Source organism: Homo sapiens, chromosome 20, assembly GCF_000001405.40.
Source record: "Homo sapiens chromosome 20, GRCh38.p14 Primary Assembly".
In the NCBI taxonomy this organism is placed as follows: Eukaryota; Metazoa; Chordata; class Mammalia; order Primates; family Hominidae; genus Homo; species Homo sapiens.
This window is the reverse complement of record NC_000020.11, coordinates 58,377,615-58,931,139: the sequence shown is the minus strand read 5'-3', so window position 1 is coordinate 58,931,139 and position 553,525 is coordinate 58,377,615. Positions and strand designations below refer to the sequence as shown.

General features: G+C 47.3%; 6 protein-coding genes, 6 long non-coding RNA genes, 3 other non-coding genes and 1 pseudogene across 71 annotated transcripts, besides 65 other annotated features; 7 read left to right on the top strand and 9 right to left on the bottom strand.

The window, feature by feature from the left end:
* Positions 19,948 to 91,392, bottom strand: GNAS (GNAS complex locus). 37 transcript variants are annotated; one of them, NM_016592.5, is made up of 13 exons: positions 90,254 to 91,392; positions 35,456 to 35,528; positions 32,155 to 32,199; positions 27,555 to 27,612; positions 27,349 to 27,468; positions 25,660 to 25,757; positions 21,924 to 21,978; positions 21,717 to 21,790; positions 21,561 to 21,619; positions 21,336 to 21,456; positions 21,059 to 21,189; positions 20,739 to 20,806; positions 19,948 to 20,457 (listed from the first exon to the last, which is right to left on the bottom strand). In NM_016592.5, the coding sequence occupies exon 1, from the start codon at positions 91,031 to 91,033 to the stop codon at positions 90,296 to 90,298; it is 738 nt and encodes a 245-aa protein (NP_057676.1). In that variant the 5' UTR covers positions 91,034 to 91,392; the 3' UTR covers positions 19,948 to 20,457; positions 20,739 to 20,806; positions 21,059 to 21,189; positions 21,336 to 21,456; positions 21,561 to 21,619; positions 21,717 to 21,790; positions 21,924 to 21,978; positions 25,660 to 25,757; positions 27,349 to 27,468; positions 27,555 to 27,612; positions 32,155 to 32,199; positions 35,456 to 35,528; positions 90,254 to 90,295. The 37 variants fall into 35 exon arrangements, 35 of the variants coding, with proteins under 35 accessions (NP_057676.1, XP_047296069.1, NP_001397841.1 ...); NM_001077490.3 differs by lacking the exon at positions 90,254 to 91,392 and adding an exon at positions 75,807 to 78,424 and having other exon boundaries at positions 27,555 to 27,609; NM_001410912.1 differs by having other exon boundaries at positions 27,555 to 27,609.
* Positions 23,018 to 23,497: an enhancer, noted in NCBI's record as "active region_18180". NCBI's record gives its function as "activates an Ori minimal core promoter by ATAC-STARR-seq in GM12878 lymphoblastoid cells {active_cell/tissue: GM12878}" and the evidence as "EXISTENCE:reporter gene assay evidence [ECO:0000049][PMID:35858748]".
* Positions 31,419 to 31,970: an enhancer, noted in NCBI's record as "H3K4me1 hESC enhancer chr20:57474225-57474776 (GRCh37/hg19 assembly coordinates)". NCBI's record gives its function as "activates a minimal SCP1, AML or CMV promoter by ChIP-STARR-seq in naive H9 embryonic stem cells {active_cell/tissue: H9 hESC(naive)}" and the evidence as "EXISTENCE:reporter gene assay evidence [ECO:0000049][PMID:30033119]".
* Positions 34,569 to 35,162: an enhancer, noted in NCBI's record as "H3K4me1 hESC enhancer chr20:57471033-57471626 (GRCh37/hg19 assembly coordinates)". NCBI's record gives its function as "activates a minimal SCP1, AML or CMV promoter by ChIP-STARR-seq in naive H9 embryonic stem cells {active_cell/tissue: H9 hESC(naive)}" and the evidence as "EXISTENCE:reporter gene assay evidence [ECO:0000049][PMID:30033119]".
* Positions 35,163 to 35,757: an enhancer, noted in NCBI's record as "NANOG-H3K4me1 hESC enhancer chr20:57470438-57471032 (GRCh37/hg19 assembly coordinates)". NCBI's record gives its function as "activates a minimal SCP1, AML or CMV promoter by ChIP-STARR-seq in naive H9 embryonic stem cells {active_cell/tissue: H9 hESC(naive)}" and the evidence as "EXISTENCE:reporter gene assay evidence [ECO:0000049][PMID:30033119]".
* Positions 38,562 to 38,651: a silencer, noted in NCBI's record as "silent region_13084". NCBI's record gives its function as "represses an Ori minimal core promoter by ATAC-STARR-seq in GM12878 lymphoblastoid cells {active_cell/tissue: GM12878}" and the evidence as "EXISTENCE:reporter gene assay evidence [ECO:0000049][PMID:35858748]".
* Positions 39,522 to 39,741: a silencer, noted in NCBI's record as "silent region_13083". NCBI's record gives its function as "represses an Ori minimal core promoter by ATAC-STARR-seq in GM12878 lymphoblastoid cells {active_cell/tissue: GM12878}" and the evidence as "EXISTENCE:reporter gene assay evidence [ECO:0000049][PMID:35858748]".
* Positions 39,752 to 40,251: a silencer, noted in NCBI's record as "silent region_13082". NCBI's record gives its function as "represses an Ori minimal core promoter by ATAC-STARR-seq in GM12878 lymphoblastoid cells {active_cell/tissue: GM12878}" and the evidence as "EXISTENCE:reporter gene assay evidence [ECO:0000049][PMID:35858748]".
* Positions 40,312 to 40,461: a silencer, noted in NCBI's record as "silent region_13081". NCBI's record gives its function as "represses an Ori minimal core promoter by ATAC-STARR-seq in GM12878 lymphoblastoid cells {active_cell/tissue: GM12878}" and the evidence as "EXISTENCE:reporter gene assay evidence [ECO:0000049][PMID:35858748]".
* Positions 41,662 to 41,941: a silencer, noted in NCBI's record as "silent region_13080". NCBI's record gives its function as "represses an Ori minimal core promoter by ATAC-STARR-seq in GM12878 lymphoblastoid cells {active_cell/tissue: GM12878}" and the evidence as "EXISTENCE:reporter gene assay evidence [ECO:0000049][PMID:35858748]".
* On the top strand, positions 42,330 to 67,384 carry LOC101927932 (uncharacterized). The gene is made up of 5 exons (NR_126334.1): positions 42,330 to 42,366; positions 48,111 to 48,223; positions 49,342 to 49,404; positions 63,568 to 63,654; positions 67,002 to 67,384. It is a non-coding gene; the product is annotated as an uncharacterized LOC101927932 (long non-coding RNA).
* Positions 42,382 to 42,601: an enhancer, noted in NCBI's record as "active region_18179". NCBI's record gives its function as "activates an Ori minimal core promoter by ATAC-STARR-seq in GM12878 lymphoblastoid cells {active_cell/tissue: GM12878}" and the evidence as "EXISTENCE:reporter gene assay evidence [ECO:0000049][PMID:35858748]".
* Positions 74,797 to 75,672: an enhancer, noted in NCBI's record as "H3K27ac-H3K4me1 hESC enhancer chr20:57430523-57431398 (GRCh37/hg19 assembly coordinates)". NCBI's record gives its function as "activates a minimal SCP1, AML or CMV promoter by ChIP-STARR-seq in naive H9 embryonic stem cells {active_cell/tissue: H9 hESC(naive)}" and the evidence as "EXISTENCE:reporter gene assay evidence [ECO:0000049][PMID:30033119]".
* Positions 75,673 to 76,549: an enhancer, noted in NCBI's record as "H3K27ac-H3K4me1 hESC enhancer chr20:57429646-57430522 (GRCh37/hg19 assembly coordinates)". NCBI's record gives its function as "activates a minimal SCP1, AML or CMV promoter by ChIP-STARR-seq in naive H9 embryonic stem cells {active_cell/tissue: H9 hESC(naive)}" and the evidence as "EXISTENCE:reporter gene assay evidence [ECO:0000049][PMID:30033119]".
* Positions 78,483 to 78,582: an enhancer, noted in NCBI's record as "active region_18178". NCBI's record gives its function as "activates an Ori minimal core promoter by ATAC-STARR-seq in GM12878 lymphoblastoid cells {active_cell/tissue: GM12878}" and the evidence as "EXISTENCE:reporter gene assay evidence [ECO:0000049][PMID:35858748]".
* On the top strand, positions 80,238 to 112,222 carry GNAS-AS1 (GNAS antisense RNA 1). Of its 7 annotated transcripts, none has more exons than NR_185847.1 (5): positions 80,238 to 80,477; positions 82,223 to 82,261; positions 88,595 to 88,707; positions 88,924 to 89,203; positions 111,885 to 112,222. The 7 variants fall into 7 exon arrangements; NR_002785.3 differs by having other exon boundaries at positions 80,238 to 80,610; positions 88,911 to 89,203; NR_185848.1 differs by lacking the exons at positions 82,223 to 82,261; positions 111,885 to 112,222 and adding exons at positions 105,003 to 105,115; positions 107,067 to 110,519 and having other exon boundaries at positions 80,238 to 80,610.
* MIR298 (microRNA 298) lies at positions 112,827 to 112,914 on the top strand. The gene has a single exon (NR_030580.1). It is a non-coding gene; the product is annotated as a microRNA 298 (primary transcript).
* MIR296 (microRNA 296) lies at positions 113,446 to 113,525 on the top strand. The gene has a single exon (NR_029844.1). It is a non-coding gene; the product is annotated as a microRNA 296 (primary transcript).
* Positions 117,445 to 117,944: an enhancer, noted in NCBI's record as "H3K4me1 hESC enhancer chr20:57388251-57388750 (GRCh37/hg19 assembly coordinates)". NCBI's record gives its function as "activates a minimal SCP1, AML or CMV promoter by ChIP-STARR-seq in naive H9 embryonic stem cells {active_cell/tissue: H9 hESC(naive)}" and the evidence as "EXISTENCE:reporter gene assay evidence [ECO:0000049][PMID:30033119]".
* Positions 125,143 to 125,844: an enhancer, noted in NCBI's record as "H3K27ac-H3K4me1 hESC enhancer chr20:57380351-57381052 (GRCh37/hg19 assembly coordinates)". NCBI's record gives its function as "activates a minimal SCP1, AML or CMV promoter by ChIP-STARR-seq in primed H9 embryonic stem cells {active_cell/tissue: H9 hESC(primed)}" and the evidence as "EXISTENCE:reporter gene assay evidence [ECO:0000049][PMID:30033119]".
* Positions 127,251 to 127,954: an enhancer, noted in NCBI's record as "H3K4me1 hESC enhancer chr20:57378241-57378944 (GRCh37/hg19 assembly coordinates)". NCBI's record gives its function as "activates a minimal SCP1, AML or CMV promoter by ChIP-STARR-seq in naive H9 embryonic stem cells {active_cell/tissue: H9 hESC(naive)}" and the evidence as "EXISTENCE:reporter gene assay evidence [ECO:0000049][PMID:30033119]".
* Positions 143,469 to 144,146: an enhancer, noted in NCBI's record as "H3K4me1 hESC enhancer chr20:57362050-57362726 (GRCh37/hg19 assembly coordinates)". NCBI's record gives its function as "activates a minimal SCP1, AML or CMV promoter by ChIP-STARR-seq in naive H9 embryonic stem cells {active_cell/tissue: H9 hESC(naive)}" and the evidence as "EXISTENCE:reporter gene assay evidence [ECO:0000049][PMID:30033119]".
* LOC105372695 (uncharacterized) lies at positions 156,329 to 157,715 on the bottom strand. The gene is made up of 2 exons (NR_134566.1): positions 157,617 to 157,715; positions 156,329 to 156,773 (listed from the first exon to the last, which is right to left on the bottom strand). It is a non-coding gene; the product is annotated as an uncharacterized LOC105372695 (long non-coding RNA).
* On the top strand, positions 164,807 to 189,951 carry PIEZO1P2 (piezo type mechanosensitive ion channel component 1 pseudogene 2; annotated as a pseudogene).
* Positions 176,574 to 177,237: an enhancer, noted in NCBI's record as "OCT4-NANOG-H3K4me1 hESC enhancer chr20:57328959-57329622 (GRCh37/hg19 assembly coordinates)". NCBI's record gives its function as "activates a minimal SCP1, AML or CMV promoter by ChIP-STARR-seq in primed H9 embryonic stem cells {active_cell/tissue: H9 hESC(primed)}" and the evidence as "EXISTENCE:reporter gene assay evidence [ECO:0000049][PMID:30033119]".
* Positions 177,238 to 177,903: an enhancer, noted in NCBI's record as "OCT4-NANOG-H3K4me1 hESC enhancer chr20:57328293-57328958 (GRCh37/hg19 assembly coordinates)". NCBI's record gives its function as "activates a minimal SCP1, AML or CMV promoter by ChIP-STARR-seq in naive and primed H9 embryonic stem cells {active_cell/tissue: H9 hESC(naive and primed)}" and the evidence as "EXISTENCE:reporter gene assay evidence [ECO:0000049][PMID:30033119]".
* Positions 177,904 to 178,567: an enhancer, noted in NCBI's record as "H3K4me1 hESC enhancer chr20:57327629-57328292 (GRCh37/hg19 assembly coordinates)". NCBI's record gives its function as "activates a minimal SCP1, AML or CMV promoter by ChIP-STARR-seq in naive H9 embryonic stem cells {active_cell/tissue: H9 hESC(naive)}" and the evidence as "EXISTENCE:reporter gene assay evidence [ECO:0000049][PMID:30033119]".
* Positions 185,016 to 185,515: an enhancer, noted in NCBI's record as "H3K4me1 hESC enhancer chr20:57320681-57321180 (GRCh37/hg19 assembly coordinates)". NCBI's record gives its function as "activates a minimal SCP1, AML or CMV promoter by ChIP-STARR-seq in primed H9 embryonic stem cells {active_cell/tissue: H9 hESC(primed)}" and the evidence as "EXISTENCE:reporter gene assay evidence [ECO:0000049][PMID:30033119]".
* On the bottom strand, positions 211,909 to 213,545 carry LOC124904942 (uncharacterized). Its single transcript, XM_047440632.1, has 2 exons — positions 213,145 to 213,545; positions 211,909 to 213,060 (listed from the first exon to the last, which is right to left on the bottom strand). The coding sequence occupies exons 1-2, from the start codon at positions 213,543 to 213,545 to the stop codon at positions 212,913 to 212,915; spliced, it is 549 nt and encodes a 182-aa protein (XP_047296588.1). The 3' UTR covers positions 211,909 to 212,912.
* Positions 215,154 to 215,961: an enhancer, noted in NCBI's record as "H3K4me1 hESC enhancer chr20:57290235-57291042 (GRCh37/hg19 assembly coordinates)". NCBI's record gives its function as "activates a minimal SCP1, AML or CMV promoter by ChIP-STARR-seq in primed H9 embryonic stem cells {active_cell/tissue: H9 hESC(primed)}" and the evidence as "EXISTENCE:reporter gene assay evidence [ECO:0000049][PMID:30033119]".
* NPEPL1 (aminopeptidase like 1) lies at positions 215,296 to 242,009 on the bottom strand. Of its 3 annotated transcripts, none has more exons than NM_001204872.2 (13): positions 241,929 to 242,009; positions 239,310 to 239,416; positions 237,218 to 237,403; positions 236,548 to 236,718; positions 232,367 to 232,456; positions 231,862 to 231,943; positions 229,982 to 230,124; positions 223,940 to 224,017; positions 218,561 to 218,661; positions 217,597 to 217,720; positions 217,047 to 217,223; positions 216,470 to 216,580; positions 215,296 to 215,972 (listed from the first exon to the last, which is right to left on the bottom strand). In NM_001204872.2, exons 2-13 carry the CDS (start codon positions 239,373 to 239,375, stop codon positions 215,814 to 215,816), a joined length of 1,488 nt encoding a protein of 495 aa, NP_001191801.1. In that variant the 5' UTR covers positions 239,376 to 239,416; positions 241,929 to 242,009; the 3' UTR covers positions 215,296 to 215,813. The 3 variants fall into 3 exon arrangements, with proteins under 3 accessions (NP_001191801.1, NP_001191802.1, NP_078939.3); NM_001204873.2 differs by having other exon boundaries at positions 239,360 to 239,416; NM_024663.4 differs by lacking the exons at positions 239,310 to 239,416; positions 241,929 to 242,009 and adding an exon at positions 238,090 to 238,340.
* STX16-NPEPL1 (STX16-NPEPL1 readthrough (NMD candidate)) lies at positions 215,296 to 279,887 on the bottom strand. Its single transcript, NR_037945.1, has 23 exons — positions 279,002 to 279,887; positions 271,506 to 271,517; positions 263,543 to 263,650; positions 263,013 to 263,153; positions 261,687 to 261,849; positions 260,537 to 260,628; positions 259,843 to 259,986; positions 257,429 to 257,509; positions 239,913 to 240,106; positions 239,578 to 239,735; positions 239,360 to 239,416; positions 237,218 to 237,403; positions 236,548 to 236,718; positions 232,367 to 232,456; positions 231,862 to 231,943; positions 229,982 to 230,124; positions 225,571 to 225,642; positions 223,940 to 224,017; positions 218,561 to 218,661; positions 217,597 to 217,720; positions 217,047 to 217,223; positions 216,470 to 216,580; positions 215,296 to 215,972 (listed from the first exon to the last, which is right to left on the bottom strand). It is a non-coding gene; the product is annotated as an STX16-NPEPL1 readthrough (NMD candidate) (long non-coding RNA).
* Positions 228,575 to 229,106: an enhancer, noted in NCBI's record as "H3K27ac-H3K4me1 hESC enhancer chr20:57277090-57277621 (GRCh37/hg19 assembly coordinates)". NCBI's record gives its function as "activates a minimal SCP1, AML or CMV promoter by ChIP-STARR-seq in naive H9 embryonic stem cells {active_cell/tissue: H9 hESC(naive)}" and the evidence as "EXISTENCE:reporter gene assay evidence [ECO:0000049][PMID:30033119]".
* Positions 229,107 to 229,639: an enhancer, noted in NCBI's record as "H3K27ac-H3K4me1 hESC enhancer chr20:57276557-57277089 (GRCh37/hg19 assembly coordinates)". NCBI's record gives its function as "activates a minimal SCP1, AML or CMV promoter by ChIP-STARR-seq in naive H9 embryonic stem cells {active_cell/tissue: H9 hESC(naive)}" and the evidence as "EXISTENCE:reporter gene assay evidence [ECO:0000049][PMID:30033119]".
* Positions 236,154 to 236,761: an enhancer, noted in NCBI's record as "H3K4me1 hESC enhancer chr20:57269435-57270042 (GRCh37/hg19 assembly coordinates)". NCBI's record gives its function as "activates a minimal SCP1, AML or CMV promoter by ChIP-STARR-seq in naive H9 embryonic stem cells {active_cell/tissue: H9 hESC(naive)}" and the evidence as "EXISTENCE:reporter gene assay evidence [ECO:0000049][PMID:30033119]".
* Positions 237,825 to 237,914: a silencer, noted in NCBI's record as "silent region_13079". NCBI's record gives its function as "represses an Ori minimal core promoter by ATAC-STARR-seq in GM12878 lymphoblastoid cells {active_cell/tissue: GM12878}" and the evidence as "EXISTENCE:reporter gene assay evidence [ECO:0000049][PMID:35858748]".
* Positions 237,935 to 238,014: a silencer, noted in NCBI's record as "silent region_13078". NCBI's record gives its function as "represses an Ori minimal core promoter by ATAC-STARR-seq in GM12878 lymphoblastoid cells {active_cell/tissue: GM12878}" and the evidence as "EXISTENCE:reporter gene assay evidence [ECO:0000049][PMID:35858748]".
* Positions 238,045 to 238,204: a silencer, noted in NCBI's record as "silent region_13077". NCBI's record gives its function as "represses an Ori minimal core promoter by ATAC-STARR-seq in GM12878 lymphoblastoid cells {active_cell/tissue: GM12878}" and the evidence as "EXISTENCE:reporter gene assay evidence [ECO:0000049][PMID:35858748]".
* Positions 238,202 to 238,907: an enhancer, noted in NCBI's record as "H3K27ac-H3K4me1 hESC enhancer chr20:57267289-57267994 (GRCh37/hg19 assembly coordinates)". NCBI's record gives its function as "activates a minimal SCP1, AML or CMV promoter by ChIP-STARR-seq in primed H9 embryonic stem cells {active_cell/tissue: H9 hESC(primed)}" and the evidence as "EXISTENCE:reporter gene assay evidence [ECO:0000049][PMID:30033119]".
* Positions 238,215 to 238,704: a silencer, noted in NCBI's record as "silent region_13076". NCBI's record gives its function as "represses an Ori minimal core promoter by ATAC-STARR-seq in GM12878 lymphoblastoid cells {active_cell/tissue: GM12878}" and the evidence as "EXISTENCE:reporter gene assay evidence [ECO:0000049][PMID:35858748]".
* Positions 251,614 to 279,857, bottom strand: STX16 (syntaxin 16). 8 transcript variants are annotated; one of them, NM_001204868.2, is made up of 10 exons: positions 279,706 to 279,857; positions 279,002 to 279,067; positions 271,506 to 271,517; positions 263,543 to 263,650; positions 263,013 to 263,153; positions 261,687 to 261,849; positions 260,537 to 260,628; positions 259,843 to 259,986; positions 257,429 to 257,509; positions 251,614 to 254,953 (listed from the first exon to the last, which is right to left on the bottom strand). In NM_001204868.2, exons 4-10 carry the CDS (start codon positions 263,633 to 263,635, stop codon positions 254,849 to 254,851), a joined length of 819 nt encoding a protein of 272 aa, NP_001191797.1. In that variant the 5' UTR covers positions 263,636 to 263,650; positions 271,506 to 271,517; positions 279,002 to 279,067; positions 279,706 to 279,857; the 3' UTR covers positions 251,614 to 254,848. The 8 variants fall into 8 exon arrangements, 5 of the variants coding, with proteins under 5 accessions (NP_001191797.1, NP_001001433.1, NP_001128245.1 ...); NR_037942.2 differs by lacking the exon at positions 261,687 to 261,849 and having other exon boundaries at positions 279,726 to 279,857; NM_001001433.3 differs by having other exon boundaries at positions 279,002 to 279,857.
* Positions 254,263 to 254,787: an enhancer, noted in NCBI's record as "H3K4me1 hESC enhancer chr20:57251409-57251933 (GRCh37/hg19 assembly coordinates)". NCBI's record gives its function as "activates a minimal SCP1, AML or CMV promoter by ChIP-STARR-seq in naive H9 embryonic stem cells {active_cell/tissue: H9 hESC(naive)}" and the evidence as "EXISTENCE:reporter gene assay evidence [ECO:0000049][PMID:30033119]".
* Positions 254,788 to 255,313: an enhancer, noted in NCBI's record as "H3K4me1 hESC enhancer chr20:57250883-57251408 (GRCh37/hg19 assembly coordinates)". NCBI's record gives its function as "activates a minimal SCP1, AML or CMV promoter by ChIP-STARR-seq in naive H9 embryonic stem cells {active_cell/tissue: H9 hESC(naive)}" and the evidence as "EXISTENCE:reporter gene assay evidence [ECO:0000049][PMID:30033119]".
* Positions 259,840 to 260,495: an enhancer, noted in NCBI's record as "H3K27ac-H3K4me1 hESC enhancer chr20:57245701-57246356 (GRCh37/hg19 assembly coordinates)". NCBI's record gives its function as "activates a minimal SCP1, AML or CMV promoter by ChIP-STARR-seq in naive H9 embryonic stem cells {active_cell/tissue: H9 hESC(naive)}" and the evidence as "EXISTENCE:reporter gene assay evidence [ECO:0000049][PMID:30033119]".
* Positions 260,496 to 261,153: an enhancer, noted in NCBI's record as "OCT4-NANOG-H3K27ac-H3K4me1 hESC enhancer chr20:57245043-57245700 (GRCh37/hg19 assembly coordinates)". NCBI's record gives its function as "activates a minimal SCP1, AML or CMV promoter by ChIP-STARR-seq in naive H9 embryonic stem cells {active_cell/tissue: H9 hESC(naive)}" and the evidence as "EXISTENCE:reporter gene assay evidence [ECO:0000049][PMID:30033119]".
* Positions 261,154 to 261,809: an enhancer, noted in NCBI's record as "OCT4-NANOG-H3K27ac-H3K4me1 hESC enhancer chr20:57244387-57245042 (GRCh37/hg19 assembly coordinates)". NCBI's record gives its function as "activates a minimal SCP1, AML or CMV promoter by ChIP-STARR-seq in primed H9 embryonic stem cells {active_cell/tissue: H9 hESC(primed)}" and the evidence as "EXISTENCE:reporter gene assay evidence [ECO:0000049][PMID:30033119]".
* Positions 261,186 to 261,325: a silencer, noted in NCBI's record as "silent region_13075". NCBI's record gives its function as "represses an Ori minimal core promoter by ATAC-STARR-seq in GM12878 lymphoblastoid cells {active_cell/tissue: GM12878}" and the evidence as "EXISTENCE:reporter gene assay evidence [ECO:0000049][PMID:35858748]".
* Positions 269,374 to 269,873: an enhancer, noted in NCBI's record as "H3K27ac hESC enhancer chr20:57236323-57236822 (GRCh37/hg19 assembly coordinates)". NCBI's record gives its function as "activates a minimal SCP1, AML or CMV promoter by ChIP-STARR-seq in naive H9 embryonic stem cells {active_cell/tissue: H9 hESC(naive)}" and the evidence as "EXISTENCE:reporter gene assay evidence [ECO:0000049][PMID:30033119]".
* Positions 278,488 to 278,991: an enhancer, noted in NCBI's record as "OCT4-NANOG-H3K27ac hESC enhancer chr20:57227205-57227708 (GRCh37/hg19 assembly coordinates)". NCBI's record gives its function as "activates a minimal SCP1, AML or CMV promoter by ChIP-STARR-seq in primed H9 embryonic stem cells {active_cell/tissue: H9 hESC(primed)}" and the evidence as "EXISTENCE:reporter gene assay evidence [ECO:0000049][PMID:30033119]".
* Positions 278,488 to 279,098: a biological region, named in NCBI's record as "OCT4-NANOG-H3K27ac hESC enhancer GRCh37_chr20:57227205-57227708".
* Positions 278,829 to 279,098: an enhancer, noted in NCBI's record as "active region_18177". NCBI's record gives its function as "activates an Ori minimal core promoter by ATAC-STARR-seq in GM12878 lymphoblastoid cells {active_cell/tissue: GM12878}" and the evidence as "EXISTENCE:reporter gene assay evidence [ECO:0000049][PMID:35858748]".
* Positions 280,595 to 280,954: a silencer, noted in NCBI's record as "silent region_13074". NCBI's record gives its function as "represses an Ori minimal core promoter by ATAC-STARR-seq in GM12878 lymphoblastoid cells {active_cell/tissue: GM12878}" and the evidence as "EXISTENCE:reporter gene assay evidence [ECO:0000049][PMID:35858748]".
* On the top strand, positions 281,505 to 291,017 carry LOC107985410 (uncharacterized). Its single transcript, XR_005647058.2, has 3 exons — positions 281,505 to 282,151; positions 289,363 to 289,435; positions 290,249 to 291,017. It is a non-coding gene; the product is annotated as an uncharacterized LOC107985410 (long non-coding RNA).
* Positions 282,128 to 282,665: an enhancer, noted in NCBI's record as "H3K27ac-H3K4me1 hESC enhancer chr20:57223531-57224068 (GRCh37/hg19 assembly coordinates)". NCBI's record gives its function as "activates a minimal SCP1, AML or CMV promoter by ChIP-STARR-seq in primed H9 embryonic stem cells {active_cell/tissue: H9 hESC(primed)}" and the evidence as "EXISTENCE:reporter gene assay evidence [ECO:0000049][PMID:30033119]".
* Positions 283,353 to 283,647: a silencer, noted in NCBI's record as "tiled region #5631; HepG2 Repressive non-DNase unmatched - State 20:ReprD, and K562 Repressive DNase matched - State 13:Ctcf". NCBI's record gives its function as "represses a minimal TATA promoter and a strong SV40 promoter by Sharpr-MPRA in HepG2 and K562 cells {active_cell/tissue: HepG2 | K562}" and the evidence as "EXISTENCE:reporter gene assay evidence [ECO:0000049][PMID:27701403]".
* Positions 292,606 to 293,241: an enhancer, noted in NCBI's record as "H3K27ac-H3K4me1 hESC enhancer chr20:57212955-57213590 (GRCh37/hg19 assembly coordinates)". NCBI's record gives its function as "activates a minimal SCP1, AML or CMV promoter by ChIP-STARR-seq in naive H9 embryonic stem cells {active_cell/tissue: H9 hESC(naive)}" and the evidence as "EXISTENCE:reporter gene assay evidence [ECO:0000049][PMID:30033119]".
* On the bottom strand, positions 295,402 to 296,368 carry LINC01711 (long intergenic non-protein coding RNA 1711). Its single transcript, NR_125359.1, has one exon. It is a non-coding gene; the product is annotated as a long intergenic non-protein coding RNA 1711 (long non-coding RNA).
* Positions 296,145 to 296,214: an enhancer, noted in NCBI's record as "active region_18176". NCBI's record gives its function as "activates an Ori minimal core promoter by ATAC-STARR-seq in GM12878 lymphoblastoid cells {active_cell/tissue: GM12878}" and the evidence as "EXISTENCE:reporter gene assay evidence [ECO:0000049][PMID:35858748]".
* Positions 296,235 to 296,364: an enhancer, noted in NCBI's record as "active region_18175". NCBI's record gives its function as "activates an Ori minimal core promoter by ATAC-STARR-seq in GM12878 lymphoblastoid cells {active_cell/tissue: GM12878}" and the evidence as "EXISTENCE:reporter gene assay evidence [ECO:0000049][PMID:35858748]".
* Positions 306,933 to 307,227: an enhancer, noted in NCBI's record as "tiled region #4326; HepG2 Activating DNase unmatched - State 4:PromP, and K562 Activating DNase matched - State 5:Enh". NCBI's record gives its function as "activates a minimal TATA promoter and a strong SV40 promoter by Sharpr-MPRA in HepG2 and K562 cells {active_cell/tissue: HepG2 | K562}" and the evidence as "EXISTENCE:reporter gene assay evidence [ECO:0000049][PMID:27701403]".
* Positions 309,860 to 310,529: an enhancer, noted in NCBI's record as "H3K4me1 hESC enhancer chr20:57195667-57196336 (GRCh37/hg19 assembly coordinates)". NCBI's record gives its function as "activates a minimal SCP1, AML or CMV promoter by ChIP-STARR-seq in naive H9 embryonic stem cells {active_cell/tissue: H9 hESC(naive)}" and the evidence as "EXISTENCE:reporter gene assay evidence [ECO:0000049][PMID:30033119]".
* Positions 310,530 to 311,201: an enhancer, noted in NCBI's record as "H3K4me1 hESC enhancer chr20:57194995-57195666 (GRCh37/hg19 assembly coordinates)". NCBI's record gives its function as "activates a minimal SCP1, AML or CMV promoter by ChIP-STARR-seq in naive H9 embryonic stem cells {active_cell/tissue: H9 hESC(naive)}" and the evidence as "EXISTENCE:reporter gene assay evidence [ECO:0000049][PMID:30033119]".
* Positions 311,248 to 415,761, bottom strand: APCDD1L-DT (APCDD1L divergent transcript). The gene is made up of 7 exons (NR_034147.1): positions 415,400 to 415,761; positions 411,541 to 411,636; positions 409,589 to 409,750; positions 407,859 to 407,971; positions 407,334 to 407,426; positions 383,212 to 383,328; positions 311,248 to 312,400 (listed from the first exon to the last, which is right to left on the bottom strand). It is a non-coding gene; the product is annotated as an APCDD1L divergent transcript (long non-coding RNA).
* Positions 311,874 to 312,545: an enhancer, noted in NCBI's record as "H3K27ac-H3K4me1 hESC enhancer chr20:57193651-57194322 (GRCh37/hg19 assembly coordinates)". NCBI's record gives its function as "activates a minimal SCP1, AML or CMV promoter by ChIP-STARR-seq in primed H9 embryonic stem cells {active_cell/tissue: H9 hESC(primed)}" and the evidence as "EXISTENCE:reporter gene assay evidence [ECO:0000049][PMID:30033119]".
* Positions 320,640 to 321,141: an enhancer, noted in NCBI's record as "H3K4me1 hESC enhancer chr20:57185055-57185556 (GRCh37/hg19 assembly coordinates)". NCBI's record gives its function as "activates a minimal SCP1, AML or CMV promoter by ChIP-STARR-seq in primed H9 embryonic stem cells {active_cell/tissue: H9 hESC(primed)}" and the evidence as "EXISTENCE:reporter gene assay evidence [ECO:0000049][PMID:30033119]".
* Positions 336,027 to 336,809: an enhancer, noted in NCBI's record as "H3K4me1 hESC enhancer chr20:57169387-57170169 (GRCh37/hg19 assembly coordinates)". NCBI's record gives its function as "activates a minimal SCP1, AML or CMV promoter by ChIP-STARR-seq in primed H9 embryonic stem cells {active_cell/tissue: H9 hESC(primed)}" and the evidence as "EXISTENCE:reporter gene assay evidence [ECO:0000049][PMID:30033119]".
* Positions 371,375 to 371,875: an enhancer, noted in NCBI's record as "H3K4me1 hESC enhancer chr20:57134321-57134821 (GRCh37/hg19 assembly coordinates)". NCBI's record gives its function as "activates a minimal SCP1, AML or CMV promoter by ChIP-STARR-seq in primed H9 embryonic stem cells {active_cell/tissue: H9 hESC(primed)}" and the evidence as "EXISTENCE:reporter gene assay evidence [ECO:0000049][PMID:30033119]".
* Positions 384,578 to 385,079: an enhancer, noted in NCBI's record as "H3K4me1 hESC enhancer chr20:57121117-57121618 (GRCh37/hg19 assembly coordinates)". NCBI's record gives its function as "activates a minimal SCP1, AML or CMV promoter by ChIP-STARR-seq in naive H9 embryonic stem cells {active_cell/tissue: H9 hESC(naive)}" and the evidence as "EXISTENCE:reporter gene assay evidence [ECO:0000049][PMID:30033119]".
* Positions 388,358 to 389,557: an enhancer, noted in NCBI's record as "P300/CBP strongly-dependent group 1 enhancer chr20:57116639-57117838 (GRCh37/hg19 assembly coordinates)". NCBI's record gives its function as "activates an origin of replication core promoter dependent on BRD2, BRD4, P300/CBP, MED14 and CDK7 cofactors, with strong dependence on P300/CBP, by STARR-seq in HCT116 cells {active_cell/tissue: HCT116}" and the evidence as "EXISTENCE:reporter gene assay evidence [ECO:0000049][PMID:35650434]".
* On the top strand, positions 415,741 to 472,039 carry APCDD1L (APC down-regulated 1 like). 3 transcript variants are annotated; one of them, NM_001304787.2, is made up of 5 exons: positions 415,741 to 416,481; positions 417,153 to 417,323; positions 460,393 to 460,531; positions 463,482 to 464,034; positions 469,586 to 472,039. In NM_001304787.2, exons 2-5 carry the CDS (start codon positions 417,242 to 417,244, stop codon positions 470,348 to 470,350), a joined length of 1,539 nt encoding a protein of 512 aa, NP_001291716.1. In that variant the 5' UTR covers positions 415,741 to 416,481; positions 417,153 to 417,241; the 3' UTR covers positions 470,351 to 472,039. The 3 variants fall into 3 exon arrangements, 2 of the variants coding, with proteins under 2 accessions (NP_001291716.1, NP_699191.1); NM_153360.3 differs by lacking the exon at positions 417,153 to 417,323; NR_130908.2 differs by lacking the exons at positions 417,153 to 417,323; positions 463,482 to 464,034; positions 469,586 to 472,039 and having other exon boundaries at positions 460,393 to 460,908.
* Positions 416,140 to 417,138: an enhancer, noted in NCBI's record as "H3K4me1 hESC enhancer chr20:57089058-57090056 (GRCh37/hg19 assembly coordinates)". NCBI's record gives its function as "activates a minimal SCP1, AML or CMV promoter by ChIP-STARR-seq in naive H9 embryonic stem cells {active_cell/tissue: H9 hESC(naive)}" and the evidence as "EXISTENCE:reporter gene assay evidence [ECO:0000049][PMID:30033119]".
* Positions 470,131 to 470,319: a silencer, noted in NCBI's record as "fragment chr20:57035877-57036065 (GRCh37/hg19 assembly coordinates)". NCBI's record gives its function as "represses an EF-1alpha promoter that drives an FKBP-Casp9 reporter gene in an ReSE screen in phorbol 12-myristate 13-acetate-treated (for megakaryocytic differentiation) K562 erythroleukemia cells {active_cell/tissue: K562(+PMA)}" and the evidence as "EXISTENCE:reporter gene assay evidence [ECO:0000049][PMID:32094911]".
* Positions 472,106 to 472,215: an enhancer, noted in NCBI's record as "active region_18174". NCBI's record gives its function as "activates an Ori minimal core promoter by ATAC-STARR-seq in GM12878 lymphoblastoid cells {active_cell/tissue: GM12878}" and the evidence as "EXISTENCE:reporter gene assay evidence [ECO:0000049][PMID:35858748]".
* Positions 472,346 to 472,485: an enhancer, noted in NCBI's record as "active region_18173". NCBI's record gives its function as "activates an Ori minimal core promoter by ATAC-STARR-seq in GM12878 lymphoblastoid cells {active_cell/tissue: GM12878}" and the evidence as "EXISTENCE:reporter gene assay evidence [ECO:0000049][PMID:35858748]".
* On the bottom strand, positions 480,039 to 541,911 carry VAPB (VAMP associated protein B and C). 4 transcript variants are annotated; one of them, NM_004738.5, is made up of 6 exons: positions 541,623 to 541,911; positions 512,777 to 512,929; positions 496,435 to 496,538; positions 492,115 to 492,195; positions 490,057 to 490,233; positions 480,039 to 487,063 (listed from the first exon to the last, which is right to left on the bottom strand). In NM_004738.5, the coding sequence occupies exons 1-6, from the start codon at positions 541,678 to 541,680 to the stop codon at positions 486,905 to 486,907; spliced, it is 732 nt and encodes a 243-aa protein (NP_004729.1). In that variant the 5' UTR covers positions 541,681 to 541,911; the 3' UTR covers positions 480,039 to 486,904. The 4 variants fall into 4 exon arrangements, 2 of the variants coding, with proteins under 2 accessions (NP_004729.1, NP_001182606.1); XR_001754433.3 differs by lacking the exon at positions 480,039 to 487,063 and adding an exon at positions 491,832 to 491,994 and having other exon boundaries at positions 490,056 to 490,233; NR_036633.2 differs by lacking the exons at positions 492,115 to 492,195; positions 496,435 to 496,538.
* Positions 484,162 to 484,663: an enhancer, noted in NCBI's record as "H3K27ac hESC enhancer chr20:57021533-57022034 (GRCh37/hg19 assembly coordinates)". NCBI's record gives its function as "activates a minimal SCP1, AML or CMV promoter by ChIP-STARR-seq in primed H9 embryonic stem cells {active_cell/tissue: H9 hESC(primed)}" and the evidence as "EXISTENCE:reporter gene assay evidence [ECO:0000049][PMID:30033119]".
* Positions 502,921 to 503,615: an enhancer, noted in NCBI's record as "OCT4-NANOG hESC enhancer chr20:57002581-57003275 (GRCh37/hg19 assembly coordinates)". NCBI's record gives its function as "activates a minimal SCP1, AML or CMV promoter by ChIP-STARR-seq in naive H9 embryonic stem cells {active_cell/tissue: H9 hESC(naive)}" and the evidence as "EXISTENCE:reporter gene assay evidence [ECO:0000049][PMID:30033119]".
* Positions 516,462 to 517,251: an enhancer, noted in NCBI's record as "H3K27ac-H3K4me1 hESC enhancer chr20:56988945-56989734 (GRCh37/hg19 assembly coordinates)". NCBI's record gives its function as "activates a minimal SCP1, AML or CMV promoter by ChIP-STARR-seq in primed H9 embryonic stem cells {active_cell/tissue: H9 hESC(primed)}" and the evidence as "EXISTENCE:reporter gene assay evidence [ECO:0000049][PMID:30033119]".
* Positions 517,252 to 518,043: an enhancer, noted in NCBI's record as "NANOG-H3K27ac-H3K4me1 hESC enhancer chr20:56988153-56988944 (GRCh37/hg19 assembly coordinates)". NCBI's record gives its function as "activates a minimal SCP1, AML or CMV promoter by ChIP-STARR-seq in primed H9 embryonic stem cells {active_cell/tissue: H9 hESC(primed)}" and the evidence as "EXISTENCE:reporter gene assay evidence [ECO:0000049][PMID:30033119]".
* Positions 541,383 to 541,502: a silencer, noted in NCBI's record as "silent region_13073". NCBI's record gives its function as "represses an Ori minimal core promoter by ATAC-STARR-seq in GM12878 lymphoblastoid cells {active_cell/tissue: GM12878}" and the evidence as "EXISTENCE:reporter gene assay evidence [ECO:0000049][PMID:35858748]".
* Positions 541,763 to 542,202: a silencer, noted in NCBI's record as "silent region_13072". NCBI's record gives its function as "represses an Ori minimal core promoter by ATAC-STARR-seq in GM12878 lymphoblastoid cells {active_cell/tissue: GM12878}" and the evidence as "EXISTENCE:reporter gene assay evidence [ECO:0000049][PMID:35858748]".

The following is a 553,525-nucleotide window of genomic DNA, read 5'->3' as shown; positions in this document are numbered from 1 at the left end:
GGCTTCCAGGACCCTACAATTCCCTTTTCCCATGCCTGCGTCCCAAAAGGCATTGAGGTGGCTGGATAGTGTTCTGTTTTATTTAACCAAGACTCAATTAATGAATATTTGCCTAGTTTCAAATCTTTCAATATTTTATGTGATTCTGTGATGAAAGTCCTTGCAAGTAGGGCCAGTGGCACAATGCTCTTTTTCAGATAAAGTCCTAGAAGTAGAAATGCTGAATCAAAGTTTATACATTAGTTCCCCCCAACCCCCACCATCACACACACACACACACACACACACACGCACACGCACATGCATACACACACACACACACACACTGATTGTTCTCTTTCCCCAGCTTCAGTTTCATGGTCCATCCTGTCAACCACCCTCTTGCTAACACCCTAAACCCATTGCTCTTTACCCTCTGATGACATGTGTTGGCAGAACCCCAGTCTGGGATGAATCAAGTATGTATCATGCATATACCTAAGTAGCTAAGTTCTGCGGACAGAAGCCCACAACAGGATAACCTGATTTCCCAGCAATTCCTGATCACCAACATCAACTAAGCCATCTGTTCTCAAATCCTTCTTTCCTCAAGTCAACACATTCTCCCTTTCTCTACAAAGATGTGTCAAACTTTCTATTCTCTCCTCAAACCTCTGACTTCACCATTTCCTACCTTCACCCTTCCCACCTTCTATTGCGGAGAGAAAACAGTCCACGTGCAAGCACCCTGTCACCCACCTAGCACTGAAGGTTCACCCTGTCAGCATCGGGCTGTCCCTCCCAGGGCCCCACCTGTGCTGAGGATCCTCTGCACTCCGCCCTCTCTGGAGTCGTCTTCTTTGGATAATTCCCCTTTCATCTGCATATTCAATCTCTCCCTCCTTTATCCTCAACATTGAAACACTCAGATTGCTTCAATCTTAAAAAGCAAGGCCAGGCATGGTGGCTGACGCCTCTAATCCCAGCACTTTGGGAGGCTGAGGTGGGCAGATCATCTGAAGTCAGGAGTTTGAAATCAGCCTGACCAATATGATGAAACTCCGTCTCTACTAAAAATACAAAAATTAGCCAGGTGTGGTGGCACATGCCTGTAATGCCAGCTACTCGGAAGTCTGAGACAGGAGAATTGCTTGAACCCAGGAGGCAGAGGTTGCAGTGAGCCGAAATCACGCCACTGCACTCCAGCCTGGGCAACAAGAGTGAAACTCTGTCTCAAAAAAAAAAAAAAAAGCAAAATGAAACAAAAACAACTTTTCTTGGCTTAACTTCCTCTGGCCACTACTCCATGTTTCTCCTTCTCCACAGACGAACTCCATGTGAGAGTTCTCTCCTGTTCCAGTTCCTGTGGCTTCAATACACGCTTCAAAAAAGTGTGTGGATTACCCCCGCACTTAGTGACGTTGATTATTGTAATAGTTTCCATGGGCCAATAATTCAGACAGCGCTCAGTAGGGACAGCTCATTTCGGCTCCACCAGGTCTGAGCTTCAGCTATTTGCTTCAAAAGCTGGGCTGGGATCACCAGAAGGTGTGTTTGCCCACAGGTATGGTGGCTGAAGGTCACTGTCAGCTGGGGCCTCAGTTCCTCCCCACTTGCACCCCTCCATGTTGTCCTGGATGACTCTGGGCTTCTTCACAGCAGGGCACCTGCATTTCAAGCACAAATATACTAAAAAAGAGAACCAGAGGTGGTCAAATTCATAGAGACAGAAAATAGAAGGGTGGTCGCCAGGGGCTGGCTGGAGGTGGAATGGGGAGTTGTTGAATAGGGACAGAGTCAGGTTTGCAAGGTGAAGAGGGTTCTGAAGACAGATGGACAACACTGGGAATGTGCTTAACTCTACTGCACACTTAGAAATGGCTAAGATGGGCCGGGCCCGGTGGCTCAGGCCTGTAGTCTCAGCACTTTGGGAGGCCGAGGTGGGCCGATCACGAGGTCAGGAGATCAAGACCATCCTGGCTAACATGGTGAAACCCTGTCTCTACTAAAAATGCAAAAAGCCGGGAGTGGTGGCGGGCACCTGTAGTCCTAGCTACTCGGGAGGCTGAGGCAGGAGAATGGCGTGAACCCGGGAGGCGGAGCTTGCAGTGAACCGAGATCGCTCCACTGCCCTCCAGCCTGGGCGACAGAGTGAAACTCCGTCTCAAAAAAAAAAAATGGCTAAGATGGCAAATTTTATATTCTGTGTATTTTATTGCAACAGAGAGCGAGAGAGAGGGAGAATGAGAATGAATATGAATCAGGAAAGCTTATGCTTTTTATGACCCAGCCTCAGGGGTCACAGCAGCAAATCACTGTTCTCTGTTGGAGAGAAGAGTGAAGCCACAGGTGTGTGTGCCCAGATTAAAGGGTATGGGGGTAGACTCCGCCTCTTGATGGGGAGAGGGAAGGTTCTGGAAGCGCATGTGGAACTGAACATGTTGCTAGGGGCATTCATGAGAAACACAGCCTTCCATTTTGACTTTCCTAATCTCCATTTCCTCAGTTCCCACAAATCTCATTTCTTCCCAGTCTAGCTTTTGCCCTTTACCTACCTGTCTAAATTCATAAATAATGCAGGCTAGGTGCGGTGGCTCAGGCCTGTAATCCCAGCAATTTGGGAGGCCAAGGTGGGGGCGGATCACCTGAGATCAGGAGTTGGAGACCAGCCTGGCCAACATGGTGAAACCCTGTCTCTACTAAAAATATAAAAGTTAGCTGGGCATGGTGGCATGTGCCTGTAATCCCAGCTACTCAGGAGGCAGAGGCAGGAGAATCACTTGAACCTGGGAGGCGGAGGTTGCAGTGAGCCGAGATTGTGCCACCGCACTTCAGCCTGGGCGATAAGAGCGAAACTCCATCTCAAAAAAAAAAAAAAAAAAAAAAAGTGTTCAAACGTATTCAAAAGAAGAGAGACTAATATAATGACCCTCAGTTTCCCAACTTCAATAATTATCAATATTTGCAAATCTTGTTTTATCTGTCCCCCTACTCCCACTGGATAAGTTTGCAGGGATTTCATCTTTTCTGGCCCCTAGAAGCACTAGACAGAGGTGACCACTCCATTCCTCTTGAAACACTGGCTTCCCTTGGCCGTCTCCTAATTGCCGTTTCCTTCTCAGAACTTTCTTTCTCGGCTGGTTTCTGTTATGGTCCTCTCGGAACCTCTAGGTGTTAGAAGACTGCACCTCTTGGTGCTGCTGTTGTTCTTAGTCACCTGTCTTATGCTCTGGAGAACACTCCAGCACTCTTTAGTGAAATTAAGTGCCTGCTCTTCTACCCAGAAACCCCACTGCTGGGTATGTGTCCCAAAGCTGTGTCCTCTGGGTCTGTAGGCGCCTTGTGCAGGCATGAGTCCACACAGCCTTGTTTGGTGTAGCAGGGAGTGGAAGGCAGCCTGGGGGGTCCATAGTAATCATCAGGATCATCAGGACTGTTCTAGAAGTGCCAGCTTTCCTCTCCTGCTGCCACATGCTAGAATGGAACTTCCCTGCCATATGGGGTTAGGTGGAGCCGGGTGACTTATCTGGGCATGGAAATGTGTGCAGAAGTGACGTGTACCACTACCAAATGAGTCAGGGAATGCTTTGCTGTGCCTTTTTGTCTGGCATAGCAAGCGACAGTAATAGAGAGGGCACCTAGGTCCCTGGGTGATAACAAGAGCAGAACCCTCCTGTTGGTCTACAGTGGTCATGCGGTCTGAATGAGAAATGAGCATTTGTGCCTAAACTGTTACTGTCTCAGGAGTGTATGTTACAGCAACATAACCTACTCTATCCTGACTGACGCAGGGAAACATGTAGACACTGGAAGCAATGACAGCACACACACAGCAATGTGCATAGATCTGAGAAACAGAGCCGGGTGAGGAAGACACAGAATGAGATCTGTAAGCATATCATTTGTGCCAATTAAAAATAATGGGCCCTTTGGCTGGGGATGGTGGCTCATGCCTATAATCGCAGCACTTTGGGAGGCCAGGGCAGGCAGATTGCTTCAGCCAAGGAGTTCAAGACCAGTCTTGGTGACACGGTGAAACCTCGCCTCTACTAAAAATACAAAAATTAGCTCAGCATGGTGGTGTGTGTCTGTAGTCCCAGCTACTCACGAGGCTGAGTGGGGAGGATCGCTTGAGCCTGGGAGGTCAAGGCTGCAGTGAGCTGAGATTGCGTCATGCACTCCAGCCTGGGTGACAGAGTGAGACCCCGTCTCAAAAATAAATAAAATACATAAATAATAAAAACAATGTGCCCCAAACAATGTACATGTTTTTCAATAACACAAAGAGAAGGAACATATCAGACATACTGGAATTGCTGCCTACAGGCAAAGAGAAGTGCAGCTAAGGGGAATAAGTAAATAAATAAAACAAGCACCTTGCACACACCAGTGAAAGTCTGGCCACAGAATGAGGAAGATAACGATTCCCACCTCCGGAGATCCAATAGGGGGGAAAAGATCACTGCTGTGTATCTCCTCCCTGGGGCATCCAGTAATACCAGTTAGGCCTTTTAAGCATATTCACACAAAGATACATTCTCCCCTCAACACCACATGCACACTAACCGCCTTTTAATAGAAATAGAAGCACGCCAGTGAATACACTGCTCAGCCCGTTGCCTGCTTCTCAGCCTGTGACGGTGAGGTTGGAAGCTCTGAAGCTTGGGACAGGCTTTGTCACAGACTGAAAAAGAGATTTGGTCTAGGGGAATGAGGCCAAATGCAGATATACACCCTTGCTCTTTACAGAGTATTAGGAACCTTTCAACTAATTTTGCCTTTTGTTTAAGGTATTTTATATTGCATTTCTGTTACATATAACAAATCCCGACTAATACATCTGAATGCCCCTTTGATCATATATTAAATTTCCATAAACTTTGGCCTGTTTCTGGTCTTCTGTTTTGTTCCCAGGCTCTGTCTGTTCCTGTACTAGAACCACACTAGAACGTGTTATAATATGTGTGATATCTGGTAGGGCAACCCCATGGCCAACAGCCTTCACTGTTGGAATTCTATTTGCTATTCTCTGAGATAATTTATTCTTCCAGATGAACTATAAGATGATTTTGCCACATTAAAAAGATCAGGTTACTCTGGGGTTGCATTAAATTTAGAGTTAACTTAGAGCAGAGCTGTCCGATCTCTTGCCTTCCCTGGACCACACTGGAAGAAGAATTGTCTTGGGCTGCACATAAAATATACTAGCAATAGCTGGTGAGTTAAAAGAAAAATCTCCTAATGTTGTAAGACAGTTTATGAATTTGTGTTGGGCCACATTCAAAGCTGTCCTGGGCTGCATGTGCATGGCTAATTTTTGCATTTTTTGTAGAGACAGGGTTTTACCATGTTGGCCAGGCTGGTCTCGAACTCCTGACCTTAAGCGATCCTCCTGCCTTGGCCTCCAAAAGTGCTGGGATTACAGGCGTGAGCCACCATGCTTCATCTGGGATTTAAAAAATGACTGCCTTACACACACGCACACGCACACACACACTCTTGCACACACCCCACACACACTGTTATACACACCCATACTCACACACATTCATACAACTGTGGCCCTTGGCAGGGCTGTTGCTACTTCCTGTCAAAGTAGCGAGTGAGCAGGCAGGTGAAGCTCCCCTCCACCAGGCAAGGTCTTGGACGGTTCCTGAGGGTTAAAAGCTGGGCTTCTGGAACCAAAGTGGGGCTGGAACCCCAGCTCTGCCCGTGAGCTGCTCCCTGACTTCTGGCAAGGGACACCTCTCGGAGCCTCAGTTTCTGCCTTTATAAACAGTGAGATTTTAAAATATAATGTAAGGTAGTCTAATATAATATAAATTATATATGGTTTAATATGTAATATGTAATTCACCTTATACAGGTGTAATTATATGATATGAAATATACTGTGTAAATATAAATATGTAGTAATGTAAAAGTACAGTGTTATAATATATAATAAAATATAATGTAGCACAGTATAATATAAATTATATAATTTAATGTAATATATCGAGTTATGCATATATAATTAGAAAATGATATAAAAGTTATACATTTAAATTGAAGTTATGTAGCCTTAATCCATATAATAAAATATAATATATTGTCATATAATATGATATAAATTATATATAACAATATACAATATCATATCACTTTGTACATGTATAATTGTAACACATGAATATATAAATATAAATATGTAGTAATATAAAATATAACAATATTAATAACCTATAACATATAAACTATATAATGTAATATAAATTATATGCAATTTAATATGTAACATATTACATAAGTATAATTACACTATAAAGTATATTATAGAAATACATTTGTAGTAATATGTTAATTTATATTATGTAACAGAAATAGGATTTAAAGCCTCTTAATTGTTATGAGCATTAAAGTATTTCAACAGGGTCTGGCACGTAATAGACACTCAGTGCCTATGAGAATCTTACCGTTGTGGTTGTATGGTGTAAGAATAGCAAGCACTTAAGTAGTACACGTGTGCATGGTAAGTACTCCATCAATGCTAACTTTTATTATTATAGTTAGATAGTATACGAGTATTAAGAGACTTAGAATGGGGCCTGGGCACTCAGTGAGTGTTAAGCTTTTATTATCGTACACCAGGTGAATTTTCTGTGGGGGTTTTCTAAGCTGTACAATCATATCATCCACACGTAATCACAATATTACCTTCTCCTTTCTCATATTTTCGACTTCAATTTTTTTTGGTCTAATTGTGCGAACCATCACTTCCAGACCAAAATTAATAGTGGTGAGAATAGGTACTGTTTTGTTGTTCCTGACTTCAAGAATATTAAGAATATTGCTGGCTGTTGGATCCATACATGCACAGGCACACACATGAAATGACATCAAACAAGCATTTTTTAATTATCATTTTGCCAAGGGCTTTTGTTTAAAAAACAAAACAAAACAAAACAGAAAGGGACTCAATGCTCTTAGATGCCTTTCAACCCTATTAAGCTGCCAAAGGCGTCTTCTCTTTTGACCCATTAACATGGACGGTATATAGGCAAACTTCGTGATACTCATCCTTTGCATTCTATGGTAAGCCCTTTCGCTATAGTCTGCATTTTGTTTGCTATGATTTAGAGCTTACTTTGTAAAAAGTGTGTCAAGCATGGGAGAAGGAGACCCAAAGCATCAGTATCATTGTAGGAAAAATCAAATGAGCAAGAAGCAAAGCCCAATATGGCAGCATTCTTCTAAATGTTACCATTGTTGAACTAGCGCTAACAAATGCATGCAAAAGAAAATTCATTGGCATTGTTTATTTCAAGAGCAGCGACAGAAATTAATCCTCAAAACTCCAATGAATTTAAACTCTCACAGTGAAGATTTGGGTTTCAGAAGATGCACTGAATTATCCATGACAAAGCCCTCACTGTGGTCAGATGTGTAGATCAGTTAATTCTATGTCTTTTTATAATTGCAAAAAAGTGACTTTTTTTTTTTTTTTTTTTTTTTTGAGAGAGGGTCTCACTCTGTCACCCAGACTGGAGTGCAATGGTGCAATCCTGGCTCACTGCAACCTCTGCCTCCTGCGTTCAAGTGATTCACCTGCCTCAGCCTCCCGAGTAGCTGGGACTATGGAACTACAGGCACGTGCCAGCATGCCTGGCTAATTTTTGTATTTTTAGTAGAGGCGGGGTTTCGCCATGTTAGCCAGGCTGGTGTCAAACTCCTGACCTCAAGTGACCTGCCCACCTCGGCTTCCGAATGAAAATTTAAATGTTTATTTGAGGTAAGCAAGTGAAAAAGCTTTTTTCTTTCTTTTTTTAGACATAAAGAAATAAAAGACTCAGCATTTATTTTCAACCTACGTACTGCCTTTGTGGAATCAAGTTTCACTGAGACTTGAACATGACTTGAGTGAACTTATATTGTCACAGGCTCTCAAAAGAATTCTTGGCCCACACCAAGAATTTCAATGGTTTCTCCACTACTATTAGTTCTTAGTAAAAGTAAAAACCTTAAGGCAAATGATAAACTACTATTACAATTTCAATTTATTGCTGAAACTGCTATGAGAATATTTTAACTTCTATAGGAAGGTAACAGAAATGCTTATAGTTGTGGATGAAGGCAATTATATAATTCCATGTGGGATAATTTCTCGGTTGTACAATGAGCTATAATTTTATGGGTAAAGGCTTAACACTTTGTTGTCATGTACTGTTGCTGTAAATTGAACCAGGTAAAGCAAGTTTAATTCACAGCAACAGTACTTGCAGGTAATCAATTTTTGCATTTCCACTTCTAATTAAGAAAAGGCCTCTACTCTTTTGTGCAATTTAGCCATTTCTGCATTCAATTCTTGTTCCTAGAAACAAATAAGAATTATTCTAGCTATTCCAGTGATGATAATTCTCTTCTTTGAGAAGATGAGTAAACTTTAATATTTCCTTAAAATTTTGCATATCAGCAGTCTGGTTTCTCCCTCAGCTTTTACCATTTCTCATTAGGAGCCTCTGTTTCTTTGACTGATAGCTTTTTAAGGCCAATCTAAGTATGATCTGGTACAAAAAGTTTTTCGGTTTGGAATTAAGGATAACATTTTAGTACCCAATTAGCTGAATGAAACTAGATTAAAGAGCTCCCCCATACTTTAGGAGGCCAAGACATTTCAATCTCAAGAGCCATCAGAAAAAAATTTGTCATTCTGAACACTGCTACTGAAGGCTATAATTCAGACGGAAGGATGAAACTGAGAGAGGGAAATATTGAATAACTACAGATTTACCAAATGCAATGTGATTTTTAGTGATCCTTCAGTTTCAAATCATAAAAACCTAAAGAACGCAGTTCAGAATGCCCTCCCTGGCCAGTTCCTACAATTTCCAAGAATGCTGTTTGCTAATGAGCTATAAAATACTAAAGCAAGTACCAATCAGGGGATAAATGATGGGAAAACACAAAAGCATTCTTAACCTTTGCTCCAGGAGCTGTTTGGTAATCCCAACCCTGCACTCAATTTTCCATTTCTCAATGTCTTTCTTCCCTCAAACTCCATTTGATGGGACACTCTGTTTCCTTTGAGACAACCTGACCTTGGGGAACAGGGTCACAATATTTTTTCTTTATTTCTCTCCTTTTGGAAAAAGAGAAGAACCAATTCTTATCTCTGGTTCATGGATCCTTATTTCTATTGGCTGATCTCAATTTTTCTCAAACTTGAACTTCATCTCTGAAGCAGTGAAGTGTGTATGTGAGGAGGACTGCAGGTAGACGGGGTTCCTAGACTTGCCTTCCCATTATTGCAAAAGCCACCTTGACAAGGCCGTCAATTTCCAGAGAAAAGTGATGGAAACGCCCCCCTATTTCCCCAGTTGGTTCATTTCACATCTCTTCAAGGACTGTTGGCTTTGTGCCAGGCACTGCTTTGGGCTCCACGGATACAGCAGCGCCTTTTATCCCAGACTCTGACACCTGAGCCCTACCCTCCTTCACTCTCCTCTGCATGCAACCCCAAATCCCACCTCCTCCCAGGAAAGTGTGTGTCACCAATTTTGGAAACGGAAGATCCTTAGAGATGCAAGGATCTCTAAGCAGCAAGATGTGAAAGTCATTAATTACAAAAATACAGTTTTGTCTCAAAATGTATGCTGGAAATTTGTGGTGTGCCCCAGGGCCTTCCTCGTGGGGGCATCTGCCACCTCAAGCTCCTTTCTCCAACCTTCACCCTCTTCCCACCCTTTGAGTCTCAGTTCAAAGATTACCCCCTCAGAGAGTTCTTCCCTAGCAACACCTTCTAAAATGATACCCCTACAACCACCACACCACATGAGCTTGCTGTAGATAAACTTTGTGACTGTCTGAATTATCTTAATTATTTATTTGGTTACCATTGTATCATCTCAGTTCTCCCTCTAGCATGAGAATGGTTTTCTACCCCATTGGCTGCTGTCACCTGACCACCTAGCACAGGGCTTGGCGGATTGTTGAGTGTCTAATAAATACTTGCTGAATGGATAAAAGTCTGTGCTATGACAAAGGATGAAAACATTTGTTCTTAAAATATGAAAAAATTACTCCTAGTAGATTTATACCAAGAAATTACCAGACCATCATGGTGATGAAAGACTAACCCAGAAATTTATATCAATAATCCCCCTCTCCTCTACCTCACCAAGCCCCATATAGATGAAACCCCACTTTGGAAATGTGATTTGCCTCACAGTACAGGGAATGCCCCATTTGAACAAAACCAGCCTGTCCTGGGCACCATCATCTTGTTCAGCCTTAGCCCTAAGGAGGCACTCAACAAAGTTGTGGTTGGGAAAAAGATCTCCTAAACAACATATTATCCATCATTCAGCAACACCACTGCATTTCTTTCCAATCTTACAATCTTGGGTGTTTTCTTGAATCAAGCACCTTGCGTTGGGGGTTTTCTCTCTGTTCAAATCCCCCCTCCTTCTGTCTCTGTATGGGGGAGCTGTTTTCTTGTTCCTTCTTTCTTGCCTGTTAAACTTATTCTCCTTAAAAGCAAAAAAAAAAATGTGTCTTGGGTTAGAATTTAAAGTTGCAGGAGCCTGGCTACCTGGGTTTGAATCTGGACTCTACCACTTATTAGCTATGTGATCTTGAACCAAGGAAGTTGTTCAACTTTCTTTCTTTCTTTCTTTCTTTCTTTTTTTTTTTTTGAGACAGAGTCTCACTCTGTTGCCCAGCCTGGAGTGCAGTGGCATGATCTTGGCTCACTGCAACCTCTGCCTCCTGGTTGGAGCAATTCTCCTGCCTCAGCCTCCCTATAGCTGGGACTACAGGTGTGCACCACCATGCCCGGCTAATTTTTGTATTTTTAGTAGAGATGGGGTTTCACCATATTGGCCAGGCTGGTCTTGAACTCCTGACCTCAGGTGATCCACCCACCTCAGCCTCCCAGAGTGCTGGGATTACAGGCGTGAGCCACTGCGCCTGGCCAGTTGCTCAACTTTCTACTCCTTGGTTTCCTCATCTGTAAAGCAAGGATAAAAACATCTTGAGTTATTCCCTGTAAAGTGCTTAAATTAGGGACAGGTAGATAGTAGGCTCTCAACAACATAGTTGCTCTTACTATTAATCATCATTCCTTTTTTTTTTTTTAGACAGGGTCTCACTCCATTGCCCATGCTGGAGTATAGTGGCTCCATCTTGGCTCACTGCAACTTCCACTTCCTGAATTCAGGCGATCCTCCTGCTTCAGCCTCCTAAGTAGCTGGGACTACAGATGCATGCCACCACGCCCAGCTAATTTTTTTTTTTTTTTTTTTTTTTTGTAGAAAGACGGGGTTTTGCCATGTTATCCAGGCTGATCTCGAACTTCTGGACTCAAGTGATCCACCCGCCTTGGTCTCCCAAAGTGCTAGGATTACAGGCATGAGCCACTGTGCCTGTCCTAGTGTCATCATTAACATTGGAAGTTTTAAAAACGTTAATCTGGAAATGTAAGATTTTTCTTTCTCTTTTTCTTAATTTGTTTTACTTTATTTTATTTTAGAGACAGGGTCTTGCTCTGTTGCCCAGGCTGGAGTACAGTGGAGTAGCTCACTGCAGCCTCAAACTCCTGGCTTCAAGGGATCCTACCACCTTTGCCTTCTAAATTACTGGGATTACAGGTATAAGCCACTGCGCCTGGCCCCTTGTTTGTAAACTTTTGCTTAAAATAGCCAACACATAGAAAATTAGAATAGTGCAATGGACCCCCATGTACTGATCACCCTGTTTTAACAAGCATCACCTCATGGCCAATCTTGTTTCACCTCCACCCTCCTATCAGTGGTGTGCTGGAGCTGACTGTGCCCATCTCTTCCCAACTCCATATCCAATGGCATACTGCTGGGAGTTTGAAATCAATCACAGTGGGGGATTTACACCATGGGAATTGGCAAACACTAACATCAAGGCTCCCCACGGTCACCCACTTACCACAGGAGAGCCTGTAGCAAAACAATTTCCAGCATGGCTCCAACTCCTGCCTTCACCCCACTGTATGATTTTGGAACATCATATTATTTTGTTTCAGTAGGTATATCTGAAAGATAAGAATTCATGAAAATCATGATGCTCCTATCCACACAAAAACGTTAACACTAGTTTTCTTAGTATTGTCAAATATCCAGCCATTGTTTAAATTTATCTGATGATTTCATACTTTTTAAAAAATAGTTGGTTTGTTCAAATCAGAAGGTTTATAATATGGGGATGCAATCAGCAAAATCTGGAATATGGAAAACTCTAGAGGACAAACAACTCAGTTTCTGAGTTGGAATCGTATAAGGGGCGAGAAAAAGAGAAGAGGTAACCCACAGATGACACGGGATTTAGGAGATGAATCAGCCAAATGTAACATGGGGACCGTACGCAAGCAGTAGTCTCTTGTATTTTCTTCTTCTTCTTCTTCTTTTTTTTTTTTTTTTGAAATGGAGTCTCGCTCTGTCTCCCAGGCTGGATGGAGTGCAGTGGCACTATCTTGGCTCACTGCAACCTCTGCCTCCCAGGTTTAAGGGATTCTCCTACCTCAGGCTCCTGAGTAGCTGGGATTACAGGCACATGCCACCACATCCAGCTAATTTTTGTATTTTTAGTAGAGATAGGGTTTTACCATGGTGGTCAGGCTGGTCTCGAATTCCTGACCTCATGATCTGCCCGCCTCGGCCTCCCAAAGTGCTGGGATTACAGGTGTGAGCCACCACACCCAGCCTGTATTTTCTTCTTAAAGCTTTCTTGTTTTACCTTTCACATGCTATTGATTAAAAAAATTTTTTTCTTTTTAAGAGACGGGGTCTTGCCATGTTGCCCAGGCTGGTCTCCAATTCCTTGGCTCAGGCAATCTTCCCACCTTAGCCTCCCAAAGTGCTGGGATTACAGTCATAAGCCCCTGTGGCCAGCCTGCTATTGATTTTTTAAAATATTATTATTATTTTAGAGATGGGGTCTCGTTGTTGTTGCATAGGCTGGAGTACAGTGGCACAATCATACCTCACTGCAGCCTCGAACTTCTAGGCTCAAATGATCCTCTTGCCTCAGCCTCCCAAGTAGCTAGGACTATAGGCATGCACACTGTGCCTAGGCTGGTATTGATTTTTACATGTTAATCTTATAAATCTGTACTTTGTACTTTACTAAATCCTTTCACTTTTTAGTAATGATTTTTCCGTGGATTTTTGGAGGGGAGAGTTATAATAATAATCACCTGTTATTTTTATTTTTTTTTGCAACAGGGTCTCACTCTGTCACTGAGGCTGGAGTACAGTGGCATGAACATGGCTCACTGAAGCCTCGGCTTCCTGGGCTCAAGTTGTCTGGCCACCTCAGCCTCCCAGGTAGCTGGAACTGCAGGCATGTGCCACCACATCTGGCTAATTTTTTAATTTTTTTTTTTTTTTTTTTTTTTGGGACGGAGTCTCACTTTGGCGCCTAGGCTGGAGTGCAGTGGCGCGATCTCAGCTCACTGCAAGCTCCGCCTCCGGGGTTCACGGGACTACAGGCGCCCGCTAGCACGCCCGGCTAATTTTTTTGTGTTTTTAGTAGAGACGGGGTTTCACTGTGTTAGCCAGGATGGTCTTGATCTCCTGACCTCGTGATCCACCCGCCTCGGCCTCCCAAAGTGCTGGGATTACAGGTATGAGCCACTGCACCTGTCAAAAAGATAGTTTTGCTTCTCCCCTTCCAATTCTAGGTCTCTCATTGCTTTCTTTTGCCTAATTGAATTGGCTTATTCATCTCATACAATGATAAAGAGAGTGATGATGTGAGGCATCCTTGTGTTTCTTGTTTCTTATTCCTGACATTAGTGGAAAAGCTTTTAGAAGCTCCTCATTAATTAAAATGTTGACTTTTGGAGATTTTATTTATATACATGATATATACTGTACTAAGTATATATAGATATGTGGTATATATAGAGAGAGTCTTTATATTAGAAAAGCATCCATTCATTACTATTTTGTTGGATTTCTAAAATATGAATCAGTATTAAATTTTGGCATATATTACTGTATTTGTTCATATTGAACAAACCTTGAATTCCTAGAATAAATCTTACCAGGCATGATGTATTATTTTTAATGTAATATGGAATTATGTTTGCTTATATTTTAAAATATTTATATTGATATTCATAAGTGAAATTAATCTGTAATTTTATTTTTGGGTGCAATCTTTGGCATGTTTTGGAATCAGTGGTATACTTTATAAAAATAATTTTGAGGTTTTCCTTTTATTATGTTATGGTCTGGAATAATATAAGTAGCACAGGGATTATTTGACTTTTAAAGGTTTAATATAATTCCCCTGTGAAACCACCTGGGCCTGGTGCCTTTTTCCTTTTCCTCATTAAAAAAAAAAATATATATATATAATACATGTACTAAAAAGTTCCAAATCCTAAGTGTACAGTCAAATGAATTTTCTCAAATGGGATATATTTGTTTAACCAGCATTTAGATCAAGAATAGAAACTTGCTAGCACCCCAGAAGTTTCCCTCATGTTTCCTTCTTGTCATTAGCTTCCCATCCCAGCGAGAGTCTGGAGCCTTTTTGTCATGGAGGCCTCTCACTGTGCTTTGTGTTTTTCTATGGTAACTGGTCAGCTTAGATTTATGATGTCTCTGCTGGGGTCAATTTTGGTAAGAAGTATTTTTTTGGATGATTTTCTATTTCATCTAGGCTTTCTAACTTATTTACGTAGAATTATGCAAATTGTTCTCTTATGACTTGAAAGGGTTTTATTCCCCCTAATATCTTCCCTAAGCCTTAAAACTACAGGCATTGGATATGTTTTTTTCAGATGTTCCGTCAAGGTGCATACAACAGGAAATTATAAATCCCTCTCAACCGGGCGCAGTGGCTCACGCCTGGAATCCCAGCACTTTGGGAGGCCGAGGTGGGTGGATCACCTGGGGTCAGGAGTTTGAGACCAGCCTGACCAATATAGTGAAACCTCAACTCTACTAAAGATACAAAATTAGCTGGGCGTGGTGGCGCATGCCTGTAATTCCAGCTCCTTGGGAGGCTGAGGCAGAAGAATTGCTTGAACCCAGGAGGCGGAGGTTCCAGTGACTGAAGATTGTGCCATTGCACTCCAGCCTGGGCAACAAGAGCGAAACTCCATCTCAAAAATAAAAATAAAAATAAAAAATAAAATCCCTATCTATGTGTGTATGCATAATAGTGTTATTGAAAAGATACAGCCAGGTTCAGTGGCTCATGCCTGTAATCGCAGTCCTTTGGGAGGCTGAGGTGGGTGGATCACTTGAGGTCAGGAGTTTGAGACCAGCCTGGCCAACGTGGTGAAACCCCATCTCTACTAAAAATACAAAAAATTAGCTGCGCGTGGCAGTGGGCATCTGTCGTCCCAGCTACTCTGGAGGCTGAGGCAGAAGAATTGCTTAAACCTGGGAAGTAGAGGTTGCAGCATACTAAGATCACGCCACTGCACTTCAGCCTGGGCAACAGAGTGAGACTCTGTCTAAAAAGACAGAAGAAGGAAGGAAGGAAAGGAAGGGAGGGAGGGAGGGAGGGGAGGGGAGGAAGGAGAGAAGGAGGGAGGGATACTTTTCTATCTGTTACTTTTACTTTTCGAAGTACGCATATATAGCTGGGTATCTATGTGTATTTCACATGGTGAAGCATGAATGAAGAGGCCTCTATGAAACACTGACAAAAAGAGGACAAAAGAGATTAGTTTGGGTTGTCTCTCCCTTCCTCTTCTGCCTTCAGCTGTTCTGTGATACTGTCTTGCAACCATGAGAGAGAAGCCAAGAGAATTGTGGACACATTAGTCCTGCCATTGATGAGCTGCTGAAATAACAGGAACCACCTACCTCTAGAATTCTTGATAAGTGGATATAAACTTCTGTTTGTCCGTGCCACTCTGGGTCAGGATTCTGTTACTTGCAGCTGAATGCATTCTTAACTGATACGGTAAATAAAATAGGCAAAATGAGAAGACTTGGTGTTCGTAGCATATGCATGCATTTTTTAATGTGGGAAAATTATCCTAGAGATGCAAAGTCCTCCAGCTCTGAAATAGGAACCTGTGTAACAATTACTTAAATTAAGTGCTTATTGCAATGACCTTTTTAGTGTAACCTTTATTAAAAAGCATAATTTGCTTAAATTATTCACAATGCTTTAGATATGATTTACCTTTTTCATGTTTGAGCTAACTACTGCACAATGGGATAGGACCTGTTGTACAAATGATGGGATGGTTTTTAATAGGGCTTTGAAAGGATTAAATGAGATCATCCATATACAGAGTGTAGAACAGTACCTGGCACATAGTAAAGTCCTCCAAAAATGTTTATTATTATTATTATTATTATTATTGAGACAGAGTCTCGCTCTGTCACCAGGCTGGAGTGCAGTGGCACGATCTCAGCTCACTGCAACCTCTGCCTCCCAGAGGCAGATTCTCCTTGCCTCCCGATTCTCCTTGCCTCAGCCTCCTGAGTAGCTGGGACTACAGGCACCTGCCACCACGCCTGACTAATTTTTTGTATTTTTAGTAAAGACAGGGTTTTACCATGTTGGCCAGGATGGTCTCGAACTCCTGACCTCAGGTGATCTGCCCGCCTCGGACTCCCAAAGTGCTGGGATTACAGGTGTGAGCCACCGCACCTGGCCATTAATTATGTTTTAATAACAATTTTAAATAATGATGTTAGCTATTAGTACTTGATGGCTGGCTGCTTCTCATCCTTCACATTCTCAGAAGAAAATGTACTACATCAGAGAGGCCCTCCCTAGCTGTTCCATCTAAAGTGAAATCCCTCCTCAAATATCTCCCATTCCCCACTGCCTGCATCCTGCTTATTGCTTCAGAGATTTTGTCACCATCTGTAATTCTTTTTATTATTTATTTAGTAAGTGTGTGTCTCTCTCGCTAGAACATGAACCCCATGAGATCAGGATTCCCACTGGCTGGCATGGATCCCATAGTCTCTATGTATTTATTGAGTGAAAAGATGACCAAAGCCATCCAAGAAAGTACTATAATAAGAGGATGCCATGGTCTACATAGAAGGGCTATGCAGATGTGGCCATTTTGGGAGGCATAATTTTGTGCACATTTAAGTAAAAGTGGAGGTAAATAAAAATTCTGTCCAATTCTAGACCCTTCTCATACTGTGAAGGGCCCTAATGGTTTATTATTATCATGTTCAATCCAAAAGGTCAATGAATAGTCATTTATAATATTTGGTTTACACATCTCTACAAAGTGTGGTGCAAATCGCTACCTTTAGAAAAATAGGTTGCTTTGCACTTTAATAGAGATTTAAACGTCAGATTAAATTTTTTTTTTTTTTTTTTGAGATGGACTCTTGCTCTGTTGCCCAGGCTGGAGTGCAGTGGCGCGATCTCAGCTCACTGCAAACTCTGCCTCCCGGGTTCACGCCATTCTCCTGCCTCAGCCTCCTGAGTAGCTGGGACTACAGGTGCCCGCCACCACACCCGGCTAATTTTTTGTATTTTTAGTAGAGAGGGGGTTTCACCCTGTTGGCCAGGATGGTCTCCATCTCCTGACCTCGTGATCCGCCCACCTCGGCCTCCCAAAGTGCTGGGATTACAGGCATTCAGATTAAAAAAATCTTTTTTTTTAAAATGGCTTCTTGTAATCAAAGATTTAAATGAAAGTCTTTATAATTTTTTGTTTTTTGAATATCCTAAAATTTAGATTTGAAAATAGCTCTGTAGAAGTTTTGCTTGGCACCAGGGTCAGAGGGAAAAGGGAAACAAAAATGTTTTAAATAGCAGCAATGAAGCCTAACATAGGGAAGCAAGTCTCAAACGCAACGGGGTGACTGGTGGGGACAAAGCCCTGACCTGGTAGGGAGGCAGGAGTATGGCCAGTGCCACGGTCTGTGGGAAGAGGCCCCACTCACCCACCTGGCTGTGGAATCCCATGGTGACCTGCAGGATTTTCGATGGGGGTCACAGGTCATGGACTCCTGATAACTGACATAATGGGAAGAACACCAGGAGACCTTTTTCTCTTTTCTCCTGCATCTTCCAGGACAACAGTATCTTGTAGGGACCAAGCAGTGGCCTTTGGCTACTTGAGTTTGAAGCGCATCTTCCCTGCTCACTGGAGACGTCTCTTGGGGTCTCTCTGGGCCTCTTTTACTCATTGTCAAAATAGCAGCTGAACCTATCCCATTGGGTAATGGCTAGCACTAGTAGATACCTGATAACTGTGACTTTTGTGACCCTTCTTCTAGAAGATACCATGAAGTCTCTGTCAGTTATGACCAACAAGGTGGGGTTCTGTGGTATCATTTTCCTTGGCATCTCTGGCCTGGGAATTTTGTGTTTTCTAATTTTGATGGATATGTGGCTAGAGCTGTGACAATCTCATGTGGATTATGCTAAGAAGGTTCCAGAATTTCTATGTAAAAGGGACATACAGGGAGCCATCTTGGAAGAGGAGCTAGGGGCTGGAGTTCAACCTTGATTTTCACTGAGCACAGCCTTTACCTGGATGAATGTTTGTGTGGCACGCTGGTCTTGTGGTTGCACTTGATAGCCACTGTCCAGGTTTTATGTGTGTTTATTTGGGGTGCTTTGGAGGATTATGGGAACTTGTGGGCTAGTCTTTCAGCTGTATTTGCATAGCAAGCCCCGATTTTTACTTGGATTTTATATTTGGGGGGCTTTTGAGGGCTTTGTACTAAAAATTGCATAGCAAGAACATGTGGACTGAATGTTACGTGAAAGTTGGATGGAGATGCAGGTATTTGCTACTTTTCTGCACCCCCGTGGGGCTCATCGCTCACCTCTGGTGAGCTACACTATATGATTAATTTGGGTGAGAGTAATTTGATCTGGAAACTAGAATAGGAAGTGGATTTGGGACCTGGATTACAGAATGAACTTGAAGTCCCATTTGGCCAGCTTCAGAGGGCACCATCGTTGATGCTGATCACTTCCTCCCACCCTTCCTGGAAGCCACCCAGGAAGTGACCACATATGAGACTACACCTTGGGGGATAAGCGTAGGGGTGAAAGTCTAGGGAACCCACAGGACCTCAGAAATAAGCCACACTTCAACCCGTGAGTGTGGACCCCCATCCCCACTCCCAATTATGGTGAATATTTATGAGTGATGTCCCACATATCCCCAGAGGCTTATTATTTGTATTTAAGTTGCATGCTTATATACTGTGCCCATTTTTCTGATGGTTTTGCTTATTAATTCATAAGAACTCTTTGCTTATTAGGGAAGTAAACCCTTTGTTAAATTTCTACCTGACCCAGGCCCTTCCCCCATTCAAATTTTACGTGTGATTTTCGTTTTTATAGTCATCCCCAACCCCGTTATGGCCTTTAGGTCTTAGGTTATGCTGCAGAGAGGCCCTTTAAAAACCCAAGGTTTTAATTATAAAATAGCCACTTTAAAAAGTACCTCTTTTATTTAGATGTATGTGATCAACTTATGTCAAATTCATTTTGGTGTGTGCAATGAGGTAGGGATCCAGCCTCAATTTTCCCCAAATGGCTACACCATTTCTTGAATAACCCCATTGATTGGAAACACTGTGCTCCTCTATTTCTCCTCCACATAATTTAGTCCCTATCTTATCTTATAGCAAAACATACACTACTTTTCTTGGGAAGCCTGGGTCAGCAGGCAAACTGTGTGATGACGTAACGGTGTGAGTTGTTGGTAGAATCTTTGGATAGGATGGCAATGATCAAAATGCAGAGGTGACTGACTGGGGCATAGTGGTTCACTATGGGGTGAAATTTAGGAGGAACAGGAGTGGACTTTTCCTATTGTCTGCAAATTGTTTCAAGACACCTACAGATTAGGGTCACCAGAAAACATACAGTGGTGAGATTTTATACCCACTTCACCTTGGGGCCTCCCAACTTTTGACCTAAGGACCAAGTCAAAACCATGAATGACGGGAATTTGCTCAGAACCACAAATAACTCACGGGAGTCCCATCATTCTTTGCTCACATTTAATTTTTATTTTGATTTTTTTTAATGCTGCACAACACAATATTTATTTCATTTGTTTCTTTTATTTCATTTTATTTGTTTGCTGCTGCTGTTTTATTTATTTTTACTGAAAGTGAGAGGGAACTTTTGTGGCCTTTTTTCCTTTTTCTGTAGGCCGCCTTAAGCTTTCTAAATTTGGAACATCTAAGCAAGCTGAAGGGAAAAGGGGGTTTCGCAAAATCACTCGGGGGAAGGGAAAGGTTGCTTTGTTAATCATGCCCTATGGTGGGTGATTAACTGCTTGTACAATTACGTTTCACTTTTAATTAATTGTGCTTAAGGCTTTAATTAAATTTGGGGGTTCCCTTCTTAGAGCAGCTCGTACTGACGAAGGTGCATGCGCTGAATGATGTCACGGCAGTCGTTGAACACACGGCGGATGTTCTCAGTGTCCACAGCGCAGGTGAAATGAGGGTAGCAGTAGTGACGCCCATCTCCACTGGCAGTGCTGATCCTCTGCGGGCACAAACAAGGGGACTTGTCAGTGACACCCTCGCCAGGAACCACCCTATCCCTGATGGGGACACCTACCAGGGACGGCTGTCAGCCAGCCTCTGATGTCATATGAAAACAAAAGCAAAAAGAGGGGCGCAAAGAGCTCAAATCCACACTGGATGTGCGTGAACTAAAACCATGGAACTGGGTAGCTGAACCCCTGAATTTGGAATTAAGTAAATTTACATCCATGAGAAAAAGAGGAGGAACAAGAGAGGAAACTAAAGACAGGCTCGACTCACCAGAAACTCATCTCGAATGAAGTACTTGGCCCGGGTCACGCGTGGGTCCTCTCCGGGCTCGGGAGTAGCTATATAAAAAGGGAATACATATTAATGTAATTTAAAATTCAAGCAGAGCTGGGGTGCTAGCATCTCTGTAGCTCCTGAAGTCTTCAAAACCCTGATTTTTCCATATGAGAATTAGTGGGAGTGCGTTTTTCTTGCTTCTCTTATAGATCCTTTATGGTTTGGTGGTGGGAGGGGGATGGGGGTTTTCAGCCTGACCGTTTGAAAAAGAACCACCGCAATGAACAGCCAGCAAGAGTGGAAGCCATACACACCATCCTCAGGAGTAGTGTAGCGAGCAAATTCTGGAAAGTAGTCCTCAATCTTCGATTTCCCAGCAAGGACTTTCTCAGCGAGCAGATCTTGCTTGTTGAGGAACAGGATCACAGAGATGGTGCGCAGCCATCTACAAGAAGGGAGGCCGTGTGAATGCTTGGGAGAAGCGCGCTTTCGGCCAGGGGTCTGGAATGCTTGCACGGGGTTCTTCTCTATAAACAGTGCAGACCAGGGCCTCCTGGGCAAGCGCAGGGGGTGGGCGGTCACTCCACAAACCTGTTGTTCCAGATGCTCTTGAAGAGGTTCAGAGCCTCCTGCAGGCGGTTGGTCTGGTTGTCCTCCCGGATGACCATGTTGTAGCTGCTGCTGGCCACCACGAAGATGATGGCAGTCACATCTTAACCAAAGAGAGCAAAGCCAAGAGCGTGAGCAGCGACCCTGATCCCTAACAACACAGAAGCAAAGCGTTCTTTACGAACAGCCAAGCCCACAGCATCCTACCGTTGAAGCACTGGATCCACTTGCGGCGTTCATCGCGCTGGCCACCCACGTCAAACATGCTGGTGGGGAGGAGGACAGCTGGTTATTCCAGAGGGACTGGGGTGAATGTCAAGAAACCATGATCTCTGTTATATAAAAAGGTAACAGTTGGCTTACTGGAAGTTGACTTTGTCCACCTGGAACTTGGTCTCAAAGATTCCAGAAGTCAGGACACGGCAGCGAAGCAGGTCCTGAAACAAAATTGAGGTCAATGGATCTCACCAAAGCCAACCGAAACAGTAATAATTGCCAATCTAAAGCAAAGGTCTGGAGTAGTTTGGAAAGAGGGCTCAGAGTCCTCTGGTGGGGAGGGGTTTTGCACACCTGATCGCTCGGCACATAGTCAGCCTGCTTGATCACGTCGATCTTGTCCAGGAAGCTGGGAGAAAAAGAAAGACACGTGGGGTGTTCACAGCGCTCACATCAATTTGCCAACTATTTGTGTCTCTCTACAAGGTCAGGCTCAACGGAAGTGACCGTCCCACAGTTATGCAGCACTAAGTCAATGGCACATTTGCTTGTGTGTTGGTTACATTTGTAACTCAAAGCTGATGCCTTAAGAAGGTTAGGGCAAACAGGATTTAAGATAAATAATTTTAGGAATCAGGGAACTCTAGATGCGTCTAGCAGCTAGCCTGTGGCCTCGACGCAGTGGGGCCACACAAACAGCACAGCACGGTGGTGGGGCTTTGTTCTTCGTGTTTATTTTTATTTTTTCTATTTTTCTTTTTTATTCTTTACTTAGCTTCTTTATTCCTGTTGCTCTCTGGCAATATTCTTGATTTTTAGAAGGTTTTATGCATATCAACCAGTAGAGAAAGGACCCCAAAACCAGGCTGGCCTATCACATTCTGTGCCATTTGGTAATGCCTGACAAAAACATTTTAATTTTCAAATTGCTTGATTAAAATGGCAAACAGTTTGAAAATTGTATACCTCTATATCATTCAGTTAAAAAACAATAAAGTGACATTCTTAAAAACATCAAGGACTTTCCCCTCAAGGGCACACGAGATTGTTTTAGTTACTGAGAATCTGTATCCCTTCCTTTTTACTTTTTAAGAATCTCATTGATTAAAGAGAACAAAAGAGGTTGGCACAAAGGGGCCCTTCTCGCCCTAGCCATCCTGAACAGGAAACAAACACAAAGTTCTCTTCCGTTCTGTTTGGTCCATGAAATAGAACACTCCAGATATTACGCTTTTCATTAAAAAAAGCATCTTGTTTGTGTTGCTTGACTAGACACACAGGAAAATTTACTTTTGAAAGATTGGGGTAATTAATATGGAAAATTAATGTTAAAACCAGTTATTTTTTGGAGGGAGGGGCATGTAGAGATTGGAATTGTTTTAAAGCGGGCTAACGAGAAAAGAAAATCATAAAGAGAGAAAAGTTTATTTAAAGAAACTGCCTAAGTTTTCTGTTCCCCTCTTCCTTTTTACTAGTTCAGAGTTAGTCTGGCTTAGAGGATATACTAACTTGCCCAATCAATCTTACATTACAGCACCAGTCCAGAAATAGCTCCCCAGCCGCCCTGGCCTCCAGCATGTTACCATGGCAACAGAACCACAGTTCTATAAATAGATCATCAGCACCAAATCTTGTGAGAGAGACATCTGGAGTGGAGCCAGCCAAACCCCAGCTCAACAAATAAAAATAGACAGCTTAAGAAATGGGCACACTACCAGTATCTGAACTTTAACATAAAGGCAGTTCAACCAGAAACGTGCCGGCCACGGCAGATGCAGGGCTGTTTGAGCCACGGGTGAGGGAGGACATTTTAAAAGTTTTAAGCTGCGTTGTTCTCTTTTTCTCTGAGTTTCCTTAAAACTTTTCATGATCTATACAAATGGTGCGTTTTCAGACAAAGTTTCAGGAGTAATTAAGTGTTGCTTAAAAAAACCCCAAAAACTTCTAAATGATTTGAGAGAGAAAACGAAACCCGACAAAATTCAACAATCTGGCTAAGCTACTGTTAATTAACGAAACTGGGTCTCCCTGCCCCCCCAGCATTCAAAACTGGGGTGGTTAAACTCTCTTAATCTTGTACCTGTACTTAACTTCTGACTTGGATCCAAAATACAAAATGCAAACAATTCCAGGATTTCCATTTGTTTTGCGTTACTATAATTAGCGCTTCCAGCTTTTGGTTCGAACTTTTGAGAAAATCAGGGACTTTGTTGAAGAAGGAGTGGGGGCTGGGGGCCATAGGGACCAGCCAAGATGGACTGTTTTTTTCTGTTCCTTGAAAAAATATACACATTTGCTTGTATATTAAACCGTGGAATATCTATGTATGTGGCAATTGAAAATAAAGGAATTTCCTATGGGAAGGCAGGGCTGGGGTTGATAGATTGCGCAGACCCTAACAGAGGCTTATATGATTTATAGATGAACAGTATTACCTCTTCCTCCCTCCTGTTTATTCAGGTGGTTTTCACAATCAGTTCCTTGGGCTTGAGGCTACTAAGTAAAGCAATCTTAGCCCTTGGTGAGTCAGCCTGGCACCTTGGTTCTGATTAGCTAATACTTCCTATAGCAAAATCAGTTCCGAGTTTCAGCTACTTGTAATAAGGATGGCTAAAACATCAAACCTCTACTAGACTCCCCTGCCCCAAGTCACAGGACACTCCTACTTCAGAATATCATTAACTGAGACTGCTTTGTGCATTTCTGCAGCATCAACAAACAGAAGATATCTTTACATTTTTGGCTGGGCACGGTGGCTCATGCCTGTAATCCCAGCACTTTGGGAGGCCGAGGCAGGTGGATCACAAGGTCAGGAGTTCGAGACCAGCCTGGCCAATATGGTGAAACCCCATCTCTACTAAAAATACAAAAATTAGCTGGTTGTGGCGGCAGGCACCTGTAGTCCCAGCTACTCGGGAGGCTGAGGCAGGAGAATCACTTGAACCCAGGAGGCAGAGGTTGCAGTGAGCCAAGGTCGCACCACTGCACTCCAGCCTGGGTGACAGAGTGAGACTCCGTTTCAAAAAAATAATAATAATGTTTACATATTTTTTAAATAACCCTGACCACCACATGCTTGCTATATCATGTGCAAGATGAGGGAAGCCATAAACTATTTCAAAGGCAACTTTCTAGCTATCGGGTACGATGTCCTCTGGGAGAGACCATGGTGGGTGACAGGGACAGAGGGCGATCCCTGAGGCAATGGTAAGTCAGGTGTTAGGCAGCAAGGGAAGCAGCCTGGGCATCAGGTAGAGTTGTGCAATAAAGTCTGTGTTTTAAGTTCCCCCTTCTTCATTTGCCAACACACCAACCAGGTGAGCCCACCTTTATGAGTGACTTTGGAGAAAGATGCTTTTCCCATTGCTACTGCAGGCCTTAACCTGTCCTCCTCGCAGGTAGTAATTTGTTTTATTTGAAAATAACCCCACCACGGTATTGTACTGCTTAGGTGTACAGTTTAGGATTTAAAATCCATTGACCACTTACCATCCTTGAATCAAGACCCGGTGAGAAGGAATAAATAAGGATATGAAATAGAGTTCAAAAGTCAAGACAACACAAAAACAAACTCTACCTAGAGTCACTAGGATCTAGTAACACTAGGCAGCTACTAGAGTCGCTTACCTGAGAGCAGAAATAGATCAATCAACAACTACCAAGGAGAGAGGAGGCGTAGCTATGTCTTCACCATTCCTCTTTGTTATGTTTTAAAATTACAGCAATAAAATATAGTATTTTTACATTATTCAAAATGTGAGCACAGCCCTATTTCCCTAAATGCTTAGGGTCAATTCAATTAATTACTTCCTACTAATTAGGAATACTATGAAACTCATCATCATTTTGCTCTAACAGGCTTTAAATGTTTATGTAAAATAATGTCGCTGCACTAAAAGAAAAAAAATGCAATTAAGGACTTTATAAATAAACAATTGAATCAGATTAGAACTTTCTGCCAGTGGGGTAACTGGTTGGCTTCTAAGAAAGGAATCATCAACAAGTAACTTTCAAAGCAGGATCACAGGTTTTCATGTTTTCTTGTTTTTGTCTGTTTTATGTGCTGATGGGTTGGGTGGCGGTTACTTACTACTGGGCACAGTCAATCAGCTGGTACTCGTTGGAGCGTTCGTAGCAGGCACGCACTCCTTCATCCTCCCACAGAGCCTTGGCATGCTCATAGAATTCCTGAAAGTGAACACAAGAAAGTTTAGAGAAAGGCAAGAGCTTGAACTAATCAACAACACTGTCATTCAAACCCTGAGACCAGAGTTCCCTATGTGACCGACACTTGGTGTGATTTTGAATTTTGAGCCCAATTAATGAATTAATGCTCACAAAGAACTTTAATTCAACACGTTAAACATATTCAAAAGTTCACGCAATTAGCTGCTGGGTCTTATTGTGAATTACTGGTTTTGGGTAGTTTCTTTTCTCGTGTGTAGGGGGAATGGGGTAAGCTACTGAGTAATTTAGTTTCTTCACAGAATTGTTTAGGAAGAATATACACTAAATGTGTTAGAATATGCCAATAAATGGTTCAATGTTGTGAAAATAAGAAACTTCATTTGTAAGATGTGCTGGGACTAAATTTTCCTCCTGGGAAAATGTGAATCTTACCAAAAAAAATGATGATGGGGGACTTGTAGGTAGGAACATAAAAGTTCAGATGTTAGTAGGACTAATAAAAAGTTATTGTTCTGATACATTTTTAATAGGCTGCTGTTTCCTTTTCCTATTAAATATAGAATCATATTTCAAGAAAGTCAGTGGGTTATATTATACATATTGTGTTTATTGCTTTTTTTTCAAAATAATGCTATTTAAAAAGTTTAGCTATCCATACTAACTATATACCACTAAATTTCTCCAATTTAAGTTTGCAGCCAAGTCCATCTAAAATATACAAACACAAATTCCCACGAAAGCCTGACAAAAGGCAACAATAACTCATTGTTTTAGCTGTAGACAAGTCTCTTCCCTGTGGGTCTTACAAACGCATACATCTTTCCATCTCGTTTCCCGTTCCCCGCTTATAAGCCATTCTCCCCACGAAGGGGCCTAAACTTATATGCTTGGGCTTGAACAGTTTTTTGTTCCCTAAAAGTAGTTCTTTAGGGAGCCAACAGTGTCGTGCATCCAGAGGAAAGTCTTTTCCATATGTTCTATTTTATGATTTTTGAGTTATGATTTAGATATATTTCATTTTTTTTAATAATGAGAAAAGATTTCATTTGCCCCAAGGACTTTAGAAAACTCTTAATAAAAAGGTCACCTGTTTAAAATGAGAATGTCTTCCATTTGGCACTTCACTGAGGCATCCCAAGGTACCTTAGGGCACTTCCAGTGGAGTAAATGGACAATTAGTATTTGTGTGCCATATTTAACATACAGTTTTGTCCTAAGATGTGAATGAGGGAATAATTAAGCCTGCCATAGCTCAGGACCTTTTTCCTCATAAAAATTTACAATCTAATAAAGTGAGATTGTAGTATTCAAGAGTGATGTTTATTTGTGAGGACAGGTGAGCTAAGATGTAGAAGGGGTGACAGAATTTTGCTCATCCATCTTGAACAAAGCCCTAATGATTATTATTATTAAATTAAGGTTACACATGAAATTAACTTTTTCCTAAGGATGGACATCACTGAAATGTAGTTTTGCCTGAAGTGTGGTTTGGATGCTCCTGCCCATGTGCAGGGCTGTCACTCATGTTCCTATATGGACACTGTGCTCAGGTGGGCGGGGCTAAGGCCACACAAGTCGGGGTGTAGCTTACGGGAGGGAAGTCAAAGTCAGGCACGTTCATCACACTCAGGATGTAGTCCACTCTGAACTGGTTCTCGGGGTTGGCCAGCTCCACGGGGGGCACCAGGTTGCTCATGGCGGCCACAATGGTCTGAAAATGATTTAGCAAAGCGGTCAGGGAACAGCACTGGCTGGGAGGGCGCTACAAGACAGACAGCACAAGGAGCCAGCACGTACTTCAATCGCCTCTTTCAGGTTGTTTTTGATGTCCTGCACTTTGGTTGCCTTCTCACTGCAGTGGGATTGAAAAGAAAAGAAAATCATATTGCACCATGTCAGTTAGGAGTACTGCTTTCATAAAGACATCCCGACTAAAAAGCATAGTATTCTGTTCTTCAGGGAGTTGTGGGTTCGGATCTGTGCAAAGATTGGAGGTAGCTGAATAAACATAGTTGCAAATTATAACCTCCCAAATGTGCCCTGAGGACACGCCCAATCGGGGCAGATTAGCAAATTGCCTTAGCAATCATGACTGTACCAGAAGTTGCATGCAGCTCATTTAATCTTTCATGGGTTTGAAGCCCCCACACTACATACTAACACTTCCTAAAGGCTTCTCCTGGTCCTATCAACATCTGGGTAGGGGTGAGGCTGGAGTGATAGGTCACTATGAGGTTGGGGTGGAACAAAACAGTCCCATGGTTTGACTTGGAATTAACTCAGTTGCTAGCATACTGAGAGAACCAGTGAGCACAGGTGGTGGTGTTTATAATAGTTCATTACAGGAGCCCGGGTGCGGTGGCTCACACCTGTAATCCCAGCACTTTGGGAGGCTGAGGCGGGCAGACTGCCTGAGGTCAGGAGTTGGAGACCAGTCTGGCCAACATGGTGAAACCCCGTCTCTACTAAAAACACACAAAAAAACTAGCTGGGCATGGTGGCATGCACCTGTAATCCCAGCTACTAGGGAGGCTGAGGCAGGAGAATTGCTTGAACCCGGGAGGCGGAGGTTGCAGTAAGCTGAGATGGCACCACTGCACTCCAGCCAGGGCGAGAGTGAGACTCTGTCAAAAAAAAAAAAAAAAAAAAAAAAAAAAGTCGTATGTGCGATGCTCCAGGCACTGCAGCTAGCAGCAATGAAACTTCTAGTTCATGATGTTAGTGCATGTTGGTCCATGTGCAATAGGAATCAAATAAGATTCCACCCCCTAGAAGGCCTTATAATCTAAGGGGGAGGGGAGGTCAGATCCCTCTGGTAAGTAGAGGTTGAAGGTTTTGTAGCTTTTCCTTGAGTTTAACTCAGCCACATGGGATGGCCTGCGTGGTCTTTATGGAATGATCTATATTCAGGGTCACTGGTCCCACAGGTAAAGGACACACCCTTTGGCTTCTGGGGACCATAACAGAATGTTAATTTTTGTACCACATTACACTGATCCAAATGCTGTATGTTTTTCAGAAACTAGCCTTCATTAGAAGCACAGCCAGGGAAGGTTCTCGAGTTTATGTTTTTAGAGGGCAAGAAAAGGCCTCTTGTGTGGAGTATGTATCTCATCAGGTCTATAGCCCAAAAATGGAACCAGCACACACAGCACACCTGCTGTACCTGTTAGGCCCTGGGAGGTGAGGGCGTTGTCATGCGGAAAAAAGGTGCTACGGTCCTGCCTCTCTGACAGGGAAACTGAGGCCAAGAGGGGGGGAGTCACCGAGGCAGAAACCAATGGGAGATGGAGGGGACAGAGTTTATCTTTTTCACGGTTTGTATATATATATTTTTTAATCTTTTGAGAGTCCCAGTTTTTGAAGCATTCACTTGGCTGATTCACCAATTCATAGACTGGAGTAGAAATTAAAACATATAATCTCTCCAGACTAGAACACGACAGTTAAGGCAGAGGAAAGGCGAAGGGAGGTTAATTAGCAAGAGCAGACGAGCAGACGAGCAGGGCAGGGCAGTCAGTGGAGCAGCAGGGGTGGGGGGCGGGGACGGACGGTGGGGTCAAGTGCGGGCCTGTCGACAGGCCTTCCACAAATCATTTGGTCTTTCCTTTCTCAAAGAATTATACTTACAAATTTATTCTTTCTGAATAAATGTCTGTGTACTTCTGGGCCTTCACCTGCTGAAGGATCCCATCTCGCCCCCTTCCTACGTGAAGCCCCTTTCACAGGTCACTGCACCACTGCTCTTCTACATTGGGTGAAGAGCTGGGGAAGTTCAGAGGGGCCACGCTCATTAGTGGTGGGGGGTGTCTGGGGTGGGGAGGGGGGACAGATGTTGCCAGGAATCCCCTCAGGGCCATTTAAGTAAAAGTGCTGCAGGTCCGGAGAATCTCAGAAACACAGATGACAGGGAGGTGAGCGAGCTTCAGGCCTTGTGTACAAATCTGAAATCTGATTCTGGCCCCCAGACTCTTAAAGCAACCACCTTAGAGTGAAAGGGAGTGAGTCCTGACCGCTCTGTGCGACTGTCTGCTTTGTATGTGCAGAATCAAAGCTCATTTCTGAAATTAAGAATCCCCGGCCTTGGTATTACAGTCTAACATCGATTATTTAGATGTTATAAATTAAAAGGACATGTGTTTGATGGTCCCCAATGTTCACTTTTGAATTCAGAATTTACCCAAAACCCCCTAGGGCAAATCTATTCCCATTCATTAAAAGCAGGCTCCACTTCACAGGTAATGAAAGCTATTAACCTTTGGTTTTGAGGTTCCACAATAGTAAAATTAAATACATTCGGGTACTAAATATCCAAATCTGCATACAGCAAGAGAAAGTATTTCCAGAAACAAGTTTCTTTCATTCAGTTTGATATTTTGGTCTAAGCAGTAGTATGATAATTGGAAAACTTCCCGTCTTAAAATACGGATATTTTGAGAACGTGTTCAGTATTCATCTACGTATGTGAATAGGTGTGGGAGTATATCAAGTATAAAACAGCTAAAATAGAAATCTAAAATCTAATTCGGGTGTGTAATACTAAAACATAAAATTCTTCCATTGAAGCAATTACTATGTAGATGGAGATATTATACTGGGGGTTGGCGGGTTTATCATCACTTTTACTATTGCTTAATGAATTTAACGTTGATTGTGAAATTCAGAGAAAATTCCTTAGATGTCTTTAAACTACTCAACAAAGGCAAAACATATGCCATTAGCTAGAATTCTGATTCGCTACAAAATTGGGACTAAGGCTGGAAGTACTTTTAGGGTCTTGGTTCCTCCTCCTCCCCCTTCTATGTATACAGCAGATGGGATGCGTTCAGTTTTTAAGAGCTCCTCCCCTCCCCCCGCTTCAGCTAACTAAGTGGTGGGGGAAGCTATTCAGGTCTCCACCTTAATCCTTGTGCTTTGGTGGGAAAAGACAGACAAAGGAAGGAAGACAGAAGACAGACGCGAGATACAGGGATTGCTGAAACATGCAGAGAATTTTTATTTATCACGAATGTTAATACTTATATTGACTTGCAGAACAGAGTGAGAGAGACGTGCAGGCCAAGGTATTAGTAGGGTTCAAGGGTTTAGCAGGACATCTAGTACACAGTAGGTTGCTCACTAAGGACTTGTCATATCTTGCTCAAATGCCAACTTTTGGTACAGCAGATTGTCAATTAGTCATTTCTTATAGAGATGCCTTTTTGGATAGTTGTCATACTACATTTCTGCCAATTAAGGATTTCAGTTCATTTTTCGTTTTTTCAATCATCGTTTAAGGTCAGGTAGCAGGGGCCCCATCCCCCCTCCCCCCTCAGATAACAGAATAGTATTCTTATTAGAAGTTCCTAAGACCGAGCAATTCCAGCATGCAAATTGTGATAGGACATAGCCGGGAAGATGAGAAACTGTAGCCATCATCTAGGGATATTATATTCTAAAAGAAACAGATGAACAAACATGTGTCAGTTACTTTGTCCCCAGACCCCAATATCTTTGCCCCTCCCCTCCCCGGCCACAGAAGCTGTTTCTTTGAGATGCCCTAAACTAAGTCAATGGTTCTGGATGGTCTCATGAGAAATAGCCACTCCACCACTGCATGCTAAATACACAGCAGAGCTAGAGTGGTTACCTGGCATGCGTGTGTGTGTGCGCGGCGCGTGTGGCTGTGTGTGCGTGTGATGTGTGTGCGTGTCTGTGTATGCATGTGCATGTGTGTGCGTGTGTGTGTGTGTGATGGGTGTGGGGATGCAGGAAGCAAAGAAAAAATAATTTGATAATGAATGGAAAAATAAAAGATGCCATCATGAATTTCCTTATCCACCAAGCTAACGTAAAGTGCCTTTGATTCAAATAAATTTGATCATTTTTAAAAGGCCAGAGGCTTTTCGAGATGATTCTTAACGACCTGCTGCAAGGTACCAAGGCGTTTTTCAAAATTAAAGACGGTGCAGCATTGCATATTTTAATAAAGGAAACAAATTTTGTTTCAAAGAGGTCTGAAATTTTAAAATCAGACCAACCAGTGGGTAGATGGAATTTAGTAGATAGTTTTAAAACAAGCAGCTGGTTCAAATGGAGAGCTGGGGGAAAACAGAAACCATATGGAAAAACATCAATTCTCAAAATCCTAAACTGATCATCCAAGGCTGAAATCTATAACTTTCCCCCAGCTGGATCTCATTCTACTTTAAGCATGGCCAAAAAAATTTATGTTACGCACTTTACTTGCTCCAAAATGTCAGGAAATTGTGTGTTATTCACAAATGTATGCCAATATGGCTGATGGTCCTTTAAATGATTTTTATTTTCTTCCCGGGTCTCTGGCCTCAGTTTCCCAGTATGATCTTCATGTTTGTTTGGTTTGTTAACAATTTTTTCTGGTTTTGAATGTGCCTACCCATCGCTGTTGCTCCTTGCAGCCTGCGGGTCCTCTTCGCCGCCCCTTTTAAAGAGAGATTGAAAGCTCACCTAATCTGCAAGGCACCGCAGTGTCACACAAACCCCACACAGTCTCTCTACATTCCTCAACCATCAGCCAAGAGCAAAAGCAACAATTCGCGCGCCAGCCATCCATCCTCCCGGCAATTCTTAGGTCGCCTTTCTGGCTAAATTGGAACATCCACTGAGACTGCAGGCCATGGGGGAAGAATCCCACACCTTTGCTGCAGTATTAACAGAGCTCTCTGGAGACTCTGGTCGGAGACAGGAGGGATGGATAATTGTTTTCTTGTGCTTTCACTAAACGTACACGCATTAGGGAGCTAAAGCAGTGATTTATCTCACAATTCTTTGGAGAATATGGCAGCGCATAAGGCTCCTAATTCTCCCAGGTCAGAATCTTCCCAAGGTTGTAACTTAAGGCATAAAGGCATAAACGGGGGAGATTTCTGCCCAGGATTTCCTGCAAAACTAATGACCTCACTTCTTGCAGTGGAAGGAAACTACCTATAAAATGGTTTTATTTATAAATAATTGTTCCCCATAAATTGTCATTAAACTATGTCTGGACTGTGATGTAGCAAAAAAAATTTCAAAGAACAAAAGCCCACCCACCACCACCACAGAAAAAACAAAAAGAACAAAAGCCCACCCACCACCACCACGGAAAAAAGAAAAAGAAAAAAAAAACCAAAAACCCAAACCCGATCTTCATAAACAGTAGGAATTCCTCCTTGAAGGCCGAAGGGCAGCATTCTACAGTTTGGTAATTGATTAGCTTAGTTCAACCAATGTTAATGGTGTTTATGTTTTGTTTTTGTTTTGTTCCTGGCACTAAATGTAAGAAACAGAGTTAGTTTTGAGTTAGAAAATCCGCATCCAACCTCTGTATTTCTGAAGGTCAAATCAGTATTATCTTACTCTTAAAAATGTAATCAGCATGGCAGCCCGCAGAGAGTTAAGGCAAATTTAATAGCTCAGCCGAGCCCTAACAAAACGCAAGATCAGGGAGGAAGAACCCTGTACCACCCAGACCACCCTTTAGGGACAGATGTCACTGTCTCATAGGGAATTCCTAGTTAAGAAGGAAATAGCTTTTGTTGCAATACCGCAGTGAGGAAAAAGAAAAAAGGAGGCAGTTGGATGAGATAAAAATAAGGTATCTAGGCTCCCATGAGGAATACCCCTGTAAACCCTCTCACAGGCTAAATTTAACGTATCTGTGCCCTTGTCTGCAAAGAAGGCAAACTGGGAATGTTGCTTCCTCTTTCCAAAAAGAAAACAGAAAAGAGAAGTTCTGGTTTAAAACCCTTGCCTGGTGTTACAGGCTGGCTCGCTTAGGGAGGAGAATCCTTTCTATAAAAATTTTTAAATTTTAGGGCAATCTGTAATGAAGCTGTCAGTAATTTATTTCAAAGGTGACTTAGCTTCCATCCGACTCAAGCTAAGGTAAACAGTGGCTGCTGCATCTTTGAAAAATGCTAGCCATGTCCAGTTTTCATCAAAATATTTATCTAGAGGATACATGGTCAAATTATTTTTGCTTAACTACTCTCATGAATAAGTAAGTACTCCTGCAAGTTGCAGGGGGAAAATTTATGCAAGATTTTTCTTCAAATGACAGATTCATGGTTGGAAGTCTGTCTCAGGGTTATTTATTTATTGTCAGGATGGCAGTCTCCGCTGGCAGGGCTTTATCGAGGGGTGTGTCAAGAATTAATTTCGGAATTGGTTGGTGACAAGTGATGCTGACTTACTCAATAGCACGTATGTGCATGTTGATAACCCATTGAGAGTCATAATCAGATGAGTGAAGAAGCCCCCTGTGCATCCCAACCAATCCTTCTGAATTCAGGGTTAAAGTAGAAAAAGCATCCTCAACTAACAGGACTATTCGTATGGGTGATGTCATCCTTCTCTAAACAATTATTTGATCTAACAAATTCTAGAATTCTCTATAAGGAGCTGCCTGCCTTGCTCTGAAAGGTGAAAAAGTTCACCTTTGTTTCCTGGATGCTTAGTGACTAGTAAAGGTTTTTTTGTTTGTTTTGTTTGTTTTTTTGGGGGGTGGTTGGTATAATTAAACGCTACCACCTTGACTCCAACTCCCCTTTTGAAATGGAAGCTGAAGCAACTCAAGGTTAAATTTTCAATCGAATCCAAGTTTAAGAAAGGGAACAGGACTGTGCCAACCAGCTAGTAATTACAAACTAGTGCCTTCAGGTGCTTGAAATCTAGTGCGGTTAATGCTCTCATACCAGTGAAAACAGACTGGTCAACTTAGTTTTTTTGTTTTGTTTTTTCTTTTTCTTTTTTTTTTTTTACACGTTTTGTTACACGAGAACGATGGGTAGGCCCCATCTGGGGTCTTGGGGAGAAAAGCAAGTTCCCCGATTTATTGAATGTTCCCTGTTTGCATTCCCCATGCCAGGCAGGGCTTCCTAACTCGTCTCACAGGTCTAATACAAAGTCTCTCCTGTTTAATCTTCATTCCCACTACGGATTGCCACATTGTGCTATACCAGGATACCTGGGAGGACTTCTCAAAGGCAAAAATGCCCCTCAGTGAGGCTGGGAGTGCCTAACTCCCAGTCTTTCCATCCTTTAAATAAATGTTCCCTCTTCTTTTCTGTAGGCAGGGGTACTGATTTGTTTTTTGTTTTAAAGGGAAACAATGATTTACCCATAATGGTAATTTAAAGGGGGACAAAAAAAATGAGAAACTGTAAACACGGGCTGCCACTTCCACATCTGTTTCTGGTGAGAATATTATGGAAACAATGTTTCCCTAATAGTTTAAAACATCCTGTGTTGGTTCATTACATTGAAATCTGCGTGAGGTGGGGTGGGGTGAATTTGCAGTGATCAGCGTGGGCCGGACGAGGGGGCGGCCAAAGCCACGTTGAAGACACTGCAGTGATGTCCGAAGACTGTGGCAGGGACCTGGCCCGGAGAGGGGCTGTCACGGGGCCAAGTGCTGTCAAGCGTCCCCTGCAACCAGGCACGATTTTCTTGGGATAGGGAGATGTTTGTCACAAACACTGGTGCTTTCATCAGTAGTATTTGTTGCACCAAAGATCCAAGGGGGTGGGGGGTGAGGGACCCTAAAGAGCCCTTCCCAGGATTTTCTAATATGTAAATCAGGAAAAATTAAGTGAAAACTGGCTGCCCAGCCCCCAAAGCCCACCTATACTTCCTAAAGGTTAGTATAAAGTCTGTTCCTCTTACTTGGTGCCCCCCTGCACAGATTTGACACTTACTCTCCATTAAACCCATTAACATGCAGGATCCTCATCTGCTTCACAATGGTGCTTTTACCAGATTCTCCAGCACCTAGAAAATGAAAGTAAGTCTCAGGTTATGAAGGAGGCATTTTAACACTTTGGGCAGGGAGGTCTGCTGTTGTTGTTTTGTTTTTCCATAGAAGCAACATGCAAAAAACCAAACACAAAATCACAGACTTGCAACTTTCCTTGACATTTCGACGCAGAGAAAAGGAAATCAATGTCCAATTCAGTGTCTACCTGCAGTATTTCACCATCCAAATAACAAACAAGAATTTAAGGTTTGCTGGTTTTAATTTTTCTTTTGATTGTTTAAAAAATTGTGGGGTGGTGTTGGAAAGGGGCAAAGAGAAGGAATGACGCAATTTTGTCATTTGTGGGGTAAACAAGAAAATTGAAGTTAAAACTGTGAAACTGAATCCCTGATACATGAACATTCACACATAAACATATCTAGACACATAATTTGTTGTCAGATGTTTCATGGTTAAAATACCCGGGATTCCCAACAATGCCCAGACACTGCAGTCTCTTCCACATCACGTAGCGATGCAGCACTTTCCTCCTCAACATTTTCACAACGCAGCTTCTTTCTGTGCAGGTTTCCTACCCCTTGGGCTACTTAAAAATCCACCCCTAAAACTGCATTACATTTTATCCACTTATCCATCCTCCTCTTTCCTCACAAACTATATCTTTCTAAAGATAAATTCCCTCTGGGTACAACTATGTTGCTGAGGAAAAGGGGAGACCATCAATTATCTGTCATCTTCTGGAAAAACCACACTTTAACATCAAATACAGTTCCTGAGACCCTATTAGCATTAGGTAAACTGCAAAAACAACAGTAAAAAGTAACATAAGAACAAAACTTTAATCAAAAGGAAAACTATCCCTGGGAAGTACTGAATTTGAAAGATTCCAAGCCCTTCCCAACTCAAAGAGTAGAAACACATGCCTCCATTTTAAATCATCTTTCATTTGTAAAAATACATATATGTTTCATGGAAAAAACACATTTCCATCAAGCTAGAGGGAGGATTGCTATTTTGCATCTTTTTTGCAATGCACATTCTCCAACAGATAATCCACGTGTGAAGTTTTTTTGCCCTCCTTCCACACAAATCTGTTATTACCTTTTTCTTTCTTTTTAACTTTTAATTGTATTGTTTTGTTTTAATGCCCAGATAGCACAGCATTCCTCCTTTACTTGCCTTTTCACAAGCCCGTAATCAATATCTGTAAAAGTTAAAATTAGTTTCCACAGAAACATTGATTTCAAAGCAAACACTATCTTAATGAGCCTAACTCTGGTAAATTAAAAATATAAATGGCACTATTAAGAGAGGCCAAGGAAACAATACGTAATATTTAGCAGGATCTCTAATATTCTAATTTCAGAAGTGTTAAACTGTGTAACAGTTACAGGACCTATCTTTCATAGGCAAAAACAGATCCGTGCCTCAGTTTCCACATTTATGAAATGTGGCTGAAAAATTATTTTAAGATCATTGTAGTTCTCTAATTCACTTAATTTTTATGTCATTAAGATGGAGTAAAAAGAGGATTTGGGGCATTATTAGGTTTCCTCTTTTGTGGGGAGGCATTATTTGGTGAGAATCACCATTTAAAAATGCAAAATATTGTGTCACTGGCTTAAGCTGCAGATTCCTAGGCCAGAGGCAATCAATACATCATGATGTAATGTAGTCATATAGACTAGGACACTTAGATTAGCCCCCGTGACGCAAGGCGTGTTCTGAGTAACAGTCTCAAATTAAGTGGAGACTTTGTGATCACTGCACAAAAGGTGTTGGAAATTTTAAGATATCATTAGCATCACACTTGACTTAAAGTAGTACTGAGATAGCATTCACAGAAAAGATTCTAGACTTTTCCAGATTTATACTTTGAAATCAAGTTATACGCATACTAATATCCCAACAGCATAATTCTGCCTTTAAAAGTTTTAGACAAGACAGCAACACATGTACCATTTAATTACTGAAATTGCAAATGCATAAACACCAAAGACACTTATTTTGACTTAATTAGTAATTTTCTGCTTTTATAAATCTGGACCCAGGAGAACAAAGTCATGACCTATGCAAAAAGAGCAAACCAAAAGCCACCAAAGGAAAATAAATAAGAACAGCCTTTTATTATTTTCTTTATACTCAAGCTGTTTTGTTGAAATGTGACCACGAACTAGGTCTTAACCTAGCAAATTCACAAATTTATTCAGATAGCCAAATTATCAAGGAAGTGGAAAACTTCCATTTTTAATTAATGCTGTGTAATTCTTTTGGTCATTTCATTACATTTTTTTCCCCCAAAACAGCACCTTAAGAAAAAAAAGGAGGAAAGGCCATCTCCTTATAGTTAACCTTTTTTTATTTTATTATTATTTTTTTAATCAGAGGAAAAATCGCAATCAAAAAAAGAAAACCCAAAACCAAACAACTAAATGTCACTTGATAAACAACTAATTAATGTCTTTTTATCTCTTCCCACCTGGAGGAAAAGTCTCCTTAGAGCACTCTCAATCCCCCCTCCCACCTTGAGGAGGACAAAAAAAAAAAAAAAAAAAAAAAGAAACCACGCCATTTCCAGACCAAGAAGCCATTTACAGACAAATGTCATTCTCCAGTTTTATCTGATTTGTGAATGTCTTTGTTTTTTCTTTTCACAAAGCACTCTCAATGTGGCCAGCCAGCAGGAAAATGTGTTTTTTTTAATGGTTTATTAAAATAGTGTTGGGGGGGCGCTGCTCGTGGTGGGTGGGGGGGGCAGCTGCTACAATTAATTCTCCGCTCTGCTTTTGAAAAAGCCTGCAAGTCTGGAAGGGGAAAAAAAGGTCACACTGTAAAATGACGTGTCATTTGGCTTCACTGGGCACTTCTCGTACTAACTCTATCCATTTTTTGGTGTTGGGGGGTGGTCTTATTTTATTTGACTCTCCTTCTCCTCCTTCCACGGCCCGGCCTGGCCCGGGACACGTCTGCTCCGCGCACACACAGTCAGTCGGTCCTGCCCGAAACGCACCAAGTCGCGCCCAGCGGCAACCGCCCTCCCTCCTCCCCTCGCCGCCCCCCTCCCGACTCCGGCGCCACGACTCCCTTGCGCCCCCTCCCCCCCACTGCACCACCTTTACCGCTCCGATCCTTTCCGAGGGGCTGATGTCACCAGCCCCCCCACTCTCCTCGGCCACTTCTCCCCGCCAAAGCCTCCCTTTGGCGAGGCCCCCTCCGCCACCACGGCGCCCCCCAGCGTCACCCCCTCCTCTCCTCGCCCCTTTCTTCCCCTCTTTCCCTCTCCCAACAAATCTCACACCCCACGGAGGCGGGTCCCCCTCCCTCTACCCGCCACCCGGTTTCCTGTCCCCGAAACCCTCTTTTTGTCGCAGTCTCCGGAGCCCCATGGGCTCCCCCTCCCCCTCCCCAACACGCACCCAAACCCCTGGCGTCGTGTAGGCCTCGCGGAAAAAGAGAGAAAGAGAGAAAGAGGGGGAGAGCGAGAGCGAGAGCAAGAGAGAGACACTGAGCGGGCAGGCCGGGGGAGGGGGACCCGCGCCCGCGTCGCCACGGCCCCCCGCCCCGTTTTTGAGCCCCCGCCCGGCCGAATCCGCGCCCCTGGGTCCCCCTTCCGGCCTCGCCCCCCACAGACAGAGCCCGCGAACGGGCGGGGGGCTCGGGAGCGCGCGCCCGGGGCGGGGGGCGGGCTCGGCGCGCGCGGCCTGCGGGGCGCCCTTCGAGGGCCCCCGGGCCGGGGCCGGCGCCCCCCGCCCGCCCTTACCCAGCAGCAGCAGGCGGTGCGTGGCCCGGTAGACCTGCTTGTCCTTCTGCAGCTGCTTCTCGATCTTTTTGTTGGCCTCACGCTGCGCCTTCTCCTCGTTGCGCTGGTCCTCGGTCTTACTGTTCCCGAGGCAGCCCATGGCGGCGGCGGCGGCGGCGGGGCGCGGCCGGGCTGCGGCGGCGGCGGGCGCGGGCGGCCTCACGCGGGCCGGGAGGGCCGGGGCAGCGCCGGGCGGGCGGGCCGGGCGCGGGCTCGGCTCCTCGGCAAGGAGCGCGCGGGGCGGACTGCGGGCCGCGGGCCGCGGGGCGCGCGGACGGGCGGGAAGGGGAGGGTGTCGGTCGGACCGAGGGGCGCGCGCAGCTCCCCGCCCCTCGAGCCGAGGCCGAGGGGGCTGATGGCCGCCGCCGGGCCGAGGCGGACCAGAGCAGGAGCTGCGGGAGCTGCTGCCGCCGCTGCCGCCGCCGCCGCTCTTATTGCCTCGGCCGGGCCCCCGCCGCCGCCCCGAGCCAAAAGCGCCGCGGCGGGCGGGGGGAGGCGGGGGGAGGAGGAGGCGGCGGCGGCGAGGGGGGTGGAAGGAGGAGGAGGAGGAGGAGGGCCGAGGAGCGGCCGCGGCGGCGGCGGCGGCTGGGAGGGCGGGAGCCGGCGGAGGGAGGCGGCCCCCCGGGAGCCCGGGGAGGGGGTCCCTCCGCCCGCGCCCGGCCGGGGACGGGACGGGCCGGGGAGACGCCCCCCACCCCCCGGGCTCGGGCAGCAGCCCGGCTGAGCCGAGGGGGGAGAGGGGGCGTCTCCGCGCCAGTGACGACCCCTCGCACGACGCCAACGCTCCACCCCCCGGACCGCGTCGCCCGGCGCCCCCGAGGCCTCCTCCCCCTCCCGCGGGCGCCGCCGAGGGGCTGGGGTGGGCGGAAGGGGAGGGAGCGCGCGCCCGGACTTAGGAAAATTTTCGAAAGAGCGAGAGACACAGAGAGCCAGAGAGCAGGAGTGTGGAAAAAGCGAGGCGAGCACGAACCAAAGGACAGAGCAACCGAAAAGGAAAATGTGTCCACACACACACACGAACACGAATAAAAACCCACACTACACAGCGATGGTGGTGTCTGGTGGCGGTGGCGGGGTGGGGGGTCTGACTAGATGAGCCGCTCCTCGCGCCCCCGGCGCCGGGCGCCATGGCCCGAGCCGAAGGCGCCTCTGGCCCCGGAGCGCCCGCGGCCTCTGCGCTTGGCGCGGCCGCCCAAGTAGGAGAAGAAGGCGCAGCCCAGGAACACTCGGAAGCAGCAGGTCGCCCCGAACACGAAGCCGCAGCCGCGGCCCTGCTCCGTGCGCTTCTGCAGCAGGAAGTTGAGCACCCACGAGGGGCTGCGCACCGAGAAGACCAGGAACACCACGAGGGGCAGGTGGGCGCTCAGCGCGCCAGCCTTGAGCGGCCCGGGCCGCCACACGATGCCCCCAACGCGCGGCGCCGCGTAGTAGGCGTCGTCCTCGTCGCTCGAGTCCGTGTCCCAGTCAGCCCAGGCCCTACTCGTGCCCCCGGCGGCGGCGCCCTCCTCGGCGCCCCCGACGGCGCCCTCCTCGGCGCCCTCGTCGTCGTCGGCGGCGGCCGCGGCGGCGGCGGCCTCGGGGCATCGGGCCTCCTCCTGGGCTTCTGGCACCTTCTTCTTCTTCTTCTTCAGCATCTTCTCCATCTTCTTCCTCTCCTTCTCCTTCTTCTTCTCCTCCTTTCGCCTCTGCTCCAGCAGCTTCTTCTCGAGCTTCTTGCGCTCCTTGTCTGTTAGGAACTTTTCGGGGAGCGCCTCCCGCGCCGGGTTCTTGGGGTTCTTCGCGAGCTTCTCGGGGTCCCCGCTCTTCCGCGGCGCGAGCGGCTCTCTCGGCTCGGCCAACGCCGCAGCCGCCGCCGCAGCTTCGGCAGCCACCTCGGCAGCCGCCGCGGCCGTCTTCTTCTCGCTCTCCGCCGCCCGGGCTTTGAGCTTCATGGCCATCTTCAGCATGGTGGCCCGGCCACCTCGGGGAGCTCGGCTCGCGCCTGGCCCGGGCTCCCTGCTTGCCCCCGGCCTCGGGCTGCCCGGCCCCCGTGCGCCCCGTGTCGGGGGGCTTGGCTGCGGTTCCCGCCGCGCTGCCCCGGGGCCGCGGAGCGCGGCTGCCCGGGCTTCGGGCTGCTGGGCTGGCTGCCTAAGAGTTAGCGCCAAAAAGGATGAGCAAACGAAAAAGGGACAAGAACAAACCAAAAAGCACCCAACAACAGCGAGAAACCAAAAAGCACCAAGAAATGTCAACTCAAAAAGAAAAGTGCAAAGGCGCGGATGGCAGGAGTCTGTTTACCCTCAGGCGCTCCTTGGTTTGGCTCTTGGGCACGCCAATGGAGAAGAGAAAAGAGAGAGAATTGGGGGGTGCCCGGAGGCGCCCCGGGGCAAGGCAGCGGCGCCCGGGCGCCCCTGCCTTGTCCCGGACCCGGCGGCTCTTGCCTGCGCCGGGCGACTCGCACTTCCGCGGGAGGCCCCGGCGCTCCCCGACTTACATGTGAGTGAGGTGCACTCACACGCAAGGCAGCGCCTGCCGGCCGCCCGCCGCCGCCCCGCGCCGGGACAGGGGCTCGCTCCAGCCGCCGCGCCGCAGCCCGGAGCCAGAGAGCAGGGGAGCGCCGCGCCGGCCAGCCACCTGACGCAGCCCGCTCCGCGGTGCCGACGCGACTGAGTGTCCCCGCCGGGGAGCAGAGCTTCTAACCGGCCCCGATGACGCCCCAGCCTCTTCAGAGGACCGACCCATAGCAGCGGCCCCTATAAACCGAAGGGGAAGCGCGAAAAATCGGCCCACCGGGGACGCACCCAAATGGGCCGCCGCGCACCCTGGGGGTGCAGGCCGGTGCCGGGACCGCGCGGGCGTGGGCCGGGGGCGCGGGGGCCGCGATGGCGGGGGGCGCGGGCGCGCCCAAGGCGGTGGGCGCTCAACCCCGCCTCCCAGACCTGCCTCCCAATTTTCGGTGAGTGGTGTAGCCCTGGGCGGCGTGCAAAGTGTGCGACGGCGGCGCTTACCCCTGCTGTGCGCCTCCTTACCTCCAGCCACCCACCCCGCCCTCCCAGCGGCGCGCGCCCGCCGAGGTAGGTGTCAGAGAGCCGAATTCGAATTATTTGCGACGCCCGGACGGAGTTTCGTATCTTCGGACGAGAAAAGTGCGATGGGAGTGCAAAGCCTCCCCTGCTCGAAGCAGCAGGCGCGCCGGTGTCACGGGAGCCGAGGAGCGGTGGCCGTGGCTGTGGAGTCGGTGCTCGAGGCGTCCTCCCAGGTGGGAGAGGTGGCGGCCTTGCCTGGGCGCCCTGGGGGCTCTGGAACAGAGGGAAAAGTAGTTTACGGAACGTGAACTTGTTTGAGGGTTCTTTCAAAACTCTCAAGTGTCCCGCCGCACACTAGGATATAGCAGTGCACGGGATTAGGAGCAGGGTTACTAAATTTTCAAGCAGTTGACCCCAGCCCGCCTTTCCTGGGACCTTGGTTAGGTCATCTGCTGCCACCATGGTGTCTGCTGGGATACGGTTTATTCATTCAATAAATGTTTGGTGCCTGCCAGTTCCGCGGCTCACCATGTGCCCAGGTGAGCCGAGGCGGCCAGGTAATCAGGCTAAGACGTGAGCAGTGTCTTGGATGGGACACAGGCCTACGTCCCGGAAAGCCCAGATATGCAAAGTCCACAAACTGTCTTCCAACTTTTTCTTTGACTTCTTAACAGAGCCCATGAAACTTAAGATGTTTGATGGAGAAGGAGAAAAAAGAAAAGTCTACCTATAAATGGAAACACATTTAACAGTCCCCAGGGGTATGGGGCGGCTGATACCACCAGAGGCCTTGAGCAAACTTGTATCATTTTAAGTTAGCTTTGAAAATAAAAAGACACTGTTAGCCATTCAACCGGATGACTGAAATTCCCCCCTTTTCCCCAGTTTGCTCCACTTCGAGTAAGAAAAGGTGTGACAGATGAAGATGCCACATATTATTTTTCTTGGCCCCTTCAGGTACACTGCTGCCCCCATTGTACAAGGCCTCTTTTTTATGAATCTGAAAAGACAACAGAGGGCGATTCAAAGTCACCAAACAACACTTGGAATTAAGAACAGGAAGCGCAGCCTAGACACCGTCCTGCCCTGGGCTGCTGCAGACCCCTGACTTTCTTGAACTTGGCTGAAAAGTTGGGGCCAGGTTTTTGTCACACTCCTGATCATGGATGGCCTCTCTTCCACACAAAAATACACCTTATTTTGAAAATGCTCAAAGGAACTATCCTAGGTTGATGCTTTTCACCTAACCAAAGATGCATAAAAATATTGTGCAGATACACCTGAATGTGCTCATAGGAGAACTCAGCAGTAAGGCCTCAGAATCGATGATTCCTAGGCTGCCTGTACTAGTGATAGTGAGGCTCACTACCATCCACCACCTAAATTAGAACCGCTTGATGACACAGCACAGGTTCTATATCTTTAGATGGTAAATTAAAAATTCCTGGCTGAATTTGATTGATTGTCATTTTTAAAAATTGTTAAAGACTTGTAAGAGGGAAGAATAGGCCAGACATTTTTGTTATGCTCCATTTGTTCAAAAGCATCTTCCTTCCTGCTTCTACTGTGGCAAAGCACAGATACATTGTCTTTAAGAGGTACAAGGTAAATAGTAACAAATACAACCTAGATACTTATGCCAGGAGCTACAAAGTTATACAATGAATATAATGAAGAGCCTCCTTATTTGGAAATCTCTGAGCTCCATTACCACCTTCCCCTTTTAGATAAACATCACACCTGAACTTTAAAAGGAGTGAAACTGCCCCATGTCATATACTAACATGCGTCCTAGGCAAGGCACAATTGGGACTATTGTCCTAGAAATGGGTAACGCAAGATCAGGCTTTACTCCTTTCAGCTCTCAATCTATGAGGCCACTCTTCAAAACAAAAATTTTTTAAGTGTAGGTTTCACCTATATTTTATTATGACTAACTACTGATGGATAAATAAAGCATTCACTTTGTAAATAAATGACAGCAGGTGGAATCATGGGTTTACAGGTAAGCAAATGACACCCAGAGTGCTGAAACACAAGCTGGTTTGTGGTCAGCTAGGCTGTCTGTTTTCACTCCACACAAAGTGAAAGAAGAGATTTTACTGAGCTTTTGGCCTCAAATTTGACCTCTTGAGGCCCTAAAAGTTGTGATTTTTTTTTTTCAAGTCTTTTAGTTTTGGAGGCTACCATGTGTGACCTTTTCATATGAGTTAGTAATTTAATTGATCATTACTGTTTTAAGTACCTAGTTTATGCTTTGAAAGTGGGGCAATCTATTGGCATAACTCTTGGAACAGTCCAGATGAGAGAGCTTTCCAATGGAAGGGGCCCCTCGTCTGGCTCAGGAAGAGAAGGGAGTTATGGAGATTTCAGGGAGGGACAAAGGGCAGAATATCTTGGGTATAAAATGCCCAAGGAAAGCACAGATCTCTGGCTCAGGAGACTTGCTTCATGCCCAAGCCAGCCAGTTGAGATCATAACACATCCCTAACCTAAAACACTAGGTCACCTAACGAAAAAACTTGTTTAAACAGATGGTGTCACACACTACATGGAGATATGGCCTCGAAACATTTCTTTCCAACATTCCATATTTGACAACAATGAACAACGTCCCACATCAGGGTTTGAATTCTGTGGTCTTGTCAGCTTCGTGGTGATAAAGGCAGTTTGTGTTCCTTGGCCCCTGGGTATCCTCCTTTCTGAGTAAGAATGCCTTGTCTACCTTTTGAAGCAGTGGACTTGCTACAGCTTAGAATCTTGAAAATACTGTTCTGCTTAATGCTGTCACTCAGTTTTTGGACAAGAATGTTATCCTTGGCCTTTCATTAGTTGGGGTCATTTTAAGTTGTCTTCCAAGAGCCCAGAGCAAATGTAATTATAATATTATTTTAATAGCCTAGGAAACAATAAATAGGTTTCCACTGAAACAGAAACTTTAGCTGTAAGGTTTTAATAATAGTATTTAGCACTTCCACAGTGTTTCCTGTCTTCAAAGCACGTTCTGCACTTTAATTAGCTAGAATGACTGAAACTGCTATTGCAAATGAATATCAAAGCCTATGTCATGCAGATGATGAAAGCAGGAATTGTAAAAAGCATTTCCTAGTCTCAGTTAATCCTTGTAAGAAGGCTCTATTACTTTAGACCATAAAAGTTCTTAGAAATCGAATGTAGTGATTATCTAGGACATTTTTTTTTCTTGTCATATTCACTAGTTAGTAACTCCAACCATAAAGTAACCCTAAACTTGTATTCAAAACTAAACATGATATAAAACTTCATTTCAGAAGACTTGAAGTCAATTACTGAAGAATTAACTACATGGCCATATGACATTTTCCTATTTATTATCCATCAACTCATTTTAAAATGATCTGTTTTTAATTCAGAACATACTCTAATTCAAACAGAATGTGGACGTACATTGGCCAGTGTATTTGGACCCAATTTCTTGAGCCAGTGGCTTTGAGATGCTGTTCAAACATCTACTTAAAAGCATGGCACATAATATGAGGGCAAAGAGGACGTTTTGCAGCCCTTCTTGATCTTTCCTGACTCTCTGATGGGGAGGCACCATCTGTGAGAGAGGCTTCCTGGTCTCTGTGGACAGACGCCCAATTCCCCAGGCCATCAGTGCCTTTCTCACCACATCCCCATGAGCCCCAGCGTGGGCAGGAATGGACTTTTAACAAAACCACCATCTACCTCAAGAAGGGGGAAGCTAACAAAAAGAGATGACATGTATTACTTTGTTCCTTTTAGAAGCCTAAATGATATGATGCACATGTTACCCTTCATTGAAGATTCTAGGTGGACACACAACTTGGATATCAACAGGGAGCAGAAAACAAACCCACTAGCAGGACCAAAAGGCAGACCCATCAGCAGAACACAGGCGGCAGCTTCCACAAGTAACTCCAAAACTGAAAGTCAAATCCAGGAGAAGACTGAGGAAGCTCCATTTTCTTTGAGGTACATCAACATCAATAACAGATCAATGGACCCACTTAATGGAGCTCTTAATTGAGTAGAAAAAAATATTTAAGAGTTTTGCCGCTCTACGGCAGGAAAGCTAATTTTCCTAAACTGAAATATCCTTCACTTCCCTTGGGGAAAAATTTTCATGAGGACTAAGGTAATGGGAAAACCTGTTGCTTAGAACTTTTAACTTGGCCTTGAAGATGGAAACTCATCCAGGATGGAGAATAATGTAGGGAGACTAGTTAAAAATAGACATGGACCAGTTTACTTTCCTGCTTATTTACAAGATGCCTTATTTAAATGACACTTTGATCCAACATCTTACTAAACAAGTGACAACAGGAAAAAATAAGAGGCAGTTGGTGCACCTGGAGATGTGATATTGAGCCCAGTCAGGAGGCCTGAGGTTCTAATAAAATTTCCTTAGATAAAAGAAGCCCTTTATAATTGTTCTTATTTTAAAGATTTTAGGGTTTTTTTCATGGTATTCACTTCTTCAAATTTAGCTCCATAGAATTGGAGTTTAGACAGTTAAAAACACTGGATTAATCAGGCAATTCATTTTGTTTAGTTAAATGCTGCTTTGTGGACATATACAAATGAAACGACTGCTAAATAGAAGTTTTACATCTTCAGATTTTATCTACCTGCCAACCAAATGTAGGTGATCATTTTCAAACAGCCCTGCCGTTATGGTCTAGCCTCAGTTTGGGAAAACTGAGATTTAGACTGGGCCTCAGGTGTCATTCGCCTTCAGAGCTAAAACCCCCTCTCCAGTCCCACTTCCATCTGCTGTTGGTAAACCAGGAATTAAGCAATTAACGTGACATAATTAGTCACACATTTAATTCATCTAGAAATGTAGATACCTTTTCATCGTTTTGTGTTTGCCCACACGTTTTAGTTGAAATTGAAAAATGTGTAATTACCGCTTAGCTCCACCTATTTCCCTGGCTTTTATTTTGAGGGGGGAACTAACCATCGGGGCACAGTCTGCACAGCTCCCAATGAGGAGGGCTGCCCCCTCTTTTCGTACAGGCTCTAACTCTCCTTCCCAAGGCCACTGCAGCCTTCCTCTGCTTGATTTCCATGTAGCCTCCAGTTGGTTGAAATTCAGCATTTGCTGGGGAGCTCAGGGCTATGCCCTCTGCTCTCCCACTCAGCAGTTTATTGAGGGCTTGGCAGTGTGCACAGAACTCTCACTGGCCTGTCAGGAGCCCACTCAACAGCAGAGCCCAGATGGCACTGTGTCTTTCTAAGGTCCTTGCTGACCACTGGAAGTTATGAGAAGGGGAAAATTATTCAGCCCAAGCGGCAAGCGTTTGCAACCAGTCTGGGGATCAGATGAAAAGGAGATTTTTTATGAGCTACAGACCTCAGCTCTACCCACAGCCACGTCCCAGGGTCTCTGTCACGCCGCCCAATACTGGGAAGGCTGCCTCTGCCTGCTTTCTTGAACATTCCTGTTTTTCGGTTGCCTTAGTCTCTACTACCTTCTCAGATTACGGCTCCTTTTGTGCTAATTACACCGAAAAAATTGAAAGAATGTCGCTGACTTTACAAAGAACACAAAGCAGACTTGCTTAAAAAACTAAATATAGCCAGTTTCTTTCAGAAGGCAGACAGACTCGGCCTTCCAATGATTTGTACTATGCAGATTAATTGCAGATGGCCAATTCATTTATTAGGACCCAAATGACAGAAGGGCTCAGCTATCGGCAGGACAGATTAAAAATGTGTGTTGCTTTTGGGGGCCATTTACATAAAATGAGAAGGTCTGATTAATGACGAACTTTTTTTTTTCCCAGCACTTAATTGTAAATTAAGATTTGCTGATGATGATGGGCTAATTTAAGCTACCGTGGAAAGAGGGAAGAAATGGAAGCTGCTGATCGTAGGAAGCAGTACCTGTACTGCGCAGGTAAAAATATAAATGAAACGAAAGAAGAAAATCTAACTTCTCATTCTGGAAGGCAGTGGCTGCCACAGATCAAGAGGATATTGTTTTGCAGCCCCTCTTCTCCATTATGTAAGAAATGGCCATTATGTAAGAAAGACAGACTTGGGAAGGGGGTATTATCTCTGCTAGCCAAGCAAATTATAGATTACTCCCCACCTCCACCCCACCACCATGAAATCCTGAAAGAGTTAATAGGTGAACAGTAGCAGCTTGGAATGATTTACTTTTTTTCTAAGGAACATTAAATACTGAATTGCTCATGCTGAAATAACGCTACAGCTGTGATCCATGGGGCTGAGTTTTGGACACTGGCTCGAGTGACAGGTGTACTCGTTGTTTGCCCAGCTCGGCTGAAATTGTGATGCCTAACTCAAATTTTTTCCCAATTAACTGGTGAGGATTCTGGAGCCAGCCAGGAAAGGGCCTTTTGCCACAAGCACGGAAGACATGCGTGCTCAGCCTTCAACAAAAATGTCAGCCTTAGGGGAGAATGGAGCCGTTGCTCCCTGATAATAAAAACAAAAAAATGAGGCCGGGCGCGGTGGCTCACGCCAGCACTTTGGGAGGCCGAGGCAGGCGGATCACGAGGTCAGGAGATCGAGACCATGGTGAAACCCCGTCTCTACTAAAAATACAAAAAAATTAGCCGGGCGCAGTGGCGGGCGCCTGTAGTCCCAGCTACTCGGGAGGCTGAGGCGGGAGAATGGCGTGAACCCGGGAGGCGGAGCTTGCAGTGAGCCGAGATCGCGCCACTGCACTCCAGCCTGGGCGACAAACCCAGACTCCGTCTCAAAACAAAACAAAACAAACACAAACAAACAAAAAAGAAAATGGAGATGGACCTGCAATGTCTAGAAAGGTAGGGAAAAGAGACAATCTAACTGGGACAAAGCCCTTCTAGGTTCTAAAGCAAACAGGTTTGTCCTACAATTCAGCTCTTGGAGGATTTTAGGGATTGAAGCAAGTCCAGGATTCTAGGAAATGTGTCACCAAAATTGGTATTATTAGAGAAAGTGGCACAAAGCTACAAGTGCAGAGTCTGATCTGCAACATGCTAATTACATCTATTTTTATCCCAGGGTTGCAGTGACCTAACACCAAGAAATAAAAACTCTGGAAAACTAGCCCTTCACATATGGAAGGTATGATTACCCCCGGGTATGGGAGCCCCTGGGAGAACTTTCACTGGGTCCATGGGTTTAACCTGAGGTGAGAAAGCAGCAGTCACCCAGGAAGGTGGTTGACTTTCAAGAGCACTTGGCAACAGTGAGGGAAGGCACATGGGGAGTTGCGGGATGATGTCAGCATGTAGTAAGAGGGGAACTCTGAAATGTCCAAGGCCAGCCCAAGCAAACGGCGCTATCTCCACGTGGTGCCCTGGTCTGGAGAGGGAAGGAAGAAGGCTAGGCTATGTTTTGCCAAGCCAAGACTTATCACAGAGGAAGCTTTCCTCAATCCCTTCCACTGGTAGCAAAGGCCCTGGATCCCTGTCTTCTGCCAAGATGGTGCCAAATAGCTCAACCATACAAAGGAAATGGATATAAAACTTAATTGGGACCCAGAGACATCTAATCTCTAAGTTAAAGCACCACTCCTTTTACTCATAACCATTGGAGGCATCCCAAAGTCTAGAAAAGCCGAAATGACCCTCAATTCATATTCTGGTGTTATTTAACCCACGCCTCTGGGAGGCGCTCAAGAACAGGATAATTTAATGTCATTCTCAGCCTGAAAAGTTCCTTAGTTTTCTTTTAATTAAATCAGTAATTATTTTAAATGCATCATTTCAACAAGATACCATAAGTTAGTTGAATGAATGCATGTAAAACCAAAATGTTGACTGGCATAATCCCCAAATCGAATTAATATTTTAATCTTAGGTATAACATACTTTATATTTCATACCTGGCACGTTCTTAAATGTGTTAAATGTGTTTTCCACAACTTGGCATAACTATACATCCACTCAGTTTATTGGGTGGGGAGGCAGAGAAGAGAACTTTGTTTAAAAACAAAACAAAACAGAACAAAAAACTATGACTAAAGGATAGAACTCTACAGCAGACATTTAGTTTCTACAATTGATGCCAAAGGTAGAAGAGATTTTGAGAGGAAAAAAAAAAATAGATGGATAATTTCTAAAACATGTAAAGCAAAACAGCAAATATGCAAATGCAAGGGAAAAAATACACAACTAGCAGCATGAAAACCCCAGGGAAACAAACAAGAACATCATTGTAATTGATAGTAATTGAACCCCTGCTTAACCTTCCTCCCAATACCTGATAATTCTGTGAAATCACCCAGCTGTCACGCTTGTCCTTTTAGAAACATGACATTGATTTGTCTAGCAAAGACCCATCATTAGAATTCTGAGGTCTGCTTAATGGGGCCACTAATAAATCTAAGTCATCAATTCTTGACCTTTTGTTTCCTGAAATTCTCGGTATGTGGTAAACTGCTGAAAACACATTTTCAAGGTCTGTGACTGTAACATGAAAAATAAAGGATCAAGGCTGCGCTTTGAAGGTCTGATCATATCTGGGCTCTGCCCTGCCTGCACCCCCGAGGGAAAATAAGTAAGATGGATTCGGAACAGCATCTGGGGGTCATATCAATACCCTCTTTTGGGCTGAGCTATTTGCAAATAAAAATGGACTGTGTAAGACTGAACTACAAAGGGAGATGTGCCAAGGAGCCATTGCCCCTTCTTCTGCCTCTCCATGTTCCCTTCTTCCCCCATCTGCCTGGCTTTTTACTGCACTGAGAGATCAGGAAAAATTCCAGCCAAGAGAGTCTAAACTGGCTATGCACACGAGGAAAAAGAGAGAGAGAGAGATTATCTAGTCTCAGTTTTGGTGACTTTGAAATAAAAGGTTTGGGTTGGGGAGGGTCAGCTTTTTTTTCAAGGAACAGAATCATGGAAATTTTTTCTTTTTCTGTAAAAGCGAAATGCTTCTCAACCTTATTTTTTGCTGGCTGGATTGAGCTGGTTGTAACCTAAGACAAAATGTGGGCAGGTGCCTTCAGCTTCCTCTAAATTCTAAGATGGCTGCAGGCACCAGATTCTGACAGTGATGTTGCTGAGAGTCTAGCCATAAAGATATCTTTCCACACGGTTCTCTCTCCACGTCTGCCTAGAAGGACTAGCCTGCTGCTTCATTTCCCCCCTCCTCTGCAGCCGATTTCAGATGGCTGCAGCAGAGAAAGCGAGACCCCCACACCTTGTTTGTGTGTACCCTTCCTTCCGCACCCCTCTGAGTGCATTTGGGCTGTGTTGGGGTAACATCAGGACAGGTGGTTGGCTGAGCTGATCCTCTCAAATATTCAGGCAAACTGGTTGTTTATAGACAAAACATCCAGATGCTTTTTCACGATTGAACTTTTGACCAAATTGATTGTATGCTTTGGTGTCAAGAAGACAAAAACCCAAGTCAAAAAGGTCCCCAGAACAGGACATCTGCAGGCAATGAATAGTAGGAAGAATTACATATTTCTAGCAGTGAAAAATGTGAGTTTTTTAGATTGTGCTAAATGACTCGATATTGACCAGAGCAAAGCTACAAGTGAAAGAATGGATCTTTTTAAGGTTATATTGTTCCCATTTATTTGGCTTTGTGCTGCCAGAAAGTGGCTTGGAGGCTTGCTTTTTAGTGCTCTGTAAAATGTAAATGGTCTAAATTAAGAAGCTATCTAATCTCAAACAATATTAATTGTGACATGAAAAATGAGACCAATTCTTCCGACGTTACAATCACCACCACCTCACATTAACTGATCACCTCACTGTGTTTCTCAAAAGCCTGCATATTTTCCTTTTCCAAAGTGCCTATTTTTAAGAGGAGACAAAAATCCTCAAATACTTTACTTATTCTGATGCTGAAAATGTGGTCTCCTGAAGTGGGCTTCCTTTGGCCTCCAGGCTCTGCAAACCTCTACATCTGATTTGTCTCCCTCCCCCCCCCACCCGCACCCCCACCACCACCGCTGCCTCTGCATTAAAACTCTTTCTAAAATAAAACCACTAAGCAGCCACGCGGTCATAAGCCAGGATGCTGCTCCTGCATCTCCCTCCTTCCAGACAGAACTGCCGGACCCTAATGTTGCTTTCCAGAAGGAATAGGGGGAAAATGCATTTTCACATATTTTTTAAGTGTTTTTCCCTAAATGGGCCCATTAAAATCAGCCAGATCACTGTTCCTCCATCTCTGTAGCAGGCAGAATCACCACGCATGGAGATAGGAGCAAATTTGTATTTCCAGTTGGCTCTGATGGGGAGATTGCAGTTGTTCTAGGGAAAGGCGATCTCTATCCCTGCAGTACTGCCTCACAATTTCAAGACCACTGCCTCCTCCCATAAGATTCTGCAGATGTTGCACTTTGCTTGTTAAACCTCTTGCTAAATGTAAGAAGTAAAGTTGTTTTACTTGTAAATGTCCGTAATTCACCTACTGCAAAGCCCTAAGTCCTTGCTGTTTCATTACCAGCTGCCCATTAATAACCATCAAATTAGAAGTGTCTCTAGCAGCATGACAATTTAGTGAGGGGAATAAGAACAGAAAATCACAAATTGTTCAGAAAAGTTGCTGCATAGCAGGCCTCCTGGGGCCGGGGCCCGATGCCCCTTGGTGTTTAGTTCAAGGCCATGGGGCTCTCTTGGGTGACATCACTTCTAACATAGATACTGTGTAATTCAGTTACACAAAAGCAGCCCAGACAAGCAGGCTCACATCATCTCTTGTGCTCTGCGTAAGTCTGCACCAGAGGCTCTCAACACAGCCTGCACTTCCTGTTGCATGCCAGGAAAGGGCCCTAAAACCAAGGAGGGAGGTGAAAGGAAACACAAAATAATGCACCTTCTTTGTTTTTGTTTTTTTTCCGCCCTCTCTGCTCCCTTCATCTCTAAGGACTCCACAGCTAACCTGGACTCATTTTGTTACTTCCCATTCCCAGGAAGAAAGGCTTTTTCCAGCTGTGAGAGTCTAGGGTTCACTTATATCTCTTTCTAAACACTAGCAGCCCAGAATTCTCAGGCCACTTTTGGGCATTGTGGCAACACAATAGGTGCCTCCTGTGGACCCCATGCCTCCAATCAGAGCAGGGATTACCGGCAAGGCCGGGAGGTGGGAAGTCAGTGACAGCGCCGTTCTCTCGTTCTTGCTTGAGCTGACTGTAGCCTCTTAACATCTGGTGCTCCAACTCTTTCCCCATTCCTAAAACACGGCTGGCTTCTGCCCATCAGAGCATCAGTCCTGGGCTTCCTGGGCTCTGTCCCTTTATCCTGCTCTGAAGCCCTTAAGTGTCCATTTCAACCTCACACCTGACTTAGCACCTGACTTTAAAGAAAAACATCCTTTTCAACAATAAGGTATGTGACCACTTGAAACCCCTCCAAGGCTTTCAAAGCTGGTGGAGCAGAGCACAACTAGGAGAACCAGCCCTGGGGTTAAAATCTCACGGAAGGAAAGGGGGAAGCTAGCATGTAGCAGGTGGCTCCTTTGGGCCATCCTATTCACCATTTGCCCCTGGCTGACTAGTCCTGGGCCCCCACAGAATAGGCCACTGGTGCACAGGCTCAGGGAAGGGCTTCTCTCCCCCTCTCCAACTGCATCTGTCATTTGGCAGTGACAGCCGCTTTGCACTCTGTACCTTGGCAGCTCACATCTCTTTCAGAGCCCCCTCCTTTCCCCCCACCACGAGCCTCCTCTGTAAAAACCGGAAAAAAAAAATCTTGTTCTTTCATCATAATTAAAGTGCTGTCAGGGAAAATGGCATGGCTGAGTTTTGCTGCTGTTGAAATGACCCTCCTCCTCCACTCCTCTTCGCTTCTCTCATTTGCTAAAGTGGTCCTTTCTCTGCCTGAAATCAGGCCCTTTGGTGATGGAAATTTTAGCTTAAAGCAGAGTTCTAAGCAGAATCCTAACCCTGCGAGGGTGGGGAGAAAATCAATGTTTTGAGCTGGTGTCTGTTTGCAGCGAGGTGCTGGTGAGGCCATTTTCATCAGGAGGAACGGTGGTGGTGGCTACTTCTGGGCTTTAGATCCACGCAAGGTCTCCTAAATACAAGTCACTGTCATGGTACACAATTTAGCAAAACTTGGAGGCTGATTTTCCCCGTTGACTTAGCTAAGGGTCAGGAGGAAGCTGTTTAGAAGTACAGAGGTTCTGCATCTGGGAGGGTAAAATCCAAACGCCTCTCATGCTCAGAGGGAAAGCATGCCTGCATGTTTACTATCACTGCTGGCCTACGTGCTTGTGTGTCTGAAATAAAACTGTAACTTATATAATTCGATGCTCTCCTCCTCACTGAGTGTTACTGAGTCATGCTTGGGTGGGGGGGTACTTCTTGTGCGTTGTGGACACCGCATCATGTAGGGGTCTTTTTAACACCTCATATCATTTTGTGACAATGTCATTCTAATCCTGTTAGCCATTACAGAACTTTCTGAAAATAATTTCAGGTGGGTGACATTAAAAAAATAAAAACCCGCCCCTCTGAGTGACTTTGAACTCTGCCATTAGAATCCATGACATCTATTCAAATACACATTATGGGAGGGACTCATAATATTCATCCCAGCTGTCACCTACTTACATTATAAGGAAACTCGAGTGTTAGGAGCTTTCAAAATTAGTTTAATTTCCTTTTCCTAAAGATCACGCATCTCAGAAAGGCCCCTTTTAACTTACACTGGGGAACTTAATTGGCAGGCTTTTGGGTTTCTATAAGAGTATTGCTAATATCTGGCAAGTCAAGATGGCAATCTGGGCCGCCCTCAATGGAATCATTAGCTGTTAATACACCTCTGAGTAACTCTAAGCTAAGGTGTGAAATCAACCCAAGCGCCACTAAGCCCCAGTTTTTCCTAAGGATATAACCGCAGGACAGTTGGGGGGGCTGTTTATGTAACATACAAACAACAAGGTTGTTTTGCTGCTGGCTTATTTGCTGGCCTGGACTCCTGCCTCCTTGCTCCTTCCCCCATGCCCTTCACATTATATTTCTTTTTTAAAGAAAGTAAAGCAACCGTATAGTACTCAAGCCTCTTTTATTTCCTGACTGTTGTATGTGTCATAGCCGTGGACGCTGGAGAAAAACATGGGGCTTGTCATTATCGACCGGAGCCGGAATGAGTCAGGCACCCTGAAGGCTACGATCTGAACCTGACTGCCACTGAATGGGGTGGGGGGGGCACCCCGCTGCCAGGCAGAATAACACTAAGCACTATGCTGCTACTTGGAGATCTGGTGTGAGGGGTCCACGTGTCCTGGGGTCACAGTGGAAGAAAGTCAACTCATTGCTTAGAGGGCTGCTAGGCAGCCATAGACTTGGGTTGGGAAAACAGGGTATGGGGCTGGAACTAGAAGTGGGGAGGGGGTGACTGCCCAAATGCTCTCCCCTGTTCCCCCCAATGCCTCTTGTTAGAATGCTACTCTTAGGAACCCCACTATTAAAAATGTGACTCTCTGGGCTTTTGGGCCTCTAAAGCTCTTTATGAAAATGCACATGTCCCTTACGAGTAGCCTCATCAGCCTTTGCCAGCTAATGGGATTAACTGAAGAGAACACAGCCACCTGCAGGGAGGTAAGGAGGCCTGGGGCCAAATCACTTTTCAGATGTGCCATGTGCTCATCCACGATCACCCAGAACACAAAATTCAGGCATTCTTGTTTCGGTGGCAATTTTTAAGAAGCCACAACTTAATAATTCTATAAATCTCAATCATATTCACTATGGAGCAAAGTTCACCTGAGAGTTCTTTCAGTTCAGTCATCCAGACAACCTTCCCTTGTCTTATTTTTAACATAAAAAATAGCTAGCAATCTGTATTACACAGATATTTTCAAAAAAACATAAAGGTCACTATCATATGCTGTGATAGTTACAGAGACCTATCCATAAGACATATTATTTCAAGGGTAATAAATAGATAATTTAAAAGTATTTGTGAAAGGAAAGTTGGAAATTAAATTCTGGAAATTAAAATGTGTTTTTCATTCCACAATGGCTGGAAATTAATTATAGTATTTGAATATAGACTATCTCTATCTGCATTAGGGAACAAAACAAAAGAGACCCAAAGCTCAGGATCTAAGATGGAGGACTGGAACTAAGATAGAGGGCAGGCCAGGAACTAAGATGGAAGGCAGGCCAGCAGCAAAGATAGAGGGCAGGCCAGGAGCAAAGATAGAAGGCAGGCCAGGAGCTAAGATGGAGGGCAGGCCAGGAGCTAAGATAGAAGGCAGGCCAGAAGCTAAGATGGAGGGCAGGCCAGGAGCTAAGATGTAAGGCTAGAGCTAAGACGGGGGCCAGCCCAAGAGCTAAGATGGAGGGTTGGAGCTAAGATGGAGGATGAAAGCACTAAGGTGAAAGCACTCTGTAGTACATAAGGATCTGGCTGCAAACTACACTTTCCCATCTAACTCTCAAAACACTAATCCTAGACATAGAAGATTTCTAAGGTTAGGTGGGAAATATTGGGCCCATCTTCCTAAGAGAATTTTAGTCTTGAAAGATCCTGGAAGGCATAGTTTGGCTCCAGAGAGTGCACAATGAAAGAAAGAAGTTGGCAAAAGGCAGTTCTCAGCACCACTCTTGGGCCAGGCCTCTGCAGCCCCTCCTGGAAGCAAGACTGCCTCCTCAGCATGGCCAGTAACCCTCTGGGCTGTGCCTCCTGGAGAAAGGCCTCATTCAGTCCCATGACTGACAAGTTATCAACAGGGAGGTCTACCCTATCAACAGGGAGGTCTATCCTGTGACTAGCAAAGGTTCAGTCACTGCTGTTTGTGCAGAAATTTTCAGCCTCAGAGTGGCATGAAAATCTGAATGGCTGTGCCTGTCAAATGTTGCTTGTTTTGACCCCAGCAGATCCTTCTAGGTTTTCTGCAGTTTAATTATCAGCACTCATGACACTTTTAGGTAACCTCTGATTTGGTGTGCTCAACTGGGCTGGAAGACTCTTAGCAGGTTGTTGAAGTCTTTTGGTTGACAATCTTTCCATCTTTCCTTATTTATTCCCTGTGTAATCGCTTAGCAGAGACTGCCCACTCTTGTTAACTTCCTGGGTTTGTTTTGATTCCATCAAGGGAGTAGCAGTGTCTCATACTTTTGTCTTCCCCACGGGGAAGGGCACATATTTGGCACTCAATACATGTATATCGAATGAATGAACAAATGAAAATGCCCGAATTGAGGCAAACTCACCGACCAGGCAAGGATTCGTCCTTCTAAGGGGCGTGGCAGACACGTGAGCAGCTACTGCAAGCTTAGAGATGCTACTAGACAGACAAAAAGGAGTAAGGCTATTTCGACCTTCAAGTTAACCAAAAAATTAGGAAATAACTTATCAGTGAGAAAAAATGGGTACATGTGCTAGTCCCTGTGTACCAAGGACTGGGCAGGATTCCATGCTTTTGCCAAGTTGGACATAACCTACAGATGAGTAAACCTCAGACCTGCCAATAGTCAAACATTTGAAAAATTAATTTGTGACAACTGTTTTCACTTGGAACCATGATGGATTTAACTGTTTTCTTAAATTAGGCATGTCATTTTATGCTAAATTTCCACTAAACATTTCCCAACAACATTTCTTTCTTCCTGAAGAACCACCGTGACCCCTAACTCCCTGACAATTCCAAAATGTCACAGAAGGCCCATTTTATAAACATATTTGTGAATGAGTTCCTTTTCATAGCTATTAGATCAGCAATTATTTTCCCCAACACTGGCCCCTAATCAGCCATTTTGCTAAGTCTCAAAGCAACACAAATTTAGCTCAAATCAATTAGCAACACATTTCTAACTCTTGGTGCTTGGGGAGAGTCTGAACTCCTCCTGATGGGATGAGGCTAACGCCTTGAGAATGAACTGAGAGGCAGGTCAGCCCAGGAAGCCACTTCTGCCTTTGTGGTTGTGCTTTACAAGAAGGCCAAAATGTGGGAGAATGGGGTCCAACCACAACAAATTAGGATGAAATTTTGATTTTATTTTTTTTCTCTTGAGCTGATGAATGAAGCCCAGGACATAGAAAGGCAGCTGACGGAATATTTTCCCCACCAATGCCAGGAAGCTGAAGGTCTGCTCTTGTGATTTGCATCTGGCTGTGATGTTCTCTCTCTGCCCCCCACCCTCACCCCAGCACAGAGCAATCAACCTTGTCCCTGTTCTCCTCTGGCTGAATTCCCCCCTTTTCTCTTCCCCTCACCTTTCCTTGCTGAACAGAATTGTCTTCCCTCTCTAATGAACATAACCCAAGAGAATAAAACTTGTTTTTCAAAGTGGGGAGGGGGAATGGGAGGAAGAAAGGAAGGAAGGGAGGAAGGAAGGAAAAAGAAAAAAAGAAAACAATGCCTACAGTGGGTCTGGCTGGAACCCAATTCTCAAGGACATCGATTTGTAAAATTCAAAGGTTTCCCCAACATCAAAGATCTATACTTAACTTATAGGATGCTCACTTTTAACCTTAGGGTTTGCTTTGTTTTGTTCTGGATAATTATCAAATTTAAAAATTTATGATTTTTTTTTTTAAAGAACTAGAAGGTTCTCTGTGTGCCAGACTTTCTAAAACAAAACAAAACCACTTAGTGGGATAAGGCATGTGAAAACACTTGTGCTCCATGAAGTGTGCTACATGCAGTGTGTTCCTAACTTTAAAATAAAACAAAAATTGGACCATCGTTTTAGAATCAGGAGGTAAACACTTGGGAAAGCAATAAGAGGTGAGAGGGCAGTGGTCAGAGCTCAGAGGGTGGTGGTGGCCCCCGTCTTGGCACACAAGAGAGGCCTCTGTCCCAGCTCTTCTGGTTGGCACTTGAACGAACAAGGGACCTCATGGGGCAGTGAGATGGGGAGGAGAGGATGCCCCAGCCTGGATTGTGAACCTGCCTCTCCTCCCCGTACTCCTGTCCGGTCTAGCCAGCCTGGCCCCTCAGCTGTGCCAGCCACACCCTCCTTGGCAGCGCTCCACCCCCTGCCTGGTAGAAGGATAATCACTTGCAACCTGATCCTCTCCTCTGTTCTGGACTAGAAGTTCCTAGAGGGCAAGGACCCCATTTGGTGCTTAGAGCTAAACTTGGCAAAGGCACTCTTTTCTTTTTTCTTTTCTTCTCTTTTTTCTTTTCCTTTCTTTTCTTTTCTCCCCCTCCCTCCTCCCTCCCTTCCTTCTTCCTTCCTTCTCTCTTTCCTTTCCCTCTTTTTTCCTCCTCTCTCTCCCTTTTAATTTTTTTGGTTTTTTTTTTGTTGTTTGTTTTTTTTTTTTTTTTCGACGGAGTATCATTCTTGTTGCCCAGGATGGAGTGCAATGGCACAATCTCGGCTCACTGCAAACCCTGCCTCCCGGGTTCAAGCGATTCTCCTGTCTCAGCCTCCCGAGTAGCTAGAATTACAGGCATGCGCCACCATGCCCAGCTAATTTTGTATTTTTAGTAGAGATGATGTTTCTCCATGTTAGTCAGGCTGGTCTTGAACTCCTGACCTCAGGTGATCTGCCCACCTCGGCCTCCCAAAGTGCTGGGATTACAGGCGTGAACCACTGCTCCCTTTCAAATTTTTAAATTTAATCTCTATTTACTTCTTTCCTTCCGTTTGCACCTTAATTTCTCTTTGTCTCTCTCTTTCAACAATAAACAACTGGCCAAAGGGAATTGGTTTTAATTTCTGAGTCGTTCACAAGGACCCCGGGATTTCAAAAGATCAGAGAAGGAAAAACAAAGGGAGGGAACCTCAATTCTTTCCCTGCTCTTCCCCGCTAGCGAAAGGACTGAACAAGTGAAAGAACTGTGGAAGGACGATGGCGAACATGGAAGAGCTCTAAGGAAACTGTCCTGTAGTGTGTGTTTGTGGAGCAGGGGGATTAATATGAAACTGCACACCATGATTCATGCCCTCTCAAAACTATGCATACACCTGAGTAAAGAACAGGGGGAGATAATGATCAGTAAAATCACAGCAGGGTGAGGGTAGGCTGGGGGGATTTCCTGTAATATTATGATGTCATTTTAACAATAAATACAACTAGAAGAAAAGGCGCCCGGCCAAGTGTGGGATGTGGGTTCCATGTCATGTGGGAAGCGAAAGTGGGCAGTTGGGCCCCAGAAGGGAGAGTTCTAAGAGGGTGTGGTTCCCTCTAAGGGAGGGATTTGTGCGTCTGGCGCAGGGAGAAGACTGACCAAGAAAGCCACCAAATAAACAGACCAAACCCCCAACCACCCCTCCCCTGAGAAAAGCACAGAATGGCTGTATTGGTGTTAAAAGTAAGGTCCCCGGGACCCAAGACAGGATGAGAGCCCCAACCAAAACACCCTGGAAACATGGGGCTTTTTTTCCATTTGGGCATCCTACATTTCATCTAGAGAATTCCAAGATCCCAATTTCTGAGAGCAGACCCAGCCATTCTGAGCTCTCTGCTGACCTCTGGTGGGGAGGAGCTCCCATGGCCCAGGAAAGGTTGGAAAGAGGCAGCCACCTGCCCTGGCCTCCTCTGTTCCCCACGGTCTACAGGGTCACCTGCCCTCAGCCACCACTCAGGGCTAGAAGTCAGGGACTGTGAGGAGGAGAAAGTGCAAGAAAAGCTTTAAAGAATCCTCAGAGGAATATGGGCATAAGAGAATCATGTTGTAGGAAAGTTATCAAGTAAAAGAAAATTTTTTAAATAGATGGGTGGGAGGGACGTTTACCTTAAATCAACCCTGTGTATTCAGTTTCTTTAACTTTACAATCTTAAGAGAGAGGGGAGAAAGAATGTGTATATGAATGGGGTATGGAGGGTAAATTTGATCAGAAAGAAATAAATTCCCATTGGAGGACTTTGTAGGTCCTTGTGTGGGAGGCCTGTGTGGCCCTTCTCAAATAGATGACCTCATCATTTTCCAGCTGCTGGGTGGGGTGGTGCAGGGGGCAGAAATGGAAGGGAATGGCAACGGTACCTGTTCTTGGAACCAAGGAATTTGACCCAGACACCATCGGACCCAGCTTCCCCTCCCGTGGAAACGAGGCCTAAAGAAGCCAGAAGTGGCCTGCCCCAAGGCAGTGCTGAGCCTGAGATGGACAGTAGGGGTCCCATCCTTAGAGAGGACACCTTCGCTAGTGAGAATGCCCCAGTGTGCCGTGAAGCACTGAGAAGTGGAGAGGGGTTGAGGAGGGGAAGAACTTAAAACTAGCCCTGAGGTCTCAGAGATCCTGAAAAACACAATGATACTTGCATGAATGGAAAAGCAATGATGTATCCCTAGCAAGTCCCTTCTCTGTAAACAATCATTGACCATGCACCTCAAATTCTACTTCATCTCTCCATATTGTCTTAAATGCTAACTTCTCCAGGTAGGCCCCTTAGATTTCCCTGGTGGAAACTGGAGCTCTGCTCACCTATGAACCTCTTTTCTAGCCCTTGATTGAGGTGTGAAAGAGTTTACCACCAAACTCTGCTCCCACAAAGATTCTCCCGGTGATTGGGACCCAGAAACTATTAATTATTTACCAAAGGACAACAGAGGGCCCTACCATTTGATTTCCTATACAATCTGCCATTTTGGAACAGACATTTAAAAAAATTTGTGTTGGATAGGGGGTTGGCATACCTCATCTATTGAAACTTTATAAGATAATTAAATAAGTTTTAAAGTGAGAAAGACATCCCTCCTGTTTTTTCAATTGAGAAAAACTAGAACCAGGGATTTGTCCAAGATCTCAGGACCAGTTCCCAGGAGAACCGGGGCACCAGGGCGGTGAATCTGGAGGTTACCTGATCGTGTGCTTTCCTGCCTTGGCTAAGATCTTCAGATCCACTCGTTAAAAGTTGCCGGGATTTGTCCTTAGATGTCAATTGCTCAACTGAAACCTTTTAAAAACATTCCTCAGCCTTAGGGGCAGGGGCCGTGTCCTTGGGAAGGAGGATTTAGGGAGGGGGATGCGGGTTCTGCCTTAGGCGCCGGCGCAAGGGTGAATTTTTGAAAGCCAGGCTGTCAATCGTAAAAGCCGAGCGCCATCTGCCAGCCGGTTCTGAGTAGCCTTGCTTTCTTTCATTGTTTCCACTTCCCAGCCCTGAATAATTTGTGTTCTCATTTATTTCCCTCCAAAAAAAAGGTAGTTCCTGCTCAGAAAGTCCCCCCAAAATAAGAACCCCATTTAAAAATAAATCTTAGAAGAGAGTGAGAGAGCGAGAAAACAAAGGAAAAGTGAGAAAGAAATTCGAGAACTCCTTAGGAGGCTGCTTTCCGTTCTCCCCTTTCTGGATTGTGAAACTTCTGAGAAAATGAGAGATGAGCCCCCTTTCTTCAACTAAGGCAGCCCTAATGGTCTTGCTTCTTCTTTCTGACCTCTCACCTTCTTGTGGCGAGCAGATGCCCCACTTTGAGCCTGCCTTAACATCTGAAATCAGACCCTAACTCTGGGGAATCAAGATTGCAGGGCCAGAAAAAAAAAAAAAGCTGGCTGCGGTGGTTCACGCCTGTAATCCCAGCACTTTGGGAGGCCAAGGTGGGCGGATCATCTGAAGTCAGGAGTTGGAGACCAGCCTGGCTAACATGGTGAAACCCCATCTCTACTAAAAAGACAAATATTGGCAGGGCACGGTGGCTCACGCCTGTAATCCCAGCACTTTGGGAGGCTGAGGCAGGGGGATCACCTGAGATCGGGAGTTTGAGACCAGCCTGACCAACATGGAGAACCCCATCACTACTAAAAATACATAATTAGCTATGTGTGGTGGCGTGCGCCTGTAGTACCAGCTACTCAGGAAGCTGAGGCAGGAGAATTGCTTGAACCTGGGAGGTGGAGGTTGCAGTGAGCCAAGATCATGCCACTTCACTCCAGCCTGGGTGACAGAGCAAGACTCCATCTCAAAAAAAAAAAAAAAAGAAAGAAAGAAACAGGAGAGGTGTCCACTATCTGCTATATGTTAGCTTAAGTCTGAGGCTGAGATGCCTGCAAGCCTTTTGGATTCATCCCTGGCACCTGAGTTCCAAGTCTCAATCTCAAGCCTCCTTTCTCAAGCTGTCCCTGTCCTGCCCCCATCTTGTGTCTTGACTTTCTCATACATAAAGCTGAACACAGAGATACCCTCTGCTTCTTCCCTGACAACTCATCAAATTTAAGGTGCTCTCCTGACCATGGCAGGACCCCAGGAATACTTGGCAGAATCATTCCTAAATGGGGCCTTGTCAATACTTTCAAGAATCAAACTTTAGCCTTTTCCCGATGTCAGCTTGGCAAATTCATGGAATCCTAGAATAAAGTTCTATAATCAACCAAGGTCCCAGGAATGAGAACCCCCAACTTCTAACCCAGTGCTGTTTGTACTATTCTAGGACCCTCCCAAAGAGCTGGAGCTCCTCTGCCCACTGCCTCCCCCATCAGATCAGACCTATGGTAGAAGACAGCAAGGAGTAAACGCTGTAAGCTCACAAACACCAAACTGCCCTAGGATGAACGATTTCGTAAGAGCGCTCCAGAATGACTGGATCCCATCAGGAACATTTCCAAAGACTCCCACTCAGAAAGGGGAGCCCTCCTGGGAGTGTCCATCCTAAAACCCACACTGGCCATTTGTTTTGCAAAACAAAATGATCTAATGTGCTTCCTTTTAGCAGCTAAAAATGCTTAATTATAAATAGCTAGAAGTTTTCTGGCAATCCAACTTTTAAAAATTTTCCCCTAACGTCTGGCATTTGTTTTTGGGTTCTGCCCTGAGTCTTCTAAGCATTTGCTTGGAAAGATGTTGCACTTTCGCAGGCAAAATTTCAAAATCAACATTCAAGAAGCTTGCCTTTGGTAATTTCTAGGATTCTGCAGTAAGGAGGTTTTATAGTTAGGGGACACTTTGCTTAGCTGAACTTGTGACATAAAAAGCTAGTCTTCAGACAAGTTTTGATTTCAAATGATACTTTAAATTTTACATGTCTGATATATAATTTATCAAACTACCAATATATTTCTACACCTTCCCCTAAAGAAATCCTGATAGTAAAAGCTAAAGTGTTGAAATACACCTGCATGTCTGGAGTGGAGAGTGGTCATTGTCTATCTATTTATTTATTTTTCTGGCCTTTGCAATGAAGTCAGAGGTCATAAATTTGAAACTCCCTAGGGAAAAAAAAAAAAGAAAAAAATCTCCTTTGTTTGAAAAAATTAGATCCCTAATGAATCTGTTTCAGTTGTTACAATCAGATGTTTCAATTTGAAAACTTGATGAGATGAATTCAGATGTTACAATCTGAAAACTCTATAGAAAGACCAAATGGGGGCAAAAATGTAAATGTGTTATGTCAAAATATAACAAAGAAGTTATAAAGTCCCCTTCCATAATGGTTACTTGAGAGAGGCTGGTCAGATGCAAATTAGGGGCTTAGACCACTGTTTAAAATTAAGATCACAATTTAGTCCTATTATGATTATTCCAAGAAATAATGGTTACAGAGTCTGCCCTAGGATGGAGAAGGGGGTGTCCACTTTATCAGAGACCAAGCGCAAGACTCTTGACCAGGAAATGTCCTTGGATTGTTACTTCTATTGGCTTAGCTATGTATTATTCCTGAGAGATCTTATGCTCTTTCTCAGTCCAGTCATTCAGAGCCGTTCCTTCCACTGCCCCTCTCTCCTGCAATCTAACTGTCTGTCTTGAAAGATCAGTTGCTGAAAGTTTATAGGTCACCTCCATGCAGTAGGCTGGTTCTCTATGGGCCTGAGACTAGGGAGACCCAGCAACTGGGGCCCACACACTGCTTGCTGGTGTGTACACATTATCAGTTAAAGGCTCTGCTGTTGTTTTGGGGAACACATATAAAGTGGGGCTCCTGCCACCCTAGAGCTGATACGTTGTCAGCAGCCATCTGACAGATGGGTCCTTCGTGTCTTGGCATCCTTCTCTACAATGCAGAGTGAATTAATTGAGTGTGCACCAGTCAGAGAGAGAATTCCTAGCCTGCTACAGGAAAAGGCATCCTTAAGAAACCCTAAGTGGAAGATGTGATCATTTAAGGGTAAAGGCTATTTAAGCATTGATTTAGCCTAGCTATGGGACTGACTTGGTTAATCAAAGTCAGCTCACTATTTACTTCCCTGAAATAATTTCCTTTTCTATTCTAGTTAGGGTCATCTGGGTCACTTTCTTCTCTGAGATTTCTAGAAATTACTTCTGCAGGGTTGGACACGGTGGCTCATGCCTGTAATCCCAGCTACTAGGAGGCTGAGACAGGAGAGTCACTTGAACTCAGGAGGCAGAGGTTGCAGTCATCTGAGATCATGCCATTGCACTCCAGCCTGGGCGACAAGAGTGAAACTCCATCTCAAAAAAAAAAGTAACTGCAGTGGACAAACTTTTCTCTGGAAAAAAAAAAGTATTTTATATTATAGATGATATATATTATATATGTATATATTATATGATATATCATATTATATATATTTTGTATTATATATGATATATATATAATATAAAATATATGTGTATATATATATTTTTTGAGATGGAGTTTTGCTCTTGTTGCCCAGGCTGGAGTGCAATGGTGCCATCTTGGCTCACTGCAACCTCTGCCTCCCGGGTTCAAGCGATTCTCCTGCCTCAGCCTCCTGAGTAGCTGGGATTATAGGTGCCCGCCACCACGCCCGGCTAATTTTTTGTATTCTCAGTAAAGATGGGGTTTCACCACGTGGCCAGGCTGGTCTGGAACTCTTGACCTCAGGTGATCTGCCCACCTTGGCCTCCCAAAGTGCTAGGATTACAGGCGTGAGCCACCGCGCCCAGCCCCAATATATATATTTTTAAGATACGCAAGTTACAGTATGTATGATCTTGAACTGTCCCCAGAATTTGATACTGATGATGTTAGGGCAGTAGTTATCAATGAGGGGTGACATTTGGCAATGACTAGAAACAGTTTTGGTTGTCAGAGAGAGAGAGAGAGAGTGTGCGTGCGTGTGTGTTTGTGTGTGTGTGTGTGTGTGTGTGTGTGTCTGGTAGGTAGGGGTCAGAGATGCTGCTACACATCCCACAGTGCATAGGACAACCACCCCATGAAAAAATGTCAATAAAGCCACTTGGAGGACCCCTCTGTTAGACTGAGCCCCCCAAAATGCTTCTAAAATCCTGGCATATAGCTAACTAGGAGAAGTCACAGCGTAAAAGTAAAAAGCTGGTCTGGCTAAAGCTTTGGGGCCTATTTGAATCCAAGGTCTGTCCTGGGGTGGGGGCTGGCATTAAAAGTCAAGGGGGACCCTTCTTTGCCTTTGCCAGCCCTGGCCATCCCTCTCATTTTCACAGACACGTGCCACCTGTTTTCTGCCTTATACTGTCTCACCATCTAGTGGTCACCTGAAATATCAATTCACCTTCACCATCTTTGGGCCCTTCTAGAGCCAGTCATTTAAAAATTCCCATGTTGGGGGGCAGTGGGCAAAAGGAACCCCCTGAATGACGTCAATGATTTAATTAATAAGTGAATTCAGCATCTTGAAGGCCCTAGTAGAGCCACAGAAAGAGCAGCTATAAGGAATTAGGATGGACACTTCCTAAGATTTCAAAAGCCCATGAAGGCCCCCCCAAAAAAATCGAGGGGCTGATTATAAATAAGGTCTGTCTTTTGAAAAGAGAAACCCACAGGGCTTTCTGCTTAAATCCCTCGGACACAGATGTTACATAACCATAGATTTTAAAAAAGGTATCTATTTAAAAGGATGTGTTCAAGTGGTCTCAGTAATGTAAGTACCTATATACTTCCTAAATAACACTATCTATTCTTGACAGGTTTCCTGTTTTCATTTTTTTCAACTGGACCACCAGCTACTACAACCCTAGAAAAATGGAGGCACAGATATGTGGGTCCCAGAGCCCTGGGGGAGCTGGAATGGATACTCGCTAACACACGGGACACGAGATTCTCTTTCCTTTGGAAGGGTCCTGTCCATGGCCCTTCTTGGGTTCTGGACTGTCCTACAATGCCTGACTTTAGTTTCTGTGGATCATGATAAGCATTATTCATTTTTTCCCCCTCAAATATCCCACAGCTTCAAACTTACCTGAATGCAGGTTCCCTGTAAAAATACCATCATGTAATTTGCACATTAGCAATCAGTTTGATGAATGGCAAAATCGTTCAAATGGAAAAGAGGAGAGAGATAGTGTGGTCTTTTGATGGAGGGGGAGAGGCAAGAGCCAGATAAATCAGAAGAGAGAGGCGAGGCTCTTGCAGCCCAAGTCTTAATTTCCTTGTAAGAATCGATGCTCACTCAGTGGTGACACTGAGCTTGTGAAAGCTCAACTGTGACACTCTTTAGAAAGTAGTACAGAGATTTTTTTCCTTCCCATTATCAACTCATTAAAGGAAGTTAAAAGTACTTACTCTGTCCCACACACAGTGTGTGTGTGACAATGTCGGAAACATTGACTGACTCATAATAAATTTGAGATTGGATAACAATTTATACTACCTTTATACCTCTCTCCTCGCCCCAAATTGAATCATTAAAAAACATTTAGTAAGATCCAATGTGCAGTTCTGTGGGCAGAACTCCACAAGTCAAAATACTCCTGAATTTAAATACTCCTGAGGTTTAACAAATTACTCTGCAATGCAATTTGGGATTTTACTCTAAGGAAGTACAACAGAGGCACACTCCCTTAATTTCCATTGCCCTGTCACAGATCAGTTGCCTAACATTCTTCCCATAGCATAGCTCCCAGTTGTTGCATGTAGAAAAGCGCTCCACTGATTCTAACTTGAAAGGTGTGTGACTCGTGTGTGCTCAAAGAGCATGTGACGATCAACATAATGAAAAGTCAAACATTGTTTTGTTGTGTTGTTCCCTACCTCTTTCTTGGAGGTCTCTTCATCTTCAATTCCCATGAGCTGGCCTGGTTCACCATCTGGCTGTTGGAAAGGAAACTAAACACATTTTCTTTCTTTCTTTTTTTTTTTTTTTTCATGTGTAATAACCATAGAACAATCCAAGCTCAGGTCCTTGAGCTCAGCCTCGGTATTGAGTTGATTTATAGTTAGGAGCTAATCAAAACAGAAGGGGGAGCTGGATAGGCAGGGGTGACAGGTGACACTTTTACAGGACAAGTCAAAAAGTAAGTTATCTCCTCATCTCTCTCTGGCACATCATTCACCTGAGAGTGACTTCACACAATTATAAATGTGGCAAGGTGGCATTCGTCTACTGCTTGAGTTGACCTTTATTTACAAAATGTAAACAAAGAATGTACTCTGAAAGGTGGAGACAGAAAGACAGAATGAGATGGCTGGCACTTTTAGAACTTACATGTTAATAGTCTAATGAGAAATGCAAAAAACAGAAAAACAAAGACACAAACAAAAAAAAAACCCAGCAACAACAGAAAACTAACCAAACCCAAAACCTCACTTGGAGCAGGGAGAAAAAAAAAAATCTAGGAGGAAAATAAATTTCTAAAATTAAAAGTCGAGGCTTGGTATGGTGGCTCACACCTGTAATCTCAGCACTTTGGGAGGCCAAGGTGGGCAGATCACCTGAGGTCAGGAGTTCAAGACCAGCCTGGCCAACATGGTGAAATCCCATCTCTACTAAAAAATATAAAAGTTAGCTGGGCATGCTGGCAGGCACCTGTAATCCCAGCTACTGGGGAGGCTGAGACAGGAGAATCACTTGAACCCGGGAGGCAGAGGTTGCAGTGAGCCGAGATCATGCCACTGTACTCCAGCTTGGGCGACAGAGTGAGACCCTGTCTCAAAAAACAAAAAACAACAAAAAGAACCCAAAAAACCCAAAACATGTTTTGGGGTACTTATATGTGCCAAGCACTGGGTTGAACATGTTACCCTTTAAAAAAGACTCCAGATTTCTCAAATTGTAACTGCTTCTAGTAGCTGGCCCTCTTTTTGGGGGAATTAAGAAAAAAAGGCCAGGTGCCATGGCTCACACCTGTAATCCCAGCACTTTGGGTGGCTGAGGCGGGCAGATCATCTGAGGTCAGGAGTTCGAGACCCGCCTGACCAACATGGTGAAACCCCGTCTCTACAAAAAATACAAAATTAGTGGGGCGTGGTAGTGCATGCCTGTAATCCCAGCTACTCGGGAGGCTGAGGCAGGAGAATCGCTTGAACCCGGGAGGCGGAGGTTGCAGTGAGACAAGATTGCACCACTGCACTCCAGCCTGCGCAACAAGAGCAAAACTCCGTCTCAATAAAAAAAAGAATATATCCTCTTTTTGAAATACCTCTCCTCTCCTTTGTTCAGGGGCTTCTTTCCCCCAATTTATATTCGTGCCTTCCTTCCAGTCTCTAAATTGCATAAAGGCCACTTAGGACTTGCAGACTTTTCAGCAGAACTCCCAAAGAGAGGCTCAGGTCCATTCTCCTCTTCCTTCCTAAAGAGAACATGATCTTATGCTTAGGGTGACCACAGGCCAGAACAGGAATCTGATGGGAACAAAAGCTCCATTCAGTCTAATTTAATGAAATCTGTGAAGGTGCGTGTTAGGGCCAGAGTCTCCTAGTCCCTATTCCAAGGGGTCAGAGATGGTCAATTAGGCTGCCCAGTGCTTTTAGTTCCCTCCGTTGACTTGTCTTAATTGATGGTGAGGACCTTGTGACATCAATTGGCCCTGTCCCTTCTCTCTTGAAAATTGCTACTCCTCCTGAGAAATTTGATTTTTAAATGGGCAAATGGCGTGAGTGGGTTTGAGAGGAACCTCACATTTGCTACTACAGCTAAAAGAAACCAAGAAGTGTAGAAACGAATTGTTGTTCACTACTGATGTGTCTCCTGAGAGTTATTTAGAGGCATTTGAAGAGCCACAATTTTGCTGGGGTTGGGGGTAAGTTTTATTTGGAGGAAAAACTAACTCTAAAAAGAAGAAGGAGCATGGCTGCCTTTGGGAATTTCAAATCTAGGTTACCTTCTCTAAAAATAAATTTATGTTTTGCTTAATACTAACCTTCCTGGCTGGGCACGGTGGCTCATGCCTGTAATCCCAGCACTTTGGGAGGCCAAGGTGGGCAGATCACCTGAGGTCAGGATTTCCAGACCATCCTGGCCAACATGGTGAAACCCCATCTCTACTAAAAATACAAAAAATTATCCAGGTGTGGTGGTGCATGTCTGTAATCCCAGCTATTCGAGAGGCTGAGGCAGGAGAATCCCTTGAACTGGGAGGCAGAAGTTGCAGTGAGCCGAGATAGTACCACTGCACTCCAGCCTAGGTGACAGAGCGAGACTCCATCTTAAAAACAACAACAACAACAACTAACCTTCCTGCATAAAAGTCAAAGGTGATTTCTAAGACCACGCACTGACTCTTGCTAAATGGAAATTAGCCTGGACTAGAAGTAAGGCATACTTTTAAAAAAAAATCACTACAAAGACTATGGAGCAGAGTTATTTTGATAAGATCATGAGATCCAGACCAGGATTCTAAACATTCTAACGCTATACTTATAATAGAGCTATGCAGAAAAGTAACTGCATTTTATTATTATAATGATTAATTATTATTTAGTGGAAACCTAAACAAGAAGAAAAGCTTTAGACCCTGCAAAAAAACAAAACAAAACAAAACAAAAAAACCAAAAAACTTTTAAAAAAACCTGCATTTAAAAAAAAAAAAAGGAAAACAGTAGCCCAACAAACTAAGACTGCAACGTTGCAGTGCTGGCAGATGAGTTAAAGCAAATGTGTAAATGAAATATTACCAAAGCAATGACAGCCATCTCAGAAATGGGGGAGCTCATGTTTCATGTATACTCAATGGACATTTATAACCAGGGATCTGTGCGTTTTGCTATAATTCAGAAAGTAGCAGACTACTCGACACGTGTCATTTGGCAAGGGATTTTAAGAGCACATAGTATACTTAGAATAATCATGCTTTACATTTAAATAATGCTTTATAGCTTATCATCACATTTCTGGTAAGCATTATCTGAATTTGAAATTTGTGATCCTTTACCTACCTTGCAGTCTTTGAGTAAAAGTGCCTTATGGCCGGGCGCGATGGCTCATGCCTGTAATCCCAGAACTTTGGGAGGCTGAGGCGGGCGGATCACGAGGTCAGGAGTTTGAGACCAGCCTGACCAACATGGTGAAACCCCATCTCTACTAACAATACAAAAATTAGCCGGGCATGGTGCATGCACCTGTAATCCTAGCTACTCAGGAGGCTGAGGCAGGAGAATCGCTTGAACCCAGGAGGCAGAGGTTGTAGTGAGCCAAAATCACACCATCGCACTCCAGCCTGGGCGATAGAGCGAGACTCCTTCTCAAAAAAAAAAAAAAAAGTGTCTGATATTTAATCTCTGAGCTTTTGGTTTATTTGCCTATGAAATGGGGCCCTATCACGTTTTTATTGCCCAGGACTGTTTCAAGAGACAAATATGACTAGATGAAAGGCTTTAAAAAATGTAAAATGTGGCCAGGCACAGTGGCTCATGCCTGTAATCCCAGTACTTTGGGAGGCTGGGTAGATCACTTGAGGTCAGGAGTTCGAGACCAGCTTGAACAACATGGTGAAACCCCATCTCTACTAAAAATACAAACAATTAGCCAGGCATGGTGGCACACGCTTGTAATCCCAGCTACTCTGGAGACTGAGGCAGGTGAATTGCTTGAATCTGGGAGGCAGAGGTTGCAGTGAGCAGAAATCCTGCCATTGCACTCCAGCCTGGGTGACAGAGGGAGACTTTGTTTCAAATCAAACAAACAAAAAATGTAATCAGAATGTGTTATTATTATTACTGGTTACTAATCATACTGAGAGCAGTGAGATTTTCCTTTTCAAGTTAGGAGGATACATACAGTAAGGGGATGACCCCCAATTCTTTTTGCTTAAAACCAGTTTTCCATTGTAAATAATGGGGGTAAATTTTAAACATTAATCTACCTATATGGGAAAATTTTTTTTGAGAGAAATCTGTAAGAATTAAAACCAAGGTAGAATTTCAGACTTTGAGAAGCATGAATCTTACTAGGAGACTGAAAAGAGAAAATAATAAATCTATCTGGACTCCAAAATTTTGTGGCCTGATAAGCCATGTCCTTCCTACCACACCAAAAGCTCAGTGGAGGCATTTAGAATATAAAAAAATGGCTGTATGTTAAAAAAGAGAGAGAGAGAGAGAGAAAAGAAAAATAAAAAGGTGCTTCTGCAAGATGGAATACAATGCATACTGTTGCACTTGGTGGCATAAATAATCATACAATTAATTGTGATTCACTGTATAAATAAAGCATCATAGCAGAATAGCCATTATTATATATAGCATTTGCCTACACAATTTTAATAAATGTGGCAGATACTAAGAAACTCTGATCTATTAGCCCCATTCAGTTCTTAAGGAGGAAATCACACCTAAATGAAGTTTTAAAAAATGTTTAAGCCACCAAAATTATTTAAAAACGTAACAGAAACATGGAAACAGTCTATTGGTGGATAGTGTTGAGTAAGAAAAAGGCTTCTTTAAAAAGAACTCTTTAGATATTTTAGAATTTTAATCATATTACTGATTTCTATCTATCTTTCTCTCTCTCTCTCTCTCTTTGATTTCTTAGGATTCCCTGTAATGAGATTAAATTGTCCCGGCAATAAAAACAGAAAGGATAAGCACATGAACATACATTTTTTCAAGCAACAGATGAATCTGCATGTCACAAATTAGCAACCATATCAAAGGACAGCCATTTGATCTGCATTTTCAGTGGTAGGGATGTATGGATGTCTTGTTTTATATGTTGGGACTAAAAAGTTAGTAAAAAGTCTTGTCCTACATGTGAGTAAGTCCTCATCCTTCCTCCTCTCCCTGTCCCCCATCAATAATTCAGGTCCAGAAGAGGTACGTCACCTCTGCAAAAGGAAGCCTGGTCAAAAACTGTAGCCTGCTTTGACAAACTGCAGTGGTACAGTTTCAGCTAGCAGCTAACACTGGCTATCATATTTCAGGCTTATGTTAGACATGGCCCATGGTTTGCCAGCCCACCTTCTGGACTATGCTGCATCCAAAGGTGTTTGGCTACCAGCACCCGAGAACAAAGCCAGGACAAGGTACAAGGTGACCCCAGCAAATTTCCTTTTCTTAAAGTTAATTTTTACTCCTGGTGACAAAATAAGGGGAGACAAAGGAAACTTCTAATATTCTTAAGACTGGTCCCAAACATGGACAGTTTGCTGCAGGATTGATGGCTGCACAATCTATGGTATAAGTCTCCAGTCCTGATGTAAGTAGACTGTGTCTCCTCCACCCCCCACCTCCAGGAAGAATAGAAGACTCAAATCATGGTGCAAAAGCATTCCTTAGTGGAGATCTGCTAGGAAAGCTTCATTTCACAAAGGAGGCAACTGAGGCCCCGCATGTAAGGCACATCACCAATTTGACAATTAGGGGTCAGGTGCACACTGTCACTTGGGTCTCCTGTCTGTATGCATTTATGTCCTCCCACCCCCAATCTACAGGTTTGCTTCCCAGAGCTGTGCTTGGAATATTGAAATGGGTCTGTTATGGCAAAATCAGTTGTCTGCAGGGAAACCAGTGCATTGTCATTTAATGTTTGGTAGCTTTAGTGTAGTTGAGACATTTGAAATTTAAAACAACGACCATATTATATGTCTTTAGGTAAATGACAATGTCATGATCTACCTGGATGGGCATACACAAAATGATCCTCACATTTAAAATTGTGATTTGTGAGAGCCACATCACAATAGCACAGTTATATGCCAATAATGCCATTAATAAAAAACCATCACACATTCTAACATATTTAACAAATGTAGCGCAGCCTTAAAAACTGTGATCTTGAAATCCCTTGGAAGGTCTTAGAGAAAGTCTTAGAGAATAAAATGTAAAAATTAAGCTTGTGAAGTTTGTTTGGAAGTTTTCATTTAAACCACATATTCAGACCATTGCTAATTGATGCTTTGTTTAAATGTGGCAAAAATATTTAATGCCCCAGATTTGAAGTTAAGAAGTCTTGGGGGGCTGGGGGGAGGGTGGGGAACTGGGAATGGCCAGGGAAAGACTGGGAGATACAGGAGAGGGTCTTGCTGTGGGGTGAGGAGGGGGATCCTGGAGAGGGGAGGGCACCGAGAGGTGGGGAAATGTGAGCAGAGGAGGAGGGGGAAGGTAGAAGGCCACCAAAATACCCTCCTGACAAGAATATCATGATTTTTAACTTCTGTAATCAAAATACCTTTATATATTTTTTGTATCCAGAGCCAATTTGCAGAAGACCTTACCTTTGACAAGCCTCTTTGCCCCCAGCTAAAGCTGCCTGAAAAAATTCACATGCAAACATTTACTTGTTTTCACAAGTCATATTCACGGTTTTGCCATACTTTGTCCACACACTTCAAATACACTCAGAGCATTTTTTGAAAACTTTTATTTTAGTTGCATTTCAAACACAAAGGTGACATTCCACTCACAACACATAACCCCCATCTTTTTAAACCAAGCCCCTCCTACTGTACTCTTTGTAAAAATGATTGGCTTACCTCGGGCTCTTCGCTAGGAAGAAAAATTATTTCATATTTTTTAAACACAGCCACGCCCACCCCCTTGGAACCAGCCCCCAAGTGGTTTGGGATCCGGACTTGCCTACAGCAGGTTGTGTTTCCCCTTTCCCCCATCCCCCGACCAGGCGAGCTGTGTGTGTGCAGAATACCGAACTGAGGTGTGCAGCCCCGGGCGCCCCAGATACCTGTGTGTCTGGTTTTTCAACTGTAAAGGCGGGAGGGTTTGGCGAACGAATGAGAAGTGAGGAAACGCTTAGCGCAAAAGGAAAAAGAGAGAAAGACATACAGAAACAAGGTTACGCGGAGGCCGGCGAAAAGCGATTCCCCGCTCCCCCAGGCCAAGGGCCCCGCTTATTTCCCGGGAGGCCCCGCCACCTTCCCCGCGTGTCCTCCGCACCGCTTGCCGCAGAGCGCCCGGGCGCAGGTACCACCAGAGTGTGCGAACAGCGAAAGTTTTTTGCCCGGGCCATGGCGCAAACCACAACACAGCCCGTTCCCAAGTACAAGTACACAGTCGGCGGGTAATTTGGGGGTGCCGGGATAGGAACAGGGGACACTTCAGCGTATCATGCACAGGCGAACACAGAATATGGACACCAACACACACCAACGACAAGCTGTCTGAGTCCAAGCAGCCGTGCCAGGCGAGGCGGGGCGCGCCTTCCCCAATGACCCCAGCCCACCGTGGACCCCACCAGCCTAGCCAGGGGAGTCCCGGGGCCCCGGGGCCCCTCCCCGGCAGTTCCTGGCTCACCTGAAGCCCCTGCCTGTCCAGCTTACGGTTGCTGGCGCTGGCCTGTCCAGCCGGAAACGACCCTCAGTGTCGCTCGGCACCACTTTTCTCCCTGGAGGGCATATACTTCGGCCACCCGAATCCACCAAAGATCCCCTCCCGCTCCCAGGGCAGTTAGGGTCCCTCCCTGGAACTTTCTAGCAAGTTCTTCCCGCCTTTGGCTGGACCCCCTCCTCCCACTGCGGAGCCCCTAGCCCCACCAGGCAGCCCTGCCACCCCCTCCCCGGTTCCCCGGCGGCCCTGCTGCCCGCAGGCAGAGTCCGCCGCATTACCTAGAAGCAGCAGGCGGTGCGTACACATGTAGCCCATCTTTTCGTCCTGGAGTTGTTTGTCGATGAGCTTACTGCGTTTCTTCTCTGCGCGCTTCTGGGCCCGCTTCTCCAGGGCTTCTTTGCGCATCTGTCTGCGCTTCTCCGCCAGGGGTACCTTCTTGACCTTGAGAGAGCGCGAGGCTTTGGGCTGGGGACTCTCAGATCGACCGAAGCAGCCCCCGAAGGCTTGCACGAGAAAGTTGCGGAGTAAGTTGCGCTGGGGCTTTCGGCGGCGGCGATTTCGCCGATGCTGAAACCAGCGGAGGCATCCGGAGGTCCCATCGTCGGACTCGTCTCCGCTGGAGTCATCGTCGCTGCTGGCCACCCCTTCATCGTAGTACACGCGGCGGCCGCGGCTGCTCTCGGACTTGCCCCGCCAGGCAGACGCGCGAGTAGGCCGCGGAGTAGGCGGATCGGCAGCCTGGATCTCGGGGCTGGGGGGTCTGAGATGGATCTTGCGTCTGGCCCCGGAGGCAGGGGCTGCAGAGGCCGCCCGGCGGACTTGGGCTGCCCGGGTGGCAGAAGCGGCTGGGGCAGTGGGAGCCCCTGCGTCTGGCGCAGCTGGGGCGACATGGGCTGCCCGGGTCTCAGCAGCCGCAGGGGCGGCGGGAGCCTCAGGGGCCGCCCCGGCATCTGGATCGGCTGGGGCGTCAGGGGCCGCCCCGGAGTCGGGATCGGCTGGGGCGTCAGGGGCCGCCCCGGAGTCGGGATCGGCTGGGGCGGCAGGGGCTGCCCCGGAGTCGGGATCGGCTGCGAATGCCCCGGAGTCAGGATCGGCTGGTGCTGTCCCGGAGTCGGGATCTTCTGGGGTTGCCCCGGAGTCAGGATCGGCTGGGGCTGCAGGGGCTGCCCTGGCAGCGGTATCCGCTGAGGCTGCCCCGGCGGCAGGGGATCCGTACCCCGGAGAGGGTACTTTTCCTCCCTCCGCGGCATCAGCGGCTCCTTCCATCTCTGCTGCTTCCTCCTCAACTGGGGGTCTCTCTGCTCGCTCTCTCTTATCTGGGGCTCCGGAGACCTTGATGGGCGGGCCGTCAAGCGCGATTGGGGGGCTGTCCATGTTGACGGGAGTGTCGTCGACCCCAGCGGGGGCGCTGCCAATCTCGAACGGGGGTCCGGAGATCTCCATCCAGGGGCTGCTGCCCGTGAAGTTAGAAGGAGGTCTGACAGCCTCTTGGGATGGGCTGCCGATGGCGCCTGGGACCCAGAGGGGAGGCGCGTTCGCGGCGGGAGTGAGGCGGACCGCACTCGAGGCCGCGACTGCCGCGAACTGGCTGCTGCCGTCGACTTGTGCGATAACTCGGGAAAGCCCCGGGGGTGGGCTGTCGTCCCCAAATCCTTCTCCATCAAGCTCAAATGGCATAGTCTCCTCAGGGGGAGGGCTGTAGCCTCCTCTGGAGCCAGCCTTTGCAGGCCTGAGGGCTTGGGGCTCCTCGGGAGGAGCTCCGGGGACCCCTGCAGCACCTGGGCCTCCTGGAGCAAGGTCTGGGACCTGTAAGAGAAGTTGACTGCAGCCTCTCTGGGCAGGCTGGTCAAACTCAAAGGGCATAGCTTCTTCTGGTGGAGGGCTGTATCCTCCCAGGCCTGGTCTGGCACCACTGAAGGCTCCGGGCTCCATGAGTGCTGGGCCGAAGGCCTCAAGGCCTGCATGGACCCCACTGGGGAATCCAGGCTGCTCCAGTGTAGGCCAGAAGCCTCCCAAGCTGGGCTGTTCAGCCTCGAAGGGCATTGCTTCCTCAGGAGGTGGGCTGTAGCTTCCATGGGCTCCAGCTTCCCTGAATGCCGGGTTGAGGACCTGAAAGTTGGGTCTGGAGACCTCTGGGGGTCCACAGGCCTCGCCATCATTCTCGACGGGGATGGGCTCGTTGTGAGGCGGTTCGGTCTCCATCTCTTCGGCTGGGCTAGGCCCAGCACCGGGGGCAGCTGCCCCTGGGGCCTCCAAAGGTGGTTGCTCGGGCTGTTCCCCGATTTCAGGGGGGATATCGCGTTGTCCTGACATATTATTGCCGTAGAGGCAGTTGCGCACGCCCATAACACGGTGGCGGCCTCTCAAAATAAGTTTGGGGCTCCGTAAGATGGAGCACCCAACCGAACTAGGGTGAAAAAATTATTATTATTATTTTAAAATCAAAGTACCAGCTGGAAAGTTCACCGGCCTCACTTTCCAACCCTTGTGAGGTTGGGGGGTTCAAGGCCTGGAAGGAACCCTAGACTGAGGCTGAAGCAACTCAATTGTTGCTGGTGGAGTCTTGGCTCCTTCCTGGCCACTTTTCATGCCCCCAGGCTGCCCCCCAGCCCCTCTTCCTTGGTCTATCCTTACGCCCTCCTCTCTCTTTCTTTTTGCTCCAGGCCAGTCCCGCCTGCTTGGATCTGACGAGCGTGCCGATTCGGTCCGAAAATCGCCAGTAGCGCTCTCTCTCTGCCACCAGAGGACGCCGGTTCCAGTGCCGAGCTGGCTCCGGCTCCAGGAGCCTGCTCCTGGCGCCAGGGGCCCGGGACTTTGGGTAAGGGGGCTGGTGAGCGCAGGCCTCGCAGGGACGTTTTGGCTCCTTCCACTCCTCTCCCTGACTGATTTGGAGTCTTTCTCCTCGCTTCTCCGCTGGCCAGAGAAAGCGCTCCTGCGTTGCGGGACACGTGACGCAAGACGTGGGCCTCGGAACGCTGGAGTACAGGAGCTGAAACCCTCCCTCCCCAACCCAACCGACTCCTCGGGGGAGGGGGGACTGAAGAAGGATTTCATCACCCCAGGATACCCCTGAAACTCTGAGTCATAGCCCCCAGCCTCCAGGCAGCCCCGGATCTCAAGCCCCTAGTCCGGAGCGCAAGGCTTTTGGTGCCTGGGAAGGGGCGCAGGCACGCGTAGGGATGCGACAGGTGGTCGTGAGCCCACCAAAGAAGCAGAGAGAGGCGAGGGAGAGGGGATGCCGAGTATGCAAGCACGCAATTTGTTTTTTAAATGCCTTGGGTGTACTTTTTGCTGCTTTTGTTTGTCACTTGCTGAGGTTGGCTCCGGTAAAGCACTTTAACAGCCCCCACCCCCATCACACTCTAGGGGTCTCCGCAGTGGCCCACAGCGGCGCAAGCAGGGTGCTCTCTTGTTTATGTGGATGGTGACGCAGGGGAATAAGAAGGTCTCGGGTGCGTACCACCAAGAGCAAAGCCCCCTAGGGAGTAGCTGCGGCGGCACCAAGAGAGGGGTGGGGGGCGTGCTGCGCAGAGGAGGACCTCACAAAGCGGCCTCAGAGTTTCGCAGGTCCTGCTGTTCTAGGGAAGGGTTAAAGGGGATTTTGGTTGGGGTTTAATGCCGGTTTAGGGTGGTTTCGAGACTGGACAACGCTGTGCGCACTGAACCCACAGATAAATACCATGCCGCGCGGCAACCGGAGCTGAGGTGCGCTGCTCGCTGCTTCGGGCACCGGCCGCAGCGCTGGTCAGTCAGCTCCTTTAGCCCCACTACAGCCTGCCTCCAGCACCCTTCTAGCCCCTCTCCTCTCGCTCTGGGTATCTTAGGGTAGTCGCTTTACTTTTCTACTGCTAGAGCCCACTGAGGCGGCACTGAGCCCGCCAACCGGCCACAAACCCGGCGGTTGCCCGCGCAGCTGCGCTCCCGCTACCATGCTGCGGTGAGCTCAGAGCTAGCCAAAGGTAAATGCCCACACCACCTGGTGGCCTTGATGTGTGCACATGCTATGCTCTGGTCTGGGGTCTGCAGAGGGATTGGAACCCGGGAGAAAAGCTGCTGTAAGGGGGTCACATAAAACTCGGCAGGTGCGCATCAGGTCGGTCTCACCAGTGAGACAGATTGGCGAGCCACGTCTAGGCACAGAGCAACTGGGCAGGAGGCAGGGGGTCATCTGACCTGCAGAACCCTGGGGGAGGGGAGGCTGGATGAGTTACACAGGGCGGGCTGCAGCAAGCAGGGCGCACGGCACGGGCTGCTGTATAAGAGCTGCAGGCGGGCGAACCACCGCAAGTTGCGATCCCGTTTAGTCTAATGCATCCCTCTTAGAGCCAGGGTACCACAGGCACCGTGCATCCTTGCACCCCTGCATCCACCATCCATGTGGCCACGCAGCACGGAAGGAGGCGAACACAGTTGGACCCTGGGAAACGTTTGGGATCCCCCAAAGATATATCGCTTTAGCTCTATGGGTCTACACACTTCCAGATGTCAACACTGAACTTTGATTCAAACTTTGGCCAACTACACCCACGCAAGACGGCTTAACCACTTGAGCATCCACTGAATGGCCCAACTGGGTCCCAACACCAACTCACTCCCCTCCGACCCCAGCGCCGGGTCAGCCATTGGGCAGGGGTCATGCCAATCAAGGCTGCCTGGCGAATGAGCAGGGGGCGTCAGACCGGAAACCGGATATGGGTGGGAGGTCCAATAGGGGGCGCCGCGTTGGAACGCCCGAAGAGGTGCTGCTGGGGTGGTTGGAAGCCGGTGGGGGGCGGGTGTATGGCGGCTAGGCCTGGAAGACCACGAGGACCGCTAGCGCCGTGGGGTCACTCTTCCTCATGCCACAGGTTGCCGAGCCTCGGGGGAGAGGTGGGGTCCCAGGGGCCAACCCTTGGGTGTGTTGATGGCGGCAGGCTAACCCAGCCAACGGGGTGCCACTGCCGGGCAAGGTGAGGAGCAAGAAGATTTCCAGGGCTGGGAGGTAGAGGGCCAGGACCCCAAGGAGAGGGCTTACTGCGAGGAGCAGCCCAGGATGGATAAGGAGTTGAGGCCCCAGGGATGCTGAGCCTGCACAAGTGGAAGGTCAGTAGACATTGGGGTTGGAGCCCCAGGGAGGCTGCCATGGGTGCTCCAAAGGGGTTGTTTGCTTTCGTCAGGCCTCGCGCTCACCCCCAAAGTACCATTTGTCGAGGAACGGGTTCAGGGTCTCTGTTCGACACCCTCATGGGTCTGTGGGACCCCTTTGTTCATTCTTTCTGATATCATGAGCTTTGCCAGGGGAGCACATGCATGGAGGTGACTAAAACAAATTTAACAAGTTAGACAAATACCAGTTCCTCATCCTGGAGAGTAGAGCAGCATACAAATGGAAGAAAAGAACTCCACCTGGGGGGACCTTGAAAGTCTTGCTGGAGAAAATGACTTTTTATATGGGCCTCCAAGGAAGGATAGACGCCTTGGCTATGAATAGAAGGTGGTAGTGGGGGATGGGAGACGGTTTGCCCACCACGAACAAAGGATTTAATGGTAGGAAACATGGGGCGTGGCTGGGTAAACACAACTGGCCACCTTGGCTGGCTCTTGGGGAGCAGGGGGAGAAAAGTTAGGAGAAATTAGATAGAATCTCTCTGAGGATGCCATGGAGTATGAGGGCAAGCACTTTTGAGGCTATTTTGGCAGGAAACGGAAAGGATGTTGAAAGTTTTTTGTTCTGCAAGTGAGGATTTGAGCCTACTTTTAGGAAAAGCAGAAGCAGCATGGAGGATGATCCTGATCGAGAACAAAGGAAAGGGGTTATGCACAAAGGAGATGTTTAAAGGAGAGACCTAGCACGGTGAAGGAAGCAGGAAGGCTGAAGGACGGCACTCAAGAGGGGTCCCAAAGGATCCTCCTGGAGCAGCTCTTATGCTAGAAAGACACAAAAGATGGAGGAGCCAAAGTGTGGCACCCAGATGGATGGAACACTGGGAGTGGGACAGGGAAGTCAGTGGGAGGGGCTGGCAAGGTGGCAGTGCTGATTTGGTTTTAGACATGGCAGATTAAGGAACTTTGGGCAGTTGGGATGGAGATTTTTGCAGCCCATTTTCTGGGAGGAAAGGTCTGAAGTTCAGAAAAAGATAAAGATCACACATTCAAATTGGCAATCGTACTTACAAAGATGAATTTATGGAGTCAGAGAAAACTCTTTAGGGGAGAAATACATTTGGTAATAGAATCTTGAACAATTGGCGCACTGGACAGGAAAAAGGGAGACAGTCCAGGAGTGAGTAGGGAGGACTCAGAAGGGAGAGATGGGAGCACACCAGAGGAAGGGGTTTCAGAACCACTCAGCACATCTCATCTAGACTTGGTGTTTTAGCCTCTGCACTGGTGGTATTTGGGGCCAGGCAATTCTTTGTTGTGGTGACTGCCCTGTGCATTGTAGGATGTTGAGCAGCATCCCTAGCCTCTACCCACTAGATGCCAGTAGCATCCCCTTAGTTTTAACAACCAAAAATGTCTCCAGACTTTGCTAAATGTCCTCTGGGGGGCAAAATCTCCCCCAGTTGAAAATCACCACTATAAGCTGAGAAAGGACCCTTAGATTTAAATAGGAATTGCCTTAATTTAAAGATAAATTAAGACTAGGAAGAATAAATCCCAGTATTTAACCCTGATATTCCCCCTTTTTTCCACTCCTGTTATTTCTCTGTAGTGACTGGCTACCAGACTCTGAAAAACCTAAGTCCTTTAGGTGAGTGGAGCTAAGAGCTGAAACATCAGTAATGGGGTCAGGGACCCCAGAAGTGTGGCCAAATGTTCGAGGAGTTGACCCACCTGTGGCACCTGCAAGGCCACAGGGACCTGAGGAATCCGGTATAGTAAGAGCTGGGGGTGATCGGCTAGTGGGTTTACTGGGGTCCACCTTGATTGGCCTGATTGGTTGGCTTGTCTGGTGATCCTCCTGAAGGCTGATAATTTTGCTAGCTCAAGACAGAAACATGGCCTTGATCTGGAGGGAGATGGCCAGTGCTGGATGTTAGTGGGCAGCATCGTCTGGGGCCTAACCTTGCCGGGGCTTTTTTAGGATCTGCCATTATAATTGTATAATAGCAAAGTACCTTAAACATAGCTTTCCAGTGCTGGATGGATTGCCATCATGGGAAAAGATAAATATGTGATAGGACTGAGGAAGGAAAGTCTATTAATGTGTTTATGCAGCTAAGGAAGAGGAAGTCAGGAGAGGCTGGTGCCTGAAAAAAAAGGCCGAGTTGGGATGGATAGACGCTGTGTGCCAGGGTCTTGACCCCTGTCATGAGGGGCTGTGTGCTGGAGTGTAGGGCTGCAGTGAGATGATGTGTCAAGTAGGGGAGGACAGGATTGGCTGTCGAAACCCAGGGATGGTTTACTTGAAAATTGTGTATACTTGGCTACTTAAAAATAATAGCGTCTGCACTTGATGTACTAAGAAAGGCATGGGAAGAATTTCTCATGCTTCCATTAAACTCTGCATGTCTGAGGAAAGCCAAATGGCCCAGGTGCCACAGGTGGCAAACAGTGGCGTTTTGAAAATATGGAACCCCCAATAGAAAGAATGTGTGTATTTCTTTACCATTGACTCTCTGAACAGCACCATTACAGCCCCGTTCCTTGGAAGCCGCACGTGATGCCCTGGGCCTCCCAAACAGTCTCACCTCTCTATTGATGCTTTCATGGCATATGTATTCAACGAGTAATTGTGTTTCTACTTACATTCTGGGATTCTTACTCATTACCAAAAGCATAAGGCATATCTCAAGTTTAGGTAGCTACCTGTCAGCTTTCTGGGTTTATCCCTGTAGCCAACAAAGAGAAGGCAAAGTAGAGAGAGGGAAGGGAGGTGGGTGAAAGGGAAGGGAACAGAAACCACGAAAAACAGTATTTTTTTGGTAGTCATTTTCCTTTTGGTCTGCGGCTTTGCAGGGAGGAGGTGGGTGGTGAAGTTTGCAGAAGTGCCTTCTCTGCAGCCCATTCATGTCATTGGTTGTCAGTGGGTTTCTTTCAATTGAGGAAAAAGTAAAAGCAGAAAGAGAAGGTAGAAAAGAATTTAGGCAACTATGAAGCTTCTCAGCCTCCCAGTGACAAATGTTTTCTGAGTGCTGAGTGAGTAGTAATAGACTTTGAAGCTGTACAATTAATTACTTTTCAATCAAGACTTGCTGCTGCCATCCTTTTCCCTTCAGACTCTCCTCTGCCCGCCTTGGCCGGTGGAGGCAGCAGCATACTGCTATCTGCAGAGGGGTCTGCGTGGCCAGGCTGTTTGAAGCAAATGCCAGCTAAAGGAAAAAAGCCTCAAATGGATGAGGCAAGATACCAGGTTAGAGGCAGATGCAAGGCTGATATTAGAGGTAGTGGAAAAAGTCTTTATGAAAATACTTGATATGCTCAGATTAAAAAGCCCCCATCGTGAGTTCAGACCCCTTCACTCAGCTAATTAGCTGTAGCTCAGCAACCTTCTCAAAAGGTGCCCCAAATTCTGTTTCAGCCAAGGCATGCCACTGTCCTCTGACCACCTGTGCTTGAACAGTGGGTCCAGACATTTGTGGATTCCTTCTCCAGACTAGCTGATGATGCAGCAAAGAATTTCAGGGGAGGAGAGGCCATTCCAGAAAAGATGAACAGCACCATGGGAAAGCAACTAAGAGAGAGGCAAAAGTGGGGGTTGGAGGGGAAAGAGGGAATCTCGGAAGGTAAATTTGGCTTTAGTGGAAGCTCTGCTTAAAATTTCTGCAATTCATAGTGGGAATTCCAGCCACCCTGGGGGCTTCTGGGCATCATTGTTTAAGGGGAATGGTATATTTCACCTTCTAGAACAACCTCAATTACCCAGGGCAAATTTTCCTAATGAAATCTAATTAAGACAGCGACATAAGCCAGGACACTCAGAAACCAGCTCTCACATGGGGTTGAGGGGAGAAGAAACGTGGTCTTCTGCTGGCTGCCGGTCTTTGGCCTGTGCCCCTTGGACCCCTCAAGTTTGAGAGTGGGGACCTTGAAGACCAACCTTGCTGTGAACCAAAACCCAAAGCTTTAGCCTTGGAGCTAGACAGCTAGATTTCTAGGTGTTAAATCTTTCTCTTTGAGTGTAGCAATTGAAGTACTTGTATGAAAACTCCACACCTATGAAATTGGAATTTTTGGACCAGGTCTGTACGAAACTCTCAGGGGGACAGTGATGTTAATGGTGTCGAATCTGTGAGCCTCATTGGTAGCCCTCCAATGCCATATTTGGCTTTTAAAAATGCCCTTCCTAATGTTGAGCTGAAGTCTGTCCCTTGATGCACCTGGTTCTAACCCCCTTAGCCACCAGATACTTGAAGCTGCCCTCAACCTTTCTCTCTTCAAGACTCTCTTTATTCCTTCAAACGACTTTCTTTATAACCGCCAAATTTCCTGGCTTTGTGACCCCCTTCCCCATTTCTAAATCTTCTTTTCTGCTCCTTCCCAGGGGTTCTCTTATCTACCCACATCTTCCTTTTTTTCTGTGATCCCTCAAATTCTTCTTTTCCTTTTGTCTTCCTTAAATCTCTCCCCACTTTACTGTCACCACTTACCCTCTGTCCCTGCTGCCTGGGTTTATGTTGGCCTTTCTCATAGCCATGTGCCCTGCTAATTTGTAACATACTTACCCTAAAATAAACACAAAAAATAAACACACAGGCTATGCCCAGTGGGAGCTGGGAAGGCAGCCTCCCCATTTCTACCCGGGAATAGTTGCAGGCAGAGTCCTGCCTCTGCTGGCTGAGCACTGTCAACAGGTAATGGTGGCCCCGCATTGCAGGCTCTTGGCCTTGGGAGAACTAAGTCACTAGGCTGTTTATTCTGGCTTCTCTGCCCTGTGAATTAATGGCCACTAGTGCTTGGACCAGCATAGCTATTGGAGGCGTTTGAAAAAACTCATGAGATTTTTAAACAAGGGAAAGAAAACAAATACCAGTAAAAAATTTATGCCCCCCACCCCCCACATATGGCCTTTTGATATGTAAGAAAGAAATTATAAAACAAAAATGGGTGCTACATCACTTAATTTGACAGAACCAGATTTTTTTGTTTTTGAAATGCTTGCTTTGTTTATCCCATGCATGTATGATGGAGGCAAAACTGGTTTTGGGGGATGCGGTGCGCAAACAAGTCTTAGCTGTGACAAGGTCCTGCAGTGCATAAACAGACAGTGGGGTCTAGCTGTATGTCCATGGTATTAAAATGTCATGGGGAGGGGCAAGTAAGAAGCATATGTCTGAAGAAGCGAAGAGGGGAGTGATCATGAAAAAAACAAAGGTTGAGAAAACTGGTTTATCTCAAATAGCTGTAGCTTCTATACCATTTTTTTCAGGTCTAGCTTAACCAAAACACTTAAAACTGTTACCAAAAAACTTTCAACAGCACTTGTGGTCACTCAACCAATGTTCCCATCAGTCTGCCGTCCCCCACAGTGGTTAGCCTCTCCAAGCTGCAGTACTAGGTCAGTACTTGCAACCTTGCTGCCTGCTCCTGCTCTGAAAAGCTTGTTCTTAGACACCAAGGTCAGGGACAGAAGGTGGGGAACACACACACACACGTAAAACACACACTAAATACGACTCTCAGGATGGCTAAGTGTTTCCAGTTTAGGGAAAGGACACAGTGGAATTCTGCATTCTCTAAACTGCCTTTTGAGACCATTTTGCAACCAACTGTAAAGCAGATTTGACAAAATTTACATGAAGCCAACACAAAACAGATTTCTTCCTAGCTGGTGCTTTTTTTGTTTTTCGGGGTTTTTTGTTGTTGTTGTTGTTTTGTTTTGTTTTTTTTTTGAGATGGAGTCTCACACTGTAGGCCGGGCTGGAGTGCAATGGCGCGATACCTAGCTGGTGCTTTTTATTTGAGCAACTTTCGATGTTTTTTGGGAGTTCCATTAGGGTTAAATCACTAGTGTAGAGTCAAATTGGACAACCCCAGGCTTCTTAAGCTAATCAATCTAGACATTTGGAGCTGAAAGGGATAAATAGGATCATCTCATTCAGCGATCTCATTTTAGAAGAAACTGAGGCAGAGGGGTGTTGGGTCTGACCTAAGGCCACTTGACCATGGCTAGAAGCAACCTGGGCTGCTAGCCCTGGGCCTTTCGTCTTAGATCCCACTGCTCCAGTTTGGGACATCAAGTTATAGGAAATAGAGTCATTAGTGTCAAAACCCCACAACAGAACAAGAAATTCCATCTCTCATTCTTGAACATGGGGATTAAAGATGTCATTTGAGCATCTCATCCCTCTGCTGGGTGATTTTTTAGAGAAGAGCAGCAGTTGAGCCAGCACATGACATCACTGGCCTGGAAGCTTAATTTTATTTTAGTGATTTGGTTTTTGTGATAGGTCACCTTCCAGGTAAGCAGTTAGGAGACATGCTTTACTCACACCATGGTTTCTGCTCAGTTTCCTCTCAAAAGCTTCCCTCTTCTTGAAGAGCAGTATAATAATAACTGATAATTGAGGTAAATCCATGTAGATTATTAAAAAACCAAAAAACCTCATTCTTACCAACACTGAAGTTTCAGCTTTCTTCCTCCTTAACCTTCCACACAGCTGCAGAAAATGAAGGCTGAAGAGTTAAAGGCTGTAAGCAACTCCAGGGTGAGAAAGGCTTGCAGTGCATTAAAGAAACATCTCAAAACAATCCCAAACTGTAACATTTCTAATTCTTGAATTCTGATGAACATAAAAGAGTTTTGTTTGCAAAACTTTAAACCTACATCAGGTTGACCCCACACAATATTGGAACATTGCAACATAAATTCCCAGCTCAGATAAGTTCAGTTACAAGAGCACCTTTGGGTCGCCCTCCCCTCCCCCACAAAAGCAAATTTCCATTAAGCAAATGATTAATGTACTAAAGGAAACAACTTCAATATTGGGGGCATATCATCATGTTTAGCTAGCTTTATTCTCCTGCTCCTCCTCCTCCCTCACCCTCCATTTGAAATATTAAAAGTGGCTGGTAATTCACCTATGTGGTTCACCATAAGATCTGCTTTTTCTTGGGAGCCTATCCTCACCCCGCAGACCTCACCTATGTAAAAGGGGCAAGTGGGCCTATTCAGATGCTAACCCCAGTTGAGCAGGGTGGGGCAAAGGGCCAGCTGGGAGACTAGTGAGTTGGGAATGCTTGGGGAAGTTGCTAAAAATGGCTCTGGAAAAGGAAGGAGCTGAGTACCAGTCTCTCAGGCAGAGAGAAGGTTTGCGAAGTCTATATAGCAAAATCCTGTCTTCTCAGGGAGGGCCATAGGTGCTTTCCTCGGGGGTTGGTATAGCTCTCAGTTGCTTCATATGGTCTGCACTGGCTTTTCCACCCTTGAATCAGGGTGTAAAGAGGGAAGCTGGGGGAGGGGAATTGAGCGGGGGAGGAGAATTGAGCGGGGGAGGGGAATTGAGCGGGGGAGAGTGTGTGCCGGTAGGTAACAGGTTTTTACAATTGGGCTGTAATGCAGATGGCGAGGCAGTTTGTGGAAGACTGTCTGAAAGACAGTGTGTGTTCCTAGATTGCCCCTCCTCGCTACATGTGAACATGGTACATTGCTTACAGTTCAGGAAACATCCCTATGTTGGGCTTCTGTTTAAAAAACAGCAAGATGGGTGTGAGGTGTGGGCTCGACACGGAGGGCTTTTAAAAAACTTGTTTATTCATCCTGCAACAAGGCAACATGCTCATTTCTCTAATGAATAATTCTCTGTGGGAAAACGGGTCTCCCGGAATACCCAGTCTGAAGATAGCTCCCACACTTGAAAGGCACACCAAAGAAATTCAACACAATCCCTAGTTTTTCTTGCTTGTCCCTAGAGACATTTTGCTTGGTGAACTCAGGCTGAGACATTACCAGAGGAAAAACTGAACACTTAATGTCACAGAAAGCCAACACACCATCATTGTTTACATTAAGCAGGAATTTCGACTTAGGGGCAAGCCAAAAGCGGGGCACGCCTAGCCCTTCCGCAGCCTCCAAACTTCTGAGACTAACATTGCTGTCGCAGAAAACCACTTGCAAATAAACTAGTTTCTCCGTATTTACTAGGGAAGACCACAAAAGCATCCAACCACAGTCTGCGCTGCAGCCCGGCAGAACTAAGTCTTGGGCGCCGCGACGCCTTTCCTACGGAATAGGTCCTGGAAGGAAGACCATTTAAGGTATTTTCCTTCTATCATCATCCTTTTCTTAGGAGTTAAGAACCTGACCGTCATTCATCTCAAGCCCTCAAAACGCTTTACTATTCCTCCAAATCGTTGTCATCCGTATAATTAAGCCGGCGCAAAATGAGACACGCACACCAGGAAAAAAAAAATCAATTTCCAAGTCGGATGAGATTTTTTAAAGACATTTCACTTATCAGTCTTTCCCCCCAGGACTGGCGAGGAGAGCACGCCTTCCCTTCCGAAGGTGCGTTACCAGATTGCTGCCGTTTTTGTGCTGGGTCATCAGAGCAGATTCCCCTCCAGGTTACAGATTAAACTTAACTCTACCCGTGCTGAAAATGGCCGGAGCACGCCGCCTCGCCTCCCCTCCCCAAGGCTGCCGGAGCCGCCGGCCCCTGCCTCCTTTTCGACGACTGATCGTCCAAGGACTGGCGCCGGATCCAACACCTTTCCCCAGCTCTGCGCGTACCGCGCTCTTTGGAAACGAATTGTAAGTTATCCTGATGTTAGACGCGACCCCCGTCTCCAGCCTGTCCCTTGTTCCGCTTTACCTTTCCACTTGCGACGATCTCGAGGGCCTCCAGAGGTCCTGCGCAAACAGCCCAGGACGTCTCCTGCTAAGCCGCATGCAGCCTGGCCACCCGACCAGCTGCGCCAAAAGCTTGGCAATACCCCGACGTGACCATGCCTGTGCGTTCAACCCTGGTAGCCCGTAGGGGCATCCCCAAGGGTCCCCTTACCTCCTCTACCTTTCCCCCAGGTACTTTCCCCTAACCGCCCGCCGCCGGGAGAGGTCAGCTCCGGCGCGCGCGGGCAGGTGCGCACGCTCTTTGAGGCGGTCTCTGTCCCGCGAGCGACGGGAGGCGGGCTGTGGCGGCCAAGGCTGGCGCACGGCAGCTGGAGGCACTGGCGCGGAGGTCCCGCGGCTTAATTGTCAGCTCTGGGACCTGGGCTCCGGCTCTGAGCTGCTTAGGCGCCGCGCGCGCGTGACTTCCCTCCCGGGTGGTCAGTCTCTAGAGTTCTCGCCCATTCCCATTCAGATTACTTTCCGCACATTTCAACGGTGTCTCTACAGCGCGGCTGCTCTCACATCGTGAAAGTTGGCGCGCGCACCTCCGAACCACATTTTGGACACCTGAGAAGGCCAACTTATTTGAGACTAGTCTTTCTAGGAGGAAGAAAAGCGCGCAAAACAAGTGACTTACCAATGCCGTTTGGGTGTGCAGCTCCAAATCTGGGGTGCGTTCGGGATTCAGTCGCGTAGCCGGGGCACCAGCTCGGAGACCTCAGGTTGTCTCCAGCGGGACGCACGGCGTGCGCCCCGCCGTCCAACAAGCCTTTGGCCACCAGGGCGCCCCTGGCATCCTGGGAAGTTTGGGGGAGCCCTCGCCGCCTCACCCTGACCCCCGATCCCAGGCTGACCAGCTGAGCCTCCTCTCTTCCCACTCGCCCCTGACCTGCCTTTCCTTCTCACCTCCTTTCCACCTGCGCTGCTCCCACACCGCCCTCAGGCTCCCCAGTTTAGCGGTGGGCAACTAACCTGAATCCATGAAAACAAGGAGAATCTGGACGGCGTCCTCCATTAGTGACGCCGGATGGGGATGGGTCCCTTTTTGGAAGGGGACTCCGGGGACGCGTCACGGCGGGTGGGCTTCTTTGGCTTGCAGCGACGCCGCTGCTTCTCCTCCTTGGGCTCCTTCGACTCTTCGGGGTCCCTTGGATCTTTGTCCTCGGGCTTGAGCTCCTCCCCTTCCCTGGGGCTCTGGGGCTCCTGAGTGCTGGGCGGCGCGCGACTTGGGGAGGCGTCGGGGCTTCGCAACTTGAGAGCGTGCAGACGCTGGGTGAGGGACTGGCCGAAGGTGGAGTGCTTGGGCACCACCGGGCCGCGATCGTCTTCAGGCTCGGTCTCGGGCTCAGTGGTGGGGGCGGTCTCAGGCTCGGTCTCGAAGTCGGTCTCGGACTCGATTTCGGACTCGGTCTCGCTCTCGGTCTCGTAGTCGAACTCTTCCTCGTACTCTAGGCACTCGGGGAGGGACAGCTCAAGGTCTGCCTCCTCGTGCTCGTGGTCAGATTCCGATTCGGGGGACTCAGGGAATACCTGGGCGCCGGAGCGGTGGTGGGCGTTAAGGAAGCTCCGGCGCTGTTGGGCAGCCGCGCGCTGCTGGGCACGGGCGTTGGAGGTGGCAAGGGCGCGGAGGAGCGCGATGGAGCAGGAGAGCCAGAGGAGCGCGGTGGCTGCCCGGCGGCCTATGGGCGGGCACAGGTCGTTGTAATTATGGCGAGCTCGGCGCCACTGCTGAGCCCGGGACCTCCGATCCATCCTCTTAGGCACACACCGAGAAGCCGGCCTGCCCTCTGGCTCTGCAGAGAGTGGCTCCGAAGCACATTGGCTGCTGGAGCCGGGAAAGGTACACCCTATGAGGTGAGAAGCTGGCCCGGAGGTCCCAGCCTCACCTCCTTGTGAGGAGAAAAAGGGAAGCACCTACCTTCCTGACCACTTAAGAACTTTCTAAAGCTCCGCGCCTTGCTTGCCTCTCTGAGCAAGAAGAAGGGATGGGAAAAAAGGGGAAAGTTCTGTCTCCTCCCGGGCTCCTCTCGCTGAGTCTTAGATTCCGCAGCCTAAGACTCGAGAGAGGTGCCTCCGCCGGTCCTCTTGCCTGGGAGAGGACAGAGGAGACTGAGGCGAGGAGGGACGGGCAGTGAGGTTCTGCGAAGTTGCGCGCCCGGACTTCTGCCGGGCATGTGCAGTAAGGAGGTGGGGGCCACCTCCCCGCGAGCTGCGTGGTGGCGCCGAGCCTGTGGCGCAGACCCTAGTGGGCCGGCAGGTGGCAGGAGGGAACCTTGTTTGAAAGGATTTGGGCGAAGCGATGGGCGGGGGGCCTGGCGGGTGGCAAGGAGCAAGCGGCAAGCTAGCCCCAGGTCCAGTACTTGGGCAGGTGGGCGCAGGCTCCCGTGGGGTCGTGCCCCTCCCCAGTTTCCCCAGTTATTGGGGAAATAAACACAGCCTGGGAGCAGCTAAAAACCCAGAACCCCAAATAGCAAATATTCAGGGGAATGAGGGTCTGTCTATACACGAGTATTAAGCCTCTAGCATTTTCCAATGGCTTAATAGTTTGAGGATGGTAACTTCGGGCAGCCATTAATCATGAAACTACCTTTAGCAGATCTGTTATAGTGACTGTAATTAGAAAAGTTTCCAAACAATACGTGCTCAAACAGTCTGAATTGGCTAATTACCTCATCTTCTTCAACAAGGGCCCCCACGGTTGAGGTAGTAGTTTGCAAGTCTGCAAGCCCATCTGAGGACTGCCCTGAGCTCGATTGAGCTGAGAAGGTGGTGCTGGAAGTGGACTGGAGCTGAGAGCATGGGTAAAGGGAAGTCTTTCCTGCGCTCTCAGTTCACACAACCACTTCTCTCCTGCGGGGCAGTTCAGGGTGACACGGAATCCTCACTGGAGGCCCCTTACAGCCATTTCCTAGGTAGGTTTTTTTTTTTTTTTTTTTTTTTTTGAGACAGAATCTTGCTCTGTCACCCAAGCTGGAGTGCACTGATGTGATCTTGGGTCACTGCAACCTCTGCCTCCTGGCTTCAAGAGATTCTCCTACCTAAGCCTCCTGAGTAGCTGGGATTACAGGCGTGCACCACTACGCTCGGCTAATTTTTGTAGTTTTAGTAGAGAGGGGTTTCGCCATATTGGCCAGGCTGGTTTCAAACTCCTGACCTCAAGTGATCCGCCCGCCTCGGCCTCCCAAAGTGCTGGGATTACAGGCGTGAGCCACCGCGCCCGGCTCCTAGATAGGTTTTTAACAAAGGTAACTCAGCAATACTCATTGGGTGCCTTGCATGTGCCAAGCTGTGTTTTAGGTGCTGAAGGTAGAGTAGTGAACAACAACAACAAAAGTATTGTATTAAGGAAAGGATATTTTGGATTAATTTGCTGTGAATCAGGAGATTGAATCAGTCAGAATCCCTCTGTACCCACCAACATTGTTTAATCTAGCTTGAATTCCACATGAGAAAATGATTGGATCAGGGCTAGGGGGCGGTCAGACACCACTAGATCGTGTTGTTGTACTCTGCAAGGCTGAAGATTTGGAGTAAATAGTGCCGCTCTTTCTTGGCCCTAGAAAATCAAATGATGGCCTACAGGAGGAGATCCCTACAGTGGGAGCTAACCTGGCTGCTGCTTTTGAGGTGTGCGTGTCTTCAGTCTGGCCCTCCATGATGATTATGGGGTGCCTTTTTGGCCATAGTGACAAGTCCAAAGGCGAAACAACTCAGAGCAAAGCCATCATCCTAAAATCCCTGGGAGTATCAAGAAGGTTGTTTCACTTAGGACACATGTCATGGGTTGTGGTCCTTTTCTCCTTCTTGAGTCAGTATGGGGAATCTTAAAAAAAGAGGCTCTACCACTGGGTGGCCCACCAGGCCCTCCTGGTACTGGTACTTCTGCCTGGTGTCTGAAGAGTCAGTCAGGTACCCACAGCCATTCTCACCATGATGGAACTTAACCTCACACCTTCAACACCACACCCGTATTAAAACCACTAAGTGCAGAGTTCATACCCCAGTGAGAGACCAGCAACTGCTTTGGATGTGTTGAGGTTTTCCTTTCTGCATCTTGGCTGTGTCTAGCTTGTATCTTGCACTCTGTGTTAGTTTGTAGCATTAAAATAGTGATTGGGCTGGGCATGGTGGCTCTCACCTATGATCCCAGCACTTTGGGAGGCCGAGGCGGGTGGGTCACTTGAGGCCAGGAGTTCAAGACCAGCCTGACCAACATGGTGAAATCCTGTCTCTACTAAAAATACAAAAATTAGCCAGGCGTGTTGACGCACGCTTGTAGTTCCAGCTACTCGGGTGGCTGAGCCACAAGAATTGCTTGAACCTGGGAGGTTAGTCTGATAAAGTAGGATTGACTTGTCAAACCCCACAAAAGGACAAATGTCTATGTTCCAGTTGTGCCCTGCTCTACCACTTTTCCTGTGGAACAGCAAGGGTTTTATTATCACAGGTGCCTGCGTGGCTGTAGTCACTGTGTGGATATTATCATGGGACACTGGGCAGGGGCATTTAGAGCTGTATATTTCAAATCCTCATCTCCGCTTCTGAGTCCCAACTAATGGGGCACGTTTCCAGAGAGTCTGCCTACACTGACCCACCCACTTTATTTCTTCTAATTAGCACAGCTCCATCGACAGCATATGGAACAGAAATATATTATTCAAGCTGATTTCAGGGCACGTTGGGGGAAAAATCAGGAATATATGGGTGCTAGTAAATGCCCTTTGAATGGAAACTAATGTCAGCTGTCAGCAACGAGGTAGATTATGATTCTTTAGTGTACATAAGAAAGTACTTCATTCTTCAGATGGAGTGCTTTTATGCCTATAAAGGAGATGGCAGCCCAGAGCTGATTCACTAATATAGATACACCGAGATTGCCTGCATTATTAAAAAATGTGCATTACATAATACATATATTTGGACTAGATTCTGCATTAGCAATGCGCTTTCTTTGCAAGATGCATTTTAATCAGCAAACACACATTTAACAAAAGACTGCATTTTTGAGCCCCAGTCCTGTGTAGTTATAAATACATCTCAGTGTACATTCACCACAGGCTCTGGGAGGAAGGAGTGGGGGACTGCACTGAGATGCCATTCCATCTCACACTTAGTGCCGAGGTCGAGCAAATGGAGCCGTACAGCAGATGCTCTTTAAAATGCATTACGTGCGTGACTTTAAAAAGTGCTCGCTGCAGAGTGAATTTCAAAAAGGAGCAAGTGGGTGATGAACCACCTCTGTTGTTACCGGGCTGAGGAACAAGGGGCTCTCTCTGTCTGCTGGTAAATAAAGTATGGGCATATATCACTTGCGGGTCTCTGCTGGAGGGAGGCTCCTAAACCAGTTGGACAGGAAAGCGCAGTTCCCAGCTCACTACAGTATCATACAGTAAGCTTCTGATTCGGATAAATTGTGAAGAATATTGTCTCTAGCTCCTTAAAGGATTTTCATGTGGAAGAGGCCTTAAGATTTATTATATATGGCTCTAGAGGGCAAAATTAGAACCTATCGGTGGTAGTTGTAGCAGAAAGCCTTCAGCGCAACCCAAAGAAGAATCTGACATGGAGTGGGCTGTCAGAAAGTTGGCGCTTTGTCAGAAGCAATGTGAAGTCAAAGGACAGGTAACCACACACTGGAGATGTTTTTCGTGGTGTGCGTGAGCAAGTGGGGTTGGAACTCGGTGCCCACCGCAGTCTTATCAGGTTAGCCTCTGATTCCATTGAAGGCCTCTGTAGGCTGTGGGAGAAGGGTTTGGGGGCTCTACTGATGGACACGATCCTCCCCCCCGCCCCCACTTTTTACTATTTTGGAAGCATTGAAAGTGCAAGTGGCTCAGTGACAGGAAGGAGTGTTGGGGTGGCAGTTTTAAGACAGGGCAAACAGATGTGTGCAATGGACCCAGCGGCCTGTGGAGCTTTCCTCACCAAGGCAGGGCGTGGAGGCTCTTTGCTCCACAACTCATCACTTGTTGAAGCAAAGAAATGAGTCAAGTCCATCTGTTAATTACATTGGTTCTCTTTGCCTCCTCTCCTGGAGCTGTCTCGGAAATTACAAATGAAATTGGCTATTTAGCAATCATAAATTGAGCCACTTCTATGATCAAGACACTATTCCGGGCACTGTGGGGAGATCGAAGTAATTGAGGATGAGCAATTCCTGCCATCCAACATCACACACATTGATGTGAAGTGCCCCCAAATATTAAAACCAGATTGCTGACAGGTGTAGAGTAATACATTCCAGCCCAGATAGACAGGGAGGGAAGTTGAGTAACTGGTTAGAATCAGAGGTACAGTTCATCTTGTGATTTTCAGAAAGAGATGAGTCTTTACCTAGTCTGACTCTGAGATTTTCTTTTGATTTTTAAAAGCCCATGAGAATTGCTTTCAATCCACTTGTTTCTAACCATGTGTCTACCGTGTGCAAAGCCATGTGCCAGTGGCCCTGGGGGAGACAGATGAATCATGGGTTCTCAGAAGGCTTGCAGGCTATTGTCAGAGGTCCCACAGACCTCAATGCATTTTCTAAGATGAAACTCAAGATAATGGATTGGTTCTGCCCTGCCTGGTGAGCGGGTATAATCACTCTTGAAGATATTTTTTGGATAATCATTGGAAAGGACTATTTTTGGAGATGAAGAGCTTTTCCAACTTTCCTTTGGACAGAAATGAATTCAGGGAGTTTGCAGCACTCGCTACCCCTCACTGTGGCAATCAGCCAGTAAGGCTCAACCCCACCGAGAATTTGGTATTGGCCCCTCCCGCCTGTTCCCCAGAGAGGACCAGGTACAATGCAGAAGCATTTGGCTCAGCTCTCTAGGGTGCTATTTTGCTGCTATTCAGACTGCGCTGATATCAATTGGCTCTCACCAGTAGAAATGGTGAAAACCTCGAGCTCCTGATTTTGAGATTTGGGGGAATGCCATCTAGAGCTAAAAGCAAACAATAGAGGGAAATAATCACCTTTTTGACATGGCTGGTTTCTGTCCAGGCCATTTTTGGGATTACAATACTGTATTTGTGCCATTCGTTTTTAAAGGGCGTAGGATCAGAAAGGAGCCTTCGTTCTGTGCGTAGAGATTGCTCGGAGCTGTCTTCCCAGGAGCTCCCTTACTTTCTCTTCACTTCGTGCTCTGTTGAGCTTCTCCTACTGATAAGTGCCTATCTCCCTCTCTCTCCCTCTGCCACAGGAGGAGCAATTTCTAGACTCTGGATCCAACGGGAAGCATCTAGAAGCCCCCTTGCTCAGGCAAAGCATCAGTACCCAAGAGGGGTACAGGCCCTCTTGGACGTGGTGTCTCATTTCTCTCCCGTGGCCCTGGAGCTTGGCATTCTGTATTCTCCGGTTCAGACCCTGGACTCTGACACCCTGCCTTGCTTCATCTTGAGTTCCGGCTGTCTGCCCAGCCGGACCTACACTGAGCTTGTCTGGTTCTTTCCTGCAGCCAGTTGAGACATCATTGTCCCAGGACACCCCCAGTCTACGGGGTTCTGGCCCCAGATGTCCACCTCTGCCCTGCCCACCAGCAGCCATGCCAGCCAGTGAGCTGTGGGTGAAAACACTGCTGATTGCAAAGGACCACTCAACCGTCAGGAAAGCTCTCGGCTCATAGCTTTGTCTTTTGTCCAGCTGTCCTGGACATCCTATCTTTCCTCTAGCCCCTAGCCCTGACAGAGAGCCTCAAAGTTGTTTTCATCTTATCTGCTGAGGATCTGACTCACCCCATCAGACTTCTGGGAGGGAGAGAGCGAGCGCGCCTCGAGCCCGGAGGGGAGAAACCCTTAGTGTTGTCACGGTTTAGGCACACGCTCATAGAAATCCTTGCAGCTCGAGCTCTTCAAAATATGATTAGACCAATTTTACATGTCTAGTCACTGAGGCTCCAGTAGATTGGGACTATTTCTATATGTGCAAAGTGAAGTGGATAATTGAGGCAATTATCTTCAGGCAAATGAATCTGGGCACTGTAATCAGTCCATCCTGATAACTGGGGAGAAATCGGCGTCATTCACTGTAGCATTGCTTTGCGTTAAAGAGAATTCTAAGGTATTTGTTTGTTATTTTCGCTTGGCTTCATTTTTCTAAAAGACAGTCCAGTGAAGATGAGGTCCTGCCTCGTGCTGGTGTTAGGATGTGTGGACCCCTTAGGTCTCAGTCAGGTGTGTGTGGGGTTGATCTGGACGAGTTGATAATCAGATCAGTGCCCTAGCCGGGTGCATCCTTGGCTTCCTTGTGGTGGATACTTGGTTTCCACATCAGGGTTTTCTTTCCACTTCTTCTTTCCTTGTGTATGAGAACCCTGAGGTGTTGGATGGGTTGGTCTACAAGGTCACCTCCACTGCTAGGATGATAGGATTCCTAATAGGGCCCATGAGTGACATACATTGTGCATGATAAAATATCATGGAGCCAGGAGAATGAAAGAAGGGCCTCTCAACGTCAGAAATGAGAATGCACTGGAGGCTGGTGATTACTTCTGGACCCCCGCTTCCCCATCCATTGTTTCGGCTAAAAGTCATCATAAATTGGGAGTCCTTCCCTTTACTGGTCTAGAAGTTCCCTCAGGAAGCAGCCGTCACTTCTCTCCCTGCTCTTCACTGAGGAGGGAGGGAAGAGGAGCAAGAGAAGACTTTCCGGTTTTCCAAATGGCAGATTTGGTTTCAGGCATGTGAGGAGCCACATATAAAAAGAAAAGGCATTGAGGCATGTGAGATTTGACTTAAGTGGAGGAGATCCTCGCCTTTAAGCAATAATCTGTGTATTTAGGGAGCCAATGGCCCAGCAAGAAGTCCAGCAGTGCCTCCTGAGTGCCTGGGCACCTGGTGGAGATGGTGCAGGGTCCCTGGCAAAAGAGCCTCTGGGACAGGAGTTGTAGCCGCCAGCCTGTGTCACACACTCACACTCACAATTAGAGGACAACGGGAATTTAATTAACTTCCAAAGTGTGATTTTTGACCATAAGCATTCTAGGAATGAGGTGCTGTGTGGGGATTGAGATGAACCTTGGAAAATACTTAAGGAGAGGCTTGTTTTATGCTGTCAGGAAATCTTCATCTTGTCACTTCGTAAATTTTTGACCTTGCTCAGTTAGTTAGAAAAACAAAAACAAAAGCTTCCTGTCCACAACTGAGATAAGAGAGTTTTGCAAGACATCTCTCTGTCCTCGGAGTGTTGTGGCCTTCTGTGGGTTCTGTAGTTTTAATTGCTAGTGGTTTCATTCCTGCTCAGTTAGTGAAATTGCGACATTTTCCCAGTATCTTAGCGTGACTGCCCTACAGCCTTAATAATGATGATTTTAGACTGTAGTTTAAGATCTGCTGGGGCAAATGCCTTCTCACTGCACAGTATCTCAGCATTCTCTGATGTTTTGTCCATTTATTTTTCTATATGAATTTAAGAACCATTTTTATCAAGTTTTATAAATGACCTTGGTGATATTTTGACTGGAATGGCGTTCAATTTATAAATTAAGTTGGGAAATATTATCATCTTTTCTGCATTTAGTCTTAAGCCAGAAGTATGGCCTCTCAATCTGTTCAGGTCACTATTTCTCTCATTAAGGATTTGTGTTTTCTTCATGTAATTTTAATATATCCTATGTGAGTTTGATATGTGAATATATATCATATATTTCCCAAGTATTAGATGCTTTTGTTGCATTGTGAGTGGGCACTCTTTTTTTAATTATATTTTCAGGCCTCTTATTATGTATTTATAGAAATGGTATTGATTTTTGTACGTTTTTCTCATCTTCTGCCACTTTCAGAATTGGTTGGTTTTTGAGGCAACCAGCAGCCTACTCAGGCAAACACTCAGAGAAGGTTTCTGGAGGATTTGGTAGAAGAGACTACCTCATCAGGGAAAGAGTTGAACTAAGTCAGCGGTTCCCAAATGCCAGTCCACAGTGAAATGAGAAAACGAAAGATGTTGTAGTGGGGCTTTCATCAAGCCAAATTTATTCAGGGGAGGGACTTTTGATTTTGATTCTTGATTTTGAGGCTATATAAGCTTCCTGCCTTTTAGAATTTTGATATCATTTCTTTCTAGAAGGATTGTAGATGATAATTAGGGGTTTTGTTTTGCTTTAAGATTTTAGAGTCTTTGAAAATAAATAAATCAGAAATCCTTATAATAAATGAATGAATGAATGAATGAATAAAACTGCTTGAATTCTACCCTCCCCAAAAGATTTTAGATCTTTTTTTGTTTTTGTTTTTTTTTGTTTTTGAGACAGAGTCTCGCTCTATCGCCCAGACTGGAATGCAGTGGCTCAATCTCGGCTCACTGCAAGCTCCACCTCCCCGGTTCATGCCATTCTCCCGGCTAATTTTGTTTTTGTATTTTTAGTAGAGACGAGGTTTCACCATGTTAGCCAGGATGGTCTCCATCTCCTGATCTCGTGATCTGCCCGCCTCGGCCTCCCAAAGTTCTGGGATTACAGGCATGAGCCACTGCGCCCGCTGATGTTGTTTTTTAAATTTTGCTTTTATTTAGTTTTCAGTGACTTTATCTAGCAGATTTTTTTAAAAAAAAGCAAAACAGCTGGCAACCCGATGTGAGTGCCACACATTTCTTTTGAAATATTAGCGTGGTCTGGCCGGGCACAGTGGCTTATGCCACTGTTCGTAGATTTTGGTCTAAAATCTCAAAATCTAGGAACCTCCAATTCGATGTCCTTTGGGTTTTACAGTTGTGATATTTGGTAAATCTGGACTTCTTTTTATATTTTAAAATCATTTTTAGTTTATTCTTTTGGGTTCTTCTAGTTAGTAGTGCCAGTTAGATTGATGTTTTTGTTACTTATTTTGGCTTTCTCTGACTTCATCCTTTGTCTATGCCTTGCGTTGTCCTCTGAAAGTGTGTAGGAGAGAGAAGGGTGAAATGGGGGCACCCTCGTTTTATATCTGTTTTTAAAGGGATTTTTCTCTAATGTCTTTTCTCTGACAGTATTTAGGTGGGCTTCAAAGGGAAAATAGATGGTATCTTATGAGAGGGCTCAACAGAAAGTTTGGAGGTGAGAAACCAGAAGCCAGATTTGGGATCACACAGGCCTGGATATAAATCTTGCCTCCTTCTGCTTGCTAGCTGACCAGTGACTATGCCTGGTGGCGGTGATGGTGCTGGTTATGATGGTGGTGTAGCATTGGTGGTGATGGTAGTGGTGGTTGTGATGGTAGTGGTGATGGTGATGGTGGTGGTGGTGATGGTGGTGTGGTGGTGTGGCGGTGGTGGTGATGGTGGTGTGGTGGTGATGGTGGTGGTGGTGATTGTGGTGGTGGTGGTGTGGTGGTGGTGATGGTGGTGGTGATGGTGGTGCTGATGGTATGATGGTGGTGTGGTGGTGATGATGGTGGTGTGGTGGTGATGGTGGTGATGGTGATGATGGTGGTGTGGTGGTGGTGATGGTGGTGGTGGTAATGATGGTGGTGTGGCGGTGGTGGTGATGGTGGTGTGGCAGTGATGGTGGTGGTGATTGTGGTGATGGTGTTGTGGTGGTGGTGATGGTGGTGTGGTGGTGATGGTGGTGGTGATGATGATGGTGTGGTGGTGGTGGTGATGGTGGTGGTGATGGTGGTGTGGCGGTGGTGGTGATGGTGTGGCGTTGATGGTGGTGGTGGTGATTGTGGTGATGGTGGTGTGGTGGTGGTGGTGATGATGGTGATGTGGTGGTGGTGGTTATGATAGTGGTATAGCAGTGGTGGTGGTGGTGGTATGGTGGTGGTAATGGCCAAGAGGTGAGAGAGTGAGGGGGCAGGAGTTTGAGGAGCCCAGCCATGCAGAAAGAGCCTAAAATAAAGTTGGAGTTGGCAGTCGAGTTGGATTTTTCTTTTTAATTTCACTTTCCAGTTCTCTTTTAGTGGATTCTTAATGGAAAGCCTTAGAAGCTGTAGAGTTTGGTCTGCACAACTGCACTGGATGCCCATTCTAGGTCCTGTACTCTGCGAGGCACTGGGAATACAATGGTGAATGCATGCAGTGAGGGGGATCTGGAAATAATGAGTCATCGCGCTAAGGAAGGTCTCCTTATAACCTAAGCTAAGGGCACTGGAAAAGAAAGATGTTCTTTTGTTTTTTTCCCCCTGAGTATACAGCAGAAGAAGCCACCCTATATTTGGGCAAGGCAGGGAATACTTTACTGAAAAAGTGATACGTGCACACTTGAGCTGAGAACTGAAGGGTGAGCATGTGGCAGCAGGGGGTTGGTGCAGTTCCAAGTTGAGGAGTAGCCAGAGGGTGGTGCAGTTCCAAGCGAGGAATAGTGTATTTGCCAGCTCTCTGGCGGAAAGAAGCTAAGCCTGTTAGGGAAACTCACAGGTCAGCAGAGCTGGAGAACAGAGATGAATCTGGAGGGCTGGGCAGGGATCTCTGGGCCCAACAGGTTAAACTGCAGTCTTTCTGTTGTCTTGAACAGCCATAAACCATGGGAAGCCTTTGTCCTGATGGCCATGAGGGACCAAAATCAAGTTGTCTATTTTAAAGACCTCTCTGGCCACAGAGTACGGGGATGGAATTTGAGAGGAAGCTAGAGTTGATAGTAGCTGGGTCTAGGGAGGTGGTTGGTTTTAGAAATACATAAAGCTGAGGATAGTGAGAGTGGCTTTTAGAGTTATTTAGGAGAGTGTCTTACAAGGCTTGGTGATAACATGGATGTGGGGAATTGGCTGTGTCAGGATGACACCCAGGTAGAACTAGATGGAAGCTAGTACTTTTCACTGAGGTAGAGAAGCAGGGAAAGAGGCCCAGGTGTGAGGTAGCAGGAGGCCATGAGTTCTGCCATGTTGAGTGGGGTGGTGGGGCCAAGAGCTCTGCCATGTTGAGTGGGGCGGTGGGGCCAGGAGCTCTGCCATGTTGAGTGGGGCAGTGGGGCCAGGAGCTCTGCCATGTTGAGTGGGGCGGTGGGGCCAGGAGCTCTGCCATGTTGAGTGGGGCGGTGGGGCCAGGAGCTCTGCCATGTTGAGTGGGGCGGTGGGGCCAGGAGCTCTGCCATGTTGAGTGGGGCGGTGGGGCCAGGAGCTCTGCCATGTTGAGTGGGGTGGTGGGGCTAAGAGTTCTGCCTTTGGTCTGTTGAGAACAAGGTGCCTTTAGGCTGCACGTGACAAGGTATCAAGACAAGGTATCAGACAGGTAGAAAGATGTTCTAGGTCTCGGGCACAGTGGAAAGGCTGTCATAGAAGCAGAAAAAGTCTAGTGCTAAGTGGGAGACAAGAGAGGAACACTCCAAATTGAGTTTCCAACCAAAGTCATTATCAACAGGAGTCATCCTGGAGCTGGATGGCACTGGAGAGATCGAGTCTCAGCCCTTTTATTTTACAAGTAAGGAAACTGAGGCTTAGAGAGGTGGGACCAGCTGGTTAGTGGTAAAGCCACTCTTAGACTGAATTTTTCTAGTCCTAGTTCTATCCCTCAATTGTTTACTACACCAAGCAGAGAATCTTCCCGTGAAGGTGGAACATGAGCCAAGGGCTCAGATGTCAGCCCCCTTGATATCAGATCTATTTTTTGTCAGCAACCAAATGGACAGTTCACAGCTTCACATTCTTTTCTTGATCACTTTAGAACTGACATTCCTCCAGCTCCTTATTAAAGAAAGAGCAAAGCAAGAGCTGGCTAGAAGTGGTTTGGAAGGTAGAAATAGACTATACCATGTCTTTAGTAATCAGCCTGGCAAAGTCCACATGGCAGCCGGGAAGGGTTTGGCCAAGGCTAAAGCCAGTAGGACTTGGTGGCACTCTCTTTTTCTCTTGGTTGTTCCAAAAGCACCAGTTATTACTTAAAATTGGCCCCTAAAATAGGAGCATTAAGGTACAAGAAAGGGAAGTTCATTTTTCTCGAGATCCTTTTTCAAGATGTCTACACTGTGACTGATAACATATCAGCAGCTTCTCCCAGCCATGACTTCTTAACTATAATGTGTAACTGCGCATGCAATTATATGAATTACATGTATTATCTAATAGCTTTAAAATATTCGATAAAGCTAAGGCTAATGTCTGCTTTGATGACCCTGCACCAGCCACAGTTTTCATACATCACCTCTCAAATCCCCCAGAGGTTACCAACTTCACAAATAATGGGTTTCCATAGAGGATGTCATCTTGAAAAACACAAACATAGTTTCATGTGTTTCATTGGGCTTCACATTGCAGCCTTTTCATCTATCTACATATCTTGGAGACCCTTTCCTGCTGATTCCTGTAGGATTTGCCTTGTTCTATTTCACCATCACCTCATCGTCTGGGCTGAATAAAGACAGTCAGCAGTCACATCCCTGTCGACGTGCATTCAGCTCTTGCCACTTTGTCCCTGTTAGAAACTGCACTGCTGACCATGTCGTAGTACACACCTCCATGTAAATGTCACAAGTGTTTCTCTGGAGATGATATCAAGCAGTGGAGCTGCTGCTCATAGGCCAACACAGAGCCTTGGCTACACTGCACTTCTCTACGAGGCAACCAGTGTGTCCCCACCAGCAGGGCCTGAGTATTTGTCTCCCATCCCCTGCTAGCACGACCCTCTTCTTTCTGGTAGAGGAGACAGTAAGACCTGTGGCATCCCCAGGCCCTCTATGAGTCAGGAGAGAGGGCATGGAGCTGTTTTCCTGCTCTGCTTGTGGGGCTGGGTTTCTGAGGCCCATGACCTTGGCTTCATCAATATTTTCTCTAGCCTGTCAAGAAAAGTTGAACTTCAGTGAAATATATCTCAGAAATTTGCCACAAGGAGAGGGCTAGGGAAAACCTAACTAAAAGATGTTAGAAAAGAGAGGCCAAGTGTATCCCAGGTTCTGTGTCCAGTTTCTTTTAGTCCTTCATGAAGGTGACTGAGCTGTTTTAGAAATAACATAGTTCAGCCAGGTGCGGTGCCTCACACCTGTAATCCCAGCACTTTGGGAGGCCGAGGCAGGCAGATCACTTGAGGTCAGGAGTTCAAGACCAGCCTGGCAACATGATGAAACACCATCTCTACTAAAAATACAAAAAAAAAAAAAAAAAAAAAGCCAGGCATGGTGGCGCGCGCCTGTAGTCCCAGCTACTCGGGAGGCTGAGGCAGGCGAATTGCTTGAATCCAGGAGCCAGGATCATGCCACTACACTCCAGCCTGGGTGGCAGAGTGAGACTCTGTCTAAAAAAAGAAAAAAAAAGGAAGAAAAGAAAGAAGTAACATAGTTCAAACTGCCATTGGAGAACTCTTAATAGTGCCCCAATTATAAACCATGCATCTCTCCCCGATTATAAATCATGTATCTCTCCCTCACCATCTGATCATTTTAAACCCAGGTCCCCTCTGCTAATCCAGGATCTAAACAGTTTAAGCCGGGAATGGCCACAATTTAAAGAATGCTCTCCAGCCTTTGAAATTCAGGTCCCTGTTCCCCTTTGGCCCCAAACCCTCCCCCTGCCCACTCGTCGTAGGCATAGATGAGTTAGTCATGGTGTATAACTAGGGTTACCATAACATTTGTCATCCACCTGGGACATTTTTATGCATGAAAGGCAGTGCTAACCAGGGGGATGCTGGGATGACAGGGGCAGCAGAGCAGGCTGTTTGGGCCCCCAGCCCTCCCGTCATGACAGCAGCAGTGTTGTTAATAGTAGTATGACAACATTGCAAAAAAATGTATATGTTCAGTCACATAACTCTACAAATAATTCGTATTAATGTTATTATTATTAGCACTTTTAAAAGAGAAGTAACTTCCCTTCTCCCACTATTTTTAAATAGACTTCAGTGTGCTGAAAGTTCTCCCATTGAGAGCACTTATGCAGTTGGGTGAACTATCTGCATGAAAGTGACATTTGCTCATCTGTCTTTCTCGCTGAAGTCATCGTCTAAAGGTAAGCAAAAGAGCAAGCTCAGGAGAAAGAGAATGGCGCACTCTCAGAGACCTTTCTTGGGGCTGCTGATTGAGAGACACAAGGCCTGTGGCCACCAGTTGTCGTGGCTTTGTGCAGCAGCAGCAGTGGCAGGGACTCTGGGCTTCCATGCTCCCCTCTCGTCCATGCCGGGAGCATTGCAGCCTCTCCTAGCAGGGCTAGGATGCCCCACAGCTCTGGGCCTTGAACAGGGTAGGGTCCGTTCAGACTGGGGGTTATGAGTGGCCTTTGTTGGCAGAGACTACAGTTAAAACCATCTAAGCGCAAAAGTACCTTAGAAATTAGAACAAAAATTCCACCCCTTTAGGAATATCGAGGTCATTTTTGCTGACTTCAATTATTTTCGCACCACCTTCACGGTTTTTGCCATATTCCAATACTGAACTGCACTTCACACTTCTCTCTAAGTCAGCTGTTTTTTTATGTAAATACATTGGTTTTTAAAGGAAAATTATACAACTGCTATTGAAAGATTACCAGTATCCCTGGCGTCTGGTTAAGTATTTTAAAAATACTCATGAAGACAAGTGCATGCTCTGGAAATGGCAGCGTGGCTGATGTCCCTCCAGGTGCAGCCCTGAGCACCTCCTTGATCCTGTCCCCATCCACCCAGTCTCTTCATTGACCTGAGAAATGCTCATCTGGACTCTAGGAGAGATGGTGAGAGATGGTCTTCTAGGACACAAAGATTTCCCACCAAAGGGGATAAATGAGGTTTTGCTCCCAGTGTCTGGTCAGGTGCCTCTTAGCTAAGGAGAGGTAGGAAGAGTTCTCATTCCAACCAGCGGAAGCCTGTTGAGTTTCAACGGGGCTAAATTACTTGGGGCACATTTTCTTCCCATGACATTTGTTGTCTAATAATAAGTCAACAGATGGAGTTGTCTTGATCTGCCTTTACCATGACATTTGCTCCCACTTCACGTGTTTATGTTTGCGGACGCAGCCAAGAGACAGTCGGTAGAGCTGTGTCCCAAGCCCCAGCGAGATGAGCCCGGGCACTTCTCACTTCCTGCTGGCATGCTCTGAAGCAGTGTTCCAGCCAGAAGGCCTCTCACAGAACCCATCCACTCACCTCTGTTCTCACTCCCAGCTTTTCTGGGGATTGGGTGAGGGGAGCTGGGTCTGTTCTCCCATAGTGCTCTCAGTTCTTGATAGGATGCCAGAAAGTACAATGCTCTCTTCATCAAGTTCAAAAGCAGGCAAAACCAAGTAATGCATGCATGATAAAATGTTTACAGCGAGCATATGATAAACTCAGCTTCTGCATTTGGTTTCTTCTGGCAGGGGAGACCACAAGGAGTGGGAGAAGGACATTCTGCTAGATGAAGTTCTTGGCTGTGTTCTTTCTCGGGTTGGGCTGCATAGGGTCACAGGGGTTGAATGATAGTATTTTTAAATACTAAATTTTAAAAGTACGTATTCGGACTGCCTCCATGGGTCAGTGGCATGGGACAGCTGAAACCAACCCAGGGCATTTGGGGGTGGGCCTGCTGTGCTATGGCAAAAGGAGGTTGTTTTGAGGCTGAGCTGCTGCTGACCAGCATGGTGGGACTTTGCTCACCTTTCTTCTTTCTATACAAATTAAGAACCCTCAGAAGAGTTCTTAGCACATATTAGGCCCTCAGTAAATATTTGTTGAACAATTTTTCACATGTGTATTTTTAAACTTGTTGTTATGGAAATTTTCAAGCACACCAAGGCAGAGAGGAGGCCAGCGCAGCTGCGCTGCCCGTCAGCTTCTGCTGCTCTGGTTTCCTCTGTCACCACACCTTTTCTTCTGGAGCCCTTCACAGCAAATCCCAGAAATCATAGTGTTTCACCCCTGGCAGTTTTGGACAGTAGACTGGGTTCTTCTCTTCTGGATTTGTGGCTCTGATCCACCTAACAGTTCGTTCTTCATGGGTTCTTTTAGGATATGTTGAAGCCGACCTCTTCCTCCCCAAAGAGAGCGTGTCAGGAAAATGAAGCCTTTCTCTGTATCTCCCTGTGGGGGATTTCCTCGCTGCATAGGTGTGTACTTGGCTGCATGTTTGTGCTGGGCATTGTGCTGGACCTATGTATCGATGATGAGAGAAGAAGCCTGTGGCCTGGGGCCTCCATGCAAATGCAGGCTGATGGCGCGGTTAGGGGAGCAGACCCTTGTTCCTGTGAGCACTAGGAGTGCTCTAAAGCGACCACTCATCTTTTGAGCCCCCTTTCACGACTCCCAAGTTGATCATTGGTGATTTCCCCCATTGCCAAGTCAGAGTGGACATTTTCAGCAGACAGTACCCCAGCGGACTGCAGCTCTGCCCCTTCTGACAGAAGGCACATTGGGAACGTGCAGAGCCCACATCCAGGGTGATGGCAGTTGTCACCATCCATGTGGAAAGACCTGGCCCCGGCCAGCTGCTGGGCCTCTTTGCACTGTATTAATAGCAAGGCCATGGGGCCCACTGGGGTCGGGAGACGGGGGGGATGGAGGACAGCTGTGGCGGACATCACCGCATGCTCCAGGCACGTGCGCCCGTCACAGGCATACAGATGGCCACACCTTGACCTGCCTCTCCAAAGCCCCCCAAGCCCCTGCCAGCCTTCTCCTTGTAGGGGCAGGAACTGGCTCGCACTGATGACCCATTTGACAAAGGAGCCAAATTAAGAATGGCATGATTGGAATAGAGGGTTCCAGTGGCCCCGTGTTCAGGGTCAGTTTCTGCTTTTATTGGACGCACAGGCATGGGGGCCGAATGAGGCAGTGGTATTTAAACAGCTGGGGATATTAGGTTCTATACGCCAAGGCTGGACAGATATTTTTAAATGTCACAGGCCAAATGGAAGCTCAGTTGGCAGCAGGATGGAGGGGCAGGGGGATTTGGAGGCCACTGCATTGCCGTGGCTAGATATGGCCAGGAGAGCTGAGTGGGATTAAGGCTTGGGAAGAAGCCAGCCTGGGAAGTGCCCGTGAAGAGGGAGCAGGGAGGATCATATGAGGAAACAGTAGGCGCCAGGGGTGGCGGGCAGGCAAGAGCGCAGGTGCTGGGGCCAGGGGCGGACAGAACTGTGTGAAAGCACCAAGGACAGGGCCAGAGGAGCCAGGTCAGAGCCCAGCCCTAGGTCGGGAACACGTAGGGAGCAGAGCTGGTGGTTCAGGGCCCTGTTGTGGCATCAGAGAGATGTGAGCGCTAACCTCAGCACCCTGCTTTCCACTCCGGGGCCTTGGGGCGACTTATTTATCTGCCAAGGCAGTTTCCTGACTTCAGGGAAGGGGCCAGGAGAGAATTAAGTAAGAACAAGCAGCACCTGACACTCAGAAAAGTGTCCCTAAATGTTCGCCACCTTTATTAATAGTACAAATTAATGGGTGACCAGCCTCCATTGTGGGATGGAGCCGGAAGCTGCTCTCCAGGCCTGCTCTCACCCAGATACATGGTATGTTTCGACCACACAGGAGTTCTTTTAAGGATGAATGATGATGACCGCCAACGTTTAGGTGTCCGCAGATTTTACAGAAGCCTTTGGCCATTTGACTTCTCCTGGTCTAGTGGAGCCTCTAGTTTTCTGGGGCCTGCCTCTTCCTGTCCATAGACAACCGTAGCTGGGGTGCGGCCGCCCCCTTTCGGCCAGCAGCACACACACCCCTGTGCCTGCCACCACTTGTGCCTGTCACTCATCTCTGAGTGGGGCCTGGCCTCCTTAGGCATTTGCACTTGTTCTCCCTGCAGTAAAGTGGAGCTATTATTATCTTATAAGAAACAAGGGTCATCATCAGAATTGGGCAGGGACCCAGCAACTGAGTTCTGGCCGGGGCCTCCTTGCCTTTGCTGTGACATTGGTCTGGAAGACCTGGGCTGATGGATGAGCATTGAATGGCCGGGTCTGGGGAGCCATCATGGCTGCCTGCCTTCCTCCTGGTGGGCCCCTTAGTAAGCTGAGCAGAAACACAAAATGGCTAGGGCAGTTACCATAGCCACTTAACGTCTGTGCATCCCTCGGCCTCCCTCATTCTCGTCGGGATAGGGATGACTTAGGAAAGCCAGAGGAGGCCCAGGCTGCTATGAAACCTGGGCCTTGCTTTTCAGCACAAGGATTTCAAGAGGAGAGGAGGTGAGGGAGGAGGGGAGTTTCTGTTGGGGCTGTTGTGGGCCTCAGGCGGCCCCTGAGTTAATCCGTATTCGTATTCAGAATTCCCTCCTTTTCCTTAGTGGGTCAGAGTTCTCTCTTGCTCATCCAGGCCTCAGAGAAGAATCCATGGTAGTTGTGACCACAGCTAGGCCTTAACTCCTTCAGAGCCATGTACATGAAGGCTCAGAAGATCCCCTCATCTTCTGAAGAAGTGTGAGTCTCCTCCTGTAGGCTTCCAAGGGACGCTAGGGTTAGCCATACTTGCACAGCCTGCCCCACACTCAGGCTTCTTGGCACAGAGAAGCCCTTCCTCTTACTGATTTATGGTGCCTACCATGTTCTAGGCATTAGAGAAATGCATTAATTTACTCTTCATAGCAAACATATGGGAAAACTGAGGTACGCACAGGTCAGATAGCTTGCCCAAGGCCACACAGCAGGAAAATCGTGGAGTCCGGATTTGAACTCCAGTGGCTGGTCAGGCTCCAGAGGTCGCCTTTCAAATGCTGCCTGGAAAATGATGGAGCTGATGGAGGAGTCCGAGGTGATGGCTCTGGTGAGTCAGGAGCCTGCCAAGTCACAGGAGCTGGGGAAAGAGCACACTGGACAGAGGGGACAGCCAGTGGAAGGGCCCTGAGGTGGGAAAGAGCTGGCCATGAGCTGTAGGGAAGCAGGAAACCAGTCTGGCTGCAGGAAGTGAGCAGGGGCCAGGGAAGGAGCTGGGGTAGCTGAGGAGGCAGCACCATAAGGGCAGCCCACGGCCATGGCACTGGGGTCTGATTGCAAGTGCAGCGGGAAGCCCTGAGGCTTCTGAGCAGGGCCCTGCTGGCTTGAAGGTCTCCCTGACTAGGAGATGGGATTCTTGTGGCAAGAAGAGAGCGGGGAGAGCAGGAGCTGAGCTGCCCCACATTGGGTAGCTGGGGTCTTTTCACTGAAGGGGATCTGATATGGTTTGGCTCTGTGTCCCCACCCAGATCTCATCTTGAATTGTAACTCTCACAATTCCCACGTGTCATGGGAGGAACTGGGTGGGAGGTGATTGAAGTATGGGGGTGGGTCTTTCCTGTGCTGTTCTCATGATAGCGAGTCTCATGAGATCTGATGGTTTTAAAAAACGGGAGTTTGCCTGCGCAAGCGCTCTCTCTCTTTGCCTGCTGCCATCCATGTAAGATGTGACTTGCTCCTCCTTGCCTTCTGCCATGATTGTGGGGCTTCCCCAGTCACATGGAACTGTAAGTCCAATTAAACCTCTTTCTTTTGTAAATTGCCCAGTCTCAGGTTTGTTTTTATCAGCAGTGTGAAAACGGACTAATACAGGGTCCATCTGGGAGAGGCTGCCTTTCTCTGAGGCCTCTGGCTTGGCAGTGTAGAGAAGGTTCACTAGTGCTTCTGGAATCTTCCTTGGCCCTTTGGGACTCAGCCTATAGTCAGAGCTGGTTCCTTAGGCCTTAGGTGGGGCACCCTTGGAGAGCTCCCTCGGGTAGGTGTCCAGGTGCCAGGTATGGCTCCGGTTACTGTGGTGCCTCCCTCCCTTCGTCTACCTGGTGCTTCTAGAGGCTCGGCTCAGCCTCGTCTTGGCAGCTGGGCCAGGAGGCAGGGCTCTGTGGGTTTCCCATGTATATTTCTTGATAGGTGAGAAAGTGAGCCCCACCTGTGTGGCTCAGCGGTCAGCACCTAAGGCCGCATCTCCAGTTCCACGACAGAAACACCAGGTCATGTGCATGGGTGGCTGGCGCACACCATCAACACCGTGAAGGCATCTCTTTGCCATTCCTGGTGCCCCCACTGGAGCGGGCGTCTGAACTCTGGAGATTGAGAACCTGGGGGCTCTGGTGGGGCACAGAGTGCCCAAGCCCCTCCCCACTAGATGGCACGGCCGCAGAGGCAGTACGGATGAGCATTCAGCACCCCTTTTCTGGGAGGGTCACCTGGGGCGGGGTGCGAGGACCCCTTTGCCCTGGGCACCTGTTGGACCTGAGTCCGGGTCCCAGCTGTTCTACCTCACACTGAGGTCGTGGTCACCTGTGTGGGTCTGGGTTTTTTGTCCGTGACAAAGGTTGGGACCAGAGGTAGATGGGTTTGCCTGCTCTATTGTTTCATGATGGAAACAATCCTGGTTGGTTGCCTGGTTTCTGCTTGGGTTCCCATTCCTTGCCCCGGCCCTACAGGATCAGTGGAGCACCATAGCCCTGCCTCCTTTCTCTGGCCAGCCAGAGGGCTTCAGAAAAGGCTTATCTAAGCCTGGCTTCTTGCCCTCTGTTCTTGAGGGCCCTGAAGAATTTGACTCTGGCAGATGGCTTCTCTCAGATCAGACACAAAGGCCTTGGAGATTGGGACTCCACACCCATTTCATTGAAACCTGCTCTCCCCCCATCAGAAAAAGGGCCATGTTTTCAAAACCATAACTGCTTCTCTCTTAAATCAACAATAAACAACAGCCTAAAGATTGCCCGTGAAAGTAAGTTCCACTGATGGCCGTTCTGGCCGTTGGAAGCAAGATATCAAGTTGGAGTGTGACCGCAGGCGATCATGCCGCAGGTGAGTGTGTGTGCGCCTGGTTTCATTTCTGTTGTTAATCCTTTGCCCTGTTTTTCTCTTTGTTTTTATTCCAAACCTGTCTGCTCCCAAGGGTCCCTGTCTGCTTCCAAGGGTCCCTGGAACCTTCTGCAGCTGTGCCTCTCCAGAGCTCCGCCTCATTAGTGCCACGTTCCTGGTTTGAAAACCATAGTACTTCAACCTCTTCTAGATGGGAGTTAACCTTTGCCCTCTGAAAGAAAGGTTTGATAAGCAAAGAGAGTTTGGTGAGCAAGATCCTTGAGGTAAGAGCTGATCTCTGACGTCCGCTGGGAACTGGCTGCTCTGCAGGTTTCTGTATCACATTTTCTGCACATGTCCATTAGAATTGGAGATGGGGCGTATCTAGTGTTGAATAAAGGCCCGGCAGGCCCTCCCAGATGCACCCTGTCAGACAGAGCCTACTGTGGATTCTTTAGAAATGGCTTGACTCATTCTTGGTGGCGACCACACCACCCACAGGCACCTAAAATGAAAGGATTTTTGTTAGCTGGTTACCACCAAACCACCTCAGGCAATACGTGGGAGACTCCAAACCAGCTGCTGTTAAAAAAAAAAAAAAGGCAGCAGAGCAGTCATAGAACAGACCCTTCTTACTGCTGCATACAAGATGATCCCATGGAATGCAGGCAGCCACAGCTTTGTCCACATGTGCTCTGTGTATCTGGGGCTGCTAGGCTGGTTAGATTTGTGGTCTTCTTCCTCCTGTGGAGGACCCTAGAGAGAGCCAGCCTGAGCCCTCACCGTTGTTCCTTCCCCGGCAGCACTTACAGAATGATCCTCTAAGACCTCCCCTCCAGCCCTAGCTGGGTTCCTAATTTTCCAGCTATTTAATATCTTCTTTATGTCTCAGTGAATGTTCCCAGGCAGAGTAGCCAGACAGACTCATACTGACAGTTCTCAACAGCCAGTCCCATCCTCCTAAAGATCTCCAGAATCAGCCACATGGACCTGATGCTAGAGGCCTGTCAGCACTGGGGGACCCGGGAGAAGCAGCTCAGGTCTTCAGCAGAAGCAGGGAGGTTCTCCCAGTGGTTTTCCTTGACTGTGAGGAACTAGCCTGCTGCTTTGCTCAGGAGTGAGCTGCCGGCTCCCCTTTGATGTGCTGCGTCTGTTCAGAACTAGGCAGGGGTGCTTCACCGTGGCAGCACTTGAGTTAGGCAGTGGTTCATGGACTCTTCTCCCAGGGCCCCACACAAAACACTGTTAGCACAGACCTGCCACTCAGATCAAGGTGGCCAGCAGAGCCATCAGAGAATAGCCTTCAGAAGATGAATGGCAAGGCCAGCCGGCAGCACGTGAGGCCAGGGCAGAGACGCAGTGAACCGTTCCATGGCGCCCCGAGCCTGCTGCCAAGGCCTCCTTGGAGCTGAGATGGAGGCGGGGTGGCTGAGAGGCAAGCTGGATGTGCATGTTTGGGAAGAGGGCTCCGTAGAAAGTGCTGTAGGGGCCTTGGCTGGGGACCACGTGAGCCCTTGTGCGGAGAGGGCCTGTGTCTGTGGATCTGGGGTCCACCACAGGCCACTGAGATGGGACAGGGCTGGGAGGATTGAGGAGGGAAGATCCTGAGTGAAATTGTGAAATCAGGCCCAGCCTCATGTGGGAGGTGAGGAGAAAGGACCCTTCCAGAGGGCCCCCCCTCAATCCTGTTGTGCCTAATTCAGAGGGTTGGGTGGAGGCTCTCCTGAAGGGCTCTGAAGAGCGCTGCACCCGCAGCTGTGTGCCAGGAGTGGAGACAGGACAGTCGATACAAGAGGGGCCCCTGTCATGTCAGCTGCTGAGTCCCCTGGGGCGGCCGGGCACTGGGGAATGGTGAACTCGCCGTGCCGCGCCTCTGCCACAGTCTCCCGTGGGTCCCCACTGCCGGGAGTTTTACCTACCTCCCACCCTCAGCCACGAGCACCTGCAGGATGCGGTGCCATCCTCGCCGGTGCCCGCTCCCCTTCCGGAGGCTCTCTCCACCCTCACTGACGCCTCCTCGGGAAAGCCCCCGCTCCTTCCCCGACCTCACAGCATGCCAGGTCTGGGGCTTCCGCTGGGGGGCTTACCTGTTTTCCACCCCTGCTAGACTGGGAGCTCCAGGGCAAGGCCGTAGCTGCCTTGCGGATTGTTACGTTGTCCAGCTTGTCTCCACACGTGATACCCAGCAGGTGCCTAATAAACTTGTGTAGAAAGAGTGGTGGATGTTTGCTCTTGTATTTACTCTTCATAGAGCCCAGCTCTGCTTGCTAGAGTCCTCGAAGCAAGTGCGCAGTGTCTGACGGTCTTGGGTTGCTTCTGACTCATGGTGGCTGCTTGGGGGTCATGCTGGAAACATGGCACCCTCAACTCCTGCGTGGAACCAGTTGCCCCCACTGTGATTCCTCTTGCTGCGGCTGGCCCTGCCTTCATGGCATTAGCGCAGCGGGGAGTTGCGGGCTCACTGTCTTAACACCTGTCTCCCCCACCAGACTAAACCCCAAAGGGCAGAACTCTCTCATACACTTAGGACGGAGCAGGTCTCAGGTTATTGCTGGACGGACCAATGGATGAGTGGATGGACAGAGCAAAAAGATGAAAAGACAGGAAGGCAACTGGGGTGTGACAGGCAGGGTGGCCTGACGCTCCCTGTGTGGACAAGACTTGGTGGGAGGTGCCGGGCATGGCTAGGAGGACTTGGGGTGCAAAGTGTCCCCACATCTGTCCTGAGGGCAGAAGCAAGGGTGAGCCTCCCTCCTGCTAGAGCTGGCGGAGTCTCCAAAATAGAGTCCGGACCTGCAGGAACAGTGGCCCTTCCCAGTGCAAGAACGTCACTCAGAGTTGAAAGTTCTGGGGTCTCAGGGACCCCTGAAGTCCATTCTTGAGCCCTTCCCGTGGCTGTGGCCTCCCCTTAGGCAGGGGAAAGGGGGCCAGTGGGGAGCTTCCCCAGGGGCCTCTCTGCAGGAGGCCGCTGGGCACATGGTGGCCCCGCGCTGGGCGCTGTCAGCAGAAGTGCCTGGATCCAGACCCTGGTGGAGACAGCAGGCCAGGAAACCAGTGGCCCCTCTGCCCCCCACTGGGGCCCCATGAGTTACACCAGCCAGGCCCCACAGCTGAGGTACCAGGCGGAAAAGGCCTTGTGTGAATGGGGCAAGAGGCCAGGGGCGCTGGGGAAGGCCAGGAAGAGAGCAGAGAGGCCTTCACTCACACGCAAGCGCACGCCCCAGGGGCTCAGGCCTTGAGACATAGCTTGAGGTGGGGGTGTGGGGGGCTCCCTGCTTGTTCCCGCTAAGGCTGGCACCCCAGCCCTCTCTTTTGGGTGTCCCCATGCCTGGGCTGTGCCGTAGCACAGTTCATGGGAGCCCTGCCCCCAGGCCCTGCAGCCCTCACTGCCCCCAGCCCTGCTGCAGGGTTGGCCTCCCTTCTGTCACCCCACCTGCCACTCGCCCCTCTGTCTCGGGAAAACCCACTGTGATTCCTTTCCAAGGCTGACCTTCCTTCTGGTGGCTTCTGCCCCATTCCAGCTCCCCTTTCCCCATGGGATCATTAGACACCGAGCCCTCCCGAGGGCCCAGCCATGTGGGTGGAACACGGCAGTCACAGAAGAGGGAAGAGCCCTTTCTGCATGGAGCTTGCTTCTGGAGGGGAGAGACAGACCACCAACAGGAAGTGGGTGGGCTGTGTCGTGTGTGGAAAAGCGGCATGCTGGGAAATGAAGCGGGGCAGGGGAGCAGCAGCGGCTCTCCCAGGCTTCCCTCCTGCGGCATCTGTGCACCCCAGGCCTTCACCCTAGCACTGCTGACCTTCAGGGCTGCTTCCATCCCTGGTGGGGGCCGTCCTGGGGATTATAGAGTGTTCAGCAGCTCCCCGAGCTAGATGCTAGGAGCCACCACCACCAACGCCAAAAAAAGATAGATGCATTTGCCACCTGGCTGGTTGCTCTCTGTAAACGTGAGCTAAACTGCTGGCCCAGGATCGTTGACATAGAGAAAATCTGTGACTTCCCGGGAGTCCTGGTGATGTGTGATGTGTCGCTTAATACAGAGTCTGGTGGATAGAGAAAGACTTGTCTCCATAGGTGTGCAGAGAGGGTTAGTATATGCCCTTTTATTGCCTGGTTCTTTCCAGGGGCTCCCAGAGGACCTTGAAGCAGTGAGGCCACCCAGGCCTTAGTTGGTGGCGCCATTCTCCCATAAAAGGAACCAGGCTTTTGGTGAAAATCGCTTATTCTGGCTGAGCATGGTGGCTCGTGCCTGTAATCCTAGCACTTTGGGAAGCTGAGATGGGCAGATCACTTGAAGCCAGGAGTTCAAGACCAGCCTGGCCAACATGGTGAAACCCCCATCTCTACTAAAAATACAAAAGTTAGCTGGCCGTGGTGGTGCATGCCTGTAGTCCCAGCTACTCGGGAGGCTGAGGCACAAGAATTGCTTGAACCCAGGAAGTGGAGGTTGCAGTGAGCTGGGATTGCACCACTGCACTCCAGCCTGGGTGACAGAGACCCTGTTTCAAAAAAAAAAAAAAGACTTATTCTTTGGTTGGAGCAAAGACTGCGAGGTGAGCCTGGAGCATCATGTGGTGTCAGGAAGGAAGTACCCCAGCAATGGCGGCAGGTTTCAGGGACACAGGAGCTGACAGAAGGAGCTCCCAAGGGTCACAGCTGGGACATGGGACTAGCAAAGCAGAACTGGACTGTGACCCAATGCATAGAATATCCACAGGTCCAGACTGATATAAATCATTCAATAAGTAGATGGAAGAGACAAATCTCTTGCACAGAATAATTCCAAATAATTCCGGTAGATACTTCCCCTCAAGGAGATAGAACGTAGCTCCCCACCCCTGAAGTATGCACAGTGCTTAGTGACTTGCTTCCAAAGAGTACACATTGAAGGTGGGAAACGGTCTTCACTGAGGAGAAACCTGGGCAGCTGTGTCTTAGCCAGCTGGAGGCCCGTGTCATCAGGGATCCTCCTGTGCCTAATACATACCCTGGATACCACATGGTCTTCCTTCCCCAACTGCATCATCCCAATGTAACCATGAACCAAACATCAGATCACCCGAATTGTGGGACAATCTACAAAATACCTGACTGGCACTCCTCAAAATGGTCAAGGTTATCAAAATCAAGGAAAAGCTGAGAGACTCAGCCAAGCCTGGAGGAGCCTCAGGAGATGTGATGATGAAATGTCACGTAGGCTTCTGGATGGAGTCCTGGAGCACAGAGAGGGCATTAGGGAGAAGCCAGTGATGTCTGCACACTGCGCGGGCTTCAGGCAATACTGTTCATTCGTGGTGACAAATCACATGGCAGTATAAGTGGTAGAACCTGGGTGTTGGAGACACAGAAGCTCGGCACTAGCTTTTCAACTTTTCTGTAAATCTAAAAGTTTAAAATAAAAAGTTTATTTAAAGTGTGTGTGTGTGTGTGTGAGATATAAACAGTTGTGACCCAGCACTCATGAGCTAGGAGTGGTGCAGGCAGACTCTAAACAGAGAAACGGAGGCATCACGCCTTCTGGGAGAGATTGGTGCTACAGAAAAAAACAGGGCTGTGAAATTGCAGCCTGCCCCCAACACCCTCACACCTGATGCTCTGATCTCCCACATGTGAGCCAGGGGAAGAGGAGAGCAGCAGGCAAGGTCAGAGAAGGTGAGTCCCCTGTGGGCCATGGGAGGGACACAGAGATAATGCCCCTCCACCTACATGGTGGGGACATTCTGGGATGAAGGGGTATGGGGGAACATAGCTGCATGTGGAGTGTGTGCACACGTGTGCAGCATTTGTGTGCACATGTATTTGTGTGTGTGAGTGCACATAACAGTATGTGTGTACACTTGTAGCATCTGAACTTGTGCAGTGTGTGTGTGTGTGTGTGTGTGTGCGCGCGCGCATGTGGGAGTGACATGACCACGCCCGTAATGGGTGAGCAGAAGCTCCTTTTCCCGGCAGCTGTGGCAGCTCAGGTGAGAGAGGATTACGGGGGGGCGACATGAGGAAGGTGGGGAAGGTGGGTGGGCAGCGCAGGCAGTGAAGGAAGGGTCAGTGTCCAGGAGGCACCTGGGGCTTTGGCTGGAGCCACAGATGTGCAGTGGGTGAGATGGAGGGGGTGGGTGCTGGGTTTGAGTGGGGGTGCAGGCAGGGCATTGTGGGGTGCCCTGGAAGCTGCTGCATGCTCCTGTTTACAGTGTGGGACACGCTGCTAGGGAAGACCCAAGCTGCCTCCAAAACGAAGGCCATGGTCAAGAGACTCGCTGGCCAGCTGGGGCCGCCTAGCAGAGATGTCCTGGGGCCTGAGGCTCTGTCGGTCCCGCCTTCCTGGCTGTTGGCAGTGGTTTCCACAAGTCTAAGAAACCCAGAGCGCACTCCTGGCAGAAGGAGAGCCGGGGAGTCCTGCCTGCCCACAAACATCTTCCCACACTCCCCTGAAATTCTTCACTTTCTCAAAAGGCAAGACGGTCTTGTAATTAGAGGTGAATCTGGGCTGATGCCACCCTCTCAAAAAGAAAATGTGCTCGTGCACCAGGCATTTGCACTTGCCTTTGAATGCAGCCATCTGTGGCCTGCTGTTTCACACCAAATTGGGAGGACTGGCCTGCAGTCCAGGCCGGGTGGAAGGACACACCTGGCCTTGCTGCAATGTCAAGTGAAAGGCAGGGATGAGGGTGGGAATGAGGGTGCCCCCTCCTCAGCTTTCTGAAGGAACAGCTTCCTTCTGGACAGTCCTAGAAAGGCCAGGGGAAGAGGAAGAAAAGAGGGGTCCCTAGCACCATCACCAGCTCCCTGTGGCAAGCCATCATCATCCATGCCTCCAAGCAGACAGTCCACAAGACAAATGCACACCTACTGCATGCCAGACCCTTATCTGGGCCTGGAGGAGGGCAAGATGGACATGAGCCTGTCCTCATGGAGCTTAAAGCCCATGCCTGAGACAGACCCTGGCCAAGTGAATAGCAGGAGCTTAGCAGGAAGGTACAGGGAGGGCTTCCTGGAGGACGTGGCCAGACAGCCAAGCAAAAGGGAAAGGTGCCCACGTGAGGATGACGACCGCTTGGGAAGACCTTGACCTCCTCTCGCCCTCCAGCCTGGATTTTCCCCGGGGGTGCGAGCCATTGTTTCACATAGACAGTGACACACCCCATTTTGCATTTTGTAAAGTTCCTTCTAGAATGCCATTGGAGGCCAGAGTGGAAGTCAAGAGACATGGAAAGTTGGTACTATTGGAGTCTTCCTGGGACAATGTCACAGTACCTGAACCAGGGAGGAGGTGACCGAGGGCAGACAGAAGAGGAACAGGGTCTAAGCAGCCTGGAAGGTGGCTGCCCGCAGCTGTGAGGAGCAGGGAGAGTGGTGGAGGATGTGGGCTGGGCCGCCATGTGGACAGGGATGGGGAGGCTGGGGGGCAGAGGCTTGCTGATGAGTTTGGTGTCTCCCCACTGGTCTTCCAGTGCCCATTTGTAAAATAAAGGAGGTGGATGGACTATTCGCCAAGTCCCCTCCTAGCTCAGGACCCCTCTGAGGTGGCGTAGGTGTATCCTGCGGCCATGGGGAGGGCTCAAACCCCAGCACCTCCAAACTTCAGGAACCACAACCTGTGGCGCAGTCTTGGCTCAGTTTGATTAAACATTCAGCTGTACTCGGCGGCAGCCCACATCCATAGCCGATGCCCTTTCTGCATGGATGACTCACCAGAATTAATGTTCATTTGATTTTTACTATAAATTACGCCTCACATAATTTCTCCATTATGGACAGAGGATGGCTTCTTGGGAAAGGCTAGAGCGGCTATTTGGTCACTCATGCTGGGGAAGTGCTGGGTCATCGCTTCTCCCACGCACCGGCTGGCGGCAGAGGCGGCCACCCGGGCCATGGGCAGGTGGCCTAATGGATGCATCTCCCGAATCCACTAATGGGAGTGGCTCACCTTGGCCCCCAGAAGAGGAAGAGAGGAGTAGGCAGTGAGAGCTCCTGTTTTCCTGAACCACCTGAATATGGAAGATTGCGATGTGGAAGGCAAAAAAACAACAAAAAAAATTCACACTTTTAAAGATGGAAGGATCTCCTTTCTTCCCTACCTCTTTCCTTCAAATATCATGGCCTATCCCCAGAGTCCATACAGTCCTGGGCAAAATGAGTCAGGTTCCAACCCCGGGGTGCTCTCAGGCTTGGGAGGAGACAGGTTGATCAGGTCATCTCTGAAGCCGGCACACTGCAAAGTGTGTGGGAAGAGCTGGGTCTTCCCAGAGGAAGTGGCGCCTGCTGTGGCCGCAAGGCCGAGGGGCAGGCAGCATGCACCAGTGGGGAACAGCATGTGCAAAGGCCCTGGGGAGAGGACCTGGGGACACCAGGTGCCCGAGGGAGAGGGGTAAGCACGGAGCATGGGTGGGGCCAGCTCGCATCCCAGAACTGTGCTCCTTTGTTGGAAAAAAGAGGAAAACACGAGGAGGGTCTGATGTCGTCCTTAAGGAGGGAACAGGCACCATCATCATTCCGCAGATGTCCCTTCCACATGAGGACCTGGCCCACAGTGGGCCTGGGGGCCTGACTCAACCACCTCAGGCTGTGAGGTAGGGCATGTCATAGAAATGGAGGCAGGGTTTGGGAGAGGGGACAACAGCAAGAGAGGCTGCCGTCTTCTTTCTTTTCACCGGTTTTGAAACCACAGGCTACTTTGTAAAAATCCGACAAAACCAGGATTGTGACTCATCAACCCCGACTCCCCACCCAGTGGAATAAACCAATTTGCTTAAGCCTCCCACTGATCTTGTACATTTGTCTTTTTTTTTCTTAATATCTGAAGCTCAAAAGAAACTAAAGTTTACATGAAAAAACACCCCAAAAACCTAGCATACTAGATTGAAGCAGACTCGTGCTTATCTGTTTTCCAAAAGAATTGAATTAAAAAACAAAGCCCACAAACAGAACGTCACGACTTTTGCCTTCGTCAGCCCCACCACTGCTGCTCAGCCATGGTGCCCAGAATCGCTCAGCCTGGGGTGCCCTCCCCTGCCCAGTCCCCACCACAGGAACAGGAAGCCAGGCGCACAGTGGGACCCACCAGGCAGGGTTTCGATGGGCCCCACAGGAATCCCCTCCCACACATCGTTTCTGGGACGCGGTTCAACGACCTGTGGCACAGGCATTGTCCCGTCACTGTCCCTGTTTGCAGATGTGGAAACTGAGGCTCAGGGCGGTCATTTACGTAAAGTTCTTCCCTTGTAAATATCAGAGTGGACCTTGACCCTGGACTCTGCTGCCAAAAAACCAAAGGACACAAAAGTCCTAAGACAAAGCCTTACTCTTTTCTTCCTCCAGACATCGGGTTCATACCGAACAGTAGGTACATGATTCCATTTATCTCAGTGGTTCTCAACTGGGGCAATTTTGCCCCCCAGGGGAGCATTTGGCAATGTCTGGAGACATTTTTAGTTGTCATGACTGGGGTGGGTAGCGTCTACTGGGTAGAGGCTGGGGTGCAGCTAACATCCTACAACGCACAAGAAGGCCCCCACCGCAGAGAACAATCCAGCGACAAATGTCAATAGTGGTCCTGGAACCCTGATGTAGGTAAAACGGTGTTGGTAAAATATGTGTATGCCTGCACGCAGAGAAAGAGCTAGAAAGACATGTACCCAAATGTCTACATTTGTTTATCTCTTGGTGAAAGGATTTGGGTGATTTTTTATTTTTCTATGTTTTTCTGTACTGTTTGAATTTTTTAAGAAACAATGTCCATGTATCATTTTTATAATCAGGAAAAAAAAGCTGTTTTCATTTTGTAAAAATAAAAAAGGGCTTCAGGACTTATCGATTCTGATCCAGCCCCCTCACTAACTAGCTGTCAGGAGCAGCTCTCCGGGAAATATGTCTATCTGGAAGTGAGAAGAGCAATCCTTCTTGCATTATATTATGGGAATATAAAGTAACATTGTCCTGGAAAAGCTCTCTGAGCTCAGAGGAGAAAAATCGTTGAGAATCCTGAGATATTACTTCCCTCACATATTTCCCCTCCGAGATGCTGTGTGGGTTTTTGCAGCATAGTGACTTAGGAGACCCGGCCTCGGTGAGGGCCCCCTATTTGCCAGGTACCTGGCCTGAGAAGGAGGAGCACGGATAGGCCCGGCGAACCTCCTGTCCTGAGGGTGTGTGGAATGGGCACTCCCACCTTGCAAAGATAGCATTTAGTCCCGGGGTGATTTTGATTTTGTCTGGTTTTTCCAGCCAGGGTGTAACTGTCATTTGGGGTGGGATCATTCTGTATTGTGAGGGCCGTGGACTGGACATTGTAGGATGTGTAACAGCAACCCTGGCCTCTACCTGTGAGATGCGATACCTGCCTTGCAATGGAATTACCGTGTAGTGCTAAAAAAGAAGCAGAAGGCTCATTGTAGAGGGATCAGAGCACCTCCGCCACCAAATCCAAACAACTGAACGTGTCTACAGACAAGGGCACGTGCTAGTGTGGGAGTGACAAAGTCACACGGGTGCAGACCCCTTGGCTCCAGCCTGCTGGGTGTTCTGACGAGTGGACTTTGTAGTGATAACGCAGGCTCCTGAGTCAGGATACTGGTTTGCTGCATTTCTGAGTCACTGCTCATGTTTTCCATCTTCAAAAATTTTCCATTTGTGTCTACCCCCTCCAAGACAGCCTACTGCCCAGACAGGACCCCTAGTGGTCTGGACACCCCCAAGTCCCCCAGACAAGCCTCACTAGGCCGTGTGAGGTGTGGGACCGGGGCTCCAGTTTTCCTACAAATAATGACATGACAGGTAGGCTGTGTTCCAGCAGCCAGGGTGACAGGAACCACAGAAATGAGCCCACGAACGCTGAAAAAACAAATCCCTCGCTTCCTGGGATCGCATAAAGCCAAGGACTAATTGTGAGAAGGCCCACAGAGAGGCTTCTGCGGCCACCCTGCACACCAGTGCCTGACATCAGAATGAGAAGACGAACTTCAAATTGAGCAAGATAAAACCAGTTTGGGGAATGCAATATCTCACCTCGCTTCCTGTCTTTTAAAAAATCCATAATTCATAGAGAACCCAGTCAGGGGTGTGCAGCCCCAACTGAATTATCCTTTTTTCTAAAGACTGAGGCTGGGAGAGACATTTTCTTGACATGGAGAAAATAAAAAGCAACTCTTTTGAGCCCATGTCCCCTGATCTTGACTTCCTTGCTACAGAACCTTCATCCCACGGGGATGGGAACATTATAAACACATGCTAAATGACATTCTAAGACGCATGCTAATGACACGGCTAGGAATTTATCCTGCTGCTGTCCTCACGCAGGCCCAAAGGATGAATATACTGGTTTATTCATTGTGGAGCCGTTGGTAATAGCAACAGACTAGAAACAACGCAGGTACCATCACAGGATTGGTTAAATAAACCCCATTTCTCCCTTGTGATGGAATTACCACGTAGCACTAAAAAAAAGAAGCAGGAGGCTCATTGTATAGTGATCGGAGACGCGTCATTGCACTGGTGAAGCAAGGTGCAGAACAATATCGTATGCTACCATCTGTGTTTATTTTAAAAAGGGGAAAAAAATACATGTGTGCACTGGCATGTGTATACCCTGTGCATCCCCAGGCTAGCTGGTTCCCAGGAGGAGTGGGTGGCAAGAGAGAGGCTACAAAGACAAAGATGCCTCCCGCCCCACACTTTTGTAGGTTTTGCTTTTTGAACCAGAAATAAGTGCTCAGAAATCAATGTATAAGATTGAACTTTCTTAAAAACAAAAACAAAACCAGAAACATACTGTGATAATTTGTTATATACAAAAAAAAAAACATCATAGGGGAGGGAAAATGAATTCCTACGAAACAAACCTGAGCGCGTTGCCTTAGGGAAGCCCGGCCTGTGCTCTGGACCTCAGCATTCTCCATGCAGAGGTCGTTTTCTAAGGCTCCCCTGCTTTTCTAGTATTTTGTGACGCTTTGGTGTCTTCCAAATAACAACATGGGGCCGGGCCTGGTGGCCCACGTCTGTAATCCCAGCACTTTGGGAGGCCGAGGTGGGCGGATCACGAGGTCAGGAGTTTGAGACCAGACTGGCTAACATGTTGAAACCCCGTCTCTACTAAAAATGCAAAAATCAGCCAGGCGTGGTGATGTGCATCTGTAATCCCAGCTACTCGGGAGGCTGAGGCAGGAGAATTGCTTGAACCCAGGAGGTGGAGGTTGCAGTGAGCTGAGATCACGCGCTGCACTCCAGCCTGGGTGACAGAGCGAGTCTCTGTCTCAAAAACAAACAGAAAAACACAAAAAACCCCCACAAATAACAACACGGCCATCCGCGTCCTCCAGTCGTGGGCCAAAACTTATTCCAAAGCTCTTGTCCCTTTAACCTTCATTTCCCAAAGCAAAGTAGAGATGGTTTTGGTTGATACATGGACAATTATTATGCTAATGTGTCTGCACCCATTATGATGGATATTTCCTATTTGTGGCAAGTGATAGAGATTTTTCCATTCACTATGGGAGAGTAAAATTTCCTTGTCAAATCACGCATGTAAATAATGAAAGAGCAAAACAATACTAAGAAAATCATAGCACTAGGCCTGCAGATGCAAAAATTCAGAGAGCTGAGTCCCTGCTCGCTGAAATTTGGGGTCCATGGCTCTGCACACACCACCCCGTCTCCCCAGAAAATCTACTTGACTTTCAGTGACCAGGCCTTTTGGATTCCCTGAATCAGTATGATGAACAGAAGAGAAAAAAACTAAGCATTTGCTGTGAGCTTTCAATTTCTCTGCAGAGCAGCAGATCCAGGTGTCCAGTCATCAGCTGTGGAGTGGGGAGACGGTCTCCTCAAAGAACAGGGTGCTTTTTACTTGGTCTGTCCATCTCTGAATAGCAATGATGACCTTCACTTTCTACTGCATTTGAGAGCGTATTTTCCATTCCACTTTTTGTCCATTCTCTGATGTCTATTATGGCTTAAGTGCTGCAAATCCTACACTGGTAAGAGAGGCCCTAATGAGTCCTGGGTTTGGCTGGATCGACACTTGCCTGCAGCCCTTTCTCAGAGACATTGCGAACAGTGCCAGGGATGGGTTAGGGGAGAAAGCTCTCCCTCTGAAGAGCTGTGGTCTGAGAACTGGTTAATAGATGAGATGGTGATGTTGTTTATGGGATACTTAAATGCAAGTGATCTCCAAATTACATTGCAGAAAAACACAGGAGGGGTTCCAGTGGAGCGGGACATAATGGCTTCTCCTAATTGGGGCAAAGAGAATTCCAGCCGTGCGGGCTGAGGGTGATATTTGCAGAGTCACTGTCACGGAGAAGCAGCATCTCACAAGCCCCCGGCTCTCCCATTTGCCTTGGAAATACCCAAAGTGCCTATTTATTTGGAGCTGGCTACAGCATGGCCCTCCTTGCATGCACTCTTTGAAAGACATCTCATTTGTTAATTTTCCTCTTCTAGAAAGCTTGTTAGTCTTTCTACTTTCATGGAGGCTGTGAACCTGGAGCTGGGGAAAGGCAAGCTCCTGGGGAACCTGAGTTTCTGGCTGGTCTGTAGAAATGTTTCTGGAAGGTCAGGAGTGGGCCATCTTTTTGAGGGTTTAAGACAATCCTGAAAATAGTGCTGGAGACTGCTAGAGGTAGAACAGACATGAGTGGACTTTGCTTCAGGGAACCACCTGCAGCTACCCTACGGAAGACAAAAAAGAACCCAAACTATTTGACGTGGTTTGAATGCTGACTGTGCACACCTCATCTCATTGGATCATACAAGGAAAGTGCTGGCATGATCCCCCTTCACAGGTGGGCAGAGAGAGGCTCTGAGAGCTTGGGCGACCCACCCACAGCTACACAGACATGGGACCTTGCAGATGGGGACTCAACCCCAGGTCTGACTCCAGAGGCAGGTTGCCACCCCGAGAGGCATGAGGGACTCTAGAGGGGCCAGAACCAGCCCCAGGGTGCCTGAGGAGGGGCGAGGGCTGTCCACAGCTGATTCCAGAAGACACTGCCCATGACGGCTTGTTCAGAATGCACGGCCACATTGGAGAGGGGCCTGGGCATGTCCAAACTGGGGGTCATTTTATGTCTCATCAGAGGAGAGGGTAGTGTGGTGGGAGGAAGCTGGAGAGGAGGCTCATGGAGATAGAGCCCTGCCTCTGTTGTCCAGCGACTCAGTTCTGGCCCAAGCCTGCACCAGCCACTACAAAGCAAACAAAAGCATCCATCCAGGGAGGGGCTGGGCTCCCTCAGGGGACTTCTCCAAGCTCTCCTGGGTGCAGACGGAGACTCCCAGGGAGGTATTCTGGAAAAGGCAATCTGCTCGTCTTCTGGTGTCGTGGTTTTGCCTCCTCAGCTGGGCCAGCACCTGTTCCTGCAGGTGGTTGGGATCCACCGCACACTCCTGCCCTCTCCCCCTTCTCTGCGCAGAAGCCCCTGGCCCTGCTCTCCTTCCACTGCAGCACTTAGTTCTATAACACATTCCTGGCCTTTGCTTATCATCTCTTTGTTTGCCTGCAGTGGATTAAGTCTAACTAAATGAAATCGCTGCTCTTGCAGGTCAAAGACAGCCACATACTGGCGATTGTGCGTGTGTTCTTCCGTATTCCATTCTGCGAGGATGGGGCTCTCCTTGATGCCCTGCTGAAGTCTGACAGCTAACACAGCGACTGCCCCCAGAGTGGCCCTTCAAGAAGCGCTGTGGGACGAGTGGATACAACTGGCCATTTGGGGGCTTGGAATGTCAACTTCCTGGGCTGTCAGCCCCAGAGACAGAACATATTCTAGGTGATTCTGGGAAGACAGGAAGCCTGCAGACTCTAAGGTACTCCAGCTGTCCTGCAGGGTCCCTCGTGATCCAACCACGCATGGTCCCAGGCACAAGAAGGGGCGATTGTCAAGCCTTCACACTGCCCTGCTAATGGTGGGCGTCCAGGCAGCAGAGGCAGAAGCCTAGGAACAGTGTGAGGCCATCTGCCCCAGCCCCCCAGGACGCTTCCTCCTGCACATGCGTGGGAGCCTGGAACCCTTGCCCACTGCCCACACTGGAGGGAGTGGGTGTGGAGTGAAGGGCTGGGGGCAGGCGCCAGTGACGCAGTGGGCCCAGTTGGCTGCGTATACCCAAAGATGACCGTTTTATATATACATCAGTGTCTAATGAAGATCGCAGGTGAATGTGAATGGAACTAATGAGAAAATAATTATCCAAGCCGCGAAGCCATCCAGGCTCTGGATGTTGTGATTTTGGTGCTAATGGAAATGTGGCAAGGAGGGCGGTGACTGGAAGGAGCGGCCACTTGTGCTTCTCTGCACTTGAAGTTTCTGGTCCCAGAAAGTTCCCCAGTGGGGGAGAGTAGAGGGCCAGCCATGGAAATTCACCCCAGCCTGGCCCATCCCCAGCCCCAGCCCCACTCCCTTTAATCCTAAGTGGAGCAAATGGAAAGAAGTTCACCTGGGGGTCGACACTGGTGCCTCCTGAACTCAGCAGACCAGGAAGGGCTGCGGTCGGAGGGGAGAAGGGCCTGTGGGGGATCAATTCCTTCCACTGTCCAGGCACTTTAGGATCAGGTTGAAACCCCCTCCTTTCAGAATCTGAAAAGCGCTTGGTCGGGGAGATCGCCCGAGGAGGACCGGCAGGAGGCAGCCGGGGCCATGGCCTCGGAGGTGACGTCTGGGTTCCTCTTCCGAGCCCTGCCGCCATGTTCCTTGCTCTCAGGTAAGGCCACTCGATTGTCTTCCGAGAGAAAGGGACATTCCACCAACCGAACCACCATCCATGCCCAGAGATTTCAATACCTCCAGCCTACTTGGCGGGTTCACCTATTGTTTCCCGTCCATTTTGATGAGGCTGCAGGGGAAGATAAGGCTATAGGCCCGCCCCCTCCCAGCCCCCTTCCCATTTCCTGGAAGCCAGGACAATTATGGGATAGAAGAACTGTACCCTGGTGACCTCCCAGCATTTCTAGGGGCTGGTGGAGTAACACAGATTGCAAATTCAGGTCATTTCCAAAGACCCCAGGTACATTTCTTGGGGATCTAAATTGCAACTGAACTTGTGTTACCAGAGAGGAAAACCCATCTTCTTGTTCACTCTTAGCTCCAGCCTTCAGGTTCAGCCTTGGGTCTACAAATTACCCCCTGTGAGGCAGCAGCTAAGTTAACGGGCCTAATTTAGCATTTTCTTCTCCTTGGCGGGTGGAGAGCGGGGAGTGTAAACCTGGCCATTCTGCTACATAAACTTGAACAACACAGGGTGCCAAGCCCTGTCCCAGACTTGCTGGTTTTGAGCTTCCAGGAATGGGGTTCCGGCATCTGTATTCTTACTAAAGCACCCCATCCTCCAAACCAGCCTTGGAAACGCTGGCTTAAGGATAATTCCAAAATGGATTATTCATTCAAAAGGTTTCAGGGGAGATTTGAGGTTGAATGGTGAGCAACCGACTTGATTTGCATGAGGGTGGGGGGTGAGAAGTTTTCGACTACCTTGAGACTTGCTCTCCAAACGACTTGAGGCTGTAATTATACATGCAAAATGAAGCTAACGTTTCAGAGAAATATCTGGAGAATTGAAGTCGGAAGAAGCACATTCCTCTGAAATACCTAGATAATGAAAGAAAAAAATATATTCATTGCATAAATTGCTCATTAATTCACTCCTCTGTGGGGGCACACAGCTTAAAAGCAGACGCTTTGATTAATCCAAGCTGTATTAAATCCTCAAGATGCTTTTTTTTCCCTCTGTGCCTGGATCTACATATTTCTTTCCTCTAAAAAATCATAATAAAGCTGTCCTTTTGCAAAAAATGCATTTCAGATTTGGCTTGGCAGAATGAGCCCTGTAGTTGGTACAATCAATTTGGGTGCACCTTTTTTAAGTACACATTTTAAAATCAGATGCATTCTTTTCAGTTCACTGGAAATGCTCATTTTTTTTTCCATCGCATTTCAAAGTTACATTATGTGTGGCTAAGCGAATAACATCCAACACAATAGCACTTCAGAAAGACTGAGGAGGGGCGCGGTCCCAATCAGGGAGAAAGCCAGGGAAATGGTTAATTTCAAAGACAGGCAACTGATTGGGGAAAAGAATCTATAGAATTATTTATTTCGTTAAAAAAAAAAACCCCGAAAATTCAAAAACCACTTGGAAATAACAAGCATCTAATCCTTGCAAGTTGATTTTTCAAGGCCCTCTTAATGAAATCTCAGCATATCTGTTCCTCGCTCATGGACTGCGGGGCTGTCTATGGGATCGTAGACTCAGCGCACTTTCTCTTACTCCCTTAGCTGTTTGATGCAGGTGCGATGGATGATCAATTGTCTACCTGGCTTTTCTGCTTCTGATTCCTCTGCTCCCCAGACCTTTGGCCAGTTCCATGAGAGGCCAACCCCACGTGGAAAGCCTCTTACAGGTGAACAAAATCATACAAGGAACTTCCATTATCTAGTGATTTTACAAAAGAGCCTTTTTATGTCGCTGGCTTGATCCAGTAAGAGTTTCCGCAGTATCTTCCCAGAGCTCAGTAGTATACACTTTGTAATGTCTTGTTTTACAAAGCTTATGGAGGAGAATGGAAACGTTCTGTATTAAAATAAACAAACAAACAAAAAACCACAAAAGTCTCTGTAGTAAATAGGAAAGAGGATAAACATGAACGATTTTGGGGTACTTCAGGGATATCCTTTCCATTCAGTGAACACACTGACCTATTGTTCTAATCTGTTCATTTATGGAAATGGGCCTCAGATTTGGGATTTTGCAGACCAGTAAAAACAAAACAAAACCAAATCAGGAGATTGCCACTTTTTTTTTATTTTTTATTTTAAACAGAGTCTTACTCTGTTGCCCCGACTGGAGTCCAGTGGCATGATCTCAGCTCACTGCAATCTCTGCCTTCCGGGTTCAAGCGATTATCCTGCCTCAGCCTCCTGAGTCGGTGGGACTACAGGCATGCGCCACCACGCCTGGCTAATTTTTGTATTTTTAGTAGAGATGGGGTTTCGCCATGTTCACCAGGCTGGTCTTGAAGTCCCGACGTCAGGTGATCCACCAGCCTTGGCCTCCCAAAGTGCTGGAATTACAGGTGTGAGCCACTGTGCCCAGCTGCCACTTTTTATTTTATCAAGAAAGGGCATAAAAAAGCAACCACATATCATAAAAAGAAGAGCATTTGAATTCCCTAAGAGCAACATAAGCAAGAAGGAGCGAATGTCAGGAGCGATTAATGAATGTATTTATTCCACCAATGTTTTCTGGATGCCTCCCTGTGCCGGTGGCATCCCAGGCGCGTGGGTGCTCAAGGTCCTGCCCGGGGACAGCCTTTCCGCTGTGTGAGTGTAGCTTTGTAATAGGCTTGCTCTCTGCTTACCACTTGGCTGGCTTCCCTGTGGAATGAGTGACCAGGGCCAGTCCCGTCCTGAGCCGGCGTGGGGGCCCTGGCCTGGGGAGGTCTTGCTGTGCTTGATAGCGCTTTGGCAACCACGTGCGTGTTCCTCCCTGTGTCAGGAAGTCACGCATATTCTCTGGGCGATGGTGTGACCGCGCCACAAATCCAGCATGGCTTCCGCCATGGAACCTGACAGCAAATAGGCAGTGAGTTCCACCACAGCACACGAGCGGCGAATGAGCAGACAGTGGACGGAGAGGGGAGTGATGGGAAGCAAAACCGGACCCACTTCTCTTCCTAAGCACCCCAAGAAAGTCACTACCCATCTGGAAATCCTGACCCAATGACCCAGTTGGTGCCCACAACAGGGCCTGGCCTCAGAAACCCCTCCCATGCTGCATGGACCCCCTGATCGTTCATTCCCCCTCTTTTTCCAGGAAGCACCAAGCACCTCCTGCAAGCCGTCCTGGCATCCTCTTCCCCAGAGGGCCTTTGGCTCCGAGCCCTCGTCCGCAATGACCACTTTCACTGCCCTCTACCACAGCTTTGGTGCACAGACCAGTGAGCTGGAGGGCTGTTCTGACTAAATCATCAGAAAAGGACCGTGCCAGTACCAGCCCTGTTCCTTCCAGGAAAAATGTCTTCTTAAAAAACAGCACCCCGCCCCCGCCACTGACCTCAGGGATTCCTCAGCCGCTTATGCAAACTCACTTGAAAGGAGGTCTCTGGGCTGTAGCAGCAGAGAGGGTGGCTGGTGCAGGGGGATTCATGATGCGAGGATTTTGTAGAAAGATGTTCTAGATCGGGGTGGGCAAACTCGGGCTTTTGGACAAATCTGGCCTGTCTGCTAAGAAAGAAAAAAACATACATATTCCTTTTCTCATAGATATATATTTCTTTTTCTTATATATATTTATACACATATATATGTGTGTATATAGAATATACATATATATACTTTTTCATACACACACACGTATGTTTTGAGACGAGGTCTCATTGTGTTTCTCAGGCTGGAGTGCAGGGGTACAATCATAGCTCACCTTAACCTCAAACTTTTGAACTCAAGTGATCCTCCTGCCTCAGCCCCCTGAGTAGCTGGGACTATTGGTGTGTGCCACAGTGACTGGCTAATTTTGTAATTTTCTGTAGAGGTGGGATCTTGCTATGTTACCCAGACTGGTCCCTAACTCCTGGCCTCAAGCCATCCTCCCTCCTTGGCCTCCCAAAGCATTGGTGTCAGCCACCACGCCCGGACAAGAATATCTTTCTTAGTACGCAGAAATGACTCTGGGAACCCAGATTTGAGCTTCTCATAATATTTTCTTGGGACCCAGCCACGTCTGCTTGTGTAGTTTTCATCTACAGCTGCTTCTGCTGAAAATATGTACTATCAGTTGGGTTCAGTGGCTCATGCCTGTAATCCCAACACTTTGGGAGGCTGAGATGGGTGGACCACCTGAGGTCAGGAGTTCCAGACCAGTCTGGCCAGCATGGTGAAACCCCATCTCTACTAAAATACAAAAAATTAGCCTGGCGTGGTGGTAGGCACTTGTAATCCCAGCTACTTGGGAGGCTGAGGCAGGAGAATTATTTGAACCTAGGAGGTGGAGACTGCAGTGAGCCGAGATCACGCCATTGCACTCCAGCCTGGGCAACAGAGCAAGACTCTGTCTCAACAACAACAACAACGACAAATGTGTACTATCAGGTGCTTTACGGAACAAGTTTTCCAAGTCCTGGTCTAAATTCACTGATGGACTTTCAGAGGGCTCCTTGAATTCTCTGGGATTGTTTACAAAGTGGGACTTTTCCAGAAGAAAGTCCACAGTTTTCATCAAGCTCTCAAAGGGGCCCCAGTCCGCAAAGCACAGGGCTGCTAGACTGAGCAAATACAAATTCAGGACCCCGACCTCCCCACCGCCCCCACCCCCCGGTTCACTGGAACTTCAGATAACTGGATGACTTTTTAGTACAAGTATATCCTATTAGATATTTGGGACACACTTATACTAAAAAAAATAAATAAGCCGGGTGCAGTGGCTCATGCCCAGCACTTTGGGAGGCCAAGGAGGGTGGATCACTTGAGGTCAGGAGTTCAAGACCAGCCTGGCAAACATGGCAAAACCCTGTCTCTACTAAAAATACAAAAATTAGCCGGGCGTGGTGGCGCGCCTGTAGTCCTAGCTACTCAGGAGGCTGAGGCAGGAGAATTGCTTGAACTCAGAGGGACTCAGAGGGTGGAGGTCGCAATGAGCCAAGATTGAACCACTGCACTCCAGCCTGGGCCACAGAGTGAGACTCTGTCTCAAAAAAAAAAAAAAAAAAAGGAAATTCATGGCTTATCTGAAATGTCCAGTGTAACTGAGTGTCTTGTATTTCATCTGCAACACAACCAGAAGAGTAAGAAGGATGAATTCCTAAGTGTCCCCTTCTCATGACCCTGCTTGCACTCTTGGGCTGACCCCCCTTTCAACAAGGTGATGGAACTCCCCGCTCACTCCTCCTGGGCCCCTCCCTCCAATGTTTCTTGAACCATTTGGTGGTCTAGTAAGGAACATGAAGTTATACTTATTTCCTCTAAACTTATGTTTGTATATTTTTATGGCATAAGTGCTTTTCTGATTGCAATTGAAATCCATGCTTATTCTAAAAATGGAAATCCTGGCCGAAATGGACAATAAAGGAAGGGAAAGTATTCCATGGAGGAGCTGCCGGCTGCCACCTGATGGCCATAGACTGTTTGGGATGGGGCTGGGTTCTCCCGTGTCTCCCCAGCGCGGGATGTCTTTCTGAGCACGCTGGCTTCATTGTCTTCTCCGTGTAATGATGTATTGTAGACATCTCTCCAGAGCAGAGCACGAGCTCCTCCTCATTCTTCTTAACTGCTGTGTCCTATTCAATTGATGGCTGCACCATCGTTGACCTACAGGTGAACCTGACACGATCCATCTCCGCACCATTGAGGCACTGGTCCTCTTACTCTGATCAGAGGAGTTAAGAAAATCTAGTATTGCATTGTTATTCTTTTTATCAAAGTAAGACATGTACATAATTTAAAAGCCAAAGAGCTCTGTAGGTTGAGGATGACAAATCCAATCCTCAGCCCCACCCTCTCCAGCGGCTCCTCCTTGCTGCCTTCCCAGCTGCCGCCTGTGTCATCTGCCAGCATGTTTCTAAGAACGTGCTTCGGTGGCTGTCTCTCGATTTATCCGTCCCGGACATTCTGCACTGAGCTCCTTCCCTGGCAGTGAGGGGTTTGCCTCCTTAGACCCCATGAAGAGCCTCCCTCTGAAGCTCTTGTCCTCTGCTGTCCTCAGGACTCAGCTGAGAGGCTGCTCTCTGGCCTCCCCAGCCTCAGGGGCTCCCTTCCCAGGACCCAGTCACACTCGCCCTGCTACAGGGCTTGTTCTTGGCTGGCCATCCTTGCAGAGGGCGGGGGCTGCCTCTGCCCTCAGTGGGGCGTGGCCTGAGGGTTCGAGGAGGCCGAGGAGGAAGGCAAGTGGGCAGGCAGGAGTGAGGACACGGGGCTCTCTGACCTGCCGATGGCCAGCCAGGTGGACGGAGGCCCTTCCCACCTCCTGCAGAGAGCTGTGGGCCTCTGCCTCTCTCAGTGTGGACCTAACAGACCTGAGACCACAGCACGGCTTCTCTTGCTTGGGAAAACCCGAATTTGCTCAAATAATTCCGCCACTGTCTGCTGAGTGCCAGGCACAGTGCTGGGGCTGGGACGAGAAAGGCCCTGCCCACAGCCTCGCCCTGCGGCCCAGAAAACACTTGTAAGGCCGGAGCCCAAGCCGCCATCTTTTCTGCAGGTGCTGTTTGGGAGAAGGTTCTAGGACATCTTGGAATCGTTAGGTAAGCAGGGAGCCTCGGGAATGAGGGTGGGCCCTGGACAGGTTACTGTGGGTGGGTGTTGGGTGCATTCAGACCCACTCAGCTCCTATTTCTTGAGAAGCTCAGGGTTGCCCAGTCCCAAGTGAGCAGAGCAAGACCTGGCTTTCCCCAGGGAGGCTGACACCTGGGCAAAGAGGCAGGACCCACGTGGGAAAGACCAGGGCAGTGCCGCAGCCCCCAGTGTCATGAAAGTGCCAGAGGAGTCACAGAAAGGCCAAGAAGGGGCTCAGAAAGTGACCACCATGATACGGAAAACACATAGCCAGCATCCTCTGTGGCCTGCCACACAGCCCTCACAAATCTACCCATTTAATCTCACAACAGTGCTCCTGATGGGGAAAACGAGGTGTGGAAGGGGCAGGTGTCTGGCCAGGCTCTCACACCTTGTAAGTGGCAGAGCTGGGAGTCAAACATGCCAGGGGGCTCCAGGACACATGCTCTGCTAACTGCACGCCGTGCTGTTCTGCTGTCATTAGGAGGAAATTATAACAGGCACGTTGACGATAATAGTGTTGATAATGCTAATTTATCTACAGAATTCTCAGCATACCCACAGGAGGGAGGGAGAGAGGAAGAGATAGGAGGAGAGGAGAGGAGAGAGGAGAGAGAACGAGCCATGGTGGGAGGGAGAGCACCAGGCTGCATAGCCCCCACACAGACAGGCAGCCTCTCCCGGGAGGCTCACAGGTGTGTGCCTCTGTCCCGTCAGGCTCAGCCACGTGGATGCAGGGAATGCTGTGCACCTGCGGCCTCCAGACCCCGGAACGGCTCTTGTGGGCCTCATCATCTCCAGGCTGAGCCATAAGCTGTGTCCTCCTGGGAACACAGACTTTCTCTTCCAACATCATGGGCCATGAGGAGCAAGAGGTGGACGGAGAGGTGGAGATGGCACAGGTAGGTGGGGTGGCGGGACAGCCTTTTATTCCCGAGGCGTGTGGGGACTACATGCTCCACAGAGTGCTAGGAGGTGTTTGTAGGTGGAAAAAAAAGGGAGAGAGAGAAATGTCAAGTTCTTCAAAGTTAAAAAAGAGTTCTTCCGGCAGGCCTTGTCAGGGCCTTTGCAGGGTTGATGGGCAACGAGACTCCCTCCACCCCCTGCCAGCAGGGGAATGTTGCTCCTGCAGGTGGTAGTTTTGTCTATTTCTGTTTGTGTCCTGGGCACCTGAGCCCAGGCCTGTAGTAGCTACTCGATACATGTAACAGGAAGAAAACCTGGCCAGTGTGCGGATAGGGTTCCAGTACATGGTGAGGATTGAGCTCCAGGGACTCTGCCACAGCTGGCCATGCCCACGCATTGGGCGCACGGTCCTGAGAGCCAGGGTCAAGGGAAGGGACTGTCCCTGTGCTGCCAAGGTGCCCAGAACACTCCACACACTGGTGCCTGAGGCTCTGCCATCTGAGATTCAGACCTTCAGCCGAAACGTACACACGTATGCACATAGGCCATTTAAATGCAGAGACCCATCAAAGGACCAGGGAGATTTTTGTTGGTCTTCCTTAGTTTGAGGTGGAAATAGAGATCCAGATAGAGGATAGATCTTTCCAGAGTTCCCAAGTCCACCCTCCGGTTCGGCATTTTGCTGGAGTCCTCTCAGAACTCAGTAGCACTGCTGTGCTCACTGCGGTTCCTCCAGCGAAGGTCGCAGCGTGAGGTCGGCCCGGGGAAGGGCGTGTGGGGCAGGGGCCAGGAGGACTCCAGTTGTGAGTTCCAGCTCTCCTCTCTCAGGGAAGTGGCATGGACACCACTTACCCACATGATGTGTGACTGCACACAAGTGCTGCTAGAACTGGAAGTATCCACTGGGGCTCTGCCACATAGACGTGGCTGCCCACCCACATGGCTGACCTCCGTCTCCAGCCCTCTGGGATTTGAGCCCAAGGCCCCCGCCATAAAGCATATTGTCAGCATAAGCGATCCGGGATGGCCCAAGACCCTCAGTTAAACAAAGACACTCTTATCAGGCAGGACATCCCAAGGGCTTAGCGGTCACCTGCCGGGAGCAGAGGCCAGCTCTCTCTGGGCAAGGTTAATGCTTCACCACACAGTCACCCGCTGTCCCGAGTTTAGAATCCTGTAACCGTCAGCAGCTGACCCAGCCTGGGAGGTTCTGCCTGAACACTTTGATGGCTACCTGGGCCCAGGAGGGGCCCCTGGGGAAGGAGGCTGCTGCAGGACAGCCGCGGGCTGGGGGGCAGGATGCCAGCAACAGGCTCGGGTGACCTTACGGCATCCAGAGGCCCAGCCTGGGCTAGAGGGACAATGACAATCTGGTTTGATTTGTCAAGTGCTGAGATTTGCGCCCTGGAAGTGTAGACTCTCCTCTGGGCCCACAGGACCAGGGAGGCCGAGAGTGTGCTCTGTGACCTCAGCGAGCCGTTCCCCCTCTCTGGGCTACACAGTCTGCTCCCCTACGAGGCTGAGGCTGGGCTGGCTCCGGGCAGATGCTCACTGCCATTAAGCAGTGAACTGTTGATCCTTCGGGGTTCATCTCCAGATTCCAAAATGATCTGCCCCCCGTTTTTCAGGCCGGGGAAAGGCATGGGGACTCTTTCTGGCTATTTTTCACTTCTGACTTTTCCCAGGTTGGTGAGAGTGACTCTGAGGATGATGTCACCAGCTCTTGGTCGGAGAACGCTAGGAGGCTGAGGGCATGGGCAAGGACTTTGTCCTAAAGGTCACTGCCTTCATTTTGGGCTTGGAAACCATCGTGGAGCCTTTCTTCCCACCACGTGGGAGGGCCTGGTGACCCTTCTCCTGGGCTGGGCGGGTGCCAAGAAGGTTCCTGTGGTGGGGCCAGCGTTGGGCTACATGATGGGAGGGACAGACACCCGAGCGGCTGGAGCAGGTCTGGGCACTGTGGGGAGGCATTGAGGGAAGGGGCCGCAGCTGCAGCGAGTCCAGCCGAGGCCTGCAGGCTGAGTTCCCCGGGCACAGCGGTGATGCCGAGTCACAGTGAGGAGAAGGGGAGGGAGAGTGCACTTCTGCTCAGTGCTGCCGAGATGGGGTGCCACCTGCCATTAGGTCTTGTTGCTCTTCAGAAGGAGGGACAAGGAGCTCCTGGAAGTGGCTCAGGCCATCCCAGGGAAGCCCAGGCTGACCTGCAGGGTCAGCCTTGTCCCGGAGCAGGAGGCTGCAGTGCTCCTGGGTGTGTGTCAGTGGTCACCAGTCTGTGCAGGCTGTTTTCAGAGCCAGCTTTTCCTGGCTGGGTCTCAGGGCGCATGGTCAGGGTGCGGGGTGGGGAGGGCTGCCAGTCACATGGGTGGAAGCTGTCTCCCCAGCGATGGGCTCCCGTTCTGTGGCCTCAGCCTAGGCTCCTGGTAGACGTGCCATCGGTCTCTGAGCGTCGTGGCTGTTGGTAGTCTCTGTGTCTTCATAGCCATCTTCACCACCTGGCGTGCTTGTTCCTCTACCAGCTCCCCTTCTTCCAGGACCTCGTGCCTCGCAGTGACATTGCCACCCTGCAAAGTCCCCTTGGTCATTACCGCCATGGACAGTGCTGGGCTCGGCCCCCCTAGTGGTCTGCGGCTCACTAGGAGGCCAGGGCCGCATTGGATATCCCACAGAGGGGTTAGCCAAGCCCTCTTCTCCTGATAGTTCTTGACCGCCTGAGTGGATGGGTGTGGGCGACTGGTGTATACCCCTTCCCATGTCTCAAAAGCTAGGACAGAGGTGTAGACAGCTCAGGAGGGGGTTAGCTTTGGGGATAAAATTCAACCCATACAAACCTCAATTCTGTGCCCATCATCACGTTCTGCCAGAAGGAGAGAAGGCAGCGTATACCTCCATGCTTGGCCACCCGTTGTCATTCATTCATCGATCTACTACACAGTCTGTCACTAAGGCCCAGGTGGCTGGGGACATAGAATGCACAGGAAACACGCGGCCTGGTTTGGACTTTTTCTCCTCCAGGCTGGCACCTGACACCTTTCCGAAGGTAAGGGAACTAACAGTTGGGTGCCAGGCACTGAGGATGCAGCAATAACCAGGACAGACGGGGCTTGCAGCCTGATGATGGGGGAGAAGACGGGGCTTGCAGCCTGATGATGGGGGAGAAGACGGGGCTTGCAGCCTGATGATGCGGGAGAAGACGGGGCTTGCAGCCTGATGATGGGGGAGAAGACGGGGCTTGCAGCCTGATGATGGGGGAGAAGACGGGGCTTGCAGCCTGATGATGGGGGAGAAGACGGGGCTTGCAGCCTGATGATGCGGGAGAAGACGGGGCTTGCAGCCTGATGATGGGGGAGAAGATGGGGCTTGCAGCCTGATGGGGAGACAGGAGTTAACTGGATGATGCAATGAGTCCCATAGCAGAGAAGGGGCAGAGACCACACAGACAGCCCCGAAGCTGGCCCCGGGGTGTGTTGGGGGAAATGGCCATCTGAGGAGGGCTTTGGTCTGAGACAGCCAGGGGGATCCATAGTGTGCCCTTGCCCCATCTCCATTCCCCTTCCCCGTGCCTGGCCATCTCCCCTACCCAGGCAACGGGTGGGCTAGGGCACACAAGGCTCAAGTGATGCTGCTGCCACCAGGATGGGTGCCAGACCTGAGGTGTTCATGGTGGCATCTGTGACTTCCTGGTTGGCCTTCTGCGCACAGGCTGCTGGAGATGATCGCATGCATCAGGACCAACCGCAGTGTCCTGGAAACTCCACTGCCATCCAGGCTCTGGCTGGCAGAGATGATAAACCCTTTGATTCTGCTGCTGTCCTATTACACACTGGTCCTCCTGCTGCCTCTGTGGGCCCCAGATAGCTGGGAGCATCTGTTCACCTTCCCAGCCCTGCAGAGGAAAGCAAGTTGATGGGCCAATTTCTACTAAAGTGTGAAGGACTGATACTTGCTTCCTAGGTTTCTCTTCCTGTGGGTACTAAACAGATCGAGTGTGATGGTTTGGAGTGGGAGAGGGGAAGGCTAGGGAAGTGTGAGAGTTGCCTTAGAATTTTGAAGAGCTGTCGCACAGCTGAGGCAGCCAACTTGCCTTCACTTGGCTCTGGGGAACAAAAGGAAGGTAGGAGGGTGTAAGTTACAAAGAGGCAGGTTTTGGCTTAATGTGTGAAGGAATTGCAAAAAAAAAATTACAGCTGCTCACTGACAGAGGCATAGGTTCCTGGGCATTCGACCCATGCGAGGCCTGGGACGGCCTCTCTGGGAGGTTGTCTTGTGATGAATTCAGAAGCCCCTGGGAGGTTTTACCAGGTGTGGCTTATATCAGGGCTTGAGCTTGGACCGCAGTGGTGGGAGCCAGCACGGCCGAGGAGCAGAGGTGTCCTTTTACTTAATTAAAATGAAAAAAAAAAAGTAACACCTGATTCAGTTATTGGAAAACTTTAATGCTTGTTTGGAACAGCCCAAATGTATGAATCTGTCTTCCACTTTACATTTTACGAAATCTAAGTACAGATCAAGTGTTTCTGATGAAAATGCAGCATCTGAATTGAGATATGCTGTAAGAGCAAAAACACACACCAGATTTTGAAAACATGGTATAGAAAAAAAGACTAAATATTGCAATATTTTTTGTCTCCACGTTGAAGTAATCATGTTTTGGATGTTTTAAATAGCCACACGTGGCTCAGGGTCCCGCCCCTATGGCGGTGAGCCTCTCTGCTGGGAATCCTGGAACACAGCTGAGATGTTGGAGAAGCGCTTCCTGCTCAATGGCCCAGAGACTTGCAGCCTCAGAGGCAGAGACCCAGAGGCAGGGTTTTCTGGAGGCAAGTAGCCTCAATTTAAAATATTCTACTCTGCGGTCTCTTCTTCCTGTGGAGGGCTTTTTTATACGCCAGTCAGTCTCACAGGGGACTCTAGAGAAGGCGGAAGATTTAAAAATCTGTGTTTTCCTCGAGGAACAGGGGGAGATGGGGGTGCACCTCCCAAAGTCACAAAGCAAAAGTGAAGACCGCGAGCTGCGCTCTGTGCCGTGGGCCTCAGGCAGGGAGGAAGGCCAACTGAGTACACCCTCACCTGGCTCTGCACAGCCACGTGCCACGGCAAGCACACACTTTCTTTTAAAAATAGCGTAATAGTAACAGCAACAGGAGGTCAGTTTATTGAGAGTATCCTCCGCATCAGTGCTTGACATGATCATGCCCTTCATTCCATCGAGGGAGTGTCGCCTGCTCACATTACAGCATTCAGTGGCAAACTGGGATTTGAACCCATGCAGTGTGACACCAGAGTTTCCGCCTTCACCATCTGCTGCGTTGTCTCCTTAGCAAGTGGAGGGTGGGGAGCCTGCTGTGAAACGTGTGCAGGGTTGAGTTAAACCACCATGGAAATTCCAAGCTCAGCGAGCCAAAGTGGTGCCGGTCGGCAGCGTACCTGCAGTGCTGTGCTGTGGCCAGCACACTCCTAGTACTCAGCAAGTGCTCAGTAAATGCTTGCTCAATGAATGAGGCTTGCCCCGAGGAGCTAAGCAAGAAGCCTGCCTCCCAGTGCAGGGCATCTGGCACCCGTGCATCATTCATTGCTTTGCCCAATAAACGTCATGCGGAAGTGGTGGAAGTGGTTCGGGCTCACAAATGCACCCTGGGGACTGGTTGGCAGGCACTACTCATCTGCAGATAGGGGGGGCTGGGGTTTCCAGAAGCAAATAACTTGCCCAAGGTCACAAACCCAGCTTCCCTGAGCCTTGATGAGAAGCTGTCCATCTTGGAAGAAACAGTCTGTATGAATAATTGTCCAAACCACTCACGCCAGGGTGATTATACACCTGCTCACCTTGGTGGCGTGGAGCCCATGCTTCATCTTGTATCTGTTTCTGTGCACAGCCCCATGATGACACCAACACCCAGGCCCAGAGGGACCCTGGGATGGTTTGTAATACAGAGAAAGGAAGTCTGCAGACAGCCAACTCTGCTCCCCAAAGTGAGTGTAAACTGAAAACATGGCTCACCTGGGAAACCTCTCTTCTCTTAGCCCATCACAGTGGGATGCCTTCACCTTCCCAGTTCAGCTGCTCAGAGTGGAGTCATTGCTTTGCACTTAGCTCCAGAATTGCTCCAGAGCTGCCTTGCATCTGTATGCAGAGCCCTGGAGCAGCAGAAGGGCTTCTGCAGGTCTTTAATCCCTCCCTCCAACCCCCCCACAGTGCCTACCACGGTGCACTGGACATGGGGCATATTTAATCATGGCTTGCTAACAGCTTGTTCTACTGTTAATTTCACAGCTGGCTCTAAGAGGAGTGGGCACAGAAGGATATAATTAGTATATTATAGATGACCTCAACTAATTTCCTCCCCCATTAAGCCAGGTTAGGACCTGTCTTCGTAGTGCCACCCAGCATAGAAAAGTTAAAAAATAAAATCTGCTAGATTCGTTTTTTAAAAAAAACCCAACAACAATCACACCTGTTTGTTCCTGCCTTCAGGTCACTTCCCAGGTGTTTGCTCTCAGCGTAGGAGCCACCTTCACACCCAAGCAAGTCCAAGTAGGACTGTGACCCTGAGTCATGCCATCCCGGAGACCCTGTCCTCCATAATGGGTATGGGGGGGGGCCCCCCTCCCCACAGCTGTGACTGTTTTCATATTTTATCCGAATAAGAACCTTATTGTATGATATTCTGATGAGCTGGGAACTGTGTTTTCCTGTCCAATAGGTTTAAGAGTCTCCCTCCGGCAAAGCCCTGTAGGTGATATATGTCCACACTTTATTTACAGGCAGGCAGACAGAGCTCCTTGTTTCTTAGCCTTGTAACAACCTGAGGTCATTCATCACCGGCTTGCTCCTGTTTTAAATTCACTGAGCAGCAGGCGTCTCTTTAAACTCATGAGCATAATGCATTTTAAAGAGCATTTTCTGCGCAGATCCATTTGCTCGACCTCGGCTCTGAGCACAAGATGGAATGGTGTTTCAGCAAGCACCTCCTGCGGCCTATTTGGAACGCATATACTGGGATGTAAATGTGGCTGTGCACCACCGGGGCTTGGAGGGGAAGCTGTGGTTCAATGCCGGTGCTGGGTGATGGCTCAATGCAAGACCCTGGGCGTGGGGTTGTGGAGGCTACAAAGACTACAAGGCAGGGTTTCTGTCCTCCAGGCAGGGCGCCAGGATGTGCATGTGAATAACTAGGGTAAAAGGCAAAGAGAAGCAGAGCTGGAACCTCTTTTTTGTGCGGGGAAGCGCTTCTTGCAGGCTTCGGTCTTGCAAGATGGTAACTGGGTACCTGGGTCTCTCATCACTGCTTCAGTGAGGGGTGCTGGACCAAAGCTGGTTTATCCGGTAGGACTTCCTGGAGGAAGAGCTTGCCTTGAATGAAGGGTTGGGTCTAGGGAGAGGGGGCAGGAAGTTCACTCCTGGCTGGAGAACTATCCCTGGTTAAGTCCATGGATTGTAGTGTGGAGTGAGCAGCTCTCGGTTGGAAAGGAGCGTGGGCTCACATGGAGAATGGCCCTGGATGGCCTAGAGGTCCTCAGACCTCACCAGCTCCAAACCAGGCCCAGGACTTCTCCCTCCAAGTCTGGTCTCCCAGTTTTCTGCCTTGGCGAATGGTGTCTCATCCATCCAAAATCTGTAAGCAAGTTTCCTTCCTCACCCTCAAGTCTTACCTAATCCACAGTAAGGGTGTTTTTGATTGTCCTAGATTTCTCTGGAATCACCCATTTTCCTCGCTACTCCACCTCACCCTCCCAGTGCATGAATCCCTAATTTTCCCTGCACCTCTCCAATGCCCTCCAACTGATCTGTCCAAATATGCTCGTCCCCTGTAGTCTATTCTCTACATCGCAGCTAGAAACATCCTTTCCAGTCAATCTAACCTTGTCCCTCCTCTGCCTAAAACCTTCCCTATGGCCTCCTTCTCCTGTCTTCAATCATATCACAATCTTTGCTTTCTGGGCTCCAGCTCCCCTGGCTTCCTCCTCAATCCCTCTCTCTGGGAGTCAAGCTCATGTCAGGCTCATTTTTGCTCCCTCCTTGACTCAGGTGGCCCTCATTATTCCTTCCCAAGGCCCAGTCCTCACCTTCTCTGGGGAGCCTCCCCTGGCCTCTCTGACTAGTCCCTCAATTTCAGGCTCTGTCACCACTGTGTACCTCTTGTCACAGTTCTGATCACAGCTGTAATTTTATATTTGTGTGTGTGCACAATTCTCAAATGTCTCTATTACAGCTGGTATTATACAGCTACCAGGCTGCACGCAGCATGGATGCATGCACAGGGGTTGGTTTTGTTCATAGTTGTATGCATGATACATCACGTATTACTGAGCGGATGGACGTGGGAGACCTTGAAGCGGCTGGAGCGTTTAAACACCCCGCGGTCTGGCCCACAGAGGCCGCTGAGTGCCGCTGATGTGTGGAGGCTGCTGTTGCCGCGGGTGGGGGCTGCTGGGTCTGGGGAAGGGAAGTAGAATGCAAACACCCCCGGATGATTCTCCAAAAAACCTAAACAAAGAATGGGCCAGACAGAAGGCTGGGTAAGAGGCAGCAAGGGCAGCCGAGGTCGCCGCAGCCCTGCCACTGAGGTCAAGTTCAGGCTTCTGGAAGGAAGGAAAGGAAAAGACGTGCAGAGGACTCTGGATCTGCAACAGGCTTTTGGGGAACCACAGCTCCGACGAAAGCGAGGCTTCCACGGGCCTGGTGGCGTTTGTACAAATTGTTACCAGAGAGTTAACCAACAACAGCCTTCCCTGCTGGCTTCCAGCTGGCAGGCCCAAGTCCCCGAGTCCCAGCTCAGCATCCTGGTCATGCCACAAGGAACATGCGTCAGAGAGCTCTTGGCCAGGCCAGCCCTGAGCAGCCCTCCTCCCCTGCCAGGTGATGCTGTCCCCTAATGGGAGTTGGTGGGACCTGCCCCTTCTGCACTGCAGGGAGCCCCAGGGGCAGAGCTTGGAGCTGGACTCATCAGCTTTTTTCCTGCTGGAACAGAGAAAGACCGTCTCTGGTTCAAGCCCCTTGGCATCCCCAGGAAGGCCTCCAAACCCCACACCGTCCCAAACCCTAGGCTTGTACATGAAAACCCTTCATCCCTAAGACAACAATAGGAGTGAGAGGGAATGGACACTTGTCTTCTAGAGGGGATGAGTCAGCTTGGGGCCCTGTCCACACATCTCACCCCCCAAAGGTGGGGCCGGCTGGCCATAGGGATCCCGAGAGCTGGTTGCATACATCTGGGAGCAGCACCAAGGCAGATCCCAAGACAAGCCAAGCTGCGCCTTGCACTTTCTTGGGGAGTGTTCCATGAGCAAGAAAAACCTGGGTTGAGGAGCAAAAAGCTCACGAGTTTCTGTCCTAGTTTGGCAGTTTGCAGGTTTTTAATAACGGTGAGAACAAACACTTGAAATGCGTGAGCCAGGCACTGCCCTCAAGCCTTCTCTGTGAACCATCTCATTCCATTCTCACAATCATCATCCTCAATCTACTGATGAGGAGACAGAAGAGGCCAGCAGTGAAGTACCAGGCCCACATGCAATCACGTCTGGGGGACTTTAAACCCGTGCTTTTTTTTTTTTTTTTTTGAGACCGAGTCTCTTGTTGCCCAGGCTGGAGTGCAGTGGTGCAATCTCAGCTCACTGCAACCTCCACCTCCTGGGTTCAAGCGATTCTACTACCTCAGCCTCCCGAGTAGCTGGGCTTACAGGTGCCTGCCACCATGCCTGCCTAACTTTTTGTATTTTTTAGTAGAGACAGGGTTTCACCATGTTGGCCAGGCTCCAGGCTGGTCTCGAACTCCTGACCTCAGGTAATCCACCTGCCTTGGACTCCCAAAGGGCTGGTATTACAGGCGTGAGTCATCATGCCCGGCCAAACCCGTGCTCTTAGCTGCAGTGCCAGAGCTGGTTTTCCCAATCTCAGCACCACTGGCATCTGGGGCTGGATAATTCTGTGTTGTGGGCCTGTCCTGTGCATTTTGGAATGTTCATCAGCATCCCTGGACTCTCTACCCATTAGATGCCAGTAGCATTTCCCCACATCCCTAGTAATCAACAATCCAAAAGAAATATTTCTAGACTTGCCAAATGTCCCCGGGGGGGGGGGGGGGGGGGGCGGGGGGTGGAGGTGGGTGGTGCAAAACTGCCCGTGGCTGCGAGTCCCTGTGCTAGACTTTTTCATGTGGCGGCCCGAGGAAGTGAGGGTGGTCCACGTTGCCATCTCCCCATCCTCATCCCTGCTGGGAATGAGAGAGGATACACATCCAACATCATGTGCCCTCTTCTTTGGGTTCCAGCAATTTCTTTGGATCATTTATGTCCAACTACATTTTGATTCCTTGGAGGACAGAGCTAATGCCTCCAGCTCTTTAGTGGCCTCTGCAATGCCTAGCATGAGCTGGGCATACAGGTGGCACCTAATAATGACTTCCTGAAAGACCGAATGCCACGGAGTACTTAGAATTTTTTTTCCTTCCCCTCTGTCTCTCTCTTTCTCTTTTCCTTCCCTTCCCCCCTTCCCTCCTCTCTTTCTTTCCTTCTTTCTTTCCTTCTTTCTTTCTCTCTCTCTCTTTCCCTCCCCTCCCCTCCTCTCTCTCTCTCTTTCCTTCTTTGTCTTTCTCTCTCTTGCTTGCTCTTTTTCTTCAGGTGGCTCTCAGGAGACACACAGTGAGTGGTCCTACGTGACCCAGGACACGACCAGAAGCTCAGGGCAGGGCCACCACAATCCAGGGAAATGCCCACACTGGGGGCAGAGCTCTTCCATGCTGGCCTTTGTTGTTGGGTCTGGAATTCTCTGGTCATAGGTGGGATGTCAGCCACGTCTCCTATCTGAAGACAGCCCTTGCTCAGGGTGGTGGAGACCATGAGAGGGCTTTGGAGGAGGCCTCTCTGTCCCCTTAGCTTTGACTCTCTTGTTGGTTCTTATCTTTTCCTCCTGGGGTTCTAAGAATGCACCCCTGGGTGCACCACTCAACTGGAGAGGAGTTAGGGAGAGGGTGAAGATGGTGGGAGAAAGCGTGCTCTCTTCACACTGGGGGCCCAGCCAAACAGAGCCGACCCTGACGGCCTCCTCCCCGCTTTCCTCCCCCAAAACCCAGGCGAGGCCCACCAGCATCTTGCTCTGGGCTCCTTCCTCCAAGTTCTCCTGGATTCACAGCCACAGAGCCCTGCTGTGGTTGACAGCTCCAGTAGCTGGGTGTGCCCTACAGGAGCATCCACCTCTTTCTCTTCCTGCCCTGGGTGGCCTTGCACAGGTGAATGCACAGCTCCAAGCTCCTGCTGTGCTGCTCTGCTGAGCCTGGAGCCCCTGCCTCCTGCACTACCGACTCTGGCCCTGTGCAGTGCCTATGGGCAAACGGCTGTGGGGAAGCCTCGGTGCCTGCCCTGTGCCCGGTGCTGTCTCCATGGGTTGGGGGAGGCCGTGCTGCTCCTGGGGCTCCTGCACGCAGTCACTCAGCTAAGTATCTGACCCCAGCTCAAGCAAAAGTCACAGGACCTGCATTAGGCATGGTTGGCCGACATTTCCTGATGGCTGCAGCCACAGATGAGGAGAAGTGGGGGGATCAGCTCTGTAAAAGGGAAGAGGTGAGCCACGTCCAGAGGCTGCACATCTGGGTGACCCTGGGGACCAGACAGAAGGCGAGACCCAGGCCAAAGCCCAGTGACTTCACGTCCTTCCTGAACACCTCCGTGTTGGCATTGCCAGCATTCTCAGGGGACACGGCTTAGAAAGCATAGCCCCACGCTGGCTGGGGAGCTGGACTTGCAGGGCTGGCCCCAGCCCTCCTCTGTCCCGTCTGCCTTCTGGTTCCTGCTCTCACACAGGGTGGGCAGCTCCTAGCATCACAGGGTGATGGTAGAGGTCCCAGGAGAAACCGCTGGGAGACCACTTGCATTTATCAATAAGGTCACATGGCCTCATCCACACCACACACTCCAACCCTTCCCTCCGGATAACCCTGAAGTTCCCACACACAGATAGAGAGAGTGGGTGTGTGTGAGAGAGGCCCAGAGAGAGGGAGAGATTGATTTCCAATACCACCCAAATCGCTCAATAAACAGACAAAATTCCCAGCCCCGGGGCTTCCTGGCTTCCCAGGTGGTTCACTTCCTCCAGCTCTGAGCTTGCTTTTTCTGCAGGCAACTAAGCCAAAGGCCCAAACTCCAACTTCATTTTGGAGTCTCATAAAAACTGGCGCAGACCCTCCTATGAGAATGAGCTTGGGCTTTCTCCAGCAAAGATTTCCGATGGAAAATATGATTCTGCACGGGGGTGTTTGTACTTCCAAACTCATGCTTGGCCCTTCCAGGTTGCAGCCGGCTCCCGCCCTGCTGGCTCCAGCTCTTTTCATTTCTCCAATAACCCGCAGTGCGTTTTATCAGGGGCTCTGCCTGAATTGCAGATACAAAACAATAATTGGAGGAGCGTCCTGAAGCGCTTTTGGACGGTCATGGTGTCTCGTTCAGTGGTGGCCCTTAGGGCTGTCTACACTTAGCAGTTCCAAAGCTTTGATGGATTTGTCAACCAAACTCTGGGGCTGTCTGAAAAAGGATAAGAATTTGGCTTCTCAGACTCATGGGTCATAGCTCCTGCAGTTCAATTTGCTAAAAGACCCTTAGTTCTGCCAGAATTGACGGGCTTCTGGGATCAGAAGCAGATGTAGTTGCAGACTGAAGCCAGCCCCCCGGCTTCCTGTGTGGAAACTTGTAGAGGAAATAGAGCAGTTATTTGCTAGAACCTGCATCTGCCAAAGGAGCTGCTTATGGTGGCCCCGTGGCCTTCTCAGGTTCCCCATGGGGCCATCATAAGCACAGAATGTGATAGAGAGGGACTCTTCTAGTTAGTTCTGTCCATGTGGGATGCCTCTGCAAGGCTCCCAGCTGCTCAAGGTCTTTGAAGACGCATTTTCCATTTTCCAGCTCCAAGGCTTCAAGGTTGGAGCTCCAACATCAAGGGTAGGGAGGACATGGCAAGAACCCATCAGCATCTTGCTGCCTGGACACTTCTGCTCTGTTGGGGTCTGCTCTGTTGCTCTGCTGTGATGTGGGCCTGGAGCCCACAAACTGAAGCCCCACAGTGCTCTAACTCCCTTCTAGCGGCTCCATCAGACTCTCACCAAAGCCCATCCTCAGCTTGCACCCCTCAACTTGGCTGTTGAGTCCAAGCCAAAAGCACTAGATGGTGTTCTAGATGGTTCTCTGAAAATGCTGCACTTTCTCAGGTCACGTGAGCTTAAAGGACCATGGGTGGGCCCCACCTCAGCCGCTCACAACCAAATCCCATTTAGATATCAAAAGAAAGGGCTGTGGGACCTGTCAAGGCAGGTGTCTTTGTTGGTAGGACCCAGGTAGAGATCTGCTTCTCAACCATGGCTCTCTCCCCTGTAGCCCATTCCACATTCCGTGATGCAGGCCTGGAGCCGTTTGACATGGTGCCGCCGTTCGCTAAGATTCTATTGCCTGCTGTTTTTCTGCTAGCACGCATCCTTCAACTTCATTACTTTAATGAAGACTTTCTGAAGACCACCAGCCTGCATAAATATTCCTGTTCAACAGAGAGGCACACCTGACAGGTACTGCTGTCCCTGGGGTAGCATTTGGAGATTCTGCTAATAGACTCAGAGAATGTGCTCAGCTCAGGAGACAGGAATGAGATTTACTTTCCATTTGCCGAGTCACCCATTTGTAGGTGTTCTTTGGAAGGTGCTGGGAGAAGATAGAGCCTCGAGCCTCGTGTGTCTTCGCAGGGTGAGCAGACAGGACAGGGGCCTTTGGTTCCCCTGCAGGTGCCCGTGGTTGCCCTCTGTTGAGCTGTCACTTTGCTTTTGCTGGGATTCCTTTACTGAGCATCTCCAAGAGCCTCTCAGGGGCAGAGCCTCTGCTTCGTGGATGTTCTACACGCCTAGGGACTTGTTTTCATTTTTACCATTTTGTACTTTAACTAAATTAACATGCTGGCCATGAAACCTGGCTTTTAAACATTTCTTAATTTTTACACTGAGTCACTAATATGTTAGGGTATTTCGCAGAATCCTTATTTTAAAAGGTGGTATATTGCCAAAGCAATTCATTTTCTCCTAAGAAAAATTGAGCAGGAGTCTGTGGTCTTCTTAGTGCCTGCATCTGTTTTCCCGATCAAACTGTGCAGCAATCCTACCACCTTGCAAAAAAAGTACACAAAATACCATAGTTTGATTCCTTTTATTCCCCAGGGATTGTAAAGTTTTTTTGTTTTATTTTGTTTTGTTTTTTTTTCCGGTCAACATCGTGATGTTTGTTTTGGTTTTTACCCTGCTTTGTTCATACCCGAGGTAGGAGTTGGAAGCCGTAAAGAAAATGGAAATGGTGCTGGTGAGATGGTCGGGTCTCTCGGGAGTTGCAAGCTACACAAATGAGCAATGTGCTCTTTCTCCCACTCTCTAATCCCTGAAATAATGTGCTCAGAAACGTGGAATGAAATGGAGCCCTGCTGTAGGATGAGGAGAAAACCTGGGGAGAAACGTTCTCTTTTGTGTTCACCTGGGCCCCATTGGATCAACTCACTGAATAGGTGAAGGGGTGAGGGTTTTCTGTGGTGGGCCTGTTGTTTTCACTATATGGAGGAGGCTGACAGTGTGTGGGACCAGATTGCCATTGTAACGTCCCAGAAGCACCAGCCCCTGCTCATTTCGAACATTATAAAGGCTTTGTGATCTATATCCCCCAGCAACTCGAAGGAGGAAACTGATGTGCAGCTCCTGTTGGATGTTCTTTTCTTTAAGATTTCCTTCTGCAAGGAGTTTTGTCCTCTGCTTGCCTGTGCTAGTGACGCCTCACCTTGTTCAGGTGCCGTGCTCCTGCTCATCTAGTGTTAATCTCATTCTCTAAAAAACTCCAGCAGGGAATGAATGCCCATCACTAGGGGACCGGTTAAACAAACAGTGGTCTGTCTCAGTAGCATAATGCTATGCAGCCATTAAAAAGAATGAGGCAGCTCTATATATACTGATATGGAATGAGCTTCAAGATCTATCACCAAGTGAAGAAAGCAAAGTGCAGAATACTGTGTATAGAATGTGCTACCATTTGTTTAAGAAAAAGATATATATGCACATGCTTTTATAAGCAAAGCATATCTTTGGAAGAGCAGAGAAGAAACCTTCAGTGGTGCTTGCCTCAGGGAGAGAGGGAGACAAACGTGGGAAGGAGAGTTGCTTTTCACTGTTTACCCTTTTGTGCCTTTTGAAATATTTTTTAAGTATGTGCATGCATTGTTTAGTTAATATAATAAATAAGCACAATATTAAAAATTGATTAGGGAGTTTGCTGTCAAATAAATCCAGTGGAAATGAATACTTTTGTGAACAGAGGAGTCTCCCTCTTTCTCCTCTCCCCTCCACCCCGCCTCCTCGCAGGCTTAAGGTTACAATTTGGAAACATCAAAAGAGATAAGAGCTAAATCATGAAGGGAAAGGCATTCTTTTAGTTGGATTTCTGGAGTCAATTGTGCCTGAGAAGATGAGAGAAGCATAGACGTCATTCCCAACAGTGTAGAATGAACCAAGTCAAGCTAGATTTTTTTAAATGACCAAGTCAATGACCATGCCTCCTACCCAATATTTCCTAGTGGCTTGAACCCATTTTACTTACAGGCTTTGATAAAACCAGCTGGCCAGGTGACACTCCATTTCCCATGCTTCAATGCCTAAGCGTCCTCTGCCTTTGATTTTTAGCCTGGGGCCTGACGAGGGAAAAGGGTGCAACTCAGAACTTAGAGGACAAAGCAGGCAGCATTGTGCTGGGTGAGCTGGGGAGACAAAGTATGGACAGCCTGGGGGAAGGCGCCATGAAGTTGAAGATGTCACTTTCCCCTAGAAGTCCTGCATGATGCATCTGGGGTTGCTCTGAGTGTTACCAAGAATCCTGGGCTTTCAGGCCAACAGTTGATTCATTTAAAAAAGAAATTAATTGAGGCCAGGCACAGTGGCTCACACCTGTAATGCCAGCACTTTGAGAGGCTGAGGCGGGAGGATTGCTTGAGACCAGGAGTTTGAGACTAACCTGGGCAACATAGTGAAACCCTGTCTTTATAAAAACATGCCAAAAACAACAACAACAACAACAAAAACTAATTGAGACTGTTGACCTGATTCAACAAATGCCTCCCTGACATTTTATGTTGGGGGCAGGCAGAAAAGTGGCAGCTGACTGTCCCAGAGGTGGGTGGACTCGCTGCTGATTTCCCACCCTCTCCCTGCTTGCTCCTGTGAAGCAGCTAGGCATTTTACTCCGATGCCATGGGGAGCCATTTATGTTAGTTGGACCTTCAAATTCAGAATAACATGATGATTCTGATACTGGCTGGGTTGGCAGTTGCCACTGCACTTTCAGTGAATGCCTTGTTTGCAAATGAAGAGTCACAGAGATTTCTGTGTTTGCTTACTTAGGGAATAAGCTGCTTACAGGTGATTTCAGGAACATGCATGTGCTTGATTCAGCTTATGGTTGAGATCAAAATAAGAAATGTGGGGCACTTAGCACAGTACCTGACACATTCTGAGTACTTAATACATGCTAGTTGCTTTCATTTTTCCAAAGTAGAATCTTTCTCAACTGTTAAAGAACAACAAATGTAGGACGGCTTCTCTTGGTTAAACTTCAACTCTTCTTGGACATATAGTTTTGTTCTTTATTCATTTGTGCATCAATCAGTGAGCATTTAGTGAATGCCTTTTATGTGCCAAACACTGGGATAAGCATGGAAGTGATAAAAGGAAATAATTGGTCTTTCTCCCCTCAAGGAACCCAATCCAAGACAGAAGTCAACCAATCCTGGCCCCTGGGCCAAGTCCAACACTCCTGTTTTTGTGGATAAAGCCATCTACGTATTGTCCATGGCCACCTTCATGCCACCATGCAAGTTGACTAGTGTGACAGCAGCCATATGACCCACACAGTCTAAAATATTTACTATGTTCCCCTTCACAGAAGCAGTTTTCCAATCCCTGGTCCAGAGGGGGACACAGGAATATTAACAGATACCTGGAGTATGGGGAGAGTGATGTTATGGCAGAAAGTGATACAGAAAACTTGGGAAGCAGAGAAGAGGGAGCCTGGTCTGGAAACAGAGGGGCCTCGCTATAGGTATTTAGTATTATCAGAAAATGGCATTAAAAAAAAAATCTACCACTTCCTGGTTTTCTCTGCTTTGTTCTGGCTTCCTCTTTAATGCAGAGGTCTGCATATTGTTTTAAACAAGAAACTGGACCCCACACCATCGCTGGGTGCTTGGGCAGCCTGTCAAAGGTTTCTCTTCCCCTCGGAGGAGGAAGCATGTGATGGAGACTCGGCAATGAACATGCTGACCACACGTTTGCTGAAATTTCTAGAAGTGGTTAACGGGACTCAAGTGTTGCTGGGTGCATTCTGGAAATACACATCCTGAAGCTCGTGGCCTCTGCGATCGTCAGGCTCAGGCTGTAGGTGGTCAATGGCCTTCACAGAAAATGTGTGCTGTTGGGGTTTAGAGACTCAGGGGCAGGTTTTGAGACCTTTTTTCCTCTCTGTTACAGAGTGTAGGCCTATCATTTAAGGTCCAGTGAGTGTTTTTTAAAACTCCCTTTTTACCCTAATTTGAAATGCTCCGATCTCAGCCAGGGAATGAAAACCAAGCTAAGGAGACCTGCAGACGCCGCACTTCCCAGAAAGGTTTCCCCCATGCACTCGCTGTGTTTCATCCTCTGGGTGGTGTCCCTGCCCTGCATGAGATTCTGACCTGGTGCCTCCTGTGTTTCTGCTGTTTGGGAATGTGTGACGGGGACCCACAAGATGCTGTACCTACTGTCATGTGTCATGTCCTCTGCCTACTCCTCAAACTGCTCAGAGGAGAGCTTCATTCCAGACCAGAGCCTCTCCACACCCCAGTGCGAGCTCCTTGGTGGAAGACAGGAACTGAGTCTGGATTTCTCCAGAGCCTGCCTTCATAGAACCTTCTCTAAAAAGAACCAACTCTAAGAAGAGTTGTTGAGTGAACCATTCAGACACAGTGATTGGAAAATTGCCATCTAGTGCAACTCTTGCTATTTTAAAGAGGCCCTGGGTGGGAGGGACACAAAAGACTCATCTAAGATTCTACGTTTCCTCCATTCATTCATTCATTCAACAAACATTGATGGATGGCTGTTCTGTGTCAGGCACTGTGCTGGGAGCTGGGCAGGCAGTGAGACCCCACAGATGAGATTCCAAAGGAGCAGATGGACATATGCAAGCAAGCAGAGATACTTGCAATGGGAGGTGGTGGCAAGAGCTGTGGGGAAGGGTGGAGGCTGGTGAGGGGGCCGAGAGGGTTGGGTGGCGTTAAGCACTAGGAGGTCAGGGGAGACCACGAGAGAATGAGGGCCGGAACCGTGAGGATATCAAGGGAAGAACACCCCAGGAAGAGGGCACAGCAAACCAGAGGCCACGAGGTGGGAGGGAGCCCAGGGCAGGGCAGGCAGCAGGGGCCAGGCTGGCCCCCAGGCTGGCTTTCCTTTGGCCTCGTGGCCTGTTCATGGTGTATGCAAGAGAACATGATGGAACAGAGCCTCTGTTCCACCTCTGTCTGCAGGTGGAGAAGCAGACAGCTGTTGGCTCATGTTGCAGGGAGCTCTAGAAGGAGCTCTGCTAGGGGCAGGCATAGAAATGAAGCAGGAGGGGAACTTGTGAGAAGCACAGCTTCTTAGGGCTCAAGACTATGAAGGGGCAGGACTCTGGGAACAGAGCTCAGGCCTGTGGGCCCAGAACCGATGGCACCCACTACTCCTCTGCGGCTCCAACCTGCCCCAGGCTAATCTGAGGGATGGTGAGGCTCATGGTGGGGACGGACTACAAGGGAGTTGGAAACATGGCCCTGCTCCATCCTGGTCTTTTACAGAGGGGGAAACTGAGACTCAGCAAGGTGCAGGGGCCTGCCTGGGGTCTAGAGTTCCAGCCTACTTGCTTTCAGCCTGAGGTCCTTCCTGGACAGCCCTGCAGCCTGAGTTCTTTCTGCAGTCCACAGCTGGGGCAGACTCTCCACCAAGTACACCTGGTGGTCATTCCTGCCTCTACCAAGGTGTGGCAAGGGAACAGAACATGCCCACTGGCCAAGCTTGCCAGAAAATGGATCCTCTATCTATCTGCAGCCTGTAGACCTGGCACAGTGGCTTGGAGTGTTAAGGAAATGTAATGGCCAAGAGTTGCCTTGTCTAAAGGTAGGGATGGAATAATGGCCCATGATTAGTGGGTCAGAGAAGTGCAAACCTCTGGGATCTGTGCGCCAGGGAGGCTTGGAGGAGATGAAGTGGCTGGCTCAGGGCCTGGCACATGGTAGGCACCCACTCAATAAGCTCAGCATCCCCTTCCCTTCCTGGGGAACATTACATTAAGTAATTGCTTTGGTGGCCAAGTTCTATATTACCGAGAATGAACCTGGCTCTGACTTATCATTCACTTTTACTGTTTTGCCTAGAGTGGTTTCCGTGGTAGCTTGGAAAGCCAGAAATGAATGAGGAGAGAGGTGACATTAAAGGGAGGCTGTTAGCAGAAGTGAAAATTAAACAACTCAGCCAAAATCAAAGGCTGGTTGCACCTTGCCTGGACGAATGGGGAGATTAATTGCCCCCCTCCGGAGCCCCTGCCAAGTGCTGGGAATTTGCAAGAGTTTATCTATTTTGATCCTAACTCTTTAGATGCAACCCTGAAGCTTAAGGGTTGTAGCTCCATTTTCCAGAGGAGAATACTGAGGCTCAGAGAGGTGGGATGACCTGTCCAAGGTCACACAGAGAAGGAATGATGGGGCTGGAATGGGTCCCCATCTTGGGGTCAACATTGGGCTATTGGAACATCTCATCTCACCAGGTCACCCTTGAGGAAAAGGAGGCATGTGGAGAGGGCCCCACCCACCCCGAGCAGGCAGAGAGAAGGTGGTGACAGCAGGTACAGTGGGGTAAGTGGGGACGGACACCACCTTCACTCCATTTGGGTGGGTGGGCCCAGACCTCAGTTTTAGAGCAAAGAGGAATTCAATAGCAAATGGGAGGAGTCCCTAGTAACCACAGTCTAAGCATGTGGGGAGCAAATGTGGCTAGCCAAGAATCTCTGATGCAAGAAATTGGCGTTATGATAGTCAAGAGTGGCTAAGATTGGCATTCCCGGAGGCCTAGCATCGCCCCACAATGACCCATGCATTTTCAGCATTATGATCACTTTACTTGTTCACTGAATTCCTGCTCTGGCCCCACTAAGAAGCACCCTTCTCAGACGAGGACCCTGAGGTCCAGAAGGCTCATGCTGCTCAGCCACAGTCAATGGAGAGAGGCAGGATGGGGCTTTGTCCCTTATAGCTCATTCTCATGAGAAATGTGCAGACCATGGGGCCGTCTGCCCTGCAGCCTAGTTGGGCTGAGCTCTGGAAGGTGAGGGAAGGGCTGACCTCACTCATCAAGGAAGAACTAAATTGTGCTCAAAAGACACTGTTCAGAAGGCAGGGAAGAGCAGGAATCTATTTTTTTAAACAAGTCACACAAAAAGATGAACAAGAAGGCTTTGTGGTGTCCACGGGGATAAATGCTCTGCTCTCCACGGAGTCACCTCGGGCAGACCTCCGTGATTCATTTCCTGGGAGCGCTGGAGCGCTGGGATTTTGTTGTAAGACATCTTATTTAAAGAAGTGCCAGGCTCTGTTGGTGACCACTCAACTCCAGACCTTGCCCCAAAAAGCTTATGGAAAACGATGCGCCAGCCATCCAAATCCTCAAACAGAAGTCCTATTTAGGCCTCATCTCCTAATTTGCTGAGAAGATGTATAGGAGGGCTCTGTGTAGCCACAGGAGGCTGGTCAGAACAGAGAATCTCTATGAACTTCATGAAAGAGACTGAAGAGTCCAACAGCATCTGCATAGGAATAGGGGCAGCGCTTGGACCGTCTGGGGCGCTGAACAGACTGTGCTGTTCATCTCAAATAATTAGTCTCTTGCAAGTGCCCCGAGTCAAGCACGAAGGGCATACTTATGCCTAAATATGATCTAATAAGGTAATCCTTTTAATTTCGATGTCATATAATCAATAGGGAAAATACAGCATATTTATAACTGACAATTAGGCTTTCACTGTATTCCCCCCACTTCATTCATCAACAAACACCCTCTATAACCCCCATCCCCAAATCTGAGTCATTCTCACTCTATCAATCTAGTCTTCATGGGTGTAGGGGAAGAATCCATAGCATGGCTATGGCATTTTTTTTTTAAAGCCCACTAAGGATGATTTTAAAATCCACACATCATGCAGTAAGATGGATTTCAGCATTAAGCGGCCTCATCATGAAGAGCTGGCAGCCTAGCTGGGTGATGTCCTTGAAAGGGTGTGTTGGGTATGCATTGTGTTATAAAGTAATATCAAGCCAAGTAAATGAACTCATTATGATTGGCTTTTTATTCCCCACTTGTCAGGAGTCATAACTGTATGAAACATTCTCCACCTCGATCAATTGGAAAATCAATACCTTGGTATTTGTGGAAAGCATCTCTTATAGGAAGAAATGAAAAGAAATATTTGGGAAACATTCAGGAAATTAGCCCATCTGACCGTCCCTGTTTTAAAGCAGTCACTCTTCTTTGTAGGAGTTGGTGCTGAAACATGCTCTTTCTTTTGGAAGGGGGCAGGCTGGCTGGGATGGTAAATGGTTTTGATCATCCAAACCACAGTTTTCTTGAAGTGTTGATGATGGTGAGTCCAGGTGAATATTTCATTCGCTTGCCTCATGGGTGGCCCTGGCGAAATGAGGCTTCCATCCTGGGTAGCGATGGTTTGGGCTTGCTTGGCTTGGTGGAACCAGTTTGCCATCTTGGCCCTCAGGACTCTGGGGGTGACAGTGAGTAGGCATCAGATATTACACTGGCTTTGGAATCAGCTGCCAGAGCCCCTCACTGGCATGATCGTTGACATCATCGCTCCAGCACTTCTTGATGATGGGCTGATGAACACTTTGCAGTATTTCATCAACTATAGATTTTATAAGCTTGGCCTTGAGGTGATGTTCCTGCATAGGCCCCGCTTCCTGGATTGTTGATTGCTTTTTTTAAAAAAAATATGGAAAACAGGCCTGGCACAGTGGCTTACGCCTGTAATCCCAGCACTTTGGGAGGCTGAGGTGGGTGGATCACCAGGTCAGGAGTTCAAGACCAGCCTGACCAACATGGTGAAACCCTGTCTCTACTAAAAATAGAAAAAGAAAAAAAAAAAAAAAAAAAAACATAGCCGGGCATGGCAGCGTGTGCCTGCAATCCCAGCTACTCAAGAGGCTAAGGCAGGAGAAATGCTTGAACCTGGGAAACGGAGGTTGCAGTGAGCTGAGATCGCGCCATTGCACTCCAGCCTGGGTGACACAGCGAGACTCCATCTCGAATATATATACATATATATATGTATATATATGGAAAATATCAAACATATGCACAGTAGAGAGAATAGTACCATAAACCCCCATGTATCCCTCACCATCCTCAATAGTTGACCCCCCTCTGTCTCCCCTGCCCATGAGTTATTTTGGAGAAAATGCTAAACACCACGAATATTTCTGTGTATATCTCTAAAAGATGTGGGCTCTTCAAAAGACATAAACAATACAATTATCACAACGAATTATCAATTCCTCAGTATCAAATATCAAATCTGCCTCCAGGTTTTCTTGAATGGCTAATACCTTTAAAAGAAAATGTGTTCAATTCAGGATCCAAATCCAGTCTATGTTTTGTAAGTGGTTACTTGGTTGATATATCTTCTAAGTCTTAATCTACAGATACTCTCTCTATCCCTGCAATTTACCGGTTGAAGGAATCTGATCAGATGCTGTAGAATTTTTCATAGTCTACATTCTGCTGATTGCATCCCCATGGTTTCACTTAAAATGGCAATATTCAAGTTCTAGTGTGTCTTCTTTATTTATTGCCTGAAAGACTTCTATAAAGAGAAACTTCCCCTCATTAACTATCCAATTTCCCTGATACACAGTTCTTATGTTTTTTTTTTTTTAAAAAGCAAGATAAATGCTTGATTTTTCCCCTTTATTTACCAGTTTTTGGAATAGTGAGTTAGTTCCCTAGCATCCTTCCAAGATGCCCAGTGAGCTTTCAATGTTTCCATTCCTGGCAGCCATCCCACTGATGCCCGAATGGCCCTGTCTTTGACCAGTGGGAGTGCCTTGCCTTCACTGCCCGGGATCTCTTTAATGGGCTCTGCCCTTGACTTTTTTTTTCTGTTTAAATCTCAGACCCACTGAGAGCCCCTCGGGCCAGGATCCACCGCAGAGCATGACCCTGTCTCCTTATCATTGTGCGGTTGACAGATTCTGCTTTCTTTTCTCTCTCGACAGACCTTAACAAATTAGTCTTGTTATTTATCCAATTTCCTAATACCCCAAAGGGTTGTAATGAATTTCTGGCAATGGGGGTGCATCATAAAAGCGAAGAAAAGCACAAACAAATTAAAAAACCCAACTCCCCACCCTCCCCAAATCCCAACAGTCTTCCTGCCCCAGGGCCTGAGATTGCTATTCTGTCCTGTGGCATTTACTCACTGATGTTCATGGACGTTGTCTTGCACCTTTTTTTTTTTTTGAGACAGAGTCTCACTCTGTCGCCCAGGCTGGAGTGCAGTGGTGCGATCTCAGCTCACTGCAACCTCTCCCTCCCGGGTTCAAGTGATTCTCCTGCCTCAGCCTCCTGAGTAGCTGGGATTACAGGTGCCCACCACCACACCTGGCTCATTTTTTGTATTTTTACAAAAATACAAGATGGTTTCACCATCTTGGCCAGGAAGGTCTTGAACTCCTGACCTTGTTATCCACCCGTCTCAGCCTCCCAAAGTGCTGGGATTACAGGTGTGAGCCACCGCGCCCAGCGTGTCTTGCATCTTTCAGCCTGTGTTTCCGCTGTGCCTCGGGGCTGCCCTCAATGCCACAGGGCAGCACATGGATTTCTACTCCGCATCCGTGTCATCTGGTTGATTTACTTGCTGAATCTTCTGTGGAGAAAAGCAGTTGCTGAGGTCTGGCCAGATACTGTGGTTTTCTTGTCAGTCTCAGGATCTTTTAGCATTTTCCATTCCTGGGGCTGCCTCCTGCTTTCTGCAAAGGTAAGCCCAGCAATCTACGTGTCCACCTGACTCTTCAGGGGAAATGCTGAGTTTTGGTAAATACTGACTTTGCCCTAGACATGCTCGGTATCTTTGGGCAGGGGAGCTAGGGTTCCTGTGCCTCCGTTTCTTTTTAAAGGAGAATGGTTGCATTGAGGAAGAGGACCTCAGAAATAATTGGGCTTGATACCTGGGTCACCTTGTCCTGGAGAATAATTGACTGCTATGGGCACAGTTCAGGAATAGAGCCAAACCCACCGAGCCAACCCAGGCTTGCTTGAGAGGAAGAGTTGGCTCACCTCTGCCCTAAAATGCAAATAAAAAATGAAAAGAGCAGGAAATAGGAAGAACGATGCCCCCTTCCACTCGTGTACACTCTTAGCTTTCCAAGCATTTCACACTTTTTCCTTATAGCAGTCCTATTAGGTTAAACCAGACACCAGCACTCCCGTTGTACAGATGGGGAAGCTGAGGCTGCCAAGGAAAGGAGCACAGGCTGCACATCAGGGGCTGTGCTGGGGGTTTTGCTGCCTTGTAACTAGGGTCACACAGCTCTTGGTGGCAGAAGCCAAAGAAGGCCTGGGTCCGCAGACTTCGACTGGGTAGTCTTTTCCTGGGATGGTCTTATCTCAACACAGTAAAGATTCAAAAACTTACCCTGAGTCAAATTAACAACCTCTATTTTCATCTTAAGTCCTATCTCCCAGCACACACAGCTGTTCTGCTTAGGGCTTTTCCTAAGATCATCTCTACTGTCTGCATTAGGTTTCCTCACTGAATTTCTTTGGCTTTTCATTGCTCTCCTTTTCTTCCTCTTCCTCCTCCTTTTCCCACCACTTCTCTCTCTTTCCTCCTTCCACTCTACCCTCTATTCCCCTCTTCTATTCTTTCCAAGCCTCCTCTTTTTTCTTCTTTCTCTCTCTCTCTGTGATTTTCTCTGTTTCTTGTTTCTGGCTCGCTCTGTTACTCACCAGCTCTCCCTTCTCATTTTCTTTCTCTTGTTCTCTCCTCTTCTCCTTTTTTTGCCTTCTCTTTGTGGACAGTCACACTCTCCTACTTCCTACCTTCTCTCCTCTCACCCTCTTTTTCTCCCAGCTTGGTGCTGAAATCTTTAGCACTCCCCCTGCACGTGGTTTCTCTCATCCCTTACAGCCTTGCTCAGCCCCCGCCTCCCAATTCCCAACGTGGAGATGCCACCTGGGTTTGCCACCTGCAGATCACCCTATAGCAACCCCATTCAGTTAAATCAGACACCAACACTCCCATTGTACAAATGGGGAAGCTGAGGCTGACAAGGAAAGGAGCACGGGCTGCACCCCAGGTGTGCAACTGATCCCCAGTATGATGTGCAGGCTGGGCAGGTGTCTCCATGAAATACGCCACATATCGTGGGGTGGGCAGGATCATGGTTCCCCAGATGAGCCAGCTGTCAGGCTTTCTGAAGCAGTTTCTAGCATCCTTTCAACTTTGTAAAAGAGAGTTCGTCCCTTGACCCTGAAATTATCATCACCAACATCCTCATCATCATCATTCCATATAATTTGAAAGAAGCATTAACAGAACATAGACTCAATGGTCTTTAGAAAAATAATGAAGACAAGGCTAGGCACAGTGGCTCACGCCTATAATCCCAGCACTTTGGGAGGCCAAGGCAGGCAGATCACAAGGTCAGGAGATCAAGACCATCCTGGCTAACACGGTGAAATCCCGTCTCTACTAAAAAATACAAAAAGTTAGCTGGGTGTGGTAGCGGGCACCTGTAGTCCCAGCTACTCGGGAGGCTGAGGCAGGAGAATGGTGTGAACCGAGGAGGCAGAGCTTTCAGGGAGCCGAGATCGCGCCACTGCACTCCAGCCTGGGCGACAAAGCAAGACTCTGTCTCAAAAAAAAAAAAAAAAAAAAAAAAAAAAAAAAAAAAAAAAAAAAAAATCACTCCTTCCTTTGCAGAGAACCACTAGTACAGAAAGACACTCAAATCTCAGTAAGTGGTTGTATCTCCCAGATTTTTGCCAGGAAGCCGGATGCCAATTTGTTACTCTGTGAGTACCGAGGGTGTCTGAGTGCCTCTTCACATTGGGAACTTCAGATTGGGCAGGCAATTGAGAACTTAGGACATGCCAAGTGCCATCTCAGCTTCCCTTCTTTGCCAATCTTCTTTCCGATATTCTCCATTTCATCTTCTTGTAATCACCCACACAGTACTCAGGGAAGAAATATAGTTACCAGGTTCCAAGGTCTCCATCTAATTAAAAAATGTTTGTGTCGGAGAGAATTTTAATTCATAAGCATTATTCTGATGGGGTGAAGTGGGGAGGGGTACTTTCGATAGATGATTTAAAATCCAGATATTTAGTAAGATACTAAATAAAAAGTAGATGGCTGATTTGCAAATAAGATTTCCAAATGGCATCTCGAATAAAGACTTTCCAAAATATGGATTTGGGGAGATAGTGATTACCTATCCAAAGGTAAGCAGTCTCCTTTTAGGGTTTGCCCTTCTCAGTCAGCCTAGAAAATATCCATCTTCTTGAAAACAGATGGAGTTCTATAGGAGAAAATATAACTATGAATGGTAGAAATAGTCAAAAGTTTTCATTTCCTTCTCCCAGTTCTTGCCTTTTCCTTGCATTCTGTCACACGCAAAATCCGCTATTTATTTATTCATTCATTCATCAAATGCTGATAGATCCAAACTATGTGCCCGAGCACTGCCCTGAGCATGGAGACACGGCAGAGAGAAGATGGCAAAATCTCTGCTGGGTAGAGTTTGCGTTTCACCTGACCCAGGTCTTCAAGGGTTTGGAAGGGTAAAGAGAGCACCTGCCAGGGAACCCTAAACTCCACTGACGCTCCACATGGACGAGTGAGTCCTCTGCCTGCAGCTCTGGGGTCATACTCTGAGCTGAGTAAGGAGGCTCCAGGAGGTGCCTTCTGGAAACTCAAACCGCATCCTTGTGCTACCTCCTTTACCAAGGAGATGGTGACAAGGGAGGCAGCCAAGTGATGTGAAAGGATGAACTTGGTCCCTGAGCATATGGCCTTGCTAGTCCCGGGGGCCTTCCCTGCACTGTGGCCCCTTATGGTATGGCCACTGGGTGAGGTCCTCCTTTGTGTGCCCAAAACCGTGGGGCAGGGCAGCCATGGCCAGGGACCATGAGCCCTCCTTGCATCTTTACAGTTGAGTTTCTTCTTCTCCTGGTAGCCTCCCTGCAGTGGCAGGTGTTTGTAGATGCGAACAGAGTGTAGTGAGGATGCAGGCAGGTACATCGTGGGGATCAGCAGAGAGCTGAGGCCAGAAGACCTCGCCCAGCTCAGCCCTATTCCTAACTTTATTTTCTGCCGTAAGAGCTGATGTCCTGGTCTCAGGCCCTCTGTGGGTAGGCAGTCGTTGCTCCCTTTCAGCATGGTGAGCCCAAGAATTGCTGCTTTTGGAGAAGAAATCATGATAATTTTCTTTTTTAATTTTAAAAATATAAAATTGAAGTATAATTTATATACAGTGAAACATTCAGATCTTAAGTGTGATAGTCAACTTTGATGGAGACACATCAAGGCACAGATGATTTCCATCATCCCAGACATTTTCTTATCTCCTCTTCCTAGTTAATTCTTCTCCCAGGGATTATACCACATTTTGATGATCCACTCATGAGTTGATAAACATCGATTCTGTTTCTAGTTTTGAGCTAATATGCATAAACCTTTCACAAACATTTTTGCATAGGGTTTTTGTGGAAATATATCTGTTCCTCTGGATAAAAACCTAAGCATGGAGTCAATGGGTCATAGGGTGAATGCACCTTTACTTTAGTGTTTTAAGAAGCTGCCAAATTGTTTTTCAAAGAAGCCATGCCATCTTTTTTTTTTTTTGAGACAGAGTTTTGCTCTTATTGCCCAGGCTGGAGTGCAATGGCCTGATCTTGGCACACTGCAACCTCCACCTCCCGGGTTCAAGCAATTCTCCCGCTTCAGCCTCCCGAGTAGCTGGGATTACAGGCATGCACCACCATGCCAGGCTAATTTTTTGTATTTTTAGTAGAGACTAAATGTTGCTCAGGATGGTCTCGAACTTCTGACCTCAGGTGATCCGCCTGCCTTAGCCTCCAAAAGTGCTGGGATTACAGGCATGAGCCACCGCACCAACAACTTTCTGAATGTCTCCTCTCCAAGTCACATGTATGTGTTGACTGGGTCCTGGCATGGGCTCACCACGCATTCATGCAGTCAGCAATTTTATTGAGCATTTGTTATGTACTAAGCAGTGTTCAAGATCAATGGTGCAGAGAGTTCAGAAAAAATAGTCTTTTCAACTGATGCTGCTGGAACAATTGTATGTCCATAACCCAGCCACCCCACCAAAAAAAACCTAAAACACAAAATGCCTTAATCCAGATCTTACATCATATACAAAGATCAGCTCGAAATGGATTGTAGACCTAAATGTAAAACCCAGAACTATAAAACTTCTATAAAAATGGGAAAAGCTTTTCATGACCTTGGGTGGGGAGAATATTTCTTTTAATAGGACACAGAAAAATCATGTGCTATAACAGGAAAAAGTTGATTATCGATATTCATCCAAAAAACACAAAACATGTTTTTCAAAAGACACTATCAAGATCATGAAAGGATAAATCACAGACTGGGAGAAAATATTTGCAAAACCAGTGTCTGATATAGTACCTGTATCCAGAATATATGCAAACTTTTATAGCTCAATGAAAGAAAACAACTCATTTTTTAAAATAGGCAAAAGATTTAAATAATCAAAAAAGATAATAAGATATTAAGCATGTTTTGAAAAGATACTTAACAGCATTAGTTATCAGGGAAATGGAAATTAAAAGTTAAAACGAAATACCACTACACACTTATCAGAATGGTTAAGATTAAAATAACAAACCAAAACCCCCTGGTAATACCAAGTGCTGGAAAAATGCAGAGCAACAGGAATTCTCACTCATTGCTGGTAGGAATGCAAAATGGCACAGCCACTTTGGAAAACGGTGGCAGTTTCTTATAAAGTTGAATGTATACTTACCCTATGACACAGCCATTCCCCTCCTATATATTTACCCAAACGAAATGGAAACTTAGTTCCATACAACAACCTGGACATGAATGTTCACGGTAGCTTTATTCATAATCACCAAAAACTGGAGACAACCCACTTATTCATTACCCGGCGGTTGGATAAATTGTGGTGCGTCCGTGCAAGGGATATGGCTGAGCAATAAAAAGCATGGAACTATAGGCACTACGTAGATAACGTGGATGACTCTGAAAAGCGTTATGCCAGACACCAAAGGTGACATACTGTATCATGCCATTTCCGTGATATTTTGCAAAAGGCAAAACTGTAGGGACAGAAAAGAGATCAGTGGTTGCCTGGAGGGATGGGGACTGCAAAGGAGCCCGGGAAACTTTGGAAATAATGGAAATATTCAGGATCTCAACTGTAGTGGTGGCTACAGGACTGTATGCATTTGTCAAAATTCAAAGAACTACACACCTAATAAGGGAGATTTTGACGATATGCAAGTTACACCTCGATGAACCTGACTCTACATAATACCCTGCCCTCACGGGCAGCACCAGCTTTGCTAAGAGCCTCTGAGGGTCTCCTGCTCGCTGCATTTCTCCCACCGCCTCGGTTTTACATGTTTATTGAAGATATTTTAAGGTGCCCTGCAGAAGATATGCTTTTGTCCCTCTGTCAAGTGACAGCATCTTTACTTTTTCCTCGCTCTTCAACCTTTCAGATCCTACTTGGACATGGTGAAAGTTGTTGTTTTTTGGTATCATTTTGGATGTGTGCTCTGGCTGTTTTTTCTTGTGGGAATGACATGGATCAACACCTCAGGGGCTGGGTACCTGGTGGCCTTTGGATACCTCATGCTGCATGGAGGCCACCTCCTCTTGAAGCCCGTGAAGTTCATTCTCCAGCCACTGGACTGCCTGATTGCCTGCTCGGTGCTGGTGGTTGCTGTGAAGACTCTCCTTTCGGTATGGGAGGCTTTCTTTCAAGACTGCTCTTTGTTTTCCTAGCCTGACTGTCTTAATACCCCAAGAAAAGGCACTGCCAAAACCAACAGTCATCTTAAAAGGCCTTTTTCAAAGCCATGTTTACCAAAGGTGGAAAATGTAAAATGATCCCCCATATGTCATGCATGATGCAGCCTGGGCTTTTTGGAGCAGCTTTTGATGTTGAAGAGCTCTACATTTAAAGGAAATCAAGAGGTAAAAAAAAGAGGAACCCCAATAGAAAGAATGTTTTATAAACTCACTAGTAACCTAGAGACGATCCCCTGATGAATCTGGTGTTCATTCGTGGTAACAGAATGTACCATATATTTCAAAGAGCAGTCATATTAAAATAATGCAGAGAAAAGTTGATTAATCTAACAGTTTGAAGAATGGAGAACTCATGAGTCTGAAACCTGGAAGGGGCCTCAAGAGATTATTTGGTTCTTCCTTCTCCCCGACTCCCTACTGCCATCTTGGGTTGGTAAAACTCAAAATTTCACATGGTAGATGAAGACAGAGAAATAAGAGACCAGCCCAGTGCTGTCAGCTGGCCTGCAAGCCACTGACCCATCTCCAGACCCCCAGTGCTTGTTTTTACTGTTTAATCTGCTGTGCCCCATGCATGAACTTCCAACTTGGCTGTTCGTTAAACTCCACTCAGCATAATGCAGTCATTTTTTGGACAACTCAAAGCCGCAGATCATTATTCAGAATCTTGGTCCTCATTGGCTTCCGAGTGATTGCCTGTCGGATAAACTAGCTTTTATTGTAATGGTGACATTCGTGTTACCAATTCATCATATCTCATCTCCCTGGGTGGAGCTACCACAGTGTCCTCTAGTGTAATACATCTTAGGACTTCATCCTCCTAATGGCCAGTAAGTCTTTCTTGACGAAAAACACAGACCATGAGAGGGAAGGAGGCTTCAGAGATGATGTAGTGACTTTGCAGATGACAGCATGGAGGATGAGAGAAAGGCAAGGGCTTGGTCTTGGCCCCATGGTTGTGTGTGGCTGCTCAATTTCCTGTGCTCAGTCCTTAGCAACATAGAAGATTCTTCTATGGCTTCCTGGTTAAATCCACTTTAGGTTCCTGGGGAAGAGTATAATTGGATCTCTTTGGCTGCCCAACCAAATGGTACTCTACTGAGTGACTAGTACCCTTGAGGAGACAACTAAAGAGACAAATGAAAGATGACACTGGTTGGGCGCAGTGTCTCACGCCTGTAGTCCCAGCACTTTGGGAGGCAGAGGCGGGCAGATCATCTGAGGTCAGGAGTTCACGACCAGCCTGATCAACATGGTGAAACCCCGTATCTACTAAAAATACAAAAATTAGCTGGGCATGGTGGTGTGCACCTGTAATCCCACCTACTTGGGAGGCTGAGGCAGGAGGTACCCTTGAACCCGGGAGGCGGAGGTTGCAGTGAGCCGAGATTGTGCTGTTGCACTCCAGCCTGGGCAATAAGAGCGAGACTCCATTTAAAAAAAAAAAAAAAAAGATGACACCAGTTGTGGAGGGCAAACTGTGGGGGCACTGCAGATGAAGGCAATGGTGAGTCCTCCCCACACTTCTCCTCTGTGGCCAGTCACTATGCGTGAGTACCTAGAGGTTTTACTTGTCTCCCACTGCTGGCTTGTTTACAGTTTGGGCTTAAACTGCACAGTGAAGGGGATCAGTTCTGGGTAAGCACCCAGAATGTTTGCCAGCACAGTGCAGGCATGACCCCAGGGACAGTTGGCATGGAGCAAAGTTGAAAGCATAGTACAGTGATCACCCGCATACCCACCCCTAGATTAACAGCTGTTTATTTAGCCACCTTTGCTTTATCTATATTTGTGTGTGTGCACGTGCGTCTGTGTGCATGAGTATTTTTGAGATATCTCTGAAAACAAAGAGGCAGACATCAAGCCATTCTCCTATATACCCACCACATTATCAGTCCACCCTAAGAAGATGACTCTAATTCCCTGATATCTTCTAATACCCGGTCTGCGTTCCAGTGCCTCCAGTTGCTCCAAATGGTTGATTGCAGCTCTTACTATTTTTAGAATCAGAGTCCAATCAAAGCTCACGTGCTGCATTTGACTGTTTTGCCAGACTGTCCTCTGAAGAGCCACTGAGAAAAGCCCTGGTGGGACCTGGAGGATGTCCATTCTCTCCGGGGAAAACTCAGGGACCAAACCCTGGAGGACGTCCATTCCCTCCAGGGGAAACTCAGGGACCAAACCGAGAGGAAAAGAGGGGATGGAACATCCAAGGCTCTGCCTCAACACCACATGTCAGGTCAAGGGCAGTGGCGCCCTGCAGTCAGCGGCTTCTAGGCTTTGGGGATAATCCCACTGTGTGCCACGGGTGCTTCTGTGGAGTTTGCTAAACTTCAACCCCACCACTAATGACCGGGATTCTGGCCTGTTTAGAGAGGGAGGAGCCCTGAGTTCTGCCCGACTAGAGCTGTAACTGGCTTCCTTTTATGAATGAAGGAAAAGGGGAAATGTATTTATTTTCACTCTTGTCTCTGAGTGACATCTTGGGTTAGGCTCTCATTCTCTTTCTTTTAGTTTGTCAAGAAAATATGTGAAGACACAGCTCTCATCTTTCACAGACAAGTCTGGGGCTTAGCGCTGGGCCACGGGGAGTAGGTTTCCATGCACCACATTGAGCTGCTGAAATGGAAGAATCTACAGTGCCACAAGTTACCTGTCCCACCCTGTCAATCAGCCGCCTGTTTACCCCAAAGGGAAGGCCACGCAGTGGCTTTCAGCAGGACTCACCTCAGGGAACCTGGTACGGGGGTGGGCTCAGGCTCCAGGGAGGGGCCGGTGCTGATGGGGGAGCAGGGAGGACTGGGTACATTTCCCCAGCTCTGACCTTATCTGCTTGTTTCCCTAGAAAATCAGCCATTTGGGCGGAAAGGGGAGAGGGAAGATGAGCAAAGGACAGAACAGTCCAAAAGGAAGTGAAGCAGGGTCTGTCCAAACTGGAACTGACCCCTTCCATCCAGAGACGCGACCCATGCTAGGCTCTGGCCTGGGGTTCTTGGCTTCTCCTGTCTTCCATGCAGCTATCCCTGAGGACAAAATCCATGAACCCGAAGAGAAGGAAGAGGGAGTCCTTTGGGAGGCTAAGTGTTTCACTGTTCTGCAAGTCCAGCGACAGAGCTTCCTGAGTTATTCCCACCTGTATGTGGTCGCCAATCCGGAGGCCACCAAAGCCTCAGCGTACAGGCACCAGGAGACCTAGGGACAAAGACCTCAGATTTCAGGGGCTCCAAGAGTGTCCTGTCCCAAAGGGAACAGGCATAAACAGGCGGCTGATTGACAGGGTGGGACAGGCTTCTCTCCTCATTTGAATGACTGCATGACCGGCTTGCCTGACAGCCCCTTCTAGTGACTAATTCCTCATCTGATACTAAACTGATCATCCAACAGCCCTGGGCTGTTCTCTTTAATTGATGGAAGCAACTCCCTAGAGTTGGACCTCATGCTGCATTTTAACCCTGCACCAAAGGGAAGGGACAGATTCAATTTCAAGGGAATGATGCTGGACTGCAATGACAACTTAGAAAGCTCAGAAACCTCAGACCACCTGATCCCATCCCTCCTCTGGACAGAGGAAGAGCTGAGGCTCAAAACGAGTCACCCGCCTGGGGCTGCTCTGCTGGCTCGGGGCAGAAGAGGGCTGACTGCCATCCCTCCTCACAGAGCCCTTCCACCACACACAGCTTTGTCCTGAGTTTGGGACTCAGTTCTGGTTGCCCCTTTGTGGGACTCTAATTGTGTAGGACCGTGAGACCTGGGGCCACACTGAGTTGTAAACACAGTGGAAGGGTGCAGGCAAAGACCTGTGGGGAAGTGGCATTGACCCAATGGCAGTGAGGAACCAAGGGCAGCTCAGAGTCAAGGGTGAACCTGGCCAAGTTCCTCAGAATCTGCAGGTCAACCAACCCTGCCCGAGATCCAAGGGATCACCTCTCTATGCAATCTCCACCCCCATCCCAGCTCAGGCTTCTCTCCTCATTTGAATGTCTGCAAGACTGGCTTGCCTGATAGCCCCTTCTGGTGACAAATTCCTCATCTGATACTAAACTGATCATCCAACAGCCCTGGGCAGTTCTCTTTAATTGATGGTATCTGCTCCCTAGAGTTGGACCTCATGTTGCATTTTAACCCTGCACCAAAGGGAAGGGACAAGTTCAATTTCAATGGAATTATGCCATCCATTTCAGCAATTCAGACCATATTCCTGAATTCAGATATGCCACTGATCAAATTGTGTGCCCTCAAACTCAACAGCTTCTCACCCTAAGATCCTGCCTAAGCACGTCCAGTTTTCAGGCTGGTTGTAAACTTGCGGAGTCTGTTGAGTGTTCTGTCCTCCATCTGTTGAGCAAAACCTGGTCATTATGCTCTGGAGGTTCATGCTCTTTGGGGAGAAAAGAAGAAAAGGATGGATATCTGTGAGCAGCCAGCTAGACCTGTCTTGTTATGTGAAATGATCGATACAATTCATCTTAGTGCAAAAATTGGTAGTGACTTTTTACTAGCAGAATTCACACAAAAATGTTACCTAGGCTAAGATGACTTTTCAAAACGTATTTTATTGTACAAACAGGAGTGCTAAGCTATTGAAGCAGAGACCCTAAGTCAGGCATTGGAGCACTATGAAGATAAGAAAAATCCCCACTGATTGTCATGAAACAGTCAAGCTGGCTTTTCTTTGTTTTTATCCTGGAAGCATATTCCTTCCAAAGGATCTGCCACCTTCTTCTTGCCTGTTTCTTTCTTTGATATAGGGTTCCCCCTTTCTCTTATTTTTGAGTTTCACCAAGAGGAGGAGTCTACAATAAGACTGAGGATGTTCCAGGGTTGGGAGTGTGGAGCACTAATGAGCTCTAAATGTGGGTCAATCAGCGGATGGAGGTGGCGAAATTGTGGGCTGATTCTTCTAGCTCGGAGAACAAAGGCAGAGCTCTTGAGTGTGATGAGAACATGGGCTTCTCCTGGGAGGAACCATCTCCTGATGTAATTCTTAGATGAGGAAGTGATGCTTAAGCTCTTGACAGCTCAGATGCTCTGCTTTAGGCCACATGCCTTCCTGGGTCTGAGTCTGTCCCTTGCTAAAATGGGCTACCCAAAACCCTACTTAGTCAAGACCATGCTCTGTCTCTCAATGTGCTATGAGGCACACATCCCAGATGCTTCCCAGGAAGGCTTTAGTGGGTATACAGAGAAACGTAGTTTTCGCTTAATGGTTACACTAAAAAACGCAATTCAGGCCTGGCGCGGTGGCTCACGCCTGGAATCCCAGCACTTTGGGAGGCCGAGGTGGGCGGATCACAAAGTCAGGAGTTCGGGACCAGCCTGACTAACATGGTGAAACCCCGTCTCTACTAAAAATACAAAAATTAGCTGGGCTTGGTGGCACGCACCTGCAATTCTAGCTACTCAGGAGGCTGAGGCAGGAGAATTGCTTGAACTTGGGAGGTGGAGGTTGCAGTGAGCTGAGATCGCACCACTGCACTCCAGCCTGGGCAACAGAGTGAGGCTCTGTCCCCCCAAAAAATAAATAAATAAAAAATAAATAAAAAGCGCAATTTAGCGGGAAGTATCTAGACTATCCAGTAGGTGATTTCAAGGATATTATAGCTCAGAATGAAACTAAGTTTAAAATTGAATTGACTGAAAATCAACTATGGAAATCAAATAATACTGGAGAAATTATGGCATGCATAATGACTGAAATTGATGAAGTGCTATTTGGTTGCCTGCTCAAGTCTGAATTCCCAAACTGTCTGAGCCTGCCAAGACCTCCCCAGCCCCAGACCCTCATCTGCACTGTGGTCACCTGACATTGGCAAACTCCATCTGTATAGTAACTCCTGTCCCATCTTCTCAGCCAGAGAGGGGTCAGCTGTCCCCCATGGCTGTCACCATTGAGTCCTCTGCGGCACCTAGAGCAGAATCCTGTCCATGTTGCTACGTGAGCTGTTAGCTGTTGGGGACTGAGTGTTGATGAGGCCCCTCTGAACTAAGGGAAACTTGGGAGCATAACTTTGGGCATCTCTTCCTCAGCCTCGGTTTTAGGGAAAAAGGCAAGCACTGAAACCAACAAAATGGCAAAGGCGTTTTGACTGGTGGAGAAGAAAATGGCTTTCTCTGTTTGTCTTCAATTGCCAGGATGGAGAAAATCAAAGCAAAGCAAAAGAAAATTGCTGCTTTGCAGAGAGCCTGCAGGAGTTCTGACGATTTGGCCGTTAGCACGAGCTACCTGCCCAGAAAGGAAGCTGAGAGAAGGGCCTTCATAAAAGGTGAGATGCTGTTACCATGGGATCATGGAGGTGACCTGCTCCCAGTGGTCTTGAAACAGGGACACTAAACTGATCCCTCTGCTACACTGGGAGCCAACAAGAAAATGAATTTCTCCCCTCAGAACTGTGGTATAATGGAAGTGCCTTTTTGTCTGGCGCATTTAAAGAGCTTAGATTTGGAATCGTGCTTTGAGTTGAAATTCTGAATTCAATCCAAAGTTGCAGGAAGGACCTTCCCCCAGCAGCAAAATAAAATCCCCCTGGTCAAGAAGTGTTCTTTTTGATTGGACCCTGGTTTGGGGGAAATGGTTAGGTTATTTATTTTAAATGACATTTCTGCCCTTCAGTTTTGAGATTTTCAGAAAGCATGACTCCCCCAAAGGGCCAAGTGGCTCAAGAAGAAGGATGTTTCAGTTTTTGTTGTTTTCAAAATAAATATCTTTCTAAAATTGTTCCTTTTAAAGCGGACTAGGTTTTCTCTTTCCTTAGTTGAACAAGTTGAAGAAAATCATGTCATCACTTGGCTCTCAACCACTCTGATGATTCTGTTTTACCTGGCAATTTATGTGAAGGGTGTGATACATAGTTTAACCTTCCTAATTGGGGGACGCACTGTCTGAATTAGTGACAAGACTGAATTATGGTGCTTTTAAGAAAAGATATTCCATTTTAGTACTATCAAGTTCACAAAACCATTAGAACTGGTCTTCCAAAGCAATGCTCAGTGGTGCCTCTGTGGGGAATCTTCTCAAAACAGAAAAAAAAAAGGGCTTATTAGCCTGAACACTCTCAAAATCAGCATATTATTTTAGGTTGTTTATGCATTTCCTTTTCAAATTTTATTTGCACTAATTAATTTGCCCAAACAAACCATTTTGTAAGGTTGGATGAGGGCAGGGGGAGTTCATAAACACTCAAGGAGCTGGTTCTGGTTTCTTCAGAAGCTGAGTAAATTTTAGCCCAGCCTCTTTTTTGAATGACCCCAACCTGGTCCAGGGTGGTGATGGCTGATAGATTTCAGGTTTTGTCTCTGTCTACATGATCTCACCATGATAGAAAATGAAGACGAGATAAAATGGTGTCAGCCTTGGGTGACACATCCTTCTGGTAAGTGGGCCATAAGGGGGGCCTCTACTCAGCTACTCAGCTGCCAGGAGCACAGCCCTTCAGAAGTCCAAGTATGGGAGCCAGTTGGGCCCACTGGCTCTTCTCAGTTCCAGGGTTCCCCAAGATCAGCCCATTCTTCAGAAAATGTCTGCCACCTTACACAGTGGGGACTGCAGCAAGGAAGCAAGCAGTGGCTCATGCTTGGCGTGCAAGTCCACAAAGACCATTAGAAGCAAAAGCTTCTCCCCGCTTTAAATATATATCCTACTAGTTCTTTCCCTCTAGAGAACCGTGACTAATACAGATTTTGGTTCTGGGAGTGGTTCTAGAGGAACAGAATATTAAGGATAGAGTTCTTTCATTGGTTTTGAGGTTTCTGGAGTTGGCTGCTTAATATGATTAGACCCAAAAATGCTAAGGACTCTACTTCTAATAGTATGGAGAACACTGACAGTCCTTGGCATGAACTGTTTAGAGAATTATGCAAAATAAATGCATTTAACACCCCTGATTGACCGCTCCTCATTGTCAAGGAGTTTAGTGACTCTATACATAATACCTTTGACCATATGTGGAGAACCAAGCTGGTTGGTTGCTCTTAAGTCCAGTGGACAAAGTGATGAAAGAAAATGATGAACTCAGGGATTCTGTCTCCCAGCTTCAGCAGCGGATCCTGAGCCTTGAATCTGCGAAGATTGCCCTGAGTGAGAGTCTTATTTCCTATAGAGAAAGAGCTGAAATTGTGGAAAAACAGACACAAGCTCTTACTATGCGAGTGGCTGACCCGCAAAGAAAAGTGGATGCACAGCCTCGCCAGGTGTCTACTGTTAAAGTGAGGGCATTGATTGGAAAAGAACAGAACCCTGCAACTTGGAATGGGGACATGTGGGAGGACCCTGATGAAGCTGAGAACACTGAGTTTGTAAACTCTGATGAACCTTTTTTGCCAGAAGAAATAGCTTCCCCATTCCCAGTACCAAAATCTTTATTAGTCAGGATCCTGTGGAGGGACAGAACTGATAGGAGATATATATATGAGTTTATATATATATATACGAGTTTATATATTTATATGAGTGTATATGTGTGTGTATATATATTATATATAATATATATAGGGGAGTTTATTAAATATTAATTTACATGATTACAAGATCCCACAATAGGCTGTCTGCAAGCTTGAGGAGCAAGGAGAGCCAGTCCAAATCTCAAAACTGAAGAACTCGGAGTCTGATGTTTGAGGGCAGGAAGCATCTAGCACAGGAGAAAGATGTAGGCTGGGAGCCTAGGCCAGTCCCTCCTTTTCACATTTTTCTGCCTGCTTTCTATTCGGTGGCACCTGATTAGATGGTGCCCACCCAATTAAGTTTGGGTCTGCCTTTCCCAGCCCTCTGACTCAAATGTTAATCTCCTTTGGCAACACCCTCACAGACACACCCAGGATCAATACTTTATATCCTTCAATCCAATCAAGTTGACACTCAGTATTAACCATAACACAGGTCAACCAATTTTCTTGGCATAAATCGCTCCCATTGTCATGGACACATGTAAAACCCAAAGGTGTGGAAACAGAAGTGCTTATCTGGAGATGTTAATCAACCTTTTTGGGGTATTTCAGGCAAAAAGATAAGCATTTCCAGGGGCAGTTCATTCCTCGTCCTCACTATGCATGTGTGAGTGTGTGCGGGTTGCATTCTTATTATTTAGGTTTTTTTCTTAAGTGTGCATTTTAGTTGAAAGTATGCAGAAAAATAGTGAAGTAAGGGAAAAGAACCTCGTATGTTATTACTCTTTGCTCCTTAAGGGATCGGTTTTTCAAAGAAATTATTTTTATTTTTGGCAAAGCCACAACTGCTTAAAACAGACAGGAAGAGGAAGGCTGTCACCCCGTCTTAGGCCCTTCTACCAAACAGCACTGACTTTTCCGGGAATAAGGAGAGATCATCCAGCGAAATTCTGTTTGGGGTTGACTTTGATGTTCCGATGCCTAGATGCAACTTTAAACATCTTTTAAATTCACAAACCAGTCCTAAGAGCCTTTTCTCTTCTGAAGGGAAATTACTTGGAACAAATATGACATCGATTTTCCATCTCCCTTGCTTAGTCTCATTTGGTCTGATTTTTATTATTTAAGGCTTACCGACAACGAGAATATACAGTTAGCAATGGTTCTAATTAGATTTTGTGACCTTTAAGAAAGAAAAGGAGGGTCTGGGCCCGACAACGTCTGAAACTGCCAGAGAACAGGGCAGGGATTTATGAGCGTCTCCTGCGGCTCGCATATGACGCTTGGACAAATAGCTCCACGTTTGCTCTCGGGAGGAGGCGGCAGGACCCAGGTGGGATGGGGAGAAGCGTGTGAGAGGAAGAGGGAGAACCGTGGCGTTGCTGTGGAGGTACTGCGACGGCAAAGCGGGGTTTGTGTGGTCACTTTGATCGACAGATGGTCGAATAAGGAACACTGGCGTCCAACAGTCCTGCCTTTTGACTGGGCCCATTAACACCAAGTGGACTGTGCAGGAGAGATGAGGTCATGAGGCCTATGGGAAGCATAGGGACTCTTTTATACGCTCTGATGGGGAGGGGGCATCATGAAGGTGATCCCCGTGGCTGGGGCAATAGGATATTTGCTGAAGGGGCAGCTTGTTAGTCTGAGATGTTGGGGGAAATATGCATTTTTCCGAGCCTGTTTTCCATAACGGCTTGGGCTTTGGAACGCACTGACCGACAGAGAGCGAGATAAATATGTGGTCTGTCGAGTGTCCAATCTTTCCTAAGTGAGGCGTTCACTGGAGTGCAGCCCTGGACCCTGACAAATACTAAATAGGAGCCAATACAAATTTGAAAGGCTTTCTTCCTTACACCGGCCTGCTTTTCCTAGCGTCTGGAATGAAGATCAGGTGACTGAACATTCATGCCTGTAGTGTACTCGCAGCCCCCAAAGAACTGCGCAAGGTTATTACGTTTAAGGTGGGCCATAACTTCCCCAACCCCATCAACATGCCTGCCTTAGACACACACTCACCCCTACTAGGATGTAACGAACATTTACAAAAATGTGTGTCGAAAGCAGACGGGAATTTCCGATGGATGCCTATTTTATTCTTCTTTGGTGTGATTTGGGAGGTGAGAAGCTGGTGATGCGCGTGACCGCAGCTGAGGCTGAGAATTCAGATGAACCTGGTATGTACGGAGGCTCTACCATATCCAACACAGGAGAAAACCTACCAGGGAAAAAAAAAAAATGTGACCAGGTCAGTGCAGACACTCCGGCAAGCTTGGGCAGGGATGCAAATGGGTAGAGGCAGCTCACAGATGTAAACACAAAATAGAACCAAGCTCTAAATAAGACGCTGCCAGACTTTCCAATGGCGTTTACACTTTCTGCCACGTTTCCGAGGTGAAGCAGGAGAGACGTGGCTCTCTATGGGACCCTGTGGCTTCAGCCCTTTTTGATGTGACATAGAATCTTCGTTTCTGGGGGAAGGTAGAGTTTAGGGGCTAGAGTGGCCCCTGGCCCACAAATGCTTTCTACACTTGGAAGCTCATGAGAAAGAACGCTGACTGGGCTGTCTCCCTGGGGTTGAGAGGCGCGTGTTCACACCCGGTTGTAGGAACCAGTCCATGGCCAGTGTTCATCAGGGCTTACTGGGCAAGCCAGGCATGAATCTGACACCCCTTAACACTGATTCCCAGTTAAAGATAGTGATCGGGAGGTCACACAACTTGCTCAAGGGCCCTCAGCAGGAAAGTGCTGGAGCCAGGATGTGAACTGTGACAGCACCTCAGACCCCCCCCCCCTCCCCCACAACCCCAGATTCCTCCTCCCCGTTTGCTGGGCAGCTCTTCCAGGATTCCCTCCGTCCGTGATTTCAAATGACCTTTCTTCCTGAGCAAGTTGGTCTGGGATCAGCTCCTACTTCCACCCCAGTAGCTGATGTGATCTTGGGTGAGTTAGTTAAACTCTCTGGATCTCAGTTCTCCATCGGCGAAGAAGGATAATGAAAGGACCTAACGGAGAGAATTGCTCCAAGATAAAACCACAGTGGGCGTAGTGCATAATAAGTGCTTAATAAACATCAGCTATTTATAATGCAAACCTTACCCCACCAACCTCTCCCCCTACAGGAGGGGTGGAGGCTGGGTAGGGGGCTCAGAGACGAAAAGGGTCTCTTCTCCCCACTCCACCCCTGGAACCCATCTTCTTCATCCACAGTTCCTACCTTGGACAGGAACCCGTTGAGTCCAGGGAAATCCTCCTAGCAGGGCCCCCATAGCAGCGCCTCAATACTTATCTGGTGTGCTGGTTGGATTTTTGTTGGTTTTGGCTCTGTGTGGCAAGTTAACAGAAAGAAACAGTGATGGTGTTGGTGGCATTTCATCAGCTGTCTCTCGGATCACTGTGGCCAGCTTTCTGTCGCCGACGGTGGAAAGCTGATGAGCCATTAAGTCACCTCGTCAGAGGGTTCTTGCTCTTTCCCCAAAGAAGGCACAGCCCAGAGGCTCCTTGCCATGGCCTGGTTCTCCTGGGTGTTCAGGAAGGTCACCGAGGCCTGGGGTGCACCAAGCAGAGACAGCAGCCGTTTGTGGTGGCCCGGAGGGCGGAGCAACGTGTGTGGCGGTGAGCTGTCAGTAAGGCAAGCTTGGCCATGGCAGGGACGGCTTTCTCTTACGATATCAATTTCTTTTAATTATTCCATTCCGACAACTTTGAAAGTCACTTTGTAAGCTGACAGATGATTTATGTCTTGCATTAGCTCCTGGCAATGGCTGCTGAAGGCCTTGACTGCTCCCACCCTCCCTCCTGGCCACACACCCGGCATGTTCCCAGTGAAGCCCGCAGAGAGTCACTGTGCTCAGCCACCTGTGTCCAGAGTTCCCGGGGAGGTCTTTGGGATGACAGCAGGAGATCCCCTTGGTGATCCTAGGTGGCCACTTGAGATGCAAATTGCAAACAATTGCGTGTGGTCAGTTCCCTGTAATGGAAGTAGAACCCCCGCTGATTTTTCCCTTCCTTCTCTCCTTGTCCTTCTTTGCTTCCCTCCTTTTTCTTTTTCTTACTATAATAAAGATCAGACATTTCTCTCCAGGGAAGGAAGGCCACTAGACAGAGCATTCTGAGATACCGCCATGCCCCATTGCAAGAGACCGCACGAGCAGCCCCAGCCAACAGGGAAAAGGGATAGGAGCCGCAGCCGGGCAGCAGAGGGTTACCCAAGTCCTGAGAGCAGTGGCCAGAAGATACCCAACTGGCTGAGGAAAGAGGAGAAGCCATGGCTGTAAAGATCCACGCAGAAACACGCACAACTTCAGCCTGGACACCCCCCAAGAAGGAGGTGGATGACAGGTTGCCCTCCTCAATGGTGATAGCGCACCGTCCTCAGCCCCAAAAAGGCTCCCTGCCCCGGAACAACCCCACGTGAAAAGGGCACCCCCTGAAAACTCAGTCTCTCTGAAGGTCAAGACTGCATTTTGTGGGCCAAGGACATTTATAGAGCTATAAAAGGAATCATTTTTGCTAATGCTATGAAATTATACTCCGAGTTGAATAACAACGGCCCACGGCAGGTACAGAAGTAATTTCCTCTTGTGCGAAATCTGGCTTTTAGAGAAGTCAGAGGCGGCCCCAGTTGAAGTTGACAGGGCCCCTTTTCCTGTGCAATTTAAGTGACCAAATGGGAACTGTGACTTTGTAAATGTGTCCCTCTAATAAAGTCCCCTGGGAGGGGTAAATGATGCAGGCCTCATGAAGACATGTAATAGGAGTGCCAGGGCGGGAGGGAGACCTGGCGAGAAATTCTAGGAGGCCTCGTCCTGGGCCCATCCATAAATTCAAATGTGGCTGCATTCTTGAGCATGGGTAGGCCCTGTCCTTGTCACCGCGGGGTGGGAACAAGGATGACAGGACCCTTGGGATGACAGCCTGGTGCCCATGGTATGCTGAGGAGACGGATGCAGGAGGGGCTGCTCCCATCAGAGTGGTAACAAGGGCTTGTTTCCAGCTCTTTCCATCTGCCAGACATGCTCCTGAGTGGCTTTGTGTGGATAAACTTCCTTAACCACCTCAGTAACCCTGTGAGGAGGGTAGTAAGATTATCCCCGTTTGGACACAAGAGGAAATGGAGGGCTGAGATTACCCCGCTGCCATATTCCCAGGCCTGGGTATCCCTGTGGGTGTGGACGTCCGCTTGCTGTGGACACAGTCGTGAGTAGCCATGGCAGCTACCTCTGCCTGTCCACTGGCACCCCTGCAGACTGGAGGGTCTCAGTGCCACTCAGATACGCTTTTGCTGGGACCTGGGCGTCACCTTTGCTGTTCCCATGCTGTCAATCCAAACCTGAGCCCCTCCCCACTCTCCCCGACCCCACCCGCTCTTCCATCCCAGCAGGAATAGAAGCTACAGAGGAACATGAATGTTCCCGAATCCTCTTCCCCAGGCCTGCCATCTTGACCCTTTCCCCTGTCTCCCATGAGCAGTGGATTCTCACCTCGAGGCCGGGTCCCCTTCCCCTGGTCCGGGGCCTCCCTCATTCCTGCTCTGCTCCCCTGAGTGCTGCTGCTGTGTTGATTCTGTTTTCCAGCCCTGCTCTTCCATTCCTTCCTGTGACCCAGCAGGCTGGGGTCTTCACAGGCCTCAGCGAGTCACACGCTTACCCCATGCCTCACCACCAAACTTCTTCAAAGGGTCGAAGGGCAGCTGAAGCCTTATGCTTAATTTCCACACCAGCCTTTCCCTATTTGGTCTAGCACAGACTGATAATGAGACCACTCTGCCTACCAGGGGTGAGCCCGTGCCCATCTCCTTGCAAATTCCTTCTATTTGGTCTCTTTGCCGAGGCTCCCACCACCTTCCTGGATCTCGGTGCCCTGGATTCTGGACGCCACTTTCTCTTGGTTCTTCCTCTGCATGTGTCCTAAGCATCAGGCCAGCATTTCCACCTGCTCAGGAGCTCTCTCTCACCCTGCAAGACCCAGGCACATGACTTCCTCTCGCCCCTGGAACCGGCTCCCTCTGTGCTCTGTGGTCTTTGCCCATCAACAGCCTTATTCCAAATCTCATAGAAAGTCTTCACCAGCCATGTGGTTCCTGGTGTGGAATCCCAGGTGATGTCGTTACTTTCTTTTTTTTCCCTTACCCACCATGTCCAGGGGATGCTGCATGCTGGGGACTATTTTGGGAAAGTCTCTGGGTTTCAGGCCTGTGCCCACTGTGGCCCTGAGTCAGAGTATTGTTGTCGCTTCTCGGATCTCTCAGTGACTCTCCACTGGCTCCAGCCTCTCCTCAACCCAATTCGCTCTTTAAATTGGCCCCGATTCTTCCCATACCTGCCCTTAACTCTTAGCTGTCCTACCTCTGGAAGAATGAAATCAGGTCACGAAGGATGAGAACACCTCAGCCCAGCCAATGAGGTCCTTTGTGATCTGATGGGCTTTCCATTCCCCAAGCCCCATGCTCTTTGAATTGCACAAGATACAAAGTGTGCCGAGGATGTCCATTCACCAGGCTTCTCTAGTGGGAGGGTGAATTAGTCCATTTTCATGCTGCTGATAAAGACATACCCAAGACTGGGCAATTTACAAAAGAAAGAGGTTTAATGGACTTACTGTTCCTCATGGCTGGGGAAGCCTCATGTTGGAAAGCAAGGAGGAGCAAGTCCCATCTTACATGGATGGCGACAGGCAAAGAGAGTGAGCTTGTGTAGGGGAACTCCTCTTTAAAAAACCATCAGGTCTCATGAGACTTATTCACTGTCATGAGAACAGCACAAGAAAGACCGGCCCCCATGATTCAATTACCTCCCACTGGGTCCCTCCCATGACCTGTGGGAGTTGTGGGAGTTACAATTCTAGATGAGATTTGGGTGGCCACACAGCCAAACCATATCAGAATGGTTTCCCCTCATCCTCCAAGACCTACCCCAGCCTCATCTCCAGGAAGCCTCTCAACTTCCATGCCACCTTAGACGTGACTCTGCCCCAGGTACTGTGCCCTGGGTCCTGCCTTTCACTGGGGCTTCTGTGCCTTCCCTGACCTGTGAGCCCTGTGAGGAAAGAGGGTGTGGGAACCCTCTTTGTGTCTCTGCAGTCTAGTTCAAGGTCTAGAACGCAGCAGATTTTTGGTGTTTGCTGGTAGACTTGTGAAATCAATGCAGTCTTCATTGATCATGCAAGAATAAATCTCAGACCATCCCAAGTGATTGTGAATTCCAGATGGGAAGAGTCTGGAATCAAAATTCATGAGGTCTTTTAAAAAACATGTAGAACGCCCTTTGATGCAAATGTAATCAGTTGGTCATTGAAGGTTTTAAAAAATGATGTCTTAACGGTCTAGGGAGGTCAGAGAGATGGTAATGCACAGTTGGTGTGGGCCAGCCAGGAGGGGCAAAGGCATAAGCAGGGAGAGGAGAAGGACCCTGCCCCAGGAAGGATGCCTGGATGGGTAGCTTCCCTTGCAGACAGTGGGCTGGTAAGTCCAAGTGGTCCCTTGACAGCCACCGCATCCCACCTGTTATACCTCACCTATTCGGAGAGTCAAAAAGACCAGCAGCTCCAGCAGAAAAGCGCCCTTCAAGAAGTTGCCAGCTAGTGATCTGTGCCTTAAAAGGCAAGGAGTATCTGTAACCCAGGTTAGGCACCAGCATGTTTTTCTTATTCAATCCAGCCGCCCAAATAGTTGTACTTGGATTAGCAAGTTAAGCTAAATGGGGTTATGCTATATACTCTCCAATACAAAGCAAATGGTTCTTTGAATTTGATTACTTGTTTGAAAATACTTTACTCAATAGAGAAATTGTGAGCAATTGAGCTTTTTTTTTTTTCTTTTTCAAATGACATATTTTTTTAAAATGCCTCTAGGGCGTGCCTGTTAAATGGAAAACCTTGTGGCTGAGTGCTCCAGGAAAGTAAAAAATTGCTCCCTGTGTAGAGTTTGAAAAAAATCTAGGATTATTTTTACCTATTGGTATTTCTTGTCTGGGGCTGTAGGCCTGTCTTTCTGGGACTCACGGCAGGGTCACTTCGTCCCCCAGCATGTCCCGGGATGAGGAGCTGAGCAGCCGGACAGGGTTCATGGGAGCCTGCCACGCCTGGTGAAGCTGGCCTTCGCCTTGCTCCAGATGGCCGTGTCCAAGTCTGAGATGCTCTGCTATTTGGTGATCATTCTGAATCACGCACTCTTGGCTTCCATCCTCTTGATGTTCTCGCCATCTTATCTTTCCTGTGGGCAATGCTTTCAGTCCCAAGGCTCTTAAAGCAATTTTGGATGGCAGCGATCTATTACATGGAGGTAGGTACCAAGGGGAGACCCCTCCAGGACCCAGCTCCTGCCAGTGGATTATGGCAGCAGATGAGACACTCCACCCACCACCATCCCAGCCACCCACACCCTTTGAGGTGACTTTATACAACAACACTGCCACATGTCAGGTGCTAGAATCAAAACACCTGACTTGGTGGAACCAGAGAATGCAACTCCTACTGTTCTCATTGTCTCCCAAGAGTGCGTCAGCTTTCACAAGTCAGGTGAAGTGATAACAAGTACTTCCACCTGCCTCACACGTAGCAAATACTTATACAGTGGACTTTGGGAATGCATGCTTCTGTTTTTATCTTTTTTTTTTCTTTTTGCATCTTGGACATAATTTACCACTAGCTCTGGTGCTCTTTCTGACTCCAATGCCACATTTGCAAACTTGAAGACAGCCTGTCTACGAAATTAATTAGAGCAAGAGTTAAGTACCAGTCATTGGGTTCTTTCTCCCACCACATCATTTTTATAAGCCTGTCAGCATGAACTATGGTTCCTCTCCTGTCACTGCCCCTCCCCTCCCAAGAGCTGTGGTTGGGGAGGGAGGGAGGGAAGCCGCCTAGATCTGTGTCCCCTCCTTCAGAATCACTGAAGACTCCTAGGGGAAGAGGCAGCTGGCCAGAGTCCATTCTGGTTCCTTTTAAACTCTGATATCCCAGGACTGTACGAGCTAGAAAGAAAGATTTGTGGGTTTTTTTGTTTGTTTGTTTGGTTTGGTTTTTCTAAAAAAAACAGTAAACATCATTATAAAGAAAATTTTAATCCACTGGAAAAATGCACTTTTAAAAGTCCTTGTTACATTTTTTTGTGTACAAGTAGATCCTCCCAAGTATAAATGAAACAGATTGGTTTTGACTGACTGCTTATAGAGCTGAGTCCAATAAAATTTGATGCCCCTTAAACTATTCCTCTAATTTGACCTTCTGTTAATACCATCTCACATTTGGATGGCTTGATCTGGGAGGGTCTACACAACTTTCCATCCCCCTTCATATCCTTCAATCCCTAGGGGCCTCCAGAGAGGCCAGGCCCTGCAAAGGGAGGGAACATGGGCCGGGAATGACATGCCTGAGTCATTGACAAGGGCCCACATCTCCTGCCTCCATGTTCATTGACATTTCCTCTACCAGGAAAGGGAAATACCCTTTGGCCTGCATGTGGCTTCTTCCATCAGGTGCTCATGGCAGACATCCCTAATCTACCCAGGCCCTCTTCCCCATGGTGCCTGGTGACATCCTAAGGGTCATTCCCAACTCCTACAGAGTCCGAGTTATTTCTCAGGGTAAGACTCGCCTGTTCTTGCCTCAAGCCTTTGAAGCTCCAGCTTTCATCTGCAGAGCATGGTTCTCCATGACGTGCCACGTTTGGGGTGCTTTAGAGAAAACCACACACGCCAGTGTCTGAACTTGTCCCTGCCAATTGAGTTATTTGGAGTCATGAAGTCATGCTGGGATTCCAAAGGTATAGACCTTGTGGCTTCTCCATGTGTAGCACTCGTACTTAGAGGGCTGGCTCTCCTTCTCAGTTCCAATTGACTAGTAAAAATAGGTTTTTAAAGAGAGTTAGAGAAGGTCAAATTGGAGAGTGCCTTAAAGATCATCTAGACCAACCCCCTAAATTTTACAGACAAGGAAACCAAAAGGGCATTGGTCCAAGGCAGAATTGGAGATGAGAGCCCACTCCTGAACCCTCTTCTGCATCACACAGGGAGATTCCCCATCAGCCAGTTCCATCCTGGCTGCCAGGATTACTTTTGACAGATGTGGGGGATACTGCCCACTCCCCAGGACCGGAGGCATCTTTCTGCGCCTACTCCTCCGTTATCTCCCTGTGTGAACCAGCTTCCACACAGGAGCATCAACAGCCAGCCCCCAAGGGGGTCCCCACGAGTCGTGAGGCTATTTATCTGACAGAAGAACTTGTACTATAAGAGCTGGTGAAACAGAAGCAGTTCTCTGTCCTGGGGTGGCGCCCAAAAATAGCATTAAAGAAACTGTCTAACATGACGCATCCGGTCATTCACTTTCTTGGCTCAGAAAACTGCTCTCCCTGATGTCTGATAATCTATCAGTGTTCAAAGGATGGGGACTTTGGGTGACCTTTTCCTCTTGCCAAAGGAAACAAAGCCATTTTTGAGCATTTTCAGCATAAAAAGACAATCTCTTAAAACCACTATTCCTCGACTCGCCGATGAGAAGGGGTAGGCTGGGAGAGCCATCTTCACCTGCCTGCCATGTATCAAATTGATTTAGCAGGCAACAAATGTCAGGAGAAATTAAAAAGGGAGTAATAGCTCAAAGAAATTAAAAAGGCTGGCCAGCCTTCAGCAGTGTCACATGGGGCCAGCTTATGTATTCACGGTGGTTTCTGGTGTTTTATTTCCTTTTAATCTCTAGCCTCTGATGATGACCAGAACAGTCTCTTACATTTGTGACGCACGTTAGCATACACTGAGCGCTTCCTAGGCATTCACTTGCTTTATGGGTGTGTGCGCGCATGTGTGTGCGTGTTCATCAGACCGTTTGCAACGGCTTTCCCTCTCTGTTTCTCCTGCCTTTCTGGAGGCCACTGTCGTGGTCAAATAATTTTGCAGTTTGGATTCTTTCCCTGGACCACAAAATGATACACTGGCATCAGTGGGGAAAAGCCACTTTCCCTGCCAAATATAATTGGAATGGAGAAGAAGGACAGCTGTGTCCTCTGCGATCTCCTGCAGTTACTTGTGCTGTTCACCCACCGCTCTACCAGGAAGGGACGCCAGCCCCAGAGCAGGGGGGTTGTGAAAGCTCATTCCATTTCCTAGGAGGCATCCTTTGCTCATTTCTTATTTCTGATGAAAGTGAGAGGGGATTGGCCAAGGCCATAGTAACTGCCTCCGTTTTCCAGATGTGGAAACTGAGACTCCCTGTGGCTGCTAGAGCCTCTTCCTTGGCCAGGGATGTCACAACAGCAGAGACTGACAATGGAATTTTGACGTCCTGGTTCTGCCTCCAGTGGTACTTGCCCTGCCTTCTGTTTGAGCGTGCTTTCTTTTCAGTGAAATTTAAATCATTTGGTTTCGGACTTTCTTGTTCCCTGGCTAACCTCCCTGGAGTTCTGAGCCATGGCTGCAGTCCTTCCTCAGCAGTGAGCCCCACTGTGTGCCGGCTCCCTCGCCTCTCACCACAACTTCAGGGAGCCCCCAAGTTGTCTTCTCATGCTCCTGCTCTTGTCCCACTCTGCAGAAACCTGTCCCCATCACCTTGCCTGTCCTTCCCTAGAAACCTTTCTTTTTCATCTTCCTGCCAGGGATTTATTTTATACTCCTTTGCCTCTCTCCTGCTTTCTCCCTGCCTTCAGGAAGCCACACCCACCCTCTCTCCTGTGCTTCCCCTCCTGCTCTCTGCAGAGACTCCAGCACCTTCTCCAGTCCCCATATCCTCCATCTGGTTTGCTGGCCGAGTGTGAGTTTGGGGAGGCTGTGTGGCCATGGTGGTGGGTGGAAACTCCTCAGCCCCCTCCTCCCTGCCTGCCTTGCCTCTCTAGGGCTTGGGACCTGTTCATTGCAAGGGGAAGAAAAAGGGCAGAAAGCAATAAAAAGCAGCCAAGGGGCTCCAGGCTGTGGCCACCTCATGAGACAGGCTGAGCAGAACCCCTACTCCTAGGAGCTGCCTTTGCAACTGCCAGCCCACCGCTGGGTGTGCTGAAGAGTATTGCAGAGTAGATTATACCCTACTTGGTCTGGACCCCAGGCCCCTGAGGAGGAGCCCCCCATAGTCTCAAACCAGCTGCAGAATCTGGCAAAGTGTGGGCCATTGGGGTTCCCAAGTGATGGGACTGGGAGAAGGTCTGCTGGTCATTGTTCCCAGGCCCACTACATACTTCCTCCTCACCCCAGACCTCCCTGCTGCTCCCCACCCCACCAGGCTTTCTCCTGTCTGGCCTGGGGCTCCAGACCTGGCCCCTTGGGATCAGGGGACACGACAGAGCAAACCCCCAGCCTGAGCTCAGACACTGGTGGAAAGCACGTGGGGCTGGTCATGGGGATGGGAATCAGTGGAGGAGATGGGCAGAGTGCTCCCAACTAAAATAGCTTCTGGGAGAAAAGGTCAAGGAGGAGACCTGTATTATTGTGTCTTGCCAGGGGGTCCCCAAGACCCAGAATCCAAGAAGAGATGGAGCCTACTCAGGAAATTCCCATTCAGCCAAAAGCAACTCAGCCAAGGGATGCTGAAGAAACAGCTGGAGAAAGCCAGGAAGCAGGTCATTAAAAAGTAATTAGGAGACTTCATTAGAAGGAATGGGAGAGGAAGGCTGTGAGGTGGGTGCCTTTCCCCCTTCCTCACAGACCAACTCTTAGCTGCAGGTAGAGCTGGCATGGATAAGGAGGGCCGCATGGTTAATGTGGGATTATGTGCCCCTGGATCCACACATGGTGGGGCCTAGAGCTGGGCCTTGGGAGGAACACTCATGCAGGAGTCAGATCCTAGACTTGGATCTGCCACTTCTAAGAGCACACATCCTTGCCCTCTCCCTGGTCTGTCTGTAGAACTGCAGGAGATTATTTATTCATCCATGCTTTTGCCCAAGCATTTGTCAATTCATACTTTGGTCTTTCCTTTTATCTGCCAGTCCAATCACTCATCCACCTAACTAACAATCTTTGCACCTACCCAACCAACCCTCTTTCCATTTTTTATCTTTCCTTTTTTCCTTGTGTTCAGTCATCATCTCTTGATCTAACTATGCTTCCTTCCTTATTTCCATCCATCCCTTTATCTACTCATTCACCCGTGCACTCATCCATCCCCCCACCCATCCTTCAACCCACCCATCCATCTACCCACCCATCCATATACCCATACATTCACTACCCCATCCTTCCATTCCACCTACCTATCCACCCATCCATCCACTCACCCATCCACCCATCCATTCACCCACCTACCCACTCATCCATCCACACATCTACCCATCTATTTACCCACCCATTTATCCATGCACCTACCTACCCACCCATCAAACCACCTACTCATCCATCCACCTACCTACCATCTACCTACACATCCACCTACCCACCATCTACCTACACATCCACCTACCCGCCCATCCATCCACCCACCCATCCACCCACTCATCCATCCACCCATCCATGCATCTACCCACCCATCCATCTACCCATCCATTCATGGCCTACCTTTCCATCCACCTACCTACCCACCCATTCATCCACTTGTCCATCCATTCACCCACATACCCATCTGTTTACCCACTCATCTATCCATCCACCTACCTACCTGCCCATCAAACCACCTACCCATCCATCCACTCACCCATCCACTCATCCATTCACCCACCCATCCCTCCACCCTCCTCCATGTATCCACCCACCCATCCACTCCCTATTCACCCAATCTACCCACCTCCCTACCTGCCCATCCTCTTTGCCCAGCTGTGGAGATAATCACACATGCCCATTGCACTTTCTTATTCCCAAGGTGGCTTCACATTGACTCCAACGTTTCCCCTCAATGCCCCCCCATGACATAGTCAGGCTAGGGCTCACCACTGCCATTCAGTGGTGAGAAACCTGAGGCTTAGAAACAGAGCAACTTGCTTAATGTCACACAGTGGAGACATAAACCTGGTACCTGTTCTTCCCCAGCTGCACTGGACTAACCCTGCAGCGTCTGTGTTTGGGTTAGTGCTGTGCAACAGCACTCATGGTAGGAGGAATTCAGGTGTTGTGAGAAAGAAGCCCGGCATTCCCCTGAAGATCGGTCCCTGAACACCAGAGTACTTGCCTTCAGTGCTCTTCGCAAATACAAGCTTGGGAAAAATAAACACATGTGCCATCCTCAGCTTCCCCATCTGTCAAACCACGGAGTCCTCTATGGCATCCTCCTAGAACCTTCCAGCTGGTTGTGAGGAATTGTCCAAATTGGGGGTGGCCCACAGCATCCTCCTCTGCCTTCAGGACCTTCCAGGTCTACCACCCCATCTGCCAATTCTTCCACAACTTCACCCACCTGCAGGCCAGCTGGAGGTTAAGTCCTCACGTTCCTGGTGGACGTGTTCAACTTTGCCCTCATCCTCTTTGGGTACTGACTAGGCCTTCACGGTAAGCAAACGAGCCCCGGGCCTATGCAGCTCCCCCCAGACTGTCGAGCTCAGCACTTTGGTTTCCTGGGAATCACTGCCCAGGACTCTGGATTCATGGAATTTCCTTCTGCAATTTCCTTCTGTTGTTGGGGGCAGGGGCAGCCATTAGTTATCCTTAATAACCAGGCAGACGACAGGATAGCATTGCCCTCAGCTTTCTTAAAAGCAGAGAGTGGTCACTCTCTCTCTTTAGAATAGCAATTCCACCGACTCCATTACCGAAATGGCTCTTGCCTTCTGTGCCCCGTCCAAGTTGCTATGTTGTTGTTTTATTGCTTCTCTGAAAAGCTCCTACTAATTAAGGGGAAAGCTGGATACAAATCAGGCTGGGGCTGCAGTGCAAAGGACAGGCCCTGTGCTAAGCTGGCTACAGGGGCTTCTCAGGGGCCCTGCAGCTGCTGCCTCCTCCCTGTCCAGGGCTCCTCGTCTCCTTGAGAAGTCATTAAAGACTCTGGGAACCTGAGATATTTGCCAGCCAGGATGGGGCTGGAAAGAGAGACCAGACTGCCTCACAATGCCCTCAGCTCCAGTCTGTGCTCAGTGGCTGGAGATGGGATGCAGTGACCGTGGGGACAGCCAGGGTTCCCTCCAGCTCTGGATTTCAAGGAGCATGTCTTGTTCTGTGTCTCAGGGCTCACAGAAGTGTCAAAGGCATCTGGACCCCTCAAGAGACTGAGAATGCCACTGAAGAGACAGGACATACATCTACTAACAGCAGACCACAGTCCAAGCCAGAGTCCATCAGGGTCTCTGGGTCCTGAGGCCTGTGCCAAATGGGTGACTGCTCTGCTTGGGGATGGGAGGGAAAGTCTGGAGGGTTTTCTGGAGTCAGGAGACATTGGAACAGGCCTTGGAGACCAAGTCAAAGGACAGGAAGAGAGAGAGAGAGAGAGAGAGACAGAGAGAGAGACAGAAACAGAGTGAGAAAAAAGATATATATATATATATGAATATATATACACACACACACACACACACACACGCGTATATACATAGAGACAGAGGCAGAGAGAGACAGAAAGAAACAGACAGATACACAGAGAGAAAAAAGAAATACACACATATAGAGACAGAGACAGAGAAACAGAAACAGAGAAAAAAATATATATATATACATATATATACATATACACAGAAAGAGACAGACATAGAGAAAGACAGAGAGAAACAGAGACAGATACAGAGAGAGAAAAAAGATATATATATATATATATATACACACACACATATATAGAGAGAGACAGAGGCAGAAAGAGAGAGAGAGAGAGACAGAAAGAGACAGAAACAAGAGAGAGAAAAGAGGGGCCCTCTGTTCCTGGACGGTGTCCTGCTCTTTCTCTGCCTGGGCCAGCAGTCCTGAGAGCAGCTCCTTCCACCCTTCTGCTGCAGAGCTGGTTCTGTCTCATCCTCTGTGCCATCCTTCAGGTCTTGGCATAAAGGCTTTCCCCAAACCCCCAAGCTGACGTACCCGGCCACTGCCTGGTGACTTCCTTTGCAACACTTACCACGATCATACCTGGCTCCCTGCAGGTCATCAGTGTCATCCTACTCCAATGTTCTGTCTTCCTTCTTCACCCACATATCCTGAATACTTAGCACATGGCCTGCTGGAGAATGTGATTATTTGTGGAAAGGGTGGTGAACAGATGGGATCGCTGTGGTGGCTGGGGCCTGAGGTGGATGGGGATGGGATAAATAGGGTATATCGGGTTTTGAAGGCATTGGGGTGGAGTGGAACATGATGGGATGGATGAGGTGATGGATGGGTTGGGTGACAGGATGGGGAGACATGACATGGCATGGACAGATTGGATGGACCAGTGTCCCCTGGTGACCTCCTGGTGGTCCTCTGTGCTCCAGGTTCTGCCTTGAGCCTTTCCTCTTGGAGCCGAGAGCTGTCATAGACTGGGTATGGATGGACACTGCTCTCAGCCTCTCTAACTGGATCCATCTGGGGAACCTGTGTGCAAAGGTCTTCATCATGAAGCACTGGTGGGAGTCTGAGAAGGTGGGTGCGGGTGGGTGGCGTGGGGGTGGCAATTTTCCTTGCCTCAGTCCTGTCCCTACAGCAGTGAGACTCATGTCTTGCCCAGTGTGCCAGGTGCTTACCTGGCAGCTTGACCCTGGCTCCCAGGGCTCATGGAGTTTGTAGTGAATCCTCAGTAAAATGGCAGAGCCCATGTTGAATTCTCCCCACCATCACTTGGGAGTGCTCAAAACCACCTGGCAAAGCAGGCATCCTTTCATTCCCATTTTATGGAGGAGGAGACTGAAGCTTAGAGCGGCTGTGTGTCCAAGGTCACATAGCTGGTTAGTAGTGGCATTGGGACATGACTCCAGCTCCCCCTGACCCTAGCGTGACATTCTCTGAATCAACCACCCTCCTCCAACTTTTAAGAGTGATTTGCCAACCTGCCCTCCCTTGAGTCCACGTCTGTCTGATCCAAGGCATGGCCCTGACCTGCCTGCCCTCTTCAGCAGAAACACCCCAGTCTCCTGAGCAGAAGAGGAGGCTGGGAAACATGGAGTTGGGGGTGTCATCACATTTGCTTTGATCTTCCTCATGCGGTTCCCCCTGGTTTTTATGTCCCTGTTGAAGACAGCAGGTGACATGACCAACTAGCCCCTGCACATGCCTGTCAAGATTGCCATTTATAGTTACAAGATCCCCAGAGTGGAGGAAGGGAGGTGCCTGTCCGTGGTGCTGTGGGGGTGCCAGTGCCTGCTCCCCAGCCTGAAGCCTTTGCTCCTCCAGCTATTGTCCTAGAGGAGGACTCAAAGCTCAGACAAGCCTCTGAGCTTTTTTGCCTTATTATCTATTTCGTATTTTGTCGTGGATTTTTTTGAGGAGCAAATTTGGAACATTAAATGGGGCATATGAGGATGTGATGACGTTAATTGAAGGTTGAACAATATGTTTTCAACAATGTGATAACAATATGTCATAACTTTTTATTGAGATGAAATTTACATACAGTCAATTCACAGATAAGTGTACAATTTTATGAGTTGTGAGTGACACAAATAACCATGTAATCACTACCCCAATCAAGATAGATATCATTGCCATTGCTCCGGAAAGTTCCCTCATGGTTCTTCCAGTCCACACTCACTAGACTGGACTAGCCTAATTTCCATAATCATAGATCAGTCTTCTCTGATCTGAACTATGTCATCATAGAATATGTACTTATTTATAGAACATGACAGTTTTGAGATTCATCCGTATTATTGCATATGTCAGTTTGTTTTAATGCTGAGTAATACATCATCATATAAATATATACAACAATTTTTCATTCTTCTATTAATAGATATTGGGTTGTGCCTGTTTTTGTGGACATACATTGTCTTTTAAGTAAACATGTAAGAGTGGGATTGTTTTGTGATGGGGTAGTTGTATGTTTAACTTTTAAAGAAATCTAGAAAGTTTCCAAAGTGGCTGCACCATTTTGCACTCTCACCAGCAATGTCTGAGAGTTCCAGTTGCTCCACGTTTTCACCAACAGTAGGTATCATCAATCTTTTGAATTTCAAACTTTCTGATAGGTATGACATGGTATCTCATTGTGCTTTTAATTTGCATTTCCCTGATAACTAATGATATCGAGTAACTTTACATGTTTTTATCCATTTGTATATCTTCTTTTCTGAAATATCTATCCAAGTCTTTTTCTGTTTGTTGTTGTTGTTTATGTTGTTTTATTATTGAACTGTAGGGGCTCTTTAAATATTCTGGGTATAAATTCTTTGTCAGACATATGTATTGCAAATATTTTCTCCCAATCTGTGGCTTGCCTTTTCATATTCTTAATGTTGACTTTTGATAAGCAGAAGTTTTTTATTTTGATGAGGCCAATTTGTTAGTATTTCTTTTTGTGATCAGTGCTTTTGGGGTCTAAGAAATCTTTGCTTACCTCACGTCCATGAAGATATTTTCCCATGTATTCTGCAAGGAGCTTTAGAGTTCTAGCTCTTATGTTAGGTCTATGATCCATCCATCTCAAATTAATTTTTCTGTGTAATGTGAAGTAGGAGTCAAGACTCTTTCCTCTATATATGTTCCTAGTTTTTCTAGCCCATTTGCTGAAAAGATGCTTTTTTTCCTCACTTGGCGTGATACTTCTGTAAAAAATCAGTTAACTGAGTATGTCTAAGTCTATATTTGGATTATCTATTATGATCCATTGATCTGTCTATGATTCCATCAGTTCCACGCCACCTTGATTACTGTAGCTTCTGATATATTTTTAAACCAGTAAGTTCAAGTTCTCCAACTTGGTTGTTTATTTTAAAGGTTGAGTATTTTTTCTTTTTAACTATTCTAAGCCTTTTGCATTTCCATTTAAATCTTAGAAACAATTTGTCAATTTTATTTAAAAATTCTATTCATATTTGGATTAGAATTGTGTTGAAGCTAGAGAAATCTGTTCAGTCTGGGAAGAATTTGCATCTAAACAATATTGAGTCTCTAAGGCATACATGTGGTTTTTATCCATTTATTCAGGTTTTTAATTTCTCTGAGAAATATGTTCTACTTTTCTACATATAAGGCTTGTACATATTTAAAGTTATTCCTAAATATTTTATGGGCTTTGATACTACTATAAATGGAATTGTTTTAAAATTTCATTTCTAATTACTTGCTGCTAAAATTAAAAATGTAATTTCATATATGTAGTTTGTATCCTATTACCTTGCTTAATGTGCCTATTAGTTCTAATCGTTATTGTTGTACATTCTTTAACTTTTTTTTTCACGTAGGCAGTCATTTTTAAGTATAGGGAGGATTATTCTTTTTTCTCAGTCTATATGCTTCTTATTTTTCTTGCCTTATTGCACTAGCTAGACTTTCAGTGCATTGGTGAAGAGGAATGGTGAGTTCAGGCATCCTTACCGTGTTCCCAATCTTAGGAGAAAAGCCTTTCATGTTTCAGCAATAAATATGATGTTTACTAGAATTTTCATAGATGTCCCTTATCCTTTTGAAAAAGTTCTCTTCTTGTCCAAGTTTGCTGAGAATTTGTCATAAGTGGGCACTGAATTTTGTCAGACACTTTTTCTGTATTTTTTGAAATGAACATATTGTTTTGCCTGCTTATTTTGTTAATATGGTGAGTTATATTGGTTGATTTTTAACTGTTCCTTGGAAAAAACACTTAATAATGATGTATTATTATTTTGTATATCACTGACTTCAATTTGCTAATGTTATCTTAGGGATTTTTTGTGTCTGCTTCATGAGGCACATTGGTCTATAATTTTCTTATAATGTCTTTTTCAGGTTTTGGTATCTAGATTATACTAACTTTCTAAGATGATTTGAGAACAATTTTCTTCTCCATTTTCTGAAAGAGTTTATGTAAGAGTTGTATTATTTCTTCTTTGAGTGTTTGATAGTATTTACCAGTAAAACACTCTGGGCTGAAATTTCCTTGTGGAAAGGATTTAAAAACAAATTCAATTTTAATAGATACTGGAACAATCTGAGTATCTTTTCCAAGTTGTGTCAGTTTGGGTAAATTGTGTTTTCAAAGAATTTTCCCACTTCATATAAGTAGTTGAATTTATTGGCATAGAATCTCTCATAATATATTTTATGATCCTTTTGATGTCTGTAGGATCTATAATGATACCCCTCCTTTATTTCTGATACTGGCAATTTGTGGGGTTTCCCCTTTTTTCCTGATCAATCCTTCTAGGAATTTTAAAAGAGATTTATCAAGGTATACTTGGCATACAATAAACTGCACATATGTAAAGTATATAATTTGATAAATGCTGACATACTGTGAATGCTGACATCTGTGAAAATATCACCATCATCAAGATAATATTTTCATCACATATAAAAGTTGATTCATGTCTTACTATAATTCCTTTCTCTCTCCACCTCCGTCCCCATGCAGCCATTTTCTCTCTGTAACTATAGATTCATTTGCATTTTCTAGAAATTTATATAGATAAATCTACATAGTCTGTGCTATATTATTTAATCTGGCTTCTTAAGAAATACCAAAATTTTAGGTCATATTGCTTCATGAAAAAAATAAATAAATATCAAAATTTGTTTCTTTATCACATGGTGATGGACATTGGCGTTGTTTCCAGTTTTTGTCCATGAAAAATAAAACTGATGTAAACGTTCAGGTGTAGTAAGCCTTTATAGGGATAAGGCTTTCATTTGTCTTGCATAAATGCCTAGAAGTAGAATGACTGGATTTTGTGATAGGTCTTGGTTAACTTAAAAAAAAAAAAAAAAAAGATTCAACTGTTTACCAAAGCAGTTGTATAATTTTACATTCTTACAACAGTGTAGAAGAGTCCCAATTGCTCTACATCTTCTCCAATATTTTATGGCCAGTTAAAAAATTTGTAGCTATTCCAATGGGTGTGTAATAGTATTAGGTTACAGTTTTAATTTGCAATTACCTACTGACAAATGATGCTGAGCATCTTTTTATGTGCTCATTTGCCATCTACATATGTTTTTAGTGAAGCGTCTTCTGAAATCTTTAGGACATTTTAAAGTGGGTGCCTGTTTTCTTATTAATGAATTGTAAGAGGTCTTTATTATGAATAAAAGTGTTTGTCAATTATGTTTTGCAAATATTTTCTCCCAAATTGTGGATTGCCTTTGCCTTTTCTTAACAGTGCTTTTTGGGGGAAACAGGGTGCTATTCTTTCTTTTCTCTCTCTCTCTTTTTTTTTTTTTTTTTTTTTTGAGACAGGGTCTTGCTCTGTTGCCCAGGCTGGAGTGCAGTGGCACAATCATGACCCACTTCAGCCTTGACCTCCTAGCCACCCAAGGTGCTGGAATTACAGGTGTGAGCCACCATGCCCAGCCTTTTGGTCTTTTTAAAAGAATTTAATTTTATTTTTAATTGACAAATAATAATTGTATATATTTATGGGGTCAAATGTGATGTTTTGATACATGTACACATTATGGAATGATTAAATCAGGCTGATTAACATATCCAACACCTCACATACTTATCATCACTTTATGGTGAGAACATTTAAAATTTACTCTTTTAGTAATTTTGAAATATAAATTATTAACTATAGTCACTGTGCTATGCAATAGATCACTGGAACTTATTCCTCTCAAATGAAACTTTGTACCCTTTCACTAACATCTCTCCCTTCCCCAGTGACTTCTCCCGCTCTGCTCTCTTGTATCCACCATTCTACTCTCTACTTGTTTGAGTTCAACTTGTTCTGATTCCACATAAAAGTAAGACCATGTGATATTTGTCCTTCTCTTAACAGTTTCTTTTGAAGAACAAAACTCTTTAATTTTGATGAAATCCACTCAGCATAATTATCTTGTGATCCATCCAAGTTGTTGCATAAATCAATGCTTCGTTCCTTTCCATTGTTGAGAAGTATTCCATGTTATGGATGTATCACAGTTTGTCCAACCATTTACCCACTGAAGTTCATCTGGGTTGTTTCTTTTTTGGTTGTTACAAATGAGGCTGCTATGAACATATGCATACAGGTTTTTTCATGAACATACATTTCCATTTGTGTTCAGCTGCTGGGTCATATTGCGTGTTTAATCTCACAAGAAACTACCAAACTGTTTTCCAGATTGGCTGTACCATTTTATATTTCCACTATCAATACAGAGTGATCTATTTTCTCTGTAAATAGTGATAATCGTGTTATTGCTATTTTTTATTTTAGTCATTCTGCTAGGTGTGTTAGTGATATCTCATTGTGGGTTTAATTTGCATTTCCTTAATGGCTAATGATGTTAAACAACTTTCCATGTGTTTATTTGTTCTCTGTATATCCTCTTCAGTGAAATCTCTGTGCATGTCTTTGGCCCAGATTTCAATTCGGTTGTTTGCTTTTTGCTGTTTAGTTTTGAGAATTCTTTATGTATTTCAGATACTAGTTTATTTTTTGTTGAACATATGGCTTGCAAATATTTTTTTACAGTCCATATCTTTTCATTCTCTTAGCATGGCCTTTGGTAAAACAAAGATTTTAAATTTTGATGAGGTTCAATTTATCCATTTTTCTTTTTATGGATCATGCTTTTGGTATTAAGTTTAAGAATTCTTTGTCTAGCCCTAGATCCTGAAGATTCTCTCCCATGTCTTTTTCTAAAAGTTTATAGTTCAATAATAACTCCATAATCATTTTGAGTTAGTGTTGTGTAAAGTGTGGGATTTAGGTAGATATTCATTTTCTTGCCTATGGATATCCAGTTACTCCAATACCATTTGTTGAAAAGATGATCCTTCTTCTGTTGAATAGCCTTTGTACCTTTGTTAAATATCAGTTTTGAGCATATTTGTGTGGGGTCTGTTTCTGGGTTCTCTAATCTATTCCATTCATTGATGTGGTTCCCTCCACCAGTACCGTACTGTCTTGATTACTGTAGCTAAAGTGTAAACCTTAAATATCAGAGTGTGTCCTCTCATTTTATTGGTCTTTGTTGTTTTAGCTATCCTTGGGTGGTGTCTTTCCATATATATTTTATTTTATTTTATTTATTTATTTTGAGATGGAGTCTTGCTCTGTCTCCCAGGCTGGAGTGCAGTGGCACGATCTTGACTCACTGCAACCTCTGCCTCCCGGGTTCAAGTGATTCTCCTGCCTCAGCCTCCCGAGTAGCTGGGATTATAGGTGCCCACCACCATGCCTGGCTAATTATTTTGTATTTTTAGTAGATATGGGGTTTCACCATGTTAGCCAGGCTGATTTCAAACTCCTGACCTCCAGTGATCCACCCGCCTCGGCCTCCCAAAATGCCATATAAATTTTAGAATAAGCTTGTCTATGTGTATTTTAAAACTTAGAATTTTGATAGAAATTATATTAAACCTAAAGACCTATTTGAGGTGAATTTGCATCTTTATTATATTGAATTTTCCAATCCATGAATATGATATGTCTCGCCATTTAGTTAGGTCTTTTATTTCCTCAGCATTTTATAATTTTCAGCATAGAGATCATGCACATATTTTGTTAAGCTGATACTTATAGCATAGGCCTGTTTTGTTTTTTTCTGTTTTGTTTTTGCTTTATTACAGTAGCTGGGACTTCTTGGACTCTGTTGAATAAGATGGTGAGAGTGTACATCCTTGCCTTGCTCTTAATCTTAAGAAGAAAGCATTCCGTAATTTACCATAAACCATAATATTAGCTGAAGATTTTTGTAGTTGCTCATTATTGGGTTAAGGAAGTTTCCTTCTATTCCTAATTTGCCAAGAATTTAAAAAATTGTGAATGAACATTAAATTTTGTCAAAGGACTTTTTCACACATGTTGAGGTGATTGTGTGTCATTGATATATGCATTTCACTGATTTTCCAACAATAAACCAGCCCTTTTGAATTCCCAGGATAAACTCCACTTGGTCATGAGGTATCTCATGTATATATATATATATATATGTCTTTTATATATATACACACACATTATACATACATATTTCAATACACATATATATTTAATTTATATATAAATATATATTTATAAATACATCTATTTTATTTTTGTTTTTACAATTTGTAAGTACATTGATAATTTTTGCACCTGTATTTATGAGGGATCTTGTTCTGTAGTTTTCTATTCTTGTGATGTGTATGTCTCAGAGCAAAGCTAGCTTCATAAAAGAGTTTGAAAGTGGAACTTCCTCTTCTGTTTTCTGGAAGAATTAGCATGGAATTGATATTATTTCTTAAATATTTGGTAGAATTCACCAGCAAAGTCATCTGGCCCTGGGGTTGTCTTTGTGAGAAGGCTTTAAAGTACAAAATCAGCTTCAATTCATTCAAATTCAAATTTAAATTCAATTTATTTAGTAGTTATATTGTTATTCAGGTTATATATTTCATCCTGAGTGAGTTTTTATTCTTTGTGTCTTTTAAGATATTTGTTCATCTGACCTGTTGCTAAATTTATTGACAAAAAGGTGTTCATAATATTCGCTTATTATCCTTTTCATTCCTATATGATTTGTAGTAATCATCTCTAATTCTCTTATTGCTAATTTATATCTTTCTTGTTTCCTCTCTGATGAATCTGGTCAGAGGCTTATCAATTTTATTGATATTCTCAAAAAAAAAGCTTTTGCAGCCAGACATGGTGGCCCATGCCTGTAATCCCAGCAGTTTGGGAGGCCAAGGCGGGCAGATCACTTTGAGGTCGGGAGTTCAAAACCAGCCTGGCCAACATGGTGAAACCCCATCTCTACTAAAAATACAAAAATTAGCCAGGTGTGGTGGCAGGTGCCTGTAATCCCAGCTACTCAGGAGGCTGAGACACAAAAATCACTTGAACCCAGGGGGGCAGGGTTTGCAGTGAGCTGAGATCATGCCACTGCACTCTAGCCTCGCAACAGAGTGAGACTCCATCTTAAAAAATAAAATAAGTTTTGTTTTGATTGATTTCTCTATAATCTTTTCTCTATTTTCTCTTGTACTTTGGGTTTAATTTGTCCTTTTTTTCTAGTTTATTAAGGTAGAAGTTTAGATCATTGATTTGGGTTCTTTCTACTTTTCTAATGTTAATCATCTAATGTTTGACATTTTCTTCTAAGCTTTAGCTGCCTACCACTAATTTAAGTCTTGCATTAATTTTTATTTAGTACAAATATTTTATACTTATTCTTGTAATTTCTACCTTAACCCATGGAATTTTTTTTTAAAGAATGCTCTTTAGTTTCTACACATTTAGTGAGTTTCCAGAGATTTTTGCTACTAATTTTTAATTTCATTTCATTATGGTCAAAGAATATTATTTGTACAATTTCAGTTCTTTTAAATTTATTGAGAGGCTGGACATGGTGGCTCACACCTGTAATCCCAGCACTTTGGGAGGCTGAGGTGGGAGGATCAATTGAGGCCAGGAGTTTCAGACAAGCCTGGGCAACATAGCAACACATCTCTACAAATAAAAGCAAACAAACAAATTAATAAATTTATTGAGAGTTGTTTTATGATGCTGAACATGATCTTAGTGAATGTTTTATGTGCCCTTGAAAATAATGTGTATTCTGCTGTCGTTGTTCAAGTCTTCCGTATATTTACTGTCTACCTGTTTTATCGAAAGGTTTCAAGAACTCCAACTAACTGTGAATTTGTCTATTTCTCTTTTGAAATCTGCCAGTTTCTGCTTCATGTATTTTGAAGCTCTATTATTTGGTGTATAAATTTAGGATGATTTGGTCTTCTTCAGGAATGGTCCTTTTTATGACTCTAAAATTATCCTCCTTTTCCTTGTAATATTTCCTGCCCTTAAATCCCCATTATCTTTATACTAACACAGCAACTCCAGATTTCTTTTGATAAGTGTTAGCATATGCCTTTTTCCATCCTTTTACTATTTCTTACTTTCAGCTTTTGAAGTGGATTTCTTGTAAACAGCTTAGAGTTGGGTATTTTTTCTATATCCAAGCTTATCATCTCTTACTTTTAACTGGTGTGTTTACACTATTTACATTTATTGTAATATGGTTGAATTTAAATTTATTATCTTGTTATATATTTTTATATGTTTCATTTGTTTCTTATTTCCTTTTTCCTCTTTTTGCGCCTGAAAAGATTTTTCTACCCCACAGCACAGGGAGTGGGTATGCGAAATTCAGTGGACTCTATGAGTTGAACAGAGAGTCTGGAGTTTAGAGAAGCCAGGGTGCTGATAATTTCTGAATAAGAGTATTTGATACTGTACTTCATCTAAAATATATAAACATTACAACAATATAGTTCCACTTATCCCCTCTCACATCATCCTTTGTTCTTTGTTGCTATATGCTTTACATATACACGTCATACACCTTGCCATATGATGTCATAATTTTTGGTTAAGCAGTCAGTTGTCTTCTAAGAAAATTCAAAAAAAATTATTTTAAATAATCCATGTTTTACCATTTTAGTTGCTTTTTATTTCTTCCTTTAGATCTGAGTTCTATCTGCTGTCATTTACCTTCAGTCACAACATCCTTTAGAATGAGCCTGTCCAACCCGTGGCCTGTGGGCTGCATGCAGCCCAGGACAGCTTAGAGTGCGGCTCAACAGAAATTCATACACTTTCTTAAAACATTATGAGTTTTTTTGTGATTTTTTTTTTTTTTTAGCTCATCAGCTATCATTAGTGTGAGTATATTTTATGCGTGGCCCAAGACAATTCTTCCGTTGTGGCCCAGGGAAGCCAAAAGATTGGACACCCTGCTTTAGAAGATCTTGTGGGGCAAGTCTACTAGTAATAAATTCTCAGTTTTTTGTTGTTCCTATTGTTACTGTTTTCAACATTTGAAAATGTCACTATTGGCTGGGCGCGGTGGCTCATGCCTGTAATCCCAGCACTTTGGGAGGCCAAGGCAGGCAGATCACGAGGTCAGGAGATCGAGACAATCATGGCCAACATGGTGAAATCGCGCCTCTACCAAAAAAATACAAAAATTAGCTGGGTGTGGGGGCACACTCCTGTAGTCCCAGCTACTTGGGAGGCTGAGGCAGGAGAATTGCTTGAACCTGGGAGGTGAAGATTGCAGTGAGCTGAGGTCACGCCACTGCACTCCAGCCTGGTGACTGAGGGAGACTCCATCTCAAAAAAAGAAAAAAAGAAAATGTGGTGTGCGCCTGTAATCCCAGCTACTCAGGAAGCTGAGGCAGGAGAATCACTTGAACCTGGGAAGTGGAAGTTGCAGTGAGCCAAGATTGCGCCACTGCACTCCAGCCTGGGTGACAGAGGAAGGCTCCATCTCAAAAAAAAGAAAAGAAAAAAATAAAAGCAAATGTCACTATTTCATCCTCATTTTTAAAGATGTATTTTTTGTTTGTTTGTTTGTTTGAGACCGAGTTTCGCTCTTGTTGCCCAGGCTGGAGTGCAATGGTATGATCTTGGTTCAAAGCAACCTCTGCCTTTTGGATTCAAGCGATTCTCCTAGCTCAGCCTCTTGAGTAGCTGGGATTACGGGCGGCCACCACCACGCCCAGGTAATTTTTGTATTTTTAGTAGAGACGAGGTTTCACCATGTTGGCCAGACTGGTCTTGAACTCCTGACCTCAGGTGATCCACCCGCCTTGGCCTCCCAAAGTGCTGGGATTATGGGCGTGAGCCACTGCGCCCAGCCAAGATATTTTTGCTGCCTATAGAATTCTGAGTTGAGAGGTTTGCAAATTTTTTTCCTAATGCAGAAATTTGAAGATGTTGTTCTCTTATCTCCTAATCTTCATTGTTCCTGAGAAAAGTCGGTGTCATTTGTACTGTCACCCTTGATTGTAACGTCTTTTATCTCTGCTTTTGAAACTTTTTTTTGTCTTGGGTTTTCAGCAACATGATTATGACCTTCTTTTCATGGTTTTCTTTACATTCATCTTGCTTGTGTTTTTGCTGGTCATTCTGGATCTTAATTGATTTTTTTTCTACCAAATTTGGGGAATTTTTGGCTATTTTTCTTCAAATAGTCTTTCAGTTCCATCCTCTCCCTCTAAATATATATATATGTGTGTGTGTGTGTGTGTGTGTGTGTGTGTGTGTGTATGTAGCTGATTTATATTGTCTGAAAGGTCACTGGAACTCGATTCATTCTCCTTCATCTTTCTTTTCTGTGTTATGCTATTTACCTGTTTTAAGTCTACTGACCCTCTCTTTTGCTGTCTCTGCTATGTTGTTAAGTACATTTAGTGAATTTTTCATGTGAGATATTGCAATGTTTTAGCTCTAGACTTCCCATTTAAACCTGACTTTTGAAATTTTTCAAAATGGTGGTACAATGAACATATAAAATGTATCTTAACCATTTTTAACTGTACAATTCAGTGGTAGTAAGTACATTCACATGGTGTGCTACCATCACCACCATCCAACCACAGAACTCTTTTCCATGATGTAAAACTAAACCTGTCCCTGTTAAACATGAACTCTTTAGTGTCCCTTCCCCTATCCCTTGGAAACCCCATAATGCTTTCCGTCTCTATGAATCTGACTAGGGAACTCATATAAGTGGAGTAATAATAGTATTTGTCCTTTCGTGACAATCTTGTTTTACTTAAGCATAATGTCTTCAAGGTTCATCCAAGTTGAACCATAAGTCAGAATTTCCTTCCTCTTTAACGCTGAATATACAGACATTGTATGCATGTATCACATTTTATTTATCCATCCATCCATTGATGGAGACTTGGGTTGCTTCTACCTTTTGGCTATTGAAAATAAAGCTGCTATGAACATGGGTATGATGCTGATTTTTAAAATTAATATTTGAAATATTCATTGTTAATATATAGAAATACAACTGATTTTTGATATTGGCCTTGTGTCCTCTGGCCTTACTAAAATCACTTAGTATTCTAGAGACTTTTCTGTAGAATACAGTAGATTATAGCATTTTCTACACAGATAGTCATGTTATCTGCCTTTATTTCCTCCTTGCAAGTTCTTTTTTTTTTTTTTTTTTTAACTTTTTCATGCATTATTGCACATTCTAGGGCTTTCAGTATGGTGGTGAATAGATATCCTTGCCTTGGGAGAACTTTGAGTCTTTTGCCATTAAGTGCAATGTTAGCTGTAGTTCTTTTGTAGATACCCTTTACCAGATTGAAAACCTTTGTGTTCATAGTTTGCTGAGAGGTTTTTTAATTTTTTTTTTTTTTTTTTTTTTTTTTTTTGAGACAGAGTCAGGCTGTGTTGCTCAGGCTGGAGCACAGTGGTGTGATCTTGACTCACTGAAACCTCTGCCTCCCGGGTTCAAGCAATTCTCCTGCCTCAGCCTCCCAAGTAGCTGGGATTACAGGTGGCTGCCACCATGCCCAGCTAATTTTTTTATATTTTTATTAGAGATGGGGTTTCACCATCTTGGCCAAGCTGGTCTTGAACTCCCGGCCTCAAGTGATCTGCCTGCCTCAGCCTCCCAAAGTGCTGGGATTACAGGTGTGAGCTGCTGCACCCAGCCTGCTGAGAGGTTTTTTAAAATCATAAATGGATGTTGAATTTTCTTAAGTACTGTTCCCTCATTTATTGAAATGATCACATGATTTTCCTTCTTTAGCATGCTAACATGATGAATTACATTAATGTATTTCCTAATGCTGAACCAGCTTTGCATTCCCAGGATAAACCTCGTTTGGTCATAATACATTGTCTTTTTGTATATTGCTGGGTTTGACTTACCACTACTTTGTTGAGGATTTTTGTGCAGATGTGTATGAGTTATCGACCTTTAGTTTCCTTCTAAGGTCTTTGTTTTTGATATCAGGAAGGATAATGTTGGCCTCATTAAGTGAGTTAGAAAGTGCTCTCTTATTTTCTGAAAGAGCTTGGATATAATTGATATTATTACATCATTAAATGTTTAGTGGGATTTGCCTATGAAAGCATCTGGGCCTGGAGTTTTGTGTATTGGAATGTCTTAAAATAAGAATTCAATTTCTTTAGTACAAAGGCATATCAGGTTAACACTTTCTTCTTGGGTGAATTTTGGTGTTTTGTGTCTTTCAATGAATCCATCATTTTATATAGATTGTTAATTTATGGGTAGCATTCTTCATAGTATCACCTTGTTATTCTTTTAATATCTGTAGTGTCTGTAGTGGTATCTCCTTTTTTATTTCTGATATTTATAATTTGTGTCTTTTCTCTATTTATTGCAGTCAGTCTCCCTAGAGAGTTATCAAGTGTATTAAATATTTTCAAAAACCTAACATTTGGTTTAATTTATTTTTCTATTTTTCTGTTTTCAGTATACGAATTTCTGCCCTTATCGTTATCATTTCTTTTATTCTATTTTCTTTGGGTTTAATTTGTTCTTTTTCTGGTTTCTTAAAGTATAATCTTAGATCATTTGTTTGGCACTTTCTGTTTGACACACAAATTATTTAGAGGTATGTTGTGTAATTTCCAAATGTTTGTGAATTTTCCAGATATCCTTCTGTTGTCGATTTCTAGTTTAAGTCCTTGATGGTCAGAGACTATACATCATATAATTTTTAATTCTTTTAAGGTTGTTAAGCTTTTAATGGCCCAGAATATGATCTATTTTGGTGAATGTTCCATTTGTACTTGAAAAGAATACATGTTCCATTACTGTTGGCTGAAGTGGCTGATAAACATCAGTTAGGTCAAGTTGACAGTGTTATTCAGGTCTTCTAAATTTGTGCTGAATTTCCATCTATGTATTCTATACTGAGAAAGAAGTGATGAAGTCTCCAAACATAACTGTGGATTTCTTCTTTTAGTTCTATCAGTTTTTGTGTCATATCGTTTGAAGTTCTGTCATTGGGGAATCTACTGTTTAGGACTGTTACATCTTCTTGGTGAATTGATTATTTTATTATTATGTAACACCCCTATTTGTACCTGGTAATTTTTTGTTGCTCTGAAGTCTTATTTATCTGATAGTAACATAGCCACTTCTGCTTTGTTTTGATGAGTATTTGCTTGGTATATCATTTTTATCCTTTTACTTTTAATCTATCAATTGAGGGGCCAGCAAACGTTTTTCTGCAAAGGGCCAGTTATTAATAGTAAATATTTTAGGTTTTGTGGCTATATATGGTTTCTATTACCTCTTTCTTCCCCTCCTTTTCTTCTTCACGACCCTTAAGAAATGTAAAAACCATTCTTAAAAACAGGCCATGGGCTGCATTTGCCCTCTGAGCCATAGTTTACTAATTTCCAGTCTATACAATTATATTTAAAGTGTATTTCTTATATATAGTGTATTAGTCTGTTTTCATGTGGCTGATAAAGACATATCTGAGACTGGGCAATTTACAAAAGAAAGAAGTTTAATTGGACTTACAGTTCCACATGGCTGGGAAAGCCTCACAGTCATGGCACAAGGCAAGGAGGAGCAAATCATGTCTTACATGGATGGCAGCAGGCAAAGAGAGAGCTTGTGTAGGGAGACTCCTGTTTCTCAAAACCATCAGATCTCATGAGAGTAATTCACTATCATGAGAATAGCGCAGGAAAGGCCTGCCCCCATGATTCAATTACGTCCCACTGGGTTGCTCCCATAACATCTGGGAATTCAAGATGAGATTTTGGTGGGGACACAGCCAAACCATATCATGTAGCATATGATTGGATCCTGTTTTTTTTTTTTTTTTCAATCCAATGTGACAATTTTTTTCATTGCTATATTTAGATTGTTTCAATTTAATGTCATTATTGATATAGTTACATTTAGGTCTACCATTTTATTATTTTTCTATTTTCTCATTGTTTTCTATGTTCCTTTTTCTGGCTTCTTTTGAATTATGTGAATATTTTTAATATTCTATTTATTTTATTTATTGGCTTTTATTGCTGTATCTCTTTGCATTACTTTTTAGTTGCTGCTTTAGGCATTATATACATACCTAACTTTTCATAATCTATTTAGAGTTAGTATTTCATCGTAGCATGTAAAATATAGAAGGCTTATAACTATGTGGTTATCTTTACCTTCTCTGTGTCATACTTTACCCTCTTTATGTTATACTTTTAACTCCTCTGTTATAATTGTCATAAGTATTAAATCTACATACATTTAATGCCCTTGATAATGTTATAATATTTGCTTTTTATAGCTTATATACATTTTAGGTACTTTGGAGAAGAAAAGTAACCCATTATATTTACCAGATATTTACCTTTTCTGTTGTTCTTCCTTCATTCCTGAAGTTCCAAGTCTTATACCGGTGTAATTCCTTTGTCTGAACAACATCCTTTCTTTTAGAGTAGGTCTACTGGTGTTTTTTGTTTTTTTTTGAGACAGAGTCTCTGTCGCCCAGGCTGGAGTGCAGTGGCGTGATCTCGGCCCTCTGCAAGCTCCGCCTCCTGGGTTCACGCCATTCTCCTGCCTCAGCCTCCCGAGTAGCTGGGACTACAGGCACCTGCCACCACGCCCGGCTAATTTTTTGTATTTTTAGTAGAGACGGGGTTTCACCGTGTTGACCAGGATGGTCTCGATCTCCTGATCTCGTGATCCACCCACCTCAGCCTCCCAAAGTGCTGGGATTACAGGCGTGAGCCACCGCACCTGGCCGGATTCTTTAAGTCTTTTCTTCTTCCTCAGAGTGTGTCTTTTTTTTTTTTTTTTTTTTGCTTTCATTCTTGACAATTTTTGCTCTATGTAGAATTCTGAGTTGACAGTTCTTTTGTTTCATGTTTTTAAAGATGTGTTCCCATGTCTTCTGACAACCATGTTTTCTGGTTAATCTTCAGTCATTGTTTATCACTGCGGTAGGTATGTTTTTTCTCTGGCTGCTTTTTAGATTTTTCTTTATCTTTGGTTTTCAGTAATCTGATTATGATGTGTTTGGGTGTGCATTTTTTTGATTTCATCCTGTTTGGAGTGCTCTAAACTTCTTGAACCTGTAAATTTATGTCTTTTCCCATATTTGGAAAGGTTCTGCTATCATTCTTTTCAAAAAATATTTATCTCCACCAATCTGTCTTCTCTTAGGGATTCCAATTATAAGAGTATTAGATGTTTCGATATTGTCTAACAAGTCCCTGAGGCACTCATATTTTGAAATCTTTTTGTTCTGTCAGTTCTTCAGTTAGAATAATTTCTATTGATCTATATTCAAGTTTACTGGCTCTTTCTTCTGCCATATTGATTCTTTAGACTTTTTATTTTGTAATAATTTTCCATTTACGGAAAAGTTGCCAAGATAAAACACAGAGCATTTCCATTTACTTCTCACCCGGTTTTCCCTAATTTTGACATCTTACATTAACATACCATAGAATGTTTGTCAAAACCAACAGGCCAACATTGGTAGGTTCCTACCAACCAAACTCCAGATTCCACTTAGATTTCACCAGTTTTTACATTAATGTCCTTTTTTGTTCTAGGATACCACATCACATTTAGTGGTTCTTTTTTATAGTTTTTCTTTGTCAAACTCCTATTTTTCCATCCATTTCAATGTTTTTAAGTTTTACTTCGTGAAGGATAGTTATAATCATTTCTCTGAAGTCTTCATCCGACAATTCCAGCATCAGGGTCATCTCAGGATTGGCATCTTTTGATTGTATTTTCTCTTAAGAATTGGTCAGATTTTCCTGATTCTTGGTATGTCAAATAATGTTGGGTTTTCATCCTGGACTTGTAGTTTTTGTATGTTAGAAGACTGGATCCTGTTTAAATCTTCTGGAGAATGCTAATTTATTTCTCCTTCTTTTCTACCTTTCTCTTCTTCTTCTTCCTCTTCCTTCTCTCCTCCTTCCCCCACTCCTCATCATCCAACTCTTCCTCCTCCTCCTCCTCCTCCTCCTCCTCCTCCTCTTTAGCGGGCAATGAATCCAGTGAAATTCACACTGCACATTCTTTCTCTCCCATGAGCGGTGGTTCAGATGTTAGTTCTCTCTTAAGAGCTTTGGCTGTGTGACTTGCAGGTGACCAGTGCATGCGCTGCTCAGAGGTGAGCCTGGAGCTTGAGTGCTGTTGTATATGGCAGTTCAGACCTCAAAGCCTTTGCTGTGCTCCTGCCTCTTGGGAATGTGGCCTGTTTGGGTGCTGTGTGAGTGGTCCTTGTCCCCTCTGCACCTTAGGATGGTTCCTTCCCTAGCTTGGGGTAGTGTCCTCCTCACATGTGCTGAGGAGTACTCAGTACTCCATGAAGACTCAGGGGAACCCCCTGCCCGTCTCTGGATTCCTTTCTCTCTGTGCCACTCTCTTCTTCCGAGTTCTGTGTCCAGCAAACTCCAGCTGCCTTGGCCATCCTGGATGTTCAACTCTGTCCCTTGAGCTCATGGAGGCCACCTGCCTGGGCTTGGCTTGGGTTTCTCCTCCCTGGGCCACACCTGGAAACTCTCCCCAGGCAGGGAGCTGGGCTGGTTGGAGGCGCATCTCATTTGTTCCATTTCTCGCAGGCATCACTCTGGGGCTGCATGTTTCTTGTGTCTGAAACAATGCTTTCTATAGATTTGTCTGGCTTTCTAACTCATCTAAAGCAGTAGTTAAATGCAGCCCCTGCAGCTCTACCATGACCAGAAACAGGAGTCAGACCGAGCTTCAGGGTGCTCTGTCTCTTGCCTTGCAGGACATTCTCACTTCCCCCCATCCCTGGGACTTCCCTGGGCTCTGACAGCCCAAATTCCACTCCCTCACTCTCAAGCCAGTAAGCCTGTGGCTCTCTGTGGGAATTCCAGCCACCCCGTGCTGAGGACTGGGGCGTCCTCAGGGAAATGGTCATATTCACACAGCACTCTCTCGTGACCTGCAAGGCCTGTGTCCACCTCTCCCACCCCATCTCACTCCCCCATCCCCGTGCCCCCCTCTCCTTTTCAGCAGCAGTGGCCTCCTTTGCATTTCTGTAACTTGTCACAGCCCACTCCAGCCTGGGCTTTTGCACATGCTGCACCCTGCACTGGAACTGATTTCTCCCATCTTCTGCACCATTGAGTACTCACATCCTTGCACTCTCAGCTCATGTATCTATACCTCCAGGGAGGCGTTCCCTACCTGGTCCCCTCCCCAAGCAAGGACAGGCCTCCCTTTAAAATGTCCTCATCACACCACCTGCCCATACTTCACGGCAGTCATCCCAGTTTGTGGTGTATTTCTTTGGGTAATACTGTGATGAGCACCTGTCCTCCTGGCGGGACTGTGAACCCTGGGAGGGCAGGGGCCATCTCTCCTCAACTTCGTCTCTCAGCACCTGACACAGAGCAGGAGCACAATGAATGTTCATTGAATGAATGAGTGAATACAAAACTACACACGGAGGGGAGGTGGGGGCCTGCAGTGTTCCCTGACACCATTCCCTCTGCCTAGAACTGCTGTCTGTGAGTCGTTTATTTATAGCATGGGGAGGAAATGGGACTGCGACATCTCCCAGCCATAGGAAGATACCATGTCTTCCTTCGGGGGCCCACGAGTTTGCACAGGAGTGGGCAGGAGCCATGTGTGTCTATTCTGCCTGGAATTTTCAGGGCCAAGCGAAGATTGGATGGAGGAAGCCGAGCTGAGAGGGCAGAGGGTGCAGGGTGCAGACTGGGATGGGGAAGGAAGCTGGGCCCGAGCATCTGGGGCTACCTTTGTTTCTCCGGATCTGCACTTGGCTTTTCCTTCCCCAATTCAGGAATGAGTCTCTGGTCATGAATGTGGAAGTAGCCAGCGAGCACGTGGTATACTACGTGGATAAGGAAACACGAGACCCACTGGCCTGCACGCTCACGCACACCCGAGAGAGCCTGTAGGAGCCCCTCCTTGCTCCAGCAGTGCCCTGGCACAGAGGGTTTTCTGCCGAGCACAACTGTTGCAGGGTGGGGTTTACCACGTGAGCAAAGGAGTCGTCTTTTGCCCATTTACATGGCACTTTCATGGACATATGTCCCCCTTGCACAGGTGAAGAATCTGGCTGACTGACGCCAGGACTCAAAGCTACAAAAGTGGCAGAGTCGGGATTTGAGCCCAGTTCTGCTGACCTGGGCATGGCACACGGACCCATCCTGCCTCCCGGGGCACAGGTGGCCAGAGGAGTCCAGGGCCCATCTATATTTTTTAAAATGTATTATCTTTTTATTGTGGTAAAATACACGTAACATAAAATCTGCCATCTTCCCCATTTCTGAATGTATAGTCAAGTGGCATTAAGTGCATTCATAATGTACAACCCGCACCACCATCATCTCCACGACCCCTTTCATCTCGTAAAATGGAAATTCTATCCCCGTTCAACACTAACTGCTCATTCCCCCCTCCCTTCAGCCCCTGGCAACCAGCCTCCTACTTTCTGTCTCTATGATTTTGACTGCTCTAACTTACCTCGTAAAAGTGGAATCCTACAGTATTTGTGTTTTTGTGACTGGCTTATTTGACTTAGCATAATTCCTCAAGGTTCATCCACGGTGTAGCCTGTGTTGGAACTTCCTTTTTAAGGCTGAACATCCACACCTTGTATTTGTGACATTTGATTATTACTTGTTCATCCACTGATGGGTATTTGGGTTGCATCCACATTTGAGCGATTGTGAATAATGCTTCTGTGAACCTGAGTGTGCAAATATCTCTTCGAGGCCCTGCTTTCAATTCTTTGGGGTGTATACCCCGAAGTGGAGTTGCTGCATCGCGTGGTCATTCTATTTGTAATCTTTTGAGGAACCGCCATACTGTTTTTCACAGCACCTGACCCATTTTCCATTCCCACCGGCCGTGCGCCAGCGTTGTGATTCCCCTACATTTTTACCAACACCTGTTATTTTCTGTTTTTGTGATAGTGGCCCTCCTAATGAGTGCAGCGTGGTTTCTCACCGGGGTTTTAATTTCTATTTTTTGAATGACGGTGATGCCGAGCATCTTTTCCTGTGCTTTTGAGCCATTTGTGTCCTTTTTTATCTATTGAAGCGTCCTTTGAGTGTTTTTGAATCAGATTCTTTTATTGTTGTTGTTGCACTTTAGGAGTTTTTATATTCTGAATATCAATGCCTTATCAGGTATATGATTTGTAAATGTTTTTCCCATTGTGTGGGTTGCCTTTTTACTCTGTGAATACTGTCTTTTGATGTGCAAAATTTCTTAATTTGCATGAAGTCCAATTTGTCTATTTTTTCTTTTGCTGCCTGTGCCTTTGGTGTCATAGCCAAGAAATCAATGACAAATCCAAAGTCATGAAGGTTTTTGTTTTGCAAGGCCCATCCATTTTACAGATGAGGAGACCGAGGCCCGGGGTATTCAACAGTAATGAGTCTGGGATATTCAACAGTAATGAGTCCTTTTGGCCTGGCTGTATGTCTCTGTCCGGCCTTCTATTTATTCACTTCCCTCCCTCCCTCCCACCTTCATCAGCCAGCATACGTGAATCTGCTGGGCCATCGGGGTTTGGATGCCCCCTTCCCTTTCACAAACAACCTGTGCGACCTGGGGCTTCTGCACCTGCTGGAATAGGGGGGAAGATAACAGCACCTCCCAGGGGCTGCCTTGCATGTGGCAAATTGCTGATGACACATTAGCTCTTCTGGTAATGGCTAATAACACCCCGATGGGGCAGGGGGGAGTCCTCAGTCACCCCCGCCCCTGTGGGTGCCAGGGGCACAGCCCTCCTCCAGCTTCCTGCAGGGCCGTGCCGGCTCCTCCTTCCGGAAGCCGTTCCACTTGCAGGCTGGGAAGACACACCTGCAGGAGGGATCTGCTTTTCAGGGACTGCATGCCAGTAGTGTTTAGCAAATATTGTTGGACAAGGAAGCTGGCTTTGGGCCTTCATGCACTGGAACAAGCTGGGTCATGGATGCCACAGAAACTTATCCAACTCATTAGGAGAAAGGGGGGTCTCAGGCCCTCAAAAGAACTCACGGTTGTGAAGTTGGGGTAACTGCTAAACTGATTTAAGGGAGGCAAAGGGGTCCATGACATCACTGAGTTTCTTATGCAGCCAATGGGAACAGATCGTTTCAGCTGGAGGCTGCCGTGGGTTCTAACTGTGCCATCGGTGAACGTAAACCAGGCTTCTATGCTTTGTAATTGTGGGTTTTGGTTTTCAATGTTGTTTTCCTGACTGCAGAATGCTGCCTGGACTGATCCCCAAAGCCCTCGGGACTCCAGCAGGCACTGAAAGCAAAGATGGCCCATCGGTTGGATGTCAGGAAGGACTGTCACCTCCCTGAGGGTGTGTTAGCATCTCATCTGCTGCATCCTTGTCCCCTTGGCCCTGTGCAAGGGAAGAAAGCAAGCCCAGGCCATGGGGAGGGGCACAGGTCTGGGCTTTGGGGACCAGCCTAGCAGCAGGGTTGCATGAAGGCAGCCCCACCCCTCCTGAGCCCTATTTGTGAGGCCGTGGGGAAGGACCCCCGCCTGGGCCAATGTTCCCCAGAAGCTGAGCCTAATGTGGGTGAGGTGGGAGCTTTGTGTGCTGCTGGCCTTGCCTCCGAGAGCTGCATGATGACAATGCCGTCCATGTGCGTGGGGCCTGGGCTGTACATGTGCGCGGGGCCTGGTACTTTTCCAAGGGCTTTTCAATGCATTATCTTGTTGAAGGCTCATTTGAGGCAAGGACTCGAAGCAGACAGGAAAACAACCAATTTACTGAATCCTGAATGGAGAGGAAGCTGAATGCAGTGTGTATTTTTGCTGAATCTCAAACCAAAACAACTTTTGTTAAAGAACAAACAAATAAACAAAAATGCTGAACACTAATTCGCCAGGGAACACAGTCTGGACCGAGGCTCTGGGCAGAGAATCAGGGCAGCGAATTCCACAGCCACTTGGGTTCTGGTGGGGGCTGTGGATGGCAGGCGAGCTCATGAACAAGAGCTTTTGGGGACCTGGCAGCAGGAGCGAGGCAGGAGATGCTGGTGGGAGGGGGTATTTCAGGTGGGGGACCTGAGCCTTGAGCGAGGCAGGAACGAGGAGCCTGTCAGGGGCCTCGGGTCCTGGTGTGCCAGAGTGGAGGTCCCATGTTGGGAACAGCCTGGGACAGCTTCAGAGGTTTCCTGGGGGGTCACCAGCCCGATTGGAGTTGCACTTACAGTAATTAATCTGCAGCGGGAGGTGGGGTGGGATTTTCTAAGATGATTGAACGTCTTGAGCATTCCCCAACAGAAACGATTTCATTCCATTTGAGTTGCTTCTTTTAAGTGTCTATCTCTTCCATTTTTGGTGGCACAGAAGGGGAAGGCACAGATGGGTGTCTGTGTGGCACAGGGAGGGCCCGAATGGGAGGGGAGGTGGAAGACCCTCCACCTCACATGGGTCCTAGTGGAACTCACGCACCACAGGCCACAGACCAGTGCACACGCATGCACTCACGCACGCACCGCCATGGTGACACACGATCACAGAGATGCGCGCTTGGCCTGGAGTTCCTGCTGGAGACGGACTTCCCGGAACCCAGCTCACAGGAGTCTGCTCCCTTGGGCAGCAGGGGCCAGAGGATGGGTGGTGAGAAATCCTCCTCCTCACCACCAGCCAGAGGCCGAGTCCACAGGGACCAACACCCAGTCCCTTCTGAATGGGTCTCAGTGGCCTCTCCTGCACTCCTGAGAGTCAGGTGACCATCGATCCCTTGCTTAAACATCCGTCACAGCCTGTGGGAGGCAGCTGTCCGATGTGGTCACCCTGAGTGGCCCTGGGTCTTCTGAAGTCATTTCAAATGTCTCTGGAGCCTGGTGCCGCCGCTCCCCTGGTTTCCCACCTTTGCTGACAAAGACCTGACCTCTGGGGAGAGATTTTCCATCAGTTCTGGGGGCCTGCATCTGGGTCCTCTCCCAGGCCGGGGCCTGTACCCCTCACACAGCGCACCCTCGTAGGCTGCAGGATGTGGACTGGCCAGCCTTCCGCAACGCCAGGGTCTGGCTGCAGCAGCTGAGGCCGGCCGATGCCCTGAAGACGGCCCGATGGCTAAGTGGTGGGTGGCGCAGGAGGATTGGTGGCCCAGCTGTGACCAGAACCGGGGCTGTGGCCACGACCTGGAAATGGTCATCTACAATGACACAGCCCCAGAGCCCAGGCTTCCTGGCGGATGCCGGTAAAGCTCTCTTCAGCCTGGAGGTGCAGCCTTCAGCCGGGCTTTCCATAGCCCTCTGGCCCTGCTCACCTGTTCTCACAGTGGCCTTGAGTGTGTATGTGCAGCCCTGTGTGCCCTCAGCCCCAGGTGTGCACAGGCCGCTGGTGGCCAGATCTAGGGCTCCCTTCTCTAACATGGAGGGAGGAGGGGCCTCCCTTTCCTTCGCCTGCTCTGCTCATCACCTCCAGCTCCTGCAGCCTTTTTCCCAGAGACATTTCCATCCTCTCATCTCTTGTCCCTGTCTCTGGGATAACATCACCCAGGTGGGCCCTGGGATTCCAGGGAGGGGGTGTGGGTGGGGTCCTAGCCCCGCCTACTTGGCGTGGCCATGGTGATGCTCTCGGCCAAGTTCATCTGGGAGCACTTCCTTGGGGCTGTGCGCTAGCCTGCCTGTGGGGGCTCTGCACCAAGCTCGTCTTCCTGCACTGCTCCCCGGAAACCATGATCAAGTGGACCCAGAGCACCCACCTGCCCCCCAGCACCGCCAGCCGCCCCATGACCCTGTTGCCAGGGCTCTGGTGGGGCCTGGGGAAGCAGCCGTTGCCTCCTAGAGCCCTTTGGCCCCAGGGAAAGCCAGGCCTCTGGCTCACCCCCGTGGGCCCCCCGACGCCGGCAGGCAGGCCAGGCCAGCCAGCAGCTGGTGCCCAGCTGGGTCCCTGGTCCTGAGGCCGCCTTTGTGCCTGCACAAGGGAGACTCAGTTCCTCCCCTGCTCCCTGACCCTGCATCCTGTGTCCATGCGGGCGCACCCCTGGTAGCAGGAGCAGACGGTGCCAGCTGCCCTGGAGAAGGAGCCAGCCACCTCAGGACCTCTGCCTCTTCTGGGTGTCTCAGGGGAGGCCGGCAAGCGGGGCCTACTGCAGCACCATTAAGCAAGCTAATGACCCGTGAAGGCTCCTAACCCCGGCTGCAGCCGCCCCTGCTCAGGAGCTCCGGCTCCGTCTCCCCGGCTGCTGCCCACAATTGCTGTCATTGTGTTGGGTGACAGTTTCCTCAGACAGGGCCAGGACCTTGGAGCCAGTTCTTGCCTTTTCAGGCCCAGCCGGGGCTGTGTACACAGCAGGCAGTTAATAAATATTTGCTTGCGATCAGGCCCAGAAAGTCACCTTGATTTCCAGGGCTGTGGGGGCACATGGATTCTGGGGACCCTTGGGGTGGGGTGGCCAGGGGCTCAGGACACAGCCTAGGGCCACGTGTCCCACAGATCTGCAGCCAGGTCCTCACCCTCGGCCCTAGCTGAAGAGAGGTGGGCACTGTCCCCTTCCCTGTGGGGCCTCAGACCCAATCCCTTCCTGGGGGGCCCCAGGCAGCCCTGCTGCGACTGACAGCAAAGGGGATGTATGGCAGGGACAAGGTCCTGGCCTGTACTGTCACCCAAGCCAGTGGGAGCCTGGCTCCTGGGTGCCTTGGACCCGCCTCACCTGCTTTTCCTGGAGCCCAGGTTCAGGGGTTCCCTGAATCCTGGCGGGGCTCCCGGGAGATCCGAATTGGCTTCGGGGCCCTGCCCTTTATCACCTAGGACAGTGCCCAGGGGCACGGAAGCACAGTCGACCTCACACAGCGCAGGCTCCAGGACCCTCGAGAGACAGAACGGCCTCCGTGCAGGCTGCCGGGCTGTAGAGAGTTCAGGAGCCCACAGCACTTCCACCTGGAGTCTGTGCTGTGTGCACCCAGAAAATCAAAATGGTCAGGAAGGCCAGGCCTAGGCCCAGCGGCCCCCTGTCCTCCCCAGGTCCTGGGCTCCTGTCATCAACACTGGGTTGACCAGCTGGGGCTCAAAGCCAGAGCCGGTCTGGGAGAAGCAGGAGGCAGCCCTGCACTACATTCCCTAGATGGGCTCCAGGACCCGTTTCTAAAATGGAGGGGGAGAAAGAAGAACGAGGCCAGGTGAGGGGGCGGTGTGACTGTATTTAATTGAACCTCAAGTGAATTCTGAGAGGCCGGAGTGTGACTTCTCTTGCCCTATAAATCAGGTCCCCTGCAGCAAGTCAGCTCCATCTTTCACAGGGCTGGGCTGGCTGGATGCGCTGGCAGCCCCGGCTGGAGTAAGAGCCTGGCTGTCAGCCACGCAGGTGCCCTGCACAGGACCTGGGGCTGGGACAGGGCACCAGGCAGGCAGGAGGCCTCACCCCGGGGTGCAGAAGGCCCCAGGGGTAGCAGTTTACAGAAGATGTCTCAGTCCTGTAAGTAACAAACAGAAACAAGCCCCAGCGCTTCCCGGTCCCCTCCCCGTGGCCCGCACCAAACCCTAAGCTGTCTCCTAAAACTTCAGCTGTTTCCACCACCACGCTGACGACCAGAAAGACAAACCAAAACCCATATGAAGGGCAATCTTTCAATTGCTTAAAATTAATCAGTGCAAAGTGAGGTAAAAGATCCCCGTTTGTCAGGGCCGAGGCAGGAGGCTCACACAAGCCTGCGTCTCTTGGAGTCCCTCCCCAGGTCCCCCTCCTCGACATCCACCTCACAGCCCAGTGGGGACACCAGGTTCAGCAGAGGGTCCTCAGAGGCACGGCCGAAGAGCGCCAGCAGGAGGGCCACACCGAAGCCTGTGGCTCGCTCACCCTGCAAGCAAAGGGCAGGACACAGACTCTGGGCGTGGGGCTGCAGCACAGGAGGGGTTCCTGGGGACCCCTCACCTCCTGGGTCCCCTCCACGTGCCCCACAGTCCCCTTCTCAGGAAGGAGATCCTGAGCACCAGCCGGAGCCCAGAGCCTTCCATGCTGCTGGCTGGACACGTTCAGGGCTGGCAGGCCAGGCGTAGGCAGGGGGCAAGGCCCTGTGTGCTCTGCCTTCACCCCGGGAGCTCCTCAGGGTGGGGATGGGTGAGACAGGGCCCAGGATCCCCTATGGAGGACAGGCTGGCTGGGGAAGGGTCGCACACAGCAGCCACTCTGTTCCCAGGGAGGATGAGACCTGGGGGTGGTGGGGACAGCGGGCTGGAAGCTGGGTCACAGACAGAAGTTTCTGATGAGCTCTGCCAGCAGCTCCAGAGCCAGAGGGGCGCTGTTTGGACAAGCGGGCGGGAGCAGCCAGGGCCAGTGGGGAGGGGAGACACTCACAGCATGCACCGGTGCAGCAATGTCCAGGTGGACCCAGACTCCGGGCCAGTCGAAGCCGATGTGTGAGGCGATGAAGAGGCCAGCACAGGAGCTGGGGCTGTTGTCTCGGTCCTAGGGAGGCCAGGAGGACACAGTGCCTGTGGGTTGCTCCGGCCGGGCCCTCTCCACCCTGCCCCATCGCCTGTCACTATTGCTGTCTGCAAGGAGCTCGGGGTGGCTGGGAGGGAGCGTGTGGGGAGGCAGCAGAAGCTGGGCTGGGAGGGCCTTGACCATGAGCTAAGGAGTCTGCCCCCACCATAGGCCAAGGGGGAAGCCAGCAAAGGGCCTGATGGGGCAACTGAGCCAGACCCAAGACTGGGGGAGAAACCCTTGGCTGTGTGGCAGGGAAGCCAGTGAGTGGCCCACGCTGTCTGGGATGACTCCTGTGCCCTGACGCCTGCCTCTCAAGCCCTCGTCTGCACTGTGGCTGCTTCTGGGGGGCCCCAGCTCCCTGGGTGCACCAGCACCCTGAAGGCAGGGCTCCGCCTGCCCGGCTCCACCCATGTGGCAGGCTCCAGGTTCGAGGCTCCAAACCTACCGCCACTGAGTTCTTCATGTCCGCCACAGCTGAGGTGAACTCGCTGAAGTGCAGCTCGGGGCAGTAGACCAGCGGGTGCACCAGGTCCCCACACTTCCTGCCCGCCTTCACACAGGCGGCCTCCCACTCAGCGCTGTTGGTGAGCACCGCGGCGTGGTACTTCCCTGTGGCAATGCCCTGGGCGGGCAGGAACCCGGGAAGCGTGTGGACGGGACGGCAGGAGAGAAACACCCAAGGCAAAAGAGGGACCGGGAGGCAGACAGAGAAATAAGGGAGCCAGAAAAGAGACGGTTGAGAAAAAAAGAAAAAACACAGGCAGAAAGGACCATGGCCATGAAGCACACAGGAGGCGGTTCCCGGCTCTGCATCCAGCCTGGGCCTCGGTACTGCCCACACCAAGCTTGACGGGCAGCTCCTCCTGCCTCCTCGTGCCCAGTTATGAAAACTTCCTGACGGCAGCCCCCACGCGCTGCCTTCCCCACCTTGAGGTCAAGAGTGGGGTGGGGTTCCCTGGGACTACAGCTAAGGGGTGGATCCAGGGAGCACTCACCTGAGCCCCGGTCAGGGTGGCCATGTCCAGGATGATGTCGGCCCCCAGGTCCTTGCAAGCATAGGACACGCCATCTGCCAGCACCAGCCTGCCCTCGGCATCCGTGTTGTTGATTTCCACCGTCCTGGGGCATGGTAGAGATCCCCGCTCAGGGACGGGATTTCCTGGGACACTGGCATGAGCCCCTTTGAAACTGGGGAGACCCCATTTGGAGCTGCCCATCCCTGTGGCTCCCCGAACCCCAACACGTTCCCTGAATGGGAAGGCCGGGATGCCCCCAGTCCCTACAGCAATGCAGTGCCTGGAGCAAAGGGCTTCCAGGTGACATCCCTGCCCCGCTGCTCTGGAGAGCCAGAGACCAGCCATTTGGCTCTCCCATGCCTCAGTTTCTTCTTCTGTAAAGTGGGTGGCATGAACCGGCTGGGCTGGCCTTCAGCACACTGTGCCTGGCACCCGGCAGATGGGGAGGAAGAGCAGGAGATGCGGGGAGGCGCCCACTCAGGCACCAGCTCATGGGGCTGGGGAGAGGGCTCTTCTCTTTTGAATTCTGGAGCCACTTGCTCCTCAGCTGCCAGCTCAGCTTTGACTTTCCAGGGTCAATCTCAAGGGGGAGATGCAGGAGGTGTCCCCGAGCAGGGAATCTGGGGGTCAGAGCTTCACACACCCAAAGATTTCAGGCCTAAATTTTGGAAAGACCTGTCCTGGTAATGCAGGGTAGACCACGAGCTCCTGGGCCAGGCACTGCACGGGAGCCTAGCACCTCATCCAGGTGCCATGGGCCCCTCAACGTGAGGTGCGCCTGCTACCAAAGCTCCCCAGCCCTCCGGGAAGCAAGGAGCCTGCTGCCCAGGGGACCCCAACGCTGAGTGCCCTCCCGATATGCCTGGAGTGAGCTGGCATTGCAGGCCGGGAAGGGTCGCGAGTTCCAACAGTGGGCAGGAAGGAGTGGGAGGGCCAGACGTACTTCCCTGAGTACAGCAGGTGGATGTCATCTGGCCTTGTCGCATTGGGCCCCACCGAGTTCTCAGCCAAGCAGAACACAGCGTGGAGGTTGTCTTTGAAACCCTGGAGGGAGAAGTGGGCAGAGGCTCCAGTTGTAGGTCATAGGTTTGGGGAGGGGGGAGGACGAGCTGGGGGTTCTCAGACCCACAGACAGCAGGAGAGAGAGAGATGGCTCCAAGTTGCAGGGACCAAAGCTCGCCCTCCCTGCCATCCCGGGTACAGTCCTGGCAGATCCCAAGGCCAAGGCTCACCACTGGGGTTTCCTAGCCTCCCCTGGCAGAGGCCACCCGCCGCAGTGGATGAGCCTGGGCATGGGCTGGGCTGTGGGACTCTTGGACTGCATGGGCTGGGCAGTCATGAAGCCTCGCCAACCTGTGCCGACAGAAGGTGGCCAGCAGCCGCGTCCCCTCAATACACACACACACACACGTACACACACAGAGGGGCAGGAAGAGCTCAGCCTCGTGGAAGTTTAGGTGTGAAGTTATGGCTTTCTGATGCCAAAAGTCATTTGTTCACTGAGAAATGTGTGGCCAACAGATGGTGGCAGTTCCTGCCCTGCACAGGTTCTAAGGGTGCCCCCTGACCCCGAAGCGGGCCACACCCGGGCAGCAATGTCAAATGGAGTAGAGCTCCCAGACCCCTGTCCCTGCCCTTCCTCTGCTCCCGCAGACGAATCTTTAACCAGAATACATCCTCCTAGCATGGAGCATGCCTCGAGAGCGCGGACACACAGCTCTATAGGATCCAGCGTCTTTCTCATCTCCTGGAACAGCCGACTCTTCCACCACGGGTGCAGAGCCCTCACCAAAGGCAAACACTTGGGATGGTGGGGCAGGGGCAGCCAGCAGGGCAAGGAGTGGCCAGTGGCAGGAGCTGCAGCAGTGGTGCTGGGCATGGCAGCTGCGAGTCCCTGAGACCTCCCTGGGTCCCCGCTCAGTCCTTGAGCCTCACAGATGGCCCCGCACCCCCACGCAGCACAGGGGAAAGAACCCCACCAGCCTCAGGGTGATGATATCGGAGCCACCTGTCAGCTCCACAAGGGCCCCAAGTCCCCCGCTCCCACTCTCGCAGCCCAGCCTGTGTCAGGGACACGGGGCAGGGGCTTCAGGACCCTCAGCCTCCTCCTCTCAGAGCTCCTCCCCAGATACCCCAGCACTGACATTCCATCTGTGTGTACAGTGACCACGGCCTGTCCCTGTGCTGAGGCCTCCTGTGGTCATTCCAGGGAGAAGTGGGTGTTTAGGAACAACGAATAAATGACAGCATGACCCTGAGGTCACAGGATGAGGCCATGGGGCTCCAGGCCATGGACGCCACAGAGATGAGCTCCACCAACAAAGGAGGGGAGCCCTGAAGTCCTCCTAGAAAGCAGAGTTCTGGATCTGTAGCCTGCTGGGGCGTGGGGAGGAGGAGGAGAGGGGGAGGAGGGGGGGAGGAGGAGGAGGAGAGGAGGCGGGGGGGGAGGAGGGAGGAGCGGGGAGGAGGAGGATTCCCAAATGGATGCTTTCAGCCTCCCAGGGAGGGCTGCTACCCGCTGAAGGCTGGGCCCTGCCCCTAATTTCTGATCCAGCAGGTCTGGGGCAGAGCTGAGAACCCATATTACTAACAACATGGGGACCCCACTTGAGAAGTGCTGGCTTAGAAGACGAGCGAGCTGCAGTCCTGGGGCAAACAGTGCTGAGGTCTGCACGGCTGGAAGACGTGAGACAGAGACAGCACAGGCACGGCCCTGCCCTTGCGGCCCTCACGGCCAGTCTGGAGGTGTTCTCCAATCACCAGGAGCGGCTGAAAAAATCCAAGACTCAGCAGAGCTGGAGGTGAGCCCTGGAGCTGTCAATGTTCACACACTTCCTGGGTGTTACCTGGCACAGTTGGGACTTGCTGGTCTAACAGAAGAGGGTGGCCAAAGATGGGGCTGGACTGTGAGTGCTTCAGCGACAGCGTGGGAAGGGTCTCCAGTGCTACGCCAGGGCTTGGGCCTGGTCCCCCAGGGCGGCCAAGGGTTTTGGGTTGGTAAGTGGGTCAGGGGCTTTTTTTTTTGGTGCCAGGCTTGGAGGGTCGCTAACACCCCCAGAGCCCAGGGCCACCGAGCTCCTGGCGTACCCTTCCATCTTTGAATGGTACATCCTCTTTCTAAAAAGTTCAAAACATTTCACTGTGAAATAATTTCAAACTTACAAAAAAATTGCAGAAATAGTCACAAACAGCCAGGAGCAGTGGCCCATGCCAGAATCCCAGCACTTTGGGAGGCTGAGGTGGGCGGATCACTTGAGGTCAGGAGTTCAAGACCAGCCTGGCCAACAAGGTGAAACCCTGTCTCTACTAAAAATACAAAAATTAGCCAAGGGTGGTGGCACATGCCTGTAATCTCAGCTACTCTGGAGGCTGAGGCAGGAGAATCACTTAAACCTGGGAGGCGTTGCAGTGAGCCGAGATCGCACCACTGCACACCAGCCTGGGCAACAGAGCAAGACACCATCTCGGGGAAAAAAAAAAAAAAAAAAAAGCCACAAACAATTCCTCAACACCCTTCACCCAGATTCTGCCAATGTCAGCATCTTGTCCAGCCATGGGACAATGGGCAGCAGGGGGTAGTAATCACCAACACAGGACCATCACCTCTCGGGACCATCCAGATTCCATGTGCTCCTCAGACGTCCAGATCAGATCAGACCACACATCAAGCCTGGCCTGCTTGCCCTCCTTAATCTGGGCGACTGCATAGTCTGGCTTTGTCTTTTGTGGCCTTGGCACTTTCAGTGCTGGGTTTGTCTGACGTGTCCTTGTGACTACAGGCAGGCCATGCATTTTTGGTGGGAATCCTGCAGAAATGCTCTGTCCTTCCCTGTACACTGCCTCTGGAGGCATGTCAGGTGGCTCTGTCCCTGCCCTGGTGACATGCCCTGGGACACCTGGTTAGGCTGGGTTGTGAGTGTCACCACTATAAAGCTGCGAGAGGCACTCTGAGAGCATTTGACTGTCCTCTTCCCATCCCACTCTCATGCTCCAGTTCCAGCACTGTGGGCCACTCTCACCTGGAATGAAGCCTGGCTGTGGGGTGACGACTTCCTGTTTCCATCACTACCTCTGCAGCCTGAAACTGGGATTCAGTGTGAGAAACGGTTCTCCCCCATTCATTTATTCCTTCAGTGATCTATTCCTACCAGTGTGGACACGTGGATGCTGATTTTATTCTCTGGGTAAATGCATTACCCTGAGGATTGATTCTGTGGCTCAGACAGAGGCGTATTCCTTTCTAAGAGGCCAACAAGGATATGTGAAGGCCAAGCAGGACATTCGCGTTCACAGTGGAGCCTCCAGGCTGGAGCTCTTGTGGGAGGGGGATCTTTGTCCAGAGTGGGGGTGGGGTGTCCTCAGCACCCCTCAAATCTAGAGGTGCTCCTCCACCTCTAGAGGCCGCAGCACCTCTAGAGGTGGAGGAGTGCTGAGAACACTCACGGCTGCTGCCTGATGAATCTGTGATCATTTGTCAAGTGGCTTCCTGTGAACAGGGAATTCAAGCTCAGAAGAGTCTTCCTGCTGGGGCATTCCCAGCCAGCCTGTCCCAGAGGCAGGACAGACCCTCTGTTGGAGGAGTAACCAGGGGTGAACGGCAAAGACGGCCACAGAGGGCTGGCCACACGGCTCCTCCAGAACCACTTGCCCACCCCTGCCCCCGTGCCACCCCAGAGCAGCAACTGCTCCCTTCAGAGAGAGCTGCCCAGCGAGCACCGCACAGCTGGGCCCGTCCGCCTCAGCATTCTTCTGGTGAGCCCATCTGCCAAAGCCACGGGGCCTGGGCAGAGGCAAGGAGGAGGGCCAGGTAGTGGGAGCCCAGAGCCACCCTGCCCCGTGGCCTATGATGCTGGGGCAGTCAAGACCCTCCTTGAGTGCCAGCCGTGTCCCTTGGTAGTTTATAACCAGTGAAGGAGTAGCGCACAGAGGACACATGCTCCTCCTCCAGCCTCTTCCGACAGGCTCTGCAGTGGACGGGCCACGGCAGGTGCTCATGGAGGCATGGGGCTTGCAGGCTGCGTACAGCCCCAGCTGTGTGCTCAGCACGAGAGAAACAGCCGTGAGCCCTAAGAGGCCGTTTCCAAACCCGTGCAGAGCACAGGTGAGGGCCTGCCAGCCCCTCCTGCCCAGGCCGCCTCAGCCCCGCACCTCCGTGTCCCCACCGGCTGGGCCTGGTAGCAGAAGCCCGTCACACAGTCTGGAATGTGCACGGCCAGCTGGGAAGCCCCGGCAGAAGGAGCTCCTTCCTCCTGGGATTCCTCCTCCTCCCTCACGGCCAGGAGCAGGACCCTCCAGATTGGAAACTACTTGCCAAGGCCTTTTTGTTTTTCCATTTCAAGTTTACCCCAAGGAACTGGGTTGCTGGCCTGAGAAAGGTAGGCTAGGAAGGTAAAACCTCGGCTGATGAGTCAATGCACACTCCTCATTGGCCTGTTTCTTTAGACAGGGTCTCGCTCTATCTCCCAGGCTGCAGTGCAGCAGTGGGATCTTAGCTCACTGCAGCCTCAACCTCCCGGGCTCAATCGATCCTCCGCCACCTCAGCCTCCCAAGTAGCTGAGACTACAGGTGCGCGCCACCACGCCTGGCTAGTTTTTAAATTTTTTTTTATAGAAACGGGGTCTTGCAAGGTTGCTATGGGTAGTCTTGAATTTCTGGCTTTCAAGCCATCCTCCTGCCTCCGCCTCCCAAAGTTCTGGGATTACCAGCATGAGCTGGCCTCTTCATTTGTTTAATAAGCACTTTTTATGGCCCCAGGGACATCTGGGCTCCATGGGAAGGTCACTCAAGGTCACCCCCCACCCCCCCCACGCCCCCCGAGTGACTACTGCCACTGAGCAAGGGCTAAGCATTGGGGCACCTGCCCACGCAAGAGAGGAAGGGGGCCTGGCCAGGCCTGGGGGTTGGAGGTGGTGACTTGGTGAGACCAGTCACCAGAGGCAGCTCTGCTGCAAAGAAGGGTTGCGGGAGGGGTACGCAGAACAACGTGTGCCCCTGCCATGAGCTTCTGCCTGCCACATGCCATGAGGGTCTAGGCCAGGCTTCCTCATTGAGCCAACCGCTCATGGGGCTCTGGAGCCAAGGCAGGCCCTGAGCAGAGAACATGGCTGCACCTTGCCCTCGGGGCCTCCCAGAGCAGCTCTGATGAAGGCGGGAAGCTCTGGGGGCCCCAGAAGAGCCTGGGGGCAGAGGGGGGACAAGCATCCGCTGGGGAGACTCGGGTAGGACCCTGGTGGGGCCTGTGGCGGGACGGACAGGGGAGAGGGGAGCACCCACGAGGCACACCCAGGATGCCCCTGCAGAGGGCGGGCAGGGCCCACTCACCTGCTTGATTGCGGCTCTGAAGGCCCCCAGGACGGCCGCAGCACCCCCGCAGTCTCGCTTCATCCCCGGCATGGTAGTCTGCGGGTGGTACAAAGGGACCAGGACAAAGGTGAGCTGTGAGGTCCAGGCCTGGCAGCGGAAGCCCCCCACCCCCACCCGGCCCCACGCTAGCCCCACCTTCCCCAGCTCTCAGGCCTGGGCAGCCCCCACACCAGGCCTCCTGGGCACCCACAGAACTCATGAACCTCATATTGGCCAAGTGGGGTGTTCTCCAGAAGCAACAGGGAGTCATGGCCATAGATGGTGAGGCTCCCTTTTGTTTTGACAGAACTTTGGGGTTATCAAACAGTAACTGCACGGAGGGGGAACCCGAGGAGATGCCCGGAGCTGCAGAATTCGCTGTGGCCGGGCTCTGACATTGAAACAGGGACCCCGTGCTTTGACGCCGGGCACCCTGACCTCAGTCCCGGGCTGCCACGCCGCCTGGGGGTCTGTCTGCAGGGCCACTCTCTCCACTCCTCCGCACAGCGTGAGAAGGAAGCTGAGGTCCAGGGAGCCTCTGGGGCTTGCTGGAGGTCCCTGGCCAGCACCTCAGGGACCTGGGTGGGCTTGCGTGCTTCCTGCACCCATTGCAGATTCCTAGTGTGCTTATGGCAGGGAGGAAGCCTGAGGGGCTGCTGCCGCAATGCAAACCTGCCCTGGCCACCTGTCGCCCCCCAGAACAGGGCCTAGCTTCCTCTCCCTGGCACTTAGAGGGCTTTACCACCTAACGAGACTTAGGCTCAGCATTCTCTGCCCCTCATCACAACCTTGAATGATGGTGAGGGTTGATGTGAACTCTTCGCCAAAATCAGTCACATCCACCCCCACTGACACCACCAGCAGTGAGGACACCTGTCGCTCCTTCATGTCACTGCCAGGTCTATCGCCAGAAGAAGGGGCCACCTCTGCCCTCCTGCTAGTTCACACCTCCTGGTTAATAGTTCACACCTCCTGGTTAACCTGGGTCTAAAGAGGGGCCACCCTTCTCCTGCAGTGTCCACACTGTTTCCTATACGCTGGTTGACAGTGTTACACATTTTTACATTTTACAGGTTCCCAAATCAAATTCACAAGTTCATATTTTAAATTAACAGCAGGTCCTCAGAGGTAAAGGTTTGGGTATGAAATTTACTGAATCATTTTTGAACCCTTATCTTATTACACAAGCTTTGAATTTTAGTGCAAAGTATTTTTAGATGTAAATTGAGCTGCTTTTATAATTGAGTGAAAATGACCCATCTTGTACTACTGAAAATAAGCCATCTCTTCTGAGCTAATCTGTTTGAGAAAGCACAGGATTGTTTAAATGGAAAAACAGGGCCTCCGATCTGGAATCAAACCATGTGCAAAATGGGTCACACAGCAATGCCTGGAAACGGCTGCTCACTGTACACCATGTCTCCCCCGTCACAGCTGCCAGCTCCTTCCCAATTGCAGGTGGAGCCAGGACTGGGCTTGCAAATACAGCTCAACTGATTGATTGTGCAAAGTTTCACCAGCCCCCATATGTTGTTTCTGTTTTTATAGAAGAAACCATTTTCGCAGTGATTTAAGACGGTCTCTGCCTTTTTCACGGGGCTGACACTTACACCCCCTGTGCTGGAGTATCAGGCCACAGTCCCAAAGAGGTCCGGGAGCCACTGTATTCGTTTCCGTGCCCTCTGGGAAAATGAACCAATGCCAATTTCACGTTAGAATTTCCTTGCTGAAGCAGTAAAATTAATTTTTAAAACTCTCAACCCTTGGGTACAATACATTTTCCATATTCCGTGTGACTCATAATGTACTCCTGCTGTTGCTGACGGGCAGTGGTCGGTCAGAGCAGAAGCTCAGCTGTGATTGCTGGGGGAGTTCTGAGCTCCATGAGCCACTCTGGCCACGACACCATCTTTACTTGAAAGAAAAACTGACAGACAAATGGCATTTAATTGGATTTAGGTATCTGGCAGATATTTCCCAGAAAAGGAACAAACTGAGCCTCTTACTTCCAGAAACAGCTGACATTATTTATTGCCAATGGTATACATTTGAGCTTTTAAGCAAAAATCAGAATTTTGAAAAACTTTCTCCTATCACCATGACAACTTCCTCATAATGAGTTTTCTGATGAGATGGATGGTGATATTAAGTGATTTTTTGATACTATATAATGTAATGTGTCAAAAATTTGAATTTCTGCAGAACTCTGTGAACCAACATTTTTCAAGTGAACATTCATTTTTCCATGAAAAACCACATGTTCAAAGTGAGAGAGAACAGCGGATTTAACTGCCACAGAGCCCAAAAGTCTATTCATGAGGCTTCAGATTCCATGTTATAACCAGCCTTTAAGAAGCTACCACTTGTTGAGTTTTGGTGTAGTAGCAAAGAATGTTCATAGTTAGTTAGCTGAAAAAGGTACTAAAATCCTTTTCCCTGTTTCAACTATAAAATGCGTGAGGCCAGATTTTCTTGATACAGTTCAACTGAAACAACACATTTCCATAGACTACATCGGAAGCAGACGCAAGGTCCCTAGCTGTCTTCTATTAAGCCAGACACTGACAGGATTTGTGAAAATGTACAACAATGCTACTCTCTCAGTAAATTATTTTTTCATTTTGGAAGATGCTTATCTTCATAAAATTATTTATGATAACATGCAATGGATTTATATGTTATTTTTAATGAATTATACATGTTATAAATTTCTCACTTTTAATTTCCAGTAGAGTAAATATCAATAGACATTGTTATACAAAAAGCCTCTTTGGGGTCGGTACTTGTTAAGAGCGTAAAGGGGTCTCCAGTAATGCATTTGAGGCCTGCTAGTCCAGGCTGGTCTTGAGCTGCCCTTGAAATCTTTGAAAATGGAGCTGTGATTTTTTTTTTCTTGCAAAACTGGGAGCTGGGCTGGCTCCAGCCGGCTTGCTTTTTGAGGAGTGACCATTTCTGCACCATTTGCTCTACAGGCAGCCACTGGGGAGAATGCCTGCTGCGTTGCGTCTGCGTTTCACACCAGGCCGTTGGGGAGAGATTGTGAGCGCCTTCAGGTCAGGATTGGGGTCTTTGCATCAATGGCTGGAGCCTCAGCGCCCACTCCACACAGTAACAGCTCAGGAAAGGCCTGCTGGTTGATCCCAAATCCACGTAGAACGGTTCCAACTGCAGCGGGGAAGATGGGCTGGTTTAAAATAAAAAACCAGGTATTGTTTCACTGGTGCCAGAACACCCAGCTCTTCCTGGTATTATGGGGTCTGCAGACCAGGTGGACCCCGGGAATAGGCAGGGGCTATAGTCGCATTTTCAGAAGGTGATCTGGAGCCATGGAAAATGCCCTACTCTCTGGCAGTTCTACCAGCCACCCTCAGACCACAGCTTCCCTGAAGGCTGTGCAGCTGTGGCCTCTAGGGAAGGCCTGTGTGGTCAGGTTTTTCCTTTGTGTTAATTTCCAGGCCGGGAGCTGACTAACTGCACAGGTCTACCCACAGCCACATGAGATGAAGTCAGGTGCAACGATATTTTCCCTAAGTGACTAGAGTTAGTGCCACAAGCAAACGAATGAATTCCCAGGAAGCTCATCTTCTCACATTGGTCCACAACAAGCCGACATCAAAAACAAGCATCTGATCCAAGGAGAAGAGGGTCCACGACTCTACCAGCCAGAATGTAGCGGCTTCCAGGGTGACCGTGGGTATTGAGGGTGCGTGCGAGGGTGGGAGCAGCCAGTACCAGGTGCAGGCAGTAGGGGGTGCACTATCTGTGGCGAATTTAGGAATCATAACCGACTAGAAGTCAGTTTGCTTATTACCACCGTGTGCCGGTATCTCTGAACAAAGTCAGCAATAACATATTCCTCCTCCGAAAATCTGTTGTTGATTGAAGTTTAAAAAATTGCTGTGGCTACGGTTGCGTTTTAATCACACAAACAAAAGCTTCAAATTCGCATATCGTTGTTACTTATCCTGAAAGTAACATTACATGGACGTTAGCAATGACCCGACACAAAATCTACTACCCACATTCCTTCTGAGAATCGCTCTGACAGTCAGATCCTGTGGGCTGGCTCTGGGCACAGTCGGGGCCTCCAGGGCCCATGATTTCCTACCTCCCGGTGTCGAAACAGAGGACCCAAAATAAAACACGAGAGTGCGGGATGGTCAAAACGAAGACGCGGAACCTGCGTTCCTTCACTTCCCTCATTCCATGTGAACACTTGGAGTTACTGTGTCCAAAATGCTTTTGTTCTGCAGACATCTGAAAGCCACAAGAATCCACCCTGAAGAACTGAACACACAGTGGGTGTTGTGATTGCTGGAATTTACTGTGAAATGGGATTTTTAAGAATCTCTGCCAAATGATACCGTATTAAAGACTTTTCCTAAGTATCTGTGTATCTGTTGCCTCACGAGATTGGAGCTCTTCAAAATCAAAGTTAACAGATAGTATTCTTGGACCAACTATGAGTGAAGACAGCTGGCAACTCTGCCTACTGAACATACATTAGTAAAGAAGATCAATTTAAATGAAACCATTGTCAAACGTGTAGATGCTAAGACCCAAAGCCAGAAACAAACATTCATTCCACCATCTATTACCCCAAGAGACCCATAGGGAGGCATGTTTTTTCTATTAAAAAAAAACAAAAAACCCTTTTTATGATTAGTGTCATTTTCTGCTTAGTTCTAAACAGTTTTGTGGTTTAGAGGAGGGATGGGAACTGCTCATCCTCTCCAGGTATGAAATAAACTAGGCGTGCTAGAGAGCGCGGCGAGCTGCACCAGCGCCACCCTGAACAGCAGCTGACACTAGGGCTCAGTGTCAGGAAGGCAGCAGCAAGTGGTGGGGCCTACCGCAAACCAAACTGGAGAATGGGTGACACCAGGGGCAGGCCCACTGGCTGCAGGGGAATGCTGCCAGGCGGGAACAGAACGCCAGCACTGGCAGACCTTCTGAGTGCACAAAAGGCCGGAAATCCAGGCTTTGATGAGAATCCTTCCTGGTTTCAAATATTGGTAGCTAATTCAAATTTTAAAAATGCCAGGCCTCCGTGAGCCTTGCAGGCTGCTAGTTTGCAGTGTCTGCTGCGGATGCACTCCCTGCTCCTTCCAGACCTCCTGAGGTATGTACTTCCCAGTCTGCTCCCTCCCTGTCCTTCCCAGCCCAGGCCTGAGCACAGAGGCTGCTCACACGGTGTGTAGGATGAATGGATGGAGATGGTGCGGAGGAGGGCAGGGCTTGCTGGGGCGGGCAGACTCGGCCACGACGGGGGCTCCACAAGCACCTGTCCTCCTGGGATGGCAGGACAGAAAGCCGTACCACGGGACAGGCTTCTAGGGCCACCGCACCGGGATGTTCCCGGGTGACTCGCTTCTGTGCCGTGCCCAGATTCCCCTCGCTCTTGGGGGTCACGTGCCTTTGGAGGGTCTTGTGTGGCCACTCTGAGCGTTTTCTCAGTGGGGACCATGGGCAGACTCAGAGACACAGGCGTCCCCTTGCCCTTCTCTTCTCGGGACAAAGCCCCCAAGCAGCAAGCCCTGCCTCCCTGGCCCTGCTTGCCATTTCTTCCGTCATTTCCGGGGCTGCTCTTGGGCCCTGGCCAGGCTTTTGTTTCCAGACCCTTCTGAAGGGTGGGCATGAAACCCAGGGAGCCACGTGAAGCTGTCGCCTCAGCACATGGGAACCCGCCCTGCGCACTCTCCCCGAACCCACCCCAACCCAGAACCCCCAGAAACCTCGCCGCCCCCCACCCCATGACACCTCTCAGAGGGCTGGCTGGACCCAAACTGGGCCCCTCCCCCCCCCCCAGGGCACCCTGGAGAGCCTGCCGGCACCTCACCTTCCCCTCCCCACCCCACCCCACCCCAACCCCAGGGCACCCTGGAGAGCCGGGCCCACACCTCACCTTCCCCTCCCCACCCCACCCCACCCCACCCCCAGGGCACCCGGGAGAGCCGGGCCCTGCACCTCACCTTCCCCTCCCCTCCCCCAGGGCACCCTGAGAGCCAGCCCGCACCTCACCTTCCCTTTGATGCTGAGGCCTCCAGTGTCATAGACGATGCCTTTGCCCACCCAGGCGATGGTCTGCGTGGCTCCATCTGGGGTGTGGCTGAGGACGGCCAGGGCTGGGGGATGCAGGGCGGCTTTGCCAACCCCATAGATTCCTATGGAAAGCGTGGGGAGAACTGGGTTAGGCTCGGGCTGAGCTGAGCGGGGAACTCCCAGAGGCCCCTGGAAACTCTGGCCGGCTGGTGTTTCTCCTGGAGAGCCGCCTGCCTGAGCCTGGTGCTCCCTGCCCCTTCTCCTGCCCCTGGCCAGTGTGGGATTGGGGAATGCAAATTAGCTCCAATGTCTGAGATTGCAAACAAATTCTATGCAAAGTGTTGTTTGTTAAGCAAGAAAACCCACTAAGGGAAAAAAATATTGTATCCTTTCCAGAAAGAAAAGAACAGGATTGCAGAATGAAACGATGTTTGGATAACACCTCAAGGCTGCCCCAGCCCATGCTCGTCCCCACTTCCTGAATCCTTTGAGCACTCAGGGACTGCACCGCCCTTTCACACTCGCTCCCACAGTCCCTGCACCACTGCCTCTTTGGTTTACATGACACATCTTCTCAAGAAAGCTGTGGCCTGTGCGTGTGCAGAGTCTATGGCTCAAAGTCCTGCAATAATTGAGTCAAACAATCATAGCAACAATGACGAGAGCTAATCATGGCTGCCTGACAAACTCCAACTCATCCTGTAAGATCCACAGCAAATGCCACCTCCTCTGTGAAGCTTTTCCTGACACAAGCGGCCTCTCCCTCCACTTGTAAATGGCTCCTGTCTAGGTAGACACCACCAGGATGGCCCCTGTGGCCCCCACGTCTGGGTATTCATGTCCTTGTGCAGTCCCTCCCCCTCATGTGAGCAGGTCCTGATGTCTCACCTCTAACCAAAAGAAAAAGGTAGAAGTGATGAGATATCACTCCTGGGATTAGGTCACAGAAAAAGATGGGAGTTTCCATCTTGTTTGCTCGCTCTTTATCCCTATCTCTCGCTCAGAGACCTTGCTCGGAGGGTGGCTCAAACAGCAAGGACCTGCTGCCTCCAGCTAATGGCCTGTGAGGCCCTGAGACCTGCCAGCAGCCTGTTGTGAGCCTGCCCGGAAGCACATCGCCAGCCCCAGGCAAGCCCTCAGATGACTGCAGCCCCAGCCAACAACCTGACAACAGCAGGCAGAGACGCTGCACCAGGGGAAGATCCCCAACCCACAGCACGGGGAGGGGATAAGTGTTGCTGCATTCAGCTGCTATCTTCCGAGTGATTTGTTTTGTAGCCACACATAACACAGACAGCCGCCTTCCTCTTGCCAGTCTACAAGCACCACGGGGCAGCTGAGTCATACTTATCTGCCCCTCTGGTTCCTGGGCAGTGGGGAAAGGTGGGTCTGGGGACTTGGGGAAGGCCTCTCTGAGGAGGGGGCATTGGTTGAGATGGCCTCCACCAAAAATATATCTTGGGGGAAAGTATTCCAGATAGGGAGAGCCATCCGCACACAGGCCCTGCCTGCCGTGATGGGAACTTGTGTATTCAAGGAACAGAAAGGCCCTGCTGAGCCAGTCCCAGGAGTAAGGGTGTGCAGCACGCGAGGACGCTGGAGAGGCTGCAGGCAGGGAAGGACTTGGATCTAGCAGCTTCCAGAATCCAAATCAGAATCTGGATTGCCTCCCCTTCTCCCCCAGGGACGGCTGCTTCCCAGGGTCCGGCACTGGGCTTGGACACAGGCTGATTCCTTTCAGGTCACAAGCAGGATGAAGTTTGGGACAATGTGCCATGTGGCCCGCCGACCCCCTGCCACCCAAGTGCCCCTGGCCACTGCCCGAGGCCAAGAGCTGCAGGGATGCAGCCCCCACCCACCTCCAAATCCTCTCGTCTTCAGTTCCTCATCCCGGATGATGGTTGGGATGATCCCCAGCTCCTTTCCAACTTTGTTAATCTCCTGGACATGTTCATGGAAAAAACAACAGCACAACAACACATGAAGATGGCTGGAAACAGGAGAGGCCGAGGCTGGGGCCAGGGATGAACCGCTGCCTGTGCCGCGTCGGGGAGCCGGGCTTGGGAGCCAGCTTCGCGTGTGATGAAACCCAGAAGAGGGGGCTCACCCTCCACACACTCTCATTTCCTGTAGCTCTGGCTGTGGTCCTGCCAAGGGGCCTTGAAGAGGAGGCTCTGTCCTCCCCACACACCCTTTCCTGAGGCTTCCTGGAGCCCGGCAGACAGCAGCGCTCCGCCGAGGGCAGCCCTGAGGTTCCCTGGCCACGTCAGGGTGTGGACAGCCCCAGGTTTCCTCTGGCTCTCCTGGGAGTCTATGACACCCACCCCAGCCTGGTCCCACCCCCGGCCTGATGACGCCACAAACCTCGAGGAAGGTGTCGGTGTTCATCTCATTGCAGGGTGTGTCCACGATGCGGGCTGCTAGCCGCACGCCGTCTGTGGCATTCGCTAAGCACTAGGGAGAAAAAGGCCATCACTGGGGACCAGGTGGGAGGCAGATGTTCTCCCCTTGTCCATCCCCCAGGAACAAAAGGCAGCAGAGGCAAACATCACCCACAGGGCTACTGACAGGGCAGCAAAGAGAGGGGAGAGGGGGACCATGGCTCTCGCTGCCTGCCCCACCCCCAGCAACCCAGGGCCACCGGCCACCTGTAGAAAGAACCTTCAGCACAGCCACCACCCTGCGCCTCCACAAATATACAGGAGTCCCCAGCCTGGGGTCCTGCCCTTCTGTATCTGGATCTTTTCCAAGCCCTGTGTCCTGTTTCTCCCCTGATTCCAGCTACAACTGAAGGTAGGTGGCCCTCATGCCAGCCCCTGAGTATGCCCTGAGCTTCCCACGCCTCACCTCTGCAGATCCCACAGTCCTTTCCCTCCCACCAAGATCCCAGTCATCCTTCGAGGCACTTCTCATAGGCCGTATCTACCAGTAGCTTTTCCAGATCCTCCCCACCAAGCAGAAGCACTCTACATCCTGAGTGCTTGAACCTGCTGGCCCTCCCAGACGCCTTCCCTCTGGGCCGTTGCTTTCCTCATGAGTCCCACGCAAGTCCCTCATAAACCCTGCAAGACAGATGGGGGTCTGGCTGCCCTAGTGCTGTCACTTGACACAGCACGGTTCTGGGCACGGAGGGGAAGGACACAGAGGGAGGTCTCGCCTCATGGAACTGACGTGTCCACCCAGGAACTGAAAACATGGGCCCTGCTGGCCTGGCAGGGCTTCAGAGCCCACACTCGAAGGCAGGGCAGAGAGGGGCACATGCACCAAAGCACACATCACGTGGGTCCCAAAAATGTGTCCTTCAGCCCTGGCTTGGGCCATTCTTTGCCTTCTCATGTGTGTCTCACATCTGCCCTGGGAGCTTCACTCTCTCTCAGCTGAATCTGCGGGCACCCCTTCCCCACCCTGTTCCCCACTGTGCATCCCCAGGCACAGAAGCTTCAGACAGCTGGCTGCTTGCACGGCCTCCCTTGCTCACCAGAAAGACAATATTAAGAGAAGAGCAGCGCTGTTTTGCGGGGGTGCAGGACAGCAGCAAGTTTATCATCCCTGCCTCTAGTCTCATAATGTCAGGGCAGCAGGCGCCGGGTCGATACTGCAGCCTGGCCACCTCCCCCGCCCTGCCGAGGTAATTAAACCCCAAAGCCTCAAAGGTAGAAACCTGGACCTTGACAGCTCTGATATGAATGTGCCTGAGCCGTCCCTGCCGCCTGTCAGCGGGTTCTCTGTCTGTGAGGGCATGTGGGGACTCGACAAGGACTGTCTGAGAAGTGCGTCAATGCTGTGTGACTTGCCTCCAAGGAGGCCAGGTGTCACCTGGAAGACCCCAGACCACGGCGAGCTCGGGGCTCTGACGCAAGAGCGCTCCTGTGGGAGGGAGGGCAGGGCTGCGGGTGCCCTCCACCAACACACAGCCATGCTGCACTGGGGAAGGGTGTCCCTTACCATGAGAGGAGGACCACTCATTCTGTCCACATGTGCCAGGCATCGTGCAAGACTCTGAGAATTCAGAGACGTCCAAGGGAGTCAAGCTCAGCAGAGACTCACAGTACACAGTCCCAGTCCCTGCTACAGAAGAGGATGAGGCCACAGGATGCAGAGGGGACAGGGTCCTGGGTGGGGACTGGAAGGTTCCCGCAGGGAAGAAAAGGGAGAAGCTGAGTACAGGCCACGTGGGTGTCAGATGATGGTGTGCTCAGGACCCAAGAGGGCTGAGTGGTGGCAGCTGCAGCTTAACACCTGGCTCTGCCCCTTGCTGCCGTGGCCCCGGTGAGCCACTCAATGTCGTGGGGACAACAGGATGTATCTCACAGGGCTGTAGTGAGAATTCAGTGCACCAGCACGTGCTGTGTGCACACTCCTGCCTCAGCGCAGGGCCTGACAGCTGACAGCACTCAGAAGATGCCACCTTGCACACACCCAGATGTGCCTTTGGAAGGCGAGTGACGCAGGAGCTGGAAGGAGGCCATCTGTGGCAGGGTGACCAGGAGACTGCTGCCACAGCCCAGGAGAGCACCTCAAGGCACGGCACTGGGCAGAGCAAAGACAAGAAACAGGACACACTAGCTAGTTGGGACCAATGGGGTCGGGGGCCATGGGGACTGACTGCCCCCACTGGTTCCATCACCAGATGTTTACTGGGCCTTTTTCATGTGTGGGGTCGGGTGCTGGGATCACTGTGCACAAGACCAGGTCCCTGCCCTCTGGGGACTCCCAACCCAGTGAGGAGCACAGGAGATCAACAAAGATGTGACATGTCTAGTAGTGATGGTTTAGCTGACAAATGGGAGGGTGGTGCTAGCCAAGAGGGCCAGGCCTCCCTGGGGAGGGAATGTGGGCAGAGGCTGGATGGAGACCATGCTGGGCTGGAGAGGGAAGGACCCCTGCAGAGGAGCAAGAGCAGGAGTGGGCGTGGCCAGTCTAAGGGACAGCAGGAAGTCCACAGGAGGGGAAGGGACTGAGGGCAGCAGAGGTCAGGGTGCCCTGCTGTCCTCGGAAATAAGGGTGATGCTTGAGCCCCCGGTGGGCTCTGCGGGCACCCGTGCCCACCTGGATGGCAGGCCTGGAAGTCAGAAGAAAATCCCTAAAGACAGAGAGAAGAGGCAGATGCTGGTGTCTGACCCGGAGAGGGCTGAGCAGGTCGGAACGCTGGAGAGGCCATGAAGGGGATGCCGAGAGGTGGCAGCAGTCTGGGGAGCAGCGGGAGGGAGGGAGACCTCTGGATGGGGCAGATGCACTTCAAGGAGGGACGGCAACACCCCATCCAGCAGTCCTTAGAAAACAATGTCAGGATGGGGGCAAAAACTCTGTCTCCATGGGTTAAGAGGGAAAAGAGGATTAAGCAAGGCAAACCAGTTAGACTTTTTTAAAAGCTCAGAGACGAAGGGAAAAAAGGGGAGCTATCTCATGCTGGTGAAGATGGAAGAATTTGGGTTGAGGGGCAGTGGTTACAGGCCTCAGAGAGCACACAGTGAAAGAAATGAGGTGTGGCCCAAGTGCTGATGTGGGAGAGCTTGCCTGGGTGAAGGCGACAGCCTTCCAGAGCCAGAAGTGAAGAATGAGCGCTGACACATGAGAAAAGACAACCTGGGTGGCGCTGTGGGCTCGGGGACTGGAGGTGGCAGGCGCAGAGGCTGGGACCGCTGCCGTGGGGACAGGAGCCTGATGTCAGGCCCATCCAAGGATCTGGAGCTGGGAAATCACTTCCGGCCTTGCAGCCTCAAAAGGATCATTCTCAGCATTGAGTGAAATAACACATGTAGAAGTGCTCCCTGTAAAGGGTGCAGCAACACACATGCACACACACCACACACACACCACTCATGCACACACTAGCACTCATACACACACAGCAACACACACAACACACACACACACCACTCATGCACACACCAGCACTCATACACACAGCAACACATGCTGCTCATGCACACACCAGTACTCACACACAACAACACACACCACACATGCACACACCACACATGCACACCACACACACACACCACTCATGCACACACCAGCAAACACACACACACAGCAACACATACCACACGTACACCACACACACCACTCATGCACACACCAGCAAACATACACAGCAACACATACCACACACACACACACATCACACATGCACACACACACCCCCCACACATACAACACATGCACATACACTCATACACGCACAGCAACACACATGTGCACGCACATACACACACACGTGCATACATCACACACGTGCACACGGAGCTCACATAAACGGGCAGGGTTATTTGGAAAACAGCATGGACGTTCCTGGCACTGATTACGTGCTCAACAAACACTGCCTGTATACAACAGAATCCTGAAGTCACAGACCACGCTGAGGCAGAGGCAGGGGGCCTGGGTTTGGAAAAGCCTCTGCCGCTTCCCAGGAACCAAAGCTCCTGGGAAGGGCAGGAACCCCCTCCTGCCCCCGCAACAAGCTTTTCCCTCTCCCGACCTCCCTCCCACCTGCCCGATCTTGCCCGGGCCCAGGGGCAGTGTCTGCCCTTCCAGACACCCACCTGCAATGTGGACACCTCCACCGGCCCGTTGTCTTGTCCCACCAGGAAAAACTCCACGGTGACCGTCTTCTTCTCCAAGCGCCGAGAGGCACCTGAGCGGTGGGTGAACAGCGGGAAGGCCCGGGCCAGGGCACAGGCGGAAGCAAAGACCTCCGGCTGCTCGCAGACCATCTGTGGCACATAGGGAGACGGCGTGAGGGGTGCAAGGGCCGCCACCAGGGAGTGCAGGGAGCTGCTCTTTGAACGCCTCCGGAACATCAGCTCCCTGGCAGGTGACATCTAGACAGAGATGTCCCACAGCAGCCGCCACCCCATCCCTCAGGTCATCCCCGGAACCATGGGACCACCATTGGTCATGCTCCAAGAGAAATAACACATTGGCCACCAGATGTCAACAGCCTGACCAGCCATGAAAATGAGGGACAGAGGGACAGACACAAAGTGGGCCTCAGGAAATCTAGGTTTGAGTCTCTGATTTGCCACCAAAACTGATCTGGGGCAAATCCCCGCGTCTCTCTGGACCTGTTTCCCTGTCTACAGAGCAGGGATGATAACGTCCACAGCCCTCTGGGCGTGCGCTGCAGTCTGAGCAGGGCTGTGAGCTCCCCAGGCCCGAGCTCACCGCTGCCCGACTAGGAGCACCGTGGCTGCCTCCTCTCGAAGCACTCACCACAATGCAGCGATGCGCTCCGGGCGGCAGGCAGGTCCGCACCAGCCGCGTGATGAAGTGGGCGGCCGAGGGGCTGTTGTGCCGGCTCACCCTGCAGGGCAGGGCAGCCACGGTGGCGTAGTTCAGGTAGAGGGGACAGCTGTCCGTGGGGTTGGGGTTGAGCGTGCTCAGGGCAGCCTGCCAGAGCTAGATCAGAAGGGAGAGACAAGACACAGAGGCTTCAAACAGCGGCCACGTGCCAGGAGGCCCTGCCCTGCAGCCACGGCCACAACCACTCCTGCAGTCCTGGAAGGGCACTGCGCAGCTCCCGGCCACCGTTTTCCCATCCTTAGGGAGATGTGTCGCCTCTCTGCAGAGCTAACTGTCTCTAGGCTGGCTCGCATCCCCCTGGTGGGATGAAGCCACCAAGCCTGGAAGGGCCAGGCTGGGGGCTGCTTTGCTTCCAACACTCGGATAGGGCTTAGGCGGCTTCCACCAGAGAGGGGGCAGGGGCCAGGTGTCCCCAAGGAAAGGCAGCTGGGGACACTGCCATGGGAACTTCTGGAAGCCAGGGCCTGTCGCCAGGCGGGGCCGACGCGCGGCCCTGGGAGCGGCCACGTCTCCCCCCCCGCCGTCCGCAGGTGTCGCGGCCTCGCGGGGCGCAGGGCTGGGCTGACAGGAGGACCACCGCGCCGCACCGGCGACGGGGCCTGGGGCTGGGCCTCCGCGGGCGAGGACTGGCCTGGCGGCTGAGCCCTTCAGGGAGGCGGCCCGGCCTCGTTGGGCCCGGCCCGGCGGCGGCGGGGGTGCGGCGGGCGAGGCGGGGCCTCCGCGGGCCGCCCGGGCCTGGGCTTCCGCGGCGCGGGTCGCATGGCGGCCGGCGGCCCGCTCACCTCCTCGGTGACCCGGGGCTGCAGCTTCCCGCGGACGTGGCTCCAGGGCACGCGGTGCAGGTGGTGCAGCTGCCCGAGCAGCAGCAGGGGCCGGCTCTGTGGGTCCGAGTCCCCCGCGCTCGCCTGGAACTGCAGCCCCACGTTCGCCATCTTCCTGCCGGCCCACGCCCCGGCCCTGCCCGGCCCGGCCCGGCCCGCCGCTCGGCCCCCTTCGCCCCGCTCCGGCCCGGCCTCGGCACCGCCCCGGCCCTGCCCGGCAGCCCGCGGGCCCCGCCTCCCCCGCCGCTCCGGGCTGCTCGCGAGACGTGCAGGGCCCGCCCGGGGCGCGAGGGGGCGCCGGCCAGGCCGGGCGGAAGGGTGCGGGCAGGCCCGGCCGGGCAGGCCCGAAGCCGGCCCCGAGCAGGCCCTGCCGAGTAGGGCCCGCGCGCCCGGCCTCCAGCGGCGCCGCCCCTGGGCCTAGCGGCCCTGCCCAACACGCGGGGCGACGTGGCCCGCCAGGCAGCGCCTCCCGGACGGGCCTGGCCTCCAGTGGGGCCTGGGCCGACGTAGGCCCAAGCCCACCCGACGCAGTTCCGCCCGGTCAGGCCTCAGGCTGGCCCCAAGCAGGTCCCCCGAGGTCCCTTAGCAGCTGCTTTTGATCCCCAGGGACCCCGCACCCTGGCCACCCATCAGTTAGGCCGGAGGGGCCCAGTGACTCTTGGACCTGAGTCAGGTCCTTTTGTCCCACTGCCTGGCATGGTGGGTACAGCGTGGACGGTCACTTCCTCCTCACTTAATCGGAGGTTCCCTGGCGTTTATCAGACCCCGCTCTGCCAGGCACTGCCCTGGATGTGAGAGGGTGACAGGGACGTGGCTTTCCATCCAGGGCACTGCTGCTGGGATGGCCAGTTACAAATCCAGGCACTGCCTGGCTGCATGGGGGGCCTTCCCGCCCACCCCTTTGCAAGAAGGGTCATCTGGCACAGTCTAAGCAGGAAAGGAGGGACGAGATGAGACGAGGAAGGAGCAGGGTGACCTGAGTCACCTCAGTCGCCTTACAGGGGAGGAAAGGCCATCGGGGGTGTGGGGCAGGAGCCGGGTGGTGGAGGAGCCAGGGGTGAGCCTTGAGTGGATGGTGGAGGCGGAGGGTCCCACCCACAGGGTCAGATGCAAGGGTCAGGGAATGACGATGCATTGGGGAAGCTCCACCCAGGAGTCATTTAAAAGCAAAAATCTGTTACCCAACATCCTGATTGCTCAAGGGCCTTTGGTTGGTACCCTCCTCTGTTACCTCCATGTAGTTCCATAAGCCACTCCTGTTATTTTGAGTTTCTTCTTCATAACCAGCCTAAAAATGAAAAAAAAAAAAAAAAAAAAAGAAAAGAAAAAAAGAAAAAAAAGCACTGTCAACTCCCTGGCGTGGTGTGAGAGGTTTTCCACCACTGACCTCCCAGCTGGCCCCCTAGCTCCCTAACTTGTAGCCCCGGGAGCCACAAGCCAGGCTTTCACCTTCCCTGTCCACAGGCTCCAGGTCTGTCTGCTCAGCTCTGAGCCATGGTCCCTGGCCCCTTGGAAACACCACAGACTAGAGCTTCAGCATCCTGAAGGCAGGTCTTTTTGACTTTTTGTTGTTTTTTTTTCCTCCAGTTCCTGGCACAGAGCAGGCACTCAAAAAAAAAAAAAAAAAAAAAAAAAAAAAAAAAAAAAGCTGTTGAATGACTGAAAGGCATTCCTTTGAAACCCTCAGCTTTCCCGACATAAAAGTCAACGCTAATTGGATCTTATTTTCTTCAAAAGATTTTACAGCAGCTGAATGTTTTCACACATTGGTAAAGGGTACTAACAGTGTGTATGAAGATCTCTCACTCTTTTTTCTGTTTGCAAATACGTTGCAGACAGGCACACGGCACTCCAGAGGACTGAGACAGCTGGAGGATCTTCCTAGAGGGTGAGAGACTAAGGCCATGCCCTGACAGATGTAATAGGACTTCCACAGGCGAAGAGATTGAGAAAGAAGGCCTTCCACGTGGGAGAAGTCCTGGGAGGAAACACAGACGCAGAATATGTCCAGCAGGCTCTGAAACCTGTGTGGTTAGAACAGAAGGTTCCTGGAAAATAGGAGTGGGTGAGGAGATCGACTGGGGAGCCTGGCTCACTCTATAGAATTTTGCAAACTGAAGAGGGATCCAAGAAGCATTTCAGAAAGCCAGATCTAGCAGGTTTGTGTACAAGGAGTTGGAAATGAGATAAACTGTTGGTGGAGAGGTCATTTTGGAGATGTTTTTCTTTTAGAATTCTTTCATATTTAAGAATAGACTGAATAACCCTGACAGTCCCCAGAAAGGATGAACAAAATGATTCAATTCAACCAACATTTGTTGAGCACTTAGTGTACACAAAGCAAGAGAAAACGTTAGATGCTTGTTAAAAGCAAATATTGGTGATTCTGGTTTTAAGCCACCCCCGAATTGAAGAAATCCAAACTAAACAGAACGCTAAGGAATTATTCCACTTCAAATGCCTGCCAATTTCCTCAAGATTCAGCTTGTGACAGATACAAATACATTCCAGGAAAGTACTTTCCCTTTTTCACTGCTGACTTTACAGACTTTAACATAAATAAGACAGGCAGCACTTTGTTTAGATAAATTTTTATGAAGGTATTAATCCATGGCTTACTATATATTTCACTGTCAATGAAAAATTCAACTCTATTTAATTTTCCTTAAAAAATGAAAGTTTAAAACAAATTACCAGATCTTTAATGCAACCCAAAAATCAACTTATGTTTTTGATGGCTTGAAACCTATTCCACATTCAATTGGATGTTCAGACTTTGCTCCAAAGTTGAAGAAAAGATTAAAAACTTCTGGGACAAATCAGAATAAAGCTCCTAGAACTTACTAGGATGTTTTTTGGTACAGTTCACATTCTAGGACACATTTCTGAAATCCTATCTTGTAAGATGGCTCTAGGTGTTTGAAATCTACATTTATATGTTAATTTCATGTCAGACTTCACCCCTATAAAACCTAATGCCTGCTTAGACTCAGCTGATTGCCACGAGGCTCTCAGATTCCATTATATCCGATACTTCAAAGAAACATTTCCTCGGTGCATCTGCTTCGTATTTTCTAGCATTTTCATTCATTCATTCATTTGACATACATTTGTTGAACATCAGTTCTGAAAAGCTACAGGACCCGTGAGGCTTTGGGGACGCAATAGCGTGTGTGTGTGTGTGTGTGTTTGTGCATGTGCACGCATATGTGTGTGTGGCCAGGAGGAGGAAGGGGAAGCAAGTAGAACAGTAAAATCCAGAGATCCAGTCACTGGGAGAAGATTGAGTTAGGGAAGGCCCCTTGGACTACGATGAGACTTTTGAGTTGGGCCTGGAGGGATCGGTTAAAGTGTGTCAGGCAGTCTGATCCCTGACCAAGGAATTGTTCATGCAAAGGCCTGAAGTAGTAAAGGACATGGTTCATTCTGGCACTGTCAAAAGCTCATGTGGAACCAGGCCCCGTGGCTCAGGCCTGTAATCCCAACACTTTGGGAGGCTGAGGCAGGTGGATCACTTGAGGCCAGGAGTTTGAGACCAGCCTGGCCAACATGGTGAAAACCCATCTCTACTAAAACTACAAAAATAAGCTGGGCATGGTGGTGCATGCCTGTAATCCCAGCTACTCGGGAGGCTGAGGCATGAGAATCACTTGAACCTGGGAAGCGGAAGTTGCAGTGAGCCGAGATCACGCCACTGCACTCCAATCTGCAGGACAGAGACTCTGTCTCTACAAAAAAAAAAGAAAGAAAAAGAAAAGCTCCTGTGCCAGATATAAAGTGCGCATAAAATATATACTGACCTTGCAGGTTGTACTTGACCTTGCAAGTAACTGGAGACCAGTGGAAGTGCCTCAGGCAGGCCTGAAGTGGAAGCAAGGAAGGGCTCCTTCCTGCTTCAGAATGACCTGCTCGTGAGCCCAGAGGAAGCAGAGGCAGGCTCAGCTCCAAGGACCTCCCTGAGCAGCTGGCTGAGAAGTGAGCCCACAACCAGTGAAAACTGTGACAGCTGCACGACCGCCTTGAATGCTGCCCTGCGTTGTGGATGTTTGTGCTGTCCCTTGCTGCAACCTGAGTGCCTGCACAGCAGGGAGGGCCTCCGTTGCCTTTTGCAACTGGCACCAGACATGCCACCTAGATTTGCACTAAATGTTCCCTGAAGGGAGGAAAGAGAACTCGTTGCCATGAAAACACATTTCTCTAGAAACTTTTTTGAAAAGTTCATTAACTTTTGGAAAAGATGAAAAACTAGTATAATGAACACTTGTATACCCTTCACCTAGATTCATACATATATATACAGATACACACACACACACACCACACACACACCACACACACATACACGCACACACCACACACACATACACACACACCACACACACACACACCACACACACCACACACACACATACACATATATACGCACATACACACATGTATACACACACAGACACACACATACACACAAACACACACATAGACACACACACACATAGACACACACACACACATATATACACACATACAGGCACACCTCGGAGATATTCTGGGTTCAGTTCCAGACCGCCACAGTAAAGTGAGGTATGCCTCTATATACACAAACATGCGTATATGTGTATGTGTGTGTATGTATATATGTATATGTATATGTGTATATGTATATGTATGTATGTACACATATTTTTCCCTGTACCATTTAAAGTAAGTTGTATACACCCCTACCTCATTGTGTATCTCTTAAGAACAAGGACACCAGCCGGGCGTGGTGGCTCACGCCTGTAATCCCAGCACTTTGGGAGGCCAAGACGGGCAGATCTCCTGAGGTCAGGAGTTCAAGACCAGCCTGGCCAACATGGCAAAAACCCGTCTCTACTAAAAACACAAAAATCAGCCAGGCGTGGTGGCATGCACCTGTAATCCCAGCTACTCGGGAGGCTGAGACAGAAGAATCGCTTGAACCTGGGAGGCGCAGGTTGCAGTGAGCCGAGATTGCGCCATTGCACTCCAGCCTGGGCAACAGGAGTGAAACTCCATCTCAGAAAAAAAAAAAAAAAAAAAAAAGGAATTAAACTACCATCAGAGTGAACAGGCAACCTACAAAATGGGAGAAAATTTTCGCAACCTACTCATCCGACAAAGGGCTAATATCCAGAATCTACAATGAACTCAAACAAATTTACAAGAAAAAAACAAACAACCCCATCAAAAAGTGGGTGAAGGACATGAACAGACACTTCTCAAAAGAAGACATTTATGCAGCCAAAAAACGCATGAAAAAATGCTCATCATCACTGGCCATCAGAGAAATGCAAATCAAAACCACAATGAGATACCATCTCACACCAGTTAGAATGGCAATCATTAAAAAGTCAGGAAACAACAGGTGCTGGAGAGGATGTGGAGAAATAGGAACACTTTTACACTGTTGGTGGGACTGTAAACTAGTTCAACCATTGTGGAAGTCAGTGTGGCGATTCCTCAGGGATCTGGAACTGGAAATACCATTTGACCCAGCCATCCCATTACTGGGTATATACCCAAAGGACTATAAATCATGCTGCTATAAAGACACATGCACACGTATGTTTATGGCGCCATTATTCACAATAGCAAAGACTTGGAACCAACCCAAATGTCCAACAATGATAGACTGGATTAAGAAAATGTGGCACATATACACCATGGAATACTATGCAGCCATAAAAAATGATGAGTTCATGTCCTTTGTAGGGACATGGATGAAATTGGAAATCATCATTCTCAGTAAACTATCGCAAGAACAAAAAACCAAACACCGCATATTCTCACTCATAGGTGGGAATTGAACAATGAGATCACACGGACACAGGAAGGGGAATATCACACTCTGGGGACGGTTGTGGGGTGGCGGGAGGGGGGAGGGATAGCATTGGGAGATATACCTAATGCTAGATGACGAGTTAGTGGGTGCAGCGCACCAGCATGGCACATGTATACATATGTAACTAACCTGCACAATGTGCGCATGTACCCTAAAACTTAAAGTATAAAAAAAAAAAAAAAGAACAAGGACACCAGCCAACATAATCATGATCATATGCTGATCATACCCATGAAATTTAACATTGAAACAATACTATTATCCAGTATACAGTCTGCAATGAAACTTTAATCGTCCCCTTGTCCTTCATGGCTTTTTCTTTTTAAATCCAGAATCCAAATAAGGCATTGCGTTTGGCTGTGAAGCCTCTCTGGCCTCCTTTAATCCAGAACAGTCCTTACCCTTGTCTTTCATGCACTGGTATATCCTACAGAAGCTCTCACCATCTGGATTCGTCTGTTTTCTTAGATTTGGGTTGAACGTTTTTGGCAAAAATACGGGTTATGGTTCCCATCGAACCTCATCAGGAGGCACATAAACTAAGTGTCCCCCATCATTGGGCAAGTGGGGTCTGCCAGATCTCTTCATGGTAAAAGTGCATTTCCCCCTTTTATAATTAATTGAATTATAATTTCCTCTTTAGAATCCATGGAGTGACACTTTGAGACTAAGAACCGTCTGGGTCTCAACCATCTATTCCTGAATGTCTTTGGTATCCAGTGATGATTTCTGCCTGAATCAAGTATTGGTTGAGTGACTTTCCAGCTCTATCCTCCCTTCTACACTTACTACCTGGTGTTCTTCAGCAAAGACCTCCCCCTCCCCAGGGCTGGCAGCATGATTTGTGGAGTCCAGTGCAAAACGAAAACGCAGCGCCTCTCTTTCAAAAAGCAATTTCAAGATGGCAACAGCTGAGCACTAAACTAGGCACAGGGCCCATGTGGCTATGGTGGCTGCACATCCTTGAAGCCAGCCCTGCCACAGCCCATACGTGTGTGCATCTCATCAAACGTCACTGCTCCCAAGTGTCCCCACTTAGGCCAATGAGAGCTGCATCAGGCAGGCTCCTTTTTGATGTGTTCTTATCCATTTTCAAGGACTTTGTCCTTCCTGGAACAGTAAGATGATCACAGGCTCACTTTGTTCCTTCCTTGACCCAAATCCAGAGTCAGCCATTTCTCCGAGAAACCCTAGCTCCATTCAGTGAGGGGAATGGTTGGTTAGAGCCAACAGCTTCAGAGTTAGAGACCAAGCTCTTGTGCTGGGCATGCTCCCTGCCACTTGGGCGTCATTGCTCCTGGTCCTCTTGGATCTGTTAAGATCAGGTTTTCTTTAACATCATGAGTTGATACTGATTCCTCCCATTCAAATCCACGTGACAGGGCTTTTCCTCACCTGCCCATCTTCCATAATCGCATCTCCCTCTGCCACAGTGAGGACCCTGGTTCCCAGCCCCTCCTAGGGTTTCTCACTCTGTTTCCCACAACACTCACCAATAGCCTCCGCTCCCGACAACAAACCCACAACACAGAGTTCAAGATGTTTTAACTTTTTGTTCCTAAGAGTATATTCCAGGGATATATTCCACATATACTTGATTTTTGTGCAGCTTACTGATTTGATGTACATTTAGGTTCATAAATCTGTGCTTCACAGAAAGGTTTGCCATTTTCCTTTTTTCTACATTTTCTTTTTTGACGACGTATAACATTTTGTATCATTCAAGTCACACCTATAAAAAGGAAATGTTCAAAGATCTCCCCATCCTGCCCTTCCCCCCTTTTCTCAGTCATCCTTCATAGGTAGCATTTTTTACCCCCACAGGTAACCTTTTTTTACCCCCATAGGTAACCATTTGTATTAGCTTTTATCTTTCATGATTCTATTTGAAAAAAATAAGATTATTCATGGATCTTAAACAAAAGGTAGCATACTACATGCCATCTTTTGCACTTTGCTTGACAAGCACATTTGGTAGCCTCATCTGCATGTACTGTGTCTATACTTTCTGGGATCAGTGGGATGAGAGAATGTGTTAATAAAAATGTACCAGCAGAATCATTTATTAACAACAAAAAACGTCTCTTCTAGCATCAGTTTTTAGGACCTCTCGATAAAATGAGGGGGCTGGGGCCAGGCATGGTGGCTCACGCCTGTAATCCCAGCACTTTGGGAGGCTGAAGCGGGCAGATCACCTGAGGTCGGAAGTTCAAAACCAGCCTGACCAACACAGAGAAACCCTGTCTCTACTACAAATACGAAAAGCCAGGCATGGTGGCACATGCCTGTAGTCCCAGCTACTTGGGAGGTTGGGGCAGGAGAATCGCTTGAACCTGGGGGACGGAGGTTGCAGTGAGCCGAGATCATGCCATTGCACTCCAGCCTGGACGACAGAGCAAGACTCCATCTCAAAAAGAAAGAAAGAAAAAAAAAATGAGCGGGCTGAACTAGTTGCTCTCCGAGGTCCCTTGCCATTCTAGCAGCCTAAATTATCCTCCCAGGAAGGGCACAGTGTAATACAGCAATAACCTTCATGTCTCAGGAACTAAACTCTATTTACTTCTGAACACCAGCAAAATTATTTTTGTAGTTGCAAAAGTTTTCAAGGACATGTTGAAGACCTGGAGCCTTTGGATAGGGAGGCTGCGAGAAGGAAAAGAGAAATAATTAACAGACCAAATGGGGTTCCGCATTCCTTTAAGCAAACTCAGTACAAGAAAATGGAGACTTATAGAAAAGCAAAATTAGGAGCTAAATGTTTATTTTGATCAAGGAATCTTTTGTTAGGAAAACCTTCACTTATAGGATCCTTTTAAATAGTATGTTTCTCTAGAGCATTGAAAATGATTCAATCTTCAAAAACCTGAGTCACCTTTTTTCCAGAAACACCCTTGTGTTTATTATACATCTATCTGTAGTATCTGAATGTAGATCTTTTAAAAAGTAAAAAGAATTGACCTGGCGTGGTGGCTCACGCCTGTAATCCCAGCACTTTGGGAGGCCGAGGCTGGTGGATCACCTGAGGTCAGGAGTTCAAAATTAGCCTGACCAACATGGTGAAACTCCATCTCTACTAAAAATACAAAAATTAGCCGGGCGTGTATTTTTAGTAGGGATGGGGTTTCACCATGTTGGGAAGGCTGGTCTCGAACTCCTGACCTCAGGTGATCTGCCCATCTCAGCCTCCCAAAGTGCTGGGATTACAGGTGTGAGCCATTGCACCCAGCCGAAGTCTTTTTCTTTCTTTTCTTTTTTTTTTTTTTTTTTTTTTTGGAGACGGAGTCTGGCTCTGTCGCCCAGGCTGGAGTGCAGTGTTGCAATCTCCACCTCCCTGGTTCACGCCATTCTCCTGCCTCAGCCTCCTTAGTAGCTGGGACTACAGGCGCCCGCCACCATGCCTGGCTAATTTTTTGTATTTTTAGTAGAGACAGGGTTTCACCACGTTAGCCAGGATGGTCTCGATCTCCTGACCTCGTGATCCGCCTGCCTCTGCCTCCCAAAGTGCTGGGATTACAGGCATGAGCCACTGTGCCCGGCCGAAGTCTTTTTCTTAATGCACTATGAATACACAGTAAATACACACTATAAAGTACTATTTTTAAAACAGGATTTATTTGTTACATTATAAACTCAGCAGCACACAAAACCAAGTAGTGAATACATCTTTTTCCCCCCTTTTAAATGAGAGGCAACTTTTCATCTCCCAGTGCTCTTGGGGCCACAGAAAAGGGGGCCAGGTAGATGGAAGGACTCAGCACTCTGGGGTGGGGGGTGCTTCGGGGATCTAAGTGGAAGAGGTGATAGGGCCGGCGGTCAGCTCAGGGACTCCCCCAGTTGGGGTCCAGGGTCTGCTGGTGTATCTGTACCACTGCTGGGACTTTGGTAGTTCAGTGTTGTGCACATACAAAATGTATGCCTCTGTGAGGCACACGATGTAAGTGCTGAAGTTCTGTGCAAATTTATTAGCACGAACTGAAGGTACTGTCATTGTTTAACTCATCCGACCTTTTAAATGGATAACCAACCTTGAGGCTTAATTGGATTTAAAAAAAAAAAATCAATTTCTAGCCATTGCATAGTGTTAAAATGAAGTGCTGCATTCTCAGGCAATTGTAAAATCAGTTTTGCTCAGGACTATTTTTTATTATTTACCACTTTAAAATGACATTATCCATCTTGATAAGCATTTTATGTACACACATACCTTTCATAAACAACCACAAACGTACACGTACGTACACTGACTCACGTCACAAAAGAATCATTATTTTCTGTTGAGCAGCAGGCTGATTCATCAGCAGCAATCTCTTCACACCAATTACACAAAAAACTGAGCTGGGGATAATGACATACCACTGCTTGCAAATCTCTCAGCCTCAGCCAGTCTCATCTTTGTAATAAGAAAAAAATCCTTGAGGAAGCTTTTTACCAAATCGCATCTTGACCATTAAATCTTTCTTGAAGAAGGTCATTTAATTTTATGGAAAGAAATGAAAAATTAAAATGGCATAAGCAGAAATAGTCCTGATCTGGAAATCAGAAAACTGACGATTCTAGTTCTAGTCCTGTGGCCTTGGCAAGAGGGAAACTTGGGTCTCAGTTTCCCCCTCTGGAAAAGGGGGATGTTGGGATGGGGGGCGTTGTTCTCATTCCCCCACCGTTGATGAAAATGGAGGTCTATTATGGTGTTGTGCGTCAGAACACCAAGTTAAAACACGGACACACACACACACACACACACACAGAGACACACAAAACATTTGATCCTTCAGCACTTCCTCTGAGAAAAAGAGACCAAATGATGCATACGAGGGTCTTCTGCCTCCATTACAACATGTAATCATTTGGATGATTAGCTAAAAGCAATTATAGAATTATAGTTGACAAATTGAAAACGCTAAGCCCAGTGGTCTCTTGCAACTGAGCCTCATTTAAATGTGCATTGTGTTGAATGGAGCCTCATTTAAATGGTCCATCTTAGCCAGGTTACGGAACTGAAGTGGAGAACCACACAGTTACCCCGAGCATTCAGGACAATCCACAGAGCTAATTTGGACAATTGGACAAATGATTATTTTCTTTTGCCTCAACTGACCAGATAATTGTACACAAGTCTCTGCCATTTGACTCCATGGAATGTCTCTTTGTGTAGTAAGAAAGCCTGGCCATAGACTGGTACCATGACGTCTGCCCGAGGGTGGCATGGAGTTGGGGACAAGACACACGCAGCTGACACCCACCATCTAACTCCGAGTCCTAAATCAGAAGCACTTTCATACGTGCTAAAAGTCTCTGCTTGCACCCAGGGTTCTCATTAGTTCCTTCTAATACCCATCACTTGGGAGGAGGTTGTTTTCAAAACAGAATTAAAACCATCAGGCAGCAAGGTTAGAAGTGGCATCTGGGTGGTCAAGAAAATTAGTGTTTTTTTTTTTTTTGAGACGGAGTCTTGCTCTGTTGCCCAGGCTGGAGTGCAGTGGTGCAATCTTGGCTCACTGCAAGCTCCGCCTCCAGGGTTCACGCCATTCTCCTGCCTCAGCCTCCCGAGCAGCTGGGACTACAGGTGCCTGCCATAACGGCCTGCTAATTTTTTGTATTTTTAGTAGAGATGGGATTTCACCGCATTAGCCAGGATGGCTTGATCTCCTGACCTCGTGATCTGCCTGCCTCGGCCTCCCAAAGTGCTGGGATTACAGGTGTGAGCCACCACGCCCGGCTTTTTTTTTTTTTTAGACGGAGTCTCGCTCTGTTGCCCAGGCTAGAGTGCAGTGGCACAATCTCGGCTTACTGCAACCTCTGCCTCCTGGGTTCAAGCAATTCTCCTGCCTCAGCCTCCCTGGTAGCTGGGTTTACAGGCGTGTGCCACCACACCCAGCTAATTTTTATATTTTAGTAGAGACGGGGTTTCACTATGTTGGCCAGGCTGGTCTCAAACTCCTGACCTCAAGCGATCCACCTGCCTTGGCCTCCCAAAGTGCTGGGATTATAGGCATGAGCCACTGCACCCGGCCAAGAAAATTAGTTTTTAAGAGCTAATATACGCCAAGATATACAATTCTAGGCATGCATTTATGTGCATGCACAGTGCTAGGTTCTGAAATGTAGTTCATGTTGGATGAACCAGGCCTGCCTACCTAAATCTTAGAAGGAATGGAAACTTACCATAACTAATCGATGAATTAGAACCACAGAGAAGCAGGAAGTCTTTGTGATGAGCTGTCTTCTCTACACCCAACTAGGGACATCCCTTCTGTGAAAAGATCTCTCCACATGGTCCCACATGGCTTGACTAGAGTAAGGGATGCTGATCACAATTAAGGCCCCATGTAGAATGACATGCTATCCTATTAGATTTAGATAGAAATGGTGCTAGGCTAGGTAAATTTTGTTGTGGCTACGTAACTATGGCAGACGGACCAGGAAGGATTCTAGATTGCTCAAACGTTGGATCAGGATCAGACTTCTTATAGGATGGTTGCTAAATTTCACAGAGGAAATCCATATCCAGCCTGTTTACCTGCTGTCAAAGTGAGCATTCAAAGGGACACCCCAGTGGCTCCCCACTTCCAGGCCTCTTGGCAAGTCATGCCTCCAAGTCATTGGTGGCATCCTGCAGCTCTCCACTGACAGCAATGCTTCTGCAGACTGCGTCTGCATACTCTTGTAGTGCTGGTTCAAGACTGGGCCACCAAAGACTCAGCTGAGAACATAACCCAAGAGGTCACCAAAGAGGTGTTGCCGCCTTTATGTGGTCCCCTTCGGGATGGAGGATTTCTTCAATGTTATTAAATAGCATTGCCGGTCAGAATATTCTTGAACCCTATGGCAAACGTCTCTCCCTCGAGAGTGGATTTGATTCTTGGACAGAGCCAGTGGCCAACATGCGAGTTGGGGAAATGTAATTTCTTAACAAAAAACACGGTGAGAGTGCAAGAGGAGGAGGTTGTTTCTTTTGTGTGGTTTGTTGACAGGCTCTGAAGGGTTCTGCTGTTGAGTCGCCGCAACACCTCAGGACCAAACGCCAAGGGTGCCAAAGAGACCTGGCATGACAGCTGCTATTTTTTGTTTGTATAGGTTCTGGTGATGAAACCACATACCCCTACCATCACTCAGGTCCACATCTCCCACCAGCAAAACAAATGCATCAAAGTCAAGTTTCAGGACAAAGGTCCTCCTCGGAGGACCCCAGGACAGGCACAATCAAGGGGAAACATAGTCTTGGCTTTGAGTTAAACTGGCAGACACTTGTCTCTCAAGTTTTTGGTGTAACAGAGTAGGAAACAAAATCATTTAGAAAGTCAAGTCTCTTACAGCCTGTGTGTAAGAATTGCTTCTCAACAAGGCACATCACAGTTTTATTTGGAGATTTCCAAATGTTTCTTGGTATGTATATAAAGCATATATTTTCATAAGAAAAATACTTATCTGCCTTTTAGGCAGTTGTTCTTTTTGTATATCAGATAGTAAATAGATTGTCCCTTTGAAAGCATCCATTAGATAGATCTACTTTCGGACACTGAGGCAAAGGCCTCAGGCACAAAACAGAGTCAGGGGCCCAGAGGATCACAAAACTGGCCAAGCCCTCCCCTAACACAAATGCACTGGAAGAAAACATGAACCCATTGTTAAAATTAATACTAGGATTGCAGGATGTTCTTTAATCTGCGTGATTGCTTTATTGTACAAAAAGTTTCCAGTAACAGTAAATTGGTTTTAAAAAAGGACAAAAAAGTCATTTTGGATAGAAGTGCTTCACTAATTGCTTTATTTAAGCATACAAGAAAAAAAGTTTTATCTGACCAATTACGTTGGAAGGGTTTTATTACCTTTAAGAAGCCATTAGCTAGGATAAAACACTGAAAGCACTTGTGTCAAAACAAATAAATAATGTAAATAACGCTCTCTCAATTAGCAGAGAAAACAGTGAATCCGTTAAATCAGAGACACACATCACTTCACAAGCATGGCCCAGCCAGCACCACCACCCCCAAAACGAACAAAACAAGAGACAGCAGTTTTCAGTTACAATCTTGGGAAAGATCAGGAGCTTTGGAAAACGCGTGGTAAACATGTCTGTTTCTCCTTCTACCTCCACTCAACCTGAGCTGCACCCGGACACTTTAAAGGAGGCATGTGTCCAGAGGCTGCATCCAGGGATGCCCAGAGGGAGCCTGCCCTGCTAGGCCTCCTCTCAGAGGGCGCATCCCAGGCAGAGGAGACTGGCCTGGGTGATCGTTACCTCCACGGCCCAGTAGAGTGTGGAAAAACATGAGGTGCCCACAGACAATGGCTGCCAGCGAGTAAAGGGAAAGAAACCCTGAGGTACCATGATTCTTTTCTCTTACTTCCTCAAATGCTACTGATCTCTCCCCAAGTACAGGCTCAACAGAAAAATACAGTGGTTTGAGGACCCCAAGAAGTCAGCACACAGGCCAGGGGCCAGCTCCAGGCTGGGTCTGTCTCTCCCACCTTGGGAAACCCAGCGCTAAAACAATTTTTTTTTTTTTTTTTTGAGACGGAGCCTCGCTCTGTCACCCAGGCTGGAGTGCAGTGGTGTGATCTCGGCTCACTGCAACCTCTGCCTCCCGGGTTCAAGCTATTCTCCTGCCTCAGCCTCTTGAGTAGCTGGGATTACAGGCGTGTCCCACCCGGCTAATTTTTGTATTTTTTGTAGAGACGGGGTTTCACCATGTTGGCTAGGCTGGTCTCGAACTCCTGACCTCGTGACCGCCTTGGCCTCTCAAAGTCTGGGATTACAGGCGTGAGCCACCGAGCCCAGCCCCTCCTTAAAACAGTTTCTAATCAGATCCGTTATTTTACCCAAATGGGTTGAGGGAACAAAAACCAACCCTCATCACCCTATTTGGTGAAAATAAATATAAAAAAAGATGATCCTCTCTTAAAGGGTCACTTTCCTTCAGGGGTTTGTAAGGCTCAGCACTTTAAAAAGCTTGAACAGAAGTCCGGTATTGCCACTGTGGACTGTTTTTGAGGCAAGTTCCCTAATGTGGACAGCCCCACACCTAAGAGCAGCAGATCTAACTTGGAACGTCTCAACCATGGGTTAAAATCAGATGGGATGAAAGAACACCTGCAGTGACTCTCAACAGCTACGGAAGTCTCACATTGCAGGGCTGACTGATGAGGTGCTGGCTTCTTATTCTCCGGCCCTCTTTCCTAAGCAATGTTTGTCAGGGAATACCAGGTCCGCTTCCTGAAATGCCAGGGCCCCTCTAGGACCTTATCATTCCACAGCCACATCAGTAATAGGAAAACCACCAATGGCTACCTGGAGGTGGCACCAACTTGGAAAGGGAAGGCTGGGCAGGGGTTTGGACACTAAGCCCATGAGCTGTTTGGACAACTTCAATCTCTGGAATTGAGTTTAAATTTCTGTAAACAACTTTAAAGTCAACTCTAGAGAGACATTTTGTGTGACTGGTCCAAATAAAACAGCACATTTAATGAGGTCATATTCTTCTTAAACTTTTTAAGAGAAGCAAAAACAATGGAAAAGCCATTAAAATTTACACAAAGACCATTAAAACTCTACTAGTGTCAATTAAAACAAAGCCAATAAAACATGAACAACTTCAAAGTTACCATCACTTTCCACACTGTTCTACAGTTATAGGAATATATTCAAGCACCATATTGATAATAGGTAGGTAAACGATGAAGTCCTACTTTGGCGGTCTGACCCACGCTCACACAAACGAGGAGCTTCCTAGTCAAGATGCCCCCAGTCCTTGGCAATGTGCCTGCTTCCTGGGCATTGCTCAGTGGCAATGGAAGAGCCAATAAATCAAATCGCTGGTGGAATATTTTACTTTGAAATGGAGTGATGTTTGGTTAATAATTTGAGATCCACTAATCCTAAATGGGGTGACCCATTTAAAATGGCCTCTGTGTAAATTCACAGTTCATTAAATAGAGTCTGGTTTGAACAGGTCATTATGTAGTTAGTATATAAGTAATGGATTGAGCAAGGATGGCTGGGGATACCCATGGGGACACACTGGCTGAGTCTGGTGGCTTTCATAACACTGTCAAGCTTTCTTTTAATGTGAGATTCATTTAAATCACCAACTTAAATTTAGGTGGTTTTGCTTAGTAACCTCTTTTGGTTTACAGTAGAAAATGCAGTGCAAAAATTTTAAATGAGGAATATTCCATTTACAATTAATTTAAAACTTATGAAGCTGTTTTAACTGGCCCATCTAAATGTGTTAATTAACATCAATGATGGTTTCTTATTTTTCACACTTTGTTACTCTGATCATTAACAGTGATGGAAAAGCTAAATTAAGTTAATGGGGAACGGATTATAAATTCTTAAAGGACTTCTTAGTTTGTTTTCAACTGGAAAATATATAGAGAAAGATGAAGGGGCATTTTTGCCTCTACTCATCAATTTTTGGTACCAAATTTCTTAAAAACCAGATGGTTTAAAGAAAATTTTTCCAAAAATTATGTTAACATTCTGCTCAGACATGGCTGCTAAAAAAATAGCATATACACATATAATACTGAACAGCTTCTGCAGTGCCTGTAAACTCTCAGCTCATTTTCTCTTTCTAAAAAAAATATATATTATAACTGATCCCAGAACTCAATCTCTATTGTGCAGCAGTATCAAAGGTCCTTAAATTCTCAACAATGAAGGAAAAACAAAAACCCATTCCCCGGACCGCTTGAGCAGGACTAGGGAAGGAGGAGTCCGTGGATGCAAAGGTTCGCTGCCCCGACGCCCTCAGATTCCTCGAGGCTGCACCTCTGCGGGCAGCTGGCGGGGCGCAGGCCAAGCCCCTCACACCCGGGAGATCCACACGCGCGGCACACACGAAAACCCAATGCCACTTATCGAGACTTCACGCCAACGAGGACAACAATGAGCACAATGATGATGACAAATAATATTAAAATCACAAGCATCTTCCGATTCTTCTTTTGATACTGTTCTGCCTACAAAAAGAGGAGGGAAAAAAGGCCGTCATTTTCCCCAAAATCCCAAATCAAGTCCCACTCGTTTCCAGAATGAGGCTTCCAGATCTCTCTGCACAGTGACTGAGGTCTCTGCTACAGGCTACATGATTGTAATCCCTCCAATCAATCCCACGGAATTCAATCACCAGGAGTGGAAGAGCCCCATGATCCTGGTGCTGCTTATTTACCCTGGACGTGGAAATGGATTTGTTGGAAACCTACTACTAAGACAAAGCCTGACAGGGAAGTGAAAGCTCATGCTTCCGGGTGCAGCTGGGCCTGCTTCTCCCGGCTTTTCCTCCTGCAGGCCGTGGCAAGTGCCCCTGCAGCACGGGTCGCCTGTTCCCGGTCCGTGTTCCTGGAGCGAATGCACAGTTCCTTCACCGCGGAAGGAAACAACGGGCTGGAGGACCGTACCTGGCAGGTAGGCAACAGACACCCGGAAGAGGCCCCATTTCGACCTCCCCTAAATTTGGAAACAAAAACTCATCCTTTGAAATAAAAACAGACACGTGTGCCCCATGGATGTCATATGCAGAAAGATCCCTCTGAGGCGCGTCCTCCCAGTGCCGCTAACGATACAGCAAAGGAGCCCTCCAAGCTCAATCTGGGGACGAGGCTGCACCCTGCACATCTCTTCACCTTAACACCGCATCCTGGAAGCTCGGCAGGAGCGGGAACTCCATCATGCCTGCTAGAGAAATGCCAAAGGGCCCCACCTGGCTGGCGAAAGACGCAGAGCACTGAGAAAGGAGAGCCAGAGGACAGCAGAGTTCAGAGGGCGCCGGGAGGCACGTCCAGGGAGAGCATGCGCTGCCTCTTCCAGACCTTGCTATGGCACAGGAGGGAGGAGGAGACAGCGGGAAGGCAGCCCTGGCGAGAATGGCAATCTCTCCTGCTCCATCCCCCGCGGTGGGCTTGTTTCCTAAGTGAGCCTGCCCGCCCACCTGGAGGAGCCCCTCATCCACCAGGAGGAAACATCAGGCACGGGGACAGCACCGAGAGTCCGGTCATGGGGAGCAGCTCCCGACGCTCAATCACCCTTAGACTAGCCGACTGCCGAGCACGCGCGTGCTGCCTACAGCCTTGTGGCTGGAGGGAAGATGGAGCACGCTGACTTTTCTAATAAGTAACCCAGAACACCAGGGAAGCCAATACTAAATAATATACTGTAAAACCTCTCAAAATGATTTATAAAGTAGAACCTAAAACAAAATTTTTAGTTCCCACTAGATTTGCTCACTCCCGCAGAGAAAGCTTTTCCTTTTATCTGTGTTATATTACAAAACATATTTCACTAGTTTTTATTTAAGAAACTTCAAAACCAATGCATAATTCAGCAGCACATCAAAACCTGGGTATTACAGAGTGAGAAACTTAAGTTAGTTTTCACTTTTAATAGACAGGGCTTGGCAACCAAATTAATCTAAATGCTTAAAAAAACCCTGCATAGACAAGGTCAGACTTCTCTTCCCACCACAGGCTGGAGTCTCATATCCACCTACACATGGCAACAAGCCCCCTGAAAAGACAGCTCAGGGCTTCTGGTTAGACTAGTGCAAGGGCTGACTTTTTGTAAACCCAATACTGCTATTAAATGGGGCGATCTCTGGTATAGGAAGCGACTGATTTCAGAAAAATGGTAGAGTAGTCCAACAGTGAATTGGCAAAACACTCATTATATGGCTAGAAACTCCACTGGGTCTCAAAGATACAAGGAAATGGATATTATTTAATTTGTGAAGTATTGTTATATTCCTTTTAAAGAAAATACGTAACCAATTATATATGAGAGTCTCAGCCGTTTATGCATGTTTCTTATAACCGATAAGATTCCTAAGATGCTTTCCATCTATTTTTTTAAAAGAGAATATCATAAAAACATCCCTGAAACAGCTACCTTATTAGCACAGAATAAAAGAATTACTACTCTCACTTCAACAAACTTCTCTTTTCTCAAGGTAATACAGATATGCTGTGGTAATTAAAGAGAAGATTAGATTTTTATCTTCTGCAGAATGATTCTCCATCAGCAATTCATCAGGAATGTATCACAAGAGAGGCCCAAGTCAACGGCAACAAGCAGACAGATTTTCAACACATATTTTAGCAAATGCCCAATTGATTTCCTAAAACAAGAAGCATTAGAAAAGAATGAAATATTTTCTAAAAGAAAGAACTCCAATCTCTTTAGAATTTACTGTCACAAAAAGGAGTTCTTAGCAATTTTGGATTTAAGTGTGAGATACACCTGGAATCATTAACTGCAATAAAACGGCAACAGCCCCCACAATTGGCTTTAAATGAAATGATGAATCCCTTTTTACACTACTGTATTGAGAGTGGACAACACAAGAATGCTGAAGATCGTTATGGTGGAAAAGAACCCTCTTACCAATTCTTGATTATTTGAAAATAGTTCCTAAGATTCCCAAGTCTTGAAAGACATATTACCTTGTGAAGCTGTTTCAAACCATCTTCAGTTTTGATACAGGACTGTTCAACGTTATAGTCAATTCTGTCAAGGACTGTACCCTAGGTAATAAATGACAGTTACAGACAATCAACAATAGCAACTGGGAAAACTGAACGTCAAAAATGAGATATGCAAATTACAGACATCATCATCCATAAGATGATGTTTTCCTTCCCTGTGTGCTGCAGGTACACACGGAGGGCTCTGGAGTTCACCCTCAAGCAGTGTCAGGAGCTCGATGGCAGAATGCTGGTTAGTGCCATCACATCTAGCTCACGAGAAAGAAGTACTGACAGACTGAGGTTTCCTTATTGGTTTCAGCTGCCATAGAAATGCCATATTCGGACTTCCTGGGGCCCTAAGAAATCTATGGTCCAGTGGACAGAGGCTCTGAGCAGCACAGAAGCTCTGCGCCCATTTGCTGCCTACGTACTTGGATTCAAGTAAGCAGAGAACACCAGGTAAGCTCGCCCCTGTCATAAGTAGACCTGCAAATTGACTATCACGTCTATAAACGTGGATCCACATCTCTATGGGTCAGAGCAGGAAATGGTAAACTCCAGTCTACCACCTAAAATTAAAAATTTGGACTCAAGGGGAAGATGTTTAATTGTTTAATCTCTTAAACAATTAAATTGGAAGACGGGGACACTGGGCTATGAGGAAGAACAGAGCTTTTATTGGAAACATGCTGGATTAGAAGAGATAGCAGTTCACTGGGAACCACTGGAGTAATTAATGTAACTGGATCTTCCAGAGCCTGAACACTCCATTCTGCAGTTGGTTTCAGGGGGATCAGGACCCAAATCCCTGCTGGCAAGATAATAAAATGCCCTAATCAGATTTTAACGGTGAACAACAATTTAATTCTACTTGAACGCTAGTGGTTCCAATTGCCATTACACAATAACCTGCCAAAATTAGAAGGGAAATCTTCTATAGCGTCAGAATCATTGCTGAGCTCGGTCAGAGTCAACTAGGTCTCTAGAGTAGGGTGCTCACATGAGTACCCTCGAGGCATGGGAAGAGAATATTAGAACTTCATTTATCAAAAAAAGATTTATTAATATTCTTATAGGGAATGACAGTAGCCTATGTATATAATTTGTAAATACACACATATACAGGCTGAGTATCCCTTATCTGAAAAGCTTGAGACTAGAAGTGTTTTGGATTTGGGATTTTTTTTTTAGATTTTGGAATATTTGCATACACATAATGAGATATTCTGGATGGGACCCAAGTCTAAACACAAAATTCATTAATGTTTCTTATACCTTTATGTTTCATATACCATTAATGTTTCATATACATAGCTTGAAAGTAATTTTATACAATATATATATATATATTTTTTGAGACAGAGTTTCACTCTTGTTGCCCAGGCTGGAGTGCAATGGTGCAATCTCGGCTCACTGCAACCTCTACCTCCCAGGTTCAAGCGATCCTCCTGCCTCAACCTCCCGAGTAGCTGTTACAGGCACCTGCCACCATGCCCAGCTAATTTTTTTGTATTTTTAGCAGAGACGGGGTTTCACCATGTTGACCGCGCTGGTCTCGAACTGCTGACCTCAGGTGATCCATGTGCCTCAGCCCCCCAAAGTGCTGGGATTACAGATGTGAGCCACCGTGCCCGGCCACAATATTTTTACTAGTTTTGTGCATAAAACAAAGTTTTGACTGCAACCTGTCACATGAGGTCTTGTGTAGGGATTTTCCACCTGTGGCATCATGTTAACACTCAAAAAGTTTTGAATTCTGGAGCATTTTGAACTTCATATTTTCTGATTAGGATTGCTATGTATATATATCCTTTGAGTGTCATATTGGCACTCAAAAAAAAGTTTCAAATTTTGGAGCATTTTGGATTTCAGATTAGGAATGTTCAACCTGTATTATCATATATCATATTATTATTGCATTCCTCTCATTTAATCCCTAACAAGCATCCTATGAGGATGGTACTATGATTATTAGTCCCATTTTACAGATGAGAACACTAGAGTCAGAGGGATTAAATGAGAATCATGTAACTGTTAAACTGCTAAGAGCCAGGGTTCCAACATTCCAACCCCCCAGGGCTTTTCTCAAAGCACCACACTCCTCTGATAATTAGCACCCAGGAGACTTCAGTAAAAAATGTAAACACTGAGGTTTCAACACTAGTCCTATTATTTTAAAATTAATCAAATTTAATATTTGATTAATATTAATATACACACACACACACACACACACACACACACACACACCCACACACACATAAAGGACAGGTGCACACACATGTTGGGAAAATTGGCTCCAATTTTTTTCCCTGAAAGGAGTACAGGAAAAAGAAGGTACAGATAGTATGGCAGGAAAACCTATTCACGAGGAAGGCCAGCTCACGTACCTGTTCTACAATCATCGCCCCTAAGTCCCTGAATATTTCATTCAGGTCAGAAATGGACTGTACAATCTGGCGAATCTCTCGTTCCCGCTCTTCCACCATCAGTGTGTTCTGCTCCACCAGAACTAACTGGTCCTCTGTAAAACCCTAGCAAGACAGTGCACAATGTGTTGGATAGATTGTTTTCCCTCTCAGGAAAGCTATGGTATACTTGTTTAGATATAATTTAAAGACAATGAAAATAATTTAAAGAAAATGAATTCTGAAAATATTTCTACAAAGCACAGTAAGCACTCATTTTTCCCTAACAGGAAAGATTCAAATTCCCTAAACCAGCAGGATCTAAAGCTCTGAGGCCATAGCAGGGAAGACAGAAGCCCACGTCTGCCAACTCCACAAGGGCAGATAAACAAAACCCCCGGGATAGCCCTCTGTTTCTCTGGGCTCTTCCTAAGAAGGCAGGGTGTTGACCACTTTCCCAAAGGCTCTGGAAAGCAGATTACAAGGTCTCCCTGTGGCCTTTGGAAAGGAAGAAACAGTACGGCTGTTCTTCCACCTGCTGCAAAACAACCTGATGAATATACAAGTCAACTGTATCAATCCACTGACACTGCACAGAAGATCGAGGTCTAGGAGGTGAAAGATGCAGAATGGGGTGCACAGACACAGCAATCAGCTTTGCAGCCCGTTCACGTACCCGATGGTAAAGAGTGTTATCGTCTCCATCATCCATTAGTGGTACTGATGTGTCGAAAAAATGCTGGGATCTTTCCTCTCGATTCTTCATGCCTATCACAGATAGGAATTCATTTTACTTGAATATGTAAACCATCCTGAGTATTGTTCTACCATTAAAAGGGGGAATTCTAGAGTAAACTCCAACAGTCAAAATTGAGATATTCTTAGCCGCTTTAAAGAAGCCTATCTCCAATGGGGGTGGAGGGAGAGTAAAGGATTACAAACATACAACAATATGCAGGCATTTGGGATTACTCAAGACAAAAGTCACAGTGTAAATGTGCACAATTCACTTGATGCCAAGATAAAAATGACACAACCATCTGAGAATCTCTAAGTGAAGCAGAAATATTTAATCTAACTGCTGTTACAAAACATTTTAAAAAATCAGTATTTCTCTCTAGAAGCATCTCTAGTATGAATTCCATATGGCCCTAATCAAATTTTGGAAATAATAAAATTAAAATACAAATATGCCAGTTGTCAGAGGGAGGGAGAACTAGGTTTTTTGGAGTATGTGGGGACTTTATTGATTGCAAGGGCAATTTTAAAAAACCCAGTTTACAGGGTGATTAGAATGAGAAGAGAGCTGAAATCTGGCTTTGCACTATTTGGGAAGAAAAGGTCTGCTGGGTGAAACCTGTGGTGCCAGCAGAGGAAGTGTTTCAAGGACCCTGGGGAGGTTTTCTCAGGTGCTCTCAAACACTTTGGTTGTTATGCAAATATGTGGCTTTCAGTAATAACAACTGCTTTTTACCTATTGAAGAGCAGCTCTCCCAAACCCCAACATCCAGAAAACAACAGGTTTTTAAAATGTGCTTGGTTGATTTTCAAATTCTTGCAGCTTGACACAAAACAAATTTTGTTTGCTGAGATGCTGAACTATCTTGGTGCCCTCCCCCAGCCTTGGTCGGTACCCCACGCTGTGCCTTCATTCCAAGCCAGGGTTTCACATGGGGAGGAGGCTTCCCTTTACTGTACAAGGTATGAGCATGTTCAAAAGCTAACAATGAAAGGTACTGGACTAAATGAAAAAATAGTGGCAAAAAAGAAAACATAAAGTGCTTTTCTTACTCAAAATCCCTTCACTAGGCCCGGGCAGCACTCACGTTTGAGGTAGCCTGACTGTGCGTGCCGGAAGCTGGTGGAGAGTTCCTGCAGGGCCTGCGCCAGCGAGGCCACCACGTTCCCAAGCAGCCGCCCCTCCTGCTCGGAGCAGGCCCGGGCCCGGCTCGGCAGGGCCTGCACGGCACGCTGGCACCTGTGGAAGAGCTAAGAGAACAAGCCCGAGGCTCAGGGCAAGCCTGGGAGAGAAGCCCCTCTGCTAACACTGCCACATCACAAGCCAGAGTGAGAAGTGAGAGGCTCTGTTCACTCAGTCTGGTTTAGAGAAAGGTGAACAGATAAAAGGAATCTGTGGCTTCATTTATATACACAGAAAGATTTCACTAGATTTCAGCTCCTGCTATGTAGGGCCTGCTGTGTGCCCAGCTGCTCACATATCATCACGTTAGACAGGCTGAGTATCCCTCATCCGAAATGCTTGGGATTGGCAATGTTTAGGATTTCAAATTTCGGGAGATTTTGGAATATTTGCAGAATACCTACTAGTTGAGTACCCCAATCTGAAAATTCGAAATCCAAAATGCTCCAATGAGCATTCCTTTGAGTGTCATATTGGCACTCAAAAGAAAGTTTCAAATTTTGGAGCATTTTGGATTTCAGATTAGGAATGTTCAACCTGTATTATCATATATCATATTATTATTGCATTCCTCTCATTTAATCCCTAACAAGCATCCTATGAGGATGGTACTATGATTATTAGTCCCATTTTACAGATGAGAACACTAGAGTCAGAGGGATTAAATGAGAATCGTGTAACTGTTAAACTGCTAAGAGCCAGGGTTCCAACATTCCAACCCCCCAGGGCTTTTCTCAAAGCACCACACTCCTCTGATAATTAGCACCCAGGAGACTTCAGTAAAAAATGTAAACACTGAGGTTTCAACACTAGTCCTATTATTTTAAAATTAATCAAATTTAATATTTATAAAAAATTTTTTCTAGGATACTAAGTTGTTTTTTCAATTATGAGGACTATAATTTAGCATTGAAATTTCTTAACACTAGTATACGATATTAGTTATACATTTTAAAATCAAATGATTGAACTCGATAATGTTTGAAATTTCATATTTACTTAATCCGTCCACAGCAGTTATCTGCCAACAATTGAAAAACAGTCCCCATACCTCCAAGGCCTCACAGGTACCTACGCTGACAGCTGGAGGACTTCAGGGCCTCTTGAGGTCCCTCTGAGAACTTCAGGTTGGGAAATGACTCCAGGAGACTGATTCTGAGTAACACTCTAGTTTCTGAGATTGCCATGAGAAGGCTCGCTGGTTTCCCCAGGACTCACTTGCACTCCTCACCTGAGTGATCTCTTGGGTAGTTATCTCAATGGCATGTTCCTCTTCGCTGCTGTCATCCAGGGTGGGTCTGTTTAAATGCTTGTCATGAAGGCTGGCCAATTCTTTCATCTTCTGCTTAATCCGGCCAACATCATACTGAATCTAAGCAAATGAAGTCACAGAACTCCACTGATGCCAGGCAGGCTATGGTCTGCCTCCATCAGCTACACTCAGCATACAGAATTCGGTCTTCAGCAAACTTGTTGGCTTGCTGATGTGTGAGCAGCTTTTAATTCAAATTACCAGAAAATCACATTCTTCCTTGTTGCATGGGGTTTCAATTTCTTCCTATAATTCAGGTAGTTACTACCAATGTTAAAACTACAGCTAAAATCATTAACACACACATAGACAACTTAACCTAAAGCTAAAGTATTTCTAGAAATATACATTCAAGTGTAGCCAAATTCGTTTATATGACAGATATCTTAAAATACATTGTCATAATTACTTAAAAAAACAAGATGCTATGAAACTAACATGGAACTTACTTCATCCACTCCATCCACCCACTTAGGAGGTGGCCGTTTTGTCACACCAATCGCTGCTTCTGGATCTAAGCTGATGCCTGACACCAGTGCCATACGGTCATCAGCAAGCTACAGGAAAGTAAAGGGACATGAAAAAAATTATTCTAATCCAATTTAGATACAAATACTCTTACTCTCTCTTAAATGTTACTCCCTGAAAAGATACAGAAAGGAGTGAATGTTTACTCTCTCTTAAATGTTGCTCCCTGAAAATATATAGAAAGGAGTGAATGCACTTGCCTGTATTATAAACTTGCTTTTGATAACTGCTAGGATTTGGATTGTTTTCCTATCTTTTCATGCACCAGCTCTTAATTTCCTTGGACATACTTCAGAACGTAAATTTGACTTGATCTGGCTATAGAAATGTAATGAAAAAGTCAACAAAAGATCCTTAAAATAAAGACCTCTTACTACTAGTACTGTGATAGAACGGCATGAACCTCAATGATTCTTGTGATCAGTTGCAAGTGAAAAAAAAAACTAGGCAGTAAATGAAACAACTACAAAATGCTCAATAGTAGCAAGGTTTACTTAAATACACTTAGCTTATTTTGGAAATAGGGCTGATCCAGTTATCTCAGTCACACAATCATTAACCATGTGTTAAGATGTGTGAAACAACTGCCTAAAACCGCTAGCAAATTATCTACCATTTGGCAAAAGCAATCCTTAAGATCTCAATGCAATCTTACACTGTCATTTCTTTTCTTCAGTTAAATGTCCACAGGGAACATTTCCCCTTATTTTGAAATGGTATCGATGGTTCCTGTTTATTTTAACTATATAACACACTGCGGTAGAAAGCTTTTAAGAATGGGAGGGAAATCGGCTGGGCGCGGTGGCTCACGCCTGTAATCCCAGAACTTTGGGAGGCCAAGGCGGGCAGATCATCTGAGGTCAGGAGTTCGAGAGTAGCCTGGCCAAAATGGTGAAAACCGTTCTCTACTAAAAATACAAAAATTAACTGGGCATGGTGGCTTATGCCTGTAATCCCAGCTACTCGGGAGGCTGAGGCAGGAGAATCCCTTGAACCCAAGAGGCGAAGGTCGCAGTGAGCCATGATCGTACCATTGCACTCCAGCCAGGGCAACAAGAGCGAAACTCTGTCTCAAAAAAAAAAAAAAAAAAAAAACACACACACACACAAAAAACAGAGGGAAATCATGGGTTTGGCACGGTTAAGCTGTTTTCTTGCCTGCAGGCAGTGAATGGGTTGAAAAGATTTTGAGGTGCCCTCCAGAGCTCAGAATTTTTAAATGCCAGTTTCAAAAGATCCAAATGATGATCAAAATATAATGGAAAATAATCTATAAAAGCCCTTTATAGATAATACTTTGGAAATTTTCTAAATCACACTGTAGAGTTGGGTGAAAAATTCATATTGCTTTTCTTCCCTCTTCCTTGCATTTAACTAAATTTATTTTTTCATTCATTAAATACTTATTTGCTTTTCTAATAATAAAGGAACAAGACAAAATTTTAAAATCCACAGATGAAGGGGGAAAAATATCATATAAAGAAAAACTTAGAATAAAAGACCACTTCAAGTAATAGGCCCTAAATCCTAAAGAGTTCACAGTAAAATTCTTAAAAGCAAATTGGTATCTTCACCATCAACCTCCCTGCATGCCCTGGAGTGGTTCTGCCACCATCTGCTTCAGGCTTTCTGTGTGCTCTGGGGCACGTGTCCACTCAGGGAACGCATCTTAGGCAATGACCACGCTGGAAGGACTAGGCCCCATTCACTAATCCCAGCACGTCCAGGAGCCGTGATTAAGCCCAACGGTGCTCAAGCGTGGCACGGATGCTGCAGGGCCAGTGTCATTTCTTAAACAAATGGTGTGTCATCCAAACCCGCACTGTCTGGGGCTCCCGGGCCGTGAAGTGGTAATTCTCCACCACCACTACCTTCTGTTTGGTTTCAAGAGTTCATCAATAGGAATTTTACATTCTTGACATTATTTTAATCCTCATAAAAACTAGGTGAGTTAGAAACTATTATTCTAACCTATAAATATGGAAATTGAAACTCAGAAAAGTTAAGTCGCTTGCCCAAGGTCACAGAGCCATTATGTGACAGACTGAAACCTGGGTCGGCTGACTCCAGAAACCCCTTCCACCCTCAAAGGTGCCAATCACTCCACAGGCCCATAAACTATAACTGCAATTTGCTAAGAAAATGAATCAAGACAAGCCATCAGATTAAAACAACAAAACACAGTAGTTTGATTCATTTCCCACCAACTACACCAGGCACTATAGGACAGGCCGCCAGTGAGTGACGTTAGTGTCAGTAAAGATCATCCTCTCTTACTGACCATCCGTGGACAGAGAGGCGCAGACCTCACCCTCTACAGAGCAGGCACAGAGAGGGCCTGTGCCAAGCACTCAGAGGCAGACTTGTTTATTCCTCAACACTCCTGCTCCAAAGTCACCAAGAGGTACACAACTCTGTGGAGGACACACTGACTAAAAAGCAGGGGGACAAACCACAGGCCCAGCTCGCAGCACCTGCCAGCCATACATCAGGTGCTGTCTACAGTATTGCTGGACTGGAACAGAACTTGAACTCCAGCTGTTTATACAAAGTAAAATCTAAAATTGCTAAAGGACCTCTTCATGGGTCCTAGAATTTCCACTACACCAGTTTATTATCGAATCCACTATATTTTATTATTACACATTTCAATCAGTAATTATTTATAGTGATTTTAGAGTTTTTAAGCTCATGATCTTATTTTGTACTGTTTTTACTGTTTACAAATACACATTAAACTAAAGAAGACAGAGAGATGGTATCTATCTAAATTTACCTGCATTGGGATTAGTATCATTTTATCCAAAACAACAAATTATAAACCACATATGAAAAGTCGGTTGAAGTGAATACAACTCTTTGAAGCAGTACTTGATTTTATGCATGTGTTCCCCTCAAATTAGATGTAAATCAAAAGTGGGGAGAACACACTCTTTGTTAAGGGTCCTAAGGAAGCTTGCTAATTAGAGATTCCTACATGAACAGCATGGATGCCAGCCTGCTCAGCTGGTACTAGCTTTCCCACACATTGTATCAGAGTTTTGCCAGTAAGATAGAACAGCTGATTCTTTGGGAATGAAAACTTTAAATAGCGAATAATTTGTCTCTTTTATGATACAGTCTATAGCTATAGTTCATTATAATAAAGAAACACCACCCTATTGAGAAGAAATGTGTCATTTCTTTTAGCAGTATGGATTTGTAATGTGTATCACAGTATGTACTATTAAAAAACAAGACAGTATGTTTTGGGAAGGGAAAACAATTGTTGAAGATAAGCGTCAACTATTTGAAATGGGAACAAATATGGACATAAACAAATTTTATGTGCAACATAAGCACCCTTTTAATTTCAGAAACCTCACTTTCCATTTAAAAACATGTCTTCTTATTGTTGAAGATCCAGCATATGTATCAATTTTCAAGCTGCCATCCTATTTCATACAGATCTTAAAAAATGGCCAGGTTTCTAATTCTCTCTCCTTACCCTTACTGAATTTCAACATGGTGCCCCCTCCAAATATATGATGTTGGTTTGTGCAGCTGGCCATGGTGGCTCACGCCGGTAATCCCAGCACTTTGGGAGGCTGAGGCAGGCGGATTGCCTGAGGTCGGGAGTTCAAGACCAGCCTAGCCAGCACGGTGAAACCCCGTCTCTACTGAAAATACAAAAATTAGCCGGGCATGGTGGCATGCACCTGTAATCCCAGCTACTCGGGAAGCTGAGGCAGGAGAATCACTTGAACCCGGAAGGCAGAAGTTGCAGTGAGCCAAGATCGTGCCAATGTGCTCCAGCCTTTTATTAAGACAGAGCGAGACTCCATCTCAATACATAAATAAATAAATAAATTTGTGCTTCTGAAGTAAAAAAAAAAAAATCCATATTTTTTAAATAAAAATTGTACTTAAGAGAATTAAGAATTCTTGCCTCTTTGATATGTAGTTCCTCTCTCCAAGAACTACTGGGGTCCGCTACCCTAACCTAGAGCCATCCTTCCTGAGAGAAATGCAGAAAAAATCCAACAGATGTTCAAAACAGCACACCCAATGGCTTTCCTGCCAGTCTCACTAAAGGTATCTTTTGCCTTTGATCCACTTCAAATGTTGACATTTGTCCATTTAAAGAGTACCAGCCAGTATGGACAAGTTCTCCATCTATGGAAAGAACATACACATTCTCTCTTATAAATCTTGCTGTTCCAAATCTATGGCCCTCCTACTCTTAAAAACCCTGCCTTTCCCTGAAGGCTGATTTAGTGTAGACTAAGATTACAGAAATAGCAAAGCCTCTGTGGAGATTGGAAAAGTCAGCTACACCTCCTCCCCATCTAAAAAAATCAACTAAGTTTAGCCGTAACGCATTGGTAATGAGAACAATACCGATAATTCTGGACTGTCTATGGCAATGAACACTTGGAAAGCCCAGAAGGGACACTGAAAATCAACAGACTGGCAACTCACACTTCCACGTGAAACTCTGGGAGCCTGTATGATGAAGTCAGACTACTTCGCTAATAGACAATTAGGCTTAAGAAATCCGAGTTGTTGGAGAAGTGAATAAGCATGTGGATAAAAGAAAAAAGTGATGTCAGCACTACATTTTTCTAAACCCGTAATAATTTTAAAATAATGCTTACCTTTTCTAATTATGAAATTAGTAAATGGTCAAAATAAATACTTTTAAAATGGCATAGGATGACGCAGTGGCTCACGCCTGTAATCCTAGCACTTGGGAGGCCAAGGCAGGCGGATCACTTGAGCTCAGGAGTTCGAGACCAGCCTGAGCAACATGTCAAAACTCCGTCTCTACTAAAAAATACAAAAATAAATAAATAAATAAAATAGCCACGCATGGTGGCACGCACCTGTAGTCCCAGCTACTCAGGAGGCTGAGGCAGGAGAATCGCTTGAACTGGGGAGGCAGAGGTTGCAGTGAGCCGAGATCGCGCCACTGCACTCTAGCCTGGGCAACAGAGTGAGACTCTGTCTCAAAAAAATAAAAATAAATGATACAAAAAATATAGAGATAAAAACACTTGAGAATCACATCACCCTGATACTGTTGTTAAGTTTCACTGATTTTCCTTTTTTCTCAACTAACATACATACTCTGAGGGGAAGAAAAAGGAGGGGAGCAATCCGTCCCTCCCTGCCTTCTGTGAGCACTGTACTGAGCACTGCTACTGACCTGGCCCATGCCAGTCCCAAGAACAATCCTTCAGAGGAGCGCCGCTCCCTATTTCACCAACATGGACACTGGGGCCCGGCCCAGGCACTCCCAGATGTGCAGTCCTCCAGGCAGTGTGGTTTGGGGGCTTGACATTTGTTATCTTGTGACTTTTAAAATAATTCTTGAGTTTAAAAACTCCCAGAGATTTCTTTGTCATAAGACAGGAAGTAGATTAAAGACAGAGAACAAAGGAGAGGGCCAGACACTTCCCTGGGTAAGAGAACCAATGGTGGGCTCGGGTCCTCCTCAGGGAACACCTTACTTAGTGTTTTCTGAGAAGGAAAAGTGACATCTCCAGGGTACTCAGGCTAGAGGAGGAGAATGACAATCAAACATGGACAGACTGCAGGAAGCCTCTGAAGTGAGGCCGTCAGATGCCTTTACTCTGGGAGATGCAAGTGATATTCACTCAGGGACATTTGCTCAGGCCTCCCCTATAAAGGGGTGGCTAACATCTAATCCACTCTGGAGCTGGGTGTTCACTATTTCCAGAGATGCCAATGTGAGGCCCTGCGTCAGCTTCAAAGAAGCCTCTGGACACTGTCCCCAACCACACCCCCTGCTCCTAGGCCAGTACCTGGCACTTCAGAGTCCTGAACGCACAATCACAACCAGCTGAGTGATCCGACAAGAAACGAGTGGAATGAATGCACGAGGTAAATAAAATGTACGTCACAGACAATTGTGGAAGCCACACTTCATGAAAAAGATAACGGCACTGCACAAAAGAGCAAAAGAGGCAAGTGAAACGCACAAGGAAATGAGGTGGCCGTGGGCACCCACGATGAGGCAGCAACCTGCATTTCTAATAGCACTGGGGTGAGCGTGGAGGAGATAGTGCTCTCTACGCAGGGCCTCTGATCACAGAGCGTGAAGACTCCCTTTTAAGCCCTTAGAGGTGAAACATAAGAAAAGCAAAAGGGCCTGCCAAGTTCATGCAGTGAGTAGCCAGTTTCTGGAACTTGCTGCCTGAAAAAGGAAGTAGGAAAGACTGGAAATCGGTTCAGACAGCAGACCCCGAAGTAATTATGACCACTTATGTGCCCCTCCTTGGAACATTATTCAAATGGTTCTTCAACCTAAGTGGTTCCATAATTTGTTACCCTCCCTCGCATCCTATACACTTCCTTTTGAGGTCATAAGCTCCATATCTTCAAACTGTTCAGCCAGTAGCAACATCTATTTTAACTCAGAACGCCTGCTCTCCAAGCCCCCAAGCCCTCTCCAGGGCCCCGTGCCCAGGCGGGGAGCTGGCAGTGAGGTTCCTGAATGGGAAAGGAAACCCCCACACAGGCATGACCATGACACCTGGCTCAGTCAGCTACCCGTTGAGTGGTGTTTTTTTTTTTTAACTAATTGTTTTTAGTGGCAAAGTATACATGCACATGGTTTAAAAATATATATCCACCCTAAGAAAAGGGTTTGCAATAGAAAGGAAGTTTTCTATCCCAGATGTTTCTTGGGGTGTATCCACTGTTAACAGTTTCTTGTGTATCTTTTCAGGAATTTTTTAAGCACACACAAGCATAAATATGAGTTATTTTTCCTGAAAAAAAAAAAAAAAAAAAAAAAAAAGGAGCAGGAATCATATTATCCATGCTGCTCTGCATCTGGGTCTTTCCACTCCGCCATGTGTCTGGGGCTTATTCCACTGCAGCTCTCATGGATGGGCCTCACTATTTACCTGTTACAGAGGGTCAGAGATGCTACACAATATATTTAACCAGTTCCCAATGAAGGCTATTTAGGCTGTGCTCAGTCTGTTGTCATTATCAACTAGTTAAGGTTTTTAGAATATATAGGTAGATCTGAATCTACTAGTTAGGACCCCACTGGTTTTAAGGACAGTGATCCTCCTAATCCTACTTTACTATTCATACTTCTAAATGAAAACAAACAAGAACAACCCTCACCTCTCCATCACTCTACTTAAAAGGTCTATACTCAGGAAAAATATTCTTACCCCTTCAATGCTGAAACAGACAATAGACACAAACATTAACAACAGTTTTAATCTCATTTTTTCTCAACCCTTTTACTCCGGCTACTAAAATAAAGTGCTTTGAATATATATTCTCTCCACCTTCTGGGCAAGATGCTAGTAGCTAATAAAAAGGCCAAAGGCACCCCCAGCTAGGAGATGCAGAACTGGGCCCAGGTGACAATAGCTCCAGGTGCATCCACTGGGTGTCATCTCATTCCAGACAGGAGTGACAAGGAAGACCCTCCCACAGTTGCCGTGGCTACAGTCCTTCTCATTTAGGGCCTTCACAGACATGCTGGCCTTCTATACTGTCTACCTGAGGAAGTGCACGACTCACTTCTCAGAAATCAGGAAGCTACAGACATTAATTCTCAAAACATTCTGGCTTCCTTGAAGAAAGTGTTCAACCTTTACTGCTTCCAAAGTTAAGACACTTTCCCAAGACTAGTAAACGATCTTCCCAAAGCCTTTTTTAAATCATCAGTTCACATGGTGTGAAAATAGATTAAATTCTACATATTAAACTGTTAAAAAAATTATAAAGTAATCAAAACAAATGCTAAATATGTATAAGCTGTTAGCATTTTATATATGAGCAAAGACTTCAGGAAAAGTAGGTATTTTATAAACTCAAATTACCCAACATATAAAAATATTCAAAACACAATACCTCGTCCAGCTCCTGAAGAGACATGTTGTCCCCATCAGTCCCATCCAGTTGGGGAAAGCACAAAGAAAGCAGCATGGGACAGACAGACAGACAAGGCATGGTCAGTTGAGAAAACACTGAGATTTTAAGCTGACTAAATATAAAGATCCACTAAGCAAGGCATTTTAAAATCTCCTTTTTTTTTTTTAAATTAAGCTACATCAATATATGCTTTAATTTTTATTTACTGTGGTTGTTTTGAAAATGAGCTAGGAAACAAGCAAAAAATGACTGTAAATATTAAAATACACTGGAAACAGATAAAACACACTTGCTTTGGTTTCACTAAAATATGCTGTTAATCTGTTTCATAAACACCAAATATCACATACAATACCACATTCTATTTTCCCTCAGGAAAATAAAATAAGAGAGCAGAGCTAAAATGTAATTTTATCATGTTAAATAAATGTATATTTTAACATGTAAATCAGACCTGCAAATGCAACAAAATTAAAAAATAAATGACCCACAAAAATTGTCTGTAGCTGTATTCAGATAACATGTGAGTGACCACATATGTAAGGTCTCTGCAAATTACATCCCGCAGACACGGCTTCATCCCTGGTAGTAAGAGAGCTGAGAAACCACTCTTTCCCGGAGAGAGACACAGGTGGCAAAATAAAAGAAAAACTCTTACCATCTCTTGGTATGTATTATTATTAGCTAGAAAGCATACAGTTATTCATAAGGCTCTTATAAAAGCAAGCAAACGAGACAAAACAAAAGGTAAGAATAATTTTTTTCTTTTAAGGGGAGGGGGAAGGGAGAAGCATGACACCAGAGGGTTAAGTTTCAATTGAAAAGTAAAGGTTCTTTTTTAGATCAACATGGAACTCTATCTTCTGGACAGACATTTACTAATGACAGATAATCTAAACAACTAGGTCTTTTTTTTGTACAGTATTGATCACTGAAATAATTAGTGGTGAAATTCAATAATCAATTGTGTTTTTTTATGTTTAGCAGTAAATTTAGAAAATAAAACATAACTTTCTTATTTAAAAATAGTGCAAATGAAGCTGCTCTATCAGGGTCAAAATATTATTAAACAATGATAGCAATAAAAATGTAATCAAACTTTACTCCACGTAAAAATTCAATTAGATGACATTATGAAAAGCTGCAAATCCTCTTCATTCCTTCCACAATTTTCTATGAGAGCAAAAAAGAACTCTATACACACCCTGCCATAATAGTAGTACTAGACGATATTAATAAATCAAATGGAAAGCTGATTTAATTACCTTTTACTTTACAAAGAAAAAATGTTTTTATTTTTTAAAAGCTTAACATTAAGAGAACATTAAAATCTTTTATTAATAAAACATGATGCAAGACAAAATCCCTAACTTGAGTATCTCAGTCTTCTTCCTATTCTGCAGCGGCTCCCTGGCATTTAATCTTTGAACGATGTACTATTGCAAACCTCGGTTAAAATCTCTGCTGCACATGTGCCTATGCTCTTGGATTATTAACCGAGCACACACACCCTGATCTTCTGATTTCTACAATTATTAGTTGATAAGAGGTGAAATCAGAATCATGGGATTCTAGGGCTAGAAATAAGTCTTTTCTTACAAATAAGAAAACTAAGCTTCAAAATGTATAAATGCATTGCTTGAAGCCACAGAGCTTGTTAATGGTCAGACTGGGGACAGACCCAGGTGTTCAGGTCTCTTTCCACCCCACCCTCCAGCCTCTCTAATTTTATTAACAATTCAGGGAATTACTTGTGATAGGCAGCTACCACCACATCAGGAATATTAAATTAAGGTCACCTTTTCAAAGACCCTCCCCACCATTCTGCTATTTAAAAATAGAAGGCTTTCAAAATTCTGTCTGCCACCAAATTACCAGGAAATTTAGTCAAGACCTGAATTAAAACATTTAGAATTACCATCAAGAAAGACCAAAATAAAGCCAAATGAAAACACGTTACTACACATCATCACCTTCTAAATCTTTATAATGTCTAAATCTAGGTTTTTGACCTTCCAATGGCATGCAATCAAGCAAACACTGAAAACTCCAAGTAGCATGTGGAATTTATAGTCTAAAGAACTTTCTACATAAAACTGAAAAATAAGTGGAAACCCATCTGTGTTTACTCAGGAAGTCTGGAAAAGTTGAGCAAAATGAGTTGGAAACACAGGTCTATGCTATAGTGATATTTACTTTATTTCCGTTACTGCCAAAATAAAAGTTTGCTTCACTTTTATCCAACAAAGTACCCTTATTCTCAAAGTAAGCCTCACTGCTCCCATGGAATCTTTAAAAGCAGAAAAGCAAGTAGATCTAAAGAGAAATATATAATGATTTCATACTTGGATTCTAAAGACAGAGAACTAATTTTCCAACAGACTCAGCTTGTACTAAAACTTAGAATCTTCAATCTGCAAGTTAAAATTGACTATGTAAGGTTCATAAAGTGAGATAAAGAAAGATGCTAGCCTATTGCAAGAAAAAAAATTGTTTTAAAACAATAGGTCCTTCCATTTTCCAGGATCTGCAGCACAAGTTCTGAAAATGCAGCCAACACCAGAGTGGCCCAGGAGGTGAGCACGGGGCTCTGAAGCCAGATTTGCCAGAGTTCCAATCACAGCCCCCAGCCATCAGGTGGGTGACACTGGGCCAGTTTCCTACCTCCTCTAAAATCTGTTTCCTTATCTGTATCTGAGAAAAACAATAGTACTTATTTGATAGAGCACTGTGAAGATGAGCTGAGCTTACACACGGAAAGGGCTTAGCCCAGAGCCAGGCACAAAGTAAACTCTCCATAAATCTTAGCTAATATTGTAGTCAAGCCTGAATAAGGACCTCAGGTTTCTTATAACCATAGTTAATCCTTAATTTCCTTTTTCCTAAAGCACACATTTTATTAAAAATAATGTGCTTATGTTTCAAACTAATCTAAGACCAATTAACGCTAGCTTCCAATTATAGATTATGCATTATTTTAAAGCAGAGTATAGATTAGGCAGTAAACACTAACAAAGTAGCTCCAACCCCTATATTAGATCCATTCCCGGAGATCGAAGGAAACCACACAAATCCATACAGAATTTCATCAGATCAGAAGAGCATCTCAATATCTACCTTTCATTCATTTCTTTATGACTTTACAATTTGTTTTGAATAATTGTTTAGCTTCATAAATCCATTTCAGTTTCCTAAAGCCAAGCTGCTTGAATGAGTTGCTACCTTAAAACCTGCACTTGGCTGGCATAATAATGTGAAAGTTACTTTTGCACAGTACTGGGGCTACTTCTAAGGATTTCTGTCAGTAACCTTGGACTGACAGCTACAACACTGTTGACTATGAATTTCTCCTTTTCAAATTAAAGCTAAAGTCAGGAGAAACAATGTATTAAAACAGAACTTGAGAAAATACTGTTGAATCGATAGGGCTGCTGGAAATCACCTAACCCAAACCCCTCAGTTTACAAATGAGGCAAAAAATGTCCGAAAAGATTAAAGGCTTGCCTAAGGACACACTCTGAGCCTGCAGCAGAACAGGACTTAGGCCTCAATTCTCAGATTCAATTCTCAGTGCTCTTTCCTTTATTTCATGCTGCCCTGAGGCATGAACGTGATGGGGCACTCAAAACTGAGGCCAAAGTAAAATGCATGGGAAATACGACTGTATTTTGTTAGGAGTGCATAAAGTCAAACCTGTCTGTTTTTTTACAATTAGTTTTACTAACTTTAATACAACTAAGAACACAAAAAAGTAGAATTTTGCTCAGTTCTGGATGCTGAAATCTAAAAAGGATACAGAAAAACTAAACATCATTTATAGGAAAAAAGCATAACCACTCTGAGCCGGGAATGCTAGGCCTGGAAAGAATTCTGGGTAACAAGGCTGCAGGGTTACCAGACAGAAGGAAGACCCGAAGGAACAGAACTAAAAGCAGGACCCCAGGACACAAATAGTTGGGATTAACAGGCAAAGACTTTTTAGTGGTAAAAATCATGGAGCTGCTGGCATTTTCCATCATTGTCATACACCATGGCCAAATAAGATAGGCATGAGGGGTTATCACAAATGGGGACATTAGGCCAAATGACCTTTAGGTTCCTTCTGGCCCTTGAGGCTTTGTGTTTATCTGGTCACTGCGTATCCTCCTTAAATTCCTGTTTATTTGACATATTTGCCTGAATGCTGCAAAACCCTGTATGCACGCACAGGGACACACAATAACCCCACTACAACAACCAAATTCTAGTTTTTTCCCTCAAACTAGGATGCAAAAAATGCATGTTTAAATTTTTTGAATGGCATGGCTTTAGGTGTGCTTTGCTTTGAGGTGTATGATACACACTACTCTGCAATTAATTTCTGCAGCTTTTTCCTGAAATAAGATGTCAAAATTCAGGATTACAATTTTTTTTTTAAAAAGTCTGTTATTTTAGGTGTATTTTTAGTTGGTATCAAATGCATCAAGATCAAAGTCTACAGCTTTTTCTTCTAATTGGAAACTTAAAATTCCAGGTTATTATTTTTTAAATTAAGTTAAACTTAGGTTTAATTTCTTCCTTTCAAATTGCCTGAGTGTTAGACATGTATTTACAAATTGCCTCTTTTTAACTGTTTTACTTTACTATAACAAATATACTTACTTTAAGTTTCTATTTAAAAATTTTCAAACATGCAGAAAAGCCTACAAAATGGTAAAATGTCGCACACATACTCATCACTAGACTTAACAATGAGTAACAATTTGCCTTATTTGCTTCCTCTATTTTTGGAGGGGTTTAAGGACTTAGGTAAGATGCCTTGACATTTCACCACTAAACATTTCAGTAGGCATCTCTAATAAAATTAGCAAATGTAATGTATTATAATTAATTCCTTAATGTCACCTAATACCTAGTCCATATTCAAAATTTGACAGATACGATTTTGTTTGGTTTGCTACATGGCTTTGAAATTTACAAGTCAGAAACAAGGCTTTAAATTTTTTGTGAGCTAGATATGCAGTGAAAAGCATTGCTAAGAGTTACTCAATAGATTTTACAAATTGTGTTAAACATGGCTTTTGCTTCAAAATGTTTATAAAGCTTTTCCAACTTCCAGAAAAGTTGAAAAAATCATAACCTCTATTTAGTCTTGTTAGCATTTCGCCGTACTGTGTGCAGAATAGATTTTGTTACGAATCACCTGTAAGCAAAGTGAAGATGTAACACTTCAACCCTAAATACTTCAGAAATTTATGACATGCCATTTTTTAACACAATTAAAATATATAAATCTGTGTTTTATTTTTAAATTTGAATTCAGGCAAACTATGTTTGTTAGACTGCAAAACCTATTTTTGAGATAGTATGGATTGACTATAAGGATATTTTAAATGATATGACTGCTTTCAATGATCTGAGAAAGATTTTAAATGGTCAGACTAATATAAATATTAACATTTTCAATGGTATGACATTTAGAAAACATTTTTTAACGTTCTTAGAAATGTATTTTTAGTTGGGTTTAGAAATCTATTTTCAAAAAACTGTGAGTTAGCTAAATGTATCTGTATATACCCTGACATATCTATTTTTCCAAACTGTATACGTTAACTATCCATTTTTAATTATTCTGCTTAGCTTAAATATTTTTTAAAATTGCCTAACTTAGAAAATAATTTTCTAAAGTGGTCTGATTCAGAGATGCACTTTTAAAAAGCTTCCCGTCTCAGATACTAGGTTTTTAAACTGTCTGACTTAATCGGGAAAAAAAAAAAAACCCTCATGTTACCCAAAGGTTCAGGGTATTTTGAACCTTAATGATTAAAAATTGAAAAATAAACAATATGTTTTTCAATTAAAACTGATACCTTAGAAATCTTAATATGAGTTTCAGTAGTTTTTGAGGCAGCACAAAATCAAGTCATTTAAGGAACATGCAGTTCTTATTTAACATTACTGAAGTTCCATTAAGGAATTGAATTCATCCAATTTCTACTCGATTTCTTGGATTATTTCTTCTTCAAAATTAGCGCTAGAATTAGCCTGTTTCTATGCTACCAGACATCTTTACATTTATTTCAATATAATGTAATTCCTTTCCGTTTATAAATGTAAAAAAAACCCTTCAACTTCTTAATTAACTGAAATCTCACACACACTCTGTCCCTAGTTCTAGGCTGTTTGACCTGAGTTTACATGCTTTTATTCCTGAAACCGCTCACACGGCTTAAAATGACTTTTCTATCAGTTATATGGCCAAAGACATTCTCCACCTGTGACTTACAAAAAGGAGAAACTGTCTTTGTAGACATGATAATCATGACATATGGCAAAATTTTCCTGAAGCATTTAGATAAAGCCATAAAGAAAAAAATAAACTGGCAATACAGTCCCTAAGAGGTGAAATGAATGTTCCAAAATTGCCTAATATCAAGTATAACCCCCAAGAATGTGGTCCTGGGATGGCTATTTCCCGCCTGTTCCAACGCTGCTTCTATTCCAACCTAGTCTGCCTACAGCAGGTAGCCTGAACTACAGCCAGTTTCATAACTTCACTTTTCAATTGAAGACATTACAGAGCTAACGATCACTGTCTGGTATAGATCATCCAGACTCGCCCCTTATTTAACAGAGCAGTAAACTGAGGCTCAGAAAGGGAAAAGTAGCCCCCATTAAAAACAAACCCCAAACAGTAATTTTTCCAGGACCACCCTTAAAAAACGCTACTGCTAGGCTAACTAAAGGTTGTGGTTAATTAAAAAAAAAAAGTGCTATTTTACGGGGTTAATTTTCACATATACCTCCTCAGGCTTTTTTTAAAAAGTTCGAATGGAGAGGAAAGCTTAATTTCCTGTCTGGGAAATGGAAAGTGAAGAGGCTAGCACCTTGAGTCTCACAAACGCAAGCCCCCAGGAAGAACAGTGAGGCAATTATTCACAGGGAACAAGGCCACACAGAGGGCTGCGGGGCCGTTAAAAGAAAACGGGCGGAAAAACAAAACAAAACAAAACAACAACACAACTCCCTCCTCTTTGAGGGGAGGGAGTCGTTCATTTTGCAAGGATTTGGGTCTACGATCCGGCGACCCAGCCCTTAGGACCAAACTGAGGCTCATTACTGGGGGGAGGGGAGCTTCAAACAAAACGAAACAAAAAGGCTTCAGAAAGGCCCAATGCTTCCCAATGTTAGCGTTAAAACATATGTAAATTACAGGCGGCCTGTAGCGCAGTGACGCCAAGGCGGGGGGTGCGGGGGGGGGGGTGCTGCGGAAGTGAGGAGAAGACCGGGCAGAGGTGGAGCTGCGGCCTCACAGCACCGCTTCTTCCTCATCCAGGGCTACAGATGCCCCCTGACTCTAGCCAAGAGATCTTATTATTCTTAGTCTTATTATTCTTATCTTCTCTTTTTAAACAGAGAGACAGACAGAGACAGACAAACAGGCAGAGCCGCAGTGCACACGGTCCGTGTGTCGGAGAGGCCGCCAGGAGACTCACCGCAGCAATGCTACGTGAATGCAGAGGGCTGGAGGTGATGTGACTACTCACTTGCTCGGCTAACAGCTGCCGGTTTTGGATGGAATTATTCCGCAACAACAAGAAAGCGTCGGTTAAACGCCTGGTGGCCATGTCTCACCCTTTGCGACCCCCCTCTCAGGGGCCCCCCGCCCACTTATATTCCTGATTTATTCACTTTCTTTCTCGTGGCCCGGCTGGCCCACCCTTTCACGGAAGCTTCTCGACAAGGCCTCAGGCCTCAAGCCAAAAAGATGCAGCTGTGCGCTTCGCCAAGGCGTAGAGACCCCTCCCCAAATAACTACCTAGGCTTTCCAATTGTCTGACTCCCCCTACCCAGGGCAGACTTCGATCTCTAAGCACTTGAATCCCCCCAATCCTTGCGTAGCGATCCAACGTCCCAGAGACCCCACCCCAATCCAACCTTGGATCTACAAGCGTCTAACTCGCCAATCCGGCTCTAGACTGGGAGGCCCTGAAGCCCCCTACTCCCTGAGACCCCCCGGAGGTCTCTGCTCTCTACCCCTAACTTTGGCTCGTAAGCGTCTAGGCCGTGCCCTGAGGTCTGGCTGTGACTCAGTTTCCGCACCAGAGGCCTGGCCTAGGCCCTCTTTGGACAACCGGAGCCAGGCTTGGGGCCTGGACTCGAGGGCGCCTGCAGCTCCCTTCTGGGGACTTGTCTGAACCTGCTGAGGCCCTGCCCGACCTCCTGACCCCTTCCTTTCCTGGACGGCCTGGTCCTCCACTGCCAGCAGGCTGCCGGCCTGCAGGAAGACAGCAGGGCCTGCCTCCCCGGCCTTCTCACTCCTCTTCTCCGGCTCCCTCCATCCCCGGATCTGACTGCAGCTCAGCCCCGGACCGTTTCCGTGCTGTGGTCCCGGGTTCTGGCGTTCCCCCCTGGCCCTCTTCCTGTCCGTCCCTCGCGAGTGCCCCCCTGCGACGCTCGCAAGCCTTGCTCGCAACGTTCCGGGCGCGGGAGCTCCCTGCACTCCTGCCCCGGGGCACGGGAGTGCTCCGCCCTCTCCCGGGGTGCTCCTCGGGCGCCCTGTTTCGCCTCCCCCAACTGGGTCCAGGCACTAGGAGCAGGCCAACGAGCAGGCCTGAGCCTGGGGAGCGTGGCCCCCAGGCTGCAAACCGCTGCCAGGGCCCTTGGTCGCTGAATTAGAGTGGAAGTTGCGCGGCAGGCAAATTTGGGCTCCCCAAGAACTGAAGTTTTGGGCGCGGGGAGTTGGAGCGGGAGAGGAAAAGTTGGAGACGACTGCCTCTGCAGGCCGAGCACGCTCTACTGCAGGCGGCGGCGCTCGCTTTTTTTTTTTTTTTTCCCACTCTGGAAAAAGATGTATCCGACAAACAACCACGAGGAAATAAAAGGAAAAAAAAAAAAAAAAAAGGAACAAGAACTCCAGGCAGCCTGGCCGCGCCGCCGCTGGCAGTCGGGGGTCGTCGGGGGCGCCCGCCCTCCCCAGCTGCCGCTTTCTGTAGGGGGCACTGCAGGGTCGTGGAATCTCAAGTGGAAAAGTTCCCCGAAAACTTTGACACCTCCCACCCCCCTCCCCGCGAAAAAAATCTCTGTTCCCTGCCTGGGCCCTGGCCCTGCGACCCCCGCGCCCCCCCGTGCCCCGGGCCGGGTTTTCCACGGTTGGCCGGGCCCAGGGCGCCCTAAGCACCTCGACTTGCCGCCCCGGGCCAGGTCGGCGGGGTTCGTGCAGGGGCTCCGTGGGGCCGCGTCGGGCAGGGGCCGCCCGGGCCCGAGCACGGCACCCACAAACAGGCTGGCGTCCCGCGACGGAGACCCGGGTCCGGCCCGGAGCCGCCCGGGAGGCTTGAGGCCAAGGGCCTGGCCCAGCGCGCGGCCGGAGCGGGTCGGGGGCGCAGAGCTGTGCGGCGGCGCCTTCCGGGCCCCGGGCCTGTGCAGGGCCGGCTTCCCCTTGCGGGGCGAGGCTGCGGGCCGGGCTGCGGTGCGGGGTTCCAACAAAGGACCGAGGCCCCAGAAGCGGCCCCCACGCGTCCTTTGTTTCTGCGTGGAACAAACTTTACACACGTGTGTGTTTTCCGAGGGTTTCCCGTGTGCTGAGCGCTTGCAAAGCGGAGTCGCGCCCGGGGAGACGCGAAGCCGGTGCCCGCGGCTCACCCAGGGACCCCAGCCAGACAGCGGCACCCGCGGGGCGCGTGCGGGACCCCCAGGCGACCGGGGGAAGCACCGGTAACCGCCCCCCACCCGTGCTTTTTCTCTCACGGAGAATGTTCCCGCGCGTTCGTTGTGCAACTAAAAATTAATGTGAAACATCCATTGAGGCAAATAACAAAATGCATCCAACGAAACCCACATAAAATCGAGAGAGCCGCGAGCAGGGCTGGGCGAGTTCACTGTGAGGACCGGCTCTGGCTTCCGCGCAGCGCGGAGAGCAGGGCGCTCGCCCGGGGACGCTTCGCAGCGGTGGAAGATTCGGGCGACAGGGGACTGGGTCGCCGCGCGGGCCGGGCTGGAGGCTGCAGGGACTTGCTGACAGGCCATCCAAAGACAGAGAGGCCCTGGGGAGGGAAATTCGGGGAGCCCGTGTGCTTAGCGTAGCGCCCCGGGAAATATTTGCCCAATAAGGGAGAGTTTGTCCCCACACTGCGGCAGAACCCCCCTGCGAGCTCTGACCCCAGCAGCACGGCCAAGCCCCCCCAACCCCGCTCCCCCCTTTAGGGGACAGGTATTTGTAAATAACAACTGAGCTGGTCGTCGGTAGGAGAATCAGATTAGAAACATGGTCCCCACTCTCTTCCTATCTCCCCAGCACTCATCACCTCACAAAGCAGGGGGGGACCTGTTTACTTTTCCTGGCGCTCTCCCCCAGGCTAGAACGTGATCTTCTTCCTACGCAGGGACAGTGTTTTATTCATCTTTGTACCCACTGCCATCTCATCTGGCTTGGAACAGGCTCCGGATAAATATTTTTTAAATATGTGCATGAATTAATGAGAGACTCGAGATTTAGTCCCCAAACTCTCTGACCTCCCTCGAGTGACTTTAAGCCTTTAGAGCCCTTATCTGTTAAGAAAAAAAGAAAAAAATGTGGGTTTTTCGTAATCCTCGTAATCCGCGCCCTGTCTACTTCTCTGGGGTTATTGTGAAGATCAAATAAGGTAAGTGAAAACTCTTTGTAAACTACCAGGTGCTGAGCAAATATTATATAGGATGGTTATTCATTCATTCCCTCCGTTCAGGAAGCTTAGCAAAGTAATTCCTGGTCTTGTGTTTCAGCAGATGGTGGTCGCCTTTCCTGGTCAGTCTTAAATATTTATTACAGGACAATCTCATTCTTACATTTAGGAGATCAATCAAGCTTCCATTTCTTTGAGCGAAATGAACACTGCTTGCACACAAATAATGGAAGAAAAATCCTGGTATTCCCAAAACAGCCACCCCAAGCAACCCAAGAGCCTAACAGCGGGGAGGTCAGGAAAATCCAAGAAGTTGGCATAGCAGCCCAAAGGCAGCACCGTGCAGCTCTGACCAGGCCCCAAAGGCAGCACCGTGCAGCTCTGACCAGGCCCCAAAGGCAGCACGGTGCAGCTCTGACCAGGCCCCAAAGGCAGCACCGTGCAGCTCTGACCAGGCCCCAAAGGCAGCACCGTGCAGCTCTGACCAGGCCCCAAAGGCAGCACCGTGCAGCTCTGACCAGGCCCCAAAGGCAGCACCGTGCAGCTCTGACCAGGCCCCAAAGGCAGCACCGTGCAGCTCTGACCAGGCCCCAAAGGCAGCACCGTGCAGCTCTGACCAGGCCCCAAAGGCAGCACGGTGCAGCTCTAAGCAGGCTGTGTTTAGGTATGGGATTGTGTGCCTGAAATAGTGTTAACCAAGAGGGAGCCCAGAGAGGGCATGCACCCCTGGCTCCAGTCACGTCCATGGTCCATGTTCGCCCTGACCCACACTGGAAGGGAGTTGGGGAAGGATGTAAATCATTATATTTGAATGTTCCTTGGCTGTTTTATTTTCCTGTCAAGTGACTTAAGCTTGATTTTTTTTTTTTTTTAAAGCATTCCCCCATGGCCAAGTATGTGTTTCCTTGGAATTGAAATCTAGGTTGATGGTTTTACATTTTAAAAGCTTTCATTGTGACTCATTCTTGGCCTGGGCTAGGATTCGGTAATACTCCTCGGGCTTGGTGAGGCTCCGTGTCCTGTTTCTTGGGCTTCATACCCACTTTCTAACATTCTGCCAACGAATCCAATAAGTCACTTTTGGGGACAAGTGTTTCATTGTTTTCTTGTCATCTCATTCAGTGCAGGAGGAAGCCCCATTGAAGCCAGGCCATGGCTTGGGCAGGTGCAGGTTTTCAAGTACTGAGAGGGGATGGTTAGCTCAACAGGTCAGCAGTGGGACACACACCCTTTGGTGAAAACAATTTAAATGAGATAGGGCTCATGTAAGCCCTTATACAACCTCAGCATAGAGTAAGTGCGCCACAAATGGGCAATATGATTTATTACAGCAGTAGTCTTACTGTTGGAAAGCTCACGTGGGCTCTGCTCTCCCTGGAAGGCATCATAAACTCCAAAGAGAATGGCATGGTATTGAGAACTGAACACTTGGAAATCTAAGCACGTTTCCGAGCTTCTTGTTCTGGACCTTGGGAATCCAGATGTGTCTGCAGTGCACACTCATGTGGAAGAGGGGGCTAAACCATCTCAAAGACACCTTTTAACATTGGTCTTTCTCCCACCTATAGAAAGACAGATGGTTGTTTGCTTATCAAGCAGCAAAAGCCCCCAGGCCTAACATATGTCTCGTCTGCACAGATCTGACAGACAGATTCGGGCCAGGTTCGGGTAACAGGAGTTGTGTGTTCTGTGTCCCCAAATAGTTCCTCAAAACCTTGAGTATTTCCAACAACAGAAAACTCCCTATCTGGGTCTGTCTTCAGCTATGATGCCTCTCCCAAGAAGGGAGACTCTGGAGAGAGGCAACACTTTTGTTTTGTCTGGAGTCCCGTAGCTTTTAATACCAGACAATTCAATACAGTAGGCATTTCTAAAAATCTACCAGTGGCTGTGCCTATCTCTTGCCAGGCACTGCTGAAAGAATGAAACAGCAAAACTCTTGCCTTCAGGGAATTTGCATCTCCACTGTCTCTACCCAAATTCTGGTTCTCATCGTGTACATTTTCCCAGCAGCCTGCTAACAACCACCCGTCTCTTCCCTCCTCATCCTGCAGCCACAGTGACCTTTCCAAAGCATAAATCTGATCATGTCACTGCCTGATTGAGGCCCTGAAACAGCTCCCTCTGGCCCATGCCAGCCGATCTCAAATGACGCTCAGCAGAAAACAGGTGCTCTAAGTTGAACCAAGCTGGGCATCACTAATATTAACTAATGATGGACTTTTCTTGGTTGTCAGAAAAAAAAAAATGAAGCTAATTAATGGAGTAGTCTCCATCTTAAGTGTTTCTCTTCTCGCTTTCTCTTAAACCTTCAGTCCCTGCCACCACTTGGCTGTATTAGAATATAGTATAAGACTAGATCTGATTTATTCCAGAATCATGGATTTCAGTACAATTTTTTTCCCATAGATCAGTATTTCCTGGAGTTCTGCATTTAGGTTTTCTACACTTTCCACATGGCGGAGTGCCCCCTGGGCATTCAAAGCCCTGCCCAACAGGCCCCACCTAAATGGTGAGCTTTTTTCTTTCCAGGACTTGGCTCACAGGCCTTTCTCTGCCTGGTGGGGGTAGTGGCGGGGGATGTGTCTTGCCCCTTCTGCTTGGTGAACCCTTCATTGAAGACAGCACCCCCTACACTGTCAGGTGTGATAAATGTTTGCGGAATGGATGACTGGATGGATTAATGCACAAAAGGTGAGATTAACTATATTAAGTGCTAGAGAATACCAGACAGTCAAGACTCAAAATGGGTGGAGAGATTAGGGCAGTTCTCTGTCCCCCTCGCTCACCCCTTTTCAGCCACACTAGCCTTCCCACCATTCCTCACACCTCCTTAGCACCTGCTTTGCTCTCCTTCCTAGGTTCTTCAAATAACTGGCTCCTTCTCACCACTCTTGTCTCAGACTATTCAATAGAAAGTAATCCTCCTACCCTGTCCACCGTGTGGGGAGAGGACTCTCCTCTCCCAGGGCCCTTATGTCACCATCATACCAGGTGCCTGCCCATGCTTGGTCAAGTTCAAGACTGAAACAATGTCTAACATCGTGGCTTTTGGTCTTTGAGGCCAAGAAGAGGCCTCTTGGGTCACAACACATGCCAGCAAAGCATATCTGCATTTTACTTTTTTTCCAGGATGATGTGGACACATGTGTACTCAAATAAATCAACCCTCCCATCTTAACCATCTCCCTTGGCAGGAACAATAAGTTAATGTGCCAAGCCAGGACTGACCTGGATGACTCAAACCCTGAAAAACATAAAGGAAATCATTGTGTTTTTCCGCTAGCAGGTATTGAAACATAGCCAACTCACTCGTTTCTAGTTTTTTTTCCCATGGCCATGACCACTGACCTGCTCGTGGTAATTTGTGTGATGTGCAAGTGCAGGGCTGGACTCCAGCCTTCTCCAGATGCTGCCTGTGCAACCAGCAGCCCCTTATTAGCTATGTGGCCATGCATGGCTCAAGACTCCTTTGGTCACAAGGGACAGAACCCAAATCAAATGGACTTAAGCTTCAAAGCAAATGTGTTGGCCCAAACATCTATGCGTAGCTGGATCCAGAGGAGGAAACATATCAACAAGGAGTTTCTATCTCTCAGCTCTTTCTTCCCCTGTGCTGGTTTCATTCTCAAGCCAGTGAACCCCAGGAGGTGGCAGATTGCTCTCTGGAAGCTCTGCCCTGTTATCTCACAGGACAGCAACCCCAATAGATTGAAATTTCTCTTTTCCAGTGGTTTCAAAAGTCCTAGAATGGACTCTCATTGGCCTGTCATGAGTTATAGCCTTATCCCTGAATTCATTTTTTTTTTTTTTTTTTTGAGCCAGGGTCTTACTCTGTCTCCCAAGCTAGAATGTGGCGACACAATCACAGCTCGCTGAAGCCTCAACCTCCCAGACTCAGGTGATTCTCCCACCTTAGCCTCCCAAGTAGTTGGGACTACAGGCAGGTACCACCATGCCTGGCTAATTTTTATACTTTTTTTTTTTTTTTTGAGACAGGGTCTCACTCTGTCACCCTGGCTAGAGTACAGTGGCGCTATCATAGCTCACTGCAACCTCAAATGATTCTCCCACTTCAGCCTCCCAAGTAGCTGAGACCATGGACATGTGCCACTGTACCCTGCTAAGTTTTATATTTTTAGTAGAGATGGGGTCCAGGCTGGTCTCGAATTCCTGGGCTTAAAGAATCAACCCACCTTGGCCTCCCAAAGTGCTGGGATTACAGGCATAAGCTACCACACTCAGCCATAATTTTTTATACTTTTTGTAGAGATGGGGTTTCACCATGTTGCCCAGGCTGGTCTCGAACTCCTGGGCTCAAACTATCCACCTGCCTTGGGCCTTCCAAAGGCTGGAATTGCAGATGTGAGCTAGTATCCTGAAATTCTAAACTTAGCCAGAAAGTAGTGATCATCAGATGGGTCAGACCAGGATCACGTGACCACTTCTGAACTCAGGGAGGGTGCCAGGGTCTGATCCATCCAAACACAATGGATTATAAACTCGCCTCTTCTGAAATCAGCGTGTTAGAACCAAGAAAAGTGATGTTGGGTGCTCGCATGCAACAGATTTCTACCTTGGGTCTGTTTTCAACCCACTGTGTGCCCTTTGCACACTGCTATATGCCTCTCCTTCAAACCCACTCCTCTGGCTTCTGGAACTTTGGTCATGCCTGCTTCTCCTCCTTCATCATCCCTCTGAGGCCCAGCCCCCAAATTTTGATTTTCCCCAGTGTTAAGTCCTTGCTTTTCTGTTACCTTTCACCTAACCACAGTGGCAGGTCCCGCCTACCCATGGGCCTCCTGCACACACTCTACCCATGGGCCTCCTGCGCACACTCTACCCATGGGCCTCCTGCGCACACTCTACCCATGGGCCTCCTGCGCACACTCTACCCATGGGCCTCCTGCGCACACTCTACCCATGGGCCTCCTGCGCACACTCTACCCATGGGCCTCCTGCGCACACTCTACCCATGGGCCTCCTGCGCACACTCTACCCATGGGCCTCCTGCGCACACTCTACCCATGGGCCTCCTGCACACACTCTGCCTCTCATTCAGAGCATCCGTGTGGATTTTCCACTGCACGGAGCTGCCTAGGTGTCTTACATGCTCAACAGTGAACCACTGGCTGCCCATCCAAGCATGCTCTTCCTTCTCCTCTATTCCTTATCTTTCATTGGCACCCCTAAATAGAGCCTTTGGTATCATTTACCATCCTTGCTCCCATTTGCCCCCACCACCTGCCAATGTACCACTCAGGACCACATCGTGACAGATTCTGCATCCTAAATATCAACAGTCTGCTCTCCTCTCCATCTTCACTGCTCTTATCACCTCTTTTGCCTGGAAAATCACAACAGACTGTCTAGCTGGTCGTCACACCTCCAGTGCTGGTCCCTGGTGTGGAATGCTTTCCAAACCATCACCTTTGTAAAAATATCAATCTGTTCATGTTCCTTTCCTGATTAGATAACTGCTTTGTCTTCCTACTGCCTATTAGAAAAAAATAACTCTTTAACTTTGCTCTCAAAGCTGGATGTGTCCAGGGTCTTTCCAGCCACCCCTGCCTTGAATCCTGTGCCCTGCAGAACATTCTCTGCATACTCCGTGCTTCGACCTTTTTTTTTTTTTTTTCCAAGACAGGGTCTCGCTCTGTTGCCCAGGCTGGAGTGCAATGGTGCGATCTCGGCTCACTGCAACCTCCGCCTCCTGGGTTCAAGTGATTCTCCTGCCTCAGCCTCCCCAGTAGCTGAGATTACAGGCATGTGCCACCACATCCAGCTAATGAGGTTTCACCATGTTGGCCAGGCTGGTCTCAAACTCCTGATCTCAAGTGATCCACTCACCTCGGCCTCCCAAAGTGCTGGGATGACAGGCGTGAGCCACCGCGCCCGGACTTCATGTCTTCTTGATGGAAATCAAGGCTGATTCAGTCAGACTGTGTCACATTATCTCTGGAAATATGACTGGACAGGGGGTCTGGGTGAGTCTCATTTGATTCTCTCTGGGTGCTCCGTTTCTCCTGAGGAGCTAGCTATTCCAGAATCTGGGGACCCAAGACACATGTTATCTGTGTCTTCCAAAGGAGAGACTTCCATAGGATAGATGTTTTTGGGGTCCATAAAGACGTTAGAGTGATAAAACGTGGTGTAACTGAGAGGTTCATTCTTGCAGAAGCTCCAATCTAGGTAGGGTGCAGTAGGAGGATAAGAGGAGCTGCACTCCAGTGGACTCCCCCATCTAAGGGTGCCTCCTACTGTGACAGTTACCAGCACGATGATTTCCGGCACCTCCGTAGTGCCCCAAGGACAAGGTTGTTAACAGTCGGTACCGGGATCTGACTCAATCCATGAAAGAACCAGTTGACTGACCAACACAGAAGTATGGAGTAGCTACCATGAGCCCAGCCTTGTGGGAGATGCAAGAGTTTATAAAGAAGTTCTGCTCTCAAAGAACTCACAGTCTAGCTGGGGACACAAAACCAACAGACGGGAAACAATTAGTGAGCAACGGAGCTTGAAAAAATATGCCAAAGTGACTATAAAGGCAGCAGCAGTTCAGAAAGGGGAGAGATGATATTTCAATGAAAGCATCTTCATGGAGGAGGTAGGGGAAGACCTGTGCCTTGAAGGATGGAAAAGGGCTTCAGAGAGGGAAGGGTGTTGCAGACGAGAGCAAACAGTAGGAGCAAAGCTGAAGAAGCAGGGCTAAGAATAAGGCAGGCGAGAGAGCCTGACTGATCTGTACGAGCCTGGGCAAGGTGTGGACACATAAATTATAATGGAGCAACCAGGCATGGTGGCTCACGCCTGTAATCCTAGCACTTTGGGAGGCCGAGGCAGGCGGATCACCTCAGGTCAGAAGTTTGAGACCAGCCTGGCCAACATGGTGAAACTCCGTCTCTACTAAAAATACAAAATTTAGCTTGGCGTGGTGCTGGGTGCCTGTTATCCCAGCTACTCAGGAGGCTGAGGCAGGAGAATGGCTTGAACCCAGGAGGCAGAGTTTGCGGTGAGCTGAGATGGTGCCACTGCACTCCAGCCTGGAGCACAGAACAAGACTCTGTCTCAAAAAAAAAAAAAAAAAAAAAAATAGAATGAAGCAAGATTTGGAGGCCCCAAGAGTTAGGGGTTTAAATTTGATGTGTATTGAATTCACAAACATTTATTGAGTATCTACTGTGTGTCAGGTACTGTGAAATTGTGCAGGACATTCACAGATGAACAAGTCACAGGGCAAGTTGGACACATCAATAGCTCATGGTAAGTGTTGCAGTGCAAGTAGCTGCCTAGGAGGCAAAGTGGGGCAACCAGCCAACCCAATTTAGGAAAGATTTAGGTGGGCTTCATGGAGGAGGTGATATTTATGTTAATCCTATAGAGCACTGGAAGTCGGCCAGGTGTAGAAGGGGCAGGAGCATGATCTAGGCACGTGTAAGGATGTTCACTGCAGTGTTGTTTATCCCAGTGAAGAATGAGAAACAATTTAAACATCCAGCAAAAGCAACAAGTTAAACAAATTTGGTCCACCCACATGAAACTTCAGGCAACCTTTAAAAAGAATAAAGAATTTCTGTATATTTTGATTTGGAAAGATCTTCAGAATATAGTGTTAAGAGAAAAAAATCACAAGATCCAGAAAAAATGTATTGTATGCTATCTTACATGTGAGAAAAAAAGAAATATACATTTTGTTGGTAAATGACTAGGCCATCTCCGGAAAGAGACATGAGACATGTGGATAATAGTTGTTTCCAGGTAGGAGAATGAAGAGGGGAGTACAGCTGAGGCTGTGACTCAATCTTGATGTGAAATGACTCCAAAAGGAGGTCTTGCTTAAAGCTTGAGTCTTAGAAGGTGCTGAGGGTTACCCAGGCAGATGGGCAAGGAAGAGGGTTCTGGACAGAGGGGACAGTCCAAATGAGCCCAAGGGTTTAGAGACCCTGATGGGGGCTGGAGAGCAGATAGACTTTGGATAGGTGGCTGATAGCAGGCAGAGGCTGGACCCTGAGATTGGTGTGCCAGATAAGGAGTTCACACTTTAGTCTAAAACCACTCCCTCTCTTCATCCATCAGCGTTGATGTGGACCTATGATGGCTTCAGAGACTATTAACTTGGCCAGGCTCAACTGCATTTCCTGGAATTATCTTTCCTGCATGTTTGCAGTTCAGATGGACCACAGGGAAGATTCTTGGAAGGTTCTTGCAAGATTCAGAAGGCAAGAGAGGCTGCAGCCGTGTTTTGCAGTTGACACACGTTGCTGCTGATCTGCTGACTCACCTCACTGGAGTGAAGCAGCCTGCCACAACACCCGCAACCTTCCCCGGCAACTTCTTGCTACTTTTCGACTCCCAGCCGCGTGTATGTGTTCAGCTCTGTGATGAAGGGCTAGGCTTCTGCAGGACAGCCTCACCACTGTGGTCAGAGGCAACAAGAATAGCCACGGGCTTCAGGCTGCCATCCTGGGGCTCTAGCTTGTGCTCGTGGGTTCTTGCTCTCCCTACTTGACATCTGCCTTTCCTCTCGACTGCCTATCCTGTGGACCTGACACCAGCATCAGACTTGACACGCAGCCTGACAAAGACTGCTTACCCGGTTCCCACAAATGCATAAGCCAATTCTCCATAACAAATCCCATAAAATAATTTACATGTATATAACTCCTATTTCCACTTTTCCAGTTGAACTCCGGCAGATTTACCCATCCTGTGCTAGGCACTGTTGAGGACTCTGAGGATACAATGATGAACAAAACCAGTGTAATTCCTGTCTTCCTCTCCCCCACCCCACCATTCACTTTCTAGGAGGAGGAATCAGAAAATAAACAACGAATAAACAATGCAATCCCAGAGAGTGATAAATGCCAGGAGAAAACCAAAAAGAGTGGCCTGCTCGGACCAGGGGTAGTCCAGGGATGCTTCTCAGAACAAATGGCATTTGAGCTGAGCCCTGAAGGGAAGGAGGGGACAGCTATGCAGGAGCACTCTGGACAAGACGCACTTCAGGGCGATGCTCCTAGGTGGCATGAGCCTGGAGTCTTCGAGGAACAGAAAGGAGCCAGGCGGACCGGAGGGCCTTGAGGAGGGAGAGTGCGCAGGGTAAGCTGGAACCCAAGGCTGGCTCCAACTTTGTTGGGCTTGGAAGACAAAGCAGGGAGTTCGGATTTTACTCTAAGAGCATCCTGGAGTTAAGGGATCTTTCAAAGCTGGCTGAGTGAAAGCCCACACACAACTTTGCCTTTGAAAAGTGGGGATAAAATGTGGTCTTGCTCTGTGTGTGTGTGTGTGCGTTGGGGTGGGGGGCGATTTGTGTCTTGGTTTTTGCCTCGGCGTGACTTACAGACCTTTCCATCCTGCATCGGTGCCGGGAGAGCCCAGCTCCCTGCTGCTGTCACCAGAATTCCATCTTTCCAAGGAAATCAGGCTTTCTCCTGCTAAGGAGTTCTGTCCAGGACTCTGATAAAAGCAGTATGTGAAGCTAAATAACTCGTGTGATTTTACACTTCATTTCCTTGGGATGCCATTAGGAACATCAAGCACTTCTGTCTTTATTTGACACGATTTCCTACCCTGTTCTGCCTTGGAACAGAAGAAAAATGAAAAGAGAGAAATGGTATTGGGAAGTTGCATTGGGAGTGGTAGGGCAGCTGTTTCAAGGCAGGGCTTTTGGAGTCCAGCAGAGGGAGAGGCTTCCGAAACAGGACAGATGGCAGCCACCTTCCTAAGGGGTCACTGGTCAGCCTCACGTTCTCTGGCTCCTGTTCCAAGCCTCAGCATTTCTGTCTAATTGATTTAGAAATAGTGTATTTATTGGACAGATGCCTAGAGATCATGTAGCCCAGAGAAGGGAAGCTGTTTGCCCAAGGTCACACAGCAGCTCAGTAGCATAGTTTGGCCTTGCAGCTAGCTCTTTCGACTGCCAGAGCAGCCTGGAGCACCCCTTAGAGAAGAGTTAGTGTCTTCCCCAGGTCCCCTATAAAGACCAGCACCTCCTGCATTTGGTTCTCTGGGACAATTGGTGTCTTTTCTCACTGTGGAGATGTGATCACTTAGATCTTCATTTAGTTCACAAGCAGGGGTGGAGCAGGGTGGGGTGCACAGGCTGGAGGGAACCAACGCAGGAAGCATATGACAGAGTAAAAACACAGCCCACCCGGCATGCCGTGCCATGTGCCCTCACTGCATTGGATGAATGGGTCAGTAGGTGGATGGTGGTCACACGTGAGTGCTGGCTTCACTCTCTTCTCTCCCATAATTTAAAGACCTGAAGTTTCACCTCCAGGAAGACTTCCTGGACTAGTGGAAGATCAATCTTTGGCCTGAACCGGTTGCCTAGGCAACTTCCACTGTTTCTGGACTCATGAGTCCTTCTAGTAAGGGTCCCAGGACTGAGCCTCAATGGCCTGAAGAGAGTCATGTGCCCACACCTGTGACTACTTAGTGGCTATCACCAGGGGTGTGAGGCTCATCTGGTCTAGCCTGGTCACCTGCTCACGACAGAGCTAGAGCTGGACCAGGCCCTCCAGATTTGTAGACTGAAGCAGCAAGGTGCTGTTCTGAGGAAAATCAGGGTGCTGTTACCAGAACACCCTGGCAAGCAAGAAAGAGCAGCGAGCCCTACAGACGGCAAACAAGGATTTCCTTATCTCCTGGTCGGAACCACTAAGAACCGTGGAACCATGTGTACTTAATTCATGTCTGTACTGTCCTCACGCGGAGTGAGGGCTTTGTAAATATTTGCTGAGTGAATGAAAGAATAAATGAATAGTAAATGAATGAATGAACCTCCCGAGTGATAAAGGCAGTCTTTACGGTGGGCACGAGGCAGGGACTACTGTGCGCAGGGAACGGCCGCGGGCTCCACACTTGCTGTGATTGGCCGGCGAGACAATCTCGGGTGCCCAGGCTGTTTGGACAGCACGCAGGCCCACAGCAGGCAGGATGGCACCCCTGCCAAGGGCACTTGGGCTTGAAGTTAGAGCAGGGAGGCTGGCGTGCTGGTGGCAGGGCTGAGGCTCAGGGTGCAGCTCAGTGTGAAATGAGGGCTGCTCTTCTCAGACCTGTCAGCCTTGGCCAGCGGCCCTCGTCCTAGGGAAACTTTGGAGGCAACAGATGGATCTGGAGTGACAGGAGAGAGCCCCTGGCCATGCTAATTTCCCTCACTCTGCGGAGGCTGAGCTGGCGCAGATCAGAATGGAGAACCGATAGGCATTTCTGCCGGGATAGGGGTGGTTGCAGAAGGCCCGTAGAACATCCGGGAGTGAGGATGGGGCAGCATCTCTATGTACCCTGGAGGCGGGCCTCAGCCTGGCTGGTGTCCCCTTGCTTTCCTTAGTCCAGCCCTCCAGGTCCCAACCAGCAGGGCTGGGCCAATGGCAATGGCAATGGAACTGAAGATTTTTGTTTTCAACGCAGGAAGCTCCAACAGGCAATCTTCAGCCTTGGGAAGGGGTGGGCAGAAGGGGCCACCCATGTCCGAAGGCGAAACAAGGCTGCTTTGGGATGCGTTTCCCATACGCAGGGAGCCGCTTTTTCACAGCTTTTGGGTCTTTTAAAATGAGAGGCACATGGAGGGTGGAAGAATTTGGTGGTCCCCAATGACCTACGAGGAAAGAAGCATTCCCAGGCTCTTGGCTCAGGCTGACGAAGCATCCAGTTTTTCAAGAACCGGCCTAACTGGGCTTCCCCTAGTGGGGAGGCAGGATGCCGCAGTTTCTTCTGTGCTCAACACCGAAAATGGTCTGTCTCACTCAGCTCTCTCTTTTACAGACAAAGAAGCCGTTTCAGAGAGCTCGGGTGACCTGAGGTCATGGAGAGGCAGAGCCAAGATGGAACTCAGGTCAATCTGGCTCAGTGCCCACCTCCTGGCCACTCAGTCATGTCGATTTGGGGGAAACCTACCAGCATCACCCATGATAATCTTAGTTAAGGCCACTCAGCTGAGAGCACCTTGTAACCAAGTCCTTGGGGACCTCACAGAGCTGCGAGGAATAGGAGCTGGACTCAACCATGGACAGATATTGACAGAGCAGCTACTATTGCCAGGCAGGGATCTGGCTGCTGGGGATGCCACTGGCAGCCAGACACAAGTTCCCTGCCCTGTGACAGACAGGAGACACACACCAAGGGTGATCAGGGAAGGCTTTCAGGAGGAGGTGACATTGATGCAGAGACCAGTAGTAAGCCATGAAGCTGTCGCAGGGAAGAGTGTCACAGGGAGTGGGAAGAGCAGGGAGGGGAGGGAAAGCCGTGAGGCTGGAGTGTGGCAGGCGCCAGAGGTGAAGAGCCTGCCAGGCCGTGAGGACTTCGGGTTTGTTGAGTGTAGTCAGGTACTGCTGTTTCCTGGAGTGTCTACATGTGGGCGTCTCAGGGGCTCCCTCTTCGTCTCTGAAATGCTTCAGGCCCCTGAAGGGCTACGGTTCCTGAAGGGAGCAGTTCCTCCAGGCCAGACACAGCCATTCAGGCCTTCCCAGCTACTGCTATGGAGGTTTGGGGTGGCCTTTCCTTTTAATGTCAGTCTGGTGAGCTCCCACCAACTGGGCCGTCTCATCCGTACATCCTGATGGTCACCTGTGCTTGATACCACTTGCGATGAAAGGATTCCAAAGCCCTTCTCCTGAAATTTCTACAGAACATCTCTCTGTAACACACGCACAGAGGGCAGCCAGGGAGATTTACCAGTGAGAACCCTGCTTCCTTCCCTCCCTCCCTTCCTTCCTTCCTCCCCCCCTTCCTTCCTTCCTTCCTTCTTCCCTCCCTCTCTCTGTGCTCCCTCCCTCCCTCCCTTCCTTCCTCCCTCCCTCCCTCTCCTCCTCCCTCCCTTCCCCCTCCCTCCCTTTCTCTCTCTCTTTTTCTTCCTTCCTTCCTTCTTCCCTCCCTCTCTCTGTGCTCCCTCTCTCCCTCCCTCCTTCCTTCCTTCATTTCTTTTTCCCTCCCTCCCTCCTTCCTTCCTCCCTCCCCTCCCTCTCTGCTTCCCTTCCTTCCCTCCCTCCTTTCCTTCCTTCCCTTCCTTCCTTCCCCCCTCCCTCCCTCCCTCTCTCTCTCTCTTCCTTCCTTCTTTCCCTTCCTGCCTCCTTTACTTCTTCCTTTTCCTCCTTCTTTCCTTCCTTTTCTCCCTCTCTTCTTCCCCTCCCTCCATCCTTTCTTTCTTCCCCTTTGATCTTTTTTGTCTCTCAGCAACAATGGACCTCCAGTCGGCCCTGCTTTTTTCCCAGGAATGTTTATGGCACTCTTTCCCACTTGTTTTTATTTCCAAACGTGTAACAGGCCACCCATCAAAGGATGGAATAGGGAAGAAAGTGAGAAGAGAGAGGTCGAGGGAGCAGTCATCGGGTAGCTGCTCCTGGCCTTTGAGTAAGCCGTTTGCCCACTCGATTTGTCAGTTTGTTTGGCCCTCGATGGGGAGGCATCCATCCTTGACCCTCGGAGAGTCCTGAGAGACAGGAGGAGAGGGGTTCTCCATGGCAGTGAGGGGTTCCCTAGCAGGGACCCTAGAGAGAAACGGCTCCAGACCAGGCTTTCCCGGCTCGGTGCTGCTGACAGTCGGGCTGGTCTGCTGTGGGGCCGTCCTGTGCACTGTAGGATGTCTAGTGACACCCCAACCTTAAACTGTGACAAACAAAATTGAACCCAGACTTGGCCAGGTGTTCCCTGGACACAAAATCACCACTGGCTGAGAACCACAGGTCTCCGTGTCCAGAGGCCCTGCAGGGTGCCCCATGGCCAGTGGCTGTGTGGACTTGGTGGCCCATAAGAGGCTCTCGGTGACGCGGGGCTGCAGCACATCACACGACATGGAGCAGATCCGCCAGCGAGGCCCCGACCCAGGAGAGACTCTGCCCCACAGCAGCAGGTGTGAGGCAGCCCCCCACTCCTGGGCCAGGAGCGTCATCGCCCAGAAGGCCCGTGTGGGTGTCCTGGAGTGGGTGTGGCCTCCTCTGATTACTCAGAAAGGCAGCAGAGGTGCAGAGAAGCCTCTGGGGCCTGCTGCTCTGTGTCCTGTGGCAGCATCAGCCCCTGCGGCGGAGGGAGAGATGCCGGGACAGGCAGTAGTGTGAGTGTTTCCAGCCATCAGGTTCTGTAGGGGAGCACGCAGTCCCAGGGGAGGCCCACTTGGGTCCCAGCGGACCGTTAAGAAAGCTCTCCTCTATGGCTGCCCGAACTGTGGTGGGTATGGCCTGACCTTGACTTCCTGTACACTTTCATTTTTCATTTTTTTTTCCTGGTTCTTGGCTCTGGAAAAAGTGGGAAAACATATACAGTGACCATACTGTTGACGTCTCAGTCAGAGAAGAGGAACGATTTCACAGTAGCTGGGGGAAAGCGCTGGATACCACGTGCACTCATAAATCACGCCCACGTTTATGCATCTGCGGATGTGGGGCCGCAGATATTTTTCCTTTCTGAAGAAGAGAATTTAAGCTCTAGAAACTCTGACAAGGCCCCAGTAAATGGGGGCTTTTCTCCTGCCTGCTAAGGGCAGCTTTCAGAAGAGACGTTTGTCAAATGGAACCCGAGTCACCTTTTCCTGCTCTGCTGGATGGGCAGGAGCCGGGCACACCAGGGCAGGAGTCTCCCCTCTGAAGACCTGACCCCTGGGGAAGGCAAGCAAGATTTTCTTGCAAAAAGTTCATGGAATTAGAGACAAGCAAGGTGTCTTCCTGGGGACGCTCGTGGTACCGTAGCAGCAAGGGCCGTGGCAGGCACAGCATAGGGACTTGACAGGCATCGAACGAGTGACTTCGTGTTCCCAAATTGGCAGGATGGTTGACTTCTGTGTGCGGAACATTTCCCATCGCCCATCTGGCAGCCACGTGCTTCTGCCCCGTCACTGTCACTCCCTCTCTGAGTCGAGCTCGCAGTCACTAGGCTGCGAAATGACTGCTGAATACACTATCGATCAAACAGCACATGTTTTGAACATCTATCATGTATATGCCACTGGGTTAAGACCTAGAAAGTATATGGGGCTTTGGGGAGGGGAAGGAGGTTCTTTTAGGAAGGAGGGCAAATGCATGGCACACCTAACCCCACCCTCCCCTCCCATGCTCCTAGCAGACACTGCTAAACCATCACCACATGTGGCGCTTCAGAATGCTGGTTGACAGAGAGCTCTGGGCTGCTCCTCCTTGGGAAGGGCTTTCTGTGATATGGCTCTGGGAGGTAAGGGGCCACCCACTTGACTAGCCAGATGTGCCACAGGGATCCTGGTGATCAATGGTGTAAAAGACATCACAGAGCAATCACCCACATGTCACCCTATTCTGCTATTCTGAGTATTAGAGACCTTTAGGAGGTCATTACAGCAGTGGCGGTGAGAGAATTAGAGGCCTTTGGGAAGACACCCACCCCTCATAATACAAAGAATCTTAAGAGGCAAAGTCACAGATGATGACGGCCAGTTGAGACCATGACAGTAGGCCCAGGCTTTCTGTGGTATGGCGGCTCACCTCCACAAAGGCAACCCTGAAAGACTTCCTGGAGGTGGTGATGTGCCATTGCGTTAGCAGTTTCCCCTCTCCTAGGTGAGACAGTGCCAAATTCCTACTCCTTACCGGAGCCTTCCAGACCTTACCGTTTTCCAGCCAAAGTGGCCTTGGGCGCATGCCTAGAACTGGCCAAGCCCTTCCCCACCTCAAGGACTCTGTTCTCTGGCTGCCTCGGCCAGGAATGGTCTTACCGTAGCTCATTTGATGGCTGGCTCCTTCCTGTCCTTCAAGTCCCCAAGTCCCTTCCTCAGAGAAGCCTTCCAGCCACACTCTCTCCTGTAAGTCTCTGTCCTGGTACCTTGTTCATTTCCTTCATATGTGTCTCTTCTACTAGGATGTGAGCCAGCCTGGCCTGCTCACCATGGTGGGCCTAATATCTAGTGTTAGGCGTATTTAGGTCCTCCACAAATATTTGTCCAAAGAATGAAGAATGAGTGCACCTGCAGTGGTCTCCACGGGAAGTACCGGCCACAAGGCCAGGGCTCTCAGGTCACTATAGAGCAGTACTTTGCGTTAAAAGTATTTTACCGAATCCTGGTTGCTGCTCTGAAGTTGCCCATAACTCTTCCCCTGTGGAAAGCCGCACAGCAACTTGTGTCCCCGGCATGAGCTCATCGGTCCTCTGCGAAGTTACTTCTGCATCTCCCCCGACCCCAATCAGTGGGGGCTCCGCTTTCCCTAGGTAAGCACGGGAGGCAAGGACTGGTGTGGCCAACCCACTGGCTGGTGGCTAGAAAATCATCCACAAATCATGTATCCTTGACATGGAAAAACATACACATCAATGTATTCACTTGGCCCAGGCCCAGTTCTAGAAACCAGAAGTCTGAAATCAAGGTGTGACCACGTTCCCTCCAAAAGCTCTAGGTGAGGATCCTTCTGGCCTTTTCTGGATGGTGCTGGTTCCTGGTATTCCCTGGCTTCTGGCCGCATCACTCCCATCGCTGCTTTGTCCTCACATGGCCCTCTTCCCTATGTGTCTTCTGTCCTCCTCTGTTCTCAGAAGGACACCATCATTGCATTTAGGGCCTACCCTAAAACCAGGATGATTGCGCCTCAAGATCCTTTACTAATGACATCGGCAAAGAACTTATTTCCAAATAAGCTCACTCTGAGGTTCCAGTGGACATGGAATTTGGAGGGACTCCCAGGGTCATCAGGGCGTTGGCTGGCTATGGGCAGATGTCCCTGGGTACCCAGGACTTCCCGCAGGCCCAGAGGACCCCAGAAGAGAGGCCAGCATGGGCAGCCAGACTGCTGCTGTTCAAGTCCTCCTGGTGGTCCTCACGCCTCCAGCCCTGCTCCTCCTTGGCATGGAGCTCCTTCTCAGTGGGGTCTACTTGCGCCCCCTCACTTTCCGGAATAGCTTTAGAGAGGCCACACATTGCATTTCTTTTCTTTTGGGGCCCGGTGAAGATAAGGTCACCTTGGATTCTATCGTCTCCATCACCATCATCAATTTTCGCTTTGTATTTTGCTGTGTATGTGTGTTTTAAAAATTTGTTTTGTTTCTTAAAGTCTCACTAGGGCCAGAGAGTGTCTTTAGGGCCTTGTAACATTTGCTGCAGGCTGACAGAGGATCCATTGTCCACGGGGCTGGGGTCTTCTGGGGAGATGTAGGTCTCCTTTCTCCTGGGGCCTGGGGCTGGTCTCAGCTGCCCTCAAACCAGGCTTTGCTGGGAAGTGGGCTGCAGAGTGGACTCAAAGAGAGTCATAAACCCCAGGCGGGAATGCAGCATGGGTCAGAATGCTTGGGTTAGAATGGAACAATTGACAGCCTGGGAGATCAGCCTTCTCCTCTCATTCCAGGCCTGACTGTCACAGGCCTCAGATGCAGGGACTGTGAGGAGCTCAGCCTGGAGGGTACGCAAGACCAGGCCTCCTTTTCTTCCTGTTAGGGTCAGTGAGCAGGGACAAGTAAACCAAGGCTCTGCCCTCATGGAGCCCCCCATCCATGAGGCCAAAAACATGCTAACAGGAAGCCCTGATACAGGGTGAGGAGGACTGGGGACAAGGGGAGTGGAGGGAGTGGAGAGACCCTGAGCTGGGGTCCAGGGGGCCAGGAGGAAGGCTTCAGAAGGTCCTGGCTTTTCTTGCTCTCCTTTGCCCTGCCCACCCCCACCTCCCTGGTCCAATCCAGGTCATCTGGGCCACTGTGAAGGCCCCCCACTGGACTTCTGGGTTCCCTCCTGTACCCCTAAACATTCTCCACACAGGAACCAGAGGGAGCTTTTATAAAGAAGGTGGAGGCTGATGTGGATGAAGTTATATCAGATCGTCTGACTTGACGTGACCACAGCAAAGTTTCCATCTCTGTATCTCCCTAAATCCACCCAGCTCTCCGACCTCAACCTTCTGTACTGTCTCACCTTATTCCTTAGCCAGTGAGAGGAGTAGCTGGGACACGAGTGAGTTCCAGCCATGATGGGTACGGTTTGCTCTGAGCTCCCCCAGCCCAGCCCACTCCCCTTTGGAGAGCTCCTTCTCTTCTGGCATTTCTCTGACTACTTTGGGGGAGAGGTTGACAAGGATCTCCACCTACAAATCCTCTATTCTGTGAATACGGTATTTGTATTTGTATTCACACACCGCTCTGGAGACCAAACCAACCAACTTCACCTAGACTCGAAGGATCCTTGACACCGACCAAGGGCCTTTGAAGAAAAGACTTCTCACTGAGGGGATACGTGTCTCCCTTCAGTAGGAAACAGAGCTAGAGTTTCCAGCTTGATTCCAGATGGCTTTGGGGAAATTCACAGGTACCATTTTCAAGTGGCTTCAGCAGCACCAGGCACAGTGTCCCACACATGGAGGGTGCTCACTAGCTATTCTTGTATACCAGATAATAATATGAATAACAAGGTAAACACTAGTGGCTCTTTCTTGGGCCCTTGTGAGGTGCCAGTGTCTGTGCTAAGCATTTTGCATGCTAAACACTTTACCTGTAAAGGCAGGACACAGTCCTACCCTCTGACGGTGATGACCAGACGTGTACGGACCATGGGCACAGGAGACGGACATGGGTGGACATTTGCACAGCCCTCTGGAAGCTCACATCGAGTTAGAAAGACAAGATATTGAAAACTGCACTGCTGATAAGGGTTAAACAGCCGTTTGATACAACAATAGAAGAGATACTCAAGGCAGGGCATGACTAATTGCCTGGCAAATCATAGGGATGATAAATGTTTTAGGAACTCAGAGGAGGAAGCCGTTTCTCCAAGCAGGGCAGAACAGACAGACACCAGGGGGGTCACTGTGCCCTTTCAAAGGGGGCCCATAAGGCTGCTCTCTGAGGAGGTCATTGTCACACAGTGGGGGTTGGAAGGGTGCCCTTTGACCGTTTTTTCTTTTTAAGGACTAGGTCAGTATTCAGTCACCCACTTGCCACAGTCTACCCACACTGGAGTCTTCAGGAAACCAGCTAGTTCAGGGAATTGGAGGAAGAGCGAGAGCATGCTCTTTATTTCCTTTCCCACTGTTTCAACCTCTCCAGGACAAGCCTTCCATCTGCAATCTCCCCTCTAGAAAGTGGCACTGGAATTTGGTGTTCACATCATGTGAGAAAAGGCTGAAGACACTGGCTTGGAGTCCCAAAAGCATCTGGGCCATCTCTCCCTTGGCAGATAGATAGGTCCCACATAATTTTACAAAAACATATCATTTTCATGGTGGTGGTAAGACTGATACGTGTTTGGATTTTGCCCGAAATTTCAAGAGGCTAGAGCTGAGAAGTTCCTTTGAAGCTCTCAGAGCCCTGAATTGTGTTCTGTTTGGGTATCTATTAAGAAAACAGCCATTTCATCACGGCTCGTAAAAATTGGTTCATGGATGCCCAAGGCTTTATCTCATTAAATCCTGTCGCTATCTGTAAATGGTGTTCAGGCTGTTTCTCTGTGAGCAAGGTTATCTGACTGTTTAGAAACTCCAACCCTGGATGGTGAGATGCTGCTATCTGCAGATTTGGGAGAGATGACTGGCATTTCCCAAAATGCAAACAATCTCAAAAAGCTCATAGGCCTGGAAGTGCGGCAATGGGGCAGGGGGCAGCTGCTGCCCAGCCCAGTGGGGGCTGCTCTGGGCTCTGGCTGTCCCCAGCAGTGAGAAAGCAGGTGGCTGATGATAAATCACAGGGCTGTCATCTGCAGAGGCTGGCTGGTGACATCACAGCTGGGAAGGGGGCTTCTGGAGCCAGAAGAGGCCCACAGAGAAGTGTGTTGGTGGCTGAATTAGACATAATGGCTCTACACACACTGTGTCTCTCTTTTCCTCTTTCCCCCTCAAATCTGACTCGAATTTCTCATGAACAAACCAACATCTGCAAAAGCACATCCTTGTCGCCAGGGTTAAGAGCAAGTAAGTGATCCTGGAGCCCCTCCCCGCGCTGTGATGCAGTATTAGAAAGTGGCCACCATGGAATCCTGGCCAGTGCAGTGCTAGGGGGCAGTCAAGGGCCAGGCTTTGGGGTCAGAATTCGGGTCAAGTCCGGCCTATACCACTGGACTTCGGACGAGTTACTCAGCCTCTTTGTCTCAGTTTCTCCACAAGTAAAGTGGGCTTGAGATGAGGACAAAGTCAAACAGTGCATCCCAGGGTCTGGACAGGAGCAGCCATGAGTGGGGTGGTGTCTGCAGGATGAGACCCTCACACTCTGGGAGGCTTCAGCCTTGCTGGGACAGCAGGTACTCTTCGACTGAATCCCCTCTAATTTTTGTCCAAACCATCTAAAGATTTGGGCCATGGTGTTCTTTCCCACAGCCCTCCCAAGGACAGGCAGAGGACAGCTGCTAGAGAAGGGAGTGGCATGGGTCAGCTTGCCTAGAAGTCAGAGGGATGCAGGGGGCAGAGATGGGGAAGGCTGAAGTGCCTATGGGCTTCCTTGGTCTGGCCAGGACCTTGGCTTGGCCCCTGAAAATGGCCCAGCAAGAATTTCCAGGCTGGACACGATGGCAAAGCTGAGAGGTAGCAAGAGCCTGGTGTTTACCGCATAGCCAGGAGCAGCAGTGGGAGGCAAGCGGGGGAGGGGAATGGGGTTGGGGAGTCTGTTGTTCTTTTAAATTAAAAATAAGTTCCACATGTTGATGGTCCCCGAGGAACACGGACTCGGCATTGAAGGCCCTGGCAGCCATGTGAAAGCAGGCCCTTGGGAGGACAGGTCTTAGGGAGAACAAGGCACCAAGTATTTCATCAGTTGTCTGAGTCGTTAGAGGAAAACAATATTCCGTGAGTCCCCTGGCACACAACGCCATCAGGACATGAGGCTGGAAGGAAGTAAGAAGAGAGCCTTCCAGAAACCCTAGACAGGATGCTCCTCAGTGATGAGGTTGGGGAGAGAGAGAGAAGTTCCTAGAAACAGGAGCAATAGTGGCTGCTCCACAGCCCCCAAGGCCCTTTGCCCCACTGGCCACCAGTAATGAGACTGGACCTGGTCTCCACAGACACTTTCAGAGGCTGCCCACCCCTTCTCCCCTCCTGCCAGGATAGAGCCCAAACCCCTCATCTGGCCCCCAAAGCCCTTCAATAGGGAAGCAAAAACCACAGTGAGAGGAGCATGGTTCCAGAGCTGACATGCCCAGTAGGACGCCGGCTCCAGGGGCTGCTGGGTGGCCGCTTTCCCTTCAGGGGATCCACTTCTTCAGCCATGTGGGCATCATGGTGGTGAATCCTTCCCATTGAGTCCTTGTCATGAGCACTGAGTGGCAGGACACCCACGGCTTGTAGAATGCTGCCTGGCACATATAAGTCATATAAGTGCTCATTAGCACACAGTAAGTGCTCATTAGCAAAAGCTTCTAGGATTAGCTTTCTAGGCTTTTCTGCACGCCCAGCGATGTCGCATGCACAGGTTGCCTCTGTTGGCAAGTTCATAAAGATATCACAAACCACATTCTGAGGATACGCCAGGCAGGGGACAAACACACAACAAACGTCATCTTATGCCATTCCTTTGCAAGGTAGGTCCCCTTTCACTTGCCAGAAAACAGGGTCCAGAAGTGGAAGCGGCTTGAGCAAGGCCACATGGCCAGAAAGCTGTGAAACCAAGATCTGAACCCAAGACTAAATCTTCTTATCCACTTCCCTTTTTCACCTCCTCCTCAAATGACTTTCTCTGCCCCGTCACCACTGCCATACCCATGAGCACCTCCCCCACTCAATTGTCCTGGCCCACTCCAAGGCCAACCCCACCTGGAGCCATCTTGGTTCACTCAACTGGAACTGGGTGTCATTCTTCAGCTCCTCCACTGGCTTTGCCCTCCTCCATCTTGCACTACAGTCTCCTGGAGCTGTGTCTGGCTTCCTTCCAAGAAAAGGACCCCCTGGCAGGTAGCTGGCACCCAACCCATAGTGTTTAGTGGAATTAGGAATCACATGAGTCTCATGGTCTCAGAGGGCCGCACTCTGCTGTTGTCCATGGGTGCCACAGACTCTTCCAGAAGAGCCACTTCCACAGATGCAACAGGCCTTTTGAAGGAGCCCAGTTCTCAGCATGAGCCAGGATGGTCAAGGTGAGAAACCTATGAGCCCACACTTCTCATTTCCTTAGAATTTCTTGGACTCTGTGAAGAGGAAGGAAAGGAAGAAAAAGAGAGGCAAGGAGGAGAAGAAAGAACAAAAGAAAGAGAAAGAAGATGAGGGAGAGCAGACACAAGGGCAAAGACACAGCAGGAGGGAGTGAGAACAAGAGAGTCAAGAGGAAAAGACACAGCGAGAGAGACAAAGCAGCCTCCGACTGCGGACGCGCCAGCAGCTCATGCACCCCCAAGAAACCCGGACCTAACACCAAGCTTCGGTCAGCCTTGAGCTGGGAGCCTGGGGGGCTCTGGCTTGGCTACAGAGGAGAAAATCACCCCAAGTTCTCAGTCAAGGGGGGTACCAAGCCAAGGGGAGCGTGCATGGCAGGGAGGCTCAAGCCAACGTGTGGCCTCCTCACGCAGCACTGCAAGGACGCATGGAGCATTGATTCCCAGCATGGCATTCCCAATCAGAAATAGCCAATACCCAAACCTCTTAAAGCTCCTGCCTCTAATAGCAGCATTTCTTCCACTGTCATCAGTGGTAACACACTGATCTATAAAAGGTTTTAAAAGTGCTACAAATAGCTCCTCCAGTCCCCTGAAGTCAAGCTTATTGGGGGAAATGGCTGACTTGATTGCTCCCTGCACAGTGGCATCTGGATGTGATGAACAGAGTGAGCTCATCTCAGGACTTTTAGGGCAGCCTGGGTACTTCCGGAGTTGGGTGGAGAGCCCCCTGGGCTAGCGGCTGCCTGGCCACTGTCCCTCTGCCCTTCACTTCCTTCCTCTCTGGGGTGGGACAAGGGCGAGGCAAGCAAGGTATCATATTTAAGGTGGCACTCACTCACAAGGGGTGCTGGCACAGGGTTGGACTCTGAAGGTGAGCGCCCCCTTAAATTAGTACCCTGGGCATCTCACTTGAGTGGGAGAGAAGGAACACAGGGCTCTGCCCACATGGCCTCACTTTCCTCATCCATAAAATGGGATCACCTATCCCCATCTTGGCAGCTATTTATTGACCTCGTACATTGCACCAGATACTGTTCCAGGTGCTGGGTTTCCAGAGACAGGAAGTACATCTGCACTCAGAGCTCACAGTCCGGTGGAGCAGGCAGAGGGAGGGAGGGACCCCAGCCAAGCACCACTGTGTTGCATGTGAACTCCAGTTTAATAGGTCCAATGACTGCCAGGTGGCCAGGGATACAGGCTGGTGCCAACATCTGTAAAGCATGTGGGAAGGGTGGGGAAACCGTGTCCCAGCAGTGATAGAAAAATGCAGGGACACCGGCTGAGGGGAAGCCAGTGAGGCCGGGCTGCAGAGGGGGAGGGCAGGGCAGGTCACGCCACCCAGGAAGGTGGGCCTGCCTTGGGTCACACTGAGACGTGCAACTTAGGGGCCCTCTCCGCTGTCACCCTTAAGGCTCACAGCCACTAGGCCACTTCCCAAACAATCTGTGATCTGGACAATTCTGAGCTGTGTCTCATCCAAACCTACCTCTCCCGTGTCACTGGGTGCCTAGTCTCTTGCTAAGTGTTGGCAACACATTTTTACCTACACTAAAGAGTCATTATGCTGCTACTATTTCTTCTAGAAAACATAGGTCCATTTTCAACAGGGCAGGCTTTCTGCCTGCTCTCTCGTCTCCAAAGGAGGCCCCTAATGATGGAGATGTAAGTCTGGTCTGGGCTCAGCCAAGAGCAGAGGACTCACGTTTACCATGCTCTTCCCAGCTCCCTGGCCCTCAAGGATGTTTCCAAACTTGCTCTTCTTTTCCGAGCCGGCCTCCATCCTGCTGGTGGGCACGTTAACACCAGCTGACAGATAACAGGCATGCACGTGGAATCACACCTTCCTGCTTTCTGAGGATGGACAAGAGTCTGGGGCTGGTGCTCCATGACATCTTCCTCTAGAAGCTTCTGGGCCGCATCTAGAAGAACAACCCATCAGGAGGAGAGAATCAAGATCCACCCTCCCGATCACAGCCTACAGGTTCATCTCTGCAAGCGCACCTCTCACCGCCTCCCCCTGCTCTCCAGCCCTGCCGACCTCCCTAGAATATGGAAGCACGTTCCTGCCCCAGGGCCTCGGCTCGGGCTGCTCCCTCTGCTCAGATGCCCTCTTTCAGCAGCTCTCCCAGTTGCTCTTTCTTGCACCATTGCACCTACTTTTCTGCCTTGCTGTTCACACGAGCCTTCACTCAGCATGCATCTGCTGAGTGCTTACTGTATGCAAGCCCTGTACTCAACACAGAGACGCAGCAAGATCAGCATGGCTCTGACCATATGGGGTTTGATTCAGTACACAAATAAGCGTGGATGGTCATTCCAGGCAGTCCTAGTAGCTCTGAAAACACATGAAGCACGGCCCCTTGATGTCGGCTCTGCTTCTTCTTATTTGTCTGTTTCTGTTTGCTGTCTGCCCTCCCCCTGGACCGTCAGCTTCATGAGGTCGGGGGTTGGTGCTGCCATTTTCTCTCTAGAAGCTTCTGGACCATGCCCAGAAGAGCAACCCATTGTGGAGGGTGGCTGCCCCTGGTGGGGATGGGGGCAACTTTTCCCATGAAGAGCCTCCCAGAGTCTCAGGCCTCAAGCAAGGCCAGAGAGGCCCCACTGCCCGCATCTGGGGGACACCCCAGAGACATGGACTGGAAATGGTTCGAGCCTGGCCCACAGCCCACGGAGCTTCTGAGAAGAGCAGTGCTGGGAGCACATCTGTCTGCCCTCGGACCCCCGGGTTCCAGCTGGGCACAGCGTCCACTGGCTCTTCAATCCCTTTCCCATCGTCCTCAAGGAGAGGAGAGTTTAATTCCACAACGGCCCGAAGCATAGGTGTGGGTGACTCAGAGCGGGCGGATGAGAACAGGAGGCCAGCAGGGATTCCGGCTGAGTGCGGCCCCCGCAGCCTCCGGCTCAGCCAGTGACTCACTCCAGACACTGCGTGAGTCAGCGGCTCTGCGGCTCTGGCCAGCTCTGACGCCCTCCGCACACTAATGAGACCCCAGCAGGACAGAGTACATGGAGGATGGGGCGCTCAGGCAGAGGGCACGGGAGGGCACACACCCCCCAAATGCACACACGTGTGTGCACACAGTTCACACAATCACACGCTATCACACACACTCGTACACAGGTGCACACACACACTTTCCAGTGCACACATGCATGTGCACACAGTATACACACACATCACACGCTATCACACACACTCGTACACACATGTGCACACACACCCTCCAATGTACATACTCATGCGCATGGTTCACACACACTTCACACACACTATCACACTCACTTGTACACAGGTGCACACACACACCCTCCAATGCACACACTCATGCACACAGTTCACACACACTTCACACACTATCCCACGCACTGGTACATACACACATGCACACACACCCTCCAATACACACACACGTGCACACAGTATACACACATCACACACTATCTCACACACTCATACACATGTGCACACACCCCCTCCAATGCACACGCATTACACACAGTTCACACACACTTACACCCACCCATATACACACATCACACACACTCATACACACATTCACATCCACATTCACAAACACACCCTTGAATGCACACACTCATATGCACAGGGTTCACACCCACCTCCATGCACCCTCATACACACTCATGTTCACATCCACATTCACACACATGTGCATACACACCCACATCTACATCCACACTTACTATACACACATTCTCATATGCCTACACAGCCCCCTCCCTCTTTCCTTCCTTCCATCATCATTCCTTCCTTCCTTCTTTTCTTCTCTCCCTCTCCCCATGCCTTCCTCCTTTCCTTCCTGGTTAAGCACATGGGTTTTGGGACCAAGGTCATCCTACCCCAGCCCTGCCAACCAGCGATGTGACCACGGACGTGCGGCTGTGCAGCTCTGTCTGCCTTGACTCCTCATCTGTGAGACGTGGAGACTGTGAATGCCCCTTCCTAGGATGAGCCTCCATGTGAAGTGCTGATCGCAGCTGGACACACCACAGCACACAGCGTTGGCTCTGGCCCCTGTGGTCAGGATCAGTCACTGAGCTGTGCTTCCGACAACCGTCTGCTGGATGCACAGTCTGAGCTGCTCAGTCTGAGCTGCACAATCCTCCTCTTTGTAGACCCAGAGGCTGGGAGTAGAGACCACAGGTACACAGATGAGTTACACTCCAGACAACAAGTGAGCCACCGAGCTGGCACCAAGTGGGGTGGGCGTGGGAGGCACAGAAGGCTTGGGTTTGGGGGAAGAAAACCATAGGGGTAATGTGGAGGAAGGGTTGACAATGATAAACAACCGTTCAGCTTTCTCGTTACTGCTGCCAACAGTTCAGGGAGGGTGGTCAGCAGGGATCTGAGAGCTGGGGAGTGGCCTTCAGCCAGAGGTGACCAGCACTGAGCAGGAAGAACCACTCAGAGGTTTTTTGTTAACCTCCGGGTGGAGGAGAAGGGTGTCTTCTTGTACTGACAATGCTCTTTTGGTTGTCAAGAGCAGAAATCCACTTCAGTGTGGCCCCAGGAAAAACTGGGACTTTACTGGCTCATGAAAGTGCATATCTGTGGTGATAGGGTGGATTTCAGGCATGGCGAGACCCAGGAACATCAGAGCTGCCACCAGGAATCTAGGTCTTTCTCTACTCTGAGCTCTGGTTTCCTCCACATTGGCTTCATTCCTAGGCAGGCTCCCCCTGTATGGGGGATCATGATGGGTCCCGACTTGCAGCCACCCCAGTCGGCCTTCCCACAGAAAAAGCTTGTTTCCCTACAGTCCTTCCCAAAGCCATGATCGCATCTTCTTAACTCACCGGCTCATGTGCCCATCTCTAAGTCAGCCCTAGTGGCCAGAGGATAGAATGCTCTAATCAGCTCTGGGTCATGAGCTTCACGCAGACATCATGGGTTGAAAGCTGGGGAAGGGTGGTCCCTAAAGAAAAACCAGCGCACTGCCACCGGAAGAAGGGGATGCAGGGCTGTTGGAACAACAGAGTCCATCTTCTTTAGTAGCAGGGCCTGGGAGGCCTGCTCTCTAAAAGACAGAGAGATGGTGACTGGTGGACTGGGGGAAGATGGGCTGAACTTGTGAGTGGAGAGCAATGGGGAGATGGGGACAGGCTACGTCCCCATTTAGAGACTAGATTTCATCTGGACAGATTTCAAGATGTGGGTATGAAGCGTTAAGGTTTGTGTTGGTGGATGGAGCTCCTTGGGGTGGGGGTACTAGACTCCATAAGGAGGGTGTGTTAATTTTCTGGGATTACCACACCAAATTGCTACAAATTGCGTAGTTTCAAACCACAGAAATTTACTGAAGTCCAAAATGAAGATGCCGTCCAGACCGTACTCCCTCTGAAGGCGGTGTGGAAGGACCTGTCCCTCCCAGCTCTCTCCCAGTGTCTGTTGGCTGCGGGGATCCTGGCATTCCTTGGCTCGTAGACACATCACCCCCAGTCTCTGCCTCAGTCTTCACACGGCCTTCTCCTCATGTCTCCTCCTTTTTAGCTTCTCAAAAGGACACCTGCCATTGGATTTAGGGCCGTCCCCAATGTAGGATGATATCATCTCCAGATCCTTACCTTAGTGACATCTGCAACGACCCTTATTCCAAATTAGGTCACAATCCAGGTGGACCTATCTTTTGGGGAGAAACAATTCAGTGCACTTCAGGGGGGCTTGATTTTTGAGGGGCATCTACAAAATGCTATGTTAGCGAGAGATGAGAGTTCTGTGGTGAGGACAAATGAACACACCCACTTATTTACTGATTGATTCTAAATGTTTATTAAGCATCTGTCAAGTGCCAAATGTTCAGTGATGTGACAGCATCCTGCCCTCACGCTGCTTACTGTCCAGCTAAGACACCAATGACACAGAAACCGGCAATGACATGGCTGAGTGGACGCCATGCACAGATGGCGCCTCCTCCAATGAGGGGGGAGGTTGGTACAGAGGCCAGTGAAGAGTTCCTGGAGGAGGAGATGTGGACCATGACCATGTGGTGAGGGACTAGACGGGAAGGGCTGATGGGGAGAGCATTCGGGGAAGCCCAGGAGTTAAAGTCAGGCTGCGCCCACCAGACGCAAGCAGCAGCTGCCTGTGCGTCTCCCCAAGGCCCACAGCTCTTACCTGATTGCGGCTGTAAAGCACACGCTGGTACCTGCAAGGCCATCCCTTCCCACCACCGAAGGACACCTGCATGTGAATGTGTGTGCACGTGTGTGCGTGTGTATGTATGTGTGCGTGTGTATGTGTACATATGTGTGTGCATGTGTGTATGTGTGTGTGTGTGTGTACGCGACGCTCTAGCTCAGGGGCAGGGTTTCTGTGTGGGGTGGGGTTCCTAGGGCTTCTGGCCCCGACTCCAGGATTTAGGCATTCCCATTTGCTTGCTGACATATTTCATTGTCCCCAACCAAAGGAACGTGTGCACAGAGGCCGTGTCATTCCATAGCAATGGTTTGGGAGCACAGTTGTCCTCAGTGGCCCCTGTAAATGTCTTGGCTTCAATATGGAGCCTGAAGGATGTTGGGGTGGCCAGCTCTGCCAGCTAGACCAGGCTCTGTGCCACCGTCCCCAAGGCAGGAGTCCAGGGGCCTCACTGGGGACCTGCCTGGGAAGCTCGGCTTCTCCCACCCCAGCCTCATCCTGGGCAGCGTGGAGGGCACAGACAGGACTGCAGAAGGCTCCTTTGCAGGGTCCCACCAGCTGGGGCTTGAGGGGCCCTGAGGGTTGGTTTCTGTCCCAGGAGGAGGCTTGGCATTTCTGTGCCTTCATTTCCCCAGCTGCAAAGCATCATGCAGGGCATGGCCCCTGCTTGCGAAAATGCTTAACGCTACTCTCACCACTAGCTCTAGCTCGGCTCTCCCAACCAGCCTCGAGACCTCGGGCAAGTCCCTGAGCCTCTCTGTGCCTCAATTTCCTCATCTGCAAAATGGAGATAATGACAATACTTACTCATACAGTTCTCCTCAGCATTACATAAGCCAGTCCATACAAAGTCGATGTATATTAAGTGCTTACCACGCCATCAATGAAACACTCAAAAAATTACTATTACGATGATGATGATTTTTATTTTTACTGTTGCCCATCCTTTAGGTCTTGGCAAAAATGTGGCTGTCGCCAACCACTTTGTCTAAAATAAGTGGACTTTGTGATTACCTCCCATCGTGTTCTTTTTTTTTCCTTCATGGCTCTTGCGCATTTGTAATGAGATATTTACATGTGCAAATTCTTTTATTTCATGTGCTTCCTCTACCAGACTGTGAGCCCCGAGGGGGTGGGGGCTGAAATGTGCTCCTCACGGCAAGCTCAGGGCCCTGTACAGCCCCAGCGAGTGGTAGAAATCAATAAATATCGAATGAAAATAGTCCTTGGATGATCGAATGGCTTTTGATCTGGTTTGATCAGGCAGCTGTGCCTTGCTGCACGGTGGCTGCACCTGGCCCCTGCAGTGCTCCGCCAGCCCCGCCTGTGCTAAGGGATGGGGCTGTTGGAGGAGCCGAGAGCTACAGGAAGGCCCTTGCTGAGAGGCTGAGAGGCTCTGGCCCACCGCTGACCGCACGTGCTTCCGGCCTGCAGGAGCGGGGACAGACTCTGACCCCAGAAGGCAGTTGCTCCTCCGTCCTCCTGTCCGAGCTTCATGGGGAAAGTTGGGGCAATTTAAGCCTGTCTGGCAGCAAGGGGTTGGGTCAGGCGAGTCCAAAGCTGCTGCTTCCCTGGGGGTCTGCTGGGACACACCCCAGTCCCTTGTCCTGGGACTCGACACCCTTCAGGGCTTCCCGCCCCAGTTCCTTCTGCCCCTGCCTCTTTCCCAGTGATGCCTCTGAGCCTGGGCAGAGTGGCCCTGGGCTGCTCTTGCTGTTGGCTCCAGCTCTGGCAGGGGCTACTCTTGAAGAAGCTTGTCTGAAGTCCAGGGTAGGCACCCCAGGTACAGTCCATAGAGAGCAAATTGCGCAGCAACCAAGGGCCGGGGCAGCACATGCCTCAGCATGGGAACACCAACCGCGAATCGTCTCAGTTACACAGTCCATGTTGTGACAAGCTGGGATAGATCTTGAAATATAATGAGTGAGCCAGGCCTGCCGCGTTTCTCCTCCCAATGCCTCTGGAGCCAGCTCTGTGGCTCAAGACCTCCTGCAACGGTCTTCATTTTCATACATTCCAAAGGCGGAACTGTTTTTCTTTGCTGACTTGTTCAAGACATCTAGATTAAGAAAGAAAAAAAAAAAAAAAAAAAACCTCCTCACATCCCCAACACAAAATCAACAAACTGACTTTTTTTCTCAAGAGTCCGAACAGAAACAAGTATGTAAGTATCCAGAAAACATATCTGCCATTAGCTGAAGCCTGAAAGACAGAAAGCAGATGACGGGGTAGGGGGCAAGGGAGGAGGGGAGATACTCGTGCAGCTATTACAGTGACACTTTATGTAAAGCTGGGCACTTGGCAGAAACCCAAATGGTGACCATGGATGAGACCATATGCTTTGGCCAAACCCCTGAGTCTCTCAGGGGCAGGAATTGTCCTCCAAAGGAGAGCTTAAGACCTTGAACAAAATAATTGCCACATACAAGAGTGTTTGTTGTAAGGAATCTAGAAGCCCCATTGAACAAAAATCTAATCGTGAGGGTTGGGGTAGGGAGGTGAGCAGTCATCTACATGGAACTGTTCTCTCAACAGTGGAGAAGCTTCTATTACCAAGATGGAAAATACCAAGATCTTAACACACGATAGAGCCTGGTGCTGTTTGGACAGAACTGACTGAGCCCCAAAGGGGAAATTCCATACAAAAGAGATGCAGGAGCAGTTAGAAGCCCACTGCACGGTCCACAAAGGTGCTGCTGACTGCTTCTGAGAGTCCTGTCAGTGGCAGACATCACCTGTTCTCATCTCTGTGGTTTGTATGGAATCGTCACAGACACAAGCTGTCCTGCAATTTAGGGGCTGCTTGCACAGCTGGAGGGACCCTATCCAACTCGAAAATAAGATTACCTTCACCAGGTCCCACCTACCTAGAGGGAAGGCAGAGAGTACACACAATCCCACCTCTGGGCCTCCCGCTGATGGACATGATGCCTAGCATACAATCAGTGATCAATACACACTTACGAAGTGAAGGAAGGAAAACATGCTGAGCTTCTTATGCCTCCCTGTCTTTCTACGCAATTCTTTTTGTCTTTCAGAGCCCTCCTAAAAGGACACTGACTCCATGTGTGTTTCCGCCTCTTCCAGTATGTGCCCTGTGTCAGTGTTGGCTTCTGTGTGTTCTGTGAGGGTGAGGACCTCTCCTGGCTCTCACCTTCAACCCTCACCTCACGAGGAGGAAGGTGCAGATACTCCATAGGTGCTTAGGAGTGTAAGTGTTGAGTGACTGCTGACAAGAAAAGAGGAGATACGATCTGATACACTTAGACTTCAAATCCAAACCTTGAAAGTCCCACCCAGTGGGGGACTCTTGCCGCCTTGAGAGAAGCACAGCTGATGTACGGAAAGCAATATTGTAAACATAACAAATAAATACAAATCAAAACCACAAGAGACCATGTGATGCCCATGGCTGAAATAAAAAAGACAGACAATAACAAGTGTCGACAAGGAGACAGAGCAATTGGAACCTTCATTCACTGCTGATGGCAACATAAAAGGTGCAGCTGCTTTGGAAAAGGATCTGGCTGCTCCTCAAAAAGTTAAACACAGAGCTACCACATGACGTACTATTCCACTCCACTCCTAGGTGCATTCCCAGGAGAAATGGAAACATAGGTTCACACAGAAACTTGCAGACAAGTATTCATAGCAGCAATATTCGTCCTAGCCAAAATGTAGAAATAGTCCAAGTGTGCATCAGCTGATGCATCGCACCAACAAACATGGTTCATCCAGATGACAGGGTATCATCCAGCCACAAAAAGGAAGGAAGCGGTGATCCAGGCCACAGCATGGATGAACCCCGGAAATGTTATGCTAAGTAAAAGAAGCCAGACACAAAGGAGCACATATTGTATAAATCCATTTACATGAAATGTCCAGAATAGGGAAGGCCATAGGGACAGAAAATAGATTTGTGTTGGCTTTGAGCTGGAGGGGAGGGCAGAAGCAGAATGGGGTGACTGCTAACGCAATGGGCTTTCTTTTGGGGGTGAATGCTCTAAAATATAGTCTGATTATGGTTACACAGCTCTGTAAATGTACTGAAAGCCATCGCAATGGGTGAATTGCATGGCCTATGAATTAGATCTCAATGCAGCTGTTAGAAACAATGGTGGGTTCAGGTCTGGACTCAGCCACTTCCTCGTCTTGTGACCTCAATGCTCCTCTCTGAGCCCTGAGTCCTTCATGGCACAGCCACGAGATCTGTCTCGAGGTGGTTGTGGGAGATGAAATGAGATACTCCACAGAGAGGACTTGGCTCCCAGCTGGGCAGAGAGCGAACCCTCGGTCCACTTACACAGCACCTATTCAGGGAGTGCTTCCTGACATGCCCGGGGACTGGAGAGGGACAAGATAGGGTCTTCCCTCTCACACTGATCTGCATGGCTGGCCCACACCTCTCAGTTCCTCAAACCTTCCAAAGAACACCAGCAATCAGAGATGCTGGGTTGCTCCATCACTGTTGGCCAAATGACCTCGGGAGAGGAGAAGCAGAGCAGGGTTTGGGGAGCAGACCCCCACGTCTGACAGCATACCAGCTCAGAGCATGGCGAGAATTCCAGCACAAGGTGCACACATTTTTTTGCCCATGGCTGTGGTGACCCTGCTGTGTGCCAGCCTCAGCCCCACAAGGTCACCTGAGCTATGTTCCTGGTCCCAGCTCACCCAGCCTCTTCAAGGAAGCCGTTACCTGCACCGTTTGATGGGTTAGGGCCCCTGAACCCAAACATAGCCCCTTGATCTGCCTCCACCCCACTTTCCTTGCCAGGTCTCTAAGATCTAGCATTCCGTGGGCCCCTGCCCTGCCTCCATGGCCCCAGAAGTGCCAACCATACTGGTGCCATGCTGCCTCCAGCTCCGAGCTGGGGTGTCCTATACTCAGCCAGTGGCTTCTGCCTCTCCCCTGGTCCTTTCCCCCTTTCTCTCTCCCTTTTGCATGGAAAGCATTTCACACTCATTCCTCTAAAAACAGCGTCACGGTTGGGCCCAGGCACCAACCTGAGCTCTCCCTGCCCACCTGCCTCGCTGCTCTTGGTCAGAGGAAACACATTAAGGAGAGGAAGAGCGTGTGGACAGCTGTCCTGGCTACTCTTTCCTGTACTTCCCTCAAAGCAGCCCAGCCCTGGCCTGTTGGGCCGAGGAACCGTTTGCACCCTGCAGACAGTGGGGATCCCAGGCGTGGGTTCGTGCTGCCTGCATTCTCGGAGTCCACAGGCCCGGCGGACACACACATAGTGTCCATGATGACCAGGAAAGCACACCATGGTCCGTTGTGGGGCTGTGGGTGGTGATAGTGGGGAGGGGGGGTACACTCTGGGATCAGCTTGACTGTGGGTCCCCTGCCCAACGGCCGTGAGACGCTGGCTGAATGGCTGGGCCACTAAAACCTCTGTTTCTTCATTGGTGAAATGACGATGGCTGTTGTGAGGTCACAGTGAACAAAGGCAAGCAAAATGGCTTCGCCTTGCACCCGGAGGACACTCCGGTGATTGGCAGCACATTGTTGATTGACACATATACTGCTGAGGTGGCACACACAACCACATGGTCCGTGTCTCTCATTTCTAAACAAACATGAGCTCATGCAAGGACCTGGTGCCAGGCAACTTGGATCTAGGCCCACAGTGAAGAGGATCCTGGGGCCAGAGGGGAGACGCGAGGACGAGGTAGGGGCTCACCTGCGCCAGGCACAGTTGCAAATGCCTTACGTATACCAATCACCCCCTACTCCCCACTGTGACTCTACAGGGGAGGCACAGCCATTAGCCTCATTTGACAGACAAGAATGGTGAGGCTCAGAGAGCTGAAGTCACTGCCCCAAGTCACAGAGTGAGCTAGTGGCAGAGACTCATGGAAGTTGTCCTCCAACAGAAATCCCAAACAACATGGGCTCAGGTCCGAGGTGTACTGCTTAGGAGCTTGGTGGCTTTTGGGGTGCCCCTTGCACTCCTGTGCCTCAGCTTCCTCACCTCGGGACAGAGGTGCATGTGCCCACTTCTGACTGAGCCTCCAGGGTGGAGGAGGATGAAGGGCTGCAGGGCTGCACGTTGCATATACCCCAAAGTGGCGGAGCATCCCTACTGCCTTCGGTGCCATTGGAGCACCCAGGGACGCATGGGTGAGGCAGTGAGCCGCCCGTGTAGCCTCACCTGCTAGAGACGGGAGCACATGGAGGCCCTTGTGCGGCCCTGAGCAGTCAGGTGGGTCACCCTGTGAAGAAAGGGCAAAGCAGCCTCACTAGTGACCCCGGGACCCAGGGAGGCTCCGTGCACAGGCTGCCGGGGCTACTGCTGCTGCCGGAGCCCCTCTCCCAGGCCAAGCCTCTGCCTGCTCCAGTGCGGATGTATAGGCAGATGTGTGAGGGTTGGGCTGCTGAAGTTAGGGCTCTCTGAGGCCCCTGTCATGTCAGGGCGGCTCCCAAGCAGCCTGTTCTCTGCTGCCAGCAGCATCTCCCACCCCACCGTGAGGCTGCAGCTCCCTCCTCTCATGCCCCTAAGGAGACAGGCACCCTGTTCTTTGCGTGTGCTAAAGCACCGCACCCCTATTTTTGCCTAGCTCACTCCCGCTTATCTTTCCTCCAGCCCCAGAAGGGCCCTGTTGACCCCTAGCCCCATTCTTTGCCCCCAAGACACTCTGTCCTTTCTTCCCTAGCTCAGGGCTGCTGGGAGAGCCTGATTCGTCGTCTCTCTACCCACTAGACTGCAAACTCTGAGGGACTTGTGTGTTGGGGTCTCTGGGCCCCCAGCATCCAGTGCTCTAGGAAGAATTGTGGAAGGACAGGAGGCAGTGGGGAAGGAAGGTTTCCTCTCATACCAGCCAAAGCCAGAAGGGCCCAGTGAGTGTTAATCAAAGAGTCCTCCCTGGAGGAGGTGGCTGATGGGGCCTAAGAGGTCTGGGCCCAGCCTCAGGACCCATTGTCTGCTGCTGTTGCCCAGCTTCATGTCTGATCCCCACACAAACCCTCCTGCCATTGACCTCTCCCGGGGCTGGGGCCGACACAGCCTTGGGCCACTGTGTCCCGGGAGAACCAGGGCCCGTGTCAGGCCTTTCCCTCCTTTTCACCGGCCTCATCAGGGCATTTTTGGAGAAACAAATTCCCGGCATCTCAGGGCTGTGGGCTGCTGGCGGCCAGCTTCCTGGTTTGCCCAAGACTAAAGCAGGCCCAGGGGCCTGGCATCTAATCTGGGGACCCTGATGGTGTTGGCCGGCCGCGTAATTGGCATGAGGTGGCAGCGGCAGCCACTGTGCCAGGGGACAAGTCCATGAGGCTCCTGAGTACCTGAAGTCCGGGCCTTATTTAATTTTGTCCTTTTCAATTAAAATCACCCCTCTCTCCCTTCTGCAGAAACAGACAGGCTCAGACAAACATGGAGTGAATTTCGTTCCAAGATGGTTCCCCACCACCTTTTTTCTTTTTCTTTTCCTTTTCTGTTTTCTTTTTTCTTTTTTTTTTTTTTTTTGAGGCAGGATGTTGATCTGTTGCCCAGGCTGGAATGCAGTGGCACAATCTCAGCTAGCTGCAGCCTCAACCTCCCGAGCTCAAGCAATCTTTTCGCCTTAGCCTCCCAAGCAGCTAGGACCACAGGCATATGCCACCACGGCTGGAGAATTTTTGTATTTTTTGTATACACAGGGTCTCACTATGTTGCCCAGGCTGGTCTCGAACTCCTGGGCTCAAGTGATCCTCCTGCCTCAGCCTCCCCAAGTGCTGGGATTACAGGCATGAGCCATTGCACCTGGCCTTTTTCCCATTTTCTTTCCTGAGTACATATCTCTAACCTTTCTCCCTGGAACATTAATCAGGGTCTGTGCTCTAGGAAGCTCCCACCTCTTCTTCCCTCTGTCCCTCTCTTCCTTTTTCTTTTTTTACTAGGGAATGGCCAGTGGCTGTGTCCTCAGAGGGTGGGGAGGGAGAAGCAAGCACCACACGCGGTGAATACAGCTTCAAATATCTGGAGCTTCGGGAAGCCAACGCCATCCAAATGGTGTCTTATGTTAAAGCAATAGAGGAAAAGTGAGAAAACTTTTCTACCTCCACCTCCCACCCAGCCCCCTCCTTAAAAGGAAAAAAAAAAAAGGTTTCTGTACACTCAAGTTCCCACAGTGATACAATGTAAGTTTTTAAAACAACACAAACATTGACCTTGGCAGATGGCCCCGTGGAAAGAATAGGCATTATCGACACAACGGAATGACTTAAGAAGACAAGGTGCCTCCCCAAGGAAGCAGAGAACATGGCGGCTTTGCAAGAGTCTATTCACAGGACGCCAGAGTCAACAGGCCCTGACCCCTGCGGGCCTGAGGGGGCCCCAGACAGCCCCTCCCGCAGCCGCCTCCTGGAACTCTCTGCCCTTGGGTCCTCAGGGTGCCTTCACTTGTTGATTGTGACCTTACGGATTTAAGAACCCAGCCGGGGTGTGCTTTCCGCCAGGCACGGGGGGCCACAGTGGCACCCTCTGCCCCTCAACCTGGCGGGGGACACAGGCACGCTTGGTGGCCAAGACTTCTGTCCCATTTAGGATTGAGGAGCAGATCCTGGGGAGCTAGCCAAATACTGTTAGCTGATCAGTGAAAGCTCTGGTCACTAGAAAAGAGAGAGGGAGGAAGAGGGAGGGAGGGAGGAAAAGGGGGGAAGGAGGGAGGGAGGGAGGGAGGGAGTCTTCCTCTCAAGCCAGCATGGGTCCGAAATCCAGCTCTGCCCTTTCTAACCATGAGACCTTGCAGGCGTTCCTCAAACCACGTTTGTGACACGAGAGCCAGTGACAGTTCCTGGCTTGCGGGTTGTTGGAAGGCAAAAAGGAAGCTACTGCTTTACAAACACACACTTAGGTCAGAGCCTGGCCCAAGGCTGGCACAGTGACTGTTTTACCATGGGGGAACGAGGCCAGGAAGGCATGGCAGGCAGGTGGCTCCAGGTGGGACCTGAGGGAGGCCTGCAGGTTCTGGCCGGGGGCTGTTGGCAAGAGTCCTGCCCCAGGCTCCAGCTCTCTGGAAGTGAATGTGTGTTCCCTCCATGCCCTGGGAGACACCAGGCTGGGCCAGAGCCAGTCCTGGCCTCATGGACTGTCTGCAGCACAGAGCATTTCCTAGGACCTCAGGGCCAGGAGCCCAGGCCTGTACTCATCACCTCTAGAGAGGGGGAAACTGAGGCCCAGAGAAGTCGTCACCTGCCCAGTTCAAGCTCAGTGTCCCCCACTGGCTGGAGACAGCCAAGAAACCCTGTGCAGCCCCACCTCCCTCCCCTGGCACCTCCACCTGGGGGCTCAGTGGCAGGGTGCATGCCACATGGTCTCCAGGCCTGTGCCCCATCCAGCCACGTCCCAGCCAGGCAGGGTGCTGCTGTGGCCATCCTCTCTGGGGACCGGGCAGAAGGAAGTTTCCACAGAGGTGCTCTGAGCTCACAGAGCCTGAGGGCCTCCCAGGCCTTGTCTAGTCGTCAGCTCTGATTAGTGCCACCTGTCCTGTTTATCCGGATTTGCTGCCTAATCAAATCCTGAGTCCCTTAGTCACCTTGCTTACGCGTCCAGAGGCAACAGACAAATTTTAGGAAAATGCTCCTTGCAGAGAAATGTAAGTGCCAGGGCCTGAGCAGTGTTGCATTCCTGTGCCCTCTGAAACCTCCCAGGCAGAGTCCTTTCCCTGGGTCCTGGGTAGGGGTTCCAGAAACTTCCCTGAGATATTGACACAAAAGGAATCTCTGCTGTCAGTGTCTACAGCTGTAAAATGGGATGGCAACCGCAGCAAATGACGAGCGCAGCCAAGGTCTCGGTGGGCTTCATCCCCACAACAAGCAGGTACTGAGGGCTGGCGGGGCCCTGGACTGGGAAGTGGCGGGCAGGAAGCAGGCAAGACAAAGCCCCCAGCCCATGGAGCTTGTCATCTTTCACGGGGAGAAGGACAGGAAACACGCACACAGAGAATGGTTGTTCGTGATTAGAGCAACACAAAAATGAAACAGGGATATGATGACGAGAAGACCTGGGGAGGGGAGGGGAGGGCGTGTGACGTCCACTTCACCCTGGATGGTCTGGGAAGGCCTGTCAGGGGAGGGGACGGTTGACTGGGGGACTTGGAGGCTGAGAAGGCCCCAGCCACGGGGAGAGAGTTCCAGGCAGTGGAATGGCCTGTGCTAAGGTCCTGAGGCGGGACAGGCTTGCTGTGTTCTGGAGCAGTGGGTGGCCAGTGGGCTGATGAGCAGGGATGGGCGGGCAGGCTGGACCACGTGGGGCCTCGTAAGGTCTCCGTGGGATCCCAGGAGAGCGAGTCTTCACTGTGGGTCCGGACCAGGAAAGCGAGGGGCTCACCGTCTGGGAAGTCGTGTGAAGGGGATAGACTCCTCCCTCCCCACCTCAGCCAGGTCAGGCATGGAGAGGGTAAGGGGGCAGCTGGCCGCAGTGGCCCAGGCTCCCTGCATGTGGAGCTGGGTTATGCATGGAGGACACGTTGCTCTGAAGTCAGTGCTCAGATAGGGGTGTTCCATAGAGTCCTGAGCACCCTGCCACTGTGCAAAGTGCTTCACGTGCTCGGTTGGTGCTCCTGCCCTAGGCTGGCACCCGGCCCCTCCTCTGGAGCCCAGGACAGCCCTTAGTGGTTGAGGCTAGAGCCAGACCAGATGCCCAGGAGAAGCAGTTAGGGGCCAACCTTGAACCTCACCCTTCCTTACAGTTTCCCCTCAATGAGCACCATTGACCCCCAAGTTCCTTGCATGTCATAATTAACAATCTTAATCAATAATAATCATAGCTTGCATTTACTGAGTGTTTACTGTGTGCCAGGCACTGAACTACACATACCACACAAATCAACCCATCTAATCTACACAAAACTGCACGAGACAGGTGCTCTAATTAGCTCTGCTTCCAGATGAGAGAAACTGAGGCACAGAAAAGTCAAGCAACTTGCCCAATGTCACACAGCTGGCAAGTGGCAGAGCCAGGAAGGGACCTCCAACAGTATGGCTCCTAAACCCAAGCTTGCAACCAGTCCTTCCTCTGTGACACCTGCTGTGAGTAGTAATAACAGCAAAGCAGCTGAAGTTTGCTGAGCACCTGCTGTGTTCCAGGAACCATCTTTGTAAGCTTTTGCCATTCTTCACCCCTGCAAGGAGGCTTTTAAGGCATTTTTTCCTAATAGCTCTCTCCGATGACACTTTAACGCCACAGGTATACTGGGTGTCTGTTTAGGTACTGTTCAGGTATCCATGCTTTAAATGTAAAGAGTAAAATATGTTTTTCCCCCTTGGGAAGCAAATTCCGTCCTGTTGGGACTGCATGCTCTGCCCAGATGAACTCATTCATTCCTCAACAACTCCATAGGTGAGGAGGATGATGATTCCTGTTTTGTGATGAGCCTGAGGTTCAGAGAGGTCCAGGGCTTGTCCCAGGTTGCATGGCTCGGCAGTGGTGAAGCGGCCCCACCCAAGTCCACCTGTCCTGGTGGTAATGCTGAAGTCAGTCCTCCAGCCTAGGCAGGCCACAAACCTACACCAGAATCATCTGATCTGGGGCCTCTGACCTTTCTGAAACCAAATGCCTCCATGCCCATGTGTGTGCGTGCTCCTAGAAGCAGGTGATTTCGGGAGCCCCTGACCCAAAGAGCGGTCTGGAACGGCTGTGACACTCGTGCGGGCTTCGGAAAGACAGCTTGATCCCGGCTGCGGACTGAACATAGGATGTATGTATGTGCTCTATTACCTGGCTCCATGTGCCAGGTGCTGCACCAGCCCAGGAGTTCCTAATCAGGGTTTTTCAAGCATCGGGGGTCTACAGGTGGGCTCCCTGAAATGGAAGGGGCTCATTGGAGGTGGTAGGTGCTTCTGGGAGGCCCACTGTGGCCTCTGCAGTTGGAAAACACAGTCACTGCCCCCCACCACACACCCAGACCTCCCGACTGGCACTGCACAGACACCCTGGCCCCTGTCTTTTGCAGAGAGGACGTTGAGAGCACGGGGGAGAATCGGAGCCAGGTGGGACTGGTTGACTTCCCAGGCTGGGCCCACTGACCTTCCTTCTGAGAAAAACGCTTGTGGCAAGTAAATCCAGGCCTTCGCCCAGCACCCAAAATAGCTGGCATCTCTGGCCTGGGCCTCCACGTCCTGATGAACAATGGGGCATTCTGCGGCCCCAGGCCTTCCACACAGCAAGCTAGGACCTGCTGAGCCCATCCCGACAGTGACCCCGGGCCCCAGGCCCACACATGCGACCCGAATGGCAGGTGTGGGCTGCCTGGTTTCCTTCAGCTGGGGCAGGAAGTGCCAGGCAGCAGTCTCAGCCCACGAGGCAGGGCCTGGGGCAGAAGCTAGGAGGGAGTGAAGAATGAACAGACAGACAGACAGCGAATGAGGCCAGACCCTTAATGGACCCTGGCTGGGACATCCCCCAGGAAGCTTCCCTATGATGATGGGGACAGCGCTGTGTCCTAAAGCCTCCAGGTGCTGCCTCGGTGTCTCCAGGTGCTGCTGCTGTGCCAAGGGCCACATCTCCCATGGGTGGTTTGTAATGGAGCTCAGCCACCTCTCGGTCCTCACTCCCATCCTCTCAAGCCCCTGCTTTGGGGCCTGTGGACCTTTGCAGTTCCCCCAGCTCAGGGTGCAAGTTCATGCCCTAGGACCTCGGCACTCACCGCTCCCATCCCCTGAAATGATCGTCTTCTGGATATGTTTCTGCTCTGTTCCAATGTCACCTCCCCAGAGAGGCTTCCCTGGCCAGCTCTTCCCTCTCTGCCTTCGCTCTACTTTCCTGGCGTGGCACCTGTGTGGACGTGACACGATGGGGTTTGTTTACCGGGTGATCACCTCCCGTGCTCGCACAGAGTTTGGGAAGGACCGGGCTTTGCTGATTTTCTCCTTGTCTACCCAGGTGCCTGCACATAGGAGGTGCTCAGCTGGCATTTTCTGAGCCAATGGCTTAGGCTACTGGTGCAGTTTGCATGGCTGTCCCCATCATTCCACTTGAATGGTGAGCCAGTCCGTGCCCTTGCAGAGAAACTCAAAAGAAATCCAGCATGGCCTGAGTGTAGCACGCATCGGGCAAGAAGGGGGGACCCTGTGAGCCAGGGTCTGAGCCGCGCTTTTCCCTCAGGCCCTCGGAGGCCCTCAGGAGACTTTTAAGCAGTGGGTGTCTTCGCTGCAGAGTGGAGAATAACCAGAGGAACCAAGACCAGCCAGGAAGCTGTTGAGATACAACAGGCAAGAGACAAAGGTGACCTGGCCGGGGAAACAGCAGGGCCACAGTGCGACGTGGAAAGATGTGGTCCAGCGGGACCCAGGGCCTCCCTGGAGCCCTCCAGGTGCAAGTGATGATTCCTGTATTTGTTGCCGTGTGACCTTGAGTGAGATGTTCAACCTCTCTGAAACTCACAGGGACGATGACAACAATAATGCCAATGATACTACTAGGGGCCTGCCTGTGTGATCAGAGCCCTGGAAATGGTAGTTGTTATTGGCTGAACCATAGGAAACTGCTGTTTTATGTAGATCAAACAAGTCCAGTAGTGACAATTTCCTAGGGCTCAACCTAATAGTATTAACTGTTCAAGACATTTGCTATAGTTGCAAGCAAGGTAGACTTCAATACAAAAATGTCAACAGGGTACACAGAAGGACATGCAGAATCATGTATGAAAGTCATTAGCAAACTCTTAGCATGATGCAAATGTTATTTACAAAGATACATGCAGAATTCTCTTTGAAATAAAGCCCAAAGCTTGGTGCCTAAAGTCAAGAGGGGTGAGAGTTTGGCCACCCAAAGAAAGCCCTCAAAGGAGGACCACATCTTTTCAGGTGCAAAAAATAAGGTCTTACAGGTGCTCCAGAATTTATTGGTCTTTTTTGGGGGGATGGACTCACATCAACCAAAGTCACAAGAAACTGATGTATAATACACTCTATGCCTGCTTATCTGTTTGAAAGGGTAAATGTGACTCTCCATCAGATTGGAATCCTTGGTTCTGCTCCCCATGACTTGTACTTGTAGCTGTGAAGGACACCAGGGTTGTACTTGTAGTTGTGAAGGACTCTGGGGTGTCAACGGGCCTTCAAAAGGCTGAAATGAGAGCGGAATGAGAGCGGAAGTCGGAGAACTACCACCCAGGAGATGGAAACATTAAGTGACAATCTACCAGGCCCTAAAGGAGTCTGACCAAATAACTGATTCACAACAGAACCCACCAGAAATCATGGCCTGAGACTTAGCACCTCTCTTTCAGATGGTGTTGGCTAAATGCCCATAAATCCTTGTCCCCTGACCCCCTCCTCCTCTTCTGGGGTCTTCATGAACCCTTCCCTTATCCTCCTGGTAAGGACCCTCTCCCATTTGCACGGGAGCTCCCACAGCCTGTGGCAGGAGGGGTAATCGTAGACCAGGCCAGAGTGAAGGGAGGCAGGACAGAACTGAGGGCTTGGAATTCGCATGTGGTGCTCACCATGCTCCGTCTTCTGCTCCTTCCACTGTGGCTTATGTCCCCGCTTAGACGCATTTACTTGCACGTGACATGAGCACGCCAAACCTGCTGCCAGCTAGTTGAGGGTTGTCCTTTAACATCCTTGGAAGCCCTTGTTTGGCTCAAATGTGGGGTGCGGATGGGGAGATGTGGGAGGTGAAGGGTGGAGAGTGTGGGTGCCCGCTGCAGGCTTGGGATTGCGTTTTCCCTTTGGCCTTTGTTCTGCCACCCGGTGACATCCTTGTGTCCTCTGGGCCTGGGATATGAGCCTGGAAGCAGGATGTGGCAGGGAGGTGGGTGGCGGGATAGGGAACCCCCTCTCTTCCCTGCCACTGACCAGGTTTCGTCCCAGGTCTGCAGGGTGCCTTGGGTCTGGCCCACGTGCTCAGCCCATCCTGGTAAGCAGGCAGCTTTTGTCGGCAGGAGTGCTGTAATTGCCGTGTAGCCTGAGGACCCTGTGCTAGGGGCCGAGGGAAGCCAGAGTGAGCCCGGTCAGGATGAGGACTCCAAGCATAGGCAAGCAGAGAGCTCACTTAGCAAATGCAGTGTTTGCGACAGCGCCAGACACAGGGATGCTCCATGTGCCGCAGCAAGGGCTGCTGTTGTCACTGTCTTTCCGTGACATCATGATTCACAGAAGCACTGTGCTCAGCAGTCCCCAGCTGTGGCCTCCATCCAGCCTTGTGGCAGCCTGGGAAGTGCTCCTGTTTCCATCTCTCTATAAGAAACTGAAGGCCAGAGAGGCTCAAGAACTTGCTCAGATCTGAGTAGAGAAGATGGGATGTGAACCCAGGACCGCCTGACTCTGCACCCCAGGGCTTTAAACCATGTTTCTGAGCGGCCCCACCATGCTACCCACCCCGGCCCTGACAGGGAAGGCAGGGAACGTGTTGTGTTAACTGGGGAGGCGAAGGGAAGACCTGCTCCTCCATTCATCCTCAACTCCTGAGCTTGGCCCCAAGGAGACACTGCATGTGTCTCCAAGTGTGGATGAAGGACCCTGAGCATCAGGATGTCCAGGAAACGAGACAAAAATGCACATGCCCGGGCCTCACCTCGCCTCCACTGACCCTGAATCTCTGGGTAGCTGATAACTTCCCCAGGTAGGGAGTTAGCAAATGAAAACACAGGATACCCAGTTAAATTTGAATTCCGAGTGAACAATGAATAACTTTTTAGCATAAGTATGTTCCAAATATTTCCTGGGATATACTTACATTAAGGGATTACTCATTATTTACCTGCAATTAGAATTTAACTGGGTGTCCTGCATTTATCCTGGCAACTCTTTTTCCAGGTAGCACAGATGCCTGAAGAACAAGAGCTCTCCTATGGACTCATACCCTTTAGGAGCCCAAATTGAGCAGGTCCTTGTGAGTCCACTGCACGCTGACCCTATTTCAAGTTCATGGCTCCCACATTAGAAACACAGGTGAGGTCCCTCCCCTCAGGAAACTCACATTCCAGCTGCACCTCCCAGGGTCCCTGCCGGCTTTCACAGGTGGGAAGACTGAGGCCCAGACAGGGCAGGCTGGTGGAGGAGGCCCACAGGCTGGTTGGACCCCCGGGGGGAGCCCCTGCCCCAGGCAGGCCTTCCCGGTAGACCAGGGCCATCTGGGCTCAGACTCCAACACCTGGCATCAACCGAGCGAGAAGCGGCTCACCCTGCCCCACTGGGACCGCTTCCCGCCCGCGTTGGCCAGATGGATGGGCAGAGCTGGGGAGCAGGGGGGCTAGGGGCTGCACCGGAGCCAGTCCAGATACCTTTGCAGGGAATGGAGCAGCAGTCAGCTCTGTTTTCGTTCCAGCCTTGGAGAGCAGCCCTTTCTGGGCAGGGGAATACATACATACACATAACTCTCACAGCCCTGGGGCTGTTTCATTTCAAAGAAACCTAAGGTTCGGAAAGAATCTAATTAAGCGTCTCCTCTGCAGTTTTATCTTGCATGAAATATAATTGCTTGTGAAACTTGGCTCATCCCCGACCAGGAGCCAAGGGGTCAGCAGCTCTGCCGGGATTTGTGTGCGTGTGGGTGGAGGAGGCCATGGGGGTCCCGAGGGGCTTTTTGGGAGCAATGCCAGAGCTCATGAGTTGGTCCCCTCTCCTCTTCAATCCAGTAGCCACCCCACCTCATCCAAAGCCCCCTCATTGGTGCTGAGGAATTTTAGGAGTTGACTCTCTTCCCCCAGGTTCTAGAGGCGGACAGTGCAGAGTCCCAGTCCCTGGACTAATTCTATGACCCTGGCACATCACTTCATCTTTCTGGACATTTATAAAATCCATAAAAAGGAGCTGATCATTGCTTCACTGTAGGATTGTCACAGGATTACATGAAACCCAGCGCCCAGTGCTCCATGGATGCCATCCGAGCTATGGTGCTGCTCTGATCAACTTTCATTTTTGTGTTGGCCCAGTGTCATTGTCCTCACAAGAAGCCCCATGAAAGCAGGAATTTTCTTTTGTCTGCTGTGGAATCACCAGCATTTAGCATCTGGAACAGCTCAGGCTCCAGGAATGTTTTCAGCAAATGAATTCATGAGAAAATGGATGTCTTAGAGTCTGGGAGAAGCTAGAGTATAGTTTCAAGGAGCTGATGACAGCCTGGAAGGAGAAGGGAGATGAGGGACTGTGTGGTCCACAAAGTGCTTTGAAAAATATTCCTGCCTGAAGATGGGATCATCAGCCCCATTTCAAGGTAAAGAAACTGAGGCTGAGAAGGGAGAATCAAATTCACTCAGGATGCTCTTCGAAAAACACTGTTGAAAAAATGAAAATACAAACACGGTTTCCAGTTACCAAGACAGTCTTCAAATAGTCTCACATATTATTGTTCATTCATGCCCTTGTACAATGTCCTCCTAGATTGAATAGGGCTGACCTGTGTTAACCTAAACAGGTTTTTGTAGAAATGACCATGTGTGACTTCTGAGGCTAGGTCATGGCTAGGCCTGGCTTTCTCTTAGGTGCTCACTCAGGGGGAAGCCAGCAGCCATGTCGTAAGGACGCTCAAGCAGTGCTCTGGAGAGGCCTTAGGTGCTCACTCAGGGGGAAGCCAGCAGCCATGTCGTAAGGGTGCTCAAGCAGTGCTCTGGAGAGGCCCGTGTGGAAAGGAGCAGAAGCCTCCTGCCAGTGACCAGCACCACATGAATGAGCCACTTTGAAGGCAGATCCTCTGAACTTAGTCAAGCTCTCAGATGACTGCAGCCCTGGCTGGTACCTTAACTGCAAACTCATGAGAGACCCCAAGCCGGGACCACCTAGCTGAGCTGCTTCTGAACTCTTGGTCCACAGAAACTGTGTGAGATAATAAATGTATATCATTTTAATTACCTAAGTTTGGGAGCAATTTGTTATGCAGTAGCAGATACTTAATAAACAATGCACAATTGGAAAAAAATGATTGCCAGACACATACCTAACAACACATATATTCAGAATATAGGAGGAGCTCTCTCAGCACAGGAATCAGAAAAACAACTGAAGAAAATGGGCAAAAGATTGGAACCAGCATTTCACAAAAGATATATGAATCGACAATAAACACATGCTAAACATCATTACTCATTTGAGAAACTTAAATTAAAACCATACAGAGATACATCTACACACTTATTAGAATAGAAAAAATAATTTAAATCTGACAATAGCTAGTGCTGATGAGGATATAGAACAACCAGGCCTCCCATTTATTACCGGTACAAATGTAAAATGGTGCAGCTGCTTTGGAAAGCAGTTTGGCAGCTTCCTATAAAGTTAACCATATATTGATTTTATGACCTGGCCATCCCACTTACAGGTACTCACGCAAGAAAAATGAAAATTCGCGTTTACAAAAACTTGCATGTGAATGTTTGTAATGGCCTTATTTGTAGTTGTCCAGTCTGGAAACAACAAAATGTCCCTCAACAAATTGTGATATATCCTTGCAATGAACACCGCTCATTATTAAAATTACGGATACAGGCACCATGCAGATGGATATCGGGTGCATTCTGCTGAGTGAGAGAAGCCAGACTCAAAAGGCTAAGTACTGTGTGATTCCAGCTCCATATGATCCACCACATGCCAGGCTGGAAAAGGCAAAAATAGGAGGACAGAAAACAGACCAGTGGTTTCTGGGGGCCAAGGACTGAGGGATTTTAGGGGCAGCTTGACTCCAAAGAGGCAGAGGACGCTTTCCGGAGTGATGCCACTGTTCTATATCTTGACTGTGGCAGTGGTCACAAGATTGCATGTGTTTATCACAATTCCTGGAACTATGCACCTAAAAAGGGTGAACTTTAATCTAGATAAATTATACCTCCGTAAACTTGACCTTTAAAAAATCTGCCATTTGACAAGAGTGTCAAAACCATTCAATGGGGGAAAAGAATAGTCTCTTCAGCAAATGGTAATGGAACAACTGGACATCCACATGCAGAAGAATGAAGTAGAACCTCCTACCTCATGCCGTACAGGAAGTTGATTCAAAATAGATCAAAGAGCTAAATGTAGGAGCTACGACTATAAAACTCTTAGGGGAAAACATAGGAGGAATTCTTCATAACCTGGGTTTGGCAAAGGATTCTTAGATACTACATCAAAAGCATGAGCAATAAAATAAAAAATAGATAAACTGGACTTCTTCAAAACTAAAAGTTTTTGTGCTTCAAAGGACCCTATTAAGAAATTGAAAAGATGACACAGTAAATGGGAGGAACTGTTTGCAAATGATATGTCTGATAAAAGACTTGTATCCAGAACATATAAATAACTCGTACAACCCAATAATAAAAAAGGCAATCCAATTTTAAAAGGAGCAGAGGATCTGAATAGACATATCTCTAAAGAAGATCTATAAATGGCCAATAAGCATAGGAAAAGATGCTCACCATTGTTTAGGGAACTGCAAATCAAAACTACAATGAGACACCATGTCACACCCACTAGCACGGCTAGAATCTAGTCCAATGGCAACAAGCATCGGCTCTCAGAGGATACGGATAAATTAGAGCCCTCCTGCGCTGCTGGTAGGAATTGAAAATGGTGCAGCTGCTTTGGAAAACAGTCTAGCAGTTTCTCAAATGATTAAACATAGAGCTACCACATGACCTAGCAATTCCAATCTTAGGTATATACCCAAGAGAAATGAAAACATACGTTCAAGCAGAAGCTTGTACATGAGCATTTATAGCATCATTACTTATCATAGCTGAAAACAACCCAAATTTCCATCAACGGATGGATGGATAAACAAAACGTAGTATAGCAGACAATGGAATATTAATTATTCAGCCATAAAAAAGAATAATGTACTGATACCTGCTACAACATGAACTTCAAAAATACTCTGCTAAATAAAAGAAGCCAGTCACAAAAGGCAAATATTGCATGATTCCATGTATATCAAAGTCCAGAACACAGAAATCTTTAGAGGCAAAAGGTAGCTTAGTGGCTGTTTAGGGCTGGGTGTGGGGCATGAGGATAGAGCTGTGATAGTTAAATGTTACACGGTTTCCTTTTGAAGTGAAAGTCTATTAAAATTGACTGTGATGACAGGTGCATGGATCTGTAAATATATTAAAAACCATTGAATCGTATGCTTAAATGGGTAAAATGTATAATTTATGAATTATAACTCGGTGAAGCTATTTTTTTTAAAAAAGAAAGAATAAAAAAAAGACACCCAGGCCCTGTTGGGCTGAAGATTGAATCACTAAGTAAAGGCCCAGGCAAGTCTGCTGCACTGAGAGACGTCCCTAATGGGCCACGTATCTTCCTGGCTAAAAATCTGTCTTAATGGTGTTATTTTCAAGGTATTCTCTTCCTGTATTTTTCTCCTCTGTGGAACATGTGCCCCCAAAACCAGAAATTTTATTTTGGGGGGTGGACTTGGACCAGCCCTTGGTCTCTGTAACACACCTCAAGTGTGGCCTCCAAGGTACAACCTGAGAGAATCCAGGAAGACTCCGCCTCCACGCACAGCAGTGGGCTGTCCACCAGGTGCTGGCTGTGACTTCACCCTGCGGTTCTGCCAGACAGCTGTGTTAGCTGCTGTGACCCCCAGGGAGGGGGTGAGATACCAAGGCTTTGGGTGAAGAATTAGGTCATCCGATTGTTTTGTCTCCTTGGCAAAGAAGAACCAGGGACACCTGGAGATGCATGGGGCCTACCCGCTCTTTGCGGGGGAAGTTAAGTCTGATCACGACTCGGGTCCTCTGATGGTTGACTGGAAAACCAGGTGACCTAAAGCAGGGGCGCTCAAAAGGTGGTCCCCTAGCAGCAGTAGCAGCTCCTCCTGGAAACCCTTTAGCAACACATGTTCTCGGGCGTCACTCCAGACCTGCTGGGTCAGAATCTCAGTGTGGAGATCCACACGGCAGTATGTGTTCTTATTTTTATTTTTAATTTATTATTATTATTTTTTTAAAGATGGGGTCTCACTATGTTGCCCAGGCTGACCTCAAACTCCTAGGTTCAAGTGATCCTCCTGCCTCGGCCTTCCAAAGTGCTGGGGTTGGAGGTATGAGCCATCATGCCCGGCCCTAATCTGTGTTTTTAGAAGCGCTCCAGGATATTCTGATGCAAGCTGAGAACCACTGAACTAATGGACGGGTTCATTCAACAAATGCTTACTGGGTACTCCCAGGTGTAGCTTGAATTGTGGGAGGCCCAAGGGTTAAATACAGTGGAGAGGAAGTACAATGGATTGAACGGTGGCCCCCAAAAGACATGTCTCAGAAACTGGTGAATAGGACCTTACTTGGAAAAAGGGTTTTTGAGACTTGTTTAAGGAGACTGAGATGAGATCATCCTGGATTACCCACTGACAAGTGTCCTTGAAAGAGTCAGAAAAGGGGAAGACACACAGAAGGCCACGTGAAGATGAAGACAGGGATTGGAGCATTGCAGCCATAAGCTGAGACACACAGAAGGCCAGATAGATAGGCAGATAGGTAGGTAGATAGATAGACAGACGGACGGACAGACAGACAGATAGATAGGTAGATAGATAAGCAGGCAGATAGGCAGGCAGATAGATAATAGCTAGATAGATCAGATAGACAGATAGATAGATATTAATAGATAAATAGGCAGGCAGATAGACGGACAGGCAGCTAGATAGGCAGGTAGATAGATAGATAGATAGATAGATAGACATTAATAGATAAATAGGCAGGCAGATAGATAGATATTAATAGATAAATAGGCAGGCAGATAGATGGACAGGCAGCTAGATAGGCAGGTAGATAGATAGATATTAATAGATAAATAGGCAGGCAGATAGATATTAATAGATAAATAGGCAGGCAGATAGATGGACAGGCAGCTAGATAGGCAGATAGATAGATAGATAGAATGATAGAGAAGCAGGCAGATAGAAGATAGATAGATAGATGGACAGGCAAATAGATAGGCAGGCAGATAGAAAGGCAGATAGATAGATAGATGTTAATAGATAAATAGATAGGCAGGCATATAGATACACAGGCAGATAGGCAGACAGATAGATGATATATAGATAGAGGAATAGATAGATATTAATAGATAGGCAGGCATATAGATAGATAGGCAGATAGATAGGCAGACAGATGACAGATAGAGATAGACAGATAGATGATAGATAAGCAGGCAGACAGGCAGGCAGATAGATGATAGGTTGATAGAAGATAGGCAGATAGATAGATATAGAGATACATAAAGAGATGGAGAGATGGGGAAAAAAGGAAGAGAGAGAGAAAGAAAGAGAGAGATGAATAGAGAGATGGATCGCCTCTCAGGAGCTGTTGGACTGAAGGCCTCAGGGCCTCGCTGGCTGGTGGCCAGAGACAGCAGCTTCTTGCCACATGGGCCTCTCTGGCTTCATCAGAGTGAGTACATGAGAAGGGCCAGAGAAGGAGCAAAATAGAAGTCAGAGTTTGCTGCAACCTAATCTCAGGACTGGCCTCCCATCATTTTCGCCATCTCCTACTGGGGTGGGTGGAAGTCAATAGGCCCAGCCCACACTGGAGGGGCGGAGACTGCACAAGGACGTGACTTACCAGCATGGCTGGGAGCCAGTTTAGAGGCTGCCTACCATGCTGGGAGAAAACCAAAAGTTTTATTTAGGATATGATAAGTTTTCGATGCCTCTGAATAATCTATTAAGATTGCAGCATGGGTGAGGGTAGATAGGTTGTTGAATGTTGAATGAATGAATGAATGAAGGAAAGAATGGAGAGATGAGTAGGTGGGCTGATAGATCGATGGATGGATAGTCCACTGCTAAAGGCTGGTTCTGACAAAATCACTCAAAAGATCCCTGCCCTGGGTTCCCCAAGGATACGTTCTTTCCGAAGTAGAGGCGTTCATAGCATTTGCCCTGTGACAGACCCTCCTGCTTCCCTCCCCGATCCCCTTCCTGCATGGATTGAGCTCTTGGGAAGATGAGCTCAGAGGTGGTTTTCTGCCTGGACAAATGGAAACATGGGCTTCCATCCTGCGAAAGAAACATATCAGTGTGCTGGGCTCCACAGAGGGAAGCACTGGCAGCCTTAGAGAGCCGCTGATAGATCCTGGAATTCCACCCGCCAAGTCGTCAACTCCAGGCCAACGAGCTTGAATTATGACAGAGGGATTAGGAGCCGGTGGAAACTTGGAGGTCACCCATGAAGACATCTGAACATTTGTTTTGTAGCTATAGCCTCCTTTTTCAGCTGCGTGGTACACTTAATCCAACATGAAGTATTGCATATTAAATGCTCTCCCTGACTATGGATCTTCTCCTTTTCAAACGATCCTTGGCACCCAGTGGGTACTTTCTCTGATTGCTCTTGGCGTGTGTGATTGTACGTGGCTCAAGCCAAGCCTTTTGCATTTTGCACTTCGTTTTCTCTCAGGAATCTGTGCTGGGATGCTGGCTGGAATGAGAGCTGGGGAGCCTGAAGTATGCCCCGTGCCTGTCAGTTAAACAGTGAGGCAGCCCCTCTGAGACGGGTTCCCGAGTGCTGGAGAGCAGGACCGACAAGATAATTGGTGTGGGAAGGGCAAGACAGACGCTTTTCCAGATTAGTTGGGCTACCGGGGGTGAAGACGCTGAGCTTCAAAAGAAGCCTCCCAAACTTAAGGCTATTAAGTTATTATGGCTGATTACATTCAGAGGGGCCTCGGATGGCAGGCCTCTAATTGGCAGCACTCCTGTGATTCTTATGGGAACCGGGCTGGGATGGGGAAGGCTGAGATCACTGAGAAATGCAGCCCCGCCCGGCAGAGGCCAGATGAACTGGGGACATGAATTATTATTCTGACATCGTGGCAGGCCCATCTGCAATCCCTTACAGTCTTTTGTTCCCAGCGGCCCTCGGCACAGCTGACCCTGGGCTCTTCGCAGGCTGCCCCCATCCACCAGTCGGGGGAGGCCAAGACAAAGGTCAGGGGGCTGCTGAGGACCGGGAGTCTCCATCGGCCTTGCTGGCCACACACCCCCCCGCTTCCCTCCAATTCTTCCTCCATCCAGAAATGTATATTGAAGACTCAGAGGCGGTGAGGAAGCCAGCAGCTGGCGAGATGGAGAAGGGCTCCTCGTCAGAGAAAGCTGTCTGCATACCAGGCTGAGAAAACAGAGACTAGCAATGGAGCCCCGGAACTTCCCAGAGGAAGAGGCTATGGAGCGTTACTTGCATAGCAACCCTACTGTTTTCATTTCGGTTGTATGTTTATGTGGAGTGCCTTGGGGGTGTCTCATTTTATAGGTTTGGCTGCTACAACAGAGAGTCCTAAAAAAATTATGGCTGAAACAGCACAGAAATCCATTTCTCTCTCTCCCATAAAGGTCCAAGTTCACAGTCCAGAGCCGGTGGGGCAGCTCTACCGTCATCAGAGACCCGGGTCCCTTCTACCTCATTTCTCCATTTCTCATGCACACGGCTTCCAATTCAAGATACAAAATGGCTGCTCCAGTTCCGACCATTACATCTGCATTCCAGCAAGTGGGAAAGAATAAAGGGGCAAGGAATGGGCTTGCCTCTTCCCTTTCAACAGCATGATTTGGAAATGGCTCAGACCACTTCCATTCATATCACATTGGCCCAGATCTACATGTGAGCACGTCTAGCTGCAAGGCTGGTTGGGAAGTGTGCTCTTTATTTCTGGTGATCATGTGTCCAGATACATTCTATAAAATTAGAAGAAGGGAAAAAGAGCAGTCGATTCCACAGACAAATTTGATGGAAGCAGGGTGAAAACAACAGCCTCCAGCTTGAGTCTCTCTTGGGTATGTCCTTGGGCTGTAGGGGTGACACCCTTCCTTTCTGTTGGCATTCAAGGTAGTATGCAAAATCCTCCTTGTCCAGGCAGACTTCTGGGATGAATGACTCAGGTCATTGGCCAACTGGTCAACCTCATCTCTCCCTGTAACCACCCCCCCAGACCCCCTCCCTCCACAACCCTCTCTCTACCAGGTGCTTGGCTATTTTGGAGCCCAGGCATTTCTGTCGAGTCCGTACCAGCATCCGCAGCAGACTCTCTGTTTCCTGAGCCAGAGATCCCATTGACTCTTTAGTGTGTACCAAATCCACACTGCCAGCCCCATACCTACATCCCCAAGCGCTAAACACCTGGGACTGAGTGCTCTGATCATCTGTAGGAGAAAGCATACCCTACCATCTCAGTGTTCAGAGCTCTGCGAGGGCAGGGACCTCATCTTATTTACCGTTTTATTCCCAGAGCTCAGCACAGGCCTGGCAGGCACAGTCACTTAGTAAGTATTTGCTAAATGAACAAAGACCATCTTGGATAATGATAGTAATAATAATCATCATTACACCTGATGTTTACTAAGGAGTTCCGTGAGCTAAGTAAGCATTATACAATAGTCATCTAAAGTGGGAATTGGCAAACTTGTTCTTCAAAGGCCAAATAGTAAATATTTCTGGTTTTGTGGGCCAGAAGTTCTCTGTTGCAACTGTCTGTCAGTGTAACATAAAAGCCGACATAGGCAATGTGTAAATGAACGGGCATGGCTGGGTGCCAATAAAACTTTATTTACTAAAGTAGGTGCAGGCCAGATTTGGCCAGTGGGCCATAGTTTGCTAACCTCTTATCTGAAACAGAAAAGAATGTCCCAAATTGAAGGTGAAGAAAATCTAGAGGTAGCTCCAGCTAAGATGTGCATACCTGGCAGATTGGGTAGGGCACTGGGAGACTCACTTTGGGGGTTTGGGGGGTCCTGGCCTGACTCAGTCCCCCTATCTCTGAGGGCCATTTCCTCTTTCCTCTATGGAAGAGCGGTGGTACATAAAATGCTGCCCTCTGACCAAGGTAGTTTGCACCAGGGGCAGATGCCCAACCCGAGGTGGCATGTGGAGTTGGTACACAGCCCTTCCTTTTTTTTCTTTTTCTTTCTTTTTTTTTTTTTTTTTTAAGACAGAGTCTTGCTCTGTTGCCCGGGCTGGAGTGCAATGGTATCATCTAGGCTCCCTGCAACCTCCGCCTCCCAGGTTCAAGCGATTCTCCTTCCTAAGGCTCCCGAGCAGCTGGGATTGCAGGCGCGCCCACCATGCCTGGCTAATTTTCTTCTATAGTTTTAGTAGAGACGGAGTTTTGCCATGTTGTCCAGGCTGGTCTCGAACTCCTGGCCTAAAGTGATCCACCCACCTCGGCCTCCCCAAGTGCTGGGATTACAGGTGTGAGCCACCGTGTCTGGCCTGAGACACAGCCTTCTGATCCATTTCGAACTAAGGGCACAGACATGGGAGTGGGGAGGTAGAGGAGGTTGCAAAGAGGACCAGCGTGGCTGGCAAACTCCCGGAGACCCCCTGGGATTCCCGTTCTGCAGGCCGTGACATACCTGGCTGGGAGGCAGGGGGGCACAGCCACCCCCACTGCCCTGCTTTCTCCTGCTGGAGGCTCCCAGTCTTGCTTTCCATGGGCTCATTTTTCCAGAAGAGCTCAGGACTTTACCCAGCTAAATGAAGAATGTGGAATACTTGAAATTTCCACTCACACACTCCCGGAAAAAACACATTAACCTTTAAGAAGGGAATAATGGCTTCGTTTTCAAGTGACCTTATGGATTAACCCTCGACAAGCACTTTCTGGGGAAGAACGATGGCCTGTGGCATGGATCCAGTGGGTGCGAAAGCTGAAAAAATAAAAGCCGGCGGTGTCGTTTTGTTCTCCCTGAATAAAAGCAGAGAATTGCTGACTGACAACAACAATAACACCACCACTCCTCGCTCCTGCAAGACACCGAGTGTGTCTGACAAGCAGATTGCCTGCTTCAGGACAAAGTCAAGGCTGTCCTTCCCAGAACCTGCTGCCGACCAGCCTGGGGCTGAGCCAGCAGCCTGGGCATGGGCAGCACAGCCCTTTGCACTGTTCCCATCGGGCACCCCACTGCCAGGAGAAGTTTCCTTCCTCCTCACAACAACCTCCCCCAGGAAGAGTTTTCCCACCAGCCTGATCTGCCGAACCCATCCTCGAAATATGAACCCCATAGTTTATATACTGGAGAAAACGACCGAATCTACACTCCTTTGGGGAATTTGCAAAGCATGTTGGCATAGTAAAGGCTCTGAGAAGTCCTGTCAGAGGGAAACCTGTTTAACTTTGTTGAACACCATCATTTCCCAAATTATTCCACAGGAAGCACCGCCCCCCGCTCCCAGTCCCTTTTTAACATTTCTCAGATAACACCTGTGAATGTCTGGCAGAACTGCTAATCCACGGAATATGCTTTAGAAAATGCCAGCCATGGAACATAACCTCTCCAAGACCATTTGAGCTACAGAAAAGACCAGAGCTCACTCTTCATCTCCTATCCATTCATTCATTCATTTATCACACACATCTTGACTCCATCCATCCATCCATCCATCCCTTCTTCATCCATCCATCATTCATGCATCAACACAGGTTCTCAAAGCCAAGCACCGCACAGGAACAGAGGCAAACTTGAGTGCCTCTGTTTTTGCCAAGCTTCCCAGGTGGCAGGGAAGATAAGAAATGCCCCCGGGTTACAGAATATAAAAGGCGCCTACATGGCATTCCTGGATGTCAAAGGCCCAACTTCCAAAGATGTTTTTCGAAAATTATTACGGAGATGACAATTTTGAAAGACTACTAAAAAGTGTCAACATGTAGGCAGTCAAGAACAAGCTTCTCCAGTGTGAAGAAGAAGGCTGGAAGGAGGAAGAAGGCTGGAAGGGTGGAGGGGGTGGGACCTTAGCTGTCTCTTCATTCCCACACTGTGGTCCGGAGTTGGGTTTGTGCCTGGCACTGTACTAAGACCTGCACCTACCCCTGTGCCTCCTTCATTCAGCAAACATCTAGAAGGTGCTTCCCACGAGCCAGGTGCTGGGGACACCATGGTAAACATGGCCTCGCTTGCATCCAGATGACCCGGGAGACCGAATCTCCCCCAGTAACCCTCAAGGAGGGCTCACGGCTGCCAGAGTGAGGCTGAGAGGCTTGCTCCAAGCCACAAAACTAGAAGACAGAGCTGAGACTACAATGCGGGTCCCCCTGGCTCCCAAGCCTGTCCTCTGTCTGCTTAACCAGGGGGCAAAGAGACAATTGGTTTGAAGCACCACCAATCCCACTAGAAAATCAATGACATGCCCAAGAAAGAATGACGTTTGCAGTGGGCAAGCTAAATGCTGTGGTGGATGCAAAGGTGGAAAAGCAGGTACAGTGAGGGGGACAGAGAAGACTGCAGGGACAGGGGCTCATCTCCTGATGTGCCATCTTCCCTCATCTCACCCCGGGGCCCACTCATTTCATCACGGTCCACCCCTCTCAGCACACTGACTGCTAATGAGTGCCATCCAGCCAGCAGCCCCGTTTGTCCTCCTGGCTCTTCAAAGGGAAGCTTTGAGCAGCTCTAGGCAAGACCCTTGCTCTTCACTGGTTTCTCTGCCTCCTTTTTCACATAGCCGCCATGCCTTTGTCACTCTGGAAGTGCACAGGGTGGAAGGTGGTGCTGCGGGCAGTTTCTGCTGCTGTTAGCTGCTGGCTGGTGCCATGAAACCAGCAGACAGGGCTCGAATCAGGACGGTGGCTCCACCATGGCCCCAGAGATGCCAGCTCAGCCCAGGTAGCCGCAGTTTGTATCCTCACGCCTACTGCTCCTCCAGCAGCCCTGAAAGCATAGTGGAAAACGTGCCCTGTGGTGTCACAGCATAGTATTAGTTTTGCAAATGGAGTTTGTATTCGTTTCCTCTTGCTGATGTAACAAATTTCCACAAACTCAATGGGCTACAGCAGTACAAATTCCTTTTCTGACAGTTCCGGAAGTCAGAAATCGTGAACTAAGATGTCCACAAGGCCACTTTCCTTGGGGACGCTCTAGGGGAGAATCCATCTCCTTGCCGTTCCCAGCTTCCAGAGGTCCCTGCATTCCTCAGCTGCTGGCCCCTTCCTCCACCTTCAGAGTCGGCAGTGTCAACCCTGACAGAATCTACTTTTCTGATTCCGACCTCCTGCCTCCCTCACATTGTCATGGCATTGAGCCCACCAGATCATCCAAATGATCCCTGTCTCAACATTCAGATGACATCTGAGAGCCTCTTTTGCCCTGTAAGATGACACATTCACAGGCTCCAGATGTTACCTGTGGACATCACTGGGGTTCCATTACCCAGCCAACTAGAGTCTCCACTTCAGGCCTCTGGGCCTGTCTGGCATCTCTGTCTGACTCCTGTGGACACTAGCAGGGTCTGGGGGTCTGGAGGGCTGCAGGCTGACAGTGGGGTGCCTTGGAAAGTGAGAGAGGAAGTTGCACCTTGCTCTCCAGCCCCGCACAGTACATGGAGAGCCCCTCCTGGCCATGAAGCACTGAATCAGGCCACCTGGTTGTGCTGGCCTTGGTCTCAGTTTCTCATGTACAAATGAGGCTCATAATAGCACCTACCTCGAGTGGCTGTTGGGAGGATGGAATGATGCAAGCCCAGGGCATGGTAGAAGCACAATTCAAGTCGGGTGAATGAACAAGTTGTTCTATGCTAAGTGATTATTGCAGGCTGGAGCACAGCACTTCCCTTGCAAGCCTCTCTGTCCTCGTCTGTAAAATGGGTGTACTCCCTGCAGCCCCCCACTTCAGAGGGCTGCTGGAGTTCCACAACCACAGACACGCAGAGGTGTGGAAGAAAGGCCCCTTGATGAGCACGAAGTGTGAATGCTGGCTATGATAGCACAGCCGGAGAAGCCCAGCCCTTTCTTCATTTCCTGAACCACCACCAAAGCCCCTTCTTAGCCCATAATGACAACAGCCACAGCACAGCTGATGGTCGTTTTTGAGCCTTTGATAATTTGCCCTGTGCTGGGCACTTGGCTAAGCACTTTACAAAACATCTCAGTTCTCGGCCCAGCCTGGGAGGGGTGGCAGTGTCTTCCCCTTTTCCCACACGAGGGTATCAGGGGTGAAGAGACACAGCAGTGAAGTGACCCACCTGGGATTTGAGTGCAAGTTGCTTTGAGTTCCAAGCCTTTGGTTTTAATGCATGTTTAATGCTCCAGCTTAACGCGGTGACCAGCAGCTGCCTGGCACGGGTACAACTCATTCATTCATATATTCATTCACTCATTCATTCCACACATAGTTAGTGAAAGCTACTATGGAAAGCCAGGGTCTGGGTTTGCACAGTAGTCAATAACTTTTGGAGGGAATGGGGGAAGGGAGTGCAATAATTAAAACCCGCAAAGTGCCTACTAAGCTCTCAGCATCAAGATGTCAGGTGCTGTGAGCACCCTGCGTTGGGCACCGGGGTCGCTGCCCCATTTTACAGATGAAGATGTGTTCCTTCCAATAACAGTAACCACAGCAACTGAGCACACGGAGGCACTGGCAAGGGATGTGCCTTGCCCCATGGCCCACGCTGAGAGCCAGGATTTCTGCCCAGCTCTCTTTTCTTTCCACCTCCACGAAGACATCCCATGGACGCCTCGGGCACCTCTGCGGGCCATTTCTGCCCCTCTCCAGCCTCGAGCTGCATAAACACTGCCGGCTCCCAAAGACCAATCGATTCTGTCCATAGCCCTTTGCCTAGCAACCCAGGAGGAACAGATTCTCTCTTGCAGGCTGTGTTGATTCTCTGGCTGCCCAGAAACCTGCTCTCTCATTCCTCTTCTCTCTCTCTCTCTCTCTCTCTCTCTCTCTCTCTCTCTCTCTCTCTTTCTCTCTCTTGTCCCAATAGTCTCAACTGGCATCTTTTTGTAAAAAAGAAATCACCCTTTTTTCCACCAGGCTTGGACCCTTCTTGCTGTATTTCTCTTCCAGTGTTACTGTGAGACAAAGCCAGGCCTCACGTGTCTCTCCAGGGAGATACCGTCAGATTGAAGGGTTTGTCCCCAGGGCTTTGGGCAGTTTTTCATCTATTCACTCGTCCCATAGACACTTTTTGCACACTGGCTCTGTATTCAGCATCTGCTAGGCACTGGGGCTATGGTACAAACCAGGAGGACAGGATCCCCAGCTCCACAGTTTACAGCTCTGGGCAGGGAGGGCGATTTGACGCCAGTCCCCAGAGCCCCAAATGCTTTCCCTTGGCCTCAGGATGAGCACATGTAGACAAAGCGCTCAGAGCTGAGCCCTACAGTTAGCTCCACAGATGTTCTGCCATGCAGCAAGGGCCTCTGGAGTGCCTTGGACCTCATTCCCCTACCCTACCAGTAGTCCTAGGGCATATGGGAATTGTGCCCTGAAGTTCAGAGAGGTTAAGTAATTTGCCTGAGGCATCACAGCTAGTACATGGTAATGTTGAGACTCCATGCCAGGTTGCCCAATTCCAGAAGCTCCTGGTCTTATTATACCACTTGGTATATGGCCCACAGCTGACCCAGAGAGGAAAGACTTGGGTCCTGCCCCAGTCCAGGGACCACACAAGTCAGGAGACCCAGAACAGAGGGGCTGTTTGGCAACACAGAGACTCCAAAAAGTTCAAAGTAAAAGGTGGGTGATGGCCCTCCAGGCGGCAAGAGGGAGCTGAGTGGGGTTGCGATGTGAGCACTAGACAACAATCACAGGGGTGCCCATCACAAGGCTGGACATCGCTGCTGAGGGTGCTCCCGCCCAGTCTGTGCTGCCAGGGCAAAGCCATCAGCTAACAGGACCCTCGCCACCCGCCTCTGCCACAGCTTCTGTTTCTGCATCTATTTCTCAAACGGGATTCAAGGTAAAAACAATCCAATGGGGGTCACTGTTTTTTGAAGAAAGTTACCACTCAGCGTGAAGATCCATCAAAAATGTTTTTTAAAATATGAAATACATCTTTTAAAGACACATAATCTTTGACCCAGCCCTTCTGCTTCCAAGAATTGGTTCTAAAGAAATCATTGTGGACATTCCCAAGGGCCCATAAACAGGGATATTCACTGCGGCATTGTTTACAATAATGAAAAATTGGAAACAACTTAAACGTCCCAAGGAAAATAGGTCAAACAAATGAGAATACATTCACACAATGTAATACTGTGCAGGCAGTTAAAACGGTGGCATAGGAGGCTCATATTTATTGAGAAGGAACAGTGATTATAATAAATTGTCAGGGGAAAGCAGAAAGTCATGAAACAGTAGGTTTAGAAGAATCTCATTTTCATACAAAATAGATAGCGTATAGAAGATAGATAATTGACAGATAAATGATAGGAAAAGATAGATAATAGATTATTATTTATTTATTTTATTTATTTATTTTTTTGAGATGGAGTCTCACTCTGTCGCTTAGGCTGGAGTGCAGTGGTACGATCTCGGCTCACTGCAAGCTCCACCTCCCGGGTTCAAGTGATTCTTCTGCCTCAGCCTCCTGAGTAGCTGGGATTACAGGCATGTGCCACCACGCCTGGCTAATTTTTGTATTTTTAGTAGAGATGGAGTTTCACCATGTTGCCCAGGCTGGTCTTGAGCTCCTGGCCTCAAGTGATCTGCCTGCCTCGGCCTCCCAAAGTGCTGGGATTACAGGCATGAGCCACTGCGCCTGGCCTGGATAATAGATTATTGACATATGATAGAGAGATAGAAAGATAGGTGACAGATGGATGACAGTAGGTAGATGGTAGGTAGATAGATAAATGATAGGTAGATAAAGGGTAGATAGTACATAGATAACAGATAGAGGATTGATATATAAATGATAGATAATAGATGATTGATAGATGATAGATAGATGGTAGATAGGTCAATGATAGATGGTAGACAGAGTAGATAGATGATAGATGATTGATAGATAAATGATAGATAATAAATGACTGATAGACGATAGAAAGATAGAAAGATAGATGGTAGATAGGAGATAGATGGTAGATAGAGAAATGATAGAGAGATGGTAGATAGGAGATAGATGATTGATAGATGATAGATAATAGATGATGGATAGGTGATAGATAGATAGATGGAAATTCAGAAAATATTTATTGTGCCTCTCCTCTGCACCAGGCACTGTCCTGTCCTATGTCTCGAGGATACAGCTCTCATGGAGCTTACATTCTCGTAGAGAGATTTTCTAGAGAGATTTTATTTATCTGGGCCAGGATAGCAGAGTCTTCAGAGTGCACGTTCTGAGAGACACTGACTGAACTATTTTCTAGAGAAATGCTGTGAGGTCTGGGATGGGCTCCTGACCATGTGGGCTGAGAAGACCCCGGCATGGCAGGCATGGATGGCTGTCACAGATGGGTGCTGGTGCAGGGAGCCTCGTCGGACGACTCCATCTCCTTTTACATATGTTTAAGACTTTCTGAAATAAACATGGGGACAAGCTGGGCAGGGGGAGTCGACCTCCGGAGTGAGACTGTCTGGTTTCCAACCTGGCCCCCAACTTTGTGAGCTGGGTGAGTGCTTAGCTCTTCCTGGTGCCCGAATCCCTCTTTCAGGGCTGTGGTGGAGACACAGCCACAGCCCTCAGCGAATGGGGGCTGGAATGTTGTGCCCATTTGTGTAGCAAAAGCCAAGAACGTGAGCATGGCTGCTGTGCAAGGAGTTCGGGTGATTTTGATTTGTGATCTGTACCTTCAATGTTGTTGTCAATGACCACGGATAATTTGGATAATACAATGTAACTGGGAGTGAAATGATGCTTGTCCCAGATCCTCCGTTCCCCCTACCATCCCACCACACACACTCAGAGTAGCTGCCCAGGGAGGTCCAGGATGGGGTGAGGAGCAGGAGGGCTTCAGCAAGAGGTCCTTCTCCATGCCTACAGCCCGAGGGGAGAGGTGGACTGGGGCACGGCCAGAGCCCAGCCCAGGGGCAGTACTTGGTCCCTCAAACCTTCCAACCTCACTCAGCAAGCACCTACTGGCCTAGGGTCTGGGCATGGAAAGACTGGAGACCCAGATGCCTCCCAGGCTGGTGGCTTACAAGTGAACTGATAGGTGCAGTGTCCCAAGAATGGCTGTGATGGGCACATTGGGAGCCACGGAGGTGTCTGCTGCAGACTCCAGACCCGGGGAGGTGGGGTTGTTGATGGTGTGGGCTTTGGAGTCCAAAGACCCACATCTGAATTCCAAATGCCAACTTTCTATTTACTCTCTGTGACCTTGGCCATAGAGGCTTTTCCCAGAGTTCCAGCCCACAGCCCACCATGCAGCACAGTATCCGAAGTACGCTCTATGTGTGGATGTGGGGGGTGATCCTCCCTGGAGGTGCTCCAGGGTGACTGCTGTCTCTGGGCAGATAACTATGCACACCATGCCGCCTCCTACTACCTCCTCTTGGAGCACCACCATGCATACGTAGAATCAATGCTCTGACAAGTCCTGCAGCATAGCCAGCTGTCTAACTTTGCTTAAAGCTGCATTTAATACTTGGCCTGAGGCATCACTGTCTATAATTGAGTCCCCAGAAGCAAGCCCTGAGATGAGAATGGTGGGAGAGCGCTTTGGGAGGCAGCCCTTATGGAAGGGACCAGAAGGGGAGTGGGAAATGGGCCTGGGAGAGGAAGGGGGATGAGCAAGAAGGCTGTAACAAACCAAGTTCCATGGAGGGTAGCATTGGCCCACCACTGTGGCAGACTCTGGAAACAGTCCCATCAGGGCAAGGGAGCTGAGGTATTTATACCCTCACACCCACATTCCCTAGTTAATTGGTTAAAGCTGCCCCAAGGCAGGGGATGTGAATTTCCAGACACTTCCTGCTCATCATGTTGGCAGACGAAATCAATTCTGGAAGCATGAGAGCAGCCTTTAGCAAAGAGACCCAGGTGCTGGAGCCTGGGAGTGAAAGCTCCCGGGAACAGACATGGAAGTGCTAAAGGGACTTGAGACATGAGTGGAGCATGGGCAGTGTCAAAGCTCTGACAAGTCCTGCAGGACAGGCAGCTTTCAAACTTTGATTAATCCAGCTCATCTGGCCACAAGCCCTCTTCTGTTCAGCCTCTATCAACCACTTCTGGAAGGAATATTCCACAGTACAGGCACGCAGATTTTTGTGGACGACACAATCTGCTCTCCTTTATTTTTAACTTTTCGGTTTATGCTAATATTATCTGCTCCACTGCGAGTGCCTTACAGGCAGAAATGATGACCTCTTCCTTCCTTCTTGTGTCCTCCAGGCCTGACTCCCCCGCAGAGGAGAAGCAAAACAATCTCTTAGAAGCAAATGAATCAATTCACCATTTCTTGAAGCTGCAGAGTTCTATAGCTGGCTTGGGGCAGGTGGGAAAAGAAGAACTCTTCTCCCATTGGAAAATCTAAGGCATACATAAATTTAATGAAGTACAAACTTTCTGTACAGATGGAGCATAAACAAATGACGTCACTAGATCCACCAGCCATTCATTCAAGCTGTGGACAGAGCCCAGCGGCCGCAGCACCGGACAACTGAGTGCTTGGGGAGGCTCAGCCCTGACAGCCCCTGCACAACCCAAATCAGTTGAGAGGTCACAGAGGTGAGGCCACCAAGGGCTTCTGACCCTTGTGGCCCTCCCAGGGCTACCCTCCTTGAGTCCATCCTTCTGGTCAACCAGCTTGGGAGCCTTAGTGAGTGGCAGGGTTGTTGCTAGAGAGAAAGCCCTGGAGTCTTCTCTGCTCTAATGACTTAAAATAAAGTCCAAACTCCTCACCAGGCTCCCTGGATTCCACAGGATTTGGCCCCTGCCTGCATTTCCCACCTCTCCACCGTCTTCTCTACCCCTGGGTCAGCTCACTCCAGCATCCATTCTGTTCCTTGAAACCACCGAACTCATTCCTGCCTCAGGGCCTTGGCACTGGCCACTCCTCTACCTGGAAGGCTGTGTCTCAGCTTCCCTGGCTAACTCCTTCTTGTCATTTGGGCTCCAACATCCCCGCCTGGGGTGGCCTTCTCAACCAGCACTCCCACCCCCTCACAACCTAGCCTCTCAAGCTCATTTATTTTCTTCTTAACACTTTCATTTTCTGACATTCTTTTTGTTCATTTGTTTACTTAAACAAAGCCTGGAATGTGGCCTCCAAGAGAGCAGGGACCACATCTGTCTTTGCTCACGACTGTATCCCTTGATACCAAGAACAAAGTAAGTGCTCAACAAACACTCGGAAGGAAGGAAGGAAGGAAAGAAGGGAGGGAGGAAGGAAGGAAGGAAGGAAGGAAGAAAGAAGGGAGGGAGGGAGGGAGGAGAGAGGGAAGAAAGGAGGAGGGAAGAAAGGAGGAGGGAAGGAAGGGAGGAGGGACAGGAGGGAGGGAGGAAGGGAGGGAAGGAAGAAGGGAGAGAGGAGGAGAGAGGATAGAAGGGAGGAGGGAAGGAAGGGAGGAAGGAAGGGAGGGAGGGAGAAGGGAGGAAGGACAGATGGGCGGATGGATCATACCTCCTGTGACCTTGCCTCCATTGAATGATGTGAGCTTCTTGGGTGAGCCAGGGATAAGGAGTTGAAATTGTCAAAATGATTTATATTGGTGTGTGTATGTGTGTGTGTTCCCCAAAAGTACAGAACCATAGCAAAGATGAAGTTCTTACAATATGCCAGGTACGATTCTGAGCATTTTCGCTACGCTTTAATAACTCAAATAATCAACAACCCTCTTAAGTAGGTGTTACTGTACACCCACTGTAGAGATGAGGAAGCTGAAGTTCAGAGAGGTTGGGTATCTTGCCTGAGGTCACACAGCCCAGGGCAGCCTACTGCATTGCCAGCAGGGCAGACTTCCCTCGGCACCTGCACCCTAACCTGCTTACACTGCCTGGCACCAGGATGGCCCAGCCATGGCTCCTCCACACAGGTGCCTCCACCACTGCCACACTTTGAGACTCTGAGCTGGCAAGTGCAAGGCCTACATTCATAGCTCAGTGACTAAGAGTGAGCTATTTTATACATCTCTGGGGACCTGTGAAAGGTGAGCAGCCCCCCAGAGCTCGCCGATGCACCGGGCCACAACTCTGGCATCATTTCTGCAGGGTTTTATGACCTGGCGTGTGGACTGCATCTGTGGCACTGTGGAGGTGTGAGGCCTGCATGGTTTGCAAAAGAGAAGGACAAGGAAAGGCCGGCTCAAGTGGGCACATGTTGAACCATGACATGGGGCAACCGTGGGAAGGAATGAATTCCCAGGAAGGTGGGGGACATCACCCCACTTTCTTCAGCAGCTCGACCCCTCTGAGGGCTGCGTGGTCGTCCACCTGTGCTGGGCTCCTGGTCCCAGCACATGGGGCCAAGCCCCCAGACACAGCACTCCAAGGGTTAAGCCCCTTCCCAGCTGCTCCCACCGCCCTGCTCCTGCTCCCCTGGGGTAACGAGGGAAATGTCAGCAGAAGCGATTGCTGGGAGCCCTACAGAGAAACTGCCCTATTGAATTTTTAAAATTAAATCTATTTATAATTTATACCCTGCCTGCTTCAAAAAAGGATTTGAGGTGGTTTACGATAAACGACACATAAACTGGAAAGGCTGTTAAATAGAAAGAGAAAAATCAAGAACACCACACAGAAGGAGGGGGAGAAAAGCTCCCAAATCCCCGGGCTTAGGGAAACGGTAACAGATTAGATATGATAGTTTGGCTCCCTGCGTCCTGGCAGCTGAGGCAAAAAGGGAAATCATCACAATGGGCCACGTAACTCTGCCTGGGTGACTCGCAGAAACTCAACACACTTTCACAGTGACAAGCAGGCAGCCTCGCTGGCTGCGGGGAGAGGTACAGGGCGTCTGGCTCTGCGGTTGGCTGACTGCCCCTTCCCAAACATTTCTACACTGCCCCTTGGTCATTTCCAGCAAATGGACGCCACCCCCCGGCCCTGCTGGCCCCAGCCTTTCCTCCTCATTGTTGGTATCATCTTCCAGATCCTGGGTCAGTCCTTAAAGGGGATACTGCCCAGCACCCAGTCCCCCTTCTTCTGAAAAGCAACCCAATTTTACCATTCTCACCTGTTCACAGCACACACACTTTGGATCTTTATTAGTTCATTTTCATGCTGCTGATAAAGACATACTTGAGACTGGGTAATTGATAAAGAAAAAGAGGTTTAATGGACTCAGTTCCATGTGGCTGGGGAGGCCTCACAATCATGGTGGAAGGTGAAAGACACATCTTACATGGTGGCAGGCAAGAGAGAATGAGAGCCAAGTGAAAGGGGAAACCCCTTATCAAACCATCACATCTTGTGAGGCTTATTCACTACTACAAGAACAGTATGGGGGAAACTGCCCCCATGATTCAAATATCTCCTACTGGGTCCCTCCTCCAACATGTAGGAATTATGGGAACTACAATTCAAGATGAGATTTGGGTGGGGACACAGCCAAACCATATCAGATCACACTCCCTGACACCCAGCTCTGGGAATGGGCATATGACCCAAGACAGTCCAATCAAATTCAACCCCAGGACTTCCACGGAAACTTTTAACAAAGTGATCTCTGCCCAGGGGCTTGCTGACCTGAGGAACGTAGGCAACGAGCTGCTTCCAGCCATATTTCCACCACCTGGGGAGAGACTGCCTGAGAATGAGGCTAACATAGAAGAAAGCAGAACAGAGAGAAGGCAAAGGGAGGCAAGTCCTGATGACATCACTTGAGCGCCTGGATTCAACCATTCCTGAAACCATCATTCCTGGTCTTTTCTGGTTAAGGAGCCAATAGTGTCCCTCTTCCTAGCATACACCTACTTGAGTTGGGTTCCATTTCTTTGCAAACAAAAGCAACCTGGCTAACCTACACCTTCCATTTCCACCGCTTTGAGACCTCTCCATCCCATATTCTACCATCAACTTGGTTTCAGCTAAACGTCCCAATGGGCCACCTATCTGTCCCCCAACCCCAGGCCTCCCGGCTCTTTGGCCTTTTGCCCAATGACCCTCCTTTCCCTGTTCCTCCACTTCTCATCCCCTCACTCCCTTTGCTACTCATTGGATCCTGAATTGCTTCATCTTGCAGCCTCCAAATCCCCCCTCTCTCTCTGTCTTGTCTCTCTCTCTCTCTCTCTCTCTCCTTCTCTCTCTCCGTAGCCTCCTTCTTCCTTTGCTTCCAGGAAACATGCTTTTTCACCTCAAGAGGCCCCCTGAACCTGACTCTTCCACTTTCTCCCAATTCATCAGCACCACTTTGGCCTTCCTTCTTTCTAAACTGAGCCCCATGGAAATGATGTGACACATGACAATTCAGCTCATGCACCATACCCTGCCTGGTGCTAAGCACGTGCCACACATCGTCTCATATGGTTCTCATCACAAGCCTAAGAGTAAGAGTTCTTCTTGTCCTCGGTTGACAGGGGAGGAGCTTGAGGATTGGGGAGGTGAAGGCAGCCAAGGCCACATCGCTGAGCAAGCAGCAGGGCTAAGATTTGATGCTGGCTCCCCAGCCAGCACCTTGCTCTCTTGTCCCACCCCATCTCTCCCATGAGCCTTCATCTCTGAAATGTCCCATAATCATCTCTTCTGCACATGGGTGTCAGGGCACACCTGGGAAGCTGAACAATCACACGGACTGGCCTGTTTCTGACTTGCAAGGTGATGCCTGAGCACCCCACCTCTCCAACCTCTCCACAGCGAGCCCCTTGAGCAATACTGAGCACTTTGCTATTCCTCCTGTCTCTTTACTCCCATAGTTGCCTCTTTCTGGAAGACGCTTTTCTTCCTTCTTACCTGACTAATTCCTACTCCTTTAAATGTATGAGATCCAATTAAGGCCAGGCATGGTGGCTCACGCCTGTAATCCCAGCACTGTGGCAGGCCAAGGCGGGCGGATCACCTGAGGTCAGGAATTCAAGACCATCCTGGCCAACATGGTGAAACCCCATCTCTACTAAAAATACAAAAATTAGCCGGGTCTGGTGGTGGGAGCCTATAATCGCAGCTACTTGGGAGGCCGAGGCAGGAGGATTGCTTGAATCTGGGAGGTGGAGGTTGCAGTGGGCCGAGATGGCACCACTGCACTCCAGCCTGGGTGACAGAGTGAGACTCCATCTCAAAAACAAAACAAAAAACACATTAAAATGACAAGGCAGTGGCACTCTGCACCCATGAGATTGGCAAGGAGCTGTCAATGTCGATAATACCTGGTGTGGACAAAGAAGAGTGGGAAAGACATCTCACTGCTTCTTTCTGGGGTCACACGTCCCACCAGCCGTCATGGAGCAGTGTAACAAAATCCAGGAAAACTTGAAACGTGTAGTTACTGCAGCCCAGCAGTTGTGGGTCCACAGAGGTATCCCAGAGAAGCATTCGAGTGGGTGCCCGAAGAATCAGAAGCTCCAGCTTAGGGGTTCCTCCCCCAGGCAAGTTTGGGGAGCCCCACCACCAGCCTCCCAGCAACTGTGTCCCCTCCTGCTGCCACAGGAGGCTCCTCCCTCTCTGCTTCTAGCAAGACGGTCTACCTGCCCATTCACAGCCACGGTTCTCCACACACCCCACCAGGGCCCTGGGGTTGCCTCCGCTTCACATTGGCTTTCCTAGCCTCTGGTTCCAGAGAGGCACTTGAAAAACATTAATGCCCCAAGTTGGAAAACTCTGGAGCCAGACGAGGGGCCTCTGCATCAAAGCCAGACCACCCTCCTCAACAGGGATCAATAACCTGGAGCTGGAAGTGAGTTGCGTTCGGGAAATAAGCGTGACGTTGGATCCAAGCTGCCAATTAGCCTGCAGTCCCGGCCCCCGCTGGCGGGCCTGTTTGCTCAAGGTGATGGTTGGCTTGTGGAGGCTGTGAGCTTTTTATGTGTCAACCTGCGACCTCTTGGCCCCTTCACTGGGCCATTTAGCCATCTAAATCAAGACATCTCGGTCCACAGTGACTGTTAGGTATTCACGCGCGGGGCCGCCTTTCCTCCCCTTGTAATCTAAATCTAATTTATTGGCCCAGGGACATAGGGAGCAGCCTACGCACGTAGCTGGTGTGCAGTGAAGAATATAATATACAACCTTCCGGTGTAATAAGGCTCTTTATAGAAGGTATTATGTAGGGTCTGGCTTGGAGCGCCAACGAAGCCGTGATTAATTCCTGCCTGGAAAATATCCACGTTGCAGCCCTCAGAAGGCTCCATGGGGACGGGCAGGGGGCTTGGCGCCTCTGAATTCTCACGCTGGTTTTAGATCTGGGTGGTTTATAAGATTAGATGTGCTTAAGCTCCCTGAGGGCAGGAGCCCTGTTTTATGGGCACCACTCACCCATCCAGCCATGATGAAAGGTGTTCAATAAACTCTCGCTGAATTAATCTGGATGGAATTAAAGTGAAAAGTTATTCTTTATGCACTATGACTTTGAGGGCTGGCTTCCTCAGCCGACGAGGAATGGTGCCCACCTGCTTCTTAAGCCCTGCTAAGCAAGCTGGCACCTCACCGAATTGCTGTTGCCAGTTGGCCAGAGACAAACTCTTGATTTGTTGGGGCCTCAGTTTCCACTTATGTGCTGTGGGACAGTGGTGTCCCCAGGGTGAGAGTAAGGGCCACTCGGAGGACATTCATGCAACATTCATGGTACTCACTGCCAGGTGCCCATCTTCCCTGCCAAACACTCAGGGGCACACACCTGACTCAGTCATTCACGCATTCATTCATTCACTCAACAAATATCACTTCTCCTAGATTCTAAGATGCACAGTTTTTTTTACATCACGTGTCTGAAACCAGGACGTCTTGTAACATTGACATCCATGGCATACGCCAAAGTCATAAACTGAGGTCCGTAGCCCAAATTCTACCTATCACCTGTGTTTATAAATAAAGTTTTATTGAAACGCAACCATGCCCATTGGTTTATGGACAGTCTCTGGCTGACTGCATGGCAGCAGCGGGGTTAAGGGTTCCAGCAGAGATAGCACGGCCGCAAAGCCAGGAGTACTGACACCCTGGTCCCTGATATCACCTGATGGTTAAGTCCCTGCAGTGGGATCTGTCAGGGTGGTGGTTACAACCAGTACGGTGGCTTCAGGCACAGGCAGGGCTGGATTTCAATCCTACTTCCACCTCCCACCAGCTACGTATCCTCTGGCAAGCTACTGTCTGAGTCCCAGGCTCCGAATCTGTAAATGGGGTTGTGGAGAAGAGGAAATAAAAGCATAGACAGGAAGCACTGAGTATGGCGCCCGGCACGTGGGAAGCACTCAGCATGACAGCTGTCTCTTCTATTATTATTGTTGTTGTTATTATTATTAATGCAGGCCAGGCACTGGGCTGTAAGGGGTGGGGAGAGAAAGCATGAACAAAACCACCTGTCTGCTTACAAGGTGAACTTGACAACCCAGAGCTCAAGACAGGGAAGCAGGAAAGTGAAATATGGAGAGGTAGATCCTGTTTAGAGGATCCCAGAGGCGGCCACTGACCCAGCTGACAGGTAAGTCAGGGAGGGCTTCTTGGAAAAGGTGAGGTCTACACTCAAATTGAGGGATTCCTAGGGAGGAGCCAGTGTTTGAGCTGAGGGTAGGGGTCTTGAGAACCTGCCAGTCCTGGGTTTCAATCCCCATTCCAGTGCTTCCTGGCTGTGCAATCTGAACTAAGTCCCTTATCCACTCTGTGCTTCCGTCTCCTCAATTATAAGACACGGGTGATGACTACAACGATGACGGCTTCTACTCCTACTAGGAATAAGAATAACAATGCCTCCCTCCTGAGGGGGCTCAGCAGCAGTTACTGCACAAACAGCTATCTGTCATTTTGTATTTGCCTGGCTCTGGGAACAAGGGAGGAAACAGACATATGCCTCGTCTTCGGGAAGGGAAAAAGAGCAAATAAATGAGTAAAGAAATGCACAATCATACATTTGGGTAAATGCTCTGAAGAACAGACGGAGTGCAGTGATAGAGCATGGGGGAGGCAGGATGGGGTGGGATTGAAGACAACAGACGAGGGCGTGAAAACACTCGGAAGGGTGCTGGGCACAAGTGGCAGGTTTAGCTCAGCCGGCAACCCCGGCGGTGCCCTTGTCTACCACCCCCCGCCTCCGAGCCCTGGAGAGCGAGTCCAGCTCGGTCCCTTACACTCGTTTGTCGTATCGCTCCTACTGACCGGAGGCGCCAAACCAGCCCAAGAGTGATGTCCCCCGCACAGACAAATTTCATTTGTCTTGCTTGCAAATTGTTTTCATTTCAGAAGTTTGACTTTACTGCTAAAATTTAAAATCAGGAGAGAGCTCAGAAAAACCCCCAATTTCCAGCTTTTGCCTAAAAAATGGGAGGATCTGTCCATTCTGGGCCTCTTTCTCTCCTGGCATGAGCAATCTAGTTTGCCACACTCCCCACCCTTCCCTTATCTCACACACCTGTCTGGCGCCCCTCATTTATATTAACTACTTGCCTGGCCCCTTTAGGTCCCTGAGTTTGCAGCCCCTACACCAGATGCTGGAAACTCCACGGGAGCTGACCTGTGCTGGGTACGACCCATGGCTACTCACATCCACGTCCACACTTCTCTACTTTCTCTGGGCCCCAGGAGGCCACTCCGTACGGACCATTAGCAGGTCCCTGTGCCTTCTGGCCAGAAGAGGCACCTGCGGGAGACCTGGGGGGATTTACTTTCCTGGCTGTCTTCTGGCCGGGTGGCACTGGCTCCGGGTTGCTTTGCTAAAGGCCGCAGCCCCTCCAAGCGCTCCTGCCATGGAGCCACCCTCCCAGGGCTCTGGCCATGGCTCCACCCCTGCCTTATGTCCCTGGAGTGGGAACTGCTCCCCCCGTGATCAGTCCTCCTGGACTGCACCAACCCTTCATTGCTTTTTCTAAGCCCTGCCCACATCTGCACACCTTTAATCAAATCTCCTCAAACAACACCACTCCTCCCTGGCCTCTGATCCCAGCCCACCAGCCTGGGATGGGGTACACATAAAGTTGGGCATGTGGGCAGTGCCCACATGGGGCGGAATGAAGGGATGGACTGCTGCAACCGTGCTGTCTGGGTTTCTCCTAAGACTGTGTCCTCAATCAAGAAGCTAGTCACCTATAAACCTGAGCCCTCACCAACAATCCCCCCACCACCTCATCAGACTCAGGGCGGGGTCCTTAGAAATGTCTCCCATCCAAGAAATTGCATCCTTCCTTTCCCCAAATTCGCTGGACCACTTTAAATGCACGTCTCATCTGCTCTGAGAGTGCATAAACAAAGCCCGTTTTCAATCATGTCGGGGACATGGTGCCAGCCCTCATTACCAGGTCTCCAGGAGGGAATTACAGCTGGCATTAGTGTTTCAGCACAGTCACAGAAAGCCCGTGGCAGGTGCAGTCAACATCGTGGCCTGCCTTGTGCGGCCTTTGCTAGCTAACAAGCTGAGCTATCACAGAGGCAGTGAGGCCCGGCCACCTGGCCTGGATGAACAATTTCCTACACCTTTGAGGACAGAAATAGATAAAAGAGCACCCCCCTTCCCCTGCAGCCCCCTGGGTGTCAGGTGTCCGCAGAGCCTTGTTCCCCAGCCAGTGCTGTGTCCTCCCAGAGGCCGAGCAGCCTTTAACCAAGTCATGGTGGTGATAAACCTCGGCGTGTCCAGTGCCTATTGCATAGGGTTCGGTGCTGAGTTGTCTCCATTTTACAGAAGGACTGAGGCTGGAGTCCACACGGCTCACTCCGAATTACAGAGCTAGCCGGAGGAAGAGTAGTGGTTGAGACTCCCCAGCCCGCAACTGTGACCCACGCTGGCCATGATTCCCTTGACCCCTGAGGGAACCAGCCCAGAACTGCCTGGCAGGGCCTCTGGGAGCTTGGAGCTCTTCTTAGAGACCCTGCCTGTCCCACTGATGCTGACGAAGAGGCCAGACTGTAAGGCGGTGAGGCGTGAAGCTCAATACCCATCCATGGGTCACACAAGCCATCTGCAGATATCTGCTTCCATGAGGCTCCTTGGATGGCCTTGGGGAGTTGATGGAGGTAGAGACGAGGGCAGCCTGGCATGGGGGGAGATGAAATTCCGACACTAAATAACCCAAGCGGAGCAGCTGCTCCATTTCTGCAGGAGCAGGATGTGAAATGAAGCATGAGCTTGGGGACGGCTCCTCCAAGGCGCCTTGTGAAGGACATTAACCACGCTGGAGCCCGTGCACTCGTCCCTACACTGCACACTATTGAGCACATACTAAATGCTAGCCTGTGCTAGGTGCTGGGACTAGAGACAAGCAGACAGAGGCCCTGCCCTCAGAAAGCTCTCAGTTGAGCGAGGGAGCACGGACAATAAAGCTAAGGTCCTGTCCATGCCAGGGCGACCTGTGCATGATAAAGGTTGTGACGGCAGAACCTGGTGTTCCAAGCTCCAGAAGGAGACTTAGTCCAAGATGCACATCCCAAACAGCAAACACGCCTTAGAGAAAGCAAAGGGAATGCCACTCTTTCACTTGCATCTTTTGATAGACAACAGTAAAAGCAGCATCGAAGGGAGCCCAATTCACAACACAGAAAAACATTTCTTATACCCTATTTTCTCCTCTCCCCCAACTCTGCCATCCCGCATTTCCCTGAGACTCTTATTTGCTTAACCTCCATCCCCAAAACTCACTCTTGCCCCAGCACTCCACAGCTCTTTCTTTTTCCTCTTTACTTTCTCTCCTAGCCCCCTTTTTTTTTTTTTTTTTTTGAGATGGAGTCTCACTCTGTCACCCAGGCTGGAGTGCAGTGGCATGATCTCGGCTCCCTGCAACCTCTGCCTCCCTAGTTCCAGCGATTCTCCTGCCCCAGCCTCCTGAGTAGCTGGGACTATAGGCGCACGCCACCACCTCCAGCTAATTTTTGTATTTTTTAGTAGAGATGGGATTTCACCATATTGGCCAGGCTGGTCTTGAACTCCTGACCTCATGATCCACCCACCTCAGCCTCCCAAAGAGCTGGGATTACAGGCGTGAGCCACCGGACCCAGCCTTCTCCTAGTTCTTTTAAATGTAGGTTTGCAGGCTCTCCCCAAGGAAAGGAAGGGGCATTTCTCTCCTCCTTGCCCCTTTCTCAGCTCATGCTGTGAACCTTGGCTTGTAGGAGGTAGCCATGCAGCTCAGTTTACCTGGCCAGTCCTGACATGCACCTGGTGCCCTGAAAAAATGTTTAATAGCTCCTCCTCTCACTCCCCAAAATGGCCCCGTTTGATCAATAAATTATATAGTCCCTCTATCAGTATATCACCTCCTGGTGAGGCGCATCACCTCCTCCAAGCCCTCTCCATATATGTCTCCTGATATCATCCTCTTTCAAGACAGCCTACACTTCCTCCCTCGTGGGGCTTCTTACTTTGAAATTTATTGTTTTGTTTGAGGTCAGGAAATCTGTTTCCTTTTCCACCTACACTGGGACCCATACAGTGCTTGGGACATTGTAACCACTAAATACATATTAGTGGGTGGATGGATGGATGGATGGATGGATGGATGGATGGATGGAGAGATAGATGGAGGAAGGGAATGAGGGAGGGAGGGAAAGATAAGTGGCAGGATGGTGGGTGGTGAGATGGATGTTTGGTGGGAGAAATGGTAGAAGGGATAGATAAATGAATGGGTTTTAGGGAAACCAGTCAGGAAGCTAGTGCAGTCATCTAAGGAAGATAAGGTGGTGACCTGGGAGGAGTTGAAGATGGAGATAAGTGGGTGATTTTGACATGTCTTCTGGAGATGGACTCAAATGGACTTGGCCATGCTCGGTGAAGAATAGACATGAACTCAGGCTTCCTGCTTGGATCCTGACCACAGCCTTCACTCCCCAAGCACCTTACCTGACAGGCAAAATCCCTACTGTTGCTGTTTCTTGAGGTAGCAGCTTACTGTCATGAAAATAGTTTCAGAGGCGAACTGGAATGAGTGACCCACACCAGTTCCAGGAAGCAGGGCCTGTGGGCTGGAAGAGGCAGGCCTCCAGAGCAGCCTCCACCGGCCTTGCAGGTGCCTCTCAATCACTCCTCCTTAAAGGCACAAGAACCCTTGCTGGTTAATAAAGAGTCCTTAAAACCCTCCAAAGGTGGAACACCACTCCCACGACACAACATCAAAAGTTAAATGGAAAATCTGGGATTCCATCTATCAGCACAGAGCTCAAGCACCTTCTGTTCGGAGTGAAGTGAGCGGCCACTCTGAGCTTCAGTTTGCTTCTGTGTAATACAGAGATCATAGCAGTACCTGTCTCCCAAACCAGTTGGAAGATAATGTGAGAACACGGTCACATAAGGCTCCAAGCAGTGCCTCCCTGACCCATGCGGCGACTGCTGTTTGTGCTGGGGCTTTATACACATATATAAGGACATATTTATTTTATCCCCATAACCAGCCTCCAGGTCGGTCTTTCTCTTTCCGGTTTGCTGATGAGGAAACTTATACTTGGAGCACCCCCAGCCTCCCTCCAGTTTTGTGCAGACAGCGGAAGTGGTCACTGCAGGCTCCACATGGATGGGCCAGGTTGCTGTGCCCGGCCTGGACAGAATCCGATGTGTTTCATTTTCTGAGTTGATCCAGGACAGGAGCCAGTACACTTTTCCTGCGAAAGACCAAACAGTAAACATTTTTGGCTTTGTAGGCCGTTGGGTCTCCGTGGTAACTATCAAACCCTGCCCTTGTCCCACAGAAGCAGCCATAAGCAAGACATCCACAAATGAGCGTGGCTGCATTCCAATAAAACTTTATTTACAAAAACAAGCCCAGGCCAACCCCTGCTCTAGCACAGAGAATAAAAATTCTTTAGGTGTACATTTTGCTTCAGATATCAGTTGTCGGGTTTGTACACGTCCAAGGGTTAGAATTGGGCAGTGAAAGCAGCCCATGTCCCAGTGTTTTCTGTGAGAAGGCATGTAGCGAATTCCTCCCTGACAGTTCTCCTGGGGAGGATGCTGAAGTGGGTTTTCTGGTTGAATGTTAAGCTCTCCAAATTGCTATGTCCGTGGAGATATTTTCTTCCTTCCCTCTCTCAGCATCTTTTAGGAAGCACAAACCACTCTTTCTTTGTTGGTGGGCGGTAAAGGCAGCAGGCCAGGGGATTGAGAGACAGGTCACCTCCCAGAATTACTCAGTGGCCACCATCTTAGAACCACTTTCTCCTGGGAATACATGCATGATGTGAATAAACGTGATTTTCAGTAGGAAGAAAGTTCAAATGTGTTCTCTAAAGGGGCATGTTACTTCTGGATGCCAACTTGCTTCTTAGAAATGTTTTTTCCGGCTGGGCATGGTGGCTCACGCCTCTAAATTCCAGCACTTTGGGAGGCCAAGGCAAGTGGATCGCCTGAGATCAGGAGTTCAAGACCAGCCTGGCCAACATGGTGAAACCCCGTCTCTACTAAAAATGCAAAAATTAGCCAGCTGTGGTGGTGGGTGCCTGTAATCCCAGCTACTCAAGAGGCTGAGACAGGAGAATCACTTGAACCCAGGAGGTGGAGGTTGCAGTGAGCCAAGATTGTGCCACCACACTCCAGCCTGAGTGACAGAGCTAGACTCCATCTAAAAAAAAAAAAAAAAAAAAAAAATGTTTTTTCCAGAAGGCGGGGCTAGGGGGTGGTGAGGCTACGAGTAAACCTTAGGTCTTCTGTCTTCTTTCCATTGAGCTAGTGGCTTCCAATGCCATCATGCGTAGGTAGCAGGAAGGAATGGGGTGGAGGAGGGGAGCTGAAAACGGATTTTTTGGAACTCTGGGCACATTTAGAACAGAATTGTAACTGTATAATGTTATGGTATCATTTAACTGACATGTCTACTTTGGAATGTTTATAACTACCGTAAATCAAGAGGCCACCAAGCCAGGGCAGCGGCCACACGTAGACATTCCAAGGAAAACGTATAAAATAAATAAAATAATCACACAGTATCAACATTCCATTCCTGGCTAGAAAACGGAAAATGTAACTGCCCCTGCAAAAATGCAAGCGCCCAGAGATGAATGTGCTCGGAGCCGAGGCAGCTGGGGCCTCCTCACGAGTGCTCAATAAAGATGTCAAGTGGGAAAAGGTTAGGAAGTCAGTAAGAACAAAATGTTTGACCCAGTCGAGCAGTACTGGCCCTGCTACCTTGGTTTGCGAGACCCTAACATCGGCATTCCTCCTTATGGTCTATGGGCGACTGTGATTTTCTGCGTTGCGGGGGCATAGTCCAAACAGTTTTTGTGACTTCCCTCTTTATGACTTCTGTCCAACTTACATTATCTAAAGAAAAATAAAGATTTGTTATCCCCAAGGCATAAAATTCTACAGATTTACAAACTGTTGGATTTCTGACCTTAGTGATTGTTTTTGGGCTTAAACTACTTTTCTTTCTTGACCAGTGGCTTGTAAAGCACACATCAAAATGAATTCTGGCTAGATAAACATCTGGTCATTAAAACTGTGCAGGTCTTTGGTTTGAAGGCAGCCGCTGTAGCATTCTTAGGACACCTGGTACTTCTCTTCACTCCAGACTCTGGGTGCATGACAGCAGAGGCCCAGCCATGAATCCTAAAACTGTAGGGTTTCTTTTTGTTTTTTTAAGTGGTAGCAAAACTCTTTTGAGCCGTCTTTCTTGTCTTAGAGCCTTTGAGGTATGTACAAGCTTGGGTAATAAAAACTACCAAAAGTTAAAAATTAATAACCACAGGGACTCCTCACATCTTGGAGGACTTTGAAGCAGTCTTTCTCCCAGGAGAGGATCTTTGCTTTCTGACAGCACTGGAAGAAAATGACCCAGTCGTTTCCCCTAAAATTAAGAAGACTGTTCTGAGGTATTTTGTAGACATTCCGCTTTTGTCTTTTTGAGTTTAATGTTTCTTTGTTCATCGAATGAGGAAAATGGACAAACTGTGGATTCTTCAGAGCTTGGATTTGGGGTAGGGAAATGCATTTTTTTCCTCTGATGGCCTGAGAAAGGTTTAGAAAGTTTAAAGGTACTAAAGCCCCCAAACCCACAGAAAAAAGAATTTCCAAGGAGGGCGGTAAGAGTCGCAGAGACAGGGCACACCCCAACCATTTCAGCCTATAGGTGAGCTGAGCTTCCTTCCCCCTGGACCTTAATTTGAGAAGAAAAAAAAGAAAAAATCTTCAATCTCATGATCTAGAATTCATATTTTTAGCCCAGGACAGAAATGCAAAGGATAAGTGCGGCTATTCGACCAAGTCTCCCTTCTTTCTTGGTGCTTTTCAAACCACGTTGGTTCTGAGAGTTCTTTCCACATCTCTGTGGGCTTGGGTTGTAAATGCCTGGCTCCTGGGACTGTCAGTGGCTGGTGGGGGGTGGGGGAGGGGGGCTGGGGTCTGACTGATGACCCCTACCTTTGGAGCTTCTCAAATGAGGGTTCCATCCACGATCAGCAGACGGCAGTGCTCTCTCCCCTCTGGCCCTCCCCTGAACGCTTTGCTCCCTGTCCATGAATGGGAAAGAAAGTATGCCTGCCAAGTACTCCATTTCCAAACAGAACAGGCAGAGATATCGCTTGCAGAATTCCAGATGTTGGTATTTGTATTATTGGATCACAATTACATTTCACAAAAATTACTGCAAAGAAAAAAGAAATGACTGCTCCCTAGAAGTGAGATTTATTGTCCGTTTCTGTCCTTTGTCTGCCTCCTCGCATGGCCTCATCTCTCACTGGGCCTCTGGTGATTTATTATTTCGGGGACCCCAGAGGGGACACAGTACTGCCTTTCTGTAAAGGTCACGTGGTGAAAGCCAGCTTTATCCGGGTCAGAAATTGCCCTCAGACACCAAGGGGAAACCCTGGATGAAGTTAATCAACATCCACCCCATGGCAGGTCGGTGAGCCCACGCTGGGCGGGAGAGGATTGACCTCGTGGTGGTCGGACCTTTGCACCACCCGCTCCTCTCCAGATGAAGACATTGATGTTTTCATATCATTTGTGGTTCTGATCTGATCTCCCCTCCCAGAAGAAATCCTAAAAAATTAATGCTGTATGGAATGATGCTTTCAAAAAAAGTCATTTCGCTTAGGCCTTTGTTTTTCTCCCATAGATGAGGGGAGGGGGGACCTCACATTTCTCCATAGCCAGCCCCTGATCTGCAAGCTGAGGTCCCAGGGGTGCCCAAGTGGGAGTTCAGGGCCTGTTTAGCATGACCACCACGCGGACAAAAAGGTAAAGGGAGCCAAATGGCAACTCGACCTTGCCCCATTCTTCCGGTTACGAGGCACCCGCAGGGGTTGTCCGAGGTGACACTTCTAAGCTTTGGCAGCCTTGAAACCCACTGCCATACCAGCCACATCTGCGAGGCGACTACATGACCTTGGAGGAGGGAGGGAGTTTCACCCACACTGTGCTGGCCAGGACCCACGTGCACACACTTCACGTTAACCAGCCCACGGCACTACAGGGAGCATCTGCAGGAAGACTTTGTTCCGAGTCAGAGGGCCCCCAACCCCCCCAAACTTCCCTTTTTCTCCAGTTAAAGGGACACAACCAGGTAGGTAGAGCTGCCCAGGAAAAGCCTCTTACGCAATGACACGAGGGAAGTGGTGTGAGCAGTAGAGGGTTCTTGCAAATCGTCCTTAATTCCATTAATAAATGCCTACAAACCCCAAACGCAGCGTTGCCCCTTCCTTGGCTTAGGAAAAAGAGTTAAGAAAGATCATCAGCAGAAATGTGCTGGCCTATGTGGGTCTGGGTCTGGGACTGGGTACCCAGGGCCGGGGCTGGCAGCCTTTCATGGAACTAAGCTGGAGGCCCCAACTCCCGGGCACTCCGGATGGAGCTCTCCTGCGGCTCCCAGCACCCCGACGGCATGGGCAGAGGAACACGCCGGGATCGGTACAATTATGGTGACTGACTGTCTGCAGCTCGATATTAATCTTTCAAAAAGGCTCTGCTTTGTAGGGAAGGTATTAGGTGGCTCCAACAACTTCTTAAAAACGTTCCTCTTTCTTTACAGAATGTCAAGTGAGATTTCAAGGGGGAATACTTCATAACCCAGGTATGTTTTCCTTAGGGCAATAAACCGCCATTGAATTTACACGCCTGCCCCCCAGACCTCTGGATTTCTAGCCAAAACCTTCATCTGTTTTTCAGAGAAAAAAAAAAAAGGTTGGGGGAGGTGTTTTCTTCAAATGCACGGAAGGCCTCTCCTGGGTGGCAGAAGGAAAGTTAGGCAAACTTTATAAATCTAGCGGGAGAGCTGTTTTTGGCAGTGCTGGAAAGTGGAGTGGGGTTTTTCTGTCGGCCTCACTTAAAACATCACCAAGCGGGCCCCCCGACGGCCCCGGTGTGCGGAGGGGTGGGTGGGCGCCCATGTGTGGAGGAGGCAGGCTGGCTGTGGCTCTGGACAGCCACCATCCTGTCTCAGCCCCCACAAGGAGGGTAGAGTGGGAGAGGGTGGGACTGCATGAGGAGGGAATGCTGGAGTTAAGTAAGGAGCAACAGCTGCAGTCCCGGGGAACAAAACGAGGCAGGACCCAATGGATTTCTCATCAACTGTGTGGGAGTCATTGGCAAAGGGAGGTGTCCGCACACCCCCAGCTCGACCCCCTCCTGCAGCAGCACCAGCAGGGAGACCCCACAAGTGCGGCAAGCTCGGTGCAGAGATGACCCCCATCCATGGCCGGTGGCCAGGAGGGTGGCAGGTGAGGGCTCTCTGGGGGAGGAACGGGTATCTTGGGAGACCACAGCTGTGCAGCTGGGAGGAACAGCCAGGGGCCGGCGCCTGCTTTCTGCTGAGCGGTGGGACTCGCCCAAGGTCACAAAGTGAGTTAGGAAGAAATAATCAGCTCCTGGCTCTGTCCCTAACAAGCAGAATCCTATAAAAAAGAAGAAAATGACTCTGGGGATTTGAACAAAGAAGCCAGGCTATAAATCCACTCTCCATACAGCTGCCGGTTGATCTTCCTAAAATGCAAATCGGATGCAGGCCCACGGCCCCGAGATGCCCTTCAGAGGCATCCCAGGACCCTCGGGAGAAAGACCCGAATCCTTATCCATGGGCACAGGGCCAGATGGTTCTTGGCCCCAGACATCTGGACCCACTGCCAACTCCCCTATGTCTATACCCCAGGCATGAGGCCCCCTTGGAGTTCTCTGTTTTTGTCTGTCTCTGTCTCTCTCTCTCTCCCTGTTTCTCTCAGCCAGAAACTCATTTATTTATGCAAAAAAGATTTCTCAAGCCTGGCCTTGATACCTGGCCTCATGCTGAACACCCAGGATACGATGGTGCACACATAGTCCCTGTCCTCATGGGGCTTCCAGTGATGTGAGGGAGGACATTCACCAAATAATCACATAGATATTTTCAATGTAAATGTATGGGCCAGCGCAGAAAGGTGCAGGGGACCTGAAGGGCATGTAAGAAGAGGCCCTTCTTTAGAGAGGGGTGGGGGAGATCTCTGGGAGCCGCAGGGTGGCTACAGGGGGCAGGAGGCACAGGTGAGTCCGAGCCTGGAGGCTGAGAGGAAGGAGGCCCCTGTCCAAGGGGAACAGTGCAGAGCAAGGAACGATGTCTCCCAGTATCCAGGCTCCCGGCCTTCCCCGCCATGGATGCCACCCACTGCCCTACCCGACATTCGCCTTCCTGACGGCCCTAAGGCTCAAGTCTAGGCTGGGGCTGTGAGTCATGACGGACCACGACAGGTCACAGGCACCGAGCCCTTCGAGGGCAGCTGCCCCTCTTCCCTGTCCCCTTCATTCCCACCACAACCCGTGAGGCAGGTGCTGGGAAACCGAGGACAGGAGAAGCTCAGAAACGTGCCCAAAGTTACAAATCTAGTAAATGGCAGAGCTGGGATTTGAACTGGAGGGTGTGGGGCTTCTGAGGCTTCTTTCCCCACCCTCTCCTGCCTTTCATCCCTGCACCCCAGCACCTGTGCTCTGGCCAGCCCACAACACTGGAGACAATGAGAGGAAGCAAATGAATGAATGAGCCACTGAGGAAATACAGTTGGCTCACACTTCTCTGGGTGATGGCTGGGCCTCTGTTCATAGGGCCCGTGGTGTCCCCAGGCTGAGAGGTGGAGACGGAGTCTCCTGGAGGGGCAGGAAGGAAGTGGATGCCATCAAAGCCGTAGAAGAAACAGTGTCTTAGCTAATTGCCTGGCCTCCTGAGAAGTCGCACAGCCACGACCAGCCCAGAGGTTGAGCTCCGCATTGAAGAAGAAATGTTGATCAGCTCTTAGGGATATGAAAGGATGCCCTGAAACCCACTGACAGGCTCAACAGAGGCATGGGCTGGTATTGATCTGGACGAAATCTATTGTTTTGGAGGAGGGCATAGTTAGAGGAAAGACAATGTGTTAAGACTGTAAATTCGGGGGTGAGGAATAGACGAATAGGAAGAGAAATTGGCAGAGAATGGAGAATACACATCCTCACCCGTCAACAGCAAGGCGAGCCAGGACCCAGCCAGGTTTGACCAAATGAGCCAGGCGCTAAAAGGCCCCATGCCCAGGTGCATGGGGGCTCAGTGCTGCCAGAACGCAAATAGCCACAGGCAGATGGAGGCCCCACAATTAGAGGCAGTACCCTCTGAGGTCCATCCAGCCTCCCCTGCAGGATGGAATGAGGCCAGGTACAGGAACAGGGGCAGCTTCATGGGCACGTGGCTATGCAGCCACACAGGGCCCCATGCTGAGCAGGGGCCCACACTTGGTTTAATATTTTTTGAGGGAGCAACCTTGCATTTTTATTTTTCTCTAAGCCCTGCAAGTTCTGTAGCCGGTCCTGCTCGGGAGGGAAAGGCAGTGGACAAGGAGGACGTCTCCAGGGATGGATGACAATGATGTGCTCAGGCATACGTGGGTTCTGCCACTGCTTTATGCCTTCCCGCTGCAGCCATGGGACGAAGATTCACTGGGTGTGTGTGATTTCACATTGCCTCGCCAACTCACCACGAAGGGGGTGCACCTGGGAGACAGTGAGGCACATCTGCCCATAGTTTGGGTCACCTGTCTAAACTTAATACTAACTGTGGCCACTTAATCCCAGTGAGGAAGGCTGAGACCCCTCAAAGGTAAGCAGAGAGGCAGAAAAGAGCACGGGGCTTCAGAGGACCCCTTATCGCCTGGGAAAGGCAGAACACCCCTGGACAGCACCAGGAAAGCTGGAAAGTCCATCCTTTGTCCACTGCCTGAGCTTGGAGCCCTACCCTGCCCCTCCTGCAAAGGAAGGTAGCTGAGACCTCACGGCGAATGGCCACTAGTCGGCACAGCCTTCATTGCATGAGCTGCTTGCGTCCCAAGATCACTGGCATGAGTTCCCTAGCCAGGGCACCTGGGCATGGTGCCTTCCAGTGCCCACTCACATGATCAAACCCAATGCTTGCCCTGGCATTCAAGGCCCTGCATAACCTAGCACCACATTCATCTTCCAGCTAGCGCTCTCCCCTTGTCCCCCAGGTCACCACTGGGCTGGTCCCCTTGAGCACTTCTCACTGGGCTTGTGGCTTTTCTCTACTGGCCAGAACCTCCAGGTTGGGATCTTGTTCCACCTCCTCTGGGAAGCCTACCTGCCCCCGCAGCTCTCTCCCCCACCCTCCCTCTGTTCGTGTCTGTCTGTGGGCAACATGGCGTCAACTTCTGAATTCCCTTCATACTGTCAGCTCCGTGATCAAAGAACACACTGGAGTCAAACCTACTTGAATCCCAGCGCTGTGCCAGAGCTGACGAACAGTGGTAAATGAGAGTGACAGTCCCTCCCCAGCAGACAAAATGAGGTAATGCTGGCAAAAGGCATAAAGAAATGAAGGTAAGACAACAGTAAGAATGACAGTCAGTGTCCTTGCTGGGATGAAAGCACAGCAGATCAAAGTCACCTTTAAAGAAAGGCAGCTACAGGCCGGGTGCGGTGGCTCACGCCTGTAATCCCAGAACTTTGGGAGGCCGAGGCGGGCGGATCACGAGTTCAGGAAATCGAGACCATCCTGGCTAACACGGTGAAACCCCGTCTCTACTAAAAATACAAAAAATTAGCTGGGCGTGGTGGCGGGTGCCTGTAGTTCCAGTTACTTGGGAGGCTGAGGCAGGAGAATGGCGTGAACCCGGGAGGCGGAGCTTGCAGTGAGCCGAGACTGAGCCACTGCACTCCAGCCTGGGAGACAGAGCGAGACTCCATCTCAATAAATAAATAAATAAATAAATAAATAAATAAATAAATAAATAAATAAAGGCAGCTACAGCCGGTGCAGTGGCTCACGCCTGTAATCCCAGCACTTTGGGAAGCTGAGGCGGGTGGATCACCTGAGGTCAGGAGTTCAAGACAAGCCTGGCCAACATGGCGAAACCCCATCTCCACAAAAAGACAAAAATTAGCCAGGCATGGTGGCGTGTGCCTGTAATCCCAGCTATTCGGGAGGCTGAGGCACGAGAATCACTTGAATCGGGGAGGCAGAGGTTGCAGTGAGCCGAGATCACGACACTACACTTCAGCCTGGGTAACAGAGGGAGACTCCGTCTCAAAGAAAAAGAAAAAGAAAGGCAGCAGCTGCAGATAGAAACATTGACAAAAAATTATTCTGACAGCCTGCTGTCAGACAAGCTAGAAAAACTGTCTAAACTGGACACAAGCACATAAAAAGACATAGCAACCCGAGACCATGAAAGACCAACACAGCCATAGACCCTGAAGGGACCAGTGTGGCCACAGCAGACCCACAAGTACAATGGAGTTTATGACCAGCAGTTCTCTAACTGCCTTCCATAGTGGCGCATACACCACGCAGGATGCTGAGTCAAATGACAAGAATATATTTAGCTTGTTAAGAAACTGCTGACTTCTTTTCCAACCAGCAATGTAGGAAAATTCCAGCCCTTGGCTAGGATAACGCCTGTAAACCTAGCACTTTGGGAGGCCGAGGCGGGTGGATCACCTGAGGTCAGGAGGTCAGGAGGTCAGGAGTTCGAGACCAGCCTGGCCAACATGGTGAAACCCTATCTCCACTAAAAATACAAAAATTAGCTGGGTGTGGTGGTGCATGCCTGTAATCCCAGCTATTCGGGAGGCTGAGGTGGGAGAATCACTTGAACTCAGGAGGCAAAGGTTGCAGTGAGCTAAGATCACACCACTGCACTCCAGCCTGGGCAACAAAGCAAGACTCTGTCTCAAAAAAAAAAAAAAAAAAAAAAAAAGAAAAGAAAAGAAAAGAAAATTCCAGTCCTTCCACATCCTCGTCAACACTTAGTGTTGTCTATCTTTTTAATTTTAGCCATTCTGGCAAGCATAGTGGTATCTCATTGTGCTTTTAATATTCATTTCCCTGATGATTAACGATGCTGAACAACTTTACATGAATCGTTTATAACTAATTAGCTATCCATATGTCTTTTTTGGTAGAATGTCTTTTCAAATCCTTTGCCCATTTTAAATATGGGTTATTTGTCTTTTTATTATTGAATAGTAAAAGTTATTTATATATTAGATACAAAAGTCCTTTACAGATATGTGCATTCAAATATGTTCCCCCACTCTGTGTCTTGTCTTTTGGTTTTCTTAACCATGTCAGCAGTCCTTTTTTTTTTTTTCCAAAAAGTTCCTTCATGCCCCTTTTTAATCAGTCCCCTTTCTCCACCTCCTATGTGTTTACCTTTTCTGGAATGTAAATATCATGTAAATGGAGTCATACATTTTGTAGCCTTATAAGCCCAGCTTCATTCATTCATCATAATACCTTTCATATTCATCTGAGTTGTGGGTATCAGCCCTTCATTCCTCTCTAACATTGAGTAGTTCCAGTAGGAATTCCATCATATGGCTGTGGCACGGTTTCTTTACCCATCCATCAGCTGATGGATATTTGGGTTGTTTCCAGTTTTTTGCGATTATAAATAAAGCCACTGTAAACATCCACATATATGTTTTTGTGCACATATGTTTTCATTTCCTTTGGGTAAGTACATAGAAGTGGGATGCTAGGTGTTATGGTAGATGTATATTTAACTTTATAAGAAACTGCCAGGCCAGGCATAATGGCTCATACCTGTAATCCCAGCACTTTGGGAGGCCAAGGCAGGAGAATTGCTTGAGGCCAGGAGTTCAGGACCAGCCTGGGCAACATGGCAAAACCCTGTCTCTACAAAAAATACACACACACACACACACACACACAATTAGCCAGGTGCAGTGGTGCACGCCTGTAGTCTCAGGTACTTGGGGGGCTGAGGAGGAAGGATTCCATGAGCCCCGGAGGTCATGGCTGCAAAAAGAAAAAAAAAAAGTACCAAACTACTTCCCAAAGTGGCTGCATCATTCAGCCTTCCCATCCACAATGTAGGTGAGGTCCAGTGGCTCTGCGTACTCACAGCACTTGATAATGTCAGGGTTTTTGTTTCCATTTTTAAGCTATGATCTATCTTGGTGACTAGTCCACATATGCTCTAAAAGGAAGTGTGTTCTGCTGCTGTTGGGTGGAATGACACTTAAAATGTTCCTTAAACCAAGTTGGTTGATAACATTGATCAGGTCTTTTACATCTTTACTGATTTTCTTTCTACATTTATCAATCCAGGGATGTTGAAATTTCCAACTGTATTGTTAGATTTGTCTATTTCTCCTTCCAGTTCAGTTGTTTTTGTTTCAAGTATTTTGAATCTCTGTTATTTATATGCATACATTTAGGAATGTTATGTCTCCTTGTGAATTGACCCCTTCATCATTATAGAATTTCTCTTTTTAACTCTGATAATATTTCTTGTTTTTAATCCTCCTTGATTAATACAGCCACTCTGGGCCTACTTTTGATTAGTGTTTGCATAGTATATCTTCTTCCATCATTGAATTTATATCTTCATAGTTACTGTGGGTTTCTTGAAGATAGCATATAGTTGGGTCTTGTTTTTATATCCAATTTGATCATGTCTGTCTTTTATAATTGGAGTGTTCTGAGTATTTGTATTTAATGTTACTGATATGGTTGGATTTATAGCTACCCTCTTGCTAATGGTATAAAGCATTTTAATGACTCCATTTCATTTCCACTGTCAACTCATAAATTAGACCTCTTGTTTAATTTTACTTTTACAAAATTGCATTTTTAATTACATAGTCTTCCTTCAAATAATATTATGCCACTTTCATACAATGTAGGAAATAATAGATTTCCATTTTGCCCTCTCATTCTTCCTTCCTCTGTGGTCATACCTTTCACTTATTATACATCCCACTACACATTGCTATTGTTTATGTTTTAAACAGCCAAATCTGTTTTAAATTAATTTAAAAATGAAAAGGCATATTTACGTACTTATTTGTTATTCTTTCCTTTCTTTTGTAGATCTAAATTTCTATCTGGCATCATTTTCTTTCTGCTCTAAGAACTTCCTTTAATGTTTCTTGTGGTGCCAGGTTTCTTCTGATGGATTCTATCACCTTTTTTTTTTTCTTGTCAAAAAGTCATTATTTGGCTCTCACCTGAAAAATATCTTTGACAGGTATAGAATTCTAGGTTGACAAGTTTTTTTCTTTCAGAACTTTGACAATGTCATTCCACTGTCTCCTGGCTTACATTTTCCCTCTGGCTATATAAAAATTTTTCTCTTCATCACTGGTTTTCAGTAATTCAAATATGATATATGTTGCTGTGCGGCGTGGTGTGTGTGTGTGAATCTTGTTTGTGGCTAGTTGAGGCTCTTGGATCTTAGGATTTATAGCATTCAACAAATTTGGAAAATATTCAATCATTATTTCTTCTCATTTCTTTTCCTGCCCTCTCCCCCTACTTCTCACCTTGAGACTCAAACTACACATGCTTGATACTGTCCCACAGGTCACTGAAAGTCTATTCATTTTTTTTGTCTTGTTTTTTCTGTTTCATTTTGGATCATTTCTATTGCTATGTCTTAACATTCACTTCTCATTTCACCCTATTTCCAAATCTGCTGTTAATCCCATTATATTTTTCATTTCTGATATTGTAGTTTTCATCTCTAGAAATTCCATTTGGTGCTTTTTATCTCCTAAATTCCTCTCTTCACTATGTTCATGTTTTAAGAATAATTGAATACGCATTTAATAGTTGTTTTAATGTCCTTGTTTGCTAATTCTATCATCCTTGTCATTTCTGAGACTGTTTCTCTTGACTGATTGTCTCACATTGTTCAACTTAACATATTGAGTAATTTTTGTTTGGATGCTGAACATTATGATAATTACATTACACATCCCACTACACATTGCTATTGTTTCTGTTTTAAATGGCCAGATCTATTTTAAATTAATTTAAAATTTAAAAATAGCATATTTACATGCATATTTGTTATTGTTATTCTTTCATTTCTTTTGTAGATCTAAATTTCTATCTGGCATCATTTTCTTTCCGCTCTAAGAACATTTAGACACTTCAATGTTGAGTGTCTAAAATTTTGTTGTCTTCCTTCCAAAGTGTTGGGCTTTGCTTTGGTAGGCAGATAATTATAAAATAAAGACTTTGGGGGGCAAAAACTTTTTCAGACAAATCAAACTTGTGGTTCAGTTTGACTCTTTGGAGACTTGTTTATAATCTTGATTAGGGTGGGTCTAATGTAGCACTTACTGTAGGAATAATTTAGGCCCACTGCTAAGGTATGGCTCTTCTGGTTTCTCTAGTGAATGCTCTCATTGATCTATAAGGACTCCTCATTCTGGTTAATCTGAACTCAAATGCCTCTGTATCTTTTGCTTGGACCACACAAGTCTCCTAATTGATCGTGGCCCTGGCCCAGCTTTGTCTTTCTGTACTGCAGCCAGGGTGAGCCTTCAAACACCTAGGACTGGCCATTTCATCCCCCAGTTAAAAACCTTATGAGACTTCCTGTCACCACTCCGGGGAACAAAAAAGGCAGAGGGGACAGATACAATATTTGACCTTCATGATCTGTCTTATCTACCCCTCCACAACACGTCTCATACTTGATCATCCACCAGCATCAAGCAACTTGCAGCCTCCAAACTCCCATGTGACTGCAGACCTCTGTGCCTGCACCCAGGCTGTCCTTGCTGCACCACGAAACACAGATGTGCCTCCGAGGAAGTAGAGTGTGTGCTGGCATTTCCAAAACCATTTGGATTGAGAAAGGGTCAGACAAATGATGGGGGTTAGAATTTGCAACCAGAGAGCCCGAGACATCTTCTCTCCCCCTGGATCACTCCCCTGGTGTTCATGGGTCCGGAGTCATTTGCCCATCACTGGAGAAGACCTTCAGTCAGCAGTGTAGCCATGGGTCCTCATTTGGCCCCTGCCAGTACACAGTACACATCTGTGACTTGGCTATCCAGAGAAGTCTGACCCCCAGGAGCTGGTGTCGGGGCCTGGGAAACAGCATTTTGACAAGCACTCTGATTTTGATGTGTACCAAAGTGAGAGAACATCCATTCTCTCTGTTACAGGCAAGGACTCTGGAGCCAGGCCTGGCTTCTGGTGCCAGCTCTCAGGTCACCTTGCCCTTCCTGGCCTCAGGGCCTTACTCTGTACAATGGGATCATGCCTCCCTTGGAAGATGGTAAAGTATACAGCCCAGGTCCAGCAGGCGTTCAACCCAGCCCACCCCTCCCTCTTCCCTTTTGACTCTTCCCAAGGCACATCTGCTCTGGCCTCCAGGGCTGTCTCTTCCCTATCAGGGGCTAGCAGGGGCTTCCTTGCCAGCTCCCAGGAAGCAGTCGACAGCAGTCACTGCACAGACGCTTCATATATTCCGTGGGGCGGATGGGGTGTCTTGCTTTGTGGCGACACATGGACTGAGTTCACACAGCAATTTAAGGAAACCAGGTTGACAGTCCCGCTCTGATAATGCAAGCAAAGGCCTGATCTAGGAGGGGATTGTAGGTGGGCCAGCCCCATACCCTCTCCCTGTACCAGCGAGGAGCAGGAGAGCCGTTTAAGGCAGCGTGGGCCGTGTGCCCACACGCAGAACTGGAAACCCTCCCTGCCTGCCGTGCCCTGCTGCTGTTCCACTGCTTTGGAAAAAGCCATCCAATAAAATCAATATGACCTGTGGCAGGAGTTGACCTTCCCAGCCCTGGCGAAGGTTCCAGATGACTGGACAGGTTCCTGGCAAATCAGAATTTCTCCTGCACCCAGTGAGGGCAGGTTTGGAGGTGAAAAAGCCATAGACTACTGTGATCCCTTCAAAAAAATGAGGCGATGCGCTCAAGTGATGCCAGCTGTGAAGCAGACTTGAGGGGTGGCTGAACTGCTCTTCGTTGGAAGCCTCAGGGTTGTGAGCCACACAGATGGCCAGGAAGTTACGGGGTGGAGGGAGGGGACTTCATCACACAACCCCTGGACTCCAGGGAACTTTTCCTCAAAGCAAATGATAACTTAATGAGGTGAAAAACTTGGGCAGTTTTGAAACTCAAGCACAAGGGTCACCCCCACCCCCTCTCCTCCTCTCCCCACCCTCATTGAGCCAAGGGCACTTCCACGGGTCTATGAGCTTTACTGCCCAGTGGTTGATGCTTAATTCAGCCACTAGGGAGGGCTGGCCATGGGGGTTGAGGGGCCGTGGAGAACAGCGACAGAGGTGGATTTCACCTGAATGACGGCAGCGGCCGGCCACATGGCTGTGACTCAGGTCCAGTTTCTCCCTCTCCACCTCTTGCCTTGGATAAAGTCCATGTAGGTGACACCAGAGTGCTGACCTGGCTGCCATTTGAAGGCGCTGTGACCTGTGATGAGCCACTCAAACCGTAAGTCAACATTTATCTGTAAGGAGCCATATTCTGCACATCCAGAAAAGGTGAATTTTCCAGATGAGAAGGACCTTGAAGATTTTCTACTCTGGCAGTTTCCATCCTCACTGCTGAGTGCCACTTTTGTTCTTTTCCCCGCCAGCCCTCATGTTTTCAAAGATTGTGTTGCCCAAACTGCCTTTGTTAAGTAATAATTTGTTTTCCAATTGTTTAATTAATCAAAGACATAAATAACTGCCAACCTGAGCTTTTAATCAGTGTAGGGGGGAGAGAGGCCAAAAGCTGATACTTATTAAGCACCTGCCACGCACCAGCCGCTGCCCCCGCACCCTTCATGCTGTCCTCCCACAACCCCTCCGTGCCAGGACATGGAGGGACAGAGAAGCAGTTCTCCTTCGCCAAGGTCACACGGGCAGCCAGAGGCAAAGCCAGGACCAGCTCCTGAGTCTGCCCAATGGCAAAGGTCCACTCTTTCTACAGCTGGCTACCACCTCTTGTCTTGCCACCCTGGGGTGATGCAATTCCAGCCCAAGGCAAAGGAAAGGCATTTATATCCGCCTGAAATACTGAAAATGCCTCCTGTGTTGAGCCAAGACTCTTTCCACTGCAGATGACAGAAGCACGACTCAAACGGACTCAGATAAAACAAAGGATGTGGGGGCTGGTTGGCTCACATAACTGGAGTCCAAGGTGGGTCAAGCTTCAGGCATGGTTGGATCCGGGAGTTCACACAGAGCTGTGCACCCTCCCCTCTGTCCTGCTATCACTTGACTCTGCTTCTGCTTCTCTTTGCCCTGGTCTCCATTCTCCCCTGCTTCGGATTTCCCCCACCAAGTCCAGACATACATGCAGCTGCCTCCATGATAGCTAAGATGCATCTTTCACACAACATGGCCGCAACAGAACTCTTTGGCTTTCCCTGTCCCCAAACCTGTTTCTCCCCCACCTTCCTGCAGCCCAGGAGTAGAGCCACATCTCCCAGCTACTCAAGCCCCGTTTAGAGCGGTCCTTCTTTCTCCTCTTTCTCCCACAGCCACATTCAATCCAGCAGTAGGTCCTGCCGGCTCCACCTCCACACCAGATCCCCAACCCTCCTCTTCCCTCCAGCTCCTGGCTGCTCCACCCCTGATCTGGTCCCTCCATGACTGTGCCAGCCCCTCACCGTTCTCCTAGCTTCTACGCTCACCCCAACACCCTCCCTCCACTCAGCAGCCGGAGCAAGGATTTCAAAATGAAACACAAAATCTCTCACCTCAAACACAAAATCTCTCAAGGGGAAGGTCTAGACCTTCCCCTTGCTTTTCACTGCACTTAAAATAAAACTGAAACTCCTTCCTGTGGCCACAGGCCCCAGTGGTTGGACCCCTGCCCACCTTACCAGTGACTTTCCTTACCACTCCCCATCTTGCTCAACAGCCTCTATCTGCACTGGCCTTTCTGTCTCTCAAAATCTGTCGCCTCCTGTTAACCTCGGGGTCTTGGCACCAGCTTTCCCTCCCTAGCTCTTACTTCGCCTGGCTCCTTCTTGTCATTCATCTGAGTTCAAATGTCACATCCTTAGGAAGCCTGTCCTGACCACCCTGTCTAAAACTGTCTTCCAGCACATCAGCCTATCGCCCCCAAGTACTTAGCACAGTGTGTCGTTATCTTATTTACTTCTTTGGCGCTTACTGCCTATCTTCCCCCATTAGGATGTAACCTCCAGGGGTCAGGGTGCCCGGCAGGTGGGCCAGCCCCTATACCCCAAGCTCAGGACCTGGGTCTCCCTACATAGCCCACAGCCATGTTGAGTGTTGAGCACATGGCCCTATTAGGCAAACGGGTGGTTTCTCTGCAGAGCCCCAAGGATCTCATCTCTTTCTGGTTATGTATAGAGATCTTGCCAACTCTGTTGCCCTGTGGTAGAATATTCTGGGAAGTCAGCATCTGGGGCCCCCAGGTGAATGGTGCTTAATACTGGACAGTGGTTTCTTTCCAGCCCCAGTGCAGCCAAAGACAGGTTCTCAGGGCCTCATCTGTGGGCACTGTGAAGACAAACACATTTCAGCCTCTGATTCTAAATAAACTAAATGTTTCTGAAGCCAGCACCTAAGGAAACTCATGCCGATGGAAGAATTAAGCCTCGTTAGAGATGTTCTTGCCAGTAATGTGGCAGCTGAACAGCAGCCTTTTATTGGTACTGTAGTCTCTACTCAGCCAAGCAGAGACAAAGAAGTGGGGCAGGATGGCTCCCCCAGCATGCCCTTGTCGAACCTCTGGCCCTCTGCTCTCACTGGTCCCCTGCTGGGATCCCTGGTCTCCAGCTTCCACAGTTTTATGTCCAAATCCCTTTTCCTGGGAAAAATGCCCTCAAGGACTCCCCAAAGGAGAGGAGCTTTCCCCGTTTCTTAGCTTCTAGAATTTCATTTTCTCAAAGACAAAAATCACTTTTCACCCAGAAGTCTGGTTGTGTATGGGAGGTAGTCTTATATTAGACTAGAAGCTCCCTGAAAACATCTAGTCTTGGGTCTGCCAAAGTCCTAGTATTGTGTACAGGGTACGGAAAGCCTGGATGGCTGCCTGCTTATATGTACAGATGATAGGTGTATGGATGGATGGATGGATGGATGGATGGATGGATGGATGGATGGATGGCAGACTGAATGAATAAACAGATGATTGTTTGAATAAGTGGTTGGATACGTAGTTGACTGGATGAATGGATGGTTGCTCACTGCCATTTTTAAAGCTGTTCTTGATGACAACAAAGGTAAAAGGGTAATTGAATCAGGTTAAAGCATTGTATCCCAAACCGATTTCCACAAAATCCCCTGCCTATAAGATGTACCTTAAAATAAGCACTCATCCTTAAGTACATTTGAGAAAGGCTACATACTTTAGCCTCCTTATGGGCTGGTCATAATGCTCATTAGCATGCTAGCCCTGAGAATTCCTTCAAAGAGGGAATGTGTTTGGCTCAAGGTATTTTGTTCAATGTTGGCTTCTTGTCTTCATAATGAGCTCATCACAGAGCATCCCTCATCCAAGCTCTTTTAAACTGGTTAATATTCCAAACAGGTGAATGAGATGGTGAAGACCCCAGGCTGGGCAGCTGGATGTCTGCTAAGTGGAGATCAGGGCTGGGCAAGAGGAAGGCACTGGCTTCTGCCCATCTTCCTCCTTCCCTGTACCAAGGCTGGCAGTGGGAGGTGGTTGTCTCACTTTCCTGAGCTTTCACGACCCAAGACTGAGTCATCCCACTTTATTTTCCCTTTGTTACATTGGCAAGCATTCAGATGGTGTTAGCTGTAGCTATGACACAATGCCGCAATGATAAAATACTACCTATTCTCCTTGGAACAAGAGGTCAGGAGGAATCTGATCATTTTTCCTGAAGAAATCATCTTACATTTCAAACTAAAGATTCTCCAACCTCTTCAATGACTACAGAATACAAAATTTTAAGATGCAAAGACTTAGAAATGGAAGGAGAAGTCTACCTGTTGGCCCCTTCCCTACTCCCCATGAAGGGGGAGAGGTGGGCTATATAGACCCTCTTGGGGCAAGGTCTACACTGTGGATCCTGTTGGGGACCATTCCTGGTGAAAAAGTGAAGCTGGCCTCCCAGCTCTTTCTGCCTCCCCTTCAGAATGTTTCCCCTGCTTCCATCCCTCCTGATGCAGGAACCTTCTGCTGACTTCTGGAATGCCCCAGAGGCCTCAGCACATGCCACCCTTTCTGTCTAGCACGCCTTCCCCACACTTGCAGGGCAGCCTCTGGGCCTCCTGTGGAGTCAGCTCAGCTGCCCTCCAAAGCACAGTACCTCTCACCACCCTTGTCTGCTTCCCTCTTTCTCTCATGGAGTGGATTCCAATCTGGAGTTGTTATATCTGTCTATTGCTTTCTCCTTGCAGACTACACAGTCACAGCGGACAGGCAGGGTTCACCATCCTCACCGGTCCCTGACACAGTGCCAGGCACATGGTGCATGCTTAGTAAAGATTCGCTGAACTAGTGACTCCCAAAGAGTGGCATTTTCAGGCATAATCGCAGGGCTATATGTTTTAAGTGGTGCCACCATCACCTCTCAGAAATCTACCAGCCCATAGTACCATCCAGGTCATTCATGAGGCTGGAGGAAGTCTTTGGAGTGATAACCTATCTTTCTTCTTTCCCTCCTTCTGACCAGCTGTGGAGCTGGTAGATCTGAACATTTATTCCAGAAAGAATCTTGCTTCTCTCCTGAGAAAGAAAATGCCTCTTGCAAGAGCCAAGATGAACAGCTAGAGCAGAATGCCACACTCGGGGCTTCCCTCTGAAATGCCCCAGCACGCAGCACGGGCTTCCAGTGACACTGTCCAGAGCCCACTGCATTACCCTAGGAAGAGAAGGGCCACGCTGGGTTGTGGCCTCAGGGCCTGTGGTTGCAGGTATTTTAGTTCTATGGTTTAGACGCTGAAGCCTCATCCCACTCCTGTGACCGATCCCCACTGCCCAGTGGGTGACGTCACACTTGGAGAAGCCTGCTCTGTAATCAGACCCTCTCGTGGGGCCGGCTGGAGACATTTCAGAATTCTCTCTTGCTGCTTCAAAGCCTTGGGGCTCCCCTCACCCCTTCCTTAATTAGAAAATAACAGAGGGAGGCAGTTACACAATTTCAACAGCATAATCCTTTTCTGCTTGTGGCTTTGCTCTCACTCCTTGGAGAATCCATTGTTAGCTTCCAAACACCCTAAAGCAATGAACAGTTCCCTAACTTCCAGTAAAATCCTGCCCCAGGAAAAGTCTACCTTGTGAGTGCCTGACAGACAGGGGTGGTGGAGGAGCTGTGAACCATGATGCTTCTTCCGGCTGCCTCTGCTTTCCGAACTAGCCCCACATCCTACCATCAGCCACTCTGCAAGTCAGATTGTTCTCTAGATACAAGGCCCCCAATCCCAACTCTGAGCCTTTGCACATACTGCTTCCATTCCCAGAATGAGCTTCCACCCTTAGTGAACTCAAGGACTCCTACACATCCACCAAAACCCAGCCTCAATATCCCCTTTCCAAGAAGCCTTCCCTGACTGCCCCAGCAGATTCTGGCATCCTTCTCTGGGCTTCCACAGCTCAATGTGTATAGCCCAAATTGTCCTCCAGCCCAGCAATGTGGCAAGATCATCTGTACAACCCCTGTATCAGGCCACATCTTAGGGGTTCCTGGAACATCATGGGCACCACCAGCTCCTACTCCCCTCTGGCCATGCACAGCATTTGGAGTTTTGGGGTTGAGACCTGAATTTGGCACTGATTCCCTGCCCAACTCTAGGCAAGCCAGTCCACTTCTTGGGCCCCTGAATTTTTTACCAGTAAAATGAGGGACATGAATCTGCCTCACAGGATTGTGATGGGGGTTGAGAGAAACTCTGAGTGTGGAAGTAAGGAAGAAGGGGCACCTTCACCTCTTTAATAATGAATCAAATAAGAGGCTAGTTATTCCTGCTATCTCTCCCTTTCTTCCTGTTCTCTTCCCATCTCCTCTGATCCTTTCCACTCCCTGCATCAAACAAATGGGTTCTGTGGGAAAATTTCACCAGTCCACCAAGAGAAGCACCGGTTTGAAATCCCCGAAGCCACATGGCTGTGAGGGTTGAGCCTCCCTCTGGGTGAGGCTCTGCTGGAGTTAGCAACAGAGTCCCTGCACCATTTCACCACTCTGTTAAGACCCAATCGATCTCTCCAGCAAAACCTCCTGCAACAGCAAAACTGTGGCAAACAGATTATAGGAGGATTAATCACCCCTGCCCCCGCACTCCCGCAGCATTTTGTACCTACCTCCTCTAAGTACCGTTAATCAAACGATGTACAGAGGGCCTCCTCCACCCCCAGGGTGACTTTGCTTTGTGCTGTAAGACACCACTCAGGCGTTACCTCTGGGGGAACCTCTGCCAGGCCCCCTCTCCTGGGCACCTGCTCAGGGCCAGCCAAGCTCCTCTGCAACCCCCATTGTCACACTGTCTCATTGGCCTTGTCTGTTAAGGTCTCTGTACTCCTGGGGGCGTAGGTGTCCAGGTATCAGGGTGCTGTGCTTGGAGACCGGTTTCACAGCTTCTCCAGGGCCACTTAGACCTACTCCAGAGACTTGTATTGGAAAATTCAAGTCCAGGAACACTGCGTTTCTTGAACCCCAGAGGCATTTACAGAAGAACTGAGCCTTCTGTGGAGAATATGAGATACTTCATTGACCCTCTCTGAGCCTCAGTTTCCTCATCTGCTCAGTCAGGGCCATGACTCTCTACCTCACAGGGTCCATATGAGCTGTTGTATGTAAGGCCCAAACATAGAGCCTGGCCCCTCTGAAAGCTCAAAAAATCCGAGGGAATCTTGTTGCTATTATCAAAACAAATGCACATCCAAGCTTTGCATGGGACAAAACAGGAGTCCCAGTGGGGGAAGAGAGAAAGCTATTCTATTCTGATGGATGAAATACAGTAGCATTCAACTATTACCATCATTTTAAGGGGGTGAGGGAGGGATAAAGAGCTAAAGATGTAGTTGCCCTTGGGGGGGAATTTCCACAGCTCAGCCCCTCACTAACACTTGAGTTGGATTCCCCTCCAGTGGAAGGTTATCAGCAGGGAGCCCGTGGCAGCGTTCACCCCATGTGACCAATGAGGAATCTGAAGACCAGAAAGGGCCTGCCCTGAAAGGGAATGGAACCCTGACGCAGGCCACAGCGCAGAAGGACCTTGAAAACACGGCGCTAAGTGAGAAAAGCCGGACGCAAAGCACTACATCCCCTATGAGTCCATTCAAAGGAAATGTCCAGAACAGGCAAATCTGTAGAGACAAAGCAGACAGAGACTGCTCAGGGCTAGAGGGAATGGGGGGATAGGGGATGATTGCTGAAGGGTATGGGGTTTCTTTTTTGAGGTGATGAAAATGTTCCAAAATGGACAGTGGTGACAGTTACACAACTCTGGGAATACACTAAGAAGTGTTGAGTTCTACACTTCAAATAGTTGCATTGTGTGGAACGTGGATTGTATCTCAATAAAGTCTTTTTAAAAAGAAAGATAGGCCGGGCGCAGTGGCTCACACCTGTAATCCCAGCACTCTGGGAGGCTGAGGTGGGCAGATCAGCTGAGGTCAGGAGTTTGAGACCAGCCTGGCCAATATGGTAAAACCCATCTCTACTAAAAATATAAAAATTAGCTGGGCGTGGTGGTGTGTGCCTATAATCCCAGCTACCCAGGAGGCTGAGGCAGGAGAATCACTTGAATCGAGGAGGCAGAGGTTGCAGTGAGCTGAGATCGAGCCACTGCACTTCAGCCTGGGCGACAGAGTGAGACTCTGCCTCAAACAAACAAACAAACAAACAAATAAATAAATAAATAAATAAATAAATAAATAGAGAAAAAAGAAAAGGAAGGGCATTCGCTCAAGTTCAAACAGGCAAAACGTCTCATAGGCAGGACTCAGCCCCAATCCGCCTATCCTCATTCATGCCCCCGGTGCCTGTCCTCCAGCTCCAGTCCTATTTCTTCAGCCCCCAGACTTCACAAACAACTCTCAGGTCTGAGCACTTGGAGAACCTCTATCCCGAGAACACAGCCTACCTCCCCATAGCTCTCACCCCACCGGGCCCTGTTTCCAAAAGTGTGAGTCAGTGATCCGTTTTCTGATCACATCCACAGTCCGAGGCTGTGAGTTTCCAATGGATGGTACATTCTAGAAGCTCCCCCCCCCTCGCCCAACTCTGTGAGCACCAGCTTATCTGATCTGGCGCAGACGACTATAAATAAACAGTTAGAGACTGCCCTGTCTGATGAGCCATTTTCTGAGATCATATGAACTTGCTTTTAAGTAGCAGCTTTTCACAGATCGGTTGCTATGAGGCACTTTATTAAAAACCACCCATTTGCAGCTAAAATCCAGCTCCAACCAAATCCAATTTTCGTATCTACTGCTTTTTTAGACATAATGATCAGGACATCGTTTCTGTTTCTATGGGGAAGAATGGATTCAAAGGGCTGTTTTTCTGTGTGTTTTCTCTTTCCTAACAAGCAAGTAGACCACGCATGTTTAAGGCGGCTGTGTGCCATGGCCCTGGAGACCTTCAATAGAGACCAAATATTTATGCTTTGTTAGCGCATACAGACTTCTCCGGTAATGTTGATTAGTGCTAGAGGCTTATCCAACCAAGGTCAGGGGCTTGTGCCCCCCTAAACCGGGCCCATTAGCTTCTCTTAGAAGTAAAGCTTCTGCTTCATTGCCGCCTGGCTGCAGCCCACACACCAGCCCCTCTCCCGCTAACAAATATTACTGATCATGCTGGAGATTGAATGGAAGACAATGATGGGCGGATGGTGCTGTGTACTGGGGCCAAAACAAAGAACATGCCCTTTTCATAATGGGTCCTCCCCAAGACCTTTGTATCATTCAGCCTTTTTAGAAGCCCAGAGACAACATGCATGGTGGTGAGAGGCAGGGACTCAGCATCCCCCAGGGTGGACTCTTGCTGGGCTCAGGCGGCCCCTGGCTGGGTGATGGCGGGTGTGGCTTTCAGAGCCTCCATGGCTTCATCTCCACTAAGGGTGAGAGCAGGCCTGTTTCAGAGGATTGGGGCAGGGGTGAACAAGGGAACAGGCACAGAGCACTCAGCACAGTGTTTGGCACAGAACAGACGCTCAATCCACAGCCGCCACATGGTGACGATAATGATTATTAATACATTTCCAAGGTGGCCTATGTTTATTGAGTGTCTTTTCAGCACTTCGTTTTTCAGTCATCAGTTGGTTGGATAATTTGCAATTCACTTTAAAATTCGTTAAGAGGGTAGATCTCATGTTGAGTGTTCTTATCATAATAAAATGAAAAAGAACTGATTGGAGTTGGAAGCTATTTCTTGGAAGCCTTCTGTTTATCAAATCTTCCCTCTGATCTTTCTCCCCCATCTCCTGGGTTTGAATACAGGCACACTCATTTAATAAATATTTGTAGAGACCTACTGTGCAACAAACCCTGCAGGGAAAGGGGAAATTCAAATGAGCAGGATCCAGACCATGCCCCGGGAGCCCCGGCAGCTACTCAAAGAATCAGACAGAAACCGAATCCCGAGACCAAATATATGTATAGCCAGAATGTACATTGAGCAGGTCCAGAGGAAGGGAAGGGGGGAAGGAAGGAGAGGCCCCTGCAGAAGAGCAAAGGCTTACACCATAGAGAAGAGTTGTCCATGGGGACAAGTGAGGGGATGGATGCATGGCAGGAGAAGCAAGCGACAAGAAGTCTGGGGGTGGAACTGGAGCTCAGATGTGAAACCTGGAGTTAGAGACCAGGGGGCCACTGTGATCTGCAAATGATGGGAGGGGATGCTCAGCCAGGTAGTGTGGGCCACGAGGGAAGAGCTAGGCAGGAGCTTCACGTGTAAGGGAACGAGGAGGAAGTACTAGGGAGGGCAGCATCCCGGCACAGGGATCCTTCCAGAGGGGACCCTAAACTCCATATGCAGAAGGTCAAGGGAGCTCTCCCTGCAGGCCTCATTGCCATATGCCAATTCCATTGCTCACTCTGTGTTTTGTAAGGGTGGCTTGTGCTAGTCCTGATGTTTTCCTGTAGGGAGCCCTTACGGTTCTCTACACCCCTTCCTACCAGACCAGCCCCAGCACCTGGGCCACTTACAACAACCTTCTCCCAGAAAGTGGCCTCTGGACTTCAGTGTTTGGGGGAGGGGGTTGGAGGGATGATAGCTCACTACTTAAAAAAATTAAAAGACACAGCAATTGGGCTGAAATAAAACTCTCACCTCTGCCAACAACATCAAAGTAGAGATTAAAGGCTGATTTTCAGATTTAAAGGCACTGTGCTGATGGCTTTGGGTGGGACCCTGTTTCTGCAGAATTACTGGTAATAGCAATTCTAGAAACAGGTTACAATAACAGCACTTACCAGAGATACACTATGTACTAAGGTCTCTGGATGATAAAGTGGATGGAAATAGCTCATTTCCATTCCCAAATTCACTAACAGAGAGAGCAGTTAGCCAGGGCAGACCATGGGTAATGATGCTCGGTTGTCTGTGAATTAATTTCTGGACAGTACTGCCAGGAGCTAATGCATTTTTCAGTGAAGAGGAGTTTCAAGAAATCTTAATGCTAGTGTGGATTGGTTAATCATTATATTTACATCATCTTGGTGGGGTGAGGGGCCAGCTGGGGTTAATGGACATTTTGGAAGATGTGAGAACGCAGCCTTGGCAGGACAGAGATAGGAAGCCATCCATTCCACCCCGGGGCTGAGAAACTCTGCCTGTCCTCTGGACTGCTGAATTGCTGTGCGGTCATTTCGGAATTAAAGATGGATCTACTTTCTGATTAGCAGAGTTCAGCTTCTTTTGTGAAACTTCTCAAACAGTTTTATTCCCTGGTTACCTTCACATTTATTCTCGAATCTCTATTTCGTGGAGAGGTTGGTGTCAGGGCAGAATTGATCCAGCAGCTTACTGTTAACGTGATTTATCAATAGCAGTGTGAGATCGTATACAAATGTGGCTTAGCATTTTGATGTCTTGGCCATGCTTGATGATAAGGTATGCATTACTATAAAAATAAACTTACTGTGGCTCCTGAATGCCTTTGTTTTCCTTTTGCCTGCACAGCATTCCCGGGAAATGATTAATAAGATGTTTCATTTAAGTACCAAGCAATCCAGAAACCGAGCAGGAACACAGGCACCTGGATGCAGGAAAGCTTGAAATTAACAGGCAGCCATAGAAAGTATAAGATTAATTTCATTTCCTTTTCTTATCTTATGCTCTCTTTTATGTCTTTCCCTATGTAAAGGGGGAGATTAATCCAGGAATGATCTTTTTGTTGGCAATTTTATATTATGTTTGACTACTTAATAGAAATCTGAGCTACAGCGAGGCAGGATGCAGAAAGCGTATCCCGAAGGAGGAGAGGGAGAAGTCATTTTGAGCACAGGAGGCAGATTTCACAGCCAGTGTCAAAGCTGGGAGCAGGAAGAGTAAAGCAAACACCACGAGGCATTCATTCATTCATTCATCTATTCATTCATTCCACAGATATTTTCCCATAACGGCCACAGAGCCAGGCTGGGGAGCCTCCGTCATCCAGCCTGCTCCTTTGGGCTGCACCTGATCAAGTTTTTAGGGTGATTTGGAACCAAAATGAAATTCAGTACAATTCAGAACATATTTATTGAGCAGCAGCCATATGTTCAGCATCATCCCGGCTGCGTGGGGAATATCAAAAGGGGGGAGACATGGTGGCTGTCACCAAGGATCTCGCATCTAATTGGGGAGATAAGATACACACACAATACAAGGCAATTATGGTAAGAGCGTACATTTAAATACCACTCTCCTGTTTACCCACATTTCATATCAGCCTCTCTACATTGTTGGAGCCTCTCAACAACTTGGGGAGGGAGGGGGGCAGATATGATAAGTCTCATTTTGTAACTGAGGGATCCGAGGCTCAGCGGGGTCGGGAGGCTTGCCTCAAATCACCCAGCCATAAACAACAGCCCCGGACGTCAGCCAGGGTCGCAGGCTCCCAGCCTGTGGTGTGTTTCAACTAATCAGTTACACTGATTAAATGCCCGGTGGGGGTGGGTGGGGGGCAGCTGCCGGGGCTGGAGAGCTGGCCCTAGCCAGGCCTCCAGCGGCTCCTTTCTGGGGAAGTACAGGTCATGTCAGCCTTGCTTTGAATCCTGCCCCAGTTTTCCACCAAGGAGCCCGATGGCAGCAATGAAGGAGAGCCCCCTTCTCTTATCACCCTACTCCTGTAAGAATCCTATTCCACCTAGAGGGAAAAGAATAGGCAGTGAGTCCACTCAGGTCATCTTGAAGGCAACCCAGGGAATACGTGGCTGACTCAAGAACCCTGGACGTCACAGATTGGTGCCGATCACATGCAGACCACCATTTTACCATCAGGGCAAGCATCAATTTTAGGGTACCATGTTAACAAGGGCACAGATGATGCCAGAACCCAGCTGTCCCCAAAATCCTGGCACAGGGCAGAGCAAGCTGGGGCACACCGTGGGCACTACAGTTGAGAACCTGAAGGAATGAGCCAGGCCCGCCCTGGCTCTCCAAAGGGTGGCCTTCTCGGGCGCTCAGCCTGATTTTGCTCAATTTCTCCTCCTGCCTCTTGTGCTAAGTTAGAAGGACAGATGACATCATTCCTCCTCAGGCCCATTAACCACATGGATCGATGGCAAGAAATAAAATTTGGATTCTTCAAAAATCTCCACAGCAGATGGCCCCAGGAGACCAATTGCAACGAGATTCCTAATTAAATATAATTAAATAAGCATTAAGAGAGAGACTGATGCTCCCCTCTCCACATTACACCACTCTGTGCCAAAGAGTACAAAATTGAGAACGCCATTGTCCGCAAAAAAGCCACAAAGATCATTCAACTCCAGCCTCTGATGACCGAGCTGGGAAAACTGAGACCGGAGGGGCTACAAATTCAGCCAAGGTCTGCAGGATGTGGGGCTGACGACAAAAAGCTGACTGAGAAACTGACTCATGCACAAGTGCCCATTCTGGGGTCATGTTGTTAGCATCTAAAAGGCCCGGACACTTGCATGCTGGGCGGCCTTGGGCATGATCCTTTAGTCTCTGGGCCTCTTTTTCTTTCTTTCTTTCTTTCTTTTTTTTTTTTTTTAACTGAGTCTCACTCTGTCACCCACGCTGGAGTGCAGTGACGTGATCTTGGCTCACTGCAACCTCCGCCTCCCAGGTTCAAGCAATTCTCCTGACTCAGCCTCCTAAGTAGCATGCCACCACGCCCGCTAATTTTTGCCTTTTTAGTAGAGATGGGGTTTCATCATGTTGTCCAGGCTGGTCTCAAACTCCTGACCTCAGGTGATCCGCCCACTTTGGCCTCCCAGAGTGCTGGGATTACAGGTCTGTGTGTCTTTTCTTCTTCTAAGATCAGTGCCTTAGAAGTATGATGTGAATCACATCCATAATTTTTTATTTCCTAGCCACATTTTCAAAAAGTAAAAACAAATGGGTACACAATCAAAAGAATACAATTTTCGTTATACATTTTATATCACCCAAATCCCAGCATGTAATCAATATAAAAGTTATTGAGTACTTAACACTTTTTTTTTTCACCTCAAGTCTGAAATCTGGTGAATGTTTGACATTTACAACTTGTCTCTGTATGGACTGGCCACATTTCAAACGCAGTAACGAATGGTGACCATATTGGCCAGTGCGGGTCCAGAAGATGGGCCTGAGATAGTCTCTCACAGGTTGTTGTGAGTTGGGTTTTGTTTTTGTTTGTTTGTTTGTTTTTAAATAAACATGATGTGGCTGGGCATGGTAGCTCAGGCCTATAATCCCAGCACTTTGGAAGGCCAAGGTGGGTGGCTTGCTTGAGCCTAGGAGTTCAAGACCAGCCTGGGCAACATGGGGAGACCACATCTCTACAAAACTACAAAAAATACAAAAGAATTTAGCCAGGCGTGGTGGCATGTGCCTGTGGTCCCAGCTACCCGGGAGGCTGAGGTGGGAAGATTGCTTGAGCCCTTTCAAAGGCAGAGGCTGCAGTGAGTGGTGATTGCACCACCGCACTCCAGCCTGGGCAACAGAGTGAGAGTCTGTCTCAAAAAAAATAATAAAATAAAATAAACAATTAAGAAGATAAACATGATGTGAAATGTGCTTAGCAGCATCCTCACGTCTCATTAGCACCCAGTGAATATTAGCTACGATGATTATCAGAAAGCCAGTGTCCACACAGTTCATCCAGAAAGCACGACAGTCCATGGCTCCTATTTACCAAATCTTCTCTTTCAATTCCCTTCCACAGACACAACCCCTAACAGAACAACTGTGGGGGGAGGGATTTCTTTAGTCTCTGGGTAAAGCTATCAAAAACAAATGGCGGCTTCTCGAGCTCGCCCTTAAAGCAATCGGTGGATCCCAAGATTAAAATTCAACTGCAGCCAAATTGTGTTATAAACGGCTTCACTCCACCTGGGGTCTGGACGCCAGGCAGATGTAATCCCCTCTCCTGGGCATACACTGATGGAAACCCCGCCTCACTGCACCAGCCAAAGCCTTTAAATCAGCCGTTATTCCCGGCCTGACATGAGAGTTACAACAGGGTTTTACAGGCCCTCTGCAGGGCTCTCTAAATTTTGTGGCCGTAGCTTCCTATGGCTAGCAATCCAAATAAAAATAGTGCTATTGATCACAAAGGCATCAATAACGTCAGCCCTAAAGCTACCTGTGCACATTTCTAATTGTCCTGTCCTTTTTATGTCTTTAAATATTACCATAAGCTCTGAGAGATTCGCTACCTCTGATTGGGAAGAAGGAAATCACCCCCTCCGCTCAGTCCCAGGCATTGGAAAGCAGTGGGGAGGAAAACTCACGCGCTAGGAATAACTGTGAAGTCCCTTTTTGTAAAAAAGAAAATAAAACACTGGCTCCCATGTTGAGCTTGGCATTATAGTTCGTCAGGAAATGCCGCCCAATTATGCCTAATTTCTCATTGTTTTTCCGACCGGTTTGCGTCCCAGCAATTACGCCTCGTTCGCAGTAAGAGAAAAGTAAAATGCCCAGCTGGTAGACTGATCAGAAAGCCGACAGCCAATAAATTAATCAAGAAATAAGGAATGAATGCTGTGTTTGATGTTTGCAAATCACACATGTGGCTCTCCAGATGCTTGGACTTAATTTTTACCACCACAAAAACCAAGAAAGAGGAAACTGGGAGTGACTCCAGCAGCTAAGCAAACCCTCCCCAGCAAAGCAACTGTTCAGCTACCTCTGGAATCTTCTCACCTTCAGCATACTGCCAAGAAAAAAGAGCACCCCCACCCACCCACAAACCCCCAAGAGCCTTAGGCATGAACCTTTCTGGGGTCCACGCAAGTGTGTGCAATGTGGAAGAAAATTATGGGCTCCAAAATTCAACAAGAAAGCCACAAAATCAAAATTAATAAATGCTTCATTAAACGCCTGCCAACTATAGCAGTGCAGCCTCCTCACTGCTTGCTGGGTGCTGTATTGATGATGTCGTCGTCATAAAAACTGCATTACGTTTGAGAAAACCATTGCAAGAATGCCTAAGGATGCCTATTGGTTGTGGGGCAAATCACAGGTAATTGCAACTTTGATGAATTACCTGCTGCTAGATAATTTAAGAAGCAAAATCATTAAACTCCTTTCAAATATTTTTACTGCAAACAAACTATAGTTAGTGTGGGCGTATTTTAATTCGTTTGATACGATGGGGAACAAGGCTGCCAAATAAAACACCCCCCTGGACCTAACAAGAGGCCAAGGTGTGTGCAGGCTTAGGCCGCTCTTCAGGTGCCCCCCGGGGCTGGGGGCCCGCTCCCTCAAACAGGTAGCTCAGGAAGCCCTAGCCATCTGCAGGGATCCGGTGGCTGTGTTCCAGTAAAGGCCAGCAAAACATGTCCAGTCTCCAAAGGGGACGGACACCATCATCTTTGGCATTCATGTCACGCTTCAAAGGCCAGAGTCCCCCGCTCCCCCTCCTGCAATGAGCCACCCGTTTCTGCCGCTGCTCTCCTGCGTGTCCACGGCTGAGGGTGCGAGCTGGTAATTACATGCTCGCTTAGGCAGGGACGCTTCCAAGCAGCGCTGGAGAGCTGATTAACCACCTGGTTTGTGGGCACAATTCAAAGGGGCACCTGGGAGGCAGGCCACAGTGACTCGTAGCACGGTTGCCAGGCGGATGTGTGCACAAGGGAAAAAAATGCTCCCGTGTCAGGACAGCTCCATGCTCTGCCTTCCCAAGGTCTCACCCACTCAGCCAAAGACCCTGGCACTTTGAAGGTTCCCTGTGGACATGAAGGCACCCTGGAAAGGGCTGTGGGACCAACAGCTCCATGAATTGCCACCAGGGTGATTTTGCGCCCTCTCACCCAGAAGCATTTGGCAATGTCTGAAGACATTTTTGGTTGTTGCAATGGGAGAAGGGGCTGCTCACAGAATCCAGTGGGTGGGAGCAGGAAGGCTACTAAACCTCCCGTGATACACAGGTCAGTCCCCACCACCCCAGTGACTCAGCCCCAAAGATCCGTCCCCACCACCCCAGTGACTCAGCCCCAAAGATCCGTCCCCACCACCCCAGTGACTCAGCCCCAAAGATCCGTCCCCACCACCCCAGTGACTCAGCCCCAAAGATCCGTCCCCACCACCCCAGTGACTCAGCCCCAAAGATCCGTCCCCACCACCCCAGTGACTCAGCCCCAAAGATCTGTCCCCACCACCCCAGTGACTCAGCCCCAAAGATCTGTCCCCACCACCCCAGTGACTCAGCCCCAAATGTCAGTCGCACATCAGTTGAGAAACTCTGACTTAGAGAACCATCCAGACCCAAGCGGCCTGCCTCTTGAAGAGTCTTTCCTGGGGACTGCTTACAACTCAGGAGGGCAGGAGAACTGAAGGTGGGGGCCCTGACAGTACACCCAGGTCTCCAGGCTGGAGGAGAAACTGTGTGGGGTCTCTTGGGTTAGAGAAAACCTCCTTTTTTTTGGCAGCCCTTGGAGCTGGATGTATTTTTGATGGAATCAGACCTCAAATGAGGTTGTGAATCACCAACTTCAAGAAGAAAGAGCTCTCCCGTTATGCCCATAAGTTAAAGACGAGGCACCTTAGTGCTCTCCTCAGGAGCCTCAAACCTCCAGCGATGGGTTCCCTGTCTTTTCTCTCTGTGAGCAACATTCCGTCCTTTCATGTAGATTTCCCTTTTAAGGAGAGTTGGTTCTGTCTGGGGCCAGTTTAGATTATTTTTTCAAATAAAAGAACATCAGAAAAGATTAATCATAGCCCGAAATGGAAAGGGACGAAGCTGCAGCCTGTCGTGACCTTCTCGTTTGCTTCGTGATAGCCTGCCTAGCCTTGGATGGAGGCCGGGGCTGGAGTGGGTGGTGATTTTTTCCAAGTGGCCCTCAGCTCTGAACCTCACTCACTGCAGTGGCTGTGATAACTTCTTGGATTTATGAATAAAGTGGCAACCTTAAAAATATTCGTTTGGAGTTTCACAATGGAAGTAGTGATGATCAACACATTCAGCCACTGTGTGATCAGATATAATTTGGGGGCTGTTGGTGGAATTGCCTTGTGTTGGCAAAGGTATGAGATTAGCACTCTGAAAAAACAATAACTAATTCCCGTGTTCCTAGGAGCAGGGTAGATATTAACTCTATTTTCCAGGAGATGAAACTAACATAGAAAGGTTAGGCAAGCTTTGCCCTGCTCCACAGAGAACTGGCCCTGGAGTGGAAATTAGGACCCCAATGTTGCGGGCACCAAACAAGGGATCAAACCTTCATCCACATGACAAATTACAGCTTGAAAAATCCCTTCATCGGTGCTCAGGCCTGACAGCACCCCATAACCACTGATTCGAATGGAAATAAGGATGGAGAAGAGAGGAGAGGGCTGCAGAGGAGAAGGTGGGAGTGGGGAGGGCCCGGATTCCCAGCAGGCATGAGAGTGTGTGAGCTGCACTGAGAATTTCCCCTGATGCGAACCTCCAGCTTTTTTCTAGTTCCAAACACCCTCCTTGTAAATAGGAGGATCTGAGAAACATCTCTGGAAGCAAAGCCCCATCAGCCAATTCCAGGGCTTACAGCTCGGCTGCAAGATGCAAGGAAGAGCCACGATGGATGATTCTTAATGGTGGGAGAGGAGTTCTGAAAAATGACCCTTTGCTTTCTTTCATAACTTTTCAGGAAACGCTGCACAATTATCCTTCTCTTTCCTTGCTTAAAAGTTGAACTGAGCCATTAACCTCAGCAAACGAACACAGGAACAGAAAACCAAATGCCGGATGTTCTCACTTGTAAGTGGGAGCTGAACAATGAGAACACATGGACACAGGGAGGGGAACAACACACACTGGGGCCTGTGTAGGGGGATAGTGGGGGAAAGCATCATGATAAATAGCTAATGCATGTGGGGTTTAATACCTAGGTGATGGGCTGATGGGGGCAGCAAACCACCATGGCACACGTTTACCCATGTAACAAACCTGCACATCCTGCACATGGATCCCGAAATGTAAAATTAAAAAAAAAATTGAACTGAAATTAATTTTTTAAAAAACGAGCTAGTTGTAAAAGAAAACCATAATGTCCCACCAGTGGGTAATTTCTTCTTGATTAAAGATGGGGGCTGTTGATAAAGCTGATGCCCACTAACTTCATAACAAATGGAGATCCATGTCTCATGCTCTTTTATGACTTGAGCCTCGTCTGGATGGGTTTTCCGTGCAAGGAGGGAACATTTTAGGATGTGATTTTTCTTGTAAGAAAGTGGAACAAAGTAAACAGGAGTGGGATCACTGGGAATTGGGGGATGGGGGTGGGTACCGTGGATGAAGGTGGGTACCATGGTGGATCAGGCTGGCAAACCCCAAAACCTCTGAGGAAGCTTAACAGACAAACAGACATCACGTGGAATGAGGCAGTACAAGTATACAATGACAACTCTGATGAATTCTTGCCAAAAAAGTCAAATATGAACATCATCAAACTTCTAGATCTTACTGAGAGCTAGCTACAGGTTTGCAGGACACACAGGGGACAGAGGAACATATCAGAAGACACCATCCCATCAGCAAAATCAAGATTATGGCAAAGGCTACAGGATGGGTGATATGGTTTCCAATAGAAAAATAAGAAAATAAAAAAGGGAATGGAGATTCACTAAAGATTTCCAAAACCAAATCAACCAAATGCAATGTGTGGATCTTCTTTGGATCTTAATTTAAACAAAGCATTTATGAGGCCATCAATGGAATTGCAACATTGACTGGGTATTATATGATATTTTAAAATGACTGTCCATTTTTGAGGCACAGTAATGGTATTACATTGTAGTGAATGACTTGTGAATGAAATGATAGGATGTGTTCACTTTAAAATAGAGGTGGGGAGAGAATATGGGAATTCAGTGAAACAAGATTGGCATGTTGATAACGGTTTAAGCTGGGAGATGGTTACATGAGAGTTTACTATATGATTCTATTTTTTATAGACTCAAAAATTTCTGCAATGAAATATGGGAATTTGATGAAACAAGATTGGCATGTTGATAACTGTGGAAGCTGGGAGATGGGTATATAAATTTCTGCGGTGAATAATTAAAAGAAGAAAAGGTATCTAGAGATGGCAGGATAAAGAGACCAGCATCTATTTTCCAATGATTGACTGCTATAGACACCAAACTTCTCAAATGTCTGCAAGGGGCAAGTGACAGAAACAGGGATAGAGCAGTCAACAGTTCCAATAGGGCCCTGCCCTTGTGAAATTCAGCCTGGTGGGAGACATAGACGATAATCAAATAGTCACACAAACACATGACTGCACAATGGTGTGTGTTAGAAAGGTGAAATAGACAAAGCACACAATAGCATGGCCTAACTCAGTTTGGGGTTCAGGCAAATTGTCATTAGTCATTGGTGCAACCCTCCAAATATCTCAGTTCTCTCTCCTTCTGAGTACAAGATGCGACTGAACTTCCTGGCCCCTGTGGTCAATGTGGCCTGTGACTAGTTCTGGCGAGAGTGGGAGACACATAAGAGTCATTCCTGGTGAGCCTTAATCCCCTGTGTGAAACCTACCAGAGCCTTTTTTCCCTCTACCACTGCCTATTGACAGTCCAGGTAGTGGCTGGTCCATGGACAAGGTTCTGGAGCAAAGATTCAAAAGTATCATGGTGGCAGATCCCCTAGCCACCCAACAGGGAACATGTGGCAGAAAATATGTTCTGATGGTTTAAAGCCACTGCAAGTTTGAGGTTGTTCATTACTGCAAGTCAACTAAGCTTGTGCTGACTGATACAGAGGGCTTCCCTGAAGACATGATTTTGGAGCTGAGACTTAGAGGGTAGGTAGGAATTAGCCAAGGGTGATTAGAATCATAGGTGATGAAAGGAAAGGACATTTCCAAAAGCAGAACCTCAGTGAACATAAACGATGATAAAAAAATATTCACGCTCACCCCGCCTTGCCATGTGCTCAGCACTCTTCTAAGGACTTCACATTAACTCCTCACAACTCTTGAGGGGGGATTATTATTATTGTCAGCACCATTCGACACTTGAGCGGTGAGACCGGGCAGTGTGGCTCCAGAGTCTGTGCCCTTAGCTCTGAGTCACACTGCCCTGTGTCAGATTCCAGGACAAGGAGAAGGACACTCTAGAGGCTCTAGTATAGCTGAAGGAGAAGCCACAGAATGGGGTGGCCCAAAGACAGGCCAGAGAACTCAAAGGCCTGAGTACCAGAACCTCTCAAAGATGCTGACCTATGAAGACGGGGATGCCAGGAGAGTGACAAGATCAGATTCCTGAACAGATTCTCTTTCATAACTAAATCACATACAAATGACAGAGGAGTCATATCCAGACCTGTAAGGTATTACAAGTCCAGAGAGAATACAAACACACCTATATAAAAATGGGCAAAAGACTTGAACAGGCACACTTCATAAAAAGATGTCCAAATAATCAATAAGCACATGAAAAGAGGCTCAACCTAATTAGCCATCAGATAAATGCAAATTAAAAGCACAGTAAAATACTCTACACACTCAGAGAATGGAAAAACTAAAGAAACAAAAATAAAACAAACAGAAGACCCCCAGACAATGGCACATAATCCAAGGGTATAGAACAGCTAGAATTCTCATACACTGCAGCTGGGAATGTGGACTAGGACCACTGCTTTGGAAAACTGGTGGTATCTATAGAAACTGAACCTATGTATACTCCATAACACAGAAAATCTGCTTCTGTCCAACAGCGGTGTATACGTGGACAGGAATGTTCATACATGTGCTGTTTGTAGTAGCCCCCAAAAAGGAAACAACTCAAATATCCATCAACAGCAAAATAGATAAATAAATTATAGCATATTCATAAATAGAATATTGTACAACAAAAATAACAACAGAGCTATACCCACACACAACTACATGGTTGTGTCTCACTTTAAAAAGTTATGCAAAAGGAGCAAGACGCAACAGAATATAATCTGAGTTACTCCATTGAAAGACAATTCAAATGCAGGTAAAATGAAATAATAATGTGAGATGTCAAAACAGTGGTTCTCTTGCTGGGGGTGAGGGGGACACAGTTTCTGAGATGGGACAAGGAAGCAACTTCTTGATCTGGGTTGAGGTTCCATAGAAGTGTGCTATATGACCATTTTATTTTAAAAATTGTTATAGCTTTAGGGGATACAACTGCAGTCATTACCTCCATATACTGCATGGCAGTGAAGTCTGGGCTTTCAGTGTACCCAAATCATCCGAAGAGTGCACTTTGTACCCCACAGGTAACTTGTCAACACTCAACCCTCTCCCACTGATATGGTTTGGCTGTGTCCCCACCCAAATCTCATCTTGAATTGTAGCCCACATAATCCGCATGTGTCATGGGAGGAACCCGGTGGGAGGTGATTGAATCATGGTGGTGGATTTTTCCCCTTCTTGTGACAGTGAATAAGTCTCACTCAATCTGAAGGCTCTATAAAGGGCAGTTCCCCTGCACATGCCCTCTTGCCTGCTGCCATGTAAGACCTCCCTTTGCTCCTCCTTTGCCTTCTGCCATGATTGTGAGGCCTCTCCAGCCATGTGGAACTGTAAGCCCATTAAGCCTCTTTTTCTTTATAAATTACTCAGTCTCTGGTACTTCTTTATTAGCAGAGTGAGAACAGACTAATACACCCACCCTCCCACCTGCTGGAGTCTATAGTGTCTATTACCCTCCTCTGTATGCCCATGTGTACCCACTGTTTAGCCCCCACTTATAGGTGAGAACATGCAGTGACTTGACTTTCTGCTTCTGACTCATTTCACTTAGGTAATGGCCTCCCATTCTGTCCGTGACTTTGTGACAATTCTTTGAACCCCTTTTCAGTGTGATATTACAGTTCAATTTGGAAAAGAAATCACTCTGGCTGCCAAGTACAAAAGGATGAGGACAGGGTAGAGTGGGAGCAGGGAGACCATTTTGGAAGCTGTGACAGTTGTCAGGTGAGAGACAATGTTGGCCTGGACCTGAGATGGCAAGGGGGATGCGGAGTGCATGTGTATCCTGACCAGACCAGACAAACCAATCATGACACTCAGGTTTACGCATGCTGAACAACTTTGTCCTTGTTGCTTTCAAGAGGATATCTCATTTTTTACCTAGGTGATCTGGCCTTTAAGTAAAGATTAGCCACCTCCTGGTTTCCCCAATCAGAGAAGAATCATTTCAGATGATTTTAAAATACACAGATAGGGATGCACACCCCTAGTGAGACAAGAACCGCAAAGAAATCTGGAGCTGTTTTTAGGAATAATCATATTGTTAGCAATAATGTTGGTATGTTATTTTTTAAATAGATTGATAGATGGATATGGCCAATAAGCAATTTTTTAAATTATTTTCAGACGAAAAGAGAAAAAAAATGCCAATATAAAATCAAAGCAGGGCCAGGCATGGTGGCTTATACCTGTAATCCCAGCACTTTGGAAGGTCGAGGAGGGCAGATCACCTGAAGTCAGGAGTTCGAGACCAGCCTGGCCAACATGGTGAAACCCCATCTCTACTAAAAATACAAAAATTAGCCAGGCATGGTGGTGGGTGCCTGCAATTCCAGGAGGCTGAGGCAGGAGAATCGCTTGAACCCGGGAGGCGGAGGTTGCAGTGAGCCGAGATCATGCCATCGTACTCCAGCCTGGGTGACAGAGTGAGACTCCATCTCAAAAAAATAAAATAAATCAAATCAAATCAAAGCAATCAAGTATCCATAGTCAGGACCTGATATGCAGGGTTTGGCTGGGACCCACCCCACCACACTAGGACCCTGCCCGGGGGCCGACGCTTGCGCCTGTCCTAGCTGCGGTGGGCTTCCACAGCCCCGCCCCTCCAGCCACCACCCCTTCCCCAGGAAACTCGCTCATCCTGCAAACCTCCACTCCCCAAGCCCTCAGACTCTAGATCCTTCATAAGTCCTCACCCTGTGAAGTCACCACTTGTCATCAACCATGTGTGTGTGTGTGTATGATTGTATGAGCGTGTGTATGCGTACGGGTGTGAGTATGCAAGTGTGTGTGAGACAGAGTGTGTGTGTGAGTGTGCATGAGATGACTTGCTACCATAGGCCCCAGTCAGTGCCCCCACCACCATCACAGCCCTGACATTAATGATGCATATTGAGTGAAATTTTGAAGACATAATAATCGCTAATGTTTACCGAGCACTTACTATACACGGGGCCATTTGTGAGTCTCCTCTCTGCATCCTCGCAGCAATAAGAACAGCTCATATTTATTGAGTCCACACTGTGTTCTGGGTCCCAGCCTGCAAACATTACATGTAGTACCTCATACTCTTCACATCACTTCTACACCATCTGTGCTGGTCAGTTTAATGTGTCAACTTGGCTAGGCTCTAGCACCTAGTTATTCCACAAAGCACTAATGCAGGTGCTGCTGTGACGGTATTATAGTTATCATGGGTTAATGTCTGCAGTCGGGGACTTTAAGTAAGGATTGTCCTTAATAATCTGGGGATCTCATCCAATCAGTAGAAAGACCTCAATAGCAAAACTGAGGTTCACTGAGGAAAATAAAATTTTGCCCCCGGTCTAGTCCACAGCATCAGCTCCTGCCTGCAGGCCTCTAGTCTGTCAGCCTGCCCTGCAGATTTCAGCCTTACTAGGCCGGACTCCACAGTCCCACAGCCAATTCCTTAAAATATACATATTTAAATTCCTGATTCTGTTTATCTGGTATAACCCCTACCAATGAACCATATAAATTTATAAATGGAGACTCTGAGGCAGGGGCAGATTTCTAGAACTCGCCCAAGGTCAGTATATGCCAGAGCTTGGATTCAAACCCAGGCATTCAAGCTCCAGAACTGGCCCCCTTAATGACCCACAGCACTTGGTCTCCAGCAGTGAGATCTTCCTTCCCTGCTGCCCTTCTTGATTAAAGAGAGGTGCCAGGGCCAGGGAGGGAGGGTGCAGAGAGGATTGTGGTGGAGGAAGTGCAGTTCTACTACAGCAAAAGTTGAGTTAGAAATTCCTGCCACAGTTGGATATGGGTTGAGTTGGGTCAAGGATGGCAATCAATAAGGTTAATAAAGCATAACTTGAGTTTTTATTCCCCCTGTCATGATGGATGAGGCCTTTGAAGCAACTAGCAGAGGCCTCACCCTGAGCATCCAAGAAAGATTTGTGGGCACATTTGTATGAAGGATCTCCTTCCAGCTCCCATGAGTGTTTAAGTTGACTTGCTTCAAACCAAGATCAAAGAATAGGCTGGAGATATTGTTTCACCGATTTGTATAAATCAGCCAGACAAACTGTGGCCTCGACAACTACTGATGTTTCTCCAGTTGGAGGTAAGTTGTTAAGAAACATGTCAGGCAGCTGCAAAAATCTGAGTGCCTCCTTGGGAAAGAAACATCGAGAGGCATTGATCACTTGCCGCCTGACTTTACCTTAACTATTTCTGAAGCCATAATTGAGAAGGCCTCAAGGTCCACTTTTCACATATCCTTCAACCTTTCAGAATGGGTTTGAGTGATCATTTTTAACACTAATGCCTGATATGTTTGTAGAGTTTCCAAATGGTCACAGACATGGTCTTGTTTCGGCTTCACAACAATCATAGGAGGTGAGGGAGGGCAGCAGAGATTTCTGCCATCTTGCTAATGAGAAATTGAGGCTCAGGGGTGTCAAGGGTCCAGCCCAAGGTCACCCAGACACACAGCCATTGGTTCACATGCAGGGACTAAGCTGGGGGGGCGTCTATTCCAAGCCATACATACTTCTCCCATCTGTACATTCCCTCCTCACTTTGCTGATGTTTCCTGGGGGCTTTCTCCATGCCTGGTCTTGGGCTGGATATTTTCACTGTCTCTCACACTCTTTAAATATTTCCTTCTTTTGCCTTAGAGTATGCTTTGAATGGTGGTAGTAGTGGCAGAAGCTACTTTAGAGAATTCTACGAGTGAACATTCTCATAAACACACACACACACACTTATGCCAGCCAGAGTCCAGGAGATTTGGGAATCACACAGAGAAGAATCACCTCATTTCCCAACTGCATCTGGGACTGTCTTCCACACTGCAGAGATGGTCTTTAAATCCATGTAAAGTAATAACATTTGTTAATTTTATCAATTTAGTGGAGCACTTAACATCAGCCAAGCACTTTTTATATACTAGCTCTTTTAATTCTTTGGATAATATTCAATCTCCATTGTACAGACAAGGAAACAGAAACTGATGCTCAAGGTCCATACCTTCTCCAAAGTCACACAGAAAATATGAGACAGAATGCTGACTCCAAAGCCCTGTTGTAGGTGCTTTGTACGATTAACCTTGCTTCATAGTATTTGCTTTGCTTCATATCATTAATATATTAAAGGACACATTATTTTTAGTGGAGAAAGTTTATTTTTAAAAGAAGTTGAACTGCTTCAGATGTAGAATGCTGGAAAGACCCTCCTACTCCAATAGAAAACCAAGCCAGATAATTTGAAAATTTGCAACTTTTCTTTAATCCAGCAGAGATCTGAGTTACAAGGCAACCAGCTAACCTGAAATGTAAGGAAAGATAGGTACCTCTAAGGAGAGTATTCCAGTCCTGGAATACTTGCTTACCTGGAGTAGGTGCCATCAGATGCTGGCAGGAAAAAAAATAGCTAGAATATTTAACAAATTGCTAAAGGCTGAGCGTGGGCTGCTGAGACTATATGGCACTTCTGAGAGCCACAGACATAAGATGAATTCACTCTATATGCAGGCTTGTTTCCATAGCTGAACTGAGTGCCCACAAAAAAGATAGGAAAGGGCAAGATGAGAATACTGAGAAAGCATCCCTTGCAGCATAGGACTGGGGAAGGAGGACAGAAACCACTGCAGAAAAAGCACAGATCCTCACCTGGATCTCCCTAAAATGTCTAGGGGAAGGGCAATGAAACCTACTGCCATGAGGGCACTAATGAAAATTATTGAAACTGACTGAAGGAAACTACAACAGCAGCAAACCACCCTCACACTATTCCTGGTGTATAGTAGGGCGGGCAGGAATGCATCCTAAGCCCAGACCAATAGCTGGGAGCTAAACAGAACCATGAAGTGCCTGGCTAAGACTGAGACAAAATAAGCACAACAGAGAATATTCCCCAACCCCTACTACCAGGCAAACAGATATAGAGTAGCAGGTAACAGTGGTCTCTTCCCGGGAGAGGGACAAGAGACAGGAGAGAGACTCAATCTGTGGCAAAGCACAAAGGAAGACTAAAAGCTGAGGGTGGAGCAGAGGTTGAAAAAAATCCTCTGGCAAACCAGCGCCCAACTTAAACTCAAACTAACATAAAAGGACTTTGAAGCTGGCAGCACACTGGGAGCAACTATAGCCAACAATGAAATCTAACACATCTGAATTCCTAAATAGACCAACTCAACTGCCCATACTGAAGTCCTAGCAGAAATAAAGACATGCTCCATTCCCAGATGTCAAAACCTCAGTATCTATTGTCCTACATAAGATGTCTGGCTTTCAATAAAAAAATGTGAGGCATTCAAAGAAGTGAGGGGAAAAAAAACCACACTGTCAAGAGACAAAAGAATCAACAGAATTAGACACAGCTATGATACAGATGATGGAATTATTAGATAGGAATTTTAAATAACTGAATAAAATGTTATAGACTGTAGTGGAAATGAGAACACCATGAATTATCAAATGGGTAAGTTCAGCAGAGGAGTAAAATGATAAGAAAAAAATCAAATGGAAATTCTTGAAATAAAAATCATGCTCATAAAGATAATGATTTTGACAGACTCATCAGTAAATTTAACACAGGTAAGAAAAGAATCAACTAACTTAAGATAGGTCACTAGAAATTATTCAAGCTCAAAGAGGAAAAGGAGCTTTAAAAATAAGCAGAGTATCCAAGAATTGTGAGACAATAACAAATGGTCTAGCAGAACAGTAACTGGAATTACAGAATGAGAAGACAGAATGAGGCAGAAAAAAATATTTGAAGAAATAATTATCTAATTGACATTTATAGAACACTCCACCCAAGTACACAAGAAACATTAACCAAAGCAAACCATTTTATGGGCCATGAAACCAATATTAATACATTAAAATACAAAAGATGTACATTAATACATTAAAATAGTTGAAATTATACAAAAAGCATTTTTCAAAACTAATGACAGACACAAAACCACAGATCCAAAAAGTTGAGAGTACACCAACCAGGATAAATTAAACAAAAACAAACACCTAGAAATAGCTTATTCAAACTGCTGAACACTAAAGATAAAGAGAAAATCATAAAGGTAGACAGAGAAAAATAATACATGCAGAGGAACAAAGATAAGAATTACATCAGACTTCCCCTGAGATGTCAGGCAAGCCACAAGACAATACAAGTGCTAAAACAACAACAACAAAAACTATCAACCCAAAATGTATCCCAGCCTGTGGGCCAAATCTAGCCCACCGCCTGTTTTTGTAAATAAAGGTTTTTACTGGACCAAAGCCACACAAGTTTATGTATGTATTGTCTATGGCTGCTTTTACACTATGACGGGTCCAGAATTTGTGGCCTACAAGACCTAAAACATTTACTATTTGACCCTTTACAGAAAAAATTTGTCAATTCCTAATCTAAAAGATAACTGACTTTCAAAAAAGTAGTAGCAAAAACAAAAGTAGTAACAAGCTGTTGTGTACTCATAGCATACATAAAAATAAAATATTAATATATGACACCAATGACACAAAAGTGTTGGAGAAAAGAATAATTAGCATATTTTGTAAGTTTCTTAGACTAGATATAAAGTAGTATCATATTATTTGAGGTTAGAATTTTTAATTAAAGATTCATGTTATAAAACTTGGGTCAACAACTAAAAATTTTTAAAGAGACATAAATAATAATAAGCCATTAGTGAAGATGAAACAATCATAAACAAAAGAAAGGAAATAATGAAGATAAGAGTAGACATTAATGAAATTGAGAAAAGAAAATAATGAAGCCCATAGCTGCTGCTTTGAAAAAAAATAATAAAACAGATAAACCTCTGTCAAGACTGACCAGTGGAAAAGGACAACACAAATGATCAATATCAGGAATGGAAGATTGAACATTGAAAATCACCTTACAAAGAATAGATAATCCTATATCTATTAAGGAAATTTAAATGCATAATTAAAACTTTTTTTTTTTGAGATGGAGTCTCATTCTGTGACCCAGGCTGTAGTGCAATGGCATGATCTCAGTTCACTGCAACCTCCCGGGTTCAAGCAATTCTCCTGCCTCAGCCTCCCGAGTAGCTGGAATTACAGTCGCCTGCCACCACGCCCAGCTAATTTTTGTATTTTTAGTAGAGATGGGGTTTCACCATGTTGACCAGGCTGGTCTCGAACTCCTGTCCTCAGGTGATCCACCCACCTCGGTCTCCCAAAGTGCTGGAATTACAGGTGTGAGCCACCTGGCCAAAACTTTCTAAAAAGAAATCTCTCACTAGCAGTCAGCACTTGTGAAAAAAAAGGAAGGAAGGAAGGAAGAAGAAGGAAGAAAAAAAAAAAAAAAAACTCCAGGCCCAAATGGCTCCACTGGTTATTTCTACTGAATATTTAAGAAAGAAATAATACCAATTTTACACAATTTCTCCCAGTATACAAAAAAAGGAGGGTGCGTGTTCCAACTCATTTTATGGGATCAGTATAACCCTGATATCTAAACCAGACAAATACATTATAATAAAAGAAAACTACAGACCAATAATCCTCATGAATATAAATAATATCCTTAACAAAATGCAAGCAAAAAAAAAACATATATAAAAAGGATAGTACACTACAGCCAACTGGGGTTTATTTAAGGAATGCAAGGATAGTCTGACATTCAAAAAACTCAATCAATGTAACTCACTGTAATATCAATATTCAATGTAATATCATCAAACTGAAGAATAAAAATCAAATAATCATCAGAAGAGATACAGAAAAAGCATTTTATAAACACATATTCATGATTAAAAAAACTCTCAGGAAACAAAGACTAGAGGGGAACAATCTCAACCTGATAAAGGACATTACAAGAAAACTTACAACTCTAATGTCATACATAACAGTGAAAGACAATGCTTTTCCCCTAAGATTGAGAACAAGGGATGATACCAGCTCTCATTCCTCCTGTCTAATACTGTATCAGTACAATAAGGCAAGGGAAAAAAAGACATCCACATTGGAAAGGTAGAAACACAATGGATAGAAATTTAAAATAACTATGAATAATATGTTACAGACTCTACTGGAAATGAGAACATCATGAATTATCACATGCATAATTTCAGCAGAGGAGTGAAACTATAAGAAAAAAATCAATTGGAAATGCTGGAAGTAAAAACAACACTCACACAGATAAAGAATAATTTTGATAGACTCATTAGTAAACTCAACACAGGTAAGAAAAGAATCAACTAACCTGAGGATAGGTCAATAGAAATTATTCAAACTCTATTGCTAGATGACATGATAATCTACATATAAATTTCAAACAGTCTATTAAAAAGCTACTAAAACTAAAAAGTGAGTTCGGCCAGGTCACGTTAATAAGATCCATATTCAAAAATTAATTGTATTTCTGTATACTTGGCAATGAAAATTGAAATTTTTTAAGATACCACTTACAATAGCACCGAAACCTATAAAATACTTAGGTATGGATCTTATAAGAGACATGCAAGCTCTATATGCTGAAAACCAAAAAGACAATGATAAAGGAAATCAAAGACCTAAATAAATGGAAAGACATGCCATGTTGACAAAGACAATATTGTGAAGATGTCAATTCTTCCAAACTGATTTACACAGTCAGCATAATTCTAATCAAAACCCATGGGAGGCTGGATGTGGTGGCTCACATATGTAACCCCAGCACTTTGGGAGGCTGAGGCAGCAGGATCCCTTGAGCCCAGGAGGTCAAAGCTGCTGTAAGCCATGATCATGCCACTGCACTCCAGCCTGGGCAGCAAAGCAAGACTTAAAAATAATGCAGAGTTTTTTGTAGAAATCAACAAGCAGATTCTAAAATTTTTATGAAAAGATAAAGAAAAAATAACAAAAGTGATCTTGAAAAAGAAGAATAAAGTTAGAATAGAACTATATATATATATACAGTTATATATATACAGTTATATATATATACAGATATATATATACACATATATGTATATATATGTATATATATATATATGTATGTATATATATATATATATATATATATATATATATGTATGTATGTATATAAAATATTTTTTGGAGACAAGGTCTTGCTCTGTTGCCCAGGCTGGAATCCAGTAGCACAATCATAGCTCACTGCAGCCCCGAACTCCTGGCTCAAACAATCCTCCCACCTCAGCCCTTTAAGTAGGTGGGACTACAGGCCTGTGTCACCACGCTCAGTTAATTTTTTAAAAATTATTTTTTGTAGAGATGGGGGTCTCCCTATGATGCCCAGGCTGTTTGTGAAGTCCTGGCCTCAACCAATTCTCCCACCTTGGCCTCCCAGAGTGCTGGGATTACAGATGTGACCCACCACAGCTGGCCAGAAGAATATATTTTAAATAAAGTCACCCTACCTGATTTAGTACAAAGGTAAGATATTCAAGAGAATGTGGAATTAGAGAAAGGGCAGACATATAGACCAACGCAATAGACTATAAAGTCCAGATATAGGCCTATACAGAGTGGGTCAGTTGATTTAGGACACAGTTGCAAAGGCAATTAAGTAGAGAAAAAGTAGTCTTCTCAACCAATGGGGTTGGAATAATTGGATATTTATTTTTAAAATGAACCTCCATTCATATATCACACTATATCAAAATATTCACTCAAAATAGATAATAGACTTCAATGTAAAACTTTAAACTATAAAACCTTCAGGAGAAAACATAGAAGATAATCTTTGTGACCCTAGATTAAGTAAATATTTCTCAGATATGGCCCCAAAAATATAATCCACAAAAGAAAAAATTGATAAATTATACTTGATCAAAATTAACAACCTATGATCTCTGATATGGTTTGGCTGTGTTCCCACCCAGCTCTCATCTTGAATTGTAGTTCCCAAAATCTCCACATGTCATGGGAGGGATCTGGTGGGAGGTAATTGAATCATGGGGGCAGTTACCTCCATGCTGCTGCTCTTGTGATAGTGAGTGAGTTCTCACGAGATCTGATGGTTTTATAAGGGGCTTTTCCCCCTTTTGCTTGGCATTTCTCCTTCCTGCTGCCATGTGAAGAAAGACATATTTGCTTCCCCTTCCTCCATGATTGTACATTTCCTGAGGCTCCCCCAGCCTTGCTGAACTGTGAGTCAATTAAACCTCTTTCCTTTATAAATTACTCAGTCTCAGGTATGTCTTTATTAGCAGCATGAGAACAGACTAATTAATACAATCTCCAAGAGACATCATTAAGAAAATTAATAAGAAAGCTAGCAGAATAATTTGCTAATAACATATCTAGAAAAGAACTTGTATCCAGAATATGTAAATACTCAATAAGTTCAATAATAAAACACAAACAATTCGAATTTTAAAATGGGCAAAAGGTTTGAAATCTTCACCAAAGAAAATATAGTGATTTTAAATAAGCCCATAAAAAGGTGTTAAACATCATTAGTCATCAGGAAAATACAAACTAAAACCACAGTGAGATACTAGTACATACCCATTAGACTAACAAAAACAAAAAAAAAAATCTGACAACATCAAGTGCTGATGAGGATATGGAGCAACTGGAACTCTCGTACATTGCTGGTAGGAATGCAAAATAGTATAGCCACTCTGAAAAACAGCTTGGCCATTTCTTACAAAGTTAAACATGCATGTATTAGACAACATAGCAATCCTACTTATCGGTACTTACCCAAGAGAAATGAAAACCCATGCTCATGAAAAACTTGTACGTGAATGTTTATAGGGGCTTTATTTGTAACTGCCAAATCTGGAAACAATCCTAATGTCCCTCTACAAATTATAGTGTAGGCCTACAACTGAACACCACTCATTATTAAAAATGAATGAACTACTGATACAGGCACAATGTGAATGGATATCAGATGCATTCTGCTAAGTGAGAGAAGCAAGACTCAAAAGGCTACGTGCTATAAGATTCCATTTATGGGACATGCTAGAAAAGACAAAACTATAGGAAAAGAAAACAGATTATTAGTTGCAAAGGACTGAGGGTGAAGAGAGGTTGTCATCCCCAAGGAAGGATTTAGGGGTGAAGGAACCCTTCTATATCTTGATGTGATGGTTGCACACTGGATACATTTATCGAAATTCCACAGAACTGTACACTAAAAAGACGAGACTTTACTGCATGCAAATTATACCTTAATGAAAAATGAGTAAAAAACAGAAATGGGAAGCAGTATCTTTCATGGCAAATGGAAGATAACCATCTTTTGTTTTAAAGACAATGAAAACAAAGCATTGAAATAAAATTTTGGCTAGATACCGCTCCCTGGTCACAAGCTCTGAGCCTGAGGACTGCTTTACCTCAGTAAAGGAGAGCTTGACAAGTGTTAAGTGGTGTCGAAGATACACCAGCACCCAACAGAGACTTTTTCTTTCACAATACAACCAAGAAAAGATTCAATGATAGTTCGTGGCTTATCTACATAGCACCTGAAATCATTTCTGCCATATATGGTGGGAAACACATCTCAGGCTGGGCCTCCAAGGGAAGCAGCCTGGCTGGGTCCCCAACAGCTTTTTGCCAGCCTTCCCTGCCCCCTTCCCAGAGCATGCACACTTTGCAGCCTCCTTCCTGGTCTCCTTCCCCAGAGTCTGTACATTTTACTGCCCCCAAAGTTGAGAAAGCATCACTGCCTGGCAGGGCCCTAAGCTTCACTCCTTCTCAGGAAATCTGCACTTTCACTAGCTTTTGGAGCCAGAACACTTCAGAGGTTCTTCCTCTCCTGGTACAGCTGCTGATGACTGAGAACAGACTTCTGAATCTTGAGGATGCTCAAAGCCCTCCGTCAGCCTTCATCGCACCCAGAGAAAGTCCACAGCTTCACCCCATTTCCACCAGGGGCTCATCCCCACCCTTCCCAATACGCATTTGTTGAATGAATGACTGTGTGATGGGCTTTTCTGGTTTCTAGTTTTCTGTAATAAGACTGTATTTTACCTTGTAATAAGTAAAAAGAGAGGAAAGAAACCTGCACCCCAGATGACGGAAAGTTGTAGGGTGGAAAAGGCGAGTGTATGGCTTCTCACAGCTGAGGACCATGCTGGACGCTGTTCATCTCCCTTCAATGTGCCTGGGATGTTTAACGGGTGAATCATCTGGGTCCAGGTGGAGAGAGGCTTGCTGAGATCATACTGGTGGATGGTGGTTCAGCAGCACTGGAGCCTGGACTCCTCACCCATGGCATCCTGCCTCCTCCTTCCCCTCATCACCATGAGTCAGCATTATCCAGCACGGCCCTGTGCCAGGCTCTGGTCTTGGGGGCTTTACCCACATCATCCCATTTACTCAGAACAGCCGTCCAAGACTGGTTCATGTGGTACAACAAATGTACAAACATCAAAATCACATACATGACGGTGAGCCACCCCCACGGACCTGTGTTCCCCCAGGGAGCAGCAGGGGCTGGCCCCTGTCCCATGTCCACACTAAAGCAGACCTTACTGTGGGGGCAGGATCACCAGCACTGGTTTCTTTGTTCCCGTCCCCTGCCCCTTTTACATTTTTTGTAGAATATAGATATTGAAATCCACCATACACTCTCTTTTTCAATAAGCCACGCAGCCCTGGAGACACAGCTGGACCCTGTGGATTTGGCAAGATGCAGGAGTAAGCCATCTAGAGCCACCTTGGGGACTGGCTTCCAAGGAGATGCCCACTGGTTCTCGCCAACACATGCAGACACCCACTGGCTTCCCACAACGTTCAGGCTGAGGTCTGGGCCATGGCGCCCCAAAAATGCTTTCTGTTCACCTTTGGTGCCACCAGGCCACACACATCTAAGCTATGATAAATATGGTAGCAAAGAAGACACAGGGAGGACTGTCACGCACACCATCCTGTATCACCCAAGCTCTCTTCCCACTTCATGGCTCCTCCACGACCCGCAGAGTCCACAAACAGGGCCAGGGGCACTCAGACCCCTCATGGTCCTCGGCCTTTGGTGGGAGATCTGGTTTTACTTTGTTCAAATTGTTTGCTAAAACTAATGGCATGTTTCTTAATTTCCTGGAGCTTGGGGAAAACAGGCCAGAAAAAAAAAAATCAGCCTCTGATTCATTTTCTCCCTTCCTTCCCCAAATGAAAGAGAAAACTGAATGAATGCCTGTGGTTGACAGATGTGAGTATCTTAAATCAAAGTCCTGCTTCCCCCTGTGGTGTAGAATCTTGGAGGAGCCTTCGAAGCTAGCTCCTTTCAACAAGTTTCAATAAAAGTGCCCTGCCATCAACAAAGGCACAAGCAAGTCTCAGCCCCATCAAATCCAAGCGTTTGTCACCCTGAAGCCTGGTGGGAAGGCTCTTGGGGTGGGGGAACCAACGGGAGGCCGGGGGTGGAAGGAACAATATCTTGTTAACCTTTTTTCTTAGGGGCAGTTTGCAACTTCACTACCACCCCAACTTGCATTTACCTTGGCCTGAAGAATTGGGACGTTCTGCAGTAAGGTCCATAAATTCCTTTTTTAAGCTAGCGTGAGCCAAATGTAACAAGCAGCTGTCCAGACCTGTTTAAAAAGAATAAACCCCAGCTAAGCGCATAAACAACAGCCCACTGCCTTTTATCATACAAACATGGCGGGAGAGCCAAATGCGCTACAGAGCCTAAACACAGATTCTCATTGTTATCTCATTAAGTCCATTAAATAAGCAGGAAGGAAAATGCTTTCACATGTTGAGCCTGCTTTAAACTATCAGGGAACAGATTAGAGTTAATTAATGCTGTGAACTCTGAAACTGCTAGCCCTGGGTGGGGGGTGGGGGTGGGGGTGCTCCCAGTGGAATCCAGGTCTGCACCTGTCACAGACATGAGTTCAGAAAATCTAAGTGGACTCTGACGTGCACCTCCCTCCCTCCCCCGGCCCTACGCATCCCCGGTGCTGGAATCTTCAGTGCCTAATCTGTAACTCACGAATCAGGATCAAGAGATAAACCCCCACCTCTGAGACAGACAGTCGGTAGACTCCAAGCAGAAACTGTGCAAAAGTCTCTTGCCGGTGCTCCGGAAATTGCCAGGGGTTCCAGGCCGCAAGGCGAGACGGCTAAGTTGCTTCTGACAAGTTGGAAAGAGCTTATCAATTATTCATGAAACTGGATAAACATGGATTTTATCTTGTAGCATGAATCAAGAGATAAAAATTCTATTTCAAGAGGGAGGGGTGGAGACTAAACCCTGAGTGTTAATTGTAAACTGAAAAAAAAAGAAGAGGGAAGGAAGGGAAAAATAAGGTCTTAGGCTTGGGTTGTGGTGTGAGCACTTGTCCAAGATCCCAGCCCCCAAATTTTGCTTCTCCAATTCCCCAAGACCCCAAACTAGGCAGACAGCCAGAAGAGAAACAGAGAATGCCGTCTGTTCACCTTGAATTTAGCTAACCTGCTCCCTGGGTGATACACCAAGCCTCTTACTGGTGTAACGTGCCAGCCGGAACAGAACCACTTGCAAGCTGATGGTGGGGGGATTGTAAACCCCCAAACACCACCTCTTTTAAGGTATTTCTGTTTAAAATCAATGTGCTGCTTCCAGACTGAAATCCAAAGCAGAGGAAAGTATACAAACAGCTGCCTAACAAGGCAGAAGGCTCAAAGCAAAACAAAACAAAACAAAGGCAAATCCAATATGCAGGATATTTTGGCCAAAAAATAAGATTTCTTTTTTCGTGTCCTTCCCCTACTACCCGTAGCGTTGCATCTAACAGTTCCTTAAAGACTAGGAAATTAACCCAAAAGATGAAATTGAAGAATTAGTGGTTTATTAAGGCATTCACATTATTAAATTTGACTGTAGATGAGAATATTTATATGTATATGTGAAATTCATCCATCCGAGTGTTAGCAGGAGTTGTCCCCGGGTTGAAGGACGATGCGTGACTTTCATTTTTCTTCTTTCCACTTTGTATTTTCTAAATAGCATATTAGGACCACTGTTAATTTTACAATGAGAGAGAAATAATAAACTTAGTGCTTTTAAAATCCTATATGAGGAGCATATATTGATTTTTATAATGGGGGCTAACAATAAACTTTATAACTGACATAATTTGAAGCCACACATGTTTCCTGACTTTTCTTTTTCCCTCCTTCGACAAAAGCCTCTCAAAACAAGGAAGCTGTCACAATAGCTTTTGCCTTTTCTTGCGACCCAGCTGGTGGATGGCGGCGGGGGGAGCCGATGGGTATGGAAAGGTGAGACCCTGCTCCAAGCAGCTCTTCTGCACACACAAGCAGACATCAGAGAATGGGCACCGAACCATGCTCTTCTGCAAGCCCTGGTGGATCTACATCACTCCGGACTGTCAGTGCCACGGCCAGAGGGACCTGAGTGTCTGGGTGACACCCAACCACCATTTTGGCCATCCCCCTGCCCCTTGCTGTGCCTCAGTCTCTCTATAGTCTCTTTTGCTTATCATACTTTTCGGACCGCAGACACAGAAAGTTGCATGTAACATTACTGAGTCCATGGCATGCTAACAACCTTGGTCTATGTTGGGACCCTCATCTGTCTTATTTTATTGTATAAATTTTTCCCTTTGCCCCTCTTCCATCTCCACACCCATTTCCTTCCTTCTTCCTCCTGAAAGACATCCCCTGGAGTATGTCTGATGGATTGCCTTAGACACACACAAGTTAAATGCATGCAACACTTGCGTGCAGGTTTGTGGTCTGGGCTTACATGAGTGCCCTTCTGCTCAGGAGACGATGCGCTTTCCGGATCTGTCTACGTCATCGCGTATCTCATTGCTCCAACAGCCATGGATCCCTCTTTGCAGTCTTCACAGTTGATAGACACTTAGAGGCCACCACTTCCCACCCCATGAAGCGCACTATGGTGACCCTGAGATGACACGGGGGAGGAGGAGGCTCAGAGACTGGCCTCTCTGCCTCCCTTCCCTGTCCTCTCCTCTCTAGGTGGCTCCCAAGAGGCCATTTGAAAATGAGTGGACCTGGTCTGCAGAGGCCTCCCAGCTCCAACACCCTGCAGTGCTGAGCCCAACATGGGGTCTTGGGTGATGTGAGCCACTCATCCACAAACCTACCCAGTCCCCTCAGAAATAATGGTGACATCTGCCCTCTTACCAAGGACCTGCAGCCCACCAGGCTCCACAGCCCACCAGGCCCCACACTGAGGGCTTTACTTGTGTCATCTCATTGCATTCTCCCCAAAACCTGAGGATTCTCCCTTTGCAGGTGAGCAACACAAAGCTCAGAAGGCTGTGCCCAAAGGCCCAAAGTCATGTACCTCATGAAGGGCGTCACCAAGACATGAGCCCCATTAGACGCCCAAAGCCTTCCTTCTGCCATGAGCGGGGCAGCCTCTCCTCCATCCTGCATCAACAGAAGCCCTTGCTCAGGCTGAATTTTCTTGCCTCCCAAGTAAAATGAACCAAGCCAGCCCATTCTTTCTACAGACCATCTGCAAGCCCTGGTGGGTCTATATAGCATCAAACGGTCAGCTCCACGACCAGAGGGATGTCTGGGTGTCATGTTGATGAAGCTATTGGTGCCAGACCCAGCTGCTCAGCTGCCATTCCATAGCCTGCTATGAGTGGCTCAGGCATCAATGAGGGGTTTGAGCTGGGCTGGGGACCCAGAAATTTAACAAAAACAAATCCCCAAACCTCCCAGGCAAAGAAGGCTGGCCACATAAGAGCAGGCATTTGCTCTTCGCTCGACAGCACCTGCCTCTCACGCTGGTGCTATGGCTGTTCACAGGAAGAACACAAGGCCCCGCCTTTGTGGGAAAGCACCTCTTAAGTGCAGGGATTAAGATGTGTCTCCACCGCTTGAGTTAACACACTAATGAATTGTTACTAATAAATTAACAAACCATTCAGTGTGAGCACCACCCCAGAGCAACAATTATGGCAACTGGAGTGTTAGTCATCCACCCACCCACCCATCCACCCACCCACCCATACACTACCCTTCCATTCACCCACTCACTCATCCATCCATCTATCCATCCACCCACCCATTCACCCATTCATCCATCTATCCATCCATCCCCCCACTCATCCACCCATTAACCCATTCACCCACTTACCACCCATCCACTCATCCACCCACCTACCCACCCATCCACCCATTCATCTATTCATCCATCCATCCATCCATCTTGCTCTCCATCCACCTATCCATCTATTCACCCATTCATCCATCCATCTACCCACCCACCCATCCACCCATTAGCCCATCCACCCATCCACTCACCCAGTCACACATCTATCCACCTACCCACCAACCCATCCATTTATCCACCCACCCACTCACCCACCCACTCATCCATTCATCTACCGAATTCATACATTCATTCAAAATATATTCACTTAACATTTATGTGCCAGGTGCTAGGATAAGCCCTCCAATGCCATCATCCCCCAGCCCCCACCATACACACAATAGCCAGATAGAGCAAGAATACCTATACAGGTTTAAGGGCTGGAGGGTGAGTTCCCAGACAGCCCAAGGTATTTCCACAACCTGCCTTCCCAGAGGCAGGTGAACAAGATGCCATTCAAGACCTAGGTATTTTAGGTTCAAGCTGAGGAGCCAGTCTTTCCAGCCCGGACCAGGTTTCCATCCAGGCTCCATTGCATACCAGCTGTGTGACCTTCAACTTCTCACCATGTGGTTTCAGGGCCTCAGAAGACTGGATCCTGCACCCAGTGCTCAATTCCTGGACATGGTCTTCTAATTCCTACAGGGTGGCACAGCTTCATCCTATTTTACAGAGGAAGAAACAGATGCAAAGGGAATTGCAGGGCCGGGACTAGTGGGAGGCACCCAGGGCTCAAACTATGAGAAGGCATTCACCTGGAGGGGCTATCTGCACCTATGCCCACCCAAGAGTGAGTGCCTATTACATGGTGAGCCCTGGGAACAAGTTCGCCTCCCCCTAGCACCGGCCATGGTGAGTGGCTAAGTGGTAGCATTATGATTTGAAGTCAGGTCTTCTGATAAACCCAGTGCTCATTCTGTGATAGTTCATTTGCTCTCTCATTAATTCACTCAGCAAACGTGCAGCGAGCCCCCACTATGCACAAGGCATGTGCTAGGCTCAGGGGTGCACCAGGCATTTCTGAAGGACAGAGACTTGCTTTCTCTGCCTCAATTTCTTCATCTGTAACATGCAGGTTGTTATAAGGATCTGGTCGACTCTGGGCCGAGCCAGCATGCTCACTCTGGAGGCAGAAATGGTCACCAAGAGGGGCCCAGCCCACCCTGGCCTGTCCCCTGCTTCATCCAGAGCTACCCCTGCCTACCCTTCTTGGCCCAGGAGGCTGCCTGGATGTTTATTTGGTTATTAGATAACCAGGCCTGGGCACCATTTCTTTGATCAGTTACCCCTGATAACAAGCAGAGGAAACAGACCATTTTATAGCAAGATTTTGTGGGGTGATCTTATGATCCCATGGTGTTTTTAACAGGGACAAGGATGAAGAGGTAGGCATTTGGAGGGGAGGGGGAAGGAAAAGAGGCCCTGCTCTGCAATACTTTCCTCCTGATTCCCCCTGGACTTTGATTCTGGGGGAAGGGGTGGTGTGGGAGATAAACGTGGAGCAAGAAGGCTGGGTCCCACTCACAGACATCTGACTCAAGGCCGCTTCCCTCACACCCAGCAAGACCCCCTGAATCCTCCCAAAACCTCACCCGCAGCAGCTCTGACCACCCAGCGAGGGCCCCTGCAGTTAACAGCCCAGGAAAGCCCAGCTACGGAGGCCAAGATGCGATAATGCCCACAGACGTGACTTAACGGCCAACACAGAGCTGAGGCTTCTCCCCAAAACAGCCTTATGATTGCTGCCGTTTCAAAAGCTCTCAAGCGATTACTCGGTAAGAAAGAGGTCAGGAACCAAGCGTATATCACCCTTCCCTGAGCAAAATGCAAGATCTGGATAACATAACTTTTTTCTTTTTTTGATTAAAAATAAATATATGTTTGAAGACAATAAATGAGTTTTAGCTTCGGTTCCTTCTTTTGCTCTTGTTTGATCTGCTTGTGAGTTGAGGACAGCCTTGTTCAAACACTATTTGTCCATTTTCTTTGCTTTTTTCTATTTGTGGGGTAAAATCTGTGTTATCTCAACAGGGTCAGCTCACCTGCATTGCGCTTCTGTTTCCTCACCTGGAAAGTGAGGAACGCTGGACCCGTCAGTCTCCAGTGCCCTTTACAGCTGCCCACACCCTCCCAAGTGTCGCCCCATCACAAGGGTGAGGATGCAGCAGGCGCAGGGCCCACCTGTAACTCTCAGCCTCAACAGCTGGGGTTTAGCTAGGATGTAGAAAAAGCACTTTTTTTTTTTGAGACAAGGTCTTGCTCTGTCACCCAGGCTGGAGTGCAGTGGCACAATCATAGCTCACTGCAGCCTCGACCACCCAGGCTCAAGAGATCCTCCCACGTCAGCCTCCCGAGTAGCCGGGACCACAGGCATGTGCCACTACACCTGGAGGATTTTTGTATTTTTTCTAGAGATGGTGTTTTGCCATGTTGCCCAGGCTGGAGAGAAAAAGTACTTTGGAGTCGTGTTTCCCCCATTATTCACACACCTCTTCGAAAAGAAGCCGTTATTATAAAACAGGCCTTTTCTTTTGGGGTCCTCAGATTTGGAAAGGAGCAGAAAACCCAGTGAGACAGGACGTGTCCTGGAGACACAGCGCGGTGGTTGGAAGCAGGGATCCGGGAGTTCTGCCACCTTCCAGCTGCCTGGCCTCAGGACAGTGGCCCAAACTCTCTGAACTCAGTTGCCCCAGTTTGTAAAATGGCCTGACCGTAATTCCCACTTCTTGTCAATTTGTTCAGGTATAAAGTACATGCATATAAAGTACTCAACCTAACTAGTGCCTGGCCCATGCCACAGTCTCAATAATTATCAGCAAATCCTCTCATTTATAAATAAGCCAGTACAACTATTAATACACAAGCATCATACTTTGTGGAAAAGTTCGTATCTCTAACAGCAGTACAATAAGTTCTGAAAATACTGAATTATGACCCTATGTAGGACATCAATGTAACACCCATTCTCCCCACAAAATGCCACTAATGCGTGAACCCCCATCAGCCGCCTGGGACTTTGAAATACCCACATCCGGAAAGCCCAGAGACTGAAGTCTCAAATGATTATGGCCAGAATAGCATGTAGTTTTAACTTTTTTTTTTTTTTTTTTGAGATGGAGTTTCACTCTTGTCACACAGGCTGGAGTGCAATGGCATGATCTCAGCTCACTGCAACCTCCGCCTCCCAGGTTCAAGTGATTCTCCTGCCTCAGCCTCTGGAGTAGCTAGGATTACTGACGCCCGCCACCACGCCCAGCTAATTTTTGTATTTTTAGTAGAGCCGGGGTTTCACCATGTTGGCCAGGCTGCTCTTAAACTCCTGACCTCAGGTGACCCACCCGTCTGGCTCTCCCAAAGAGCTGGGATTACAGGTGTGTGCCACGGCACCCGGCCTTAGCATGTAGTTTTTAAACTACCCATAATTGTAAATTTTGTACATTGAAAGACCCATAATTGCCACAAATAATCACAATTATGCAAGTATAAATAATCACCCTGCACAACTCTCCTCTTGCCCACAAAGTTATCCCTTTCATGAGAATTTAATATGTGACAATGGCCATTGTCTGCCAGGGAAAGCTCATACCGATTTCAGTTTCAGCAAGGCCACCTCGAGTCTCATAGAAACCAGAAAAAAAAAATGTCATTTTCAGGAAGCAAATTGATCGTTTTCCTCACATTTCCATTTGCGTTAAGATCATGGTGTGGCCTTGCTCTGGACTTTTTCCTATTCCCTGTTGCCTCTGGAGAGGAGGAAAGCTAAGGATGGCTGGTGGGCCCACATCGGGGGTCCCTGGGTGGATTGAAGGGCTCTTGTGGCTCCTGGAAGCCTCGCCCAAGTTTCTGGTAAGAAATCAAAAGGTGAGGTGGTGTCCCCTGTTCCCCTGTGGGATGATCAGCCCACAAAAGTGGGACAAATGAGTCTATAAAATGCTTCAGAGGGGCAGGTGGACTGCTCACTCGTGAGTCCCGGGAAACAGGCCTGGCCCAGTTCTCCAAACCTTTCCCCAGGGAGACCGCATCTCTGTCTTCTCTCTTCTTCTCTCTTCTCTCTTGTTCTCTCTTCTCTCTCTTCTCTCTTCTCTCTCCCCCTCCCTCCTCCTTCCTGGTTCTCTTTTTTCTGTTGATTTCACTCCCTCCTTTCTTTTCCCTTTCTCTTTCCTCCCCTTTCTCTCTCTTTCTCTGCCTGTTTCCCCTTTCCTCACTTTCATTTCTCTTTCTGTCTCTTTCTTTCTCTCCCTCTCTCAGGTCTCTCTTCTCTGTCTCTCTTCATCCTCAGTTTTCCCCTCTCTCCCCTCTTACTTTCTTTCCCTTTTTCCTTTTTCTTTCCATCTTCTTCCTCTCCCTCTCTGGGTTCGTGGCAACACAAGGAAACCCGCACATCCCCAGCCCGCAGCCTCGCCCCCTCGGTCCCACTGCAGTTACCCGGTGATCCATGCAGGTGGGAACAATCCAGTTAACTTTTCCCATCCGAGTGATTCTCTTTCTCTTCTTCATTCATAAATGCCATAACTCTCCCGGTCCTCCTTTCCAAGGCTCGTGCACTTGATTTCAAGGCTTGCCTGCCACCCAGGGTGCCACCAGAGTCCCAGTGCCTGGGTTGGGGGCTGGAGCGCACCCTTTGGGATCCCCCAGCCTGTCCTCCGCCTCACGGCTGCCTCGCTTCTGAGCTGCCACCCTCAGCTGACTCACTCAGATGAGATTTGGGAGGGAGGGGGGCAGGAGGAGGAGTTGCGAGAAGGAGGAAAACCCGCCTGGTCGGGTCCACACTTTGCCTAGATGCGTTTGGGTGTGGTGGGGAGCGGGTGACGGCCTCATTTACAGACAGAGGCCGGGGCTGGCTTCTAGGCGACCGGGTTGGCCACTTTCACTGCGCTTCTGGGTTTGCTGGGATCCAAGTTGACGCGACTTTTCCAGGAGTAGCTGGAAGACCTGAATAGAAACTTCAGGGGTCCCAGGACTGGCGGGGCTTAGAGGAACTCCCCGCCCCGCTTGCCCTTCCAGGGAACGGCCTGGCTAGGGGTGCGCTTTGACGCAAGGAGCGCATCGCTCTGCCTTGGCCGGGACCAGAGCTTGGGGGAGGCCTCCTTGCCCACTGCGAAGACTTTGGGGAAGGCGACGGCCAGGGGACGGACATCTGGGGGAGGGCTGGGGGTCTGAATGGCAGGAGCTGCACCAGGGGGCTGTGCGCGCTGCGCGGGTGTGCGCGCCTCGCCGGGGGCTGTCTCCACCTCTTCTGGCAAGTTGGACCTATGAGTGCGCAGCTCCGCTTACAACTATCAACAGCCGGGAAGGCTGAGCGCGTGTGAGCGCCGAGGGGGGCGCAGGACCCTCGCAACTTCTTCGCAGGACTCCAGCCTGGCCGCCGGCGCCCGCAGCCGTCCGAGAGCCCTGCGCCCGCGCCTCCCCTTGCGCACCGTGGCAGCGCCCGGCGGGCGGTCCTGCCAGCCCCGACGGGATGCCCGCAGCCATGCTCCCCTACGCTTGCGTCCTGGTGCTTTTGGGAGGTAGGTGCCACCCTCCCCCACCCGGCAAACTGGCTGAGCTCGGAAGGGAGGGAGCTCGCCGTCTAATGTCCCCTAAGGGCCCTTGGGGACTACGGCCCTGGGTCGGCCCACGCGGCTGCTATGCTGCGCCCTGCGCGCCTTTCTCCAGTCTCACCTGGCCGGCACCTGCGCGCCTCCAGGAGCTTCCTGGGGCCTGCGGGAGGGAGTCGCGTCACCTCGCAATATGAGAGCCGCTGCACTCTCTGCGCCAGTCGGGGCCTGGCCTGTAGGTACCCAGAGCTGCCCTTTGTGCCGGGCCCAGTGGGACCGGGGCCTCCAAGAAGATGCAGGAGGATCCCAGGCCCACTGAGACCCCCATGGTGCGGGACAAGCCCGGCTATTCAGACCAAGGTTACTGGGGTTGTTTTTGCCCACGGAATCCTGACCTGTGCGGGGTCGGGGCTTCTTCCTGCAGCAGGACTCGGGGAGAAGCTAGGGAGCGCGCAGTGACCCCAGGCTCGAGTTGTGCCCAGCAGGCCTGACAAAGGGGACCAAGGGGCTTCAGGAACCCCTGGTAGAGTAGTCAATGCCTTCTCCAGGACTAAGGGGTTCCCTGGTGGCTCTTCGTGGGGGTGGGGAGTAGGGTAGACAAAACTGTACAAAGGCCAGCTGACTGGAGTGTGCCATCACAGGGGCCCAGTCACCACTGACAAAAATGACAGTAACCACAGTTGAAGTGTGCCCAGCTGGGGGCTCATCCCCAAGCACCCTCACATTATGAATGGCTGAGAATTCTGGCCCTGGAGTTAGACCACCTGGCTGGGAAGCCCAGATCAACATCATATCAACCCGTCTGGCTTTGGGTAAGCATGGCCATCGGCTCTCTCAGCCTTGACTTTCTTTCCTGTCAAATGGGCTCACAAAATCCCCTCCTCCGTCTGGGATGATTGTGAAGATTACGAGAGCACGTGCAGGAGGATCACTCCACTTGCTGCCTGGCACTGAGCTCATGTTCAGGGAATGGCAGCCGAGAACCCCGGGGTGAAGAGGGGCTGCGCGGTCCCACAGAGCACGCTCTGCTCCATGTATAGGCAAGGAGCAAAGTCTAAGTCACCTCGAGGAGCTCTTCAATCACAGTCTTTTCTTCCCAGCCCCCAAATTTCTAAACAAGCTGTTTTGAGAAGAACTGGCAGGGGTCTGAAGGAGGGTCAGGGGAGGGTGCCTCCGCAGTTTGAAGAGTTGCAGATTCACCTGTCGAAAGGGACATTCATCCAGGGGCCGCTTCCCCTGCCAGTCTGGGAGCGAGAGGTGACACAGCTGTCCTTGGCCACAGAGTTAGTTGATCATCAGCATGAAAATAGACCACCTCACCCCTGCTGGTTCTTTCGAAAGGGCAGGAAAATGCAAACTGGAAAGGGTGACAAGGGGGCCAGCTGTGGAAGCGCGCCTCTGCTGGGTGCTGAGATAGGGAGGACAGGATGGGGAAACCGGGTGTCCATCTGCTCTCATCCGCCTCCTCCAGGCCGTTGCACCCAGTGGGAATGGAACAGTCTAGAGTGGTGGGACACATGCCCCAGGAACCTGCAGTCTCAGTCACAGCACATGGCTGTTGTCTTTGGCAGGCCGGAGCTTCCCGTCATGCCAATGAAATCACTGTGAGTGTAGAGCCGTGGCTGGCTCTTGGGGAGTCTTGCTGCCCAGCTCCTCGGTGACCTTTCACCACAGCAAATCAGACAGATTCAACAGCAGAGAAGCCAAGAGTGCCCGGGGGCCTGACGAGAGAGGGGGGCAGCCTGCCCTCAATTCAGACACAGCCACCAGAAAGGGGGAGGGTGCCGTTCAGCCTGCCACTGCAGCTCCCAGCTCTACACCGGGCACTATTTTCCACTGAACGCTTCTTTGAAAAGCTCTTTTCACCGCTGGCTACATCACCAGGTGATGAGATCCTTTTGCTTTAGTAAAAGGAAACAGGACCCAGTTAATCCTTCAGCTACTGACATAATTTAGGTGCCTGAGCTGGGCACGCCTGAACTTCATGTCTCCAGGTTCCAGAAACTATATATATAATGGCACACCAGCCACCCCACCAAGAGAATTCAGATTGAGTACACACACGTTAGGGGTTCTTAACCTCGCCGCTATTGACATTTGGCACCAGAGGATTCTTTGTTGGGGATGAGGGGCCCGTCCTGTGCATTTTGGGGTGCTTAGCAGTATCCCTGCCCTCTTCCTACAGATGCCAGTTGCACCTCCTCCTAGTTATGATAACTGAAAATGTCTCCAGATATGACCACATGTCTCCAGGTGATAAAGTGGCCCCCAGTTGAGAATCACTGGTATGAACAGATCAAACCCAACAGGTAGTTTTTCAGACGAATCCGTCAAAATCACTGGGTTAGACGGATTTTGTTATTCTTGCTCTGAACGATCAGGAAATCAAAGGCACAGTGGGGCCCCAAGAAAAACAACATAGCTTAGGTAGTTTCTAATTTGGACGTTGATTTTTCCCATTTGCTCTCCCTCCCTCTTGTATCTGAACATGTCCGCATGGCGGCCGCAGGAGCCAGGCTGCGGTATGGGTAGTCACCCACTGCAGCGAACCTTCCTTCAAACCCTGTCAGGCCAGATGTGTCTGGTGCCAGTTCTCCAGCTGCCAGTGTTGGTTCACTCCACAGCAATTTCTGGCTTTTAAAAATCTCATTACTCAACAATTTATGCTGGAGGGGGAAAATGAGAAACCATAGCTGCTGCTTTTTTTTCGAACTTGTATTTTTTTTTTCTAATTTCAGCTCTGCTTTTATCTCTCGCTATATACTTTGCGATGGCAAGTTATCATTTACAGTCAGATTAACTAGGTCAAAATCACAAGCTATTCCATAATAAATTAGTTGATGTGGAGCTCTGCCTTGAAACCCAGAATAAAAACTAAGAAGAAAATTACTTAAATACACTCATCCAAAAATCTAATGTGAATAGAGACCCGTAATCGTATTAGTTACTTAAAACAAACAAAAAAAATTATCAATGGAGACTTCCTCTTGCTACTGTGTGAAGTGCTTCTCGAAGATGAATCACTGTGGCCAGCTGTGCCACTTATCTTCTGACCAAGGCTGTAATCTCAAAATTCAAAACAACCAGCTCCAGGCAAATACAGCAGCTTCCTTGATTTCAAAACCATCTGGATGGCAAAGCAGTTAGAAGCTACACGTGAAGAAATATTTTTGCAATATATTGGAAGTTAACTATGCTAATGAAAGCTTAAAGCCAGAATGAGCCCCTGATAAAACTTCCAAAATACAGTGGTTCACTGCCAAAACCAGCCTGGAAAATGAAGATCAATAGCCCAATGCAAAGGGAAGGAGAAGCCATTAAAATTGGTTTGAGCTTGAGGGCAGCTAAGTTGAGTTGGGGGGCTCTTGAGAAGGAAGTGAATTCTGAAGTTGGCACGGAAGGTGGTTTTGGAATTAGGCAGACCTGGTTCCCACCCTGGCTTTGTTACCTTCCTGTTCTGTCACCTGGACCCACACAGCCTCCCTGGGCATGTGGCCCAATCAGTGTGTTGGGAATGGTGATAGCTGTGACATCAGAGAGTGCTGGAAGTGTTCAACAAGATGGTATATGGCCAGGACTTAGCACTGAGAACCTGGTGAACCCTCTGTGCTGTCCCTGCAGGGAGTCAGATGCTGCTCTAAAGTCTCCAGACCTGGGGAAGAAAGTGTCAGCGCCCCTGCTCTCAGGAAGTTGCCATTTCAGCTTGAGCTTGGACACGTCACTTAGCATCTGTCTCCTTTTGGCAGGTGCTGTATTTTCTTCCCCATGAGAGCACCTTGACTATTAAAATGATACCAACAGCAACAAAATTCATAATTCTTTGGGTTTAACCCTGACACCATGCAGGTCCAGGCTCCACCCTTCTTGCTGCTGTCTCCTGTCATTCTGCCCCAGCCCTGCTGCCAGTGCTACCATCATCAATTTCCTTATCTGCAGAATGGGGATGATGACAGAGCTCACTGCTGGAGTAGGGTGAGCTTGCTAAAAGGAAGAATTGGGCCGGGCATGGTGGCTCACGCCTTTAATCCCAGCACTTTGGGAGGCCGAAGTGGGCAGATCACCTAAGGTCAGGAGTTCAAGACCAGCCTGACCAACATGGTGAAACCCTGTCTCCACTAAAAATAAAAAATTAGCTGGGTGTGGTGTCAGGCACCTGGAATCCCAGCTACTTGGGAGGCTGAGGCAGGAGAATTGCTTGAACCCGGGAGGCGGAGGTTGCAGTGGGCCAAGATTGCACCAATGCACTCCAGCCTGGGCAACAGGGCGAGACAAAAAAAAGAGGAAGAATTGTCTAGCAGAGAGGCAGTGACAGAGTCCCAATTCAGTGGACGTGTATTGTGTGCCCTCCTGTGTATGTGCCACACACTGGTGTGAGGTGCGGAAGACAGAAGGACCAATCAGATAGCTCCCCACCTTCATGGAAAATAGGGCAACTAAATCTTAAATGAGCAACTAATTACAAGACTGATGAGCACTTTACCAAGCAGTTTTAGGGGTATCTAGCCCAGGCTGGGAGGTTCAAGAAGGCCTCCCTAGAAAGGTGATATGTAACCTGGAACTTGAAAAACTGAATGAGGAGGAGGCAGAACAGACAGAATTCCCGGCAGAAGGACTAGTATGTGCAAAGCTTAGATGCAAAAGAAAAGAGAGTGAGGGACCAAGGGGTGGAGAGTGGACAAGGTCAGGGGTTGGCAGGGGCTGGTTCCTGGAGGGTTGTGGGGCCTCAGAAAAGAGTTGGACTTTATATTAAGAGCAATGGAGTGTTCACTGAAGGATGTAAAGCAGGGTAAGAATGAGATGCCTCTAGAAGTAGTGAATTCCCGATCACTGGAGGCATCCAAGAATCTAGCTGGATGATGCGAGTAGCACTGGCTAGGAGTTGGCCCAGATTTGCTTCCAGCCCTGAAAGTCTCTAACCGTAAGCCAGCACATGTGCTATCAATGGCTGTTTTGGTCCCTCACTTCTCCCTGCCCCCATTCAGAGCCTGGTAATAATGACAGTGACAGTGATGGGCTATACTTACTGAGCCTTCTCTGTGTCCACCAGGGCCCAGGCTCAGCTCCTGACTTACAGCAGCATTTGAGGTGAGTTGTTAGTCCCGTCTTACAACACTCTTGGAAGGTGGAGGTTTTCACTCCCGTTTGACAGATGAAGAAACTGAGGCCCAGAGAAGTAGGTGACTTGCCCAAGGAGAGCTAGGCAGGGGTATAGCTAAGACTCATTTGCAAACTGGAAACTTGGACAGGCAAAGCTAAAGGTACCGTCTGTGCCCATTGATATCATAGTGTCGTCTTCAGTTTCATCATCAGGGAAACGAGAAGGATTTTAGTACCCCTGAGTAAAGCCCAATCCAAAGGCCCTGACGTGGCTCACAGCACCCGGCCCGCCCTGGTCCTGCCTGCTTCCTCACTCAGCACCAACTACCTGGGCAGCTCCTGGCTTGGCCTCCACATAGGCAGCACGACTCCCTCAGGGCCTTCACGCCCTCTTCCCTCTGCCTGGAACATTCTTCTGGCTCCTTCTTCCACTCAGGTATCTACTCAGATGTTACCTTCTCTGAGAGGCCTTCCCAGAAGGCTAAAGGAAGGCTAAAATTGACTCGTTGACTCCACACACACACACACACACACACACGCATGCACATGCACACACACGTGCGCACACAGACACACATGCACACTCACACACACTCACGCACACTCATGCACACTCACGCATGTGCACACAGTCTTTCCCAGTACCCCGCTCTGCCTTTCTGCACGGCACCCCTCACTCTCCATACACCGTGGCCTATCATTACCTGTTTCCCTGTTTACAGTCTGTTCCTCACTACAAAGTAGGCTGCACAAGAAGAAGGCCTGGCCTGTTTTATCGACAGTTCTTTCCCGGGTCCCTAGAACAGTGCCTGGCACATAGTAGGTACTCAGTAATCGCTCATATACCCAACATAGTGTAAGCAGTGGCAGACGGGAACCCCAGTCACAGCTGCACTGAAGGGCCCTGCCGCAGAGGCCCTCCTCAGCTCCTCCAGGGCCTCCCCAGCCACCTCCCCTCCGCCAGTCCTCTGCTCCATTGTCCTCATCTCTTCCCCCCACCACCAATGCCAACATCTAATCGAGGATGTCAACCACTTCAGGGGGCATTTTGAGATTTAAAAGCCTTGTATGCTGTCAAGATGTAAAGCACATCAGCTGGAGTCTCTCTTGATTTATGGACACAGTCTCAGCCATGTTCACTCTCTCTGTGCTCTCCCCTCCCTGTGCTCCTTGATCCCCATGTGACAGTCATCTCCACACACTTCACAGATAACCTCTCTTTCTTCTTAGGGAGGATAGTGGCTGCTGGGCTGGAAGCACCACCATGAAGCAGTCACTCAGAGCCCACCAGCCTGTCCATCAGCTGCATTCCTTCCCACCACAACCTCCATATGCATGCATAGGCTGTTTCTTCTGCCTAGAACTCTGTTCCCTGCTGCCAGCCTCCCCTTCACCTGCAAATTTTAGTGGAAATACCTAGCAGTGGAATTGCCGTGGCAAAGTGTGTTTGCTAAATTCTCCCACCAGCTTTTTTTCCAAATGAGTTGTACCAGCACCACCCCCATGGGTGACCTAGGAGAGCACTCATTTCTTACATCTTCACTAACCCTTGTATTATTACTTCTTAAAAATCATGCCAGTGGCAATGCTTGGTGGTTTTGATTTGGATTCCTATAATTATGAGCAAGGAGAAGCAAATGTTTGTGTGTTATAGACCTCTCATATTGCTTTTCCAATGAACTGCCTGGTCACATGTTTGTGCTGTCATCATATGGGAGATTCAAACCATTTTTCTTATTGATTTGTAAGTGCTCTTTATATTCAGAAAACTAGCTGTCTCTTGTATGTGTTGCAATTTTTTTTCAGCTTGCTGTTTTTTCACCCAAGCTTCCTGAAACAGAAGTTGCTGTTTCTCTTCTCTTTCATGTTCACTCCATTGAAACCTGTGCAAGGGTGCATGGGCTATTAGCAAGTGTATATATTCCCCAGAGGGGAGAACAGATGGTCAGATATTCCTACCATAAATTACCACTGTGTGTGTGTCGGGGTGTGTGTGTGGGGGTGTGGGTGGGTGTGCGTATGTGGCAGAGGGAGAAGGAGAGGAAGGGAAAGAGTCAGGGAGAGGGAGAAAGACCAACTTACCTCAGAGAAAAAAGACAGCTAGAACACTGTGCTAGCACATTACTTCATTTCATCCTCACAACCTCTCTATGCCATGGACATTGTATTACCTCATTTTCACCCTGCTGATAAAGGCATGCCCGAGACTGGGCTATTTTCAAAAGAAAGAGGTTTAATGGACTTACAGTTTCACATGGCTGGGAAGTCATCACAATCATGGTGGAAAGTAAGGAGGAGCAAGTCACATCTTACAAGGATGGCAGCAGGCAAAGAGAGAGAACTTGTGCAGGGAAACTCCTTTTATTAAAAACTATCAGATCTCGTGAGACTTATTCACTATCTCAAGAACAGCACAGGAAAGACCTGCCCCCGTGATTCAATTACCTCCCACCAGGCTCTTCCCATGACACCTGGGAATTGTGGGAGTTACAATTCAAGATGAGATTTGAGTGGGGACACAGCCAAACCATATCAGATACCAGGCACTCAAGTCATCCAGCCAGCAAGCCCAGCAACCCAGATTTGTGGACCACCAAGCTTCTTGCCTCAACTGCCACCCTCCAGTGAAAGTTCAGCTCCAAGTTCATGCAAATACCTCCCTGCCCTGATGCCTTTGAAAGCACCATGAATTAAAGCAAAATCTGGGCACCAGGAGACACACACACTCTGAGGCATCTGAGCTGACTGTTTATATAACATGGCTTAATGGGGAAGATTGCAGTAGAAGACCACAGACATGCTAACAAGAACAGCTTTTTAAAACCCCAATTAAATGTTAATCTGAGAGTTGTTGAAGAGAGAAGGATCCTAATTGTTCATCTGCAAAGACTGCAGAATGGGCTGGGCTCCGGAATTCAATTGCCCAGGCTCACATTCCAGCTGCTCCATTGACTGCCCCACCACTTAATCCCTCCATGCCTCAGTTTCCTCCTTTGCAAAATGATGTTTAACCCATGGGGCTGCTTGAGTAGATAAGAGTGTCCATGTGGGAAGTTCACTGCACAGCAGACACAGAGCAAGTCCTCCGTAGATGTCACTCATACCATTTGCAAAGGTGACAGGACACTGCCCTACAGATTCCAGCCTTTGGACCTGCTACATTGCTTCTTCTGGGTGGCTACAAGGCCACCTTCTCCTTCTGGGATATCAGGAGCTTGGCTGGAGAGAAAGAGACAGAAATGGTGTCTGGATGGGTCAGAGGAAGATGGGGGTATACAGAAGGGTAAAGAGGTGAGAAGCCCAAATTCCTGCTTCCAGAGGTGCAAGGGGACTCAGGTTGCTTTTGCCTGGGGATGTATCCAAAGGGCCCACTCTGGTGGCTAGGACGGTACTAGGTGTTTCTGGGAAGTGGGGATTTGGGGAGTTTGTGTTTGTTTCCTGGGGCTGTCATAACAAAGTACTATGAAGTGGGGGGCTTGGAACAACAGACATCCAAAATCAAGGTATCAGTGGGGCCATGCTCCCTCTGAAGCCTGTAGAAGGGAATCTTCTTTGCCTCTTCCAGCTTCTGGTATTTGCCAGCAGTCCTTGGCATTCCCTGGCTTTAAACCCATCACTTCAGTTCCTACCTCCATTGCCATGTGGACCTCTTCTCCCTGTGTGTCTCTATCACTGTGTCTCATCTCCTTTTCTAATAAGTACACCAGTCATATTGGATTTAGGGCTCACCCTGCTCCAGTAGGACCTCATTTTAATTAGTTACACCTGCAGTGACCTTATTTCCAAATAAGGTCACAATCTGAGGTACTAGAGTTAGGACTTCAGCATATATTTTGCAGTGTTGCAATTCTGTCCAAAATGCCTAGTGTTGTATCCAAAGGGCCCACTCTGGTGGGTGGGATGGCACCAGGTGTTTCTGGGAAATGGAATTTGAGAAGTAACATGATCATCCAACAGTTGAAAGGTGAGTAGCACAGGGCCAAACCATATCCAGGGTTCCAGAGAGGGAAGGGAGGTCAGGAGGCCAAAATTTAAATACCCAACAACAGGCAATGACTTAAATACATCTTGAAGGAATTATGCATACATAAAAAATTATATATCCAAAAAAAATGGACTGACATGGGAGGATATTTATGACATAATGTTAGAACAAGAAACACAATGAGCCAGGCACAGTGGCCCATGCCTGTAATCCCAGCACTTTGGGAGGCCAAAGTGGGAGAATCACTTGAGTTCAGAAGTTCAAGATGAGCCTGGGCAACAAAGGGAAACCCTGTCTCCACAAAAAATAAAAATAATAATAATTTGTAAAAAACTTAAAAAGAAACACAATATAGTATATTTGATTCTAATTATGTTTTCATGGAGGAGGCATCCTTTTTTTAAATAAAAAAAAGAAAACATATGAAATGAGCAGTTATCTCTGGGAGGGGGAATTATGAGAAAATTCTTTCTTTGTCTCTATGTTTTTCTCTGTATTTTCTATAGGATCAGTTCCATCTGAGGCTGGGGGTTCAAGGAAAAGAGCTGGGTTTACAGCTTCACAGTTTTGTAACCTCCTGAATTTGCTAGGACTTCAGCAAGAGAGGCTGGTTAGAAATGTAACAGAGGTTGAGGTTGGAGAAGTGAAACCTGACCTGGCTGCAGGACTTGGTCCTGGTGTCAGAAGTGGGATCACCTACAGAACTGGGGGTCCTGGGTAGTCCAGATGCTCTTAGGCAGATCGATGTTCCTGGGAATGGATTTGGGGAACATCGGGGCCCCAAACATCTAGATGTTTAGATAAGGCCCTGTGCCCTCCCTGCTGTGAGGAGAGGTGCTTGCCAAAGGTGCCCTCAGTCTTGTGGATGGGGCTTCAGAACAGGGAACTGGAACCCCACTAGGGTGACTGAGGCTACACTGTAGCTGTGGGTGGATCAATGTCAGCAATACCTAACGTCCATTGGGCACTTGCCATTATGAAACACTGTAGGAGCATTATATTATTTCTACACAACTGTCTTGTGGTTTAGGTACTGCTATTTATCACCACTTGACACCTGAAGAAATAGACGCTACTGGGCTAGGATGCTTCTGAAGAAGCAGAAGCCTGGGAAGACTGCCACCTGATGGCCTCATGGCTGCTTAGGAACCATCCAGAATGCGTGAAAGGGCAGACCCAATAAGCCCAGAACTCACTGCTCCCTGGGGGCCCTGAGGTGCTAACAGTCTGTTCACATGGTTGTCTCAGAGGCAAGAAGACCTCTTGCTCATCACAGAGAAGAGCCAGGGAAGATTGGATCCTTTACCAAAGCCAGGGAGATGCATTGGGCTACTTGTTGATACCATTAGCCATGGAGCCTTTGCCCTGAGCAATCTGCTGTCTCCTCTCCCCCATCTCAAGTCCTTCTCTGCTAGAAACAAAACTGCAGTGGACAGGTACCAGTTTTGCCTGCCTGGGCTCCATTCCTCCTTCTTTTGCTATAGCAGAATTTCATTGACTCCAGTCCTAGAGGACTTGTCAGTCAAGGTGCTTCATCTCCACCTGAGGTGTGAGTCTCCAGATGGGCTCATGGGATGCTTGCTCCAGGACTTTGAACTTTAAGGGCAGTGACCAGAAGCTAAGCACATTCTGCCCACGGAGTGTCCTGGAGAAAGTGCAGAGTGGTTCCCACCAACTGCACTCCCAGAGCATCCCTTGGATCCATGCCCATCCAAGAAGTCCCTTTTTAGCTTACATGAGTCAGATGTTGCTTCTGTTGCTTACAACCAAAGCAGCTAACCTATATGCCTACAAAGTTTGAGACCATGCCCTCTGAACAGTTAGCTAAATAGTATATGTGCTGTACACCCCTGTTTTTCACTACCCCTAGAGCTCAGTGTGCGTTAAAAACAAAATCTGAGCTGCCTTCCCCAAGCCTCAATATTAAATCATATAGAAAGAGGGAGGAAAAGCAATAGCTCATACCCAACTCTACTCTTTTCCAAAAGTATATGTAGATACAGGAGAGCACGACATGGCTGTATTTAGCCTGGAATTACCAGTGGCCATAGTGAAACAAAATTACTTGTTCTTTGAAATGTACACTTAGAGTTGCTTTAACATGTGTTTTTCATGGTTGGGTGTGGTTTCTAGATAGTTTGAAGCTGAAGTCTACTGTTTGGCCCATCAGCTTTAACCAAATTCTGATGGACTCCAATTTCCTTAACAGCAAACCACAGACTGAAATTAAGACCAACTTGCCAGTGAGTGAAAGTACCTGGGCTTTTATGATGATCAGCATTTGGATTTGTTGTTTCTCCCACAGTCTTGCAATACTTTTGCATTTCCGTCTGCCTCTCGCAGGAAATCACTTCAAGGTAACCATCAAAATCTCTGAGAAGATCATAACCTACATGATTGCGTGGCTAGCTGCATTTTGCTAGGAAACCCCACCCCCAACCTTTCAGGGACTGTAAATGCTGCCTTAGGGAAATTCAGAGACGTGCATTTCTGCCTCTGATGGTGGTTAGGGGAAGCCTGACTTCCGGAAAAGTCGGAATTCCGGTCCCATAAAAAGAGTCACGTCCACTGCCACCCAGGACATTCATTATTGTTGCTGACGGGGACCTAAGGAAGAGAGGTTGGGCCCCTGAGTCTCTAGAGCCCTGTAAGAGCTTCAACAAGAACGTGGAATAATTTGTAATTTGCATATTTATTGCTAAAGAGCTTCTAAGAGTGTTTGCGACCAGAGCTGCTGGACTTCATTATTAAGTGGGCGAAACATATTCCCTGTTTACATAGATAATTTGCTTAGAAAGTTCTTTTCTTTTTTTTTTTTTTGTTCTGCTTAAATACAAAGACAAACTTCTTTCTCTCTCTACTTCAAATTCTAATTTAGGAGAGCTTAAATGAGTAAGCATGTCTTTACTATGTTTGTAGATAACGTCCTATAACTTCAACTCAGTGGTGAGAATGTCTCTTCATTCAAGTATTCAGTTCTTCAACAAGCATTCAGTGGGTGCTGACTACGTGCCTGGCACTGTTCTACACCCCAGGGTTATAACAGGGAACAAAATGAGCCTGGCATGGACCTTATGGGACTTGCAATCTAGTTGGTGGTATGGGGCAGAGGTAGGACATACAGATTAGAAAACAAATACACCAAAGGCCAGATGCGGTGTCTCACGCCTGTAATCCCAACACTTTGGGAGGCCGAGGCGGGTGGATCACTTGAGGTCAGGAGTTCAAGACCAGCCTGGCCAACATGGTGAAACCTCCTTTCTACTAAAAATACAAAAATTAGCCTGGCATGGTGGTGGGCACCTGTAATCCTAGCTACTTGGGAGGCTGAGGCAGGAGAATCACTCAAACCCTGGAGACAGGTTCCAGTGAGCCGAGATCGCACCAGGGTACTCCATCCTGGGTGACAGAGTGAGACTCTGACTCAAAACAAAACAAAACAAAAAAACACAAGACAATGGCAGATGGTGACAAGCACTGTGAGAGGAGAGGAGAAAGGGAGTGGGGAGAGTGACCAGGGAGGTGGGCTATTAGATGGGGCATATCTGGAAGGCTTCTCCAAGTAGGCCACATTGCAGCCCAGTCCTAAGAGATGAAAAGGAGCCAGCGCTAGAAGATCCAGGATGAGAGGAACCAACTGAAGGAAAGTCAGGATGGCTGCTAGAGAGTAAAGGGACAAGAGGACAGGATGAGCAGGCCATGAAGAGGGTCACAGCCAAGCTTAAGGGCTTTGGAAAGCCAGAGGCAGGTTTTCGGGCTCAAAAAGGCTCTCTGGTTGCTGAGTGGAAATGCATCCATGGAAAGTGGTGACAGTGGCTTGGTTATATCTGTAGGGTTAGAGAGAGGTGAGACCCTTCCCCTGTGCGTGTGGAGGTGGAACTGTCAGGACTTGGAGATGAACTGGATGGGAGGTCTGTATTTGCTTTCTATGGCTGCCATAACAAAGAACACAGACTGTCTGGCTTCACACAAATCGGAAATTCTTTCTTGCCCAGCTCTGGAGGCTGGAAGTCAGAGATCAAGGTGTCTGCAGGGTTGGTTTCTGCAGAGCCTGCCCTCCCTGGCTTGTAGGTGGCCGTCTTCTAGCTGTGCCCTCTACGGCCATTATTCTGTGGGTACACATCAGTGGTGTCTCTCCGTGTGTCCAAATTTCCTCTTCTTACAGGGACACCAGTCAGACTGGATTAGGGCCCACTCTAATGGCCTCATTTTGACTTAATCACCTCCTTAAAAGCCCTGTCTCCAAATACAGTCATGCTCTGAGGTACAGGGGGTTACAGCTTTAACATAAGAATTTGGGGAGAATACAGTTCAGCCACCAACAGAGGCTCTTACAAACAAGAAAAGAAATATATTTAAAGGTAGACACTGTAGACTATCTGGTCCATCATAATCATTCAAGGGAATGACTTGTCCAAACTTCAGGACTAAAGTTACCCCTGGGGATGGGACAGAAGGTTTCAATAAGACTGGTAGTATTCCAGATCTTAGCCTCAAGGAGGGGTTCCCAGGGGTTCATCTTTAAAGTGGGCATGTCACATGTCACACTGTGGGGTACCTGGCAGAGTGCTAACCCTCAGGGAGCCTGGGTAGCAGTGGCCAGGATTGATGGCTTCACCCAAAGCTGGGGTGCATCTGGAGGAGTGGGAGGGCTGGGGGAAGTGGACAGCTTGGAGAGCCCACAAAAGGCAAAACTCCCTGGACTGGGCAACTGGCTAGTGGGGAGTGCAGCGAAGGGTTTTCCTGGTAGACGGTGGCTTCCTTAGCCAGGATGAATGTCCGGGGGTAGTCAAAGGTGTGGCCTGGAGGAAGGATGGGATGTCCTCAGAGCGTGGGTGGCTGTGGTGAGGGTGTGAGCCGAAAGGAAAGCCATTGGGTGGACAGGGAGAGACAAGGAGCCTTGGTGTCCCCTCCTGTAAAGAGAGGGCATGACACTTCCCTATCTCAAAACACTAAAACACTGCCAAAAGGATTAAATGAGAGAATATGGCAAGTAGCTTGTGAAGCTTCATTCTCAAGCATTTCCAAGGACCTGCTATGGGCCAGGTGCAGGACTGGGGCTGGGGATGGAGAGGTGAACACAAACAGAGCCATCAGGATGCCCTTGGCCCAGAGCGGGGCCGGATATGACCCCCGGGATCCCACTGGTGACGTTCATGCTTGGGGTGGGAGGGTAGCAAATGCCAGAAGACTCAGCATGCCCCTCATTAGATGCTGACTGAATCCGTTGTGATGCGTCCACAGATGGGAACATCTTACAGCCAGAAAGAGAACGTAGTAGAAAGATGACTTTGTGTCAATGGGAAACTGTCTCTACAAATTAAGTGAAAAAATCAAAACAGAGTGCTTTAAATTCACATATGCATTTTCCCCCAGAAAAAATGCTGAAAAATCTGATAATAATTTTTGCTTTGGGAGGGAGGGACTAGGGTAGAAGGAGAAAGAAGCTTCACCTTATGCCGTTCAGTGTAGAGCACTTTGGAATTTGTTTTTGTTTTTCTAGGCTCCAGCTCTATTTGAAAACTAAAATATTTACATGTGTTTTTTTAAAAAAACAATCTTGGTGTGAGATGGAAGTGCCCAGTCTGTAGTAGGCACACATACAAAATATCTGTTGAAAGAGTAAATGAACAAAGGGAGGCCAGGGACGGTGAGAGACAGTGGAGCAGGTTTGCATACTTATGAGAGAAAAAAAAGAGGTTGAAGACTCAAGAGAGACAGAGAGGGAGATGGGGCTAGGGAGGGAAGCTGGAGAGAGGAGAGACAGGGATGGGTGGGGTGTTTGGCACAGGGGTGCCCTCCCTCTGAGGGTGCAGTTCCATTGTCCTGGGGTGGAAGCAGGGTGTGAAGGGGCATTGCCCACAGAGCAGGAGCAGGTAGGGGCCAGGAGCCCCTTCCTATGAACGTGCTTGGGAAGGGCACTGAGGTGGATGGAGGGAGGAAGGAGCCACAGCTTGTCCAAGGGCAGTTCTGGTGCCCAATCCAACAGCTCTTGAGGGCAAGGAAGTGGGAATGGGGTGATCGGTATTTTTGAGACCAAATTGCAGAGGTAAGGCTGGCATGAGAAGAGACTGGGAAACTGGAGGCTGAGGGTTATTGCAGGAGAAAATTCCTCCTAGACAGGTGTCGCCATAGGTGTGGACAACTGAGGGGAGGTGTGGGGATGCTGCAGGCTTCCCTTGGGTTCCATTCCCGTCCTCTCTCACTGTGGCAAAGCCCTGTCTTAGCTGGCCATGTGGCCGTCCAGAGGTGGTAGAAGGTTTCCCCACCTCCCTTGCAGCTAGGTGTGGCCAGTAGTGTGGCCACCAGGAGGACACACAGCCCCTGTTTTCCTTCCCCTGGTAGAAATACAGACCTGCTGTGAGCTCAGCTGGACCATGCCGATGAAGGTCACACCTAGGGATGAGGCAGAGCCACACACCAGAAGGAACCTGGGCAGAGCCATCGCACTGGCCCCAACTGTCCCTCCCGCAGAAGAAAAGTCAAGTTCCACCTCACTGCGGTGACTTTTACTGTGGGTCTGCATCAGAGCAGCCAAAATTGTGTCCTCATTATTGGAATGAAATGAGAAGTTAAAGGGTTCTGCAGCCAAGGGGGGAACCAGCCACCCACAGACGTGGGATGGAGATGAGACTCCAAGAAGGGAGGAAGAGATGTGAGGCAGGTGCCCATGGCCTCAGGGGGCCAAAAGCAGTGCCAGGGGCTGCAGATGATGCCCGCCATGAGGGCACATGGGGATGTGTCTCCAATGACAGAGGAGCTTTTGGACAGAGGAGGAGGAGGCATTTTCTAGAGATGGCTCTAGCTCAGCACCCGCAACCAGGGAGGCTGACTGCAGGTGGAGGCCAAGGTTATCAGGCTGGGAGGTGTGGCTTCAGCTGGTCTCAAAGTCCAAACAGAACTCAGGTGGCCAGGCCAGACAGACTCTCCCGGACCTCCTCCCTCTGCCCTGCCGGGCCCTCAACACCCTCTTCCCGCCCAAGTGGTCCCTATCAGCTTCCCCCGAGGCCAGCAGCCCCTGGCCTTTCTTCCTGTACAAGGGCCGATTCAGGAAAACCAATGATATTAACAGAATCCTTTTTTTCTTTCTTTCTTCAAGAAATTATATCCTTGTTAATCAGGAAATGCAATATCTGAAACTGCATTTAAGCTCCTTTAATAGGTTCTCAATTACCGAAGGGGTTCATTTTGGAGGCTGAAATTTCAGCAACGCCACAACCAGCCTACCCCACGGCTTGGATTAGAATGCTGCCCTTCCGAACAAATTTCACTCTTTAGCAAGACGCTTTTGAAGCTAGCTTGCATTGTCTTTGCTTGGCTGACCTTGTACACTATTGAATTGGAAAATGTGGTTTGTATTGTAAGGCCTCTTAATAATGTATTTTTTTGAAACAAGGGACTTTTCCATTGCAAATGAGACAAAGAACGCCATAGTTAGCATGAAAACGCCTCAGTCTGTTTTGAAACATAATTTTCATTAGCCAGTTTTTCATCATAACAGGGATTTGAATTTTATTTTAAAAACAGCCCACCACCGCACCCCTCCTCGGGACATATATTTATGCATATGCCCCCAGAGGAAAAGATCTGGAGAGATGCACAAACCGATAATGGTTGTTGCTGCCGAGAAGGGAGAGAAATGATTGAGGTGTGTGTACAGGGAATTCTGCTTCTCTGCATGAGACTTAGCTTTTAATATGAGAATCTATTAATAGAGGCCGCACAAGGTCCCTTCTCCACCAGCCATGTGATCTTCAGTAAGTGCTGCCGGTTGAATTGTGTCCCCTACCCAAATCCATATGTTGAAGTCCTGACCCCCAGGGCCTCAGCATGTGTGACCTCATTTAGAGACAGGGTCTTTGCAGAGGTCATCAAGTTAAAATGAGGCCATTCAGGTGGGCCCTCATCCAGCATGACTAGTATCCTCATAGAAAGGGGATATTTGGACGCAGACCTGCGTCGAAGGAAGACGATGTGAAGAGACGCAGGGAGAAGATGGCCATCTACAAGCCACAAGAAAGGCCTGGAACAATCCCGGCCCAGCCTCAGAAGGAACCAACCCAGCTCGCACCTTGAGCCCAGACTCATGAGCCCAGACTCATGGCCTCCAGCAGGATGAGAATGTAAATTCCTCTCGTTTTAGCACCCCATCTGTGGACACGATGCAAGGCGTCTGTTCCCTGGGCCTCCTAGTGGGCCCTCTCCCCATGGCAGGGAGACTCCCCCAGGGAGAACCCACTTTCCAGGGCAGCTGTGGCCAGGCCTAAGGCTTCAGTCGTGCTACAGCTTCCTTCCCTGAAACCCGCATCTGCCCCTCAGCCTCCACCCGCTGCATGCCCCCTCACCCCCAGGAGGCCCCTTTCACCAGCTCCCATACTCCCGCCAACCCCCTCCTCATCCCCCATCTTGTGACCTCTGGTGTCCACGCTGCTGACCCTGGAGCCCTGTCTTTCTCGAGCTGTCCCCTGCATGGCCTCACTCCTCAAAGGGCCCCTGTCACTGGCCGGTGTCTGCAAGTTCAGACCTTCTAGTATACATATGCAAATTTGCATCGCGACTTTTCTTTTTTACATAGTTTGAGTTACTTGTTTTTTATTTCACTGGACACTGGCCAGAGTCTAACTGACCACTCTTCCTCAGTGCCGCTCGTAGGGGGTCCCTTTCCTCCATGCCAGGCTCAGGCCTCACCCACCCTGGCCTGGCCCCCTCAGGGGCATCCCCTCGGGGTCTCCCGGCCTTCCTCCACTCTCCCATGCACAGTTCCACTCTTCCTTGCAGCTTCTGCCTGTAACACCCCAAGGACTTCTGGTGTCAGGATAAAGACCAAACCACCCAGCTCACCTGAGCCTCAGGGCCTGCTCTGGCCCCTGCACCCTCCCGGCCTGTCTGCCCCATGCTGACCCCCGACATTAGCTCTGTGTCTTCCTTGGCCACATGGAGCCCACTCACCTCAGGACCCTTGCACCTGCCGTTGCTCAGGCCCACGGAGCCCACCTTTCTCTCCCCTGTCGCTTCCCAGGTGGGCTTTCTGATCTCCCAGACTCAGGCAGCCCCCTCGCTGGGCTTCCTCCAAGCACTGAGTCAGTATTTGTCTTTCTGTTTTCATCCATGAGATGATTTGAGCAATGTCTGTCCCTCTGCCTGGCCTGGGGGCAGGCGTCAGGCTGTCTCATTGGGCCACAACCCTGCCCCAGGCTGGCACCTGCCCATGAGGGGCTGCTACAGCCTCTGGCAAGCACAGCAGGTGCCCCCTGGCACCAACAGGACCATTTGCCTGGGGCCTGGCTCCCTGCCCACTGCGAGCCCCTCTGACCCCACTGTCACAGTCCCTCCCCAGCCTCTCCCACAGCTGACCCAGGCTGGGCACAGGTTATGGCTGAATAAAGCAGTTGCTGTGCACACAAAAAGGCCTTTTTTAGGATTCAGAAAACCAACCTGAACTCATTAACCCTAGGAAAAGTGGACTGAATAGAAACGCCCCTGCTCTCATCTGCTCATAAAAATTATCCTAAAGACGGTATGTCATTGACCCTCAATGGGGTAGGGCCTCAAGCGCAGCCACCGCCCCCTCTGTAACTCAGGCCAAGGATGGGGGATGTGGGCACAGGGGCCCAGCCTGGAGAGGGGGACCCGGGGCCCTCAAGGCTGGAGGGTGGGGAGGCTGGGTCCCACTCCGCTGATGGCCCTGGCAGCAGCTGGGGAGACAAGGGCATGTGGGGACCCCAGCCAGGTGCCGGGCGCAGTGTGGCAGGCACAGGTTTCTGGTTCTGTGTTGCTACAGGAGGTGGTGATGGCATGGGTCACACCTTCATGTGTGTGCGACCCCCGGTGAGGCTCTCAACCCACCTCACCCCTTTCCCCCAAACATGTCTCTGACCCCGCGACAGACGAGGGCACTGAGGCTTCTTACCCAAAGCCACCTCACTCAGAAGGGGCAGGGCCTGAGTTCCAACCTAGACGTGTTGGGTTCAGCCTGGGCTTCAACCTCTGGAGGATGCAGTCGAGGTCCCTGCCCTCGGGGCACAGGGGGGTTGAAGAGCAAGTGTTTCTGGGGCTCAAGGAGGCAGCTCAGCCTAGAAGGTCAGGCCCATTCAGACTAAGGCCATGCCACTGTGGCCCCCAGCCCTGCAGCGTTTGATAAGGCTTCTATCTGGCCCCAAGGGCCGGCTTCCTGGGCACACCATCCATGCAGTCAGGCACATGGTCCCACACTCAGAAGGGCCCCACACTGGCCTTAACACTCTGCCATCATCGTCTTGAAACTCTTAAAACTTTTTGAACAAGGGGCCGTGTATTTTCAATTTGCACTGGGCCCTCAAACGAGGCCACTGGTCCTAGAGCTCCATATTTGTCGTGTGACTCTGGCAGGTACGACACTAGGGTTGGCAGACGACAAGTTGAGGGAGACAGAGGTGTCCTCAGCCCTCCCTTTGGCTGAAGGAGGCATGTGAGCACTAAGCGTCCAATCTGCACCAGTTGGGGCCAGTGTCCAGCAGGCAGTGACCCACTATTGTTTATGGAGGAGTGCAGGGGGCAGCAGGCTCCAGGGGACACCAGAGGGCCCACCTTGAGACAAGGTCATGGGGGTGTTCTCACTGAAGAGGAGACGCTTGAGCTGAAGGAGGAGAATGAGCCAGAAGGCCCAAAAAGAGCATTCCTGGCAGACAGACCGGCAAGTGCACAGGCCCCAGGGTGGGTACAAGTGGGGTGTGGCCAAGGGACTGCCAGGCGCTCAGTGGGTGCAGAATGCCAGGAGATGATCGTGAGACAGGAATCACAGGCAAAGTACGGGGCTCGTAGCACTTCAGAATGGAAGGGGCTTTCAACAGGACTGACTTGATCAAATGTGCATTTTTATTAGATATTTGAGGACTACAAAGTATATGTATACTTTGAAACACAGTTGACAGCCAGGCACAGTGGCTCACACCTATAATCCCAACGCTTTGGGAGGCCGAGGCAAGAGGATCACTGAGCCCAGGAGTTTGAGACCAGATTGGGCAACATAGCCAGACCCCATCTCTACCAAAAAAAAAATTAAAAATTAGCTGAGTGTGGCAGTGGTGCACACCTGTAATCCCAGCTACTCAGGAGGCTGAGGCCAGAGGATGGCTTGAGCCGGGGAGTTTGAGGCTGCAGTGAGCCGATCCCATTGTACTCTAGCCTATGCGACAGAATGAAACCCTGACTCAAGAAAAAAGGAAAGAAAAGAAAGGAAAGGAAAAGAAGAGAAGAGAAGAGAGAAGAGAAAAGAAAAGTAAGAAAAGAAAAGAAAAGAAAAAAGAAATGCAGTTGACCCTTAAACCACATGAGTTTCACCTGCCCAGGTCCACTTATCCCCAGATTTTCTTCTGCCTCTGCTGCCCCTGAGACAGCAAGACCAGCCCCTCCTCTTCCTCCTCCTCCTCAGCCTACTCAACATGAAGGTGATGAGGATGAAGACCTTTATGATGATCCGCTTCCAGCTAATGAATCCTAAATATGTTTTCTCTTCCTTATGATTTTGTCAATAACCTTTTCTCTAGCTCACTTTATTGTAAGAATACAGTATATAATACATACTGTATATAAAATATGTGTGAATTGACTATGTTATCAGTTAGGCTTCTGGTTAACTGTAGACTATTAATAGTTAGGTTTTGGGGGAGTTGAAAGTTACCGGTAGATTTTCAACTGTGTGGGGCACTGGTGCCCCTAACTCTGGTGTCGTGTTGTTAAAGGTCAGCTGTGAACATAATGTGGACACCCGTGAGCCCAGCCCTCATCCCAAAAAGCACAACGTTGCCCATGTCTTTGTCCACTCACCTGTTCTCCCTTTCTGAATTTTGTGTTTATCTTTTCCTTGTTTTTTTTTCAGGGTACAGGTGCCCCCTAAACGGGGTATTTTTTTTAGCTGTGCTTGTTCCTGAGGTTGATGAAAGTCATAGCTCCCTGTATGTATTCTTCTGTGTTTGCTTTTGGCACTCGATATTATGTTTCTAAGGTGTGAGCACACTATTAGGTGTGGCTGTAGTTCCTCCATTTTCACTTCTGGATAATATTCCAATGTGTGAGGAAGCTGCAAGTTATTTTTCTCTTCTTCTATCTACCATCATCTCGTTTGTCTCTAGCTTTTGGCTTTTACAAATAAGGCTCTTAGGAACCTTCTTGGACTTGTTGCTGGGTGTAAATGTGCTAGAGTTACCAAAATCACAGTCATGATCTCTTAATGGCTCATGACTCACATTAGTGGGGCCCAACCAGTGTCTTTTCTTAATGAAAGAGAAGAGAATACTTGGGAGTGGATGTCTCATAGTAAGAGCCAATATTGTTTCCTGAAACTTTTGTTTCCATTATGTGCATGTTTATGTGCCTGTGTGCATGCACTGTGAGTGCATATATATGTGTGTGCATGCTTGCATTGTGTGTGAGTGCATCTGTATGTGTGTGTGCATGCTTGCATTGTGTGTGAGTGCGTGTATGCATGTATGCATGCTTGCATTGTGTGTGAGTGCATGTGTATGTGTGTGTATGCTTGCCTTGTGTGTGAGTGCACGTGTATGCATGTGTGCATGCTTGCATTGTGTGTGAGTGCATGTGTATGTGTGTATGCATGCTTGCATTGTGTGTGAGTGCATGTGTATGCATGTGTGCATGCTTGCATTATGTGTATGTGTGTATATGCTTGCATTGTGTGTGAGTGCATGTGTGTGCATGTATGCGTGCTTGCATTGTGTGTCAGTGCATGTGTGTGCATGTATGCATGCTTGCATTGTGTGTGAGTGCATGTGTATGTGTTTGTGCATGTTTTCATTGTGTCTGTATGTGTCAGTGCATGCGTATGCACAGGCGTATATATCAGATGGTGATGTAAGATGTATTTCTGATTGTGATTCACAGAAAATGTTTGTAAACCACTGATCTCATGCTGTAAATGCCTATAAAGTTAACTTACAAAAGTTATTTTACTAAGTATTCATCCCAGTTTATGCTCCCATGGGCAGGGTTCCCATTGGTCCTCACCTACTCTTGCTATTTTTGCAATTCATAAATTTGGCTAATCCAGTGTGTACAGAATATAGCCTCATTGGGTCTTAATTTGCACGGCCCTGACTATTAATGCATTTGACGTCTCTATATATCTTTATTTACCACTCTCATTTCCTCTTTTGTGAAATACCAACTTGTGTCTTAACATCTATTTTTCTCTGGTATGATTTATCTTCTCCTTAAGATTTGGAGGACTTCTTTACACAACCTGTATCTTAATCCTCTGTTGGTCATGTGTGTTGTAGATGTCTTTTCATCCTCTTTATGATATCTTTTGAATAACAGAAGTTCCTCATTTTAATAGGATCGTATTTACCAGCTTGCCTTTCTGTGCTTTCTGCACTTGCGCATTTTAAGAAATCCTTTGCTAGCTCGCGGTCATAAGATATTCTTCTACATTTTCTTCTAAAAGCTTTAGCATTTTATCTTTTTGTACATTTAAGTTCCTCCCCCCGCCCATTGGAAGTTGATTTGGGGGTATGAACCGACTTCTTTTCCTTTCCACGGGGATAACCAATTGTCCTGGCTCTATTTCTTGACCAGCCCTCTCTTCTCCACTTAGCAGCAATCCTGTAAACTAGCAAGCCTCTGTAAATTTCAGGAGTCACCATCTGAGCTCTCTGTTCTATTGTTTTGGTCAATTTGTTTATCTTTTCACAGAATATACAATGCTACAGTTACTCGAGTTTTCAATAAATCTTCTAAGAGCTCTGATACAACACGTCCCTATATCTTACTATTTTTCAATTCCTGACACCTTTGCTCTTTCATATACATTTTATAACCATCTTCTCAAGATCCCAAAAAAATAAGATAACCTGTTGGGATTTTGACTGGAATCTATTATACCTGTGAACCAGTTTGTAGAAGGTAGACATCTCTTAATATTGTCTATCCTTGAATATATCTCACTTCATTTATTTATATCTTTAATGTCTTTCAAGAAATTTTAATAATTTTCTCCAAACACATCTTGCATATTTTTATAAAATTTATTCCTAGGTATCTTATATTTTTTACTACTGTTGTAAATGATATATTCCCTCCCCACAACTATGTGCTGTTACAAGATGTAATTGATTCTTACATATTGATTTCTTTTATCCAGCCATCTTTCTAAACACTCTCATTATTTCTAATAATTTGTCTGTAGATTTTGAGTTTTTACATAGACAATCATATCATCTACAAATAGTGATCATTTTCTTTCTTTTAAAATACTTATGCCTTTTATTTCTTTTTCTTGTTTTGCTGCAAGGACTGTCAGTAAAACATTGAAAGTCATTGTCATTCATTGTGATGGAGGCATGTTTGTCTTATTTATTCCTGATCTCAGAAGTTCAGAATTTCATCACTAAGAAATATCATTTAGAATAGGCTTTTTTGGTACACAGTGCCCTTAATCAGCATAGATACATATCAAACTATTTCTCATTTTTAAATTACGAATGGGTTTGGAATTTTATCAAATGCATTTTCTGCATCTTTGGAAAGATCTTTTAATCTGTGAATGTGGCAAAGATATTTACAGATTTTTCTAATGTTAATGAGTTGCATTATTAGGATAGACCCAACATGGACATAATGTGTTATCTTTACATTCCATTTACTCATATTTTACTTACGACTTTCACAACCATGTCCATAAATGCGATTGGCCTATAACTTTCCTCTCTCATACTGTCCTTAATTTTTCCTTTTCACACTGCCCTCAAAAGGATTCAGGGTCTCTGTCTTGCAAGAGTGCTTTCCAAAACCCGGAAGGGTATATAGAGTGTGAGAACCTTAGCAATGTGTTCACATGGACTTAAGTTTTTGAAAACATAGCATATTTCAACATTAATCAGTGAAGAGACAGTCTCTTCCCACATTGTCTTTCACTGGTTCTTTCACTGGTTCTTCACACTCTGCCTTTTGCTGTGAATGTTGAAGTGACCGCTGGCACTTGGGGGATCAGCTTACAGAGAGGTTGAGTTGGGAATTCTTTTAGTTAGTGCCGTAAGTTTGTGTGTTATGCAGCCACTTCCATGTGTCGTTAAGTTCTCGCTAGCGAGGTCAGTGTGGGACAGGCTTCCCCAAATACCCCTGTTTCTCACTCTCCTACCTGTCCGCTGTCATGGTGTGAAGGTGCACCATGAATGTGTCCTCAGCACCAATCACTAGAACCATGGGGCAGTGGAGAGACAGGCGTGAAATGTGCAGAACCAGAAGCTGGTCTAGGGAAAGTTGTTGTAAATCTCATAGCTTATACATGAAAGAAACTTCATAGAAGTTTTCCAAATTTGATAATCCTAAAAACTTATGACATTATAATAATGAGTTGTTAAGCTGAAAAAGAAACTTTCTGAATGATTGGTAACAAAAAATATTTTTAATCAACAAAGAAAGAATAAGTGGACTTTCACCTCCTGCCATAGAAAATAAAAATATGAAATCTTTGTCATATGAAGAGGCAAAGCCAACCCAATCTAAAACATGTAGGAAAACATTATCATAGAAGACTCAAGTTATTGAGTAATAAAAGTAATATATGAGTTCTCTGAATTTTATTGTGTTTGTGGTACGTGTCAGCTTTATAAAATGTGTAATTTATTGTTAATTTTCCCATCCTAAATATTTATTTTTATGCCAATTGTGAATTTTTGTATGAATTTCCATTCTTTTTCTTAAGAGGGCCCCCAAAATTGAATAAACTTCAGGCTCCACAAAACCTAGATCTGCCGTCCATACTAAGAGCTCACAGAGTGAGTTGGAGATTGCACCCTTTTTCTACTTTCTGGACGAGTTTATGTAAAACTGGAGTGATTTTGTTCTTTTCTTTTTTTTTTTTTTCCACACAAAGTTTCGCTCTTGTTGCCCAGGCTGGAGTGCAGTGGCGTGATCTCGGCTGACTGCAACCTCTGCCTCCCAGGTTCAAGCGATTGTCCTGCCTCAGCCTCCAAAGTAGCTGGGATTACAGGTGCCCGCCACCACACCCAGCTAATTTTTTTGTATTTTTAGTAGAGACAGGGTTTCACCATGCTGGCCAGGCTGATCTCAAACTCCTAACCTCGTGATCCGCCTGCCTTGGCCTCCCAAAGTACTGGGATTACAGGTGTGAGCCACCGCACCTGACCCTAATTTTTTTTTGTTTTTATTTTTTGTAGAGATGGGTTTTCTCCACGTTGCCCAGGCTGGAGTCTCGAACTCCTGGATTCAAGCAATCCACCTGCCTCAGCCTACCAGAGTGCTGGGATTACAGGCGTGAGCCACTGCACCTGGTCTGCCTGGTTTTGTTTGTTTGTTTGTTTTGGTTGGTTTGTTTGTTGTTTGGTGTTGGTTTGGGTTATGTTTGGGGCAGGGGGCAGATTTTTAAATTACTCCTCAATTTCTTCAACAGTTATGGAACTATTCAGGTTATAAACACACACATTGGATCATAAACTTTTTTTATAAAAACCTGCTGGATCTGTAATTTTGTCCGTTTTTCATTCTCAATAGTATTAATCTCTCCTCTCCTCTTTTCCCCCTACTCACCCACTCTTCTTTCCTTTCCTTTCTTTCTTTTATTTGATCAGTCTTAGCAGAGGTTGATCTAATCTCTCAGGGGTTTCACAGAAGCATCTTGGACCTTGTTCATTCTCTCTTCTAGCTTTGTTTTCTATTTTATTAGCGTCTGCTTTTTTCTTCTCCTTTATTTGGGCTTACTTGATTTTTCTTTTTCTAACTTCTTAAATTGGACGGTTATCTTTAATTCTTAGGCTTTCTTCTTTTAACAATATGCTCATAAGCCTATAGGTTTACCTCGAAGTATTGATTTATCTGCATTCCATGAGTTTTGATGTGTACTATTTTCACTTTTTGCTTAGTTCTAAGATCAGTGTTCTTTTGATTTTGATTTTGATTTCTCCATTGATGCCTGAGTGTTTGGGAAGTGTTTCTTAATTTCCAAACACATAGAAATGTTTGAAATATTTTTATTACTGGCTTTTAATTTCTTTGCATTGTAATCAGAACTGTAGCCTGTATAATACCAATTATTTGAATTTGTTGAGACATTGTATGGCCTAGTATGGGGACAGTTTTTGTAAATGTTGCACATGTGTTTGAAAAGAATGTTCATACTCTAATTTTTGGACACAGTAATATATATATGTATGTGTGTGTGAGTGTGTGTGTACATTAGTCCCCCCTTATCCTCAGGGGAGGCATTCCATGACCCCCAGTGGGTGTCTCAGACTGTGGATAATACCAAATCCTATGTATACTATGTTTTTTCCTATTATTGCATTGTATAGGGCAGGTAGTGTATAAGTGGATACACTAGACAAAAGGGGGTTTCACATCCAGGGTGGGATGCAGCAGAATGGTGCAAGATTTCATCACGCTACTCAGAACAGCACTCAATTTAAAATGTATGAGTTGTTTATTTCTGGAATTTTCCATTTAATATTTCCAGATCATGGTTGACTGCAGGTAACTGAAACCATGGAAAGCAAAACCGCACATGGGGGGACCACTGTATACACTATGCTTACACAACACACTTGCATACACACACACACACGGATGCACACACAGGCACGCACATATATATGAAAGGAATTAAACTTGTTCATTGTGTTTTTTAAGCTTTGGTGTCATTACTGATCTTTTGTCTACTTGGTCTATAAATAATCAGAAGCCTTGTGCAAAACTATGCCATTATAACGATGGATTTGTCAACATTTCCCTCTAGCTATAGCAATGTTTGCTTTGTATGTTCTGATATGGCCATCTTTTCTTGGCAGGTTGGACCTTTTGTGGAGTGACCACCTTTATCCCTAATAGTGCTTTTTATTGGGTATCCTACTCTACCTGATTTTGATGTAGCCACCCAGTTTCCTTTTACTTAGTATTTGGCAAGTTTTATGAATTATTTTACTTTCATACTTTCTGTGTCCCTATAATTCAAGTATGTCTGTTATAAATAACACATAGCTAGGGGTTTCGAAATCCAATTAGATAATCTCTGTTGATTGGTAATTAAATCCATTTACATTTTTTCATATTTGTTTTTAACCATGTTTTATTTCCCACAAACTATACTTTTTATGCTCTTTTCCTCCTTTCTTGTTTTTTTTTTTTTAATATTTAAGGAATTAGTTTATTTATACTTACTCCTATTACTTTATCTTTCTTTCTTCTGGTTTGGAAGTTACACAATGCTTCTATTATTTTAGCAGCTAACTCTTGAAATTATAATATCTTAATTATTCTCCTGATTAATGCAAGAAATTTAGAACAGTAACCTAATCATTTATCTTCCAAATTACATACTTCTGTTTTCCAGTATTTTTGTTCTGTCCTTTTCCTCTTTTCTTAACCCCACAAAATTAGAGGGTATCATTTTATTTCTTTATTTAAAGAATTACATTTTCCAATTCTTTGCTTGTTATTTCTTCTTAAAACTAAGACCTTCCCAGCCTGGCCAACATGGTGAAACCTCGTCTCTACTGAAAATACAAAAATTAGCCAGGCGTGGTAGTGTGTGCCTGTAATCCCAGCTACTTGGGAGGCTGAGGCAGGAGAATTGCTTGAACCTGGGAGGCGGAGGTTGCAGTGAGCCAAGATTGTGCCACTGCACTCCAGCCTGGGTGACAGAGCAAGACTTCATCTCAAAAAAAAAAAAAAAAAAAAAAAAACCTTCCCTCCAGTAAATTTTCCTTCTTAGTAAATTCCTTTGTTTAGAAGGTCATTTAATAGAGTGTAGAGTGATAAATACTTTCAGTATTGTTTATTTGAAAATGTCTTTGTTTTGCCCTTGTTGTTGTAAGAGTATTTTGATGGGTACACAAATCTAGGTTGGCGGCTACTTTCTGTTTGGTGCTTTGCAGGGTCAAGTGTTTATTTCTTTGGATTTTTCTTAATCCCACTTGGTATTCACTGTGCTTCCAGTAGTTTGGTGTCTTTTATCACTTCTGGAAAACTGTTAGACATTTTCTTCACCAATTGCATCTCCTCTACTCTTTCTTTTTTGTTGTTGTTGTCTTTATGGAAGACATTAGTTAGACTTTCTCATGATAGCTCCTATGTCTCTTAACCTCTTTGTCTTAGTTTGCATCCCCTCTCTTTTTTCCCTAAATTTTGGGTAATTTCTTTACACCTATTTTCCATTTCACTAATCTCCTTTTCAACAGTGTCTAATCTGCTCCCTGAACCAGCCACTAAGTTCTTATTTCAACAACGTTATTTTTGTTTCTCAAAGTTTTATTTGTTCATTTTCCAGATCTACTTGGTCATTTTTACAGGCTCATGCTGTTTGCTCAATTTTTAAATTCCATGTTTTACTTTATTAAACATTTCATGTATATTATTCTATATTCTGTGATAGATAATTCCAATATCTGATATTCATGAGATGTTCATTTTTTGCTTCTGCCAACTCTTACTCCATAGTGGATTGCTTACTTGTGTATTGGGTGACCTTTGAGAACTCATATTTATTTGATCTTGATCTGTGAAAAATCTTAGAATTGAAAATAATAATGCTTTCTTCTAGGGATTATTTATATTTGCTTCTCCCAGGAGCCAGGGGCATCAGCAGCTTGGAACCACTCTAGGCCCTGGTCTGCCCAATCTCATGCCACAGTCAAAGAAGACATTGACATCTGTCCTCAGGAGGGGCTCTACAGGCAGGCCCCCCTTAAGCTCACTTTGGGAGCCAGAGAACTCAGAGGCTTCCCTACTTTATGAAAAAGTATAATTTATACCAAATCTAGTTAGGCACAGTGGGGAAGGCCCTCAGAATATTCAGATAAGCTGTATTGCAGAAGCAGAATGCTGATTTGCATTTTTTAAAGATCATGCTTGCTGCTCCGTGGAGAATGAATTACAGGGGCCAGAGTGAGTGCCAGGGAAACAGCGAGAGGCCCCTGTCAGCTTTTCATCTGAAAAATGATGGTGACTTGAGCCAGAGTGATGGCAGTGAAAATAAACAGAAGGGTAAGAATCCAAGTTAATGGAGTATATGCTGATTAACTTGCACCCCTTGTTTATTTGTAGGCACAAAAATGTGCGGTTAACCACAAACCTTCATTAACTTGTCATTTCCCTTCCAATATTCATATGTTAGACTTGTAAAAATGAAAACTTTGCTTTCTATATTTGCTAATATCCAGTGTGGCCCAAGATCTAAGGACACAGGCACTCTTGTACATCACCGATGGAAGATAAATTGAAACAGTATTTTTGGAGGACAATTTGGCCAAATCTATTGACATATTAATGCATATTCAATTTTTCTGTTAAGAATTTCTCCAGTGGAGACCCACAATATTTATACCAAGACATATTTAAAAGGATGTCCAATGTATTGTTGTTTTGATAATTGTGTGTGTGTGTGTGTGTGTGTGTACCACAACCTAAATGACCATTAACAGAGGCTTGCTTAGCTACATCAAGATTCATCTAAATAATGGAATACTATTTTGTCTTTTCCATAAGAGATAAGTCTGAGATGGAAAACTATCTCTGACAATTTAAGTGTAAAAAGCAAAATGCAAAACGATGTGGATAGAAAGATTGCATTCATAAAAAAAAAAAAACTTTAATAGCAGAGATCGGCATGAAACCATTTTCTGGGAGGATGCACAAGGAACTGTTAAAGTGATTCTGTTTGAAGGAAGCAACCAAGGCTTCGGGGTAGGAAGAGACTTGCAGTTTTCATTTTACACCTTTTTTAATACATTTTGAAAATTCCACTGCAAGCCACATATTTCTTTTGTTTGAAGAGTTTAGCCTGTTTTTATTGGACTCTTCTTGATTAGGGCACCGGCCTCCCTGAGTTATTACATCTCCTGCTTCTGCCCCTGCATCATCTCTAGTTCCTCCGCGGCAGACTGTGAATGTGTGAATGTGTGTTAGTCCCCACAGTCTTAAAAAACAAAATCAACCTTCCACAAAGATCGCTAAATCTATTATTAAGTTAAAACAATAGATTTCAAATAATAGGTATAGGATGACCCCATTTTATAAAAATGATAATTGGATAAATGCAGTTATATATGTATAAGAAAAAAAAAGCCTAGAAAGATTTATTTATTCATTCACCAAAAATGTATTGCCCGCCTACCGTGGGCCAGGCATTGTTGTAGAGATGGAAGTTCAGAGGGGACCAGAGTCCCTGTGCTGTGCCTTTTGGCATCCCCAGACTCTAGAAGCTGGAGGGTAATGTATACCAGCAGGTTAATGGCAGTTCATTCTGGGTTAGGTGACTGTGGACGCGCTTTTAAATCATCTTTGTGCTTTTCTCATTTTCTGATTTATTCTTTTTTTGCCCTATGTATGGCATAAAAGAACTTACATAAAAATAATAATTAAACCATTAAGCACAATCTATCTCACACATCTCCCTGGTTTTGACCCTCTTCTCTGTCCATACCCAAATTGCCACACTCATCCATGCAATATTAGGGACACACAGATGCTAAAATGTTTTTTGTTGTGTGTATGGAAATCAGATTTAACTGGGCATCCTGCATTTTATCTGCAACCCTACTTATCAAACAACTTGCTCCCCATTCTGACTGTGCCCCCTCCCCTGGCCTCTGCCTCAGCCTTCTCCCTAGAGCCACTTCCCTGGGGACTCTGCCTCTCCAGAGGCCGGCTTCTCCAGCCCATTATCATCCATGTTCCAGGCTGAGGAGCTGCACCCCACTTCACCTTACAAGGTGGCCTCCCCATCTTTGGCCCCAGCCTCACCTCCTCGCTCATGAATTGAATTGGTACCCACAGGCCCTCTCAAGTCCCTCCTTCCCCAGCCCTCAAATGTGCACGACATCATCCTTAACACAAGCCAGCGGGGGCCGTAGAGCCTGGGCCTCCAACCACCTGTCACCAGGTGCCATTCCGGCCATTTGGCCACATCTGATTATTACTGTTCTGTAACTGAGTCAACATTTCTCTCCACATCAACTAGCTCATTCTCACTTAACTTATTTTTTAAAATAATCTATCCCTCTGTGCCTTAGCCTCATCCTAACAGCAACCCAGGATTGACGTGTCAGTTATTGAATTGAGTCAAAATAGACATGAAATTAATCCAGTGTAAAATGTCCACCATGGACCCCTGGAATGGTGGGCAGTGCCACCCAGGAGGCACAGCCAGCGTAGAAAACACTGCTTTTCAAAGCATACACCTGATCTCACCCCCTGCAAGCTCCCTGCCCACCTCCTGGAGAACATTCCAGCCCCAAGAAGCAGCAGCAAGGCCTCCCTCCGCACCAGCCGCTCTGTGCTTCTCTAGCTCTCCCCATGACAACCCTCCCCACGGCGCCACCATCACACATGGACTAATTACATCCTCCTCCATCTCTCTCTGCTAGTTCACACCTCCCTGCTACCTTTACAGCTCCTGCCTGGAGTGCCCATTACAGCTCTCTCCATCTGTCAAGCAGCTTCTTGTCCTGCAAGACCTCAAGGCACACATAGGCAGTGGGGCCCCTCTGGAGGCCCCTCTTCTCTTTCAGTTCCCTTTGGTAAACTGGACCAGTACTGGGCAGAATAATTGGCTTGGAATGTCAGACCCTGAGCCCTTGTAGATGCCTCTCTGCTCTGCAACCCCATGGCCAAGCACACAGTAGGTGCTCAATAAATGTCGAGCCAAGATCAGGGGCTGTAAGTGCAGATGGAAGGAGGCTAGGGGTTTACAGTTACCGGACCCGGTTTTGAATTTGGGCCTCTCCACCTGTGGGTTGTGTGACAGAAGCAAGATACTGTCAGGCTTTCCCTTCTGAGCCTCCGTTTTGGGGTCTGTAAGATGGAGGCAGTCATCACCCCTATCTGGAAGGTTTGTGATAAGGGTCGAGCAGATCCATGAATGTGGGCTTCGAAGACTCCAGAGCTTTACCAAAAACGTGCATCTTGTTATCGTGGTGGTAACCATGATACTCTGATGACTCACCCGCTGTGGTCATCCAATTAGCACCGCTTTGTCCCCTTCCTGAGCTACGTGCGCTCTTCCGAGGGTAAGAACCCAGCTGGGCCAGGGTCATGAGGGAAGGTGAGAATTACAAGCCTGTTTATTTAACATTTAGGAAGCCAACACATTTTCCTGTACCTTGTCTGCAACACTTAAGCCAATATTTGCGTCTTTGGGATTCTATTTATATGGTAATTTAAAAATAGGGTTCAGACTTATAGCCGGTCTTTCTCCTGAAACTCCGAAAGCACATTAATTTTCTACACGGTAAAATAGTGCAATAATTAAATATTACCATCTATCTTAAAATCTGGTAACTCCTAGCAAAATGGGTTTTCCGAAACATGATGTAGGTTTTCCCACAAAATTGCACTCTAGGGAAATATCTTATTTTGAATGTATGAAAGAGACCACGAACTTAATCTCAATACAATGTAAGAAAAATTGATTTGTTAAATTGTAATAATTTTCTTGCATTTAAAATCTCAGTGCTTCCCGTCGCAGCTGACCCAAAGGCCCCCGTATATGTGTCTTTGGGGAGAGGCCCATGGAGCCGAGATGTCTTGTTTCATTGTTTATGAAGCTTCCCACATGCCCTTTTATGTGGTTCCAACTGGAGCTTTTGTTGTGTTGTTGCAAACTTCTCTGAAAGAGGCGAGGCTTGGTGACCCTTCACCCTTTGCCTTCAGTCTCTAAATACGTTCTCTGCGCGAGTGGAAAGGAAGATCTCCCACGTGGAAGAAAGTTTGGGCACCAGAGCTGGCCTTGGTGGGCTCCTTCTTCCGCAAGGACTGGGTGGAACGAGGGAGGCTGGGTGACCCTCAGCTGGAGGCCGAAGCTGGAGCCGGCGGGGTGAGGGTTCGCCACTGGCTCCCAATCGCCCCAACCAAAGCTCAAGAGGGCCCCCTTGTGGAAGCTCCCAAGAACAGCTCGGTGAGTGGTGTGCCTCCCCCGACGCTGGGGTTCCTCCCAGTCACCCCCGACATCTTTGGGCAGGTCTCAGATCCAAGGGTACTCAATGGAAACCACCATCCTCCATCCCTCTCTCCTCAAAACCTAAATATTTCTGCGGCCCGACAAGATTCTTGGCCCCTCTGGGGAAGATCTGGTGGAGAACCAGTTGCCAAGGCCATGAAGAGTTCAGCCGCTCAAGGGGGCATCCCAGGAGTCCCTCTCAGGCACCCTTTCTGGGTTCTGAGGGGTCTTCGCCATGATGTATACGAACACCTTCGTTCTTATTGAATGTGTCAAAACCTTGTGATTATCTTGCCGAAGTCCTGTTCTATAGAACAATAAAAGCTTCAGCCTTCTGCCAAGAGAGCTAATAAAAGTTCAGTCCAACGGGAGACTCCCAGATACACATTCTGTTTGGAAAACACTGACTCCTAACTACACCGCTTAGGGCAGGCAACAGGACATTCAGTGAGATCTGGGCACATTCAGAACCCCTTCTACGCAGTGATGCTACAAGCTGTCATCATCCCCTCACCGGCTCCTCCAAGCACCAGGTGGGATGTTGGCATCAGTGGACAGCATTGGCCAAGTTTGGTATAAATAATGTCTACAGACCAACGTGCAAGCTGGGAACGCAGGTGCTAAAGTCAAGTTAACGAGGCCTTGTCTCCAAAACACCGGAACATCTGGGTGAAAAGGGAAACGCTTCCATCTGTCACCCTGCTTCCTTGGCTCTTTGGAAGCAGCTGGCCTGTGGCTGGGATGTTCCAGTTTCCAACTGGGTGGGAGCTCCAGCCAGAGCAAGAATAATTAGCATTATCATGAGGCCAAGGGAGAGTTTTCATGTGCACAGTTTTCGTTCTGGAACATTCCTAAACAAACAAACAGAAAAACCTAGCTTATGAGCCAGGCTTGGTGGGCCAGAACTCGTCTCCCCAGGCCCCCATTCCTTTCCCATTCTGTGAACTGTGCACTTCCTTTCCCTCAGCAGGAGTGGCTAAGCAGAGGCCTCGGGGAGTTATCCTCAGTGGCCAGCCGCTTCCTCATACGCAGCGTTTTCCATTGTGGCTTAAGCACATGTCACACAAACATGAAGCAGTCACCTTCTCCAGGTGGTACCAAGCAAGGCCCACCTTTGTCCTCCATCCCGTGGTCCAGACTGACCTGAGACTTTTCATGGAGAACTGGGGGGCCAGTAGCTAACCAAACCCTGTCCCTTTGATCACCTGTCAACCCGCAGCTTCTTAATCCAAAGGCCCTTCTGCTTCTCACATCCTCAGACCTGCTCTGCCAGGTACCCCTTGACTGACTTTCTCGGGCAGCCTTCAACTCTCTGAGTGCACTGAGCAGAGGAGGGCACATTCCACAGGGCTGGGATGCTGAAGGCTGCGGCGGGTGGAGGGTGCTTTGTTTAGAGCATATAATTTCTGTGTTTCCCAAGGTAGCAAAGTCCAACCCATTCCCCAACTTGCCTGCCAGCCCTGAACACGAAGATTCTCGGATTAGGTGGATGAGGAGATTCCATTATAGCCAAATGAGAGACATGTGAGGTATCTGAGGACCAGCCATTCACACCAGAGGTTGGAGGTGGGCTTCTTAGAATGCAAAGTGTGTCTTCATATTTCTGTGTTTGTTGATGCAGCATCCAGTCATAGCATCCAATCTGCAGCCTTCTGGGGGTGTTCTGGTGCAAACCCTGCATGCCTTTTGTGCAGTGACTTCATTGGAAAGTACATCTTTGGCTGCAGCAGTGCTGGAATGGCTCCATTTCCACAGCCGGTCTCTGAAGCTTAATGGCCACGCAGCCAGGGCCACCATCGCAGCCAGCATATCTCCTCCATTTGTAAAAGGCAGCCTCCTCTAATCAAGAGAGGTTATTTTTTGGGTAGGGAGCCATTGCTGAAATTTTTATTTAAAATATGTGTAAGCTTCCTCCAAGTCCAAACTTTCTAGGTGAATTACCTCAAGCTGACGGTTTTGAAATAAACTAGAGGGTTTCAGATATTTTAAGAAAAAAAAAAAAAAAAAAAGCAAATCTTAATCCAAACCTCAGTATATAAAACAGAGCAACAGATAGGGACTGTTTGGGCTAAAGCTGGGTCAAAGACTACATCCTACCCACTGGGTTGCCCTATCTGTTTCAAAAATAACCCCAGGGTCTTCAGAAGCCAACTTGAAAACCTCTGATACAGCAAAATGTGACATGCATGCTCCATCCTTGAGCTAGAGCTCTGCTGTCTAATCTGGCCATGTAGTCACAGGGCACCTGAAATGTGACCTGTCTAAATTGAGTTGTGCTGTAAGTATAAAATATACACCAAGTTCTGAAGACTTGGTATGGGGGGGAAAAGCACATAAAATATCTCATTAATCGTTGTATTTGTTACATGTTGAAATATATAGTACTTGGAGCCGGATAAAATATATCATTAAAATTGATTTTACCTGTCTCTTTTTAGCTTTTTTAACATGGCTACTAGAAAACATGCACCAGTAAAATCACATGCAGGGCTGACATTTATGGCTTGCATTATGTGACTGTGGAGCTAGTGGAGGCTTCCTTGGGGGTGCAGGACCATGTCAGGATCCTGGTTTCACTAGGGCAGGTTCCAAGGGTGAAAAGAGGCTTTAAAGCAAAGCACCTGGCATTCGCTTCTTAGGCCAGATCCAACCCATCTAAGCCTGTGACATGATCTGATGCTCACACACCAATCTCCCTTCACCTACTTCTCTTTCCTCTCTACCTGCTTGGATCAGCCTGGGCCCCCAGCCTGCTGGGAACTCCCTGACTGATCACCCTTTTGCCCTCAGCCAGATTCTTGGCAATCCCAACAGCTGTAAACCTTGTCTTTCTCCTCTCCTGCTTCAAGCCTGACTGTAATGGCCACATCCTGAGGGGTGGGAGAAGGGTCAACAAGGAAGTCACACACGTGCTGCTATGGACCACAAGCCATTCATTCATTCAGCGAAAAGTAGTCATTATAAATAGCATTTACTGAGCACTTAGTCTATGAAGGCATTGTCCTAAGCACTTTCCATGACTTAACACAACAAATATGTATTGGGCATCCCTGAGGCACTGTGCCAGGTGCTAGAGAATCAGCAGTGAGCAAGAGAGATGAGGACCCAGCCCTCATGAGGCTGGCAGACTCGTGGAGTCACAGGCAGAGGAAGGGAGAAATGAGGGAAGGGAAGGGAAGGGGAAAAGGGAAGGAAGGAGGGAGGAAGAAAGGACAGAGGGAAGGAAGGAAGGAAGGAAGGAGAAAAGAAAAAGTTAAGAAGCCTAAAGTGACAGCCCACTAGCAGTGAGCACACCTAGCACCCAGATCTTGGTTTCTAAACACCATTTTCCAATAAAAGGAATCAGAGCTCCTTGGAGAAATGGCCAGTTTCAGGGATGGGACTGAAAAAAATACAAAATGATCCTGGAAGATCTTCTGGCACCAGGAAATGAGGAAGTACTCCCCCTAAAATGACAAAGACATACAGGAAGGACACAGGAGATTAACTGGAGGAGCTCCCAATGGCCAAATCAGGGACAATTTGAGCAACAAAATAAATAATGATAGTAATGTGTTATAACCGATAAAGTAAAATAAATATTCAGGAGTTCATAGTAATATAAATAATTGAATAAAAAGATAAATGGGAGAGAAGGGACAGTACATCTTTACAGCACAATTACTGTTAATCAACTCAGAAAGAGCTGGGCATAGTGGCTCATGCCTGAAATCCCAGCACTTTGGGAGGCTGAGACAGGCAGATCTCTTGAGCTCAGGAGTTCAAGACCAGCCTGGGCAACATAGTGAGACCCCATCTCTAAAAACAAAAATAAACTCAGAAAGAGTGATGGAACTAGAGAATGACCATTTGGAAAACACCACCAATAATAATTGTAGGCAAGAATCATTGACAGTTATCAATAGATGCTAAAATTAGTGAGGGAATGTATAATGAAGTACAAGATATTTCTGTTATCTCTGAGTATATCCCCATAAGGTAATCATTAATCACAGAGAGAAAAGTAGTAATTTAATAGTGGAGAAACATGGTAGATGCCTCCTTAAGCAAGTGATCACAGTCAAGATCACCAGGAATGGCATGATTGCCATGGTGTGCCTCCTGAGATGATGCACTGGGAAAGATACACCATCGCTTCCACAACATTCTTACCAGAAACGCATGAGCAGAATTTACTCACGAGGAAACATCAGACCATCCCAAACTAAGGACACTACAAAATAAGAGCCACTACTCTTCAAAAGTGTCAAAGTCGTAGAAGACAAAAAGAGAAGATATGTCTCAGATTGAAGGAGACATGACAGCTCAATACAATGCAGGATCCTGGACTGGATGCTGGACCAGAAAGGGGACATTAATGGGACAATGGATGAAACTTGAATTAGGTCTGTAGACTCGTTAAGAACACTGTATTGATGTTAACGTCCTGGTTCTGATCATTGCACAATGTCTGCGTAAGATGTTAACCTGTAGAGAAACTGGACAAAGCATACACTAGAACTCTTTCTACCACTTTTGCAACATTTTTGTAAGTCTGAAATTATTTCAGAATGAAAAGTCAAAAAAGTAAACCGAAGTAAGAAAGCAGATAATAAATGCCAGATGTGATGAGTGCTGCACAGGAGAGAAGAGAATGGAGTGAACAGAAGAGGGGTGCCTGGAAAGGATGCACTGCCAGGAAATGCCATTTATGCCGAGATCTCCGCGAAGATGGAGAGCCCAGCACAGAGCAGAGGATGGAACAGCACAGGCAATAGCCTCAAGGCAGCCAAAGGTTTGCCCTTTCAGCACTAGGGACTCACAGTGGAAAAGCACGGTGGGATGGGGTGGATGATCTGGTGGTAAAAAGGCACCCAGTTTCAAAGGGCTTCGAGGCTACACAAGAAAGCTTGGATATTGAACCAAGTGCACTGGGAAATCATTGAAGTTGTTGGCCATTGTTTAAATTTCCATCAAGACACTTGGGATGGTTTGAAGTTCTACTCTGATGTGAGTCTATTTGATTAATGTCAGTCTCTCCAGGAGAACAGGAATTCTGACCATCATGTGCAGCCATATAGACCCAGAGTCCATTTCATTTCCAGGCATACAACAGGCATTCAATAAGTATTTGGGGCAGGGCGCAGTGGCTCACGCCTGTAATCCCAGAACTTTGGGAAGCCAAGGTGGGTGGATCACGAGGTCAGGAGATCAAGATCATCCTGGCTAACATGGTGAAACCCTGTCTCTACTAAAAATACAAAAATTAGCAGGGCATGGTGGCATGCGCCTGTAGTCCCAGCTACTCAGGAGGCTGAGGCAGGAGAATTGCTTGAACCTGGGAGGCAGAGGTTGTAGTGAGCCGAGATTGCACCACTGCACTCCAGCCTGGGCGACAGAGCAAGACTCCGTCTCAAAATAAATAAATAAATAAAAATAAGTGTTTGTGTTGGGGAGAAGAAATGAATGAATGAATGATAGTTGGGTCACCTGGGGGACCTCAATTTTGGATGGCCCTTGTTATCTGCTGTGGGTTGAATGTAACCCCCCAAAAAAGATATGTTCGAGTCCTAACCCCCAGTACCTGGGAATAGGACCTTATTTGGATATAGGGTCTTTGCAGATGTAATCAAGTTAGGATGAAGTCACACTGGATTAGGATTAGGGTGGGCTCTAATCCAGGGATTGGTGCCTTTATAAAAGAAAGGAGAGGGAGATTTGGACACAGGTGCAGACAGAGGAAACACACAAGTAGGGATGAAGGCCATGGGAAGATGGGGGTAGAGACCAGCGTGATGCAGCCCCAAGCCAAGGGACACCTGGAGCCACCAGGTGCTGGGAGAGGCCCTACCCACACCTTGATTTCAAACTTCAGACTTGCAGACTCCAGACTGGGAAAGGATCGACTCCTGTTGCTTCAGCCACTCAGCGTGTGGTCTTTGTCGTGGCAGCCCTGAGATGCCCAGATGCTCTCCTTTCGCGTGCCTCAGGTGAGGTGACGAGTTCACCTTGAGCTGCTCCTCCCTCCGTCTTCCGTGCACCACCCTCAGGCCATTTACCACACCCACGAGTCCCTTGTACATCTCCTTATAAAATATGATTTTATTAAAATATTAAAAGAAAATAATTAAAATACCAAATATTTTAATATCAAGTTCAGATCAATCACCTTTTAAAACTCAGTCCTCAGAAAAACGGGCCATGCAAGTACAAGGCTGTTATGATAACTACCGCCACTTTTAACACCCTCTAAAACCGACGCGTGACTGTTGGAATACGAAGTGCTCGCTTCGCGCCTGAAATCACCTCGCACCCCACCCTGTGTTCGTTCGTGCCTTGCTTCGAGAACCTCAGAACAAGCAGATTACAGGAGAAAAAAGTACTTTTCTTTTGCTTTTTACCCCCAGAAGAAAGGTACCTGAAAAGCTGATATTTCTCCCTCTGCTCTGACTACAAAACTCACATCTTTTCTCCACCCTCTTCTCTCTTTGATCCATACCTGCGTTTTTCATGATCTTTGAAGAAAACATAAATTGTGGCCCCAGGAGTGAAGCCTCTCTAGGCCTCCACTGTTCATCTGCAAACTGGAATAACCACACCCATCTAGGAGAATTGCTGGGGAAGGGAGGTAAGAGAAGGGCACAGAGTGTGGGATTCCATCTTTATGAAATATCCAGAATAGGCAAATCCACAGAGACAGAAAGCGGAGTCATTGTTGCCGAGATCTAAGAGGAGAGGGGAGCGGGAGTGACTGCTGATGGGCACAGGGTCCCCTTTTGAGGTGATGACAACATTCTGGAATGAGATCGTGTTGGTGTTTGCACGGTATTGTGAATGTCCTAATGCCACCAAATTGTTCACTTTAAAATGGTTAAAACGGTGCCTGTTATTTTTTGTTTTGTTTTGTTTTGTTTTGTTTGAGACTGAGTCTCACTCTTGTCACCCAGTCTGGAGTGCAATGACATGATCTTGGCCCACTGCAACCTCTGCCTCCTGGGTTCAAGCGATTCTTCTGCCTCAGCCTCCCGAATAGCTGGGATTACAGGTGCGCGCCACCATGCCCAGCTAGTTTTTGTACTTTTAGTATAAACAGGGTTTCACCATGTTGGCCAGGCTGGTCACAAGCTCCTGACCTCAGGTGATCCGCCCACCTCGGCCTCCCAAAGTGCTGGGATTACAGGTGTGAGCCACCGTGCCCAGCCAAGATGGTACCTTTTATGTTAGGTGTATTTTACTAGGTGTGTTGTTGTGTTTTATTTAGCTAAGAAGCATCTGTCTGTGGAGGAGTGGCAATGGCCAAGTCCCTCCACCCCTCTGAACCACAGTTTCCTCATCAGCAAAATGGGTGCATTGACAGAACCCATGTCACGGGTGGTTGTGTCGATTATACCTGTCAATCCTTTGGGCTCTGCCAAGGTACTGACACGCTGCCGCTGTGAGGACTCAAGGTCATGATGCAGATGAAGCACCTGGCCTTGGGCCTCCCAGAATGTGTGCTCAGGAGACGCTGGGCACCATTTGATGATCTCAAGACAATCTTAGCCAAGTGCCCACACTTCTGGGTGTGCTCAGTGAGTGTCCTTTCCCCGGAAGGCCCCAGGCAGGTCCATATGGTATTTGTTCATGAGGCCTGTTTCTGGTGCTCTGATTCAGGATAACACATCGGCCTCAAGCAGGTCATATTTTAAGCTCCGGTAGCCTGGTCTGAGCAATTGGGAACTCTAGATTTAATTCTGCAGGTAATTTGAACAATGCTATCTAATTTCAAATGTCCCTGCTCTTATGAATGCAAAAACAGCATAATTTTTAATTAGTGGGTAAACAGTAAATAATGAATGACAGTAAGTGGACACCACTGTTAATTAAAAATCCATGGTTGATAAAAGTCAATTTGGTCCATGCATTTAACTCCGTCTATCACTTCCCTGCAAAAAGTTGTGTAACCCAACCCACCGCACCATCTGCTTTCAGCTGTTATTTCTTTAGTTAAGACTTTTTTGGAGGAAGAGAAGGGGTGGGGGGGGAAGCAAAGAAAATCCAACATCTACCCCAAGAGCTATGTTGGAGAAAATGTCATGGAATCATTTATAATTGGTTAATTTCGTTTTTGCAACCTTGAAGTTGAGACTTCACGCATGACCAAGAGGCCACGTGATGCTCCTCCACAGGTGCATCTTGAGGAGCTCTTCGCATTTGTGTGTACATGTTCCGAATGCAGCAACACTTCGCTGTATCTCAGAGTCTCCCAACATAATTAAATCCCAGTTCCTCACAGAAAAACAAGATAAACTAAAATGCACTCGGCAGAAACACAGGATCTGAGGATTCATGACAAAAGGGCCATCTAGTCTCAGTGACTTCAGGGAGGGTGCAGGGGGAAAAAAAAAGCCTTGTTTTCTTTTGAACAGAAAAACATTTCCTCAAGAGCCCAAGTTTTGTGGAAACAATGACAAGATAATTTGCAGGGCCCCTTCACTATTTTACTCTGAAACGCAAGCTTGATTTTCCTACCAGGCAAATATTGCTGACCCCTTTTGATCCTTTTCCTCGCTCTGTTTTCATCCATTCCCCCAAATCAACACTTTTGGACAGGTTTCGTTGACACTGAAGATGTTCAAATTAACCTGCAGAATTGAATCCAGGAAACCCAGTGTCTTCTGAAGAAGCAGATTGCAGAAGCCCCACATGCACGTGGTGTTGACGCTGACGTGCACCCGTCAGCTCAGGACTCCTGGCGAGTTGCATGGGGATCTGGCCCAACTTTGGTGCCTACGTACCCACTACAATATCCTGCCACAAATTCCTGCAAAGTAGACGTGCCAAGTTGAGACAAAACAACCACGGCCTCTCTCTTTCAAGATCCCACTGGCATTTCTTTCACTTGGCAGAGTGGCCCCAAGTGCTGATGAGTCGGTGTGGGGACACCTTGGCCCTGGCTGGGTGGCTATTTGTTTTCATTTCTCCTATTTGGCTAATTAAAGCCAATAAATCAGTTGCAGGATGAACCAAGATTACAACAGGGACCTAGGGCTACACCAGCATTTGTACTCATACCTTCGTTTATTCAGTCGGCCAATGTTTGTTGACTGCCCTGCGTTTTACCCCGTCTCCAAGTCAGCCCCTTTTGTGTTCTCTGGGGATGTGAGACAAGCACCGGTGACGCCGTCACACCCCGAAGTCCAACAACCTGGGCTCACATCCTGGCTTTGCCACATCCGGGTGGCATGTGCCCCGTGGAAGCTGAGCCCATCTCTGAGCTGAGCCTGTTTCTCTGCCCATGAGAGGAAGATGATGCTAACACCGACTCCAGGGTTATTGCAAAGATCAGATGGGAATAATGTATAAAAGAGCAAGGGGTCCACACCCAGTTAACAGGTGCCGTCATCCCCCTTGTCATAATCAGCGTCACTCCTGCCTTCTCAGCTGATCACTGGGGACCCCAAAAGTCTCCAGAGGCAACCCCCAACCTCAAGGGAACTGAGGAATCCACTCTGCCTCATTTTCCTCAAATACCCCTGGGGCACAGAGAGTTTGGGGTCAGGCAGCTCCGCGGGGGCAGTGGGGGGCCCTCAGCTCTCCTGAACCCTTGCTGGGAAGGTCTGCCTGCAAGGTCAGGAAAGGGACAGAACACGCCATCTGCTCACTTCTCAACTCAGCCCCCAACCCCTCCCAAGGCCTCCTGAAGTTACTGCCAGGCCCCCACATCCCCTGGACTGGAGCCCTAAGACTCAGCCCCTCCTGACCCACTCCAGCCCCAGGCTGGGTGGGAAGAGCCATGCTTGGAAGCTTCGCTGCAGGAGCTGGGCCTCCAGGGCCAGGCCAGCGCCCCTGAGCACAGCCCGTGGCTGGAGTATTTGGACGCAGCTCACTGCCGAGCTTCCCACAGCATCCCGTCATCTGGGCCATCTCAAGCCCATCAGCCCTGATTGGAGATGACAGTTTCTGGGAGAGCTGCTGCTCTTTAGCAGCTGAAGGTTTTGGCACTCTCGCCTCTCAGCAGCCCGAGAAAAGATCGTGAACAGTCCCACTCCCGGGCTTCACTTCTCCAGGCCCAGCCAAGCTCATCTAGGGGTCACTCTAGAGGACCTGGAGCTTGTGCTGCAGCGCCTGCTTCCCGTGTCCATCTTCCAGTCACCTTCTGCCCTGAGCCCAATTCCTCCCCCTGGTGTCTGGGCTTAGGGACGGAGCCCTGAAGAAGGGCAGGGCCTGCATTGTTTGGCCTCACACCTCGGCCCGGGCCTCTGCAGCGGCCATGCGCTCTTTCCCTTGCCACACGCTCGCTGAGCACCGAGTAGATAGCAGGTGCCCAGCACCAGGTGAGACCTGAAGCGAGTGGCCTCGAGGGGCCTGCTGTGTGCCGGGAGAGGCCAAGCAGCCCCCAGGGCTCCTTGGTGGAGGGGAGTGGTCTGCTCTAGGGATAGGCTAGGGCCCCACTGTCCCCAGCACCTTGGGTCCTGAGTCCAGAGTGCCCTTTGTCCAGGAGCGTGGGTCCTTCAGCCACCAGCAGGCAGGACTCAGCCACGGCTGATGAGCCCGTGGAAGGTCTGGGCTTCTAAGAGTCTGCTCCACGTGTACAATTCTCAGAGGCCTCCCAGCCCCAGAATCTGGGACAGGCTCCATCTAGGAGGCTTGGATTCTAGGGTGATCACATCTGGGAACCCAGGAGGAGATGCGTCGGGGAGGCTGATTCTAGGATCCTCAATATGGGGAACCCATCACTGTCTCCAGAACTGGGGCACCCTGGGGACGGGGCTGCGATGGAGGTTGCGGGACAGCCCTGCCTGGCTCTCTGTGGCCACAGTGGGGTTGGGAGGGCAGATGGGGTGGGTGTTCCCGGGGCATGCTGGGGTCTTACCCAGGTCTGTCTGCTTTGCAGCCCACACTGCACCGGCGGCTGGGGAGGCCGGGGGCAGCTGCCTGCGCTGGGAACCCCACTGCCAGCAGCCCTTGCCAGATAGAGTGCCCAGCACTGCGATCCTGCCTCCACGCCTTAATGGACCTTGGATCTCCACAGGGTAAGACTTCAGGTCATCCTGACCATGGACCCCTGGACTGGGAGACTTCTGCCTCTGGGACTCGGCATCCAATCTTTGAAATGGGCATAATTCACATAGTTATCCAAGAGGCCTTCTACCTGCCAAGCTGCTGGAGATGCTTGCCTCCCCTCCCAGAGTGCAATGGGAGGCAGGGACTCTGTTGGGCATCACGTCCATGGTCAAAATCCATTCAACACCTTGAACACCTATTATACAAACCTATTACGAGCTAAGTGCCAGGGGTCAGCAGTGGGACATGCGCTCAACATGCGAACACACAAATGAATAATATAAACTTGAGATTGCACTAAGTTCTTCAATGAAGGAAATAAAACCAAAGATGTGATAGCAAGTGACCTGGAGGGTTCTTTAGAGAGTGATCAGGGGAGGCTTCTTGGAGGTGGTGACATCAGCTGAGAGCTAAAAGGAGAGGAATCAGCCATCTAGAGAGCCAGGGAAGAGCCAGGCAGAGGGGGCAGCTGCTGAAGGGCCCTGGGGCGGGAAGTGGCAGGCCAGGGAGAGCCTGGGTGCACCCATCTAATTCTGTCTAACCTGACAGGCTCACTCGACATTTCAGAGGCTCAGTCGCTGCTTTGCGGCCAATGGACTTTGCATTCTCTCCTCATCTGTGGTGCACAAACCCTACAGCAGCCAGCTGAGTCCCACTCCTGGGGCAGGGATCGGGGAAAAGGGAGGCTGTGGCCCCCTTCACACCTGGCATATTCCTCCTTCCCCCGACATCCCCTCCAGGCCAGTCCCATTCTGGGGTCAAGGACTGGCCTCTCCGTGTCCTTCCTGTACCTCCTGAGGTCAGGCAGAAACTCCCGACTGCCAAACATCTGCTAGCGCTTTCGTTGGAGGAAGGGGACATGAGTCCTTCGAGGCCACTTCGAATGCATTTGCAGGCTCAGCCAGGCTGCACACAGCCCCCACGCCCACGGCACAGTCCAGGGGAGATCCAGGCATCCACTCACCAGGGTCACCCAGACAGAACTGGGGTACAGGAAGGGGGGACGCTGGTTGTAGGCTGCTTCTGCCCCAAGACAGTAACATTCTGGAGCAGTTCTTTTAAGAAATTTCTTCTAGAACTTTCTTCCTTGAAAGTTCCCTGCCATGCTCTCCAGACTGACCTTGCTGCTTCTTGGGAGAAGAGTGGGAAAGGCCCCAGAGCCTGGGAACCATCAAGAGGTCCAGTGTGACCTGCTGTGTCCTCCTGGCAAATCTCCCCTCTCCAGGCCTGAGACCCTCAGGGGTGTGGCTCACCCCTCCCTATTTTTAAGTACCTATACTAGTATTTACTTATCATTTTCTGTAAACCAACTTGCTTTTATTTACTAAAATATATTCATTTATTTTTACAGCTTTATTGAGATATAATTGGCATACATTGACAGTGTAATGTGATTATTTTTAAAGAAAACGTAATATTATCCTGGATATGGGGAGCAGAGCCACTTGTCATAAATTAAAGGTAACTGTAAAATTAAATTCCATGAAAACAAAACAACATAAATCCTCTGTAGATCTGTTGCCAACCCGAAGTTCTAAGTTGCTCTCTCTGGGAGAACAGGGAGGTTGGCATTAAAGACACATTAGCTCTGACCAGAGAATTTCCCCTCAACATTATCAAAAAGATGGAAGAAAAGAAAAGGGAATTATTTCCTTGCTGGGTGATAACATGTTTCCTCTGCTCCAACAGCCCTGGTACAAAAAAATATCAAGAAAATGGGCTGGGATCACGCCTGTAATCCCAGCACTTTGGGAGGCCGAGATGGGCAGATTGATTGAGGTCAGGAGTTCAAAATCAGCCTGGCCAACATGACGAAACTCCATCTCTACTAAAAATACAAAAATTGGCCGGGCATGGTGGCACATGCCTGTAATTGCAGCTACTCGGGAGACTGAGGCAGGAGAATTGCTTGAACCCAGGAGGCAGAAGTTGCGGTGAGCCGAGATTGCACCAGTGCATTCCAGCCTGGGTGACAAAGTGAGATTCTGTCTCAAAAAAATAAGAAAGAAAATAGCAGTACAAGAGGGTACCTGGTTAGAGTAAAATCGTGAGGAGGGTGCCTGCTATTTTTCCCCCGACTTCATCCACCGTCCACCCTACCTGCGCCCTCAGTAGGAAGTCCCAGAGGCCTCCTCTGCCCCATCCCCAGGTTGACCGTGAGTCTAGGAGTCATTTCTCTTTCTTCTCCGTCCAACCCCTTCCCCTGGATCTGTTTGTATCACCAGCAAATGGAGTCTGGGGCCAAGTCCAGCCCACTTCCCATTTTTGTAAACAAAGTTTTATTGGCACACAACCATGCCCATCCATGCACGTATCATCTATAGCTGCATTAGCTCTACAATGGCAACTTTGAGTAGTTGCAGCAGAAACCACCCAGCCCACCAAAACAAAAATATTTATTACTCAGCCCTTTACAGAAAAAGTTTGCCGACTCCTGGTTTATATCTTCAAGCCCTGTCACAGGCAAGGATGAGACCTGGTCAGGGCAGTGAGCCTAGAGAAGGGGGAGACAAGACGGGCCTCCATTCACTCAGCAAGGACGCGGGAGGGAGTGGGGCGGGCTCTGGGCCAGGTGCCCAGAGTCCAGCGGGGGAGGAAGCAGGCAGGGCATCCCGGAGCTCCCAGGCCAGCGGGTCCCCAGGTGGTTGCAAAAGGCCCTCCAGCAGGGCAATTCAGATTGAAGGAAAGGAGAATGAACTAGAAGGCTTGTGTCGAGGCCACGAGGCATCCAGTGCAAAGCCCCAGCCCCAAGGGTGCCTGACTGCGAGCAGTGAGGGGAACTGAGGCTGGAGGGGCCCAGGCCTGAGCTGAGGACTAAGAGGAGGGCTGGGGGGGAGAAAGGAGCCCAGCCCAGAGGGGAGAGGGGCTCGCGGCGCGGTGTTCCCTCTGCACCCAGCCCATCTCCTTCCACCCCTGCAGCTGCGAGGTGCGCCCAGGACCGGAGTTCCTGACCCGCGCCTACACCTTCTACCCCAGCCGGCTCTTTCGAGCCCACCAGTTCTACTACGAGGACCCCTTCTGCGGGGAACCTGCCCACTCGCTGCTCGTCAAGGGCAAAGTCCGCCTGCGCCGGGCCTCCTGGGTCACCCGGGGAGCCACCGAGGCCGACTACCACCTGCACAAGGTGGGCATCGTCTTCCACAGCCGCCGGGCCCTGGTCGACGTCACCGGGCGCCTCAACCAGACCCGCGCCGGCCGGGACTGCGCGCGGCGGCTGCCTCCGGCCCGGGCCTGGCTGCCTGGGGCGCTGTACGAGCTGCGGAGCGCCCGGGCTCAGGGGGACTGCCTGGAGGCGCTGGGCCTCACCATGCACGAGCTCAGCCTGGTCCGCGTGCAGCGCCGCCTGCAGCCGCAGCCCCGGGCGTCGCCCCGGCTGGTGGAGGAGCTGTACCTGGGGGACATCCACACCGACCCGGCGGAGAGGCGGCACTACCGGCCCACGGGCTACCAGCGCCCGCTGCAGAGCGCACTGGTGAGTGTGTGTGTTGGGGTGTGGGAGAGGGGGGTGGTGGTCTCGGGGAGGCGAGCTCGGAACCCAGCCCCGCAGCTTTGCAAGACCTGGGCCTGCCCAGGGCTCTGGCTGCCCGGCTGTCATCACTGCCCCTCCCCACTCTGGTCCGCGTGCCTCAGGACATTTGCGCACCCTGTTCACGCAGCTGGAGACATCTTTTTTCAGCCTTTACAAGGCTGGCGGGCCTCTGGTCGGCCTTCCCACGCTAGTCCTCCCCGGCCCCTGTCCTCGTGGGCACTGCAGGATCTCATTTCTGCCCCTGCTGGGCACAGAGGCTTGGTGGGTGTCCCCCTCCCTTAGTTCTCGGCTGAAATATCCGCTCCAGTCCCCATTCTACCGTTCCCCGTTTCCCGCAGGTGACCCTTGCCAGCTCTCAGCCCGCTCTGAAGCTCTGTTGGTGACTTGTTTATTGCCTCTCCCTCTGGCGCTAGGTCCTTCACAAGGGTGGGGCCACAGCGGGCACCTAGCACGGGTCAGGCCGACGATCAGGACCAATAAACGTGGATGGATGAATTAGGGAGAGGGCAGCTTTCCTCCAGGGCGCCGCTGGGGCCGCGCACACCAGCCCAGATGCCACCCCCTCGAAATCTCAGTGCGAGCCTCACACTGACCTAGCCGCACAGCCACTGGGGCGCCACCCTCGCCCACTCCCAAACCAGACGGCGAAGCCACGTGGCCTGGGCTTCTTGTGAGAGGGCCGAAAGGGATCCTTCAGGTCTGGGTGGAGCCCGGGGTTCTGCATTTCCAGCAAGCTGTCCGGGGTGTGGGGAGGCTGCAGGCTAAAGGAAACCACCCTCTCTTTAGCATGTTCCGCCTTGACTCCAACACGAATTTCATTGAAGCTGATTAACCTAGATTTTAGAAGAAGCCATTGCACGCATACCGTCCTAATTTGGGGAGGATCTAGCAGTCCCCCAGCACACTTTTTTTTTTTTTTTTTTGCCAGATGAGCAAACAGGCAGAAAGAAACGTAACTTTACTGTATAATGGCTCCTGGCACATAGCTCAGAGCCTGGCTCCTACAAGGGTGTGGACCTAGGACCTTCCCAGTGTCAGAGACCCCTCTGGTGGCTGGTGAAGCCTAAGGAACCCCCCTCAGAAAATCTGTTTTTAAAAAAAGCATAAGAGAAAATACGTGGGATTTAAATGAAAACCAGTTCTATTAAAACAGTTACCCAAGTTTTAAAACGCTAATTTGTGATATAGAGAAACGATAAATGTGAAATCTTTATTTGCCCTCATTTCAAAGCAGGGACGACTGCAAACCATGTTTCCAGTACCTGCAATGCTGTTAGTGTCATACAAGGTCAGAGGTTCTGCTGACGCTACTGGGGCTCGTTGCCTCCATTTACAATGAGAAGAAATGTTAACTTTTATTAGTGAAAGGTTAGTGAAAATGAAGTTGAGGTTAGCATTCGAGGTGAAAAACTTCTGTACAAGGCACCCAATGCGTATTTCTTGAGTGCACAAACGAGCAGATGGAGGGAGGGTGGATGAATGGGTGTGGATGGATGGATGTGTTCAGCATCCCCATGAAGTCCTCTTGGAGCTCTTAGGCCACCTTCACATCATTCAGCATGTATTTGTTGCCTACCGTGTACTGGACACTCAAGGAACTAAACCAATGAGGCAACTTCTAACCCCTGGTAGTACCCACTTGTTATTGCCCCAATGCGGGAGCACTGTGGATGAGACAGACCAGAAGCCTGCCTTCCTCCCCTTCCCCCACCCCCTCCTCCAAACTGAGGATCTGGATAGCAGAGGAGGAGCACGACACGAAGTTCTCATAATCAGAAAATCAGCCTCAGAGTTCTTTTTATGACCTCAAAATTATTCCCTTTTTGGCAACCAGTGTTCTAGGCTGGTCTGGCGTTAATCCTACTTAGTTCAGAGAAGGCGCTAGCGGTGAGTTGATTACCGGCCACCACCACCTCATTAGGAGGGGAAACTGCTCTGAATGCAGAGAGGACAGATCCCCGGGGGCTGTGGGGGCTGGCAATTTCATGCATCCCCAGGCAGGACTCTGGGGCCATGGCTGTCCCTGCCCTCCCTGCTGCCCGGCCAACCTGGGTGACCAATCCAGCCTGAAATGTGATGGAGAAGCAAAACACATAGAAATGTATGCAGTGATGAACGGTGCCAGATGTACAGACATTACATTAAAGGTCTGCTCACCAATGGCCCGTCTCCTTGGGAGAAAAAAAAAAAAAGAAAGAAAGAAAAGACAGATAATTTCAAAGAAGGAATTGCTGCAGAGAAATCCCCAAGAAATGAATCAGTTGTTGCCTTAAGCTCTCTGGGGCCCACGCCTTGCCCACGACCCAAACCAGATGGTAAACATGAACATTTTTAGAAGTTAATTTAAAACCAATTTGATCCCCAAATTCATTGCCTGGATATAGAATGCTAATCAATCAGCCAACACTGGACCAAAATTATCTGAGCCTGGTGTCACCTCTGGGGGTTAATTAGAAACTGTTTTGTGCTGTTTGAGAAATAACTTTATGTAACAGGCTTAAACGAGTAAGAGTTTGGTTTCTGTACAAGTGTGAATTCTGCTGGCTGGGGGCTTTGTTTATTAACGCATGAGACTTCAGACCTCTGCAGAAAGATGCCCGAAAGATTTCCCATGGAGCCGGGAACCTTGTTTCACCAGCTTCAAAAGCACCACAGAAGGAAATGCTTTTTCTCATCCCTCTTTCACCTTAAAACTTTGCTGCTTCTCAATTTGTTTCTGCTCTGCAGAAAACTGCTCACCCCAGATTACCAACTAGCAGCCCTAAATGTCCTATCTGCAGAGAATATCTTTTGGTTGTCTTTTGTGGTGGGTAAGGACAGCTCTGGGATTATGTTGCTGTAACGCATTATGTCTTCTCAATATATATTAGTGTGACAGCTCAGAATGTAGGTTAAAATGCCAAAATTAGAGTCGACTCTTATCAGCCGGCATCCCAATCACCAACACTCCGGCTAACTATCAAGCTTGCTTGCTCCCATCACAAACATTTTTGCAGCCATTTGCTAGCATTTCAGAGAACCGTCAAGCTCTCTGGGCCCAAATCCCCATAACCAAAGCCAATATGGTCTCCGATATTATATAAATCAAGGAAACTTAAGGTTCATTATAGAAATAAAAAATAACAGCTTATAAAATGTGACGCCCCCCCCCCCCAAAAAAAAACTGTTCTCAATCATCCAGTATTTTCTTTCTAAACCAGAACTTCTAAGTGCCACTCGTCTGGCATGAAACTCACTCAGCAGTGCTGTGTGGAAGTCTTTTGGGATTTTTGCAAGAAAAAATATATTGGAACAAATTTCCCAGCTGGACCCTCAAAATGCCCCCTTCCTGTGGCTGTCCTGCCTGGACTGCAACTCTAAGTTTCCTTCTGGAATGGCCACAGCAGGAGATGTTTGCTTGTTCTCACATCAGCTTTGACAAGTTCCAAGGCCATTTACCTTCCAGAACGGCGCTCTGGCCTACAATCTGGGCGGCAGCTTCTTTTTTAGAAATAAAATAGGAGAAGGAGAAGAAGGAGAAAGAAGAAAGAAGAAATCTGTATCTCATTCCTTTTTAGCGTCTGCTGAGCTTTTTCACTCCAAAATGCAGACTACTCCCACACAATTTGCTTTAGCATCTGTTTCCTGTTAACGTGTTTTACGGTAAACCCAGCTCACGAGAGTTTGTAAGGCAGAGACAACTGTAAATAAGGGCAAAGACAGAGGAAAACCAACTCATAGCCTGGGACAAGGGAGGGTGTGGTGGCACCTGAAGACCCGAGTGTGGCCGGTTTTCCCTATAACAAATAACACGACAATGAACATCTTTGAGTCCCAGCTCTTTACGAGATTTCAACTATCTCCTTCGCGCAGACTTAAGCAATGGGCTTCCAAAGACATAATTTTTTTTTTTTTTTTTTTTTTTTGTGAGATGGAGTCTTGCTCTGTCACCCAGGCTGGAGTGCAGTGGCACAATCTCGGCTCACTGCAGCCTCTGCCTCCCTGATTCAAGCAATTGTCCTACATCAGTCTCCTGAGTAGCTAGTATCACAGGCATATACCACCACACCTGGCTAATTTTTGTATTTTTTGTAGAGATGGCATTTCACCATGTCGGCCAGGATGGTCTTGATCTCCTGACCTCATGATCTATCCACCTGGGCCTCTCAAAGTGCTGGGATTACAGGCATGAGGCACTGCACCTGGCCAATTTTTTTTTTTTTTTTGAGATGGTGTCTCGCTCTGTCCCCCAGGCCAGAGTACAATGGTGTGATCTCAGCTCACTGCAACTTCCACCTCCCAGGTTCAAGCAATTCTCCTACCTCAGCCTCCTGAGTAGCTGGGAATACAGGCATGTGCCACCACACCAGGCTAATTTTTGTATTTCTAGTAGAGATGAGTTTTCACCGTGTTGGCCAGGCTGGTCTTGAATTCCTGACCTCAAGTGATCTGCCCACCTCAGCCTCCCAAAGAGCTGGGATTACAGGTGTGAGCCACTGTGCCCGGCTCAGACATATTTTGATGGCTTTTGATCCTTGTTGCCATATCCACTTTCCATGGGGTAGGTAGAGCAAATGATGCGCACCTTCCACTGTGAGATTTCTAAAGACAAAAATCCTCTATTCTCCACCTGTAGGGAAGATGTAACCTGCTATGAGCACATGAGAGGGGGAGCTCAGACAGCCGGGTGTAAGCCAGGCTGCATTTCAGCTGGTCTCTGCCACTTCCAGGCTGGACAACCTGGGCAGCCCAGCCGGCCCTCTGGGTCTCAGCTCCCTCAGCTATAACATGTACCAGTTGCCCAGGAAGTGCTTAGCATAGTTCTTGGCACTTCTGAAACACCTAGAAGAGTGAGCTAGAAAAAGATCAACTTTCACGGTCAAATTCCAGGACCAAGCAGACTGGGCATGAGCAAGGACAAGTTCTCTCAGGTCCCAAGACGAAGGCCACCTATGCTTCCATTCATTTCTCATTTATTCATGCAACAAATATGTGCTTGCTGTGAGCCAAGCCCTGTGCGGTGGGGATGGGGTAGCCGCAGAGACAGTCCCGGCTTTCTAGGGCTTTTTAGTACTGTAAGGCACGATGCATTCCAGTTTGATGAGGGGTGAGGGGTAGAGAGAGGAGAGTCTCAGGGGGTGGAATGAGGAAGATAAAAGAGGGTGGTGTGACAGCCCTGAGGCCCACCTTACATGGGGCATTCGGGAAAGCTCTCTCTGGTGCCCAGCTGAGACCTAAGAGGTAAGAAGGAGCTGGCGGGGAATTCCAGGTGGAAGAGACAGCAGGAGACCCAAGGCCCGGGGGATACAGGGGCTGACCTCCATCAAGGAGGCCATCCTGGCTGAAGCAAGGAGGTCGTCCTGACTGAAGGCAGGGAGTGAGGAGAGAGAGGAGGGAGGGACAGGCCGCACCTCACCCTGCCTTGACACCCCTACAGAGCTGGGGTTCCTTTCCAGGCTGCACCCCAACTTCTCTATGTGGGACAACCACCGTTTTTCTGTTTGTCTTTTGCCAGCACCACGTGCAGCCGTGCCCAGCCTGTGGCCTCATTGCCCGCTCCGATGTGCACCACCCGCCCGTGCTGCCGCCCCCTCTGGCCCTGCCCCTGCACCTGGGCGGCTGGTGGGTCAGCTCGGGGTGCGAGGTGCGCCCAGCAGTCCTGTTCCTCACCCGGCTCTTCACTTTCCACGGGCACAGCCGCTCCTGGGAAGGGTATTACCACCACTTCTCAGACCCAGCCTGCCGGCAGCCCACCTTCACCGTGTATGCCGCCGGCCGCTACACCAGGGGCACGCCATCCACCAGGGTCCGCGGCGGCACCGAGCTGGTGTTTGAGGTCACACGGGCCCATGTGACCCCCATGGACCAGGTCACCACGGCCATGCTCAACTTCTCTGAGCCAAGCAGCTGTGGGGGTGCGGGGGCCTGGTCCATGGGCACTGAGCGGGATGTCACAGCCACCAACGGCTGCCTACCGCTGGGCATCCGGCTCCCGCATGTGGAGTACGAGCTTTTCAAGATGGAACAAGACCCCCTCGGGCAAAGCCTGCTCTTCATCGGACAAAGGCCCACCGATGGCTCAAGTCCCGATACCCCAGAGAAACGTCCCACCTCCTACCAAGCACCCCTGGTGCTCTGTCATGGGGAGGCCCCCGACTTCTCCAGGCCACCGCAGCACAGGCCATCGCTGCAGAAGCACCCCAGCACAGGGGGTCTTCACATAGCCCCCTTCCCACTTCTGCCCCTAGTTCTAGGGCTGGCCTTCCTCCACTGGCTATGACATTGGACTTGACATCAGGATGGCGGCTCTGGACACCCATTCAACCCTTCAGACTCCCTCCTGGCAGCTGTAGGGAAGGAACCATTCTCCTCTGCTCTGTCATGGATGGATGCACAGCCCCACTGCTTCCAAACTCTGCCTGTGTCCCATGTGGCTCAGGACATGAGCTTAACCCCTGCAAAGCCTATACCACATCCCACAGCCCGGGTCCCCAGTCAAGCACTTGGATGCGGCAGTGATGTTCATCGCTACGTGAGTTTCTAAAGATCACTCCCAATTTTTCTACTTTCCTCATCCTTGGCAGCTCGCCAACAGGTGCAGTCAGGGGGCCACACGGAACACCCCCATCCCATGTTCCCCCCAGTTCTTCCCATCCTGACCCTTGGGATTCCAAGATGGGAGCAAGAGGAGATCCTGAGGCTCTGCCTAGGGACGAGGCCTACAGTTCTGCCATGTCTGTAGGTTGTTGTTTAAAGATTATTAATTCGAATTTAGCAATACGATCTCTAAGTGGTGCCATGAATTAAAGATGCCACTTCGGGCTTTCAGTGCTTCTCAGCTTTTGGGCAAAGGGCTTGTGTCTTCAGGGGCAGCTCAGCTTTCCTGAGTCCTGACTGCTGGCATTCGTCTGCATTTGCCTGTGCTTCTGCGAGTCGGACCTCAAGCTGCCAACACTGCATGTGGATAAATCCAGTTTTCCCGGGCCAGCATGCAAAATGAAGAGGACTCCATCTAAGCTGAGAAGCATGGCCTCCCCAGAGCAGCCTGCGGCCTCCAAGCCTTCCTGGCCCAGGCAAATGCCAGTGTGCACCAGGCTGGCTGCTGGGGGCAGGTCTTTGGAGGGGAGCAGCATTTCCAGCCTTCTGAACATAGTTAATAGTAATGACAGCCGTAACACTAACGCGCTCTGCAATTCGCCCTGCCCAGCCATCCTCGGTTGCCAAGATTGCCTGTGCCTGCCTGACAAAGGAAGAGAATCTCCGAATGTGTATCTTTGGGCCCACCCTAGGGAGAGGTCGGGGTCACCAGGCTACATGGCGACATCTAGGCAGCTCCGCCTTGCCCAGCCTCCTTGCCATAATCCTAATATATTGGTGTCCTCTGCTCAGAGGGGACTGTCATCATGGTGGGAACAGGCTGTGCCTCCCCAGGGACTCTGCCCATGTTCCCAGGGCCTCATCTGTACACTGTGAAATTAACTGGCATCCTGGTGGGCCCAAGGGTTTTCAGGACTGGGGGCCAATGACTCACCCCCTCCTTCCTCCTCCTGATCCCTATCTCTAGCTCTTATCACAGATTTTGAACAATTGTCTGTGAGGTTAATGATGGTTTCAGAGGGAAGCCCTTTTCCTCCCTGAGACTGTGTGGGGTTCAGTCAGCCTGCTGAAATTGCTTCCACTTATTACCCATCCTTCCTCTTAAAAAAAAAAAAAGCCCACCAAGTTAGTATTCTCTGTAGCTCTCAGACAGCTACAAGTGTTCCTGGCATATTTACCAAAGTACAAGAAATCATTACATTATTTACGGTCTCAGACTACATCAGGGTTGGGGGAGCTCCTGGTGGGGATGGCAGTGGGTGTCGATGATATGTCCACGGCTGAGCAGGTCTTGTATCCGAAGCTTGAAGTAACCATGCCACCATTTATCATCAAATTTGAACCTTTTAATAAAATTAAACAGCCTGAAAAATGTTCTTGCTGGTTATTAAAGTCAACCAAGGGAATTACAGTTCTAAAGAAAGGAAGTGGAGTGTCTTCCAGAGAATGTGTGAAAGAGAATAAAACCAGTGGAGGTAAACCCCAGCTCTCTCAGTTCTGCTTTCATGCCACTGCCTGTCCTGCTGAAAACCCCCCAGGGGCTTCCACTGCACTCAGAATAAAAGCCCGACTTCTGGCTCGCTGTTGCCTGCAAGGCTCAGCCACGCCTCCACATGCCCCGGCCACACTGGCCTTCTCTCTGTTTCTTGATCACAGGAGCTCTTGCTGCCTTGGGGCCTTTGCACAAGCCCTGATTTCCGCCTAGCCTCTCTTCCCCCAGACCTTCAGAAGTTGAGCACTTTCTTTTCAATCAAGTCTCAGACCAGATGTTGTCTCCTGAAGATGTCACCATTCGCATCCCAAAGAGCAGCCCCATTTCCCTGGTCCTTCTGTCAGTCCACTGCATCACAGTTGTATGTTCTTTGTCATGAAAACTGATCACTGGCGGAAATGACCTTATTTGCCTAGAATGTAAGCTCCAACGAAAAAGACTCGGCTCTGACTCGCTTCCTGCGATCTTTCCGGAAGGGTCCAGTGTGCCTGGTGCATGGTAGAAAGAACTTCAATAAATATGTGACTCAGTAAATGTTGGTTATCCCTGTTAAGCCTCACACTGAGACCCGTGAACGGATCACCTCCATCTACCAGATTCAGCGACCCTCGAGAGGCCCAGCTGAGTCAGTGAGAGGTGTGTGAGTCTCTGCGTCTTGCGCGCGAGGACACTAAGGCACAGAGAGAAGGGGCTGGGCTCCAGAGCCTGAGATCCGGGCCTCTGTATCACAGCCCACGGGCTTGGGGTGTCCTCCTCACTCTTGGAGGGAATAGGATTCCTTGATTTTATTTGGGGAAGGCAATTTAGTGTTGCTTCGTGGGATGCCATCCCTAATGAGAAGGAGTGTGTTGAGCAGGACAGCAGCTTCCTGGATCCCCTCAGTTGGACTTAGTTGCTCTCTGCTCGCTGGGGCTTGTTAGTTTGGGGGCAGGTGATGCTGCTCGGAGCTACGAAGGCTGAAGAAAGGGCAACCATCCCTTTTCTCCCAGGCAGAAGGTCAGGGCTTCCAAGACTCTGGGCTGATAAAGGAAGGGGTCATTTCAGAGGCTGAGGGGCTGAGACTGTCTGGTACAGGGCCAGAGGCCCATGGGCACCAAGCCTTCCTTCCAGCCCTTTGCTCCCGCCCCTTAAGTCTCTGCCCTTCACATAAAACGTGAGAGCGCTCTCATCTACAGACGGGGAGGAAAGCCTAGAGTCCTATTTCCAGATAAAATTAATGTTCTCCATTGCATGTTCAGTCACGTTGAAAGGTGGGGGGTGGGTGGGAAGCCCATGCAGTTGATAATTTCATTGTGCAACTCCCAGGAGAGCAAATGAGCTTTTTTTCTTTAATAAAAAGTTGAAATTGTATACAGCTCTCAGAGGTCCATTAACTAACAGATGCTGGTTATCAAAAGAAGCTCTTTGCCTTTCACTAAGCGCATGCTTTTAATCTCCCAGCGGTGCTACCGGGCTGAACAGCAGTGTGTGGCTTGGTGACGCAGGCCCACCAGCACGTGGCCCTGGTCTGTGCATCCTCTCCTGGGGGCACAGGTGACTCAGACACGAGGGACTGGAGCTTTCTGACGCAGAATGTAGCACTGCATCAGGGCCTGGTCAGGGCTGATTCATACCCATTAGCATCGCAGACCGGAGACAAGCAGGGAAGAGCTGTTCCCACTTCAAGAGGGGACTTGAACAGTAGCGTGCAGCCTCCAGTCCGCTCCTGATGGTTCTGAGACTGAAAGCCTGCTCCTTCTCACACACACAACCCCGCTTAAATGGATGTCAGCATGAGCACAAATGACCTGTCGACATTCCCTAAAACCACCCTTCCAAGCTTCCAGACAGACCCTCCTCCTGCCCACCTGACACCTCTACCTTCCATTTCGGCCACAGTGGCCTCCTTGCTCTCCTGCAGTCCCATGGAACCCAGTCCCTCTCAAGGTCTTGGCTCCAGTTCTCCCTCACCTGGAAGGCTCTGCCCACCTCACCCCTGACCACCCCAAAGATAGCGCCCACCACAGCGCAGTGACTTCATCACAGCATTTGTCAGTGGCCGAAATCTGAAAAAAATCCCGTTTGTTGGTTTTCACCTATTGTTAGCCCCTCTCCTCTAGAATGAGTTCCTTGCCAGCAGGGTCCTTGTCTGTCTTGTTCTCTGTGGATCCCCAGTGTTAGAATGGTGCCGGGCACATAGTAGGAGGTCAATAAATACCAGTTAAAAGAATACATGTTCCAAGACCTGATTGGAGACTCCGAATTCAAGCAGCAAGATGACACCCACACACTATACTGGCCTGGAATTTCGATGTTGCTGACTTTTTTTCTAATCAGATGAGCAGAGCAGAACCCAGGCCTGTGAACTTGAGGACATCTGTTTTCTAGTAGCCAGGATATATCTAGAAAGGCATTGAAGACCACTGCTCTCCCCAAATAGGAGGCCACAGGGCCTGGTAAGAGGTGCCTTGAGACTCCATCTCAAGCTTCTCATCCCCCAAAGGTCAGGGAGACTGGGAGAGCCTCAGCCTCACACAGGTACCCAAGGCTTTCCTTTCTTAGTTTTGGAGCCTCCATCTCCCCCACCCCCGACCCTGCCAGCTTCAGTTTCTTTATCAATAAAATGGGCTGAAACCTGATGGTTCCTGGAGCCAACCAGCCCCAACATCAGTTACGGGAAGACCCAAAATAGTAAGTGATTCAAATGGAATCAATAACGTATTTTGAGAGAAATGGCAAAAAAAAAAAAAAAACAAAAAAAAAAAACGGGTTTGGTGGCTGACGCCTATAATCCCAGCACTTTGGGAGGCTGAGGTGGGTAGATCACGAGGTCAGGAGACCAAGAGTATCCTGGTTAACACGGTGAAACTCCACCTCCTAAAAATGCAAAAAATTAGCCAGGCGTGGTGGCAAGCACCTGTAGTCCCAGCTACTCGGGAGGCTGAGGCAGGAGAATCACTTGAACCCGGGAGGTGGAGGTTGCAGTGAGGCGAGATCATGCCACTGTACTCCAGCCTGGGCAACAGAGCAAGGCTCCGTCTCAAAACAAAACAAAACAAACTCTTAGTGAGGATGGGTCTTTGTCCTGTGATACAGTATGTATTTCCTAGGGGTTATTAATAACCTACTACTCTCACTCCTGCATTTGGCATTGTTTTTAATCCCTCAGGAGAAAAAAAATTACCAAAACTTAGGTGGTCACTACTTCTGGTGAAATCAACTGCCTGTTTAGTAAAAAGAAGACCCACAGACATTTGCTGAGCATCCATCATGTGCCAGGTGCTATGCTGGGTGCCTTGGAAGGAAGGCCTTCCCAACTTCCAGCCAAGATGGGGCAGGCAGACACATGCCTTTAGCTCCACTTCCTTCTGAAGTCCCAACAAATTATGGGAAAGAATTAAAGGGCACAAGGTCACAGGAATAAACAGAAAAGGAAATAAGAACATAGCCAACAGGAGATGTCAGCAAAATTCTGGAATCTGGAAAGCTGATGGGTAATTTATCACTGATGGGAGATTACAGAAGGTGGAAAGCAGGTTGGTCAAAGGGCACAGCTCCGAAGCAAGTCCACTTGTGCCATGAATCCCCCTAAGGCTTAGGAAATGGTGGCCCTAGGCATGGCAGAGGCCAACAGAACAGTAGGGCTAAAAACAGGAGGAATCTTTGAAATGTTTTACAAGTCTGTAAAAGGAATTCTACTCCTAGATCCCATCCCTAACCAATTTAAGAAACCAAAAGTTTAACCCGAAAATCTTTGGACTTAGGGACAGCCCAGGGCAGAGTATCATGCTAAAAATTTAGATACAGGTTAAGTATCCCCAGTATGAAAATTCAAGATCCAAAATGCTCCAAAATCCACAACCTTTTTTGAGTGGTGACACAATGGTCAAAGGAAATGCTCACTGAAGCATTTTGAATTTTGGATTTTCAAATTAGGAATGTTTAACTGGGAAGTATAATGTAAATATCCCAAAATCCAAAAAAATCTGAATTACAAAACACTTCTGGTCTCAAGCAGAACAACATACAAAAATACAGAACGACAACAAAAAAGAACAAAGCAACAAAGAGCTATAATATCCTCAGTGAAAAAAAATATACATACATCTTGGAGCAGGTTGCTGTAACAAAGAATAACTGGAAAAGAAAGATGTCTTGAAAACTATAAATATGTTAGCAGAAAAAAATCAAAAGAAGGTTGGAAATTAAAGTTGAAGAATATTCCCAGAAATAAAAAAGAATTGGGAATTAGAATGGCACTTGATTTCTTAAAGGAAACACTAGAAGCTGGAATCAGTGGAACAATGCTTCCAAAATCCTCAGAATGATTTAAACCTTGTGTTTTATACCCTGTGCAACTATCAATCAAGTGGAAGAGCAGAATGGGACATTTTCAAACATGTAAAGTTCTCAAAAAAATTATGTCCCACATACTCCTTGCTCAGAGACTTGCTAAAGGATGTGCACCCCCAAAATGGGATAGTAAGAGAGAGGAAGCTAGAAATCCAGAAAAGAAGGGGTCCAATCCAGAAGAGAGCAAAAGGAGTTCCAAAGATGAGAGTGAGTGAAGGCCCTGGAATGAGAGCTGTGCAGTAGGCTCAGATAGCAGTCAGTCCAGAGAGGAGCAGGAGAACAGAGAGCTCCAGGAGTGACCTAAGAAAACCAGAAAAATCAGATTGCCTGAGGTGTTGTGATTGTGCTGAGATTCACACTTCTATCAGGGTCTGGGCTGAATTTGTGATAGATACATAGGAAACTGAGCAAACAAGACACTAAGACGTAGTGACTCCGGGAAAACAAAGGATTACACATAAAAGGGAAATATAAGCATAGCACATTTAAGGTAGAGGTGTAAACAATATCTCAGTAGTCTTAATCATGCAAAAGTATACTGATGTAGCCAAAAATTATAACATGACTGAGAGGGAGAGAGAAAGAAATCTATGCTTGGGATGTGGTTGGGAGAAAGATTATTAGAGCTAAATCCCTATCTCCCTTAGGAGGAAATCAATAGATAATATATAGAAGTGAAAAATCAAGAAAAAGTAATATAACCACATTATTAGGAAATGTAGATGTTAATATCAGAAGAAACAGTTCAATGTGCTAAACTGGCAACCTCTGGGAAGAGGTAGCCCAGGGCGATATGAGCCTGCTGCTTTTCACTATGAGCCTGTTATAGCTGTTTGGCTTTTTATATTATGCACACAAAATACTTTGGTATTAAAAAAAAAAAAAAAAACTGAAAACACCACAAAACCAAACCCAACAACAAAAAAACCTTGAACTTCCCCTCAAATTGCTTTCAATCCAGTAAAGGGCAGACCGTGTTAAGAGAGGTTTCGAATGCTCTGGGATGCGAGAGTGGTGGAGCACAGAGGGCTGAGCAGAGCAGCCGGGCCCACTCATGGGAGAACAGAGCATTTGGGAGTCTGAGCTTCTGGGAAACAGGAGGAAAAGTGGGGACCATGCCAGGGCCCTAGCCGTGGACTGCCAGCCCTTCCTCACACATAAGCTGGATGAATATTCTAGGGTAGTTTTCTCTTTACTAATGGAGAGTATTTTCTTTAGTGTGGAGGCACTTTTAGGACCAACAATGTGACTGCAGGGTGGGGTTAAAATATACAGCGGGTCTTGGTTTGACTTAAAAAGCTTCTTGTCTTCCCTATACATTTCTTTAACATTTTTTGAAGTGGCATAAAGGTAACATTTTTCAGAAAGTCCGTAACACTAATTTTGTGTTTCTTCAAATTTGTACTATTTTCTTCTTTGAAGTGATTTTAGCAGTCAAACATTGCTAAGAAAACAGAGGCCAAAGTTCTACTTGGAAAAAAAGAAAACTCTAGACTCTTAAGTGCAATTTCTGAAGAGTATTTTCAGTTTCTAATGGGGCATGTCACTCCCATTACTCCTTGGCAAATTATCAGGTAGCAGGTTTTGTCTTCTAATGCACTAACCAGAGATAATGGCAAATCAGTGTGGTCACTTCTTCAAAATAGCTCCTTGTGTTGCTGTTTAGAAAACTCCTTCACAGTTGGGGTTTTAACGCTTCGGGTTTTAACTCTTTAATGACCATCACCATTTTTCAGTCTCTCTTACAGAAGCTCTCCTTGGTCTGGGATGCTGACATTTGCCTCCCCTGCACCCTCTGGGAAGGCCATGGTTAAAAGGACCCCAGAGATGCAAGAATGACATGAATGCAGCCAGATGAGAGCAAGTGAGGTGGCCAGTACAGGTCAAGAATCAGAGCTCTAGCAGTTGCCATGAACGGTTGTTTATTTCCCTCTGCCCAATCCACTTCGATACACTTTGCTGCAAGTCCTTTTCCTGTTAGTAAAACAAGGTAGACTCCAATTTCCACATTCATGACTGTGTGCCCTTAGCCTCTTCATTTCTGCTGCTCTGCCATCAGCCCTTTGTGTGATAAACCTTTGCTCCCTTTGACCTTACTTCACTCTGGGTTTTCATCGTGTTTTCAAATGGCCTTTACATACATAAACAACTGCTCAACCTCATGCAAAGAACCACAAACTCAAAGTAAGACACCACGTGCATTTTACAGGTGAGGAAAGATCAAAAAGTTAGATGGCGCAAGGTGCTGGCAAAGCGTAAAGCAGCAGACCCTGCGAGGACTATGAATTGGTACCTCCTCTTTGGATGGCAATGTGGAAGCCATCTAACACAATTTAAAATGCAGGCACCCTTTGAGCCAACCACTGCTCCTCTACAAATTGATTCTGTGATATTCCTGCTCATTTGTAGGAGTGTTTGTTGTAGCGTTGTCTTTAGCAGTGAGACTAGAAACTGCTTAAACGTACCTCCATAGAGGGCTGGTTAAGTAAATTAAGGGCACATACAGAGGAAAATTATGCAGCCATAAAGAATGATGTGGGCTGGCATGAAATATCTCCAAGATAAACTTCAAAGTCCAAAAAGGAACATGCACAACAGAGCAGTTAGTGTGTGCTGTTGCATGTGTATTAGAAAACACATGGTTGGGTGCAGTGGCTCACGCCTGTAATCCCAGCACTCTAGAAGGCTGAGACAGGAGGATGGCTTGAGCCCAGGAGTTCGAGACCAGCCTGGGCAACACAGAGAGACCTCATATCTACAAAAAAATAAAAAAGATAGCCAGGCATGCTTGTGCATGCCTATGGTCCCAGATACTCAGGAGGCCGGGGTGGGAGGATTGCTTGAGGCTGGGAGGTGGAGGCTGCAGTGAGCTGTGATCACACCACTGCACTCCAGCCTGGATGACAGAGTGAGACCCTGTCTCAAAACAAAAGGAAAACACAAGGCTGTATATACACAGACATATATGTGCATAGAAGATCTCCAGAAAGAGTCAACACATGGAAAGTTCAGGATATCTCTGGAGAAAGAAAGGTTTGGGAATGGAGGAAACCTGATTTTGTATACTGTGTACCCCTTGGTCTTGTGTGAAGTCTTACCATTTGCCCACCTTACTTTTCCAAAAGAAGTTAAAATTGTTTTCATTAACGTTTTAACAAGGTAACACTGTAAGATGGAGAACTGTCAACCACTACTTAAAAGACAGAATCCACCCACCTTTCAAAGCTGGAAGCAATTTACACAGGTGGGTACCTTTGTAAATCACTGATGACACACACTTCCCCCAATAGGAAAACACTGACATGCAAGCTGGTCCCTGTGCTTAAGCTCTCTGGGCAAAAGTTTCCTCATCAGTAAAATGAAGACGTTGACCTAAGTGATCTCTTAGATCTGTTTTCTGGTGCAAAAGGTCTCTGATTTTAATTTAAACCAATTTCATGTTCCTACAAAGCAGTGAGAGTCGAGCAACGGGCTCTAGTCCACACTCCAAAGCCTATCTCAATGGAATTAAGCCATCCATTCAAAATAATTTTACACTGAAGCATCCTTTAAATATATTCAGAGCACAGAATTTATTGAACATAATATGGAGACAGCTAGTACAAAAGTTTATGCCTTGGCAGGGCAGGTTTCATCAGGCTGATAATGGAACATGGGAGAACATGCTGTAAATGGCTCTTTTGGTCTGGACCCTGCAGAAATACATCTCCTTCTCTCTGGGAAACATCATGTCAGCTGCCAAGCCATGAATTTATTACATATCAGAAAACCAAAATGTGCAACAGTAAAGAGTCCTTTCCTGCACCAACTTTTTAAATTACTTCCATGTCAAAACAGCAAATACAATGAAAAATACATAAAGGACAAATTATGAAAACTAAAGCATTCTAAGACATCTCTTAAGATACTCAGTTCCTAACATGTTAACATACATTGAAGACTATAAACACACACATCAGAAACTGTGGGAATCTTTTTTCAACATAGGGAGAAAGACGTAGAATAGGGAGAGAACAGCATGGGTTACTGAAACCATTTATTCAGAAAGCAGAGGAAAGGCGAAAGGAACACTGAAATAGATCATTTTTAGTTTCTTATAGGAAGTTCCAAATGGCAGCAGTTGATAAATCGTCTTTAAAAAGGAAACGACAGCAACAGAAATGAGAACCAAATATATTTTGCATTTTTCTCTCGGTGTATCATCTTGAGTCACCTTACTTAGGCTACACACGAATGAAAAATATAAAAAGCCACGCCCACTAATTTCGCAGCACCTCATATAGTAGCAAACAGACAGAGGGTACTTACGAAACGTTTGCTAAGGAGTGAATGATGAAAAGCAAAAAGTAGTTCTTGTACACATGGTCTCAATATCACAGACAATAAATTCTGACCTTTGAATTCACATAAAAGATGCAATGGAAAAACATTTTAACATGGATACTGTACTAGAGGATTAACAGCTGAATTCAGTCTATTTCTTAAAAACAAAAGAAAGACGGGAATGCAGGCAGCCAGTTCGGAGAAACAGCCAGGACTTTTTTGTATGACATGGAAAAACCGGCAAGTCAACGTGTGAAACGTGCACACTCATTTCTCATCTTCTTAAACCCTAAAAAGCCCCGCAATCTTGTTAGCACTAAGCCTGGATGAAATTGTGTTAAGATATCTGATTAGTCTCCCTTAGTTGGCATTTTCCAAAGGGAAAAAAAAAGGGAACCTGTTTTATTTCAGTCAGACATGGCTTTGGGTATCAGTGAAACGAAGCTCTGACAGCAGCTCCACCTGCAGAAGGCCAGGCGCACTCCTGCAGCTCATCAGAATGCAAGCAGGAAAGCAGGCCAGCAAGCGAGCATCTGTCCTGCACCCACATCCATTAGCCAAGTGATTACATCTCCATCAGCCCTGGGGTGTAATAAAGCAATTGTAATCGGGCATTGTTACAGGATCAATGTTTCCTGGTTTAAAAATAAACATCAGCATTTATCTAGCAGCAGAAAGCGATTCTCCCACAGTACTGTTTTATTCAACTGACATCTTTTAATCAAAGCAATCCATATCGTGGCAACATTCCAAGGTATCATAACTGCAAATATTTATGGCAAGTTAGATAATGGCTACATTTTTGTTGCTACACTTTTCTTCCTTTTCTACGGATTTAACACAGACATTTTCTAATAAACTAATTCCATTAAGAAAAAAAAATCTCAAGTAATTATATTCATGAAGACAACCTCTCATCCACCTCCACCCGTTTCTCTTTTAACTATCATCCATAACTGTTTATGTGAGTTCATGTCTTTTAAATTTTTCAAAATATCTCTGTAATGAAAATAAAAAGCCCCTATTGTTAAGTGCCGTAGATACAGCCAAAAACATGGCATGGAGGGAGGTCAGGGCCCCCTGGCACAGGGGTGGGTGAGCTTGTGCAGCTCAGCTAATGTTCTAGGCTGTGGCTAATGGGATTCAGAGGCTGGAGGAAGAGGTCTGTGAAGCTGGGGGCAGACCCATTCCCACAGCCTCCCAAGCTTGCCTGTCGGCTGACGCTCCTTATCAGGGGCTTCTATTACTTGCCCTCTTTGCTGATATCCTGGAGAACCGCAGTGCTAATTCAGGGAAAGGCCTGAGACATCAGCAGCTCAGCTGTTTTCAAACCTCAGCAGGGCCCTTCTGTAATACCAATTTTAATCAACTGCCCTCATTCACATTTAATTTACAAGTCATGTAAAGCCTCCATATAAAGCGCTCCCATCATCTCCTTGCCGAGACGGACTGGCAATATTCTTTCTAAAGCCCCCAAAGTCATTCTCCAGGAGCATCAGCAGAGATCTTCAGGCAATGAGAAAATGGAATATGTACCTTTTTTCACTGTCTGTAGTGTGTTCAGTTTCCAACAGAAAAAGAAAAAGCATCTGAACTACAGTCTTAATTCTACTTACTTTAGTGTGAAAATAACTGAATAAGGTACGGAGGCAGACACAAAAGATGTACAGACGGGCAGAGTAGCTGAGGCAGGAAGGCCTCATCCACTCACTTCCCTGAAGCAGATTTTCAGAGCTGAAATGGTATCTTAGCAATGTAGGCCTTACAGAGACTGATTTAGTTCTAAAAAGTTGCCCGATTTAACCTCCTGGAGCCTTTATTTCTTCGTATGCAAACAGAGCCATCTACCCCCCAGTCACAGTTGCAAGGATTAAGTTCAATGAGCGAATGTATTGGAAATGTTCTATACAGGTAAGGAGTGGCATTGAAACAACAGTAACTTTCTTGAAAAGGTTCCTATCAGAGCAGATCTGTCTGAGGAAAAGGGGCCAGGGAAGGCGTTCTCCAAATCCAATTAGGCCACAGAAACTCAATTCGCGTAGGGCCAGCATGATCTCAGAGCTGCTCTTGGTGTTCCAGAAGAGTGGTCGTTGGCCTTATGGGATTTGTATGTCATGAACTAGAGTCATCCATCTATATACTTTGCAGGGGCCTTTCTAAATACAATTCCATTCCAGCTCATCTTTGAGAACACTCCTTCTCAACAACAGCAAACATGGCCCCAAGTGTTAATTAAGAGAGGTCTCCTCAGAGTGGTAACTTTTCATAGTTCAGTTTGGTTCTTTCTCCTTCTTCAGGCCAGACAGCCGGGGGCAGGGAAAGCCACGAGAGGCCCTTCAATGAAATGCCATCTCCAGCAGGGGGAAGCAGTGGCCTCTACACCGAGAAGGTCTCAGGAGTTAAATGTTATTCAGGTGTTCAAAGTGACACTGGGAAGCCCAAGACCCCTATCTCTTCATACATGTATTTCTCAAACTACAATGAGAAATGGGCCATTCCTTTAGAGAAGGAGCTGAAAATGACATATAACATTGTATTTTGGCATGGATTCTGAGTTTGCAAACACAAAAATTTGTGTATGCAAAAAAATATAGGCACGATTTGAAAACTGTCAAGCTACTGACATACGGCACATATGCCACACATGCACACATGCACACATGCACACACACACAGAGTCTGTTTTCAAATTCATCTGAAAGGCTCTGTAGCTCTGAGCTCTCACTACATTCAGTTCTATCTGACTCAACATAGCCTGCAAACTGGGCAATGATATCTTTCGATAGCAATTCTGTTCCTGGGATTTGTTTGAAAGCGTTTAGGTTTTCACGGATCACTGGAGGTTCTTCATTTTTCCCCCTTCTGTGTTATGGAGGTATAAGTCGTCTCTCTAGCCATAAACTGGCCACTGGTAAAAATCAATTTTGATTTTATCAGTATGTATTACTGCTGGTGCCAGCAGTTCAGAAGACGAGAGAAGGAAAACATGCAAACTAGGAGGAGAAAAAAGTTAAAGCCAGTTCCTCACACCTACAAATAAAAAAGCCTGCTGTCTTTAAGAGGTATTTTGTATCGTGCCAAGGAAGCTTAAGTTACCAATTTAAAACTTCAATCAATAAAAACTTTCAGGATTCTGTCACCGCTTCCATCTCTTCTGCATTTGTGAGCACTATGGCTGGCATTTCTGAAGCCAGGGCCGCCCTCTCTGAGGTGCTGTGGAGCCAGTAACCACAGGAGCAGACTGGAGGGCAGCCTGGCAGCAGCTCCCCCATGCACACTGCCCAGCGGCATCCTCCCTAGGCTCGCTCTTTCCATGCCAGTTTCGTCCCGATTATCTGACTCTTAACCCTCTTGGGGCAGGGCAGGCCGTTGTGACAGGCCCCATATTCACCTCCTCTTTGCCTTATTCTTTTTTTCATTATGTAATTCTAGGGAAAACACCCTAAATGTGCATGCATCTCCAAGTCCTCCAGGAGCCACGCGTGCTCCACATTCTTTCTTTTCCTGGCACATTTTTGGCTGCCAGGATGACTGAGAAAATAATCAACCTTCCCATCAGTCACCTGTTTCTCTTCCTGAGCAGTTTCCTTCTGCCACTCAGTCAAAAGGCCCACAAACATGTTCACCAAGTCCTAACCTCTAGAAGGGAGAGAGACTTCAGAGACTGATTTTTAGCTGCAACCAAAATGTCCACATCCTCTGAGAAGCTGAACACCTTCTCCTAGATGTACACAAAACTCTAAATCACCTTCAAAGGTCTAAAACAGAGTAGTTTCTCAGATATTCTTTTTAAGAACTGTTACAGACTCACAAGCCAAATCCCATGACCCGGCTGTTTTTGTGAATAAAGTTTTATCAAAACACACGGCCATATCCTTTAAAAATAAATAGAGCCCTGCTCTAGTGTAATGGGACTGTACTGTACCCCTAGGCACTGTTGGGGACCACCTAAGCACTCTCCTATCAAAGACATGAGGGCCTGGAAGCTACAGGACTTAACTGGCTGCAGCAACTACAATTAGTAAATTTTAGTCCCCTCACGGAAAGTCAGGTGGCAGAAGGCACATGCCTTACAGCTCGGTCTTTTCACTCCCTTTTATAAGTACTGGGGGACACATGGGAAAAATCCTGGAGACGAATTCCTATTGGGGTGGCCTCCCTGTCTGCACACTCAACACAATCCATGGGTGCCTGGGTAACAACTAAGTCTGTTCACCATTTCTGTGAGTACCTGGGATTCAAAGTCAACTTTTTTCATGAAGACAGGAAGTTACTTACTCAGACCAACCATAGACTTCCACTTCTCCAGTTTCAAGGCCCCTGACCCAGCTTGACAGAGCCAGGCTTAGGAGCAACGTGGCTCAACGTATGTGACTTCTAAGGACTGCCTTCCTTCTGATGAACTTGTCCTCTCAAACCTGTGCACAGTGGGACTGTGCCCAGAACGCCCGTTACTAGTCTCAATGGCATGGTTCCCTGACCTAGAAGGGAGGCTGCTTTTTACTGAAGGCCAAAGCAATGGAAGGCCAAGGGTGACCAGGTGCTCAGCTTTTTCAGCAGTTTCATTTTTCATACTGTCAGCTGAAGACAACCAAAAAAAAAATACACACACACACACACACACACACACACACACACACAGAGTTAAATCATGAAACACGTATTTCTCAGTGATAGGGCTCATTTTAAAGTTAACCTTCCAATGGCAAAATAATAAAAATGATAAAATAATAATTCCCCCCATAGAGCAAATGTGACAAAATGACAAAAGAATTCTTAATTTTGGGGCTTTATTATAATTTTTCTTTTCAAGATGCTACATAGTCAAACAGAACTGGGTTGGTCTTTTATGGCATAAAATTAATTCACAGTCAAACTCTCAACTAGTACTAGAAGGATTCGCTGAAGAGTTTCTCTCTTCCCTTGCTCCCCACCCACAACTGCTGGTGCCCTCGCTTCTAACCCTCTGCAGCCCGATCCATTTGTCCTGACTCCAGGCTAGGTCCCCAAGGGGAGGTCAGGCTCAGACTTGGACCTGGGCGCTGGAAGTGTGAGTAATGGTTGAGAGGTGGTATAAGAACAATCTAGAAGACTGACTACTCTTCATTAAAAAAGGTAACCTAGAGTTGACTGTCACTACTGAGAATTTCCCTCCCTATGACAGTTGTTATTTACTGACCCAGAAAAAACACTTCCTGGCAGCTCTTCTCCAGCATCCCAATAAACCCCACCTCCACATGACCAGACTCTCCAGAGACAGAGGAGCCCACAGCCCTCCAGCAGCAATACCAGTTCACCCAACAGAGTTCAGCAGCACGCAGCATTAACTGTACTCTTGTGACAATAAGAAAACATGAGATGAAATACATTAAATAAGTTAAATATGCATTAAACATCTCTGAATAACAGTTTGACTTCACTACATGAACCAATACAAATTTAGCTTGGTCCCTTTAAGTGAACAAAGCACTGCCATTTATTTCCAAAGCGCTGGGTCAATCAGTCAACACACGCCTCTCACTTATGACGAGTACGTCTGATGCTGCCACAGTGCAATTCCTTTGGGCTTCTGACTCTGTTCATCAGTCCCAAGGAGCTGATGGCTTGGACAGAACTGAAGACACGGAAAGCAGCCTGGGCCGGGAGTGGGCCACGTGGGGACTACTGTGTGGAGCTGACCGCACTCCCCAGCATGCTGGGCTCCAGCTCCCCAAGGGCCAGCACCAACAGGCGAGGAAGGGTGTCATTTTAAGAGAGGTAATCCAGCATCATGTACCAAGGCCTACCAATGTTTAAAATGACATTTACAATATGCCATTGTGGCATTACTCATGGTTTCCCTTGTCATTAATAAAGATCATTCTTTTCCCCCTCAATCAGTTACTATACATTTTTAACTTTCTAAAAGATCGTTACATTATATTTGTGTGTGTGTATCTGTGTATGTGTGTGCAGGGAGGGGTAATTTAAAGGCAAGACCTGTGAGATGTCATCATACATTAATTTCTTTTTACACATGGTTATGATAAATTTAAATCCCATGATATGGTGGATCCACCAATCCAATTTACCATCCTGTGCATGCTACCTCTACAAGGCAATCTTCCCAATAATTACACCAACGATAAAGAACAAAACCACCAGAGCCAAGAGCCGGGTGCTAAGGCCTTCTTCCTTCCCAGTTGGGGCTAATGCTGAAATGGGGCTGTTGCTCTGCACTGTCTTCCTCATCCGCAGTCCATCTTCTTCCTACGGGAGCAAACGCACATTTCAAAGACAAGCCAAGGCACCAGAAAGGGGAGTCAACTGTACAGCTTAACGGGATGGGCTGTTTATGCCCAGTGTTGGATGACATGATATGGTCCAACCGCATTTTGCAAACGGAGAAACTGCAGGCTACAGAGGGGAAAGGGCTAGCCTGAAGCCACTGAGAAAACAGTCCCCTCTTTTCTTTCATCCATTCCACTTGCTGCTGCTAGTTACAACAGACATCTAAACAGGGTGCTCCTTGGTTTCCCGTGATTTACAGAAAAAAGCACTTAAAAGGGTCAACTGGGCCCTTTGCACCCTCGGCCCCACCCACCTCTATGGCCATGTCTTCCGGATGCTTCTCTTCAACCCCAACCTCTCTGTCCTTCCTGCCTCTAATGAATAGCCTTCCTTGATCAAATCATCGATTTTTAAAATCACAGGCATTTCCCAAGACATAAATATATAAATAAAAGAATCTACAAAGTCAACTGGGCACGGTGGCTCATGCTTGTAATCCCTGTACTTTGGGAGGCTGAGGCGGGTGGATCACCTGAGCTCAGGAGTTCAAGACTACCCCTTGGTCAACATGGTAAAACCTCGTCTCTACTAAAATTACAAAAATTAGCCTGGGGTGACAGAGTGAGACTCCATATTAAAAAAAAAAAAAAAAAAAAACCTAAAAGTGGGACATCTGGAAGCTTTCAAATGCAGAGCTCTGTAGATAGCTGGTACTTAATGAGTTACATCCAGACTGCTGGATCAAATGATATTTGGAATATTAAAATGTGACTGGCCTTCATACACTCATCTCAAATATTTTCTACTTAATGCATAGATTTCTCATTGAAGAAGCAACATTCTTTTTCATACATATAAAGATATTTGACCATATTCCCCACCCTCCCCTTGTCCCCAAACTACATGGAAATGTAAGAAATGAAAAATTTTTTCTTCCTTCACCTCCACTGCCACAACTGCCTTGCACTTTCCTAAGAATCTGCAAGTTACTATGTAGATCTATGATGCCATTTCCATGCTCTCAAAGCCAAGCCCACATCCCTGAAGAGGGACATGCATCAAGCCATTCTATTCTGGCACAGACTCATCTTTGCTGATAGATCTCTTGCTAATTACCTCATCTCCTCATCCTTAAACCCCACACACCAGCTGTACTTTCTTTTCTTCGTTTCCTTCCATTCGCTCCCATCCGCCCGAGTACCTAGTAGGTCCTGGGGACCACAGGCAGATGAGTCCCATGGAGCTGACTCTCCCTGCAATTTGTTGCTATCTCTGTGGGACATTGATCACACTGGCTTGTAATCACTTCTGTCTATGTCTCTCCCTGCTATCCCAACAACAGAGAGCTCCTCAAGGGCAGGGGCTGTTCGTGTTTGAATCCACAGTGCCGGGCACATATTAGACCCTCAGTAAATTTGTTGGCCAGATGACAGAATAAACCAACACAAAACAAGAAGGCAGTGTTTGGCAGGATAAAGAATCTTCTAATGTTGAGATTGGTCTGATCATATTTTAAGGATATTCTGCTCATGGGGCATGGCCCGTATCACTGCACAGTGATAAACAACTGGTGGTGTCCGACTGGCTTAAAAAAAAACCCGGCAAACTAAACCATTTATTTTATTAGGTTATATAGAAGCTATTTCTACCTATTTACCACTTTAAATAGCACAGAACTCTGTTTCAGAAGAGAAATACACTCGAGAAGCTTCAGGCATAGCTTAGATTTTTAGCCAAAAAGTAGTGTCAGCTTCACAATTTACTACACACTAAAGAAATTACTGACTGAGGCAAATCAAAATCACTGCAAAGGAAGAAGATGATGCCATTTCCCAAATGCTGTCAGTTCTCCTATATCTACCTCACTGTCAGAGTAAAAGAGAAGAAAACTCATACTTTTAAAGCTGGAAGGGGCCTTAGAGGTGTTTAGCAAACAGAGGCCTAAGAGATGCTGTGACCAGCACAGATTCAGAGCTGTTTCATATTGGATGGGAGCAACTTCCACACCACCACAAGCCAAAAGAAGCACCCCCTGCCTCCCCACTTCATCACTCAGTACAATACAACCTTCCATTGCCAATGCCAACTGCCTCATCCAGAAGCTAGAAGCTCAGATTTTCCTTCCATAATCTCCACCTCCTACCCACTGTGAGGCACCCCACCTCCAAGCTCATCACCACATCAATAGTTTGATGAGCCACAACTGCCCAGACCTATTTAGAGTCTTCTAAAATCAGAACTATACTTGCATTAAAACAGAGTATAGGTCAGTATTCACTCTCTGAAAAAAGATTCTCACCCAAGTGGTTTAAAAATGCATATTCAAAATAAAAACTATTTTGGTCTCAACATTTATTTTCAATTTACAATAATGGAGAGTTTGAGTTGTTTGGGGTTTTGTTTATTTTGTTTTTGAGACGAAGTCTAGCTCTGTCACCCAGGCTGGAGGGCAGTGGCACGATCTCAGCTCACTGCAACCTCCGCCTCCTGGGTTCAAGCGATTCTCCTGCCTCAGCCTCCCGAGTGGCTGGAATTACAGGCACCTGCCACCACACCCAACTAATTTTTTGTATTTTTTATTAGAGACGGGGTTTCACTTTGTTGGCCAGGCTGGTCTTGAACGCTTGACCTTGTGATCGGCCCGCCTTGGCCTCCCAAAGTGCTGGGATTACAGGCGTGAGCCACCGCACCCGGCCAAGTTTTTTGTTTTTGTTTTTTTTTTTAAGGGGACAAGAGCTTCAACAGTTGAGAAATTTCTGATCAAGGGACAGTGGTTCTTAATTTAGGCAGATCCAAGGACCCTTTTGAGACTCTCATGAAAGCCATGGAAATTTCTCCCTGGGGAGAAAAAAATAGCCAAATACCAAAAGCAAAAAGAAATCTATATATTCACTGGCTCATCAACTTCCCCACCCAAGAAGCTAGTGAAAACGCCCTTGTTTTCTGTAGATTACCAGAAAATAAACTATTACCTTGAACTGCTTGTTCTCCTCCCGTAGCCTCTGAACTTCACCTTGCAGCCTCTTACATTCTTCCATAACCTTCTTAACTTCGGTGTCATCCAAAGAAGAACTCAGAGACTTAGACACTATTGGTGTTTCTGTCTTTGATGCAGTTGTGGATATAATTTTATTTATTTCTACATCATGCTGTTCAAAAACAAATGAAAGCCTAAGTGTCACCGACCATGTAATAATGGACTTTTTTATGCAAAGTAAAGTAGTTCTCAGCAAACACCAAACGTGGTAGCATTTCATCCACACTGTAAAATGTCACATTTATTTTAAAAATGGATTACTTTATCTGATATCTTAATAATCTAAAGCAACAGGGCCCTAGAAATTATGGATAAGGGCAAATAATGAAGTTCGGCTGAGACTAATACTTCAAAGAAAGAGAAAAAGGGCTGTGTATATTGCACTATCAAATTCCTGCCACGGAAAAATCAGCATACTGTAATTGTGCAAGCTCAGGAATTATTAGCCACAAATTACTGTCACCACAAAGATGTGAACATCCCTAGGATTGCCTTAGTGGGGTTAGGAGGCTTGGGAGAGCATTAGACAGAGGGCGAATTACTTTACCAACTTAGCATTTGGAAGCTGGGATGAAGGTGAAACAAACTCAGTGTCTGCAATGTTTCAATCTTGGGAAGTTACATACTCCCCTTATTTCCCCTGCCAAGATTCAGCTATGATCCCCTCTTGAGATTTACAGGGGATGAGAGCCAGTCAGTGGAGGGAGGGCATGGAAGCACGCAGCTTGTCAGGGAAAGAGTAACTGACGATCATTGGCCTGGAATCTAGCTCTACCCATCATTTTCCAGATGAGAAGAGTAGGCCCTGTGAAGCAAGGCCCCAGGCTACCAAGTCAACCTATCACAGAGCTGAGGCCAGAATACTGCTTTCACAGCTTCCAAACTGACCTTCCTGTGACAGGATGTACACTGGGAAGAGGGAAAAAATGACCACTATCCACTTAAAGAAACAGGGTAATGATAGTGGTAAATGATTCAGCAGAAATAAAATCTCAGGTAGTTTTGACACAAATCAACAGCACTCGCGCAGACCAACATAGATACTGTTAACACAACATTTCAGGGTACTTCTGTTTCCCAACTCCAGCTATTAATGGCTAGGATAGTTTCACATGCTGCATGCTTTCACAGTTTTGGTGTTTTTATAAAAATTAAAATGTTTTCGACTAGGTTGAAGGGAAGTCCAAATTAGCATTTCAGATACAGTCTCCTTTCTTCAACTGGTCACAAGTGAGGATCATGAAAGGTAAAGCGCTCACAGTGGACAGCCTAGAGGATGGGGCTCCTTCCTTCTCCCCACAGGCAACACCGGAATGGGATCACTCTCAATGGGGGTTGATATTGCCCTCCAGGACACATGTGGCAATATCTGGAGACATTTTTAGTTGTCACAACTGGGAAGTACTACCAGTATCAAGAGGGCAGAAGCCAGGGATGCTGCTATTAATAAAACACCCTACAGTACACAGGGCAACCTCCACCACCACCAAGGATTTGCCCCAAATATCAACAGTGTTGAGGCTGAGAAATCCTCATCTAAAAGCAGCCTTTGATTGAAGAGGTAGATAGGGTAAAAGGGGTAGGGAGGCTGACAGGGCACTTTGTAAAACAAGAGAACTTGAAAGCTTCCCACACGTCCATCAACCACCATGATAAAGGGCAAATTGTTCCCTCTTTCACTCTCACCCACTGTTTAACAGCAACCTATACCTTTGCCAGGCCACAGAAGCTCTTCAGGATTTATGACATCTCAATGGCCATCGGGCTGCACTTTTCAAGGGGAAACACTGTCAATCAGTTGTCTTTCCGTGAGTTTTTCAAAGGCTGATTTCATAAAGGCCCACTTATTTGCTGACTTCAGCTTATTTTTTTTCTTCAGACATCAGATAAAGGAAAATAATTTGCCAACTTAAATCTTGGTTTTGCAGGAAATGGTATGCAAATAAGTATCAGCTTACAACATTCAATTATTGTTAACTATAAATATACTTACTGGTTTATCATTCTCTGCTGGCAATTCAAACACACATCTAAGTTTTGAATCCATAAGGTCTTCCGGTTTTGCCTCCTTCCACTAAAACAATTTAAATTTAATAATCAAGATATTATAAACCTGCTGGAAGAATAACTTTCTTCCTATAACTGACAATTTCAGAAAAATACTCTTAATGAGAAAGCCCTGATGTATATCAAATAAAGAACTGAAGTCTGCTGAGATTTCAATATTTGTAACATGACAAGATTAAATACACTCACTTTCTCAAAATATTACACTTCATAAACCCTGAAGTCTTGCTGCCTGACTCCTCAAAGTCAACCAATGCTCCCCATGTTGCTACTCTGTGGGACAGGCCCACCACTGAACAAAAAGGAATCCTCTAAACAATGTCTGGATGACCAGGTAACCTTGGCTCTCCTTATGAAAATAAAACTTGTTTTCAGCTGGGCATGGTGGCTTATGCCTGTAATCCCAGCACTTTGGGAGGCTGAGGTGGAGGGACTGGTTGAGCCCAGCAGTTTGAGACCAGTCTGCACAACGTAAGGAGACGTCATCTCTACAAAAAAATTAAAAAATTAGCTAAGCATGGAGGCACATGCCTGTGGTCCCAGCTACTCAGGAGGCTGAGGAGGGAGGATCACTTGGGCCCAGGAGGTGGAGGCTGCAGTGAGCCATGATCATGCCACTGTACTCCAGGCTGGGGGACACTGAGAGACTCTGTCTCAAAAATAATAAATTAAATTAAAATGAGAAAATGAAACTTATTTTAAAGGCATATCTAGAAAGTATAAGCGCATACTATCTGGGACTAGTTTCAGAACCACTCTGCCAACTACCAACGGAACACATTCATTACCAAATCCCTCCTCTGTCACTGTGGCAGTGTGTGGGCTGTGTCTACCCCAAGACCCATCTCCATCCCTCCAGGCTGTAGTGAGAGCACCTTCCTAGCTAAATCCCATGTCCTAAGAGGATACGCTCCTGATTACTTCTCCTTTTGGCAGCAGAAGATGGGAATTCCAGGGTATTCTAGGATTACAGACCAGGATAGCAGCAAGGTTATGATATAGAAAAAGAAGGCACCCCCACCCTCCATGCCCTCAACCCTTCCCAAAACCATGCAAGAGGCAGCTACTGTAACACAGGTACCAAGAACCAAAAGTGGGAAGCAATCTATACATCTGACCCTAGGGGACTGCCACAAAAATTATGGCAGATCCACTAAACGGAACAGCATGCTGCCACTCAAATGATGCTGAAGAGCACTCAGTTAGATGGAGAAAATGTCCAGAATGTTAAGTGAAAAAATCGCAAAGAATACTGAAGTCTGCTCCTCTGCACACACACACCTGTACACGTGTGCCTACCACATAAGTCAAAAAAAATATCAAGCAAGGATCATCACTGAATGCTAAAAGCACCAGGTGAAAGACTGCTGGCGAGCAGGATATTCACATGGTCTCAAAGTATCAGATGACTCAGAGTATCACAGATTACCTATTAACCACAGGGGCAAATGTGCTTTGTGCTATGACAGTGGAGAGAGCTGGCAGTCACCATCTTAACCAAGTGATCAAACAGCATCACCAACAGCGGAACAACCTGGTATGAAATACCAACTATGGAATATTCTTGCCAAAACACATTTAACTTGAATTTAATCATGAGGAAATAATCAAATAAATCCAGAATACAGGACATTCTGTAAGTCAACTGGCCTGGACTCTTAAAAAAAAAAAGAAGTTCAAAGTTTGGGCAGGGTGCAGTGGCTCACACCTGTAATCCCAGCACTTCGAGAGGCAGAGGCAGGAGGATCACTTGAGCCCAGAAGTTCAAGACCAGCCTGGGCAACATAGTGAGACCCCAACTCTATAAAAAAATAAAAAAATAGCCGGCATGGTGGCATGCCTGTAGTTTTAGTTACTCGAACAGCTGAGGTGGAGGTCAAGCCATGACTGCACCACTGCACTTCAGCCTTGGTGACAAAGCAAGACTTTGTCTCAAAAAAAAAAAAAAAAAAAAAAAAAGTTCAAAGTTTGAAAAACAAAAAGGTTTGGGTGTCCTCTACTAAAGGTCACTTTTGGAACAACTAGGAAATAATGAATATGAATTTATCACATAATAATACTGAATTGAAGTTACTTTTTTCAGCTATGATTAATAGTATCATGACTATATAAGAGACTGTCCTTGCTCTGAAGCATTTAGGGGTGAAGTGTCATAAATTTGCATCTCAAGCAAATAAGAAAGTTTGTGACAGAAAGGAAGCAAATGTCACAACATGTTAACAAATGTAAATCTAGGTAAAAGTTATATGAGTGGTCACCATGCTATTTTTTCAACTTTCTGTATATCACAATAAAAAGAAAAACATTTTAAAATAAAGAAAAAGCAGGCTGGGGCAGTGGCTCATGCCTGTAATCCTACCACTTTGGGAGGCTGAGGTGGGCAGATCGCTTGAGTCCAGGAGTTTGAGACCAGCTTGGGCAACATGGAGAAAACCTGTCTCTACAAAAAAATTAGCCAGGCATGGTGGTGCGCTCCTGTGGTCCCAGCTACTTGGGAGGCTGAGGTGGGAGGATCACTTGAGCCCAGGAGGTGGAGGCTGCAGCGAGCTGAGATCACTCCACTGCATTCCAGCCTAGGTGACACAGTAAAATCATGTCTCCAAAAAAAAAAAAAAAAAAAAAAAGGAAGAAAAACACAAAGCTCTCATTTCTCATTAATGATGGTTAGGCCTAGTAGAAAAGAACTATGGGTCACTTTAAATTTTTTTCATTTGTGTATTTCCAAAATTTCCCACAATGTACATTTTATATAAAAAAAATTTAAACTTATATCATCATACAAGGAACTAAAATGACCCTTTACTAGATATGCAGTGACTGGCCTATTACACACTCTGATAAGCAAGTGTCAGACACTGGACCCACCAGGCACTTACACAGGCACACTTCATACTCACCACTGTGTGAGCTGCATTTTTATCCCTATTTTACAAATGATCAAAACCTCAACAGAGTTAATAAAACCTGCTCCCAGCCACAACGTCAGTAAAAGGAAGAACTCAGCTCGAAAACACCCAAGCCCATGCTCTTTTCACTATGCCATGCAGCAGAAGCCAAACAGAACACACCCTTGGATCTTCCATTATTTTCTATCTGCCATGTTTCTTTGATCACACAAATTAACATGAAGTAACACATCATGTTGCAGAAAATCAGAGAAAGTTTTCATAAGAATTGTTCTTATGAAAAGAAGACAGCCTATTATCACTGATCTCTCTAAAAGTCAAAAATATCTGGCCTCCTCCTTCATTTTCTGCCTACAAGTGAAACATCAGCGGAGATGCTTCTCCAGAACTTAAACAAAAGGCTATGTGGTGACATAGGGCATGGGGTGGTCTTGGCCTGAGTTGCCCTTGGTATGAAACTCAGACAGAGGAGAACTGCAGTATGGTGTGATGAACAGCGGACTCAGGTGGGCAGACCTGCCGTGGATGACTCGGGGCTCCCCTTTGGGCGGGCCAAAACTGGAGAGCAATGCAAGTGGTATGAGGCAACCCTGTCCTGCTTTCCTGAACTGTAAGGACAAGCGCATCTGTCCCTGCTGGGGCTGTGGGTTGTATTGTAGATTTCAATTCAACTCCCAGCCCCAGAATGCCAATGGACTTATTCAAATGTATAAAAAGCTCGTTTTGGAGGGAATGTCCATTATACTCTTTTTTTTTTTTCCAAAACCATCACTAACATCACTTATTTCTTTTATAAAAATGAAGTCATCTTAATTTTATCAAAATTAGAGAAAAGTTAAACATAGATTTAAGCAGGGGGGAAAATAAATAAGCATATTTACTAGAACAAAGCCACAAACATGTATGTCTAAATGGGTGAGGACATTCAGCACTGACACTCTCACATGGCTCTTGAGTTTGTGGGGGATGAGAAGACAAGTAAGAAAAAGGCGGGACAATGAAAAGTATCCTTTTCTGTCGGGGCAGAAAGGAGAGGCGAAAGAAGGCAATCCCTAACCATGCAAGACACCATCCACCAGTGCAAGGAGCTGCTGAAGCACACTGAGCTCAGGAAAGTCAGAAAAGAACAGCCTTCTAGAAAGTCACAAAAAATGTTAAAATTATTCCTCAAAGTTTTAGAAAAACCATAAAGGTAGATAAAGTACAAACCTCCTTGAAAAAAAACTATTCCCTTTTAAATAATTTTGACATATTTTGAAATGCATGCACCCACAATTCCATATCTAATTGGTTTTTTAAATTATTGTTACTGAAAAAAATAAGAAGCATTCAGTACTTACTACTGCTTCCATATCTGAAGTGTCAGTTGGAGCAAACATAGACTGAACCATAAACTTGTGTTTACTTTTCTCATTGGGATCATAATCGAAAGGCTGTAACATCACTGAGAAAGAAAATATTTCATTAGGAGGGTCAGAGCTTGGTTGTCAGTGCCATTTATTATGCTAATACTTGTACTTTGGTTGTAAAGCAATTTACCGGCATTCTCTTATGTCTTAGGATGGACGCCCCTGGTGAAGTAAGCAAGGATGACCAACATCTCCATTTTGCAGGTCACCAACCTAAGAGCCACAAAATCACGCATGACAGAGCTGGGAATAAGGCCGAGGACCCAGTCTTCTGATTCCTAGTCCATGGATCTTTCACTACTGCAAGCCTACCGTAAATGTCTGCTACAGGCCTTACAGAATTGGGAAACTGGGTAGCAACACCATCTGCCTGTTTTGCTCAAGAAAACATATCCAAATGATCTCTTCAGGAATTAAATAGAATAATCTAAGATGTTTAAGAACATTTAAGGAACTGTTGTAGCTTCTCTCCAACCCATTTCTCATATAGCTAATCAAGGTAATCCTTGAAATACAATTTTGCCAACATAAAGCTAGAAAATTTTTACAATCAGGACACTCACACAGCAGGGAAAACGGTATCAGCTTATACTCCCCCTTTTTTTTCCCTAAGAACCTAGAGAAATCTCACACAGAGGATCCTGTGGATGAGTCACACCCACTGCATGGAGGGAGGTGCCTTCCTACCCCAAGTGGCTCCCTTCAGCCTACTTCCTAGAGTACAGCTGGGCCTACTCCTATCAAATGATGGCTGCTTTAAAATATGTTACTTTGCTACAAGGCTTTGGCTAACCCACACATCTAGTTAAGTTCCCTGAGACAACTTCACATGCAGGGAAAGCCTACTGTGGCCTTGACCACAACAGTGGGCATGGACTGAGTATCTCCATGTGCCAGAAACTGGGCTCTGTCCCTTAGGTTTACCATCATCTCATTTAATCCTTAAAAAGTAGGTACTATTGTTGGGGGAGAGGGGCTATTCTGGTGTCTACTTTTCACATGAAAAGAATGAACACAGAGAGGTGAATTTGCCCAAGGTTACACCTTGGTGGAGTGCAGACTCAAACCCAGGCAGTTGGTGTGGGGACCTAAGTTCACAGCCACCACAAAGGACTGGTGCCTTGTCCTCTGACAGTACAAGTCTTATGCTTCTCACCAGCAGGGCTTCTACCACCTTTCTGCTGGGCCCTCATCAGCATTCTCTTGCCTTGAAACCCCAACTTAGGACTTCCCAGGTGCTTCCTCTAGAGCCACACAATCAACCACAGCCAGCAGCAGATAGAAAGCAGGATAGCCGTGGTCTACAAATGAAGAATCTGGGATTCCACAAAGTGAAGTGGCTCCCTCAAAGTCACAATGTTAAGAAGTGGCAACACTGGGACAAAGAGCCAAGACTTGACTACAAGTGCAGTCTAGCACCCCTTTCACCACACTAGTCACTCCAATATGAGCTAGATTTATATCTGGCACCCAGGCCCCACGACAAAGCTAATGGAACCATTCACAAAACAGGATAGAAATACCAACCTCCCCCATCCATCTTAGGGATGCAGTAGCACTCTTCACCATGGGAACAGAGAAAGTCCACTGAGACCTAACCATGCATTGGACTTAAATGCACTGGTGTCCCTAGTCACCCAGACAGCTTCACTGCCCACAAGACCCACCTGAAGGCCCTGAGCTACAAGGAAGCCTTGCTGGGAGACTTCTTCAGGACAAAATTCAATAACTGTCAGAGAGTAAACCTTTTATCAACATAACTCTTTCTCTGGCATCACTGAGCTGGCAAGAGCTGACCTTTCCTACAGACAGACCTGGAACATTTACCGACCTGGGCTTGACACTTAACCTCAGGGACAAATGACCAGACTGGCAGGTCAATGCTTTTTCTGAAAGCCAAATTCCCAATGTGTTTTTTTCCTGCCCCTAAGATTGCAATAACGAAAACACACATTTTAAAGTAAAGAGCCAATGTCTTTACATGCTCTGTGAACCTTCCTGGACAGGGACTGTCAACCTTCTTTGGAGCTGGGATTCACTGTTAGATTAATGTTCCCTTTCTAAAATTAAAGTGAATTCAGTTTTAAGAATTTCAGGTCTTCCTTGGCTGTGACAAAATCATGCTCTGGTATTTTTCAGTTTAGGAAAGAAGAGAACTTTGACCTGAACTACTCTTAGATTTTTGGCAGGGCACAGATCTAGTAGTAAACACCGTCTTACCCTTGAGACTCTGTTCTCCCAGCTGTGAACAGCTATTGCACCACTCCCAAGTCTACCACTCTGGAGAGCTCTGAGGAGGAACAAGGTTTATTTGTAAAGATCCCTGATGCTCACATGACAGCAATCCAAGGAAAATGCTAATTTTTAGAGAAGCTATTTAGATGAAATACAAAAACCAATGGGTCCAGAGAACAGAACACACCCCCAAAAAACAGCCCCAGGAAGCTCTGCCTGCCCCTTCCCATTCATCACCTTCCTAGAGGCAGTGGGAGTAAAAAAGTACAGCCAAGAGCACTGTGTCCAGAGCTCTGCCTGGGTTCTAAGAATGCCCCAAGGGAAAACAGGTCCTTCCTTTCCATTTCTCCATCATCCCTCAGCTTCTTCATCCCCAATACTTTCATGATGGCCCAAGAAGGAAAGAAAGGAAAAGAATCTTTACTCATGCCTCCTGTGTAATAGGTACCATAGAAGGCAAATTCTCCTTAGTGCTCCCATTTACTACTCACAACAATCCATCCAAGCAGCACGTCTCCTTTTTCAAGATAAAAAGATAAGGGCTGCCAGGCATGGTGGCTCACAACTGTAACACCAGCACTTTGGGAGGCCAAGGCGGGAGGATCACTTGAGTTCAAGACCAACCTGGGCGACAAAGCAAGACCCCATCTCTACCACAAAAAAATTAGCTGGGCATGGTAGCCTATAGTCCCAGCTACTTGAGAGGCTGAGATTGAGGTGGAAGGACTGCTTAGGCCTGGGAGATGGAGGCTGCAGAGAGCTATGATAGCACCACTGAACTCCAGCCTGGGTGACAGAGCAAGACCCAGTCTCTTAAAAAAAAAGAAAAAACAAAAAAAAAAACAAACAAGATAAGGGCTCAGAAAGGCGCTAAGTGGGCTCACCTGGGTCCCATGGCCAGCGTATTAAACAAGAGTGCCAGGGCTCAAACCTGGCTTTGACTCTAGAGAAAAACAATTTACAGTAGTTACTGTCAATGATAAAATACAGGCTTTTAGGTAAAAATTATAATTGTGGAATACTTTCATCTGCCAACCAGAGCTTCATGGTTCTGCAAATACTTACAGACTTTTCCAATGAGATCATCAGGAAAAGAAATGAATGTGATTTTTTTGTGAGTGTACAATGCAATATGCCAACATTTGGAAGCTCTGCAACACTCAGCAAATGGTTTCCAAACAATCCATGCATGATATCACAAAATCCATTCAAAGTACAACAGAGACTGATGTGTTTTAGTGAAACAATGTTCAAAAAGTCACAGACATGGCTTCAGATTCCACATCATACTAATAACCTTGAAGAAAGTAACACTTGTCAAGTTTTGGTGTAGTATCGAAGAATGTTCAGATTTATCTGAAAAAGCAATTAAACATACTCTCCCCTTTTCCAACTACATATCTGTGGTGACAGCAGTTTTTCTTCATATGCATTCACCAAAAGAACACATCCTAACAGACTAAATGCAGAAGCAGATATGAGCATCCAGCCTGTCTTCTATTGAAACAGACACTAAAGAAATGTGCAGCAGGGCGCAGTGGCTCACGCCTGTAATCCCAGCACTTTGGGAGGCCGAGGCGGGTGGATCACCTGAGGTCAAGAGTTCCAGACCAGCCTCGCCAACATGGTGAAACCCTTTCTTTACTAAAAATACAAAAATTATCTGGGTGTGGTGGTGCATGCCTGTAATCCCAGCTACTCAGGAGGCTGAGGCAGGAGAATCGCTTAAACCTGCGAGGTGGAGATTGCAGTGAGCCAAGACGGCGCCACTGCACTCCAGCCTGGGCGACAAGAGTGAGACTCTGTCTCAAAACAAAAAAAAAAAGAAAAATGAAATTTGCAGGCCAGGCACAGCAGCTCATGGCTGTAATCCCAGAACTTTGGGAGGCCAAGGTGGGTGGATCACCTGAGGCCAGGAGTCTGTGACCAGCCTGGCCAAGAGGCAAAACCTGTCTCTACTGAAAATACAAAAATTAGCCAGGCACGGTGGTGGGCACCTGTAATCCCAGCTATTCGGGAGGCTGAGGCATGAGAATCACTTGAACCTGGGAGGATGGAGTCTCACTCTGTCCCTCATGCTGGAGTGCAGTGGCAAGATTGTGCCACTGCATTACAGCCTGAGCGACAGAGACTCCACCTCAAAAAAAAAAAGAAAAATTGGCAAAAAATGAAAAAATGTCAAGTATCAGTCTCCTAATTTTTTTGAAAAGTTACTTTTCATTAAAAATGTTACTCTGTTAACATGTAATTATGTTATTCTTAAATAATTATATGAATTTTCAGTTTAATTTTTAATATAATAAATATTGATATACCCCACAAACCAAAAGCTTTTTGGGTCTTACTTTTTTTTTTTTTAAGAGATGAGGTCTTGCTATGTTGTCCAGGCTGGCCTACAACTCCTGGGCTCAAGTGATCCTCCTGCCTTGCCTCCTGAGTAGCTAGGACTATAGGTGCCTGTCACTGTGCCCAGCTGCGTCTTCATTTTTAAGAATGTAAAGGGGTCCTGAGACCAAAAAGTTTGAGCACTGTTATGCTACACCAAATGGTCTCACAGGCCCTCCAGGAGGTAAAAATATAGTTAAATAAGTCAATGCGGCCAAGTAATAACACACTGGTGGCTCTGTGTAGTACCCCTCTTGGGAGAATCTGCAGTTTAAAAAGAGAAAGGAGATTTACACAAACCAGGTCTTGAGTTTTCGGGACGTACCTGGCCCTCAGGTGAAAATAGAGGCACATATGCATGCACACACATCCCTTACGGAAGGAATGGGCGTTCCCTATGCTCCTCTAATCAAAGGCCTTTGCAACTGCTTGCTCTACCTCCACAAAAGGGCACTGTCTGAGATATACTGCCCCCTTACTGCAGACCTTACAGATGTCACCAGCACAGCTCCAGGCCTAGAACATCCTACCTACCAAGTCACCACAGTGTAGACATGGAAGGACCATTTCATGGGCAGAGGAGAAGACATAAACAGGCATGCAAGCACACAAGGCAGTGGGTGTAAGCAATCACTTTAACAGAGCACCGGCGACAGCCTGAGGTAGCAGGTCCAACAGCCCTTCTGCAAAAGCGGAGGACTGAGGAGATATATACACAGATGCCTACATGCATTGGTGAATGGAAACTTTTCAATTGGGAATAAAAACTGTGCCCTACCGGCATGTCAACTTTCAGGAAGTTCTGGGTATAAGGTGGGTAGTTATGGGAGGTTTTTGATCTGAGAAAAGTTTTCTGCTTTGGAAAAAAAAAAAAAAGTCTAACAAGCACCATGGCATATGCTTCATTTTTTAAATCTCAGAATCTCATCTTTGAAATCTCTTCGCATTTACACGCCTACAATCTCAGCTCAGGCCCCAAAGACTCACTTCTAGATTTCTACCAGCCTGGAACAGCAAATGGGGGTGTTTTTCATCACCAGCTCTCCTTGGCTTGTGGGCTCCTACATCAGCCAGCCACAGTGAGGACTTGGGACACCCAGATTCTGTGAAACTTCATAAACTTCTGGAGTATCTCAGTATCCACATCCTGCATAACATGGCCCCTAACTCACATCAAAGAGTTTGTATTTCTCAGCTACTATCATCTCATGTCAAATTCAATTTGCTCTATCCTGTTAGTGGGAACTTTATAAAAACATGACAGAATGTTGCTAATCATTAGTTCTTTCAGCTCCATATGTGCAAATTGTGACAGAAATTATGTACTTTTTACCATGGCAGACTATAAAAGAGTTTGCCATTAACTTAAATTTATTTCACTTTCACTTTTTTTCAAGAGATGGGGTCTTGCTATGTTGTCCAGACTGGCCTCCAACTCCTGGGCTCAAGTGATCCTCCCGCCTTAGCCTCCTGAGTAGCTAGGACTATAGGTGCCTGCCACTGTGCCCAGCTGCATCTTCATTTTTAAGAATTTAAAGGGGTCCTGAGACCAAAAAGTTTAAGCACTGTTACGCTACACCAAATGGTATTCACCAGTATCTCTGGTATTCAAGTGAATACTGATGATAAAGCCCTCTTAAATGAACCATCTATCCTACTTTTAAAATGTATCTGCTGATACTACACTAAACAGAAGCCTGTTACCAGAAGACAGCCTGGAAGCCAGGTCACTACTCATCTACATTAATGCTTTGTGATACAATGCCTGTTGTATTACAGATTGCAAACTGGGATCCTGTTAAGAAAGGGCCTTTGGGGTCATAAAACATTGGATCATTAAGATCAGAGTTGCCTGAACAGAGAAGAAACACAGAAGATACGCTACTTAAAACATACACACACACCCCTTGGAGTAATGATGACTTGATTAAATGCAGTTAAATGCTGCTTCTGAGAACCCAAGCAAATCACAGATCACTTTCGCCTGCATCATAATGGTAACAGATCACAGATCACTTTCGCCTGCATCATAATGGTAACAGATCACAGATCACTTTCGCCTGCATCATAATGGTAACAGATCACAGATCACTTTCCCCTGCATCATAATGGTAACAGATCACAGATCACTTTCGCCTGCATCATAATGGTAACAGATCACAGATCACTTTCACCAGCATCATAATGGTAACAGATCACAGATCACTTTCGCCTGCATCATAATGGTAACAGATCACAGATCACTTTCATCTGCATCATAATGGTAACAGATCACAGATCACTTCTGCCTGCATCATAATGGTAACAGATCACTTTCATCTGCAGCATAATGGTAACAGATCACAGATCACTTCTGCCTGCATCATAATGGTAACAGATCACAGATCACTTTCACCTGCATCATAATGGTAACAGATCACAGATCACTTTTGCCTGCATCATAATGGTAACAGATCACAGATCACTTTTGCCTGCATCATAATGCTACGAGATCACAAATCACTTTTGCCTGCATCATAATGGTAACAGATCACGGATCACTTTCACCTGCATCATAATGGTAACAGATCACGAATCACTTTCGTCTGCATCATAATGGTAACAGATCATGGACCTGCATCATAATGGTAACAGATCACGGACCACCTTCACCTGCATCATAATGGTAACAGATCACGGATCACTTTCGCCTGCATCATAATGGTAACAGATCACAGATCACAGATCACTTTCGCCTGCATCATAATGGTAACAGATCACGGATCACTTTCGCCTGCATCATAATTGTAACAGATCACGGATCACTTTCGCCTGCATCATAATGGTAACAGATCACAGATCACTTTCGTCTGCATCATAATGGTAACAGATCATGGACCTGCATCATAATGGTAACAGATCACAGATCACTTTCGCCTGCATCATAACGGTAACAGATCACGGATCACTTTCGTCTGCATCATAATGGTAACAGATCACAGGTCACTTTCGCCTGCATCATAATGGTAAAAGATCACAGATCACTTTCGCCTGCATCATAATGGTAACAGATCACAGATCACTTTCGTCTGCATTATAACGGTAACAGAGCAAATAAAGTCTAACAAGTACTACAGCACATGCTTCACTTTTTTTTAATCTCACAATCTTATCTTCGAAATCTCTCTCTCCACATTTTACGTGCCCACAATCTCAGCTGAGGCCCACAGATCCTTCTAGATTTTTCCAAGTTTCTTCTAGTTTCTTTCCCATCCAAATCACCCTGCCTAGCCCCTACAAACTCCACAAATTTAATCGTACCTTAATACCCTACTTGTATCATGGTAATTCCTCAGATCAAAAACCTCCTATAAGAGTAACTATTTCCTAAGTAAAAGGCAATCAGTTCAGCTTTTCACAATCTGGCCCTTCTTGGATTTCTTGGTCTCTTATTGGCAGGCCTCCCTTCTGCTCCAACAGGTGTGCGCATCACTCAGGCCACACATCATGCCCCTATGTCCTTACACCCAGTGATGCTCTCCTATCATCATCAAAGTCTCCCTTATCATGTCGGCCCTGCCTGACACGTTTCTCTTGATTCTCCCTTACCCTACTCACATGTCAATATACCCCATCTTCCAGGACTGAATCCACTAACAGAACTCTGTAAGGAATAGCCAGGCATGGTGGTGCATGTCTGTAGTCCCAGCTACTTGGGAGGCTGAGGCAAGAAGACTGCTTGAGCCCAGAAATTTGAGGCTACAGTGAGCTATGAGAGCGGCATGCACTCCAGGCTAGACAGCACAGCAAGACCCCAACTCCATAAATAACTAAACAAACAAGGCCAGGTGCAGTGGCTCACACCTGTAATCCCAGCACTTTGGGAGGCCGAGGTAGGCAGATCACTTGAGGCCAGGAGTTTGAGGCCAGCCTGGCCAACATTGTGAAATCCCATCCCTAACTAAAAATACAAAAAATTTAGCTGGGCATGGTGGCACACACCTGTAATCCCAGCTACTGGGGAAGCTGAGGCACAAGAATCATTTGAACCCAGGAGGTGGAGGTTGCAGTGAGCTAAAATGGCACCACTGCACTCCAGCCTGGGTGACAGAGAGAGACTTTGTCAAAAATAAATAAATATATAAATATAATAAAATTTAAATAAGAATTCTGGAGGGAAAAGTTCTCAAACTTCAGTGAGTATCAGAGTCACCACGAATGTTTGCTACAACACAGACTGCTGGACCCCACCTCCGGAATTTTTGTGTTAGCAGGGCTGCAGTGAGAATGAGCACTCCAATTTCTAACAGGTCCCCAAGTGGGCTGCTGCTGCTGCTGGCCCAGGGTACACACCTGGAAAATCTGTGCTGTACTATACCTCCTAACACTGCAGTTCCTGCTGAAACACCATTTCATACCACAGTTCCTACTGTGGGCACCTTACTTTATTGGGAGACTGTCAACTCCAAGACTCCTAAGCTCCTTCTGACATGTTTGCTTTTTCTCCCCAATGAGACTGAGACCAGAACTTAATGTTTTAATAGCTCACATTCTGGGTGCTAATTTGCATTTTTTGCGTTAGCTAACAGGTTTGCACCTTCTTCTCTTCCAACATTCAAAGCGTTCCTGAATCATGCTCTCCCTAGAAATATCCTTGGAGAAGCCCAAAGAGGAAACCCTTCTTTACCCCCACCAGCTGGCTTTTCTTCTGTCCCACTTCCCAGAGTCACTCCCTCCCTTCCAAGAGGGCAAGACAGGGCTTCCAGTTTCTCATGGCAGTGCCCTCAGTCTCGCACTCCCCGTCCTCTCACAAAGCCTGCATAGAGAAAGACTGTCCTCTACCATATGGTGCTTACAGGGTCGGAATGAAGTCACTGATCCACTTTTTTGAGACTAATCAAAGACACAGATACATAAATGCCAAGCAGAGCTCCTGATAAGCTGGAGATAACCAGCATTACCTAAACAAGGTGATATAATTCTAGCCTAAAGCAAAGAAGCTGGACATTTTAGTTAGACTGTGAGCAAATTTATTATATCCTTTAGGGTCCAGAACACGTTGAGATCATGACCACCTTGGTGGACCTCTGCCTATTCAGGGGCCCATGGATGGAACTCTGAGTCTAGCAAATAAATAATGAATTGCATTTATTTATAAATCAGTTAACACTGAAGTGTCTTTGTGTTCTCTACAGGATTTTCCAGTTCGTGTATTCTGTCTTAGAAAACAAACTCCTCACAGTCTGATTAATTTGTTTGTGCTGAGACTAGTACAAATGTGCTGACAGTGAGGTCTCCTTTCTCCAGTATCAATGGAAGATGAGGACTGCTATATACAGGCACTGGCCAAATAACAAGGCTTATTCACTCTTTTTTATAAATATCTTTTAAAATGTAAATCTTTTTCAAAAATCCAACATACTTTTCAATCTCCTCTAACATTTATAATGGAATACAACATACCCCTTTTCTGATTACTCTTATGTTGTGACATGAACCCCCATTATATACCATCTTAATGAAACCTGCAAGCTGTGTCTCTTGGGGCTGATCACCTAAAACATGGAGAACAATTCCCCGAGGCTTAAGGAATTCCAGCTCCCCACTGTTATTTCTGAATGCTCCCTGCACTTGCTCTCGGTGGTGTTCTTGCCCAGCCCGTCCACTGTCTGCTATGCACTGTCACATGGGCCGCTTTCAACGTGGCCACCTCTGTACCCCTTTCCCTTTATTCTCATCTGTGATGAGCTGGCAACCAGGACAGGGTTAACAGTAAGTCTAAGGTAAGAATAAACAAGACAAGATTCAAGACTGGAGAGCCCTCAAGTGTGTAAGTATGCAAGGACCCATAATGAGTGAAAAGAAAATCACTTTTGGCTTCTTAAAACTTTGCTTATTTTTTGCTTCTCAGTTATGCTGTACAGAGTTGAAGTTACCTTCAGCTAACTGAGGTAGACAAAATGTGTAAGTCCTCTTGATCTTGATATTTAAAAATGTAAAGAATAAACTGTGTCATAGTCACAAAAAAAGTAACAATTCTTCCTTAAAAACCTAAGTATTACAGTAAACTTGTAAAAACCCTTAAAAGCGTAATTAAGCTGAATTTTTGTTGGTAATTTTCTTTTTTCTACTTTTTGTTTAAGCAGAATCTCTCATCTGCTGAAAAAGATTAAAGACATCTTTTAAAGTATGAATGTGAGTTGTTCTTATCTGAGAGTAATAAGCCTGGTTCATGGAAACCACTTATAAAAAAGTTTCGCTTATCAGAGACTTCCAAAGCAAACAATCAAACAAAGAAGAATGTTGCTGTTAAGAAGCTCAAACTCCCCAAATGCAGCTCCCACTATCAGTGCTTGATGGATAAATGTTTGGCTTCTTTGTCTAAGGGCTCTGTGCGTTTATACCCTAGTGCACCTGAAAGGTGCACTCCTGGTTGACTGCTCCAGGGCCACCAAACAGCTACATTAAACTGAGTCAGGGAAATCTTAAAAGGATTATTAATCACAATACTATCCATTTAAATTAACTGATCAATGTTTTCATCCAAGAAGAGCTGCTGATGTTCATGCTCTGAGGATTTTTCTTTTCTTTTTTTTTTTTTTTTTTTTTTTTTTTTTTTTTTTGTGAGATGGAGTTTCTCTCTTGTTGCCCAGGCTGGAGTGCAATGGCGCGATCTTGGCTCACTGCAACCTCCGCCTCCCAGGCTCAAGTGATTCTCCTGCCTCAGCCTTCATGAGTAGCTGGGATTACAGGCATGTGCCAGCATGCCCGGCTAATTTTGTATGTTTAGTAGAGACGGGGTTTCTCCATGTTGGTCAGGATGGTCTCGAATTCCCAACCTCAGGTGATCCGCCTGCCTCGGCCTCCCAAAGTGCTGGGATTACAGGCATAAGCCACTGCACCTGGCTGTCCTGAGGATTTTACTGGAAAAACTTTATGCTTTAAATGTGATTGAAAAGAGTGCTGAAAAGGGCTGTATGTCAGGAATGAATACTGCTCCTTAATCCTTTGAATTCTAATTTAAAATACAGATTCAGACACTGGGAGTTTTGTGTTTGTCTTTAATCCATTTTCAATTCCCAAGGTACACTTAGTAAAGTGTATCTGTAACTAAATATCGGTATCTTTAATGACTCTTTCCAATGCCCCCCTCCACACACAGATATTTTGCATTTCTAATTTGCTTGGGACACAGGCAACCAATGTGCATAACTGAACTGCAAATGGACGCATGCTTGCTACTTTAGTGAAATTAGAATTCAGTGAAGGTTATAAAAATATTAAACTTAATATCATATTACAGGAAGCATAAGTATTTTTGATGGGCCCATAATTTTACCACTTCACCTGCTGTATCCGCTGGCAAACATGGTTTGGAATATTAATGGAAAACTCCCTCATTATTAACTGAAGCACTAAAAAAAAAAAAAAATCCACAACCACTAACAGCTTACCACAAAGACATTTTCAGAAATTATGTACCTTAAAAATATTTTCCCACCGTACAGTTCAGAAAATAGATTTAATTTTGTAAAGCTAGAACAAATGGGAAGATCCCCACTGCCTCAAAACAATTCGTTAATTCAAAAAGTTCTTTATTCCTTACATTTGAAATCTCAGGAGGAAAAAATTCCAACCTCCCTTTCTTCAATCTCTATTTAAGTGTACCTATTTTGCTGAGGTCCAGATTAAATAATTCAAAACCATCTCTAGTTGATAGTATGTATCATGGAGCAACGGGCCAAAACCACAGTATTCTGGGCCAGTGAATGCAAACAGAAAGCCCCCTGCACCCCCTATCTACCATGTGACCTCATCCAAAAAGCACAAACCTCAGAAGGGGCTACAATAAAAATGAGATGAGACGAGCACCCATGTAAAGGACAAAGAAAAGGATTCAAATCACAGGTCCAAGGGGCCAGGGCCTAAAGCAACTCTTTGGGAAAGCCCACATATTATAATCCACTGACACAAAAAGTTTAGGTTATGCCTGTGTCCAACTGTTACTTTACCACCTAAGTTTATAAAAGGGAGTTTTTTTAAGGACCCAATAAGTGATCTGCCGTGTTCTGAAGAAAATAGCATGATAGGTCAGAGCCTGAACTTTTGAAGCACAATGTAAGGTCCCTTGAATATCAGGGTAATGTGAAAAGGTAAAAAGAGCTTCACAGGGTTTCTCTGAAAGACATCTGGCTTTCCATGTCACAATCTGAACCTGTGTGCCTTCAAAACCTTGATCCCTCTGGCCAGCACAGGTGCCAGCTCCATGGGCAGACATCATTACCATCAACCCTCCCTCTCTTCCCACCTTCCTGCTTCCCTCCTCTCTTTCTTTCCTTCCCCCTCCCTCCCTCCTCTCTTTAAAATAATGATTTACAGCCTTCCCGAATAGCTAGTGCATTCCAAGGGTTTTCAGAAATGGGAAAAATGCACTGGTCATGTCCTTCTCAGGTATGTAGTGACACTTTGGGTGGTGGGCAGGGCAATGCTAGCAGTATTTTAAGCTGATGTGGTGGCCACCTTTTTAAAGATTATACCTGAAAATGTACTGGCAACTTTTCACTATAAAACAAATGAATATTACACAAGGAAGAGAAAACACAAATTTCTTCTCAAAATTAGCAAAGGTCCATAAATAAATAAAATATAGGGGTAATTTATTTCTAAACAGTCAATTCAAGTATTATGCAATCCACCTTCTTCAAAAACTAGCCGGTTTTTGTCAAAGCTAGTGGAAGAACAACGAACGTACAAATGTACCACTCTTGTACCATGCTGTTGATTCTGCAGTATTTGTATATATTCTGTAAGGTAGACACTATTCTCCCTACCTTACAAGTGAGAAAACAAGAACCTAGAAAGGTTAATAGGTTGGTCAAAATTCAGCTGACTGGTTAAACAGCACAACTGGTCTTCCTGTTCAGGTTTCCCGACCTCAAATCCACTAATCTTTGAAGAGAGTGGGTAAAACCAAGCTTGGCCATGTGCATATCTGGGGAGAAGGGGAGGCTGGCTTTTGGATAATCTGCACTGCCTGTCGACTGGTATCCTCCTCCTCCTGAGGACTCTAGTGACTCACCAAGATGTCATCATGTAGCTGTATTAATACCAAGAGGACTCCTGGAAAAAGGCAGTGCTTTTTATCCCAAGCTATGCATGTCTAATAAATGATGCAGTGGTCCCTCAGCACATACAACTGCAGCAAATGGGGCTGGCCTCCTTTGCTGACTTGCAAGGCTGTCCTAGAAATGCAATGACATCTGGTTTCACCTTGGTTCCCCCCAAGCACTGAGCTAAATACCAAATAATAACAAAGGAGCTCTTTCTAAGGTGCAGATATGATCTTGTCTCATCTAGGAAGAAAGTCTACAGACACATGGACATTTTATTATTCAACTACTTTTTCCCCCAAATACATTAAACTTTGAGAATGATGGTACTTTTTACATTCATTCATAAGTGGGGTCATCCTCTAACACTACTGAGGCAGTTTAGTATGACAGAAAGAGCACTGGATCAGGAGCCAAGCCACTAGCTTCAAATAGCAGTGCTGCCATGACCATCCAAGTGACCCTTGATGACTGTGCCACACTCTGTGCCTTACTTTATCTGCCAAAGGAAGGCCACAACCACAAAGTCTTGGTCTTCCTTGAGTAAGCAATCATAAATCAGAACAAAGGCAGAGTTCGCTTTTACTTTTTAAAAATTCCTATGATGGGGAAACAATGGATCTTCCTGAAAGAGAGACGGAGATGCCTGGCGCGGTGGCTCACGCCTGTAATCCCAGCACTTTGGGAGGCCGAGGCAGGCGGATCACTTGAGGTCAGGAGTTTGAGACCAGCCTAGCCAACATGGTGAAACCCTGTCTCTACTAAAAATACAAAAATTACCAGGTGTGGTGGCACGCACCTGTAATCCTAGCTACTCGGGAGGCTGAGGCAAGAGAATTGCTTGAATCTGGGAGGTGGAGGTTGCAGTGAGCAGAGATCGCGCCACTGCACTCCAGCCTGGGCGACAAAGTGAGACTGTCTCAAAAAAAAAAGAGAGAGATAGAGACATACACATACACCCACCCATACATATTTATATTTTATATCAGAAAACACACTAACATTGTACAACCACCTACTGAGATTCTTTTATTCAGAAAACCATGCTGCATTCCCTATTCTTCCTATAAAAATTGGTAATTTTCATCTACTGACAAACTTGCTCAAATTTGATACAGGCATGGAAATCGAGGGGGGGAAAGTAGATAGAAGAGGGGAACAAAAGATTTCAGCTGCCCTTGATGTCAACAGAAAAATTTAAACCATACATATCCAGAGGATACAGAAATGCCAAAATCCCAGTTCCTTCCTTTCTCCAGAGTGCTGCAGTTCAAAGAGCATGGGCTTCAGAGCCAGTCAGAATGATCCACATCTTGGCTCTGTTATTTGCTAGTTTCACGATGCTATGACCACCAGTCTACTTCTTAGTAAAATGGAGGTGACAATGCATCCCTTACAGGGCAGGTAAGAGAAATGACATGAGATAGTACATGTGCAGGTCCAGCACATAGAAGCCCCTCAATCAATGCTGGCTTCGACCCTCCTGACTTCAAGATAATAACTTGATTCGAAGATCAGGTCTTGCAGACTCAAGAGAAGCACAGGGGGAGAGCTGGCATGGGTGCACCATAATGAGAGAGACGAGATGCAGGGAATAAGAGTTTGCAGAAACGATCAGATAATGAAACACCTTATATCTTTCCAAAGAGGTGAATCATTTTCTTTTAGGTGTCAAATGAATAGCCAAGTGTATCACAATCAAAATCTATCATGGAAAAAGCCAGAGAGATACTCATTTCAAATGAGCAGTAGCTTCTATTGATGCAGAAGCCTCTGTGACACTGAGTCACTTGATATTTACAAGATAAATACACACTCCCCCACAGCTCCTTCTTGGATGGAGAAGTTCTAATGAGCTAAAAGTTTATTCCATTTCTAAAATACATTTAAACTCCAACCCATCACTGACATCTCCTTAATTCTGAAATCCAATTCTCAATTTGGGCACTTTACCAGTATTTTTCAAAAGGTGGATTTTGGAAAATACATGCACTCCCAGACAGAAGAGAAAACCATCAGACATGCACCAAACTGACACCCTTGAGTATATTCCAATTTGCTCAGCCCTCATCTCTCTTGGCGTTTCACAATCAGTAAAGTGCAGTGGCCAATCACTGGAAATGGTATGAGCTTAATGTCAGAAATCATTTAGCTTAAATAAGAAAATAACTCCATTTAGCTTTCTCCCACAAAGTAAAATTAAGTTTGTTTAGCCCTTTTTTATTTATTGCCAAAGGGCAGATTTAATTTCAAGGGAGTGAAAACAAAACTCATTCTGAAGTAAAGTCTAAAGTTATCACTTCAGTTTTGCTCTAACTATTGAGGTGCAAAGGGGCTGTAAGCTTTGAAACAAGGAGGCATTAATTATGAAAAAAACAGGCGACTGGGACCCAGCTTTCTGATCACGGGGTGGAGGGTTGTGGGGTGGGGTGGGGTGGGGTGGGGGTGGGGTGGAGAGAATTCTATCATCTTCTTCTGCTACACTGCAAATACAAACTTTAAGAAAACCTACTGTCCAGGGGCCTTCTGAGCCCACCCTCTAGGCCTCCAGTCTCAGGACTTACCAGATACATTAATTGAGGCCCCTGCATCGATGATTCCGCTGTTGGGCCTCACACAGTACCTACGTGGTGCTGTAGTCTTCACCTTAAAACACACATTTCGGTCTGTCGGGTTGCCAAGCTTTAGGTTGGTGGTGACAACATCGGTGAAGGGACCTGTAGAATGAGACAGAGACTGATTGGGGGTCTCATGAGGAAAGTTTAGAAGGTTTGTGGAAAAGAGAGCTGTAAATATAGTTAAGGGAAGATTTGAGATCCACGATTATCTCATTAACATGCCAATGGATGAAAGAGATGAGCTGAGGTTAATGCACTAGCAGTAACGTCTAATATTTACCATGTTCCCACTATTTCACCAGGTACCTAGTGTAAGTGTTCTAACATATGGCATCTCATTGAAACCTCACAACTTTATGATTATTGCTGTTTTGCAGATGAGAAAACTGAGGCTTGGGGAGACAAGTTACTTGTCCAAGTTTTCATGATAGTGGTAGTGAGGATCTGTAACCAGATGGCTTGCATCTAAGGCCAGTTCTTACCCATGCTAAATACTGATTTCCACAGTAACAATATGAAATCTAACAGGGAGAGCGTAAAGGACTAAACTCATTCCAAAATGATTATCTAGAGCAGTGTGCCAAGAGGAGCAGATGGAAGAAAGACTTTGAGGTGTTAATGGTCTATAAACACAGTAACTCTCAACATTATAGTGTTGCTACAGAAAACTTAGTATCACCTTAGGCTGTAGCAAGAAGTTCAGAGTCCTGCTGGGCAGTCCACACCTGAAGCATTACAGACGGTACTAATTACTCACGCTACTGGGAAGACTGCAACAGGCTCAGTGGCCTGAAGATACTTTTTATTACTATTATTTATTCACTTCCTACTTTATTAGATTTTTTAATTAAAAAAGTAAAACATGCTTCTTAAACCAAACAATAAAAGATGTATAAACAGGAATAAGCTTTCCTTTGTCCCCTGAGATAACTAATATTAACAATATGGGAGATCTTTCCACATCATCTATGTTTACACAAACAATACATACACACATGTGCAAGGGATAGGGGCTAACAAATAATGAAATAATACTATTCCTATTAACCTGAAACTTGCTTTTTTTCATTTACCCATCTATGGTGGACATGTGATCTCTGTGTTTATTAGTCAGGTGGCTACAAAAACTTAGGTCTTTTTCAACACCTTTTCAAATTTACATATTTTTCACCTGTAAATCAGTATTTCTGTGTTTCCTCTAGGCAAGTCCTTTACTCTTGTCTTTGCATTTGCAAGGAAACAGGAAGTGAAGGTGGGGAAAGGGTGTGCGCTTATGTGTTCACAAACAAATACGTAATGTTGACTCAACAAAATCATTCAAATGTGTGTTTTGAAAAACTTTTCAATGAGACTCTAAGCTCCTGAGACAAGGATTATACCTTATCCATCTCTGTAGCCCCAGCACTGTGGCTGGCATAGAATAAAGATCTCAATCTACATATTCACCAAGAAGAAAACTACCTGTGTGTGGATTATCTCCAGCAAAATTAAGATCCTCAGGCTGGTGTCTCTACTCTTGAGGTGCTCCGGGCATGGAAAAAAAAAAAATCAATCTGATATGGGCTTACCTTAATACAAATTAAGAAATCAAAATGGTGATAAGGAAGGAAGGAAATGGGACTCAATCCCAAAATCAAACGACAGCTAGTTCTGCTATGAGACTTATTTTGAAAACATAAATTTGATCCAACGTTACTCATGTGCATATTAGAGGGACATTCTGGACATAAAACAATTTTCGTATTTGTTTCTGTGTGATTTTGTCTGCTATCAACACTGGTGAACACAGAAAACTGCTCCTCGCTGAACCCAACTGCAAAGAAATACAGAAAACTCACAAGCACACACACCTCAACCACCTACGGGATACCTCAGTTCACCCTCTCCCCCTTATGAAGTTGTGGTGTGAGGATCCCAAATTTAAGTATTTGTTTATTCCTTACACTGACCTCTTCTTCAAGGTACTCTACAAAAATAAGCCAAATTTAAATGTAAACACTTAACTGTTTTTGAAAATTTCCCCAGGTTAATCTATTACATCACAGTTAATTGCTATTACACAGCAATCTTAATGGTGCTTCAACTTATATAAACCACATAAAAGGAAGTCTAAACTATTAAAAGACAAGCAATATTTGTAATAATAAACAGGATAAAATAAACATCCCAGATTTCTCCCTCCACAATCCTGGGTCTTTACATGCTTGGGATTTCTTGGCCTTTCACAGGCTTTTATTTGTAAAAATCTGGAGGGAACTATACTGAAAATATATGCAATGAAACAACATCACTGGTAAAATAACAAAGTCCCGTGGGTAAAAATCAAGATATTTGTAAGAACAGGCCAACCTTCCTCTCCCTACTCTGGGCAATTTGCTCCAAGAATTTTATTGAAAATAAATTATATTCTATTTGAGTAATTATAGAAAATAAACCATGTTAGTGTTCTCCTTTTCCCCTGTATTAATGGATTAGCATACACAAAACCTTCAATAAAAATGATGTAAAAGCTTATGAGCATCATTCAGACTTTTACTAGTCACTTTCATTTCATAAAACTGCCATTTCCATTAAAGCATTATGTAAAAAATGGGATTTTACTATACCAACATGCATATTTACCACCAATGAATTTAAACACTGCTTATAAAGTACAGTCAATTTTACAAATGAAATCTCCTTCTAAACTTAGAATTTTTCCTTTTTAGAGATAAAAAAAAATGATGTGTCTCTAGAACCACAGCATACACTTCAAATCATTTTTAATCTTCTATTCCTTATTTCAGATAATGTCTGTAACAAAACCAGGAACTAAGCATCTAAAATGTGAAATGGGAGGTTAAAAAAGTGAAAAAACATGAATTTGGGAGAAACTGGCAATACTCTTTGAAACTGTTACTCTTTTTAATAATGTAAACAATGCCCTTTATGTCCTAGATTATGCATATACTCATCTGTGAACATTTGTGTGAGTTTGCTGAAGATGCTTATGAAACAGCACTAATGAACTGAAAATGAATTCCTTGACATGCTGTAAAAGGTATTTAGATAAAGCTAAACACAGTATAATTTATTTCCTCTACCTTCCCCCAGGACCCACTGTGCTTGGATTTTTGTCATTTTAAATTGTGTTTAAGGCAATAAGAGGTAAGAGTAAGACAGTAAGAGGGGCTAGAATTGATCTGTTTTACAAGGCAAATACAGAGTGCCTGCGATTGCAGGCTCGCGCCGCCACGCCTGACTGGTTTTGGTGGAGACGGGGTTTCGCTGTGTTGGCCAGGCCGGTCTCCAGCCCCTAACCGCAAGTGATCCGCCGGCCTCGGCCTCCCGACGTGCCGGGATTGCAGGCGGAGTCTCGTTCACTCAGTGCTCGGTGGTGCCCAGGCTGGAGTGCAGTGGCGTGATCTCGGCTCGCTACAACCTCCACCTCCCAGCCGCCTGCCTTGGCCTCCCAGAGTGCTGAGATTGCAGCCTCTGCCCGGCCGCCACCCCGTCTGGGAAGTGGGGAGCGTCTCTGCCTGGCCACCCATCGTCTGGGATGTGGGGAGCCCCTCTGCCTGGCTGCCCAGTCTGGGAGGTGAGGAGCGTCTCCGACCGGCCGCCATCCCATCTAGGAGGTGAGGAGCGCCTCTTTCCGGCCGCCATCACATCTAGGAAGTGAGGAGCGTCTCTGCCCGGCCGCCCATCGTCTGAGATGTGGGGAGCGCCTCTGCCCCGCCGCCCCGTCTGGGATGTGAGGAGCGCCTCTGCCCGGCCACGACCCCGTCTGGGAGGTGAGGAGCATCTCTGCCCCACCGCCCCGTCTGAGAGGTGAGGAGACCCTCTGCCCGGCAACCGCCCCGTCTGAGGAGTGGGGAGACCCTCCGCCCGGCGGCTGCCCCGTCTGAGGGGTGGGGAGCCTCTCCGCCCGGCGGCCACCCCGTCTGGGAGGTGGGGGGCGTCTCCGCCCGGCGGCCGCCCCGTCCGGGAGGGAGGTGGGGGGGGTCAGCCCCCCGCCAGGCCAGCAGCCCCATCCGGGAGGGAGGTGGGGGGGTCAGCCCCACGCCCCGCCAGCCGCCCCGTCCAGGAGGGAGGTTGGGGGGTCAGCCCCCCGCCCGGCCAGCCGCCCCGTCAGGGAGGGAGGTGGGGGGTCAGCCCCCCGCCCGGCCAGCCGCCCCGTCCGGGAGGGAGGTCGGGGCGTCAGCCTCCCGCCCGGCCAGCCGCCCCGTCCGGGAGGTGAGGGGCGCCTCTGCCTGGCCGCCCCTACTGGGAAGTGAGGAGCCCCTCTGCCAGGCCAGCCGCCCTATCTGGGAGGGAGGTGGCGGGGTCAGCCCCCCGCCCGGCCAGCTGCCCCGTCCGGGAGGGAGGTGGGGAGGTCAGCCCCCCACCCGGCCAGCCGCCCCATCCGGGAGGTGAGGGGCGCCTCTGCCCGGCCGCCCCTACTGGGAAGTGAGGAGCCCCTCTGCCAGGCCAGCCGCCCTATCTGGGAGGGAGGTGGCGGGGTCAGCCCCCCGCCCGGCCAGCTGCCCCGTCCGGGAGGGAGGTGGGGAGGTCAGCCCCCCGCCCGGCCAGCGGCCCCACCCGGGAGGTGACGGGCGCCTCTGCCCGGCCGCCCCTACTGGGAAGTGAGGAGCCCCTCTGCCTGGCCACCACCCCGTCTGGGAGGTGTGCCCAACAGCTCATTGAGAACGGGCCAGGATGACAATGGCGGCTTTGTGGAATAGAAAGGCGGGAAAGGTGGGGAAAAGATTGAGAAATCGGATGGTTGCCATGTCTGTGTAGAAAGAAGTAGACATGGGAGACTTTTCATTTTGTTCTGTACTAAGAAAACTTCTGCCTTGGGATCCTGTTGATCGGTGACCTTACCCCCAACCCTGTGCTCTCTGAAACATGTGCTGTGTCCACTCAGGGTTAAATGGATTAAGGGCGGTGCAAGATGTGCTTTGTTAAACAGATGCTTGAAGGCAGCATGCTCGTTAAGAGTCATCACCAGTCCCTAATCTCAAGTACCCAGGGACACAAACACTGCGGAAGGCCGCAGGGTCCTCTGCCTAGGAAAACCAGAGACCTTTGTTCACTTGTTTATCTGCTGACCTTCCCTCCACTATTGTCCTATGACCCTGCCAAATCCCCCTCTGTGAGAAACACCCAAGAATTATCAATAAAAAATAAATTAAAAAAAAAAAAAAAAGAAGGCAAATACAATACCAGCAAAAACTTGCATACCATTAAAAGTGAAAGAAGAAATAGTTGCTTTTTACTCTTAATTACAAAAATTGGGCCTTAAGATGTATAAAGTTCTGGTTTGAAGGTCAAAGACCGTCACAATCCAGCACAACATGAAGAGGTCAGGTTCCAGGTGTTGAAAATGTCATAAAAAAATGGCTGAATAAACTTGTCAGGAAACCTAAGAGCATTTTATGGGAAAAGTATTCCATTAAATCTTTAAACAGTCTCCTGATCTACATATGATTTAAATGCTTTTCTGTAATTATTCATTCAAGAGCCATGGAAGAAAAATTAAAACGCTTCCCTTCAGGAAATGTAAATACTATCTTTACAAAAGAATAATTTAAAAGTTCATGTCCCATCAAATTATAAAAAGTAATAATGAAAATTTCCAGTGAACTGAAAACTCAATCTAGGCCTTACCTATCTGTATTACCTCAAGCATAGCATAACATCCTATCTACTAAATGGCAAGATAGAAGTTTTTAAGGAGTAAATATATAATTTTACCTTTTTTTTTTTTTTGAGACAGAGTCTCACTCTGTCACCCAGGCTGGAGTGCAGTGGCACGATCTTGGCTCACTGCAACCTCCACCTCCCAGGTTCAAGCGATTCTCATGCCCCAACCTCCCAAGTAGCTAGGACCACAGGCATATGCCACACCTGGCTAATTTTTGTATTTTTAATAGAGACAGGGTTTTACTACATTGGCTAGGGTGGTCTCAAACTCCTGACCTCAAATGATCCACCCACCTTGGCATCCCAAAGTGCTGGGATTAGAGGTGTGAGCCTCCACGCCCAGCCATAATTTTACTTTTAACTTAGCAATTCTACCAGAAAAATAAAGGCTAAAGTATATTTAGACCCCAAACTATAAAACTCCTACAGGATGACAGAATAAAATCTAGATGGCCTTGGATTTGGAGATGACTACTTACAACACCAAAACAAAATCCATGAAAAAAATAACTGATTAGCTAGACTTCATTAAAAATAAAAACATCTGTTCTGCAGAAGACAAGCCACAAGCCAGGAGAAAATATTTGCTAAAAACATACCTGAATAAAATACTGTCAACCAAACTATACAAAGAACTCTTAAAACTCAATAATATGAAAATGAAGGCTGGGCACAGTGGCTCATGCCTGTAATCCCAGCACTTTGGGAGGCTGTGGCGGGTGGATCACAACGTCAGGAGATCGAGACCATCCTGGCTAACACGGTGAAACCCCGTCTCTACTAAAAATACAAAAAAATTAGCCGGGCGTGGTGGTGGGCACCTGTAGTCCCAGCTACTCTGGAGGCTGAGGCAGGGGAATGGCCTGAACCAGGGAGGCGGAGCTTCCAATGTGCTGAGATCGTGCCACTGCACTCCAGTCTGGGTGACAGAGCGAAAGAGACTCCGTCTCAAAAAATAATAAAAATAAAATAAAATAAAATGAACAACCTAATTTTAAAATGGGCAAAAGATCTGAACAGCCACCTCACCAAAAACGTACAGAAAGCAAATAAACATACGAAAAGATGTCTGGCCGGGTGCGGTGGCTCACGCCTGTAATCAGGAGGCCAAGGCGGGTGGATCAGCTGAGGTCAGGAATTCGAGACCAGCTTGGCCAACATGGTGAAACCCTGTCTCTACTGAAAATACAAAAAGTAGCCAGGTGTGGTGGCCCATGCCTGTAGTCCCAGCTACTGGGGAGGCTGAGGCAGGAGGATCACTTGAACCCGGGAGGCAGAGGTTGCAGTGAGCCAAGACTGTGCCACTGCACTTCAGCCTGGGCGACAGAGTAAGACTCCATCTCAGAAAAACAAAAATAGAAAAGATGTCCAATGAGATACTATTACACATTTGTTCATTTTCTTATTGTTGAGTTTTAGAATGGCCAAATTCTAAAATACTACCAATACCAAGTGTTGGTGAGGATGTGGAACAACAGGAACTCTCATTCACTGCTGGTGGGAATGAAAAACGGTGCACAGACACTTTGAAAGACCATTTAGCAGTTTCTTACAAAACTAAACATATTCTTACCATACAATCCAGCAATCACCCTCCTTGGTATTTACCCAAGTAAGTTGAAAACTTATATCCACACAAACACCTGCACATGGATGTTTATAGCAGCTTTATTCATAACTGCCAAAATGCAGAAGCATTTTGTGAGTGGATAAAATAAACTGTGGTATATCCAGACACTGAAATAGTGCTCAGTGCTAAAAAGAAATGAGCTATAAAGCCATGAAAAGACACGGAGGAGCCTTAAATGCATATTCCTGAGTGAAAGCAGTCAGTATGAAAAGGTAGCATACTGTATGATTTTACTCTATGACATTCTGGAAAAGGCAAAACTACAGAGACAATAAAAAGATAAGGTGTTGGCCAGGCATGGTGGCTCACGCCTATAATCCAGCACTTTGGGAGGCTGAGTGGGGCGGGGGGGCGGATCACTTGACATCAGGAGTTCGAGACCAGCCTGGCCAGTATGGTGAAACCACATCTCTAATAAAACTACAAAAATTGGCTAGGTGTGGGGGCACACACCTGTAATCCCAGCAACTCGGGGGGCTGAGGCAGGAGAACAGTTTGAACCCAGGAGGCGAAGGTTACAGTGAGCGAAGATCGCTCCACTGCACTCCAGCCTGTGTGATGGAGCAAGACTCTGTTATCAAAATAAATAAATAAATAAATAAATACGGTGTTGATAAAATTTAAGGGAGGAAAGAACACAAGGAGCATAGAGCAGTTTTAGGACAGTAAAACTGAAACTACTCTGATATTATAATGGTGGATACATGTCATTATACATTTGTAAAAACTCACAGAATGTACAACACTAGAAATGAATACTAACGCAGACTACGGACTCTGGCTAACAATGACATGTCAATGTAGGTTCACCAATGGTAACCAATGTACCTCTCAGTGTAGGATGTTGGCAGTGGAGGGGGTTATGATGCATGTGTGGGGTAGGAGTTACAAGAGAACTCTGTGCATACTTTCTGCTCAGTTTTTGTGTGAACCTAAAACTGTTCTAAACTATATTTTTTTTAAAAAAAGGAAGGGGAAAAAGCATTTGGTCTTTTATATTAATTCACTTTCGGTAGTATCCCCCTTAACATTTCTAATATTAAATATTATTGAGATTTTGAAAATATCTATCTGTATTGTGTGTGTGTGTGTGTGTGTGTGTGTGTGTATATGAATAAAGATTCTTTGTTGTGCAAAGTGATTGCTCCTCTTCCTTTTCTAGAGTTCATGAAATTCTGGTTTCACAAATACATATCCTTCCTTTGTTATTTATCTTCTGATGTAGCTACAATACTTTGAAACTCAACCTATATATGTTACCAAATAAGTTGTATACCAATTTGATATATAATCTATCAGGTCTCAGCTTTCCAGATACAAGTTTAAAGTTATTAGCTTCACAACAGTTTTTTCCACTCTGCATAAAAAAAGCTATATTATTTTATACTCTTGCAAACACAAATTAGGTACAGTATCTCTCCTTTTCACAGCCTCTCCAAAAAACAAATTACCATATTTCACTTCAACTCTAAAAAGATTACCTTCTGGGAAGGTAATAATCTGTCTCCAGAAGCCTATGACTTTTGATGGATTTTGTTAAGACAATAAAAGTGTGCTTGAGGTTTCAATACAGTAGACTCTCTATGTGGGAAAAATACACTAAAATGGAGGGACACGGACATTCTAAAGCAAAATCTGTTGGATATCTTATTAATATTTTTAAATTTTACCCTTTGACAGTCTATTTACATTAAAAAGTATCCTATTGCTTTCTGCGTTCTATACCCATCTGCAGTGCACCAATCCCCACATTATTTCTTTTCTTGTTTATGTAAATCTTCCCCTTCTAGAATGGAAACTCCATCAACACAGACTTTTTTGTCCCTCTTGTTCATTACTGATCATCAGCACCTAGAGCACTTGCAGGCATAGAACAGATGCTCAATAATATATTTGCTGAATGAACAAATAGCCATGCCATGCTTCCATCTACTTCACACAATGGCTGTATTCTTCCTCTATGCACCCTCTGTAAGCACATCCAGGCTCTGGGTGAATAAATACTGAGACTACTGCTGCTCCTGTTCCAGCATTACACCCTTTTCATCTTCTGCATAGGACATATTTTGTTTGTTCCTTTCCTGTTTCCACATGGAGTGGGGGGCGGGGTGGGGGGGGGGGGTGTCTGTCCTATTCATCACCAGATCCTCCAAACTAGAACAGTGCCACAAACATAGTAAAAATGTATGCTGCATGAATACGAGACTTCCTCAGAGGTCATTGTACTCTGATTCTGCTGCATTTCCTGTAAACAGACACCTACTTCAAAACCCGGATCTGAAATCACTCTAAATTTGTGCTGCTTATATACAGGTTGAAGGTATTAAAAATGCTCACTGTGTCAATAATGCTTTCATCATAATTATTCTATGGTGTTTTTTTTTAAAGTTGCCCCCTCCCTAAAAAATGAAAGATACCATACTAACAGATATTCGAAGAGAGTGAGCTGTTAAATAACCATGAACTCAAGAATAAGGACACTGGAGAAGTTTTCTTAAAAATCTATTTTCTTGATCGAATTGTTAGCTCACACATTAAATCAATGCTTTAGAAACAAAAATAAAGCTTTAAAGCTTTGCAACCAATGTGTTTAAATGGCAGACATTATATTCCAATATTCCAGCAGAAAGCCTGATTGTATAGCTCTTATTTTGAAATAACCACATAAAAACAACCCTACCCATAGACACATAACTTTCCTGAAGAACTCTTAGAATGCAGTGTTTTAAATTAATAAAGTATTCTCCTGGTATCCTCGGGAGCCAGCCAGCTACTGAGAAACATCACACCTGTTATTGCAGCAAGAGAAATCAACACCAAGAACTCTCACTGATGATGCCATCAAAGGCACACCAGAAGCCAACTTGATTGAAATAGACTATACCAGACTTGCAGGGTGCTTACTCAATTCACTAGTTTCCTAGGTCTTTCAGAGCAGAAAGAAACAAAACTCAGCCTGCCACCACCTCCATGGGTGGGAAAACTAAACTGGAAGACATGCTACTGTATTTTAAGAATTCCTAAGATCAAACTCAGGAAAGCTACCTGAAAAAAAATACAAAGTTAGTAAGGAACAGCCTGGAAAACTAAGATATTTGCAGTTTATATAACAGATGAATGGCCAGAATTGAAAATATATAAAGAATTCTCTTACTTACAATAAAAATTCTAAAATCTCATGAAGGAATACTATACAACTCTTTAAAAGAATGAACTAGATCTGTATTTCAACAGTTGATAGGTCTCAAAAACATGTTAAGTCATCCATACACCATGACACTACATTAAGTGATCTAGAAAAAAACGGAAATAGTTCACATTAAATTCCTCCGGGGAGTTAAAAAAAAAACAAAAAAAAAAGGAGGGCGTATGAATCAGCAGATATGGAGTACAGACATGCCATAAATTATTAGTGAAGTTTTACTTGTTTTATTAAAGAAAGATTTAAAACGAGTCTTCTAACAAATTATTAACATTTAGTTACTCCATACTGGGGTATTTATATTATCTGTATTTTTCTGTACTTAAAAATTTTTTCATATACAGAAAGCTACCTGTAGTTTATGTGAGATCCAAACAAGGTTCTTTTGAAATAATTTTCTACTTGTTCAGACTTGTAAAGTTGTTGAAAACTGATAAACCAGCCTTGATAGTCATGCTTGTATAATTTATAAAAATCAAGGTTATCACTCAAAACATGTTTAAAGTTGCAGTGGTCTCATTAACTCAAGACAAAGACCCATGTGTACAATTCTGACAAAAGCTTCTGTATGAACTTCAAATACTAGAAACCATCTAAAGATAAATACTGTCACTACTTTCCTTTAATACACTAGATTTTTTTTCGTAATAGAAAAATGGCTAAAAGGAGTATATAAGAGCTGAGGCTTCATACATTCTATCTATATCCAGCACTAATATTATCGTGCAGTAGAAGATTATTCACAGATGAATTTTACATCAGTTCTAAAAGGATCTTAGACGATTTAATAAACTGAATTTTTTCAATGCATTCTTTATCCCATTGACTAACGAACATCTAGTAATTATTCTCTACTTGAAAGACCAAAATTTCTGATTACAGTAATCACAAAAATAAACAAAAAGATAAGCAATATTCTACTGCAAATAAAATTCTATCTAAATAGAAGAGTGACAAAACATGATTCACATTTTACACAAAGCAGGATGAGTCAAGACAGATAATATGCTCAAGTTAGGGGTATGAGTGATAAAATAGCATGGGGTCCCAATTTCTCATGGTTGTAGTTGTTTTAACAGTTCAAGTGCAAAAAGTCATTAACAACAGAAGTAAAACTTCTCCAAAGTGTTCCATCTTTAGTGGAGATGACAGCATGTGAAAAAGCCTCCATACGAAAATCAACACATCCAATTCACACCAGATACAGAACAGGGGAGAAGAACAAGTTTAGCATTCTGCACCTTGATGATCCAACTGGAATTTTCAATCTGTGAACGATGAGAAACAGTAGAACGTGGTTTATCAGTTAGTGTGTAATCTGTTCTGGTTCCTTTTCAATAAAGAACCTAAGTGGCTATACCAGTGATAAGAGATTATCAACCAGGTCAGCAGCTTCTTAAACTCAAGAAGAGGCCAGGGGAAAGGCTGTGAGACTTGGATGAAAAATATTTTCTATTTTTCCCTTACTCTGCCTTTGGAAATTATGCTCATTCTTCAAAGTTTTGCTCAAACGTCTTCTCTTTTGGAAAGGTTTACCAAATCTCTTTAATCAGAAGAAATTACTCCTTACTGTTCTATGTCACAACAATAAGCTGACTGCCAAATTTATATCTGCAGCCTGGCCCTCTCCCCTGAGCTCCAGACTCAACTACCTATTTAACATCTCTCGTTGCAAGTGTACTGAGCATCTCAAGTTTCTCATGTCCAAACGGCACTCTTGAGTCCCACTCTCCTCCCTCAAACTCAATGCTTCTCATCTCAGTAAAGAAACCACCACTCACCCAACTGCTTAGGCCAAAAGCAGTCTCTCTTCCTCTACATTTAATCTACATTCCTCTATATTCCTCTACATTTAATCTAGAAACCCTGTCTCCACTAAAGATACAAAAATTACTTAGGCGTGGTGGCACATGCCTGTAGTCCCAGCTACTTGGGAAGCTGAGGCAGGAGAATTGCTTGAACTGGGAGGGGGAGGTTACAGTGAGCCGAGTGAGATCGCACCACTGCACTCCAGCCTGGGCAACAGAGCCAGTCTCCGTCTCAAAAAAAAAAAAAAAAAAAAAAAAAAGGCTCCTGGCCAGGCGTGATGGCTCACACCTGTAATCCTAGCATTTTGGGAGGCCTGAGCTCAGGAGTTTAGGAGTTCAAGACCAGCCTGGGCAACATGGTGAAACCCTGTCTACTAAAAATAAAAAAATTAGCTGGGCATAATCCCAGCTACTCAGGAGGCTGAGGCAAGAGAATTGCTTGAACCCGGGAGACAGAGGTTGCAGTGAACCGAGATCGCGCCACTACACTCCAGCCTGGGCGACAGAGCAAGACTCTGTCTCCAAAAATAAAAATAAAAATAAAAATAAACTCCTGCTCAGATTCCTCTGTGGCTTCCCATCTCACAACAAAATCCAAAGTCCCTCCTGTGGCCTGCCTACCGGCAAGGCTCCTGCCCTCTTCTTTGAGCTCATCTCCCCGCAGGCCCCTCCACCACTCTAGCACAGGCATACCTTGCTGCTCCTTGAACACACCAAGCTCATCATCACCTTGCACCTGCCCTTCCATCTGTCTGTAATGCTCTTCCCAAATGTCTCCACAGTTCATACACTCATTTTATATAGGTCTCAGTTCAAATATCACCTCCTCAGGTAAATGACCTTCCCTAATCACCCTACTTAAATGACCTTCCCTAATTACCCTACTTAAAATTGAATCCATTCCCAAATCCCTTTATCTTGCATTGTTTTTAGTTGTTTTTTTCCCATTTATCACCTACTGCCTGACACCACATCATATATATTTTCTGTTTTTATTTAATGTACACCTTCTCCACTAGAAGATGAGCTCCACAAGGTAAAAGTTTTCTCATCTCGGCCTCTCAGCAATGCTTGGCACACTACAGGTACTCAATAAGTAACCCATGAAGAGAATGGTTCAGGTGCTGTGCTAGGCTCTCAAGCTAGAGAGAGAAACAGGGCACTGCAGCTCCCACCCAGAATACACAGAACAATCTTGGGGCCCATCCAGAATTAATGAATCAGAATCTCTAGGACTGAGACTCCATAATGATTTTTTCTTTTTAAAAAAATATCAAATGTGACGTTAGCTCATATTTAACAGTACCAATCTATTCTAAGCACTTTACATGTGTTAATTTGTATACTCCTAACATACCCCAGAGGGAGAAATTTGAGGCACAGAGAGGTTAAATGCATCACTGAAGGACACATGACTTTCAGATGGCAAATCTAGGGTTCACACTCTTAACTCCTGGGCAGTATACTACCTCTAACTGCATCGAACACTGTATGAAAGGTAATCTATAAAGCATCCTATCAAAAGGGGAGGGTGAGGAGCACAGGGAACTGATCACTGAGGCAAGCCCTGGAGTCTGAAAAGCAGATAACGCAAAGTACACTTTGAGCTGTAGGGAACTTGGGTGAAAGTACAGTGTGATAACGCTATAAGGGGCTTCTGGGGGCATCAAATGGCTGAAGAGGAAGGGGTACGAGAGGGGTGAAAGAAGCTGAGGCTGGAAAGATGCGGTGTGGCCTGACTCTGAAGAGTTTTGCTGCTGGCCTAAGAATTTGGGCCACGAACCTATCCGTAAGATCTAGAGAGCCAATGAATGTTTTTAAACCAAGAAATGATATCAAATTTCAATTTTTAGAAAAATATCTCTGGAAACTGTATAAAGTATAGTCCAAAGGGTGAGAGAAGCAGGCAGAAAAAATAGAGACAGAAAGTTGAGTCACGGTGCTACTACAATAGTCTGGAAGGGAAAGGACCTATACTTAGGATACGATAGAATACTAAGAAGCAAAAGGGCATAGGAGATGCTGCTGATTTAAATGGACTGAGTAGATGTGAAAGGTTACGGAAAATGGGGAGTGAAAGACAAGTTTAGGATTTCCAGCTTGCCAACTTGGTGCAAGGGCCATTCCCAAGATCCAGAAGCCACAGTCAGTGGGGATGAGAAGGTAAACGGTAAATACAGTGTGGAACATGCTGAGTTTGAGGTGTTCTCATGACAACCAGATAGACAGGGATGTCCAGCAGGCTGACAGATCAAAAGATTTGCTTGGAGATAGAGATTTGGAAGTTTTCTGTGCAGAAGTGGAAGATGAAGGCATTATTAATGAGACAACATACAGAGAATTGTTAAATTGAGAAGACTGAAGCCAGAACCTGAGAAACCTCAACATCCAGTAAAAGAGATGATAAAGAGGTGGACAGTTCATCAGAAAAGTCAAAGACAAGTATCACAGAGAGAAACCTGGGGGAACTAAGAAGGGTTTGAGTGAAGGGGTGAGGTCTGATGAAAGAAGAGTAAAGATACCAGAAACTGAGATTCACCGCTTCCCCAAAATTAGCTGTGATAGAAGACTGGGCATTTGCTTAAGCGGGGAAGATCTAGAAAACAAGATTTCTTTTTAGGAAGGGGCAACTTAAGCATGTTTGTAGGCACAAGGAAGGAATCAAGTACAAGAGAAAAGTGAGACAGCAGTAATAGGCTAACGATGCAAAATACTGTTAAGTGATGGGAAAGGAATGGGGTAAAAGAACACACACCTAAGAGGTAGTCCTGACTCTCTGAAATAGAAGAGGAGGAGAAGTAAAAACATAAGTTTCCACAAGAGAGAAAAGCAACCAGCATTTAGTGGAAAATCTTCAAATATTTTCTGAGCAAAATGCACTGTGTCTACATCGATCGGCTGTACATAACGGGCCCTGCCGACAGGCTTCATTACTCTTCACCACTGAAAGTCTTCTTTCTTCCCCCCTCTCTCCTTTCTCAGCTTTGTTTTTGTTTTTGAGATACAGTCTTGCTCTGTCACCCAGAGTGGAGTGCAGTGGCATAATTTTGACTCACTGCAGCTTCCACCTCCTGAGTTCAAGTGATTCTCATGCCTCAGCCTCCCGAGTAGCTGGGATTATGGGCATGCACCACCACACCAGGTTAATTTCTGTATTTTTAGTAGAGATGGGGTTTCGCCATATTGCCCAGGCTCATCTCAAATTCCTGGCCTCAACTGATTCGCTTGCCTCGGAGTCCCAAAATCCTTGGATTACAGGTGTGAGCCATTGCGCCTGGCATCTTTCTCAGCTTTCTCCTAAACACCAACCCTTCCTCGCCTATGCCTTAGACCCAGAGACCATGAACTCCCTGAGAAACTGCCATGCACCATGCACTGTGCTGTGCTAGGCACTGGGATGTGGGGAGAAGAGACACAATCTAAAAAAAAAAAAAAAAAAAGGGTGGGGGGGCTTGCTGACTAACAGCGAAAGGGAGTCACGTATCACGTTGCCAATGACAACATGCTGTGACATGTGTGGGAGCCAGAGGAACAGATACAATGTGAGTGAAGAATGTCAGGACAGTTACCTTGAAGAAGTGAAGCCTGTGCTGAGCCTCAAAGGTAAGCAGGGGGACGCAGTGAAACAAACAAGAGGAAAAGGAATCAACTAATTTTTAGTGGTGGAAACAGCTAAAAACTGTTACTTTATGACTACATACAGGGTAAGTCATGATACATAGTATGCCAAAGCCCCATGGCCAAGGAGAACTAAAAGGCTGAAACACAAGCATGAGGAAAGACGATGCTGGAAAGATGGGCAGGGCAATGTGGGGGGAGTGCAACAAGTATCGATAATTTTCCAGGTTTTGTTAAAGAATTTAAACTTTATTTTTGGCAACAGGAAGACATTTAATGATTGTAAGCAAGCAAGAGATATGCTCAGATTTGCATCTTTGCAAACCATCTTTGAAAACCACATCAGGGTGGAAAGAAAGAGAAGACTCGGACAAGAAGACCAGTTAAGAGGCTATTACAGTTGCGGGAGAAAATGGGGCAGCCATAGAGGGAATGGGGAAGAAGGGACAGAACTGAGTCATAGACTCTCTGAGTTGGTCAAATGCATGAATGTAGGTACCATCCAATGAGACAGTAAGAAGGGGAGGTTTGGAGGAAAAAATGAAAAGGTGGTATAGAGTTCAGCTTGGGTCATGCTGCATTTAACGTATTGCAGCCTTTTATATGGGCTTGGGTCAGGCCTGGGTTCATACATAAGTGACGTTAGAAGCGAAGGGTACTGGTAAAAGAGTTCCGCAAAGGGGAGAAGGGAAGACACAGAGAGAGCAAATCTGAGAGAAACAGGGAAAGGAGAAGAGGGGGAGAAGGTGAACCTGTAACCCTGAGCATTACCAACCGGACTGCATGATGAGTGGGCAAAACTGGCCACATGGGCGGAAGAAAAGCAGAGAGAGCAATGAGAGAGGTCAAGAGAAGAGTGTCAATGAGCAGGATGACAACAGGGGTCAAATGGTAGTGAAGACTGAACATGCAATGGGAGATGTAGTGATGAAGCAATGATTGAGCTCCCGGGCAGTGACTAGAAGTGAAGAACAGAAAGAAAAAAGACAGGAAACTATGTTTTCCAGAAGCTTACCATGATAAGAAGGAAAGTGAAAGGAGTAGCTAGACAGGGTAAAAAGGACTGACAACACAGTTTTTCTTCTTTAAAGGTGGAAGGGACAATACTCAAATGTTTAATGAAAATGACTAATGGCCAAGCACTATTCTCAGTGAGTGCTAGGTATGTAAAGAAAGAAAAAGAAACAATCTTGCTTTGGAAGAGAAAGGCAACAAAAGCATTCATTTTAAAAATAATAATAAATAAAAAGATACAAATGAGCCGACCAAGTGGTCTCTGGATTTCTCTAGATGACTGCTCATGCTTCTTCCACCTTTTCTCTGAGCGAGGTTAGAGGTGAACTATGCACTAAGATGGGATCCTCCTGCCCGCAAATTACATGAAAAGTTTTGATTGTGTGCATCTGCACATTCTCTCAAGAGTAAGCCATGGCTCTCCTTCATCCAATTAGTAAAGCACTGCCTGACTTTACAAAGGTCAGAAGCACAAATTTAGATTTTCAGAGGAGTCCATCAGGATATATTTACATGCCAACAAATCAATTCAACCAACAGATTGAGAATTCAAATAAGCCTCCACAAGGACAAACCTCTGGTTTTTCAGCAAATTTCTCTTTTTATTCTTGTGTATGCTTCTGTTTCAAATGATCATAGCAAACACTGAAAAGATGACCAAATCCAGGGTTGTATCCTTCTTTGGGGTACTCGGAAAAGAAAACAAGAAGAAGAAGAGAATGTAGTCTATGTAGTCTACTCAGAAATACTAAAACAAAAACCTATAGGAGCTTACATTCTAGCAGTGAAAGCCAAGCAATAAATAAGTAAATGAAGCACATAAAGAATAAAACAAAACGTGAAAGTGACATACAATTCGTACAATAAGAGGTGATATAGAAAAAACTGGATCAGAGTCCAAGAATACTCAGGAAAGGTTAATACAAGTAGTGAGCTTTCAAACAGTAACAAGAGGTTTCATTAATTAAATATTCAGGAGCCCATAGGAACAAAGTACCAGTAGGTGCTGTGGGAAATACAAGCTGGTTCCTGTCCTCAAGGGGCTTTCTATCTCTCTTCTTCAGCTAAAATAAACTTAAGTTCTCAAGCTTAGAGCTGGAAGGACCACCTAGAGGTACTGAGTTCAAGCCTCCTTACATCGCAGAGGAGGAAACCAAAGCTAAGGAGGTTAGCCCAAGTGCCTCTAGGTGACAGCAATGCTAGGAACCACAGATTCGCTTTGTAATGCAAAGCACACAGGCTTGGGAGGCTGTAAGACCCGGGTACAAATTCACATTCTGTAAAGTCTTCGCAAAGGCCTTCTGCAAAGGCCTCTCATCTCTAAAATGGAGATGGCCATAACACTGATTTCTCGAGTACGTACCTTTCCATTTCTTCCATTTTTCTACTATATTGTAAATGCTGAGTGATGGAACTAAAAGACTAAAATAGTACCCAGTTAACCCAGAAATGCATAGTTTGCACGACAGGTATTGAGGACATGAAAGACTTGGAGCAGAGAGTGGGGTGGTGGAAGGGAAGGTACAGTTGATAGTATTAGCACAGAATTTTCAACACTAATAAACAAATAGCTCACAATAAGAAGTGATCAAGTTAGGACAGAAGTTCTTAGGGGGAAACACAGAATTCATAGAAGGATTTTTTTTTTTTTTTTTTTGAGACGGTCTCACTCTCAGCCCAGGCTGGAGTGCAGAGGCACAATCTCAGCTAGCTGCAACCTCTGCCCTCCTGGGTTCAAGCGATTCCTGCCCCTCAGCCTCCGGATTAGCTGGGATTACAGGCATACACCACCAAGCCTGGTTAACTTTTGTATTTTTAGTAAAGAGGGGTTTCACCATGTTGACCAGGCTGGTGTCAAACTCCTGAGCTCAAGCGATCCACCCACCCCAGCCTCCCAAAGCTGGAATTACAGGCGTGAGCCACCATGGCTGGCAAAGATTAAAAGTCAGTCACAGTCATTCTAATGTCCCAGAGCAACTGCACTTTATGTAAGAGGTGCCAACGAGACAATTACAAGACTACAATTATAATAAGGCACTTTTTCTTTCTTTTTCTCTCTTTTTTTTTTTTGAGACGGAGTTTTGCTCTTGTTGCCCAGGCTGGAGTACAATGGCACGATCTCGGCTCACTGCAACCTCCACCTCCCCAGCTGAAGCGGTTCTCCTGCCTCAGCCTCCCCAGTACCTGGATTACAGGCATGCACCACCACGCCCGGCTAACTTTTGTATTTTTAGTAGAGATGGGGTTTCACTATGTTGGTCACGCTGGTCTCGAACTCCTGACCTCAGGTGATCCACCCACCTCAGACTCCCAAAGTGCTGGGATTACAGGTGTGAGCCACTGTGCCCAGCCTTTTCCTTTATTTTTCTATCCCATTTCTCTTTCAAGCCTCTTTCTCTAGTCTCACTCCTCCTCTCATCTTCCTAACATAATAAATAAGAAAGCCAAGGGCACACTCCCACTTATCTTTTAAGGGAAGAAACACAGCCAGCATGACGACAAAAAAAAAAAAAGCCATAGCCTTTGCAATCAGACAGATCTTGATTCAAATCCCAGCTCCAACCCTCAGTCAGGTTCATAACTTGGGTTAATAACTTCAGGATCATAACTGTACCCACTTCCTAGGCTTGCATTAAGAATTAAATAAATGAACGCTTAGAAAAATGGCAAGCGCACAGTGTAAGCTCGCCAAGTCACATATCTCAAATGCCATCTTCCCTGTGAGATCGAACACCCAAAGCAGAATTAACACAGCTTTTTCTAAGCTCTCAATAAGGACAGGCCATAAATATCTTGTCCCCATTTTCCCTCGTCTCCCAATACCTAGAGGCTGGAAACTTTAAGGGCTAGGCCTTCCTCCCAGGTCCCCAGTGCAACCTAGTGCCTGGCCCACAGGAAGCTTTCAGTATGTGGTAACTGAACCAAATCTCAATCAGAGTCACGCTCAATTCCCCCAGAAGGAGTCATCTGTCTATAAAGAAAACCTCAAAGGATCTGCAAAGGGCAGAAACCCAAAACAGCTCTAATTTGGACAATCATCTCTTATGTACAGACAATCCCCGATTGGTTTGACTTGCGATTTTTCAATTTTACAATGGTGTGAAGCCATCATAATTTTGACATATTTTGAATTTTGATCTCTTCCCAGGCTAGTAATATGCAGTACATGAGATATTCAATACTTTATCATACAATAGGCTTTGTGCTAGATGACTTTGTGCAACTGGAGGCTAACTTAAGGGTTCTGAGTATGTTTAAGGTAGACAAGGCTATGATGTTGGGTAGGTTAAGCTGTATCTAATATGTTTTCAACTTATAATATTTTCAACTGACAATGGGTTTCTGAGGATGTAACTCCGCTGTAAGGTGAGGAACATCTGTAAGAGATCATTATATCCATGCATGTCTCTAAATCCTTTCTGATCCAATTCGTATGCCTGGCGTATCATCGTCTTGGAAAATGACGACTTCCCAAAGTGTATCTCATACAGAATAAAACAGCACTTTTTAATCACCTTAAGTTTACCTCTTTGAACAATTGAGACAAGTCTCTAGTTTATTAACTCACCCTTATTTGTTTCTCTGTCCAAGGCAATGGCTGGTCAGGAGCATGCAGAACTAAAGGTTTTGTAGCAACACTTACAAAGTTTAAGGTGGCACTGCTAAAGATCATTTATTTTAGACATTCCTATCTTAATAAGTGCCCTTTACAACTTCTTGAATTCCCACTCTACAAACCTGCAAGCCTATGAAATCTCTACCACACACAAGCTTTGCCCTGCCTTCCAAAGACTGGATAGCAGAAGGACAAATTACCCACAAGTTAATGTGTTTTGTTTTTTTTTTTTTTTGAGACAGAGTTTTGCTCTTGTTGCCCAGGCTGGAGTGCGATGGCGGGATCTCGGCTCACCGCAACCTCCGTCTTCCAGGTTCAAGCGATTCTCCTGCCTCAGCCTCCCAAGTAGCTGGGATTACAGGCATGCGCTACCATGCCCGGCTAATTTTGTATTTTTAGTAGAGATGGGGTTTCTCCATGTTGGTCAGGCTGGTCTCGAACTCCTGACCTCAGTTGATCTGCCTGCCTCAGCCTCCCAACGTGCTGGGATTACAGGCATGAGCCACCATGCCCGGCCGAATGCTTTCTAAATATATAGAATCAAGAAACCATCAGAATCTGATATAAAAGTGAATATTCACAAGAGAAATCAAACATTCTTTGGAGTCATCTGTCTGAACTTTTTCAAAAGTAGGGCAAGAAATCCCTCCTAAAAAATTCAGAGAATAACTCTTAATGAATTGATGTTCTTAAGAAATTGTCCTGACAGCTATTAATACTTCATTAATGGTTTTAAATTCTCTGCCTCCCTCTCTCAAGAACAAACCCCTTTATGAGTTAACTCTAATGAGCTGATACTGGTATGAGGGAAAGTACAAGGCTTTGCCTGTGCCACCATTTACTAGTGCAGCCTCATCCAGCAGAAAGTTACCTAGCCACTGACTAAGTCATCTCATACGATTGTTACACAGATTAAACAGTAACATAAATATGGCAAAGCACCTCTTACCACAGTTCCTAAACTGTGTGGCCTATCTTCTGGAATTAAAGCATTTATCCTCTAGAAATGTTTGTTCCTTCTTTACCTTTCTTTACCCTTATATTGCAAAATGTATGTCAGCCACTGCTTTTAACTCCAGACCCGACCCAACGGGGTGTTGGGGGGCACATTTCACCACTCACACATATGACCACTCCCAGATCCTTAGGTTCCATTTTCAATTCCCCTCCATTCTCTGAGCACCCTTCAGCCTTTCAAGACAACTCAAGGAACTTAGAGCTCTAAACCACATCACAAGGAAGTAATTTAAATCTAGGTAAATGGTCTAGGGGTACATCCCATTGTCTTAAAGTACAAGCTAAAAGATGAAAAACACTGCAGTCTCAATCTACCCCTAAAACATTTATTGCCCTAGTCTCCACTTCCCAGATGGGCAAAGGCTGAAGGAGCCTACTGAAATGCCAACAATGTAGTAATTGAAACACATTATAGGTATCGGCCAATGTGCCCTACACAACACGAGGTGGGCATGCACACACACACCCCCCAAAAGCGTGAAGACATCACTTGACACAGGTGAAAATACTAACATGCTAACCAAAGGTCAATATTAGCCCTTCTGAAAGGATGAAGGAAAACTCCAAGAAAGCATTTCTGTAGCTTTACAGTTCTATGCAATAAAAAAATGTTATTAAAAGAAAGTATTCCAAGGTTTTCTCACGGGACTATGCCATTTTCTCAACTGCTTCCCAACCCCCAAACCCCCATGCAAGGGGGGTTTGTCTTTGTCTACAAAGACAGTGTTTGTAGACATCAACAGCTTCTGTTAAAAGGATGCATTTAACAGTTTGAAAAATATTCTAGAGATAGTATTTTACCACATTCAGTTATTTTGTTTGTTTTTTAAATAATCCTCAAGTGACTGTCAAGTTTAGTAACTTTGTTTCCATACCAAAGCTCTTTAAACAACTCTTCCTTGTGTAAAGCCAGCTGCCCACATCTGTCAGGTAAGAACTTCAAAGAACGCACATACCCACTGAGCAAGGCCAAAGCAATCCTGGATATGCTATGCTGATAACAGCCTGAAAGGGGCCTAAAATGATAGAAAAAAACAAGGATGCCAATCTGGAAACCATAATGCAACTTTGTTTTTAACACAATCCTCGGTGCAAAATAACGCAAAAGGCTTTTGTTTTATTTTATTAAAGACATTCTATGGCAACCTTGTCTTGACTAATGGAACTCAGCACTCTTTGTATTCATCTTTCTTGTCATCTAGTTGAAAGCTGTGCTCATTCGTCCCAAATCATGATCATCCTTTAGACAGCAAATTTTTCAAAAAAGTGGGGATATATAAGACACTCTTGGCCTGGCGCAGAGGCTCATGTCTGTAATCCCAGCACTTTGGGAGGCCGAGGTGGGCGGATCACGAGGTCAAGAGATCGAGACCATCTGGCCAACATGGTGAAACCCCGTCTCTATTAAAAATACAAAAATTAGCTAGGCATGGTGGCATGTGCCTGTAGTCCCAGCTACTCGGGAGGCTGAGGCAGGAGAATCGTTTGAACCCAGGAGGCGGAGGTTGCAGTGAGCCGAGATAGTGCCATTGCACTCCAGCCTGGCAACAGAGCAAGACTCCATCTCAAAAAAAAAAAAAAAAAAGACACTTTTGGAGATAATTCTTTATGTAAAAATTCAAGTTTCGGTTCTAAAAATCATGCCTAGGGGTAGTATTTGAGTGATAACCAATATAATATACTCCCTTGACTCCTCCCCTAATTTTCAACTACTTAGCGATAATAACACAGGGTCAAAGTTCTCAGTATTCTGCCTTCAGCATTTGAAGGAAACATGCATACAATTTTAATAAATACAAGATAGTGTTAACGTTTAAGAGTTCAGCTCTTTAATAAGCATCAATTCAGACTAATTATTTTAGTAAATCCACACTTGGATGAAAAGCTCCCAGGTAATTATGAAGATAACAGTGATCTATGTCACAACCACTCACGTTAAGGAAACATCATTGCTTTACAAACATAAGCACATGGTCAAGAACTATACATTTTTTCCCCTAAGGAGTTAACTGTGAAGAAAAAGGAGTGAATAGGTGGATAAAAGAAAGTTAACTTCCAGTCCACATTTTTCTCCCAGGAACAAGATTTCAGAAGTAAATGGTACTATCTATGAAGATTTACGTTTGACTCAAGTTTAGTAAGTTTAATGCCGCTTTTGATAAGCAAGCTACTTAATAATTAAATAAATGAAGATAATCTATTCAGGGTGGATCTAAACCACTACCACGAAGAATCTTCAGCACATGGCTGACGCTCTGTTGTGCTGTAAAGCACAGTCTGCTCCACGTGATCATGAAGTGTTAAGAAAATCAGTGCCATGCTAAAGCTAAAGAATTAATGCTGTACTTGGCATCTGAAAGATAATTACTGCACTGAATGAACTATATCCACAGGGCTTTAGATTTTTTAACTTCCTAAACAATCTTAAATTACACATCAACTTGAAGGGCTGAACTAAAGAGTCTAAGCCAACTTTTCCCATACAAAAAACAAAACAAAACAAACAACGTCCTTAAACTATCATTTAGAGTGTCCAAGTTTCTATTTTCTCCCAAAAGTGGTACTCAACTACACTGATTCATTGGTGCCCTCCCATCTGAGATCCCTACTAATGGCAGGACTATCTAAGACTTCTTGAAGGTCATTGGTTCAGTCAAGCAATAAAGCAAAAGTAAATGCATCCACAGTTATGTTTAAACCTTAACCGGCTGGGTGCAGTGGCGCACACCTATCATCCCAGCACTTTGGGAGGCCGAGGTGGGTGGATCACCTGAGGTCGGGAGTTCGAGACCAGCCTGACCAACAGGGAGAAACCCTGTCTCTATTGAAAGTACAAAATTAGCCGGGCATGGTGGCGCATGCCTGTAATCCCAGCTACTCGGGAGGCTGAGGCAGGAGAAGTGCTTGAACCCGGGAGGCGGAGGTTGCGGTGAGCCAAGATCGCGCCATTGCACTCCAGCCTGAGCAACAAGAGCCAAACTCCATCTCAAAAAAAACAAAACAAAACAAAACAAAACAAAACAAACCTTAACCTAGTGAGGATGGATGTTCAACAGACCATTTCCATGTGACAGTATCATTGCTGGGGGAATGGGCTAGGATGTAAGGAATGATCTAGAGTCCTGAACGACCAAAAAATATATGACATACTATTTACCACAGATGGACTCTCATGGAAGGGGAGGGAGAAGGGAATGAAAGAAGAGTGCTATATAATGCCTTGAAAGTGACTCATTCGGAAAGCTCTCTTTGAGCTGGACAACAAGTGGGATCTCAGAGTGAGGAGATGGCAAGGAAACGATTAGGACTTGGAAGAACTGAGATCAACAGAAAGAGTGACAATTTTAAAAAACTCCTATGACTTAGTGAAAAAGACAAAAAGAAATATAAAAGAAAACACACACTTAGGCTGCATGCAGTGGCTCATGCCTGTAATCCCAGCACTTTGGAAGGCTGAGGCGGGAGGACTGCTTGAGGCCAGGAATTCAAGACCAGCCTGGGCAACATGGCAAGACTCTATCTTTACAAAAAAATTTAAAAATTAGCCAGGAATGGTGGCATCTGTAGTCCTAGCTACCAGGGAACCTAAAGCAGGAGGATCTCTTGAGCCCAGGAGTTTGAGGCTACAGTGAGCTATGATGGCACCACTGCCCTCCAGCCTGGGTGACAGAGCAAGACCCTGCCAAAAAACAAAAACATTTACTCTCTCAGAAAGATACCCCTAGTCTGAAAGAGCTTAATGTTCACTTACTAAAAATATCTCATGAAAGTCAACCTTAAGTCTAGGCAAATCCTCCTGTGTCATGCTTCTTTCAGGAAGCCACCAGGCTTTCTCCTTTTGATATTTATGATGCAGCATAGTACTTCCTATAAAACTGCATAAAGTCATATAAATTTGCATTCTTTTTCTTCTGTAACATCCTTAAATTTAACATACCACACAAAATTCCCAAGATTAAAGAGTCTGACAATATACAATCCCATACGATCAACTTAGGCTGCATTTAAAAGATAATTTTTCCTTTGAATGGGCATTTTAGTTATTACCTTCTCAAGTAAAGTTAGCTCAGAGGTTCATCTAGGTGAACGACCAGAAATCAGAGTCGTCACCCTGAGTAACCTGGAAGAAACCAGTTAAATGTGCCATTTCTCATCCTGAAATGAATTATCTCTAAGTCAGGGTATTCAGTCTCTATTAATTGTACTGTCTTAGCATTCAGTTTAAAACAAACAAACAACACACCTCATGACGTCATTTAAGAACACACACAGATGTCTCTTCTAAAGTTATGAGCCAGAGGCCTTCAACAATTTGGTACCACTTCTCTTGGACCACTTCCCTAGCAAAAATATCCAGTGACTTTGGCATAATTACTTTGGCCAATCCAGGGCCAGAATGATCGCTATTCTCTGCCACACCTTTCAGGTACAGAAGTGATGAAACCACTTAAGTAGTTAAGTGGTTGTCTAATCTCTGTATAGTACTATGCACTTACAAAGCCACTAACAGCCATGTCATTCCTTCTAAACACGTTCTACAAGAGGCAACGTGGACACGAGCATCATCCCCATTGACCGAATAACCACCCCAGGCTTTGAGGAGTGAAGTGGCCTAAGGTCACACATCTTTCAGTAAAACAATTGAACAAAATCTTAAATTTTCTCAAATGAGTGCCTCTTTCCATAACATATTAGACAACAGAGTTTGTACTGGGATTTGGGGGTTTTCAGAAAGTTAATGCAAGGAAGGACTGCTCAAGGAGAAGCAACACAATTTTAACTTGGACACTGGCTGCATCTATGCATAAAGGGACTGAGATCTGACTCTTGTCTACTCACCAGCCTTGTCTCCCATCTTGCCAGGCAACCACAACAAATGTTCTTTGTTGCTGTCATTCAGAACCACTAGTGGTGGCCGGGCTCACGCCTGTAATCCCAGCACTTTGAGAGGCCAAGGAGGGCGGATCACTTGAGGTCCGGAGTTTGAGACCAGCCTGGCCAACATAGTGAAACACCGTCTCTACTAAAAATACAAAATTTAGCCAGGCGTAGTGGCACATGCCTGTATGTAATCCCAGCTACTCAAGAGGCTGAGGCAGGAGAATCACTTGAACCTGGGAGGCAGAGGCTGCAGTGAGATGGCGCCTCTGCACTCCAGCCTGGGTGACAGAGTGAGAACTCTATCTCAAAAAAAAAAAAACTACTAGTGGCATCCCAAAGGAGCCCAGTCATCTCAGTGTTTGTGCCTCTGTGCATGCAATTTCCTCTGTCTGAAATGTTCCCCACCCTTTCCTTCTTTGAGCCTTCTTCTACTCGACCTTTATAACTGAGCTCAAATGACACCTCTTTCAGGAGTTGACCTCCTCAATGCTCCTGGAGCACTCTGGACTACCCTACATCATTGTCCTGTCCTGGCTGTTATTCTCATCTGCCCCCTTCCCTAAAGTACTGGGAGGAGGTTGAGGGAAAATAGGAGAGTACAGCTGATATAACTTGGCTTCTCTGGGTATCTGACACACAGATCAGGTACTCAGTAAATGTTTGTGGACTAACCGAATGAACCCACCAATTATCAGGAGAAGCCAAGCCAGGCCTCCCAGATAGAGAAAGAACTTCAGACAACTCAAGTGGAAACTAAGGCTCACTATTTTCACTTTAGCTACCTGGACTTCTTTCCCAATCTGGCATCCCCAGAAGGCCATGAGAACATCATGAAAGCTCAAGTACTATCCTGGAATTACAATCCACGGTAGGTTTGGTGGGGTTTTTCGGTTTTTTCATTTTAATTGGAAAGCCTTTGGTTCTCTGTAAATTCAGAGTTATTTCACATTGTTAACTTGGAAGGCAAAGTGACAGCCACCGTTCTGGAGTATTTCCCAGCGATCAGACAGCAAAACGGTTAAGAGCGTGAACTCTGAAGTCTGGGTTCAAATGTACCATTTGCCAACTGGGTAACTTTGGGTAAGTTACCCTACACTACTTCCCAATAGGACATATAAACTGGAGAGCCTCTGGCCATTCATTCATTCATAAATACCAACTGAGCATCTACTGTGAGTCCGGTGCTAGCGATATAGTGGAGACCCGGCCTTCCAATCTAAAGTACGCTTCCATGGAGTCAGACTGTTCCATTTCCTACACAGCACTTAGCACTATCTGCAATGATCTTGTGTGTTGGTTTGTCTGTCCTCGTCGGAAGGTAAGCTCTGTGAGAGCAGAGGCCTTATCTGTCTTGTGCATCCATCACCTCCCCAGAGCCTCCCACATCACTGGATACACGCAAAAAGAAAGAATGAGCATGTCAGACAAGAACTTTTACCTCGTGGCCCTGGTGAAGGTAGGAAAAAAAAAAAAAAAACAAAAGTAACAACATAGAAAACATAAAGGCACAAATTACAGAGGTAATAGTATCTGGGAGAAACCAGGGTCATGGCTTCCCATCGCCGCAGGTGTTGCTCCAGACAGCTCTGCGGAGAAAAAGGATCCCAGCACCGTGGCAGCCTCCTTGCACCGCAACCAGGAGACAGCATGAGGGACGCAGTGAAAGGAAAATGGGCCCAATCCCATCAGAAGTCCTGAGGAGGTTCATTTGTTGGTTCAACATGTTCATCTGTTGGTTCAACAGGTATTTATTTACTAGGCGTATAATGTGTGCTGGGTACACAGCAGCGAACTGACAAGAGCCTGTCCTCATGCAGTTTCCCTTCTAGTATTGAAACAGTGATTTTGGGTATGAAAAGTGCCGTGCTGACCACGAAACAGTGACGGAATAGGGAATGACAGCAGGTGTGCACGGTGGCTGGGTGGTCACAGCAGGCCTCTCTGAGCAGCTGACACCTCAACTAAGCCCTGAGGTCAACACTGTCACGGAGCAGGGGAAGAAACTTCTAGGCAAAGGCAGCGGCGGAGGCTCACACTAGAGAGGATCACAAACTGGTAAGTTACAAAGTGACAAGTGCCTCGAAGGCAAGTCCCAGGAGGCTGGGGGTCGGGGAGGAGGCGCAGGCCCCGGCTCCCGCACCAGCCCTCTCGGGTCCCGGCCACTCCGGGCAGTTCTGGGGAGCGCGGCGAGCGCCAAGGCCCGGCCCGGCCTCGCCGCCCCCCGCGACAGCGCCGTCGGGGTGGGGACGAGGGCCGACGTCACCCGCCGCGCCGGGCTCCGTCCTTCCAGCACTGGGGCGGAGGCCGCGGGCAGGAAGGTGGCGGCCTCTGGGGCTTACCTCGGAATTTGAGCTCGTGCTGCGGCTCGAGGCTCAGGACCTGCTCCACCTTCGCCATGTTCCTTAGCGGCGGAGCACCTTTGGCGGGGAGACCCCTGAGAGGTCACCGGGGCGGGAAGCGTTAATGCTGCGCCCGCTTTAAGTTTTACAAAAAGGCGGGGACCGGTCGGGGCACGGGCGGGGGTCCTCTACCGGGTGGGCGCGCTGGGGGGGGGTCGGTCTACGCGGTGCAGGCGCAGGGGCGGAGGGCGAGGGCGAGGCCGCGGTGCCCGGCGAGCTGACGGCACGCACGCACGCACGCACGCACGCAGAGTCGTACACACGCACGCACGCAGCAGGCTGGCCCGCTCTGGCGGCGGGAAGCTGCGCCCTGCGCCGCCGGCTCCAGGGGCGGGGACTAAAGCTGCGCGCGTAGAGCCCCTTCCGGGACAGTGCGCAGGCGCGGCACAAGCCACGGGGGCGGGACTGCGGGGCAGTAAGGGGCGGGGCTTCGGGCCGCTCAGGAGGCGGGGTCTGTAGTCCAGCTACGACAGCCACCGCGGAAACTATTAAGGGCCCGCTGGGGGCCAGCTTCGTGTTAAGTGCTTTATTCAATAATAACAATTAGAATAAACTTCCACTTTTCTCTTGCTTATGTAGTGCCAGGCACTGTTAGAGACTTTGAATAATAGTGAAAGTACTTAGTATAAGTATAATGTTTATGGGTGAGTGATATGGGCTAGGCACTGTGACGTCTTGTAAATAATAATTATAAATATAATAAACTACCAATTATTGCTTATTTATTTTGTATCACTCTACTGAATGCTTCCAATAACAACAGCAACTACAATAAATACAAGCTACTCTACGTTAAATGTTTACTATGCAACTGGCACTGTGCTGAATTCTTTACTAGTAAATTCTATTTGTTTATGCAACAAATATTTAGAAATACAATGATCAGAAAAGCGAACCTGATTCCAATCCTTTTACTATAGCCTAGTGAAGAGACATCTTTTGAATAAATAACCACACACGTAAGTTAAATAATTAAAAATTGCTGGAGAATCCAGATCTGCTTGACCTCAAAAGTGGATACTCTACATCATGATTACCGTTTAAATTGTATTTCATTATATTATGTTTACTATGGAAGTTAAATAGGTGTTCTTAATAGTCTCCTATACATACCCATATAGGTGAGACAAATGTGGCAAATTGCTAGCAATGGCTGACTCTACATCGCAGGTATATGGTTTTCTTGTACTGTTTCTCCCACTTTGCTGTATACTTGAAATTTTTCATGATAAAAAGGTTTTTTAAAAGAATAGTCTTTGTATTTTAACTGGAGCATTTAGTCCATTTACATTTATTATATTTACTGATATATCTGGAATTATTTCTACCATTGTATTTTGTTATTTCTATTTGTCCTGCCTGGTTTTTTTCCCCTTTCCTTTCTTCTTTAGGGTTTATTTTTATTCTCATTCTGATTTTCTTCACCTGTATACTCTATTTCTAAGTTTTAGTGGTTACTTCAAACTTTTGGGCATGCATACTTACCTTGTGAAAGTCCAATATCTTTAAATATTTGTAAAAATGTCTTTACCCTGTTTCCTTAAAATATAAAGACTTTGGAGTACTTTAATCACCCATCCTCTAAATTATACACCTTAATGTAGTGTATGTTAAGTTTAACCTTTGCCACTGTAACCCCAAGAGACATTACTAAATTGTTTTATTCAGTCAACATTAGTTTAGATTCAGCCACACAATTACCATTTTTATCCACCTTTTCTTCTTGCATCTCAGCTTTCACCAACAGGATCACTCTCCTTTTGCCTGAGGTAAATCCTTTAAATTTTATTTTTTTGTAGCTTCGTTGGTGCAAATCCTCTCAGTTTCTGCTCATCTGCAAATGGATTCATTTTTGCCTTTTGTTGTTTTTATTTTATTTATTTATTTATTTGGAGATGAGGTCTTGCTCTGTTGCCCATGCTGGAGTGCAGTGGCATGATCGTGGCTCACTGCAACCTGTATCTCCCAGGCTGAAACAATCCTCCCACCTCAGACTCCGGTGTAGCTGGGACTAAAAGCATGCACCACCACGCCCAGCTAATTTTTTTATTTTCTGTAAAATCTCACTATGTTGCCCAGGCTGGTTTCAAACTCCTGGGCTCAAGTGATCCTCCTGCTTCAGCCGCCAAAGTGCTAGGATTACAGGCATGAGCCACTGCGCCTGGCCTTGCCCTTGTTCTTGACAGATATTTTGGCTTGCTTGCTTGAATGACAGCTGTCCTCTCTCAGCACACTTGATTGCCATCCACTGTTTGCCTGTTCCCCCTCATTGCTCCTCAGGAGTCCAGTGACAATCTTAACATCGTTCCTTCATAGGTTGTTGGTCTTTTCTCCCTCTTCTCATGTTCTACAGTTTTACCATGCTGTATCTTTTTTTTTTTTTTTTTTTGAGACGGAGTCTCGCTCTGTCCCCCAGTCTGGAGTGCAGTGACGCCATCTCAGCTCACTGCAACCTCCGCCTCCCATGTTCAAGCGATTCTCCTGCCTCAGCCTCCTGAGTCGCTGGGATTACAGGCACGCACCACCATGCCCAGCTAATTTTTGTGTTTTCAGTAGAGACAGAGTTTTGCCATGTTGGCCAGATGGTCTCAAACTCCTGACCTCAGGTAATCCACCCACCTCGACCTCCCAAAAAGTTGGGATTACAGGCGTGAGCCACCATGCCCAGCTCATGCTGTTATCTTTTTATTTATCCTGCCTTGAGTTCTTTGGGCTTTCTGAATTTGATGATTGGTGTCTTTCATTATTCTTGAAAACTCTCAGACAATACTTTTTTTTTTTCAATTTAATTTTACTTTTTTATTGTGGTAAGATACACATCACATAAAATTTACTCTCTATCATTTTTAAGTATCCAGTGGTATTAACAAGATTCCTATTGTGGTGCGACCTCACCATCATCCATCTCTAGAGCTCCCTTCATCTTGCAAAACTAGAACTCTGTACCCCTTAAGCAATCATTCCCCATGCTCCCTCTCCTAAGCCCCTGGCAACCATCATTCCACATCCTGCCTCTGTGAATTTGACTAGTCTAGGTACTTTTTGTAAGCAGAATCATACAATACTTGTCGTTTTGTGACTGGCTTATTTTGCCCAGCATAAAGTCCCCAAAGTTCATCCGTGTTGTATCATACGTGACAATATCTCTGTTAAATGTTATCTTGGATGGACACAGTGGTTCATGCCTGTAGTCTCAGCAATTTAGGAGGTCAAGGCGGGCAGACTGCTTGAATCCAGGAGTTCAAGACCAGCTTGGGCAACATGGTAAAACCCCATCTCCACAAAAAATACAAAAAAAAAAAAAAAAAAATTAGCCACGCATGGTGGTGCATGCCTGTAATCCCAGTTACTCAGGAGGCTGAGGTGGGAGGACTTGAGCCCAGGAGGTGGAGGCTGCAGTGAACCATTATACCATTGCACTCCAGCCTGGGGTAACAGAGTGAGATCCTGTCTCAAAAAAAGAAGAAATAAAAATAAATGTTATCTCAACCTCGTTCTCTCACTCTTTACATCTTGTAGTGTGATTAGTAGTTATTCAACTAATATTTTTCAAACTGTAGGTTGTTTTCCAACAGTGGCTTATAAAATCAATGTAGTAGATTGTTACCAGTGTTGAGAAAGAACGAGAATATAATATATTGGAGTGTATTGTATTATTTCATGAATCTTTTGTTTCAGTTGTATTTATTAATATACACATATCTATGGAGTGAGTCACAACTAAAATACATTTATTACTGTGGATTGTGAAAGAAAAAGAGAAAAGTCTTGTGCCCTTCTCCATGTCTATTAACCTCTCTATCACATCTTAATCTGTCCTCTTTATGTTCCACGTTCTGGATAGTTCTTCAGATCTTTCTTCTAGTCACTAATTATCTCTTAGGCTATTGATAAACCTGTTTCAGGAGTTTTTCATTTTGTTTATTTTTTTTTAAGCCTATAAGTTCTATTTTGTTCTTTTACATATCCAAGTAGTTATAGGTTGTGTTTTTTCTTTTTTTTTAATTATTATTTGAGACAAGGTCTCCCTCTGTTGCCCAGGCTGGAGTTTAGTGGTGTAATGTTGGCTCACTGCAGCCTCTACCTCATGGGCTCAAGCCATCCTCCCACCTCAGCCTCCCGAGTAGCTGAAACTACAGGTAGGCACCACCACACCCGGCTAATGTTTGAAAGTTTTGTAGAGATGGGATTTCACCACATTACCCAGGCTGGTCTCGAGCTCCTGAGTTTATGCAATCCGCTCGTCTCAGCCTCCCAAAGTGCTGAGATTAATGGCATGAGCCACTGTGCCTGGCCACATTTATAGGTTTTTTAACACTGGTTCCCAGCTCCTCTGCCCTCCCCCAGGGAATGGTGCCATAACAAAGCTTTAGTGTTGGTCTCTTCTGCCGGGTCACTTTGGTAAGGGGAAGCCCATGTTCCTAAGCCCATACAGAGCCTCCACACCTGCCACCATGGCCACTGCATAAATAAGCTCATTGAGCACGCAATGGCACAGCTGTGGGAAAGACTGACTGTTGTCTGCAGAATGTGCCCTCTTGTCCACTCAATTAATAGAGTTGCTGCTGCAGTAGATGTCTTTGAGTGGGCATTCACATGAGACACCAGTGTCTTTTTTTTTTTAATTTAGAGGCGGAGTCTTGCTCTGTTGCCCAGGCTGGAGTGCAGTGGCACGAACTCGGCTCACTGCAACCTCCACCTCCTGGGTTCAAGCAATTCTCCTGCCTCAGCCTCCCAAGTAGCTGGGATTACAGACGCCCACCACCACGCCCGGCTATTTTTTGTATTTTTAGTAGAGACGGGGTTTTACCATGTTGGCCAGGATGGTCTCGAACTCCTGACCTCATGATTCACCCGCCTTGGCCTCCCAAAGTGCTGGGATTACAGGCATGAGCCACAGCGCTTGGCCGAGACACCAGTGTCTTCACACCCATCCTGAGAGGTATCTAGTACCTCCTCCCAGACCTCCTCACCACACATCCACATCTGCTCTCTCCGTCCCTGATCATCCATTACCCAGGGGCCCGTGCACCTCTGTGCTCTTGGTCATTTCTCAGCCACACAAAGTACACAGCCAAACACACTGCTTGAGATTCTGCTAAATGTGTGAATTCCATTTATGTTGTAATCCTGCAGCCCACCCAATTAAAGTTTGAGTATAATTTTCAGCAAGGTCAAAAATCTACAGCTAGGCCAGGTGCGATAGCTCACGCCTGTAATCCCAGCACTTGGGGAGGCTGAGGCGGGTGTATCACTTGAGGTCAGGGGTTTAGGACCAACCTGGCCAACATAGTGAAACCCCGTCTCTACTAGAAATACAAAAAATTAGCTGGGCGTAGTGGGAGCTGCCTGTAATCCCAGCTACTTGGGAGACTGAGGCAGGAGAACTGCTTGAATCCGGGAGGCGGAGGTTGCAGTAAGCCGAGATCATGCCATTGCACACCAGCCTGGGCAACAAGAGCAAAACTCCATCTCAAAAAAAAAAAAAAATCTACAACTACAAGAAATAAAGGATTATTTTAGGGCTCTGTAGAATCTCTCTGGTTCTCTGTGAGTTAAGCTGAGAGTTTAAAGATTGGAGCGTGTCCTTTACTTTCCATAATAGCTCCAGTGAACTCAGAAATAGCTATCTCACCCCATGGTCCTGAAGTCATCACTACCATGTAAGTGTGGCAGTCCCATGGCTCTCCATGCCCTTACTTCAGTGGGAACATTGTCACAATCAAATGATATTAGTAGTGATGTCAGTATGAGCCATTGATTACTTGTAATCACTGGTGTGTAATAAACTGGCTCTCTTGGGGAGAAATAATATCTGTAGTTTTTGCAGATTCCTTTTATTTCCTTTTCTTTGTTTTTTTGTTTGGTTGGTTGGTTGATTTCTTTTTTTTTTTTTTTTTTGAGACAGGGTCACACTCTGTCACCCAGGACAGAGTGCAGTGGTATGATCATAGCTCATCATAACCTCAAACTTCTGGCCTCAAGTGATCCTCCTGACTCAGCCTCCCAGCATGCTGGGATTACAGCTGTGAGCCACCATGCCCAGCCAGGTTTTGCAGATTTCTATGGTATAAACACTCCCACCATGACTGATTTTAGGCTGCCAATGGGATGTCACTGAACAGAGTTGAAAAGAGGTGTGTGTGACTGGCTCTCACCAGCTGGTATTCAGCACACCTGTGCTTGTATTCCATATTTCACAGGCACTGCAGTCAAGCATGAGGATGTGGCCAATCCAATCCCAGAATCCCTTCTTTGAGAGTCTGTTTCCTGGGACCACTCTTGGTACCAAGTGCTCTGTTAGTCAAGGTCCAGCCAGGAAAGCAGAAATTGCACCAGCTGTTTTAACAAAGATAATTTAGTATAAAGAACTGGTTAAACAGGTAATGGTGAACTGTCAAAGCCAAAAGAAGAAGACACTGAGGTATCACAAGGGTAGTAACGGCAGGAAGAAACTACCATTCCTAGGGTTAAGAGAACATAGGGAAGATGCTGGGGTTATGGGAACCCAGGAGCTCAGTGGGAGGGCTTCATGGAGGTGGCCACGGACTCCTGAGGAGGTATCACTGGCTGGCCAGGGCTGGGGCCTCTGAGGGGATACAATGAGGCTGCTTCTGGGAGTGCCAAAACCACGTGGAGACTGAACAACTACTGCTTTCGGATGAAAGGTCACTGCTGAAGCAACACTGTCAAGAACAGGAACAGGACAAGAAAGACTGGTCCCTTCTCCCCTCTTCCGATTTCAGGTCTTCCTTGAGTGCCTCTCCCAGTGGAGCCTGAGAGAAAACCCGCTGACTGAGGAGAAATGACATGTCCAGAGACTCAGCCCCAGTATGTCAGAGCAGGGTGTAGAGGGTTAATTTGGAGCTGAGAGACAACAGCTTCATAGCTACCAATCCCTTTTTTATTTCTTTAAACATAGTAGACATACTTATTTTTACAGTCTGTTCAGTGCCTGACATGTGTGCAGTTCTACTTTTATTGTTTCTGGGGGCTTTGGCTCAGTGCAGCCTGTTTCCTTGTGTGTTTTATTGTCTTTGACCTTATCTGTGAGAATCCCTGGAGGCCGAGCATTTCAATTACCTCCAAAACTTAGCGGCCCAAATATCAACAACCATTTAATTATTCTCACTCACACTTGTGGGGGTTGACTGGGCTCTGCTGGGTGGTTCACACGCAGAGCCTCTCATGTGGCTTTCGTAAAATAGCAGCTGGGTCTGTGCAGGGAGTTTAGGGCCAACTACAAAGTTAAAGGACATAGTTCCTAAATCACCCTCCCTCTGACACCAAACTACAAGTTTGTTGGTGTCTCCAAACCACTCTCCAGTTTGATAATTCATTGGAAGAACCCTCAGAACTCACTGAAAGCAAGTGTACTCATGGTTATGGTTTATTTATAGGGAATGTATACAGATCAAATCAGCCAAGGGAAGATGAGCATAGGGCAGAGGGCTCCAAATGTGGAGCTTCTGTCGCCCTCCCCCATGGAGTCAGGGTATGATATGGTTTGGCTCTGTGTCCCCACCCAAATCTCACCATGAATTGTGATAATCCCCAAGTGTCGTAGGAGGGACCCGGTGAGAGGTAACTGAATCACGGGGGCAGGTTTTTCCCTTCCTGTTCTCGTGATAGTGAGTAAGTCTCACGAGATCTTATGGTTTTACAAAGGGAAGTTTGCCTGCACAAATTCTCTTGCCTGCTGCCATGTAAGACATCCCTTTGTTCTTCCTTCATCTTCTGCCATGACTGTGAGACCTCCCCAGCCATGTAGAACTGTGTGTCCACTAAACCTCTTTCCTTTACAATTACCCTGTCTCGGGTATGTCTTTATTAGCAGTGTGAGAACAAACTAATACAGGATGTGTGACTCTTAGTGTGTAACAAAGTGCATGGAGTATTACCATAGAAGCTTGCCTGAACTTCAGTGTCCATAGTTTTTACTGAAGCTCTATTATGCAGGTATGATTGATTGATTGCCCACATGACTGATTTCAGTCTCCAGGTCAACTGATATCACATGATCCCAAGTCCCCACCCTGAGCCGCACTGTTGGTCTTTGGTAGCCAACCCCTTGCTATCTGGCCAGCCTCCACCCCCGATCACCTTGTTATGACTATCCAGTATGACACAAGCTACCAGGTGAACACTCCTATCAGTTAAAACATTCTGAGGACCCAGAGATTACTTCCCAAACACCATGACAAAGGCCAGATCTGTCTGGGTAAGGCCAAATTCTTCATTATCCAGTCTGGAATCATTGGAAGGCTTGCATGCTCACAGGTCTGGCCCCTGGCTGGAAGAGTTCAGCCAATGGGAACACCTGGGACTCTGTGGTCATTTCTCTATGACTTATATGTTTTGTCCCTGAGCTGTCTCTCCAGATCAAGGCTTCAGGTAACGGGACTTTTTACATAGCAGCTCAGGGCTTGCAAGCTAGTGTCAGAGAGAGAAAGAGAAAGAGAGAGAGTCCCAGATGGAGGCGTATCACCTTTTCTAACCTAGCCTCAGAAGTCATGTGGGATCACTTGCTCACTGCATTTTATCCTTTGAGGCAGTCAAGAGACCTGTACAGTTTGAAAGGGTGGGGATGGAAACTCTACCTCCTGGTGGGACATGGCAAGTTTCTAGGAGAGCACATCGTGTAGGAAATATTGTTCCAGCCGTCTGCAGAATATACAATCAGCCACACCTGGGCTGAAGGTGGCTCCTCCAGAAAGAATTTGCCTTTGCCTTGTCTTATTCCAGGTAGAAGTGGAGGGTGGGCACTGACCAGGGTAGCTTTCAGGTCTCAGTTTAAGATTTTCAGACCACCCAGGTAGTGTGAATTTGGGCTGCAAACCTTTGGGAAGCCTACCCTGTGCTCCTGATTCTTAGAATAATTGGCCATTTCCCCTCATTGAGTGCCTCCACCTGACACTTTTCCTCTGGGGCTGGGGGCAGTGTTTTGGGCTCATTGTACACTGAAGGATCCTGCTAGACTTCCCAACTTGGGTGGGCCCTGAGCTTTGTCTTTTGTCCTATAAAACCTAAAGTACTGAGAAAATTAAATCACTTGTTCACAGGCTTCCACAGTTCCCCAGGACAAAAAACAAAAAACAAACCAAAAAAAAAACCCGGCTTCGGGACTCAGCTTATCCCTAAGGGCTTAATCTTCCCTTCACTGTTTGGCTTCAGAACACTCCTTGTGCTGGCTCATCAATGCATTTGCAATATTTTATCCAGCATGTGAGTTGTTTTGATGGGAAGGGTCACTCAGCATGTCTAATCCTCCATATTGCCAGAAACAGAAGTCGCCGGAGTAAAGTTTTCATGTTAAAAACACTTTGTTGCACCCATGACCCAGATGTTAGTTTCTCATACCATTTCCCCAGAAATGGAAACCAGGACTTTTTGGAAATATGGATGATTCTTGGCCTGGGGTAGGGAATATTTGAGGTGAACTTGGAACCTCTTGTATAGGTAGAAAGTAAGGAAGTGCTCAAAAGATAAAATAATGATAACATGTCAAAGGGACACCAACTGGAAGAGCTCCCAATGGCTGAAGCTGTGACAATTTGAATAATAAAATAAATAAGATAGTATTGGATTATAACCCAAAGTAGAAAATAGGCCGAGTACAGTGGCTCACACCTGTAATCTCAACACTTTGAGAGGTCAAGGCGGGAGGATCGCTTGAGCCCAGAAGTTCAAAACCAGCCTGGGCAACATAACAAGACTTTGTCTCTACAAAAATAAATAAATAAACAAATCAAAGTAGAAAATAAATATCCTTGAGTCTATAATGACAAATAAATGATTGAATAATAAATACAGTAGAAGTGACACATCTCCCATACAGAAAAATTGTAAATAATTGATGTTAGAGATACTCCTCCCTCCAGGACGTGGAACATAACTTCCACCCCTTAACCGTGGGCTGTACTTAGCGGCTTTCTTCCAAAGACTACAGGATGGAAAGTCGGGGGAAAAGCAACTTTAACAGTGGGACTCTGGGAAGCCATTGGTAAGCCAGGTGATCAAGGTCAACATCGTTACTGATAAGTCCTGCTGATAGGAGGTACTCTTGATATGATGTGATATGAATGCATTTCACCTTTGCGGTCTTCACCCCCAAAGCCCACCCCAGTCAAGTCATAAGAAAAACATCAGAAAATCTTAAACTGAAGGACATTCTATAAAACACTGGCTAGTACTTCTCAAGGGCAAGGTCATAAAAAACAAGGGAAGTGTCAGAAGGTGTCACAGCTCAGAGGAGCCCAAGGAGGCATGACAAGTAAAGGTAAAGTGGTATCCAGAAGCAAAGAAAGGACATTAGAGGAAAAGCAAGAAAATCTGCATAAAATATGGAGTTAACAATAATGTATTCATCATATTAACAACGGTTCATTAGTCTTGACAAATGTACCACAGTAATGTATGTTAAGAATGGGGAAATTGGGTGTCGTGTATATGGAAAGTCTCTTTATTATCCTTGCAACTTTTCTGTAACTCCAAACATACTCTAAATAAACAACAAAAAAAATACTATTCTAAAATTAAACTTGTTTAACATTTTTAAAATTGAATTTCCAACCTCCTTCTGTAGGGGGCAAACTCTCAGGCACTCAGACCCTCTGATCAACCAGAACACACAATGCTGAACCGTGTTAAGGAAATGAGTGACTTTGTTGTCATCCTCTTCATCCCTTTTCCTCCTTTGGAAACACAGCCACCTCTGGCTGTCCAAGTCCCCCCATCCTTCATGGCCTCAGTCACTTACCCATCACTCACTTTTTTTCTTTAATGCATTCATTCATCCAGGTTTTTAATAAAATTGGCAATCAGATTTTAATGGAATTTATTTATTTACTTATAGTATTTATGTATTTAATTTGTTATTTATTTTTTGCATTTCCTCAGCATCTACTGTGTGAGCCTCCAGCACTGGACGCATTTAGCCTCACTGTCTGGCGGGGGGATGTTAAAGAAAAACAAAATCATCACAATCCGTGATAAACACGAAAATGGATGAGAAGAAAGCTATGAAGAGACAATTAACTTTACTCTAGAGACTGAGAGAAAACTTAGAACCTCAGAGGATGTTACAGAACAGTTTTGGAAAAAAAAAATCGTAAGAAAGATCTTGCCAGACAGAAAAAAAAGGAAGGGTTCTCCCAGCTGAGGAACAACAGCTGCAAAGGTTGGGGCTGCGGGGGCTTGCGCGGGGAAAGGCAAGGGGAATAACAATCACTCACATGGACTGAGCTGCTGTTCTCCTGTTCTGGGTCCAGCACCTTATTGGCATGTGTTTTAGTTTCCTATGGTTGCTGTAAAAAATGACCACAAACGAAGTGGGTGAAAACAACACATATTTATGATCTTACAGTTCTGGAGGTCGGATATCCGAAACTGGGTCCCATAAGGCTAAGATTAAGGTGATGGTAGGGCTGTGTTCTGTCTGGAGGCTCTAGGAAAAACCCATTCCTTGCCTTTTCCAGCTTCCAGAGGTCACACACAGTCCTTGGCTCATGGCCACTTCCCCCATCTTCAAATCCAGCAGTGTAGCATCTTTAGTGGTTTTTTTTTTTCTTTCTTTCTTTCTTTGAGACAGAATCTTGCTCTCTCATCCAGGCTGGAATGCAGTGGTACCATCATAGCTCACTGCAGTGTTGATTGCTCCCAGGCTCAAGCAGTCCTCCCACATCAGCCTCCCAAGAGACTATGGTGTGTGTCACCACACCTGGCTTTTATTTTTATTTTTTATTTTTATTTTTTGCAGAGAATGCACTAATAATAACAACAACTGCAGCTACCATTGGTCAAGTGCTCCATGCCAGGCACTGTTCTAAGAGCTGCGTGTGTAT

Coding starts and splice junctions, on each gene's coding strand:
- VAPB (NM_004738.5), bottom strand. CDS start 541,680: ATGGCGAAGGTGGAGCAGGTCCTGAGCCTCGAGCCGCAGCACGAGCTC. Junction 496,539..512,776: donor GGCCTCAATTAATGTATCTG/GTAAGTCCTGAG, acceptor TTTCTTTCTCAG/TGATGTTACAGCCTTTCGAT. Junction 492,196..496,434: donor CTTCAGATATGGAAGCAGTA/GTAAGTACTGAA, acceptor AAATTGTTTTAG/TGGAAGGAGGCAAAACCGGA.
- STX16 (NM_001001433.3), bottom strand. CDS start 279,133: ATGGCCACCAGGCGTTTAACCGACGCTTTCTTGTTGTTGCGGAATAAT. Junction 260,629..261,686: donor ACAGTCAGGCTACCTCAAAC/GTGAGTGCTGCC, acceptor TATCTGTGATAG/GCATGAAGAATCGAGAGGAA. Junction 259,987..260,536: donor ATAACACTCTTTACCATCGG/GTACGTGAACGG, acceptor CTGTCTTGCTAG/GGTTTTACAGAGGACCAGTT.
- NPEPL1 (NM_024663.4), bottom strand. CDS start 238,239: ATGGCGAACGTGGGGCTGCAGTTCCAGGCGAGCGCGGGGGACTCGGAC. Junction 217,721..218,560: donor CACCTGCTGTACTCAGGGAA/GTACGTCTGGCC, acceptor ACCATGCCCCAG/GACGGTGGAAATCAACAACA. Junction 217,224..217,596: donor CCACCCTGACCGGGGCTCAG/GTGAGTGCTCCC, acceptor CTGCCCGCCCAG/GGCATTGCCACAGGGAAGTA.
- LOC124904942 (XM_047440632.1), bottom strand. CDS start 213,545: ATGTTAGAGAAGGGAGCCCTAGATCTGGCCACCAGCGGCCTGTGCACA. Junction 213,061..213,144: donor ACATCCTGCAGCCTACGAGG/GTGCGCTGTGTG, acceptor ATCTCTCCCCAG/AGGTCAGGTCTTTGTCAGCA.
- APCDD1L (NM_001304787.2), top strand. CDS start 417,242: ATGGCTGAGAATTCTGGCCCTGGAGTTAGACCACCTGGCTGGGAAGCC. Junction 417,324..460,392: donor ATCAACCCGTCTGGCTTTGG/GTAAGCATGGCC, acceptor TCTGCTTTGCAG/CCCACACTGCACCGGCGGCT. Junction 460,532..463,481: donor GGACCTTGGATCTCCACAGG/GTAAGACTTCAG, acceptor CCACCCCTGCAG/CTGCGAGGTGCGCCCAGGAC.
- GNAS (XM_017027812.3), bottom strand. CDS start 77,874: ATGGGCGTGCGCAACTGCCTCTACGGCAATAATATGTCAGGACAACGC. Junction 27,469..27,554: donor ACCTGAAAGAGGCGATTGAA/GTACGTGCTGGC, acceptor AATCATTTTCAG/ACCATTGTGGCCGCCATGAG. Junction 21,620..21,716: donor GTGGACAAAGTCAACTTCCA/GTAAGCCAACTG, acceptor CCTCCCCACCAG/CATGTTTGACGTGGGTGGCC.